General features: G+C 44.2%; 4 protein-coding genes and 2 long non-coding RNA genes across 20 annotated transcripts; 4 read left to right on the plus strand and 2 right to left on the minus strand.

The window, feature by feature from the left end:
* The first annotated feature begins 6,552 nt into the window (after nucleotides 1-6,552).
* On the plus strand, nucleotides 6,553-72,458 carry GRAP2 (GRB2 related adaptor protein 2). Of its 4 annotated transcripts, XM_070790447.1 has the most exons (10): nucleotides 6,553-6,795; nucleotides 43,483-43,585; nucleotides 43,866-43,979; nucleotides 53,055-53,146; nucleotides 60,546-60,637; nucleotides 63,677-63,796; nucleotides 67,430-67,598; nucleotides 69,658-69,846; nucleotides 71,331-71,453; nucleotides 72,091-72,458. In XM_070790447.1, exons 4-10 carry the CDS (start codon nucleotides 53,069-53,071, stop codon nucleotides 72,268-72,270), a joined length of 951 nt encoding a protein of 316 aa, XP_070646548.1. In that variant the 5' UTR covers nucleotides 6,553-6,795; nucleotides 43,483-43,585; nucleotides 43,866-43,979; nucleotides 53,055-53,068; the 3' UTR covers nucleotides 72,271-72,458. The 4 variants fall into 4 exon arrangements, with proteins under 4 accessions (XP_070646548.1, XP_019817399.1, XP_019817398.1 ...); XM_019961840.2 differs by lacking the exon at nucleotides 43,866-43,979; XM_019961839.2 differs by lacking the exons at nucleotides 43,483-43,585; nucleotides 43,866-43,979.
* Nucleotides 72,459-99,661: 27,203 nt separating this feature from the next.
* On the plus strand, nucleotides 99,662-135,723 carry FAM83F (family with sequence similarity 83 member F). The gene is made up of 5 exons (XM_019961841.2): nucleotides 99,662-100,242; nucleotides 124,074-124,241; nucleotides 124,755-124,876; nucleotides 125,719-126,410; nucleotides 134,104-135,723. Exons 1-5 carry the CDS (start codon nucleotides 99,754-99,756, stop codon nucleotides 134,151-134,153), a joined length of 1,521 nt encoding a protein of 506 aa, XP_019817400.2. The 5' UTR covers nucleotides 99,662-99,753; the 3' UTR covers nucleotides 134,154-135,723.
* A 3,390-nt stretch (nucleotides 135,724-139,113) lies between these two features.
* Nucleotides 139,114-141,591, minus strand: LOC109559837 (uncharacterized). The gene is made up of 2 exons (XR_011566851.1): nucleotides 140,835-141,591; nucleotides 139,114-140,597 (listed from the first exon to the last, which is right to left on the minus strand). It is a non-coding gene; the product is annotated as an uncharacterized lncRNA (long non-coding RNA).
* Nucleotides 141,592-149,571: 7,980 nt separating this feature from the next.
* TNRC6B (trinucleotide repeat containing adaptor 6B) lies at nucleotides 149,572-412,181 on the plus strand. Of its 12 annotated transcripts, none has more exons than XM_019961842.2 (25): nucleotides 149,572-149,793; nucleotides 218,410-218,483; nucleotides 224,107-224,197; nucleotides 244,734-244,801; nucleotides 334,326-334,413; nucleotides 339,204-339,225; nucleotides 346,402-346,740; nucleotides 349,075-351,423; nucleotides 354,154-354,312; nucleotides 357,733-357,908; nucleotides 360,135-360,209; nucleotides 361,351-361,396; nucleotides 364,486-364,634; nucleotides 370,187-370,312; nucleotides 380,728-380,859; nucleotides 381,123-381,218; nucleotides 381,344-381,539; nucleotides 387,411-387,545; nucleotides 389,829-390,005; nucleotides 391,365-391,511; nucleotides 391,767-391,862; nucleotides 394,872-395,096; nucleotides 395,772-395,842; nucleotides 398,637-398,776; nucleotides 399,670-412,181. In XM_019961842.2, exons 3-25 carry the CDS (start codon nucleotides 224,153-224,155, stop codon nucleotides 400,055-400,057), a joined length of 5,445 nt encoding a protein of 1,814 aa, XP_019817401.2. In that variant the 5' UTR covers nucleotides 149,572-149,793; nucleotides 218,410-218,483; nucleotides 224,107-224,152; the 3' UTR covers nucleotides 400,058-412,181. The 12 variants fall into 12 exon arrangements, with proteins under 12 accessions (XP_019817401.2, XP_019817403.2, XP_070646553.1 ...); XM_070790449.1 differs by lacking the exon at nucleotides 149,572-149,793 and adding an exon at nucleotides 149,800-149,931; XM_019961844.2 differs by lacking the exon at nucleotides 354,154-354,312.
* A 5,149-nt stretch (nucleotides 412,182-417,330) lies between these two features.
* Nucleotides 417,331-418,918, minus strand: LOC139183254 (uncharacterized). Its single transcript, XR_011566852.1, has 2 exons — nucleotides 418,796-418,918; nucleotides 417,331-417,698 (listed from the first exon to the last, which is right to left on the minus strand). It is a non-coding gene; the product is annotated as an uncharacterized lncRNA (long non-coding RNA).
* Nucleotides 418,374-435,206, plus strand: ADSL (adenylosuccinate lyase). The gene is made up of 13 exons (XM_019961848.2): nucleotides 418,374-418,589; nucleotides 422,872-423,075; nucleotides 424,718-424,762; nucleotides 425,267-425,346; nucleotides 428,129-428,300; nucleotides 428,515-428,561; nucleotides 429,364-429,454; nucleotides 429,807-429,876; nucleotides 430,021-430,168; nucleotides 431,501-431,591; nucleotides 432,187-432,276; nucleotides 432,681-432,857; nucleotides 434,925-435,206. The coding sequence occupies exons 1-13, from the start codon at nucleotides 418,419-418,421 to the stop codon at nucleotides 435,009-435,011; spliced, it is 1,473 nt and encodes a 490-aa protein (XP_019817407.1). The 5' UTR covers nucleotides 418,374-418,418; the 3' UTR covers nucleotides 435,012-435,206.
* Nucleotides 435,207-444,884: the final 9,678 nt, after the last annotated feature.

Here is a 444,884-nt window from a genome sequence, read left to right on the forward strand (position 1 = left end):
TAGTAGTCTCTAGAGATGAAAAGTAATGGGAAATGACTGAGTGCTTCCAGTGAGGGCCCTGGGTACCCCTGATGGCTAGTCATTGAAACAGTCAACTGATTTTCACTGAGCACCTAAAGCATCAAGGACTCAGATAGAATCGAGTTCGATTAAGTTGACAGGCTAGTGGAGGTGACAGGCACCATCACAGAAGATTGTGACAAGGTATGCATAGCATAATGAGAGAGGAGAGACCATCTGATTCTACCAAGGAGTAGTTGAGGGCAGCCTTGAGAGAAGAATTTATATCTGAACTGATTCTTAAAGGATGACAGGAGTTCACTGCATAGACAAGAGGAAGCTATTAGAGGCAAAGGACGCATCATGTGTAAAGGCTTGAAAGCTGAGAGAGCCTATAATCCTGGTAAAACTGCAAGCTCCGTAGCTACCATGGCAGTCACAAAGACTGTTAGTGAAACAGCAGAGGGAGGTGAAGTGGCAGAGGACAGTCAGATCATGAAGCGCCTTGTCTGTACTGCCAGGTGGGTTTTATCCAGAAGGCAATGAAAGTGTAATCAAACCTATGTTTTAAAGAACCATGGTGGCTGTGTGGAATACTGACTAGAATGGACGAAAACACATGTAGAGAATAGGAAAATGCTTAGTAAATGAAAGTTACCTTTGCTTTTAGTTCCTACTGCTTCAATCATAATTACTATAATAACAGCCTACATTGTTGATACTGGCATGTAGATGGGTAAGTATAATATAAAATGATAGGAAATACGAAAGAAATTGGTGCATTATAACCAATTTAGCTGGCTGTAATATAGAGTAATGAGAGCAGAAGGCAGAGGGAAATTGAAAAGATGGTCTGGAAACGGGTGGTTCAGGACCTTGAAGGCCATGATAAGGTGTTGGACTTTATAAAGTAGTGAGAAATAAACCAAAAGTGCTTTTTTTTTTTTGCATTGAGTTATAGTTTATGAAGATTTTCATATGTATATCTTACGTAAATTTTAAAGGAAGTCTGAAATGTAGGTGATATTATCCCATTTTATAGGTAAGAATGCTAAGTTTGAGGAACATGCATTCATTCTTCATTAGAGCCAGGCACTATGCTGAGCCATGGGAATACAAGAAGGTTACAGTCCAATAAGGGAAACAGGAATAAATCAGTAACTGTGATAAATTACTATGATAAAGGCAAACATAGATTGATCTGAGAGTAAAAAAGGAATTTTTCTAAACAACATGGTTAGGAAAGGCTTTCTGGAGGAGTTAAAACTGAGCTGAGTTTGCAGGAACAAATAAGTTATATGAATTGTCCAGAAATATTCAGCTAGCAAGGATTTAACTGGAACTTGAACCCAAATCTCCTGTATACACTTCTATGCTCTTTCCCCTATGCTGAGAATCAATCTTTTGTTCTTAATGTTGAGCTCCATTGACCTTCTCAGTCATGAGTTTAACTTTTGTATTTTGAGAAGGTCAGAGATCTCAATTTTTTCAATTTAAACCTATTCATTTTCTTCTTTCAGAACGAATCTCTGAGTGTGTTCAGAAAATTAGATTGCAAGCAGAACAGAGGGACTGGAAAAAGAACAGAATTTTATAGTGAAAGTGAAGTCGCTCAGTCGTGCCCGACTCTTTGTGACCCCATGGACAGTAGCCTGCACCAAGCTCCTCCATCCATGGGATTTTCCAGGTAAGAGTACTAGACTGGGTTGCCATTTCCTTCTCCAGGGAATCTTCCTGACCCAGGGATCGAACCCAGGTCTCCTGCCTTGTAGACAGACACTTTTACCATCTGAGCCAAAGTGATGAAGGTGCCTTCCCTGGCAGTCCAGTGGTTAGGACTTCACCTTCTAATGCAGGGAGTGCAGGCTCAGTGCCTGGCTGGGGAGCTCAAGTCCCTAAAACCTAAACATAAAAATGGAAGCGATATTGTAACAAATTCAATGAAGATTTTAAAAATGGTTCACATAAAAAAAATCCTAAAACATAAAGTGATAAAAGTCATAACCAAAGCAGAAGCCATTGTTGTGGCACATAATCCACTCCACTCATTCTCCTTTGACACACGTTTGTGTATGAAATTATAGCACAGAAGCTATTGGACTTGGCTCCAGATATATCTGGGAGTCTACAGTGACACTCGAGTTTCTTTTTGGGGTGACTCTGTGAATGGTGGTTGCTAGTTTCACTAAGATAGGAACCTAGTCTGAGGAGCAGATTTGGCAGGAAAGGTGATGAATTCTATTTTGGACATTTTGAATGTGAGGTGAGGTGTCTGGTGTGACCAGGTGAAGATGCCCAGGAGACAGTTGAGTAGAAAAAATTGGGACAAAGGGAGAGTGTGCTGGGCAGGGCTCATGAACTTGAGAATATTCAGTACATACATAGGTTGTGATTGAATAGGCAGATGGAAAAAAGAGAACAACACAAACTCAAAGACAACAGTCCCATTGTAGGTGGAGAGGCTGGTAGCAGTCACTGAGTGGATCAGACAGGCAAAAGGCTCACATGCTACCTGCTATGGAATTAACTCTGCTGAAGTGACTATGGTTTTTCCAGGGATCATGTATGGATGTGAGAGTTGGACTATAAAGAAAGCTGAGTGCCAAAGAACTGATGCTTTTGAACTGTGGTGTTGGAGAAGACTCTTGAGAGTCCCTTGGACTGCAAGGAGATCCAACCAGTCTATCCTAAAGGAGACCAGTCCTGGGTGTTCATTGGAAGGACTGATGCTGAAGCTGAAACTCCAATACTTTGGCCACCTCATGCAACGAGCTGACTCATTGGAAAAGACCCTGATGCTGGGAAAGATTGAGGGCAGGAGGAGAAGGGGACGACAGAGGATGAGATGGATGGATGGCATCACTGACTCAATGGACACGGGTTTGGGTGGACTCTGGAAGTTGGTGATGGACAGGGAGACCTGGCGTGCTGCAGTTCATGGGGTCGCAAAGAGTCGGACACGACTGAGCGACTGAACTGAACTGAACTGAAAGTGACATGTACAAACAGATGTCTGCTTTCCTCCATTTGGGGGCACCATAATTTAGTTGCAATACTGTAGCATCAAGAACATAGACATCATTTTGCCCCAATAACTTGGTGTGGGTTTTAATTTATTTTCTGAACTCACAGTTTTATAAAAGTGAACAAAACTTTCTTCAGTTGGCTTCCAAGACATTACTTCTCCTTCTCGTCTCCTTGGCTGGTATCCTCTCATTTCTCTGACCTCTCAACTTTGGAGGGGTCAGTTCTCTGCTGTGTTCATTTCCGGGATGGTTTTATCCAGTCTCGTGGTTTTCAACACCCTTCTCTCTCTCAACAACTGTCAAGATTTCATCATCACCCCTAACCTGTGTTAACCTCCAGACTCAGGTGCCTAACTCCCTTGACACCCCCACTGGCATGTCTCACAGACATCTCAAATTTAATACATCTAAAAGCAAACTCCTCATCTGGTTTTCTAGACCTTCTCACCCACAGTCTCTCCTGTCTCAGTGAATGACACATCCTTGCTTCTAGTTTTTCAGGCCATGAACCTTGGGGTCACCACTGACGCCTCTCTTTGTCTCTCATACAGCCTGTGATATCCATGAGTACACCTGTGACACAGAGTGGTTACTGATTCTGGGTTATGTGTGCTCCGTAGGTAATAAATGGTTTATCAATGCCATGTTCTAATACACAATAAAATAATCCTATTTATGATTCCAGACTTTTTTGTTACCCTGTATATTAAGAATTCAACACTTCCCACCATCAGTCCTAAGTCACCATCATGTCCTGCCAGGATCATGGCAGCAGCCTCTTATCTGCTCGCCCTGCTTTTTCTCTTGCTTTATTACAGTCTAATCTCAATACAGTGATCAGAGTGAGCCTTGAAAAACTTAAAACACAGTCCCTGGTGGCTCAGCTGTAAAGAATCCACTTGCAATGTGGGAGACCTGGGTTCGATCCCTGGGCTGGGAAGAGCCCCTGGAGAAGGGAACGGCTACCCACTCCAGTATTCTGGCCTGAAGAATTCCATGGACTGTATAGTCTTGGGGTTGCAAAGAGTCAGACATGACTGAGTGACTTTCACAGAGCATATGACACCCCAGTTCAAAATCTTCCACTGACTCCCATCTCAAGAGTAAAATCCAAAGACCTTGCCATGGCCATTGAGGTCCTGTGTATTCTGGTCCCTACTCCCGCTCTGACCTCCATCTCTACTCTTCTCCACCTCACTCACTGCATCCACCTTCAGGCTTTGCTCCTGCTAGTCCAGATATCTGAAAAAGCTATTTCTCCCCAAAAGCCACCAGGCCAGATCCCTCGCTTTGTTTTGGACATTGCTCAGATGTCTTTTGATCTTCTAATTAAATCCCAACCCCACTTCAGCCACACAGTCTGTGACTCTTGCCCGATTTTATAATCCTCTTTAGCAGTACCACCATCTGACACACGTATTATTTCTTCCTCTACCAGAATGTGTGATCCAGGAGAGCAGGGACTATGTTTTGTTCTCTGATACATCCCAGCACCTGCAACAGACCTAACAAGGAGTAGGTGTACAAACGCTGTCTATTGAATGAATAGAAAGAGAACGTCTGAACCCATGCTATTGGATGAAGAGTACACGTTGAACCATGAAGTTAAAGTTAGTGTAATTTTACATAAGAAGTTCTGATGCCAACAACAACCTCTCAAAAGGAACTGTTGAAAATTTTTAAATACATACGGTTTCAAACAAAATTTTCTCCATGGTGGATAAATTCAGATTTCATATATTCCTTAATCCTCCCAAATTTGCTGATTGGGACACACTATTCTGAGTGTCCCTTGATGGTGAGGACCAAGTTGCTGACAGTCTCACATGAGAGTTTTTATTCTTAGGTTCTGCCTTTACAGAACTGCTAGGAAATTAACCACTAAAGGAGCCTTGCTTCCTGCCCTATTGCTCTGTACCACGTCTGCCGATCATTACTTACTACTGAAAGAACTTCTCTGTGAGATTTTCCTGTTCTGCACTCTGCCCCATTCTTGGATGAGAAGGGGTTGTGTTCTGTGTCCTGGGGGCGGTGTCCGGAGGAAAAGCAGCTACATCGTTAGGGCGAGTGCTGAGAACACCATGGTGCTTCCTGTACAGCGCTAGTCAACAGTCTGCTTTCTCCCCAATTCAAAACCACTGGCTTGGGACAAGAGTTGTGGCCAGAGAATTCCAGTGTTTGAGAACCAAGGATGAGGTCATCAGGCATAACGATGATCCCACCAAGAAGACCCTTAGACCTTGGAGACTGAAGAACCCTGAGGCCCATGTGGAGATGTGATTGTTTTAAAATTGGGCACATGTTGTTACCTTGAAACTTCTGTCTTTATAACGTGTGGAAGTAGTGCGGACCCTATTCAGATGCAACTTGGATTCAAGAATCTTTGACAGACTTGCATGAATAAAGAGAAAGCCGTCTATTACAGATTTAAGAGGAACAAATTACTTCCTTTAAGTCATCTGACCAATCGTTTGCTGAGCTCCTACTATGATCAAATACTCAGATTCTTCTTTTCTATTTCAATAAAATTGTTGAGTGATCATAACCAACATTTCCACCCCCTCCCCCCAAAAAACAAATCTTGAGCAAGGTTTAGGTATAAAGGGGCAAAGAGAAAAGGATACCATTCCACAATGTGGAATAAGTTTAAATTCGAGATCCCCAAGTTGTCTTATCTGATTAATGCTGGAACATCTTGTCAGCCAACATTTCCATCTTTATTTTGGGTCTGGTCCCCCGACTCTGAACAGTGCCTCTTAGCAAGTCGCAATATCTCTAATTTTGTGCAAAAGATGCAATGTTGGCAATCCATTTTCTAGCAAAAGCAGAGACAGAGGAAGAGGCCTTAGCAAGTTACACTTGGTCTAGGAGGAAGGAGCTGAAAGAGGCGCGTGAGCTACAAATCTGAAGGTAAGAACTAAGGAAGTTGAAGGTGATAAAAATGTTAGGCCAATGAAAAAAGTCTTCAAATCCCAGAAATATTTTAGTCCAGCCTATTAAGGAGAAAATTAAATTCCCCAAATCTAAGTAACCAGCCCCAGCTCGCACTTGGTTATGGCAAAGCTGGGGTTGGAATGCATCTTGGTTTTGAGTTTTTCTTCTTTCTTTTGTTAGGGGTAGTATTAGGGGCTAAGGGTAATATTATGGGCTGAATACACTAAAAAAGCTTTTTTTTCCCCTGAGATTTGAATGATGTGAGTGATCCAGGATTCTGTTAAATAAGTTCCCCTAAGAAGTCCTAATGTTCTTCCAGATGCTCATACCTACTTGGAGAAAGTGCATTTTCCTTAAGACCAGCAGTAACTTGCCAATGGACCATCTCTAGGATTAAAAATTTTCTTATGTGAACATAATCGTTAGGGGCAAACTTGTTAAAACTGAAACCAAGCATAAAGAAGCAAAAGTGTTTCAGTGAACCTCCTGCATTTTAGTTCAACTCCGGCAGCAAGAAAACAAAACCACATAATCTAAGGCTCACGCCCAACTCTCTGAAGCCCCATATCTGCTAGTTCCTGTGTGGTTTGCATACAGACTGCTGGGCTGACTGGGGGTAGTTTGGAGGAGGGAGTAAGAAGTCGGGGAGGAGGAGGCACTCAATGGATCTGCGAGCCTGTGCCCTGGTTTAGTGCGCTATGTGGACGACAGCCCAAGGTGGATCCGGGCTCTGAAATGCAGTCATTTTGACGTCGGAATTCAGCTTCCTTCTTGCAAGAGAGAATTCTGACCATTCGGTGCAAAGCCATAGACTCAACCTCTTCTCTTCTGAAAGGTATGTCTTTATGCAACATCAGTCTACACGCTCTAGAGGTCTCAGATTTTTACTATTTGCAGAATGTTCTCTTGGAGTCAATCTAATTAAAATGAATCCCCTGGGCTCTGTAAATATTGGTTTTAATTTTCAGCTCATCAGCTAAGGTCTCTAAATCTTTTTCTGTAACAGTGTTTGTAGTGGTAGGATTCAACTTCCAGTGAATGAACTAGAAGACTTGCTCCTTTCAGCCAACGTTATCCAAGAAGACTCCACTAATTGACTTCTGAGCCATCTCAGGGAAAGACTCTGGACCTGGGAGTACAAGGGTGGAATTCCCCTTCACCAGTGTCAGCATTTGTTCCGAATTAGCGTGGGTGTGGGAGGTGGAGGGCAGAGTAGCAATGAATGAACACAAGTACTGCATGGTCAGGATTTGTTCCTGGGGCTTGCATTTCTACTTCTGTTAGTGTTTATGTTGCCTATATGTTGCCTTTATAAAGAACCCCAGATTGAGTTCCTTTACAAAAAGAAAACTGTACTTTGAAATGAGATTTGAGAGAGTGTTGTCTATATTTATCCTTTTATTAACAGTTAACACTGTGTCCCTAAGACCATCTTCAGTTCAGGCATAAAATCTGAACACAACTCTTTGACACCCTACTCTTTGAACCTGAGGATTGAATATACCCACCAAAGATTAATCCAATTTAAAAATATCATGCTTACATATCTGGAATTAGATCTTGTTAATAAAGTATATGTAACTTCATCTGTACATTACTGAAAGTATACAACCCCAGATGAATTAAGAGAAGGGAAAAATGTTTAGGATCTAAAACTCCAATAGAAAAGATTACATTTGCTCATGTTCTGTCATCTGAGGGTGGGAAACCTCAGGTTGAAAAATGTTTCATTACCTACAACTGCATTTATCATAGATTTATTAGTTTTTCAGTGGGTCCTCTTTTCTTTTCTCTTCTTTTTTTCTTATTTTAGTTTCAGAAAGGACTGAGTATAAGCGTATTCTGCTTTAACAACCCAGTATTGTTTATAAAACTTCACTTTTATAAAATAATTTTAAAATGATCCTCTTTACAAAAGGATTCATTATTAAATAAGGAGCACCAATAAAATTGAGAACCATCTAACTGTATTTAAATTTCAAATTTTAAAAAATTTGATTTGTACCCTTTTGGAGAACTGGGAGTGGTTTTTTGGGTAAAGGGAGACAGTCCTATATCATTGAATAAAACTATATTTTTAGATTGAACTTAGAATGTCTCCCATATAGTAAACTGTAATCTGATTCTCCCATTATAATAGATTTTATTTTTTTTTAATGACTTTACTGAAGCATAGGGGAAGGAGGTGATCGATTTGTTCAAAATGAAGAAATATCTCTATTGCTAATATAATATCCTTTTGAATATCTTTCATATCTTAGGCCCTAATGAAAATCTTCTATCTTTTTTAAAAATTTCAATTGTTCTACATCTATTTCTTAGGGATATTGTAAGAATAAATGAGTTAACATAGATATGAAATGGCTTAGGAAAAAGGTGCTGTGAAAACACAAGGTGATATCAGTATTAATGATTTCTTTGAATCTTGATCATTTTCTTCCCACCTTTTATACAAAATATATCTGACTTACTGCCTGAAGCCATCTCTTTTATGTCTTTGCCTTCTGGAGGGGCTGAAAATGAGCCTACTTCCCACATGTTTATTGATTCTCAGAGAATAACACCTGTAGGTTTTGGTGATTTGCAGGGCTCGTGCCTGAAACAGAGCTTGCTTCTTTTCCTCACTCAGGAAAAGTCTACAACCACTCCAGTATTCTTGCCTGGAGAATCCCATGGACAGAGGAGCCTGGCTGGCCACGGTCCATGGGATCGCAGAGAGTCGGACACGACTGAAATGACTGAGCACGCACGCATTTAAACATGTGTTATTGTGGGTGATTCCATTGGGATTTCTTAAACAAGTTATAGTTGATACTTGATTAGTCTGAGGAACAGAGGCTTCATTTTTGTGCAGTCATGAAACTCAAAACTTGGTGAAGAATCTTTATGGCCTAAGTTATTTGAATCAAAGGATGAGACCAACCGACCCTCCTATTTGTCCACCTCAAGTACGTAACTCAGCATGTCTTGATCTACAAAGGAACAACACAGCCTCCTGTGCGTGCATCTTTTTTTGACCTCTTTACAGTTTCTTTGGAAAATGTAGCCTCATTTAACAAATGAATGTTTATTAACACATTGTACATTTACTACATGTCAGGCCTTGTTCTAGGCACTGAGTTCTCTTCGACAATGTTAATATTACATTAGGTTTCAATGAACCAATGAACCAATGGGATATTCAGTAAGTAATTTTTAGAAGACAGATTAAAAAAATCCATTCACAGCAAACATTTTGTAATTAAAAGAAATTATTACTAAGTACGTGAAGATTAAAGTCTTAAACTGCCCTCCAAAGAAGATATAAGACCTACGTCTTATGAACAAAGTGAAGAGAATGTCTAAACATAAAGAAAAGTTGAAATATTTGTACAGTGAATAATTCCATACTTACCTCCTAGATTCAACAGCTGCTAACTTTTTGACATATTTGTTCCACCTATATGTATCTCTTTCTAACTACTTGTAAGTTACAGACAAAATGATACTTCACCCCTAGATAATTCGGTACACATCAAAGAATAAGAACATTCTCCTACATAACTGCAATGCCATCATTATACCTAAGAAGATGAACAGTGATTCATTAATATCTAGTATCTAGACCATATCTAACCTTAACCATTTGTCCCCCAAATGTCTTCCATACCTTAAAAAAAACTAAGATCTAATTTTTTTTAAAGAAAAAAATATTTTTTTACATGAAGGCTTCATGTCTTTTATTCAACATTAGTGTTTTTGAAAAGGTTAGGTGTTGTCTTGTTGAATGTTCTAATTTGTTTTTGCCTAGCGGTGTCATTTAATTTGTTCCTCTATCCTCAATATTTCCCATAAACTCCAAATTAGAAATAAAGCATTGATTACATTTCAATTGAACGCATTTTACAAGGTGCTCCATATTGTATCTCAACAGGAGACACTTAGTTCCAGATTTCCCCTCTATTTGTGACACTCGGTTTGATCGGGGCTCAAGGTAGTGATCTCAGTTCAGGGATCCTTTTGCAATTAACAAGTAGTGTGGCAAGATAATGCTTAGGCTTTGTGATGATATCCTGTTTCCCAACAAACCTCACTTAATGGCTTTAGGTGATAATCCTTTCCTAAATCAACTATTTGTTTGGGGGTCATATACATTTTCCGTATACTTTGAAGAAGGATTAGACATACACATTCATTGTTATCAGCAGCCACAGCAGATATTTGAGTGTTTTGTTAAGTTCAGGTAATAACAACCATGATGATGATGATAGTAATAAGTAACACTTACTGAGAGCTTGCTGTAGGTCTAGGTTTGAGAGCCAATCCTTCAGTTACTAACTAGGCCAATTGGGACAAGATACTTAGTCTTTCTATGTCTTAGGTTCTTTAGCTATAAAATGAGAGTGATAATGGTAGCTATCTTATCATACTGTTTTGAAGATTAAGTAATTTATACACATAAAGTTTCTGAAACAGTATCTGTTATTGCTATTTGCCAAGAGCACTGTACCAGTGTTAACTCATTTTGCTTCTCCTAAGGGCGCAATGAAGCAAGGGCTAATATTACCCTTCTTTTGTAAGTGAGGAAACTGGGGTGCAGAGAGTTTAGGTCACTTGCACAAGGTCACTTAACTAGTATATGGTAGAGCCTTGATTTGAACCCAGGTGGTCTGATTCCAGAGCATTCTCTCCAAAGGCTTCTGACACATGGAATGAGAAGGAACAGAAATGGAACTGAACGAAAAGCAGCTACAGCCTGCCCCCACCCTGGCATCCTATCACCGCCCAAGTTTTAAGTTCTTTTGAGTTATTCAAAACCTGAGACTCTTGCTACCAAAATATATTTTAGGTTTTGTTCATCTGATAATAGCACTCTAGTAAGCATAGATGAGTATGCTTATTGCAATTCTATAGTTTCAGGCTCTGTATAAGAAAGTCTAAGTGAAAGAGAGAATGTTAAGACTGGAAAATGTAGAACTATTCAGTATAAAGGAAGAGGAAGGGGAAAAACTGAAAGGAATAATACAAGAAGGGAGTTATGAGACCTCAGAGTCTTGGGGCAGAAGATGACATTTTGATACAGTCAAGGGGAGAAAATGCCTCTCGTTTTTTACATTACTGTACTGTGTAAAATTTTACCACTAAAACACAAGAGTATAGCCATTGTCAGATTCATAAAAGACCACATTGGATTTCTTTATGGGATGATGGATGAGTCTTGATAGTAGGTAACTTCTCTGGTTGGTTATCTCGGTCACTCAGACATTCCATAAGTCAGTCTGTGTCTTTGGAAATACATAACTGTACACAGAAAAGGCCTCACAAACCAGGCATTGGTCCCTACCCCTTCATTAACATTAAAAAAGGATTCCAGTGCTGTCTTATTCACTCCTTCTATTGCTGCTACAGAAAGCTCTCAAGTATGATTTTCTAAAGAGAACTAAAAATAAATGAGAAAAAAAATCCAACATTAATGTTTCTACGCATTTCCAACACAAGCATTGCTAAATTGGTCCTGCCTTTTTATGTTTTTTAATGAAAAGCAGGCTAATTGATCAACTGGTCATGAATAATACTTTTTCATTTGTTTTTCTCCACACCTCTCAGCCTTCCAGAACCACAGGCTTAATGTGGCAGCCTACAAATGGTTTACGATTTGTGTTTATTGTCTGGTGCTTTATGGGAAAATACTGGAAACACACTGCTGGAAACTCTGTAGGAACTCAGTAAATAATAAGTAGATAGTTCTCTTGCTAAATATGATTTTAAAGAAAAATCTTTTAAAATACCTAGGACATTCTACTAAGGAAGTACACTAGTAGGAAAAAAAAAAACCTGGTTGATTTATCATTTGAATTTTCATCTTCATTTTATAAGTTATAGACTTTTAGTAGTTTAGGGAGCAAAGCGTGAGGTCAGATTAATTCCCCTCTCCCGAACAGATTTGTATTCTAAAAATGTGGATTATTGAATTGTAAAGCTAGCAAGGAGATCCCAACTACACATTAAATCTAAGAAAATTGTCATATTTTAATACATTATATCAACCTTTTACATTGATCATAAACATGTTGATATCCACAGCACAGAGGTTCTTACTGGTGGTGGTGAGGCTAAAGGAGCAGGGGAGTTTCAGAGACACATTTAGGAAGCTGATGAAAGCTATAGAAGCACCAGGGGTGGAAAAAAATATGCCTAGCATCATTCACACACACCTTTACACAGAATATTCAGTGGCTCATGGACACTCCCTGTCTCCCCCTCCACCACCGCCAACAGTGTCCATCCATATATCTTCAGAAGGAAAAACATGCTTTATATGGAATTCTTTTTTTTTAACCTTACCTTTTTTTTTTTTTTTACCTGAGCCTTATAAAGTTTTAAAAAGCATTTTCACACATTATCTCGTTTGATCTGCCTATGATCTGTGAGGCAGGCAGACCACATATTTTGCCTCTCATGTTGCAGAGTGGGAAGGGCAAAGCTCGCAAGTTTAAGTGAGTTGCTCAAGGTAATTTTGCTAATGTCTACCAAGACATAGTACCAAGGCTGTGAAATTGTAGCCAGGGTTCCTTCTCCCACACTGGTCTGGGCACAGCATCAAGAAACTCTTGACGCAGGTTCTGGAAATCTGAATTCTGGCTTTATTGGAAATTACCTGCGTGACCTTGAACGTGACACTATAACCTCTCTGGGCCTCAGTTTCCTTCTCTGTTGAGTGAGAGGTTAGACCACATGTTCTCTGAAGCCCCTTCCGTTCTCTGTTGCAAACTATCTCATCCTCCTGCAGTCTGAGAGCAGAGAAAAATGACCTTTTCAGTGACAGATGGCAAGAACATTCACCCTTCCCTGTAGGTCATAAGAGCTGGCGTCCGGTTCAGATGGGTTCCTTTCTAATGTCCAAATCCTGTTAGAAACTAGCAGCATGGATCCTGCTTTTGTGGGCTACTTGTGTGTCGTGCCGCTGGTTGCCTCCTTTTCCTGCAGGGCTGGCAGTCTCGCAACAATTTTGCTCCAACACTGTGCTCTGCATCAGACAGACGTACCACGGTATTTTATGATCCCTCTTGGGTAGTTCAGGATATGATATGGAAATAAAGAATGCTGATGGACTTATTTGGGGCTGATAGAACTTATCCTTCTAAAAAGGTTATTTCTCTTGAAGGACGCACATCTTCCACCTGATTTTTCATCACTAACAGTTATTTCCTTTAACGTCTCTGAAATGTGCTTGGAAATTGGAGTTGAGAGAGAGCTAGCAGCACTGAACACAGATGCCCTGAGATGAGAAAGGATGTGACCAAACCCTTTGTTTTGGGAGATGGTTGAAGAATCTTTGAGTCAGTATAATTAGGACAAATTTGTGTGTTAGCCTTTGTTTCAGATTTCTAAAAAGTGTCCACAGTGCATGGATATACAAAACCCATGACACAGCCCCAGTTTTATTTTGGACTTCTCCAGGAAGATAAAACAAGCAGAAAATTCTCATGCTTTGGATGTCAGTAAACCAGGCTTTTGTAATATCAGTTGTCAAACGGTGGTAACTCAGAATCAAAGTTCTTCTACGCATCACAGGAACCACCCTGCTCTTGGTCTTCTGAAGCATCTGAGCCAAGAGCTATTAGCACAGACAGACTGGCTACCCCAGCAGCCAAAAAGGTGTCAGTCTCTATTTGTGATTAACAGCCAATGATAAAAAATCGGGGGCCCTGTCCTTTTGCTCACTGCATTTTCTACCTGAACGTCAGGCTGGAAAGTGGAATTGTATTAGCTTCTTGCCGAGAAGTGTATAATTTGCTCTGTCCCATGTCAGGTCATTGGACTGTGGGAGGTAATACTGTCCAGTGACGCGAATGGCAGAGCATGAACTTGGCTTCTGTGTTCTGCATTCTATTCTCAGCTTCGTGGGTGACTCAGAGTGCCCCATCCATGCCTCTGTTCTTTAAGCCACTACACAGGAGACTTGAGAAGAGCTGTGCATCGTTACCCCCAAAGATGTTTTTATCTTTGGTATAATATAAATGTGCAACCTCTCTTTTTTAAAAATGCATACCAGGGTGCTTTCTCATTTAAACTCATTTGTGGAATTTCTCTGTCTGAGATCAATGTTGTTAGATAGACAACTCATTCATTTTATAAACCAGAAGCTGTGTGATGTTGTGACTTGACACCGGTATACATGTACTTGTGTGCCCGGTTGTGTCTGACTCTTTGCTACCCTCGGCACCCTGCAAATATCCAAGTAAACAAAGAAGGAGACGTGTGAAATCGAAGAATCTCCCAGCTGGAGAGTAATTCCTAAGACCTGACACAAGGAAGATGGGGCTCTTAAATAGTGGCATCGACACAGAACTTTTTTTTTTTTTGGCTGCACCTGGATTTTTTATCTCCACTGTGGAGTATGGGATCTCTAGTTGTGATATGTGGGATCTAGTTCTGTGACCAGGGATTGAACCCAGGCCCCCTGCACTGGGAGCATGGAGTCTTAGCCACTGGACCATCAGGGAAGTCCCCTGGACACACAGCTTTTATTTTGAAATGCAAGATGTAGGGAAAAGTAAGATTTACTATACTAGCCAACTTTGTCAGCTCATATTATTTCATAAAGCAAAGGGTCAATTACGTGTTGTTATCATCAAGAGAACATACTGTAATGCTTTGTCATGTAGGCACTATAAAAAAATATCACCTTGTCTGGTTACTTTAATTCATCTTTTGGCTGCCGTCAGCAGATATCCCCTCAGTCCCTAATTCAAGGACCCAGATGTACTGAGAACATTTAGGGTAATCAAAACAAAAAGAAAATGGGGCCCTTTCCTCTAAAGAGCTAACAAGCTATTAGGGGATCTAGGACGAGTGAAAGCAAATGCTTCCGCAGTGCCACCTCCTGAGGAAGAGGACTCAGGTGGGGCTTTGGAGGGAGGTCTTCCTGAAGGAGGTGGTTCTGGGGGCAGAGGAAGATGGCTTGGCAAAGGGACATAAGCTCTTCGCACTCAAGGACATCGTAGGAGGAACGGAGTCTTCTTTGATGAAGACCTGTTTACCGTGCAAAAGACAAAGAGTCAAGAAGGCTCTTGGGATCCAGAAAGAAATTAAACTTCTGCTGCTGGAAACTCTACCTCAGACTCTTCTCAGATAACCTGTTCTTTTTTACTTCTCGTCATGTCCCCTTAACATCTTCTTTTTCAAGCATAAATATCCTTTGTTCTTTCAGCTATTCCTCTTGTGATGTGGTTTTACATGCTCTCATCATTTTAAGTGTTTACCTCTGATGGACTATGATGTGAGGCATCTCTTAAATCATGGTGCTCAGAATGGGACAGGGCTCTCCAGGAGTGGTCTGACCAGTGCAGAATACCATGGAATAGTAACCTCCCTTGATCTATACCCTATACTTCTATTAATATGGCCCAAGATTTGCATTAGTCTTTTTGGCACTCAGTTAGTATGCTGACTCATTCTGAAACTGTGGTCAACACATACCCATGAGTTCCCATGCTCTACTATGAAGCCAGTTCGTCCTTATTCTGTACTTACATTATTGTTTTTTTTTTTTTTTTAAAGAAAAGAAAGAAAACCCTAGGCACAGAATTTTAAATGTAGAGATATTTAACTCTATTACACTTGATCCAAATGATAACAACCCATCAATATATTGATATTTCAGAGCTAGAGTGTTAGTTCTCCTTCCCCAAGGTGAATACTTATCTGCTGGCATAAGGGCAGAGCTAGTCTCAACACTGGCCTGAAGAGATCTCATAAGGGTCAGGACCTTATTATCTACATGTTTAGACAAACTAGTGAGCCTAAATCTTTCTAACTGTAAACTAGGAACAAATGTGAATGGGCCTTTCCTTACTGAGGATCTGCAGCAGTGAGTCAGATGTCTGCAAAGCTCCAAGTCAGAGTTACTCAGAGGCAGAGGAAATTTTTGTATCAGGCTTTCGGCAGCTTTCAGGAGATTTGATTACCCTGATCGCTATACATTACAGTAAATAGCACTCATTTTTTGCAACTGGTTTATAGCCATAACTGAGTTATCTGATTCGAGGTTGCATTAACTTCATGTGGTGTCAGTATAATTTCAGCACGGAATAATTTGTCATTTGAGGCAGGTTCACGAATCTGTTTCTTTGCAAGGCCCCATTTAAAATGATCCTCCTTTCTCCATCCCCTTCCCTAGGCCTCCGCACCCCTAGCCTCTTCCTCCCTAAAACAAGGACTATGAAAACCTTGAAGTTCAGATTTGCATCAGGGTTTTGGAAACCTTTCCAAGTTCTGCCAAACTAATATAGCAGCTCACCAGTTTTTGCAGGTAGCTTGTATAATATTTATAATTTCAAGCGAATAGAAATGTCACATTTCAAAACGCATCTCTGAGAGCTGTTTTATTCTTTACAGAAAAATGCAAGAAACAGTCACATTTTTCTAGACTGTTCTTCTAATACAAATTTTAATCTTGCTCTCATGACCTTGTAACTATTACGATTCAAATAGCCCCTCCCCTACCTCTCACGAGTGATTTTGTTCTAGGGCCTTGCTGCTCAATGGAAGGTCTGGGAACCCGTGATATTGATACCACCTGGGAACCTGTTAGGACTGAGTATCAGATCCTGCCTGAAACTTGCCAAATCAGGATATGAACGTTTTAAAAAGTCCTTTTGTGATTCTCCTGCACAATAAGATCTCAGGAACACTGACCTAGAGTGAAGGGATTTCATCTCACTTTACCCCTTATGTTGTTAAACAAACCTTAACAAAATTCTATTTGGTGTTTATTACTAGTTTTGTGTTGTTAGTAGTCGCTTAGTCATATCTGATTCTTTTGTGACCCCGTGGACTTTAGCCCACCAGATTCCTCTGTCCATGGGATTTCCCAGGTAAGAATACTAGAGTAGGTTGCCATTTGCTCCTCCAGGGGATCTTCCTGACCCAGGGATTGAACCCCAGTCTCCTGCATTGGCAGGCAGGTTCTTTACCACTGAACCACCTGGGAAACTCTTTTTAACTAGCTTAGAGCAGAGTTCGGAGAAGGCAATGGCAACCCACTCCAGTACTCATGCCTGAAAAATCCCATGGATGGAGGAGCCTGGTAGGCTGCAGTCCGTTGGACACAACTGAGCGACTTCACTTTCACTTTTCACTTTCATGCATTGGAGAAGGAAATGGCAGCCCACTCCAGTGTTCTTGCCTGGAGAATCCCAGGGATGGGGGAGCCTGGTGGGCTGCCATCTATGGGGTCGCATAGAGTCGGACACGACTGAAGTGACTTAGCAACGGCAACAGCAGCAGAGCAGAGTTGTTAAATGTTTACCAGATTTAAACATTCCGACTTTTCCTCAAAGTATCTATAACTGACTTTAAAATGCTCTTGCCTTTCTGGGTTCTTGTAGAGCAAGAATTCTCAAAAGGGGGTAATTTTCATTCTTCTTTTGTTTTTGCCATGCCATGTGGCATACGGGATCTCAGTTCCCCAACCAGGGATTGAACTCATTTTTCCCTGCAGTGGAAGCACAGAGTTTGAACCACCTGACCGCCAGGGAAGTCCTTACGAAGGGCAATTTTGAAACACCCTCCCCATCACAGACATTTGGCAATGCCTGGAGACATTTTTGTTTGTCACAATTTGGGGGTGGAGGAGAGGGGCTGCCTCTGGCATCTGGTGACTAGAAGCTAGCAATACTAGTTTTGGACCCTATAATGCACAGAATACCCCCCACCATAAAGACGGAACCAACCGTACATGTCAATAGCAACGAGATTGGGAAGGCCCATAGCAGAGGTATGTGGTTTGTAGAGAGGGACTCATGTGTGCAACGGTTCACAGCAGGATGCAGGAAAATGAAGCCATGTGGCGTGTCATCACCTGATAGGAGAAGAGCAAGGGGACTGGTAGTGGCCTGAGTTATGACGCTGGGAGCCTGGGGGTGGGGGGGCCGGCGAGCAGAGAATCCAGCCACAGATGAGAGGAGAGATCTCAGAGAGCTTGTCGCCAATGCTCTGTGCACAGACTGCCTAGATAGCAGGGTTGCGGTTCAGAGACTGGACATCAAGTCTGAGCTGGGGGTGGGGGGTGGTATTGCTGAAACAAAGCTTCAGTCCTAGACTGGATACGTTATGTGATCCCAAAATCACATTAGACCTGGAAAGCAAGAAAGGATTTCGGTGTTATCATAGGAAGACTTGGGTGGATTTCTGGTAAATCCAGTAAGAGATAGACTTAGGTGCAAGGCAGAACCCCACTTGTTAGAACTGGACACCTCAGAGCCAGCCTAGCAGCAGGGGATGACCTGATGACAGTTAGCTGAGCTCTTAGCTAGAGTGAGCTTTTTAAATCCCTTCCAACCAAGAAGAGCCTTAGGGCTGAGAGTACAGTGTGGCTGACTTGCAGGAAGAGGTCAAGGGCTTCCAGCTATGGAGTAAGGTGGACAAGAAGCAAGTCGGCTCCTGGCATTGGCTGCTGAAAATTCATAGGATAAGAACTGGCTAGAACTTGAGAGATCCTCTGAGTCATTTCCCTACTGCACAGCACCTAACTCATTTCAGAAAGGTGGCCTACTCTTCAACTGTAACATTTTCAAAGAAAGATTGCTTTAAAAATTTTTTTTATTTGGCTGTGATGGGTCTTAGTTGTGGCACTCAGGATCTTCGTGGCATCATGCGAGATCTTTCGTTTTGGCCACGGACTCCCTAGTTGTGGCACATGAGCTCAATACTTACAGCAGGTGGGCTTAGTTGCTCTGCGGCACGTGGGATCTTAGGTCCCTGACCAGGGACTGAACCCATGTCCCTGCATTGCAAGCTGGATTCTTAACTACTGGACCACCAGGGAAGTCCCCCTAAGAAACATTTATTAAGGACCTGTGTTGATGCCTTATAAACCATCTAAGTCAAAACTGCTTCTGCATTGCTAATCTTGTACCTCCTTACCAGACGTAAGTTGACTTTCTTTCATCCTACCCTTCATATGCTGTGCTTTCTAACATTCGGCAATGGTAAACAAGACCAACTTACCTTTGCAGCTGCCAAAACCAGCCTTCCCTTCTCCAAGCTCTTTAGCTCAATTTACCTCAATTTCATTAGCGTGTCACCCTGAGAGTCTCTACCCAACCTCTTAATCCCTTTGTTATTCTCTGGACCCTCTCCAAGTGCTGCCTGTTTGTGATAGACACCACCAAAATGTATTTATTAAATATACACTGTATGTGTAGACTGCCCTTTTGACAGTGGAGGCAAAGGAGACAGAATAGAAAAGGATATACATGGTTTTGTTGGTTTTTATCTGTCTCTTTTCTCTCCAAGGAGGTGTCCGTCTTTGCCGAGTTCATAGTCTAGCCTTAGAACAACAGTCCTTAGGCCAAGTTCCATTGTAAAACTTTAGTTGTCCTGCAAATGCTTTCACTGTGACCTTCACCTAAGGACAATAGAGTGCACTATCATATAAAATAGGTCTGATGTGACTTTAACTGTAAATAAAGCTGGGATAAATGCATTTGTTCAGTTCCAGGGAAGGCATTATACTGCCACGTGGATTTTCTTTCAAATCAGCTGCAAAACAAAGTTCCTTTCCACATAAAGGGATTTATTCAACTGAATGCACTTGCCTTGTTGCAACTGGATTAATTTCATTTCACATCATGTCTCTAAGTAGAAAAGTAAACTGATTTGCAGCAAGCTAAATGGATATGTTGATACATCCTACGTCAGTAAGATTTATTCCAGCTAGATTACAATCACAGTCCATTGGTTGCTTTAGCTTCTATTAAGTAGTTGCAAAAGTGCACCATTTCAGTGTGTGCACTGAAAAACAGTTTATCAAAGTCACGATATATGGGAATGCTATAGAATGAGAGAACATGCAGATGTGTAAAGTGAGAAAAATGTTATAAAAAATTTGTCACTCTATATCCATGTTCAATATTTTTATCCATGTTTTTATATATTATTAAATATCCATGTTCTAAAAGCCACCATCTTAGATTTTTGAGTTGTGTTTCTCATGGCACCATTCGATATACACGCAAGCCAACACTTGCTGAACAGGGGTGAACGAGTATTGGCCATGGGCTGGCTGGGTGTTCACCGCAGCGCCAGGGACCACCGCCCACCCAGTACCAGAGCCCCACCCCCTCACTCCATCCTGTACTTCCTGTTGCACTCCTGCCTCTTCTGTGTCTCTCTCCATTTCCGAAACTGCTATCTTACCATCCTCCTGGGATTCTCAATCTCTGTCTGTTTTAGGACCCTCCTTTCATCTCTCCCAAATTGCTGACTTTATCTTGGCTTGTGCTTCTAGCACAATAAAGCTCCCAGTGGAAATCTGTCTGATTTCTATAGCTAGTAGCTTCTATAACCAGTAGTTATTTTCAAAAGGAAATAGCTTCTGGAGATGAGTCTGTGGTGTCACAGGGCTGTTATATGGATCAAATGTAATAATGTGTATTAAAAAAGCCACTTGTAAACTGTAACATGCTCTCTGAAAGTAAATTATTACTGGATTATATGACTTTAGGGTTTCAAAAGCAGCTGGATGATATATAAAAGTTCAGTAAGACTTGGTAACCCAGTTGGAAAAGAAAATTAGAGAATTGGGGGCATTGAACCCTTCCATCAGTAAGCTAGAAGTCTTTAACATTTTTTACAGTCAAAGCACACCCATCCCATTGAGAACACACACTCTGGTCCAAGGACTGTGTCTGTTCACCATTCTGGAACTAGGCCTTCACTCTTACCTGAGTATCCCCATCCCCCATAGTCACCTTTCGAAATGCCAGCCAACCTTCAAAGGTGAGACCCAAACCCGCTCTCTCTCCCCAGTTCTTCCCCAGACAGAATTCATCTCTTTGTCCCCAGCACTCCAGTTCAGTTCAGTTGCTCAGTCGTGTCTGACTCTTTGCAACCCCATGAATCACAGCACACCAGGCCTCCCTGTCCATCACCAACTCCCGGAGTTCACTCAGTTTCACATCCATCGAGTCAGTGATGCCATCCGGCCATCTCATCCTCTGTCGTCCCCTTCTTCTCCTGCCCCCAATCCCTCCCAGCATCAGAGTCTTTTTCAATGAGTCAACTCTTCACATGAGGTGGCCAAAGTACTGGAGTTTCAGCTTTAGCATCATTCCTTGCAAAGAAATCCCAGGGCTGATCTCCTTCAGAATGGACTGGTTGGATCTCCTTGCAGTCCAAGGGACTCTCAAGAGTCTTCTCCAACACCACAGTTCAAAAGCATCAATTCTTCGGTGCTCAGCTTTCTTCACAGTCCAACTCTCACATCCATACACTTATGTCAGCCTTAAATTATGTATGTGGGTGTCCATCTCCCTGTGACTTGCTGAAGAACACAGCCATCCTAGCATTTGTCAGGCCCACCCCTCCCCAACAGCTCACAGTAAAGTGGCTAGAGGATAAAGCAGAGAATTCCACGGGCCAAAAATGTCCTACAAAAAAGCTTTATCCCTGGAGGCTGGTCCCAGATACAAAAATGTCCTCACTTGAGCAACTAACTGTAGGACCCTCCGCAATGAAACAAAGTCTATTAAATAGACATAAAAAAAACCCTGTGAGTGGAGGGTACATGGAGGTTTCTTACTCTTTTTCATACTTTTCATTTGCATAGTTCATGTTTTTAAATGAATATAAAAGACCCCATCCTATTTAAAAGTTACTGAATTGAATAACTTATTTTCATTCTAACTTGATTTTCAGCCACAATGTTTTCCTGTAGTTTAAATGAGAAAAGCCATCCTTCGCATCCCAGCTTAGCTATATTTTATCTACTGAATACTGTACCCATTCAGATCAATAGCCCATGGACTGTATTCTACACAATTCCACCTTGCATTGCACCCGTAATTGAAAGGAACTCGGTGTGCAAAGTGTGGGGCTCTTGGAGAATGAAAAGTACTACCCTTTAGCACATTTTAAAAAATCCTTGGGCTGTTCTATTATTTTAACACTTTACCTTTGGCAGAGCAGAAAGTCTTTTTTAGGAATCATCTCTAAAATGATTAACCATGTTACTATTGCCAAGTACACATTAGGTGCTCAATAAATATTTTTAAAATAAATGAAAATACTGTGCCCTTCAAAACAAAAGATGACTCCAGTCATTTCAAACAGACAGCAATGGATATGGTTTCCAGCTGTTGCTCTTTTGTATTCATTAGAAATCATAGAAAAATGGAAATTTGGGGGAAAGATCAAACCTTTTATGAAACTGCATTGATGAGCGCAGATTGTAATTTTGTTTATAGTGATTTAATGTACAGTTGCTTGAGGGGTTTATTGTTATCACGGATTAAAGCTGTGTTGTTACTATAATAGAAGATTGGCCCAGAGCCCTCATCTGATGCCAGCTCTTCAGCATTGCCTCTGTTCTTTCATCAGCAGCCCAGTGCACTGCCCTCCCCCCAGCTTTCTGAGCTACAGCCCTGGCACAGACCCCTCACTTAAAACTCCAGCCAATTTCCCTAACTACACACTTTCTCCCTTCACCTGCCAGATGCTTCTTGTTCTGAGACTGCACCTTGAAGTCGGAGGCTTTCAATGAGTTAAAAAGGGAAATATAGAATTACCTAGCTTATCAGTATTTTAAGTATTCTTGTAGACTTAAATGAGAGTTCTTGTACAAAACCACTTGAACTATTTCTTAAGATATGCTAATTTTTTTTCTCTCTTTGATTGAACTGTTGACCTTCTGGGTATGTGACTGGTTATTACCTCAAGTATGTTTGGAACTTTCTTGCCCTAACCATTCTACAAGGTAATTAGCGTGAAGACATTATTGTAGGAGCATGTCACCTTGGGCTGGGATCTCACTAATAGAGCAGAACTGTGCCTACTCTATGCTCCAAAAAATCTCTAAGAAAAATCCACAGCATTGAGGGAAAGGTTAAAATTGCTCATTTCGTGGGCTCTCTCTTACCCATATATTTAATTTGTAGAAGGATCCAAACATAGGGAGGATTGTGGTTCTTCTGTTTGAAAAATGAAAGCAACTCTGTTTTCTCAGAACTCCGCTTATGCAACGTGGCTGCTCTCACAGCACTGGGTCAACCAAAACCAAAATAAGACATTTCAGAGCTCTTGCTTCCCCACCACCTCCCTCCAACAAAGAAATACATAGCATTTGAGGATATAATCCCATGCAATGACAGATGTTACAGAGAATGACTGTCCTCTGGGAGGTAATTAACATATATGAGGAAACTGAGGCCCAGGGAGGTGCAATAACTCACAGGTAATCCACATTCCTTCTTGAGCTCTCCTGTCTCTTCCACTGTAGAAGGAGCTCTTTGCTTTCTGAATTGAAAATCATTTCATGTTGCCTGCTCAGTTATTTCAGTAAATGCTCCTAAGTTTGGGACCCATCCCAACTGTTATAAAACCTTATATGAGTAATAATGAGGCTCTTCAATCCTAGGATCCCCAAGGTGATCATTTCTAGTTCATCGCAGGGCACTTTGGATGCCCAAGTCAGACCCTAAGTGATGGGACAAGCCTGCCTGATTCTACCATCTGCTTCATTTATAAGTCTATAATGTGTCAATATGCAGTGATGTGTCACATAAACAATAATTTCTCATTATTATAATAACATTTTTCTTTACTAGCAACAATATTTCTGACCTGAATCTATTCTTGTCGTGGCTGTGTGTGCAAGCCAAGCCTTGTTTGCCTCTGCAATGTATTAATAATGTATTAATTATCTTCCCAGTGCTGCCCCAGCAAGGAACAGAGAGGATTTATCTAAATCATGAAACATGAAATGAAGCTAACACTGCGTTAATTATATTTTAGGGTAGTCTCAGCGTTAGGTAGGGTAGCAAAATTTTGGCCTAATTTTTGACAGAAGATGGAAAGCACTACTCAATTAACAAGGCATTTGTTTAGTACCTACTGTGCACAAATTTTAAGAGACTAAGAGGGAGGGAATTGGCCAATTTAGTTTTATAGTCTTAGTTAAAAGCAATAAAGGGTAAGGTAATATAAGAATTTTGGTTTAGTGTCAATTAGCTTAAGTATTAATATATTAGACTGCACCATTCAAAACTGACAATGTCTGACAGTTTTTTTTTTTACCAAAAGAAGTGGCAGTTTCATATGATTCAGCCTAACATTAAGGGACTCTTGTCATACTGTATCAGCTTCTAAAACATTATAGTGCTCATTCTATTTTTTAAATGAAATGATTCAAGTTGAAGCTGTCATTATTAGAAAATCAGTAGAAAGTAAATATAGGTCAGGGATTTGACTCCCGTTTCTCATATTCATTTATTTTTTAGACTCAAAAGTAACATATATTTTGTAGTTTTAAAGTGATTTGGGGAGGATTGTTTCTTTGTTTTTACTGCCTTAGGGAATTCTGTTGATTGGGTTGAGTCATGGACGCTGCTACTTGTTCTTCAAGTGATATTCCTCAGCTCAGTTCTTCAGGCCATTTCCTTTATGATCTTCATGCAAAACTACCTATCTCCCTGCTTCTCTGCAGACATGTTTGATTGCAGAACTCTCTGCTTATATATGTATATATATATTTCTTTATGAGAGATAAAAATCTTAATATCCAATTTTGCCAATCTGTCCCTGAATAACAGATTACTGATCAGTCAGAACAGGTTACTGCATATGTATTTCACTAACAAATATTTACCAAAAATCTATTTTGTGCAAGCAGTGGAGTGACTCTCTGTCAAATATAAAGTTGTATGAACAAAGTGCATGCATTAATATACATATAAACTTCAGTTCAGTTCAGTTCAGTCGCTCAGTCATGTCCAACTCTTTGCGACCCCATGAATCACAGCACTCCAGGCCTCCCTGTCCATCACCAACTCCCGGGGTTCACCCCAAACTCATGTCCATCGAGTCGGTGATGCCATCCAACCATCTCATCCTCTGTCGTCCCCTTCTCCTCCTGCCCCCAATCCCTTCCAGCATCAGGGTATTTTCCAATGAGTCAACTCTTCGCATGAGGTGGCCAAAGTATTGGCATTTCAGCTTCAGCATTAGTCCTTCCAATGAACACCCAGGGCTGATCTCCTTTAGAATGGACTGGTTGGATCTCCTTGCAGTCCAAGGGACTCTCAAGAGTCTTCTCCAACACCACAGTTCAAAAGCATCAATTCTTTGGCGCTCAGCTTTCTTCACAGTCCAATTCTCACATCCATACATGACCACTGGAAAAACCATAGCCTTGACTAGACGGACCTTTGTTGGCAAAGTAATGTCTCTGCTTTTTAATATGCCATCTAGGTTGGTCATAACTTTCCTTCCAAGGAATAAGCGTCTTTTAATTTCATGGCTGCAGTCACCATCTGCAGTGATTTTGGTGCAAACTAAATACCAGGAACCACTCTTAGCCTTTGACTTTTTAGTCTGTTTAACCCTACCCAAGATAGGTACATGGTTATATCCTTTTTAAAGATGAGGAAACTAAGGCCAGAAGAGGTTAAGTGTGCTTCTATCACGCAAACCTTTGACCAACCATTGTTCTGGTTATTGTGGAAACCCGAGGTTAGGAAGCAAGTGCTTTTCCCAGACCATGAAATTACAGTGGGACAAATTAGCAGTGACTTCTGATGCCCTAAAATGGTAAATAGCAACACAGACCGACCTGTGCACAATGACACAAAACACTCATGCCTGTCACCCTGGGTTTCCTCCCAGCTCAGAACACCCCTCGAGGCCCCGGGGCACATGGGGATGCATGCCACACGCGCTGACCAGAGCTTTCTTGCAGAGTCACATCTTACCCCAAATCTTATCACAACGCTGCCGACTGTCGGGCTCTATCAAGAAAATGTGCACTCATCTTCCCGTTATGCCCAACGTGTGAACACTGATAACACATCTAAATTCGAAGAAAATCAACAGAAGTCATCTCAGTCAACCTGAAAAATCTAGTGACTCATTCACACCCTTTTCACAGGGCTTCTGCGGGCACTGGCTTCTCCTGAGCCAGCCTCCAGGCTCCTGCAGCCCCAGAGTAGCTCAGGGCTGGAGAGCTCGGCAGGTCAGATGAGTGCTGACTCTCTCCTGCACAGACGGCAGGGTTGCTCAACCAGCGGCCCCTGCTCTGTGCTGCCGGTAACCCCATCGCTTCTGTCCCCCAGGCCTGCTGAACAAGGTTGCCTTGGGAAAAAGTAGCAGGAGGAAGATGCTGGCTTTTCAGCCCCAAGAATAAATTCCATCACTCTGAAAGTAAAACCATGATATCTAAATTTGATTCGACTTATGTCAGGTCTGATAAATACGTGCACACATGTAGATCCTTAAACCATGTACGTCGACTCCCCAGAACAAAACCACTTTCTCATCAGGAAGACAAGGTCTGGTAGACCAGTTCACCAGAATGAAGAACAGAAAAATTTTATTTTTTTTGTTATTGGATTTATTTTTTGGATATTCTAATTTACACATATACATACACACACACACACACACACACACACACACACACACACACACACACACATTGGTGTAATCCAGCCCACAGGACAGTTAATTGCCTTGGCAAGGATGGACAATTATGATTTTGTTTAAATTTAAACTGGTCCCATTAACTTAGTGAGCTTGGCTTTAGGCATCCATCCTCAGATGGATTTCAGCCTCAAGCCGGCAGTAAGCAGAGTAGGTGGGCTTCCCTGGTGGCTCAGATGGTAAGGAATCTGCTTGCAGTGTGGGAGACCTGGACTCAATCCCTGGGTTGGGAAAATCCCCTGGAGGAGGGTATGGCAACCCACTCCAGTATTCTTGCCTGGAGAATCCCCATGGACAGAGGAGACTGGTGGGCTGCAATCCATGGGGTTGCAAAGAGTCAGACACGACCGAGTGACTAAGCACAGCACAGCACACTAGTGGTAAAGAACCCACCTGCCAATGCAGGAGACAAAAGAGACTTGGGTTCGATCCCTGGGTTGGGAAGATCCCCTGGAGGAGGGCATGGCAACCCATTCTGGTATTCTTGCTTGGAGAATCCCCATGGACAAAAGAGCCTACAGTTGGTCTATGGTCTGCAGTTCACGGGGCCATAAAGAGTTGGACACAAGTGAGCGACTGAGCACACACACGTCTTCCAGCTGTGCAACCCAGGGTAGTTACTTATCCACCCCATGCCTCTACTTTCTCACCTGTAAAATGGGAATAATGTAACTAAACTAACCCACCTGGGTTTGTTAAAAAGGTTAGATGAAATTATAAATGGTGAAGCATTGAGAACAATGCAAGCTCTCAAGACAAGGGAGTTTTTTGTAACAGTAACTTGAAATGGGTTCACACATCCCAATAGGAAACTCTTGAATTCTCTTTTATTTTTAAGTTTAATCTTTTTTTATTTTTTGGCCACACCACGCAGCTTGCAGGATCTTAGTTCCCCGACCAGGGTTCAAACCCAGGCCTCCGGCAGTGGAAGTGTGAATTCCGAACGACTGGACTGCCGGGGAATTCCCATAACTTTCATCTTTGTAGCACTTAATTTCTTATTTCTTCTTTTTTTATGTATGTGCAGAATGAAGGTGTTTAGTCATCCTTGGAATACAATCTTTCCTTTCATTAAAAACCATTATTAAGTGTCTTCAAGCTCCTTTTCTGCAGTAAATGATCCAGATTACTTAATTGTTCTGTTTTACATGCGTTAATCATTTATTTGAACTTCTCAACAATCTCTGAATTTAGTACATGCAGAAATATTGTCTAGAATAATTTGGCTTTGGAACCCCTTATCAGCTTCAGTCCATTAGCTCAAGTGTTTAAAATTAGTGTTAATATGCTCAAAGTGAAGTTCTTTACCATATTTGTCAGTTGCTTTTATTATGTCATATTGCAATAGTCATGAAATTCTCAAATGCATAGTTTAGGAGAAGCCAAACCAGACAAGATGATAAGCCATCCATTCATTCATCAAATATTAATATTTGTTGAGGGGCTACTATGTGCCAGGTACTGTGCTATTCTCTAAGATTACAAATAAAACACACCCTGCTTAGAGGAGCTTATAGTTTGGAAGAGAAGACACAGAAGTAAACAAAGCATGGCCAAGATCTTTCATCTGATGCTGTACTTGAAGTCAGAAGGTGCCAGGATAACCTCGGAGCAAAAGGGAGGAAGAACTCAGCACTGCCCTGGTGGCTCGGATGGTAAAAAATTTGTCTGCAACACAGGAGACACAGGTTCGACCTCTGGGTTGGGAAGATCCCCTGAAGTAGGAAATGGCAACCCACTCCAGTATTCTTGCCTGGAAAATCCCATGGACAGAGGAGTCTGTGGGCAACAGTCCATGGGGTCACAAAGAGTCAGACAATTAGCACTTTGGTAGATCTAGCAAGGCTGCACAGAGAAGGTGACTTTTGAGCCTTTTTTTTTTTTTTAGTATTCAGTTCAGTTCAGTTGCTCGTCTGTGTCCGACTCTTAGCGACCCCATGGACTGCAGTACCCCAGGCTTCCCCATCCATGCACTGTGTTTTCAGTTTTTATGAAAAAGCTGTAGCAATCCATACATAGGGATCTCAGTGAGACAGCCTAACTTCTTGAGGTTTCAGGTTTGTTTGTCATAAAATGGTACCCCCTTCATCCTAAGCTCATGGCCAGTTTTAGTTATCCATGTTATCATTGATGAATTCCATTCTTTAATCATCTTGCTCAGTTCAGTTCAGGCACTCAGTCATGTCCGACTCTCTGCAACCCCATGGACTGCAGCACCCCAGGCTTCCCTGACTATCACCAACTCCCTGAGTTTGCTCAAACTCATGTCCGTCAATTCATGTCCGTCAAGTCAGTGATGCCATCCAACCATCTCATCCTCTGTCATCCCCATACTCCAATTAAAAAATAAATTAAAAATAAATAAAGACCCAGTAGAGAGGGGTGCCAGTTTTGGGGAATAGGAGGAGAAGAGAGAGAGGCGCTCGGAAGGACGTAGAGGTTTCCAGGGTGGACCACTATGCGGGCCACAGGGCCATACTGTGCCCAAACGGAGCAAACGCAAGTGGCACAAATCCTTCTAGAAATGCTCCTCGAAGACTTGTTAAAGGTCAGCAGGGAATGTCAATGTCATATGCAAAGAGTAATATACGTATATTCCCTACTAGTTATTCTTTTCAAAAGACCCCTTAATATATGTTACTTACATGAGCTAAGATAATACTGATGTGGGAGTCTTAATGTTTAATTTTCCGGAAATTGATTTTCTAGGTACAATAAGATATTAGCATTGTTTCAGTTATCTGTGCCTGATAACTACTAAGATATCTACTTATTCATTTACTTGGTTATTATCAGTCTCTCCACCCCCTCCTCACGAGAGGACAAGCTCCAAAGATCAAAGACTTTGCCTCTTCTGTCCACATCCGCATCCCCAGCACCTAAAACAGTGTTTGGCTAATGGTAGGTGCTCGGTAAATATTTATTTGTTGAGTAAATGAATGCATTTCCATGTGGGCAAAAAAGAAATCATCATATCCTTTACTAATGAGGGAAGAAAAGAAAAAAACCCTGGACTTACAGCAATTTTTCATGAACAGATCCAATTTTGCAAAAATGGAACTGACGTTTAAAAGATATTTTTCTTCCTGAAGCTCTGCTTCTGGGAAAATCACAGCTGCCAGCTTAGATGGTGGTTTTAACTGCCCAGTTTCAAATTCTGCACAGTTAAAAAACTGCCCAGCTACAAATTGGCAGAGCTCAGCTTCCTTAAATGCTGTTGGATCAGTAAGGAAACGGTGATTTTCCTTATTGATTTCATGCCAGTTCCTTTTTTGTGAAAATTCCCATGTGCTGTTCAATGGAACATGTACAAGAAAACCTGAACAGTGGGGGCCAGAAATTAAATAGGTCCCTCATGTTCCTCTCTGATCAGGTGATGTCAAAACCTTTCTACTTTCAGGATGAAGCGTTCAATTGTTTTCCCCTTTAAATTTAGCAGAGAGCTTATTGCCCCTGGTGGACTACACATATGCTCCTTCTGATCTGTGAAATAACTCATTCCTGGATGAACTTTAAGCTCCCAAATAGCGCATGTAAAATACTGTTTATGAAACGTGGGAGAAATGTTTCACGTTCTCATTACTCCAGCACAGTTGCACCAAACCATTCTCTCCAAGGTTCCATTTTTCCCGAGAAGAAGGAAAAACAGGGACTTCCCTGGCGGTTCAGTGGCTGGGACTAGGTGCTTCCATTGCAGGGGGTCCCAGTTTCAATCCCTAGTCAGGGAACCAGATCCCACATGCTACAGCTAAGACCTGGCACAGTTTATTAAATAAATAAATATTTTTTAAAAAACTTCAACATCACTATGATAACAGTAATAGTAAGCACACTTCTGATGGATTTTATTCAATAGTCTCATAGAGGCTGCAATGTAGAAAACCTATCATCAGCAAAAAAACTTTCCATGAACTGGATACTATGCCAGGTCCACACCCTGCAAGGAGGAATGAGGCATGGTTCCTATCCCCTGGGGCTCACAAGTTAGCCAAGGGCAAGAAGACCAGAACCACAGGGCAAATTGAATAGTTACTAATGAACTACATGGTCAGTGAGCGCTCCACGGGATTCAGGAAAGGACAGGGGTCATCAGACAGCATTCCCAGAGGAGACGGACTTGAATTTGAGTTGGACCTTTAGTGGGGAGGCTGCACTGAGATAGAGAAGAGTGCTAGGAACACTCCTGGATGCCTTTGCTAGGAGTTCCAGCTGGCAGAGGTGCAGGTTGTAGCAGCTAAGGTAGGGGGCAAGATCAGGGGTAGTCTTGAATGCCACTCTAAGATCCGGGGGCTTGATTCTCGAAGTAAAGTGGAATCCTTGAGAATTTTTGAGCAGAAAGGATGTGAGCTAAGCAATGCTTCACAGAAATTAAATCAAACAGAGATCTGTGCTATAAATTTAACTGGGGGTCTTCAGAATTGCGATAATGAGACTGTGACCCAGGCTGAAGACAGTAGGGCATCTCCATCACGCAGCACTTCTTAATGATTCTACGAAACTGCACTCTAGCTGACTCCATACTGAAAGATGGTGAGTGATTCTGTGATCCTGAATGCTGCTCGGAAGAGGTCTCATTCCTTTCGTGCCCCACGGTGTGTAAATGGACCAGAGCCAGGTTTGGTCTATCTGCAAACCTCAGAAAATCTAGGTAACTTAGAGAATAAAAGCTGGGAGGGTTCTTAGAGCCCTCAGAGTCCACCCCCTTGGTGTACCCATCCAGAGGCCAGCCCTTGGTCAGGTTCACCCAGCTCGTCAATGTCAGGCTAAGGGCATGACCAGAACTCCTGACTGCACTCCAGCAAAGCTTCTGCAGCTGGTCCAAATTCTTTTTTGAGGTGTGCGTATACACATTCTGACAGAATCCAGAAAAATCGGGGCCCTAACTGAGACAGTGGAAGCTACTTTCCTTGACTCCCCCCAGTATCCTCCCCCCAGATCCAGTCCCTGCCTGAGCCCCCTCTTCATTCCTGCCAACCCCCTGCCTCCATGATTTCCTGCAGCATCCTCTGGCTTCTGGTTCTCTACTCACATCCTGTTGTTTCTTGTGTCTTGCCACAGATTGTGCTGTCTTCTTTGTCCAGAACCCTTACCACCTTCAGGAGACACCCCCACAAACACCCAGCCTCAGCTCCTCCCATAGGTGGGCTAAGTTCTCTCTCCCTGGAGCTCTGTGCTGCCCTATACAATACTCTATCTCTGTGTCTCTTAGATGTCTTATAATTGCCTGTTCCTGTGCCTGCCTCCCGCCCTTCAACTGTGAGCTCCCTGAGGGCAGGGACTTCGTATGCATCACCAAACACCCAGCTTCTAGCTCAGTGCCTGGCACCCAAGAAGCATTCAAGTGTCTGATGAATGAATGAATAGCATTTGCCTTAGTGCATTCATGTAACAAATATTTATTGAGCAGTTACTTATGATCAGTACTGTGGTATTCACACTTACGTGTCAGTATATACCAACACACTCAAGCTCCAAATTATGCACTGGTAAGTTATACACGTGGCATGTTCACAGGCACACGCAGCAGAGACCGTGTACGTATCTACAAACACCAGAGCTGGCAAATGCAGTAAAGTGCGTGCCAGATGTCTCTGAAATTTGCAAAGAACCAAGAACCAAAAATGACAGTTAGCTCCATAAGCCCTCTAAAAGAAAAGAGAAAAAGTGTAAAAGAACAAAAGAGCAGAAGGAAGTGGCTATGGGGTTTTTTTTCTGTGCACTTGAGCCGGGGGTGGGGAAGATTTATAAAAGCATTCTATGCTGGGCAGGTTCATAAAAGCCTGAGTTCCTCAAGGGCTGGTTTTAGGAGCTGTTAGGAAAATTCACTACCATGCATGAGTCGGGGGATTGCTTTTTATTCCACTGGAAACTGTTAATGAGGACGCCATTAGCGGCCCCTTCTCAATTTGCCTGATAGAGACAGCGGGTTCACCTGAGCAATTCTGGAACCTGATCACTGCCAATTAGGGGAGCATTGTCTGGCTGACATAATCAAGTGAGTATAAATATATTTATCATGATTGGAGTGGGAAAGGGAGAGCAGAAAGATTGAGGCAGAAGCTGCCGCCCCTTGCCTGGCCCCAACCTGGATCTAACTCAGCGTGTCTGTCACCCAGCGCTCAGTAGAAGCCATCACCGGAATGCACAGTTGAGAATTCAGGACTAAAATTGTTTTCCCTAGAAGGGGCCCTGTCTCTCCTTATTTTTCCTCCTCACTTCTTCCCGTTTTTTTTTTTTTTTTTTTTTTTTTCATGATCGCTTCCATGAACGCTGCAGAGAGACAGGAAACCAGATGCCCCGTTGATCACATTTACATGCTGCCCCCGTGGCCATGCTGGCCCTACTTAGCTTATCTGCAGTTCAAAGTGATCTGGGGGAAGGTGGCAGTGATGAGACTCCTACCCTCTCTGCCTGCCTGGGTGTGCCTGTCGGCCTGGCATTGTTTTTATTTCATTGTCTATTTGTGGGACTTTGGTGGTAATATCTACGATATGTCTCAGAGCCGGTCTTGAAAGACCCTGATAAAAACAGTTCCCCTGCAGTGGACTAGATATGGGAGGAATGTCTCATGTTTCAACAGCTAGAAGGTGAGGTGAGTTGAAGTTGTATCTGGTGGTTATTCTTGTTGCCTGCCTGGAAAGCAGGGTCTATTTAAGCATTTGCACGGATTTCAAAATGCAGACTGCATCTCTTCATCCCCAAACCAATGGCTGGGGTTCGATACGAATGGTCGAGTGGCACAGTTGGTGGGAAATCAATGACAAAACTGACCTCTTGGCTGAATTTGATCTTGGGTCGATGCAGAGCCAATCCATCAAAAGAGGGACTTGTTTCTTCTTCCCTCCCTTGCCTATTTGATAACAACATTAATAGAGCTGAGTTGATTTCAGTTATTTCCTCTGTTCTTATCACGTGTGTGCTGCTCTGTCTTGGCCCTTGAAGGCTGAAGACCCTTCCCAGTGGCTATAACAGATGACAAAACCCTGTGTCCTGCTCCCACAGCTGCAAATTGCTCTCAGCCTGTCTTCTTGGATTTGACAAAAACTATTTTATTACTGGTAGCACACATATAATACTCGGCGATATAAGGGAAGGTGTAGATACACAGAATAAATAAGGAGCTGGTGTAGGAAAAATGTCATTTTACAGAGATCACTCAGCCTTAAGGCATCTGACCACCCTTATTCAGCCTGTTCCTGCTAAATTTTTCCTTCTTCAGCCGCCCAGGAATTGTCAAGGCTAACCTCTTTCCAGCCAGCTATCAGAAATATGTATTTCTTTTGCTTTTCAGATCTTAATGGATGAAATATTTCTTTTTTTTTCTGTCTTCTACCTCTTGCCAGACATATTGGGGTTTTTTTTGAGAAAGTGAGCTCATTTATCACCGAGGAAGAAAGAAAGTCGTTCCATATTTACCCGTTAACAAATTATCACTTGCAGTGAAAATACAGCAGAACTCTCTCACTCTGTAAATAAATGTGTTATTCGCCTTGACCAACCCTCGGTCGATGGATAGCCACTGTTCTCTTCAAGTCGGCTTAATTTTCTCTCTTTGGTTTTTGTTTTCTTGAAGCAAAGAGATTCTTGGTTCTTTCTTTGATCCTGCTTTTGAGGAATGCGCCTGTCTCCTTTGAGTCTGTTTGTTTTGTGAACTGGCTCGATTAACCCCTTAGCGTTTATCGAGGAATGTATTGTTTGGGTGCTGTGGGTTCCTCTGAAATCCTCCCTGTTTGAACATTGAATGGAGTCACTTATCTGAATGCTGACTCCTTCCTAATCCATCGGTTTTCCTCTGTGTTGATGAGGGCATGAAATAGCCACATACCTAGAGATAGTATAATGTCGTCAACTGAGCTTAAGTGCTGTAGTCAGCGAGACCCAGATTATAAAACAGTACAGCCTTGGGCACATGGCTTCCCTCTTCTGAACCATGCATTTCTTGTCAGAGATGCTGCTGAATCTCTCTCTATATATCTATACCTATCTCTAATACAGCAGTCTATTCCTTGCTGTTCTCCATACAAACGAGAAGAGCCTGGTTTAACCAAATAATCCTGGAGCAAATTACAAATGGCTGTAAGAAGGTATTTTTGAGCATTTTAGTGGCATTTACTGCAGTGTCTTTGTAGGTCAATTAGTTACAGGGATAAACCTCTTTAACACACACCAAGCTCTTGACCAGGTTGGACATTACATCTTACGTCACTTTTTCCTTTTTAGTCAGTTTACTTTTTGCTAGGAAGTGGTAAAAGGGAAGCTAGAGGTCCAGTTAGTAGTATCATACCAATATCGGTTTCTTGGTTTTGATACTATAGTTTCGTGATATCTTTATCAGGGGAAGCAGGATAAAGAGTAATAGGGGAACTCTCTGTACTCTGCAACTTCCTGTGGGTCCATAATGATTTCAAAATAAAAAGTTTAATGAGAGAGAAAGAAAATGGGGTGGTAATTAGGAGTAATAAAGGCTCATCTTGGTTTTGGTCCCCAGCTAGGCAAATATTTATATTTTGTTTGCCTTTTCCTCCCCTTTTCACATACACATTTTGTGAGCAGTCAAACATAAAAGCCAGGGTTCATTTCTCTACAGAAGGGAAGAAAGAATTAGAATGAGCTAGGAGGACCCCTGCCATCATCCCCCCACCCTTTACCTGCACAGACTTACCCTCTGCATCCGTGCTCATCTTGTCCTTCATTCCTGTTCAAGGGGAGAGACCTCACCTGCTGCTACTGATAAACTCCTTCATCTGTACAAGGCATCCATGCCTTCCCGCTGTTTCCAAAGGCTCATCCATCTACATAATCTCCCCCTGTGATTCCTTCTTACCTGGGGTTTTAACAACCATCTAAAGAGAATAGCTCCCAAATGTATATGTCCACTCAGACCTTTTTGCTGAGATCCACACCAACAGACAAGAGAAGACAGAGACTAGGAATCTCTACCTAGATGTTTCTACCTAGATGTTTTGAATTTCAAACTCCTTCCAAAGGATCATTTCTTCCTATATTCTCTTACCTCCAAAAATGTCATCTCCATCTACCATATTGCCCACAGAAGAAAGATGAAAGCCGTTCTATTACCACACTACCCAATATTGCAGCCGCCAGACACGTGTGCTGTTAAGTACCTCATGTATGGCTGGTCCAAACCGAGATGTGCATTCAGGGTAAATTATGCACCAGATTTAGCTCAGAGAAAGAAGACGAAATATTTTTATATCTTAGACTGATTTCTTGTTGAAGTGATAGTATTTTGGATATATAAGATTAAATAGAATAAATTAAAATTTGTCCTTTTCTTTTTTAATGTGCTACTAGAATATTTTCAATTACATGTGTGGCTTGCATTTGTGATCTGTATTCTATTCCTATAGGACGGTCCAGCTCTAGACTCTTCTTTACCTTTTAGTCACTCCTAATTGGTCAAAAAGTCCTGGTGACTCACCTGAGTTAAAACGAGGTTTACCATGTGAGCAAAGCGGGCTGAATTTGAATTCTAGCTCCACTAGATTTTGATGCCTGTGAACCTGGGGCATTATCTAATCTTTTTGAGTCTCAGTTTCCTTATCTATCAGATGGATTAAATGATAGTTATTATTCCTCAGTTCAGTTCAGTTGCTCAGTCATGTCCGACTCTTTGCGACCCTTCAGGTTCTTGCAAATGAAGAGGATAAATGTGAGAGGATACATGGGAAGCACTTACTGTGGAGATAAAAGCACAGGAATGCCAAGGAAGAGCCCCGCCTCTCACTGTCATAGTTCAGACTCTCATCATCTCAGGCCAAGCCTCCTGTAATAGTTTCTTCATCTCTAGCCCACCATGCCCTCTAACCCTGCACACTGCCACCAGATTAAACAGTACCTAATGCAAAGAGTATCAAAGCATTTAGTGAGTCTCCATCACCCTAGGGATAAAGTCCAACATCCTTCCTATGCTACGCAAGGCCCTCCATGACCTGACCCCACCGGAAACACCAACCCCACCTCCTGCCAATCCACAATGGCCATCATGAACCAGTTGGGCGCTCCAGCTCCTACTGACACACACCTCTGTCTGCGGTATACGTGCCCTCTACTTGTCCACAAGGCTCAGTTCAACTGGCACCTCTTTAGGGAAGCTTCCCCGGTCCCTGCTATGCCTGTACCCAAACCAGGAGCCAGATATGAGGAGCCACTCCTGTAGCTCCTCACCCACTCCATTTGGCTCCATTGTCACACTTCTCTTGCTTATTTGGTCGACCTGTCTGTCTGTCCTACAAGACTCTGAGCCATCTGAGGGTAGGATGTGTTCTCGGATCCGTGCCAGATCTCCACATCAAGCATGGTGCCTGGCACAATGCCAGGTATCTCCTATAGAAGAATCTCCTATACTTTATCCATTCACTCGACACTCACTCACTGATGCTTGTTGAGTGAAAGGATAAAGTATAGGAGATACTCCCAAGAGGAAGAAGGAGCATGAGAGCAGTGAGGTCAAACAGCAAAAAATCTGAAGGCTAACACGAGGAGAAATGGATGCTTCTTGGTCGTGCAGACAGAGAAGAGAGAAAGGAAAGAATCTGGGCAGGGAGATAGTCATGAAGGATTTGAAATGAAAGACTATAAAAAACAAGAAGATCATGAAAAGAACAGAACCACATTTGGTACTGCTGGTGGTTTAGTAACTTCCTCTGCAATGATTCCAGGAAGAGACAAGGCTCTAGGAAGGCAAAATCATATAAAGAAAGGATGAAGTATCAGCAGCCCATTCAGGGATTATTTGTCATCAGGACTAGATACATGGATGATACAAGTAAATGTCAACCTGATGACTACGTGATGAGACTACTAATAATTTACTGGGGCCGGTGCCCAGGAATTTTTTTACTGTAGTGCAAATGCCAAGCATGGAAATTTTTGACACGTTATAGATAGGAGAGAGCAGATAGTGAATTTGAGAATAACGATGCGAAATGCCAGAATAATCACAAGAGAAAAGTCTGAATGCATAAGAAGGTTTAGAGGATTCCAGCTTTACCACAAACATGGATTACACGAAAAGTCACTTATCAAAAAGAGAAATTCCAGTATATAAAACCCACTTACCAAAACACTTAGCATTCCAGAATGCATAATAGTAATAGCGTGTCTTTGAACACACACACAATGTCAAAAGCAGCAAATAACACCAGAAAGGTAGAGAAAGTGGGATGTATGACATTTTGTGGCTCACAGGGCATATGAATGGGAAAATACATACTTCTACACACAAACCACAACCTTCACAAGAACGCCTAAAGGCTTCATTCAGAGACCTCAGGTCTCATCCCTCAGGAGAGCCTCCGCCACACTTTTCGTGTGAAAGATCTCATGGGACAGGCCTTGCGTGGGGAGAAGGGGCAGCAGGGAGAATCGAGATGAGAGGGTGAAAAGATCAAACAATCCTTAGCCATCGTCCTCGACCGTGAGCCAGTCTACCTGTTCGAGAGTTCTCTGGACAAGGCAAATGTTTAGGACACACTTATGCTAGAAACAATATGTTGCTTATCTGAAATTCACATTGAACTGGCTGTTCCGTGTTTTATCTCACACCCCGACTTCGTGAGATATACACTTCCTCATTCGTGCTCCCCTTGAGCCACACGTCTCAGTAATTGAGGAAAATGCAAGTAGTCAAAATAGCTAACAACGCCTATGTGCCAGGCCCCATGCTGAGTGGGTTGGGGGATATACCACTTGTTTTTCCCCAGCACACTATGAGGCAGGCACTAGTCTTGTTCCTGACATTTTAAAATTTTTATTTACCTACTTATTTTTGGCTGTACTCGGTCTTCATCGCTGATCGTGGGCTTTCTCTACTTGCAGCGAGCAGGGGCTTCTCTCTAGTTGTGATGCTCAGGCTTCTCACTGCAGCTGCTTCTCTTGTTGCGGAGCATGGGCTCCAGGGCACACAGGCTTCAGTGGTTGTGGCTCATGGACTTAGCTGCTCTGCAGCATGTGGAATCTTCCCAGGCCAGGGATCAAACCCATGTCCCCTGCGTTGGCAGGTGGATTGTTAACCACTAGATCACCAGGAAAGCCCCATTTCTGTTTTAAAGATGAGGAAACTGAGGCTCAGAGCGATTAAATAACTTGCTCAAGGTCACCCATGCAGCCAGTAGTTGAGCCAGGATTTGAACTCTGGCAGTCTGACTGCAAAGCCTACGTACTTGCTCGTCTCACTTGACAAGGCGACAACAGCCGGCAAGGGGTAGAGACATTGAGTCTCCAAGAAGAGTAAGAGAGAGTGAGAGCTCAGGGGGTGAGCAGGGATCCCCTGACTGAGGCCTTATAGGAGCAGCTGAAGTTCAGCCAGCTGCCTTTATTTAAGTTAGAGGAGTGTGCCTATGGTTCTAGGCACGTGCAGTCCCCCCCTGGGACTGGGAGCTTGGTTAGACGGGCACCAGGTGAATTTCTTCAATCCCCACTGAAGATTTGGGGGTCCTTGTTCAGTAGACAACCTGCGCAGCTGTACATGCATGGCAGCCTGAGTTAGATGGCAGGAGGAGGACCAGTACAGAGGAAGGATGTGGATGGGCTGCTTAGAGAGCAATGAAGAGCCATTCACTAAGGCACATTTGCAAAGGGTAGGTGGTGCTCTGAAGTCAGTTTAGAGAGACAGGTTGGAAAGAGATTGCTGAAGGCCTGAAATGACAACAAGAGAGTCATTATTTTAAGGTGTTTTTTTTTTAATATGGACCATTTTTTAAGTCTTTGGTGAATTTGCCAATGATATTGCTTCTGTTTGATGTTTTGGTTTTTTGGCTGCAAGTCATGTAGGATCTTAGCTTGCCAACTAGGGACTGAACCCACATGTCCTGCCTTGGAAAGTGAAATCTTAACCACTAGACCGCCAGGGAAGTCCCAAGAGAGACTTGAGTGGATCTGGGAGGTAGCTTGAAACAATTTGTTATGTATCTGAAATTCACATTAAACTGGCTGTTTTGTACTTCCTCATTCGTGCTCCCCTTGAGCCACATGTCTCAATAATTGAGGAAAATGCAAGTAGTCAAAATAGCTAACAACGCCTATGTGCCAGGCCCCATGCTGGGTGGGTTGGAGGATATATCACTTGTTTTTCCGCAGCACACTGTGAGGCAGGCACTAGTCTTGTTCCTGACTTTTTTTTTAAATTTTGTTTACCTACCTATGACATTGACGAATTCTGAATAGAAAAATGACCCTCAGAAACTGTGTGTGTCAGGACTCTTCAACTCACAGGGGTCTTTGCTCCGTCAAGCAGACAGCGTAGGGTGGAAGGAGGATGGGAGTGCATCAGCTAACGTGACAGCAGCTGATCTAAAAGACACGAGAAAGTGAAACAACAGACTGGAAAAGAGGACAAGGAGCGGGGAACAGAAAACACATAAGAGGGAAAGTGAGTGAGAAGCCGAATTTCTTCCACTTTGTATTTCCCCAAGCATCCCTCAAGGAAGAGTTGACCTGTTCTGGTTTATTTTCTTCTCCTGAGGTTTGGAAAGGGCCACGGGCATGGCACAGTTTGCTTTCACAGCAAGGCATCTGGTTGCATTTTTCATGATACCCTAGAGAACAAGATAAGAAAGACAGGTAGAGAGATAACTACTGAAGCTGGCAGGTTTGCAGTTGATACACAAAAAATAGTGATGAATACGTGAATGGCAACCTGGAGGGAGTTTTTAGGGAAGGAAACAAGAGTTCAGAGATAACCAATTTGCTTATGACCACACAATTATTAAATGAAGGAGCCAGGATTCAAACCTAACTCTGCCTGCCTGCAAAGCCCGTGTTCCGTTTATTGTGGAATAAAGACCAAAAAGCCATCAAATTTGCTTATGGAAAGACAGTTGGAAGAGATAAGCAAGAGGAGGGATACAGATCCACACCTAGGCAAATTGCGATGAACTAAAGACCTGCCAACAGGGAACAAAAACAAGAGGAAAGTCAGAGAGACTAAAGTTGAACCTCACATTTTCTTTCCCAAAAACATCCCCTGAAGAAGTGGACAAGCCTGGCTTGACCCTCCTTCACATTAAGAAACACCTAGACTTTTGTTGTAGTTGCTATATCCCTCAGAGCCAACAGTGTGACACCACTATAAAAATCTTGTTGCTGTTCAGTCGCTAAGTCGTGTCCAACTCTCTGCAAGCCCATGGACTGCAGCACACCAGACTCCTCTGTCCTCCACTATTTCCCAGATTTGCTCAGATTCATGTCCATTGAGCCAGTGATGCTATCTAACCATCTCATCCTCTGCCTCCCCCCTTCTCCTTTTGTCTTCAAACTTTCCCCCATGAGGGTCTTTTCCAATGAGTCGGCTCTTCGCATCAGGTGGCCAAAGTAGTGGAGCCTTAGCTTCAGCATCAGTCCTTCCAATGAATATTCAGGGTTGATTTCCTTTAGGATTGACTGGTTTGATCTCCTGGCTTTCCAAGGAACTCTCAAGAGTCTTCACCAGCACCACAGCTTGAAAGCATCAGTTCTTCGGCACTCAGCTTTCTTATGGTCCAACTATCACATAACTACCAGAAAAACTGTGGCTTTGACTACACGGACCTTCTGTATAGATCTAACAATTAAATAGTCCTTTACTACTCAGCCCAGCCGAAACCACATCTTGAATCCTGAATCCAATTCTAGATAACACATTTTGAGAAGAATATTGGAAAACTGCAGTGTGACCCGGAGAACAAGGAGTTAGTGTGGTGGAGGACCTGGAATGGTGGTGGGGGAGGCTGATATTTAAGCTTAGACACAAGAATTTGGGGCTTATAAGCATCATCTTCTTGTATTTTCTTTTCTTCTTAGGGAAAAATTCAGACTGAAAATTATCATCAGACATTTTGGTTTCATGTAACCAGTTCACCAAGCTGTTAGTCTGTTCCTTTCAAGTCCACCTGCCCCACCCCCGCCACGTCCATTCTCTATCATCTTAAAAATTGGGAAAAGACCAACTTTCTGAATCACTTTCAGCTTTGAGAATCCAAGATTTAGGGCCTGCTTGAATAAAACTGGAAATTAAAAAAGAAAGAGAAGGACTTTAAACAAGGCCCATACAGGTGTTCCTCTGTTCAAACAAACTCAAATTAAGACCTACATATCCAAAAAACAAGAATATTCCAGTTATTCATTTGATGGAAGCAATTCACAATATCCTCCCTTCTGTTGGCAGCTTTTTAGTACCTTTATGGGGTGACTTGATCAATAAAAATGTAATTACCTCCAATTTCTCAGGGATAGGCATGAAATGAAGGAAGGCAAGCTGTCATAAGGGTTCATGTCCGCTTTTGCAAGCTTTTGTGACCAGTGAACTAAAACAATGACCCGCATTCCAATAATAAATGGGGGCTGGGGAATATAAGTAAAAGTGACAAGAAGATTGAAGTAGCTGTGGTCACGCAGTCATCCACTCTACCCTGTGTGCTCTGGTGAAGTTAAGGTGGCCCCGAGCACAGGTGGTGCGGGAAGGGAGGGGGAGGCCGAGAGTATTTGTGGTGTTTGTGAATGGTGTTACAGCCCTGGTGACAGCAGAGTAAGAAGATGAAGGCTTTCAAATATGTGATAAATGAGCCAAAGCTTTCAGAGCCCAAATCAATAAAAACAAATGCGAAGTGAACAGAAGGGGGAAAGGGAAAGAGAACATGAAGGCTCCATAAAATCCTGGTCATAAATTCCAGAGGAACTCATGATGTGAATAGAAAATAGGAAGTGAAAAAATGAAGCCTGGGGATGTGTAAAATGTCTGTTGGGCTGTCTCTTTCTTGTCTTCCACTCACATATACCACCATCCCCCCCGGCCCTCTGAACAGGGCTCCTTAAGTAATTTCTGATTCTGTGTGGGCATTTTTAATGCTTCACTCCTGGTTGGGTTTCGCCAGCAGGATTCGTGGTGTTTCTGCAGACAATTGTTATTGCTTTAGGAAACAATCAGGATAAAATGAGGAAGTGGCAATGATAGATTCGTCTTGCAGCAGAGTCAGGCTGGAGGTAACACCTCAGCGGGGTGGGCTCTTTCTGTTTCATTTTTGTGGCTATTGTTTTGGATTGATGTTTTCATGGGGCTATTTAAATACAAACAGTGTAGAAGATTTTTAAACAGGGACATTTTAGATATACTTTTTCTAACTAGATTCATGGTAAGTTTCGCTGATGTTTTGAAGACACAGAAAAAGAGAAAAAACGCAGAGCAGGGACTTCCCTTGGTGGTCCAGTGGTTAAGACTTTGCCTTCCAGGGCAGGGGGTGCTGGTTCAATCCCTAAGATGGCACATACCTCAGGCCAAAACCCCAAAACACAAGACAGAAGCAATATTGTAACAAGTTCAGTAAAGACTTTGCAAATGATCCACATTAAAAAAAAAAAGTAGAACACGTTGTAGGAAAAGGTGATGGTGGGAAAGGTTAGAAAAATATGGCATCACAAGAGAGAAACAGGGAGGGAGAGAGAGAAAGAGAGGGAGAACGGAAAGGAAAGAAGAGGACAGCTCCTTGTAAGTTTATTAACTGAGATTGTTTCCACGTCTGCAATTGCCAGAAAGCACAATTGCTTGGTGTTAGGTTAGCCAGGTTTATTAGAGTCTTTGCTCTTTGACCAAAGAGCAATGGGCTTGAATTTTGAGGGTATGTGAGAATTGTTCCCATCAATTTCTTGGCTGAAGGACAGCAACCCAGGAAGGTTCGGGGGCCCTAAGCTAGTTAGCAATTATCCTGAACTGACTTGCATATTTCGCTAGGACAGAGAAGAAAGAGCACAGCCTTAGGAGCCAGCAGACATGTACCCTAATCTCATTCATAACGTTTCTCATTCATAACGTGTGAATGAGGGCATTCCCTGGTGGTCCAACTGTTAAGCCTCTGTGCTTCCAACGCAGGCGACACGGGTTTGATCCCTGGTCGGGAGACTAACGTCTTACATGCTCTATGGCACAACAAAAAATATATAGAAAATGTGAATAATAATAATGATTATGATTATGCATTTTGCAAACAGTGGCCCTTTGTGAAGCCCTTGGCACGTAATGGATCATACCGATGAATGAAACTTAGTCTTCTCTGGTTCTTGTTTCTAGGCATTGGTGAGGCATGTTCCCTGAGGTCTTCCTACAGGGAAGAGCTGGGACTTCCTGTTTCAAGATAGCAACACAGTGACCGAGCTCTGCGCCCACGGATAAGGTTCAGAAGCCAAATCAGTTTTGTGTTTCTCAAACTTCCATTTCCCCACTTCCCTTTGGTCAATGCTATCTTTTCTCGTTACTTACTAGATTGTCTTGATTACAATGCACTTGATACATTGCAGTCTGGGGTTCTCAGTAAGCAGGGAGAAGCTAACACTTGCCCAGAGGAAGATGGGGGCAGAGATGGGGGCCTTGAAAAGCTGCAAAGGAGTTTATGCTTGTGTTACGAGTTTTGACATTTTTGAAGTTAAAAAAATTTTTTTTTCTCTACAAAACAGAATGGTAGATAGCTAAGAGGCAAAAAGTGCTTTGGAGAAAGATCCACCAAACTGTCGGTTCCCAAGAATGAGCCATACTTCCTGTATTATCTTCCCGAAACACTGTGCTGCGAGGTGAGAAATCTCTCAAGCCCTGATGAAGAAACTGTAGCACAGAGAACTTGTTTTCCCCTGCTACCAAGTCAGCAACAGACTTGAGCTTTGAAACCAGGTCACCGTGGCTGGCAGCCTCACCTGGCAGAGTGACAAGACAGGAAAAAAAGAATTTGCTTAAAGTTTGAGAGAACACACACACTACGTTTAAAGAAAGAGATCTTTTTCTTACAAAAAGCTTGAAAATGAATGAGATCTTATACGGTACACTTTGAGTTTAACGAGAAAGTTGTGTTTTATAAGCCGCACTGGTGTTGATGAAAGAAAAGTAAGGTAATAAATATTCGGAAGAAAGAAGAGCAAGTGACCCTTCTTCTGTTGTTGTTCAGTCACTCAGTTGTATCTGACTCTTTGCAACCCCATGGACTGCAGCATGCCAGGCTTGCCTGTCCTTCACTATCTCCCGGAATTTGCTCAAACTCATGTCCATTGAGTCAATGATGCCTTCCAACCATCTCATCCTCTGCCACCCTCTTCTCCTCCTGCCCTCAATCTTTCCCAGCATCAGGGTCTTTTCTAATAAGTCGGCTCTTCGCATCAGGTGGCCAAAGTAGTGAAGCTTCAGCTTCAGCATCAGTCCTTGCAATGAATACTCAGGGTTGATTTCCTTTAGGATTGACTGGTTTGAGCTCCTTGCCATTCAAGGGACTCTCAAGAGTCTTCTCCAGCACCACAATCCAAAAGCATCAATTCTTCGGCACTCAGCCTTCTTTATGGTTGAACTCTCACATCCTTATACGACTGATGACCCTTCTCCTGGGCATCACTCAATTTACAAGGCAGGGGAGGGGAGGGACCTGCACAGGGACTGTCTCCTGACTTGTCTCTTCCCTCTTTACCTTCCTCCCCTTGCCATCCTCTGCCCAAAACAAAAAACCTTAAGGAGGAAAAGAAGAGCTAATAGAGGAAAGCATCCTTGAGACCAATGAAATCTCCATAATCCACAGTGACAGACAGGGACCAGCCGAAGAGCAATTTGATTAAATAAGGATATCAGGAGCTTAGAGGGACTCTCTAGTTTGTGTCACGTTTGTCTGTTAGTCTTTGAAATATATTTCTTTAGCTTCCAAACCTATAAACCAAGTGCCTTCTAGCTGGGGAGATGATTCCCATTTGGAAAATAGGAAAAAAAAAAAAAAATCTCAGGGCAAAGCCAAGGGGTCCAGGTGGGGCTGGGGATCCCAGGCTGGACTGGAACTAAGAGGCTGGCAGAGGGTCTGCAGGAGGCCCTGATGGAGAGAGATGTTAGAAGTTTGGGCTGGGTGCCACCAGCCTTGCAGTGGATGGTTATGGGCTGAGCTTGAGTCCATCCCGGGCAGCACACCTTCCCTGCCCACGTTCCTATCCCACTGCCTGCTGCCCATTACCTGACATCAGGGACCGCTCTGTTGCTGCTTTCCTCAGGGAAGCATTTAGAGGATGCATTGTTCTGTGTGGGACACACCTGTGCAGGGAGATGGCGTGTCCCCTGAGGCTTCCGTTCATAAGCCACTTCCTAGTGGCTCCAGGACTGGCATCAGCAGGTCAGCCGTCAAGGAATCACCATCTTCGGACAAGCTTCAAAGGCCCCCTCTGGTTGCATGTCTTTACCCAGGGCGGACATGCCAGGGGATTTATCCTTTCCTGGGGCTTGTTGTTGTCACTGTTGTTTAGTTGCCAAGTTGTGTCCAACTCTTTTGTGACCCCATAGACTGTAGCTCACCAGGCTCCTCTGACCATGAGATTTCCCAGGCAAGAATACTGGGGTGTGTTGCCTTTTCCTTCTCCAAGGGCTCTTCCTGACCCAGGGATCAAACTCACGTCTCCTGCATTGGCAGGTGGGTTCTTTAACACTGAGCCACCAGGGAAGTCCTTCCTGGAACTTAGGAGGAGGAAATATTGAGTCACCTGGGGACGAGAGGAAAATAAGAATGTCCCTGTGGACAAAATCATTTTAAATGGAGGCTTTTAGAGAGCACTAAAATCTTAGCCAGCTAGCCAGAAATGGTTTGGTGGGGTACATTTTGCTTGTCTTGGGTCACTCTGGTTGTGATAATAATCAGAAATGTTTATATCCCATGGAGAGAGTACCTATGGAAACAGGCCAGATCCTCCTGAGAAGGCCTCAGAGATGCTAAACCCAAAAAGGAATGGTCCTGCGTTTCTGACTCGGGAGATCCAGAGAAGCACAGGAGCTGTTGGTTGTAAATTGCTTAAAGCAGAAGCCCCTGGTGGCTGCTCCCAAGTTCATGGCTATCTGCCGTAGATGGTAGCAGCCAAGATTCCAATTCCCACCTCACCCTCCACACGTGACTTCAGATCCAAATCTCAAGAGAAAGGAGAAAAGGGATCTTATGAAAATAGGATTGGAGGCACTTTATTATAAGAGTTCCAGAGGACGAGTTAGGAGTAATTCAAGAGCAGGCGCAGAAAAGAAATCTGTAAGCCTTGTAAGACATTCAGCAAGAAGGTTATTTCCAGCATGGCTGGCTGATTAAGAGGCACCCTGTGAGCAAGAATTCTGCTGGTTTAGAACAGAGGCAAAATGTTGTCATTTGAGAACCCAAAGTGAGGAAAGACCAGCCTTGATCTCTTGGTCATGCTCAGCCTTTTTCTTTGTTTTCACTTTCTTTTCCAAAACAGATCGATTTGGGTCTCTGAAAGAATAGATAAGCCAAGGTTAACAGGTGAGTGATAGGTAGCCGTCCACCCTGTGTGTGTGCACGCTAGTCACTCAGTCGTCCCACTCTGCAACCCCGTGCACTGTGGCCCACCAGGCTCCTCTGTCCATGGAATTCTCCAGGCAAGAATACAGGAGTGGGTCGCCATTCTCTTCTCCAGGGAATCTTCCCGACCCAGAGATTGAGCCCAGGTCTCCTGCATTGCAGGCAGATTCTTTTACCATCTGAGCCACCAGAGAAGCCCCGTTGTCCACCCTATGAGTATGAATTTTCAAGAAGGGCCCTCTATGACCTTTCTCGGTTTGCTGCTCTGTCCAATGCCCTGTAAGAGGTGATAAACAAAGGCAGAAGGGCTCTAGGCACAGCTGGAAGGTTAAGATAAAAGAAAACACACAGTTGAGGTTTCAACACACATCAACCTAGACCCACAGACAGGAGTGAGGGGCTGGTCAGTTGGAGATGAAAGGGGACCTGCTTCCCAGGGAGCTCAAGGAGAACTGAAGCATCAGAAAATGTGTAGGAGCAGATGTCTTCCGATTCTTTTCCATTGAAGCAATTCTGTATTTTATGGGTTTGAGAGTCTTTGAAATGTTAAAGTTTATGCCTTAAAATGCACCAGAGACAAATAAGACAGTCGCCAACCTGTCTGGAGAAGGATTGTGAGGGACTCAAGATGCATAGAAAGTTACAAGATGAAATCCATGGTTTGGGGCGCACCATTGCCCTCTATTGGATTAAATAAATCAAACCTTTAATGTGGGTGCATGTTTCATTATCTCTGGCTGAGTCTGCCAAGAAGTCAGGGCACCTTTGAATGGGAAATTAATCGATCCTTGTAAATGGGTCCTTCCATCGGCTGCCCCTCTTCTGAGGAAATCAATTACAGTTGTAATTCTGATGGCAGGTCGTTCATCATGTTGCCAGTCTCTCAGCAAGCATTTGCTAGGTGCCACTAAGCACTGGCGAGGTAGCACAAGGCATGTAAGGAGAAATAACAGCAACTGCTGGTACTGTTCATCAGATGCCTACTGTGTGCCAGAGTCTTTATACACATTTACACACAAGACCCCCATGAAGTAAGGGTGGCTGCTACCGGGTTAGGATGGCAGGAGGAGAAGGGGATGACAGAGGATGACATGGTTGGATGGCATCACCAACTTGATGAACATGAGTTTGAGCAAGCTCTGGAAGTTGGTGAAAGACAGGGAAGCCAGGCGTGCTGCAGACTATGGGGTCTTAAAGAGTCAGACATGACTGAGAGACCGAACTGAACTGAATCAGGTTGAGGATGAAGAAGCAGGATGCTTGGGAAGTAAATGGCATGTCTGAGGTTCAAATACAGGTTCATCTACTCATGAGACCCCAGGAAGTTTACAGACTACCAGGGGAGATAGGATATAGCTAAAAACATCTACATGGGACTTCCCTATCCAGTGGTTAAAACTCCTCTCTTCCACTGCAGGGGACACAGGTTTGATCCCTGGTCCGGAAACTAAGATCACACATGCCTCAGGGCATGGCTGAAAGTATATAAATAATAAAATAAAAATAGCCTATTCCCAAACTCTCTAAAAAACAAAAAGAAAATTTTTAAAGACTATATGGGGTCTGTAAACTATGGCCAGTAGGTCAAATTTGACTCATGTATTTTTCCCACAAATGAGATGGTTTTCACTTTTTTGAACAGTGGGGCAAAATTATAATAATAATATCTTTTGGCATGTAAAAATTATATGAAATTCAAGTTTCAGTGAGCATAAATAAAACTTGTTGTTTTTCAGTCTCTAAGACGTGTCTGACTCTTTCCAACCCCATGGACGGCAGCACACCAGGTTTCCCTTAACCACCTCCTGGAGTTTGCTCAGACTCACATCCATTGAGTCGGTGACGGCATCCAGCTGTATTAGAACCCAGCTCCTCCTGCTGGTTTACTGTTCTCTCAGGCTGCCTGCCTGAAAAAGGACAGACGCCTGGTCGTGGCATAGTCTGTACAGCCCCCAGAGCTGAAAATCTCTTCTCTCTGGTCCTTTGCAAAAACGGTCTGGAGGATTACTAGTCTATACTCGGGCTTCCCCAGTGGCTCAACAGGTAAAGAATCCACCTGCAATGCAGGAGATGAGAGTTGATCCCTGGGTGGGGAAGATCCCCTAGAGGAGGGAATGTCAACCCACTCCAGTATTCTTGCCTGGGAAATCCCATGGACAGATGAGCCTGGTGGGCTACAGTCCATGGGGTTGCAAAGAGTTGGGCACAACTGAGCCCGCACACACACACACACACACACACACGTCTATACTCCAAGGTAAAATGTTATATATCAATATATATAGGTTTTTACAAAGCATTTGGGGGTTAAGAAAAGGGTAAACTAAATTTATTTAACCCACTATGTAAGGTGGGAGAAGATACACAGGTGCGATCTATTTTAAGACTCAGTGCACGAAAAAACCCAGCCTTTAAAACAGAGAAATTAAAAGGTAGCTATTTGCATAACAAATTTTCCCTTTCATTTAATACAGGGATTCACCATGGGGTTCCTTTGTAGAATGAGTCTCCATAATGCACGCTAATATGATTCCATTTACAAATACTCTCTTCATAATAACTCTTCAAGAACAGATCTGTTGTGTACAGTGAGGCTTAGCGAGCATCATTTTTTCCTGGCAGCATAAGGTTTCCCACATCTGAAAAGCCACTGACCTTGTCAATTTAGGCGGGGAGGTGGGGAAGTGCTTCCTTCCCACTGCCTCCAAGAAGGGCTTTGCCTGGCAGATTGAAAGGGTGAGGATTTCAAGCATGTGTGCCTGGGACATCCCATGGACAGAGGAGCCTGGCAGGATACAGTCCATGGGGTCACAAACAGACACGACTGAGCACGCACACAGGATTCCTTCTTTCCCTGGGGCCTGAGCCTGCATCTTCCACCAGCTCTGGGCTGTTATGCAAATACTCTTTTTCAGAGATACAGAAAACGAAAGCCTTGGCTGTTCATAGCCAAATTAGGAGGAGCTGAAATTGTTCAAGAAGTTGCTTCCCTGGTACCATTTTGATGGAAACTATGTATTTCTTCTGAACACATCCCCTGACTTTGGCTTTCAAATGCAGACTCTTTTAAAGAACTGTCTCCCAACTTTTGTTTTCATCCTCTGTGGTGACATATTTTAGAAGCAGATAAACATCCGTAGTATATAGCCTGACTGTTTTTCAGGGATTTTGGTGGTACAAGAAACTTAAATGGAAATACAAGGGCAGATAAAATCGTGCCGAGGGCATCCTGTTGGCATGCGGGGTGATCTATGTCTCAGGGCTGCTAATGGGCATTCCATGCCATTTGTCAAGTGGGAGAGGGAGAGAGATGCAGAGGGCTGGTGAGGAAACAGAGCCAGCACCTGGGGCAGGAGCCCTGTGCAATTCAGAGGCGGGATTCCTGGACAAATGCTACCATCCCCAGGCCTGGGATGAATAAGGGGAAGCGGCTGACAGCGGCTTGGCACCTGAATGCCGTCACTTCTTATTCACACTCTATGGCAGGTAGCAGTGCAGCCATTTCTAAGACTGATCACTGGAAGGGAAAGCACATTTAACCCGTCTGTGCGGCTCTCTGAAGAGGTGTCTGTCTTCATGTTCCCCTGAGGTCAGGAGCACTCTACTGCAAACAGCAGTGAGAAGGCTCCACCGCGTTCTTGAGTTCTTGAGGCTGCTGCCCTTTCTCTCTCTGCCCCACCCCCACCTTTTCTCTCGTGGAATTGTTGCTACCATGCTCTATCTCCATCATTTATTACTTTTCTCTTGCAGATGCAGTATGTAGCAGTGGTAGGTACAGACTATCAAACAAAATGGATAAATACTGAATAAACTGTGTTAGCTCTGTTTTTTTTTTTTTTTCCCTGGGTGGTAATTTTTAACTTTTCAAAATTAAAACTAATGGATAGCAAGGAATAGGATATCAATTTCCACGCATTTTTATGATCAAACAGAAGACCAACCCCTGGGGCTGGCACATTTACCATTCTCTGCTATTAGGGAAGCAGAGAATGGTAAATTCAAGGGAAGAGCTTGCAAAGCCCTGTGATTTGAACGAAAACGGAGCAATCCCCCACCCCTTCCAGCCGGGGCATCTCTCTGCCACCAAGCAGCATCTGAACAGATTTCATTTCACAAATGGAAATGGGACACAAGCAAATTTTTTCAAAGTGATTTCATGAAGAGTGGGCCTGTTTAATTGGGTTTTCTGAGCCAGGATTAATATTACAAGCTGGGGAGCTCTGCAGTGTGCCTCTGTTGTTGGCTTTGCCACACCACCTGCCTCCTAGGGGAAGGCAGAGAAAAGTGCCACCATTCAGAAGCAATTTTCCTTCTGCTTCCAGTCTTCTCACTGAATGACTTAGAGCCAGCTTGGACCAAGTATCCAGGCCTGATCTGAGTTATATGTAAGGTAGGAAAGATCTTTCTAAGCTCAAGGTCATCTCTAGAGCATGCCTTAGGTTCTTTTTTTTATCTCTAATGTATGTGATTTTCTAATATGTCTAGCATTTGCCCTCCCCTTGTCTCCATTCTGCTTATTAAGGTAAATTTGCATAGAAATGGGATCTTGGTTTTCGGGACCATTCACCTGACACTTGATCTCCTGATGTGACCAGTGTCTGCTGCTGATACCATGAGGGTGACCCACAGGAACCCATCATCCTGCAAACCAGAGGCAAGGCCTTAATTAGGGAAAGCTTTGCATGTGAAAGTAATGGGGTGAATCCAATCAGCAAAAGCATTTAGCTTTCACCCAGGAGGACAGAGTACTCCTTCCTGTTGAGTGGGTCATCCCGGGTCACAAAAATTTTAATTTGCCTTAGATGGACAGATCTTGAAGAAAGTTCATAAAAAGTATATAGATTTTGAGTCTGGAAATAAGTTTTGGCTGGTGATAAAGCTCAGGCAGTGAGCTATGACATTTCACTTTGGCTCCTGAGATATTTTTTGCTTAATATGTCTTTGGGCTTTGTCATGCTCATCCCTACAAATGGCCTTTGGAAGACCAAGCAAATGTGGAGAATCAGAGGAGGCGCCCCTTGCTATCACTGCTGTAGCAGTCAGCTTTAATCCCCTGATCTATGCAAGTCAGCCCCTCCCACCCGCAACCACCTTCGTAATTTACCTAAATCTCCTCACTTGGGCAGAATTTCCCACTGAGAGGACACATGTGGTCCCAGTTTACTGGTCATAGAAAGTCAGTTAGGTTTGAGGGTTTCTGAGCTACAGGGTTTCATACTTAAGACAAATTTTGCAAAACATTAATGCCAAACAGCAGCGTTCAAGACGGTGTCCTGACGGTGAGCAGAGAACCAAAGAACTTGAGGGTCATGGAGAATAAGCATCAAATTTCAAAGAGAAAACTTTATAGGAGGTGGGGAAAATCAGAAGAAAATTATTGCGGCTTTTGGTTAGACTGTGTTTGCTGAGGATAAATTCATTCTACAAAATTATTCAAACTCGGTTTTGTCTTGGATAACATCTGGTGTCTATTATTTAATTTCATCTTACATCCTTCTCCACTGAACATTATGATCACCCTTTTACAAACAAGGAAACTGAGACTCTAGGAGGTTTACTTGCTCAAGCTCACACAGCTGTCCATCAACAAAACCAGGACTTTTCTCTCTTTCTATTACACCCCACTGTCTCCTAAAAAACCCAACTATATTTCATTCATAAGTTGACTTATTTATCTTTATACAGGTCTCACATATTATTAAGAGGGGCCAATATTTTCACTCAATTCAGAGGCATGAAAATGAAAATTTCCAAAACCATGTTGGCTTCCATAATAATAATAATAAAAGTTGGAATCTGAGTCTCCCAGGTCTAAAACGAGAATGCTTTCTACTCTCAAACCATGTAGAAGATGGCTAAGTTCCCCACTGACCAAAGCTAATTCTCTTAAATGATTCAGATGTAAAAGTGAAAATGGCATCTGTCTAATTAACACCGGCTGGTTAAATATAGCTGCCGAGGGACAGTGTTTACAGAACAGTCCTTCCAGCCCCTCAGGCCCCAAGGTAGCGATGATAGCGAGTCTTCTGTCCTTATCAACCGGAAACAGAGATGCCCCAGAAATGATCACAGGCCAGGACTGCAAATGGGGATGAAAGGAGAGGGGGAAGGCGGTCACTGGCCTTCATTTCCTGTTCCTGGCATCTGGAGATTCAGAGAACGATGTCGGAAAACGGATCCTAGGGGCTCAGGCAGCTCTTTCTGAAAACAAAAACCCTTCCTGTGTGCCTGCACCTCCCTCTCCAGCCTGGAGACATTGGATCCTCCACTACCAACCGCTAGGACTGCCCTTCTGGCAGAAAACACAATGACCACATTATTTCTCTTCCAGCTTCACGTTACAACATGGAAGCCATTGCCAAGTTTGATTTCATGGCCTCGGGAGAAGATGAACTGGGCTTCCACGCTGGCGATGTTCTGAAGGTAGGTGACATGGGGCCCAGGAGAGCCAGAGAGAGTTTAGGTTATTCTGGTCTAATCGCGAAGTTAATCTAACAGTTGAACTGCTTAAACTGTTTCTCAAGAAACACAAACAGTTCTTTCAAAATCCAAAATTCACCTCAACCAAAATGGTTTCTTCTGAGCACCCGTGCACTAACCACCAGGTGGGGTGAAGGAAATCTGATTGTATAAGCCACAATCCCTGTCCTGAGATGCTTGTGGTCTGGAGTGGGAAATACATCCGTGTGCAGGGCTTCTCATAGATGTTTTATCTAAGTGCTCAGGAGCACAGGTATGGGACAAGGATCCCACCTTGAAAGATGGGGTTGTAGGAAGGGGTGGCAACGTCAGTTGTCAGGGAAAGCAGTAAAGGTGAGTCAGGCTTTTGGTGAAAGTTCAGAGATGGTCAAGCTCAGGCAGAGTCTGGTCAGCATTAGGAGGCTCAGCACGGCTGGAACAGGAGGAAGGTGTGGGTGGGGACGCCTGGAAAGGCTGCTGGAGGAAACTCAGGTCAGTGAAGGCCAGTCACACCTGGCCACTCTGGGGTTTCTCAAAGCTTGTCTTCCACCCGCACTTGACTTGTAGTGGCGGTTTGCTGAGCTGAAGAGGCCTTGGACTTCATCCACATTCCATGCGCCACACTTGCATGGACTCTGCATCTCAGAGTGCCAAATAGCACAAGCCCTTAAAGAAGTGATGGGAGAGTCTGTGGCACCCATGCACCGTGGCCTCTGAGCACCTCGGATAGCCTGATCCCCAATCCTCAGCAGTCCATGTAGCCACTGTTGTCTCTCCATTAAGATAAAAGCTTACTATGGAAATAGCCTTGTCACACGTGAGCAGGGGAATCGGAAAGTGTCCGCAGGGCACAAACCAGGTGGAATTTGAACAATCCCCTTCCTGCCCTCTTCCCAGGTGGTGCTAGTGGTAAAGAACCTGCTTGCCAATGTAGGAGACGTAAGAGAGGCAGGTTCAATCCCTAGGTCAGGAAGATCCACTGGAGGAGGGCATGGCAACCCACTCCAGTATTCTTGCCTGGAGAAACCCATGGACAGAGGAGCCTGGCGGGCTGCAGTCAATGGGGTCGCAAAGAGTCAGACACGACTAAAGCGACTTAGCGTCCATGCATTCCCCACTCCGAGTGTTTATGTAACTGCCCTCAATGTGCAAGATCTGGCAATGTGGCTCCCAAGAGCACGCCTTCAATGCTGGAGCTTCTCAAGGTCAAAATACTGCTTGGGCTCCTGACCCAGGAAAAAGTGACCCTCACTTCTTCAGGACCTTACCAAGGTCACTGAGGGGTCTGGGACAAGGTGAGAAGTCCCTCCCTTCCCTGTTGGGTACTGTGACCATGCGGTTATCAACCACTCTGCAGTGTTCTCACCCAAAAGAGGCCCCTGGGAGGTGGGTGTGGGGGCAAGTCCCATCCTCACCTCCCATTTCAAACCAAATCATCTGACTTAAGTTTTCTCTATTCTCCAGAAAAGGAAAAACAAAAAGCAAAAATCTTTCCTCAACTCTGCTTCAGCTTCTAATTTCTTTCCTCTCCTTCATGGCCACACTGGGAAAAGTTCTCTGTGCTGGCTGTCTCCACTTCCTCACTTCCCATTCACTCCACTAGACCCTCTGGAATCTGACTCTTACTCCCAACACTTCGTTAAAGTCCACCAGTGACCTCCTGAGTGTAGAATGTTCTGCTAAACACCTATAGGACTTGAAACTGCTAACTGTCCCTCCTTGCATCTGAAAGGAGCCCTGTCCCACCCAGAAACACTGTACTCCACTCTGAATATTTCCCTTTTATCCTGTCTCCCAAGCAACCCACATCTTCACCGGAGAGGAGCCTGGTACCAGTTAAAAGGAAACCGGATGATCCATAAATGATCCCCATATTGTCAATATCACCCATTCTGCCCTTGACTGTTCAGACTATTGCCACATCCCCTTGACTGACCCCATTCTCTCCTCTCTCTTCCTCCTTTATTTTAAAAACTAGACCCAGAGGGATCTTTCTAGAAGATAAATTAGATCATATTACTTCCTTCCTCAGAAGTGTTCAGTGGTTCCCTGTGACCAGTGGATGGAAATCTAAGCCATCTGAGCTCAACCTACCACCCAACCTCATCATGCTCAAGTGCAAGAACATGTATACACACACACACACACACACCTTTGTGTATGAAATGGCCCAAGTCACACTGCAATGTGCACACTGTCCTTTTTCAGGCTCTCCCTGTACTCTGAATGTCCTTCTTCTGCACACATGCCTTTGACCACCTCTGCCGGGGAACCCTCATGAATCCTCCCCACCCCCCACTACCCCAGTAAACTCGTTATGCCCTCTTCAGCTCCTCCATGGCATTTCACACACTCTGCTCAAGGCATTCACACCCTATTTACAAGCAGGCGAGCTCCGCTCTCTGCACGGAAGCACCACCTCTGCTGCTCTCCCCCCATGCCATCCTGATTGTCTGGTCTCACAGTGGCTGCTTCACTCCCCAGAGCTCTGCGGGGGTGGAGGCTGGGCCTGCAGAAAGGTGAGGAAGAGTCAATGAACGAATGAATGAGTGGGTCATCCCACCGCTGGTCTGAGAGCAGAGTCTTGCCGGCTTCATCTTTGTGTCTTCCCAGCACCTGACACAAGTCACGGCCCTAGATGGGGGCTCAGTACATATTTCTTGAGTTGTTACACTGTGTTTCTGCACACTCATTTAGAATTCTATCAGAAAGCCAAACCCTTCCTTCCTTTCAAATTCTATCCATTGCAGCCATAGTGGTAAAGAGGAAAAGGGATGGGGCTTGTTGGCTGAGTCTCATGGAAGGTCTGTATCATGGTGGTCAGTGGGCCCGCCTGTGGGCCTCTGCATACAACTGTCTCCTCCAGATATGGGTAGCAAGCCCCCGGAGCCTAGAAATTGGTGTTCTGTTTCTTGGGGGTTTTTTAGAAATTGTTTTCAAGGCCAGTTCTTGACTACCCCAGCAATGCACTCCTGAGTGCTCTTTCATGTTATGCCTTTAGTTCTAAAACACTAAACAGACTTTTTCATTAGAAGATACAAAAACTGTCTGATTTGCTCATCACCAGCTGCCTGCTGCAGTCTGTGAGGTCCCCAGGGTGTAGGCCCCAGCTTATTCATCTCTGTATTCCCAGCACCCAAATGCAAACAGCAGTTGCTGACTAGATGCTGATCCCAGAATGGTAAACAAGATGGCAGACATGGAACTCTAGCCACATGACTGGATCCCACTTCTCCTGTAAGAGAAACATTCCAAAAGTCAGGGGTTGAATGTTTCATGTGCGTATCACGACCTCTCCACCTGCAGCTGCACACAGCACCCGGTTACACTTCCCACTCGAACCTGCCAATCATTATTAAAAAATGTCTCTTGAGCCAGGCCATCTCTATGTGCTTCTGCAATTCATCTAACACGACCCCATTTCTTCCCCCTAAAACAGCGACCAAAGAGCCCCCAGAGTTAGTCCTACATAATTAACTTCTTCAACACTTCTGATTTCTGCTATGCCTCTAAGAGCTATAATTTCATCCAATTTTGAAATTCTTCCAGCCGTACATTTTGTCCTCTTCCCACGTCTAACTTATTCTCAGGCCACGTAACCCAGAAAATGATTCCGGGAGGCAACACTGTAAGAGTTAAGTTACAGCGAAGTTGAGGGTAAAACCTCATGGGTTTAGGCTGAACTCCTTGCGCAGGTTTGCACGATGGGGACAAGAGATAGACAAACGGAGGAGATGGAGAGATGAGAGGGACAGGAAGTACCAGCCCTGCCAACAACGGCGGGAGGAAACCACCACCACCACCCCCCAAAGACTCTTCTTTGCTGAAAATGAGATTTTTTTTAAACCCTTGCCTTTTATACATCATAAAAAGCCTATAAATTTGCCTCTTTGGGAACACAATGTCAGGCAGACCAAGTATCACGTGGTGAGGAAAATGGATGGCATTGTGGGATAATCTTTCGGTGGCTACAGGGTGTAAATGAGTATGAGCCACGATTACTAAAATTACAGCCAGTTTTGGGTCAGAGAGCTAAGTGCAAAATGTAATTCCTACTGCGATGAGCCCATTTCCAAATGGTCTCTTTTACTTCATCCCTGCTCACCTTGGTATTTGACATTTGCTCCCCAACCCACGTGTCTTCCCATGTGATGGGAGAAAGGAATTCCAGAGCCTTGAAATTTGGGGGAGATGGCACAGAGTAAAATGCCCTTGTGTTTTTTATGTGATGACGATGCCCTGGTGCCGAGTTTCCTAGTTCTTCTTTTGACCTAGATTTCCTGCTCCCCTACCCCCGCCACCCTCCTCGGCACACACATACCCGCACGTCCTTAGCGATACCAACAGTCACATTTGATGTTAGAAACTATAAAGTTTCCTTTTCTCAGCAATTCTAGAACTCAAATATGGGACACACTTTTATTTCTTCAGAACAAATGATCACATTCAAAACATACACATAGAACACTTTAAAGAACTTATCAACCCTCCGTGTCCTTCAGACCTGGAGTTCTCCTTCATAAGAATATCACGTTGGACAGAATTATATTTAAAAACACAGCCTGTACTCTCTGGAGGACGTCCAAGGATGAGGGAGCATTTGATCCTTGCATCAGCTCCGTGAAGGGGCTGCCAGTTATTATTGCCCCCATTTTGCAGATGATAATTGACTCGCCTGAGGTCAGACATCTAGGGAACCAAGGACCCAAGGACCAAGGGCTTCTTCCAAACTCAGGAGTGGTATTAGAACTAGGTCATCACTGCTTCTCAATTCCATTGCTCTCTTCAATTCTCTTCTCGTCTCTGGGAGGCAGAAACCAGAGGCTTCAAGTCCACCCACTTTTTTGGATGACTCTGAAATCCAGCTCCAGCCCTCACCTCACTGCTGAACCCAGACACACATCTCCAGTGCTCCCTGAGCTTTCCTTCTCTGAGGGTCCCAGGGGCAACTTGATTCACCCGCAGGCGATCTGAGGTCCAAGAGCTTTCCCTCAGACCTGTTCCTCCTCCTGTCTTTTCTATTTTGGTAAAAGCATCACCACCCACTCAGTCTCCCAAGCCAGAAATCCAGAGCCATCCCAGAATCCCCTTCTCCCTCAGCTCCTCGAACAGTCACGAAATCCTGCCCGTTTGTGCTTCCTGATTCCTTTGAAATCTGTCCTCACTTCCACCTAGCCCAGATCTCCTTCGTCTATGCCTGGATGGCTACGCTCCTCTTCCTACACTCTCTCCCCTGACTTCACCCCCACAGTCCATCTTCAAGTTGTGATACCCCACGCTTTTCTTAACACTGATTCTCACTGTGCTGTTTCCCTGATGAAAATCCTTTGATGGCTCTCCGTACATTTCAAGATAGAAATCCAGACTTTTGAATGTGGGCTACAAGGCCCTGTAGCCCTGGTTTCCCCTCTCTCTACTCCTGGGGTCACAATCTAAACTTCCGCCAGATTGAGGAGTTCTGTCCCAAGAGCGCACCTCACTTCCCCACGCCCCAGAAGTACTTATTTTGTCATCAGACTTTGCCTAGTAACTCACCTGGGCAACCCAGGTGGTCCCTGCTCCGAGTAAGCTTTCCTATCCATCTTCTTCTTTCCTCTTTATCATTTCTCTTCCATCAGTTAAGACGTTTTCAGCTATGAGAAACAAACTTAAAATGGCCTCAGATCAGTTCAGGTCAGTCGCTCAGTCATGTCCGACTCTTTGCGACCCCATGAATCGCAGCACGCCAGGCCTCCCTGTCCATCACCAACTCCCGGAGTTCACTCAGACTCACGCCCATCGAGTCAGTGATGCCATCCAGCCATCTCATCCTCTGTCGTCCCTTTCTCCTCTTGCCCCCAATCCCTCCCAGCATCAGTCTTTTCCAATGAGTCAACTCTTCGCAAGAGGTGGCCAAAGTACTAGAGTTTCAGCTTTAGCATCATTCCTTCCAAGGAAATGCCAGGGCTGATCTCCTTTAGAATGGACTGGTTGGATCTCCTTGCAGTCCAAGGGACTCTCAAGAGTCTTCTCCAACACCACAGTTCAAAAGCATCAATTCTTTGGCATTCAGCTTTCTTCATAGTCCAACTCTCACATCCATACATGACCACTGGAAAAACCATAGCCTTGACTAGACGGACCTTTGTTGGCAAAGTAATGTCTCTGCTTTTCAATATGCTATCTAGGTTGTCATAAAAATGATAACAAAGATTTATAATTTCTCATACAAAGTCCAGGCGTTGGAGGACTCCTAAGCAGCTAATTCAGTAGCTCCATGACATCGTCAAGGTTCTTCCCATCTTTTTGTTCTGCCATCTTCATTTTGAATTATTGTTTGAGTCTGTGCTACATATTTTAGAAATATCAGTAGGGGAGGGTGGAGAGGAAGTCAAGTATTTGTCTTTTGATGATAGGAGGTTTTCTGAAATGACCAGAAGCCACATAGAACCAAGTCTGGAGAGTCATATAAGTAATCAAGGCAGGTGATAACATTTGGGGTTATGGTCAAGGTAAGACCTTATAGTAATGAGAAAAAACTTCTGGTTTTGCCTATGATCGCTGTCTAAAAACAAATTTAGAAGAGATATTCCGGGTATCTTGAGTTATGTCCAAATTGTGCAAACATGGAATATGAACACAAAGAGTTACTGTTTTCAAAGCTAGCCCCCACTTGATGTTTAAGTTTTAATCCGCTAGTGTAAAAAAGAACAAATTAAAATTGTAAAAGGTTCTCAGTTACCTGGCAGAGAACCACCTGCCTAGATAAGGAGCTTAAAGTGCTAAGATCTGAGACACAAATTTTCAAAACAGGAGAAGAGGGGTTCGGAGAAGCCCCTGAGCACTGAGTTTGGGAGGCCACACCAGGGTGGAGTCACATGAGGGGGTGGCCCAAGTGTACAAAAATAGCCTGGGGACAAGAGAAGCCAAACTCCAAAGATAAGCCTGCTGCTCCCCCTCCAGTGGTCCTGTGGTTTCTTTGGCGTGTGTGTGTGTGTGTGTGTGTGTGTACGCACTTAGTTGATCAGTCGTGTTTGACTCTTTGTGACCCTGTGAACTGTAGCCTGCCAGGCTTCTCTGTCTGTGGGATTCTCCAGGCAAGAATACTGGAGTGGGTTGCCGTTTCCTCCTCCAGGGGATCTTCCCGACCCAGGGATCAAACTCTTGTCTCTTATGTCTCCTGCACTGGCAGACAGATTATTTACCACTATACCACCTGGGAAGCCTTCTTTGACTTATTTTCCTCTAACTTCAAAAGCCTTTGTTCTTTTGGATTGGGTGGAATTTGGATTGGGGGGCATAGGTTCTTTGCCCTGCAGCCCATTTCTCCTGCTTCTTGGTGTCCTCCCCTCAGTGACTTCATCCTTCCTTCTCCTCCCTGTAGATCCTAAGTAACCAAGGGGAGTGGTTCAAGGCGGAGCTTGGGAGCCAAGAAGGATACGTGCCCAAGAATTTTATAGAAATCGAGTTTCCTGAGTAAGTATTTCCAGCCTGTGGAGATAGGCCTGCCCACACACACTCCCCTTACTTTTTCAGTAGCCACTAAAATTATCCGTGCATAGCCCAGACGCTGTCAAAAACGGTCGCCTCTGGAGAGGGAACCACGCAGCTGAAGGCCAGGGGTGGGAGGGAGATTTGCATTTCACGGCATTCTCTTTTGAATTTGATACCATGTGCAAGTATCGCCTATTTTAAATTTATAAACCAAAGGCATCTCTGATTGTAACCATGGCGTTTCCAAGAATTCCAGTGGGGGCGCTGTCGGCCACCCCACCTCCATAGCTGCTGCTTCAAGAGCTCTTCTCCCCTATCTCCCAACCCACCCTCCATCCCAGTTCCAGGATGACATGATGAAGCTCTTGAAACCATGAGCTTCCCGAAACCATGCTTGCACTCAGTGAGAGAGGTTGGGGAAATTCCCTCCATAAAGAGGAAACGAAAAGTTGAGATTGGGTCATGTGCGTCTCAAGAATTGACCACAAGGGTTAGATAGAAATCTAATCTTGTCTGAGAGTCAGGGTCTAGCCGAAGAGCAAAGGTTTGTTAGAAAACCAAAGCGGTGTTGGTGACTCTGGTGAGGTGCAAACGTACCACTCACAGAGAATCAGCACTGACCACTGAACCAGCAGAATGACCACCGACCTCAGCCAGGGGGCCCTTGAGGCTGCCCTGTCCCCTTCTAGGTGAGCAAGGAACACCTGCAGCTCCTCCACCCACCCCCGGCCACACACACTCTCAGCCGACCGCCTGGCTTCCAGGACAGCGGAGGCCCCCAGAAAAGCCCGTCTATGCCACCCGTCCTGACTCACTGCCTCCACCCACATCCCGCAACTGCTCAGACACTGCCTTTCCTGCAGTTGTTTGGAAAGAACCGTCTGTGCTTTGAGCAGAAGTCCTCCCCTCTCTCCCACATCAGCTTTCCTGCCTCTCTGCTGGCTCATACCCGGCGGCAAACAAAGATCCTGCGATTTTCCCCGGCTTACCAAAAAAACCAAACATGAAACCAGACAACAAAACCCTTAATCCCAAATCCCCTTCCCGCTACAACTCCACTTCTTCCAAAGAATCATTATATTCGCCGCCTCTAATTCTTCTCCTCCTGTTCTCCCTGGAAGCCCCATGACTCCTTGGAAACCTTTTTATCAAGGTCCCAGTGAACTGCGGGTCCCAGTGGTCAACTGTCGGCCATCATCTCAGCACCGTCACATTCCTCACTGGGCTTCAGGGACATTCTTCCTCCTGGATCTCCTCCCACCTCCCTGGCTTCTCCTTCCCCGTCTCCTTTGCTGTTTCCTCCTCCCCTCCCCCATCTCCTTTGGGGTTAGAACGCCACCCTCCCCACCACCACATTTTAAGTGACTGCCCCCTCCCCACCTCTGCTCTGTGTTCATTTTCCCCATAGCATCACATCAGCTGACTCCATATTCTAATTACTTCATTGTTTATGATATGTCTGCCCCACTAGAATGTGAGTTCCATGAGGGTGCTTGTCTGTTCTGCTCACCACTACGTTCACTACAGCCTCAGAAGAGGGCCCGGCTCACAGTACATGTTTAATAAAAGCTGTTCAGTCAATGAATAGCTTTGGAACCGATGTGTAATATGAAACTCTGGCACTCATTTCACAAGTAGCGTGTGGACATTTTTGTAAGTCTTGAAAGAAGTCACTTCTTTCAAGTGACTTCAACAAACCCAGATAGAGGACAAGGGTGTATTTTCTAAACAGTTCCCTCTCTGGTTGCTCCCTCTTTCAAGAGACTTCCTCTGAGGAAGGCTGCTGTGGAGGGGGGTCCCATTCTTTTCCCCTCCCCATTATATTGCTGTGGTGGCCACTCGTCAGTCCCGTAGGTTCGTATGGCACCTACTCCAGCAGGATCTCCAGGCAGATGACAGTCAGAAACCCTGTTTCTGGCCCCTCAGATCCTGACCAACTTTCCGCTGCAGTCCTAGGTCTGGAAAAAGGATAATCCTCCCACCACCTCTGTCGGTTCAGTTCCTAAGTTCCAAAGGGCACAAGGGAAGGGCTCACAGAGACCTGTTGGACGCTCACCTTAAAGGGACACGCATGCTCGCCTTCCGGGGGCAGTGATTAGGTAGCTATGCTGCAGCAAAGGGACACCGCCCCCACCCCACCCTTGGCCACCGATGAACTGCGAACACTTGCTCTGCTCCGAGGGCGAGAGAGGTTCCTGGCCTCCTGCCCTGCGGCTGGAGCCACTGTTTGTCTTGCCTGTGTGCAAGTGCTCAGCCTTTTTCACATTCACTGCACCGCCTGTAGCAACACTTCCAAAGGCTGCCACCCTGACTGCTAACCTGAAAGAGCAGTTTCTCCTTGGTTCCTTCTTTCCACAGCAAAGGTTATTTTCCAGCAGGGTTTCTTAGAGAGGGCCCGGGAGCTGGCCGGGTAGAAGCCTCTCTCTGGCTACCGCCAGCCTTGTTCACTTCCAAGCATGCATGGGGACCTCCCTGGGTGCCCCACAGCGTCTGCCAGGGACAAGGCATAGCCACTCCTGCCCCACGCCACCCAGAGACCCTTGGTTATGACCCTTCTTCCCAGCCACCAAGGTCTCAGCCTGAAGCCAGCACCCAAGGGCCCTGCCCATCCCAGCGTGAAGGGGTCCCTGTCCTCCCAATGCACCCTCTGCTCCTGCAGTCCCTTTCTGGAGATGTCCCTCTCACAGCCACTGGCAGGTGGCCGCTGCTGCAGTGAGTCCCTCCCACACTCTCCCGTTTTGTGCAGTGGCACATTTCCATGACTCAGGATTTCCAAGCAGGCAGGAGAGAGACTTCTCCTGGGGGGACAGGGCAGGAGGTACCTCAAGGGGACATTCACTTGCCTCGCCTGGAAACTACTAGAGCGTTTGTTTGGTCTCAAAAGTGCCTGGCCCCTCTTGGAGTCTCTCCTCAACCCTTCTCCCTGTGGGTCATCTCTCCCTGACTTCCTTCCCTCCCTATTCCCAAACCCCATCAGTCTGGCATCTCACCAAGATCCTCTGTTTTTATCTCACCTGATAGGTGGTTTCACGAAGGCCTCTCACGACACCAGGCAGAGAGCTTGCTGATGGGCAAGGAGCTTGGTTGCTTCATCATCCGGGCCAGCCAGAGCTCCCCTGGGGACTTCTCCATATCCGTCAGGTACTGGCCAATCCTGACTCCGCCCTGACCTACTAAAGCACTAAAACGACAAGGTGACCTCTTAAACATGACCTATCCCTCAGGAGCATGGTGGCAAGGGGCCTGGGCACAACGTATCAATACATTCACCTGCCTCCCCTTCCAGCCCCGGTGCTTCTGGAAAGACAGGATTTTTATCAACCTCACCTCTGTGTGTTTCACAGCACCATGTAAACCCAACAGGTACTGGGTGAGTGTCTGCGGAAGGGGAATGGGAAGGGAGAAGGAACAGAATTTCCAGAGGTCCACATCCATCTTGGAGTTGCAATCTTTTTTTTTTTTTTTTTGATTAATTATTTTTGTTTGGGCTGGGTCTCCGTTGCTGCACTTTCTCTAGCTACAGTGAGCAGGGGCTCCTCTTCTTCACGATGCATTGCAGGGGCTTCTCTTGTGGAGCGCAGGCTCTAGGTGCTGGGCTCAGGAGCCATGGCTCACGGGCTCAGTTGCTCTGCAGCATGTGGAGTCTTCCCAGACAAGGGATCAAACTCATGTGCCCTATGTTAGCAGGTGGATTCTTATCTACTCTACCACCAGGGAAGTCCAGGGTTGCAATCTTAGCATTTTCTTTTACTACCAATGCATGTCTGAAGAAGGGCAGAGAAAAATCAAAACCCCCAGGCACCGCCATAGGACACATCCGTAGTCGTAGGTGGCTGCACAGAAAGAAAGCCTACCTCCACCCTCTGTAATGCTGTGAAACTGACAGGGACAGAGCAGAGCCCAGGAGGCCTGGGATGGGGGCACTCTGACAGCAAAGTCTCGCCAGTGTGCGGCACCCCACCCCTCGGGAGGAAATGACTCAGTTTAACATGACATAGCCCCACACAGAGAAGCCCCAAGTCTGAACAGACCGCGTGTGGTCAGCGTGCTGGAGATGGCGAGTCACACATCAGACTTGGTGACCACATGTGAAAGTGCAAGGATGGCAATAGCAGCACAGGGAGCGGTGCGACAACCTGTGCGGTGAAACCTCACTGGCAAGTTACCTGACCGGAGGTGCTGTCTGGATTCTGCAATGTGACTTGAAAGGCATGCATCTTTAAGTTCCTAAATCCAATCTCGGGTAATAAACGGAGGCCACATCACTATTTAGAAAGTGCGGTACTTTAAAGATAAGTACTTTAAGGAATAAGTAGGAAGGACTTAAAAAAAATGGCTTAAGGGGACTTCTCTGGTGGTCCGGGGTCTAAGGCTCCATGCCACCAAGGCAGAGGGCTCAGGTTCATTCCCTGATCAGGGAACTAGAGCCCACATCCCACAACTAAAGATCTCATATGCTGCAACAAAGGCCTGGTGCAACCGAGGAAATAAATTTAAAAATAATAATAATAATGGGTCAAGCATTTGTATGCATTTGTGTCCCCAGCAGGCTCAAGAATAGCTTGGTCTCTTAAGCATTGCCCTTGCAAGCTGACTCAAACTCTTAATTTCCCTTAACTAAAGCTTTCTTTTTTATAGCTTGGATGATGGTAAATTTTAGCTCAGGCCAGTATTAATGTATCACCAACTCTAAACTTGTTAGGTCTTAATTCATGAACTTTTTCTCTATTAATAAATCTTACAACTCAAACCTGTTTCTTCAGGGCCACAGTTAGAGGCAACACCAAGCAACTTGTTAGATTGAAAGGCATCTCTTGGTGCCCTTGGTTTGCATGTTGAGGCTGGCTTTTTCAGTGAGGAATTAGGGTTTATCATTCCTTGATTAAATTGAATTCTACAAAAAACGATCGGCTTTGATGTCTGCCATGATCTTCCCTGCCACTGAGGCTATGCAAGCTCTTGTGATGGTGATTATTACGGTCATCAGTTTTACCTCTTCTGCAGAAATGTAGTCTAATATATTCCAAAGCAAAATCACTAATGTATTTATACATCTGCTTTCTGTCCTGGCACAGATAATTAAAAGCTAATTGTAATTATCTATCACTTAGGATTAGTTGAGGGTCTGAAACACTAGACTGAGACTCTGGAGCCCTGAGTTACACCCTTTTCTCTGCCCTTCTCAGACCTCAGGACAGTGGTCCAGCCCCTCTCTCTCCGTTGGCCAGATGACCAACCACAGTCCTGACATGCACCCTGTCAGTACATGGGAGTTAAAGAGTTAATGTTCCTCATTCCCAGTTCTTTGACTAAGAGATGGTGGATGAATAATCGTGTCACAAGAATATTCCCTCCTCCTCACCCAGATGTGGGGAGTGATGACTGTGAGTCGAGCCGTGTGGTGCTGGAGTAAAGAAAGCATATATGAGTGACTGAAGCCAAAAGGGGAAGGGCAAGCAAGGATTGATTGCCAAGTGTCGGCTATGACCCCAAGGTAGTTAGGCAGAGGTCACTGCATAGGTTTGTCTGCTCTGAGCAGTGCCCTGAAAATAAGATGAGGAGGAAGATCAAAACGCCTATCCCCTCTGAACACAGACCTCTAAATCCACCCCTTAGAAAGAATTATCTTTACTCTCCAACAGTCTAAATTTTTTACCTTTCTGCTGGGTCATGCAATTGATAGCAATAACATCAGTTTATTTTTAGATATAAATGTGTGTCCATTTGACCAAGAAAACTTGACATCCAAACAAGAATGACTTAGTGGTGGAAAATGTCTGGGGCTGTTAGTAAAGGCCCAGTCTCCTCTTTCAGTGAATAAAATCTGAATTCTCCACCCCTGGTACAAACTATGCTCTATCGCTTCTGAGTTCAGCTGGTGTCAAAAGTGCTGATATAAAAGAAGTTAACATGAGAAAAAAATTAGCGCATGTGCTTGGTGTGACAGTCCCAGCTCACTAGACTGGAATTAGAGAACCAGGGTCCTTGCCTCAACTCTGCCCTTAACAGTGACCTTGATCAAGCCCCTCCACCTCTGAGCCTCAGCACATTTTTTCCCCCAACAACTCAAACTACTTTGTAACCTTATTTATGCAAAACAAGACCAACCAAGAGATCCCAGCTATGTAGAGAACAAAGTGTGACAGATTTCTCAGGGTAGTTTTTGAACTTAAAGGAGCTGGTTTGGACTACTTCTGTTAACTGAAAGACAAGAAGGGCTTGAAAAACTCCTCCCCTCTGAGTCTTGGCAGAGTTCTTAGCCTGGTAAGGTCTCAGGCGTCGCCATGCTTCAAATAAACATTGTGAAAAAAGTCCTCAACCTTGTAGTCTTTAAAGCACTTGGAATATTTTTTTCTTGTAAAAGGGCGATTCCAGTATCAGAAGAAAGATTGCTTTCTGCTCATGTAAAAAAGAACAAAAAACCCCAGAAACCCTCCTCTCAGGAGCTCCCTGGTGGTCCAGTGGTTAGGGCTTGGTGCTTTCACTGCAGTGGACTGAGGTTCAATCCCCAGTAGAGGAACAAAGATCCTGCAAGCCTCGTGGCAAAAAAAAAAAAAAAAATCCCCTCTAGCTCAGCTTGAGTCCTAAGCCGCCTCTCCCAGAAATCACCCCTAGAGTTTGACTAGGCCAGCCCACCTGCCCAGGGATGGGCCGGCCACCCACACCTCTGCTTCCTGCCCAAACAGAACTCCAGCATCCCTGGATGCAGTCGGGCCTGGAGACAGAGACATGCTCACCACGTGATACATGATTTGGATTTGTCTTGCTCTTTAGGCATGAGGACGACGTTCAGCACTTCAAAGTCATGAGAGACAACAAGGGTAATTACTTCCTATGGACAGAGAAGTTTCCATCCCTCAACAAGCTGGTGGACTACTACAGGAAGAATTCCATCTCCAAACAGAAGCAGATCTTTCTGAGGGATAGGACCCGGGAGGAACAGGTATGCTGCTGGCCCCCATCACCCCCAATCCAGAGATTCTGGGCGGTTTGGGTCCCTATGTGAACCCCTAAAACCATGCATTTGATGGGCAGGTCCCTGCATATTCTGAAAAGCAGAGATCTCAGTTTAAATCCTAGCTTAACACTTTCTAGGTATGTGACTTTGAAAAGTTCTTTAATTCTCAGTTTGTTCATCCACAAAATTGGGATAATAGTGACAGCTACTTCATAGGATGGTTCTGAAGGTTAGAGAACGATATAGTCCATCCCTTACTTCATTCCTAATCACGCCCCAAGCACTCAGTATACATGGGCTCTTGTTATAGACACTGTTGTTTCATTATTCACAGACATTACCGTATCACAGTTTTCAGCCTAGCTCAGGAGCTACCCAAGGATGAAGTAACTTGGAGGAAGCCGTAGGGCTACACATGGGGATATTAGAACCTCGAGTCCAGGACTAATGCAGCAAGTAGAGCTTTGTGACAGGATTTGGGGGTGTGGAGGGTAGAAGCAGGGGGCACTGGAGGAGAAAACTGGAGGTGGAATTCTTGCTCTTGGAACAGTTTGGAACATGAAGTATTGTCTTAATAGAAAATACTTCCAGGGACTTCCGTGGCAGTCCAGTGGTTAAGAATTCACCTTCTAGTGCAGGAGGTGTGGGTTCTATCCCTGGGCAGGGAACTAAGATCTCACGTGCCTTGGGGCCAAAAAGTCAAAACATAAAAAGAAGCAATGTTGCAATAAATCCAACAAAGATGTTAAAAATGGTCCCGCATCAAAAAATCTTTTAAAAAATGCATCTCCAACGGACCTGGCTTTAAAAACTGATTTCATTGCTAACTATCCTGATTACCCAGTCAAGTGAAGAAAACTTTCTGAGCATCAGTTTTTCTCATCTGTAGAATGGAGAGAATATAATGCCTTCTTCATTGAACTGTGGTGAGGATAAGTGAGATATAATCATAGCACTCACCACAGACTCTGGTCCCCAGATGGCACTAAGGAAATGTTAATTTGATTCCAAAAGTAAATTCACACATACACACAATCTATAAAATATATTTCAAAGGAAATATCATGGTTATAGGAGACGGGTATTATAGGAACCAGCACTGAGTGGAAGAGTTGAAATCCCACAGACAGGTTATCTGAAAAGGCATTGAGACTTTTCAAAGCAACATGTGCTTTGGAGAAGTAAAGAAAACCATCCCTTTCAAGTAACAGGTTGACTTTAAGCCTGAGAAGTTACAATCAAAAGAGAAAAGGGTGTTCCCAAATGTACACAAAAGTTCAAAAAGGAAAACAAAGGTTAATACGGACCTTGTGAATTCTTTCAACCAGGAAATGGACAGAGATACTCATTTACTAAGATGTGCACGCAGAGATGAGAGAGGAAACATAAAACTGCACTAAACTGGATTTAATGAGTTCATTTTGCCAAGTGCTTAGAACAGTGCCTGGCATATGCTAAGCCCAGGGCTCTGTGTAATTGTTTGTTAAATAAAAATAACAAGAAAGTGTCTCTGAGTCATGAGGTTGTGGTAGCATTCAGGAGAAAGGTCTTGTTTTTTTCCCTACATGCCCAGCAGCAGGCCTGGTTTCCATGGTGCTGTGAGAGCGTTGCTGTTTGGGTCTTTATCACCAGGCTATAAATGACAGTTCAAAATCATGCAAAGTCAATAGCAGAGCTTATCAGGAGGATAGGATGTCCAGCGGTGTGGCAACATGCGATAAGGAGGGGTGGCATTGTGTCAGTAAAATGGAATATTTAAGCTTGATTACACAGAAAAACAAGCCCACGAGGAAGGGACGAGATGGGTACCAGGTGGAAAGTGAATGAACCAGAGACCCAAACTCCCAAAGCAGGAGAATCTGAGAATGCACAAGCCACTGTGAAAACATGATGATCTGAACCATTGATTTTCTCTAAGCTGCTCCCACCCCCATCAGCTTTGGAGCTGTCAGGAGCTAAGTCTCGGAACAGTTGCTGGAAGGGCTGGGTCGGGCCAGGAGAGGTGGGAGGAGGATGGATCTGTGTCATCTCTGTTCTCTCCCAGGGTCAGCGGGGCAACAGCCTGGACCGGCGGTCCCAGGGAGGCCATCCCCTGAGCGGGGCTGTGGGAGAAGAAATCCGGCCTTCGATGAACAGGAAGCCGTCGGATCACCCCCTGCTCCCTCCTTCGCAGTATCCCCCGGCCCCACTGCCGGCGCAGCAGCGGTACATGCCACAGCATCATTTTAATCAGGTACCTGGGAAGGATAAAGTGGGCACAGGGAGTGAGGAGGACCTGCTCTCCCCCCAGGCTTCAGCAGCCTTGTCCCCACTGCCACTCATCATGTGAAAAACCCCACAGTGCCGGAGACAACTGAAACAAATAAATGTTGGGGGCCAGTTGTGGCCCCAGGACCGTCTGTCAGGGGAGGAATGTCCCGGTCCAACCCTGGTCCCATCTGGTCTCACTGAGCCCAGAGAAAAGATCCTGGGTCCTCAGAGGGCAGAAACATGGAAACTGCTTTTGGCAAAGACGTCTCTGTGAATTAAATGAGTCCCTGCTTAACCACATATACACACACATACACAAACACACATATACACACATGCACACATTCACACACATATACACATGCACATACACTCATACACATACATACACACATACATATACCTATACACGTGCACACATCCATACACACACATATATACATACAAACACACATCTACACACACATACACATGTACATACATACGTGTGTATACATATAAACACATATACACATGCACACATCCATACACACATACAAACACACATACACACACATATACACATACACCTACACTCAAAATCACGTACACACACACACACACACACACCCTGAGGACTCCGTGAACAATGACTTCATTTTTCCTATCAGCACAATTCCATACCTTTTTGTGCCCCTTAACCCATCTGGCTGTAGAGATCTACAGGAAAAACGGATTAAGGCCAGAAATGGAGCCTTGCTTATTTATTTATTTATCCCCCGCCTTGTTCCAGATGGGATTTTAGGTGGCTCACTGAGATGGACAATGTAGCCAGATAACAACATCCCTAAATTGCTTAGCAGGGCACAGAAAGTCCTTCGTGAGCTGCCCCGATCTGCCTCTCCAGCCTCCTCCCCTGCTCCCTCCCCATGCAAACACATATCCCTGCATCGTTGTACTTCCTCTAGTTATCAGAACGGTTCACTGCATTTTCTCTCATGCTTTTGAGTCTATTTGCTGTCCCTTCTGCCTGAAATGCCGTTTCCTAGTCAATTCTACTCTTTAAACCAGAGTTCAAGCATCACCTGCTCTAAGAAGCCTTCCTTGATCACCAGGCCAACTCAGACAGTTCTCTCTGCTCACTCATCACAGAAATGCATACGGTTCCCCCTCTGAACTGATGTTCTCTGAAGACAGGGGCCTTCTCTTTCCAGATACACATCCCCATGCTTAAGACAGTCCTAGACACATGGTAGGTGCCTGATAAATATTCCTTGGTTGAATGAGTGAAATCTGGCATCATATTCACAACTTACGGTCTGTTTGTCACCCTATACCCTCTCTCCCTTATCTGGGGTTTATTGTCCTCTGTAGTAAGTATTCTTGGAGCTCTGGCTGTGTCCATGGCATCAGAGCAAGGCGCTGGGGGAGCCCATGAGGGATGCTTCCAGCAGTGTGGTGATGGCTGTCCGTCACGTCTGTTTCTAGGAACGCCGTGGAGCCAGCCTGGACATAAACGATGGGCCCTGTGGCCTGGGCATGAGCACCGAAATGAATGCCGCCCTCATGCACCGGAGACACACTGACCCAGTGCAACTCCAAGTGGCTGGGGTATGTGAACGGCCCTCTCTGGGCTCAGTGGAGGAGACCGAGGGGCCAAGCAGAGAGACAGTTGGTCCTCCAGAAGAGGCCTCACACAGCACGGAGTTCACACAGAGGTGGAGGGAACCCAGCCAGTGATGGTGGGGCGAGAGTTCCCCGGCAGAGCTAATCCCAGCTGGCATCATCCAGCCTGCTGTTCTCAGTTTGGCTGTCGGGCCTTGCCCGGTTCTCATATTTCCTGGCTGCCATTCTAGCAGAGGGAGATCTGTTGCCTTTATCACTGATGAGGTTGTGCTGGCACTGAGGGCTGTTAGTCTGGGCACGCTGTGCTGTTTGTCACTTGAAGAAAATAAAGAAGACCAGCTATTGATGTAGGGAAGAGCAGCTCTCAAGGATCCCCTTGGGGCCTTGGGGGATAGGCTCAGAGGTTGCTCAGGGCTAGGCACCCAGGTCTGCTTTCAGTGGCAGCAGGGTTTGAGACCTCTCTGGAGAGCCATCCATCAGCCTTTGGGGCAGGCTGCTCACGGAGAGCTTTGTCTGGACCACAGGGCCAGCAGATTGTCTTCCGTGTGTGTGCTGGTGACTCGGAGCCCAGCTTGGCCAGCCCGGGCTCAGCAGGGCCTCTCTCTGTGTTTTCCCCCAACAGCGGGTGCGATGGGCCCGGGCGCTGTACGACTTTGAGGCCCTGGAGGACGACGAGTTGGGCTTCCGTTGCGGAGAGGTGGTTGAGGTCCTGGACAGCTCCAACCCCTCCTGGTGGACCGGCCGCCTGCACAACAAGCTGGGCCTCTTCCCTGCCAACTACGTGGCACCCATGATCCGATGAGGCCCTCTGGAGGGGATGGAGGCTTTTGTCTGAAGCTGCCTGCCTGCAAGGGACGGGGCAAGGAAGAAAAGCTTGGAACTACACACACATACATGTATATATATATGCGTGTGTATATGTTCATATGCACACGCATATATATGCCCATGTGTCCACACATTTTTAAATAGTAATTTATTGGCAAGTTAGTTGCTTACTTAGTCGATGTGAAAGGAACTCAGGTGGAGATTTATATTCATAGTTATTTTTCTACTCCCCTCAGCTGGTGTGCGGAAAGAAGGCAGCGGGGGTGTTGGGAAGCGGGAGGCAGGGAAAAGAAATCCAAACGCTTCCTGTCCTCAAGTCAGCATGGCTCCCTCCTCATCTCAGAAATGCTCGCTGAGAGGAGCTAAGCAGGTCCGCATCTGGCGCTGGACACGGAACAGCAGGGCGGGGCTTGTTCTAGTTTATCTGAACGTCCTGCTTCTCCCCCGCCCTAGGGTGGGTGTGTGGGCCCCTGACCTCCTCTCCCGCCAGGGTGGGCACTGCTGGGTGGAGGATGAAGGCACAGATCTGAGCTGGGCGCACGGAAGGGGTGCAAGGGGAGGGCTGGAGCAGCAGGGGGTCCTGGAGCCTGGGCAAGGCTGGCCCCCCTGGCCAATGCTCCCTCAAGCGAACATTCCTCAGCTAATCCTCTCGCCTGTGGCTGACGTAAAGAAGCGGAGACACTGAGAGCCAAGCACTGTTGGGAAACGGTGGGGTTTCTCACAAATCCCTCACTGGCTTTCTTGGGTGTAACCTCCATTTCCCCCTGCAACCAAGAAAGCAGCGTCTTAGCCTCTGTAAGGCGCTTGGAGAAGGCCCAGCTGAAGATGGTGGACTTTAGAACTACTGTTTCGTGGTTCCCAGGGTGTCTCTTCAGGGCTCTGTTTCTTTCCCCTCTTGGTTTTCTGTATTTTGAAGACGCTTTGCCCAGCGGCACAGAGAGACGCCCATCCCTCAAGAACGTTGTTTAGCGCCTCATGGACCGATTGGCCGTGACCCTGGGTGGCGGGGGGCTTTGAGAGAGCTTCCTGCTCCTCCGACTGTGGGCCTGCTGCTGGCACCTCCCGAGCCCACGAGCTGCACCTGAGAAGGAACCCCACTGCTGCTGTCTCTCCTTCACCTCAAAATAGACTCCTGTCTCCCAGGGCTCACCTAGGGGGGTGAAGCACAGAGCAGGCTGGCTGGGGGGCAGGGAGGGACGCTGGAGGAGGACGCCCAGGGTCTTAGCAGAGCAGGAACAAACCTGTCTGCCCCGGGCACCTAGGGGGCCAGTGTGTGTGTTGGTGGCGGGGGTCCTGAGACGTGAAGGAAAGGGCTGGGGCGGAAGGGATGGTGAGGGAACATGGGGCTGGGAGGCGAGGGGGGACAGACCTGGGGCTCTGTCCTCATCCCACCCGTCCTGCTCTGAGGAGGGACCAGGCAGCCTCCACCCAAGGCACTGAAGAAGCGTTTCTGACTCAGAAAGTCAACTGTCCATGTTAACGCAGGCTGTCTTGGACTCTGAAATCTCTCGTTCTCCTGTCGCCTTTAAAGAAAAGGGGGAAATGAAAAAACTCTGTGGTGGATCTTGGGAGGGAAGAGAAAAATAGCCCTGAGAGGTGGGGGGGGGGGGGGGGGGGTGGGCGGGGGTGAGAGTGAGGAAGCCGGCCTTAGGAAATGAAAGTGCGGGGAGGGAGGAGGGAGTGGAGACATTTCAAAAGATCCCAGAGCAGCGTGAGAGGCTGGAGGGGTGGAGGAAGACACTGGAGTGATGGGTCAGGGGGCAGACAGGGCGCAGGCAGGAGGGACCCGAGGCTGGTGGGCAGGAGGGACCGGGCAGAGAAGACACGGCAGGACCAAAGAACAAAGGCCAAGGAGCCCTGATAAATATTCCAGTGCTGAGCGATGTGAACAAGTTACAGTAAATAAAAGCCAAAAGTAGTGTTTGATTTTACAGTATTTACAAACCTCATGCTATAAGCGGCCTGCAGATTGGGTCCCTTTTGTCTCATGCTGTGGGAAGACCAGTCCCAGGGAAGATAGAGGAAAACAACTTGATTCTAGCCTGGGTTTTGTGCCTTGAAACACTCCTCAGGAGAGCGGTCATATTAATAAAACACAATGCCTTTGTTTTTCTGGGCTGGGTCTGGTGTCTGTGTCACATACCCCTTGGGCAGAGGGCAGGAGTCACTGACCTGGAACGGCTGACCACACAGTGTGGGTAAAGCTTTCAGAACCCCTGGATCTGGACCTTCTGTTCCACCAAAGCTTTTATTTATTTATTTTTTAATTGAAGGATAGTTGCTTTACAATATTGTGTTGGTTTCTACCAAACATCAACATGAATCAGCCATAGGGTTACCTATGTTCCCTCCCACTTGAACATCCCTCCCATCTCCTACCCCATCCCACTCCTCCAGGCCCCGGGTATGAGTTCCCTGAGTCACACAGCAAATTCCCATTGGCTATCCATTTTGGATGGTATCGCCAACTCAATGGACATGAATCTGGGCAAGCTCCAGGAGATGGTGAAGGACGGGGAAGCCAGGCGTGCTGCAGTCCATGGGGCCGCAGAGTCGGACATGACTGAGCGACTAAACAATAACAATCCATTGTACATGGCAATGCATGTGTCCATGTGACTCTCTCCATGCATCCCACCCTCTCTTTCCTCCCCGCATCCCAGCTATGTCCATAATCCGCCAGAGCTTTTAACCTCTCTGAGATGATCAGAGAGCCTTTCTCCTGCTTGTTGGACAGCTCAATTCAGAAGGAGGCCAGAGTCACCCTAACCACCCACAGAGAGAACGCGGACCAGACTAAGCGGACAGGGACCAAGCTCTCTCCACGTTCTAGGGGGAGGGGAGCCCTCTAGCCCTACCCGGGACAGCTCTCTCCACCCGCACCAGGGGCGGGTCCCCCGCAGGGCCTCGCACCAGTGACACAACCAGGAAACAGCATTGTCTCTGAACCACTCTGGGTGACTTGGGAGCTACCAGGAACTTCCAGAGAAAATCCAGTTCCTGTTGGACCAGTCTGGTCTCCCTCAAGCTTGCCGAGGCTCGCAGCATTTTAAGCGTCTTGTGACTGCCCCCTCCCACCCACTTTTAGATGGCCTTAGGGTGACCTGAGGCAGCACTTCTCAAAACCAACGTTCCTATGAATTTCCTGGTTATTGTCATTTAGTCGCTAAGTCTTTTGAGACCCATGGACTGTGGCCCACCAGGCTCCTCTGTTCATGGGACTCTCCAGGCAAGAATATTGGAGCAGGTTGCCATTTCCTTCTCCAAGGGATCTTCCTGACTCAGGGATAGAACCCGTGTCTCCTGCATTGGCAGGCAGATTCTTTACTACTGAGCCACCAGGAAAAACCCAATGCGTGCTTGCTAAGTCACTTCAGTCATGTCCAGCTCTTTGCGACCCCATGGATTGTAGCCCACCAGGCTCCTCTATCCATGGGATTCTCCAGGAAGAATATTGGAGTGGGTTGTCATGCCCTCCTCCAGGGGATCCTCCTGACCCAGGAACTGAACCTGCACCTCTTATGTCTGTCTCCTGCATTAGCAGGTGGGTTCTTTACCACTAGCATCACCTGGGAAGCCCCATGGGGAATATGTAAAATGCAGAGTCTGACTCAATCCTGCATCAAGCTCCAAGGTGATGTTGCTGAGTCCATGGACCACACTTGAGCAGCAAAGGGAAAGAACTTGGCAGCAGGCTAAACAGCTACAAAATCTAATCAAATCTCTCTTCTAGGGATACTCAGGCATTTCTCTTTGTCGCTAACAAGTCACTTTGGCTGTGGAATAGACAGACATGATTCAGAACTGTCAGAACACCATTTGCACTAGGCAGCCCAGACATCTTCTTTTAGCGTCTTCATCTCCATCAAGAATCAAGGAACATCAGAGCACAAGGCATTCCGATGAAACACAGACAGAGATTTCCTAACAGTGATTACTGTAAACACAAGCAGAGATTATAGAAATCGTGAAAGCTTTCTCAGGAAAGCCTTACGCTCCTGTCAGGTGTGGTCCAGCTCGGAGGCAGGGGGTTGGCCCTATGACATCATGAGATCTCCGCTAAGTCCAAGCAAAACAGGTCACACGTGAGGCAGACTGGCGTGGTTCAAATATTTGCCGTTTGCTTTGTGTAAAGTTGGCCTGGAATACCAAGGAAAGAGCCTGAGAAAAACCTGTTGTATTTGATTTACTGTGTATTGTTGGCTGTGCTGGGTCTTCGTGGCTGTGCAGGCTTTTCTCCAGTTGTGGTGAGGGGGTGCTGTTCTCTCGTTGCAGTGTCTGGGCTTCTCACTGTCCCGGCCTCTCCCATTGTAGAGAATGGGCCTCTAGGGCAGGCGGGCTCAGTAACTGCCGCTCCCAGGCTCTGGAGCACAGGCTGAATAGTTGTGGCGCGTGGGCTTAGTTGTGGCACCCCAGCTCCGCAGCATGTGGGATCATCCCAGACCAGGAATTGAACCTGTGTCTCCTGCATTGGCAAGCGGATCCTTTACCACTGAGCCACGAGGGATGCCCTCAAGTCTTTAAATACTTCTATCACCTTGGAAATGCTATCATCATCTCTCCCTTAGGCAACTGAATTCACCTCTACCCTTTTCTCCCTGCACAGCCCCTTGTCCCCAATTCATTCTCTATACAGATCCCAGAGCCAGCTTTGTAAAACATGAGTCTAATGGCACCACTTTCCCGCCCAATGCACTTAGGTTTACATCCAAAGTCTTAACGCAGCTCTGTGAGGTCTGGCCCCCCTTCACCCTCCCCAGCCTCCTCTGTTTCATCTCCCCTCTTTTGTTTCATGTCCCTGCCCCCCTGGCCTTCTCTCAGCCTCCAGATGGCCAAGGATCTGTCTCGTATCTTTCACACCTGCTATTCTCTCTGCCTGGAAGGCATATCCCCTGCTTTTCACCTGGCTCAACTCCTACACCTCTCCAGCTCTTGGTTTAAATGTTACTTTCTCAAATTGTCCTTTCCTGACCCCTAATCTAAAATAAACCCTTCCCGGGACTTCCCTGGCAGTCTAGTGGTTAGTTCACTGCCAAGGGCCTGGGTTCAATTCCTGGTTAGGGAACTAAGATACTGCAAGCCACATGGCACAACCACAAATCATCATCCTTACCATCATCCTTCCCGTTAGACTATCTCGTGGTTCCTGGTACTTCTCCTGAGGAGCACATACACAGAAGATGGTACCAGAATGATTACTATCACCTATTAGACGGTAAGCTCCTTGTGAGCAGAATCGTCTCTGTTCTGTGAACCACTGTAGCCCCAGCATCTTGATATTAACATTGATGCCCGAGTTAAAGTAGCTCTTGGCCACGTGTGCGTGCTCAGTCTCTTTAAGTCGTGTCTCTTTGCAACCCCACGGACTGTACCTGCCGGGCTTCTCTGTCCATGAGATTTTTTCAGGCAAGAATACTGGAGTGGGTCACCATTTCCTCCTCCAGGGGATCTTCCTGATCCAGGGATTGAACCTGTGTCTCCTGCATTGGCAGGTTCTTTACCACTGAGCCACCTGGCTCTTGGCCATCTGCCCTCAAAATCTCCAGCTTCTTCTGGAAGCCCAAAAGACAGAAGATGGTATCTCTCATGTGTTTAAGCACCAGTCTGCTGGTATCTCCTACTCTGGCCGTCTTCAATTGCCCAGGACATTGTCTGCTGACAACGTCTCCCCTGATGCTGCAGATTCACTGTGTATTGCATCTGTCTGCTGGTGAAATGGCCCAGTCCTTCAGGAAAACAAATCTGCCCCATCATCCACGTGGCAAGGAGTGGGGTGGAGAATGACCTGCACCCAACTCTGAGTAGCCCTTGTCCCTGGACTCCAGAGAGGCACTGCTTGGGTCCAGGGTCCCTCACCAGAGTCTCTCCATCAGATGGGACAGTGATGCCACCTTCTCCTTCATCTCTTTTCTGTCTTTAAAATAAATTGTTGCTTTTTAAATTTATTTTTAGTCTATTTATTTGACTGCGCCAGGTCTTACTTGCATCATGCAGGAACTTCCATCTTCGTTGCGGCCATGCGGGTTCTTTGGTTGTGGCAGATGAACTCTTAGCTGAGGTCTGTGTACATGTGCATGCTCAGTCATGTCCAACTCTTTGTGACCCCATGAACTGTAGCTCGCCAGGCTCCTCTTTCCATGGAATTTTCCAGGCAAGAATACTGGAGTGGGTTGCCATTTCCTCCTCCAGGGGACCTTCCTGACCCAGGGATCAAACCTAGTTCCCTGACCAGGGATCGAACTGGGCCTCCTGCGTTGGGAATGTGGAGTCTTAGCCACTGGACCTCCAGGGAAGTCCTCGTCTCTCTTCTGTCTCTCTTCCTATCACCCCTTTCTCCTTCAGCTAAAAAAATGCTCCTGTACCTCTTCATTTGTGCAGTAATGTCCCAGGAGATGTGCACTCAAGTTGTACAATCTGGGCTTAGCTATAATTCATTCATGAAATCAACAAATATTTACAAAGCACTCCCAGGGACCACACACAATCAGCCATTGGGTCCTTCCCATCTCTTGACCTTGCCCTCTCTCTGCTTCTGTGCCACAGTCACCTTCTTGTTTCAGATTTCCCTTGCTTCCCTCCCAGGTCACTGCCATGGTCTCAGAACTGGCCTCCCTGCCTCCTGGGTGGCCCTCTCAATCCACACTGCCAGAGCTGATTAACATGCAAAGCTGATGACATCGGGCTTCCAGTAAAGCCTTCAGGGGCTCCCCGTGGTTTTCAAGCTAGAGTTTAAACTCCTTAGCTTCTCACTAAAGACATTTTGTGATGTCCTGACTCCTGCTTGTTTGTTCAGCTAAAATCCCCACCTCTGCCCAAAATGAGTCATAGTATCTCAGACCTCTGAGTCTTCCCAGTCTGTTCCTTCTGCCTGGATTGTTTTTCTCCCACTTTTGATCTAGACCAGTGCTGTCCAATACTGCAATAATGATGGGAAAGTCTATCTGCTCTGCCCAATGTGGTGGCCTCTGGTCGTATATGCAGTGTGTCCAGTGCAGCTGAGTTAGATAGCCAAGTGCCTACTTATTGGGCTGTTTGGATCCAGACAACTGCTACTCCCTTTCAGGCTCACGTTCTGCACTGGAAAGCCACCCCAACTTCACAGCTGATGTGGATTCTCCTTCTTTATGTCCCATAGCATCTTTGCTCTGTCTCTGTCCCCACACTCAGAACTTCATTGCCTCAACCTGCCTCCCCCACTGCCCTGAACATTTCTGAGGGCAAACAGTTCACTCAACAACATGAATGCTTTAGTGTGCTGGTACAAGTGTAACAACTGGCTCTTTGAGGAAAAGCCCTGATTTGTCATGTTTGTCAATTTAGTGATGTAAACACTCCTACGATGTGACCAGAGAATGAAAAGACAAACCACAGAATGGGAGAAAGTATTTGCAAAAATCCTATGTGATAGATACGTTATCTAAGACTGAGATCCAAAATAAACAAAGAATTCTTAAAACAACAATGAGAAAATGAACAGCCCAATTCAAAAATGGGCAAAAGACTTGAACAGACACCTCACTGAAGATATAAGATGGTAGGTAAGTATATGAAAGATGCTCAGTATCATATGTCACTGTGCTGTGCTGTGCTTAGTCGTTCAGTTGTATCCAACTCTTTGTGATCTCATGGATTGTAGCCCACCAGTCTTCTCTGTCCATGGGGATTCTCCAGGCAAGAATACTGAAGTGGATTGCCATGCCCTCCTCAAGGGGATCTTCCCAACCCAGGGGTCGAACCAAGGTCTTCCATATTGCAGGTGGATTCTTTCCTGTCTGAGCCACCAGGGAAGCCCAGGAATACCGGAGTGGGTAGCTATCCCTTCTCCATGGGGTCTTTCCAACCCAGGAATCGAACCGGGGTCTCCTGCATTGCAGGCTGATTCTTTACTGGCTGAGCTACCAGGGAAGCTTCTCATATGTCGTTAAAGAAATGCAAATTAAAACTATGAGATACCACTACACACCTCTTAGAAAACTCAAGATCTAAAGCACTGATAACACCAAATGCTGGCAAGTGTATGGAGCAACAGGAACTCTCACTCACTGCTGATGCAAATGAAATGAAATCAAAATAGTACAGCCACTTTGAAAGAAAACTTGGCAGTGTCTTGCAAAACTAAACATAGTCTTAACATATGATCTATCAATCACTCATGCTCCTTGGCATTTACCCAAAAGAGTTGAAAACTTATATCCACACAGAAATCTGCACATGAATGTTTATAGCAGCTTTACTCATAATTGCCAATGCTTGAAAGCAACCAAGATAGCCTTCAGGAAGTTAATGGATAAATAAACTGCAGGACACCCAGACATGAGCTATCAAACCATGAAAAGACACGAAGGAAACCAAAATGCATATTACTATGCAAAAGAAACCAATCTGAAATGGCTACAATACCAACTATATGATATTCCAGAAAATGCAAAACTATAGAGACAATATAAAGATCAAAGATTGCCAAGGGTGAGCGGGAGAAGAGGTGGAACACGGGATTTGTAGGGCTTCACAGTGAAAGTCATCTCTCTGATCCTATAATGGTGGTTGTACGTCATTTTGCATTTGTCAAAACCCACACCAAGAGTGAACCCTGACAGAAACTATGGACTTTGGGTGATAGTGATGTGTCAATGCACGTTCTTCAGCTGGAACAAATGGACCACTCTGGTGGGGGATATTGGTAATGGGGGAGGCTAAGCATATGTGGGGATGTGGAGGAAAAATAACAAAAATCTCTATCTTCTTCTCTAAAAACTTCTCCTAAAACTGCTTCAAAAATTCAAGTTTATAAAAAACAAAAAAACCCACCTTGGCTGATTTCAAGCTACCGACATGACATCACTGAATCAGAGTAGGGTAGAGATGTGCACAATCGACTCTCACGAGCGTATAGGAGCCAGCTCCGGCACACCACTGCACGAATGAATGAACGAAGTGTGCCAGATCCTGGGAATATAAGAGATGCCTTCAGACTCCTGGGGAAGAAGCCTATTCAGATTTGCAAGAAGCAGGACATGCGACTGCAGGTCTGATTTCAGTTTCCCGCCATCAGATAAAGGACTGAGGCATCATGTCTTTGACTTATACGGGAAGACAGCCTTTTGTTTCCTTTGGGTCCTTTATCATTAATAGTAAGCCTTGTCAGGGTGTCTACTGAGTGCCCCAGTAAGACTAGACGAAAATGAGTGAGGCTGAGGCCAGGAAGCAAGAGAACCAGTTAGGAGGGTTTGCTGTCAAGAACACGGAACCTTGACCTGACCAGAAGGGTTGTGATGTCCTATATAAGATGTCCAGAGGGAGGAAAATTTCTGGCTTGTGGAATTCAATGGCTCATCGATGCCATCCTCTGAGCATCGGTGGTGTCTCTTCTCAGTGGCTGTTGCAGTTCCAGGCATCACAAGAAGTTCCATTCTTCATCACAATGAAGAAGAGGCATACTCTCCCCCAGTTTTAGTTAAGGAGAAAAAACCTTTTCTGGAAGCCCTTCAGCAGCCATCTCCTCAGATCCTACTGGAAATGACTAGATCTACATGACATTCTTTTTTTTATTCTTCTCCATTTATTTATTTGACTGTACCAGGTCAGAGATGTGGGTGAGGAATCAAGAATCTTCGCTGCAGCATATAGGATTTTTAGCTGAGGCACGTGGGATCTAGTTCCCCATCCAGGGATCAAACCCAAGCACCCTGCACTGGGAGCCTGGAGTCTTAGCCACTGGACCACCAGGAAAGTCCCACATGCCATTCTTAAACCAACTGCTTCCAAGGGACAAGACCATGGTAACTGGCTTAGGCCTTTTGGGGGACCCGAAAGGAGACAGAACCTGGGAACCCAGGCAGGGCTCTGCCTACAGGAAGAACCGGGTAAGGGTAGAGTCAGATCAGATCAGATCAGATCAGTCGCTCAGTCGTGTCCGACTCTTTGTGACCCCATGAATCGCAGCACGCCAGGCCTCCCTGTCCATCACCAACTCCCGGAGTTCACTGAGACTCACGTCCATGGAGTCAGTGATGCCATCCAGCCATCTAATCCTCTGTCGTCCCCTTCTCCTCCTGCCCCCAATCCCTCCCAGCATCAGAGTCTTTTCCAATGAGTCAACTCTTCACATGAGGTACCCAAAGTACTGGAGTTTCAGCTTCAGCATCAGTCCTTCCAAAGAACACCCAGGACTGATCTCCTTTAGGATGGACTAGTTGGACCTCCTTGCAGTCCAAGGGACTCTCAAGAGTCTTCTCCAACACCACAGTTCAAAAGCATCAATTCTTTGGGGCTCAGCCTTCTTCACAGTCCAACTCTCACATCCATACATGACCACAGGAAAAACCATAGCCTTGACTAGACGAACCTTTGTTGGCAAAGTAATGTCTCTGCTTTTGAATATGCTGTCTAGGTTGGTCATAACTTTCCTTCCAAGGAGTAAGCGTCTTTTATTTTCATGGCTGCAGTCACCATCTGCAGTGATTTTGGAGCCCAGAAAAATAAAGTCTGACACTGTTTCCACTGTTTCCCCATCTATTTCCCATGAAGTGATGGGACCGGATGCCATGATCTTCGTTTTCTGAATGTTGAGCTTTAAGCCAATTTTTTCACTCTCCACTTTCACTTTCATCAAGAGGCTTTTGAGTTCCTCTTCACTTTCTGCCATAAGGGTGGTGTCATCTGCATATCTGAGGTTATTGATATTTCTCCCGGCAATCTTGATTCCAGCTTGTGTTTCTTCCAGTCCAGCGTTTCTCATGATGTACTCTGCATATAAGTTAAATAAACAGGGTGACAATATACAGCCTTGACGAACTCCTTTTCCTATTTGGAACCAGTCTGTTATTCCATGTCCAGTTCTAACTTGCTTCCTGACCTGCATACAGATTTCTCAAGAGGCAGGTCAGGTGGTCTGGTATTCCCATCTCTTTCAGAATTTTTCACAGTTTATTGTGATCCACAATAAACTTTGGCATAGTCAATAAAGCAGAAATAGATGTTTTTCTGGAACTCTCTTGCTTTTTCGATGATCCAGCGGATGTTGGCAATTTGATCTCTGGTTCCTCTGCCTTTTCTAAAACCAGCTTGAACATCTGGAAGTTCATGGTTCACATATTGCTGAAGCCTGGCTTGGAGAATTTTGAGCATTACGTTACTAGCGTGTGAGATGAGTGCAATTGTGTGGTAGTTTGAGCATTCTTTGGCATTGCCTTTCTTTGAGATTGGAATGAAAACTGACCTTTTCCAGTCCTGTGTCCACTGCTGAGTTTTCCAAATTTGCTGGCATATTGAGTGCAGCACTTTCACAGCATCATCTTTCAGGATTTGGAATAGCTCAACTGGAATTCCATCACCTCCACTAGCTTTGTTCGTAGTGATGCTTTCTAAGGTCCACTTGACTTCACATTCCAGGATGTCTGGCTCTAGGTCAGTGATCACACCATCGTGATTATCTGGGTCATGAAGATCTCTTTTGTACAGTTCTTCTGTGTATTCTTGCCATCTCTTCTTAATATCTTCTGCTTCTGTTAGGTCCATACCATTTCTGTCCTTTATCGAGCCCATCTCTGCATGAAATGTTCCTTTGGTATCTCTGATTTTCTTGAAGAGATCCCTAGTCTTTCCCATTCTGTTGTTTTCCTCTATTTTTTTGTATTGATCACTGAAGAAGGCTTTCTTATCTCTTCTTGCTATTCTTTGGAACTCTGCATTCAGATGTTTATATCTTTCCTTTTCTTCTTTGCTTTTCACTCTCTTCTTTTCACAGCTATTTGTAAGGCCTCCCCAGACAGCCATTTTGCTTTTTTGCATTTCTTTTCCATGGGGATGGTCTTGATCCCTGTCTCCTGTACAATGTCACGAACCTCATTCCATAGTGCATCAGGCACTCTATCTATCAGATCTAGGCCCTTAAATCTATTTCTCACTTCCACTGTATAATCATAAGGGATTTGATTTAGGTCATACCTGAATGGTCTAGTGGTTTTCCCTACTTTCTTCAATTTAAGTCTGAATTTGGCAATAAGGAGTTCATGGTCTGAGCCACAGTCAGCTCCTGGTCTTGTTTTTGCTGACTGTATAGAGCTTCTCCATCTTTGGCTGCAAAGAATATAATCAATCTGAGTTTGGTGTTGACCATCTGGGTGATGTCCATGTATAGAGTCTTCTCTTGTGTTGTTGGAAGAGGGTGTTTGTTATGACCAGTGCATTTTCTTGGCAAAACTCTATTAGTCTTTGCCCTGCTTCATTCCGTATTCCAAGGCCAAATTTGCCTGTTACTCCAGGTGTTTCTTGACTTCCTACTTTTGCATTCCAGTCCCCTATAATGAAAAGGACATCTTTTCGGGGTGTTAGTTCTAAAAGGTCTTTTAGGTCTTCATAGAACCGTTCAGCTTCTTAGGGCAAAGGTTGTCAAGACCCAACTACAGGGATTATTAGAAGAAGATCCACCTGGTTTATGACCAGGCCATTTCATAAACATTTCTTGAAATAATTAAGGACCTGGAGTCCAGTGGTTAAAACTTCGAGCTTCCACTGCAGAGGGCACAAGTTTGATCCCTGATCAGGCAACTAAGATCCCACATGCTGCACAGTGTGGCCAAAAGGAAAAAAAAAAACTCATCATGGTCTAGTAAAATGTTAATAAAATGCATTTATTATTATTTTTTTTAATTAAGAAACAAGAAGGCAACATGAGGGAATATGGCTTCCTAGCTTTTCCCCCTCCAGGTTGAAATACCTGCATTGATACACACACACACACACACACACACACAGATACACACACATATATACACATACACACATATACACATGCACACATGTACACACGTGTGCACACACAGATACACACATAGATATACATGTGTATGCACACAGATACATATACACAGATAAACACACACGTGTACACTCATATGTGCACACAGGTACACATACACCCATATACATACACATATATACACACATACATATACACATGTACACATGGATATACACCGATACACATACATACTCACATGCATACACATGTATACATGCAGGTACACACATACATATATACATACATACGTATACACACACACACCTGCCATCAGCGCTCCTCTAAGGATTCTCACGTGCATGTCAATGGGGACAGGTTCCATGCTGTTCAAAGAAACCAGAACTGTACATACTAAGGCCCTGTGTCAGCTGTGAGGGTGGGGCCCCAGCCGGCCTGGGTCTGCACCATAGTCCCAGCAACTCTCTGGTCCTGAGACTCCCCCAGGCAGGGACCTCCAGGTGTGGCTCTGTCCAGGGTCATCTGTGGCCATGGCCTGATGTGGGTGACCCCGTTCTGACAGGTCTGAACTCCCCAGGGTTAGCAGCTCAGGGTGCCTCTCGCCCCTGCTCTGACCTGGTTATGGGTAGTTGCTAGGTAACGGCTTCACAGCCTCTGCTTCTTCCCACGCCGAGGAAGCCTGGTTACCATGGCAAGTCCAGATGAGTTGGGATGTGCAAAGGAAAGGGAGCATGGGCCAGGGATTGGCAGCCTGGACTCCGCCTCACTCTCTCTGGGCCACTGGACCTCGGGGAGGTCTCTTCATCGCTCTGAGCCACAGTTTCCTTATCAGTAAAATGAAGGAGGGGTTGGGTCTCTCTTGGCTCTAAATGACTGACTCATGCAGGCAGCATAAACTAAATAAACACTGATCATCAGATGCCTCTTAGGTAAGGATGACTCAAGATGAGTGCAGAAAAGGAGTGGATTGAGTTATTTGCCTTTAAAATAAAACAGAAACCAGCAAGCCTGTGTCTTCATTAGGACACATAGAAGTTACAGAGGTTCTTCCTTCTGTTGGCAGAAACTTAGCTTCTAAAATCAATATTCATAAGTCCATGGGGCTCCCCGGGTGCTTTTCTGAAATCAGACTTCTTAAACAAGTTCCCTTAGGGTCCCCAGCTTGCTGAAGCATGCTGTCCCACTCCCAGGCTTTACTGGCCCTTATGTTCCTGCTGAAGCCATATCACCCGCCCAGCCCTCCCCGGGGATCAACCGTGATTCCTACAGTGTGGGCTCTGTGCAAGCCTCTGGGATCTGCTGTGGGTCCTGCCTTCATTCTGAGACCTGGCCCCTCCCTCTTCCCTGGTCCTTGCCACAGACTCCCCACCCAGGCCCAGATGCCAGGACCTCCTCAGAACCCAGCTCCATACAGCCCTCTACCACCGACTCCATCTTGTTCATGCCAACCCCCCTCCCAGAATCCAGGCTCCTGCAGCTGAAGTTTCCTAACCCTGCTGCCATCCTGCAGGTCTGCCCGCCTGAAGCTCCAAACACTGTAGGCTGCTTCACCCCTTGGCATTCCTTCCACCCCTGTGGCTGCCAGCTACATGCCAACACCACAACCTCCTCCACCCAAAGCCTGTGGTCACAGGTGGCTCCTGTGCCCCCATCCCACCCCCCAGAAGCTGATCGGTCTTTCCCTTCCTCCTCGGACCCTGCCTCCTGGTCCAGTTCTAAGTCTTGGCCATCCTCAATCCTTCTCCTCCAACCACACACACAGCAGAAAGGGTCGTGTCTGAATGTGCCCCAGGATGCTGGAGTCAGATCACCCCACACTGCAGAGTCCCCTGGTTGGGGGCAGAATGAGGACTTTATACCTTATACACAAAGAATGAGAACCACTAGATTGGTCAGGGCAAGTGGCTTTTTGACTGCTGGCTCTGTTCCAGGGCCTCTAGACCATCTCAGCCCTGCAGAGACAGCACCATCCTTGAGTCATGCAGCCCAGTCCCACCTTCCTTCTAAGGACTCCTGTACCAAGGTGGAAAAGTCGGGAAGGCACAAGCTTTGAGTCAGACAGACCAGTCCAGACTCTGCCTATGACGAGTCCTGAGCCTGGGCAGCTTACTTGACCTCTCTGAGCTATTCTAGAGAACTGAACAGAGCAACTTGGAGTTGTCATGAGAAGGAAACAAGTTAAAGGGAATTGTTTGGTGAGGGCCCTGCAAACGGTGGGCAGCCCCTCACCGCCCCCCCACCACCAACTTGGCAGAGACAGGCTTCCTCACCTCACCCCACTCCCAGACATGCTGCTGCAATGGCCTCTTTGCCTTTAGACTTGTCTGCCCTGTGTTCAGTCCTGTCGGGGTAAGTCTCTTGGTGCTTATCAAACTGCTAACTTGCTGACATAGTAAATTAACTCTGGGGGAGCACCTCTCCCTGGGCCTCACTTGCCCTCTTCCAGGTGCTTGCTGCCCCGTGATGGTGGCCACCAGGGACAAAGGACTGAGGGTGCTGGCCAAATGAAGGAGTGATTTTTTTTTTTTTCTAACATATACTTTTATTTACTTGGCAGCACTGGGTCTTAGTTGCTGCAATCTTTCATTGCAGCGCTCCAGGCTTTGTTGCCCTGAGGCATATGGGATCTTAGTTCTCCAACTGGGATCAAACCTGAGGTCCCTTTACTGGAAGGCAGATTCTTAACCACTGGACCACCAGTGAGTCCCAGGAATGATTCTTGAAGGGAGAAGGCCAGGAGGAGGCTAGGGTGTCCTGCAACCACCATCCCTTCCTCTGGGCCGTCTTCCTGCTTCCAGACTCTCTGCTACCCTGATCTGGCACTTTCTCCACAGGAAAACTTTCCCCCTGCCATGCCAGGCTTGGTGGTCACGCAGCCTTCTGGAGATGGTGGGGGTGGGGATGTGGAGACAGGACATTGCCCTGAACCTTGCCCTTCATTTCCTTCTTTGACGACTATACTCCTGCAGGTTCCCACCTGGAGTTCCTTTTTCTTTTTATTTACTTTTGTCTCTTAGCCAGCTTGCAAGGCCAGGGAAAATGTCACCAACCTCACAAAGTCTTCCTTGATTCCCTCCTCAGCCTGGAGTAACTCTCTCTCTGCAGAACCGTCTCCAGACACGTGCTCTTCTGGTCTTGCCTTAGAGGGGTGTGTGTGCTCAGAGCCTGTGCCCTGTGACTTTGGGGGTTCCAATCCCCAAAGACAGGGGTGAGTAGATACTAAGTGAATAAATAATTTCAGCCCAAGTCCTTCGGTTGGGGTCAGAGCTGTCTTAAAATTTGTCTAAAAATATTTCAGACACACCCCAGTTCCCCAGCCACTGGGAATGGGAAGTGCTTCGTGGCAGCTCCCCTCCCCCATCACCTACCAGGGGTGCTGCTCCAGGAACTGCCCTCCAGGAACTGCTCCCAAGAGGAAGTGAGAGGCACCTCCGTCCCTCCTGAGGCTTCCCTCATAAAGCCTCCCCAGCCTCCGAGCAGAGGTCCTTCTCTAGTACCAAGCGTCACTGGAGCTGACCACGGCCATCCTGTGCCCTCTGCCAGGCACGTCCATCTCAAGCATCATCTGCATCCACCGTTTCCCATCTCCTGCACCTTCCTCGGCTGCCAACTGCCAAGAGTTAAATTCAAACTCAACTTGGAATTCAAAGATTCAAGAACTTGAGGCAACCTGTATCTCCAGCCCGTCCCTCTCCCCGTCCTTGATGTATACGCATGCACGTGTATGCTCAGTCGTGTCAGACTCTTCGTGACTCCCTGGACTGTAGCTGCCAGGCTCCTCTGTCCATGTGATTTTCCTGGCAGGAACACTGGAGTGGGTTGCCATTTCCTCCTCCAGGGGATCTTCCCGACCCAGGGATCAAACCTGCATCTTCTGTGTCTCCTGCACTGGCAGACAGATTATTTACCACTGAGCCACCTGGAAGCCCGTACACATGCACACTTATACACATGTCTATACCTGAGCATGTTGTTGTTATTTAGTTGCTAAGTCGTGCCAACTCTTTGTGACTCCATGAACTTCAGCATGCCAGGCTTCCCTGTCCTTCACTATCTCCCAGAGTTTGCTCAAATTCATGTCCACTGAGCCAGTGATGCTACCTAAGCATCTCATCCTCTGCTGCCCTCTTCTCCTTTTGCCCTCAATCCTTCCCAGCATCAGGGTCTTTCCCAATAAGTCAGGTCTTCAAATCAGGTGGCCAAAGTATTAGAGCTTCAGCTTTAGCATCAGTCCTTCCAATGAATATTCAGGGTTGGTTTCTTTTAGGATTGAGTGGTTCGACCTCCTTGCAGTTCAAGGGACTCTCAAGAGTCTTCTCTAACACCACAGTTCAAAAGCATCAGTTCTTTGGTGCTCAGTCTTTATGGTCCAACTCTCACATCCATACATGACTACTGGAAAAACCATAGCTTTGACTATACAGACCTTTGTCAGCAAAGTGATGTTTTTGCTTTTTAATATGCTGCCTAGCTTTGTCATATCTTTCCTTCCAAGGAGCAAGCATCTTTTAATTTCATGGCTGAAGTCATTGTCCACAGTGATTTTGGAACCCAAGAAAATAAAATCTGTCACTGCTTCCACTTTCTCCCCTTCTATTTGCCATGAAGTGATAGGACTGGATGCCATGATCTTAGGTTTTTGAATGCTGAGTTTTAAGCCAGCTTTTTTACTCTCCTCTTTGACCCTCATCAAGAGGCTCTTTAGTTCCTCTTCACTTTCTGCCATTAGAATGGTATCCTCTGCATAACTGAGGTTGTTGATATTTCTCCTGGCAATCTTGATTGCAGCTTGTGATACATGAGTATTTGTTGTTGTTCAGTAGCTAAGTCATGTCCAACTCTTTGTGACCCCATGGACTGCAGGACGCCAGGCTTCCTCATCCTTTACTATCTACTGGAATTGGGTCAAATTCATGTCCTCTGAGTCCGTGATGCCATCCAACCATCTCATCCTCTGTCATCCCCTTCTCGTCTTGCCCTCAATCTTTTCTCAACATCAGGGTCTTTTCCAAATACTCAATTTATACACATACATACATACACCTATATATACACTTACACCATGACCCAAACTAATTTGTTGTTTCACCTGTGTTTGTCTTGAGCATTACATTCATTCACTCACTCACTTATTCATTCATTCACTCATCCGTCCATCATTCCCTCAGTGCCAGGTCCATATTAGAGCTGGGATGCAAATGAGAAGAACACAATTTCCCTGCTTCTCCTGGGAGTAATTACTCTTCAGCCAGCCTTCTGATAACTTTGATTTAATTTTGACTACTTTAAATTTAAATAGTAGCCCCCCTATTGGACACCCGTATTATAAGTTCTCTTATAAAACCCAACTGTCCCTTGCGTCCCACAAACTTGACGGCAAGTAGACTCAGGTTTGAATCCTTAGCTGTGACCTTGACTGGGTTGCTAAACCTGAGTCTCAGCTTTATCAGTTATATCAGGAACAGGTTGAAACATACAATGTAAAGATGAAATGAGCAAATGGATGCCTGTGCCTAGAAAATGCTTAGAAAAAATGTTGAATCCTAAGCTTTGTCTCTAGAAATTAAATAATTATTTGGATGATGATCTCTAGCCTACTATTAACCTTGTCAATATTTTTAAAGGCTTTTAATATATTCAGGCGGCCTGAAATAATGTAGAATTTCTACCTCCTTCGCAGCTTCAAGGACAGCAAGGGAGACAGGTTCTGAAAATCCCTTCATTCTCTGGGCTGTTTTTGAGCTGGGAGTGGATCTGTGTTTTTTTCTTGAGTCCCCTGTAACACAAGGCTCCACGTATGTTTGCTGATAGAATCACTGAATTCACTGATAACAATACTCAGAATTCAGTCTAATAAATATTTGATGCATGCACTCTGGCAAGATACTGTGGGAAACACAAAGGCAAGCACAATAGTTCCCAACCTTGAAAACTTAATCTAACAGCGGAGGCAACATGTTTGCTAGTGATCGCACCGCCCTCTGACTCTGGGCGTGAAGCCCTTGGGATCAGACCATTCTGGTCAGGCTAGGTGCCTCTGCCTGAGCAGGGAGAGATGCCGGCAGAGGGTGGGGTGGGAGGTGGGAGTGGGAGTCGGGGTGGGGAGGGTGTGAAAGCCTGGTTTGGGAACCTAAGGTTGTCTTGGTCCACCTACTTCATGGTCAGGAATCTTCTTCCGATATTAAACCAGCAGAAACCGCCTGAGCACGAGGCATCGATGACCTTTGTGTTTCCACAGTATCTCACCAGAGTGCATGCACTAAGTATTTATTGGACTGAATTCTGAGTCAGAACTTAAAATAATCTACCACAGCTATCTCTCCGGTGACCAGTTTTTGCTCTAGATCACTGCATCCATCTCAGGACCCACAGTGGGCTGACTCAGACAAGGGACAGGAACACCTGGGCAAGGGGAGAAGTCTCCAGAGGAGGAAAAGCATGAACTCCTGGGCCTCTTCCTAGGCAGGACTTAGGTTGAAGTTCTGCCCTCTCCAGGACTCTGCCCTCTGTCCCCTTCCTGGTCCTGCCCCCCACCCCACTTCCCCTTCAGTCTGCACCTCCCAGGAGGATGCGGATGCAAAAATTTGACCTCATCTTTAAAGTATACCGTCAGTTCAGTTCAGTCGCTCAGTTATGTCCGACCCTTTACCACCCCATGGATGGCAGCACGCCAGGCTTCCTGTCCATTGCCAACTCCTGGAGTTTACTCAAACTCATGTCCATTGAGTCGGTGATGCTATCCAACCATCTCATCCTCTGTCGTCCCATCTCCTCCTGCCTTCAATCTTTCCTAGCATCAGGGTCTTTTCAAATGAGTCAGTTCTTTGAATGAGGTGGCCAAAGTATTGGAGTTTCAGCTTCAGCATCAGTCCTTCCAATGAATATTCAGGACTGATTTCCTTTAGGATGGACTGTCTCTCTCTCTCACATACACTCCCCCGCTCCCCTCCCCCCACCACCCCCGCCCCCCTCCCCACACACAGGGTCACACTGTGTAACTGAATGGCTGAAACAACTCACATTCAACTGAGTTGACCTTTTCTTTCCAGGTTCTTAATCTTATATCCTTACTTCTTCTATACCAAGGGAGAAAAATCTTACCCATTTTTAAGAAGGAATTCCTGGGCTTCCTTGGTGGCTCAGTGGTAAAGAATCTACCTGCCAACGCAGGAGACACAGGTTTGATCCCTGATCATGGAAGATCCCACATGATACAGAGAAGCTAAGCCCATGAACCACGACTATTGAGCCTGTGCTCCAGAACCTAGAAGCTGCAACTATCGAGCCCACCGGCCACAGCTACTGATACCTGCACACCCTACAGTCCATGCTCCGCAACGAGAGAAGCCACTGTAGTGAGAAGCCCTCGCACTGCAACTAGAGAGTATCCCCTTCCCCCGTCAACTAGAGAAAAGACTGCCCAGCAACAAAGACCCAGCACAGCCAATGTTGTTCAGTCACTAAGTCTAGTCCGACTCTGCAGCCCCACGGACTGCAGCATGCCAGGCTTCTCTGTCCTTCACTATCTCCCGAAGTTTGCTCAAACTCATGTCCATTGAGTCGATGATGCCATCCAACCATCTCTTCCTCTGTCAGTTGCCTCCTTCTTCTCCTGTCCTCATATTTCCCAGCATCAAGGTCTTTTCCAGTGAGTCGGCTCTTCACATCAGGTGGCCAAAGTATTGGAGCTTCAGCCTCAGCATCAGTCCTTCCGATGAATATTCAGGGTTGATTTTCTTTAGGAGTAACTGGTTTGGTCTCTTTGCTGTCCAAGAGACTCTTAAGAGTCTTCTCCAGCATAAATAAATAAATAAAATTATTTTTAAAAAGAAGGAATTCCTTGTCAGTTTGAAGTAAAACAGCAGTGGAAAAGGGAAAAATGGGGATGAAGGTCCAGTGTTCAAGTTGTAATGGCTGGGAGTACTATGCTGAATAAGACAGTCCTGCCCTCCAGGAATCTACCACCTGCTGGGGGAGACAAGCCATCAACACACGGAGCCTGAGTGCTAAACGGGGGCTGAGCATGAAGTGAGTGCCCCTAACCCAGACCTCCGGGGCCAGGAGAGATGCCGTGGAAGAAATGACCAGGCAGAAGACAAAAGGATTAAGATGAATAGCTCATGGACTGGACAGAAAAGCATTTCAGCTACAGAAAGTCTCCAAGCAAAGCCACGACATATTGAGGAAGCAGAAGAAACCTAACAGGAAGCTTGGCCTTTGGTGGAGGGACAATAAGGCACTTTGGAAGAGTTTTGTGCAGGGAAATGACATATATGCTTGCATTTTAGAAAGAATGTGGCGGGGGGAGATTGAGTCAGGAAGATCAGTTATAAAACTCTCGCAACAATGTGGAGGGGGGGGTGTGACAACAAGGATGGAGCAAAAAGGGCTGATAGGGTCATCCCAGAAGAGCCTCACCTGGCCTGGTGGCCCTGAGATGGGGGAAGAAGCCAAATGCATCCATGTGTCCCACTCAGGCCACCAGGCAGATGGCGGTGACCATCTGGAGGAGACAGACCCAAGTAGAGGGAACAGGGAGATGGAGAAGAGGATGCAAGTTTCCACTGAGACACTGAAGGTGCCTGAGGGATGTCTGAGCAGAGATGAACAGCATGTGACCAACAGATAGACCAGCCTGACCAACTGGTCTAGAGCAGAGGAGAAAGTCCTGGAGTGAGAGAAGAGTGGGAGAGTCATCCAAGCCCTAGGGAGGTGGGAGCGCCCTTGGAGCATTTGAGGTCTAAACCAAGAAGGCCAAGGCTGAGCATTGAGGGCTGCCAACATTGAAGGGATGGACAAAGGAAGCCTAGAAGGAGTGGTGGGGAGGTGCAGAGAGGCCAGAGAGTCGGGAAGAAGGGGCAGGTGCAAATCAGTTGGGAATAGGAGCCTGTATGTTTCCAAGGCTGCAGATACAACCAAGTCTGGATGTTGGGGAGGGCAGGTACTTGCCTGGTCCAGAATCAGTACGCCACAAATCAGTCCTGAACCAACAGTTGAAAGCCTGAGATGGGTCCTGAATGGCAGGGGAGAGGCCTGGGTGCATTCGCTTCTCCAGTCCGCAGAGCAGGCCAGAGGTGAAACTGCTCAGCTGGTTCAGCCCCAGGATCTAAACCCTCCTCCTCACAGCCCCAGCTGTAACCGCCTCCTCTTCCTCTCTCATCCTCTCCGGGAACAGGCAGTAAGCACGAATCTCACAGAGGCGTGAGAAAGCCCCCAAAGTTTTATAACAGGTGCTCATGACACAAATTGCCACAGAGCAGGGTGGGGAAAAGTCAGCCCTGGGAAGCTTATCTAAGAATATATCATGAGTGGGCTATTCTGGGACTCGGATTACACAGGCGGGCCTGGGAACATAGACATGAGCAGGGATGAACGCAGCTACAATGAATGTGAACGCCAAGGTGTCAGATCTCGACTGCACACCCGACCGGCAGTGTGTGCGGGGAGAGGGAAGGCGAGTGAGAGCCAGGAGCCCAGGCGGAGGGGGAGGCGGCTGCCAGGGGAGAAGGAGGCCCGCAGGGAATGGGCGGAGGAGGCATAATTTCTCAGGAAGGCGCGGTCACCTTGGGCAAGGTGGCTCCCGAAATTGGAAGAGATGCAACCATAGTGGGCCCCACCTAGTTCAGGGAAACACCGGACACTCTACAGGTCTGGAGGGGCCGGTAGAGGACCAGGGGCTTTCCTAGGGTGTCACTGTCATATGGGGTGTCCACAGACACCAGGTAGATCAGGACTGTGCCTAAAAGAATCGGTTTCCTGGCTAGTAAGGTCTCTCATCCAAGTACTAACCAGGCCTGACCCTGCTTAGCTTCTGAGATCAGATGCAATCGGGTGTGTTCAGGGTGGTATGGCCATAGACCAGCTGGTAAGGTATTTAATCCTCTAGCACTTTGGTCCCCTGATGCGAAGAGCCAACTCACTGGAAAAGACCCTGATGCTGGGAAAGATTGAGGAGGAGAAGGGGATGACAGAGGATGAGATGGCTAGACGGCATCATTAACACAATGGACGAGTTTGAGTGAACTCCAGGAGATGGTGAAGGACAGGGAAGCCTGGTGTGCTACAGTCCATGGGGCCACAAAGTTGGACATGACTTAGCGACTAAACAAAAACAAGGTGTCTAAAAACTCTTGCAGGGGATCAGGCCTCAGGGATGTGCGCACCGTCATTTGCACTTACTGGCTGATAACCTTGAATAAGGCTTCCCTGGTGGCTCAGTGCTAAAGAATCTGCCTGGTAATGCAGGAGACATGGGTTCAATCCCTTGGTCAGGAAGATCCCTTGGAAAGAGAAATGGCAACCCACTCCAGTATTCTTGCCTGGGAAATCCTGTGGACAGAGGAGTCTGGCGGGCTACAGTCCACAGGGGTGGCAAAGAGTCGGACACAGCTTAGCAATTAAACAACAACAACAGCCTTGAACAGGACATCTCGCCTCCCAGAGCCTCAAGTTATTAGAATGCAGCACTTCACAGTAATCTCCTTCACAAGATGCCTTATACTCAACAGCGCCTCCATTGTAACCTTTCTTGTGAATGCCATTGGGTCACATCACCCTGCCTTGTAAAGATGACTATAGGTATTTGACTCCCAGCTAAACCAAGGGAACCACCAGGGCAACAAGCCATCACATCTGCTTCCTCTCGTTCATTCTCAGTGGCATGCTACCTAGTATACGCCGACTGCTGAAAACACTTGGTGAATAAATGTCATTAGTATGCAAAGGGGAATATCCTGAGAAGACCACTGTGCGTTTCATAGCAGTTAGATCTAGGAAAGCCTTTTCCCAATGTGAACTGTTACTAGAATATTCTACTCTGATTCTAACCTTCTGTCCAATTTCAAGTTTTGTCACATGATATTTGCGCTCCTTGAGAACACAACTCATATCTAAGTCACTTAGTTCAATGTAAGCGCCACGTGGGCCAGGACTTGGTTTTGTTCAAAGCTGTACCCTCAGTCCCTAAAACAGCCTGGTGTTTGTGAAGTGAAGTGGAAGTCGCTCAGTCGTGTCTGACTCTTTGTGACCCCATGAACTATACACTCCATGGAATTCTCTAGGCCAGAATACTGGAGTGGATAGCTTTTCCCTTCTCCAGGGGATCTTCACAACCTAGGGATCAAACTCAGGTCTCCCGCATTACAGGCAGATTCTTTACCAGCTGAGCCACCAGGGAAGCCCAAGAATACTGGAGTGGGTAGCCTATCCCTTTTCCAGCAGATCTTCCCCATCCAGGAATCGAACCAGGATCTTCTGCATTGCAGGTGGATTCTTTACCAACCGAATTATCAGGGAAGCCTGGTGTCTATTAAGGCTCAATAAAGATTTGGTAAATGAATGAGTGGTTTCTGACCCTCAGCACAATGCTATGCATTCTGCAAATTTTTGTTGAATGGATAAACTATTAAACAAGGGAAATTCTATTTCTTTAAAATGTCCCTTTCTAGCATTCTCAACAGAGGCAGTACAGCAAGGTGGGTAGGTAGGCAAGCCCGGAGTCATGTGGTCTGGGTTTGAATCCTGGCTCTTCTACTTAGCAGCTGGGTGACCTAGAATAAGCTACTGAACCTCTCTGTTTCAGTTTTCTCACCTGTAAAATGAGGATAATAAAAATTTTTCTAATAGGATTACATGAGCGTATTTGAATGATATGTGTTTTGCACAGTGCCTGGCATATAGTAATTGCTGCAATTTTTTATGACCATATTAGTCTCATAATAACCTCCAATGGCTCCCCTAGCTATAGACTAAGATCTAAAGTCAAGGTCCCCACAATTTGGTCCCAAGGTCTGTCTCTTTCCAGTCTCCTCTTCCCACGCTAATTACCCTTTACTGGCTGCTACGCTGTGCCAGACACTCCACTAAGTGGTGAGTATCGATTAACTAGATTTCCTTCTCCTACAGCTCTGTTAGGTAGGACCTATTACTGCCCATATACCATTGATGGGACCAAGGCTCAGAAAGGGACACACAGCTTATACCAGGAAAGTGGGATTCCATTCCAGGACTCTTTGACATGAAAGTTTGCACTCTTCTTCACTGGCTTCTGAAATCTTTGCTATGCCAAATGCGGTCTATGGACCACCATTACGAACGTTACCTGGGAGCTTCCTAGAAATGTAGACTCTCAGATCTCATATCAGACCAACTGAATCAGAACCTGCATTTTAGCAAGATCCCCCCCAGGTGACTACTGCACACAATTAAGTTTTAGAAGTGTTGTTATAAACTACTTTCTACTAGTCAGTCACAAGTGCTGATTAAAGCAAATATGTGATCTTATTTAGTCCCTAAAACAATCTGGGAGGTCACAGGAGTCAGCATTGTTATCCCACTTTGCAGATGAGGACACTTAAGGCTCTGAGGGTTAAGTATCTTAGCCTGAACCCAAATGCGCCTTATGCCAGCATGACGCTCCGACCGCATCCAATCCCAACTCCCTCTCCCTGGAATGTCTTCACTCCCCTTCTCCCCCTTGACTTCTCTTCCTTTTGGGCTCCACTCAAAACCCCTTCCTGCTGGGTAAAAGCCTTCTTACCTACATCCCACTGGGCAGATTAATTTCTTGTTTCCTAAAAGTCCCCACAGCTTCCCACACCCTTTCTTTTGACCCTAATTTCATTCTTTTAAAAGAAATCTGTACTGAGCACCCACTGTGTGCACATAGTAAGCATTGAGTAAATGTTTGCTCCCAGTGCACTGCTGACTCAGTTTACTAAAAGCACTTTCATCACACCTGTGTTATCCTCCTGTGTGTTTTTCTGTTCCTCCCACTGCTCTGAGCTCCTCTGTATCCCCAGGGCAGAGAGTCTGGCATCTTGTAGAGCTTCAAGTTATTAGAAAACAAACTAAAGGCTCTCCCATCTAAAGGTGAAATTTGTCTATATTTCAGTGTTCCTAGGAGTGGGATCTTCAAATTCCCAAGAGTAGCAGAGGACACAGGTGAGATGATGGACATGTCTCTGCTCACCATTCTTGACCTTATACAGCATGCTAGAACTGACTGGCCACAAAATTTGCATATATTTGCAAATATAACCCTCATTTTTCCAGGCCATCAAAAGGAAGACCCGGAAATACTAGGCAAGCTTTTCAAAATCCCCAGGGTTAAAACCATGGCCCCAGTAACCTTCTGTCATTTCACTGGAGAAGTAGAAAGGGCAAAGGTGGCTGTGATGTAGGGCAAAGATATCCGAGACACAGAGAACATAATATTCCCCACGTGCTGCTTCTACTTTTCAGGGAGATCTGGGCAAACCACAGGTTTCCAGGCCTCAATTTCCTCATCTGTCAAATGAGGGGTTTGAATTAGTTTCTAAAGCTGCTTCCAGCGCTAAGATGCTTTGCTATAAAATGAGAGAACCATGAACCTTTGGTTGCTATGATCTGAAAATATTTTGAACGTGGAGAATCAAATTGTACAGCAGTGCATGAACAAAATAATATGTTAATGACTAAGAAGATTATACTTAATCCAGTGGGAAACAGCAGAGCTGCTGCTGGTGGTGGTTATGTGTGTGAGTGTGCATGTATGCTTGTGTCCTTTCCTTGAGCTCAAACATATTTTAAATCACTAATATAGTAATCAGGCCCCTGGTTGCCTATCTTGCCCAACACACACACACACACACAACACACACACACACACACACACACGTGCTCAGACACCACTTCAAAATAAAATGAGAAAGCTCCACTGCTGGTGCTTACATCCTCGCTGTGCTTGGGTGGCTTTTTTTTTTTTTTTTAAAGAAATTTTTGTCCTTGTGAAGGTGTTGGACTGACAGCTCCTCAGTTCAGGTCAGTCTCTCAGTTGTGTGCCCTCTTTTCGACCCCACGGACTGCTGCACGGCCAGGCTTCCCTGTCTATCACAATTACTCAAACTCATGTCCATCGTGTCGGTGATGTCATCCAACCATCTCATCCTCTTTCGTCCCCTTCTCCCGCCTTCAATCTTTCCCAGCATCAGGGTCTTTTCCAATGAGTCGGTTCTTCGCATCAGGTGGCCAAAGTATTGGATGGAGTTTCAGCCTCAGCATCAGTCCTTCCAATGAATACTCAGCCCCTGGAGGCCTCTACTCTCAGAACTGTGACATGTGGGTAGGGGGATCTGGGGGTTTTATTAGCATTTCGCTTTTGCACATCAACCGCCCCTCCTCGGCCTTCCCATAAGTATGGCCTCGCACAGGCCTCCCGCCCCGCCCCCCACAACGGGGCAGTAGTGATCAGGTCGGCCACCCCAGAAACGCCCTGGCCAGACCACGTGCTCCAGGCCCTACCAGCTGGAAAAATGGAAGCGCACCTGGGATGCGTCTGGCCGGCTCGGTGGCAGGAAGGGTTAGGTCCCTCACTGCAGGGTCAGGGCCAGGAGGCGGAAGCGGGCCAGAGGCCGCACGTGGGTCTAAGTACGGCCCGGCTCCAAGTTCCTGCCGGCTCTGGAGCTCCCGCCCCGGGCTGGGCCCCCGCAGGCCTAGGCCTCGCCGCGTCCCCAGCGGAGCCCAGCCGAGGTCGCCCGCCGCTGCTCGCGCCTGCAGAGGCGGAGGGCGCGGCCGCCCCTCCCCGCCCGACGGCCGCTCCCGCGCCCGGGCCCGCGCCGGATTGGCCGCCCTCGCGGCCAGGTGAGGCGCCCCGCCCCTCGGCGGCTTCAGGTGCGGCGGTGGGACCGGGTGCCGCGGCTGGGCCGGGGCCGGGGCGCCATGGCCGAGTCCCAGCTGAGCTGCCTGGACGAGACGCACGTGAACGAGAGGGTGACCGAGGCGCAGGCCGCCTTCTACTACTGCGAGCGGCGGCGGGCCGCGCTGGAGGCGCTGCTGGGCGGCGGCGAGCAGGCCTACCGCGAGCGGGTCAAGAAGGAGCAGCTGCGGGACTTCCTCTCCAGCCAGGAGCGCCAGGCCCTCCGCGCCGCCTGGAGCCCCTACGAGGATGTCGCCGCCGTCGCCGCCGCCCGGGGCAAGAGCAAGGCCAAGGCCAAGACCCCGGCTCAGGCCTCGGCCGAGCCGGGTGAGTCCCTGGCCTACTGGCCCGACCGCTCAGACACCGAGGTGCCCCCGCTGGACCTGGGCTGGACCGACGCGGGCTTCTACCGCGGCGTGAGCCGCGTCACCCTCTTCACCCACCCCCCCAAGGACGAGAAGGCGCCCCATCTGAAGCAGCTGGTCAGGCAGATGATCCAACAGGCCCAGAAGGTAGGCCCCCGCCCCTGCCCCGGCCACGCACACTGATGGGGACCCCCAGGACCGGCCCCTAAGACCAGGCCCCCGCCCCCCACCTTCGAGGCAAGGCCTGGGGCTGGCAGCCCTGACCACCTTCAGGAAAAGGGGCGCAGAATCCTCCCGTCCACCGTGGGGCTGCAGAGGAGAGCATAGATGTGTTTGGCGAATGACAAGGTGTTGGACAGTTGCTTGTCATTTTTACAGTGTCCAGCGGCGCTGGCTTCCCTCCGCTCAGCGCGTCTATGGGCCTGTCTGGTTTCTCTCTCTAGGCAGGAGTGGGGGCTGTGGAGCCCTGCGCTAAAATGGCCCACCCAAAGGTCTTGATAATAACCTGTGTGCTTCCCAGGGATTTAACAAAACTTGTCCCTGGTCATTATCTCATTTGATCCTCAGGCAATCGCAAGATGTGTAGTGTGGCCTCCCCACCCCCACCCCAGCCACATTGCTCCTAGGAGGCACCCCCACCCAGAGTCAAAGCTGGCCTGGCCCCTGGCGTTCACACTGGCTCTGCGCCCAGCACTAGGGCTCAAGCAGCCTGGAATAAATGAAGGATGTTTCTTGACCACCTACTCTGTGCCTGACGCTGTGCTAGGCACTTTGACAGGGCAGCTCCCTAAACTCAGCAGGTCAGGGAAAAAGCTCCCACTTAATCCCATCTCCCTACTCTGCCTGGGCATTGAAAGGAGGGGACGTTTGCTGAGTCGCTGGTTAGAATACTGGTGGGGCCACTAGTTTGTTGGGCAGAGTTTCCAGGTAAAATATGAGATGTCCTGTTAAATTTGAATTCCAGAATAACAAGAAGAAATTTTTTAGCATTATACAGTATGATTCAAATATTGCATGAAACATACTGATGTTAAAAAGTCATTCACTGTTTATCTGAAAATCAGATTTAATGAGGACATTCTGTGTTTTTATTTGCTAAGTCTGGTTCCCCTACGTTGAGATTTCTTATGAGACATCAGCAGCCTTTGGAACCCAGTTCAGAATATACAACAGAAGTGGCTTGGGTTCACTATTCTAATTCAACTCAAGGACTGTGCTTGGAGTCCTGTTACCCCTGGAGGCTGAACTTGAGACACCAGTGGTGGGGCTCCTCTTCTGGAAGGCATGATGCAGATGGTTGGCTAGATTGGCTGCCAGAAGGAAGGGTTAAGTTTTCACTGTCTGTGTTTCCACCCTCCCTCTCTAAAGAATCCCAGCTTGTCTGCCTGAGAGTTCTTTGTCTATTGCCTTCTGCAGAAGAGAAAGGCAAGTTTGAACAGAGGAGGAGAAAGGATGTGGGCGACAATACTGTGTAGCAGGCTGGAGCTGGGGTCAGGGGTCAAGTCCTATGATGTAACACTAATAAGCCTTGATTTATAAGTGCTTAATGTGTGCCAGCCACGGTGCTAATGATTTTCACAACTACTGAGTGAGATGGGTATTTTCCTTATTTTGGGACTCAAAACAGTTAAGTTGCTTGCCAAGCCAAAACTCAAACACTGAAGTGCTTCCTCTTAACCAAAGTACTGTTTGATGATGCAACAGATTAAACCAAGGATCTTGAATGGAACTAGCCTGATCACACCTGGGCAACAGGTTACAAGAAGGGAGAGACAGAGCCCTGCCCACTGGGACCTCTAGTCCCTTGTGGGATGTTGGGAGTCTCCTAGGTAGTGGAGTGTTCTGAACTCTTTAAATATTTAACAACAGAAACTTTAACAACTGTGAACTGATCCAGTATTTACATATTAAACCAGTTATTATTTCCTGAGTTCCAGGCACTAGCCATAGAAAGATATAAGCTGTGGCCTTTGCCCTCCAAGAGTTAAATGCTGCTGAGGAGGGGTATGCTGTAAGGAAAACAGACTTTGAGGCTGGATATGCCCAATCTGGGAGGGCTTCCTAAAGGAGGTAAATTGCAGGGTTGAAAAGGGAGAGAGGAAACCGGAATGGAGGAAGAGGAAACTTAAGAAACTCTTGTTTCTCCTTAAGAGACTCAGGAGAGAAAGCTTTGTGCTTCAGAACAGCAAGTAGCTTTGAATGACAGGAGGGAAGAACTATTGTGGTGACAGCTGAGTATGTGGGGGGCCTGGTGCAGGGGTCCTAAAACTGGGTCCAAAGCAGATGACCAACCCCCTCCGCCCCAGGAAGAAGCAGCTTCTGGCGCTGTCTGTGCCCCAAACCCTCAGGCTCTCTGGACCCTGACTCTTAATCATGACCAGTCACCTGAGTGCGGCACCTTCTTCACAAAGATCTTGTGAAGTAGGCAGGGCAAAATTTGACCCTCTTTCACAGGCGAGGAAACTGAGGCACAGAGAAGGAAAGGGGCTTGCCCAAAGGTCACGTGGTTGGTCATGGAAACACCCAGATCCCCAGTTTCTACTCTGAAGGCCACACCTTCTTACCTTTGCCTATCCCCACCCCCCAACCCCACGCACCCTCAGCCAACTGGCACGGGGCACCCTCCATGACTATTACTCGAGAGCCTTCCCCATCCTTTTCACCCTGCTGCTGCTGCTGCTGCTAAGTCGCTTCAGTCGTGTCCGACTCTGTGCGACCCCAGCGACGGCAGCCCACCAGGCTGCACCGTCCCTGGGATTCTCCAGGCAAGAACACTGGAGTGGGTTGCCATTTCCTTCTCCAATGCATGAAAGTGAAAGTGAAGTCGGGCTCAGTCGTGTCCGACTCTTAGCGACCCCATGGACTGCAGCCTACCAGGCTCCTCCGTCCATGGGATTTTCCGGGCAAGAGTACTGGAGTGAGATGCCATTGCCTTCTCCACCTTTTCACCCTGAGGGAGGGAATTTCCTTGTCTCCAGGGAGAGTCTGGCTGCTGTGAGGGCGGGTGGGATGGACCAAGATGATGTATGTGCAGAGGTGCAGGGGACGGTTGCAGATATGGTTGGGGAGCGGCAGAAGGATATAATTCACAGGTCCAACTGGGCACCAGAGGATTTTATTTTGTTTAACCCTCAATAACTTCATGAGGGGCTGTCATTTTTATTCCCCAGGGACAAAAAGGAAACGGAGGCTCAAGGGGAGTGGCTATGACTTGCCCACAGGCACAGACCAGCAAGAATTTTAAGCCTATGCCTCGCCTCAGGGATGTGGAGAAAGGAGCCTGATTAAAGGACACTTTGAAAATATGACTGGGCGTGGGGAGGACGGGCAGAGAGTGGTGGCCAGTGGGGAAACAGCCCAGCCGGGGTGCAGGGGGACCATGTGGAATGGGAGGAAGCCTTTGAGTTGGTCAGTCTCAAGTTATCTGCTCACTGGGCCTCTGCAAATGGCAGAACGCCCTCCTGACTGCACCGGTGTTCAGACATTCAGCCTTGTTTCCTTGTGGCGTGGGGGTTTTTCCTGCTGGTTTAATACCCGTTACGTGATTTGCTATTTTTAGGGTCATTGAATGATGTACTTTGCTTGAAGTACAGGCTGGGACTTCCCTGGTGGTCCCGTGGCTAAAACTCTGCTCTCCCAGCGCAGGGGGCCCGGGCTCCATCCCTGGTCAGGGAACTAGATCCTACATGTTACAACTAGAGATCCCACATGCAGCAACTCAGACCTGGTGCAGTCAAATTAATTTATTAAAGAAAAAAAATTTTTTAATAAAGTACAGGCAGAAAGGGTGTCTTCTGGGACCCAGAAGTGAGCTCATGGCCTGTTTCCCGCTGGCAGAGAGAACCAAGGAGGTTGCTGCCACTTGGGCTGCTATGACCACTGTAACCCAGGGAGCGGGGAGGGGGCCTGGACTTAAAGCGAGACCACGTGAAGACAGGGAAATGGTTGATTCTTATTCACGAGGGCAGAGCTCAGAGGACCAAACAACTGCAGTTAGGAAGGATAGCGAGTTGGGATGTTGGACAAATATTTCAAGGTGTGCTAAGCACTTTAGTAGAAAACAGACATATAAAACACACCTCTGCTCTTAAATGGCCTAACAGTCTACTAAACCATCGTTTTAATACAGACTGATGAGTGCTTGACAGAAGGCGTGGCGGGGGCCCTAACCCAGCCCCCGAGCCGTGTGAGGGGAGGGCCTCTGATGCTGCCGCCTGTCTGCGGGCGAGTCTGAGCGCAGCAGACAGGATGAGACCGTGTGGCGCATCCACCCTTCTTGGCACCTTCCGACCAACGGCACCCATTTTTTAGGCTACCGGGCAGGTTTAGAGAGTCCTGCCTGTGCCTCGGGAGCAGAGGAAAGCTTAACCACCTCGAAGACTGACCCTTGGCCCCTGCCTTCCTGGGCCCCACACTCCAAGGTACCAGCTACCTGGCTCCTGGTTGCTCACCACAAGCCCCTCCCCCAGCATTTCCTCTGAACCTCAGTAACCATGTCAGTATCAGTATCAGTAACCATGTCAGTAGTGTCTTCTTTTCCCAGGGGCAGCCTCTGAGGTCCAGAAAGATGTGATGACTTGTCTTCAGAAGAGGGGATGACAGCTCCCCCAGGTCCAGCGATCAGAACTCCCAGTGACCCCACATAAACATAAACCCAACCCCGGAGAGGGCGGGTTGCAGGGCCAGGCAGCTATTATGAACCAAAGCCTCTCCTCTCCGTTCCAGTGGCAGCCGGGAGGGGTAGGCCCACCTGGTTGGTGGGAGGCAGAGGGGTGTGGGGAGCAGGCCTGGCTGTACCCCCATCTCTGCCTGTCAGTGGTTTGTCCCCCACTTCAGGGCCTGGCTCAGAGGCTGATGCTTCCTTGGCACCCAATCAAGTTTTCAATCCATGAGTGACTTTTTGTTCCCAGACGTGGCTCCTTGTTTGTGCCACCTGTGTGCCTGGCACAGGGCTCGCTTGAGGAGAGCCCGTCTGATCCTCGGAGACCAGAAGCTTTGGAAGAGCCGGGACTTCCTTCCTACCCTCCCTCCATTGTCTTTGTGGAGCCCCAGCTGCACAGGTGACCAGTGGTTTGTTTAACTGATTGGAGACTATCTCCCACTGGCCCCCAGCCCCTCTCCATCCCTCTAGGGAAGTCTGGAGAGGCTCCAGTTGAACTGCGCATTGCTAAGGGTCTCCGTTAATCCTCCTCATAACAAGCCACCTGGCAGCGGAGGGAAGAGTGCTCTGAACTGGGGGGGACGCAGAGGCCTTTGGGGAAGGGCCCCAGAGCAGAAGGTGCGGTTGGCCAGGTGAGCAGGCTTGTTTAGAGGCCTGGGTAGCCGATAGGCGAGAGCTGCTGGGCACACGTGCCCAGGGGGTGTGGCTCACTTCACCAGGAGGCTCAGTTTGGCGGGTGGCCGCCTTTGCCACTGTCTTGCCCCATTAGCTTCTATCAGCTCTTCCTCGTTCAGGTACATCCAGCAAATAGTACACGGCATCTTCTTTGGACCAGGCACCGTCCTGGGCACTGGGATATAAACAATGAACAGAGAAAAAAGAGAGGAAACAAAAACGCAGTTTACATGTATATGGACTTAAATATTGTTGGTTTGTGAAATTTGGGTCTGATGATACCTTCGTTAGCCACGTTGCTGCCTTATTTGAGAGCTGGTCCCAATTCTCCCTAATACCTTACCCTGTTCTCCTTCCCTTCCATGGCAGAGGTTTTAGCTAGAGCTCCTGAGCTGCCTTTTAAAAGCCTGATTCTGGAGGACTTCCCCAGTGGTCCAGTGGCTAAGACTCTGAGCCCCCAAGTCAGGGGACCCAGGTTCCATCCCTGGTCAGGGAACTGGTTCCCACATGCGGCAACTAAGAGTTAGCAAGTCTGTAATTTAAGATCCAGCACAGCGGAAGAAATAAATGTTAATAAGATAAAACCTGTGCTGTGCAAAACAAGAGAAGGCCTCTCAGAGCAGCCTGTGACCTGCGGTCCAGTATACGCCATATGCCCGCCTAACCCTTCTTCCCGCCGCGGACCATTCCATGTGGCATTATTTCCAAGGCTCAGAGCAGTTCCAGAGTCTTTGCCCCCTCGAGGCTGGTAATGACACAGCTGCAGTTCCAGGGACCGAGCACCTCACAGCCCTTCCAGGATCTTGTCTAGGCCTGTCCGGCATCTCTGCCAAGCCCTGGGCACTGTGGCTGCTGAGTTTTGAGTCTCTCTCCTTTATGCTCCATCACTGATCCTGGAAGCAACAGAGACCCAGCTTCACTTCAAGGACAAAGAATGGGCTCTGAAGCTGAACGGTCTTGGTTTCTGCCCTGATCTGTCTACTTACTAACTTTGGGTTGAATCACTTGCCTCCTTGGGACTTCTGACCTGCACAGTTGGAGGATATTACCTAGATTTCAGATGGTTTTGAAAAACAGGGAAGAAACAGTGTGAAAGCTGAGGATACCGAGAAAGTTCGGTACAAGTCCCCTCTCAGAGTTGGGAGGGAAGCGTGGCTGGGCTTCCTCCCAGGACTCGGGGCTGCCAGCCAGGAGATCAGTCCAGGAGATCAGAGTTCGGGCAGGCAGGGGTTGCTTCTCATCTTCAGGTTGGAGGCCCCGTGCAGGTGTGCTTCCTGTTTCCTCCTCTCATCAGAGGAGCAGCTCCAACGGCCCTCCCCTCCCCCTAGCCCCACACTTCTCTGCTGCCCTTGATTTGATGGCTGTTTGTCAGGGCAGCTCTCCTGCAGGGCTGTGGCAGCCAGGTTCTCAGCCAGGGTTCTTCTGTAGGATCCGCCACGGGTGCCCTGAACCGGGGATCCCCGAGGGCATTCCCCTCCCAGAATCACCTGGAAGAGCCAGTTCAGGAAGCCTGAGATCAGTCCATAAAGACTTCTCAAGAACTAGAGCCTGCGCAGGTGGCATGGGGACACGGCGGTGGGGTGGGTGAGGCACGGGACAGGCTGTTTCTGTCTTTGGAGAGGCTTGGTTCCTCTGAAATCTGACACTTTAGGTCCCTGAAACTCTGAAGATGGGTGTCTCCCAGGGGGATCACAAGTAGAAGGTGGGGCCTCGATAGGGGCGTGCCTTCTTCATGACTTCTTGGGCTTCTGGTGGCATAGCCAGTTTTGCTGGACACTGGTCTCAGGAGGCCAGGGCAACACCGGGGGAAGGGGTACACGGTTGGAAGCCTCGTTCTTGCCCTGGTTGTCTCTCTCCTCCGCCACCAGTTGACCTTGGGCAAATCATTTGACATTGGCTCGGCCTCTACCTCTGCATCTGTAAAATGGGAATAATTCTTCTCGCTTACTTTCATATGATTGCTCTGAGACTCTAATGCAAGACCATGAGACAGCATTTTGAAAAAGAAGAGTGAGAGATGCAGATACAAGGGGTTTATGTTAAAAGGGGCTAACATTGTTGAAAGGTGCTCTGCATGTTATTTCCTTTAATTAATCGAGTCCTCAGCACCTGGCACGGGAAAGGGGCTTTTCCCAGAGGCTCAGGGAAAGTGGGAGGCTGTAGAGCTGCTAAGAGTCTAGCTGGGATTCACCCAGGTCTAAGCTCAAAGCTTGTGTCCTTCTGCTACACACACAGTTGCTTCTGGGAATTGTCCCCATGGCCACCTCTTCCCACTGAAATCCCAGATGCTAAGCATGTTTGTTGCCACCCAGGCTCTGGGAAGCTCACCAACTGGTTCTGGAAACAAACAAGAACGGGACTACTTCGGTGGGAGTAGGAAAGAGGAAGATTCTTGCTGCCTGTGGCACTGGGGCAGGTCACATCGCCAGGAAGCTGGTGTGGGCAGCGCCCAGGGACCTGTTTATTTAGTTTGGCCAAACTGCGTCGTTTGTGGGATCTTTGCTTCTCAACCAGGGATCAAACCCACGCCTTTTAACAGTGAGAGCGCTGAGTTCTAACCACTGGACTACCAGACAATTCCCTCCCAGGGACCTTTTTTTTTTTTTTTTCTAATGTATTTTTGGCTGTATTCAGGTCTTAGTTGCGGCGTATGGGCTCTTTGTTTCGGCAAGCAGGCTCAGTCACCTCGAGGCATGTGAGATCTTAGTTCCCAAACCAGAGATTAGACCTGGTCTCCAGGGACTTCTTACTGGCCACTTTCTGACCCCCCTCCCTGGACTTGGGTCCCCACAGTCAAACTGAGACCCTGATGGGAGTCCCACCAGCAACCCCACCCCCACGCCACCCCATCAGGATGCTACCTCACTGCTTCACCTTGGCTGGTGGTCAAATCCACCACCCTCTCCTCCGAGTGTACAGGGCAGAGCATGTTCTGGGGCAGGCTTCCAGTCTGGGGGAGAGAGGAGCAGGGCAGACGACCACGAGTGGGGGCAGGTCCTGGCTGACCACCTGCCGCTGTTCTGGTGCTGTCCTGACCACCCCCCACCCCAGGCTGAGTCACTCTAGTGATCCCAGCCCCTCTGCCGCCCTCCTCCCCAGGGGCCATGACCATGCAGCCGTAGCTGGTCCGCTGCCTGCCCCTGTTTTCCTTTTCCTCTTCTGAAATTCGTGGAGTCTGTGAACTTGCTAATGACCCCAGAATCTTAGCCCAAGAAAAGAGCCAGTGGCTTTTCTAGTTAGTGGTCTCTCTGGCCCAAGTTTCCAATAATCTGTTAACTCACCCTGACCCAGCTTGTCCAGTGGTCACCCTGTTGGGCCTTTCACAGCCCTGGTGGGGCCTGAGGGAGGCTCCAGATAAAAGCTCTTTTCTGTTCTGTGTCCTAGCAGTGAGTTGGCAGAAGGTGGGGGAGGTGCAGGGACCAGGGCTCTCCACCTCTCTGTGGGTCTTGGAGGACCAACTGTGAGTATGGGTTCCCTTCCCCGCATTTGCTCATTCACTCCCCAGGTTTCACTGAGCACCTGGCATGCGCCACATTCCGGAAATACACAGAAATACACAGACTCATAAAACGTGGGCCCTGAGAAAGGCAATGAACGCAGGACGGGGAGGAGGGTAGTGACAGCCATTAACTGTTGTGTGTGCGTGCTCAGTCGTCTCAGTCGTGTCTGACTCTTTGCGACCCCATGGACTGTAGCCCACCAGGCTCCTCTGGCCATGGGATTCTCCAGGCAAGAATACTTGCCATGCCCTTACTCCTTGGAAGGAAAGTTATGACCAACCTAGACAGCATATTCAAAAGCAGAGACATTACTTTGCCAACAAAGGTCCGTCTAGTCAAGGCTATGGTTTTTCCAGTGGTCATGTATGGATATGAGAGTTGGACTGTAAAGAAAGCTGAGCGCCAAAGAATTGGTGCTTTTGAACTGTGGTGTTGGAGAAGACTCTTGAGAGTCCCTTGGACTGCAAGGAAATCCAACTAGTCCGTCCTAAAGGAGATCAGTCCTGGGTGTTCATTGCAAGGACTGATGTTGAAGCTGAAACTTCAATACTTTGGCCACCTGATGGGAAGAGCTGACTCATTTGAAAAGACCCTGATGCTGGGAAAGATTGTGGGCAAGAGGAGAAGGGGATGACAGAGGATGAGATGGTTGGACAGCATCACCAACTCGATAGACATGGGTTTGGGTAAACTCCGGGAGTTGGTGATGGACAGGGAGGCCTGGCATGCCTGGGTTCGCAGAGTTGGACAGGACTGAGCGACTGAAATGAACTCTCCAGGGGATCTCCCCAACCCAGGGATCAAACCCTCGTCTTCTACTTCTTCTGCATTGTAGGCAGATTCTTCACCCACTGAATCACCTGGGAAGCCATAAACTGTTGAGTTCTTGAATACCAGACCACACTAGCCCTTTTGAAATACGTAATTTCATTTAACCTTCACGACAATCCAGGAACTTTCCATTTTACAGATGATAATGTCACACATGAAGTAGGAAATGGCAACCCACTCCAGTATTCTTGCCTGGAAAATCACGGACAGAAGAGCCTGCAGGACTACAATCCATGGGGTTGCAAAGTGTTGGACACAGCTGAGCCACTGAGCATAAAGTCACACATGCTTAGTCACTCAGTTGTGTCCGACTCTGCGACACCTTGGATTGTAGTTCCCCAGGCTCCTCTGTCCATGGGATTTTCCAGGCAGGATACTGGAGTGGGTTGCCATTTCCTCCTCCACGGCATCTTCCCGACCCAGGGGTTGAACCTGCCTTTCCCTTGTCTCACGGCAGTGGGTAAATAGTGAAGCCGAATGGGAACTGAGATGAGCCTGAGTCTCACTGAGCTCCAGGGGCACAGAGAACTCTTGGGAATTGCCAGCTACAGCAGCCAGTATGGAAGGGCAGGTGGGCAGAGGGCAGGGTATGCAAGACCAGAGGGCTGGGAGTGCACAGATTACACTATTCCCATCGCCCAGATCCTCCTGCCTGCCTTCCCCTGCTCCCCACACCCTCCACTTGCCTCTGGGGAAGCCCTCCCAGGAAGCTTCACTACCTGGCAGTGGCCACCAGGTTAGCTTGACCACCTCACAGAACCTCCTGGGCAGACTGCCAACTCCAGTTATCTTGCCCTGATGGATCAATCAAGAAATAGCTTGAAGGTACTTCTTGGAGTCCTGCCTTCCCCACATATTGTGTGATGCTCAGACCTCCAGGCCAGTAACCCAAACCAGCAGCTGATCCTAAAAATCATCTGTGTATCTTCATTGGATTTTTTTTTTTTTTAGCAGCTGATTTATCTTCCTAATTATGTTTAGCTTTAAGCTAATGTTAAATGAGCTTGCATTAGATAATTTTCACTAATTAACACCAACTTAGAGCAGGGAAAGTCATCCCAGAAGCATGCCGTGGGGCAGTGAAAAGCTGGCCTAGGATCCTAAAAAGAATTGCTCTGTGTACTCCCTGGTGGATCACATATGCCGCTTTGCGGCTGAATTAGTTGACCTTGCTCACACAGGCACAGTCTGTTTTCTGTCTCCGGAGACCAGGCCCAAGTCTCCTTTCCATCACCCCTTCATCCACCTCGTTTGCAGAATGAGTGTCAAGAGCACCTTGTAAGGCTCAGATGGAGGGGGAGTGAGTCCCAGTGGCGCACAGCAGAGTCGGGAACAGAGCTGGCCCAGAGGCCGGGGAGTCTGCGAGAGCAAGAGGCCTGGCTGGCAGAGTTGGGCTCCAGCGGCTGGCAGTGCAGGAGGGAGCCTGGTGTTTAATGATGTCTAATTAGTGAGCCTGGAACAAAGTAACATGGCCGCAGACAGCCGGGAATCCTCAGGGGACAAAGCCCAGACACCTGGCCTCCAGGCCGAGAATACCACCCCAGAGGTCTTGGCTCTGCCCTCTCGGTGGGCCAGGGCTCTGGTCCAGGCTGCTTTGTCAGGCCTTCGAGGGAAGCTCCCTACTGCAGAGGTGCTCTGTTTAGACCCATGCTTCCTGTGTAACACAGCCCGTCAGGTCTCTGTCCCCCGCCATGCGCTCAGACAGGCCTCCTGGGAGAGGCACACACGGCCCGGGAGCTGGGGACCCTGGGACGGCCCAGGGAGAGGGAAGCAAGGACCTCGACATGGAAAGGGCATTCCTGTTCCCACAGGAAGAAGGCCGGTGACAGTGTGAATGAAGGCACGAGGGCTGGAGCCGGCGGGGTGTGCCTGGAGAAGGCAGAGGAGGTTGTCATCAAGGAAGCAAGTGGGCCAGAAGCACACAGAGGGGCTGTGGCGAGGCTGACCTCAGGCCAAGGGTTTGGGCCGGGCAGCAGCATAGTTCGGGTTGGGTTGTTGGCTCCACCTGCCAAGAGTGGAAGGCCTCTGGAAACTTGTTCTCCCATGGAGCTGACGCTGAGCCCCCAGCTCGCGCCTGGCCTCACAAGAACCATGAGGCAGCCTCGCTTTAGGCAGAGTTCCCAGCGGACAAGCAATGCCTACTGTCTCACCACCTCTGTCGGACCCCTGAGTCTAGTCTGTGCTTCCTCCACTTGCTCCAGGTTGCTCCTGGACTGTGGGGATTTCAAGAAATGAATCTAGAGTCCAGGGGGTGGAGGATGCAAGGTGTCTGTGGGTGTCCCCTAGGTGGCCGTGCGGACCTCCTCTCCTGAGCTCTCCTCTCCTCTCCTCTCTCGCCCCAGGGAGCACACCCAGAATGCTTAAGGTAAAGCTTTCTCGTCCAGTTGTTCACATCCCACCGAGGCAGAAATTGGATGGGGCCTGTTGCAGCCTTCATGACAAAAGAAAGTCTTTGCGGTGCACTCAACAGCAGCCGGTTGGGTCCCGAGCCCCACCTGAAGGTGTTCTCCACTGGGACAGCAGGGTTTTTTGTGTTTTTTTGGCCATGCCATGTGCCTTGAAGACTCTTAGTTCCCCAACCAGGAATTGAACCGTGGACCCCCAGCAGTGAATGCTTGGAGTCCTAACCACTGGACCCCACAGGGAACTCCCAGGGCCACAGTTTTCCTAGAGGTGTGTTTCCTGCTCGGTGAGGTAAGGCAGTCTCCCAGCATCGCTCAAAGGATTGCGCACTGTACAGACTCACTCGTCCCTTGATTGAGCTGCCCTTCCCCTCGATCAGTTCATGTTCTGACTCCTGGAAGTGTAGCTGCCTGGGCTTTCATCACCACCCCGGGCCGGGTCTGCTGGACATGGTATCAAGCAGAGGAAAATATCTCTGCCATGATGTCTGGGGCCGGTGGGCAGCTCTGCACGCCTGGCTTCTTGGGAGCATGCGCCCCTACGCTGGCCCGGCCACCTCCGAAGTGAGGCCCCTTTGTTCTGAGTTCCTTCAGAGGAGAGAAAGGGCTGCCGGCATGGACCCTCTACTCGCAGCAGGCCAGGCTCTGTGCTCCTTGCGCTGCTGCTTTATCTCATTTAAAACTCAGAGCAACCCTGTGAAGTGACCACCTCCCCATTTTAAAATGAGGAAACTGAGGCTTAGATTAAGTGACTCACTCAAGATCACGCAACCAGTGAGACCTTCTGCTTCCAAAGAATAGGTTCTCTTCCACATACCTGCCGTTACTTCAAGCGTGATCCATCCTCCACCTGCACGGATCACCTGAGGCAGGCGGGGTGGGGGTTGGGGGGTGCTGTTAAAATGTACTTTCATGGGCCTGCTGAGGATGGGACCCTGGAATCTGCTCACCCAGTGGGTGCACCTCACCCAGCCACACACCAGGTGATGCTCTTTACATGCTCCAATGTGACAGCCAGTGCTCTGGAGACGTTGATGGCTCCCTGGGCAGATCAGAGAAGGTGCTCCACACAGCTGGGCTGTCTGAGCCGGATGCTGGGTGGTCCCCCCAGAACTGACTCCCCTGGACTGCCAGACAGATGGCTCTCCCGGGAGGCAGCAGCTGACCAGTCTGCCCACCTGCTGCCCTTCCTACCCCAAGGCACCTTCAGGCTGGAGGTGTGGGCAGCTGGCCCCATTCATTGGAAGAGGCCCTGATGCTGGGAAAGATTGAGGGCAGGAGGAGAAGGGGGTGACAGAGGATGAGATGGTTGGATGGCATCACCGACTCAATGGATATGAGTCAGAGAAAACTCCAGGAGATGGTGAAGGATAGGGAAGCCTGGTGTGCTGTGGTCCATGGGGTCGCAGAGTTGGACATGACTGAGTGACTAGACAACAACAACCCTGTCTGGTGATTGTCCCTCATAACCATATGGCTTTTTCATGGAATTTTATAGGCATGATCTCATCTGAACCTCCCAACAGCCCTAGGAGGCAGGCAGGGCAGACATGGGAGGTAAAAGTCAGGCCCCGGGCTCACATGGGTCATCAGTGGGCCTGCGGGGACTGGGACTGCCCCTGTGCCTCGGTGGGCTCCCTCCCTTCCTCCCCAGGAAAAAGTGACCAGTACATCCCTGCAAGGAGCATGCTTGACCTGTGGCCTCTTGCTTTATCCCCACCATGGAGCTCAGTGAGATGGGCGGATCTGTCACAGCGGTGGCAACCACACCCCCCCAGTGCCTAGGCTCCACGTCAGCAGGCCTGGGGAAACCAGTGAAGGAGAGGGTGGTGTTGTCCGGCTCTATGTGTGCATCTTGGTTTTGTATGATCAGGGGTGACCTCAGGTACTAGTCAGAGCAGGCCTCCCCAGAGCCTGCCCTGACTGCGTCATCTGGGGGCGACAGCACTGGTCTGGGGTCAGAGCCTGGGCTTCCGTCCCACCTCTGCCAAAGACCAGCTGGGAGACTTAACCTCGGGGCTGGGCTCCGTTCTCTTTCCTCCTAGCTCTGAGGTTCTGCATGTCTGGAATGTCCAGTGCAGGGGCCACGGGCGGACATGCTGCCTGTGCGCTGCCCTGGCCTTGGTGGCTTTACAGGGCTGACTTGTAGCCCATGCTCTGTTTACTAGCTTGCTTCCACCACAGGGAGGACGGGTACCTTTCGTAATCTGCACAGAAGCGCTGGCTGTACGTGCTGGGGGCACCTCTGCCCCCAGATGTCCTTGGTGTGGACTTTTACCCCTTGGTTGAGTACTGTCCCCACTCACCGGCTGGCTGCTCTGTCAAGACCTTGGGTAGGTGGAGTGGAGGCAGACCAGACCTGGGACCGGCATTCAGGCAGCAGTCCCAGAAGGCACCCGTTTCTTTTCCCTTCTCTGTGCCCTTGAGGAATGCCAACTCTGCCTTCCAGCAAGATGATCTAACCAAGAATCCTGCTAGCATTCTTTTCTTTTCCCCCTCCACCACAGTATCTATAGTCATTAATGAAATTAAAGAGATAACCACAAAGCTAGGTCCACACCCCACAAATAAAACAGTGGACATGAAACACCCTCCATTTAGACATTCATTCCACAGTCATGGAGAACTGACTGTTGAGATGTCCCCTCAGGGTGGAGATTTCGAGATAAATCAGATGGCCCCTATCATCCGGGAGCCCACAGCCCAGTAAAGAACAGAGCCATTGAGCAGATGTTACAATAAAATGTCAAGGACCTCTATTGTTTGCCCAGGACACAATGTGGGCAGGAAGCAGGGCGTGGGGAACGTTCAGGAAATTCTTGCCTGGATCTTGAAAGATGCATAGATGTTTCACAGGAGTACGGGAGGGGAAGGAACAGGAGAACTGGAAACTACCTGTTATGTGTGCTGCTGCTGCTGCTGCTAAGTCGCCTCAGTCGTGTCCGACTCTGAGCGACCCCATGGACGGCAGCCCACCAGGCTCCTCCATCCCTGGGATTCTCCAGGCAAGAACACTGGAGTGGGTTGCCATTTATGAAAGTGAAAAGTGAAAGTGAAGTCGTTCAGTTGTGTCCAACTCTAGCAACCCCATGGACTGCAGCCTACCAGGCTCCTACATCCATGGGATTTTCTAGGCAACAGTACTGGAGTGGGGTGCCATTGCCTTCTCCCCTGTTATGTGTAGTGGTTCTCAAAGCGGGGTGGGGGGGGGTCAAGAGAGTGAGACAATTTTGTCCTCAGGAAACATTTATCTGTATCTATAGGCATTTTTGGTTGTCACCATTTTGGGTGATGCTACTGGAGAAGGAAATGGCACCCCACTCCAGTACTATTGCCTGGAAAATCCCATGGACAGAGGAGTCTGGTAGGCTACAGTCCATGGGGTCTCAAAGAGTCGGACACGACTGAGTGACTTCGCGTTCACTGGCTTGCTACTAAACATTCTGCAATGCACAGGACGGCATGCCCCGCCTCCCGCCCTGGCACCCTCCCCCACCTACACACACGCACAGCGAGAAATACTGTGCCCAGAAGTGCCACTGTAGAGAAACCCTGTGTTAGGGTAACTGCAGGTCATCCTGCATAGCTGAAAGCAGGGGGCAGACGTGAGACTGTCCAAGGTGAAGCTGGAGAGGAGGAAGGGGCCATCATAAGGTCCTTCAATACCAAGCTAAGGAGTTTGACTGTAGGACCCACCACTTTATCAGTCTGTTGCTTGGGGGGAGGGGGAGTGTCACTGGTATGGAGAAAGAATTGGAGCACAGCGATGGAAAAGGCAAGACTAATTAGGAAACTATCCCAGAAGTTCACTAAGAAATGAGAAGGGGGACAACTTCCCTGTGGTCCAGCAGCCAGGACTCCATGCTCCCAAAGCAGAGGGCCTAGGTTCGATCCCTGGCCAGGCAGCTAAGATCCCACAGGCCACAACAAAGACCCAGCACAGCCAAATAAATAAACATTAAAACGAGGGGGTGCCAGGTGAGGACAGCCGTGCAGTGAGAGCAGAAAGGAGCTGACCCAGAGGAAGTGCACAGAGGAGGCAGGACCTGTTGGACTTGGTGGCGATCAGATTCGGTCACAGGGAGGAGGAGGAAGGAGACCAGTAGATTCAGGCTTCTGGCCAGGGTGACCGAGAGGATGTTGATTTTGGAAGTCCCTCCAGGGCAGGCCAGTGAGCATGGCTCTGTGGTACAGAGACCACCAGTGCAGTGGGCATCCAGACCAGGTCATCCCAACACACGCAGGGGCGCCAGTCCCCGCTGTCTTGAGCAGAGCCGTGTGGAGTGCGCATGGCAGGTGGAGTCCTTTCCCTTCATTTTGTTAATCTAATGGTAATTAAGGCGTCCAGGAAGAGAATCTGAAAAGCTGGCAGTTTAATTAAAGGTAAATGACAGATGGAGGGGAATTCTAAGGCTCCCTAACACACCCTGCTTCCCCGCTCCACCACTGAGGCCAGATATCAAAGGAGGAGACAGCTAACCAAGTGCCCGATGAGAAGTATTACAGCATCAGAGCCTCTTTGCTGCCGCCTGCAACAGCGTCTAGAAACTCCTGCTGCCTCGAATTAACCTCTCCCCCCCAGGTGCTGCGCATCAGTGGGTAACCAGGTAAAGAAGGCTGGGAGCCTGCCGGGAAGAAGGAATGACTTTTCCCTCTTGACGAAATCCACGTCCCTCTTTTAAAACCCGATTTTCCATTTATACCGGGAGCCTTGAAGTCAGGTTTGACCCAGAAGACCACGTGGCACATTAAACGCTGGGCGGGAGTAGGGAGCTGGTTTTCGTGGGCCTCATGCCGCCCGTGGATCGGAATGTCAAGCCGGGCCTCCGAGACCAAAGCCGAGGGTAATTATCACCTCTCCTCCACAACGAGATTGCAAGAGTCAGCGAGCAATTGATTTTTTTTCCCACTACAGATATTTCACTGCTTAATTGGTAGTGACACAGATGGCTGGCCCTCACCAGGGCACCGCAGACCAAGCCTCCCCAAAGCAAGGCTCCCCCCCCCTCCCCCCAGGACACATCTCTCCCTCTGGTTTGCCATGCTCTCCCCGCACCTCCTCCTTTGGGTCGGGGCGAGGGTGAGCTGGCTCCCTGCTCTTTCAATTACAAAACAAGAACACAAGTGAATCCTGATGTGCTTTCCTGAGCCAGTCAAGCCCTCCCCGGCGACATACTGAGAGTCCGCCTTGAGCTGGACACTGCAGAGAGTCTGGAAATGAGCAGACGGTGGACTCTGACCTCAGGCAGCACGTGGGAGATAACATATCCCTAGCCTGCTAGACGCTGGGAGCTGTGTTCTGCTGGATGAAGCCTGACGCGGCCTGTTAAAACCAAAGCCCACCGCCATCCAGCCCCACCCTGTCGTCCTTGCTGTTGCTCGGTCACTAAGTTGTGTCCGACTCTTTGTGGCCCCATGGACTGCAGCACGCCAGGTCCCGGCTGTCCTTGCCCCACACCTACCCTGAGCTGTTCTGGCCAACTGCTTTTTGTTTGTTTGTGCTCTCAGGAGCAGACCTGATTGTGAAGCTCAGTTCATGGTCCGCTGCCGTCATCAATCCAGGGAAGGCCCCTCTGAATTTACTCTCTGCTTCCCTCCCATCCCTTTCTCCTGCCACAGGCAGCCTCTCTCCTCTATTCAGTGTATATCCTTGAAAAACATGAAGAGTTATCTTATGTAGTGTACTTCGATTTACATTAATGGTACTGGACTATAGATCACATGCTCTAACATTTTAAATCCAAATGTCCATTGTAAGGGCTTCCCAGGTGGCTTAGTGGTAAAGAATCTGTCTGCCAATGTGGGAGATACAGGAGATGCATCTCGGTTGGGAAGATCCCCTGGAGTAGGAAATGGCAACCCATCCCGGTCTTCTTGCCTGGGAAATCCCATGGACAGAGGAGCCTGGCGGGCTGTAGTCCATGGAGTGCCAAAGAGTCAGACACAACTGAGCACGCACACGCGCACATCCATTTTAGAAGAGCTCTCCAAGTTCTACACGTGTGACTCATCCATTGCTTCTGCCTGCCGTAGAGGACTCTGTCCTGAGCATCCCTCACATTTGTCCACCCGTTCCTCTAGAGATGCACATCTGAGTTGTTGCCAGCTCTCTGCTGTCCCAAAGCTATCGTGAGTGTCTTTGTTCCTGCCCCTGATAGACCTGGACAAAGCCCCAAGAGGCTGCCCTGGGTGTGTGGCCAAGAGTACACGGCTGGCTTCTAGGTGTGCTGTTGTTTGTCCAGTCATGTCTGACTCTTTGTGACCCCATGGACTGCAGCTCACCAGGCCCTGTCCCTCACCATCTCCTGGAGTTTGCCCAAGTTCATGTTCATTGCATCGGTGATGCCATCCAGCCATCTCATTCTCTGGTGCCCTCTTCTTTTGCCCTCAATCTTTCCCAGCATCAGGAACTTTTCCAGTGAGTTGGCTGTTCACATCAGATGACCAAAATACTGAAGCTTCAGCGTGAGCATCAGTCCTTCCAGTGAATATTCAGGGTTGATCTCCCTTAAGATTGACTGGTTTGATCTCTTTGCTGTCCAAGGGACTTTTAGGAGTCTTCTGTAGCACCGCAGTTCGAAGGCATCAATTTTTTGGCATTCTGCCGTCTTTAGAGTCTAGCTCTCACAACCATATGTGACCACCAGGAAGACCATAGCCTTGACTATACGGACCTTTGTCGGCAGAGTAATGTCTCTGCTTTTCAACACACTGTCTAGGTTTGTCATTGCTTTCCTGCAAAGAAGCAATCATCTTTTAATTTCGTGGCTACAGTCACTGTCTGCAGTGATTTTGGAGCCCAAGAAGAGGAAATCTGTCACTACTTCCGCCTTTTCCCTTTCTATTTGCCATGCAGTAATGGGGCCGGATGCCATAATCTTAGTTTTTTTTAATATTTAGTCTTCTAGGTATACACAGTCTTAAATCCATGAAGCTCTCTGCCCATTGCCCTAAGGAACAGCTGTACCAGTGTTCCATCCCACCCACAGTGAATGAGGGTCCCCTTTTCTCACACCAACATTTAGAACTGTCCAGCATTCTGGTTTTTAGTTCATATTGTAAAGTCATCTCTCTCTTATCTCTTTGCTTTTTTAATTTATTTTATTCATCACTGACTCGATGGATATGAGTTTGAGCAAGCTTCAGGAGTTGGTGATGGACAGGGAAGCCTGGCATGCTGCAGTCCATGGGGTCGCAAAGAGTCTGAGCAACTGAGCAACTGAACTGATAAAATTTTTAAAAGTTCCATTTACTCTTATTACTATCTCTTGGCTTTAATTTGAATCTTTCTGATTACTTATGATGTCTGCTTCTCTTTATATACTTGTTAGCCATTCAGGTATTTTCTCCTTAAGGAACTGCCTATTCATAGCCTTTGCCCATTTTTCTAATTAATTTTCTGTCTTTTTCTTGCTGATGTGCAGGAATCTCTTGTATGTTATTAACTTCTTTTGGTTGTAGACGTTGCAGGTATCTTCTGTCACCTCCAGTTCCCTTTGTCTATTGACATCTTTCTTTGAACAGAAAATCCCTAATTTGCTAAAGGCATTTAAAAAATTTTTATTTGTCTTATGATTCATGCTTTTGGAATCCTAAGAAATCTTTTCTTGCTTATGTCATGAAGACATTTTCCTACATTTCATGAATTCCTTTATTAGCTTTATCTTCCACTTTCAGATGGTCCAGCCTACCTGAAATCCACCTTTGTATATTGTATGAGGTAGGGATCTACTTTGTTTTTCTCTGTTTAGTATGACGATTGTCCCAATAGCATGTGCTAAAAAGCATCCTTTCTCCACCGAGTTGTGATTCTACCTCTACCAGACTTCAAGTTTACGCGTGTGTGTAGGCCCATATGTATTTCTGGCCTCTCCGTTCTGTCCCACGGTCTATTTGCCAGTCCCTTCCCACCTCAGGACCTTCTCATCCGCTGACGCTGCAGTGCGTCTTACCATCCAGTGGGACAGGTGTGCCCTTTTAGCTTTTCTTTTTCAAGATTGAGTTAGCTGTTGTGGATCTTCATTCTTCCTCACATCTTTGAAATATCTGAGCACCTCAAAAAAAAATTTACTGCCTGTTCATTGGAACTGTATTAGATCTTGTTAATATGAGGACTGGATTTTTAAAACATTGAATCATATTATCGATGAACATGATTTATCTTTTTATTTACCCAAATAATTTTAACTGTCCTTTAACCAGAGTTTTCTAAGTTTCTCCATAGAGGTATTCATTCCTAAATATTACCTGCTTAAATTATAATTTTGAATGGATCTTATTTTCCTTTTTTTTTTTTAAAGAAAAATTGATCATTGCTATATTAGAAGAATGCTATTGTTTTTTGTTTCCCTTATATCTGGAAAATTTTGCCAAATTCTCCTATTACTTCTAAAAGTTTTTCTCTGCATCCTCCTGGATTTTTAATAAAAATATCAGCTCTAAATACTGATAGTTTTGTCTCTCTTAATGCTTCCAGCTCATTTCTTTTTCTTGGCATATGGCATTGTTCAGGACTTAGAGTACTGTTGAACAGCAGCAGTGATAGTGGTGATATTCTCAACTTGCTTAGGATTTAAAGGGAATGCAAATTTAAGTATGTTTCATACGGGTTTTTTAGTAGCTAGCCTTTATCATGATAAGGAAGTTTCTATTCCTAGTTTTTTGAGAATTTTAATCATAACTAGTGTTATCAGATACTTTTTTTAAAACAAGGTAATATATGATTTTCTCTTTTACACTATCAATGTTATAAATTAATATATTTCTGATATTGAATAATCCTTACATTTTTAGAATAAACCTTACTTGATTATGCTTTTTAAAAAATTAAACTATAGTTGATATGTTTAGTTCACTTTTATGACTTATCCATGTCATTTTCATTTTCAAATTCATCAATGTGTGAATGGTCCTATTCTTTTGAACATTTTTACCCTTTCTTGAATAGTAAGAATTTCTTAAAAAGTGAATATGTCTGTGAAAGTGTTAGTCACTCAGTCGTGTCCAACTGTTTGCGACCCCATGGACTGTAGCCCGCCAGCCTCCTCTGTCCGTGGGATTCTCCAGGCAAGAATATTGGAGTGGGTTGCCATTTCCTTCTCCAGCGGATCTTCCCAACCCAGTGATTAAACCCAGGTCTTCCGCATTGCAGGCAGACCCTTTACCATCAGAACCACCAGGGAAGCCCTAATATGGCTATAATTACTTCTCTTTTCTCATTCAGATTGTGTTTGTATCGCCTCTGATTTTGTCAGCCACGCCTGTCCTCAGTGCCTCTGCCAGTGCTGTGTCCTTTGCCTGGATGCTCGCCTCCTAGGCCTTTGGTGGCCCAGGTGGCACCTGTGTGCAGATTAGGAAAGGGCCTCTCTCAGGCGGGCTGAGCTCCACTCGCCTGCTCAGCCCTGTGTGCAGTGCACAACCTACACACCCATGCATGGCAGCCCTTCCCGCTTCCCAGCTTGTTTATTCTCCGCTCATTTCTCATGGTGCCCAAGGCTGCCCATTCTTCAGTTTTTAGCTTCCTTGGTGAAATCTTTCTTGTCTCCGCTGACTGCAAGTAATCTTTCAACTCCACCCTCCCTAAATCCCTCCTTCTCTTCCTCCCACTCCTCCTCTGCACTCTCACCGAGTGTCATTCGTGCATCTTGTAAGGCATTTATCTCGTTTTCCCTTATGTCATATTATTCTGTGTGGATGTCTTATGATTCCAACTGGATTAACCCCTTGAGGTTAGGGACTACGGTTTACTTGTCTTTAGGTCCTCCCTCTGCCAGTGGGACTCAGCAAATGCTACTTATATGAATGCTTGAGTATTAAATGTAGAGCACTTGTGGACACAGTGGGGAAGGAAAGGGCGGGACGAATTGAGAGAGTATTCACGTATATACACTACCACATGTAAAACAGACAGCTAACAGGAACTGCTGTCTAGCACAGGGAACCCAGGTCAGTGCTCTGATGACCTAGAGGGATGGGATGGGGGGCTGGTGGGAGGAGGGCTCAAGAGATACATGTAGCCGATTCACGTTGTTGTACAGCAAAAACTGACACAACACTGTAAAGCAGTTGTATGTGTGTGTGTGTGAGTTGCTCAGTCATGTCTGACTCTGCAACTCCATGGACTGTAGACTGCCAGGCTCCTCTGTCCATGGAGTTCTCCAGGCAAGAAGACTAGAGTGGGTTGCCATGCCCTGGTCCTGGGAATCTTCTTGACTCAGGGATTGAACCTGGGTCTCCTATGTTAGCAGGCAGATTCTTTACTGTCTGAGCCATCAAGGAAACCCAAAGCAGTTATACTGTTAAAAAACAGTAAATGTAGGTGCTAAGAAGAGCCTTCTATAGCCTTGCATAAATGGTGTCGGGGGTGGTCTTTAGAGGGAAAGATAATGGCAGAGCACGCATGAAGGGCATGGTGACGGAGGATACACTTACTGAGTTTCACATGTGCCAGGCACTTTGCTAAATGCTTTCACAGTTTACTTCTCTAAGCCTTCTCAACAGCCCTTTGAGACAGGTGCTACTATTAGCTCCATTTTGCTGCCAAGGAAGCTGGCACTGATGAGTCAGCAGTACCAGGCCTGGTCTGCCCGACTTCAGGGTTCGGGCATTCATTTACAACCATGAGCAGCCTCCTTCGATCACACGGTGGTTACCATTTATTGTGGTGTTGTGTTTGATGCTTACAGATGTTATTTCTAATCCTGATGCCAAATGTACCAGGTACCGAGTATCCACACTTGGCAGATGAGGGAACAGAGGCTCATCAAGGTTAAAGGACTTACCTAAGGTTACAGAAATGGAAAGTGGTTATAATCAGATTTCTCTGACCCCAAAGCATGCCCTTCCTCTGCATCACGGACACAGTGCTTGGGGCCAGCAAGAAAACCCTGCCTCTGGAGTGGAAAAAGGGTTTTTTGTTTGTTTGACCACATGGCATGCAAGATCTTAGTTCCCTGACCAGGGATCAAACCAGTGCCCCCCGCAGTGGAAGCACAGAGTCTTAACCACTGGGCTGCCAGGGAAGTCCTGGAACAAGGTTTGTTTGTATAGGAAAGTGAGGCAGCTGAGGTAAGAAAGGCAAGCTGCCTCGGGCTGCAGAAGGCCTTCCTTCTCAGGATGACTAATCAAGACTGGCTTCTGGAAATCATGGCTCAGATGCTAAAAAATCGGCCTGCAATGCAGGAGACCTGGGTTTGATCCCTGGGTTGGGAAGATCCCCTGGCAAAGGAAATGGCAACCCACTCCAGTATTCTTGACTGGAGAATCCCATGGACAGAGGAGCCTGGTGGGCTCCAGTCCATGGGATCACAAGAGTCAGACACGATTTGGTGACTAAACAGCCAGGAGAGGCAAGGACCTTGTTTTGAGGATGGAGCAGGATGGCTGGACCCCTGGAGGCCAAGGGAGCCTGAGCCAACTGGAGCTCTGCCTAGATCTGTGCTCAGGGAAGCGCAGGGCTTTGCACAGCTGCAGGGACATCAAAGCACTCAGGTCTGCAGAGAAAGTCGTATCTGAGCAGATCTGCAGCTTGCGGTGATGGTCCATCCTACGCATCTCTGTGACTGCAGCCTCTTGAGCCTGCTTATTTCCCAAGGGCATCAGGACCAGCTCTCCTCAGCCTCCTAGATCTCCCCCAATATGACTTCTGAAGAGCTGCTGGGAAACCCCCAGGGTAGGCAGTGGGGATTTGTCAAGGACGCATGGCCAGCACCCTCCGCACCATCTTCATTTCCCAGAGCAGAGCACCCATCTCCTGCTCAGTTGTGTTCAGAGGTGGGGGGGTGGTGCAGGTGGCATTTCTGACTCTCTTGGGCACCACTTAGCCCAGCCCCGCTGGTCCTCTGCAGGCCACAGAGTGACTCTCTAGAGGTGCAGTCGCCATGTGCCTTACCAGCGCCCGTTCCTGCCCAGGTCGTTGCTGTGGTCATGGACCTCTTCACTGATGGCGAGATCTTCCAAGACATTGTGGACGCTGCCTCCAAGCGCCGGGTCCCCGTGTATATCATCCTGGATGAGGCAGGTGTGAACTACTTCCTGGAGATGTGTCAGGGCTTGGAGCTCCCTGACTTCCGTATTCGGGTAAGTTGTACCCCTGGGCAGGGCGGGGGGTGGGAAGGAAGTGGGATGGAGACCCCCTCTGCCCCTTCCTAGGCCTGCTCCCCAGTTCAGGGGTCCAGGTGAGCAGCACTGCCAGCCCCCTTCCCTCTGTCTGAAACCTTGCCTCGTGAACTGATAACCCTAAACTGCACACCCAGCTTAACATTTTATCCCAAGACTGCTGAAGCTGAGGTGGGAGGCTCTGGCCCAGTCCTGGGTGCTCAGCCCGCAGAGTCACTGTCAGGGTTGATGGTAGGGTTGTGTTTCTCTGCTGAGGAGCTTTGAGAGCAGGCCAGGGCTGCCCTGGGCCCGTCCATGCCCAAAGCAAGACTTGCTGACCTCCTCCGGCCGTAGGAAGCAGAGTCAAATACAGATAGGGGCCAGCAGGCAGGACCCTGTGGACAAGAGGGCTTGTCCTCTACTCAAGAAGATACTCGGCACAGAGCTTCTAGGCTCCCAGCCTGAGTGACAGCGCCCTTCTCCTCTTCCCGACAGAACATCCGTGTCCGCTCTGTGACAGGCGTGGGCTTCTACATGCCCATGGGGAAGGTCAAGGGGACCCTGTCGTCAAAGTTCCTTATGGTAGATGGGGACAAAGTGGCCACTGGATCCTTCAGGTGAGTTGGGCCCTGGTTGGGGCGGGGGGAATCTTTGTTCTTGGTCAGAAATGTTCGCATTCAGAAGGATGCTGGACTGGAGCCTCCACAGTCCTACGTGTCGTAAGTCTAAGACCCGCTCATATTCTAAGTCTGTTCTGATGGCAAAGAATAACCCCCCGGCCGACCCCTTCCCTCAAACTCTCTGGCTGACGGACTATTCAAGAAAGACGGTCAACTTCTGTTGACCATTCAGCACTGCCTGCCGTGTTCCACGGTCCACAGCAGCAGGTTGCATTTTGAGGCTGGAAGAAGACCCTGGCAGATGGAGCAATTAATAAATGGCATCAGCCCTCTCACATGGTTAAAGTATGGTGCTTTGCAGATGCCGTGTGTTCTAAAAATTCAGAGAAGAACTAATAAGAAACGAAATGCTCGTAACAGTAGTGGCAGCTGCAGATTCTACTTTTAAATGTATGTTTGTGCCAGGAACTGAGAAACCTTCTGTATACGTTGTTGGACTTTAGCCTCACAACAGCTCTGACCACATGCCTCACGAGCCCTGTTTTACAAGGCAGGCAGAGTGGAAAGCAGGTTTGGATCCAGGCCTGACTTTTCTCGCCCTCGCCCTGCACCCACTGCCTGCTTTACTGCACGTGAGGCCAAGACCTGGACCCGAGGGAGTATTTGGGTCTGTGGAGGGAAAACAGCTGGCACAAGGCAGCAAGGCGTCCGGCCTCCCTGGTAGATCGGGTTGGGCCGGGCGGCGGGGGTGTTGAGATGGGCTAGCCAGGCGGCAGCCAGCGGGGCGAGGCTGCAGCCCCGGGCACCATGTGTCTTGCTTTTCTGTCCCCGTGTTCTAGCTTCACCTGGAGTTCCTCCCACGTGGACAGGAACCTCCTCCTCCTCCTGACGGGGCAGCACGTGGAGCCCTTCGACGTGGAGTTCCGGGAGCTGTACGCCATCTCCGAGGAGGTGAACTTGTACCAGCAGCTGGGCCTGGCAGGAGGCGCTGGCAGGCCCGGCCTCCACTACTCCTCCACCGTGGCGCGCAAGCTGATCAACCCCAAGTACGCCCTGGTGGCGGGCAGCCGGCCCCCGCCCGGGGAGATGATGCGCTGGGCCGCTCGGCAGCAGCAGGAGGCCAGCGGCCGTGCTGAGGGGCAGGAGGAAGGCGGCAAGGGCGAGTCGGCCCGGCGCCTGGAGAGCTTCCTGCACGACCTGGCCACCCTGGAGCAGGTGCTGCCCCCCGTGGAGCCAGTGCCCCTAGGAGAGCTGAGTCGGAGGGATGCCCGGGGGGTCTCCCACCTGCACACGGACCTGAAGTCCAGACCCCGAGAGGCCCTTGCCCGAAACGGCAAGGGAGAAGCCGCCAACGGGGAGGCCACCCTGGCCAAGGAGGGCAGGCGCTTCGGCAGCAGGATCTTCAGCCGACGGTCCAAGAGGCCCGCGGCACCCAATGGCACAGCCAGCGCCCTCTCCCCCAAGGCCTTGGCCGAAGCGGAGTTTATGACGGGGAAGAGGCCCAACGAGGGCTCCAGTGCTGACGTCTCAGGTGAGTCGTGTCCCGCCGCCCCCCACCCCCAGCACCATCCCCAGGGCTCCCCAGGCCTCTGAGCCTGCTCTAGTAGCTGCCTCCGGGCAGGAGAGCACAGAGCTCTGGGCCCCACCATTCTCGTGTCCCCGTCCCGCTCTGGCCTCTGCCCGCATGTGGCCTGGGCCAGCACTGCTCATCAGACCTCCAGGTTCCCCTTCTCCAAAGGCGGGGGAGAGTGAGCCTGTCCGGCCCAGTTGCTCCGAGGACATGAAGTGCTCAGGACAGTGCTGGGCACAGGAGTCGTTGGGGAGCTCTTGTTACTAGTGCCACAGGCCGGGGGAGTATCTCCACTGTAAACCGCTTCTGAACCTAGAGCTCCTCCTCAGCGTCTCGTTCCTTGCTGGATCAGGTGTTGTCCTGGACAGACACACCCCACCAATACCCTGACCCACTTTTCCTCATTTCTTTTGTAAAAGTTGGACGTGACTCCTCCCTTTGTTCATTTGATAAATGGCATTTGCCACGCTGCTTACTTCTGGGACAGATTGTCCCTGCTGGTGGTATCTTTCTGGCGGCAGGGAGGTCTCTCTGGGATGCCCTAGAGGTCCTGGCCTTTATCTTTCTCTAGAACGGTCTCCAGAGTGGCCTTTTCTGGCTGGTGGGGACAGCCAGGGCCGCTGCCAGCACCTTTTCTCATGTCAGCATCTCTGGGATTGAAGGGGTTTCCGTGTTGGGATTTCTCCCTCCCTCCAGGCTGTGGGGCTTTGCAGCGGTGAGACTGGGCTCCCTGGCTGGTCCGGCGGGTGATGGCAGGGCCTTGCGTTCCAGGATTCCTGGGTCCCCTCCAGGCCCCGGCTTTGACCTGACCCTGGCTGGAGTGCAGGTCTTCCCCTCCATTGACACCCCAGCTCTGGTCCAGAGCCTTACGTACTCAGTCCGTGCCTCTTAGAGTTAGGACAGGCCTGGAGTGTCCGAGAATTTGGGCACAACAGCAGTGCCAGGGCTAGAGCTACATTCAGCCAGGAAGCATTTATTGAGCACCTCCATGTGCCGCGGCCTCTCTTACTTGGCTCTCAAAACAACCACAGAGGTGGCAGGTGGAAGCTCAGAGAGGTGAGTGACGTGGTCCCAGGGCACAGGAAGTGGTAGTGGGGCCAGGACACAAAGCCAGGCCAGGGCCCATGTCCTGCCAGGGAGGGGGAGCTGGGCCTGTCCCATCTCCGCGGGACTCCCTGGCTCCCCCGACACCAGATGCTGCTGCTGCTGCTCTGCACCGCTTGTTTGGAAGAAGGGTTGCCATGGTGAACACCTGGCAGGGAAGGGAAGGGGAGGGGCGGGCCCAACCACAAAAGGGACCGTTTGCCACGTCCTGACTCGAGGTGAAATAGAAGCTTTCTGTTTCTTCAGCCCCTCACCCCGAGGTGCTGTCTCCATAGAAACAAAAGGCCATCATCTTCTCCCTTCCTGTTTCCTTTAGTGAGTCTCAGCATCAGGTGCCCCTGCTTGGGTGACTTGGACAGTCACTGATGCTGCTGCTCTCTTGAGTGTTTTCATGGGGTGCCGGTAGCCAGCCAAGCAGCCAGGGACCAGCCCTGTACCAGCTCCGCCCCCGAGTGCCTGAAACCCAGAGAGAGAACCAGAGACAGACAGAGAAGGGCAAGAGTGCAGCGGCCCATACCAGGGATGTCTAGCAAGATCACAGTAGTCCTGCTTCGCCCCTTAGGAGACACGCAGGGCGGCCTCATCCAGCACAGTGTCTGCATACCTGGACAGGCAGCCAGCCCTGAGGACCTGGAATTCAAGCCCCTCGTGAGGCCTTTCCTCTGGAAGGCAGGGCAGGAAGCACAGATTCTCCTCCCCAAAGGCCCTTTGGGTGGCCTTCAGCCTCACAAATGTTTGACTGGTTTAGTGCCTCCTGTCAGGCAGCAAAAGCTTATTAGCAGGACTTCACGTGCCAGAGGGTCAGGTTACCGACAGACGGGGGTCCCTGATGTTGGAACTAGCAATCCTAGCATGCATGGAACTGCCATCAGGGAGGAAATCACGTTAGCTGCTCCCTTAGGGTCCCTCCAAGGAACGGACCCCTCTCCTCCTGTGAACACTGAGAGTACCATCAGAACAGCTATCGGATGGATGTCGGCTCCCAGTACCTGGCTCCCCAAAGCCGGCACACATCCTTTCACCTCCCCAGGGCTGTTTCCTGGTTAAGAAGAGGAGAGAGGGGTTGAGCCTGTGGGGTTGGGGAGGAGGCTGGTCCAGAGGCCCCTTTTTGAGCTCTGGTTCTGACTCCGTCCTTTCTGTCTCTGTTGCCCTCTTGTCAAGGGAGAGAGCCCGGGCCAATGACAGAGTGGGTGAAAGAGAGAAAAACAGGAAGGCTGAGAGCTGACAGCCTGTAAAACTGCTTGATAAGAAGTATACAGTTGTCAAACAGCGTGCAGAGTTTTGCACACCCAAGTGCGGGCCCCCGGGAGAGCCTTCTGAAATCCCTTCCTTCGGGTCTGGCGGTCTGGCTGCGGGCGGCCAGGTGGTTTGAAGGTCCACAGCTCCCTCTACTGGTGGGAGCCAAGCGCCCTTTCCTTGCGGTTTTTCTCCTTGGCCCTGCGCTTGGCGCCTGTCAGCATCTTCCCTGAGCCGGCCACCTGCGCCTATCCAGGAGCTCTGGATTCTGGGGCAGAGACCCCACCTCAGGGGACCGCAGTCACTGGAAAGGCTGGTGAAAAGAGAGAGGAGTAGGTCCCGCTGGGCTGGGCTCAGAAATCTGCATTTTAAACAGTGTTGTCTGAGGGTTGTCCCATGCAGGGGCCCTCGGAGCAGCAGATCCGGTGACAAGGCTCTGCCCTTGGGGGCTGCCGGGTCAGGGGAGGAGGTTCCAGGTGGTGTCCTGAAGCCCCCCACCCTTAGTCCCCCTGGAGAAATCCCTGGGACACAGCCAGCACTTTTGTGCAGCAGGGTAAGAGGAGGAAGGGAGGCACAGGCTTTGGCTGGGCACCTGGAGTGTGCTGGGTGGACACGGTGCTGAACGCCCTCGCGTGGCCGCCCCACCTGATGGCGTCGTTTTACAGATGAGACCCCAGAGGTGCAGAGAGGCGAGGCCCTGTGTCCACGGCCATGAAGGAGAGCCTCCCAGGGCCTCACACAAAGAGTCATGTGGTCTCTGGAGGGTTAGGGTAGGCATCTTCCCTCTGTCTTTAAAGGCAGTTTGGAAGGGCCAGAGGCCTGGACACATGGCTGACTCTCCCCCAAGTGCCCACAGGTGCAGAGGAAGAGGAGAGTGCCTCTGGGTCACCCTTTTCCAAGGGCCCCTGAACCCAGGCTTTTAAATTTATTATTATTTTTGGTTGTTGCACTGCACGGCATGTGGGATCCCAGCTTCCCCCACCAGGGATCAAATCTACACCCCCTGCACTGGAAGCACAGAGTTTTAATTAACCTGTGGGCCACCAGGGAAGTCCAGAGCCCAGGCTTTTGTTCCCAGAGTTCCGTGCCGTGACTGCAGCCGCAGGTGCAGTCAGCCCTTTCCAGGGCTCTCCCAGGTCCCCTGATGCACGCGTGGATGGGCCACCCTGGCTGGCAGTGTGGGCTGGCTCCTAGGGCTGTGCTCGCTAGGCTCCCAGATTTCAGATTTGCCTGTGTCATTTTCCGGGTGGTGGTCTGGTCCCCTGTGTGGGATGGAAGGCTGGGTAAATGCCAGTCTTCAGAGTGCCAGGGTTCAGGGATCCTTAAGGGGCCAGGCCTCCAGTTCCAGGGTGAGCGTCCTCAACAGCTGTCTTGTCAAGATGGAGTTTCAACACTCAGTGTCAGACCTGAGCTCAGGAGGGCTTCCCCTGTGGCTCAGAGGTAGAGAATCCGCCTGCCAAGGCAGGAGACGCAAGTTTGATCCCTGAGTCAGAAAGATCCCCTGGAGAAGGAAATGGCAACCTACTCCAGTATTCTTGCCTGAAAAATCCCATGAACAGAGAAGCCTGGCGGGCTACAGTCTGTGGGGTCACAAACAGTTGGATATGACTTAGTGACTAAACCACAACAAACCTGAGGTCAGGCCTCAGCTGATGTTCTCAGACTGCACTCTGATTCCATAAACCTGAGCACCACCACCAGCCAGGGCCTCGGTCACGTGGCACAGACGAGGGGAGCTGACTGAGGATCCTTCAAGGAGCTAATCCCACTGGGCTCTAGCAAAGAAGCGGGTGTCCTTGGTCCCGTTGGCAGATGTCAGAATCTCCTGCCTTGCTGGTTTCTCTTGGGCCCGGCCAGGGCTTCTGTCACCATCTGCATGGGTAAAGGCACATACGTCCCCCAGTCACCATCCGCTGATGCCACTGTGGTTGCTCTTGCTGTTAGTATTGGCATGAACCCTTACATAGCTTCGGATCAGGAACTCCTTATTGCCAAATTCAGACTGAAATTGAAGAAAGTAGGGAAAACCACTAGACCATTTAGGTATGACCTAAATCAAATCCTTTATGACTATATAGTAGAAGTGAGAAATAGATTTAAGGGGCTAGATCTGATAGACAGAATGCCTGATGAACTATGGATGGAAGTTCGTGACATTGTACAGGAGACAGGAATCAAGACCATCCCCAAGAAAAAGAAATGCAAAAAGGCAAAATGGCTGCCTGAGGAGGCCTTACAAATAGCTGTGAAAAGAAGGAAGTGAAAAGTAAAGGAGGAAAGGAAAGATATACCCATTTGAATGCAGAGTTCCAAAGAATAGCAAGGAGAGATAAGAAAGCCTTCCTCAGTGATCAATGCAAAGAAATAGAGGAAAACAATAGAATGGGAAAGACTAGAGATCTCTTCAAGAAAATTAGAGATACCAAGGGAACATTTCATGCAAAGATGGGCTCAATAAAGGACAGAAATGGTAGGGACCTAACAGAAGCAGAAGATATTAAGAAGAGGTGGCAAGAATACACAGAAGAACTGTACAAAAAAGATCTTCATGACCCAGATAATCACAATGGTGTGATCATTCACCTAGAGCCAGACATCCTGGAATGTGAAGTCAAGTGGGCCTTAGGAAGCATCACTACAAACACAGCTAGTGGAGGTGATGGAATTCCAGTTGAGCAATTTCAAATCCTGCAAGATGATGCTGTGAAAGTGCTGCACTCAATATGCCAGCAAATTTGGAAAACTCAGCAGTGGCCACAGGACTGGAAAAGGTCAGTTTTCATTCCAATCCCAAAGAAAGGCAATGCCGAAGAATGATCAAACTACCGCACAATTGCACTCATCTCACACGCTAGTAAAGTAATGCTTAAAATGCTCCAAGCCAAGCTTCAGCAATACGTGAACCGTGAACCTCCAGATGTTCAAGCTGGTTTTGGAAAAGGCAGAGGAACCAGAGATCAAATTGCCAACATCCACTGGATCATGGAAAAAGCAAGAGAGTTCCAGAAAAACATCTATTTCTGCTTTATTGACTATGCCAAAGCCTTTGACTGTGTGGATCACAATAAACTGTGGAAAATTCTAAAAGAGATGGGAATACCAGAGCACCTGACCTGCCTCTTGAGAAATCTATATGCAGGTCAGGAAGCAACAGTTAGAACTGGACATAGAATAACAGACTGATTCCAAATAGGAAAAGGAGTACGTCAAGGCTGTGTATTGTCACCCTGCTTATTTAACTTATATGCAGAGTACATCATGAGAAACGCTGGGCTGGAGGAAGCATAAGTTGGAATCAAGATTGCCGGGAGAAATATCAATAACCTCAGATATGCAGATAACACAACCCTTATGGCAGAAAGTGAAGAAGAACTAAAGAGCCTCTTGATGAAAGTGAAAGAGGAGAGTGAAAAAGTTGGCTTAAAGCTCAACATTCAGAAAACTAAGGTCATGACATCTGGTCCCATCACTTCATGGCAAATAGATGGGGAAACAGTGGAAACAGTGGCTGACTATTTTTCTGGGCTCCAAAATCACTGCAGATGGTGATTGCAGCAATGAAATTAAAAGATGCTTACTCCTTGGAAGGGAAGTTATGACCGATCTAGACAGCATATTCAAAAGCAGAGACATTACTTTGCCAACAAAGGTCCGTCTAGTCAAGGCTATGGTTTTTCCAGTGGTCATTTATGGATGTGAGAGTTGGACTATAAAGAAAGCTGAGCAGGGAAGAATTGATGCTTTTGAACTGTGGTGTTGGAGAAGACTCTTGAGAGTCTCTTGGACTGCAAGGAGATCCAACCAGTCCATCCTAAAGGAAATCAGTCCTGAATATTCATTGAAAGGACCGATGCTGAAGCTGAAACTCCAGTACTTTGGCCACCTCATGCGAAGAGCTGATTTATTTGAAAAGACCCTGATGCTCGGAAAGATTGAGGGCAGGAGGAGAAGGGGATGACAGAGGATGAGATGGTGGGATGGCATCACCGACTCGATGGACATGGGTTTGGGTGGACTCCAGGAGTTGGTGATGGACGGGGAGGCCTGGCGTACTGCAGTTCATGGGGTCACAAAGAGTCAGACACGACTGAGCGACTGAACTGATCTGAACTTACGTAGCTTGCCTCTACCTGATTGTTCATTGTTTTCAGCAAATGTATATCTGTGCACTGTCTGCTCTGTGCCAGACACTGTCCTAAGTTCCTGGTGCAGCAGTGGACAAAGTGATGGGACTGTGTGACACGGAGGGCCCCAGAGGCAGCCTCAGCAACCCAGGAGGATGGAGACTGGAGGACCACCCAGCTTTGGGCCCCTTGGAGCCACAGGCTGGTGGACACAGTTGTCCGACTCCCCTCGTACCTCCTCAGTGCTCCATCTGCTCTCAGATGGCCTCCAGGGAGGCTCAGCTGGACCCTCAGAGAGTCCCAAGGCCTGGGTTCCACCCAGCTAGGCAGGGGAAGGGCTCTACTCGGACCTGTTCAGCGTCATTCTTGTTAATGGCCCAGGAGAGGAGGCCAACGCCACCTCCATGAAATTCACAGCTGAGGTGATACAGGAAGGTGGTGTGAGCGCCAGGAGGTGACTCTGGCCCTGGTGGTGTGGAGAGGAACCAGAGGAAAAAGCACGGAGGCAGTCAGTACCCCAGGAGGGCTCCTCGCAGCAACGGGATGCTGGTCTGAGGGCAGGAACCCAGCTGGCCTCCGCCTGGGATGTAAAGGCAGTGGAAGCGCATGGAAGGGGCCTGGGAAGAGGAGAGCTGTGCCTTGCTCCCCCTTCTTTCCTCCTGATGAAAGGTGTTCCTTGTGCCCTCTAAGCCTGGGGTCTGTGCCACCGTGCAGGCCAGCCCCTGCTGGGGCTTCCAGAGTGGCTCGGCAGTGAAGAACCCACCTGCCAATGCAGGAGACGCAGGTTCAATCCCTGGGTCAGGAAGATCCCCTGGAGTAGGAAATGGCAACCCACTCCAGTATTCTTGCCTGGAGAATTCCATGGACAGAGGAGCCTGGCAGACTGCAGTCCACGGGGTCGCAAAGAGTCGGACATGACTGAACACGCATGCACAAACCACCCTGTTGAGGCCAAGAGATGGCAGATCCCTTGATGTCCCAACCAGAGGTGGTCTTCATAAGGCCATCAGGACAGGACCTTTCATTTTGCTTTCCTAAGGATCCTATGAGCTGGTTTCAGTAGCCAGGGAGGGAGACAGTGACCCCAGCACCCAAATTTGAGGTGTGGGCAGTGCACAGGAGAGGCGCTGGAGGCCAGCCAGTGAGTGCTTCACCTACACCCCCCTCACCTGTGTCCCTTGTCTCTGCAGGTAAAGGCAGTCCCAGTCCTGGCAAGAATAGCAACTGCGTGATCTCCTGAGCCACGAGCCAGCTGTCGGAGGACCTGTGGATGCCCCGTCCTGTCCTGTGGAGACACAGTTCAAACTCTGCGCCAGTTTGCACATCCGACCCTACTGGCCTTCCACCCAGCAGCCTCCATCCTGGCCTCAGGGACTCTGTATCCTGGATGTGAGGACCTGCAGCATCTCAAGTCAACTGCACACCTCCACAAGACTGTCGTGGCCAGGCCGGGCTCACCACTTGTTTACATGAAGTGGAAGCTTCACTAGTGTCTGCTCTCATTTATGCCCAGCCCGCTGCCTCCCCTGGGCTAGCCTTGCCCTGCAGGCCCCCAGGTGGGGTGCGCCTACATCTTTATACCTGAATGTGATGGGCTCTCTGGAGCAGCTCCAGTCCCCCGGCCTCTCCTTCCCTGGGCTTCCTGGTGCTGCTGGTTCCCCAAGAGGTCTGGTGGAATAGAAGGGACAAGGACAGGGCTCTGAGCCAAGAACCCGGTCTCACTTGAGCTTCTGAACTCAAGGTGGGAGACTCAGCGAGGATGGCTAGGGGCTGGGGGCTGGGGGCTGGGGGCTGGGGGCTTGGAGCTTGGAGCTGAGGCCTTCCTGGCCTGTCCCTGCAGGCTCCTACTCTAGACTCTGCGTGGATCAAGGGCAGAATTTGACCCTGCCATTTTGAGAGCCCTGGTGCTGGGGTCTCCCTTCCCTCCGCAGCACCATCCTGAATGGTCCAGTTCTCCTTGGGCGCTGCAAGCCAATGTGGTGGTTCCCCGAGTGCCTTTACCTGAGGCCCTCCTCCCCTTTTGTGCCTTGATTGCAGCCCCAACGCAGGGAGACCCTGGCTGATGCTCTGGTGGTGTGGGAGGCTGGGCCACCTTCTGGAGTGCTTGCCCTCCCTCCACCCCAGGACCCAGGGCTTGCCCTCAGTCCCCCTCACCAGCCAGGATGTACGTGCCTTCTGTGGTTACACGTTGGCCAAAGACCAGCCTTGGCCTCCTGCCAAAGCCAGACTGTACTGAGGTGCCTCAGCCTTACTGGCTTCTAAGAGCCCTGGCCTAAATGCCACAATGCCAGGCCAGGAAGACCAGCTGAAAATCGCACACCGCCCCCTCTTCATATGTGTGACTGAGCAGATCTGCAGAGAGAACTGGGGAGTGGACAGCAGAGAAACTGCCGGACCACAGGGGCTGAGCTGGCCCCGCCTCGGGCCGGGTTGCTGGGGGGCCTGGAGAGCCCAGGGCTACGGCAACTGCGAAAGCACCACGCTCAGCCTCTCCCAGCCTCCTACTTCTGAGCCAAACTCTGGTCCTCGCCTCTTTCCTTCTGCAAAACGCTGGGCACCGGCAGCACCTTGGGGAGGGTCCAGATGCTCCGGTGGCGCGGACACCGGCACTTGGTGGCAGTGGGAGCAGGGGAGCCCCGAGCATCCTCTGAGAGGAGCCTGGCCTCCCAGGTGGGCGGGAGGAGGGGCAGGGGAAGGAAGGGAGGACCTGGTTCCCGAGGCGGGTAGGGGGCCAAGGGACCTGATCCCCCCACTCCCTGAGCTTGTGTGAGATTAAACACTTCCTGGGAACTGTTTCCTTATGCACCAAGGCCTGGCGACATGGCCCTGCTTGTTCTAGAGGGGAAAAGAGCGGGGAGGTGGCAAACAAGGTGGGGGGAGGGGGCTACACCTCAGCTCAAGGTGTCTGTGTGGAGAGAGTGCCCTTGGTGGGCAGAGTGGACACCTCTGGCGGCCAGAGGAAGGGACCGGCTCCTAAGTGATTGTGCCAAGGGCTGTCTGTGCCTCCCCTACGAGAAGAAGTGAAAGTGAAAGTCACTCAGTCGTGTCCCACTCTTTGTGACCCCATGGGCTATCCAGTCCATGGAATTCTCCAGGCCAGAATACTGGAGTGGGTAGCCTTTTCCTCCTCCAGGGGATCTTCCCAACCCAGGGATTGAACCCAGGACTCTCTCATTGTAGGTGGATTCTTTACTAGCTGAGCTAAGCAAGCCCACCAAATCTTTTTCCTGTCTCCCACCCAAAGCAGGCCCAGTTCCCTCCCCTCCCCTGACATGCAGGAGGCTCCAGACTGGAAGTCCCAAGTCTCTGTAGCCTTGAGCCAGGCCGTCCATCCTGCCCCAGCTTCTCGCTGAGCCAGCCCAGGGTGATTCTCACTCTCTTCAGAGAAGCCAAGCGGGGTGGGAGACCACGTGTTGAGGAGGACGCAGCACAGTGTCCCGGGAAGAACGCTGGCCTGTGACGGGACACCTCTCCCTGTCCTTACAGAGGTTCGGGTGAGCTGGCCTCATGGCTGAGGACCCTGGAGTCGTAAAAGCAGCTTGTCTGCCTGAGCTCCAGCCCCTCCGTTCTGCCTCTCAGCTTCTCGGTTCCAGCACTTGTGCACACTTGGTGAAATATCCCTTCTGTCATCAAATCTCAAAGGGACATCTGGCCTTCCCAGTTGGACGGCAAGTTCAAGGATGGATCATGCCCTTGGTCCCTCCACAGCAGCTTCCAGAAGGCTGGTGACGTCAGAAGGGCTCCAGGAGGAACGGGGAAGAAACAGTGCTCTGGGTGCAGGGCCTGGCTTCGTGGCCCCCACCTCACCCCAGTCGCCAAGCTGCCCACTGTCAGAGTGCAGCCTCTGTAGACCGAGTGCCACCAACCGGCACAGCCCCCTGAGAGGCCAGCCTCGGGGGAGCAGAGGCCCTTGAGGTCTGAGGCCTCGCCCCATTGGAGCGAGAAGGCGGGACCCCTGCACAGGGGTTAGGGGTGGGGGGGCTTGCCCTTGACATTTGGTGAAACTTCCCAGTCTCCCTTGTCAGCCACCCTCAGGGTCTGGTTAGCCCTGATCCTTCAGGGGGGCTTTTGAGATGGTCTCAGCCAACAGCACCACTCTGTGCCTATGTGGACCCCAATAGAAAGGCTAGACCAAGAAGGCAGCCTTGAGATAGGGAGCAAATGGGACCAGAAGGGGGTGGGGGCTGTTTTTTGTTTTTGCTGTGACTTTTTTTTCTCTTTTTAACTTATGAACACCTCCTATATGTCAGTCACTGTGCTGGGTGCTTCAGTTACCCAAAGGTCTTGTTCTTCCTTTTTTATATTTATTTACTTATTTGGCTGTGCCAGGTCTTGGTTGCGGCATGCAGGATTGTTTTTCTTTCTCCCCCTGAAGGATCTCCAGTTCAGTTCCCTGACCAGGGATCTAGTTCCCTGACCAGGGATCAAACCCCAGCCCCCTGTATTGGGATGGCAGAGTCTTGGCCATTGAACCACCAGGGAAGTCCCACACCCGCAGGTTTCGAACTAAGAAAAAGTTCAGGGAAAGGTCCTTTCCAAAGTGAACAGGAAGTTTTCCCGTTCTGAGCCTGGAGCCTCACAAAGCCTGGAGCCTCCCATTCTGGAGACTGAGCCTCACAAAGTTGTGTGATAAGCAATTCAGATCTTAACCACTTCTGTTTTTCAGACCAAGAGGACACTGTTCACAGTCCCACAGCACCGCAGATCCAAGTCTGCTCCTCTGGCTCAGGGCTTCCTGCCTGCAACACCAGTGACACCTGGGACCCCAGATTCTCTGCTGGGAGAGGGTCTGTCCTACACGTGGTAGAATGCCTAGCAGCGCCCCAGCCTCTCCCTGCTGACCGCCAGTAGCACCTTCACAACGGAAGTGTTAGTCACTCTGTCATGTCCAGCTCTTTGCGACCCCGTGGACTGTAGCCCGCCGGGCTCCTCTGTCCATGGCATTCTCTAGGCAAGAATACTGGAGTGGGTTGCCATGACCTCCTCCAGGGGATCTTCCCAACCCAGGGATCGAACCCAGGTGTCCCGCATTGCAGGCAGACTCTACTGTCTGAGTCACCAGGGAAGCCACAGCACCCTTCAGGTGAGACCACCAAAAGATAGCTCCCGAAGTTGCCAAGTATCCCTGGGGGTTAAAATCGTTCCAGTTGAAAAAGAGCTCTTTGAGCTCAGTTGAAAAGGCCACGTGCTCCTCCCTGGGCTGCTTTCCTGGGCATACCTCCTGCAAAACCATTCCTTTTGTTTGACAGGACACTTTGGCCCAGAGAGACTGGTTGACTTGCCAAAGATTTTGCTTTCTGTGACTGACACAATAGCATCTTCCATCTTCATTCTAGTTACCTAACTAAGCTTGTCCCCGCCTTGGACTCCCCAGAACAGGTGTGTTTGTGTGCCACATCTGTCTTACTCTACTCAACCCTGCCACGTTTCCTCCCAATCTGTCCCCCTTCCTTCAGTCTCGGTTAAAGTCCTACACAGACAGCACCGTTGGACACTGTGTGTTGCCCAGCCACATCCCCACCTCCAAAGGCAGCCAGGGCTGACAGCAGAGAGACATCCACCCTCCTCCACACGGGCCAGTGGGGACTGCTCCTTGGGGTGCCATGACACGTTCCGAGTAAACACTGACGAAGCCCCCTTAGCAGCTAATTAGCCCTGCCGTGCGCTGTGCGTATAGTTTATCGCCTGGCTGTGCGCCACCGTCCTTCCCGCCTGGAGGACCCAGCGGCTGTCACTGTCATTGTCTGCACTGCTGTTGCAGCAGCAGAAGGAGGTGTGGTGCAGAACAGGCACCCTGGGTTCAGGAAGCTGAGCCAGGCCAAGGTGGAGAGGACGTGCACCTTAGGAGGTGGTGGGGTGGATGTTAGCATGTTCTCTGGGGTGCGGGGGTGGGGAGGCAGGGAGGAGGGCATCGCTGGATCAGCCTGAAGGCTTTGAAAAGTTGGACAGGTCTGACTGACTCAACCCTCCTCTGTGAAGCTTCTGCCCTCCCGGCTCTGAAATGAGGGAGGCCCTGCCTCCCACTCCCCACTCTATGCTTCTGCCTGAAATGATACACACCCATTCTGTGCCTGGAGACAGGACACCATCTTTCTGCCTCACCATCACATCCTCAGTATCTCCTTAGTAACGACTCATTTGATGATTGAACACTTGACAGCCACGTGATGCAGAGAATAAGTCAGGCTCATACATGTGGGTGGTGTCAGAGGCTCTGGAGTTGATCATGACCTTTCAGTCTTTTTTTTTGGTTCTGACGCACAGCATGTGGGATCTTAGTTCCCCCACCAGAGATTGAACCTGTGTCCCCTGTGTTGGAAGAGCAAAGTCTTAACTACTGGACCACCAGTGAAGTTCCTTTGACCTTTCAGTCTTATTCCTGACTCCTGAGACCGGACAGGGAAACCAAACAGGATTTAATTTCTTAAGGACTTTGGAGTCCTTCCTGATCCAAGCCTCTGGGAAGGCTTCTCCTTTCAGCATGTGTCCTCAGTGGACAGTCTTCATTTCCCAATTGCCCAGGTCTCCAGGCCTCTCTGGCTGCTCAGGAATGACCCTGTCTGCGTGCTTCTTGCAAAGGCTAACACAAAAGCAGAGAAGAAGATGGGCTTTGAGGTGAGGAAATGTGTCCACAGCCATCCAACAAGTCATGGGAAGGGCTCGAATCTGGTTATTCAGACCCTCCTAGGGCATTGTCACTGCATCCCATGGTCTCTTCAACTGATAGCCACTTGTCTGCAGCCACTAGAAAGCAGCTCCAGGGACAAATGTCCATGTTACGACATGGACCCGCTAGGACCTGTTACGGAAGCCAGCAAATGCCTGGGGAGCCTGGAGGAGGAAGGGAGGAAAGGCAAGAACAGGCAGCATGGCCACAGAGGCCACAGTCCTCTGGGCACAAGCATGGGAAGAGCACATCCCATCCCACGCTAAGAGCCAAGAACCATGCCTGGGGGCCTCACTTCCCGAGGAGCAGCTGGACTCCCTGGCTCATCTCCTCCTGGAAGTCTTGGAAGCTGGGCGATTGGACAAGGAAAGGCATTTCACGTGGTACCTGGAAGGCTTTATTCATCTGTTCATTCAGTGGATATTTACCGCGTGCCAGGCCTGAGGATGAATGATGAGCAAGGGAGTCCCTCGCAGATTTAGCATGGGGACCCATCCTGCTTGCTGTCATCTTCACTGAGGCTCTGGCAGTGAGAGGACAGAGCAGAGGGGGCAGGCTTCCCCACTCTGGCACGCATCAGCTAAATGACCCAGCAAGCTGCTCCACATCCATCCGAGTACGACGGGGATACTCTTGGTACCAGGCGGAGTGAAGCGCTCAGCTCAATGGCCAAGATAGATGGGGAGCTCCGGAAGGGCTGATGCCTCTGGTGGTGTGTGACTCGGAGGGTGGAGGGCAGGGGGAGCATTTCCCTTATGGAACATTCTCTTCTTGATGTTTTCCCCTGCTCCCTCCTGGGAAAATGGCCACTTTCAATGGTGAGTAGTTGGCCCAACACAGGCTTTCCCAGGTGCCTCAGCGGCAAAGAATCCGCCTGACAAGGCAAGGAAACACAGGAGAAGAGGGTGGATCCCTGGGTCTGGAAAATCCTCTGGAGGAAAAGGCAACCCACTCCAGTATTCCTGTGCCTGGGAGATCCCACGGACAGAGGAGCCTGGTGGGTTACAATTACTGGGGCTGCAAAAGAGTCAGACACGACTGAGTGAGCACACTATGCAGCTGGCACGTGGAATTAAAGGCTGGTTCACCTGGAAGAAGTTTCCAGGTCAAGGTTCTCAAAGTAAGAAAAGTTCCAGAGATGCCACGTGGCACCCTCTGTTCAGGGCCAGAGCTCCTCGGTGCCCTCTCACCCCTCCCCCACCCCAGCTCTTGGCATTTGTTACTTGCAAGCCTGCAAGAGGGCCACCGTCTTACCTGGTTGTGCAAAAGTCCCAAACCTTTCTTGACCGATTAGTTTGGGGTAAAAATTTTTAAAAAATTTTTGGCGACTCCTTCCTATATAAAATACAAATGAAACCCAAACCAAGGAAATAGGACATCAGACAGGCCCGCCGAACCTCCGGGCCAGTCCCGAACCCTCCATGACGCTCCTGGCCCTCCTCAGCTTCCTTCTAACCCTTTCCGCGCACTTGCCGGCCACGACAACAGCCGGCGTCTCCCGGGCATGGACCGGGAGGAGCCCCAGGGCCGGCGTGGGTCGCGGCGCAGGACGGGAGGCTGCAGGTCCGGAAGCAGCTCCCGGGTGAGGCTCCGCGGGGCGATGCTGACCCCTGGCGGCCGCTCGCAGCGCCTCGCGATCCTCCTGGGGCAGACGAAGAAGGCAGAGGCCAGGGCTCAGCAAACTTCCTATAAATGGCCACAGAGTAGATGTTCTAGGCTTTCAGGACATGGGGGATAGGGGGTCGGTGACGACCACAACCGCTGCAGTAGTAAAGCCTGAAAGCACTGTGATTGAGAGTGGGGTGGCTTTCCAGGGAAACTTTGTCGACCGTGAAATTTGAATTTTGTATTATTTTTGCGTGTCACAATATTACCCATCTTTTCATTTTCCCACCCCCTTTAAAAAAATGTAAAAATCATTCTCAGCTCAAGAGTTGTGCAAAAATAGGCAGTGACTGGATTTGGCCTGCAAGTCAGGTGGACCCCTGGCCAGGGCCACTTTCCTCCCACTTCCCAGCTCTAACTGCCAACTGTCACCACTGCGATTCTTCACTGCTTTGCCACTGTTCCGCCAGGAGGACTCCCCAACCCCCAACAAGGTTGCTGCCACTGAGCCCCCTTCCTAACAAAAATTCTGGGGTTGTTGGTTTTCACTCATTTCATAAGTTTGTGTAAGTGTCCTTACTTTTACATAAGGTGCCCAGCCCTGTGCTGAGGGGCATAATAACCAACATGGGTTTAACATTTGCTTTTGTTCATCTGTTAGTTCAAACAAACTTACTGAGAAATTCCTGTGTCCCAGGCACTGTAATAAGAGAGACTTGGTCTCTGCCCTCAAGGTGTCGATAACCACGTGTAGAAGATGGACACAGAAGGCAAGCGTGATGATGGAGAAGAAAAGCGGGTGTAGCAGCCCAAAGGAAGCACTTAACTCAACCTGGGGGTAGAGGTCATGGAAGGCTTCCTGGAGGAGGAGGTGATCTCTGAACCAACACTTGAAGAGTGAATGAGAGAGGGGAGACGGAGGCAAGACATTCCAGGAAAATGTCCAGAGCCTAGAAAGAACTCTTTCAAGAGAGTTTTAAACACCAAAGACAATCTTCTCTATGTCCTTCAGTTATAGTATCTGCCCTCAAGGCCTCCCCAGTCTGGTGGGGGAGACAGGCTGTATCACAAGCTGTCATATGGTTGTGGGGAGAGATTTAAAGAAGTTTTCTCTCCAACCTCGTATGATCAGTGAGCCTCAGGAGTGTAAGTGAGGGTTAAGTCAGGGCTCTGAAGCTATGAACAGTCCCTATGGCCAGGCCTGGGCTGGGCCTGACTCTACACAGGGAACTGAGAGAATCTAGGGAAAGACGATGTGGGTGGCTTCTCTGCTCCAGAAGCCCCTGGGAAGAACAGGGGCTGGACCTGAGCCTTGAAAGAAGTGTACACCTCAGAACTGGGGAAGGTAGAAAGGGGAACCGAGGCAGCAGCACCGGCGCAGACAAGCTCACTGAGGAAGGAATGGGTGTGGCCCCGCTGAGAGGCCACCAGGAAGTCCTCCTGCAGGAGGGAACCATGCTTCCAGTGTGGGTCTCCCAACCACCTCAACCAACAGGTGTAAGTTTCCTCAGCCCCACCAATTAAAAACCGTGACCTTGGACAGTTACTTAACCTCTCTCTGCCTTGGTTTCCTCCTCCGTACCGACCTCATAAGGTCGCTATGAGGACTGAATAAGTTAGTACCTCTATAATTACACAGCAGTGCTTGGCACTGGGGCCAGCTTCATGAGCATGCAACTTGAGGGCTCCCAAGGGTCCTGCACCCGGAAGGCAGAGGGTCCCACATTTAATGTAATGTTCTGCTCTTGCTGTCTTGAAATTCTTAATAATTCTGGAACAAAGAGCCCCATGCTTTCATTTTGCATGGCCAGTCCCGCCTGGTGTAGCATGTGCTTACAAACTTGGGGTCTTGTTATTACTTTCGAGTCCAGAATAACACATCTGATCCAGTACCCTTATTTTAGACATGAGGAAGCTGAAGCTCAGACAGTTTATATGACTGGCACAGGATCACACAGCGCAGCCTGCAGAATGAAGGCTGGGGATGGAGAGGTGAAACTGCGATCTCTGAGGTGGAGGGAGGACAATGACGCTGCTCTCCATTCCCTCCGCCCCTGCCTCCCCGCCCCCCACGCCCCTGGAAGGCAACATAAGGAGAGAAGAGAGACAGACTCCTTAGAAGGAGCTGAGAAAGAGGGGGTATGAAAAAGAGCATGAACAGTTGTAGAGGTAGGAGGGGAGCTGGCTATTTTGAGGAACCAAGAGAAGATTCTCAGAGTAAAACATAGTGGTGAAGCCATGGAAACAAGGACTGAGAACGTCTCTTGGATCTTGGCCACAAAGAGGTCAAAGATGAGCTTAGAGAAGTGAGTTTCAGCAGAGCGTGAGGGCTAGAAGCTGGGATACAGCAAGAGTGGTGGTGGAGATGGCCACAAGGCATTATTTAAGAAGCTGAGGAAAGGAAAAAGAAGGGAAAGGGCAGGCAGGCGGGCAGGAAGGCTATTCTTAAGGCAGTGGAAGCGGAGCCAGGTCCCAACTGGATGCAGAAGAAGGACCATCAGAGGCAGTAATTTTTTTTTTTTTTTTTTTAATGTAGAGTTGGTCTTTGCTTTTCTTTCTTAAATTTTATTTATTTATTTTTATTTGGCTGTGCTGGGTCTTTGCTGCTACTCGTGGGCTTTCTCTAGTTGTGGTGAGCGGGGCTGGTTTCTCAAGCCGTGGCTACTCTTGCCGCAGGGCAGAGGCTCTAGGCGCCAGACTCAGCAGTTGCGGCTCGAGGGCTCAGGAGTTGTGATGCATGAGCTTAGTTGCTCCACAGCCTGTGGAATCTTCCTGGACCGGGGATCGAACCCATGTCCACTGGCAGGCAGATTCTTTACCGCTGGACCACCAGAGAAGTCCTTTTAAAAAAAATTATTTATTTTTGGCTGCATCAGGTCTTAGTTGAGGGGCGCAGGCTTAGTTTCCCTGAAGCATGTGGGATCTTAGTTCCCTGACCAGGGATCAGACATTGGAAGGCAGATTCTTAATCACTGAACCATCAGGGAAGTCCCAGAGGCAGTAACTGAGCCCAGGAGGGGTGCACCTCTTTCCCTGAGTCTGTAGGGAAAAGAGCATGTGGTTGAGCTAATAAAGGCTCTGAGGGTGACTATTCATGGGCGCTGGTTGTTTCTCCAGCTGAAGTGTGGCAGGTCCAAGGGTAGACACCTCAGGACAACGTAACAGCAGGGAAAAGAACTGACTCATTGGAGTCAGAGGGCCTGGGTTCAGCTGTGAGGTTATTAACTGTGGTGACCTGCTGCAAGTTAGTCACCCTTCAGAACCTCAGTTTCCCTACCTGGAAAATGGGGACAACCATGGTTGTTGTGAAGATTAACTGCCACCATGATCCATGTAAAGCCCTCAGTACAGTGTCTGACACATAGCGAGTGTTCACCAAAGGGTAGCTGTTATTTACAGCACATCTGGTGCTCCTATGAACCTCCCTGGGGAGTCATGCTTTGGCCAGAGGGCGTTGAGGGGGGGATGGGGGTGTCCAGGGTTTTCCTACAAGCTTTTCAGGAAGTGTGGTTGTAAGAAATGAGACATGATTTAGAAGCGGCATAGCTTCTGTCACAAGGGCTTTGTTACACAATAAATGCTACCAAATGTGTAATAAATGTTTATGAGCAAGTCCTCTATAATCAGCACTCTCTAGAAACTTCCCCTCCCCCCAGGTGCTCTTGGCCTTGGCTGTGGCCACACCCACTGCCCAAGTGAGCCGTATCAGCTGTCAGCTGTCCTCTTGTCTTTTGAATTCAGTGCTTTTTACAGGGACTCTTCCCATGATTATAAGTTTGAGAACCGGAGACCGCTTTACAAACACTTCCCAATGTCTCGCAGCAATGAGAGGCCAGTGCAAAGGGTAAAGGGAGTTTTCCTGAGCCACGGAAATCAGAGTTGGAGCCAATCCAGCTGGCTATGTCACCCTGAGCTTGTGGGTCATTGCAGAATTGTTTGCAGAAATTCCTGTTATATTGGATTTTGTCCAGGCCAACGCAGTGTGTTTCAGGGATCACAGAACAACCTCTCAAGGGAAAGAAGGAAGGCCTGTTGCTTGGAATGACTTAGAGAACTGTTGGTAGCCATCCAAGGCAGCCATCACTCATTAAATTTGCCTTCCCTTCCAACAAAAAGCCAAATGTATAGAACACCACATACAGAGCTCTAAGAATAGTACAGCGTTCCAAGAACATACTGAACTTGGCCTGCATGCAAGTGTGCAGGGCTTGGCGGGTCTTTTTACTCTCAAAGCTGGATGGGTTGGAACAAACACCCCAAATATTTTCTCCAAGTAGCATGCAGAGAAGAAATGAGAAAGAGAGCAAAAGAGAGCACCCTAGCATGTCATTCTCTGACCTGGGCTGCCTTTTCAGGGCATGGATAGGCCCTACAGCCACCAAAGCAGCTTGTAAGCCCTTGGGCAGTGAGCACAGTAGAGCCCCCTTCCTACCCACCATTCATTGATTCCACACTGGGCTGAGCAAGCCCCAAAGTCCTGTAACAGGTGGAAATTTGTCATCTGCTGCTACAGGAATTTGAAACCGTCACCCTCCACGTAGGATTTACTGGCATCCTTCCCATAAGTATAGAAAGTGAGAACAGGTTCCATCCATAGCTGAGTTCTGAGCAATGAGAGCTCTCAAAGTACTGACAAGACCCTGAGCCACACCCCACTGTTTGTTGGAAGAAATCCATGTGTGGGTCTATTCATAAAAGAGTCTGGGAAGACAGACTCCTTAATGGCGGTTGGCTCTAGTAGTGGGATTTGGGGGGAGCTTTTCTTTTCTACTTTAAAACTTTCTGTATGGTCTGAAATCTTTACTCAGTGATCCAGAAAACAGCCACCGTATTTGGAAATTGTTTTCCTATTCTCGGGCGGGCAAACACAACAGGGTTTCTGGCTTCCTGCTTTCTTCTGGGAAGGGAAAGTAAAATAAGGTGGAGTGGGCAGACCCCCAAAGGCCCTCAAAGACAAAAATTATAGGAAGAACAGGCTTTAGCCATTCCTGGATATTCCTATCATGCTCCTTGCCCCCCAAGAACAAATGTTACAGGTCACCACACATCCTCAGCCTCTTGAATAGCTAATCACAATTCATTCTTTAGTTCTCCTTGTAGATGTCACTTCTTCAGGGTAGCCATCTCTGTCTCCTCAAGATTGAATCCCAGGACTCCCCTGGTGGTCCAGTGGTTAAGACTCCAAGCTCCGAATGCAGGGGGGGCCCAGGTTTGATCCCTGGTCAGGGAACTAGATCCTGTGTGCTGCAACTGAAGACCTGGCACAGCAAAACAGAAAACAAAAAGATTGCGTCCCATATCCCTCCCTTGTTCTTCCAAGCCATCTGTGCTGCGATTACATGTTTACCTGTTGGCCACCCCCACCAATCGAGGTCCCTGAATGCAGACATGTTTTATTCATCTGTGCAGCCTCTATACCTTAGGAAAGTGCCCACAAGTTCTATAAACATTTCCTGAATAATTATTTATAGAGGAACCTTTTGTAACCAGGGCAATTTAAGAGGTACAAAGATGAATAAGAAACCATTTGCTTTCAAGGAACTTAAAGCTGAGTTGTTACTTAGTCGCTAAATTGTGTCTGATTCTTTTTCATCCCCACAGACTGTAGCACACCAGGCTCCTCTGTTCATGGGATTTCCCAGGCAAGAATATTGGAATGGGTTGCCATTTCCTTCTCTAGGGGATCCTCCTGACCCAGGAATCAAACCCACATTCCTAACAACAGCAGGAGGATTCTTTACCACTGAGCCACCAGGGAGCCATGAAATTAAAAGATGCTTGCTCCTTGGAAGCAAAGCTATGACAAAACTAGACAGTGTGTTACAAAGCAGAGACAGCACTTTGCCAACAAACATCCGCATAGTCAAAGCTATGGTTTTCCCACTAGTCATGTGTGGATGTGACAGCTGGACCATAAAGAAGGTTGAGTGCCAAAGAATTGATGCCTTTGAATTGTGGTGCTGGAGAAGATTCTTGAGAGTCCCTTGGATAGCAAGGAGATCAAACCAGTCAATCCTAAAGAAAATCAACCCCAAATATTCACTGGAAGGCTGATGCTAAAGCTCCAATACTTTGGCCATCTGATGCAGAGAGCTGGTTTGAAAAAGACCCTGATGCTGGGAAAGATTGAGGGCAAAAGGAGAAGAGGGTGGCAGAGGATGAGATGGTTAGATAGCATATCAACTCAATGGACATGAATTTGACCAAACTCTGGGAGATAGTGGAGGACAGGAGCCTGGCGTGCTGCAGTATTCGGGGTCTCAGAGTCGGACCTGACTTAGCGACTGAACAACAACAAAAAAGCTGAGCTGGGGAGACAGATGTATCTAACAATTAACTATAAAATCAAGCGCTAGTTTAAGGGTTAAAATAAGAGTTTCAAACAACCAACCATGAAGATAAGTAAGGTTTTGGACCCTGACTATTTCTCACTCATTTTGTTTTATGGTTCAGAATTATTCTCACACTGGAATGCTAGTGTGGGGTGTGTGCATATAGTTTTAAGGATTCAGGTTCCTAGGACCTTTCTTAGACCTTGACTCATGATTTTTCTTCTGTCCTGCTGGCAGTTGCCCTGGGAATACCTGCCATTTAATGTTAATTGATGTTTGTGAAACACTTATCCTCCTCTGCTGAAAAGCTGTAAGTGTTGAGCACTATTTCTGTGTTACAGTAGTTGTTTTATTATTCAAGCAGTGCCAGTGTGGTTACACAACAGCTTGGATCAGGAGACGAAACAAGGGCAGTGATCCTACTGAAGCTACAGGGGATGGGGATTTGGGATGGTAAAATGTTAATTACCCGAGATGGAATGTGGGCTCGAGTCCAGCACTGTGCTCCTGGAGATCATTTCAGTACCAGAGCCTGGGGCTGGTTCTCTGGCAGTGGGTCCTAAGCATTCTGCCCTCCCCTGGCTGGAATGTTGGATTCACTTTGCTGAAAGCTGCCACAGGAAAGAATTCAATGGCCAGGAGCCAGGAACACACCTCTTGCACAGCATAAGGGGCTACTCTGGAAGCTTTCCACAAAGGGCTGTTCTATTTGCATACAGTAAATTATTCCTAAACCGATTTATTCTCTTTCCCTCTTTGGACTCTCTCCTTGTTTCTGGCTCTTCAGGACTCTCTCAGAAAAGAATGAGCTGGAGGTGGATGGGTGGCAGTTGGGAAGGTAGGCTTGAAACAGAAGGCTGGTAGAAGTATTCATTTATTTATAAAGTGGAGAAAATGACCATAAAGGTAAATGGGCTTCCGGTCAGGAAACACCAAGACTGTTTCATTTAGGGTGGGAGGAATGGGTGCTGGAGAAGATACAGTGGAGGCAATGACAACCTATCCATAGCTTTAGTCCCCAACAGTGTCACCTCCAAAAACTGAGGACCTTAGGCTCTGAATGAAACTTTTTGAAGATGTAGGGTTGGCTGACAGGAACGATTCTAGGCTAAGGGAGACACTAAAGTACAGTGAAAAGAGCTTAGGCCTTGGAGTCAGATCTGGGACCAAATGTTGGTCTACCAACTATTTTCTATCTAGGTGACCTTGGGCAAATGTCCTAACCTCTCTGGAGCCTTAGTGTCTTATCTGTAAAATTTAGAGAACCTATAACTCACAGCTTTAATCGATAGTCCTTGTAAAGAACTCTGCACAGTTGGCACAAAGCGGGCACGCAAGCGGTACGCAAGCGGGTAATCGTTATTACCAACTACAGGCCAAATGAACAGTCATCCAAACTGCCTAGCAAACAATTAACAGTGCGAATCTGACCGACGCGCCTGTCTGCCCAATAAAGTACCAGGAAAGAACTTGGTGGAGACAAACCAATGGCATTAGCCCTTGTTGTTGGACGGGCTTTCTTGCCGTTCCACCAATAGTTTGAAGATTTGACTAACGAGTGACATGCGGACAGTCCAATGACCCACAACCAGCCCACACTCAGCACTTCTGAGGGGATAAATCAAGGAGCCAAGACGTATAGATTCCGTTATTAGGCAGTACTGGATGGAAAGAGGAGCTTAGGGGAAACAGTGCGAGGGCGAAGCACTAATGAACTAATAAAAGGAAAAAGACAATGGTTGCGCCAACTGAGCTCGGCCGCCATCATGCTCTAGTTTCCCCTTCGCTTCTCCGCGTCCGCGACCGAGGAAGCGGCCTCTGGGATGCTGAGGGGGTGTGTCCCCGAATGATTGGCGCAGGGAGCTCAGCCAATCCTAGCTCGTCAAACGGAACGCATTTGACCAATGAGGGGCGGCGGCTGCGGCGAGGCATTGGAGGGGCGGAACGGCAGCTTGACGGGCACAAAAGCCAGCCAGTGAGGGCCGGCAGCATCCTCCCTGCGGCCAATGGAGTGGGACTCTGGGCGGGGCCCCGAGTGTTTGTGTTGTGGTTTTGGGGGAGGGAGGCGGAGGGGAAAGTTTGTTTATTTTGTTTTTAGTTTCTGGGGTCCCCGTGTTTCTCGGAGGTGAAGCGGGAGGGATTGACCCCCTCCCCCGAGCCCCTCAGTCCCCCTACTACGTCGCCTCCATAGCCTGCGAAGGAGCGGGGACCGCGCGCATCGCAACGCATCGCCTCACAGCGGAACGCCGCGCACTCGGAGCCGGCACGGCTCGGCGGTGAGTGAGGACCGACGGCCACCGCCGCCCTTCCCCTCCCCCCGCTCACCGCCCAGTCAGAGCCGGGAGGCCGGGTGGGCGAGGACGTCCGCGGGAGCGCGCGGCGCGAGGCCGGCCTGTCAAGCTGAGGTGCAGCGTGTGCGTGTCCTCGCGAGTGAGCGCGCGCGGCGGGGAGAGGGCCGGGAGGGGCGTGAGCGCGCGCGGGGCCGGCGGGGGCGGCGGCGTTGGGCGCGCGCTCCGCGGGGCGGGCGTCTGGTGGGTTGACCCCGGGGCGGGGGACGCGGGCGAGGTCCGCGCTCTGGTCTTGGGCGCCCGGAATGGCCGGGTCGGGGCCGGCGGGCGGGCGGGCGCGCGCGGCGGCGGCGGCGGGCGTCACGCGCCGGCAGGTGTGAGCTGGGGGAGGGCTTCCGGGTGGGCCGGTCTAGTCGAGTTCGCTTCCCGTCGCCGGGGCACCTCGAGGCCGGGAGGGGTCCCCATCGCGGCGGAGAGCCGAGGCCCACGGAGGCGCGTCGGGGCCCCTTTCCTGGCGGTGGCAGAGGGAGGCGTCAGGCCTCGGAGCCTCCCGGTCCCCACCTGTGTGCAGGACCCGCGTGACTGAGTGAATGCGCTCCCCTGCCCAACCCGGGCCGGGGGTCCCAACTCCACCCCTCACCCAGGAGCCCTGCCTGTGTGGGCACCTAAGAGTCGATTAACTCTTCCCCAGGGAAAGGAGGGCGAGGGGACTATCATCGGACGACCAGTCAGAAGTGTTTTCTGCCATTCCCTGGTCCTGCGCCCTGGGTTTCAAACTAGTGGGTTTCCACAGTGGGCTTAAATGCACTGTGTAGTGGCTGAAGACTCTCAATAAGGGTATAGCCTCTTGTCGGTGACCTTAAGGCCCAGCCCATCCTCGGTTATTTGAACACCAGGAATTAGTCTAGGTCTTTTCAGGCTCCCTGCCTTTTCACATATCTGCCGGCTGCACTACTACTTTTTAGCCTCTGTGCTAAAGGTTGAAGCCAGGCATAAGGTGAATTCAAGTTGGCCATTTGCTTACAATATAGACAAAATATAGAACAAAATTAGCCAGAGATGTTTCTCCATAGTCAGTGAATAAAACGTTGTTAATTACTGTTCCGCTCCCCTAGCAGTTAAGCAAACAGAAATAAGATGTATAGAAATCTTACATTTTAGCATTTTGTGAAGGTTTAACAATAGCAGCTGTTTTCTTCCTAGTTGTGGGGAATTTCAATAGGATGATAGTTTCCTAATGATTCGGGTGGCTTTGGAACTATGTTTAGCTTTTGGTAGTGTTATGTAAATGGCTCTTAAAAAGCAGAACTTTTAGCACATTGACACCTCTACCGTGTGCGTTGTCTCACTAGGTAGGTAGTAGGAGAGATGTGAATGTAGTAGGTCCATACACTAAGGCAAGTATCCAGAACACGAATCAGACTGGTTTGTTCCACTTAGAATGCAGTGATGATATGATGCCTTTAAAATAATTTTTTAGTTCTTGACTCTTTTTAAGTGCTTGTCCCAAATATTTGAGCAGAAAAGTTTCTGATGGGACTAAAGGAGAAGAAATTCCCAAGCGGCTTTTCTAAGGTAGCACATAAATGTCATGCCCTTTGGGAGGTGGGTTGGGAAATATTTTTGTCCTCATTCAAATGGAAGCACTTAAAAATGTTTTAAATCAGAACAATGCCATTTGTTCAAATGGTAATGATAACGGTAGCTAACATTTTTTTTTTTTTTTTTTTTTGGCGTGCTTTGCCTATGTCAACCTGTTTATATTTTTTACCTAGTCCTAACCTCAAGCCTGTGAGGTCGGTATCATTACTGTTTCATGGATGGGAAAAACCGCCTCCAAAAGCTGTAAAGCTAGGAAGTTAAAGGGCATCGGTTTAGTCTTCAGTCTGATTTCAAACCCTATGCATGTTCCATTTTGCGCCCCCTCCCAAATTATCCAGAGGAAGAAATGCAGAAAGACACTGAGAAGCAGAAAGGGATGGAAAAGGGAAATGTAACTGATGATTAGGTTCTTCATATCTAACTTAAAAATTAATGAAACTCATTCTTAATTTTTTAGAGATTAGCATTTTTGCAGGTGTTACATCTAAGCTTTGTTTTAATTTCTTCCCTATTTAAAGCGCCTTTAATTCAGGGGTCAAGGCTTTCAGAGCCTTTTGTGCAGGTCTGCACTCTGATACGTTGCTGTTGTCAGTTAATCCTTCCAGGAACCAGGCATCATTCAGTTTTGTATCCAGCAGGGTGCTTGATACATATCATAGGGGCACAGTAAATGTTAGTTGACTTAAGAAACAATTTAGAATGTCATGACTTAGGGTTCATTTTAGCAGTTTTAGTTTAATGGGACAGTAAAGAGAATAGCTCATGTGCTAAAGGCATGTTCTGGAAGAATACTTAAACGGAGCAGTTCATAAGCCTGGGAAGTAAATTTTTTAATTTTGAAAATTTCTGTTATTTATGTAGTAACATTCTGAATGTTAACACGTGTACAGATTCATGTAACCAGTGCCACAGTCAGGGTACAGAATGGTTCCATCACTCTCCAAAGACTCCCTCATGCTCTGTCCCTTTCAAGAGCCCTGAATTCCGTCCCAGAGAGAAACACTGAGGATCAGACTCAGGCTTGTTTTACTTTTTTTTTTTTTTCCCCTGTTTTCAACTACTTGAAAATGTTATTTACTTTTGGGATTTAAACTGTCACTTCTCTGTGTGTTAATCTCAGTATCCATGTCTGATCTCTCTTCCATTCTCTAAAACAACATCCATATTTACCTGCTGGAATTCTTCCCTAGTGCTTCATACTCAGTATGTTTAGAGTTGTGCCTCCCAGCCAGTGTCTCCCAAATCAACTCAGCCATCAGATTTTTCTATACTTTTTGGTAGTGCCATCCTTCTCCCAACCTTGCAACCCTGGAAAACTTGAAAGTGAAAGTCGCTCAGTCTTGTTCGACTCTTGGCGACCCCATGAACTATACAGTCCATGGAATTCTCCAGGCCAGAATGCTAGTGTGGGTAGCCGTTCCCTTCTCCAGGGGATCTTCCCAACCCAGGGATCGAACACACAGGTCTCCTGCATTGCAGATGGATTCTTTACTGTCTGAGCCACCAGGGAAGCCCCAGGGAAAACTTGAAGGGCCTTATTATCATTATCTTTTGGCCATGCCACACGGCATGTAGGTTTTAGTTTCCTGACCAGGGATCCAACCCATGCCGCCTGCATTGGCAGCATGGAGTCCTAACCATGGGACCACCAGGGGAGTCCCTTGAATGGCCTTATATTACACTCTGTTACCCCAGACCCCAGGTATGTTGCTGTTCAGCTACAAATGCTGGCTCCTTCCCCTTTGCTCCCAAGCCAGCTTCTGTTCAGGGTGCTGAGCAGACAGAGCATAGGTGGCTGAACACTTGGAACCCACCAAGATTGGACCACTTCCCTGATCAGAACCCCTCACAGCTTCCCATTGCACTTGGACCAATTCGGGATTTATTTTCCATCCCGTGAGGTTGTGCAAGATCTGGCCTTCGCCTGCCTCTCCAGCCTTCTCACACCTTTTTTATGACCCCCCTGCCTTCTTGACATTCTAACTACATAGCCTTTCAGTTGTCTGAATTACCCAAGCCTTTTCTAGCCTTAAGGTTTTTGTACACAGCACTCTCCTGGCCTGGGCCATTACTCCCCCTGGTCTTCACCCACCTGACTTCAGGGTTCACATGAAATTGTCACTTCTTCAGAGAGTCTTTTCCTTTATGACCTCATCCCACTACTCCCATCCTCCCTCAAATCTCTCAGAACTTCCTGTTCTTTTGTCATAGTTCTCACCACAATTTTTGATTTAGGACCATGTCTGTTTTGTTTCCTTTACCTCCAGAGCTGAGCCAAGGACTAGGCATACAGCAGACTCCCAGTAAATATTTGTTGGCTGTGTTGTGAGTCTGGGTGTTTGCTTTTATAATTTATTGCTATCTTGTAGCTTTTGGTAGCCTTCCTTTCTGCCTCCTACCTACTCTGAACTTGATCCTACTGGCAGAGGTCTTGGCACAGAGAAAGAGAGATCTGGAATCGCTAAAGAGGACACCGATTTTGTTCTCCTGAATGGCACCTCTGCCTGGGAGCCCTTCGCACTGAGCCAGATGAGATCTAACCTAACTCTAAACTGGGGTTGGGCTCGCTAGTCCGCTGAGCAGTGCACCTTGGTCATCCAGGCTCACGTCAGTGCTTGCAGCTGTTCCTCTTCCCTCACCTCACCCTGCTCTTGGTTTTTTCCTCCTCTCTCCACCCAGCGTGGGACTCCTAAAGACCTTGTACACTTTCCAGCTGAACGCGCTTACCCTTTGACATTTGCCGGCCTTTTGACATTGACAGCCGCATCTAGTGTCTTGACCCTATGGATGGCCCCCACACGCCTGACACAGAGCTTCGTTTATGTTTCCTGCCCCCTCCCCAAGTCTACCACGAGCACTTAGGTTTAAAAGCATTCAATAGTGTTTCATAGCCTCAAGGGATTAAACTCTGTAGCTTGTTATTTAAAGCTCTCTGGACCAGCACTGTGCAGTAGAAATAGAATGCAAGCCGCAGATGTGAACCACACATGTAATTTTAAATTTTCTAGTAGCCACATTAAAAAGGTAGAAATAAAGGGTGAAATTGATTTTCATAACACTTTATTTACATCAAGATATCCAAGATATTATGTAAACATATAATCGGTTAAAAAAACATATTGAGGTGCTTTACATGCTTTTTTTCATGTGAAACTGAAATCTGGAGTGTACTTTTCACTTAATACATCTCAGTTGAGACTTAGCACATTTCTAGTGCTCAATAGCTACATGTGGCAAGTGGCTACCATGCCGGACAGCACAGCTCTGAACCATGTCCTTAGCATAGTTGGAGGGCTGCTGCTGCTAAGTCACTTTAGTCGTGTCCGACTCTGTGCGACCCCATAGACGGCAGCCCACCAGGCTCCCCCGTCCCTGGGATTCTCCAGGCAAGGACACTGGAGTAGGTTGCCATTTCCTTGTCCAATGCATGAAAGTGAAAAGTGAAAGTGAAGTCGCTCAGTCGAGTCCGACCCTCAGTGACCCCATGGACTGCAGCCTACCAGGCTCCTCCGTCCATGGGATTTTCCAGGCAAGAGTACTGGAGTGGGGTGCCATTGCCTTCTCCGAGTTGGAGGGCTATACCAGACTAATTGCCACCACTGGCCTTTTGGTAACACTCTTCTCTTTCTTGAAATCAGGTCCTTATCCAAATATGCTAACCGTCCTTGCTGAGAAACCCAGAAAATTCAGTTCTCACCATCTCCTCTGAGCTGTTTTAACATTAATTTTTTCATGTAGCAGTATTTATCAGTTTGTATTATAATCAGGGGTAGTGTTAAAATATTCAAAAACTGATAAGACATGGGAATAGGTGCTGATGAATTAGAACCTGTGGCAGCTGTGTTCTCATCTGTGTGTACCTGCTGAATTATAGCTCTGATTGTCCTGGGTTGTGTATTATTGGCTGAGTTCCTTGAAGGCAGGGTATAAGACTGAGTTCCCTGAAGGCAGGCTTTTGTCCTACTCAACTTTGCCTCCCTAAAAGGACTCCTTACCTGGCTCATAGTAGATCAGTTCAGTCGCTTAGTTGTGCCCAACTCTTTGCGAACCCATGGACAGCAGCATGCCAGGCTTCCCTGTCCATCACCAACTCCCAGACTTGCTCAGACTCATGTCCATCGAGTTGGTGATGCCATTCAGCCATCTCATCCTCTATTGTCCCCTTCTCCTCCTGCCTTCAATCTTTTCCAGCATCAGGGTCTTTTCCAATGAGTCAGTTCTTTGCATCAGGTGGCCAAAGTATTGGAGTTTCAGCATCAGTCCTTCCAATGAATATTCAGGACTGATCTCCTTTAGGATTGTCTGGTTTGATCTTCTTGCTGTCCAAAGGACTCTCAAGAGTCTTTTCCAACACCATAGTTCAAAAGCATCAGTTCTTCAGCGCTCAGCTTTCTTTATGATTCAGCTCTCACATCCGTATGTGACTACTGGAAAAAACCATAGTTTTGACTATACAAATCTTTTCAGTAAAGTAATGTCTCTGCTTTTTAATATGCTATTTAGGGTTGTCAGAGCTTGCTCATAGTAGATAGTCTATAAATATTTTAAATCACTGAACAAATGCTACCTTGTATTTTGTTTTATTCTATGTGCTACATTTTATCTTTTCAATTAGAAACCAAAATACAAGTGCTTTGAGGATAGAAATCATGAATTATGAAGGACTAGGTGGCAGTTTCTTGATTGTCTTCATAGGAGAAGTTCTTCTGAATGAAAATTCACTTTAAAAAAATAACTGTTTAGAAGTTGTTATGGGTTTTCAGCCTGGGCAAATAATGAAGTGTGACTTTAATTTAATGAAACTTACTTTGTTTTGTGGTTTTGTAAGCTGGCTGTGTGGAGAAGGAGATGGCACCCCACTTCAGTACTCTTGCCTGGAAAATCCCATGGACGGAGGAGCCTGGTAGGCTGCAGTCCATGGGGTCGCAAAGAGTCGAACACGACTGAGCGACTTCACTTTCACTTTTCACCTTCATGCATTGGAGAAGGAAATGGCAACCCACTCCAGTGTTCTTGCCTGGAGAATCCCAGGGATGGGGAGCCTGGTAGGCTGCTGTCTATGGGGTCGCACAGAGTCCGACACGACTGAAGCGACTTAGCAGCAGCAGCAGCAGCAAGCTGGCTGTGAAAGCAGCTTCAAAAGAAGAGCTCCTTGGAATTAATGCAAACTCTTCCAGTTAGGGGCATGTTTGGTTCCTGGAAGGGACCTGAACTAGAAGTGAAAAATCCTGGGTTGGTTTGTGTTGTAGACATATACTTGAGTATCAGCTATGTTCCAAGCACAGGAATGATTGAAAATTCAAAAACATAGTATGAAAAAGTACAGCTTTAACACAAAGATGATGTGATTAATTATTTCTAGGAATATTGAATTTCTCTTTGCTGCTTTATACTTTCCTCATTTCTAGCACGGACTACACTGTATAGTGTTTCCAGATCTGTCTCTTGCATCAGATTGTGAGTTTCTTAAGAGCAAGACTTGCATTCATCTCTGTATGAATGCACACACTGTACTGCGCCTGCCATATTGTAGGCACTCAAATGTTTGTTGAATAAGTATCTTCAAATAAATTACTTACTGTGCAGAAGATAATTTTTTCCCTTGTAAGTAGGGAATTCTCTGCCTTAGAGAATTGTAGAAACTGCAGAAGGAATAATCGCTTAAGACTATGTGTCTGTTCTGTATATGTTATTCCTCAAATATAAAATATTTAACTAAGAAACAAGTGCAACTCTAATCACATGTACTCCCTACTTAAAATTGTTAACCTGTCCCCCAAACACTGCCATCCACCCTCTGGAATATAAACTTCACAAGAATAAGCATCTGATCTGTCTTGTTCACTAAATGCCCAGGGAAGACTGTGCCTCATTTCCTGCCCTCCTTTTCTTTGCTGCCTGTACTCTTGTCACACGGAACTTCTGGTTCCTGAAATGCATATCCCCTTCTGCTCAAGGTCTCCTCCTTGCACTTGCTATTCCCATGGTCTGGAAGCTTCGCACCCCAAGCCCAGTTGCCTCTTCAATCCCTGGAGCCCTGTTTATGTGTTATTTCTTAAGCACACACAGCTCCCCACCCCCACCCCCCCAGTAGAAGTGCTCCTTTTAAACATTCAGAGCACTTAATTTAATTGTAATTAAGTAATCATTTAATTTGTATATTGTTTCCCTGCTAGAAAATAGCTATGTGAATAAAAATGCCTTGTCTGTTTTGCTCACATTTTTATCACCAGTATCTGGCACCCACTGCACTATTCTTGCCTAGAGAATCCCCATGGACAGAGGAGCTTGGCAGGCTGCAGTCCATGGGGTCACAAAGAGTCGGACACAACTGAGCAGCTCAGCACAGCACAGCACAGCATCACCCACTGTAAATTACACATAGTAGGTCCTGAATGAAAAATTTTCAAATAAATTAGGAAAGAAAACTAAAACAGAAAAGTATCTCATTCTGATGATTTAAATAAATATATGGGGGCAGGGAGGGGCTTTCCATTTTACGTTGTCTCTGCTGCTGCTGCTAAGTCGCTTCAGTCATGTCCGACTCTGTGTGACCCCATTGATGCCAGCCCACCAGGCTCCACCATCCCTGGGATTCTCCAGGCAAGAACACTGGAGTGGGTTGCCATTTCCTTCTCCAACGCATGCAAGTGAAACACTAGGGTCTATTTTTTTCTTAATTTCTACCTGTAATAGGTAAACATTTCATTATTATAGAAAGAATATTGTAATAAAAAATTTTAATTTGAGAATTTTATCTAGTCATTGTACAGTTGGGGTTTTTTTTGGCCGTGTGTGGGATCCCAGTTTCTCGACCAGGGATTGAACCCAGGCCATGGCAGTGAAAACCTGGAATCTTAACCACTAGACCACCAGGGATCTCCCGATTGCAGAGTTTAATGAGTATCTTTTTAATCCTTTATTAGTAGAAATGATCAGAATGGTTATTCCTTTAAACACTTTTTTATGTGGTCGGTACTTGCTTGAGTACAGTTGACACTGAATGTTTGCGTGTGCACTATGTGGTGCGCTGAACGCTGGGTTAGGAGCTAGGACTACAGGAATGGGATAAGAAGAGATTTTTGTTCCCAAGGCACGCACAGCCAAGTGGGCAAGGCAGACACAGATGAGTGCCATTTGGTGTTGTGTCATAGTAGACATTCAGGGGAGGGGGCAGGGGTGAAAAGGAAAGTCGTCCACACAACTAGAGGTCAGGAAAGCCTTTCCAGGGAAGGTAACATTTACACTTAGTCATGGAGGAAGAGGGCATTTCAGGCAGGGCAAACAGCCTACACAGAGGCCCAAAGGAGCATATTTAGTATAAGGAGAAGATGGCACAGTGTTGTGCTTTTATAAAGCTGGTGTCAGGGTACAGGGCCAACAGCTGTCTTACAGACCTGTAAGTGACGTGTCAGACTCAGATTACATTTCAGAACTGGAGATAGTCTTAGAAATAATTGTTGTTGTGATTCCATATATTTGAACTCATAAAGGCATCATAAAGTACCATTCAAAGAAGCTAATGGTAAACCAGAATGATGCTTGTCACTTCTAATTAATATACTTGTTTGAATATAGCACCTATAACTAGGCAAATGATTTCAGGTGGAATTAGAAAGTTGTGACTCATTTAAGCTTATCTAGGAGCAGAGAAGCACAAGTTGGAATCAAGATTGCTGGGAGAAATATCAGTAACCTCAGATATGCAGATGACACCACCCTTATGGCAGAAAGCGAAGAGGAACTGAAGAGCCTCTTGATGAAAGTGAAAGAGGAGAGTGAAAAAGCTGGCTTAAAACTCAACATTCAGAAAACTAAGATCATGGCATCCGGTCCCATCACTTCATGGCAAATAGATGGGGAAACAATGGAAACAGTGACAGACTTTATTTTCTTGAGCTCCAAAATCACTGCAGATGGTGACTGCAGCCATGAAATTAAAAGATGCTTGCTCCTTGGAAGAAAAAGTATGACCAACCTAGACAGCATATTAAAAACAAGAGACATTGCAAGATCTATCTAGTCAAAGCTATGGTTTTTCCAGTAGTCATGTATGGATGTGAAAGTTGGACCATAAAGAAAGCTGAGCACCGAAGAATTGATGCGTTTGAACTGTGGTGTTGAAGAAGACTCTTGAGAGTCCCTTGGACTGCAAGGAGATCCAACCAGTCCATCCTAAAGGAAATCAGTCCTGAATATTCATTGGAAGGACTGATGCTGAAACTCCAATACTTTGGCCACCTGATGCAAAGAACTGACTCACTGAAAAAGATTCTGATGCTGGGAAAGACTGAAGGTGGGAAGAGAAGGAGACGACAGAAGATGAGATGGTTGGATGGCATCACCGATTTGATGGACATGAGTTTGAGCAAAGCTGGGAGTTGGTGATGGACAGGGAAGCCTGGCATTCTGCGGTCTAAGGGGTCACAAAGAGTTGGACACTACTGAGCAACTGAACTGAAGAGCAGAGAGTAAAGGAAGTCACCTCCAGATTATTTGAGACGTGCTGATCCACCTCACAGGACCAGATACTGAACCAGTCAAAGGGATGATGTCAGAAGGGATTACCTAGAAGGGCCTCCAGGTGCATGTACTGGGAAAGACGATTTCTACAGCTTGAAATTCTAGTTTTACTTAACCTGTAAGTTTAGTCAGAGCTGTGGCTTTTCCAGTAGTCATGTACAGACGTGAGACTTGGACCATAAAAAAGGCTGAGCACTGAAGAAGCACCAAAAAATTGATGCTTTCAAACTGTGGTGCTGGAGAAGACCCTTGAGAGTCCCTTGGACTGTAACGAGATCAAACCAGTCAATCCCAAAGGAAATCAACCCTGAATATTCATTGGAAGGGCTGTTGCTGAAGCTGAAGCTCCAGTACTTTGGCCACTGATGCAGAAAGCCAGCTCATTGGAAAAGACCTTGATGCTGGGAAAGATTGAAGGCAGGAGGAGAAGAGGGCAGCAGAGGATGAGATGGTCAGATAGCCTCTCCAACTCAGTGGACATGAATTTGAGCAAGCTCCAGGAGTTAGTGGAGGACAGAGGAGCCTGGCATGCTATAGCCCATGGGTGTTGCAAAGAATAGGACACAGCTTAGTGAATGAACAACAGAACAACGTAAATCTTTAAGTGGTTCACTGAGCCAGCATTAGTTTAATTTGATTCTCAACTGAAAGTGGAGAAAGGAAGAGTCATTGAATGGAAATTCAGCCCATATTCTTTAAGTTTACACCTCTTTAGTTTAATAACTCCTCTTTTTCAGCCCTGTTATTCTCAAGTAGTGCCTCCTTTTCCCCAGTTCACCCCAGCTCTTACTGTCTTCATCCTGTGATTGTTAAGTACAATTAGGAGATGTCTGGGCTTTGTTGGCTAACCAGTGTTTTTCAGATTTTCATATTCAGAACTTGATAGTTTTCAGAAAAAGAGGTGATTAAGCTCTAGTAGTGCTGATTCCATTCAGAAGATGATAATTAACCTGTTAGAAAGTCGATTGCTACAAATTTCTGTGTGTTCGTTTATTGACCTACATTACAAGGAGCTATGGAGACAATGGATTAACACCAGTGAATATAGTTTATTTTAAGATGTTTGGAGTGAAAAAGCAGGAGAAAATGGAAGCAGGGTGAGACTGAGAAGGCCACAGCATCTTGAGGTAAGATAGAAAATCTATTTAAAAATGTAGAAATGAGACAGGAGGAGAAGAAGCAGGGCAGAACCTTTAAAAGAATGACTTAGCTGTTAAGGATATGGCACAAACTGAGTAGAACTGATTAGGCTCAGGGTGGCATCAAGATTCAACTTCCAGTAGACCCTGAAGCTCATTATGCACTCACGGTAATATACTAGCATATGATAGATGACACACCCGTGGGCACCGTGACAGTTGTGACGCTGACCATAAAAGGGCAAAAAGTGGGTGGTGGCCCAGTTCCTGGAAGTCCCTGCCCCTTCCCCCTGAAATAGTTGGAATAATCCTCCTACCCGCTAGCTTACCCAGCCCATAAACACTGAGCACCCCATATTTTGTGGCTGCTCTTGACTTTTGAGACAGCCCACACTCTGTGTGCGGAGGGTGTTTCTACCATGGTTGCTCACATTCTGAGACGGACTACATTCTATAATTGGAATGTGTATCACCTTCAGTAAACCTGCTTTTTAGTTACTGTGGCTCACTCTTGAATTCTTTTCTGCACTAAGCCCAGGGCCATCACTTGATAGTCCATCCCAGGAACCTGCCCACCACCTGGATCATGACCATCTTCTCATGCCCCATTTTCCTGCAACCTCTTTACAAAGGATATTGATAAATCTTTTTAGTTATCACTTTGCCTCTCGCTGAATTCCTTCTGCGCTGAGACACAAAGAACCTGAGCTTCATTAAGTCCTGAGATGAGTTACGCAGTTTCAGTTGGAAGATTGTGGGTTTGAGTCCCAAGTGAGGTGCAATTTCAGGAAGCACCCAGGAGAGTGGAGTGATAACTAGGACACGTTCCTTGTAGTTCCTCCACTAGAGAAGCGGGAGAAGTCAGGAGCCCGCTCTTGGATACGTAGAGCCTGAAACAAGCTTATCCACTTTGTTGTTTTTGTGGCACTCACAGAATGGTTTGTGTACAGCGAGCAGTACAAGAGATCAATCCACCGGATTGGAAGGAGTTATTGATTTAAACAGGCTTTAAACTTGTTCCAGTGACTGTATCATACTCTCTGTGATTAATGACAGATGAATATGTTTATTATTCCTGTATTTTGTGAGTAGTACAGTTAATAGTTTTCTTCCCCTAGAAGTGTTAATTACATGTATACATTTAAAATGTACCACAGATTTTTTAAAATTTATCTATTTTTTGCTTATTTATTGGGCTGTGCCAGGTCTTAGTTTCTTAGTTGTGGCACGAAGGATGTTTGAGTTGTGGCATGTGGGATCTAGTTCCCTGACCAAGGACCCGGGCCCCCTGCATTGGGATGTGGAGTCTTAGCCACTGAACCACCAGGGAAGTCCGTGGCACGTCTTCATTTTTCAAACCTAGGAAGAGCCTCCAAAAGTAGGAGAGGTCCAAGCTCCCTGACTTAGGCCCAGGTCAGTGCGTTGCAGGAAAATGGAGCACGAGAGGCTGCTTATGTTCCAGGTCTCGGATGAGTTTCTGGGATCAGCTGCCAAGGTGAGAGTCCTTGACTTCGCACAGGAAAGAATTCAAGAGTGAGCCATGGTGAAGTGAAAGCAGGTTTACTTAAGATTCGCACTCCATAGACACAGGGTGTTCGGTCTCAGAGGCAAAAGCTGCCCCCAGATACGAGTGGTTAGTTTTTATGGGCTGGATAATTTCACAGGGTTCCAATGTGAAGGAACGAGTGAGAGAGAAGCCCAGGTCCCCCTAGGAGCTAGGTGTTTTCCTTCAGTGAAAATCTTGCTACTGGTGTATCGTGCTCAGTAATATCCTTTCCTTGAGATATTTTACCCAAATGTGTATCTTTGAGACTTCTATTAATAAGTAAACAACTCTACTTAGGTGTACCATGGACAACAGATTTTAAAATAGTTCCACCAACTACTCTTGTCAACCTTACTTTCTCTATAAAAATGTTATAGTTTTATACGAGGTGTTTAACATTTATGATGTTTTTATTTTGCAGTGTGGCTCTATACCCTAAACAAGAGGGCACACTAATTATAGATTCCCTCTTAAAGCATGCAGGAGGAGCTCTCTCTCTGCCCCTACATTCCTAATGTATGGCCAAAACATGGGCCCACAGGGGAAAGCGTTACTTTGAAAACACCAAGAGAATTGGTGAAAGGGCTCTTTGTGGAAATAACAAAACAGAATGAAAATGCAGAAGACATCACAATCCAGGCCAGTAAGGGCTGGTTTGAAAACTTTAAAAAGGGGACCCTGTGCCCCACACAGAGCTTGTGAGGCGGCCTCAGCACATCGTGACATCACCCTACGCTTCCCGAAGCTGCCAGAGCCAGGGCTCCACACCGAGGCAGCATGTTTGCTTCTGAAGCAGAGGCCTGCCAAGCTTGTATTCACTGCACTTAAACACGCGTATTGAATGTCGTTTTCTCTCATTTGCCTTTCATTTGGGGTGCCATTCAAAAAGGTAACTCTGGGGGCTGGAAATGGGTCTCTGCTTCACCTCCCTCAGTGATTTGCTCACTTGATTGGGTCCCCTCGTTGGTAGCCATCCTCCCAGCACCTGCATCTTGAAGCCCGGAAACCCTGCATCTTGAAACATTGCCGTGTCTTACAGCTCTGTTCTCTGTAGCTTTGGACTTGGAGCTGCTCGGGTTTTGTTTTCATGCCACCATCTTGCTTCTGAGTCATCCTCAGCCTAGGTCTGGATTATTAAAACAGCTTCCTGTGCCTGACCTGTTCCTAGTCTCCCTCCAGAAAACGTTTCCTATGTACTATTTTCTTTTCCCTTCTCGATCAACCTTTCTTATTCTGTGAAGTCCAAACCTCTGTGTCTGACCCAGATCCTTTAATGCTTCCACCTATCAGCTCTTGTTCCCTAGAGCTCTTTGCCCTCTCCCCCACAATCTTTTCTCTGTATTCCATATGATTTTCTCCCTTTTTCTCCCTGTACTTTATAAGGGCTATGCATTATGTAAAATATTCTCCCTTGTTTCTGGATTCCAAACCATTTTCCTTCTTACTCTTAAAAAACATTCTCTAAACCGTCTCCCTGGAAGTACGTCATTATTAAAGACCTCTTCATTTAGATAGTTTGTTTTTATTGATATGATTGTGACACTAATGAATCAGATAAAGTTTGCTAATTTCATTCATTACTTCTAGTGACTTTTTTGTAATCATTTTGTTTTTCTTCTATACACAATTATGTCATTTACCAAGAATGACAGTTTTACTTTCTAATCTTTGAGTTCTAATTCTTTTTTTTAATTGTTTATTTTCTTTTTGGCTGCATTGGATGTTGGTTGTGGCATGCTGGCTCTTTCGTTGCAGCGCGTGGATCCTCTGGTTGTGGCACACAGGCTCGGTGGTTGTGGTGTGAGGGCTCCAGAGTGCGTGGGCTTTGGTAGTTGTAGCACACAGGCTCTTTAATTGTGGCATGGGGGCTTTTTAGTTGCTGTGTGACATGTGTGATCTTAGTTCACCAGCCAGGGATTGAACCCATGTCCCTTGCATTGCAAGGTGGATTCTTAACCACTGTTGGTAGTGGTTCAGTTCCTAACTCATGTCCAGCTCTTTGCAACCCCATGGACTGCAGCACGCCAGGCTTCCCTCTTCTCTCCCAGAGTTTGCTCAAACTCAAGTTCATTGAGTTGGTGATGCCGTCCAACCATCCCATCCTCTGTCACCCTCTTCTCTTGCTGCTCTCAATCTTCCCCAGCATCAGGGTCTAATTCCTTGAATCTATTTGTCACTTCCACTCTAAAATCATAAGGGTTTTGATTTAGGTCATACTTAAATGGTCTAGGGGTTTTCCCTACTTTCTTCAATTTAAGTCTGAATTTTGTGATAAGAAGCTCGTGATCTGAGCCACATTCAGCTCTATGTCTTGTTTTTGCTTACTGCATAGAGCGTCTCCACCTTTGGCTGCAAAGAATAAAATCAGTCTGACTTTATATTGACCATCTGGTGATGTCCATGTGTAGAGTTATCCCTTGTTTGTTGGAAGAGAGTGTTTGCTATAACCAGCGCATTCTCTTGGCAGAACTCTGTTAGCCGTTGCCCTGCTTCATTTGTACTCCAAGGCCAAACTTGACTGTTACTCCAGGTAATAGTCACTTGACTTCCTGCTTTTGCATTCCAATCCCCTATGATGAAAAAGGCATCTTTTTTGTGTGTTAGTTCTAGAAGGTCTTGGAGATTGTCATAGAACCGTCCAACTTCAGCTTCTTCAGCATTCGTATTTGGGACCACCACGGAAGGTCCCTGAGTTCTTTCTTGTCTTGTACTGGCTAGGACCTCAAGTACTACGTGCTAAGTTGCTTTCAGTCATGTCTGACTCTTTGCAACCCCATAGACTGTAGCCCACCAGGCTCCTCTGTCCATGGGATTCTCCAGGCAAGAATCCTCGAGTGGGTTGCCATTTCCTTCTCCAGGGGATCTTCCCGACCCAGGACTCGAACGTGCGTCTCTTATGTCTCCTGCATTGGCAGGTGGGTGCTTTACCGCTGGGCTTCCCTTGTGGCTCAGCTGGTAAACAATCCACCTACTGTAATGTGGGAGACCTGGGTTCGATCTCTGGGTTGGGAAGATCCCCTGGAGAAGGGAAAGGCTACCCACTCCAGTAACTGGGCCTGGAGAATCCCATGGACTGTGTAGTCAATGGGCTCGCAAAGAGTCGGACGCAGCTAAGCAGCTTTCACTTTCACTTTTCTTTTCCGCTAGTGCCACCTGGGAAGCTCTCAAGTACTGTAATGGAAGTAATGTGAGCAAGTGACAGATGTTGGAGAGGATGTCGAGAAAAGGGAACTCTCCTACACTGTTGGTGGGAATGTAGATTGGTGCACCTACTGCAGAAAACTATGGAAGTTTCTCAAAAAACTACAAATAGAAATATGACCCAGCAGTTCCACACCTGGGATATATGAAACAAACAAAGAAAAAAAACGCGGATTTGAAAAGATATATGCACCCAATGTCCATAGTAGCATTTTTACAATAGCCCAGACACAGAAGCACCCTTAGTGTTCATCCACAGACGAAGAGATAAAGGTGTGGTGTATGCAGTGAGATACTACTCAGGGACTAAAAATAATGAAATTTTGCCATTTGCAACAACATGGATGGACTTAGAGGATGTTATGCTTAATGAAATAAGTTAGAGAAAGACAAACACTGTATAATATCAGTTATATGTGCATTTTATAAAAATAAACTAGTGAATATAACAAAAAGAAACAGATTTGCAGACACAGAACTAGTGGTTACCAGTGGAGAGAGGGAAGAGGGGAAAGGCAAAATAGGGGTAGGAGATTCAGAGTTATAAACCACTACATATAGAAGAGAATAAGTAAGCTACAAGAATATTGTGCAGCAAAGGAATATAGCCAGTATTTTATAATAACTATAAATGGAGGATAACCTTAAAATTATACTGTGTTGTATCCCTGAAAGTTACATATATTGTACCTCAACTACACCTCAGTTTTTTTTTTTAAAAGTGATATAAATGGGCATCTTTGGTTTTCCCCCAAACTCAAAGGGAAAGCATTGTGCCATTAAATGTGATGTTAGCTGTGTTTTTCCTAGTTACTCAGCCAGATATGCGAGGGGTCCGCTGCAGATCTCTGGAGTTCTGTATCTGTGCAGCTGTCTTCTCTCCAATACTCCTGTGAACTACAAACTCTCGCTGCCTTGGACTTCCCAGTATCTCAGCTCCATCTCCTCAACGAAGGGCAGTCTCTGAGTTCTACCTTGGTTCCCCTTCCCTGTGCTTTGGGCTGGAGACCTTCCCTAGGTAGCAGACTCGGACAATTATAGGGCTTAATTACCTTCTTTGTTTACTGTCTCTCAGGAGTCACTGTCTGTCCTTCCTTGCCCGATGTCCGATGTTTTGAAAACCATTGTTTTCTCTCTTTTGTCCAGAATTGTAGATGTTTCAGGTGCAAGGGTGCATCTGGTCCCTGCTACTCCGTCTTCTCTGGGAGTGGACGTGCTGCCTTTTCTGAAAACATTTGAGGAATTATTTCGGAGTTGCTTCCAGAGTATGAGATATTCTTTGGAATTTCCGTAGGGGAAAATCTTCATTCTTTCAGGGTGGATTTGATTTTAGGGAGCAACCAAGAGTCATTTTTAAGTTCTGATTAAATAATTTGTCTAGGTAATACTGTTTGGGGTCCAAAATGATTTCGAGGTAATGAGGCAAGTTTCCTTGTGCAGTTTGTAAACTGTTTTGGAAGCAAAATAGGAGTTGCAAAATATTTTCAGTGATGGCAGCCTGATTGAGATAAATATAAACCTTTTCAGGGTGTGTATCTTGAAAAGTAACTTTCAGGTGAATGTTTCTATAGATTGGTTGGTATATATTTAATATCAGTCTATGTTTACAGCCGACCCTTAACTGCTTACTAAAGCTTTCTCACATTGTTTTTATGTGATACTCTCTCTCCAACTTGATTATAAACTCAAGGATACCTGGATACTTTTGTACATTTCTTCAGTACACTGCACTCCTAACTGTTGAAACTTCTTAAATCATGAGAGTAAACTAATTTCTGTGTAGGGAAACCAAGATCACCCTGTCAGAATACATTGCATGATATAAAAGGATGTAAAATTTGGTTTTTATACCGGTACAGCATTATTACATTATTAATACATCATGATTTAAATTTAAAGTAACTTGTATCAGATGTTGGATTCCAGTTGGATGAGCATGTATCTGTATCTTTCTTACACTGTAGGAATTATGTGAATGACCTAGTTCAAAAAGATGCCTTGAATCTGGATCTGTTATGTAATTAACCAAGGGATATTCTTAGACCCTAGTAGATTGGTATACGCACTACATTATATGCAACCTTAATCACTAGGCATAATTCTTTGGGGTGGAGGCAAAATTCTTTTCTCACAGTCTTTGTTTTCTAGCACCTAAAAGCCCCATTATTCTCAACTTCACCCCTCCATTAGGAAATAAGGACTTTTAAAACATATTCTTAATGGATTAAAATCTTAGATTTTTAGCTTTCAACTTTGATATTCTTTAACTTTGTGTTTTTAGTTAACTGAATTTAGAGCTTTATGTTTCTTTTATAGTAAATCTGTTAATTGTGAGTTTGGAAACTCTTTTACTTACAGGATGTCCTCTCGGCTTGCTTTTCATCCTTGATGCTCCTGTACCTGAATATCTTTTTGTTGTCTTTTTTCCCCTCCTTTTCCTTCCATTTATGTTTTGTTTAAATAAAAGGGAGATTACTATGGGAAATATTTCTTTTTAATTCTTACATATAAGATGAACTTCTAAAAATCCAAATTTACCCTGACATTTTTAATTTTAATTAATTTAAAATTCCATATATCAGTGATGTTTTCATATGTACTCTTTCTGATGGCCACATATTTTTCTTAGATAGTAAGAACCACAATTTAGTAAATACTGTTTGAGAATAGCATTATCCTTTGTTTCTGGGATATAGCAATGACCATGTTTGCTACTGATACTGCTTTAAGGAGTGTTTTCAGTTATTTTTCATTCTTTAATTTCTTTGAGTAGTATAACTTTGTGAATGCTTCCTTTGGATAGAAGCCCCAGATTATTTATTTGGGTCTTCCCAGGTGGAGCTAGTGGTAAAGAACCCACCTGCCAATGCAAGAGACGTAAGAGGTGCAGGTTTGATCCCTGGGCCTGGAAGATCCCCTGGAGGAGAGCATGGGAACCCACTCCAGTATTCTTGCCTGGAGAATCCCATGGACAGAAGAGCCCTGTGGCTACAGTCCATGGGGTCACACAGAGTTAGACTCGGGAAGCGACTTAGCATGCCCACCATTTACTGAAGGGATTTTCACTGCTTTTGTGTCTACCAGTTGTGAAATAAGTTTCCTGCTTGCCTTCGTTGTTTCCAGCATTTGCTAGTTCTGTATATGAGAGAGAGTTGGGGAGGAAGGAAGGATTGGTGTATGCTTAAAAAATTAACCAGTTATTTCATGTAGATACTAGGGTTTAAAATATAATGTTGTACTTATGTTTATTAAAATGTTCATTCTATCTCTGTTTTCACATGAAATCTTCTAAGTTACTCTTCATTGTAATTAATTATAGGTTCTTAATAGTCTTATGTCTTAGTTCTTGTTTTAATCTGGCCTTATTGTTTTCTTTCTGTAATAGAGACTTTTGAGTTTTGCAAGCTTTGTTATCATTTGTCATTTAGTCATATAATAGAATTGATATATAACTGGACTAAAATATTTAATTTTCCTTACTTGTATTTGTTCTGTTTCTTGACTTTTGTGTTCTGTTCATCGATAACTACTTGGATTGTGTGACTTCTTTTTGATTTTGATTCTTTTAATGATTTAAATTGGTGCTTGTTAACTTTTAATATCTGTGTTCCTCTTTGATACATTTTTAAAAATCCTATGCCCTTTGTTTTGGGGTTTTTTTAAACATAAAAAGAAAAAAAGCATATTGACAGAGATCTGCTTTTTTAGCTTTACTGTCTTTACCCCATTCTGATTCCTCTAAGGGATTCTTCCCACTGTAGTAGATACGATAGTCATCTGAATTAAATTCGCCCGTTCCAGTCCATTCTAGCTTACTGATTCCTAAAATGCCGATGTTCACTCTTGCCATTGCCTGCTGCCACCCTCCTGTCGAAGACTGATTTTAGCATTGCCTTCAGAGAGAAGTTGACTTAAAATAATATTCAAGTGGTATAAAATATTCTAACTAATAAGCATTTATAGAATTATAAATATTCAAAGTAGTATATGGGAAATAGATGGGGAAACAGTGTCAGACTTTATTTTTTTGGGCTCCAAAATCACTGCAGATGGTGACTGCAGCCATGAAATTAAAAGACACTTACTCCTTGGAAGAAAAGCTATGACCAATCCAGATAGCATATTCAAAAGCAGAGACATTACTTTGCCAACAAAGGTCCGTCTAGTCAAGGCTATGGTTTTTCCAGTGGTCATGTATGGATATGAGAGTTGGACTGTGAAGAAGGCTGAGCACCGAAGAATGGATGCTTTTGAACTGTGGTGTTGGAGAAGACTCTTGAGAGTCCCTTGGACTGCAAGGAGATCCAACCAGTCCATTCTGAAGGAGATCAGCCCTGGGATTTCTTTGGAAGGAATGATGCTGAAGCTGAAACTCCAGTACTTTGGCCACCTCATGCTAAGAGTTGATTCATTGGAAGAGGCTCTGATGCTGGGAGGGATTGGGGGCAGGAGGAGAAGGGGCAACAGAGGATGAGATGGCTGGATGGCATCACTGACTCGATGGACGTGAGTCTGAGTGAACTCCGGGAGTTGGTGCTGGACTGGGAGGCCAGGCGTGCTGCGATTCATGGGGTCGCAAGAGTCAGACACGACTGAGCGACTGAACTGGACTGAACTGAAAGTAGTATATTTTAATAGTGATAAGTTTTAATTAAAATTAATTCAAATTTATAGGAATATTTTTAGAAGATACATATTTTGATAGAGATTGACAGGACTGTTTTAATAAAAACCCATTGTTAGGTTCATAGTCACTTACTGGAAATTCTAAGGGCCAGCTGTATTTTAGAATTCAGAATTTAAAAAAATTTTTGGAAAGTTTATAAGGTGTGTTTACAGTATATATGTAATGTGCCTGCAGAGTCAGGGTAGCACTTGATAGTTAAATACATTAATACTTAGGCAGCCAAAGCCATGACTATTCTTATTTTAGTGGATAGACTCTAAATAGTCTTAAGTCAGTTCGGATCAGATTTTGCTGCCAATTAAATTCAGATCAAGTTTTACTACCAAGGACTGATAGAAAATCTTTGATTCTCAGAAATTTTTGCAGATTTTAAAATTGTGGCTAAAGGATTGCTGCTGCTGCTGCTAAGTCGCTTCAGTCATGTCCGACTCTGTGCGACCCCATAGACGGCAGCCCACCAGGCTCCCCCATCCCTGGGATTCTCCAGGCAAGAACACTGGAGTGGGTTGCCATTTCCTTCTCCAATGCGTGAAAGTGAAAAGTGAAAGTGAAGTCGCTCAGTCGCGTCCGACTCTTTGCGACCCCATGGACTGCAGCCTACCAGGCTCCTCCGCCCAGGGGATTTTCCAGGCAAGAGGACTGGAGTGGGGTTTCATTGGACCTGTATTTTCTTTCTTAGCTCTAATATTTGGTTACTTTTGCTACCTTCAGGAAAAGAAAACTGCTTTCGTTTTTTTCTTCTACAGGATATGAGATTAAATCTATTCTCTCCAGGCCAATTAATAGAAATGAGGACACCTCTTCACAAAGCTCGACACCTTGGGCAGCTGTCACTGTCACGTGACACTTGCTACGCGGTATTGGCTTTATGTTGAGAATCTCATAGTTCTCATCGCCAGTCTCCTTTCTGAGTGTTCCGTGGTAATGAACAGTAAGGAAAAGACAGTTAAAATGTGCAGTGGTTCATGTGATACCTGTCCTGTCTCATGCACAGTGAGATTTCAGAAGGAGCAGCTTGTTCTCTGAGGACCAGCCTTTCTTATTATCAGCTAATGGTAGCCTAAAAAATAAATATTTCCCAAAAAATACATGCTTATCGTAAAACAAAAATTCATATGGTACAGAAGTATAAGTAAGAAGCAGACGTTTTCTCCTGCCCTGTGGTGCCCTTCACCCAACCAGCTTTTAAATACTTGTTTTGTAGCTGCTATAGGGGTTTGAATCCTTTTTAACTTTTTTTTTTTAGTTCTGACTTTCCAGGAGACAGTTTGGGAAATTCTAATTAATTATTAGAATTTTAATAGTAGATACTATAACCCAACTTGGACTAATTTTGTGTTCTTTTTTTATGTTAATCTATGGAGATGACCTTTTCTGTTCTGGCTGACCTGTATAAATTTTGTTTCTAGAGCTTTTGGTTCAGACTGCATAGTTTTGAAATGTTAGATATGTGTTTTGAATGTTAATTGTTCCAAATTGAAGATGTCTGTTAGCCACACATAGGAGTAAAAATTCAATTACTTACTGATTTACTTAGCAAATGTAAGTTTTTTAAAGTCAGAAGCATACATAGTATTTGACAGAGCACACATACTTTTAAGGAGCCCTTTTTTACTTTTAAGACCTGCTGGGCTGCCATCTATGGGGTCGCACAGAGTGGGACACGACTGAAGGGACTTAGCAATAGCAGCAGTACTTTTAAGGAGGAGGATGTTGGCTCATCAGCCAAGTCAGTGGTTCTCAAGGTAAGCATTTAAGCAGTGGGATGCAGATGGTCCCAGCAGTTATTACTGAGCACGTTATTGAAATTGCTTATGTTCTTCAGTTCAGTTCAGTCACTCAGTCGTGTCCGACTCTTTGCAACCCCATGAACCGCAGCACACCAGGTCTCCCTGTCCACCAACTCCCGGAGTTTACCCAAACCCGTGTCCATCGAGTCGGTGATGCCATCCAGCCATCTCATCCTCTGTCGTCCCCTTCTCCTCCCGCCTTCAATCTTTCCCAGCATCAGGGTCTTTTCCAATGAGTCAGCTCTTCACATCAGGTGGCCAAAGTACTGGAGTTTCAGCTTTAGCATCATTCCTTCCAAGGAACACCCAGGACTGATCTCCTTTAGGATGGACTGGTTGGATCTCCTTACAGTCCAAGGGACTCTCAAGAGTCTTCTCCAACACCACAGTTCAAAAGCATCAATTCTTCTGCGCTCAGCTTTCTTTATAGTCGAACTCTCACATCCATACATGACTACTAGAAAAACCATAGCCTTAACTAGACGGACCTTTGTTCTTAATCCATGATAAATATAAGAACACAGTACATCTAAACATGAATGTCCTTCTGGGGAAAGTGTCAATTTTTGTTTTATATGGAATCCAGATTGTTGTATTGTTTAGTTCAACACACATTTATGAAGTACTAACCATGTCAAGAACTGGCTTCATAGTACGAAGATAGAAATTGCTGGGACATTCCAGGGGACTGTCCAGAGACTATTAGGAAAAGAAAATTGAGAACTACTTTTCCTAAGTCATAATGAGGCTGTTAGGCATATACCCTTGTAAATGAGGGTATACCTGAAAAGTATTGGCTGAAATTCAACTTAAGGTCACTCAGTTTGATATTGCTTAGTCCAGATCCCTGAGTGGCACTTCTTCATCCTAGCCATCCCACCCTTGCTGCCCCATATTCATGTACACACAGGGTCTGTTTGTTGTTGTTTTCCAGTTTTTGTGCCTGGCACTGTGTATATGGGACAAGAGAAAAAAATAGTCACTGGTGTCCTAGGTTACCTATTTGCCAGCTTGGAGCTTCTGACTCCTATTTTTGTTGAATGCATATAGATTGCTTTTTCTGTTAAGGTCAAGGACTCTCTCAACCCTTGTCCTCTTTTGGTGGAGCTTTGCTAGGATTTAACACTCTGTATTGAATAGGAACTTGTGTGACGTGACTGTAAATTGTGGGAGCACGACTAGAGATTTCTCAGTACTTCATGGCAACGCTTTGGCTGGTAGAGTGTAAGAGACCTCTTCCCTTCTAGTGTGATTTTGCAGGGAATGGGAACTGGGGTCTGTGAATTTACAGTAGTCTCTAGTCGTTAATCAAAGGAAAAAATACTGATTGATAAAGGGAGATGACTATAAAATGAAGTAGAAATAACACTAAGTGGCACTAATGTAAAATTCCCTTGTGGCTCACCTGGGAAAGAATCTGCGGACAATGCGGGAGACCTGGGTTTGATCCCCAAGTTGGGAAGATCCCCTGGAGAAGGAAATGGCAAGCCATTCCAGTACTCTTGCCTGGAGAATTCCATGGACAGAGGAGTGGGACAGGCTGCAGTCCATGGAACCACAGAGTTGGACATGACTGTGCAACTTACTTTCTTTCACAATGTAAAATAATAAGTCAAAGTTTGCTAAAAAGTCAGGCAAAGAAAATAGTCTCAAGTTGTAAAAAACCAATTAGCAGATTAAAGAATAAACAAATATCAGATTTTAAAATAGAACTGATAATTTTAGGCAGGCAGGTAGAACTTAGAAGGGTAGTATGGGCTTCTCTGGTGGCTCAGTTGGTGAAGAATCCGCCTGCAGTGCAGGAGACCCGGGTTCGATCCCTCATTTGGGAAGACCCTCTGGAGAAGAAGATAGCTAACCACTCCACTATTCTTGCCTGGGAAATCCCATGGCCAGAGGAGCCTGGTGGGCTACAGTCCATGGGGTAACAAAAGAGTCAGACGTGACTTAACAACTAAACAACAGCAGAGGAGTAGTAGAATTCAGTCAAGCTAGTAATTTAAGAGCAAATAAAGGATATAAATATGGAGAAACTTCAGAGTGTATGAAACCAGTACATTTAAACATGGTGACATATTTGTTATGAATTTCAGAAAAGGTATGAATATATATTGAGTGTGCTTTGTAGCTAATGCAGATTCTAAATTTTATGCGCTCAGTTAAACTATTTCGATTTTCTGCTTTCGTCTTGTATTATTGGTAGTTTTGGTAATTTATGTAAGGTGTTATGGAAAAACCTGAGTGAACTTTTTGGCCAACCCAGTATTTCAAGGGATTGCATAATTTCATCAGAATTATTTAGGTGTTGCCATAAATCTGTGTATAGAATTCTTTTTGATGACTTTACTTTTATTTATTTTGGTGCTGCCAGGTCTTGGTTGCTGCACAGGCCTTTTCTCTCGTTGCAGAGAAGGGCCTCCTCTGTGGTGTGGGCTCCTCGTTGTAGTGACTGCTCTTGTTGAGGAGCATGTCTCTAGGGCGCTCCGGCTTTAGTAGCTGTGGCACGTGGGCTCAGTAGCTGCAGCTCCCAGGCTCTAGAGCACAGGCTCAGTAGCTGTGTGCACGGACTCAGTTGCTCTGTGGCATGTGGAATCTTCTGGGTCAAGGATTGAACCTGTGTTTTCTGCATTCTGCAGGTGGTTTCTTTACCTCTGAGATACCAGGGAAGCCCCATAATATATTTTTTATTACTATTTTAATGCCTGAAGCATTTATAGTGATGTCCTTTCTTTCATTAAAAAAAATACATGTTTATTTATTTGGGTGCATTGGGTCTTAGGTGCTTCATGCAGGATCTTTCATTGCAGTGCACAAGACTCTGTAGCTGTGGTGCACAGGCTCCTCAGTCATTGCAGCACGCGGGCTCTAGTGGCGGTGCACAGGCTGAGTTGCTCTGTGGCACCTGGGATTTTAGTTCCCAGACCAGGGATCGAACCCACGTCCCCTGCATTGCAGGCCAGATCCTTAACCACTGGCCCACCAGGAAAGTCCCCCTTCCTTCATTTCTGACATTGGTGATTTGAGTGTTCTTTCTTTTAGTCTTTACTTTAGCTACAAGTTAAACAATTTTATTGATCTTTTCAAAGAAATAACTTTGAATCTCATTGATTTTCTCTATAGTTTTACTGGGGCTTTGTTGCTGTTGTTACCTTTCAGTTTAGTTCAGTTCAGTCGCTCTTTGCGACCCCATGAATCCCAGCACGTCAGGCCTCCCTGTCCATCACCAACTCCCGGAGTTCACTCAGACTCACGTCCATTGAGTCGGTGATGCCATCCAGCCATCTCATCCTCTGTCGTCCCCTTCTCCTCCTGCCCCCAATCCCTCCTAGCATCAGAGTCTTTTCCAATGAGTCAACTCTTAGCATGAGGTGGCCAAAGTACTGGAGTTACAACTTTAGCATCATTCCTTCCAAAGAACACCCAGGGCTGATCTCTTTCAGAATGGACTGGTTGGATCTCCTTGCAGTCCAAGGGACTCTCAAGAGTCTTCTCCAACACCACAGTTCAAAAGCATCAATTCTTCGGCGCTCAGCTTTCTTTATAGTCCAACTCTCACATCCATACATGACTACTTTATTAGTTCATATTACTACTTTTGGATTTAATTGGCTCTTCTAGCTTCTTAGGGATAGAAACAGGTCATTGATTTTTAAACCTTCTGTGTTTTCTGGTGGAAGCATTTGCCACTATAAATTTCCCTCCTAGCACTACTTAGCTACATTCCATAACTGTATCGCACACATACTTATATATCATTTTCAAAATATTTTCCCGTTTGCTTTGTGATACTTATTTGACCCATATGTTACATATAAATTTGTTTTTTAATTTCACCGTATTTCTGAATTTTTTTTGTTACTAATTCCTGTTTAAAAATTATATAGTGGTCGTAGAACACATATGATTTCAGTCCTTTGAGATCTATTGAAACTTGTTAAAGTCTATTTTAGTGAATGTTCTATGTGTACCAGAAAAACATGTTCTACTCTCCTTCAGGTATAGTGTGCTATTAATGTCAATTAAGTCAAGTTGGTTAATAGTGTTGTTCAGTCTTATATATCCTTACTGATTTTCTATTTATTGCATTCATTTCCGTGAGGAATATCGAAATATTCACCTATAATTATGGATTTGTCTGTTTCCCGTTTCAGTTCTGTTCATTTTTGCCTCGTGTATTTTGAACTTCTGTAATTAGGTATATACACATTTAGGATTATTATGTCTTCTTGATGAATTGAGCCCTTTATAATTTAAAATGTCTCCTTTTATCTCTGGTCATATTCCTTGTCTTGGAGTCTATAGTGGGTGATATTATTATCTTCAGCTTTCTTCTGACTAGTGTTTGCGTGGTATATCTTTTTCTGTTCTTTAATTTTTAGCCTATCTTTGTCCTTTTTTAAAAATGAGCTTCTTTTAGATAGCAGATAGGTCTTGGGTTTTGTTTTTAAATCCAGTCTTACCATCTTTGCTTTTTTAAACAATAAGGATTGATTTGTTTTTTTGGCTGCACTGGGTCTTCTTGGCTGTGCATGGGCTTTCTCTAGTTGTCAGGGAGGGCTACTCTCACTGGCAGTGCACGGGCTTCTCACCGTGGCTTCTCTAGTGAAGCGCAGGCACTGGGGCGTGCGGGCTCAGTAGCTGTGGCACCTGGGCTCACAGCCTGTGGGATCTACCCAGACCAGGGATTGAACCTCTGTCCTCTGCATTGCCAGGCAGATTCTTAACTGCTGGACCACCAGGGAAGTGCCCATTTTTGCTTTTTAATTAAAATGTTTAGACCATTTACATTTATGTCATTTTCAAAATGGTTAGGTTAATCATTGATGTGTAAGAACTTTATGAAGTACCCTTTTATTTTCCTCTTTTATCTTTAGGCTGTGATCATCCATGCCTTTTACTTCTCCATAGGTTGTTCACCCCACAGTTCATTGTTACCATTTTTGCTTTTAGTGAAATTTTTAAAAAGGGAAAAAAGAAAGTCTTTTACATTTACCCACATATTTGCCACTTCCAATGCCCGTCATTCTTTCCTTTGTTTAGATCTGACTGTCCATTTGTTACCAGTTTTCTTTAGCCTGAAAGACTCTAGCATTTCTTGTAGAAAAGATCTGATGGCAGTGAATTCTGTCCTCTTTTGTTTGTTGAAAAATCTCTATTTCTCCTTCATGTTTGAAGACTGTTTTCACTGACTGTCGAATTTTAGATGGGCAGTTTCTATCTTTCTGTACTTAAAGGTGTCATTCTATTGTCATCTATGTTGTATTATTTCTAACAGGAAGTCAGATATCATTCTCAGCTTTGTTCACCTGTATGTAATTTGCCGTTTGACTGCTTTATAAGATTTTCTCTCGATGGTTGTCAACAGTTTGATGATGACACCTCATCCTGGGATGCTTTTCTTACCTACAAGTCACTGAAGCTTTGCTCATTTTTTTTTTTTTTAGTTAATAAATCTTCTTTCCAGTTATGTCTGTTGTGCGGCTTGACTTAGCCAGTAAAATTTTCTTTGCAACTCTAAAAGTTGTGTTTGATTATTTTTCATTTTTTATTTCTTATTTTGTTCATACTTTTAAGTTCTTGAACACATTTATAGTTATTGTTGTTCAGTTGCTAAGTAGTGTCTAACTCTTGCGACCCCATGAATTGCTGCACGCCGGGCTTCCCTGTCCATTATCTCCCGGAGTTTGCTCAAACTCATGTCCATTGAGTTAGTGATGCCATCCAGCCATTTCATCCTCTGTCGTCCCCTTCTCTTCCTGCCCTCAGTCTCTTCCAGCATCAGGGTCTTTTCCAATGAGTCTGCTCATCGCATCAGGTGGCCAGAATATTGGAGCTTCAGCTTCAGCAACAGTCCTTCCAGTGAATATTCAGGGTTGATTTCCTTTAGGATTGACTGGTTTGATCTCCTTGCTGTCAAAGGCACTCTCAAGAATCATCTCCAGGACCGTAGTTCGAAAGCATCAATTCTTTGGTGCTCAGCCTTCATTATGGCCCATCTCTCCTATCTTACGTGACTGTTGGAAAAACCATAGCGTCAACTACATGGACCTTAGTAGGCAAAGCCATGTCTCTGCTTTTTAATACACTGTCTGGGTTTGTTATAGCTTTTCTTCCAAGGAGCAAGTGACTTTTAATTTCTCGGCTGCAGTCGCCATCACCAGTGATTTTGAGGCCCAAGAAAATAAAGTCTGTCACTGCTTTACTTTTCCCCCATCTATTTGAATGAAGTGATGGGACTGGATGCCATGATCTTAGTTTTCTGAATATTGAGTTTTAAGGCAACTTTTTCACTCTCCTCTTTCACCCTCATTAAGAGGCTCTTTAGTTCCTGTTCACTTTCTGCCATTAAAATGGTATCATCTACATGTCTGAGGTTATTGATATTTCTCCCAGCAATCTTGATTCCAACTTGTGCTTCATCCAATCCAGCATTTAGTGTGATGTGCTCTGTATGTAAGTTAAATAAGCCAGGGTGACAATATACAGTCTTGATGCACTCCTTTCCCAGTTTTGAACCAGTCTGTTGTTCCGTGTCCAGTTCTAACTATTGCTTCTTGACCTGCATACAGGCGTCTCAGGAGGCAGGTCAGGTAGGTGGTCTGATATTCCTATCTCCTGAAGAATCTTCCACAGTTTCCACACAGTCAAAGGCTTTCACATAGTCAGTGAAGCAGAAGTAGATGTTTTTCTGGAATTCCCTTGTTTTTTCTATGATCCAGTGGATGTTGGCAATTTGGTCTTTGGTTTCCCTGCCTTTCCTAAATCCAGCTTGAACATCTAGAGATTCTCAGTTCATGTACTGCTGAAGCCTAGCTTGGATTTTGAGCATTACTTTGCTAGCTTGTGAAATGAGCGCAGTTGTATGGTAGTCTGAATATTCTTGGGCATTGCATTTCTTTGGGATTTAAATGAAAACTGACCTTTTCCAGTCCTGTGGCCACTGCTGAGTTTTCCAAATTTGCTGACATACTGAATGCAGCACTTTAACAGCATCATCTTTTAGGATTTTAAATAGCTCAGCTGGAATGTCTATCACCTTTACTAGCTTTGTTCATTGTAATGCTTCCTAAAGCCCACTTGACTTCACACTGCAGGTTGTCTGGCTCTAGGTGAGTGACCACACCATTGTGGTTATCCAGGTCATTAAGACCTTTTTCGTGTAGTTCTGTGTATTCTTGCCACCTCTTCTTAATCTCTTCTGCCTCTGTTAGATCCTTGCTGTTTTTGTCCTTTATTGTGCCCATCTTTGCATGAAATGGTCACTTGGTATCTCTTATTTTCTTGAAGAGATCTCTAGTCTTTCCCATTCTACTGTTTTCCTCTATTTCTTTGCATTGTTCACTTAAGGCTTTTTTTTTTTTTTAATCTCTCTTGGCTGTTCTCTGAAACTGTGCGTTCAGTTGGATATATCTTTTTCTTTCTCCTTTGCCTTTCGCTTCTCTTCTTTTCTAGGCTATTTGTAAGTCTTCCTCAGACAACCACTCTGCCTTCTTGCATTTCTTTTTCTTTGGGATGGTTTTGGTCACTGCCTCCTGTACAGTGTTACAACTGTTTTAAAATCCTTATCTGCTAATTCTTTCATATTGGTCATTTCTGAATCTGTTTCTGTTGACTGATATTTTTTCTCTTAGCTAAGGTCTGTCTCTTTGCATTTATAGTAATTTCTTCCAATGTTGTCTATTGTGAATGTTACATCACTTGGTATCTTGATTTTGTTGTCTTTCTTTAAAGAGGGCTAAGTTTTATTTTGGCAAGCAGTTAACTCACTTGTGGATCAGATTGATTTTTCCTGGCTTAGGTTTTAAACTCTTAGTGTGGATCTAGAGTTGCCTTTATTCTAGGTTTCAAATTTAGCCCCTAAAGGCCTCTGCTGCATGTTTGGAGCAGTCTTTGAAGTTTCCCCACTCTGGCTGATTGAAACTCAAATGTCTCCCACTTGGGTATCAGTTCTGGGAAGTGTTCAGTTTTAAGCTGTGTAATGTTGGGTTTTCTCCAATAGTTTGTCTTTGCACAAACCTTACAGGTTGGCATTCAGCCGAAAACTCAAGGAGACCCAGTCATTTAGCCCACTGGGTTCTGCTTCCGTTCTTTCTCTTGTTGCCACAGTCTGGAAGGGGCCTCCATGTGGAAAGCCAGAGCCTTCACAGGACTCACTTCCTTGGTTCTCTTCCATCAGATGTCACAGGGCTGACTGTTGTTCAAGATAGAAACAGCGGTTTCATACGTGGCTGTTGTTCAGTTGTTAACTTGTGTCCAGTTCTTTGTGACCCCATGGACTGCAGCACGCCAGTCTTCCCTCATTCACTGTCTCCCGGAGTTTGCTCAGATCATGTCCATTGAGCCATAAAGTTATCTAACCGTCTCATCCTCTTGTTTCATATATTTTGTCCAGTTTTCAAGTTGTTTTTAATGGGAGGGCGAGTCTGGTACTAATTGCTTAATCATGGCCTGAAGCAGAAGTTAAGAGATACAGTTTTTATCTTCACTTTACAGATAAGGAACTCAAGGCCCAGACATATTTAAGGAAATTCTTCCTACTTCACAGTGTTCTTGCCTGGAAAATCCCAGGGAAGGGGGAGCCTGGTGGGGTCACACAGAGTTGGACACGACTGAAGTGACGCAGCAGCAGCAGCAACAGCACTCATTTAACCAGATGGACAGTCTTTATGTTTGTCTGTTTAAAGCCATATAATTTACCAGCAGCCACATTGAACCCTGTCTGCTCTAGACCTGGGGCTTGATCAAGTAGTTCTGTAAAGTTCAGATAGTCAGTATTACAGGCTTTCTGGGTCACATAAGGTCTGTATAGCATATTCTTCTTTGTTGTCTTCTATAACTTTTTTAAAATGGAAAAGGTTGGGGGAAAAAAAGCAAGCTAGTGAGCCATGCAAAACCAGGCCATGGCAGGATTTGACCTGTGGGTCGTAATTTATTTTCCCAACTCTAGACACTCCCTTCATACCTTGGACTTTTCCTAGTCCCCCTTGTCTGTCAGATTTCATGTATTTGCTTTCCTATTCCCTAGGGAATGGAAACAAGATTTATCCATTTTTTGGTTTGGAGCAAGCACATTCATCATTATTTCAATTTTTCAAATGAAGAAACTATAGCATAGAGAGGCTAAGTTCTGGGTGCATGGTAAGTAGCAGAATAGAGACTTAAGTTAGACTTAAATCTGTCTGATTTGAAACACCCCCTCCCCCTTCTTAGGGCTTCCCTGGTGGCTTAGACAGTAAAGAATTCTCCTGCAATGCAGGAGACCTGGATTCGATCCCTGGGCTGGAAAGATTCCCTGGAAAAGGGAATGACCACCCGCTCCAGTATTTGTGCCTTCCATGGACAGTGGAGCCTGGTGGGCTACAGTCCATGCGGTTGTAGAGTCGGACACGACTGAGTGACTAAACAACAACCCATCCTATAACATTGGAAGCTATGTGCTCTACTGCCTCTAGAACTGACAGAATAACAAATTTATCTTAAAAAATGTAGACCAAGATACTAGAGGTTAATAACGACATAACATTTTTCTCATTTATGAGAATTACAGAGTCATGGCCCTTCAGGTCTGGAAGAAACACTGACAATGTCAAGTCCAGGCTCTTGCTAAAGTTAAAATCCCTTCAGCAACATCCTTGTCAGTCATGCTGCTTTCATTTCAGTACCTTATGGCCTCTGTGAGCCCCTGTAAGTTTGGGTCTTGCTTGCTGGAAAAACCCAGAACAAGCCTGTTCACCATAGTAAAGTCCTTCGTATGCCCTTCCTTTCAGGAATAATCAGATTTTTTTTCAGGCTATCCATGCACTTATACATATGACATTCACACAGTAGAAAGGAATGGACTACTGATGTGTACAACAACATGGCAGAATCTCAGAAACATGCAGAGATGAAACAACTGCATAAACTATGATTCCATTTATATGAAACTCTAAAAAAGACAGATCTATAGCGCCAGAAAGGAAGTCAGTGGCTCCTTTAGGGTAGATGTTGGGTGAGGGGCGTTGACTGGGATGAAGCACAAGGAAATTTTGGGGATGATGGAACTTTTCTATGTCTTGGTGGTGGTAGTAACGTAGGTATATAAATTTGTCAGATTTCATCAAACTATATATAAGAGGGTACATTTCATTGTGGACATATCTTGATAAAGTTAATTAAGAAAATAGAGTTCTCAGAAATAGCTGTAGTTTCACTAGTACAGAATATGATAGAACAAGTACTTTCCAACAAGTGCTTCTCTCCATTTGAATACCTTGCATACCTATTAATAATTTACCTGTTTTAAGGAACTCCTTCATATGATTGATAAACATTTAAGATCATATTTCACTAAAACATTTCATGTATGTTATTATCAACCCTGAAGAACTCTTCATGTCTACTTTTACAATTGATTCTTAAAATGCATTCTCTCTACTCTCAGAGCATTTTGTTCGTATACAGCCCTGTGATAATAGCTTTCATTCCATTGTGCTTTTTCTATTTAAGTGTCTGCCTCTCTGACTAGACAGTGAGCTTCCCCAGCAAAGCCTTAGGCCCTTCTGTATCTCTGGATCCCAGTATAGGAACTGGGTGTAACAGGCACTCAGTAAATATTGTTTGTTTGGATTCTAATAAGTGAAGGAAAACACTCTTCAGGACCCATCTCTCAGAAAAATCTCCTCCAACGAGTAGTTTCTTTTCCTCAAAGCTGGGTTAGATGTTTCTCCAGGCTACATCGCTAATACCCTGTGCTTATCCACCGCAGTATATATTACTGTGTTTTTCATATTCCAAGGATATTCACTGTACTTTATTTATAGTAGTAAAAAATGGGAAATAATGTACCTATCCAACAACAACAAGGAAATGATTCATTATGATTCATTATCAATGGAATCTATATTGTCATTGAAAATAATATTTTTAAACACATGAGAAAATGTTCCTGATAAAATGGTAAGAGAAAAAAATATGCAAAAGGTTATATAGATTCTTGGGTGAAAGAAGTATAAAATATGTGTATATACACGTGGAAAAAAGACCAGTAAATTATAGATGTTAGGAGTGTTTATCATTTCATAAGGGAATTATTAGGTATTTAATTCTTTGTTTTTATTTTTTGTTCTTTTACTTTTCAGAAAATTTGTGTTACTGTTAATATAACCAGGAAAAAGACTGTTAAAAATATAATTTAGAGAAGGCAACAAGACAACTAGGTGTAATGAGGGACCAAAAAAGGACATTGTTGCAAAAACTGGGGAAACCACATTGAAATCTGTAGTTGATATAGCAATGTGAATTTCTTAGTTTCACTGATTGTACCATGATTATATAAAGTGTTAATGTTAGAGAAAGCTGCCTGAAGGTGATATGAGAACTCTGTACTATCTTTGCAACTCTTCTGCAAGTCTAAAATTGTATCAAAATAGATAGTAAAAAAAAGTACAATTGAATGTCAATAAGATAACCCATTGAGACTAGAGACTGGGTCTTGTTCATCATGGCATACTTTGGGCTATATCAAGCACAAGTAGATGCTTATTAAATGTTTACTGGATGACCAGATTGAGTTGTAATTGTTTATTTTCTTAGTTTTTGCTATTCCAATTATTTTGACTCTAGTTTCAACCTCTTAGGGTGATATTGCATTACCTTGTCATCACCCATTCATGCACTAAATTTTTGTTGAATATTTATGATATATTAGTATGTAATGTACTAAGCTCCTCAAGCACTTAAAGATAGTCCCCTGGCACTTGTGAGGTAATGAGGTCAGAGGTATACAGATGCTTATAACAAAGTGTGGCTGTGCTAAGACCTACATGAAGGGTGCCAAACAGAATATTATGGAGGTGGAGAGAACCTCGGGAGCATATCCGCTTAGGATGTTAAAGGATACTTACTAAAGAAAAACTTATTTGAAGGAGTGAAATCTTGAATTGGTGGTGGTGTAATTCTACTACCACATGTCAAGAAGAGAGGTGAATACCTTTATCTTCAAACGTGGCTTTTGCTTGAGGTGCTTGGAAAGACGAGACCTTTTCATTGACTTGAGTCATACTGAGAAAACCAGCCCTTCCCTTTTTACTAGGTCCTGAGTGCCAGGGGTGAGTGAAAAGGGGAGGTAGAAGAAACCAAAGGAATGGAGCAGCCTTCCCGCCCCCGCACTCCATTACATCCTTGATGTGTGTTTAGGAGCATGGAGGGTTGTGGACTCTAGGTTTTTATATATGATTCTGTCTTGTGTAGTTCTCGGGCTATTGTAACAAAGATTGGTGGTATATTGTCACATTCGTATAGATTTATAGATATGTGGCGCACTTACTGTATATGGTGTCTTCATTCGTCATTCCGTAAGTGTTCAGTGGGTGGTTTACACAGGAAGATGATCTCATTCAGTTCCCACTGCAGGCTCCCTGTGGGAGAGGATTCTAGGAGTATGTATAATCATGGTCAGTCTCCGGGTGATCAGGTTGCGTTTCAGAGAAGTTAAATAACTGAGTGAATAGCTTGGCATCACACAGCTTCTTATTGTTGTTGTTCAGTCGCTAAGTTGTGTCTAACTCTTTTGTGACCCCATGGACTATTGCAGACCAGGCTCCCCTGCCCATGGGATTTTGGGATTTCTCAGGCGGGCATACTGAAGCAGGTCTCCATTTCCTTCTTGAGGGGATCTTCCCAACCCAAGGATGGCAGCCGTGTCTCCTTCATTGACAGGTGGTTCTTTTATCACCTTTACCACTGAGCCATCACACAGCTACTATGTGGTTATTTCTAGAACCTCTCTCTTCCTTTTCCAAATTAAGTGCTCTTCCTCCTTTGCCTACTACTGACATTTTGCTGAACATATACATTTTTTGAGAGTTAAGTGAAATACTAAACAGTTTCAACTGCTGACCTTGTTGAACCTAGTCAAAAGGTAGATCAAGGGAATAAATTCCTTTCTAACAGGAAGAGAGGCTACTCCTTTTTTTTTTTAATCCTAGAGACTTTCTATTCCAGTCTAAGAAACTAACAGTCCGCTGCCCTTTACCCTGTGTGTCTTTTCTTAGAATAGCCATTAGAAATTTTCATTTTTGAAAATACTGTGATTCAGTATTTGGCATTTGCAGGCTGTAAGAGATCTTCATTGTACAGGAGAGAGGGATCAAGACCATCCCTGTGGAAAAGAAATGCAAAAAAGCAAAATGGCTGTCTGGGGAGGCCTTACGGGCTGTGAAAAGAAGAGAAGTGAAAAGCAAAGGAGAAAAGGAAAGATATAAGCATCTGAATGCAGAGTTCCAAAGAATAGCAAGGAGAGATAAGAAAGCCTTCCTCAGCGATCAATGCAAAGAAATAGAGAAAAACAACAGAATGGAAAAGACTAGAGATCTCTTCAAGAAAATTAGAGATACCAAGGGAACATTTCATGCAAAGATGGGCTTGATAAAGGACAGAAATGGTATGGACCTAACAGAAGCAGAAGATATTAAGAAGAGGTGGCAAGAATACACAGAAGAACCGTACAAAAAAGATCTTCACGACCAAGATAATCACGATGGTATGGTCACTCACCTAGAGCCAGACATCCTGGAATGTGAAGTCGAGTGGGCCTCAGAAAGCATCACTACAAACAAAGCTAGTGGAGGTGATGGAATTCCAGTTGAGCGATTTCAAATCCTGAAAGATGATGCTGTGAAAGTGCTGCACTCAATATGCCAGCAAATTTGGAAAACTCAGCAGTGGCCACGGGACTGGAAAAGGTCAGTTTTCATTCCAATCTCAAAGAAAGGCAATGCCAAAGAATGCTCAAACTACCACACAATTGCACTCATCTCACACGCTAGTAAAGTAATGCTCAAAATTCTCCAAGCCAGGCTTTAGCAATACATGAACCATGAAATTTCAGATGTTCAAGCTGGTTTTAGAAAAGGCAGAGGAACCAGACATCAAATTGCCAACATCTGCTGGATCGTGGAAAAAGCAAGAGAGTTCCAGGAAAACATCTATTTCTGCTTTATTGACTATGCCAAAGGCTTTGACTATGTGGATCACAATAAACTGTGGAAAATTCTGAAAGAGATGGGAATACCAGAGCACCTGACCTGCCTCTTGAGAAATCTGTATGCAGGTCAGGAAGCAAGTTAGAACTGGACATGGAACCACAGACTGGTTCCAAATAGGAAAAGGAGTACATCAAGGCTGTATATTGTCACCCTGCTTATTTAACTTATATGCAGTGTATATCATGAGAAACACTGGGCTGGAAGAAGCACAAGCTGGAATCAAGATTTCTGGGAGAAATATCAATAACCTCAGATATGCAGATGACACCACCCTTATGGCAGAAAGTGAAGAAGAACTAAAGAGCCTCTTGATGAAAGTGAAAGAGGAGAGTGGAAAAAGTTGGCTTAAAGCTCAACATTCAGAAAACGAAGATCATGGCACCGGTCCATGGCATGGACTTCATGGCAAATAGATGGGGAAACAGTGGAAACAGTGTCAGACTTTATTTTTTTGGGCACCAAAATCACTGCAGATGGTGATTGCAGCCATGAAATTAAAAGACGCTTACTCCTTGGAAGGAAAGTTATGACCAACCTAGATAGCATATTCAAAAGCAGAGACATTACTTTGCCAACAAAGGTCTGTCTAGTCAAGGCTATGGTTTTTCCAGTGGTTATGTATGGATACGAGAGTTGGACTGTGAAGAAAGCTGAGTGCCGAAAAATTGATGCTTTTGAACTGTGGTGTTGGAGAAGACTCTTGAGAGTCCCTTGGACTGCAAGGAGATCCAACCAGTCCATTCTGAAGGAGATCAGCCCTGGGATTTCTTTGGAAGGAATGATGCTAAAGCTGAAACTCCAGTACTTTGGGTACCTCATGTGAAGAGTTGACTCATTGGAAAAGACTCTGATGCTGGGAGGGATTGGGGGCAGGAGGAGAAGGGGACGACAGAGGATGAGATGGCTGGATGGCATCACTGACTCGATGGACGTGAGTCTGAGTGAACTCTGGGAGTTGGTGATGGACAGGGAGGCCTGGCGTGCTGTGATTCATGGGGTCGCAGAGTCGGACACGACTGAGCGACTGAACTGAACTGGACTGAACTGAAGAGATCTTCATTGCTTCTACTTTGTATGATGGGAATTGAACAAAGACAACTAAAAAAAGGAATAGGAATGTTTTTATTAAATAAATATTTACTGTAGACAAAGCTAGAAAATACACATTGCCTATAGTCACTATAATCCCACTACACTGAGGTAACCACTGTTTACATTTTGGTGATGAATTTCATATTTTTTTTCCACAGAAATAAGCAACACAATTTGTACTGCGTTGAGACCTGCTCTGTCCACTCAATGTACATTTTGAACATCTTTCCATGTCAATAAGGAGACTTCATTTTTAATGGCTATGTTGTATTCCATTATATGCTTATATGAAAATTTCCCAGACTGAGTCTAGCTTATTTTCAATATATTATTATTGTTGACATCATTGTAAATATGGTTATACATCTATCTTAGCACACATCCGTAAATAGCTAAATTTCTAAGAAGAATTGCTGAGTCACAGGGTATATGTGGGTTTTCTTTTAATGCTTTATGAAGACAGTTTGTGGGGCTTCCCTGGTGGCTCAGTCGTAAAAGAGTCTGCCTGCCAGTGCAGGAGGCACAGGTTTGATCCCTGTTGGGGAAGATCCCATATGCCGAGGTGCAACTAAGCCTGTGAGCCGCAGCTGTCGAGCTTGTGCTCTGGAGGCCAGGAGTGCCAACTACTTACTGAGCCCATGTGCTGCAGTTCCTGAAGCCCGCGTGCTTAGAGCCCATGCTCCACAAGAGAAGCCACTGCAATGAGACGCCTTCTCATGTTAACCAAGAGGAGACTCTGCTTGCTGCAACTGGAGAAAAGCCCTGGCAGCCACAAAGGCTTAGCACAGCCTAAAATTTAAAAAAAATCAAGCACCCCATGCTTAAAAAAGAAAGAAAGATGCTTTGTCAGGCTAAAGGTAAGTTTAGATATACAGTTGACTTTTTAACTGCATGATCCACTTATATGTGGATTTTTTCAATAATAAATATTGCAGTACTACATGATCCACAGTTGGATAAATCCATGGATGTAGAGGGTCCGCTATAAATTATATGCAGATTAGCTCCTACTTTGTTCAAGGGTCAGATGTAGCAAGTGGAAATTTCTGTCAAGTGTCCACACTCCTTTACCACTTGAAGACTTATTAAATGACTTCATCAGTCTCTTAATGAAATTAGTTATGATTAACCACTGATTAATTGCTATTTTAAAATAGTATATTTCTCTTTTAAATGAAAACTGTTGTCAAAGGAAGATCTCTTCTTTAAGGCTGTCCCTTAGCCTAGAAGCTCTAGCATATTCTTAGAGAGTTTTAACACAGTTCCTCAGGTGTTTCTGACTCTTGGGACCAGTGCTTCTGGTCTTTTCCAATAGAGAGAACTTGATAACCTTCATTGGGGTAAGCAAACCACATTAGTCTGCCACCAGAACAAAATTCCTTTGAGATTTCTTATTTTAACTGAGAAATGTCTCTAGAATTTGTTTTTGTTCCATAAAACATTATTTTGTTTTAAAAAGAATTTTATGGTTTTTATTATTTGCATTTAATCACAAATCTAAATGAATTTTATTTTCTTACATATGAAGAAGGGTGTTTATCTGATTTTTTTCCAAATGGATAATCAGTTGTCCCCATGGCATTTATTAAATAATCGATCCTTTCTCCACTGATCTGCAGTACCCCAGATTCCAGGATATCAGTACATACACATAGGTCTGTGTTTTGGTTCTATTTGGGAATATATTCCTATGTGTGGACAGTGCTGTTTTAGTAACTATTGCTTTGAAGCTTTTTTGTTAGGCAATTATTTAGTCTTATAATAACAAACAGTGACATTAAGGATCACACTGTACTCCAGCTGCCAGCCTCACCTCTCGTCTCTTACCTGTAACATACTCCCTCTGTCTCTGGCCATGCACTTCCCCAAGTGTTCCTTGTGTTATAAAATGTCCATGCCTCTGTGCAAGTCATTCCCTCTGTCTGCCCTCTTCTTCCAAAGTGGTTAATTTGTCCTTCAAGATCCATTATAGATTCATCTCTTGTAGTTCATTACACTCAGTTTAGAAAAACACAACAGAAGGAGCCTCTGAAGCGTTCTGGGGGTTCAGTGGTCCTTTCAGTGCCTGCATGCTTTTTCTTACCTTCTGTTTCACCTGACTTTACTACTTTCCAGCTTTGAAACCTGCCATCAATTATTTGACCTTTATAAGCCTCAGTTTCCTTACGTGTAATTTGAAGATAATAGTTTCTACCTTATAGGGTGGTTATAGGACTAAATGAGAGAATACCTCTGAAATGCTTATCCAATATTCAGAACATAGGCAGACCTGAATAAATACTACTTATTGTATCTGTCTCCACTGGACTTTGTATAAGACTTTCTCTTATTTATCTCTGAAACCCAATACTTAGCCCAGAACCTGGCAGGGAGTCAACTGATAAATAATTACCAGCTCAAACTCTCCCCTCCTTGTTTCACTCTTCTCAGTGGTGCTGTCATTGTCTTTAGAGTCATCTTTAACTTTCCCTCTCACTCAAAACAAGAAACTTGTTGGGTATTTATCATAATTTAGGCACTGTGCAATGTCCTGGGTGAAAAAGAGAACAAGATTGCCTCTATCCATTGGAGCTTACAGTTTAATAAGGGAGGTAGTTTAGAAATAAAACTTTTAGAATCTGTAAGCTCATTATACTATTTGCTCCACCTTTGTTTATGTTTATGAATTTTCAAAATAAGTTTTAAGTCAGAATATGTAACTAATAAATGTTATGTGCTATGAAGAGTAAAGCTGTCTGGGGAGTTTATATTTAAACTGAGACTGGAGATTGAGAAGAAGCCAGCCAGAGGAGATGGTGTTTGACAGGGGAGTAGCATGTACCACGCCATCGGCGAATAAGTCTTAGCATAGCCATGAAATTGGAAGGTCAGCGCAGCTGTTATTAGAGCGGGAAAGAATGGGGCAAGGTGATAATAGCGAGCAGATAAGCAAAGTCCATTTTTCTTGCCTGGAAAATCCCACAGACAGAGAAGCCTGGTGGGCTGCAGTCCATGGGGTTGCAAAGAGTCGGACATGACAGAGCAAGAAAAAAATCAACAAGCAAAGTCCATATCACTTAGGATCTTAAATACTGAGAAGAGTTCAGATTTTATTCCTGTTTTTATTCCAGTGTGACGCTGTTGAAGACTTCTAACTGTGGAATAAGCTGACCTAATTTACTGTTTTGTTAAAATGCATGTATCAAAAAGATTGTAGGAAAACACTGTTTCATGAAAATGCACGTGTCAAAAAGATTGTAGGAAAACACAAGCATACAAAATCTATGAGATGCAGCAAAAGTAGTTCTTTGAGGGAAGTTCATAGTGATACAGGCCTTTTTTTTTAAAACCATAAAAAAATCTCAAGTAAACCACCTAACCTACCACCTAAAAGAATTAGAAAAACAGAAAGTTCGGAGGAATGGGAGCAGAGATGCCAGCTGAAGCTATTGCAGTAGGCAAGAGATGATAATAGCAAGAGAGGAGAAAAAGGAACACATTTGAGAGCTATTTTGGAAATAGACTCGGTGGGACTTGCTGGTGAATTAGAAGTGGGAGGGGAGGGAAAGATAGGAATAAAGGTTTATGGCTTGAGAGCTATATAGTATGTTATTTACTGAAATTTGCTAAAACTGGAATGTTTGGGTAGGAAAGTTAAGAGTTAAAATTGATCGTATTAAAGTTTGAGATGTTTTGAGGAGTTCAAGTGGAAATGTCAAGTAAGTTATTGAATATGGGAGAACACGAGTTCCAAAGAAAATTCCAGGCTGCAAATATAAACTTGAAAGTTTTTACTGTAAGGATAATAAAGCTGTGGGAATGGATGATGCCGTTTAAGGAGAGAAATAAATAAAATGGGGCTTGGTGTTAAATTCTGAATTACTTAACATTTAGAGAATAGGTCAGAGAAGGATGAAGATGAGAAGTAAAAGGAGTGAAATATATATGGAAGGAAAACCAGGGAAGAGAGACACCACAGAAGCTCTTTATCCCCAGCCAGTGCCTAGAACAGTGTCCGGCCAGGACTGGTGTTCAGTCGTCATTGGTTGAATGAAATCAAGAGATTATTTCAAGAAGAAGGGAAAGATTAACAAAATTTAGTGCTGCTGAGAGACCTTGTATGATGAGGGGATAAACTACTCCTTGGATTGGCAGGATGGATATTGCTTGTGATGGAGGCAGAAGTCATATTGGAATGGATTTAACAGAACAAGAATGGGAGGTGAGAAGATGCAGATAGTATTTATTAATTTAACCACTTTACAGAAATTTGGCTGTGAAGAGAGTAGACAAATGGAGTTGTACCTGAAGGGGAATATGGGATCAAAGAAGAATTTTGTTTTTTAAAAGGGAACATACTAGAGCTTAAATGTATTCTATAGATGGGCGTGATCCAGGAAATAGTGGATGACGGTTGATGGAAAAAAAAGAGATAATTACAAGATTGGAGTTTTTGAGAAGGGAGGAAGGGAAGAAGGGAAGCTATCAGGACTGTAAGCAGAGGGATTGTTCTTCAGGAGGAGGAGGAGGATCGTGTCTGTTGAAACAGAGGAAAGAAGGGAAAACAGGTGCCAGCTCATATCAGTTTATACAACTGGTCATGATAAAATGACAGATTTCCAGTTTTAGGCTTGTTTAGGTTCTCAATGGAAAATCAAGGACATTAGCTAAAAGGGATGTCAGTGCTGTAAAGGAGGGGAAAGTGGGTAAGAAAGAGATTTCTTGGAGAGGGGAGGAATTAGAAATCCAATTTGCTAGAGAAATCTAGTAGGATTGCCAGCTGAGTGCCCATTTAGTGACTTTGAATTTATGGTAAAAATAATCTAGCTAGTTGAATGCTTTTTCATCAGTATTCTTGATATGGAGAAGACAGTTTCTTGGTTCTGAAATAATGGAGTTTGAAAAAAAAAAGAAATCTTTGGAGCAAATTGAGGGTTCTTGCAAGGGAATGATTCTAATCATTAACTATGAAATGTAAGCTAGATGAAGAGAAAAAATTGAAGGAGGAAAGGAGTCAAGGAACCAAAGGTCTTGTTGCAATTAAAAAGTCATTTTCATGGGGCTCTTGAGCAAGTGAAATAGAAGGATCAGATGGTGGATTGAGTTTGGTGTGATAGTGGGAGGATGTGGCTGAGGCAGAGGGAAGGAGAAGGTCCTTAGAGCTGAGAAGGGCAAGGCATTTGCCAGGGTTACCCATTTGGGTGCTGAGGTTATGTTGAATATGATGAACAAGTGTGCTAGAGAGTGTAACATTAAGCCAGATGTGCTAAAATATCAGTGATAAGTGTTTCTGCAAATAATTAAAACTGAACTCTCAGGTAGAAAGGGGATAGACGGCTTCTTCAGACCGGGTGGCCAGGGAAGGCCTCTCTGAGCTGGTGACATTTATGGTCAAATCTGATTGATCAGATGATGAATGGAGAGAATACTTACGGCAGAGGGAACAACTAGTACAAAGGCTCTAAACTGGGTATAAACACCTCACCTTCTGAGGAAGAAGGGAAGCTAGTAAAGCTGAAGCTTTTTTTCACCAAGAAAGAGTGAAATGAAATGAGGCAAGGGGCTCCTCTAGTTGGCTCAGTGGGATAGAATCCACCTGCTGATGCAGGAGACATGGGTTTGATCCCTGGGCCAGGAAGATCCCATATGCCGAGAACCAACTAAGCCTGTGAACCACCACTGTTGAGCCTGTGCTTTAGAGCCTGTGCTCTGCCAGGAGAGAAGCCACCATAGTGCAACTAGAGAGTAGCTCCCGCTGGCTGCAACTAGAGAAAAGCCTGCACAGCAATGAAGACCCAGCACAGCCAAAAATAAATAAATAAAAAAAATTATTTTTAAAAGAAAGAAATGAAGTGAGGTTGGTGTGCATTAGAAGGGTGAAGGGTTTTGAAAGACAGTCCAGAGCTTACATAGCATAATGCGGTAGCCAGCCTGCAGGATGACCCTGATGATCCTCTCATGTTCTTGCCTTTGTGTAATCCTCTCTTAGGGTGAGTAAGGCTAACCTGTGTAACCAATGAGATATTGAAGCAGTGCTGGTGTGATTTCCAGTGCTAGAACATAAGAGGCATGGCAGTTTCTGAGGGGAGGCAGGTTGCCATATTGTTCAATTCAGTTCGGTTCAGTCCAGTCAATCAGTTGTGTCCGACTCTTCGTGACCCCATGGGCTGCAGCACACCAGTCTTCCCTGTCCATCACCAACTCCTGGAGCTTGCTCAAACTCAGGTCCATCGAGTTGGTGATGCCATCCAACCATCTCAGAGGGACAACCTCTGTTGTGCCCTTCTCCTCCTGCCTTCAGTCTTTTGCAGCATCAAAGTCTTTTCCAGGGTGTCAGTTCTTTGCATCAGGTGGCCAGAGTATTGGAGTTTCAGCTTCAGCATCAGTCCTTCAATGAATATCCATTCAACCCCTGGTTGGGGAACTAAGATCCTACAAGCTGTGCAGCATGGTCAGAAACAAAAGGGACTTCAGAAATGTATTATCCAAATGGTACATACGTCCTTGTTTGGATCCTGATGCACATAAATCAAATTTACAAAATCAGGGGAAATCTGAATGCATATTTTGGTGTGATATTAATTTTTCAGATAACTGCATTATGTTTATGTTAGGCTTTTTTAATATTGTGGGGACATGCAAATAGCCTGTGGAAAGGTTCCCATGGAGAGGACCTAACCTCCAGCTAGCAGCCACCATGTGAGGGAGTCATTGTGGAAGGGGATCCTCCAGTCCTAGACAGACCTTCAAATGATTGCAGCCTCTCACATGTATTTCATTTATAAATATCCTGTAAAGTGAAAGTAAAGTCGCTCAGTCGTGTCCGACTCTTTGCGACCCCATGGACTGTAGCCTACCAGTCTCCTCTGTCCATGGGATTTTCAAGGCAAGAGTACTGGACTGGGTTACCATTTCCTTCTCCAGGGGATCTTCCCGACCCAGGGATTCAACCTAGGTCTCCTGCATTGCAGGCAGACACTTGACTGTCTGAGCCACCAGGGAAATTATATCACTAAAAGTTAAGAACTCATTAAAAAAAAAACCAAAAAACACTAACATAAGCATAATGCAGTTGTCACATCTGAAAAATTAGTATCATACCAAAATAAGGATTCAGGTTTCTGCTGATTTTGTAAATTTGATTTATTTACATCAGGATACAAACAAGGATGTATGTACCATTTGGATAATACATTTCTGAAGTTGTTTGTGTTTTGGGCCATGCCGCACACTTGTAGGATCTTAGTTCCCCAACCAGGGATTGAATCTGGGGCTACAGATTCCTAGTCCTAACCATTGGACCACCAGGAAATTCCCTCCTGAGTGTGTTTATAGTTCCCTTTTCCCCTCAATTTACTTAAAAAATAAGCTTGGTCATCTGTCCAATAGTTTCTCACCTTCTGGATTTTGCTAATTGCATTTCTGTGACGTGTATAACTTGTCCCTCTATCTTGTATTTCATGTAAGCTGGTAGTTATATCTAGAGGCTTGATCTAATTCAGGTTCTTTTCCTTGGCAAGAATACTTTATGGGAGATGGGTACTTCTGTTAGGAGGCGTAATAAGCAGTTGTCTCATCTGACTGTGATGTTAACAGACACTGAGGAGCAGTACCTCATTATTTATGTTACTCTTCATTGCAAAATGGTGATATTCTAACTCTGTCATTTGTCTTGATTAATTAGAAAAACTTTCTCATATCTATTCTGTGGTTAATCTAAGGTATAGTTCCTTCAGGAAAGGTGGATTAAATGCTTGATTCTTTTCCCTCTATCTGTTGTTGTTCAGTTGCTAAGCCGTGTCCGACTCTATGACCCCATGGATTGCAGTGCACTAGGCTTCTCTTTCCTTCACTATCTCCTGGACTTTGCTCAAACTCATGTCCATTGAGTTGATGATGCTATCCAACCATCTCATCTTCTGTCGCCCCCTTGTCCTGCTGCCCTCAGTCTTTCCCAGCATCAAGGTCTTTTCCAGTGAGTCGGCTCTTCGCATCAGGTGGTCACAGTATTGGAGCTTCAGCTTCAGCATCAGTCCTTTCAGTGAATATTCAGGGTCGATTTCCTTTAGGATTGACTGGTTTGATCTTGCTGTCGAAGGGACTCTCAAGAATCTTCTCCAGCACCACAATTGAAAAGAATCAATTCTTTAGTGCTCAGCTTTCTTTATGGTCCATCTGTCACATCTGTACAAGACTACTGGAAAGATAACAGCTTTGACTATATGGACCTTTGTTGGCAAAGTGATGTCTCTGCTTTTTAATATGCTGTCTAGGTTTGTAATGACTTTCCTTCCAAGGAGCAAATGTCTTTTAATTTCATGGCTGCAGTCACTGTCCGCAGTGATTTTGGAGCCCAGGAAAATAAAATCTGTCACTGTTTCCACTTTTTCCCCTTCTGTGTGCCATGAAGTGATGAGACTGCTTACCAGGTTTCAAAATATTAAGTTGGTTCCCTAGCATCATCCAAAGGAGACCAGTGAGTTTTTTAAAAAAAATCGTACTATGAATTCATGGATTTTTAACATATTTGGTATATGTGAAACCATTGCTATGATTATTTTTATTGATGCTTCAGATTGTCCCATTCTTAACTACTGGGAGGAGCCTCTTCGAGTTGACTTCTGAAGATGTTTTATAGCTAGCATCCTTGCTTTTTGATACGCAAGATGTCCGGTGCTTACCTTACACGTTTGCTGTCCCAGTTCTGAGTCAGCTGTTTCTTTGAGGAGCTTTGGTTCCTATCAGTGGTAAAGGCTGTATGTGAAGTTTGGATACTTGATCACGTATAGCACACTTTTTAATAGATGCTAATCAGAATGTATGAGGAGTTCAAAAAAGATCTTTCACTTTGGGTTCAAATGGATAGATACGCTATTTTTCTTAATCTAAAAATACGTATTTTTTGTTTGTTTGTTTGAAGGGAAATAGGAAAAAGAAGGCCTTAGAAAAAAATAAATGAAGATTTAACTTCTCTTTTAAATTGTGTGTCCTCCTTCTGCTGTGCTTTATTCATTATGTCCAGTGAAGAGAACTTTTCCTATTTCTGGCTACAAAAAAATTAGATGTTTTTAAAGATTATCAATATGGCTTTTGGTTTATATACTTCCCATCTCTTTTTATGTCTAGATTTCCCCCTCCCACAGACACGTTTCTCCCACAGACACATGTCTTCTGGCATTTTTAGGAGGATATAGTATTTTTATTTTGAATTTTTTTTCTTTATTATAATACTCTTGGCTTATGCTGGCTACATCACCAGTGAAAAAACCTTAGTTTTTGTGACAAGCATAAGGAAACCTTGTTTCTTGATATTTTGATCTCTAAAACTCATTATATAAAGAGAGGAAATATATTCTACAAGTTAAATGATAATGTATTTAAATTATAAATCAAGTTAGAAGAGAATAAAATATTGTCCCCCTTGAGAAGACTCTGGAATACAGATTTTTTCCCCCATATTTAACAATTTGATCCTTCTCACTTTCTCAGTATTCAGGATCTAGTTCATCAGTTTTATATATGAATCATTAAATATTTTATTCACTCATTCATTCAACCAATACTCATTAAGCACCTCCTCTACACCAGACATGGTATTGAGAACTGGGGATAAAGGAATAAGGAAAGCATTTGCTGATCATCACATAACTTTTTATCTAGTGGGAGAAAGACAATCAAGCAGCCACATTACTGTTAATACATATGTAATGCCAAAATTGGTAAGTGCCTTTTAGGAAATATAGGGAGCTTTTAAAACTGATTAACAAGGAGATCTGACCTGGTCTGAGACATTAGGGAACACCCCTCTGAGAAACTCACGTTGAAGCAAAGATTGAAATGAATGGCACGAGCTGGCTGGGTGACCATTTGGAGCAGAGCCTTCAGGTAAAGGCGCTGACATGTGTAGGTACTAAGGGAAGAAAGAGCTTGAACCCTTGGAGGAACTGAGGTTTGCTGGAGACAGAGAAGGCAGGGTGGTAGGAGAGAAGCTGGAGATGTAGGCAGGCCTGGCTCTTGCAGGGCACCGTCAGCCTCAGTCTCCCCCAGAGATACAGAAGTCCAGCCACTTAACTGTTGGTGAGCCAGTCTCTTAAGGACCAGGCTTCCACATGACACTTCCCAGGACACGTTGGTGGGCTTTCTGGTGGCTTAGAGGGTAAAGCGTCCCCCCGCAATATGGGAGACCTGGGTTCAATCCCTGAGTCGGGAAGATCCCCTGGAGAAGGAAATGGCAACCCACTTTAGTACTCTTGCCTGGAAAATCCCATGGACGGAGGAGCCTGGGAGGCTGCAGTCCATGGGGTCTCAAAGAGTCGGACATGACTGAGTGACTTCAGTTTCCACTTTCCACTCCTGGGAGAATGTGGGGAACTCTCTTGAGTTCAGCTTCTCTGCCCTACTTCTTTTTTTAAAATTTATTTATTTTTTTATGGCTGTACTGGGGTCTTCATTGCTGCATGTGGGCTTTCCCTAGTTGCAGCAAGTAGGGGCTTCTCTTCATTTCAGTGTACAGGCTTCCCACTGAGGTGGCTTCCTTAATTTGGAGCAGACCCTAGGCACACGGGCTCTAGTAGTTGCAGTCGAGTTGGACATAACTGAGTGACTAACACTTTCAAGGCAAAATTAATTTTCTTCCAAAAAGCAATTCTTAAAAATTGAAAATAACAAGAAGCAAAGAACCTAAAATTTAAAACTCAGTAATTTGAACTTTATATCCTTAGTGGTATATACTCTAAGGACAAAAAAAGAACTACAGAAAACAGGCAACAGCAAAATAGCAAAACCCTTCAAGTGTACCATGCATTATTGGTGATGGTATCAGTATTGTCATTTGGAGATTGTTGTGTATGTATTGTCAGATAAAGCAAATGAGTGCTAAGGAAATGGCAACCCACTCCAGTATTCTTGCCTGGAGAATCCCATGGGCAGAGGAACCTGGCAGGCTACAGTCCATGGGGTCGCAAGAGTTGGACGTGACTTAGCGACTAAACCAACCAACCAACTTATGTGGCATTTTATCATTTCCAGTGTTGTTGACACTCAGATTATCAACATAGATGAAAGGAGATACAGGTATAAAAGAAGTGAATTAAAACCCTGTTAATTTGATTTTTTTTAATAGGCTTATTTTTCTAGAGCAGTTTTAGGTTCACAGTAAAACTGAGCACAAAGTACAGAGTTCTCATTTAACTCCTTCTCCACCAGTTTCCAACCCCCAGTTTCCCCTGCTATCAACATCCTGCCCCAGAGTGGTACACTTGTTACAGTTGAAGAACCTGCATTGATGCACATCACTGTCACCCAAAGTCTACAGTTTACATTAGGATTCATTCTTGGTGGTGTACATTCTGTAATTTTTGACAGATGCTTCGTGACATATAACTACCAGTACAGTATCATAAAAAGTTTCACTGCTCAGAAAATCCTCTGTTCTCCTTCTATTCATCCCTTCGTCCAACCAAGAGCCACTGGCAACCTCTGATCTTATTACTGGCTCCATAATTTTGCCTTTTCCAGAATGTCATATTGTTGGAATCTTACGTATGTAACCTTTTCAGATTGGCTTCTTTCACTGAATAATATCCATTTAAGTTTCCTCCATGTCTTTTCATGGCTTGATAGCTCATTTCTTTTTGGTGATGCATAATCCATTTTCAGTTTGTTTATCCATTCACCTACTGAAGGACATCTTGCTTGCTTCCAAGTGTTGGCAATTAAAGCTGCTGTAAACATCAGTGTTCAGGTTTTTGTGTAGATATAAGTTTTTAGTTCCTTTGAAGTATCAAGGAGTGTGATTGCTGGATTGTAAGCCTGTGTTTAGTTTTGTAAGAAACTGCCAAGCCATTGTCCGAAGTGGTTGTGCTGCACTGCATTCCCACCAGCCAGGGATGAGCATTCCTGTTGCTCCACATCCTTGTCAGCGTTTGCTGTTGTCAGTGTTTCAGTTTTTGGCCATTCTAATAGATGTGTAGTGGTATCTCATTGTTTAATCCATGACTCCTTAATGACATATAATGATGAGCATCTTTTCATATGCTTATTTGCCATCTGTGTGCCTTCTTTGGTAATGTGTCTTATTCAGGTCTTTTGCCATTTTTTAATTGGGTTGTTCATTTTCTTATTGTGTGTTAACAGCCCTTTATCAGATATATCTTTTGCAAATATATTCTCCCAGTCTGTGGCTTGTCTTCTCTTTCTCTTGATTAACTTGATTTTGAATTGGAAGTTTTGGGAAGAACTCTTGCTATATTTTATCTTAACAACAACCACCACCACCACCTACTGCTGTATTCCACTGAAAAGCCGTAGAAACAGTGATCAGCCCAGTAGCAGTATACAACCCTAGTGTCCAAATTATGGTCTCAAAAATACCAGGTATCATAAAAGAAACAGCATTCCTTGGATAGCTTACCCAGTTCTGCAGCAGGAATCATACAAGATAAAGCTAAACCTAGAAATTCTTGATATATTATAAAGAAATCATCAAAAATTATGGCAGATCATATCAAAAGGGCCCAAGAGAATATAAATTGTTGCAGCCACAATGGAGAACAGTATGGAGATTTCTTTTAAAAACTAGGAATAAAACTGCCATATAACCCAGCAATCCCACTACTGGGCATATACTGGGAGAAAACCATGATTCTGAAAGACACATGTACCCCAGTGTTCATTGCAGCACTATTTATAATAGCTAGGACATGGAAGCAACCTAGATGGCCATTGACAGATGAATGGACAAAGAAGTTGTGGTACATATATACAATAGAATATTACTCAGCCATAAAAAGGAATGAATTTGAGTCAGTTCTAGTGAGGTGGATGAACCTAGAGCCTGTTATACAGAATGAAATGAGTTAGAGAAAAATACATATGTTAATACATGTATATGGAATCTAGAAAAATGGTGCTGATGAACTTATTTGCAGGGCAGGAACAGAGACACAGACGTACAGCACAGACTTGTGGACACAGATGGGGAAGGAGAGGTGGGACGGATGGAGAGTAGTGTTGACACATGTACATTACCATATGGAAAAGAGGAAACCAGGGGAAATTTGCTGTATGATGCAGGGAGCTCAACCCGGTGCTCTGTGACAACCCGGAGGGATGGGATGGGGTGGGAGGTGGGACAGAGGTTCAAGAGGTAGGGGACATATATGTATGCCTGTGGGTGATTCTTGTTAACGTGTGGCAGAAAGTAACACAACGTTGTAAACAGATTATCCACCAATTAAAACCAAATTTTTCTAAAAAAGGACCCAAGAGTATACATGAAGAGACTCTCTTTGACCAATGATGCGACAGTTTGAATACCAATAAAAACAGTAACTGAAACATGTATTAGTTCATAGTAATACTTTATAAAAGCTTATTGGTTACCATTTGTTAGTGCTACATTAAGCTTGTGTCTTTCTGTTCCTATACAAATTGATCTGGCTTCTAGATCTGAGTACTAATTTACAAGAATTACAGAGGACAGAGCAACATATTAAATACCAACATGGGGGTCTAATAAGAAAAGTCTAGGCTATGGGAAACCGTACAGGACAAATAGCCTGGTTTCTTTGACAGATGGGTTGCAAAGGAAAAACACATCAAAGCAAACAAAGTAACAAAACCTAGTATATTTATGAGACATTTGGAAATTTGAATACCAGCTGGTGACCTGCTGGTATTTGAAGTATTATTAATATTTTTAAGTGTAATAGTGAAATTGTGAATTTTTAAATAGTTTTTTTTTTGTTGTTGTTAAGGCTAAATACTGATGTGTTTATCCATGAAATAGGTTTGGTTTAAAACTAATGCAGAGGGAGGGAGACAGATGTGGGCTGGATACAGATGAAACGTTGTTGGCCAGGAATTAACTGTTTAAGCTGATGATGAGAACGTGAAGATTCATCATATTATTCTGCCTACTTTTTAAATGTAATTTTATTTCTTTCTTTCTTTTTGGCCACGTGGGATTGTTGTCGCTGTGCGGGCTTTTCTCTAGTCGCGGAGAGCCAGGGCTGCTCTCTAGTTGCAGTGCCCAGGCTTCTCATTGCAGTGGCTTCTCTCGCTCTCTTCCCTTCTCTTCACTAGTGCACAGGCTCTAGTGCACACAGGCTTCAGTAGTTGTGGCTCCTGGGCCCTAGAGCACAGGCTCAGTAGTTGTGGCCCACAGGCTCAGCTGCTCCACGGCATGTGGAAATCTTCCTGGATCAGGGATCTAACCCATGTCTCCTACATTGGCAGGTGGATTCTTTACCACTGAGCCACCAGGGAAGCTCCTATTCTGCCAACTTTTTGTGCTTAAATTTTTCCATAGTAAATTTTTTTGAAAATCTTCCCTAGGAATTCATAACCATGAACTGGCCCGTGTGTGAATGTGAGATTTGAATTCTTACTATCTGTGTAGCATGAGAAACTCAAGCTAATTTACTTTAAGCTGTTCTTGGGTTCGTAGTGTCCAGGAACCTGACAGAACAACACAAATATTCTCAGGGAAAAAAGAAAATCCTACTTAGGACTCAAACAAGTCCCACAAGTACAATTCCAGAGAACAGAAGCCCATGATGAAAAATCACAGATCACTTAGGAAACAAGCTACAATGAGTGAGTCAGCAGAGAGAAAATCAGATGATTTGAAAAGACTATATAGTAATGATTGGAAACTGAATAAAGTAAAAATATTTGAATATATTTAAAGAAATAAAAGCAGAGGTTAAAACCGTAACTAGGTAACTGAAACCATATGAAAACTGAGTTGAAAGTCCCATATGTTGAGGCCGGGTTTTACAGTTGCTGTGCATCATTGTAGAGCTATCTGACTAGCTTTTTAAAAAGATATTAATAACCAGATATATTTGAAAAAGAACTGTTGCCGAAATGAAGAACATGATTATTGAACTTAACAGTTAATTGACAAGTTAAATAGCAGATCAGACACATGAAGAGAGAATTAATGAACTAGAAGATAGAGCTAAAGAAATTGCCCACAGAAAATCCAGAGAAACAAAGAGAAAATCTAAAAGAAAGATTAAGGCATGTGAAAGATACAATGAGGTCTGACATAACATCTAATCAGAGTTCTGGAAGGAGATAATAGAAAAATTGAGAGAGAGTCATTATTTGAAGAGATAATGACTGAGATTTTCCAAAATTGATGAAATACTTGAATCCTCTGAATTAGGAAGTTCAAACAGGATAAAGAAAGAGAAATATCCCCTCAATTCTTTGGAAAATACAAGATCTTAATAGTGGCCAGAGAGAGAAAGCAGACTATTCTCAGAATGATAGCTGACTTCTCATTGGCCAGAGTGGCAGCCACGAGACAGAATGCTGTTGTCAAAGTGCTGAGAGAAAAATAATTATTTTTCAAAGATGATGAAATCAAAACATATTGAAATAAAGACCATTTTATGATGAATGGAGGAAATAGAAGAGTGTTTTGAGCTTTCAGCTATAATACAGTAATTAAGAAAGAGTTTAATACTCTAGAGTCAGCTTGAGTTCTGTTGCCCTTGAATATATTAATCTCTCTGCTTCAATTTCCTTCTCTGTGAAATGGAATGACAGTAATACACTTTGTGGCAGGTTTTAAATAAGTAAATGAGTTACTAAATCTGAAGCATTGTGTTGGAGAAGACTCTTGAGAATGTTGTGTTGGAGAAGACTCTTGAAAGTCCCTTGAACTGCAGGGAGATCAAACCAGTCAGTCCTAAAGAAGTCAGTCCTAAATATTAAGGACTGATGGTGAAGCTGAAGCTCCAATACTTTGACCACCTGATATGAAGAACACTCACTGGAGAAGACCCTGATGCTGGGAAAAATTGAAGGCAGGAGGAGAAGGGGATGACAGAGGATGAGACGGTTGGATGGCATCACCAACTTGATGGACATGAGTTTAAGTAGGCTCCGGGAGTTGGTGATGGACAAAGAAGCCTGGTGCGCTGCAGTCCATGGGGTTGCAAAGAGTTGGACATGAACTGAGCAACTGAACTGAACTAAACTGATTGTGACTGGCCCATAATATGCATTCAGTAAATGTTAGAGATTATAGTACTATACTGAATTTTAGGTACCATCAGTTGTAAGACATGCCATTATTTTATGCTCCACTAAGTAAGGAAGAATGCTCTCAGTTAATTATAAGATATAAGATGGCATTCATTAATTATAAAATCTGCCTGGATTTCAGAGATGTTACCATGTAAAGAAAAAAATATGTACCTCAGAATTGGTGAAAGGAATATAGTTTTCCATTGTCCACTCCTGCAATGACTAGCTGGTTATTTGAAAATCATTTCTTGAATAACTTTGCTTTTCTTCACTGGTTTGAGGAGTCCTTTTTTTAATCATAATTTCCTTTGTGTGCTGTGTGTTGTGCAAAGTCACTTTAGTCATGTCCAGCTATTTGTGACCCCATCACCTGCTGTGACTCTGTGGACTGTTGCCCAGCAGGCTCCTCTGTCCATGGGATTCTCCAGGTGAGAATACTGGAGTGGGTTGCCATGCCCTCCAGGGGATCTTCCCCACCCAAGGATTGAACCCATATCTCTTATGTCTCCTGCATTGGCAGTCTGATTCTTTACCACTGAGCTACCAGGGAAGCCCAACTTTCCCTTTCATTGCGCATTGTTTTCTCCTTGATTGATAAGCGCTTCGACCATGGAGTCAAGGAGATTAGTATATTGGATGAGAATTAATGGGAAGGGAGATTGAACATAAGCAATGTAGCAGATTGTAGCATCACAAAGGAATGACACTTGAAGAGCAGGTTTGGAGAAGACCATTTCTTTTTGGATAGGTTAGGTTGGGGGTTGGAGGGACCTTGTGATAGAAATTCTTATTAGGTTCCCAAATTCTCTCCTCATCTTGGCCCATTCCTTTCTCTCTGTTTCTTTCCAAACCACTAATTCTCAAAAATTTAGCCTCCATCAGAATCACATGGAGGGCTCTTTAAAAAGCACAGATTGCTGGCCCTGCCTACAGAGTTTCTGATTCAATAGGTCTGAGTAAAGCCTTAGAAATTACATTTCTGTCCATTCCCTGGTGATGCTGCTGCTGCTGCTGCTGAACTGGGGGACTTTACTTTGAGAACTACTGCTTAAGACCGAGCCCTCTTCCTTTCCATCTAGATTATTCTAAACAGCCTCTAGTTTTGGCTTCTTTTCCCAATTTTCCTGTCCTTTGACACCTCCTGATACAAATTAGGATTATAGTGGAGGGAGTAGACATGGAAAGAAAGGAATTAACCTGAACCACATTGCAGAAGAAAGATGAATGGCCTTAGGGGACTGAATAGATATGAGAGACAAAGCAGCAGGAAGCACAAGAGACGTCTTCTAAACCTTGCTACCAGATTTACTCTTAAAAACCCTCTTTCATCTTGTTATTTCCCTATTCAAGAATCTGCAGCATGATACATCTAAAATGAGATTTAAATAAAGTACGACTTACACTTGACACCTAACCAGTGTGATTTCTCCTGTTGTGTCTAAGTCAGATCTCTTCATGACAAGTGACTTTGCGAGTAAATTTCTGTATTACCAAATACTTTCAGGCCCATGCCAGTGACCTACTTTAAGCAATATCCAATTTAATGATTCCAGTTCAGCAAACTAATTTGGATACATTTTAGGACTTGCATAGAATTCAGTCTGAAGTACACTTGTATAAAGACTATCGATTTCTAAGGGTTAGTTTATACCCTATTTAGAAATCCTATTTATTGTATGTATATTATTATTTTTATCTCATTATACACTGTGCTTTCCATATTTACCTTTTTCTTATGCTTGCTGTTTGGCCATTAAAAAAGGGGAGGCATTATGCCAAATATTTATATTTGCAATTATAAATGCAATTGAGGCCAGAGTGTGTGTTTGTATGTACAGGTGGGATGAAATAAATAAATGATAGTGAAAGCCTGTATATCAAGATCACTGTGTTGATCCTGGATTTGAAAATAAGTATAGAGATGATGCTTTAGGTTTTTAAGATATTTAGTACGTGAAATATTTTTATTTTTTAATTTTTAAAAGCTGACTTTTCTTGTTATTTCTCTGTTATTTCTCCCGTGTGTAGGTGAGATTTTAAATATGTGGGAATTCTGTTGTTTGTTGTTCAGTCGCTCTGTCGTGTCTGACTCTTTGGGACCCAGTGGACTGCAGCACTTGAGGCATCTCTGTCCTCCACTGTATCCTGGGGTTTGCTCACATTCATGGACATGAGTCGGTGATGCTATCTAACCATCTCATTCTCTGCCACCCCCTTCTCCTTTTGCCTTCGGTCTTTCCCAAAATGGGGTCTTTTCCAATGGGTTGGCTGTTTGCATCAGGTGGCCAGAGTGCTTGAGCTTCATTTTCAGTATTAGTCCTTCCAGTGGATATTCAGGGTTGATTTCCTTTAGGATTGACTGGTTTGAGGACTTCTGGAATGAGGATTCTGGCTAGCTGTAAAAGAATGTCAAATATTTGTGTGGTTTTTTTTTTTTAATCTTTATTGTGGCATAATTTACATAACTATAAATTCTCCCATTTTAGGTATAAAATTGAGACAGTGCTTCCAGTTTGTATTGTTCATACAGAGTAGAGGGGCACTGAAGGAGCACTCTTATGTGGATAGAGATGCATGTTTGGAGCCTTTGTAGCTTATTCATTCCACAGATTGAGCATCTACTACGTATCAGGCACTGTGCTATATATTGGGGAATGAAGCATGAACGACTTAGTTTCTGCTCTCAAGGAAGTAGTTAACCATAAGGGCTATATAAAGGAAAACAAGCTATAATCCTGGGCCATGGGAACCCAGAAGAAGAGTAGCTAATCTGGAGGGGCTTTGGGGGATGGGGCATTATCAGAGTATATTGATTTACTAGTAATTGTTGTTGTTCAGTTGCCAAGTCATGTCTGACTGTGCGACCCCATGGACTGCAGCATGCCAGGCTCCCCTGTCCTCCACTATCTCCTGGAATTTGCTCAGATTCATGTTCATTGAGTTGGTGTTGCTATCTAACCATCTGATCCTTTGCCGCCCCCTTCTCCTTTTGCCTTCAATCTTTCCCAGCATCAGGGTCTTTTCCAGCGAGTCGACTCACTCATCAGCTGGCCAAAGTATTGGAACTTCAGCTTCAGCATCAGTGCTTCTAAATATTCAGGGTTGATTTCCTTTAGAATTGACTGGTTTGATCTCCTTGCAGTCCAAGGGACTCTTGTCAAGAGTCTTCTCCAGTACCACAATTCAAAAGCATTAATTCTTCAGCACTCAGCCTGCTGCTGCTGCTGCTGCTGCTGCTAAGTCGCTTCACTTGTGTCCAACTCTGTGCGACCCCATAGACGGCAGCACACCAGGCTTCCCTGTCCCTGGGATTCTCCAGGCAAGAACACTGGAGTGGGTTGCCATTTCCTTCTCCAATGCATGAAAGTGAAAAGTGAAAGTGAAGTCGCTCAGCCATGTCCTACTCTAGCGACCCCATGGACTGCAGCCTACCAGGCTCCTCCATCCATGGGATTTTCCAGGCAAAAGTACTGGAGTGGGGTGCCATTGCCTTCTCCGACTCAGCCTGCTAATACCTAGTTAATAATAATACTTGATAATAATAGCTAGATAATAATAATAGCTAATACCCAGTGTTTGTTCTCTCCCAGGCCTGTTCCAGACGCTTTGCATATATTTACTCATTGAATCATTACAAAAACCTAGTGAGGCAGGTTGTATTTTCAACTCATTTTTATAGATGAAGAATCTACAAGATTATTGTTGATAAATTGACCAAGGTCACCCTGCCCAGTAAATGGCTGATCTGGAATTTGAACCAGTCGGTGTGGCCCTAGAATCTGTGTCTCCTGAAAAGCTTTCTCACTGGAGATGACATCCAGGCTGTGTCTTGAATGTTTGTACTTAGTCTGACAGAATGATGATTGGGTTTTGTCTCCATGGTCTTCTAGACAGATATCAGAAGTGAAGGTAAAGAAAGCTCAGGGTTGAGCACGAGTGTGACAGACTCCTTGTACTACCTGTGAAGAAGGTGGGTGGCAAGAGATGAGACTAGGAAGGCAGGACTGGATAATGAAGGGATGCCAGCTAAGGAATTTGGGTTCTGTCATCTAATTTGTAAAGTTATAGCAAAGATACCACTTTTTCCTTTGTATGTATTTGATCTTTGTTTTGCTTTCATTGTTTTTTATTGTGAAATATATCGCACAACCAGAGACGTGTGTAAAATACAAATGTAAAACTTAGTTATTTTAAAATAACCAGTTCTGAGATCAAAGAATAGGACATTACAGGAACCAGCAGCCCTTAGTGAGCTTTCTAGAGACACCCCGACTTCCACCTGCAGGTAACCACTCTTCTGATTTCTTTTCTTTCCTTTCTCCTTTTATCACCCACGCATGTCTAAACATTATAAGTTTGGCTGATTTTGAACAGAGTCACACACTATATATTCTTTTATTATGTGGTCATTATGTTTTTGAAATCCATCCATGTTCTGTGTGGTTGTTATTTCCTGATTTTAATTGCTGTATGGTATTCCATTTTATGAATATGCTATTCTACTGTTGAGAATATCTGGGTTGTTCCCAGCTGGGGGCTCTTATAATAGTGCTGCTTTGAAAATTTTTGTGTATCTTTCGGTGCCCCTGTGCATGAATTCTTTGGGGTATATACCTGGGAGTGGAATTGCTGGATCGTGAAGTATGTCTCTTTTCCACTTGAGAAGAATAATGCCAGACTATATTCCAAAGTGGATATAGCAGTTTGTTTATACATTCACACAAGTAGTACATGGTTATTCCCATTGTTCCATACCCTTGGCCACACTTGTTATTATCAGACTTTAAAAATTTTAATTGTTCTGGTATACAAAGTTATATCGCTGTGATTTTCTTTTTCTTTTTTTCCATCATGGTTTTGATGGAAGTATTTTTCTTACTTATTATTGAGGTTCGACAACTTTTTATTTGTTTTTGTGGTTTGTTTGTTTATTTGGTGATGTGCCTCACCTAGCCTCTTGCCCATTTTCCTATTGTTATCTTTCGTTTCTTGTCAGAACTCCTTTTTATTTTGAATATGAGTCCTTTATTGGTTTTATATGACCCACTTTTTCCTTTTTCTGAGGATGTCTTTTGGTGAACAAAAACTGAATTTTGGTATCATTATCTTTTATCTGTCTTTTGTCCATGGTTACTCTTGTTTTCTGTTTAAGAGCTCCTTCCCAGTGCCTCGGTGATGGTAACATCCCACATTGTTTTCCGGAAGCTTTACTACTTATCTTTCACATTTAGATACATAGTTCACTTGAAATTGATTTTTATGCATGGTAATTCTTAATTGACTTATTAGTGCCTTGAAGATTATTTTTAATATTTTGTCCAGATTTTCTAGGCTATTCTTAGCAGGATAAGCTTGTTGGTCTGAATTATCTAGTTTAGCATTCCCAGAAGCAGAAATCTCTTTTTAAAGTTTCAGTTTCACTTTGGCTTCAAAATGACCTATCCTCTTCTGTAAAGGGGCCTTAATAAATATGTTTACTAAAAAATAGCATAAAAAAGACTGAAAAACTATATAGATTCATGATTGCTTTTATTATATAATTTTTTTATTTAAAAGACTAAAAAAGAAGTTTCTGTTTCATCTGTGCTTCTCTCAGCTATAAAACAACTGTTAGGCAACTTAAAGCTTGCTGCATGAAAAGAACAACTGTACTTATTGCAGGATAATTTTAGAATGTTTCATTTCCATTTAGAATTTTGCCATAGCTATACACTATCCAACGTTGATTGATCAAACAGTTTAATGATGGTGATGGCCACCCCCTTTCTCCCATCTATCCATATATTTAAGCCTCTTTTTTGGCCAGAGATGGACTGTATGCAAACCACATCCAGCATGCTTTTAGTTTGTGCCACAAAATATGAAGAAAATGTTTTCAGTTTGTGGCAACTAGATCCATGACATATGATGCTCCGGGAACTGTTTTTACAGTCGCAAGATGCACGAGAACGGAATAGCAAACTCCCATGGTTATTGGCAAGGAAAAACTGGCTACGTGGCTGATGTTAAATGTGTTTCTTTAAGACAGCCAGATCAAGAAATGTCTGAAGAATCTGAGACTGTGGCAGAGAGATGATTTTGCAGTTAGTAAACACAGCCTTGGGAAGCCCCGGCAAGGCAGTTTCTTGTGAGCCATTTACAGCTTCTGGGAGGAGAGCGCAGTGGAGGTGCCAGCGAGCAAGGGCTGACGTGGCCTCCGGGGAATGTTACAGGGGCTGCAGAGCCTCCTCTGTGGGCACAGAGCACCACGGGGTTAGAGGAGGCTTCTGGTCCCCACTTTGCCTGGCCATTTCGGTCTCTCAGTCTCACGATGAAGGTGAGCCTGGTTGTAGCCAAGAGTTTACAGGGAAGCATTGCGTACTTAGAAATTATGGCTCTCCAGCCACATATTTCCTTCCTGCCCAGCCCTTGCATATAGCATTTTCTTTCTCTTTTAAAATTAACGATTCCCCAAAGTGTGGTCCACGGATCCCCCGCACTCCCCCAGGTCTAGATCCTTCCAGGGGGTCCATGAAATCACAACTCTTTAATAACATTAAGATGTTATATGCCTTTTAAACTCATTCCTGAGTGTACAGTGGAGTTTTCCAGAGGCTACATGGCATGCAATACTGCAAAAGATTGAATGCAAAAGCAGATATTAGGATATAGCTGTTGTCTGATACTTGCAAAATATCAAAGATACTTAGAAAAGTGTAAAAAAGTGGCACTGTTCTCTAAACTTTTAGCCTTTAAAATATTTTTAATTTAAAAATGTTAACGTGTAATCATTTATTACTTATATATTTAAATATTTATGAGTGAATATTTTAAATTTTTCATAGTTTTCATTTTTAATGTGTTTGTTGTGGTTTAGTTGTTAAGTCGTATCCAACTCTTTTGTGACTCCACAGATCATAGCCTGCCAGGCTCCTCTCTCCATGGGATTTCCCAGGCAAGAATACTGGAGTGAGTTGCCATATCCTTCTCTAGGGGATCCTTCCTGACTCGGGGATTGAACCCATGTCTCCTGCATTGGCAGGCGGATTCTTTACCACTGAGGCACCTGTAAATATTGTTAACTACAACCCACATAAACAAAAGCTTTTGCAGATCCTTAATAATTTTTAGGGACGTAAAGAGACCCTGCAATGAAAAAGTTTTACAATCACTGCTTTAGATCCCATCAGTTCCAGCCGGGATCTTGGTTTCTCCCTGAAGGCTGCACAGGTTGTCCAGCCCACCATTTTTTCTGCATCCTCGAAACTTCTGTGCCGCACAGCTTACTGCTTAGTTTTTGTGGAACTGCTTGGTGTGCTAATTTTCTTCTCCTTATCAATAATGTAAGACCTTTAAGGATAGGGAAAGTGTTTGTTGCTTAGTCATGTCCGACTCTTTGCAACCCCGTGGACTGTAGCCCACCAGGCTCCTCTGTCTGTTGGATTCTCCAGGCAAGAATACTGGAGTGGGTTGCCATTCCCTTCTCCAGGGATCTTCCTGACCTAGAGACTGAACCTGGGTCTTCGGCATTGCAGGCAGGTTCTTTACCATCTCAGCCACCAGGGAAGCTCTAAGGATAGGGATCATATCTTAAATGAGATGTCCATGATGTATATTGCTGAACACAGCATAAATAGTTTCATATTATTATCTTCAATATCAATATTAAATTTTCCCTTATTGTTTGAGTGGAGAACCAATATGCATTTGAAATTTTGTAGACAACCTTCATAGAAATACCTATTTGATTTTTTTTAACTACATAAATTGAATACACAACATGGAAAAAGAATACTTTTTGATTACAGATCATCAATATATTGAATGCAAAAGCTGAGCATCTTAGTCTGTTTAATTATTTTCCTTTTCTTTAATATTTCTTTATTTGCCTGCACGAGTCTTATTTGAAGCATGATAAATCTTCCATCTTTGTTGTGACATATGGGCTCTTTAGTTGTGGCAGGTTGAGCTCTTATTTATGGCATGTGGGATCTAGTTCCCTGACCAGGGATTGAACCCTGGCCCCCTGTGTTGGGAGCACGGAGTCTTAGCCACTGGACCACCAGGGAAGCCCCCTGCTACCGCTACTGCTGCTAAGTCACTTCAGTCGTATCCGACTCTGTGCGACCCCAAAGACGGCAGCCCACCAGGCTCCCCCATCCCTGGGATTCTCCAGGCAAGAATACTGGAGTGGGTTGCCATATCCTTCTCCAATGCATGAAAGTGAAAAGTGAAAGTGAAGTTGCTCAGTCGTGTCTGACTCTTCGCGACTGCATGGACTGCAGCCCACCAGGCTCCTCCATCCATGGGATTTTCCAGGCAAGAGTACTGGAGTGGGGTACCATTGCCTTCTCCAGGGAAGCCCCCTAATCTCTTTAATTCTTTGTGGCCAATGATTGCAGTTAAACCTAGTCAGAGGCCCTTGTTCTGAAACCAGCGAGCATAGTGCTAGGTGTTTCGTAAGCCTCAGGAAAGCTGGTTGAGTTGAATCTGCTGTTCAGTAGCTGCCTCTGCTGTTCTTATAGCTGGCAGTCATTATTCCCCACCGTCCCGCCCCCACCTTCATGTGACTGGCAGTTTGTGTAGGTCTTAGAGGGTAGCTTTACTTTCTGAAGCCCTTTGTGTTAAAGAATTGACAAGTTGTCCTGGACTAAGCCAGAGGGCATTAGTTCCATTTGACCAAACTGGATTAGTAGTTGAAGGTGAGGCATGTGCCTTTTTCTTCATCGCTGCTTCAGCTTATTTATTAGGCAACTCTTCCCTGACTTAAAAGTTACAAGAATAAATTTAACATCTTTATGCCAGGGTCCTGTTCTCAGTCCCAGAGTTTCTTCACAGCTTCTCCGTGGCAATCTGTGGGTTCATGCGGGTAGCACAGTGCCCTGAGAGCCTAGCATGACTTCAACATGGTATTTCTAGAACAGACATGAAACCTGGCAGGTGGCTCATTCACTGAGTGAATGATTGGAATCAGTACTGTGGCCCTGGATGTACTCTTATAAGCGATGAACAGCATCCTTATTTCAGTAAACAAAGAATATTATATTGAGTTGACTTTATAGTTCCCCCCTCCAAATGCATGTTTTTGTTTCAGGAGAATTTATTGGAATATCCTTTGCACTGGCACTGTTTTACGTGATGGTGATACAGTGATAAAAAGACTTAGCCCTTCCTGTCTTCAGAAAACTTACAACCTTGTAGTCTATACAGCATAAACAAGCCTAGTGGAAATATATACCGAGTATAGTTGCTAACCCAGAGGAAGGACCCATCCAGAGCACCTGGAGCAAAAGAGAAGAATCAAGACAAACTTGATAGGAAAGGTTTCCCTTTTCTTGCATCATCAAAATTGAAATTTGCCCTGTGAGAGAAGGAGTCCAGTTGACACAACATGTACAAAATCACAGACACGTGAAACCCTGTGGTGCTTAAGAGAAACTGAAAGCAGAGTGGTTTTGTGAGATGAAGGTGAGAGCTGAATGGATCCTGGGCCTTGTATACCACGCGGTGGAATTGGATTTCATCTTGAAGATGGATGAAAGGCATTGCAAAGGCCCTGTGGTTTTGCCCTTTATAACGGTAATTCTAATGGCAGTGGGGGTGGGGTGGGTCTTAAGGGTAAGAAAACCAGTTTAAAAAACAAGTGGATAAATCAGTGGAGATTATGCCAGAACTAAGGCAGAGATGATAGGAATAGGGAAGAAAGTACCTGTTGAAATATTGGAGGATTAGAGCTGACAGCAGAGAAAGCAATGGCACCCCACTCCAGTACTCTTGCCTGGAAAATCCCATGGATGGAGGAGCCTGGTAGGCTGCAGTCCATGGGGTCGCAAAGAGTTGGAGACGACTGAGCGACTTCACTTTCACTTTTCACTTTCATGCATTGGAGAAGGAAATGGCAACCCACTCCAGTGTTCTTGCCTGGAGAATCCCAGGGACGGGGGAGCCTGGTGGGCTGCCGTCTATGAGGTCGGTCACACAAGAGTCAGACACGACTGAAGCGACTTAGCAGCAGCAGCAGAGCTGACAGTTTGGTGAGAGGAAAATGGAGGTGATGGTTCCAGATTTTTGAGTGGGATGCTAGTATTCCCAAGACAGGCAGATTATTTTAAGGGGAGTGTTATTTTGTTTCATTATATTGTGTTTTAGGGACCTGCGGAACATGAGGTAGAGAAGTCTATTGACATTAGGAAGTTATACAGATGGCTTTGAAGGTTGTAAGAAAGGTCAGCCCTAGAGAGAGATCTGGGAGTCATTGAGATAATGTTGTTCAGTCACTCAGTTGTGTCCGACTCTTTGCCACCCCATGGACTGTAGCCTGCCAGACTCCTTTGTCCATGGGATTCTCCAAGCAAGAATATTGGAGTGGGTTGCCATGCCCTTCACCAGGGGATCTTCCCGACCCAGGGATTGAACCTGGGTCTGCTGCATTGCAGGCAGATTCTCTACTGTCTGAGCCACCAGGGAAACCCCTTCTGTGGGATAAAGGGACTAAATATGTTCCATGTCAGTTTGAGCATCAGAACTATGCTCAAATCCTTAAAACCAGGAGTTGAGTTGAATTTCTTCACCATGACCTTTGTTCCCCAGTCCTCCATGCGCAGAAGCAGCTGCTTCTCACCCAGCAACCCCCTGCCCATCATGGGAATCTGAAAACCAACAGTATTGACAAGGGCCTTGGACTGGCTGCAAGCCTAGGGCGACAGGGAGATCCAGACTCAGCCAAGGACCAGGAACTAAAGCAAAGTGCCCCTGGCCTAGTGATGAGATCTCACGTCCTTAACATCAGGATGGAAAGGGGCTTCCAAATGACACATATTTCAGATCCTTCTAATTTTTAGAAGCCAAAGAAAGGTTACAGCGAATAATTCAATGATAGCCATTGTATTTGACAACTGGGAGTGATAGGGAGAGAAACCAAATGTTGATGATGATTAAGTCCATGAGAGATTAGGACACTGAGACCACAAATAAAACTTCTTTTTAAAGAGCTTTGGACTTGCCTGGTGGTCCAGTGGCTAAGACTGGGCTCCCAATGCAGGGATCCTAGGTTCGATCCCTGGTCAGAAAACTAGATCCCACATGTCATGACTAAAGATCTTACATGCCACAACTAAGACCTGGTGCAGCCAAATAAATAAATATATATACATATTTAAGGGATATTCCCTAATGGCTCAGACAGGACATAATCCGCCTACAATGCAGGAGACCCAGGTTCGATCCCTCGGTAGGGAAGATCCCCTGGAAATAGAGCTTGACTAGAGGGGAGGAAGGGCACACCATCTGCAGGAGATTTTAGGATTAAAGGGGGTGATTTTAGGAATGGGCAGACTTGAACATTTTTACAGAATTTCCAAAGTGTTGAACTGAAGTAGACGTGACCTAAAACTGCAAGTAGCATTTCCAGATCTTGGAACAATGGTAACCCTTGGGTATTGGTAGCTAAATAAACCCATCTTCCTGTAGTAGTACTACCTTTATCTGCACCCCTTAGGCTCTGACTTTATTATTGGTGTTACTTAATTCAACAGGTTCCTTTTTGCCCTCTTGGGCTGTGTGCCCCGCATATAGAGCTGGATTCGTAGTCCCCTCCTGTCTGCCCCTAGTCTCCTGGTCTGTGCTCGCCTCCCAGGAAAACCTCCCTGGCCTCATTGCTGGTGTTTTGCTCCACCCCCATGTCTGCTGTTCTTCCAGACATCTTGCTTGAAGTTAGGCCAGTCGCCAACAATGTAGACAGTCTGGGTTTTCCGTGTTATTTATGACTCAGAAGTTTACAGTGTATTCTTAATAATCTGCATCTGGAGAATTATGCTGATTATCAAACATAGCAGTAGTGGTGAGTCCTGGGAGGACCAGGGCAGGGAGGGAGGGCAGTGGTCAAGGACTTTATCTATATTGCTTGAAGTTTTTGAAATGAGAATTAAAATTATATTTAGAAGAATCATGCTGAACAATCAAGTCTCAAAATTAAAATTCCATCATATCAGAGACATTATTAGTAAATATAGTTTATTGGATATGTACTTCTTTTCATATTCTTTGTAAAGGATTCAGTTCTAATTCCACCTGGTGAGTTTAGTTCTGTACTTGGCTGTGGAGAAACTCTTTAAGCCTACTTGAAGTTTTGTAGGGCCTGGATATTGATGTAGTCCAAGATCCACTGAACCTTCCCACCCCACTGTGTGAATTTCAAGACCAATTTGGTTACTCTGTGAGAGACTAGAGAAAACTAGAGCAGTTCAAGTAGCTTACTGCCATGGCTACGCATGATCAGATGGAAGGATTATAGGGCAGCTCTGAACATTTCAGATGGTGTTTGCGAGGAATTTGCCATTACTCATACCTTAGAAGGAAAACAGTGCTGTAGATAACTTCAATTAGATAATTTTCAGTGTTGATTTTAGAATTAAATTTTCTGTGTACCTTGAATAGGAGTGCATCTGATACGGAGGTTCACGGCCCTGCAGAGAAAGTAATGAAGCTGTTCTGTAAAAACTGGTTTCCAGAGTACTTGGAAAACTGCCCAGTTTCCCCCGCTGGCAACTCCTCTGCTTTAACTCCTTTTCCGTCACTGACCGCCAGCAAGTGTCTGGGACCAACTGCCAAACAGGCAAAGGACCGATCTGGCCACGGTGTCTTAAGCTTGTCTGTTAGCAAGATTTGTAATAATGGGCCCCTGTATGAAATTGGTACAGAATTTAGTGTTTACCCTGAGAAGGATGTTTAAGCCTGGGCAGAAACTAATCACAATAGAGAACCAAAAATTAAGTCTTTTACCTTGCTAGTCTGTGGTTGAGAAAAAGTTCAAGAATCCCATCTTTCTCTGAGGTGCTGAGCATCACACATAACCACAGAGTTTACATCCTTGTGAGGGCCAGGCTCATCTTGGAAGCTGTGCCTGGCTTCTTCAGCCTTCCCCGGTGCCATTTAATGGGGACGCTTCCACACTGCAGTACTGTTATTGGGGTCACATCAACATTCAGTTCAGTCTGTGTTTATTGAGCTCCATCTGATACCAAGTTCAAAGGTAATGTAAGACGTAGGTAGTCCTTGTTGTCAAGGAGTTCTGTTGCATGAATAAAACAGATCCATGGATATTACCGATATTGTATGGTCTCAGAAGAGGAACACTTCAGCCAAGAAGGGTACAGAAAACTGTGAGGAGCTAACGCCTGAGGCACATCTTAAAAGAGGAGTAGAAGGGAGTGAGGCAGCGGGCTCCCAGGGATGCAAGTGCACGTCATGAGCAAGGCTGCCCTGTGCCAACCATGCGACCAGGATGTGATATGATGACAGGACTGGAGGGATTTTGAATTTTACCCTAATGACAATGGGTAGTTACTGACTAGATTTTGCCAGTGATGTACCCAAAGGTCAAATTGGCTTTTTAGAAAGGAAGATTGTTGGGATAACAGTGTGTATAATAGGAGGGTAAAGCTAATAATTAAAATGTTACTGACACTCATCATATAGGACTTCCCAGGTGGCTTAGAGATAAGGAATCTGTTGCAATGCAGGAGATACAGGTTCGATCCCTGGGTCAGGAAGATCCTCTAGAGAAGGAAATGGCAACCCATTCCAGTATCCTTGCCTGGGAAATCCCAAGGACAGAGGAGCCTGGTGGGCTACAGTCTATGAGGTCACAAGAGTCAGACACGACTTAGCAACTAAATAGCAACAATAAATACTCATCATAGTACCATTCCATCTGAGATTTATTTTTTCAAACACTGAAAATAAGCTAAGGTGGAGATGATGGTAGATAAGAGGGCATTAAGATACCTTTGAGATTGAGTAAAACATCACCTCAAATGCTGTGACCTAAGGTAGTTCTGAACCTGTAATTTATAATCTGTAGCCATGGGAAGTGGAATGTGCTTTCTTGGACAGAAATGTTAACTTGATTGTGAAACTAGGTGGCCAACTTCCAAACAGTGACGGGCTTTCTGACAGCAGTGTTGATGCTAATCACAGATACATTTCTGCCGCATTTGTCCCCACGTTGAGCAGAATATCCTTCTGGCATTTGTTTCTGCCGTTGTAAAATGAAAGAACTGGCCTGGGATCTTTAACTATCTAATAATACATGGCTGTCATTTCATGTGTGTGTGTGTATATATATTTCACATATATATAAAGAGAGAAGACATTCCTTCACGAAATAACATTTTCACTGCACTTATTAGCAGCTTGCTGTCATTTGCTTTGATTCTTAAGAGGCCATTCCAGCAATTAATTAGAAATGGCTTGGGGAGGAGTGGGAGTAGGCCCAAGAAAACGAGCTAAGAGGCCTCCACAAGTAGGAAATGATGCTAGCAATGAAAATGAAGAATTATGGGTAGCTCTAAGATACGTATTTTGAAAGCAGGAATGATAGGGTTTGCTGACTGGCTGTAAGAGGACTGGGGTGGGGTGAGAAATCCAGGATGAATCTGAAGTTCTGACCCCAGAACCTGAGTGGAGGATGACACCCTTGATTGAGACAGTGGAGACTGGAGAATGGAGTCTGGGGGCGGGGCGGGGTGGGGGTGGGAGATGAAGAGTGCGGTTTGGGATGCATTAGTTCTAAAGTGATGATGAGACATCCTCATGTCAAATGGAGAAAATAAAGCAGTTTGGTATTTTTCTGGTAGAACAAACAAGGTTAAATAAATAATAAAGGTTTAATATCAGTTGTAATGTTTTTTTCCAGAAAATATTTCAGTTCACATTCTTAATATCCACTCACCTTTATCCAGCATGTGGCTGGTCCCCTGCCCTGTGCTAAAAGTGTTTTTACAAGTATTTCATCTAAACTTTCAGAGAACCCTATGAGGAAGACAGTGTTGTTGCTCCCGGTGTTGAATGAGGAAGCTGAGGCTTGAGCCGTTAGGCCACTGGCCTAAGAGTCAGTAGCTGGTAGACAGAGAAGCCCGGGTTTATACATGACTGCTGCTCACCACGGTGTCTTGCTGTGAGCATGAGGCTCATTGGGATTTTCTTCTCTTTTCAGGGTTTTGGTTTTTGCACTGAATGTAGTCTAGACTCATCCTCACGGGCTTGTGTTGCCCCAGGATACTGTCAAAGGTAAGTTTTAAAAATGAATATCCACCAGGTACGGGCAATGAAATGAGAGTGTCTTCACGTTTAAAAAAAAGAAAAGTACATTCTGATATTAATGCTTCTTTCCAGAGTTCTTACAGAAGGGAACTTAAAGTGGCCATCACTCCTGATCCTTTGAATTTCCACTTCACTAGGTCCCTTTAAAAACACCTGTATTTAGTTTGATACTGACACTTGGTGTCCCATCCTTTTATGGAACTAGATTTGTTATTAGATTTAGCAGTTTCGCAGTGTTACATGCGCATATCCTAGCTCCTCTGCCTCCGGTGCCTCCCCACTCCAGTGTGTCGTCCACACACTGCCTGACTCAGCGTCTAGCCATAGATTTGCTCACATTGCCCCTTTGCCTAAACAGCTCTTACGGCTCCCAGTCACTGCAGATGTCATCCTACAAACCCCTCCAAGACCTAATTCCAAACAACATTTCTGGCTTCTTTTGTAGTATACCCTTATCTGTAAGAGGCTTCTCTGGTGGCTCAGATGGTAAAGAACCCATCTGCCAATGCAGGAGATACAATAGATGCCTGGGTTCAATCCCTGGGTCAGGAAGATCCCCTGGCATAAGAAAATGGCACCCCACTCCAGTATTCTTGCCTGGAAAATTCCATGGGCAGAGGAGCCTGGCATGCTACAGTCCATGGAGCCACAAAGAGTCAGACACGACTGAGTGACTGAGCACCACTGAGTATCTGTAAACCTTACCAGACTGTGTGAAGTTATTTTTCACAACTTTATGCCTTGATGGATTCTTTTTTCTTTGCTTAGATTTTGGAAGAGGGGACAAGAATGCCACTATTTACTTTCCTGCTTATATCTTTCCTCTTGTCCCCTCATCCCAGGCTCTTCTGGCAGAATTTCCTTTTTATCTGTGTTCCAGGGGCACCTGTTGTTGATACAGCAATAAAACAACATTATTTATATTAAGAATTACTTATTTTTTTTGTCTGCTTTGCTGGTCTGTAAACCCTCCGAGACTTCTTGGGAAGGAACTAACTGTTTTTGTAGTGCCTGTTTGCTGCACCTGGACACCTTGCAGGAGTAATACCTCCCCCCGATCAGTTTTGTAGATGAAAATAATGCAGATTATAATGTTAGGTAAGTTGCTCAAGATTACACAGCTAAGAAATGACAAAGAATAATTGTTCCGCTCCTTCAAAGCCAAAGCTCATTCTCCTATACTAGTCAAGCACCATCTGGCATGTGGTGGGGACCCGGTGAACTGCAATTTTAAGTAAAAAAGACTTAGTTGGTTAATTCAGTCATTCTTACAATGGAATTTATTGGATACTTATTAAATGCCAGGTGCACAGTTTTAAGTAATCTGGGCATGCAGAGATTGAAAAACAATGTCTGGTATCAAAGCATTGATAATCTAATAGGTGAGGCATCAGTGTAAGAAAATAAATCCTATGCAGTGTTACAGATCCGCTAATAAGTTTCTCACAAGATCCCTTGCAGACACTGGGAAAGGAGTCATCAGTTCTGCCTAGAGATGGGACAGCAATTACTTTATAAAAGCTGAATGTTGAATGAGGAGCAGGGAAGAGAAAGGCAGAGGGAGTGATATGAACAAAAGCATGGAAACGGGAAACAATCTGGTGTATTTGGGAAGCTGTAAGTAGTTCACTGTTGGAGGAGGAAATGGCAACCCGCTCCAGTATTCTTGCCTGGGAAATCCCACGGACAGAGGAGTCTGGTGGGCTACAGCCATGGGGTCGCAGAGAGTCGGACACGACTGAGCGCGGCGCACAAGTAGTTCACTGTGGCTAGATAGGAGGGACCAAAGAGGCCTCGGCCGATGACACTGGAGAGGCAGGCGAGGTCTGGATCTTGGAGGGCTTTGAGATATGAGCGTGTTGGTCAACTTTTAGAGAAGACCCAGCACAGAGCCTGCAGGACATTCCTCATGTTTGCTCACTAACATCTGCTGAGGCCTGCAATGCACCAGGTAAAGACTATCAGTCACCTACTTTATTCCCCTGTCTTTTCCTCAGAAGGGCAGGAAAACTGACTTAGACCCTGAGGCACAGGTATGAGCCATGTCTTCAATAAGAATGGCATCGAGGCTTTCTCAAAAACTCGTTGAAAAACATTAAAAAGAGTAAAAAGTCACCCGCCCAACACAATGAAGGCTAATTAAATAAAGGACATCAACCTGACATTTAATGAGAAACCTCTCAATTGCCCTTCTCCCTTTGAATTGCCTATATAAACTTAGCAAAAAGAATTTAAACATAGAACTTCACTGGTTTGATGGTGCTTGTGCTGTTTGAAATTCAGCTGCCTTGTAGCTTATCCATAGCAAATAACTGTTGCCCTCACTAGGTATCTACAAGGCCTGTAGGAAGAATGTCTCTTTTCCCTAAAGCCTAATCATTGCCTCAGCTATGCCTGCTTAGGAAAAGCTGTGCCTGCATAATTCAAGGTCAGGCAGCAGCCTTCTGTACTCTGGAGCCACCCAAGCCTGCTAATGCCCTCTTCCCTTTGCTGAGGCCAGCACAGCTGGCATTTGCTTGCTAGGCCAGAGTGGCCATTGTATGCTGGGGCCACTTGCACAGCTGACATTAGGTGAGCTTTCAGGACCCCACCATCACTGCCACTGCCAACTGTGCCTTGTTGCTTCACTGAGGTCAGCAAAGCCCCCGAGCCTTGCTCAATCTTCTGTGCCCAGTGCCTACAACCTTGTCTCTATAGAAACAGCCACATACCTGAAGACAGAGTTGCACTAAGGTTAAAATGCAGGGTGGCCTATGCTTTATAAACTTCAGTTTGGCCTCAATAGTTAAAAGCTAGTATATAACTGTAAAAACTCATGTGGCCTAATGTAAACCTCTATAAGATCAAAGTGCTATGCCCCCTCACAAAAGAACCAAGGCCCAAAGTCCTGGCCCTAACAAAAGCCTCAGAAATTTGACATGTATCTTTCTCCTCAAATTTTCCTTGGTGTCTATTAATCAAGACACTGGTCTCAGGCATCAGATTTAAGTCTTTGAGAGACCTAATAAATAGTATTTTTTCTCTTGACTGAGTTCTCTACCAATTGAGAAATTTATTTCTCAAAGAGGAGGGGATTTGGGAGACCAAAAAACCATCTTTACACTAATAAAGCTGTGTTGGAGAGCTTCCCTGGTGGCCCAGTGGTTAAGAATCCGCCTTTTAATGCAAGGGACACTGATTCAATCTCTGGAGCAGGAAGATCCCATATGCCACAGAGCAAGACTCTCTAAGCCTGAGAGTCACAACTGCTGAGCCCACTGGCCCCAAAGACTGAAGCCCAAGCACCCTAGAGCCTACATTTTGCAGCAAAAGGAGCCACTGCAATGAGAAGCCTGTGCACCTCAATGGCTGTGAAGACCCAGCACAGCCATAAATAAATAATTTTTTTAAAAAAAGCTGTATTGGAGAATGCAGCTTACATCTACGGGAGGAAACAGAGTCTTAACAGTGAAGCTCAGAATTCAACAGTCTTACCTGTCACAGGTAGCCATGAGGGACCTGTGTTAATGGGTCTGAGAGCTGAGCACAGTGAGTGCTCCTGAGGGACAGGCAGCTTCAAAAGGGAGGAGACAGGAGGGGCCGAGCTCACATAGCTTGTTTCTCCTTCTCAACTCTCCATTCATATAAGATCCTGTCCCTCCACTAGGGTGGAGTGTGTGGATGGAGAGGAGCCAAGCGGGAAACCTCAGGAGAGGGAAGCTCGTTCAAATGGAAATGGCACAGAGATAATGGAGATGCCTTTCCTGGTCTGCTGTGGCTATAATGTATCATCTATGAAATACAATCTCTGTTCCAGTAAAGTAGAATGGGAACTTAAAAGACATTTGTGAAGCAGTTTGTATACCACATCTTTCTAGTTATGTTACCGAGTTTTTCCAGGGCTGTCAGTTTAGTCTTCATAGAAAGGGTAATTCTGCTTTGGCACAACTGTCACAAATAGGTGTGAGGTACAAAACCACCTAGAGAACGCCTGTTTCACTTTCTGCGTGTTTTGCAGAGGGAATGGATGGTGTTGGTTTGTGTGGAGTGAGTGAGTGGGGTGGGGGTGGTCAAGGGACTTCCAGTGTACCAATTTCACATTTTACGTTATATATATATATAAACACTGGTTCCCAACAGACGTTATTAGACGAGCACAGTGGGTGTTTTTATGTCCTTTCCCACCCACCAGGTGAAGAAACAGATTCTCAGAAATACCTTTTGGTCTCAGACCTTGTGAATGGTTATTGAGAAGCCTGTGCCAGAACCAGATTGGCACATCTCCTATCTGCTGTATTCGTAAAGATTTCTCTCATGCCAGAAAGGTACACTGTCAAGCATCATTTTAGCTTTCCTATTTTGTAGCTTTGAGCCCTTTGAAGAATTTGAAAAAAATATTCATACCTGTATTACAATGGAGATTTGTTTGTGTCAGTTTGAGTACTTCAGTCACTCAGTCGTGTCCAACTCTTTGCAAACCCCATGGACTGCAGCACGCCAGGCTTCCCTGTCCATCACCAACTCCCAGACTTGCTCAAACTCATGTCCATTAAGTCGGTGATGCCATCCAACCATCTCATCCTCTGTTGTCCCCTTCTTCTCCTGCCTTCAGTCTTTCCCAGCATCAGGGTCTTTTCCAATAAGTCAGTTCTTCGCATCAAGTGGCCAAAGTATTGGAGCTTCAGCTTTAGCATCAGTCCTTCCAGTGAATATTCAGGGTTGATTTCCTTTAGAATTGACTGGTTTGATTTCTGGCAGTCCAAGGGACTGTCAAGAGTCTTCTCCAAAAGCATCAGTTCTTCAGCACTCAGCTGTCTTTATGGTTCCTATTCCTTAATAATTACATATTTAATGAATTAATTTGAAGGTTGCATAAACTTTTAGTAGTTTCTTTTGGGTTCATTTTAATTCATAAAATTTTAATATACTTTTATTTGACTCATTTTATTCTTAGAAGAAAAATTGCTACTTTTTATTGTCTTGCCCTATAGGCCTGTTATCATAAAAAAATAAATAAACTGAAATTTATTGAGCAGGTTTTCTTAAAATAGAAAGGTAGGATCAACCATTAGAGTATACCTGAATTTCAGTTATAAAATACCATAAATATTGAACGTAAATTATAAACCTAAGAAACCCAGCCACTTGCAGTAGCCTAGCCTGATAGTTAGACTATATGCCCTGCTACAGCATAACAAGTGGCCCCCTACTTTTCTCAGGTGGGCCACTTTTCCAACAGGTCAGTGTTTGTACTGTATGAATCGCTAAAGATTTTTACTCTTAACCTCTGCCACAAGTCAAATAAAAAGAGGAAAGAAATCTAGAACAGTTTACTAATCCAGTGTCTTCAGCCTTTCCTAATTATGCTCTCATAAGGTGGGGAAAACTCTCTCCCTGCCTCTCTCCCTGGGATATTTGTGTATGTATGCTACACACACACACACACACACACACACACACACACACATGTGCATGTGTACACACACATTACTCAAGGTCATCGCTTCATACTATTTTTAGTCTTGGTGACAGAATTTCAATGTAATCTGAGAAAGCAAATATGCACACTGATTCCTTATGTGTGTTTTTTTTCTCTTCTTACCTCTTTTAGGCAGTATTTGTGTGTTTCTGCAGAGTTTTGCACAGAGTCTGTTCCCATGCAGACCAATGAGGGAGAAGTATCGGAAGAAAGCAGTTCCAAGGTCAGTGAATTACTAAAGGTGCAAACAGTCTGAGCAGAAATTAAACAACAGGGACAGTGAGTGAGGAGAGTGGGTGTTGTGTTTTAGGTGAATTTAGACATCTGATTGATTTAAATTAAACCTCACCTAAGATTGAAAGGATTTTTTTCCTTCTCAGTATCCACTTTTGTTACATTCCGTGACAAATTTAAAACAAATTTCACTGAGCTCATAGAAAAATTTATGATTCACTTGTAGACTACTAGCACTTTATCTTTTAAGGTTTTATTATGCAAGTTGTATGTACTTATTTTAAAAATTAAAGCAAATCAGAAGTGTATAAGGTAAAAAATAAAAAAGCCTATGCCTTATTCCTGCTACACAGAGGTATCACTGATCATTTTTAGACATTTTTGGTTATAAATTTATAAATGGCATTTGGTTTGGTTTTTCAGGCTAAAGCTTAAATGAATACTTCGTTGTCACCTGTGTAGAAGTGGTTACGTTTGTGTTGAGACCTGTCTATATCTAGCTCCATGTCCTGAGTCTCCTTGGCTTTTTCTCTTCTTGGTCATATAAAACCCTCAGTATCACCTTCACGTCCCTTTTTCTCCTGTCAAAATCACTTCTAATCCTTGCTGGGAGCTCCAAGCGTATCCCACACTGTGTTCTGAACAGTTCCCCGCACCTGTAGGGCTGTCTGCCCTGAACCGTCCTGAAGGAAGTCCTTTGCTGTTGCCACTGCTGCTTATACTCTCTTGGGAAGGTTTATTCTTTCTCCACATCCATGGGGTCAGACACCACTGAGCAACTGAACAACAACAACAAATTCTTTCCCCAGAGCAAAAGTGAAGAGGGGTCAGATGTCACCAGATGAAACTCCAAAACATCGTGCTAATTGGAAGAAGCCTGGCACAAAAGGTCACATATGATTCCATTTATATGTAATATGTAGAATAGATAATTACATAGAACACAGGCTGGTGGTTGCCAGAGATTGGTTGGGGGAAGCGGAATGAGGAATGACTACTTAATGGGTACGTGGGCTGGGCTACAGAGAAGCACAGTTTGTGCCCCGAGCCCCAGAGCTCCTTGTGAAAGATGCTCTTCAGCTTCTCTGAATCTCCCCTCATTACAGTCCATGTGTTAGGTAGAAGGACAGGTTCATCCTCTCCCCTTGTTTGTTTTTCCCCCCGTATCACCAGATCCCTTCCTTCTTTCTGCCAAAGTAGAATCCAATAGACTTTTATCAGACTCATCTAGATCCCGGCATCCCTGGTAATTCAGATGGAAAAGAATCTGCCTGTAATGCAGGAGACATTGGGAAGATCCCCTGGAGAAGGGAATGGCAACCCGCTCCAGTATTCTTGCCTGGAGAAGCCCATGGACAGAGGAGCATGGCAGGCTACAGTCCATGGGGTTGCAAAGAGTCAGACACGACTGAGCACTTTGATCTAGTTCCTAACATGTTCACTTTCATCTAGATCCCTAAACCTGGTTTAAGGAGAGTCAGAATAAGTGAGAGATGCACACACTCTAAGAATGTCCCCCAAATACTCACACACCGAGACATGTACACCGAGGCCAGCCACCAAAAATATACAGACCCCAGGATTTCTACAGTACACACAGACCCTTCCCCAAGACCCTAATTAATTAGTTTATAATAAACCACAATGTTAAGGAAGACTAGATTCTTGGATCCTCTGACTAGTACATTCTCTTCCTGGAAAGCTAGGTTGAAATTGGAAGATTGCTTGGCAAGTATGTAACTAGATCGACATAGAATGCTTAGTTGTACCAGAAGCTCAGTTTCCACCTCCTTTCTGGGGAAGGAAGGAGGACTGCATTTCTTGATTTTTCAATTATTGAATATTTCATCAGTTCAGAATCAATTAGGCTAAAGAGTAAAAGAATATTTTTTGGGGGGGGACTTCCTTAGTGGCCCAGTGGCTAAGACTCCACACTCCCAGTGCAGGGGGCTGGGGTCCAATCCCTGGTCAGGGAACTAGATCCCACGTGCTACAATTCAGAGTTTGCATGCCACAGCCAAAGATCCTGTGTGTCACAACTAAGACTTGGCACAGCCAAATAAATAACAGGTTTTAAAAAAAAAGAATATTCTTTTTATACTTGCAATAAGTAGATGCTTCTGCTATTAAAATTAAATTATAACTTTGTTTTCACTAGTCTTCATTTACGTTACATTTTATGACTTTTTTCTTATGCTTCTCTTTGTTTAAAATCTTGAAATGATTTGATGTTAATGCAGGAATTTATCCTAGTACTATGGTAACATAATTTGTGGTTTTCTGTTAATAGAAATAAGTTAGGAAAGGTAAATGGTGTTGAGAAAAAGTGGGGACTTTTCTGCAAAACAATGACTTTGAATTAAATCATTAAAAAAAAATAATTCTTGAGCATATGTTATTAGTGGATACACTACAACAAAGAAAAAAGACATGGTTCTTACTCTCAAGGTGGTTACATTTTAGTGGGAGAAACAAACATAAATAAAGATAGTGATTCTGAATTATGATCAATACTATGAAGAAAATAAAATAATACAATACAGGGTGACCGGAAGGACAAGCTTAGGCTAGTCAAGCAAGCCCTCTGTGAACATGTGGCATTTCAGCTGAACAGTAAAGACTGTTGAGACTCTAAAAGAGTAAAGAACAGTAAAGACTCTTTACACAGTTGGAGGGAGCCAACTGTGTAAAGAGCTAGAAGAACAGTACACCAGACAGAAGAAACAACTTCAGAAGCCCTTGGCCTCTTCCAAGAACTGACAGAAGTCCTGTGCCACTGAGTGGTGATAGGAAGTTACAGAGAGAGACTGAGACCTTGCAAGAACTTGACAGTCCTGGCATAGAATGTGGTTTCTGTCAAGTGGGAAGAATTTCTGTCAACTGGGAAGCCATTAAAGGCAGTTAAAGTAGAGAGTCATGTGATATGATTCCGTTTTAAAAAAATTTATTATTTATTTGGCTGTACCAGGTCTTAGAATATGTGGGATCTATAATTTCAGCATGTAAACTCTTGGTTGCAGCATGAGGGCTCTAGTTCCCTGACCTGGGATCGAACCTCGGCCCTCTGCATTGAGCGTGCAGTCTTGGCCACTGGACCACCAGGAAAGTCCCCATGATTTCATTTTTTAAAAATCACTCTGGCTTCTATGTGAGGAATGGATTGGACTGCAGCAGGAGTGGGAGCAAGAAGACCGGTGAGAAAGAAGACAGTCCTAGTCAGTCACGTGGGTGAGAGAGAAAGTGGATTTGCATACTGCACTGAAGTGGAGGAAGACAGACTGGAAATATACTGGAGGTAAAGCCGACGTGGGCACCCCATTCCAGCACTCTTTCCTGGAAAATCCCATAGACGGAGGAGCCTGGTGGGCTGCAGTCCATGGGGTCGCTAAGAGTTGGAAACGACTGAGCGACTTCACTTTCACTTTTCACTTTCATGCATTGGAGAAGGAAATGGCAGCCCACTCCAGTGTTCTTGCCTGGAGAATCCCAGGGATAGGGGAGCCTGGTGAGTCTATGGCAGTTGCACAGAGTCGGACACAACTGAATCGACTTAGCAGCAGCAGCAGCAACAAAGCTGACGTGAGGATGAACTGGAATACTTTTGCTTCCTAGAAACCAAGAGGTACATTTCAAGAAAAAAGGTAGAATCAATACTGTCAGATGCTGCTGAGAAGCCAAGGAGGTTGGTAATTTAGAAAATGTAGCTGGATTTATTTTTTGAAGAATTAATTAAAGAAAAGGTACACAAAATTTTCTGGAGAGGTGGAGGTATTCTGTGTCCGAGAGGAGTATGGATCACACGGGTGTATATCCATTTGTTAAAAGTATACTTCTAGAATTTGCAATTAAAAAGTACAACTTTTCAGGTACACTTTACCTGTGAAAACTGTAAAATAATAGTAATTGAATAGGGATGGAGAACGGATGGAAGTATGGATGAAACAAGAATGACAGAATGTTCACAGCTATTGAAGCTTGGTGATGAATACATAAGGATTCATTTGTATTCACTTTGTATATGCTTGACATTTTCCATAATAATGCTTTTAAAAGAAATTTATTAGTGGTCTTCAAGACGAAGAGGATGAGAAACCAATTTTATGGGTTCAAAGGAAATGAAATGATAAAAACATAAAGAGTGGTGGCTGTAGTCTACTATCCAGTTGTGAAATCTACAAGTAAATGAAGAGAGCAGAGCGCCGAGTAGTGTGTGTGCTGTGTGCTCAGCCACGGCCAACTCTTTATGACCCCATGGACTGCAATCCACCAGTCTCCGTGGCCTGTGGGATTCTCCAAACAAGAATACTGGAGTGGATTGCCATTTCCTGCTCCAGGGGAGCTTTCCGACTCAGGGATCAAACCTGAGTCTGCTGCATCTCCTGCATTTGCAGGCAGATTATTTACCATTGAACCACCTAGTTCCCTGACCAGAAGGAGGTATTGGTTCAAGTGAAAGGAGTTTTTTAAGATTAAAAAAAAATTGTGTTTATTTATTTGGCTGTGTCGGTCTTAGTGGCAGCATGCAGGATCCTCGTTGCAGCATGCAGGATCTTTCACTGTGGCACACAGATTCTCTAGTTGTGGCACATGGACTCCAGAGCCCCTGGGCATAGTTGCTCCACAGCCTGTGGGATCTTAGTTGCCTGACCAGGGATAGAACCACATCTCCTTCATTGTAGGACGAATTCTTAACCACTGTACCACGAGGAAAGTCCTGTGAAAGATTTTTTTAAATGGAGGAGGCCCAGGCATGTTTGAGTAAAGAGTGAAGAAATGAGTGGAGGAAGGCTGAGTGTGTTTATGGAAGCGGTTCACCAGGTTTGTGAGTTTGAAGGAGCCTGGGGATCAGTGAGGCTGGCCCCTGCTGCTGTGGTGGTACCGGGGCTCAGGCCAGAACCCTGCTCTTCTGACTCTTGTCTGGTGGTGACTGATATTTGGAGGAGGAAAGAAAGAAAGTGGGGTCCAGCTTAATGTTCCCTCTGAAATAGAAATCATTGTTAAATTGAAGAGTTTAGCTTGCATGATTGAAATGACGAGTTTAGATTTCCTTTTAAGGAGGACAGTTTTGGAATGGCATTGGTAGAGAAGGTGCTAAGAATAGCTAATAAGTGAATGAAAGGGTCAGTGCAGTTTTTAAAAATACCCATGTACATATTGTACTGACAGAAATCAGGTATGCCTTATGGTTGGACAGGATTGACAAAGGACATCTTCTTGGAGACTGTTGATGTTCTTTTTGAAGAAATATTCCCTGAAATCATCGTGCAGTATCTTCCAGAGGCTTTTTTTTCTTTTTTTTTGGAGAGATGTTTAAATTCAGAGATGGGATTATATATTCTTGAGAGTTAGGATGTGTACACTTCAGTCTGTTGAGTTTAGAAGACTCTGTCTCTGCTAGAAAGATAAAAAGCAGAGGATGGCTTCTAGAAGTTGGCTGTTGGGACTTCACTGGTGGTCCAGTGGCTGTGCTCTCAGTGCACGGGCATCAGCTTCGATCCCTGGTCAGGGAACTAGATCCTAACATTCCACAACTGAGTTTCCATGCTGCAACTTAAAGATCTTCCATGCCACAGCTAAAGATGGTGCATGCCACAATGAAGATCAAAGACCCTACGTGCCACAACTAGACCCGGCACAGCCAAATAAACAAGTAAATACTAAAATTCATTGATGTCTACACTGTCTACACTTAGTTCAGTTCAGTTCAGTCGCTCAGTCGTGTCCGACTCTTTGCGACCCCATGAACTGCAGCATGCCAGGCCTCCCTGTCCATCACCAACTCCCAGAGTTCACTCAGACTCACGTCCATTGAGTCAGTGATGCCATCCAGCCATCTCATCCTCTGTTGTCGCCCTCTCCTCCTGCCCTCAATCTGTCCCAGCATCAGAGTCTTTTCCAATGAATCAACTCTTCGCATGAGGTGGCCAAAGTACTGGAGTTTCAGCTTCAGCATCAGTCCTTCCAAAGAACACCCAGGACCAGTCTCCTTTAGAATGGACTGGTTGGATCTCCTTGCAGTCCAAGGGACTCTCAAGAGTCTTCTCCAACACCACAGTTCAAAAGCATCAATTCTTCAGTGCTTCGCTTTCTTCACAGTCCAACTCTCACATCCATACATGACCACTGGAAAAACCATAGCCTTGACTAGATGGACCTTTGATGGCAAAGTAATGTCTCTGCTTTTGAATATGTTATCCAGATTGGTCATGACTTTCCTTCCAAGGAGTAAGCGTCTTTTAATTTCATGGCTGCAGTCACCATCTGCAGTGATTTTGGAGCCCAAAAACATAAAGTCTAACACTGTTTCCACTGTTTCCCCATCTATTTGCCTTGAAGTGATGGGACCAGATGCCATGATCTTAGTTTTCTGAATGTTGAGCTTTAAGCCAACTTTTTCACTCTCCTCTTTCACTTTCATCAAGAGGCTTTTTAGGTTCTCTTCACTTTCTGCCATAAGGGTGGTGTCATCTGCATATCTGAGGTTATTGATATTTCTCCCGGCAATCTTGATTACAGCTTGTGTTTCTTCCAGCCCAGCGTTTCTCATGATGTACTCTGCATATAAGTTAAATAAACAGGGTGACAATATACAGGCTTGACGTACTCCTTTTCCTATTTGGAACTAGTCTGTTGTTCCATGTCCAGATCTAACTGTTGCTTCCTGACCTGCATATAGGTTTCTCAAGAGACAGGTCAGGTGGTCTGGTATTCCCATCTCTCCAGAATTTTCCACAGTTTATTGTGATCCACACAGTCAAAGGCTTTGGCATAGTCCATAAAACAGAAATAGATGTTTTTCTGGAACTCTCTTGCTTTTTTGATGATCCAGCGGATGTTGGCAATTTGATCTCTGGTTCCTCTGCCTTTTCTAAAACCAGCTTGAACATCTGGAAGTTCACGGTTCACATATTGCTGAAGCCTGGCTTGGAGAATTTTGAGCATTACTTTACTAGCGTATGAGATGAGTGCAATTGTGCGGTAGTTTAAGCATTCTTTGGCATTGCCTTTCTTTGAGATTGGAATGAAAACTGACCTTTTCCAGTCCTGTGGCCACTGCTGAGTTTTCCAAATTTGCTGGCATATTGAGTGCAGCACTTTCACAGCATCATCTTGCAGGATTTGAAATTGCTCAACTGGAATTCCATCACCTCCACTAGCTTTATTCATAGTGATGCTTTCTAAGGCCCACTTGACTTCACATTTCAGGATGTCTGGTTCTAGGTGAGTGATCACACCATCGTGATTATCTGGGTCATGAAGATCTTTTTTGTACAGTTCTTCTGTGTATTCTTACCACCTCTTCTTAATATCTTCTGCTTCTGTTAGGTCCATACCATTTCTGTCCTTTATCGAGCCCATCTTTGCATGAAATGTTCCCTTGGTATCTCTAATTTTCTTGAAGAGATCTCTAGTCTTTCCCATTCTGTTGTTTTCCTCTATTTCTTTGCATTGATCGGTGAGGAAGGCTTTCTTATCTTTTCTTGCTATTCTTTGGAATTCTGCATTCAGATGCTTATATCTTTCCTTTTCTCCTTTGCTTTTCATTTCTCTTCTTTTCACAGCTATTTGTAAGGCCTCCCCAGACAGCCATTTTGCTTTTTTGCATTTCTTTTTCATGGGGATGGTCTTGATCCCTGTCTCCTGTACAGTGTCACAAACCTCCGTCCATAGTTCATCAGGCACTTTATCAGATCTAGTCTCTTAAATCTATTTCTCACTTCCACTATATAATCATAAGGGATTTGATTTAGGTCATACCTGAATGGTCTAGTGGTTTTCCCTACTTTCTTCAATTTAAGTCTGAATTTGGCAATAAGGAGTTCATGATCTGAGCCACAGTCAGCTCCCGGTCTTGTTTTTGCTGACTGTATAGAGCTTCTCCATGTTTGACTGCAAAGAATATAATCAGTGTGATTTTGGTATTGACCATCTGGTGATGTCCATGTGTGGAGTCTTCTCTTGTGTTGTTGGAAGAGGGTGTTTGCTATGACCAGCGTGTTCTATTGGCAAAACTCTATTAGCCTTTGCCCTGTTTCATTCTGTATTCCAAGGCCAAATTTGCCTGTTACTCCAGGTGTTTCTTGACTTTCTTCTTTTGCATTCCAGTCCCGTATAATGAAAAGGACATCTTTTTTGGGTGTTAGTTCTACACTTAAGGTTTGTATATTTTTCTGTTAGTAAATGATGTTCAATAAGGACAAAAAACAATTTGGGAATTTCTGTCCTTTGGTTGGCTAAACTCATTTTGAATATTGATTCTGTTATGCAGAATATTAGCTGTCCTTCTCAGCTTCTTATTTCAGCAAATATATATATTTCCTTTTTAAACCACTTATGGTACCTGGAATGGAGTGGGTGGTTAGAAAGGTGTAACATTTATAAAGTGGATGGAATTTAGCAATTGATGTGAGAGAAAAGGAAAAGGAGAAACCAAAAGTAATGTCAAGGTTTCAAGCAAAATGACTGGGAGGAAGGGGATGCCCTTGCCAAATAGGAAACATAATAAAGAAAACAGTTTTGGGAGGGAATGAGATTAATTCTGTATCAAACATACAGAGTTTGAGAGGCCGGCAAACTGTCAGCCAGGTGAAAATGCAGGACTGGAGGCAGGATATGTGGGGACTGGAAATACAGGATTGGGAATCACTCAAATTTAATAGTTGAGGGACTTTACTGGTGGTACAGTGGATAGGAATCCACCTGCCAACGCAAGGGACACAGGTTTGATCCATAGTTGAGGAAGATTCTACATATTGTGGTGCAGCTGAGTCCATGTGCCACAGCTGCTGAGCCCGAGTGCTGCAACTACTGAAGCCGGTGTGCTTGAGAGCCTGAGAGCCACAACTGCTGAGCCTGTGTCCTGCAGCTGATGAAACCCATGTGCCCAGAGCCCGTGCTCCACAAGAGAAGCCATCTCAGTAAGCCCACACGCTGCAACTAGAGAGTAGTCCCCGCTCTGCACAAGCAGAGAAAGCCCATGCGCAGCAACAAAGACCCAGTGCAACCAAAAATAAAATTGATTAATTTTTAAAAATTTACTAGTTGCAACTGTGAGATTAGATGAAACTGCTGTGAAGAATGTGAAGAGAGAGGTCCAAGGACAGAAGCTGGAGAAATAAACGTTTAGAGAGTAGAAGAAGGAAAAGCAGAGATTAGCAGATTAGAGAGTCAGCAAGTTTATGATGAATAAGACATTGGTTTATGATAGTTTATGATGAATAAGACATTCATCATAAGGAGTTTGCATTCTTGCAGACAACAAAACACATAAATAGGTAATCCCTTCAGATAGTGACGTGCATTATGCTAGAGAGTGGCTGAGTGTGGAAGCTCTTTCAGTTGGGTGGTTAGGATTCATCCATCACTTCAAAGACATGGCACTTGAGCTGATGCCTAAATGATGAGGGGGAAGCTTCCATGTAACACTATGAGAGAAGAGCTTTGTAAGTCAAGAAATTCAGAGGCGAGATGGGCAAGATATGGAGTATCAGAAATAGGATTTACCCTCCCACTGGAAATAACAACTTTACAAATACACAAATGTGTTTGAAACAACAGTTTTTCAAGGCACTGGACATCAGATAGTGAAGGACAGTGATAAGTGAGAAATGGAAAACAAGATGAGTCCTCTGACAACCCCTGTGTCCTGGCTTGAGGGAACCTCCGGGCCACAGTGTGGGAAATGGGGAGCCCAGGCAAAGCCCAGTGGACCCTCTCAGTTGAGGAAACACTGCTGAGAGTCTGGGGAGAATGAGGGAGCCGAAGTTTGTAGGACAGAGTATTGGAGAGGAGAGAGCAGCTAAGAGGGAGAAGTCTGGAGATTTGTGGAGGGTTCCCCTAAGTATTGAGCAGAGTGCTTTTTGGCATATGTACGTGACTGGTCAAGACTGAGGCAGGAGGGGGTCCCCACCCCGGAGGATTGGAAGTAACAGTGTCTGTCTAGCACTCAAACACTGTCAGTAATGGTGCCTGTTTCTGTGGACTAGAAACTTTCATAATTCATGGATCATTATCAGCATACTGAGCATTAGTACTAGTAGAGTTCTTACCTCAGGAGTAGGGAATAATTAGCCCTACCTAATTATGAAGTCTGACTTGAGAATCCTAAAAGCAGAACCTGAAAGGAACAAACTATTTCAAAATAATTTAGCTGCATCTCAGAATGACGCTCAAAAATATTTATAGGAATTCGAAAGTATTCAGGATCCAGCAAAAATTCTGTGTCTGTTATTCAAAGTAGAGATTTTTCAGGCATGTAAAAACCAGAAAATACAAGCATAGTGAAGAGAAAAGTCAATTGAAACCAACTCATAGTTGACCAAGATGTTAGAATTAGCAGACAAGGATATTAAAACACCTATTATAACTATGTTTCAGATAGTTCAAAAGGTCAAGCAGAGACATGGAAAATATATATTTTTAAAAGCCCCAAGTCAGATTTCTAGAACTGAAAACTATAATGTTTGAGATGAAAAATATACTGGATGGAATTGTGGCAGATTCGATACTGTAGAATGAAAGATTAATTTAAAGAACAGAAGGCAATGGCACCCCACTCCAGTACTCTTGCCTGGAAAATCCCATGGATGGAGGAGCCTGGTGGGCTGCAGTCCATGGGGTCAATGAGGGTCGGAAATGACTGAGTGACTTCCCTTTCACTTTTCACTTTCATGCATTGGAGAAGGAAATGGCAGCCCACTCCAGTGTTCTTGCCTGGAGAATCCCAGGGACGGGGGAGCCTGGTGGGCTTCCGTCTATGGGTCGCACAGAGTCTGACACGACTGAAGCGACTTAGCAGCAGCAGCAGCAGAAACTATCCAATGTGAAACACAAAGAGAAAAAGAGTAAAAATCCAAAAAGTGAAGAGTATCAGTGTGTTGTGGACAACTTCAGTCACCCCCAATGTCCCTGTAATTGGAGTCTCTAAAGAAGGCACGTGCTGTTCTGTGCTTAGCTGCTCAGTCGTGTCCGACTCTTTGCGACCCCATGGACTCTAGCCTGCCAGGCTCCTCTGTCCATGGGATTCTCCAGGCAAGAATACTAGAGTGGGTTGCCATGACCTCCTCCAGGGGATCTTCCCAACCCAGGGATCGAACCCAGGAATCCCACATTGCAGGCGGATTCTTTACAGTCTGAGCCACCAGGGAATCCCAAAGAAGGCATGTTGGGGCAGAAAAAAATAGCTAAGAAATAATGGCCTCAAATTTTCCAAATTTGATAATAATTGTAGACCGATAAATCCAAAAAGCTCAGTGTGCTTGAAGCACAAGAAATGAAGAAAACCACATCAAAGCCCATCGTTAAACAAATTACTCAAAGCCAGTGGTCAAGAAAACCTTAAAACCAGAGGAAAGAAGACACACTACTAAGAGAGGAACAAAGAATTTCTCATTGGAAGCAATGCAAGCAAGAAGGCAGTAGAGCAACATCTTGAAAGCACTGAAAGAGAAATTAACCTTGAATTCTATAACCAGTGAAAATTTCCTTCAAAATTGAAGGCTAAATAAAGACTGTTTCAGATATACTAATACAAAAACTGAAATAATTTATCTGTATCTTACTATAAGTAATGTTAAGGGAGGAAAGAAAAAGATGCCAGATGGAAATATTAATCTACACAAAGGAATAAAGAGCTCAGAAAATGAAAACTACATAGGTTAAATATGTCAGACGTTTTTTCCTGTTACTCACATCTCTAAAAGAGAATTGATTGATTGAACAACAATAATACAGATGCATTATGGGTTTATAACATTTGTATCTGTGAACTGTACAATAAGGGTGGCGTAAAGACCTAAAGAGGGAAAATGGTAGAATACTGTTATAAGGTTCTTATATGTGAATTAGTATAATTTCACTTGAAGCAAAGAGAATACAGTTGACCCTTGAACAATGGAGGGATTAGGGTCACTGACCCTCTGGACAGTCGAAAATCCAAATATAACTTACATTCAGCTGTTCCTATACTCGGTTGTCATATCTGGGGTTCTTCCACACCCTCTTATTCAACCAACTGGAGATTGTGTGAGAGTACAGTATTTACAATTGAAGAAAAAAATCGACATATAAGTGTACTTGCACAGTTGAAGCCCATGTTGTTCAAGGGTCATCTGTACTCAACTCATTCTGTGAGGCCAGCATTACTCTGATAACAAAACTAGATAAAAACATTGCAAGAAAAGAAAATTACAGATCAGTATCTCTCATGAACATAAATGCAAAAATTCTAAGCCTGCTGCTGCTGCTCCTGCTAAGTCGCTTCAGTTGTGTCCAACTCCATGCTACCCCATAGACGGCAGCCCACCAGGCTCCCCCGTCCCTGGGATTCTCCAGGCAAGAACACTGGAGTAGGTGGCCATTTCCTTCTCCAATGCATGAAAGTGAAAAGTGGAAGTGAAGTCACTCAGTCATGTCCGACTCTTGGCGACCCCATGGACTGCAGCGCATCAGGCTCCTCCATCCATGGGATTTTCCAGGCAAGAGTACTGGAGTATGGTGCCATTGCCTTCTTCGATTCTAAGCCTAATTTTAGCATATTGAATCTAATAATCTGTAAATGGATCATATGTGAACAAGTAGGGTTTACCCAGGATGGTAGGGTTGGTTTAACATTAAAAATCAATGTAATACACCATATTAACAAAGTGAAAAAGAAAAATCCTATGATCAAGAGATGCAGACAAAGCATTTAACAGACGTCATATCTATTCCTGATGAAAACGCTCAGCAAAATAATAGAAAGGAACTATTCAACTTGATAAAGGACTTTTATGAAAATTTGACAGTTAACATTGAGCTCAATGTTGAATGACTGAATGCTTTACTCCTACAGTGAACAACAAAAACAACAAAAAAGAACAGGCTGTCTGGTACTACGTTTCTCTTCAACGCCGTACTGGAATTTCTAGCCAGGGCAAAAAGACATAAACGAGAGGAGAGAGAAGTGAGAGGAGAGGAGGAGAGGGAGCCAAAATAGTACATACTGTGTGATTCAGTGCCTGTGAACTCTGGAAGATGCAAACTAACTTATGCTGACAGAAAGCACGTTAGTGGTGGCATAGGGAGGGAGAGCAGGAGGGAAGGATTAAAACTGGGACAAGATGGGGGACTTCCCATCATGCAAGAATTCTCCGGGCAATGCAGGGGACTCAGGTTTGATCCCTGGTTGGATCTGTACCAGCTCACTAAATGAAAAAAGGACCATACTTAGTGGTTTGCATGTTTAGAAAGCTGTGACAAACCTGAAGAGTGTATTAAAAAGCAGAGACATCACTTTGCCAACAAAAGTCCCAAAGCTGTGGTTTTTCCACTAGTCATGTATGGATGTGAGAGTTGGACCATAAAGAAGGCTGAGTGCAGAAGAACTGCTCCTTTCAAATTGTGGTGCTGGAGAAGACTCTTGAGAGTCCCTTGAACAGCACGGAGATTAAACCAGTCAATCCTAAAGGAAATCAACCCTGAATATTCATTGAAAGGACTGACGTGAAGCTCCAGTACTTTGGCCACTTTATGCAAAGAGCCGACTCATTGGAAAAGACCCTGATGCTGGGAAAGATTGAACGCAGGAGGAGAAGGGGTCAGCAGAGGATGATATGGTTAGATAGCCTCACCGACTGAATGGCCACGAATTTGAGCAAGCTCCAGGAGACAGTGGAGGACAGAGGAGCCTTACTACAATCCATGAGCTTACAAAGAGTCAGACACAACTTAGTGACTGAACAACAACAACAAATTTTTAGAAAGCTGAGGAAAAAGAAAGGATCCTAAATGTTTCCAAAGAAGTATCAGGTCATATCCAAAACATTAGGATTTATAATATTGAATTTCTATATAGCAACTCTGGGGTGCTAGAAGACAATGGATCATGGCCTTCATATTTTTGGAAGAAAGGTTTACCAACTTGAACTTCTGTATCTGACTGTGTGTGTGGATAAAAATATTCCATATGTTAAATATATGGATAAAATTAGGACATTTCAGTCATTCAAAATGTCAAATTCACTTCCTGTATACCTCTTATTAGGAAATAACTGGAGTCTGTGCTCCAGGAATAAACCATAAAAGAGGAGCACAAAAGGTCTAGGAAACATGCTCCAGTGACGGGGAGAGAGTGAGGAATCCCAGAGATGAAGGGAGAGAGGCATCCCTGGCAAAGTGTCTGCTATTTAGTGGTCTGGAGAGCAGACAATCTCGGCTGGCACAGAAGAAAACCCCCAAGGGATGTATTCAAGACTGCAGTGAAATTGACAGATTACCTGAAGTGTTTGAACTTATTAAGAGGAGACTCACCACTCTGTTGGAGGGTTTGCGGGTGAATTAGTGAAAACACATAATAAATACCAAGTTAAAAAAATTTGATAGAAAGTATAAGACGAAGTAGTAATTTTTAGTTCCAGGGAAAAGAAAAAATATCCAAGAAAGGAAACTTATTCCTTATGATTCAGCTGTATATGTTATTTACTGAGTAATAGCATTGTTAGAACTGAATATTAATTTGAACAAAAATTGTGATTTATATTGGGAGGATGGGAGAAGGGAGGTACGTTTGTGTTGTGGGGTGGCAGCAGAAGAGCATGCTCAGTGGTGAGAACATGGAAGTGATGGGGTGTGGTTTATTCTTTTAAGAATTTGGATAGTAAAGGGAAGGGGAAAAATAGGAGGATATCTGGAGAGGTTATAAGGCCAAAAATAACTTTTTCAGAATAGAAGAGATTGGGCTTCCCTGGTGGCTCAGTGGTAAAGAATCCACCTGCCAGTGCCAGAGACACAGGTTCGATCCCTAATCTGGGGAGACCCCACATGCCAAGAAGCAGCTAAACCTGTGTGCCACAACTATTGAGCCTGTGCTCTATAGTCCAGGAATCACAACTACTGAGCCAATGTGCCGCAACTAGTGAAGTCCATGTGCCCTGGAGCGTCTGCTCCACAGCAAGAGAAGTCACCGCAATGAGAAGCCCACGTGCCTCAGCTAGAGAGTAGCCCCTGCTTGCTGCAGCTGGAGAAAAAGCCCACACAGCAATGAAGACCCAACAGAGCCACAAATAAATACATAAATAAAATTATAGATAGAGATTATGAAGTATTTGTAGGTTGAGGAGATGGGTTTACTAGAAAGGGAGAAAGAAGGGTTCCTTAGATAATAAGATCCCAGAGGAGGCAGTATGGTGTAGGTCATGAGTTTAGCAACAAGTGGTGAGGTTAACCTTGCAGAGCAGTCGAGGGAGGAAATGGGTGAAGATGCAGAGGTTTAAGGTATAATCCCCAGAGAAAAAATAAGGGGCTTTTGGAACTTTGTATTGGATAGGCTCACAAGATATTCGTAGGCATTGTCATCTTCAGAAAGGATGGACTTAGGGAGAATGCCTAGTGGGTGGATTTGATGTCTTTGAAGAGAGCAGAAAAGGTACAGGATAGATGAGTGAAGGATGTGGTACAGTAGGTCAGTCATTCAGCCCAGTCCTGGCACCTAGAAGGCATTGGGAAGTTTTGTTGAAAGAACGAATGATGGACCAGAAGGCCTGTGTTAGAGTCTGGGAAGGATCCACTGACAGAAGTTACATTGTTTCCCTCCTGGGCTCAACAGCAGGGGGCCAGCAGGTGAGCCAAGGATCACAGCTGCTTGCCAGGCCTTTCCGGAGCTACTGGGAAGGAGCACGGGGAAAGGGAGGAAGAGGAAGTGCTGGGAGATAGCAGAAAACACTTCCTAAAACAAGTAACTTTGCAACCAGGGTTTGAAGGTTAAGTGGAAGTTCACCAGAAAGACGGGATGAGGACAGGCTGTCCAGGCAGAGGTGCTGAATGTCAGCCCTGAGTGCAAGTTAATTGGTATGATTTGTAAAGGAACCAGTTTTGTAACTTCCTCCAGCTCTGCACTCCAGAAGCTGAAGGGGAAAAGGAGAAGGATTTGGCAAGACAGGGATGTCCTAAGGACAAGTTGGTGGTGAGCGAATTTAGGACATTGCCGAGAAAAGTCACCAAGATGCCTGTCGGCTAGAGCTCTGAATACACAGTGAGGGAAGAGGAAAACCACAGAACTAGATGGGACAATGAAGACTCCTTACAGATTCAAGTGGAGGGGAGGAGTGGAAGAGGTTCTTGTGGTCAGAGGCGGATCTCAGAGTTCATGGACCTCAGTGTGGAGAGGTCCGGATGGATGGCAAGACCCAGCCTCGAGTCCTGCCCACCTCCTCATTAAAGCAGGAAGGAGATGAAGCTGCCTAGGATGGGTCTAGAGTAATCTGATGCCTGTAGACTGAGTTTAGTGCCCTTCCTTCCTTAAGTTGTTCAATTGCATTCTCTGGCTGTTTTGTAATTGACTGGTTTGTCTTTCCCACCAATCTGCAAGTTTCAAGGGGGTGGGGCAAAAACTGTCTTCTTTACCACAGCACCTAGCATGTAATATGTACCCAACAAATACTTGTTAAACAGATGAATGGAAGTGAGAGAAAGGCGAGAATATGGTGTAAGTTTTCTTTTTGTTTTGTTTTGTTTTTTATTTATTTTTAACTGGGGCACAATTGCTTTACTATGTTATGTTGGTTTCTGCCATATATCAGCATGAATCAGCCATAAGTATACGTTTGTCCCTTCTCTCTTGAGTCTCCTTCCTATCTCCCACCCCATCCCACCCCTCTAGGTTGTCACAGAGCACAGAGTTCGAGCTCCGTGCATCATACAGCAAGTATCCACTGCCTGTCTAATTTTGCATATGGTAATGTGTATGTTTCAATGCTACTCTCTCAATTTGTCCCACCCTCTCCCTCCCCATGGTGTAAGTTTTATGAATGAAAATATTTAAGCTTCTGAAGATGAGGTCAAGGGAGAGGAATGGTGGAGATCATCAAATTAAGTCCCAAAGTGTTCAAGACATTTGTAGAAAAGAAATAAAGATGGGAAGAGACAAGAAATAAAGAGGTGGAAGAGAATAAAGAAGGAAATGGTCTTGAGAAAAACAGGAATTGGCAGTAAGGAGCAGTGATCTTTCTGGACCATTTTTGTTGCCTTCTGAGATGCTGGACAGTGAGAAAAGGTAAGAACCCTGGTGAAGGAGATACTGTCTTCTGGGGAAAAGCATTTTAATTGGTACTTGAAAGAATGAGCAGGAATGTGAAGTGAACGTGAGGCAGAAGACCAGGGCTTCTAGGCAAAAAGAGACATTATATGTAAAGGCACAAAGGGCCGAGAAGTTGGTGTGTGCTCCACCAGGCGTTCAGAATGGGTGAGTGAGGCAGGGGCGATAAAAAAGCTTACTTAGGCAAATGAACTGAACTTTTATCCCTCAAGAGAGGTGATAAGAGTGAAGAATTTCAAGGAGAGTGATGTGATCTTGTTTGCATTTTACAGTTTGCATTTGATGGAAGTGATTTGGAGGATGGATTGAAATAAGATGGGACCCGAAGGACAAAGACTAGTGAGAAGGCTTTTGTAGTAGTGAGATTTAGAGAAGCTGTCTTTACCTATGGCAGTTAAAGAGGATAAAGAACGGGTGATGAGTGTGTGTAAGAGATAGAAGCCACTGTACTTAGTGATTAATAAGGAAGTTAAGGGGTTAAGGAGGGGAGGTGGAGGGCCTGTAACCTCGATTATCAGTTTCCTGTTTGAGGATCTTGGTGAATGATAGTACCATTTACAGACATAGCAGATATAAAAAAGAGAGGAAATCTAAGGACAAAGATGGTGTTTCCTTTTGGACCTATTGGACCATCCAAGTGGAGACTAATAAAATATGGGGGCTTCCCTGGTGGCTCAGATGGTAAACAATCTGCCTGCAATGCAGAAGACATGGGTTGTCTCGGAGTCAGGAAGATCCTTTGGAGAAGGGAATGACAACCCACTCCAGTATTCTTGTCTGGAGAATTCCAGGGACCGAGGAGCCCAGCAGGCTACAATCCCTGGGGTCACAAAGAGTCAGACATGGCTGAGCAGCTTTCATGCACTTTATGGGGGCTGCAGTTAAAGATTTGAAAGTCATTATAGGGGAGCTTGTTGAAACTGTGGGCTTTTTGATTATTGCTTCTTGTCATTATTGTGGTTATTAAAAATTGGTTATAGATAAGCCTTTAAAAAACATCTAAGCAGAGGCCGAGTCCACAATGTAGCGGTCTTTAATTGGAAAGGATTTTTAGAGATGAAAGATTGAGAAAATTTCATAGTATATAGAAAATAGTCGTTCTTTGAGAAAATTATTGCAAGAAACTTTAAAGAGTTTGCCATCTGTTTTTCCTAATTGAGGCATAACATTTATTTGTAAAGTTCAGAAAATGCACAGTTCATTGATTTTTTTCACATATGTGTACTTTCATGTAACCAAGACCTAGACAAAGATCATCTCTACGTCCTCATAAAGTTCCCTTTGCAACATTGTAACCATGTTTTTTTCTTCTAGAGGTTTAGATCACTGTAAATTTAGAATGGGAGAATCCTGTCTCTCCATAGCAAAGCCTGGTGGGCTCCAGGATCAGGAAGTCCACAGAAAAGAATAGAAGTCGAAACCTGGTTTGAATTTCGCAGTGTGCGTCTTTTATTATTCTTACTTACAATTCCTCCAGTTTTTCCTTTTAATGGAAAGGAGATTTTTTCCATTAAAAATCTCAATTTTTCTGTTCTTTCTGAAACTTAGCCTCTTAATACTCTTCCATCTTCTCCAGTATTTCTGAGAAATGAAGGCTGCAGAGGGAGGGTTGCAGAACTGGAAAGCCTTTTGTTTTATTTGGGTGTCATTATGGTGTGTGTCTGTATTATTGTTGTCTATCTTCCAGATTACTAGTTTCTGTTAAAAGAAATAGCACAGGGAACTCTACTTAATGTGATGACCTGAATGGGAAGAAGGCCCAAAAGGGAGGAGATATAAGTACATGTATGGCTGATTCACTTTGCTGTGCAGTAGAAACTAACACATTGTAAAGCAACTATGCTCCAATAAAAATGAATTAACCTTGATTGCTGGGAAAGATTGAGGGCAGGAGGAGGAGAAGGGGGCGACAGAGAATGAAATGGTTGGATGGCATCACCGACTCAATGGACACGAGTTTGAGCAAGCTTCGGGAGATGGTGAAGGACCGGGAAGCCCAGCGTGCTGCCTTCCATTGGGTCGCAAAGATTCGGACACGACTGAACAACAGCAACAGTGGGTAGTATTTTTCTAAGTAGGGAATAATCCTTGAATACGTCTGTTGAGATCTCTCTCCTTGAATACTTTTGTTTGACTTTTTAAAAATTATGCCTTTGGGGGAAGTTTTCATAGGACTAATCGTCTCAGTTTGTGGAGGTAGCTCTGTCTTTGCCACTTAGTTTCCTTTATTGAGCAATAAACCATCTGGAATAATAGAATGCTTTGTTTCTTCTTTTGAAAATTGTATTCAGAAATAAACCATACTTATGAAAGAGAAAAGAAAAACACACAGTTACAAAAATAATTATAAAATAAACACCCATATACCTACTACATAGGCCAAGAAATAGAATCTATACCCTAGAAACCATGTGCCCCTTCCTGATTGAATCCTCCCGATTCCCTAAGATACTAATTAGCCTAAATTTTGTAATAGTTATTCCCTTTTCTTTATAGTTTTATAAACTATAAATATACATATGTGTCTTTATATATACATATGTGTGATTTTAAAATTTATATACTTGAATTTATGTTAATAGATTTATACTGGATTTGTATTCTTCTGTGACTTGCTTCTTTCACCTCGTATTGTGTTTTTTAACTCATCCAGGTTGAGGCGTGTTGCTGTAGTTCATTCATTTTCATGCAGTATTATATTTTATTGTCTTAAAACACCATTGCTTATTTGTCTACTTTTAGTGTTGATGAAAGTTTATTTTTTTCCTGTTAAAAATAGTGCTGCTAAAAATACTTTCGTATTTATGCACAAACGTTTCTTTAGGGTATATATCTAGAAGCGTGGTCACTGGTTTGTACAGTAAGCATGTAATCACGTGTAGTAGATAATGGCAGACTACTTAAAAACAGCGGCACCAGTTCCCCTCCCGCTGGAATGGGCGAGAGCTGCTGTTGCTCTGCACCCTTGGCAACACTTGGTATTGCCCAACTTTTACACTTCAGCCAGCCTGGTGGTGGTGAAATGGTATCTCTCTGTGGTTTTAATTTGCATTTTCCTGATTGACAGGAGACTGAACATCTTTTCATTTATTTAGGGCCATGTATGCATCCTCTTAAGTGAAATTCATACTCAGTTATTTTGTAGAGTTTTCTGGTAGGCTCTTTTTCTTACTGTTTCATAGCATTTTTTTTTTAAATTATATTCTGGATGCTGACCTTTTGTCACAGTTATGAATTGCAAATCAACATGCTTCCTTTTTTTATTCTGCAAATCTGGTCACGCAAGGAGAGATGCCATATACAAACATGGAGAAGGAAACCTTTGACTGGGGCTCATGTTCTAGTTAGGCATGTAGTGGAATGCCATGTGGTTCTGTAAGCACAGGCCCTGCACTTGGAAGTGACTGCATCTTGGTTCCTGACTGCTGCTGACCTGTGGTGCTTGACTTTGCAGGTGGAACAGGAGGATTTTGTAATGGAAGGGCATGGCAAGACTCCACCTCCTGGTGAAGAAAGCAAACAGTGAGTCACGGTTTATTTAAGAAGGGTCTTATTACAGATCTTCAGAAGTACTTTGGTTAAACCTGCTGAGAGCATGTTTGCAAGGGGTGTATATGTTGGGTACATGGTGAAACTCCTCCCCAGTTGCTTTGGTGGCTGTTAATGCATTGCTTCTGTTTATAGACAGACTAACTGGAGGGGCAAGAAAGTTGGCTTTGTAGTTTTTCACACTTGACTAATTAAAATTTATGTTACGCTTTAGCAAAGGCTTTAAGGCTTAGGATGTTTCAAATTGAACTAACTCAGTCTGGTTGATTTCCAAAGATAGTGTAAAATGGTATATCCTTTTCTTAGCATTGTCTTTATGAAGTGAACTGAATTAATAGACTGTTTCCCTGCATTCTAAGTGTGAATTTATTTAAATAGTACTTCCTGAAATTCTGTTCCATTTAGTTATTTATACTTCTGATCTTTGTTGAAATAACAAATTGTTTCCCCAGAGGAACAGGAATTATAAATAATATGACTTAGCCAACATTCTAAATAATTCAGGATCTCTCCTCTAACTTCTTAAGGAGTGATAAGTTCTAAATCTGAAATTGAGAGTCCTCTGGGTAGCTTTCTGGTGGCAGTGAGTAGATTTTTTCCTCCCTCTGTCACAGAACTTGAAAAATTATGTTGCAGAGCAGACTGGTGTTTCATATGCCCTTTTAAAGGAAAAACAGTTAAGACTGGCTTCAAGTACTGACATAACTACCATTTTTTATTCAGACAGTAGTCTTCTAAGTTATTGGGACAGTGACTTGTGGAATTCACTGAAAATCTGTAGAGAGAAACTCTTTTCTCTCATCTTTTTTTTTTTTTCCCTCGAAAATAGTTTTGGTCCGTCCTATGAAAATTTTGTCTCCGAAACCCTTTGGAATGAATTATGCAGAATATGCTATGCTGCCACAAGGCCAGGTTCATTAAAGGAGAATGCTTGTCTTGTATTTGTTGTGAATGGAAACCAGGATATTTTCACAGCTGGTTTAATTTGCTAACCAGGCAGTTTTAAAAATAGCTTACAATATAAATCCTAACTTTGCTGTATTCTGTCAAATGCACTTATATTCTGCATGGGTGGATGGAATCAATTCATCTTTAGCAAATTAGAAAGCCTAACATCTAGTCCCAGTAGAATTACAGGAGCACTTCAGGTGCCCTGCCCGCTATTCACTCTCCACTCCTACACTTAGGTCAAAGGTCTTATAATAGAAAAATCCTTGCTCCCATTTGACAAGAGTTTTCTGTGCACAAGAACTTTGCTTAGACACTGCCGGTGTTTTTTCCACCCTTCACAGCGTCTCCACTTCAGATACTGGAGTGGGTAACTTGCCTGCGATAATGCACCTTGAAACAGAAGTTAGGATCTGAATTGAATCTTTCTGACTTTAAAGTGTTTTATGATATCTCTTGAACTCAGATTCTTTGCCAACGTCGGGAACTATGTTCCTGAAAAGTATTGTGGCCAGCAAAACTGCAGTTGTCAAGATCAAAGTCTCATGGCTAAGAGTGAGTTGGGGGAAACAAGGAAAATGGCACAAAGCCTATTTTTAAAACACAGGTGAAGTTCCTATTCTCTGAAGGGTATCCATTTCCCAAACAAACCAGTCTTTATCTTCAAAAACCTGCTCCAGTAACCCCTATCCTGAATCAGCCCCTTTAGGTATTCAGGAAACATTGCTGGGGCAGATTCTCCCACAAGTTTTACATTATACAAACTATACTTCTTTTAGAGAGCTTCAGATGGCTCCAGCAGACTGAAACATCATGGGTTGTATACTTAACCATTCTCCCTTGATAGTTTTGTTTTCACAAGTCTCTGCCTTTTCACAGATCAATCTTGTTTAATTTTGTTTTGTGAGTTTTTTTTTCCTGGGCTTGGTCAGCTATCATATATTGAAATGATAAAGCAGAAATGAATATTCTTGCTGGGTCTTCCTCCCATACACCTGCCCACTTCTTTTGTGGGAGTTGGGAGCAAAGTGGCTGTGTTGTTTTGTTTGAGGCAACAGAAATAAACAGATTGAAAAATTTTATTTTTTGTGTCTCAGAACTGCAGTTAGCAAAGGATCATTCCATCCGGATAGTAGGATCTAGGAACTGAATACTACATTCTGGATGCTGTGAGTGACATATTGCTGAATGACTTACGAAATTCCCATCTGTTCTTTTATTTTTTTAATTATAAAAGTAATATTTGGTCATCATAAAACATTCAAACAGTAAGCGTGAATTTAGAATTATTCGCTTCTTCTACCCTACCTTTCTTCTTCATCTTCTGAAACTTTTTCTGTGTATTTAGAAAAACAACTAAACAGATTTTTTTTCTAACATTCTTTGAGACTTACTTTTTTCATTTGACATCTTTTGCAGTCTATTTCATTCCTTTAAACATCTGCAGAAGTACATTCTGTTATAATCATTCTCTAATAAATATTTTGGTGACTTGCACTTCTTTGATTATTAAAAATATTAATACTTTTTTTAACATCTTTATTATTATATCTTTATACACAAATGTATTTCTGTAGAATAAATTTCTAGATATGGAGCTGTTTGGCTCATGGGCTGTGTTTTTTTACAAGGAGGTAGCTGCTATCAAATTACTGTTCAAAAGAACTCGATCAATGTTCATTTCCATCTGCAGTGAGAGTACCCGTTCCTCCACACTGTTAATGACAGTAAAATTATTTATCTCCGAATTTTTGCCACTCTAATATTTTATGGCTTTAATTTGCACTTTTATTCTTACTAATAAGATGGAATATCTTGTTAGTCTCTTGGCTGTTGATTTTTATATCTTATACCACCTGTTTACATATGATTCCCACTTTTCTTTTGGAATGTTTGTTTTGATAGCTTTGTAGGAACCCTTTACAAAGTGTAGATATTAACCTTTGTCTTTTAAGATGTTTAAATATTTTCTCCCAGGCCTTATTGTTCAACATTGAGGCATCTTTCATACTAATAGACCACTTAAATTTTTATGTAGTAAAATCAGCCTTTATGGTTTCTGTGTTTCATGCTTGTCTAGAGAAGTCCCTTCTACTCTAACATGATAAAATGTCCTGAGTATTTCTACTGTATTTTTCACATTTAGACCTTTAACTGAACTGGTACTCGTTTTTGTCTTTGGTGAGAGGCAGAGATCTAACTTAATTTTTTTCTAAATGGGTTTTCCAAATGGCTGCCATTCATTGGTATTAGCGTGTATAGATAGCCTGTTTCACGTATGGAGGCAGGTGGAGCACAGGGATTATATAACTCGCAGGTCACAGAGTAAATTCTAGTAAGGATTAGGTCTCAAATTATTTGTTAGCTGATCTGTGCCACTTTCCTTCTTCATCTAACATTTTTACCATAGGTTCTGGAAGTCTTGAAGAAATTTTATTTCTGTGACGTTTATTTCAATGGTATAAGTTCTGTCAACAGGCAGTGTAAGGCAGCTAAGCATGTAGAAAGCTTTCTTGAAAAAATAATTGACTTCTGATATTGAAAATGTTTGTGCTAAATTGTTAACGTTTGGATCAGTTGTGCTGATTGCTGGTGTACATGTGAATAAGATTTAGCAGAGTATACAACTTTAAACATTTGTTTATTTATATAGTCTGAATATATTTGCTTTTTAATGAGGTTTATTTACTATTAATGTTATCTATAATCATTTTTTTGAGTATATTCACTTATGAGCTATTGGAGAAAATCAGACAAACCGAGTTTATTGCCACATAATATTGATCACATGACATGTTTAACACTGGGTTAAATATAAAACTAGACAGCATATTAAAAAGCAGAGACATTACTTTGCCAACAAAGGTCCATCTAGTCAAGGCTGTAGTTTTTCCAGTGGTCATGTATGGATGTGAGAGTTGGACTATAAAGAAAGCTGAGGGCAGAAGAATTGATGCTTTTGAAGTGTGGTGTTGAAGAAGACTCTTGAGAGTCCCTTGGACTGCAAGGAGATCCAAAAGGAGATCAGTCCTGGGTGTTCATCAGAGGGACTGATATTGAAACTGAAACTCCAATACTTTGGCCACCTGATGCAGAGAGCTGACTCATTTGAAAAGACCCTGATGCTGGGAAAGATTGAGGACAGGAGGAGAAGGGGACGACAGAGGATGAGATGGTTGGATGGCATCACCGACTCAATGGACATGGTTTGGGTGGACTCCGGAAGTTGGTGATGGACAGGGAGGCCTGGCGTGCTACAGTTCATGGGGTCACAAAGAGTTGGACACGACTGAGAGACTGAACTGAACTGAACTGAAATATAAAACTATTACAACTTTTTAAAACTCAGCACGAGCAGATACTTGTTTATAGGTTGTGTCTGATCATCCTTATTTAAAAGCTATTTCAGATAAAATAGCAGGGCTTCCCTGGTAGCTCAGAGGGTAAAGCATCTGCCTGCAGTGCAGGAGACCCAGGGTCAATCCCTGGGTCGGGAAGAGTCCCTGGAGAAGGAAGTGGCAACCCACTCCAGTATTCTTGCCTGGGGAATCCCGTGGACGGAGGAGCCTGGTGGGCTACAGTCCACAGTGTCGCAAAGAGTAGGACATGACTGAGCGACTTCACTTTTCTTTCTCAGATAAAATATTTCTACACAGGCAGGATTTTGATTTGGTTTTACTTCTGATACAAGTAATGATCTAGATATCTGTGGGTATATCATTTCTTATAAATTATTTTGGAGTTAGATGTTAGTTTTGATGTATTAATGAGTTTGTTCTCTTTTTCATTTCTTCCTTAAAATTTTAATATAACTTAAAAACAAATCTAAGCTTTAAATCTCCATGTTGAAATTCAGTCATATTCTCAAGAGATACTTGTCTTTCACCTACTAAAAAAACTCAATTTTTCTAGTAAATTTTTATTGATTTAATTTTCTTAATTATTTTGGTTCGTTTTATGAAAGGTTATTGTTTAAAAACAAATCTCTCAGAGATATTTACACATTCATATTTATTGCAGCATTATTCATAATAGTCAAAAGGTGTAACAACCCAGATTCCATTAACAGGTGCATGGATAAAGAAAATGTGGTATATACATAGAGTGGACTATTATGAAGCCTTAAAAAGAAGGAAATCTTGTCACATGCTACAATGTGCATGAACTTTAAGGATGTTGTGCCAAGCAAAACAAGCCAGTCACAAAGGACCGGTACTGTATGCCACCCATACGGGGTGTCTAACGTAGTCATAGAAACAGAAGGTAGAAGGTGGTAGTTGTCAAGTCCTAGGGGGAGAAAGGAGAAAGAATTAGTATTTAATGGGTATAGAGTTCAAAATGAGAAAGTTCTAGTGATCTGTTGCAAAACAAAGCAGATACACTTAACACCACTGAACTTTACACTTAAAAATAGTGAAGATGTAAAATTTATTTTTTTTAACCACAATAAAGAAAATTAGCGACCAGATTGAGAAGTTTAAATGTAAAATGTAGCCTGGATTTCAAAGACTTAGTACAAAAAAAGAATGCGAAATTAATGACTTTTATATTGTTTTATTTATTCATAGTACTCAAAAGCAATTAGGCCATTTGTTGGTATTTAGGAGAGCATTCCTTTAAATAAGAGAAAGGACTCTGAACAGAAAAATCTCATCCTTTTATGAAAACATGAGACCAAATTCTCAATCATCTGTATTCTGCTTAATCATGAAAAAGAGCAAGAATTCAAGTTATAAAATAAATTAAACCAAACTGCCTTGTTACAAAAGAAATGAAGCTCAGGTTGCCCTTGGCTCCAAAGTCCTTATTTTCACACTACAGTGTTTTGAGTGAAAGTGAAAAGGTGTTAAAGTTGCTCAGTCCGTCAGTTCAGTCGCTCAGTCATGTCCAGTTCTTTGCTACCCCATGGACTGCAGCACACCAGGCCTCTGTCCCTCACCATCTCCTAAAGTTTGCTTAAGTTCACGTCCATTGCATCTGTGACACCATCCAGCCTTCTCATCCTCTGACGCCCTCTTCTTCTTCTGCCCTCAATCTTTCCCAGCATCAGGTACATTTCCAGTTAGTCAGCTGTTCATATCAGGTGACTAAAATACTGGAGCTTCAGCTTCAGCATCAGTCCTTCCAGCGAGTATACAGGGTTGATTTCCCTTAAGATTGACTGGTTTGATCTTGCTGTCCAAGGGACTTTCAGGAGTCATCTCTAGTTAAAAGGCATCAATTCTTTGGTGTTCTGCCTTCTTTATGGTCCAGCTCTCACAATTATATGTGACCACTGGGAAGACCATAGCTTTGACTATACGGACCTTTGTCGGCAGAGTAATTTCTCTGTTTTCAACACACTGTTTAGGTCTGTCATAGCTTTCCTGCCAAGAGGCAATCGTCTTCTGATTTCATGGCTGCAGTCACCATTTGCAGTGATTTTAGAGCCCAAGAAGAGGAAATCTGTCCCTACTTCCACGTTTCCCTTCTATTTGCCATGAAGTAATGGGGCCAGATGCCATGGTCTTAGATTTTTAATACTTAGTTTTAAGCTGGTTCTTTCATTCTCCTCCTTCACCCTCAAGAGGCTCTTTAGTTCATGTTCACTTTCAGCCATTAGAGTGGTATCATCCGTATATCTGAGGTTGTTGATGTTTCTCCCACCTATCTTGATTCCAGCTTGAAACTTATCCTGCCTGGCATTTCTCATGATGTGCTCAGCGTATAGGTTAAACGAACAGGGTGACAGCAGACAGCCCTGTTGTACTCCTTTCTCAATCTTGAACCAACAAGTTGTTCTATACAGTGTTCTAACTGTTGCTTCTTGATCCGCATACATGTTTCTCAGGAGTCAGGTAAGACGGTCTGGTATTCCCATCTCTTTAAGAACTTTCCACAGTTTATTTTGATCCACACAGTCAAAGGCTTTAATGTAGTCAATGAAACAGAGGTAGATGTTTTCTGAAATTCCCTAGCTTTCTCTATGATCCAGCAAATATTGGCAATTTGATCTCTGGTTCCTCTTCCTTTTTTAAACCCAGCTTGGGTATCTGGAAGTTCTTGGTTTGCATGATGCTGAAGCCTAGCATGCAAAATTTTATGCATGACCTTGCTATCGTGGGAGATAAGTGCAATTGTCCAACGGTTAGCACATTCTTTAGTACTGCCCTTCTTGGGAATTAGGATGAGGATTGACCTTTTCCAGTCCTGTGGCCATGGCTGAGTCTTCCGTATTTGCAGATATATTGAGTGCAACACTTTGATGGCATCATCCTTTAAGGTTTTGAATAGTTCTACTGGAATTCCATCACATCCACTAGCTTTATTAACAGCAGTGCTTCCTAAGGCCCATTTGACCTTGCTCTCCAGAATGTCTGGTTCTGGGTGACTGACCACACCATCATGGTAATCTGGTTCATGAAAATCTTTTTTGTATAGTTCTTCTGGGTATTCTTTCCATCTCTTACTGATCTCTTCCGCGTCTACTAGGTCTCTACTGTTTCTGTCCTATATTGTGCCCACCTTTGGGTGAAATGTTCCCTTGATATCTCCAATTTTCCTGAAGAGATCTCTAGTATTTCCCCTTCTATTGTGTTTTCTTGTAGTTTTAGGCACTGTTCGTTGAAGAAGGCCTCCTTACCCCTCTCTGTGCTGTTCTTTGGCACTCTGCATTTAGTTGGATATAACTTTCCCTTTCTCTCTTGCTTTTTGCTTTCTCTTCTTTCTTTCAGTTCAGTTCAGTTCAGTCACTCAGTCGTGTCTGACTCTTTGCAACCCCATGAATCGCAGCACACCAGGCCTCCCTGTCTATCACCAACTCCTGGAGTTCACTCAAACTCGCGTCCATCGAGTCGGTGATACCATAGCTATTTGTAAAGCCTCCTCAGATAACCACTTTACCTTCTTGCTTTTCTTTTTCTTTGGGATGATTTTGTTTGCTGCCTCCTATACAATATTACAGACTTCTGTCCATAGTTCTTCAGGCACGCTGTTTTCTGGGTGTAATCCCTTGATTCTATTCATTACCTCCTCTGCATATTCATAGGGAATTTAAGTCATACCTGGCTGGCCTACTGGTTTCCCCCGATTTCTTTAGTTTTAAGCCTGAATTTTGCTATGAGAAGCTGATGATCTGAGCCACAGTCAGCTCCAAGTCTTGTTTTTGCTGACTTTACAGCTTGTCTATCTTTGACTACAAAAGTGAAAGTAAAAGTCACTCAGTTGGACAATTTTATTTTTGATATTGGCCATTTGGTGATGTCCATGTGTAAAGTCATCTCTTGTGTTGTTGAAAAAGGGTATTGCTATGATCAGTGCATTCTTTTGGCAGAATTCAGTTAGCCTTTGCCCAGCTTCATTTTGTTATTCAAAGCCAAACTTGCCTGATACTCCAGGTATCGCTTGACTTCCTACTTTTGCATTAAAATCCCCAGTGATGAATAGAACATCTTTTTTTGGTGTTAGTTCTAGGAGGTCTTTTAGGTCTTCATAGAACTGATCAACTTCAGCTTCTTCAGCATCGGTGGTAGGGGCATAGACTTGGATTACTGTGATGTTGAATGGCTTGCCTTGGAAATGAACTGAGATCATTTTGTCGTTTGCATTTTGGACTCTTTTTGTTTATTGTGAGCACTACTCCATTTTTTCTGTGGGATTCTTGCCCACAGTAGTCGATACAATGATCATCCGAATTAAATTCACCCATTCTGGTCCATTTAATCGGTCCATTTCTGGTTCACTGATTCCTAAGATGTCAATATTTATTTTTATCGTCTCCTGCTTGACCATGTCCAATTTACCTTGATTCACGGACCTAACGTTCCAGGTTCCTACACAATACTGCTCTTGGCAGGATTGGATTTTACTTTCATCACCAGACACATCCACAACTGAGCATCGTTTACACTTGGCCTAGACACTTCATTCTTTCTGGGGCTATTACTAGTTCTCCTCCACTGTTCCTCAGTAGCATATTGGACACCTTCAGACCTGGGGGACTCATCTTTCAGTGTCATATCTTTTTGTCCTTTTATGCAGTTCGTGAGATTCTCATGGCAAGTACACTGGGGTGGGTTACCGTCCCCTCCTCCAGTGGACCACATTTTGTCAGAACTCTCTGATAACCCATCTGTCTTGGGTGGCCCTGCACGGCATGGCTCATAGCTTCATTGAGTTATACAAGCCCCTTCACCACAACAAGGCAGTGATCTGTGATGGGACAATGCAGGAGACCCAGGTTCAATCCCTGGGTTGGGAAGATCCCCTCTAAGGAAGTGGCAACCCACTCCAGTATTCTTGCCTGGAGAATCCTATGGACAGAGGAGCCTGGTGGGCTATAGTCCACTGGGTCACAAAGAGTTGGACACAACTGAGTAACTTAAACACTTGCACTTTTTTTATCCCCTTTTTATGTGTTGGTGATATGATTAATTATATCAGTTTGTGTATTTCAACTCTTCTTAGGGTACTATCTTTTTTGTCTCTTTCTAAGAGAGAATCTATTCTTGCAAGGAAGACCTGTAAGGAAATTAAATGTTGAAGACAGTTTTATGTTGATTGAGAGAGAGGAATGTAATTTGGAGAGTCAACACTACCTTTTATGCCCCAGTGTGATATAGTATCCTTTCTGCTTGAGGTTCTGTTTTTTAAATGTCTTAACTCCAGTGTCTTGATTAGATTCTCTTCTAACTAATTACATTCTTTGCAACTTAAATGTCTAGTTATAAAATGTCCTTTTAATTTTTCTGAATTATTATTAGACCTTTTATGAATTCTGATAGCTAGTCCTTACCTTTATTTCTGCTCGTACTCTTAACTCCTCCTTCTACAGTTCTCTCTTCACATTCATCTTATGCTGCGGTGCAGCTTTTAAAAGTTTAGTTTTTGCAGATCTCTACAGTTGATAGTCCTTGTTTTATATCTGACTACCAAATTTAACACTGAACTCTTAGAGAACCGTTTGTTTGGAGCTTACTTAAAGGCTTTAGAAGTACTTCTCTGTTGGTCCAGTGCTTAAGAATTCACCTGCCAATGCAGGCAGTGCAGGTTTGATCCCTGTTTGGGGAAGAAGGCCCGCATACCACGCAAAGACCCAGCATAGCCAAAAATAAATAATAAAGGCTTTGGGAAGCTTTGTAGCATTTCCTAAATACAGAGGAAATGAAAGTATTTCCACATTACTCACTTTATAGATAATTATCTTCAAAACGCAGACCTTGGTATTTGGCCGTAGGAAAGGGTTTTTTGGCGGTTTAATGTTTTATTTTCTGTTTTCTACCATCAGTTTTCATTAGCTTTCCCCCTGCCTTTGGACCATTAAAATATGTACATGGTGAAATAAACTTACTAAGAACAAATTGAAACCTTCTGTAATTTCAGTCATAAATTGGGCATCAGAGAAATGGTTGGGTTTCTCTCTTCATATTGTTTTTGGGAGAAAAGAAGTGAGTGTTATTTTCAAGTTGATTGGTATTTTGAAAATGCCACAAAGAGGTTCAATAGATAGTTATTTATGCTCATGGAATTTTTGCTGCTGAAAGTTTTAGTATAACCATAAACATTTTGTACTAGGTCTTTGGGAAACTTTCACTTGCTAATAAATTTTCTAGTTTGCACAGAAGTCACTTAAATTAATTGTTTGAAAATGTCTTTAAGTTCTAAGCTGTATTTTATGAGGTTTTCCCTGTGTTTCCTAATTGCAAATGACTGTACACTGTGTGGATTGCTGGTCTTTATAGGCAAAGGTGCCGACTTTAAACACAGTGAATAGGGTAGCACATGTGTCTCTCAGAAAACTACAATTCACTTACTAAAAGTCTTATTTATTTAGCTTATATTTTACTTATGGACAGATAATATGCCTTTATGGAAAAGCATTACTTGAAAGGCAAGATGTATTTGCCCAATTCCTTGAAATTGGTGTTTTAAGGCTGCCTTTTTCGAGATGTTACTCTTATCATGTAGTTGTGAAATGTTTTGAACATAGGATTATGTAAGTATAGACAAAAGAAGCGCATGTTCAGTTGCAGGAATTTTCAGTGGTATCATGAAGAGAGGGTAATGTTTGTTTCCCGAAAGTTTTATGTTCGCTAGAGGGTCTGGACACACGTTCTTCCCTAAGCACCACACCTTTCCCCTTTCCGCCGGAGTCTCTGTGAGCTGCGGTTTGGGCAGAAGTACTGGGGCAGCAGTGGGTGGAGGCTGGGGGGTGATGAGGGAGAGATTGTAGTAAAGAGGAGGCACAGCGTGAAGGCAGGTGGCGGAAGGTGAAAGGTCAGGCTAGGGGTTTATGCTCTGTCTTCAGCTCTACAAGAACAGACTTTTGCCAACATGGTCACTGCTGTTGGCACCAGAAAGCATCAATAAATGTATATTAAATAAATGAGGACATCAGTAAGTTTCCACAGACTAGTAAGAATCCCTGTTCTATACACTCACTTTGAAAATCTGAGGTGGGGTGACTAAAAATCCTAACTCCAGAATACTGTATTCATTATCAGCAGAAGAAAAGTAAAGCGATAACCTGCCATGTTTGACTTTATATTCAGTACTTTCTTAAGTATATCCCAACAGACCCAATTTTGTCACAGTTCTCTCTTAAGTGTCCCTACCTGTAAAACAGTTGATTGTGCTTATTTTGAAATGAAAAAAAAAAAGAAAAGATTTTCTATCCAAGCCTGAAGTCTTTCTTTGCTTCTGAGGGCCTCCATAGGATGCCTTTAGCCTACTTATACATATTTCTTCTACTGTTTAAAAGATCTTCCTGCTCCTGCCCAGTGTCTCTCCATAAGATCTTCCATGTATATCTGGTTTCCTTACCCCTTACATGCCTTTGTTCAAGCAAAGAGACCCTTCTGTCTGACCAGGAACAAATCTAGGTTTTGTGGGAATGCTCTTTAAGAAAAAGAAAATTAGATAACCAACAGGGACCTATAGTTCGAGAGTGGGAACTCTACTCAGTGTTCTGTTGTAATGTGTATGAGAAAAGAATCTAAAAAGGAATGAACATATGTATATGTATATGTATAACTGAATCACTTTGCCGTATACCTGAAACTAACACATTGTAAATTAACTATACTCCCGATAAAATTTTTAAAAAAGAAAAAAATTAATTTCATTTACATAATTAGAGGTGCATGTGTGCTAAGTCGCTTCAGTTGTGTCTGACTCTTTGTGGGACTATGGACTGTAGCTTGCCAGGCTCCTCTGTCCATGGGATTCCCTGGGCAAGAGTACAGGAGTGAGTTGCCATGCCCTCCTCCGGGGATCTTCCTGACCCGGCGATCGAACCTGTGTCTCAGGGATTGAACCTGCATCTCTTATGTCTCCTGCATTGGCAGGCGGATTCTTTACCACTAATGCCACCTGGGAAGTCCTAATTAGAGGTACAGAAGTGAATATTTATTTACAATGAGGAAAGAAATCACAAAAATGGCAACTCAAGAATTGACAAATACAAAATTCAGAAAATAACATAATTTTATATTCATTTGTATTAATATTTCCCTAACATGTTGCTGTGAAATTTTTTTCCAACATTTTTTGGCTGCTTCCACTTTGATTACCTCTTCATATTACAATTCTGTGACATTTTCTAAAAAGAGATAAAAAGATAATTCAATGTCTTCTATAACATGGTTGACCAAAGTATGCTTTTTGTTATTGATAGATTTTAAACGTTCCTTTCAGCTTCACAACTACTGCTGCTATTGTTCAGTTGCCCAGTTGTGTCTGACTCTTTGTGACCCCATGGACTGCAGCACTCCAGTCTTCGCTGTCCTTCACCGTCTCCCAGAGTTTGCTCAAACTCATGTTCATTGAGTTGTTGATGCCATCTAACCATCTCATCCTCTGTTGCCCTCTTCTCCTCTTGCCTTCAGTCTTTCCCAGCATCAGGGTCTTCTATAATGAATTAGCTCTTTGCATCAGGGGGCCAAAGTATTGGAGTTTCAGCATCAGTCCTTTGAATGAATATTCATGATTAATTTCCTCAAGTATTGACTGGTTTGATCTCCTTGCAGTCCAAGGGACTCTCAAGAGTCTTCTCTAACACCACAGTTCAAAAGCATCAATTCTTCGATGCTCAGCCTTCTTTATGGTCCAACTCTCACATCCATACGTGACTACTGGAAAAACCATAACTTTGACTATGCGGACCTTGTTCAGCAAAGTAAGGTTGACAGCTGCTATTGGTGACATGATATAAACTTGTAAGATTGTTATCAACTTTGGGAGAACTCTAGCAAATATTGTTCATATATGGCCTGTAGGATTGCAAGGCTACATTTTTTCTTGTGTACTGACTACCCTGAAATACTCTTTGAATTGACACATTTATATCATGGTATGATCTACCCTGCACATTTCTGTCAGCATGCTCAGTGGTCCAGCAACATCTTTGTACACAGGACAGTTAATTTAACTCAGCCACACATGGAAGTGACTGAGGACCACATAAATATTTACCATTAAACCTAAAATCAATATATCATCAGTTTGGCTTTCCATTTAGGAATCCCCCAAGTGCCTACAGCTACTAATTCGACCGACAGGGGGAGATCATGGTGAAAAGAGGTAAAATGAAAAGAAGTTGTGGTTAACGATCTATGTTAAGTTTGTGAGGAAAAACATATTGTCTTTGCACATTTTATAAAAATAATTGGTTATTAGTAACAGAGTTGGAGAATTCACATTCCTAATTTCAAAATATATTACAAAGCTACAGTAATCAAAAAGAGTGTGGTACTGGCATTAAGACAGACAAATAGACCAATGGAATAGATAGAAACCCCAGAAATAAACCCTTTTATATAATGTTGAATAATCTTTGACATGAGTGCCAAGATCATTCAATGGGGGAAACAGACAGTCTTTTCAACATATGGTGTTGGGGATTTTGGGTATCTATTTGCAAAAGGATCAAGTTAGACCCTTATCTTACACCATATACAAAAAATTGTCATAGTGGATTAAAGATGTAAGCTTAAGACCTAAGACTTTGAAACTCCTGAAAGAAAACACGATAAAAGCTTCATGACATTGGCCTTGCAATGGTTTTTTGGATAGGACACCAAAAACATAGGCAAAAAAGCAAAAATAGACAAATGGAACCACATCAAACTTAAAAATTTTTGAAAATTGTGTGCATCAAAGAACAATCATAGAGTGAAAAGGTGTCCTACAGAATGGGAGAAAGTATTTGCAAATCATGTATCTAATAAGAGATTAATATCCAGAATATGTAAAGAACTACAACTCAACAACAACAAGAATCAAATAACATACTTTAAAAATATCCAAAGGGCTTGAATAGACATTTCTCCAAGATGCTAACATAAGTGGCCAGTAAGCACATGTAAAGACACTCAGCACCACTAGTCAGCAAGGAAGTATAAATCAGAACCACAGTGAGGCGTCACTTCACACCCGTCAGGAGACAACTATCAAAAAAAATCAAAACCAAATAACATGCTGGCAAGGATGTGGATAAATTGGAACCTTTGTGCTCTATTGGTGGGATTATAAGATGGCATAACTTCTTTGGAGAACAGTATTAAGTTTCTCCAAAACTATGTTTTCTACATGACAAATTCCAACTCATTCTTTGAGACTCAGTTTAAAATCTTACCTCCTCTATGAAACCTTTTCTGACTTAACAGCAGTTCTTTGTATTCCTAGAGCATAACTCTCTTATATCTTTATTTGTATTTTAATTATGGCACTCATTATGCCATATTTTAATTATGAATTTGAACATCTCTGTCCTTCAGGGTGTTAAAATCCTCTTTGTACCCTCCTGGGCTTGGTTCTAGTATAGTACCTAAAACATAGTACATCCTAAAAAATGGTTCTTGACTGTATGAATGAATGGTGACTTCAGAGTTTGGAGATTTTTTTGTCTTTGTTTTTGTCTCTGCCATCTGGCTTACAGGATCTTAGTTCCCCAACCAGAGATTGAATCTGGGGCCACAGCAGTGAAAGCGCTGGGTCCTAACCCTGGACTTGGAGGCGAGAACCTGGACTCTTATTTTTAAAAGGGTTAATTGGCCTTATTATACTTTGTGGTCACAGATTGCATTCTTATTAACAGCAGTAGCCAGTTACTTTATGATAGAAGCTCTTCTACTTTTTAATACGTTGCATGTTCTTTGTACCTCTACTACCTCCATCTGATCCAGGCTATCTTCCCTCACCTAGAAGGCCATGGTTGCCTTCCAACTTGTCTCTACTTCTCCTCATGGTCCTCAGTAGCATATTTTCTATAGGGAAGCCAGGATCAGCTTTTGAACATGTAACTCTGATCTGTCTAGAGTGGTTGTAAGACCGGCGTGGGTCCTTGGAATGCTTACTTTGGGAAGTTTTACAGACTTTTGTCCCACTTTATAGGAAACAATTTAAAAGCTATCCACATCCCGTATTAAATATGTGGTTTTATTTATTTATGTGGTTTTATTTATTTATTTTTCTATCATAGATTAAAAGAATTTTAATTGTTTTGCTTCTGACATTCTCTGGCTACAAATAACTGACTTAATTTGTAATTACCCTAAGATTTTTTAGTGATTAACATAGCATTTTTTGCAAAGTGAGAATTGTTTTCAAATGTAGTGAAAACTTAAGGAATGCTTACCGTAATGAATTGTGTTGCTTGGTGTTATAGTCTGAGGACACTTAAGCATTTATTAATTTTTATGATTATAATTTTCTTTCTGTATTTTGGACTTGTAAATATATTTTTTCAGATCCCAAACATTTGCCTAGACCCTTGAAATTTTCAGCTTGTAGATCCTAGGTATTAAGTGGAGAGTGAATAATGGATAAAATGGCACCGTTCACTCTCCTTTAATATTCTTCTGTGACTTTCCATTCTTCTTAAAATAAAATCCTTTCCTTTCTGTGACCTTCAAGACCCAGTTTGATCTACCTTCTCCTACCTTCATCTCTCACCTCTCTCCCCTGGGCACCTGGCCTAGCCTCCTTCCTGATCATCCTTCTTGTTCTTTAAATACTCAAGCAGTTGCTTTTCTTTTTCTAACATTTATTATTTTTTTTAATTTCCTTTTGGCTCTGCTGGGTCTTTGCTGTTGCACAGGCTTTTCTCTAGTTGTGGTGCATGAGCTTCTCATTGTGGTGGCTTCTCTTGTTTTGGAGCACAGGCTTTAAAGTTGTGGCTTGTGGACTCAGTAGTCGTGGCTCGCAGGCTCTGGAGCACAAGCTTAGTAGTTGTGGTGCACAAGCTTAGTTGCCCCACGGCATGTGGGATCTTCCCGGATCAGGGATCGAACACGTGTCTTCCTCATTGGCAGGCAGATTCTTTACCACTGAGTCACTATGGAAGTCCAAGCAGTTGCTTTTCAACTCAGCTTAAATGCCCCTTCTGAGAAAAGCCTTCCTTAGCTACCTGATCTAAAGTGAGTCTCCCTTGGTTTTACCATAGTCTCCCAGGTAGCTCAAGTGGTAAAGAATCCACCTGCAATGAGGGAGACCTGGGTTCAGTCTCTGGGTTGGGAAGATCCTCTGGAGAAGGGAATGGCAACCCACTCCAGTATTCTTTCCTGGAGAATTCCATGGACAGAGGAGCCCAGTGGGCTACAGTTCATGGGGTTGCAAAGAGTTGGACATCACTGACCGACTTTCACTTTCACCAACTCTTTAATTCCTTCTGAGTGAGTTTCTTTCTCCCATGAGGATATTGCTCCATGGGGGAATGAACCTACCTTATTTGGTACTGCTGTATCCCCAGCACCTAGCATAGAGTCAGACACATATAAGGCAGTTAGAATATACTTGTTGAACAAATAAAGAGTTATGTTAATAAATTTTGTAGTTTAACAGTTCTTGTATTGTTGGTGTAAACTTTTCATGGTCATAATAAATTATGCTCTAATCCGCTAAGTTCTATTTACTGATACTTTACTTGGGATTTTTGTGTCCATCTTCACAGGTGAAGATTGATCTATAGTTTTATTTTTTTGTATCATGTCTTAGTTCAGATGGGTATTAAGAATATGCTAGCTTCATAGAATGAATTAAGAAAGATTTCTTTCTATTCTGTAAATTTGAGAACAGTATGGATAATGTAGAGATTATCTGTTTAGTAGAAGAAAACCACTTGTGCCTGATATTTCAGTGGCTAGTTCTTTGAATATCTTACACATTTCTGCTATGGGTTTTTGTTATTTTCATAACTTTCTTGAGCTGCCCTTCAGTTCAGTTCAGTCACTCAGTCGTATCCAACTCTTTGCGACCCCATGAACTGCAGCACACCAGGCTTCCTTGTCCATCACCAACTCCCAGAACTTACTCAAATTCACGTCCATCAAGTCAGTGATGCCATCCAGCTATCTCATCCTCTGTCATCCCCTTCTTCTCCTGCCTTCAATCTTTCCCAGCATCAGGGTCTTTTCCAGTGAGTCAGTTCTTTGTGTCAGGTGGCCAAAGTATTGGAGCTTCAGCTTCAGCATCAGTCTTTCCAGTGAATATTCAGGGTTGATTTCCTTTAGGATTGACTGGTTTGATCTCCTTGCAATCCAAGGGACTCTCAAAAGTCTTCTCCAACACCACAGTTCAAAAGCAGTAATTCTTTGATGCTCAGTTTTCTTTATGATTCAGCTCTCCATACATGACATACAATATCAATACATGACTACTGGAAAAACCAAAGCTTTGACTATACAGACCTTTGTCAGTAGAGTAATGTCTGCTTTTTATTATGCTGTCTAGGTTTGTCATAACTTTTCTTCCAAGGAACAAGCATCTTTTAATTTCATGGCTGCAGTCACCATCTGCAGCAATTTTGGAGCCCAAGAAAATAAAGTCTGTCACTGTTTCCATTGTTTCCCCATCTGTTTGCCATGAAGTGATGGGACTGAATGCCATGATCTTAGTTTTCTGAATGTTGAATTTTAAGCCAGCTTTTTTACTCTCATCTTTCACTTTTATCTAGAGGCTCTTTAGTTCCTCTTCACTTTCTGCCATAAGGGTGATGTCATCTGCACATATCTGAGGTTATTGATATTTCTCCCTACAATCTTGATTCCAGCTTGTGTTTCATTCAGTCCAGCATTTCGCATGATGTACTCTGCATATAAGTTAAATAAACAAGGTGACAATATTCAGCCTTGACATACTCCTTTCCCAATTTGGAACCAGTCCATTGTTCCAGTTCTAACTGTTGCTTCTTGACCTGCATATAGATTTCTCAGGAGGCAGGTAAGGTAGTCTGGTGTTACCATCTCTTCAAGCATTTTCAACAGTTTGTTGTGATCCACACAGTCAAAGGCTTTAGCATAGTCAATGAAGCAAATGTAGATGTTTTTATGAAATTCTCTTGCTTTTTTGTGAGCCAGTGGATGTTGGCAATTCTATCTCTGGTTCCTCTGCCTTTTCTAAATCTAACTTGAACATCTGGAAGTTCGTGGTTCACATATTGTTGAAGCCTCGCTTGGAGAATTTTGAGCATTACCTTGCTAGCGTGTGAGATGAGTACAATTGTGCATTAGTTTGAACATTCTTTGGCATTGCCTTTCTTTGTGATTGGAATGAAAGCTGACCTTTTCCAGTCCTGTGGCCAGGGGACCTTCCCAACCCAGGGATCGAGCCCAGGTATCCTACATTGCAGGTGAATTCTTTACCATCTGAGCCAGCTGGAAAGCCCAAGAATACTGGAGTGGGTAGCCTATCCCTTTTCCAGGGGATCTTCCCAATCCAGGAATCAAATCAGGGTCTCCTGCATTGCAGATGGATTCCTTATCAGCTGAGCTATCAGGGAAGCCCTTTGAGTTGACGTTGAAATTCCTATTTTCTTTGACTATAATCCATTTTATTTAATCTTCAGGTTTATTGACATTAAGTTATATGTAATTCTCTCATAATTAAAAATAAATCTCTCCAGATCTATAGTTATAATGTGTCTGTTCTTAGCCCTAATGTTAATCATAACTTTTATCTTATTTTTAGTTGATGAGACCTTCCAAAGGATTATCCGCTTTTGTTAGTTTTTATTTTTTATTAATCTTTAAAACTTAATTTAAAAATGTATTGTTTTTTATTGAAGTATAGCTAATTTATCATATTGTGTTAGTTTCAGGTGTGCAGCATAATGATTCAGTTTTACATATATTTTATATATTCAGTTATATATATATATATATTTATAGGCTTCCTATAGGCTTCCCAAGTGGCTCACTGGTAAAGAATCCACCTGGCAATGCAGGAGACATGGGCTCAATCCCTGGGTCAGGAAGATCCCCTGGGGGAAGAAATGGCAGTCCACTTTCAGTATTCTTGTGGGAATAATCCCATGAACATAACAGCCTGGCGGTGACTGAGCACATACATTATATGTATATCCAGTAATATATACGTGTGTGTGTGTGTATACAGATATAGATATTCCTTTTCAGATTCTTTTCTCCATATAGGTTATTACAAAATATTGAGTATAGTTCCCTGTGCTATACAGTAGATCCTTATTGGTTATCTATTTTATATATAGTATTTTATATGGAGAAGGCAATGGCAACCCACTCCAGTACTCTTGCCTGGAAAATCCCGTGGACGGAGGAGCTTGGTAGGCTGCAGTCCATGGGGTCGCTAAGAGTCAGACACGACTGAGCGACTTCACTTTCACTTTTCACTTTCATGCATTGGAGAAGGAAATGGCAACCCACTCCAGTGTTCTTGCCTTGAGAATCCCAGGGACGGGGGAGCCTGGTGGGCTGCTGTCTGTGGGGTCACACAGAGTCTGACACGACTGAATCGACTTAGCAGCAGCAGCAGTATATTATATATGTGTGTATCTGCTAATCCCAACCTCCTAATTTACCCGCACCCCCCCTCCTCAATCCCCTTTCACCTTTGGTACAAATAGCTGTGAAAAGAAGAGAAGCGAAAAGCGAAGGAGAAAGGAAAGATATAAACATCTGAATGCAGAGTTCCGAAGAATAGCAAGGAGAGATGAGAAAGCCTTCTTCAGTGATCAGTGCAAAGAAATAGAGAAAAACAACAGAATGGGAAAGACTAGGGATCTCTTCAAGAAAATCAGAGATACAAAGGAACATTTCATGCAAAGATGAGCTCGATAAAGGACAGAAATGGTATGGACCTAACAGAAGCAGAAGATATTAAGAAGAGATGGCAAGAATACACAGAAGAACTGTACAAAAAAGATCTTCACAACCCAGATAATCACAATGGTGTGATCACTGACCTAGAGCCAGACGTCCTGGAGTGTGAAGTCAAGTGGGCCTTAGAAGGCATCACTATGAACAAAGCTAGTGGAGGTGATGGAATTCCAGTTGAACTATTCCAAATCCTGCAAGATGATGCTGTGAAAGTGCTGCACTCAATATGCCAGCAAATTTGGAAAACTCAGCAGTGGCCACAGGACTGGAAAAGGTCAGTTTTCATTCCAGTCCCAAAGAAAGGCAATGCCAAAGAATGCTCAAACTACCGCACAATTGCACTCATCTCACACGCTAGTAAAGTAATGCTCAAAATTCTCCAAGCCAGGCTTCAGCAATATGTGAACCGTGAACTTCCAGATGTTCAAGCTGGTTTTAGAAAAGGCAGAGGAACCAGAGATCAAATTGCCAACATCCGCTGGATCATGGAAAAAGCAAGAGAGTTCCAGAAAAGCATCTATTTCTGCTTTATTGACTATGCCAAAGCCTTTGACTGTGTGGATCACAATAAACTGTGGAAAATTCTGAGAGAGATGGGAATACCAGACCACCTGATCCGCCTCTTGAGAAATTTGTATGCAGGTCAGGAAGCAACAGTTAGAACTGGATATGGAACAACAGACTGGTTCCAAATAGGAAAAGGAGTTCGTCAAGGCTGTATATTGTCACCCTGTTTATTTAACTTATATGCAGAGTACATCATGAGAAACGCTGGACTGGAAGAAACACAAGTTGGAATCAAGATTGCCGGGAGAAATATCAATAACCTCAGATATGCAGATGACACCACCCTTATGGCAGAAAGTGAAGAGGAACTCAAAAGCCTCTTGATGAAAGTGAAAGAGGAGAGTGAAAAAGTTGGCTTAAAGCTCAACATTCAGAAAACGAAGATCATGGCATCCGGTCCCACCACTTCATGGGAAATAGATGGGGAAACAGTGGAAACAGTGTCAGACTTTATTTTTCTAGGCTCCAAAATCACTGCAGATTGTGACTGCAGCCATGAAATTAAAAGACGCTTACTCCTTGGAAGGAAAGTTATGACCAACTTACATAGCATATTCAAAAGCAGAGACATTACTTTGCCAACAAAGGTCCGTCTAGTCAAGGCTATGGTTTTTCCTGTGGTCATGTATGGATGTGAGAGTTGGACTGTGAAGAAGGCTGAGCGCCGAAGAATTGATGCTTTTGAAGTGTGGTGTTGGAGAAGACTCTTGAGAGTCCCTTGGACTGCAAGGAGATCCAACCAGTCCATTCTGAAGGAGATCAGCCCTGGGATTTCTTTGGAAGGAATGATGCTAGAGCTGAAACTCCAGTACTTTGGCCACCTCATGCGAAGAGTTGATTCACTGGAAAAGACTCTGATGCTGCGAGGGATTGAGGGCAGGAGGAGAAGGGGATGACAGAGGATGAGATGGCTGGATGGCATCGCTGACTTGATGGATGTGAGTCTGAGTGAACTCCGGGAGTTGGTGATGGACAGGGAGGCCTGGCGTGCTGTGATTCATGGGGTTGCAAAGAGTCGGACACGACTGAGCGACTGATCTGATCTGAACCATAAATTTGTTTTCTGTGTCTGTGTCTTTCTGTTTCATTAATAAGTTCATTTATATCATTTTTTTAGATCCCAAATATAAACAATATCACATTACAGGTGACTTCCTCTATATGGCTTACTCCAGTTAGTATGATCATCTCTAGGTCCATCCATGTTGCTGCCAATGGCATTATTTCACTTTTGTGGCTGAGTAACATTCTTACATATATATATGCCAGTTCTCATTTTCAGAAAGGGTGCTGTACTTCTGGAACAATGAATATATTCTTAGTTTGAGGAGAATATTGATAAAATTCTGCCAATTATGTTTGGCAGTTTTTACAAAATCTCCAAAGAACACTGGAATCCGTAAGTGTCTTTTATGATGATTGTGTCATTTTTCTTTTTCTAACGTCTTTGTCATTTGATCTCATAACCCATACATAGGAAACCTATACAGATTTGAAACTCCCAAGATTAACATCACATGGTTCTATTCTGCAGTGAGTTTTATGAAGTTGTACATATATGTGGGTCTGTGTGTTTGTTTGTTTGTTTGTAGCAGAGAAAGGTTTATTGCAGGGCCAAATGAAAAGAATGGGGTGGCTTATCCTTAAAAACTCTGAACTCCTGCATGTTCTTAATTTCAGTTTAGAATTGCAAATCTAGGGATTGTCTGGTATGACATTCTGCCAGTATCCAGGCTCACATCTCAGCTGGCTTAGCCCAGGGAGAAGCGTCAGTGCTCAGGGTCATGTCAGTGATGTTTAGATTGCGTATGTTCTAAATTCTGTAACATCCTTATCCTGTTGTCTACTTTTCTTCTTACAAGTCATAGTAATTGCATCTTTTTCAGCTGCTTTTAATGCTGTTATTCAGGATTTGTGATAGTAGACTCTAGAGTAGTCCCTGTGTTCCCTCATAGCTCAGTTGGTAAAGAATCTGCCTGCAGTGCAGGAGACCTACATTCGATTCCTGGGTCGGGAAGATTCCCTGGAGAAGGAAATGGCAACCCACTCCAGTACTCTTGCCTGGAGAATCCCATGGACAGAGGAGCCTGGCAGGCTACAGTCCATGGGGTCGCAAGAGTCGGACACGACCTGGTGACTAAATCGTCATCATCATATATGCCACATGTTCTTTACCTCATTCATCTATTGATGGACATTAGGTTGCTTCCATGTCTTGACTGTTGTAAATAGTGCTTAAGTTGAATATTGGGGTGCATATCTCTTGGTTTTCTCTGGGTATATGCCCAGTTATTTATTTTTTTAAGACAAAGTTTTTAACACAAAGTTTTTAACTTAGGTATAGTTGATCTACTACTACTACTAAGTCACTTCAGTCGTGTCTGACTCTGTGTGACCCCATCGACCACAGCCCACGAGGCTCCCCCGTCCCTGGGATTCTCCAGGCAAGAACACTGGAGTTGGTTGCCATTTCCTTCTCCAATGCATGAAAGTGAAAAGTGAAAGTGAAGTCGCTCAGTCGTGTCCGACTCTTTTCGACCCCATGGACTGCAGCCCACCAGGCTCCTCCGTCCATGGGATTTTCCAGGCAAGAGTGCTGGAGTGGAGTGCCATAGTTGATCTACAGTAGGTTAATTTCTGCTGTATGGCAAAGTGATTCAGTTATACACACATTTTTTTACATGCTTTTTCATTATGGATTATCTTAGGATATGGAATATAGTTCCCTGTTATATAGTTGGACTTGTTTTTTATCCATTCTATATATAATAGTTTGCATCTGGTAACCCTGAATTCCCAGTCCATCACCCCCATATCTCCTTCCCCCTTGGCAACCACAAGTCTGTTCTCCGTGAGTCTTTTTGTTTCATAGATAGATTCATTTTAAAACAAACAAAAATTTTTTGAGTCAATAAAGATTCAGTCTACTCTTCTTTTGACTTTTACTATATGTTTATAATTTGGTCTTTATTTTCTTTTTTGAGTTTGTTATTCATTTTCTAGATTTTGGGGTTAAATGTTCAGTTTGTCATTTTCAATCCTGTTTCCTCATAGAAATATTTTAGTAGTTGTTACATAATCACCAAAGATGGCAACATTGAAAGAGAACACTCATTTGAGTATGTAAATTGTAAAAGTAAGCTCATTTTTTGTTATATTGTATCCTCACCTTGTAATATAATTTAAAAACACTTATTGCTGATATAAAAAAGTAAAATAAATATAAATAGGAAGTCCAAAATGTCTGGAAATATAGGAAAAATATGCCTTTATTACACTTCTTTCTTTTAGTGAACAATTGAATTAATTGCTTTAAGCTTAGCGATAACTCACCAACAGAAAAATTCCCTGGAGGTTGGAGAAAATTAGCAATCATATTATATGAAAATAGAACTAATACTTTGCTTTAAAATTTGTCTCTGTTTCTGGACTTCTTGTGCAGCGTGTTATTTAATAGAAAGGAATACATATACATTTTTATACAATAATATCTGCATTGAGGAGTGGAGACTTAGCAATATTCAGTCTTCTAAAGAAATTCTGTCCATCACAAATTAAACCAAGGCAGCCATACAGTCTCCATGCATTCTAACGTGTTGAGTATGCTCCACATAAGTAAGCTTTCCGTAACTCATCTGGAAGGTATTGGAAGGATAAAAATAGACTAAATGTTCAAAATTTCCATCCTAGGAGTTTCCTGCTTTTGCCTACATCTCAATTGTCAGTCCAGGTCCTGGCTCCTACTCCACTCTGGTCTGTGCAAAGACAGTGGAAGCGTTTACGCCATAAATATTCAGGCTGCCAGATTGTCTGGGCATTGGCCTCTGCCTGCCCTGAAACAGCTCCTTTCCTGCTCTTCTGTCAGAGTGGAAAAAGTGAAGGAGGGAGACTGTACAAAGACCCAGAAGCCAGGATGACAAGCATGTGGGATTTAAAAGGGTTCATAGGTTTGTTTTCAAGGAATATGGAGCTTACAGAATCCATCCGTTCTCTGCTGGCTGGCATGTCAGATTACGCTCTGTCAGCCCAGTTTGTTTAGGGGAGTCCCACTGTGGAATCCGACCCTTTCTGGTTCATAGAGATAGATGGAGTCTGATGGTCACAGGGCACTTTTGCCCGCTTTCTGTCATTTTAGTTATTTTGCTTCCTTAAGCAGTTCTTAGATAGATAGAGATGAGTTTCTGAAAACTAGAGAAGGCAGTGGCACCCCACTCCAGTACTTTTGCCTGGAAAATCCCATGGATGGAGGAGCCTGGTAGGCTGCAGTCCATGGGGTCGCTAAGAGTCAGACACGACTGAGCGACTTCGCTTTCACTTTTCACTTTCATGCATTGGAGAAGGAAATGGCAACCCTCTCCAGTGTTCTTGCCTGGAGAATCCCAGGGATGGGGGAGCCTGGTGGCTGCCATCTATGGGATCACACAGAGTCGGACACGACTGAAGCGACTTAGCATAGCATAGCATAGCATGTGACTTTTATTCCTTGTCTTTGGATGGCACATTTCCTCAGATCAGCCCAGCACTTCTGAATGGAAGTCTAAGTCATTCGTTCATTCATTTCCCTACTATGCAGGCTAGGTAGGTGTCAGGCCCCACACAGCAGTGAAGGAAGATGTAGTGTGTCCTTATACATACTGGGAATGACCAGCTGCAAGCAAGTGCTTTGACAATTAATAAATTGCAGTTACGACCAGTGCTATGAAGAAGTAGTAAAGGAATTATGGGAGTGTTAAACCGGAAGGCCTGGTCTAGACGGGAAGGGTCAAGAAAAACTTTCCTGGGGTAATGACTTGAGATGGCAAGGATAAGATGAAACAGAACTGCTAAAAAGAAAGAAACAGAGAGTACGGTTTTTAGGGCTGCAAGGAACCAAAGATACCATCTACTGATGGCCGATCCTTACATTCCACAAATGGGAAAACTGAGGCCCAGGAGGTGAAGGGAGTTGCCTGACTACAGTTACACAGCTTGTTAGCCCCAGGGCTAGAGATGCAAACCCAGCGTGGTTTTCTTAGGTGGGTAGAAAGCAAGATGCACTGAGTCGGAAGGGACTTAGGCTTGGGGGAAGCCAGGTAGGTTTTAAATTTAACGCTGCCTCCAGGTCAGCTGAAGAGCTACTTCTTCAGGTTGGGGAGGGCATTAAAAGTGACTCATCTGACAGTTTGCTGTAGCATAGTTTGGGGTGGGGGGAGGAGATACCAAACATACATACACCTGAAACAGTAAATATGGTGATCCAGTAGTTAAGACTCTGTGCTTCCAGTGCAGGGGGCACAGGTTCGATCCCTGGTCAGGGAACTTGAGATCCTGCATGCCGTGCAGCATGGCCAAAAAATAAATAAATAAATAAATAAAACAATTAAAATAATAAAATGATTTTTAAAGTATAAATGTGGAGTTCAGTTGGGAGACTACTCACTGGTCTACAGCTGTCTAGCTGTGTGGAGAGAAGTCACATAACCTCTCTGAATTGGCATACAGAGCTTATACTTTGGTATATTTCCTTTCAGTCTTTTCCTGTGCATTTTAGGAGCTTGTTAGAGATCAGTTGTGTCCTATATTTCACCTCAGTCTTTGAAGACTAAAGTCTCCTGTTTGGGTAAAATATTGTTTAAGTCCCCCTTTAAAGAGCAGTTTGCCAGCCTGTGCTTGCCCAAGCATCCAGAGAATAACTGTAGCAAGTGAGCCAAGCTCCAGGATCTGTAAGAATCGTTAGCAACTGAGCATATTTCTGTAAAGCAATAAAGGTTTCTCTGTTTTGTTCATCTGTTACCCTTCTGCTGTTGCCACTTCCACATTCAGTGTGTGTAGGTGGAGAGTATGAGATAACACCGTTTCACAAATGAAAGTGAGTGGAAAAGGGCCGCTTTCCCTTTAAGGCAGTTTCAGCCCAAGCTCCCGCCCCTTTCCTGATTGACAAACCTGCCCAAAGTCACATGATCCGCCTCTATTTGAAGGTCACAAAAAGCTGCTTCCTTTAGAGACAGAGGGGGAGAGAGAGAGCAAGAGGGAGAGTGAGTGTGAGAGTTAGTTCAAGCCAAAATGGCCGACAGAGTCTCTGCTGGTTTCTGAATATTTAAAATACAAAAAAACAGATAGACAAAAAGAAATCATTTTTTGGACCTTTTTTCATTTCCATTTCTACCTTGTATGCCTCAATTTGCTGGATTTAAGCACTGCTGCACTTTATGAGGTTGGTAAATATTTTCAATTTTTTAAAACCAATTGATTTATATGGATCTTGTCTAACCGTTTTCACTAGTGGTGTTGCAAATCGACATTTGTCTAGCATGGAGACTGGCTTCAGACATTTCGTGAATCTGTAAATCAGACCCGTGATGTACTTTTGGTTCGGCATTTTAGAAATGGAAAAGCCTTGGTAAAATATTTAATTTTGAAGTGATTTAATTGCACTTTTAATTTATATGCAGATTTTCATCCTCGTCTGTGTCTTGCAAATAAATGAAGCTGTGAGTAATTGAAAATTTGATATTTAGAAAGAGGTTTTTTAAAAAAAAAAAAAACAACACAGACCTCTCCCTACCCCCTTAAATCTGCTGCAAAAATTTGCATAAATATAAATGGGTTTGCATTCTTTCGGCTGCTAAGGCCGACAAAGGATCTGGGAGGGCAAGCACTACCACGGGAAAGCCTTTTTCTTTTTTTCTTAAAGCTTGGCCATCCTTCCTAGAGAGATGTAAAACCTAAAATAAGACCTGATACATTTTAAACATCAGGCTGGGGGCGAGTGAACACCAGGAGGTTTGGGGTTTGTAGATTCCCCGGCTTGAAAACCTCCCAAGCAGTGTGTGGATCACCCCTCTCCTCTCGGCGCGCGCTCATTTGCGCTGGGTCTCTGTGTGTGTGCTCAAATGTGCAGCCAGATGCGCTTTTATTTTGATCGTGGTTTGAACCAAATGGTGGGAGTATCTTGTAAACATGGTGTTCGAAAGATAGAACAGCTCATCACCCCGATTAGGAATTATTTTTCTCTCAGTTTCTCCCTGTGGGTTGGCCTTCTCTGTTTCTCATGGCTTACAGTTTCTGTTTAATTTTATATGGATGAACTGGGCTTTTCAGCACAAATTCAGCTTCTGTATATCTAGTTGTCTGTTTCAGCCACGTATCCATTGTGAAATGGTCGTATTTGGTCACCTAAATAAGTAGGTGTACCTGTATGTCTGTTGGTTACCCTCGAAACTGTGCAGTGAGTGCCCTGAAGTTAAATTCCATTACTCCTAATGCAGGATTCTAGAAAGCCTGGGGATGGGGAGGGAAGAGGACTGAAAACTTGCCTTCTCAGAGCCACCTCCCCCGATCGTTGTGAGAGTGTGATGTAATGCTCTCGGTCTGGTGGGCTGAAAGGATTGTAGTTTGTGATGTGGCGGGGAAATATCCCCCACCCCTGGGGAAACTACCCCACCCCCCTCAGCATATCCCTGGCTCGCAGAGGCCTTGTTTTCTTTTCTTTTCTTTTTTTTCCTCCTAATTTGTATCCTCCTGATTTATGCCTTAGCATATTGGCATGAGAAAGAGACTGTTCTAAAGCTGTTACAAAGTATAGTTTAGAAAGGCCATTTAAAATATGCAAATTGAATTGTCATATCCCCATCATTAAATATGTAGACTTGGATTAAAGGTAATTAAGCATAAATGGAATAATTTTGATCAGAAGGGAGCAGTGGGGCTTTTTTTTGTTTGTTTCCTTTTTAATCTAATTATAAGATGCTTGCTGGGCCTGAGAGTGTTAAAAAAAAATGGAAAAAATGCTGGACCATTTTGAAAATTTGACAGTCTGCAAGAGGGTGTGTAATGCTTTCAAAAGCTTTATTCACTGTTAAAATGGATTGGCCTCTTGTGCTGAAAATGGCCTGTTTCTTTGGGCCAATTGTTTGTAGATGAAGGGACTTTCACGCTAATTTAACAAAAAGACGTTCCATTTGAATTCATAAAGATAATTAAAGTCCTCTGTCTCTAAAGAGCAAGTATTTTATTATTTTTCTAAAATTAATGTTGTTAGTAGCAGTGGAAATGAGTGGGGAAGTGACGGTTTAAATTCAGTGTAAATTTTTTTGGTGGTAGAAGTTCAGCTTTTGTGTAAGATTGGAAACATTACATTCAAAAGGTAATCTGGAACAAATTTGTCTCTTAGAAAATTTTTTTACAGCTTGAATTTGAAGGAAAAGACGTAGAAGTTACCATAGTAATAGAGAGTGTTGCTTTGTGGTAGACCTGAGGAAAATTAGAGTTCTGATTTTTGTTGTTGTTTTTTTCTGAAAATGAAAGCGCTTATTTGGGGCTTTACTTGTTAGATGATTCATTTTGTGCCCATTTCCTAAATTGGCCTTACAGAAGAAGAATGAGATGAACCTCAGCTTTCCACATTTTGTCATTAGCTTGTTTTTCTGGACTGTGTAAACATGTGAATAGCAGGTTAATTCAGTTTGCAGAGCGGAGGGACCAGAAGCAGGGTGCCTGCTTTCTTAGGCAAGAAGAAGAATGATATAATGAACATTTAACAGAACGCCATCTGATTCTTTGAAATGTTTTGGTAAATATTCTTCTCTCTAGACAGGTTGAGAAGTGTGATAAATAAGACCTGGTTTCACGTATGTTAAGCGTTATGGCTCTGGTGAGTTTCAGAAGCTCAGCTGCCATTTTGGATCTAAGTTCCTGCAGAGCCCATCCTTATGGCACACCAAACTCTGGTAATTCAGGAGCAAATAAAAATGAGTTATACATCAAGCGTGCAGGTGGATAGTCCTTAATTTGTGCCTTTTGTTGAAGTTTTCTTTCTGTTGGCAGTGTGAAATGAATCTTTAAAAACTTGAGAGATGTGGCTGATGTTATGAAGAGCAAAACGCAGAAATACTAGAACTTGCACGTTGTGGTTTTTAAAAATGAGGCAGTGTATGCAGAGGAAGTTTCTATCTGGAGAAAAAATAATATAATCGTCACTAAAGTCTCCCCACCCCCAATGCCTATTTCCTTTTGCTGGGTCTACTTGTGATATTATAGTAATGTTACTATTTACAATGCTACTGTGTTGCAGAAAGAAATGTCACAGATTCATTATTAAGATTTTACTGAAACCTCACAAAAATTGATAGCACCGTTTAATCAGAAGTGGTATCTTATTTTTAAATTGTTTTTCAGTCCTTTTATCTGCATACCAGAAAGAAAGTGTTGGCATCTTTGGTATACAGCGCAAACTCAACTCCGTTGTTCAGCTTTGAATGGCCATTTGTTATTCTTTTTCGCCACTGGGACAAGTCATTTAGAAATCAGCTTCTAAAAATTGAAGCAGAGACTTGTAAGGCTTTTCCAGCTCTTAATCCTATAAGAGACACGGAAGGAATGATCTGTGATGATGAGACCTTCAGGTTCTGCAGAGTAGGCCCCAGCAAGTAACAGTAGTAAGGGGTTAGGCCTCACCCTACCCAGCTGCCCCAGGACTGAAAAGTTTGCAAGAGATTTAATTTTTACAGCTCAGTATATTCATTGACCTGTCGGTTAAACTGGACAAGACCCTGAGACAACACAGATGAATGTACTTTGTCCCAACCCTAAGGAGTACCACACTGGCGAGGGAGATGCTCCGTGAAAGGACCAGAGGCCTTACCTTGGTGCTCTGTGAGAGATAGAGCAAGTCCCTGGCGCATAAGTAGCCTGAGTATCTGTGTGAGGAGAACCTTTGTTTAAAGAAGCCAAATAATTACTCCTCATTAATTTCTGGTTGTCATTTGGCTGTTAGATTTTCTTTAAGTGGACCTTGTGATTTAAAGGTGGGGTTTCTGACCATTGGCTGGGGAGTAGGGCAGCCTAGGCTAATTGTTTCCTAGTACAGTATTGTTCAAGGATTTATACTAATCCGACTTCCCTCACCTGCTTCTTACGATTAGAACTGGGGGTGGGGTGGGGTGGGGTGAGGTGGGGTGAATTGAAGCCACTTGGCCTGAAAAGGGATTTAACCCATAATGGTGACATTTTAACATGTTTTCCTTTCTTCCTTCAAATACTCAGCCATCATTTATGGCAGATGCTGGTGTTGTAGGTGCTTTGAGAGCTAAGAATTAATTTGGTCTGCGCAGGGCCCCCAGGAACCACTGGTTCATGTGGAAATGTTTGCCATCTGATGACCATCTAACCTACTGCTTTGGGTTACAATTAGGGTAATTCTATAATTCCTTTCACCTGATGGTCGCCTCACTGATAATCAGGGAATGAATGGTAATTTTTGCTTCTGGTTGTGCTGCTGCTGCTAAGTCGCTTCAGTCATGTCCGACTCTGTGCGACCCCAGAGATGGCAGCTCACCAGGCTCCCCCGTCCCTGGGAATCTCCAGGCAAGAATACTGGAGTGGGTTGCCATTTCCTTCTCCAATGCATGGTTGTGCTAGAGACTTCCATTTAAGGTTTGACGAGGTAGTCATTTTATCCATTATTGTTTTCTTTAGCTGTGCGAAATTACCTTTTAAATTATTTGAGAACCCTGTGTGATCAGTTGCCTCCCTAGTTACTCTAGCACATCCCTCAGTTTTCCTCTTTTAATACCCTTCAGTTGTATCACTTGGTCTTCCCTGGTGGCTCAGTGCAGGAGACCCAGGTTCGATCCCTGGGTCAGGAAGATCCCCTGGAGAAGGAAATGGCAACCCACTCCAGTGTGCTTGCCTGGGAAATCCCATGGACAGAGGAGCCTGGCGGGCTACAGTCCACGGGGTCGCAAGAGTCAGACACAACTGAGCGACTAAACCACCACCAGTTGTATCAGTGTCTGAAATCACATTATTTGTGTGTGGCACCTCACTCCCCACTACCCAGAGCAGACTTGAGTGTTGTGCATGTTGCTCAGTCTTCAGTGTCTAGAATAGGGTTTAGCACAAGTGAGTACTCATAGAAATGTTTTTGAAGTAGACCTGAGTATAAGGTCACCAGGACCAAAATTAGCCCCTGTTTCTTCATCGGTAAAATGGGCACAGTGCTTTGTTGTGAAGCATAAAGGAAATGCTGGAACGAAAAGACCAGCACCTAGTCTTGTTGCTTAGTAAGTGTTTCCTTCCCCTTTGCTCTCCCTCTTTCTGTCTTTGTTCAATAAACCAGAAAGGCTGTAATGGCCCCACAGAAGCCTCGGTCCTCTGATGGCTCCCAGGATCAGGACGCCGGGGCACTGATTGCGCGGAGCCTCCGCCTGGATGAGGACAGGAGCCGCTCTGAGCCCTTTCTTTTATTCAAGTCCCTACATTCCTATGGTCTGATGTCGTCTCTTCATGCGCTCCAGTTTCCTTCATGCTCTGCCCCTGTGGTGTATCCACATTTGCTTGGCTGCTTTTCATACATTCTGTGTTTTGCATCAAAAGGTTCTCAGCAATTTCAAATGAATTGGTCTTAGAGTTTACAAGGAAAAGGAGAACAGAAAATGCAGTGGTTTTTTCCTTCATTTTTATTATTCTGAGCCTGCACATATAAACTCTTATTTATTTAACCAAACTGCTAATAGTTTTGACTCAGAAGACAGATAAAATTAAAATTTAGGTCAATTACCCACTTGATACAATGCTTTTGAATTAATAAAGATGACACATAACATTCATTCATTGACCTTGGATTGGAATTTATTTCAAAGAAAGCCATTTTTATCTGTTAATTCATTTCAGCAAATAATTATTGAATACCTATTACCTGCCAGGCATTGGAATAAGTGCTAGCATAGGAGTTTTATAGTAGGGAGATTTTTTTCCAGGTACCATTATGAAGTTATATAAATGCAGGGAGCCTGGTCAGTCCTCAGGGTGTTGGACGATTACGAAAGAGGGACACGCAACCCACATAGAAGGACCAGCTTATGCAAGGGCCCTGAGGCAAGAGAGGACTTCAGCATATTTGGAGACCTGTATGTAGAGTACTTGGACATGGTTGGAGCGTGATGTGTGTAAGAGAAAAGATAATCTGGGAAATGAAAGGTGAATCTGGAAAGGTAAACACTGGTGAGATGTGGGAGAGTCTATCAGTCATGTTTGGAAGTCTTTATCTTGAGAACAGTTAAAGAGTTCTCAGCAGGAATTTCACCTGTTCAAGTTGAGTTGTTGAAAGATATGCTCTAGTCACCCTGTAGAAAGTGGCTGGAGGATTGAGTCTAAGACCGGATCGTATTGCAGTAACCCTAGGTAGTGGTGGCCTGGACTGACAGCGAGTTGGGAAGAAATGGATAAATCCAGAGACGTTTAGGAAGAAGATGTCACAGAACCTGATCATTGAGGGTCAGGATTGGGGAGATAAAAGATCACACCTCTGTCTCTGGCCTGGGCTGCTGATGAGATGGTTGTACCATTCACGGATTTAGGGTCCCTTTAGACAAGAGACAGATGTGGGATCGAGAAAATGAGTTCAGTTTTGGAGTAATTGGATCTTGGGACATCTAAGTGAAGGTCAGGGCTTCACACGTGGTGCTAGTGGTAAAGAACCGGCCTGCCAGTGCAAGAGTCGTAAGAGACACAGGTTCAGTCCCTGGGTCGGGAAGATCCCTGGAGGAGTAATTAGACACCTGGCTGGAGATAAAAATTTGAGAATCATCAGTGGTCCCAACTTTACCAAGATTTTCCTTTTTAAGTTGATTTCTTTGGTAAAATGTCCACAAATGGCAGTGTGTTGTGCAAGTGCTGTTAGGTACTGTCGGAAGGACTCTTTCATAAAGAGAATAAGGCCGCAGATGCACTCCCGTTACTACTGTGGTTGCCGTTAGAAGTACGGAAGGAGTTTCAGGGAGGAGAAAGGCTAATTTCAGCTCGGTTAATGAGAGAAGGCTTTATAAGGACCTTTTATTTGAGCTGAACTTTAAAGATCGGGCTTCCCTTGTGGCTCAGCTGGTAAAGAATCTGCCTGCAATGCAGGAGACCTGGGTTCAGTCGCTGGGTTGGAAAGACACACTGGTGAAGGGAAAGGCTACCCACTCCAGTATTCCGGCTTAGAGAATTCTATGGACTGGAAAGTCCATGGAGTCATGAAGAGTTGGACACGACTGCTCAACTTTCACTTTCTTTAAAGATTGGGCAGAAGAGCAGACTTGAGGGCAGAGCATTGCAGCTGGAGAAGGGCTGATTGTGTTCAGAGGGGACTGAAGGGTGGTTGGTTGTCTGTAGGAGAGCTGGGATGCCCGCCGAGTAGTTTGGATTGCTGCGGCAGATAGTGGGGATCTGTTGAAAGTCTGATAGCAATGTGATCTAAGTGGTATTTTGAGAAAACTAGTATGGCAGTGGGGCAGAGGAGGACGAGTGTGGTGGGGTTGGAAGCGGGGAGGGCTGAGGGGATAATTGAGACAGGCAGGCCAGGTAGGAGGCTGTGGCGAAGAGGACTGTTCGTTCCGAAAGGGCCTGCTGTAAGACTGTGGGGCTAGAGGAGCTACCAGGGACCCCACGTGTTCAAGGTGAATGATGAGAATCTCCAGCAAAAGATGCGGCATTCCAGGTCAGACATACCAAGTTTAAGAAGTTGATAGGCCTTCCAGATGGACCTGGTTGGCAGGCAGCTGACAATGTGGAACTGTTGCTTGAGAAAGAGTTCATAAGCAGAGACAAAGAATTGGAAGTCCTCCATGTAGAAGTGATAATTGAAGCTGAGAGGGGATGAGGTCACCATGGAAGTGCAGAGAATGGAAAAGAGAACTGAGAATGGGGCCTTGGGGACAGGAAGAGAAAGTAGACCTGGGAGAGGATTAAAGAAAGGTGCTTGTGCAGGACAGTCAGTCAGAGTCAGAGAGGAGAAGGGAAGGATGTCAGATGTGGTCAGCAGGTTTTGGGGTCACACAGGAAGAACAGTGTTTGGTTATGGCAGCCTCCCAGAACCTACTCATGGAAGGCATTCTTGGTGAGAAAGGGTTGGGAATCATTAGGTTATGCCAGCACCATTCAGTGGAAATAGAATGTGAGTCATGTGTTATTTTACATTTTCCAAGAGTCGCATTAAAAAAAAAGGCAGGAATTCCCTGGCAGTCCAGTGGTTAGGCCTCTGTGCTTTCACTGCCAAGGGCCCAGGTTCTATCCCTGGTTGGGGAACTAAGATCCTGCAAGCCACGTGGTCAAAAGAGACACAGGTGAGATTAATTTTAATAATATCTACTTTATTTAGATATTTAGATGTGCAAAATAATGTCAGTTCAACATGTAATATATTTAAAAATATTAATGGGGTATTTGATATTCTTTTTTTAATATTCAGTTTTTCCAAATCTGGTGTTTGTTTTGTCCTTACAGTGCATTTCAGTTTGAACATAAAATTTTATTAGAAATGCTTGATCTGTATTTAGATTTGATAAAACTTGTAGTTGAAAAAGTCGGGGCTTCTCAGGTGGCGCAGCAATAAAGAATCTGCTTATCAATACAGGAGACGCAGGTTTGATCCCAGTGTCGGGAAGATCCCCTGGGGTAGGGAATGGCAACCCACTCCAGTGTTCTTGCCTGGAAAATCCTGTGGACAGAAGAGCCTGACAGGCTATAGTCCATGGGGTCACAGATTTGGATACAGCTGAGCACAGACACATACATAGTTGAAAAAGTATATTCACATACCCAGGTTTTTCCAAACATTTAAAAGTTTCGTAATAATGGAAGTAAATTACCAATTAAAAAAAAATCTTTTTTTTTTTTTTTTGGCTGTTGCAATGCAGTTTATGAGATCTCAGTTTCCTAAAAAGGGATTGAACCCAGGCCATGGATGTAAAATCCTAGAATTCTAACCACCAGGCAACTAGGGAACACCCTTAAAATTTAAGTTAAAATTCACTTGAAAATTCAGTTTCTCTGTCACAGTTCAGTTCAGTTCAGTCTCTCAGTCGTGTCTGACTCTTTGCAACCCCATGAATCACAGCACGCCAGGCCTCCTTGTCCATCACCAACTCCTGGAGTTCACCCAGACTCTCGTCCATCGAGTCAGTGATGCCATCCAGCCATCTCATCCTCTGTCATCCCCTTCTCCTCCTGCCCCCAATCCCTCCCAGCATCAGAGTCTTTTCCAGTGAATCAACTCTTTGCATGAGGTGGCCAAAGTACTGGAGTTTCAGCTTCAGCATCATTCCCTCCAAAGAAATCCCAGGGCTGATCTCCTTCAGAATGGACTGGTTGGATCTCCTTGCAGTCCAAGGGACTCTCAAGAGTCTTCTCCAACACCACACTTCAAAAGCATCAATTCTTCAGTGCTCAGCTTTCTTCACAGTCCAACTCTCACATCCATACATGACCACTGGAAAAACCATAGCCTTGACTAGACGAACCTTTGTTGGCAAAGTAATGAGTGCACATTAGCTGTGTGTGGCTACGAATTTAGACAGGGAGCATTTATGCAAAGTAAGACAGGTACTTGCAGGTAATGTGCATTTTTGGAAATAGCCAGATCATCACTAAACATTCTTCCCATGGCAAAGCATTTCATAGGATTGATGTTACTTGGAACACATGTGGGCTTACGCTTATGAAATTTTTAGGATTGGAGGGGTCAAATCCTAAGTTTACTTGTGAGAAGATGAACTTTTTTTTTTTAATGTGTAGGTTCTAAAATTTAAAACAAGGAATTGAAAAAAACTGTTCAGGTCTGCAGGATGGTACATCCGTAAAAGTTTTAAAATATAACCAATTTGTGTCCTGTTAGAAATGATAGGTACAGAGGTTTACATCTAAGGAAGGGATAGGGAGATTAGGATGGACATGTACACACTGCTGTATTTCAAATCGATAACCAACAAAGACCTACTGTGCAGCACAGGGAACTGTGCTCAGTGTTATGTGGCAGCGTGGGTGGGAGGGGAGTTCGGGGGACACTGGATACATACGTACATATGGCTGAGTCCCTTCGCTGTTCACCTGAGACTTTCACAGCATTGTTCATTGGTTATACCCTAAGACAAAGTGAAAAGCTTTTAAAAAGTAATTAAAAGCAGGTTTAGCTGGAGGGGTAGAAGCACTGCTGCCCCCTTTTTCAACTGTGGAGCCAGTGAGATGAGTGGTTTAGGTGGGAGGTGACATCAGGATTCCACGGTTCTCAGAAGCTTTCAGTCCTCTGTCCCAGTCTTCCAGTGTGCATAGAGGTGCATGAGGGGGAAGGTGCCAAAGGCTAATTATCTTGGGCTTGAATCTCACTTCTCTTTGGCAGGCTGTTTGGCCATAGACTATTACATTCATTTTGTATTTCTTGACATCTGGGCCAGTATAATATTTACTAGATATGAGTGGTTTATAAAAAAGCAGGCTCAGAGATTTTTATTATATTTAGTGATCTCACTGATTTATACTGCTAGGTAGTCGCTAACTAGAACTTCTAAATAATAACCTGTAAAGATTAGGAAATGAACCCTAAATTCATTTCCAATTCAGAAATGATCCTGAATTGTGCTTGTAACCAAACCTTGTTCACACTGGAAAGTCAGGCGTTGGTTTTGGGTTGGTGCACAATTCCATCTTGGTGGGCATAGAGGACCTTATTTTTCCGTGAAATTTTCTTAAATTTCATATTTCCATGAAATTTAAGAATTTGAAGTGTCAGCTATTCTGTGAAGTCCTGTTTTTAAAATCAATATGAAAATTAATTCCTTACCTTTTTGTTTTCCTTTAGAAGTACATTTTGGTTATCCATGCCTTGGTTAAAAACAACTATACTGTGTAGTAGTGGGCTTACGTGATGTCCTTCATTTATTTTTTGATATTTGGGTGTGCTGGGACCTAGTTCTGGCACTGGGGATCCTCAGTGTACCTTGCAGCATTTAAGGTCTTTAGTTGGGGCATGTGGGATCTATTTTTCAAACCTGGGGCCCCTGCATTGAGAGCTTGAAGTCTTAGCCACTGGACTACCAGGGAAGGTCCTGCATGTGGTCATTTAATGGCTTAATAAGACCATAGTCCTAGGACAGGATCTCTTGTCCCCTTCTCAGGAACCCAAAGCAGTGAGTCTTGTACCTCTAGATGCCATTGTTTGTGGGGTTTTTTTACCCTTTGCTTGCAGAAAATAATTGCCGCTCTTTTATGCCAAGAAGTTGCTATTTTTAAGCTGAAGTTAGATAGCTAATTGGGTAGTTTAGAACAGTGGCTTCCAAACTTTTTGATTGGGTCAACACTGAGAAATATAATTTGCATTGAGATAAAGTATTGTTGTTTAGTCGCTAAATCGTCTCCAACTCTTATTGTGACCTCATGGATTATAGCCCTCCAGGCTCCTCTGTCCATGGGATTTCCCAGGCAAGAATGCTAGGGTGGATGACCAGTTCCTTCTCCAGGGGATCTTCCCAAACCAGGGATGGAACCCCAGTCTCCTGAGTCTCCTGCACTGGCAGCTTGAAGATTCTTTGCCATTGTACAACCTGGGAAGTGAAGTGAAGTTGCTCAGTCATGTCCGACTCTTTGCGACCCCATGGACTGTATCCTCGGTCCGTGGGATTTTCCAGGCAAGAGTACTGGAGTGGGGTGCCATTTCGAAGCCCCATACGTAAAGTATGCACTAAAGCAAAAATATTTTCTACGTGATCTATTCTATCCTGATACGTTCCACTCAAGTCCATTTTTTAAAACAAAACCCCAAATAAGCTGATCTCAACCACTGAAATGGCTTAATGACCCACTCTGTGTTGTCTCACTGAAGTTTAAAGAAATTTTAAGGAACCACTCAGGAGTTGGCCATATTCCCAGACATGGTCCCCACTTTGGTTGGTTTTGAGAATCAGATTTGTCAGTCTGCTCAGTTGTCACACCAACCAGATTCATAAGTGATTTTTAGAAGTGTTCATTTGCTACTTGAGCATGTAGAAGATAGGTATTTTTGATGACCAGAATGTTGTCCTTCCTATCCAGAGCATTCTGTCTGGATCACGAGGAGTTGACCATCCATATTGAGGAATGGAGAGATTTACATATGTCCCCCCTCCCCAAATTTTAGAGAAGCTTAAGTAGAAAAACCAGACTACCAGATAATATATTTTCTCTTGAAAAAGCCCCACAGAAAACAATCATACTCTGTTTTGGGAGGGGTGATTCCCGGCCCTCTTTCCAGGTTTCAGGAAGACACATTTCCACTAATTAACACATTCTGTTTTCAGATACACTTCAGTAGGTTTGATTAGTTCAGCATTTCCCACTGTCAGGGTACTAATAGGTTTGTCTGGGAAAAAAAGAGAAAAAAAAGGTTCCTTTCCTGAATTAAACTGATCTTGCTTACTACAAGGACTTAGAGTCTTTACGATGCTAATATGTATTGAGAATCTTAAAAGTGTTGTGTATATATAAAATCGTACCAGATTTTTATTTTTGTTTTTAGGCACAGTTTGGAGTAATGCATGGTGTGCTTTCCATTTTGATTACTCCTTTCTAAAGCTACATTCTAGGCAAGCAAGCCAGGCTTGGCTGTTGCCCAAGCCTCTTCAGACACTTTAACGTGGTGGTCCCAGATGTAGTCTCAGGGACTGTAGCGCTGCACAAGCAACATTAGGGCCCACGTGAGTTAACTGGTTTTAAATTTGCCATGTAACAGCATTTAGGGAAAAAAAAAGGCAACCCTATTTATTACCACTATTTCAAAGAAAAGGCATTTTGACAAAAGAGTAGAATGGACAGTCTCAGAATAAGAAACATTTTACTAAGTTGAATGTAGCTTTATGAAGACTATTACATGGGGAATGCAGATCAGCACAGATACAGGAGTTCAGCGTTAGGGAACCACCCTAATTATAGACCATCTCTTAGCATGTATTACAATTAACTATGTGCTCGCTGGTTTTATTAGCCTCACTCATAGAAATACAAGTTCTGAGACTGCCTTCCTTCATTCTTATTTATTGACTGATGATGGTTACTGTGTCACAGGAACTCACACTTAAAAAAAAAAATTACTCCCTCTGAATATACTGTAACCAGATGACCATTCTACTTTAACATAAGAAGAAAAAAAAGCCAAGTCCATTAGGTGCTAAGCAGTTGTAGAATCTAGAAGATTCTATTCTAGTTGTAGAATTTAGAACATTCTGTTCTATTCAGAGCCTGTTCCAAAGTTGATCTAATTTAATGAGGTATACAGCTGACCCTTGAACAATGCTGGGGTTAGGGACGACAGTCCCCTCTGGTTGAAAACCCGCATGTGAATTTACAGTCAGCCCTTCGTATCCGCAGTCCTGCATCTACGGATTCAACTGTCAAGTGTTTACTCTTGAAAAAAAATCCACGTGTTAGTGCACACGCACAGTACAAACACTGGTTGTTCAAGGGTCAGCTGTATAGTCTTGGTGATTTTGTGAAAGAGGCCATTAGATCACGAAACTAAATAATATTATGTACATTTCTGCCAGTCTGTTGGCTCTTGTTGACTTGTAAATAATGTCCATAGCTGATTTTCTGTCATACTACATATTATTTTTATGTCCACCCTCCCACTCTCACATCTTAAACGACAGAGACATTAAATCTGGCAGCCACACATCAAATGTCCCCTCTGTCCATCTTCAGCGAGAGAAAGTGCTTTTCCAATGCACTTTACTCCTGTAATCAAGGGGCGCATGGCCAGCGGCTCACTGGTCTGCCCTGCTGTGATAATGCTATCAGCTGGCTGTGGGAGTGGCCGTCCCCATGAGGGCTTTGACTTCTCCTCATCAGAGTCCTCTGGCCAACAGAGGAAGAGGGGAGAGTTTGGGGTTAGCAGTGTAGGTAGGGTGTTTAGAAGCAGTATCGTGCTGGTAGACGGGTGAGCAGGGTATACTCTGCGTCCTGTGTACTTGAAAAAAATTACTACCTAAGTATTTGTTCATCAGGCACTGTAGGTTGATGGGAATAGTATAAAGATAAAGACCTGGTTTTTCTTTTTGGAACACAACCAGTAATATGAGCCTGCCTGTAATAAAAACAGGCATGATGCCAAGAGATCCTGGAGGTTGGAGGCAGAGCCTAGGGCGCTTAGGGAAGATTCCACCAAAGAGGAAGCATTTGACCTGAGTCATCATTGGTGTTTATTTTTTTTTAATATTTATTTAGCTGTGCTGGGTCTTAGTTGCAGCATGCAGACTCTTCGATCTTTGTTGCGGAACTTGTACTCTTAGTTACAGCATGTGAGCTTTAGTTCCCTGACCAGGAATCAGATCCGGGTCCCCTGCATTGGGAGTGCCGAGTCTTAGCCTCTGGACTACCAGTGAAGTCCTTGAACTGAGTCTTTAAGGGAAGTTAGGAGTTGCTTGAGGAAGGCTAAGAACTGAGGTTCTGAAGTCAGGACTGATGTATGGTTAGGTCAACCCACTGTTGGGCAAGTAATATCTGTGTGCCTCAGCTTTTTCACTTGTGAAATGGGAGGTAATAGCAGTACCTGGAGTCAGTGTTAGCTACTGTTCTCATACATTCTATTGCTAGGCAGAGGAAGTGGCTTGAAGAGAGGCGAGGACTTGGGGGTGGGGGGAGTATGAGAAATGGTGAGATGTTCGAGTAGGCTGCCTGGAGGAGAGGGGAAGAAGGGTTGGTTGGATTTTGTGTTCTAAGGAATCTGAATTTTATCCCATAGAAAGCAGTTTTAAAACCTCAACTTGCCAGGGCTTCCCTGGTGGCCCAGTGGTTAAGAATCCACCTGTCAATTCAGGGGACACAGGTTTGATCGCTGGTCCAGGAAATTTCCACACGCCTAGGAGCAGCTAAGCCCGTGGGCCACAGCTGCTTAGCCGGTGCCCTAGAGCTCGTGCTCCGCAAGAAAAGAAGCGCTCTTAGTTAGAGCCACCGCGATGAGAAGCCCGCACACTGCAACTAGAGAAATTTCTCACACATTAGCAAAGACCCAGCGCAGCCAAAAATAAACAAACAAACAACTGTTCTCAATGTAAAAAAAAATCTCAACTTGCTTCTGTTGATCTCTGTGTTGGGATCTGATACAGGAGGAAGCATTGGGGGCAGTCAAAGCAAGAGGAGAGATTGGAAAATGTAAATTAAGTGAGTGACGGTACAGATGGCAAGAACTAGATTTTAGAAACAATTTGGTATTTCTAAATGGTGAAGTCCACTGGATGTGAGAAAGAGGGAGGAATTGTGCACAGGCCCCAGGCAGAGTGGAATGGGTGATGCCAGGAGTGGGAATGGGCATTCATTGGGTGGGGCAGAGGTGTTGAATTTGTAAAAGGGTGACGGTGGGGCTGACAGGCTTGTGTGTGCTTTGGACATGTTTGAGATCTTTGCTGGACATTTAGTATAACTTGCCTGGCATGCTGCGGTCCATGAGGTCGCAAAGAGTCGGACACGAGCGAGCGACAACTGAACTGAACTGACAAGTGAAAAGAACCATCTGGAGCTCGAGAGAAGTTGGGAGCCATCCATTTACATCTGGAGATGGTCTTCTAGGTCATGGTTGTGACAGCACTCTCTTAGCAGATGATCAGAGGAGTGGGATGAAAACAGGAAAAAGGTGGTGCAAGAGGAGCCCAGGCAGGAAGGCGTTTAGGGAAGTAAAGGAGAGTTATCAGGGCTGGGACCTCGGGTCAGCCGAGATAAACCCTAGATGTGGGGGCAGTTAGGTTTGGCCTTTAGGAGCTCGGTGCAACAGGTTCAGGGCTCCATTGAGGTCCAGCATTCATTCTGCTTGCCGCTGTCTGTCACATTGGGAAGTCTGCCTGTGGGTTTTCGGTTTCTCTGTCACTACGGTGAGCAGCTCTAGGACAGGAGCCAGTTATGCTCACTTCTGTAACCCTAGCACCACACACACAACACACACACACCCCTTGGTGGTGTTATTACTGTTGTGTCAGTTGCTCAGTTGTGTTTGACTGTGCAGCCGCATGGACTGTAGCCCACCAGGCTCCTCTGCCCACGGGGTTTTCCAGGCAAGAACGCTGGAGTGGGTTGCCATTTCCTACTCCAGAAGATATTCCCGACCCAAGGATTGAAGCCGCCTCCCTTTTGTCTCCTTCATTGTCAGGGGAATTCTTTACCGCTAGCGCCACCTGGGAAGCCCTCTCCAGAGATAAAGCTGGGAGAAAAGAGATGAGAATCCTTATCTTTGTAGGGCTTATGTTCTAAAGCATGAAGCTGAAGGCTCAGTGGAAAGAACAAGTCCAGAGGTAACCAGTGAAGATACTGGGATGAACTCTAACTTCATCATCCATGAACTGAGCCTGGTAACCAGGATGAATTTGCTACAGCTAGTAGGCTAGAACAGAGGAGAGGGTCTGAAAAGACAACAGAGCTGTGGGAAGAGATTTGCTGCATAGATGACAGGCTAGTCTTGGAGAGGGAAAAGTAAATTTGGAAATGGACAGAAGGATATTTGAGGGAGTTCCCCCTGAGGGACATTCACCTCTGAATAGGAGGCATTCCTCGCTGTTAAACACGAGATGGAATCTGAGTGGAGAAGGGCTACAGGAAGAGCCGTCTACCAGCTCTGTGGGCTTATAGCTGAGAAGACGTCCTTTATTTGTAATTGCAGCGCTCTGCAGCCATGCAGGCTCCTTCCAGCAAGGCAAGGTGAAGAACACAGAGAGTTGGGGTTCGTCTGAGGCTGAGTGAGGACTGACTTGGGTCGGTAGTGTGGAGTAGCCAGGGCACGAAGTCTTCAGGGAATCCTGGTGAATGTTCATGAGAGTTCGGGCTGGGCTGTGAATCAGATAGGACCAGGGTCAGGCAAATGACCTGAAAAGGAAAGAAAGGTCTGGGTTGGAGGAGGTGAGAAAATTATGCTGTAGAAGGGAAAGATAATACTTTCTTTGTGCTTTGAAGTGCTTTATATACATTAGCATTTAATTTTCATGACCATGCTAGAGCTAACTACAGAGATGTTAAGTATCGTGCCCAAAGCTGCACAGGTGGGAAGGGATCCTGACAGCCTTGGCTGCTGAGTTTGTGTGCTTGAGCGCTAACCCTGACTGCCTTGGGGGGAAACCAGACGTGACCACTTCTCCCAGGCCAAATGGCTTCACGGAAGTTTCCTGAAGTTGCTGAACCATCCTGCCTGGCCTTCTAGCAGGATTCTTTTGAAGTGGCATGAAAGGGACCTATGAACTGTTCCCTGCCTTTTAAGTACCTTTTACCCAACATTATATTTTATATAGAACTCTATATTTTTCCCACCTGCCTTGCTCATGCCTAAACATCTTTGAATAGGAAAAAAAAGACTATTTCACTGAGAAGACTTTAAATGCAGATCAGTCTCGAGTTCTTTGGGCTGTAGCACCTTCTCGATTTACCTGTCCTCCCCCCACCAAACTGAGAAGAAGAGCCCGAGCAGCTGGCACTTCCACCCATTTGAAGGGCGGAGAGACTGAAGTGAAGCTTGGCTGAAAGGAGGGGGATCTGGCTGTATTGCCTGTTGCAGCTTTTACAGTGGTTGGGGGGGGATCATATTTCCGAGTTTGACAAACGAGAATGCGTTCTCTTCCTGGGGCGAGTCCCCGTGTGTTTTCAGTGACATGGGTTCTTCTGGAGAGCGAGTTGGACTTCTGTTGGGTAAGGAGTTAGGCCCCTGGCCCTGTGCCCTCTGCCTGTGTCTGAGGCTGTGACAGGTGACTCAGAGTTAGGCTCTCTGCAGACCTGGGGTTGGGAGAGACATTTTGACCTTTGCTTGGAAGCCATTTGGAAGCAGAGAAGCTTTGCAAATGAAACCTGTAGATAACTTTATCCTCTTGTATGAAGAATCATTTGTAGAGATAGCAGTGTATATTCATGGTACCTTAGCATTTTGTTTGCATTTTTTTAACATCTTGGTTAAAAGATGTTAACTTTGTTCTCAAAGCAGTTTGGAAGGAAGGTCACTATATCCTCCATCCCTTCATGGTAAACAAATTTTCATGATTAAAAAACAAAAACAAAACACCAAAACCACAACTCTTACATGCCAGAAAAGCTTCAGTTCAGTTCAGTCGCTCAGTCATGTCTGACTCTTCGCGACCCCATGAATCGCAGCACGCCAGGCCTCCCTGTCCATCACCAACTCCCGGAATTCACTCCGACTCACGTCCATCGAGTCAGTGATGCCATCCAGCCATCTCATCCTCTGTCATCCCCTTCTCCTCCTGCCCCCAATCCCTCCCAGTATCAGAGTCTTTTCCAATGAGTCAACTCTTCACATGAGGTGGCCAAAGTACTGGAGTTTCAGCTTCAGCATCATTCCCTCCAAAGAAATCCCAGGGCTGATCTCTTTCAGAATGGACTGGTTGGAGCTCCTTGCAGTCCAAGGGACTCTCAAGAGTCTTCTCCAACACCACACTTCAAAAGCATCAATTCTTCGGCGCTCAGCCTTCTTCACAGTCCAACTCTCACATCCATACATGACCACAGGAAAAACCATAGCCTTGACTAGACGGACCTTTGTTGGCAAAGTAATGTCTCTGCTTTTCAACATGCTATCTAGGTTGGTCATAACTTTCCTTCCAAGGAGTAAGCGTCTTTTAATTTCATGGCTGATATTTTAAATATCAAATGCATAGGACAGATACATCTGGCACTGTTAGCTGACAGTATTCAGTTCAGTCGCTCAGTCGTGTCCGACTCTTTGTGACCCCAGACAATATTTAGGTTCACTCCTTATCTTGGTATTTTCTACGGAGGTCATGTGTTAACTTGCAGGGACTTCTGTACTTCTGCTCGGTTCACTGTTTGAGGCAAGCATTTTTGTCCTTTTTTTTCCCCCCCAACACTGCTAGAATGCCCATACTGCATCACATTATTAACACCTTTGGTTTTTAAAACTGCTTACTTCTGTACTTCCCTGGTAGTCCAGTGGTTAAGAACCTACCTGTCAGTGCAAGGGACACAGGTTCAGTCCCTGATCTGGGAAGATCCAACATTCTGCGGAGCAACTGAGCCCATATGTGCCACAGCTTCTAAGCTTGTGTTCTAGAGCCCATGCTCCGAGACAAGAGAAGCCAACCCAATGAGAAGCCCAAGCGCCGCAACTAGAGTAGCCCCCGCACACAGCAGTGAAGACCCAGTGTGCTGCTAAATCGCTTCAGTCGTGTCCAACCCTGTGCGACCCCATAGGTGGAAGCCCACCAGGCTCCCCCGTCCCTGGGATTCTCCAGGCAAGAACACTGGAGTGGGTTGCCATTTCCTTCTCCAATGCGTGAAAGTGAAAAGTGAAAGGGAAGTCGCTCAGTCGTGTCCGACTCTTTGCGACCCCATGGACTGCAGCCTACCAGGCTCCTCCATCCATGGGACTTTCCAGGCAAGAGTACTGGAGTGGGGTGCCATTGCCTTGTCCGAAGACCCAGTGTAGGCAAACATAAAAATAGATACATAAAATTAAAAAAGAGAACCAAACTGCTTACCTCCACTTCATTTTAGTGATGTAATCTTCTCTCATCAGATGTTAAATTCTAATATTTAGTCACTGGTACTTGGCAGAGCTGGTTAGGCAGAACAAACAAATAAATAAATAACCTATCCCTGAGATAGTGGCCCCAGTGCCCTCAGGCCAGGATTAGTTGGGGTTTCTAAGACTAATTGGCAGCTTTATTTGGAAGTCAAAAGTAGAAAACATAGCCTATTTATTTCTCATGTCTTCTCCCTCTGAATATTGATACTATTCTCATGGGTGAAGGATAGGTCATTGCTTGTTTTTAAATCATGGAATTCTTGCTGTTTTTTTCATGTTTCTTTATTTTGGTCAGGGGCAGTGATAGGCAGACACACGGTAAACCAGTGCTTGGGACCCGTGTTGTTTTGTAGATTCTCTCTGAGGTTTGTGTGACCAAACTGGAAAACACTGGTCTGAATCATACTGAGTTTTTCCAGGAGTCTCTTGTGGGGTCCTCACATTCAATAAGTACCTATTATATAGCAAGCACTTCTCATGATCCCATTGAGTCCTCAGCACAACCTGAAGAAGTGGAGTTCGATCTTCATAAGAAAGATGTGGGCACGAAGCTTAGTGTCTGATCTGAGACTGCTAAACAAGGAAGTGGAGGAGCTAGGGCTCTGATTCAGAATGTACTCTCTCCCCAAGCCTTCTCAGTAGCAGCACAGAATAATTTGTTAATTGATGGTAAACCTCGGTTTTATAAAGCGAAGTATCTTAAAATACGAACTCAAATGATGGAAACTGGTGGCTTTATGAGAATCCTCAGCACTGCATTGATAAATAATGACGAGGACAGAGAGGCCAGTACTGATGGCATGCGAGGCAGGAGGTCTTCGGGGGACCAGTCCCGGATGGCCACTGAAAGGCATTTTTCTGTTTGAGCAGCGTGATACATTAACTGGAAAGAGAAATTACTGAGTAGTTAAAAACTTTATCTCAAATGATTAATTGAAAAGCCAAATTGATTAATAAAGAGACATTTTTAAAAGGATCTTAACTGTATTGAACTTAAGTAGTAATTCTTAAAGTGTAATCAAATAGAGGACTTATCAAAGCTATAATGAAGAAAATAGAAATCATTTGTAATTAGACAGTAATTAAAAGCAAGTACATGCCCAGTGATTTTAGAGTGCTTGAAAACAATTACTTTTCTTAAGTAGGTTAAACATCTGGGTTACAAGCTTGTTTACACTATTAATTTACTTAACAAACCTGTTCTTCAGAGATGATGTAAAAGTGAACTTGAACTTGCCCGTCTGAATTATTATAAGTACCAACTCAATGGGTACTTTTTTTAAGAAATATTTTTTTACACTGAATTTTTAAAAGTATTTTTCTTCTTATCCTTCTTGAACAATTCAGTCCTAAAGCCTCTTAGGTAAACAGAGAAGATAGCTGACCTGGTCAGGGTGTCAGAGCCCAAGTAGGATGCAGAGGCTTTCACAAGCAGGGAGGGTCTGGTGTGGTGTGTTGGACCTGAAGAGAGGTGAGAAGGGCATGCAGTGAGGTTGGGGTGGCAGCACTGGGAGACTGGTTAAATATACGGGGGGAGGATGGATCAGCTGCAGATGTATGTTAAGTATAATGGGAGCTAGCAACTCTGTTGGAGAAGGGAGTTACAAATATTGAAAGGGAGAAAACTGGAATGAATCTTGTGAAGTTAAGATTGGAAGTATTAATGTGAACTCATGAATTTTAAAAAATATTGATACATATATAGAGAGAGATATTACAGGTGTAAAATTCATGCATGTGTATTTATATGCATACTTATGTGCCTACGTTTCTTTGTCCATAAAGAGGGTGAGGGTGCCTGGGAGCAGCAATACCTCAGAGGCAATGAATTCATCACAGGCTTAGATCTTGGCTTCTTAATACGATTTTCAACTACAAGAAACCCCAGCTTCTTGGACAAATGGCTGATTATAGGATTAGAGCAGAGAAGTTTGAAATGAACCTGGAATATCTTGTGCAAAGAAGTCTTCAAGGATGCTGCAGGTATTTCAGTAGGACACGAATGCCAGTTTGAAGGAGCTCCCACTGGCCAAATGTGGGGTAAATTTATCATCAGAATTTCTGAAGTGATAGTTATTAGTTAAAACCTATTGAATAAAAGAGAGAACTGAAGGTTCTTACAATTTCGCATACTTTGCAATAAAACCTGTGTATGGACTAATGAATAAATTCAAAATGGCTCATTTAAATTTTAAAGTGCCTCCCCTCAAAATACTGAAAACAAAGGGGAGAAAAGAGTAACTTTACAGTGAAGAAGCATGGCAGATATTGCCTTAACCAAGTGACCTGAGTGAACATGACCAGCAGTAGGACAAATAGAGATTGTGTCGCCTGATAGGATGCGATATTGCATTGGTGATACTTGTGCCAAGATGGATAGCCTGAATCTAATCATGAGGAAACATTGGATAGGCCCAGTTTGAGAGACAGTCCATAAAATGAGTGGACTGTGATCATCTTTAAAAGTTCAAGGTCCATGAAAGTCAAAGCAAGGTGACAAGGAACTATTTCAAACTGAAGGAGACTAAAAAGCTGATTTGAACCTTTTATTTTAAAAGATCGTTGCTGGGATAAAGCATTAATTTCCTGATTGATAGCTGTATTTTAGTTACATAAGAGATTTTATTTTATTAAGAAAAACACATGAAGTATTAGAAGTGAGGAAGCATGAGATTGACAACTTACTCTCAATGGTTCTGGGAGAATGAGCTCTTTGTACGATACATGCAACTTTTCTGTCCATTTGACATTGTTTTAAAATTTTAAAAGAACTTTAAAAATAATATTCTTAGAAGTATGTAATTTTATGTATTTCTCTCTTAAATTGTTAGAAGTACATAGAATTAGAAGTCCCCCATTTCTCATTTTAAACACTGCTGCTCCCCAGTCGGGCTTCCCAGGTGGTAAAGAACCTTCCTGCCAATGCAAAAGACAGAGACCTGGGTTCAATCCCTGGGTCCAGAAGATCCCCTGGAGGAGGGCATGGTAACCCACTCCAGTATTCTTGCCTGGAGAATCCCATGGACAGAGGAGCCTGGCAGGCTACAGTCCATGGGGTCACAAGGAGTTGGACATGACTGAAACGACTTAGCTCCCATGTACCCACCTCCCCAATCCAATTCCCTGGAGATACCACTGTTAACAACTAATGCATATTCTTCCAGGCATTTTATTTATGTATGAATGAATGTATTTATCATACATAGTAGATTATATTGAATGTATATATGGTATGCTGGCCACATTGCATTCCTAGCAATCAAAAGGCATAGTCCTTGCCCCGCCTGTAGTAGCTGTGTGGTGTTATAGATGAGGTTTTGAAAACTTTGCCTTATGAATTTTGAAAGTCAGAGAATTGCTGTTTGCTCTAGTTAAAGTAGTTTAATCTGATGTTTATATTTCTCTATACTCTGCTTCAAGCGATGCTTTAAAAACTAGAATAGGCTTTTAAAACTTACTAAATGACTCCCTCCACCCTTTTTTTGTTTTTGTTTTTCTTTTTGCCTCTGGCAGACGTATTTGCAAATGACCAACTTTCTGTTACGAGTTTTAACAAGAATGTTTTCGCTTGTCACTTTTCGCGTTTGAAAGAATCAAATAATTTATTTTTAGGATATTATAATTGTGAATAGATTGCGATTTTCCTCTACTCCATGAAGGAATGTAAGTAAACCATTGCTCCTGATGAGTATTCATAAACTCATATAGGATGGGAGATATGCTTGAAAACTGAAACAGAAGAGAGTGTGTCTTTCAAAAGGAGACAAACCCATTTCTTAAAGATGAATCTGATTTATGTAGTGCTTCAATAGCAAATGACTTATTTCTCAGTTTGGAGATGCAGAGCCCACAGGGCCAGATAGTCACCCTGTTAGCTTTGCAAAGACCAAAATCTTTCCTCTGTGTCACTGGCCCATACAGATCTCAAGTTCTCGCAGATGTGTTAAAGGGGCCCGTATGCAGAATGCCTGCTGGAATCAGAACAGGAGTGGACTCACTGAGTAGAGGGGATAATTGCAGGGCCAGGGGACCGGGGGGAGGAGGACATCCTGTCTTTCCTCACACTCTTACTGTCTTTTCTTACTAACCTCTCCTTGCCCAGGTTTTCACTGATATTTTGATCTAAAATACTTCTGAATTTAGTGAGGAGGACATCAGAGCCTATTGCCTTGGACTTTGATGAGGCCAAGGTCTGTGTTGAATGGGTTTCAGTTTTGAAGGTTCATGTTAGCTTAGCAACAGGTTCCCCAAAATGCTGACCACTGATTATCAACCTGTCTTGTTGAATGTTTTCAGTTCAGTTCAGTCACTCAGTTGTGTCTGACTCTTTGCGATCCCATGGACTGCAGCACACCAGGCTTCCCTGTCCATCACCAGCTCCCGGAGCATGCTCAAACTCAACGTCCATCGAGTCAGTGATGCCATCCAACCATCTCATCCTCTGTCGTCCACTTCTCCTCCTGTCTTTTCTAAGGAGTCAGTTTAGAGAGAACTGATTCATGGTGTTCACAGTGTTACTGAGCACACTTCACAGATAGTTCAAACAAAACACATTCATGGTCCTAAGCATTGGTATTTCCCAGCCCCATGTCAAGACACTTTAGTGCATCACAAAGACCTCACATGTCACAACATGCTAAGTTTTCCCCACTGCCCAGGGTCTGACTCGCCCCCTTACTGGATTCCCATCAGCCTTGCTTCTGACTGTATGCCCCACCTTCCTCTTTCCATTGATCCAAGTCCCACCACTTGGCTTCCATAGCAGAAGTCAGCTACATGAGAGTACTCTTTGCTTCTACTTTAACCTCTTCAGGTACGTCATAAGGATGCAAAAATGTAATAGAACAGACTTGGGGAAATCACCCAGTAAACTCTTTTTTTCCTCAGTATTTTTTTATCGAAGTACAGTTGATCTACAGTGTTGTGTTAATCTTTGCTGTACAGCAGCGTGATTTGGTTATACAGGTATATAACATTTTTGTTTTCTATTCTTTTCCATTCTGGTTTATCATAGGGTATTGAATACAGTTATCTGTGCTGTAGAGTAGGATCTTGTTGTTTACCCGTTCTGTGTATAAAAGCTTACATCCGCCAGCCCCAGCCTCCCACCCCAAGCCCTGCCTCTGGGCAGGCCCCTCCCGTTTGGCCGCCACCAGTCTGTTCTCTGTGCCCGTGATTCTGTTTCATAGATAGGTTCATTTGTTGCTGCAGGTGGCGTTATTTCGTTCCTTTTTATGGTTGAGTAATATTCTGCTGTGATACCACATCTCTATCCATTCATCTTTATCCATCTGTTGATGGACATTCAGTTGTTTCCATGTCTTGACTGTTGTGAATAGTGCTGCTATGAACATAGGGGTACTTGTGTCTTTTTGAATTCTAGTCTTGTCTGGATATATGTCCAGGAGTGGGATCGCTGGATTGTACTGTTTTGAGTAACTTTCATACTGTTTTCCACAGTCCAAGAAACTCTTTAATAATTACTTTGATAAATGCCACTTATGGAAGAGCTTAAAATTACAAAAAATTCTACATTTAAGATGAAAATCTGAGAGCTTATATCCTCTTCCTTTCTTGATACAAGTCTTGAGTTTAGTCATCAGGACAGTCTCGTGCAGTTGAGGCCTTCAGCTTTTGCAGCTTTATCTTTTGTTTCCATTTCTTCAGAGCCCATTGCCATGTGCAGCTGAGAAGTACCTTCAGAAATCACTGAAAATTCTGCCCCCATCATTCTGCAGGGTGCCATGACCTAGAATCCAGAAGAGCTGTTAGTTGCAGGGTTGGAAGTCTAGTGGCCAGCCTCGACTTGGACCTGTATCTTGTCTCTTCTTAAAGTGTCTGTCTCATGTTTCCTTCCCTTCCCCACTTTTCCTTCTTGTCCTCCTTCCATCCAACTAGCATCGCCTTCTTTAGCCTTTTATTTCTCACGCCTACCAGCCCCTCAATAAATGAAAGAGAATCGAGAAAGAAAAGAGAAGAAAGGAAGAGTCATTATAATGCAAAGTTTTGAGCAAAATACTTAACCCTGTATCTTTATGTTTGTCACATCTCTTTAAAGTTTTAGAGGATATAAATATTTTGTCTTTCTTATTTCCTTACAGAGCATCTATACTCTATTTAGAGTCTGTGAGTTCTTTATTGTTTCATTATAAGAGAAGAAGTTACGGGGCAGGACCTTTTTCATGAGCTTGCAAATTTCAATCAATCCTGTATTTAGTCATGAGTCGGAAGGTAAACTTGGCATGCAGGTTCAATTCTTTTCCTCTTTGTGGGTTTGCTATGCCCAGTGTCCGGGGCCAGTCATTCCAGGTTCGCCTACTACCACTTTGGATTCCCCTGGACAAGCAGAGCTGAAGCAGTGTATGTTTTTCCTGGCTGTTGACCTGCCCTTCTGCTGCTTCTGCCCCACTGCATTCAGAAAACTACCAAGTTACTAAGTAGATTACTTCTAGGTGTTGCAAAGCAGTTCCTGGAGCTTGGGTTTTAATGCCTGCACCATTGTTTGGAAGCAGGTTAAATCTCTGAATGGTAACATGTGTAACTGACCAGGGGGCTGCTGGGCCTCATGGATGCTCTTCTGTGAGAGAAATTGACTCTGGTAACTGCCCAGCTGCCTGCGGCTCTCAGGGAGCTCTGCTATATTTGTACCACCTGCTATTGTTCTCGGCAGCCACTGCTGCTGCTTTTTTTCTATTTTTAATAAGTTGCCAGTTGTTTTTGTCGGGATACCAATAATTCACCGAAATGGGCATAGCAAAAATGTAATTGCTTTCTAATTTTTATTTTCATTTATCCAGTGAAATTATTGATATTAGGAAGACTCTTGGCAGTTGTTATTTTGAAAATATGGGTGCATTTCTGTCTTTTTTTTTTTTTTTTTCTCCCTCCCCCTGCCCCTTCCCCCCACCACCTCCCCCATTTCTGTCTTAAAAAGCAGCACTGTTCAGTTTTTCCATTCTGAAAATGGTGGACAAGCAGGTAGCAGAGGGCACTTTCCCCAGCACAGGTTAATTTTGACGATGATATTAATTTCAGGTGTATCCCACAGATGTGATTTAGTAGTCTGATTAGCTGTTCCTAGCCACTCCTGAGCCACAGGGGAGTGTGCTAAGCCCAGTTCTGTTGGTTGGCTTGTTCGCACAGGGGAAATTGTCAGTATTTCTTGTCTGTTTTGTTCAATGATGGTCCCAAGTGCTTGATAGAATAATGAATAATATTTGTAGCATTATAGTAGGCAGACAAGTGTAAATAAATAGGTACCATTCACAGATTATTTGTTAATATTGGGTGAGATCATGTTTTTACGCACCAGTACTGCCTAGGATTCTTTGGTGTCGACTAGAGGCCAGAAGTTTACTGGTACTCTAGATATGCTGATTCTGTGACGTATATATTAAGAGAGCATTTACACACACTGTATTAACGGGATTGCTAAAATCGCAAGATTAGTTGTGTTGGTTTGCCCACAGTAATGGTCACCAGCCTAGAAGCTTGAGGATCCTAGTGAGGTTCATTACTGAATCTTTATAGTGACTCATTAGTGTGACAATTGACATTAAAGCATTGAGAATTGTTTTTAAAGTAATTGAATAATTATTTGAAACTTACCATTGTTAACAAACAGAAATACTAGCTTTTGTGACAGTCTCAGTTTACCAATTATCTATTTGTTTTTTAAATATAATTATCTTAAATGGTTAGAAATGTATCCTCTATAGGATTTTCTTCTAAATCAGAAAAGTGGTTTTGAACCTATAATAGTGTCAACACTGTTCTGATTTAGAGAGCTCATCAAGTGAATTTGGGCAGCCTCATGGGACTTTGATTATTAGGAAGTAATAATTCCTTTTGTATTCTGACATTAAGTTGGATTTTATTCTTCTCATCTATTACAATACATAGGGACAGTACAGTAGTATTTAAGAGATTTTGCAGTGGAACCAAATACTGGTTTCTGGTTACAAAGTACCTCCTTGGGTCCTTGCCACTTTAAACCAGTTTCGTCAAGTGTAGGATGAGGTTAACAGAATTTACCTCAGAGGTGTGATGGTTACATATTTAGGGCAGTGTCAACACATACTGAGCACTGAAATATTAGATATTACTGTGGTAATCAAGGGGCTCCCAGGTGGCACAGTGGTAAAGAACCCACCTGCCAATACAGGAGATACAGGTTCCATCCCTGGGTCATGAAGATTCCTTGGAGTAGGAAGTGGCAACCTGCTTCGGGATTCTTGCCTGGAAAGTTCCATGGACAGAGGAGCCTGGAGGGTTACAGTTCATGGGGTCACAGAGAGTTAGACACGACTGAGTGACTGAGTACACACACATGGTTATTAAAATGTCCGACTTTGGTATGAGATGCTCATTCAAGAAGTTACTGGGCATTAGAACCATTTTGAAAGATGAGCAGTTTTATCTCTTTTAAGTGACTCCTTGTTTGAGAATATAATCCTTGAAAGTATTACTACAATAGCAACAGAAAATATAAGAAATTTGGAGCTAAACTTCACAAGATCTCTATGCAAGAAAATGTATATTTGTATTAGATATGAAGATATAAATAAGCACAGAGCTCTGTCATGATCATTGGGTGAGAAGGCTCAGTAATTTAAAGATGTCATTTCTCTGCAAATTAGCATTTAAATCCAAAGCAATTCCAATAAAAATCCCAGTAATTTTTCTAAAAGTCGATAAACCAATTTTGAAATTTATATGGGAGAAAGGACAGGAATAACATGTAGAAAGTGAAAGTGAAAGGCGCTTAGTCGTGTCCAGGTCTTTGTGATGATGAAGTCCATGGAATTTTCCAGACCAGAATATTGGAGTGGGTAGCCTTTCTCTTCTCCAGGGGATCTTCCCAACCCAGGGATCAAACCCAGGTGTCCCGCATTGCAGGCAGATTCTTTGCCAACTGATCTATCAGGGGAGCCCCAACATGTAGAAAGACTCCCCCAATTAGATAGCAGGACTTCCAGTGAGCCTGTAGTAATGAATGCAGCCTTGAAGAGATGCAGGGTTAGAGATGGATCAGTGGATCAGAGTGGAAATGGAAAGCCTAGACTCAGACCGCCATGCGTGTGTGGAATCTATGATAGAACTGGCCTCACCAGTCGGGGGAGAGGTGACATTAACACGGCACATTAGCAGGAAAGGATGGACTTTTCAACAAATGGTGCTAGGACGCTCTATGTGATTATTAGTCTCCGAGGCTGCCTTAACAACATACCACAATCTGTGTGATTTATAACATCAGAAATTTATACTCCTACAGCCCTAGAAGCTAGAAACCCAAAGCCAAGGTTTTGGCAGGGCCAGGCTTACTCTAGGCTCTGTGTGTGTGTTCAGTTGTATCCAACAGAACTGTGGAATTCCACAGTCTTCTTTGCCTGTGGAAATTTCCATTCAAGAATATTGGGGTGGGATGCCATTTCGTACTCTAGGGAATCTTCCCAACTTAGGGATCGAATCCTCATCTCCTGCATTGGCAGATGGATTCTTTACCACCACCACAACCACCTGGGAAGCCTGTACTAGGCTCTGAAAAGTGACAGTGTTAGTTGCTCAGTCGTGTCTGACTCTATGCGACCCCATGGACTGTATGTAGCCTGCCAGGCTCTGTCCATGGAATTTTTCAGGCAAGAATACTAGAGTGGGTTACCAGGCCCTTCTCCAGAGGATCTTCCCAACCCAGAGATTGAACATGGGATCCCCTGCATTGCAGGCGGATTCTTTACCATTTGAGCCACCAAGGAAGCTCGCTCTAGGCTCCCTGTAAAAGGCACTTGGGACAAGTCTTTTCTGAGCTTCTGGTATTGCCTGGCAATCCTTGGCATTTCTAGGCTTATAGGTGCGTCATTCCCATCACTCCGTCCACCTTCACATCACCCTCTTCCCCGTGTGTTTAAGAATCAAGTCAGACACTATATACAAAAATAAATACCAAATGGATTCAGTTAAATATAAAAAGATTTGATACATCTAGAAACAAATATTTCTGACCTTAGGACCAGGGATGTTTTAATCACAATGCTAAAAGCAAAAATTATGAATGAAAAAAGTTGATACATTCATGTTAATCGTAATTAAGACCTTACATTCATCAAATGACATTATAGTGAAAGTAAGAGACAAACTAGGAGAAAATATCTTCAGCACATATGATCAGCAAAGGATTGAGTCCAGAATACATAAAGAACTTCTACAAACCAATAAGACCTAGTAGAAAAAAAAGAATTTCACAATAGAGAACAATGCAAATGTACCATAGATATAGGGGAAAGTTCAACTTAGTAATCAAGGAAATGGAAGTTAAACCACAAGGTGATAAGATTTTGTACTTATCCAATTAGCAAAAATTAAGATTTTAAAACCCCACAACTGGTGAGGATGTGGGACAATGACAGTTTTTTATATTGTCCTGGTATGAGTATAAGTTTCAGTAACTACTTTGGAAGCAGTGTAGCAGTATCCAGTGAAGATGGAAAACCTGGACGCCCTGTGAGCCCGCACTGCAGTGTGTGGACAGGAACCTCTGCCCACTGAAGAACTCTTGCATATGCTTGTATAGGAGGCATGTTGCAGCAGGATGTTTATGGCAGCATTGTGTGCAATAGTGAAAGCTGGAAAACTGAAATGTCAGAAGGGGAACAGATAATACATTAAAAAAAACAAACCACATTGTGGTGTATTAACAGGGGAATTCTGTACAACACTTACATGAATGAACTGTAACACAGTGTAACAAATATATTAGTGTATTTCAGGAATATAGTGTTGAATGGGAAAAGCAAGTCCCCAAAAGAATAAAGTGGTACGATTCCACTTATAAAATTGACAGTGTATATAGTGCAGAGTACATCGTGAGAAACGCTGGGCTGGAGGAAGCACAAGCTGGAATCAAGATTGCTGGGAGAAATATCAATAACCTCAGATGTGCAGATGACACCACCCTTATGGCAGAAAGTGAAGAACAACTAAAGATCCTCTTGATGAAAGTGAAAGAGGAGAGTGAAAAAGTTGGCTTAGAGCTCAACATTCAGAAAACGAAGACCATGGCATCTGGTCCCATCACTTCATGGCAAATAGATGGGGAAACAGTGGGTGAGTTTCTGGCCTCCAAAATCAATGCAGATGGTGATTGCAGCCATGAAATTAAAAGACGCTTACTCCTCGCAAGGAAAGTTATGACCAACATAGACCGCATATTAAAAAGCAGAGACGTTACTTTGTCAACAAGGTCCGTCTAGTCAAGGCTCTGGTTTTTCCAGTGGTCATGTATGGATGTGAGAGTTGGACTATAAAGAAAGCTGAGCGCCGAAGAATTGATGCTTTTGAACTGTGGTGTTGGAGAAGACTCTTGAGAGTCCCTTGGACTGCAAGGAGATCCAACCAGTCCATCCTAAAGGAGATCAGTCCTGGGTGTTCATTGGAAGGACTGATGCTGAAACTGAAGATTCGAAGAGCTGACTCATTTGAAAAGACCCTGATGCTGGGAAAGATTGAGGGCAGGAGGAGAAGGGGACGACAGAGGATGAGATGGTTGGATGGCATCACTGACTCGATGGACATGGGTTTGGGTGGACTCCAGGAGTTGGTGATGGACAGGGAGGCCTGGAGTGCTGCGATTCATGGGATTGCAAAGAATCGGACATGACTGAGTGACTGAACTGAACTGAAATTCAAATATATTTATTAGGTTATTGTTTAGGCATTATGTGGTATAGGAAGGGGGTGGTAAACATCCACTGAGGGATAGTTACCTCTTAGGATGGGAAAAGGTGAGGTCACAGAGGGTACCAGGGACTCTAGTCTTCAGCTAAGTACTGGGTATGTAGATATTCTTTTGTGTGTACTAAATGTTTAATAGTAAAAAATTTAAAAACTTTTAAAAAGTTACTCTCAGAAGTTTTCTCGTTTTTAAGAGTAGAAAAAGATGTCAAGTCTCTATCCAAAAAGTAACTCAAGCACCAAATACTTATTTTTGCACGTTTTGAATTCTTTGTAGCTTAGAGATGCTGGAAACGGAGAAGGGAAAGGCAGGCCCAGTGATCCTTGTCTGTCTTATGTCTCTGGCAGTGAGGAGGCTCCTGCCACTGCAGACGTGACATTGTGTCTCAAGACTCTGCTGAAGGGGTTTTTATGGGCATGTGAAAGCATATTCACATTTTTAACAAAGTAACAGTATGCCCATCTCCTTCATTTCATTTTTTCCTGGCATGTGAGTAACTGAGCCAGATGGAAAATGTTTCCCACATTAGGTTCTCTTTCAACATGTCAGCCATTTAATTTTATTGTCCCTAATCTCCTGTTGATAAGACTTCAGAATGTGAGTGGTTGACTAGGAGAGTCCGATTTATTCTAGTCAAGGTTGATGGCAGCCTGTTCTTGGGGCAGCCTTCCTTCGGAACATTTACTTCCCCACCAAGTTCTCCGGCACAGAAGCTTTTAAAGAGCTTGCACCTGCCCCTTTCCATTCAAACCATATACTGAACAGAGAGTAAGCACACTAAAGAAAACCAGCTTTCGTTCCTCCAGCCCCTCAGGACATGTAGTCATCTGTCTGGCAAGAAAAACCCAGATCTTCGTCTCACCAAAGTAATAGGGAAAATTCAGTATTTAGCAAAAGAAAAAGTTTAAGAACGAGGGCTTGGCATCAGGCCTCAGATCTGCCTCTTGTGTGTAAAAACTTTGTCATTTACTTAAAGTCGCTGAGTTTCAGTTTTCTCACATAGCTCCAATCCCATAGTTTTAAGGGTTAAAGGACTGATAGATGTTAAACACGTGGTTTTGGACCAGCCCTGACTTTCATACAAAAAGCAGACACAGGTTGGGGCCTTTGGTCAGACATCTCTCCTGCCTCCCGCCCCTCAGGTTTCACAGGACACGTCATCTCTCCTTGCCATTTAACTAGTTGTTTGAGCCTGGGCTGGTCACATAAAATCTTTGAAAAGGCTTCTTCGACTATAAAACAGAGATTGCAATATCTGTGTCACGTTTTTGTGGCTCAGATCAAATCAAGTGAGATGAGACAGCAGACATGGAAATGCTATGTCCTCTGTGAGTATGGACAGTGTGGGAACCTGTCCATCTCACCCCCACCCCCTTCCAGGCGAGCAGGTTAATGTTTGTTGAATGTACAGCGTTTTATCTTTGTAAAATAGCTTTGAAGGTACATGGCTTGGACAGGCTTTGCTTAAAATTGATAAGGGAGTTTGTGAATCGATTTCTGCTTGCAGACTCATTCAGAACTATTTGATACTTTGGTCAAAATTATTTTCTCCCATTTTTTATGCTGTGCTTTCGGTGGTTAAAATGAATAGGTGAGTCTAGAGTCTGACCACTTCTTAAATATTCCTCTTCATTGCAGGGAAGGCAGTGTTAGAATCTTAAATAAAGGCGAGGATAGAAACTATAATTGAACACACTCTTGGTAACATTCTTCGATTACTCATCTTTCCTAGACCTTAAATCAATTAAATAGTAAAGAAGAGAAAGTATTGGGGTGGCCAGAAAGGTCATTTGGGTTTTCCCATAAGATGTCATGAGAAACCTGAACAACCTTCTTGGCCAAGCTAATAGTTTTCTAATAAGCCCTGGTTTGCGAAGACTTCAATGGTCATTAGGTTTGTTTCTTGCCATCCTCTCTTCCCGCTCACTGGAGAGACTCATGACTCCCGGGACTCAGGCTCCTGTGCCCTGTAAAACTCCTGTTCCTTGTCACCAGCTCCGCTGTCGCTCTGATAAGTTTCCAAGCCCTAGCTCAACATCTTTATCTGGATGCGCCTGGGCTGCCATATCCAAAACTGGACTCGTTATCTCTTGCCTCCCGCCCCCAGCCCAACATCCACAGTCTTCCTCCTGCGTGTTCTCTCTTGATTGATAGCCCATTTTCTACCAGTTACCCTAGTCTAGGAATCTGAAAATTTCCCTCAACCAGAGTTCCTAAACCTCAAAACTCTTTGGGTGGGGGGTCTGTCCTGTGCATTGTAGAGTGTTTAGCAGTGTTTGCGGCCTCAACTCACTCGATGCCACTAGGGCCCTGGCCCCCTTAGTGATGACAGTCAAATGTGTCTCTACACACCGCCATATGTTGCCAGGGGAGCAAAATCAGCCTTGTTGGAAATGACTGTCTTGCACTTTTTTTCTTACCTCCCACATTGAGTCGGCTACCAAACCCTGTTGATACTGTGTCCTGAGTATCTTTCTGAGACTTTTAGTTCAGGTTCTTTTCTTCTGCCTGAACTATTTCAGTCGTCCTAAGAACACCACCTGTGTTGGGCACCTCACATGCTTTACGTGGATTTACATGTAATCCTCACCGCAAAACTTGCTGTCGGTCTCTGAGTTTGCAAACAACCTAAATCTAGCTCAGACCTTTAAACCAAAAGGGGAACTTCAGGGCCTGTGTCACTAGGAAGCCCAGGACTGCACCCTCCTCTGGGCCGCTGGGCTGTGTTGCCTGTGCCGTGCCTCAGTGTGACAGGCTGTCCCCGTGGGGCAGCCCGAGACCCTAGCAGCTCCTCACCTGCGCGGTCCTGACCGCCCCCCACCCAGAGAGGACAGCGGAACAGGGTCACCAGAACTCCGGCAGCAGTGCGCAGAGGCCAGTTCCTCGCCTGCCATAAAACACTGTAGGGAGATGTCTCCTCTCCCCAGCCCACCTTCCCACTCGCCGCCAGCTGAGATGTAAGGAAGCTGAGGCTTTGGGAGGGGCACCCTGTTGGGGGTGGCGCTGTGTGGGGTTTGACCCCCGCAGCCTTACTCTCCATCCTAACTCATCTGTCCTTTGGTCTGTCTCTTCCCCTTCCTTCTTTTCAAAGGTCAGCTTTCTAAAACAACAATTTGGTTATTTAAAACTCCATTTACTTTGCTTAGTAGACTCCAGTGGTCCCTCAACAAGTGCAAATTTAGCCTGAAAGACGAAGGCCTTTGTACTGGCCCCTGTTGACCCTAGAACTAGCTCCTGTCCTTTCCCTGGGTGCTTAAGGCCCCAGCCACCCACGGCTTTGAAGTTGCCTGCCTCTGCAGTTCCTGCAGTCTCACAGAGTAGTCAAGCTCACTGGGAAATATACAGACCTGTGTTGGAATTGTGATACCGCCCCAGTACCTGTGACCTTGAGCCCTGGCTGGACTGCCCTGCCCACCGTGTCCCCGAGCTGAGGTCTGTCTGTAGGACTGTGAACGTGGCCCTTGCTGAAGAGGCCTGGGCGGCCCCTCAGTACCTCTCCTCGCTTCACCTTCCGTTCTCGGCCTCTGCACCTACTGCTGTTAGCACTTTCATTAGTATCCTTATTGCCAGCATTGGTTATTTTTTAAAAGCGCACCTTTGGGAACAGATTAGCTTGGAGTTTTTGTGGCCTTTGAGTGTGGACACAGGCCAGGCTTGTGGCCTCTGTGTACTGGGTTTCTGCATGCTTCCCGCATGTGTCAGCTTTCCTTGTAGCTGCGGCTTTGCTCCTTCCTGGGTGCCTTGCCTTTCCAGTGGGGTGTTTCTGATTTCTTTTTCAAGTTGTATGAAGCAGTACTGTCCAGGAGAACTTCCCGTGATGATAGAAGTGTACTTACACTTAAGCTATCCATCAGGTAGCCAGGAGCCACACGTAGCTCTTGAACATTTGAGATGGGACTGAGGAACGAATTTTAAAATGGTATTTTAATTTTCGTTAATTTATTGTGTCTCGTAGCCACAATATGGGACAACTCTGGTCTTGACTTTTAGTAATTACTTAACCCTTACTATTACATGAGACTTTACGTCTTCTCATAATTTGTAACTTCTGATCTCCTTCTGCTCTTTGTTGGAAAATTGTTATATACTTCAGTGCCTGATGCGCCTAGAGTAGTAAATTTGCATTAAAATTGAATAAAGTACTTAATGTCTCTGAACTGTGTACCTCAAAATGGTGAATTTTATGTTATGTGTGTTTTACTACCAAAAAAAAAAGATTGCCCACATGGTGAAGGGTTGTAAAATCTATAGTGAAGAGCCATCAGCGAGGTTTTTGCCGAGGAGAGACCACCCAGAGTGGCTCAGAGAAGAGTGGCGACAAGTGGCTTCCTGCCCTGGGCCTGGAGAGGCTGGTTAGCAAGTGTGTACCAGGCCTTGAAGAGCCCTGAGTGGCAGGCTAAGGAGATGAGGCCCGGTCCCGAAAGCCATGGAGGGATTGTGAGCAAGCAGATGACATGTCTGCATTTATTTTTATAGGGATCACTCTGGCTGCTCTATGGGAAATGTTTCAGAGGGTGGCGAAACTGGACCATGGGAGACATAATCAGGCCGCTGACGATCACAGTGATAGTAACAGAAGCTAGCATTCGACTCTGCGGTGATTCAGGAGATGATGAGAGCCTGAGAGTGTGTGACCGGATCAGGAAAGATCTCTTATTTGAAAAACAAGATGTCCATAATTGAAGATTTCTTTATCTACTTTGCATTGTACTGCTGCATAGGAAGAGCTCATCCAAACCATCGTGTTCTTTAATCACTCTTGAAAAATGGAAAAAAACTCTCAATTAATATGACAAATGATAGAATAACTTATAAGGTCTTTTTCTTTCAAAATAATGTAAATAGGTGTTGGTCGGGGCAGGAGATGGCTGTGCCTGTAAAAGGGTAACCCAAGGGATTCCTGTAATGGAACTGTTCTATTATCTTGACTATGATGTGTTGATGGTGGTTCGAATTCACACATGACAGATTGCACAGAACACACACAAATGAGTACATTATAAAGCTGGTGAAATCTTAATAAGGTAGGTGGGTCTTAACAGTGTCAGTTTCCTGGTTGTGATATTGTGCCACAGTTACCTAAGATTTACCTTCGGAGGAGACTGAGAGAAGCGTATACAGGATCTGTGTTATTTCTTACTGCATGTGAATCTCCCAATTACCTCAAAATAAAAAGTTAGACACAAAAGAACTGAAAAGGCAGATTCCTTTGAAAGCTGCTGGTTTTCTATATTTTCCTTTTATTTGGATGTTTCTTCAGTAATAATTTTCTGGAGAAGTGACTTGTTTTGATTACATTTGACACATTGCTGAAGAATATTTAGCTGTTTTGTCAATTCTGATAGGCATTTTTTCTTTACCTTTTAACGTCTTTGAAATATGGATGCATCTTACAATTCATGGAGATTTGGCATCGTCAGTTTCACCAGAGTGGTACCTACAGCATTGGTGTGTCTTACAATCACTGGTGTCCTAGGTTTGATATTTGATTCCTGAGTCATTTGGCCATGTTGGAAAAGAACAGAAGCTGGTGAAAGTTTTGCTTGACCCTTGTGTGTGTGTGTGTAATTTTTTTTTTAATATTAAGATTCTGTTTCTCAGCTCCAGGCCCACTCTTCTGTATTCTGTTTTGTGATGTAAAAGCTGGGATTCTACCAGCCTCATGTCTGCTTGCCACATTGGCCTTTGGGAGGCTGTGCCAACAGGAGTGTGAGAGGCTGCCTACAGGGCCAGAGGCGGAAGGAGGAACTTGATTCTTCCTGTCTGCTTCCTCTTCCCAGGAGGCTCACTTGAGCTCTGCCCCAGCGATGGCAGCAGGGCCTTCCTGTAGCAGCAGCTGAATCCACTCTCCAGTTTTTCCAACAATTGCAGGACCAGCTTCCTTGCACTGCCCCCCTCCCCGCCAGGCCTTGGCATGCACTCAGAGCCCCCTGCCCAGAGCCTCTTCCCTTCTTCCCCAGCCCCAGGGCCATTGCTGTCTCTGTGATAGCGCTCACTCTCTCTCTCTCCGTTTCACTTTTCAGTGACTAGTTAATATCTCTGTACCTAGTTAATGATTCTTTTCATTAAAGCCTGTCTGTGTCCTGCGGGGACTGTGACCCATCCTGGGGAGGCCGGCAGAACCAGCAGGATGTGCGGGGCCTGTGTCCTAGCTCCTCTCACGCACACATGCTTCCTCCCCTGTAGCCAGGGCCTGCTGTGAAACAGAAATCTGATCTCAGCAGTGGATTCCCATGCTCCCAGGGAAAAAGAAAATCGTTCACTTGGCCTGCAGGGCCTGTGGACCAGCTCAGTCTCACCTCACACTCCACTTCCTCTACCTTCATGACCCGGCCACACTGGTCTTATTTCAGTTCCTCAACAGCCAGGTTTCTTCTTCCTGCGCAGCCGTGGCCGGGGCTACGCCCTCTGCTTGGACACCTCTTTTATCCCCAGTTTGCTCTTTCTTCCATTACTCTCAGGTTGTTTTTTTTAAATAGATGCTTCATGTTTTTTTGAGTTTTAAAAAACACTTATTTGACTGCGCCAGATCTGAGTTCTAGCACCTGCGATCTTTAGTTGCAGGATGTGGGATCCAGTTCCCCGACTGGGGATCAAACCCAGGCCCCCTGTGTTGGGAGTGCAGAGGCCTAGCCACTGGACCACCAGAGAGGCCCCTCGTCTCAGTTTAATTGTAACTTCCTAGGGAGCGTCCTCCTCCCCTGGTCTCCCCGCCCCTCATTTGCGCCCATTCCAGGTGCGCTCATGGTATCTGAGTCCCTTTCGGCGCTTATCGCAGCCTCAGTGGACATTTATGTGTCTCTTTTAATGGTCGTGTCTTTCCCCAGCTGCACCGTTAGCGTCTCATGAAGGGCAGGACTAAGTCAGTGTTTTTTGTTTGTTTCTTTTTTTTATTGCTGTACCACCAGTGCCTGACACGTTTATGTGCTCAAATATTTGTTGAATGAACAGGGATATTGTAAGATAAATATTTATTAAAACTAGGAAGGGACCATTTGGTGATATCTTGATAGTAGATTAATTTTTATTATAAGCTAAAAAAAATTTGGGGAAGAAAGTCTCTCATGCTGTGAGTTAAAATACTTCAGTAAAAATACAGACAAGGAGCCAAACCACAAGAAAAAATCACTTATTAAACTGGAGTTCTTGGTGTATTATTAGATTGCTGCCTTCTGAGATACTCAGATGAAAAGACAGTATGAAAACCTGCGTACCCCGCTGAAGCCTAGCTGTGCATTACCACCTCCTCCTCAAAAGACTGAAGTACAAGTTATCCTGCTTGCTTTCTTTGAGTTGCTGTTAGTCTCAAGTTGGAGATTCTGGCACAACATGAACCCACACTGTATGGATTTCTGCACTTCTAAAACTACTTCTCCTAATTCAGTTTGGTGCCCAGTGTTTAACCTTGCCTCCTTTCCTCTGACGTCTCAAGGTCTTGGTCACATGGGCGAAGCCTTGCAAGCTGGGTATGTCCTACACATACCCCTTCTGAGCCCATTACCATACTCTGGAAACTCCTTCTGACATCGGAAGCACTTCCTTCACTGTTTTTTGTCTTCCATCATAGCATTATTGGCATCAGCCTTTCAGTAACAATGAAAAGGTAGAAGCTGTTTCTTCATACCTGTCCCCCATAGTCATTCCCAGATTATTTGATTGAAATTGGATTTTTACTAATTCTCTCTAAAAGCACCATAAAATATTAGGGCTGAAAGGAGCCTTTCATCATCCCGCCCAGATTCCTTCTCTCATCTGTGTGACCCAGAGTTGGTGAGTGTTGGAGGCAGAGCCAGAGCTCCAGACCCCCTGCCTCATGTGTTCAGTGACAGAGCTGCAGACCTGCTGTGTGCAAGGCAGTGTCAGGAAAGAACCTACAGTGTGACTTTGTAGTTTTTTTCTAAGCCAGTCCTCTAGAATTCACACATCCAGGTTAGCATTGCTTTCAGAAAGTTGGCAGTGCAGATATTGAAAACAGTGCCTTAGCACTGGTACAGTCTGAAAGAGAAGTTCCCAAACTATTTGAGCCAAGAAAGTGTTAGTGGAATAAGCATGCGTGCATGCTTGGGCTTCCCAGGTGGCTCAGCGGTAAAGAATCCGCCTGCCAATGCAGGAGACACAGGTTCGATCCTTGGGTCTGGAAGAGGCCCTGGGTAATGGCAACCCACTCCAGTACTTTTGCCTGGGAAATCCCATGGACAGAGGAACCTGGTGGGCTATAGTCCATGGGGTCACAAGAGAGTTGGATACCACTGAGCTGCTGAGTGTGCGTGCAAACTATTTGAGCCAAGAAAATTGTTACTGGAATAAGCACATAACCCTTCAAGATAACTGCTTTGAAGAAGACAAAAGTTATTTGTCACAGTAAATCCTGGTTTATGATTGTTACATTCTCTGACTTATTTCTTTATAATAGTTTATAGAGTTAGGGCTACTATTTTCAGGGTGCTTATATTCTTGGGGTTCCTCTTGTGGCTCAAACGGTAAAGAATCTGCTTGTAGTGTGGGAAACTCGGGTTTGATCCCTGGGTCAGGAAGATCCCCTGGAGAAGGGCATGGCAACCCACTCCAGTATTCTTGCCTGGAGAATCCCATGGACAGAGGGAGCCTGATGAGGGAGTCCATGGGGTCACAAAGAGTCAGACATGACTGAGCTTCTAATACTTTGTTTATAATATTCTTAAAAACAATGACTTAACTTCATAATACTAAAAATAACTGTGAAATCCTATAACGTGGTAGCGTATTGATGACTAGTTGATAATGAAGACTAGGACTTCTGGGCAGGGTGGGAAAGTGCAGTCTGAATGGCTTCTGTAGGAGAGAGACTCCAGCCAGCCCAGGGATAGTTGGACATCCTCTTTTATTTCTTTGTATTCACAGTCATTTATAAAGGGCCTTTCATGTACCAGAGAAAAGACAGGAGGTGACAGTGGGTTCTGGTAACAGGAAGTGAAGGTTTGAGGAGGCATGGTAGAGGAGATGGAGAAGTAAATTGAAGCCCCGGGCAGGGCAGGCTCTAAGAGCCAGGCTCAGAAGTGGAGGTTTGATCCTGATGGGTAGGATGAGTTTAGTGTCCAAATCAGGACGCTTTTGAGGAGCAACAGACTTAAACCAAACTTCCTGGGTATTCTGGGAAGCAAGGTCACTGGGCTCTTGTGTTTTCAGGCTGATCTGGACAGATGACATCACCCACAAAAGACTCAAATTGTTGTCAGAGGCAGTTATCAAAGTCATATGAACCTTTATTATCCCGTTACCCGATTGTGTATAAACTGTTGACCAGTTCCTCCCCCAGGAGACCAGGTAGACCAGTGTCTGGTTCAGCCTCTGTATCCCGGGGCCAGAATAATACTGGGCACTTAGAAGGTGGACTGTCAGTATTTGCTTAGAAAAGTGAGTAAGTGCTCCAGGCTGATAGGAATCCCTGCGTTGGATCTAACAGGAAGACAGGGAGGTGGTGAGCCCCAAGTGGGGGGCTTCAGCTAGATGGAAGGCACACACTGCGGGCCCTCCATGTCCGCGGGTTCCCTGTCCCAGGTTGGTTGAGTTCACGGGTGCGGAACCCGCGGATACGGAGGGCCGACTGGACTCCATCGTTTTGTATAAAGGAATTGAACTTCAAAAGGTTTGAACTTTCAAAAGGTTTGGTATCCATGGGTGGGGGGCCAGGGGCACGTCCTGGAACCAGTCATCTGCAGATAAGGAGGGCCAGCTGTTTGAAGGAGCAAGAGTCATTTCTGGAGGCGGATGTCACCTTAGCCAGGGTCCAGGCTTGGGAATGTGGTCTGGAAGAGGCCGGGCAGGAGTCTGGAGGTCCTTTGATTGCAGCAGGAGGACAAGTCGTTCCTGCACGTGATGGCTGGTGCTGTTGGGTGTTCACCTTGAACCCTGCTCCCCGCCCCCATGCCAGCCTCTGACTGCCATTTACCCTGTAGACTTCGGTTAAGTGCTTTGGTGTCAACAGTGGCCACACAGGTCTTACTGTGCCTTTCACATAACAAGGTGGTTTCCCCCGTTCCTTTTAGACTGGTTCTTCCCTCTCTCTAGAATATTCTATCCCCACGTGGTTCTTTTTCAACAGTCAGTGCTCAAATATTGCCTCCTTTCCTTGGAAGCCTTGCTCATCTTCTGTGGAAGAACCCATTCTCCGATGTCTCTGTTGCCATTACCCTACCTGGTTTATTTTCTTCACTGGTCACTAAAATCATGTTACTCGTTTCTTAGTTGGCTTACTACCTGTTTTACTGGAATGTAAGCACCGTTTCTGTCTTTCTCTCCTCTATCCTGAATACCTACCCGGCACAAGGCGTGGCCTGTAGGGGGCACTAAATGATTGTGTGGGGGAAGAAAACGTTACACAGGATTACACAGGAAAGCCCTTCGTTCTGGGGGAAAAAAAATCATTAGAAAACACAGGAACTTTATTAGCAACAGATTATGATAGAGCTCACAGCTGGTCTTGCTGAGTACTGCTCTTATTGTAGGGTAGGGGTGGAGCTTGGAGCATTTTAGCACATCCTAGCCTGGATGCTCTGGCCTCCTGAACCCTGGGTTTGGTAAGTGTAGTGGGGAAGTCTTGCTGAAGGATTCTCTTTTTTTTTTTAAACCTGTTTTTTCGGACACCACGCAGCATGTGGAATCTTAATTCCCCAGCCTGGGATTGAACCTATGCCCCCTGAAGTGGAAGCATGTTATCTTAACCACTGGACCACCAGGAAGTCCCAAGGATCCCCAGGTTCTTTTTGTTTTTCCTTCCGGTTCTGTTGAGATGTAACTGACATATGGCACTACTTAAGTTTAAAAGTGAAGTTGCTCAGTCGTGTCCAACTCTTTGCGACCCCATGGATGGAGTAGCCCGCACCAGGCTACTCCATCCATGGGATTTTCTAGGCAAGAGTACTGGAGTGGGTTGCCATTTCCTTCTCCAGGGAATCTTCCCGACCCAGGGATCAAACCCAAGTCTCCCGCATTGTAGACAGACGCTTTACCATCTGAGCCACCAGGGAAGCCTACTTAAGTTTAAGGTGTACAGTATGATGATTTAACTTACATTATGAAGTGATTACCACAATAGGTTTAGTGACGATCCATCACCTCATGGACACATTTTTTTATTTTTTAAAGAAAAAAAATACGTTTTTCTTGTGTTTAGAACTCTTAGGATTTACTATCTCAAGAACTTTCGTATATAACATACAGCAGTGTTAATTATATTAATCCCCAGATTCTTGTTGACCATGGACAAGCCACCGTGTTCCTGGAGCCGGAACCCCCAGGACGACCAGGCGCGGGATGGAGGGCAGGGTGGTGTGAGTGCCCAGGTGCAGTCTCCTCTCCCTTGGAGAGGGGTGGTGGTTGAGCCCCCTTCCCTCCCAGCTTCCGGGGAACCTTTGTCCCTCTGTCCAAGTTAGAGTGGCTCAGAAGAGGGAGGGGCTGTTTAAATCCTCCCTGTTGGAGGCAGCAAACAGTCTGCATGTGTGCTCACTGTTGTTCAAGTGTTTGCTTAAATCATTTTATCTTCTAGGAAATATTTCTGCCTTTTGGTTAGCACCTCTGTGGTTCAGTTTTGGTACATAGTGTTTCATTTCCCTTCTTGTTTCATCCTTTTTTTTTTTTTTTAAAAGCAAAAGCTGTACATACAAGAGTGGAAAGCTTAACTGGAAACCCCAACTTGGCCAGAAAAATTGGCAGGAACGCATTCTCTTTCTTCACTTTCCTTTCCCTTTTAAAGCCTTTGTTTTAGAAAAAAGGAAATTGGTGTGTTTGGAAAGCAGTTGTTAGCTTTTCAAGACTGGGCTCGTTGATCTAATTTGGTAAGGGCCCAGAGCATGTCAGATAAAATGAGTGAAAAAAGTAAAGCTAAAGCGGGCATGTAAGGGGAAAGCACACAACTATAGATTTTAACCCCAGAGCCCCACCTAACACGCTTTTAGTGAGAAGGCTTGGCTGTTTTGGGGAAGCGTCGGGTTTCCTGATGGTGATGGAATCCCTGTGAGGCAGCCCATCTCTCGCCCGTCCCAGCTCGCTCTCCCTTCCCTCCCCACCCCAAGCCAATTCTGTCGATACCTGTAGTGGTCTGTCTTCTGTCTAGACACTTAGGCCCCGCCAGCATGTTGCAGGTTCCAGTTCTTCCACTGCAACACAGCACAGCGTGCATTTGCTTTTTGTTGGGACAATGGCTTCCTTCTTTTAGGTGAATGAATTGTTCACAGTAGTGCTTACCTGTTGTGTTCCTAAGACAGCTCTGGGTGTCCAGCTGATGTTTCACGGGCCATGGTCTTACACCAGTTGAGTGCTCAGGAAAGATGGAAAGGCGGATTTGTTTGGATGCTAGTTTTCTGTTACTGCTTACTTACTACTTAAGTAGTCACTCAGTCGTGTCCGACTCTGTGCGACCCCATGGACTGTAGCCTACCAGGCTCCTCTGTTAATGGGATTTTCCAGGCAAGAGTACTGGAATGGGTTGCCATTTCCTTCTCCCTTTCTCTTAGGTGAAGATTATAGGCTCCCTTCTCACCCCCTTTATTGACTCCTGTCTCCCTTCTTGCTGCCCTGGCTCCAGGGCTCCCACTGGACATTCTGTCCCAGCCTGTCCTTGTTCCAGGTGACCTGTGTTTTAGAGTTCGACGGTTGCTTGGTGAGCCTGGAGTCTATATAAGGGCGATCTAACTGAAGGAGTATAATGGCTGCTATCCTGAAGGTAAGGTGTCCTGGCCCATCCATCTCTTTTTCCATTTTAAGGTGTAGCCAGGAAGCAGGATGATGACTCATATGTAATAATGGGGGCACTTTCAACTCAAGGCACAGTGGAGACAACAGCAAATTCTTGTTCTTTGGAGTCTCCCCTGACCTCCTCTCTCTTCACAACATCTCATGGAGGTAAAAGTCGGAAGTCCCTGAAAGTTTTTAATTGTCCGTTTGCAGCTTATTGCTTGAGGAAGTTTTTGTTCTCTCATGGCTGATCCGGGCAGCCCGTAGCTTCATGTTTGTGGCCTGCACAGTTCCCTCTGTGAACCACTGTACAAAATGCTGAGGGGATGGGGAGAAGACCAAGGGGAAATGTCTTGGCTATTGGAAGGCCTTAGGTGCATGTGTGCTAAGTCGCTTCAGTCGTGTCCAACTCTTTGCAACCCTATGGACTGTAGTCTGCCAGGATCCTCTGTCCATGGGATTCTCCAGGCAAGAATATACTGGAGTGGGTTGCCATTCCCTTCTCCAGAAGATCTTCCTGACCCAGGGATCGAATTGGAGTCTCCTGCGGCTCCTGCATCTCAGGTGGATTCTTTACCGCTGAGCCACTTGGGGAGGATTGGAAGGCCTTAATTGGAACCAAAAGTTTGCATTCCAAGAGCATGGACCCGACAGGAATGGGGTTTGTCTGGGGAATGGAGGGTGCTCTTAGTGGAATCCAGACTCCTGTGCGAGAGCTCAACAGTGATCTTTCTTCTGTACTCAGGATAGCATCACTGCTTTGGTTGCCCATTAGACTTCCAGACCCATGATATATTGCTTACTCAAATAAAACAAAAAATTTTTTTAATTTAAACTTTATTTTGAGATAATTATAGATTCACCTGCAGTTGTAAGAAATAACAGTGGTTTTTTTAAAAATATATTTTTTTAGGAAATAATCTTTACCTAGAATAGTCAAACTCATAGAATCAGAAAATACATTGGTAGATACCCTGAACTGGGGGTTGGTGGGGTAGGGAGGGGGGATGGAGAATCAGTGTTTAATGGGGCCAAGTTTCAGATTAGGAAGCTGGAGCATTCGGGAGATGGATGATGGTGAGGGCTGTACAACAGTGGGAATGCACTTAGTGCCACTGAACTGTACAGTTACGGTTAAAATAGTATGTTTTAAGACTTAACCACAAATTAAAAATTATTAAAAAAAAAAAAAGAATCTTGTGTACTCTCTACTGTTTCCCTCAGTGGTAGCATCTTGCTATTTTTTTTTTTTTTTAATGACTCTATATCTCCTATGCTGTGCATTTGATCCCATGACTCATTTATGTTGTAACTGGAAGTTTATGTTTCTTAATCCTTTACGTGTTTCACTCATCTCCCACCCACCCCCTCCCTTCTCTGGCAACCACCTGTTTGTTCTCTGTGAGTCTGTTCTGTTTTCTATTTGTTCTGTTTTTGTTTTTTGGTGGGTTTTTTTTTTGTTTTTTTTTTTTTTTTTTAGATTTCACATGTAAGTGAAATTGTACGATATTTGTCTTTGACTTAGCATAATATGGAGGTTTCTTTCTTTTTTATGGTCAAGTAATATTCCTATATATAGATAGATACACACATACATATATACACATACGGAATCTTCTTTATCCATTTATCTGTCAGTGGACACTTAGGTGGCTTCCATATCTTGGCTGTTGTAAACAGTGCTGCAGTGAACATAGAGGTACATGTATCTTTTCCAATTAGTGTTTTTGTTTTCTTCAGAAAAATACCCAGAAGTTGAATTGCTGGATTGTATGGCAACTATTTCTCATTTTTTGAAAAACTTCCATACTGTTTCCCATAGTTACTACATCAGTTTACATTCCCACCAACAGTGTTCCAGGGTTTCATTTTCTCCACTTCCTTACCAACATTTACTTGTTCTTTTGATAATAGCCATTCTGATAAATATGGGCTGATACGTGTCATTGTACTTTTGATTTTCATTTCCCTGGTGACTACTGATGTTGACCATCTTTTCAGGTGCCTATTGGCCATCTATATGTCTTTGGGAAAATGTCTAATCAGGTCCTCTGCCCATTTTTTTAAGTTTTTGGGTTTTTTTTTTTTTGATGTTGAGTTATATGAGTTCTTTGTATACTTTGGATATTAACCCCTTATCAGATATATCATTTGCAAGTATCTTCTTTAAAACTGAATTTATTTGGTTGAAAAAAGTACACAGTTGTCTAACCACCACCCAGCTTTTCCTTTTCAATGCAATAGTATTACTGGTTTTTTTAAATGTTTTCTTCCAAGGAGTCTCTATTCATATATAAAGAGCTACACATAAGCCCTCTTTTTCTTATGTACCTGATAATTAAAGTACACTTGTTTGCATCTTGCTTTTAAATTTAACAATATATCTTGAAGATCTATTTTCATTAGTACGTAAAGAGCTTCCTTTCATAATTACATAGTATTTCCTTGTGTGGATAAGCTATAATTTCTATAAGCAGCTTCCTACTTGATGGACTGTTTCCAGTCTTCTGCCATTATAAACATGATGCGGTCATGTTCTTTAGGTCTGTCATCTCCCACGTGTATAATTATTTTCCTGCGATAATGTTCCTAAAAGTGAGATAGCTAAGTCCAAGACTGTGTACACTTTAACTTTGGTAGAAAACGTTTAAATTGTCCTCTATAGAGATTTTACTAGTTTATATTCTCACCAGCAACATATATGAATGCCTTTCCCCTGGCACCTTTGACAGCATTGTAGTTTTACAAATTTTGTCCTTGACAGTTTGGTAAGTGAGAAGTGGTATTCCAGGACAGTTTTAATAATGCTATTCTCTTACAGGGAATGCAGTAGATTATCTTCTCAGATGTTTTAGATGTGAACTATGAACAATGAGTTCATTTCCTTCACCTACTTTTCTATTGGATTGTTGACCTTTTCCTTACTGATTTGTGGGAGCTCTTTATGTATCACGGAACCCAACTCTTTGTGATGTGAATTGCTAATATATTTTTCCCAGCAAACACTGGTTGTGTTCCTGGTGGGTTTTATCATAATAATGGTTTTAAAGTTTATAAATATCTGTATTTTATATAGATACAGCAATCATTTGTTTATGAGATCTGAGTTTGTATCATAGTTAGAAATTAGAAAGTCTTTGTTTACTCTGTAATTATGAAAAGAGAAATCAGCCAGCTTCTTCAGTGCTTTAGTGAAGAATATGCACTTCCTTCTTTCCTTTATATTGAACTTTTCCCTTCATCTAGAGTTTATTTTCACGTGAGGTGTGCGGTATGGGTCTAATTGAGTAGAGTCATGGTGGCTCTTCAGTATGTCTCAGAAATGTTGTGTCTCATACCTCCTTGTGTCTTACCCAAGCCCTTCCTCTGGGGTTTATGCATCATAGATGCTTGATAGGGAGGAGAAGGCTGAGGGAACTGCTGCCAGAAGAGAAGCAGAAGCTGCAGCCCATGGACTGGCTATTGTAAGATGCTTTGATTCACTGTCTCCAGTCAGCACAGCCACTCTTCATGACAACCAGCATAATCCGCATTTTATAGATGCAGAAACTGAAACCTAGAAGCCAGATAATTTGCCCAAGTTCCTGCCATGAGTAGAAACTGAGGCTGGAGATGCAGGTAATTTGGTCTTAAAACTGTCAGACTTCAAAGCTTGTGTTTTCTCTTTGCCTGACCTTGGTAGAGGGCTCTGTTTGTTGTAATTGATTGTACTTGGATATGGGGTTGTGGGAGATGGAATCAAAAAAACTTTGAAGATGTTGGAAACTGAGTCCTGAAACACACACACAAAAATAGAGAAACACTGCAGGCGTTTGTTGCGAATCTCTAGACTCAGAGATTATACAGATTTTATACAGGAAGCAAGATTCTTAACTACCAGGGGAAAAAAAGACCTTGATCTCTTGTTTAAGAGAAACTTAAGTGTTCTTTCAGAAAACCATGATATTTACACTTGGCTATTACTGAGATTGTTAAAAGCATACATTTGCAATTCCCTAGATTTGAATAATGTTATTAAAGGTTACAATGGTAGATTACTCTCTAAAAATTTTCCTCAGATGACCTAAGTAGAAATTAGGTACAAAATTGTGTATATAGAGCCATAAAATATAATCTAGAATTAGGCATCCTGTATGTGGTCTTGAAGCATCAAACACAGTTACATGTTGGCTTAGTTGTTACCAAAAGGCTGTGTATAAATGGCATTTTAAATTTTGAGTCATCTTCCCACCTGTGTATAATTTTAGATGAACAACTGGGTCATGTAAGTTCAGGAGTTATCCATACTCTGTAGCTGGTTACTTATTAACATCAAACATGCTTATCTTTTAGAAATGTACATTTCCCTCAAGGTAATTCAATTTTTATCATTCAACTTGCTAAATTTAAACGACAACTGGCATACAAAAACAGGACTTTGCATTTTTACTATTCTGAAAATAGAGCACAAATTAAAAGCATTGAGAAGTAGGGTGCGACTGTCAACCTGTGGATCCTGAATTCAGAGTTGATTTCCTTCTCTGCTCATTTTTCAATACCAAGATAAGTGTCACAAATAGCACCCTTTCTCAGAGGATTTCCAGAATTAGAATAACAGGCATAGACTTAGTACAGTGGTAGTGGTGCCTATAACCAGGAAGCTGCACCCTGCCTGTCTCACTCACTGTTGGCAGTAAGGTCCTATGTGATCTCTGAGGTAAGGCCCCAAGTCTCCTCCTCTTAATTTCTGAGTAAAATGCTTGGCTTTCTCTTAAGGCACAGATCTAGAAAGACGTGCAAAAGTCACTTTCCCTGGTGGCCTGTGATAGGACAAGACCCTTCCCACCTTGGTCAGAGGAGAACCATGATTCGTTGTTTGAATTCCATTCTTTTCTCCCCTTTAGATCTGAGTCATGCTTTTAAAGGTTTTCATGCCCACTATTTAGCTCTGTTTCTTATGTGTGCCCGGGCAGCCCTGAGAAAGTGGCTTGGTCAGTGAAAGAGGAGACTCCAGAGCCTGAGTGAGGATAATGGCCCACACTCCCTTCTCCTGTGTAGGGAGGCAACAGACCACTAAGAATCTCTCCAACCTTCCGGACACCCCACCACCCCCCCCAACCCCGGCCCCTGGGAGTGCACTCACAGGAGTCTGAACTCAGCCCAAGCCTGCTGAGTGAGCATCTGAAGAGACCAGGCCCTGCTGGGGTAGACATGTGCACTTGAAGCATTTTGATGTCCTAGCCACCAAGTCCTCCTGGATGAACGTGGAGAGTACATAATCTTAAGAGTTGTTTGTTGTGCTTTTATTGCTTTAAAATTGCCTTCTAAAGGGGTTTTTAACTTACTGTGATTGAGTTGCAAACAGTCTATTGGATTTCTAAGGTCAGTTGTTGTTATTACGTCTCTTGATGTATAATTGTGTTGGCCCATACATGGAAGCAGGCAAAGAAGGGTGGGAAAACAGTATAAAAACAAAAGCTTCTAAGTGTTTCGTGAAAGCAGCCCCACTGTCTACTGGTCTTAGTTGTTGATTGCTCTCTAAATGACATGTGCCTCACACTTTGGGTTCTCATTGATAAGCTGTTTTCTTTTCTGCTGAGAAACCATACTTTGCTATTCTGTTGTGGCTTCCAGAACCCTGGCCTGGACTCCTATAGCTTGTTTCTTTTCGCTTTCTCTACTGTTGAATACTAAGGGTAGAGTGCTTCTCTGGCTTTGTGTGTTTGGCCCTTAGGGTTTAAACATAGTCTTTAGTGGTTCCAGGATATACATATTAAAAGCCCTCCTCAGGATGTTGCTTCTTAGTCTATTGAGTATTTGTAAACTACTCCTAGTTTCAGGCTGTCTTTTGGAGCCTTAGCAAGTACTTTCAGGAGTAAAATGTAAGATGGTGTTAACAAAGATTTATTCACCAGATCTTAGGTCTTGAAAACCTCAGGGATCTTTTGAGCTTGAAGAACCTTAGTTTGAGGCAAGCAAAACCAAAAGAATAGTTGAAAAATTAGAAGATTTGATTCAGAGTTGCACTATAAACACATCATAAAGGTATGAGGCTTCCCTAGTGGCTCAGTTGTAGTGAATCTGCCTGCCAGTGCAGGACATGTGGGTTCAGTCCCTGAGTTGGGTAGATTCCCCGGAGAAGGAAATAGCTACCCACTCCAGTATTTTTGCCTGGGAAATCCCATGGACAGAGGAGCCTGGCGTGCTACAGTCCGTGGGGTTGAAAAGAGTCAGACTCGGCTTAGCAACTAAACAACAACAACAGTATAGGTGTTACCAGCTGAAAGGAAACATCAGGAGAAAATCCCAGTAAACAGGCTGGCAATTTATAGCAATCTAGAGAGTTAAAGCTCTTGCCTGGAAAATCCCACGGACAGAGGAGCCTGGTGGGCTGCAGTCCGTGGGGTCGCTAAGAGTCGGACATGACTGAGTGACTTCACTTTCACTTTTCAGTTTCATGCATTGGAGGAGGAAATGGCAACCCACTCCAGTGTTCTTGCCTGGAGAATCCCAGGGACGGGGGAGCCTGGTGGGCTGCCATCTCTGGAGTCGCACAGAGTCAGACACGACTGAAGTGACTTAGCAGCAGCAGCAGCAGAGAGTTAAAGCAGTGAAATGTAATGGTTTAAAAGTTCAGACATTTACCTTATTAAGATTTCTTTTACAGGAGGCTTCATTGCATTTAAAAATGGTACTTTACACTCACAGGAATGTTATCAATGCAGAAGCTCCGATTTAAAGATTTGGCATCTTAGACTGTCCAACCTGGATGAAATTTCAACTGTTAGAGCTCACAGGTACCAGTGCACAGTCAGGGTTCTGCCAGGAAAATAGAGGCCATTCCAGGTATTCCATGGAGGAAAGAGTTGCTTCTCTTTTTCATTTTTATTTTCAGCCCCTTTTTGAGGTGTAACTGAAATACTAAATTAGAATTGAAGTGCTTAGATTTGAAGTGTTCAGAATACATGCAGTTTTGAACTGTGTATGCTTACAATGAAAAGTATATCCGTTATCTCCCAAAGTCTCCATCTGTGTATGTGTGTATGTCTGTTTGGCTGAGCTGGGGCTTAGTTGTGGCATGTGAACTCTTAGTTGTGGCATGGGATCTGGTTCCCTATCTAGAGATTGAACCTGGCCCCCTGCATTGGGAGTGTAGCGTCTTCGCCACTGGACCACCAGGGAAGTCCCCACAGTCTCTTAGTGCCCACTTGTCCGTCTTCCTTTTGGCCCTGCCCTGTCCCTTCCCAGCCCCCAGGTAACTGCTGATCTGCTTTCTGCCCTTACAGATTAGTTTGTGTTTTCTAGAATATTATACAAATGGACCATACAGTTCTCTTCTGGCTTCTTTCATTCAACATAATTACTTTGAGTTTTATCCATGCTTTGTGTTACCGTTCCCTTATTGCTGAGAACTGTTTGATTGTATGCCCTACCACAATTTGTTGATCCATTTACCAACTGATGCACAATTGAGTCGTTTACAGTTTTCAGCTCTTAAAATCAAGCTGCTACAAAGTTTGCCCATTTGAAAAATAGGGTTTTTAAAATATATTATTAGATTTCCAGGGTTCTTTATCTATCTGGAGATGCATTCTTTATCAGATAGGTGATTTGCGAATATTTTCTCCCAGTCTGCTGCTCTTTTTCTCTTAACGGCATCTTTTGGACAGTAGAGGTTCTTAATTCTGAAGAATCAAATGTATTGTGTTTTTTTTTTTTTTTTTTTTTTTCTTTTGTGGATCATCCTTTTGTCGTTAGGGCTAAGAAATAATCTTCCTAACCCAAGTTCACAAAGATTTTCTTTTCCTTATTTTCTTTTAGTTTTATGTTCAGGTCTGTGGTCCATTTGAGTTGATTTTTGTATGTAGTGTAAGGTCTGGGTTGAGGGTTTTTTTTTTTAAACATATGGCTGTTCAGCTGCTTCCCCACCGTTTGTAGAGAACAGACTATTCTTTCTCTGCTGAATTACCTTTGTACCTTTTTGAAAATCAGTTGTCCATTTCTGTATTGATCTACCTCTGGAATCTGATTCATCCTACTGAACTTTTTGTCTTTGTCGATGGCAATACTGCACTGCCTTGATTACTATATCTTTATAATAAGTCTGCGTGTCAGGTGCTGTGAGCCCTCCAGCTGTTCTTTTTGAAACTTGTTGCCTATTCTGGGTCCTTAGGAATTTTTAAAAGAGCTTGTCAGTTTCTACTTAAAAGTCCTGCCAAGATTTTGATAGGGATTGTGTCAAATCTGTAAATCAATTTTGGGAGAACTGACATATAAACAGTGCTGTCTTCCAGTCTGTGAACACAGTGTATCTCTCCACTTCTTTAGGTTTAAAAATTTTTCTCTTATCAGCATTTTACAGTTTTCAGTGTACAAGGATAGGACTTTATCATCAGGTTTACCTCTAAATACTTCGTAGGTTTCAATGCTACTATAAGTAGGATTTCTAAAAATTTCAGTTTTTGATTGTTGTTAGTATACAGAAACAGAATTGGTTTTATGTATTGATCTTATATCCTGTAACCTTGCTAAAGTCATTTATTAATTCTGGTAACTTTTGGGGGTAGAATCGATTGTATTTTCCAAAAAGAAAAGGCTTTTCTATAGGGAATTAAAAGCTCACACAACCATTAGAGAGTCGGGGGTGGGCGGGAGTAGAATGCACGAGACCATTGTTGTTGATGAAATTAGAATGCCAGGTTCCTAGGGAAGCATGGTCTCAGCGGTCGTCTGCAGCTCCAGTATGGCTCCAGTTCATCTGGAAGCTGCTGTGAAAGTGGAAAGTCCTGTCTGCCGCTGCCTGTGTGTCTGCTTCCAGCTATTTTCAGAGAATACTGACTTCTGTCTATACTAGAGCAGGAGCTTCTCATTGGCCATATCTAACTTAAAACAGACAGAGAATGGGATTCTGGGAAATGTTGTGCCAGGCTTCCCCTGCCAGCTGTAGGGGGTGGCAATGCTAGGCTGACAGTCAGGCACAGAAGGCATTGGGAGAGATACATGTAAGACCCTCTACTCAATCACGGAGCAGTAACTTAGCAACACTGTGAAAAATAGGGGTGAGAAGTGGCTGTAACTCAGAAAGATGTGATTGCTGGGGAAGGCAGATGGGCTCTGCGACCGAACTGACAGTGGGGTATTATCTGTATGAGGAAGTGGCAGGCCTGCTCTGTTTGGTCCTGCCTTACCCAGCAATTGGATGCTCGTCGACACAGTGAATATGCCTAGGGGATGGTGGTGAGGGGCTAGAAAACCAGGTCACAGGTGAACTGTTTGAAGACTGTGAGGAAGCCTCTGGGATACATGATGGGTGGCTACAAATAGGGATTTAGAAGACTTCTGTGCAGTCTGGAAAGGAAAGCTTAGGACCGGTGGGCGGAAGCTATAAGGAGATAATTCCCAAAGCAATATAAGGAACTTCCTACACAGCTGCACTAGGACTGAATAAAGATCTTTGTTAGATCTTTGTTAGAGACTGCTGGGCTGCGAGGCAAGAGTATATAAAGTATAAGAAGAGTCATTTCAAATGAGCTGTTTCTCAATCACCATTCTAACCCTGAAGGGTTTTGCAAGGGAAAACCTCCCCTATCACTCGTTATAACTTTTGCCACGTGGAATTTTTGAAAGTGAAAACAAGTTCTTGTAAATGTTTTTTCTTCCTTTTTCTGATTTGAGTAATTCCAAATAAACCTATTCCTTGTGTGTACCTTAGTTGTGGGATGTGGAGAGATTTGTGAGACACTTGGAGTCAGAGGTTATGTTCACAGAAGTATTGTTGCCGTATTTCACTGATTCTGAAATGCAGATTCTTTTTGTGCTTGACATACTTGAAATCTGCATTCCCCTACAGCTGATGGCCCCCTTTGACTATTGATACCTACATTTGCTGTCATCATGGTTTGTTTGCCTGCACAGATGTGGTCCTAGCTATTCCTCATGTCATTTCAATTAAATTTCATGCGTATTTGATATTACACAAGTTGTCTAATTGACTTTTAATATATCTTTATAAAGATTACACTGTCATTTGGCACTGAAACACAGATAGGAATAACGGGGCATAAGCTTGATGTTAATGAGGTTAATATTTATCCTTGAAGAAATAGTACAATTTCATATTTTCCTAGAAAGAACAGCCAAGTGCATTGTTTCTGTACTATTCAAAGTAAGGTCCAGGGACCAGCAGCTTGTTAGAAAAGGAGAATTGTAGGTCCCCATCAAACCTACTAAATAAGAGTCTGCATTTTAACAAGATTCCCATTAAAGATTGAGAAGCATCGCTTTACACAACCACACGTAGGAAGGTAACTCATATGTAGAAGGAGCAGTGTTAATTTTGTTGTTATTGTACCGTCGCAAAATCTTGTCCAACTCTTTGCGACCCCACGGACTGCAGCATGACAGGCCCCCGCGTCCTTCACTATCTCCAGAAGTTTGCTCACGTTCCATCCTCTGTCTCCCACTTCTCCTTTTGCCTTCAGTCTTCCCCAGCACGAGGGTCTTTTCCAAAGAGTCAGCTCTTCGCATCAGGTGGCCAAAGTATTGGAGCTTCAGTATCAGTCCTTCCTATGAATATTCAAGGTTGATTTCCTTCAGGATTGACTGGTTTGATCTCCTTGCAGCCAGAGAAACTCTCAAGCCGCCGTACAAAAGAATTGCCTGTCACGTATTACATGATGCAACTCAGGGCAGGAGAAATTTCTGCATCCCTCTAAATTAATAAAAAATGTATTTACCTTTATTTTGCTTAGTTTAATGTTACTATTTTCTTCCCATGAGCCACTCAATGTTAAAATGATTTTGATGCTTCAGTGTTGTTTGGCCTTGACTACTAATTTAATATCATGTGCAAATTACATTAGCATCCCATTAAATTCCCTCAGTCAGATCCAGCAAATGAAAAAACGTTAAGAATAAATCCAACACAGATCTTTGGAGTACCCTACTATGTAATTTCCTCTGCCGAAATGGATTTATTCCAGCATGCTCTCTTTCTGTGTGCATTTTTAATTAAAAACACTCTAAATGGATACTTCGAGCACTTTGCTTAACTCTTGTCATTGCACTCCTTTTGTTAATTGTCCTCACTCCAAATATGTGTGTGGTATCATTAATCCTTAATTGGTTATGACTGTTAATGGTTTTGTGTCTAGTTATTTTCTTACATTTTATAAATTGCCAGGATTACCATTTGTCTTTTAAGGAAGTAACTGTCTGTACAAGTCACGTATATTAGCTGTGCTTTAGTAAGCTTATGTAAATCTGTGTTGGACAGAGTTCTTAGTGTCAGACAGTGGAACTTTGACTGCTGCCAACGGTTTATTAAGTGTGATGCTGTCTCATAGATCCTTGGGAATCACACCACTGGGGGCCCCACGGGAACTTTTTCCTCTTCCTGTACATTCAGGAAACCGCTGTTAGAGGTTTCGGCTCCAGGACCACATCATGTCTGCTCCCTGAGAAGAGGGGTGCCCTGCACCCTGTCAGTTCCCTAGTAAAGTCACGCACACGTGCAACTTATTGGCAGAACATAAGTCACATTTCAATCTCTAGTTAAAAGGAGTTCTGGGAAATAGGCCAGAAGGGGCTTGGAGTTGATGTTGGCTTAGTTGACGTACTCTTCCACCGCAAAGTGAAATAATAGCTTTTATTACTGGTACAGTACTAACATCCTCAGTAAAAGGATGATGCTGTGGATCACGTGGTAGAGGAACATTTTAAACACCCTGTGGTGTCATATTTACCACATACCTAATGTATGGAAGACAAAGGAACCTCGACTGATAAAACTGTAACAGTTAATTTGGACATATTGGGGAGAAGTGTAGATTTTAGCCTATTTGGGGGAATACATTTTTTGAACGTCAGGACCACAGTGATTTCTAAAGTTCTTTTTGACTGTTCTGTGACTTTCATAAAGAGCTGTTAAAATATTTGTTTGAAATAGAAGTCCTTAAACGCTTTAAGAAGATAACTAAAAGATGAATCAGTATTTGAGGCTCTTTTTTTTTTTTCCCCATTAAAATTGTTATTGAGATAATTGTAGATTCACATGTGGTTGTAAGAAATAACATATTGAGATTCCAGGCACCTTTTACCCAGTTTGTGCCAGTGGTTTCTTCTGGTGGAACTATAGTATAGTATCACAGCCAAGAGACTGATTGATACAACTCACTGATCTTGTTTAATTTCCCCACTTTTACTTGTGTTTATTTGTGTGTGTGTATGTGTTTAGTTTTATAGTTGTATTACATGTAGCTTCCCTTATCTACCACCACTGTCATCAACAGGCAGAAGTCTCATCACCTTTAGGACCACTGGTGTCACCCTTTTTTTATAATCACCCTGCCTCAGCCCCTAGCAACCCCTGACAACTGCTTGTCATTTCAGAGTGTTCTATAAATAGATTCATACAGTATGTAACCTTTGGGATTGGCTTTTGTCACTTACCATAATCCCTGGTGATTCATCGACGTCGTTGATAGCTTGTTCTTTTACAGTGTTGGTTTGCTTCTGGCACATTTCATCTGTTGGGTGGATCTGTTGTATCCATTTGGATCTGCCTGCCTTAATTATTGGAGAAGGGAATGGCACCCCACTCCAGTACTCTTGCCTGGAAAATCCCATGGACGGAGGAGCCTGGTAGGCTGCAGTCCATGGGGTCGCTAAGAGTCGGACAAGACAGAGCGACTTCACTCTCACTTTTCACTTTCACGCATTGGAGAAGGAAATGGCAACCCACTCCAGTATTCTTGCCTGGAGAATCCCAGTGATGGGGGAGCCTGGTGGGCTGCCATCTATGGGGTCGCACAGAGTTGGACACGACTGCAGCGACTTGGAGGCAGCGGCGGCCTTGATTATATTATATATGGTTATGATCTGGAACCAGAGGTGCTGCGATACGTACCGACCAGAAAGTCGTCAGATGTTGACGGTGTTGTAGCCGGTTATTCATACCTGGCAGATACTCTTTTCTCTTGGGTCAGTATATTGGTGACTGCTGCTTTCAAAGTATGAAGTTGTCAGCCCTGCCTCTGCTTGATACTTGAGGCTCAGTGGGCTTGAGCACATTAATTCAGGAACCATTTGCTGTGATTCCAGTTTTTGGAAAGAGGTTGATATCTTAACCTGGCTTATCACAAGCCGTGAATTCACCTGTCCAAGGTTCTGGTACTTTCAAAACACCAAAGGCACCCCAGTGTCCTGGAAATCACCGACTCAATGGACATGAGTTTGAACAAACTCGGGGAGATAGCAAACAACAGAGAAACCTGGCGTACTGCAGTCTGTGAGGTCGTAAAGAGTCAGATATGTCTTAGGAACTGAACAACAGCAACAACAGCAAAATACTGGTAAAGAACAGCAAAATACTGGTAAAGACGGAGGGCAGAGTTGTGAGGCGAGATACAGCTGTTCAGAAATTTAAGCTGAGGGGCACTTCTTGGTGGGCCAGTGGCCAAGACTTCACACTCCCAATGTGGGAGGCCTGGGTTCCATCCCTGGTCAGGGAACTGGATCCCACATGCCACAAGTAAGACCAGGCGCAGCCGCAATAAAATCTGAACGGAGAGCGCCAGGAAGGCAAGCAGCACTGCGTGTGGAGTTGTTGGCCTCCAGCACAGAGCTTGGCAAGTAGGCACTGAAATAGGAAGAAGGAAAGAGGAAAGGAACAGAATGGGGGAAGCTCTTAAGAAATGGAACGCCTAGTTTTTTTTGGTGTGAGTGAGGACTGTTAGAAAATAAGCACAGAAAACTCTGACGCCTGTGTGTGAGTTTTTGCTGTGGGGGAGGGGGCGGTGGGAGGAGGGAGGAAGAATATCCCTCCCCCCAAAAAATAAAAGCCCAAATTCATACCGAGCACCCTCCCATCCCAGGATCTTTGAACTTACTGTTCTCTCTGCCTGGTCGGTCACTCTTCTCCCAGGTAATTTCCTTCATTCCAATCTCTCACAGTCTCAGAGAGGCCTTCCATGAATGCACATCTTGTGTAAAGTACCCTGTCATCTTCCCTGCCCCTTCCCTCTTGGTCGCACTCTAGCTCCTTTCTCAGCTTTATTTTCTTGGTGATGTTGTGTGTGTACATTTGTCTGTCTGTCTCGGTCTAGACCATCAGCCCCCAAGGCCACTGTTACATCCCTAATGCCTAGATCAGTGCCTGGCACATACTAGTAACTCAGTGTCTGTCTGCTGAGTGATTTAACTAGTTAAATTTAATTGAGGCTTTTTCTTTCGAACCATGTCCCATTGAAAAGATAGAAAAGCGTCTCTCGCTCTATCATCATGCAGTTGGTAACATCCAGTGGAGGACCTCGTGTGTCCTAGGATTTGTGCTGGGTGGTAAGAAGAGGAAGGGCAGCAGTGGACTTCACTGTAGCAAACGCAGGCCTACTCAGCTTCCCCTTCTGCCCTGAGCGGGGCGGGCCAGCTCCTGTGAAGACAGGAGCAGCAGCTCTGAAAGCGGGAGGGGGAAAATGGGCTTTTCATGACAGAATTAGAGGTGGAGGAAGTGTCGGTTTGTGTGTGTACACCAGTCCCAGTTTGATCCCTTATTCAGTTCCCAGATGTGTCCCCTTGAATTTGAGAAGTGCGGTGACGTTCAGCAGGGCCCGGCTACCCCTCTGATCTCATCCACCGCCTTCTCCCTTATTCGCTTGACTCCAGCCTCCTTGCCAAACACACCAGTGTCATTCCTTTCTGCTGCTGTCCCTCTGCCTGGAATCCGCTGGCGCAGACAGCCGCATCTCCCTCACCTCAGTGGGTCTCCATGCTTCGGCCCCCTTATCAGAAAGGCCTTTTCTAACCATGTGTAAGGTGGAACCCTCTTCCCTGCCTGTCCTTCTCAGGGCCAGACAAGAGGCAGGGCAGAGATGGTGAGATGTACAGAGGAGGGTGAGTTTCTTATGGGTTGAAGTTGTCAGGGAAGGCTTCACTGAAGCAGACAGCTACTGAGCCAGGACTTGACAACACGGTAAGGTGTGACTGAGCACCAAAAAGGAGGACGGTTTTTGCATCAGGTATGCACAGTAGGTGAGGGTAGTGTAGAAATAGGACCTGCACTGTGACTGGCCTTCGATGTCAGCTCTAGGGAATTGGCATCTAGATATCCAGCTCTGGACCTCCCCACGTGGTCTTGGAGGTTTTGGATGTGTGAAACAGCCAGTTTCTAGGAATGCCAGCATTGTCACTCTTTAATGTCCTGAACTTGCAGACAGAAGTCTTGCTCTGCTTCAGCTCTGATGAGTATTGAGAGTCTCCCCTTTTATTCAAATACGGCCTTTCTCAAAAACAAGTCCCTTGCACATACTTCTTGAAACCAGTAGTTGTTTATTTAAAAAAAAAAAGAAAAGGAGAAAGAAAACACTCGTATTTTCTTCACCTTAGACATTTTAAGAGTAGTTTTGGCTTTTTACCATTCTTGATTTATTCTAGATTACGGTGTTTACACTTGCATCTGGCTAATGGTAAGCTTAACACGAGAATTTAGAGTAGTCATTTTCAATTCCAACTACATGTTAGAACCACTTGGGGTGGGGGCTTTGGAAAAAAACCCATAGATTCCTATGTGATTGATCTGGAATGTTGCCTCTGGGAGTGGTTTACTACCATTTACTCTGGCCCCTACCTCAGTGTGACCTTTGTAACAGAAGGATCACACTTTGCTTTTGGTGGTTGTATCCCTTTAGTCCCCTTCCATTTGGAACAGTTCCCCCATCTTCCCTTGGTGTTCGTGACCTAGAAATTTTTGAAGATTTTAAACCCATGATATTCTAAAATGTCTCCCAATTTGGGACTGTTTTGATGTTTCTTTATGATGATATTCAGGCTATGCATATCGTAGGATTATTGCTGTGTTCTCAGAGTCTCCTGTCAGGTTACTCAAAATTTCAGTGTGTCCCATCATTGATGATCTTCATGTGGATTACTTAACTAAGGTGCTAGCCACCCGGCTTCTCCTCTGTATAATTATTGTTTTCTCCTTTGTAGTTAATAAGTGTTTCGTGATGTGGTGCTTTAAAATTATGTGAATATTACATTCCTTGGTGTTTCAAGGTATTCACTGATTTCTTTCTGTATGGACTCACGTTTTCCTATCTTATACAATGGCTTATAATCTGTTGCTATCATTACTTATTTTGAGTGTCATATTGTCCCAGATTTAGCTTGTAAGACCCTCTTCAGGCTTCTGTGACCATTTGACATGTCCCTTCATTTGTCAAAGATTTTCTTGCTTGTTGGAAAACAAGCATTTCAGCTCATTTTGTGCTTTTCATCATCAAGCTCCCAAATTAGTTCTTTCTCAAAAAAAAAAAACAACTGTGATTCTCTTAGTGAAGGATGGTATTTAGAAGCCATAATCTGGGTTCGAAGTATGTTCATAGCTACTATATTTGGATGTTGCTTGTTCCCAAGTCCTCTCAGTGATAGAGCTAGGGAATAAGTATGTGTATTTGCATACATGAAGGAATATAAAATTGCATCTACTTTTTTTTGTTATGTCTGGCCCTGTGTATTAAAAATCATGAGTTCATGCCAATAACTAATACTGATCCAACTCCATGGGGTTCATTTGAGTTTTCTTTTTCCATTTTGGTAACTCCTTTTTTCAATACTGAGAAACGTGACTGTTGTCATCCTTAATGTTATTATTGGTCAGTCCCCCACGTAACTGATCTCCCATCACTACCACCATAGATGGGTGGATGCTCTCTTCACCCCTGCTGGGCTCTGGCACAGCATAGAGATATTTCAGAGTTCTGCAAATGGTTCTAAGGTGCAGCCAGCATACGGCACAACTGAAACAGAAGAAGGTGAGCCCCACACTTTCTAATTGATTATTAAGTGAATGATGAGGTGAAGTCAGGTTTGGTTTGGGAAAATGAATTCTTCCTAAGAAAGTGAGATTTAAAGAGAAGACTCGATTCTACCAACACACAGTAAAAGATCAGGGTGAAAGCACAGTCTGTCTCCTGGAAAGCTTCAAAAAATATTTGTTTTGGAAATAAATCTGCTTGTAGTGAACATAAGTTTCAATCCCTTCCCCTGAATTACCTGTTTATAGGAAAAAATATTTGAAAAGGTTAGTTGTTTTTTTGAGAATGTGTCTCATTAATGACTAACTGCTTTTCTTTGTTTTACCTTGCCTTTTAAAAATAAACTTTAACAACATTATGCTTTTTAGAGCATTGAATATTCAAACAGATACTCATTCAGGCTATGGTTGCTCTTTTTCTGTAGTCAGTTGTACTTTAAAATATGGAAATCAAGTTACAGTAACTGGGTCACGAGGAACCCCATCTTCTCCTTCCATTTGCAGCCAGAGGAAGCAAGAGGTTCTAAGAGCCAAATATAACAGGATCTGCAGCCAGCCTCCCTTAGATGGTCAGCATCTATCTTGCCAATTTTCATAAATCCATTTTCTTAAAGTAGTACACGACTGCAAGTAGATTTTCACCAGGAACTTCACACTTAGGCTGATGTACACCATAATCCAGCTCCAAAGAAAACAGCCTTAAGCCTAAGGAAATTATAATAAAATCTCTTCTTTGGTTGTAGTTTTTAAGTTGTCATGGATGTTCGGCTTCCCGGTTGACTCAGTGGTAAAGAATCCGCCTGCAATTCAGGAGTTGCAGGTTCGATCCTTGGGTTGGGAAGATCCCCAGGAGCAGGAAATGGCAACCCACTCCAGTATTCTTGCCTGGGAAACCCCATGGACAAGAGGAGTCTGGTGGGCTACAGTCCATCGGGCTGCAAAACAGCTGGACACGACTTAGCAACTAAACAAGGTGGACAGCAACAACATGGCGTTGTGTTGGAATGTGAATTGTGCACTTTAGGCTTTTGTGTATTTATGCCCAGAAGTATAGGAGACAGGGCAGCATCTGTGAATGTAGAAAGAGCCACTGAAAACGTGACGTATAGGTAAAACACTTCGTTTGCGTGTTCAGTTCTTACTTTCTGTAAATGAAGTGTCACTGCCTGTTCATGGGAGTGTGCCTCAGTGCTGGCCCTTGGTTCCTTCTGGGTAGGTTGAGGGAGTTTCAGTCCCCAAACTTGAGTCCTTCAGGAACCATCATTGGGGTTTTTGCCATGTCTGCAGACATTTAACGCTTTTCTTTGTTTGACTTTCAACTTAGCCTTTATCTAAGTGATAATCTATGAAACCATGGATTTGCTGTCGGACCCCCTAAAACCACAAGTATTGCAGATGGCATCTCGTCAGTTGTTGGGAACTGAGAGCTTGATTTCTAACTCTCTTTTCCAGCTCTGAAATTCAATAAGCTTGGCATCTGGGGTTTCCAGCTGTGAGTTTTGAAGTAAGCGCCAGTGGTTGTTTATGTGTTTTTCCCAGTTGATACATAGAAGTAGAAGTCGTCAACTTTCTACATATATTAGAATATTAGATTGTATGTAAGAATATTTTAGGTAATACGGTAAGTATGGCATTTTGCAGTTATTTTTCAAATGTGAGGGATAAATTACATGATCTTAGTTTCTTGTACATATTTCTCCAACTAGAATGCTTATTTTTATTTTTAATTGAGGAGAGCAAAACCTGGTGATCCTAACTGTGAAATCACCTAATAGGGAATACATGGATTTAAAGGACCTTCAATACAGCCTTAAAAACACAAGTAGAAAACATGTAAAACATACAGTGTTAATAATGTAGAAGAAAAATACAGAATTTAGAACATAGGGTTTTATATTCACTGCTCTGAAGATGTCATGGGAAAATACCTAAATTATGATAAATACCTGTATACTGTAACTGAAGTCATATATTCTGCATTATTTGTGAGGAGTATTGTCAGAAGCCAACACAATGTTGTCATATATTCAAATTAGGTTCTTTGCTGAGTGGAAATACAATAACCATGTGTGTGTGTTTAGAAAGATATTATAAAAACTCACTTTACTGGACTTCTTTAAAACCAAACTTAATATCATGTTGCAAAAGGGGTTACAGACCAAAATAAGGAGGATAAGTAAATACGCTAGGTTTTATGTATCCTGCTAGCTTAAACGGAGTACTGTGCTCTGCTCGGTCAGAGATGAAATGTTTGTCGCCTTGCACACCATCTGTAAGCATTTAATTTGCTACACAAACAGACTGTGGGTATAGGTGTATAACCTTGTGGCATGGCATTACTTTAACAGAGAGAAGGAGCACGAAAGGGAAGAACAGTTAATGGAAGACAAGAAAAGGAAGAAAGAGGATAAAAAGAAAAAAGAAGCCACTCAGAAGGTGGGTTTAATCAGTTATGTCTGTCTTTACATCCGCCGAAAATCTAGAATGAGTTGCCTTGTCTTGGATGCCTGACATCTTAATAATGCTACTTGAGGGATTAGTTTCCTTGAGAGCTTTAAGATTTGAAAGTGGGAGAAAGTTAAAGACCTGCACTGGTTATCGTGAAGTAGATGTTAAATTAATGCTGCAGCCGATTTTATTGAAAACAACAGTGAGTAATATCAAGAAAAGCAGGAGAGTTACCAACAGTTAAATGCTTGTTGTGTTTCCTTGTCTGTATCGTAATTAATCTCCATTTTCTTAAGCAAGTTTATGGAATGATTTTTCAAAGCTTGCTAGAGTTTGCCTTGATATTGTCCTTCTGGTCCACCTACATTGTCATTTTATATGAGTCTGCTTTTTTGATAATTCCATTAAAAAAAATCTCCCTCAAAATCCATAAAGAATCCTCCCTCAAAGAGGATCTGGTGGGGGAGGGGGAGCGCAACTTCCCTGGTGGATCAGTGGCTAAGACTCTGTGCTTCGAATGCAAAGGCCTGGGTTCGATCCCTGGTCAGGGAACTCGGTCCCACATGCCACAAACAGGAGTTTGCATGCCACAACTAAAAATCCCACCTATTGCAGCTAAGACCTGGCACAGCCAAAGAAATAAATAAATATATATGATTTTTAATTAAAAGACGGTCTGGTGGGCCTGCTTAGTGCTCTGAAGGAGATAGTATTTCATGGCTTTGAGGCATTTGCTTAGGGAAAAAGAGATGCTAAAAGGAAAAAAGACATAGAACCGACCGATGTCAGCTGTCAGGGCTGTGGGGAACAGAGAGTGGCTAGACCTCCCTGCCCTGTCCCCTCTGCCCTGGCCACAGTCTGAGCTGACTGCCCGCCCTCACTGCTCTTTTAGCTTCAAGAGCTTCACCTGATGGGCTCTGGTTCGGCAGCGGTGCTTTGCCGCCTTTGCAAAGTGCCTGGCAGAGTTGCTCTGCCTCCAGTTCTTGTTACCACTGTCTGACACACTTGGGAAGCAGACCCTCACCATGAGGCAGGTTTGAGGGTCCCTGCTATGGAGCCAGGTTATTGAAGCTAGGTTTAGGGAGGGGGGCAACTGTTAACAGGGTTCAGAGGGAACTCTAGATTTAGAACAGACTCAAGGCATTCAAACTCAAGGGACACTGCAAGTTTGCCCTGCGTCGTTAGATAGCATTTCCCTTAATTCTGTTCTCTGAATTATTGAAATCACGTAGGAGTGCCAGCATAAGACACAATACTGGAAATATTTTCTGGCTTAGATTGCATGTGACCCTGCTGCATTAAACATGTGAAATGTAATTTATCTTCAAGGCTTAATTAAAAGGAATATTCATTATTGTTTGGTGCCGTAGTAGACTACTTTACTCTTTAAGGTTTTGTCTGCTTTTAATTGTGTTTCTGGCTTTATTAATAGTGGCGGGCTCACCATCGCATCTTCATGCTGTTAGGATACCTGCTTCTAATCTGAGCTTGTTGAAACTGTCTAAAATGACGGGACAGATTCTGAATTAAAATGTCAGATGACAACCCAGAGGCTTGTTTTATACTTGGTGGACACAGCCACCTTCCATGTCACTGAAGTTGTTACCTGTGGGGCCACCATCTCTGGGTTGTCAGAGGCGCTGCCCCTGTAGCCACACATACTGACTGTCCTATGGGAGTGATGGGAGAGTGAAGCTCAGTGAGGCTTTCTTTCCTTAGGGCATTCCCATTTCATCCACTAAATTGGTACAAGAAATGGATTTTGCAGTCTGTGGGACTGCATGGTTATAAGCTCTCCACTGGGGAACTTGAACAAAGGCTGATAACAGGAAAATGCCAAATAGAGTGAGTGTTTTGGGCCTTGTGGACAGTTCATCTTTGTTTTTCACATAGGTAACAGTGTCTTTTAACCTGAAATATCAATGCTAGAAGTGATTACTAATAATGTGCATCTGTAAACTTTTGTTGTGGATCCCCCTAATAGAAAAATGATTTAAAATAAAAGATGGTGTGGGTTCCTTCAAGAGTGAATGGGGATTATTTGTGCAGAGAATTTCGTATGTACAGCTGGACTGTCTACCCTGTGTGCTTGGTCTGCATTAAGAACTGGTTTAAAAATTATGGCCAAGAGAAGTATCACTGTAAATGAATTTTCACATGGTTAATTAAGAACAATAAAAATTTGGTCACGTTTGTTCAAAAATGTTCTAAATTGACTGGGACAGGGTCTAAGCTTGACACATGGTCTTTGATATTGTTTTACCATCCTGAACCATTGTATAATTTCAGAATTAGATTCTGATTTAGCACTTTAAGGAGCAAGCACAAAGCTCAGCATGTGACTGTCTTAGTGGTTTTTAACCTCACTGTAGAGACAGCATCTCAACTAAGAGGCTTAAAATGTGCTATGATGCAAAGAATTGTAGAGAATGTGCCAGTGGCCCTGTAATGGGGTCACACACTCGTTCAGTCAGAGTGTGTGGTGCCTCTTCTTAGTGCTTCCACATCTTGCTCGCGGCCTACCCCATTGCTTTATAATCATCTCTTCGTGTCTGTCTTCCCCATTAGCCTGGCTGTAAGTTTCTCGAGGTTTTATTCATATTTATATTTCCAGTAACTAGGACAGTGCCCAGGACAAAAGCATTACTCAAAAAAATGTTTGTTTAGTAAGTAAATGGTCAAGAATGAATGCTAGCAACACAGTGTTCATGAAGAACTGACTTTTATTTAGCTAAATTAAATTATTTATACATAGAAATTAAATTTATACATAGAAATTAAAATGAGCTGCTTTCCCATTGTTCTCAGTGGTTATGGCGGTTTGCTCTTTCTAAAACCATCCCTGAGTAAACGGTGTTAGATTTCCAGTTATGAGGGAGGTGTCTGAGAAGTATTCGCCTCGCATTCATTAGGCTGATGCTGCTCAAGGATCATTGTTTAGTGTTAGCAGAACCCATGCTTTAATTATCCAGCTTTTCACCGTCTTGGGGGACAACACTTTTAAAAGAACCCACATTTTAAGACACATTTGACATTAGTTGGATTTGTTGCTTACAGCTAGGGAAGACATTGACTTCCTGTAATAACTGATCTTCCAGATGGCATTCTAAGAAGTATTTATTTACTGTGGTATAAATTGCCGTAAGGAATTGATATGTGGTTGCAAATCAGTTCATTCTTGGATAGGTGGGGTTACAGAAAAATTATACAGTAGAACTGAGCTGTGTAACAGTTAGTACTGGGAAACATTCATTTTAAGAGGCTGCTTAGCACAAATTCAGTACAGCTGAATTAGCTTGCTTTTAATGGAAGAATGTAAGAAATACTCCAGGAGGTCGTCCAAATGGATTGTTTAATTCAGTGGTGTGCTGGAATCCATTTTGAAGCGGGCTGGTTAGCCACAGGACAGACCTTCCGAAGATGAGCATGTTTTCATGAACGTCCAGAGCGGTAACTTAGTATGATTACCAGCCACAAATAATCAGAGCTCTTCTTTTCTATAGGAATATTTTGGTTACAGAAGTTGGAGGACCAATACAAAAAAATTTTTTTGAAGATTAGCAATTGGGAACAAGGGGTCAAAATAACCCATGATCTCAATAATGTGATTTAACCCCTGTTGGAATTCTGGTACATTTCCTTTGGAATGTTTTCTTATTCATGACCTTTTGTGGTTTTGTTTAAATATTACAGGGCATGGATAATTAGATGCCCTCCTTTATTTTCCCCTCTTAATAGCAGAAGAGTTTTCCATGTGGCTCCTAGTCATCATTTCCAAACTCTCAAAACCCATTATTATATTTAGGATGGCCAACCTTTTAGGCTAATCACTTCCAGAAATGTATTAGTTACTATATAAAGAAATACTTTCAACAAAGTAGTCTGTATTTGTTCAAATTTATGTTTGTCTGTATGCTCAGTCACTCAGTCATGTCCGACCCTTTGCAACCCCATGGACTGTAGCCCGTCAGGCTCCTCTGACCCTGGGATTTCCCAGTCAGGAAAACTGGAGTGGGTTACCACTTCCTTCTCCAGGGGCTCTTCCCATTCTAGGGATCAAACCCACGTCTTTTATGTCTCCTGCATTGGCAGGCGGGTTCGTTATCACTGCTCTACCTGGGAAGCCACATTATGATTTCAATCTTATTTCACATTAAATTTTCTATAAACTTTGATAATTATAATAGCAAACAGTTATTGAGCATTGCTATAGGTTATCTGGCTTAATCTTTACAGCAGTCCTTTGCAGAGAGATAACTGTTATTATCTTCATTCAACAGATAAACAGAAAACTGAGATCACACAGACAGGAGGTGGCAGAGCTTGGTTTTGAATCCAACTTTCCTACTGTGATCTCTGATGCCTCTGAGCGTGGGCCCTTAAACTTTGCTTTCTAGATTTGAAGTCAGGTGTCTGGGTCCATACTCACAGGGAAATCTTTTTGTATCTGTGGTTAATTTTGTTCCTGGGCCTTACATCCATTTCCTTTTCTGGATGTCAGAATGGGAAACATTATCCCCAGTGCAGGGACCTCATTATTTATCAAGAGTGAATGCTTTTTGTCTTAATTTTTGGACTCTTTCATAATGACGGTCATGTAAGTTACAGCCAGACATATGGCCATTGTCTTTAGAGGGATGTCTGAGCTGACTTTTTCTGAATTTTAGCTCTGCCTATGTATCTGACAGCTTGAATTATTTGAGGTTTCAGAATTACAGTAATCTTATATGCTGGTTTAGAAAGCAAGTCTCATTTACCTGTATCTGTTTATTTTGTAGGTCACGGAACAAAAAACCAAAGGTAAGATTTTCTTTTTCTTTCTTTTTCGATTTGTGCTCTTTTGTGTTTAGATTTACACTTGCTGACTCAGCCTCCAATCCACTTGATGCGTGAGGGTGGGTGTAGAGTACGGTTGGTTGTCTGCAGTCACTGAAGAGCAGTAATGACAGACTAAAAGTACTTATACTAGTGTTTCTAGTTGGCCTTATGTTTCTTCAGGAGGCAGGAGAGTAGATAGAGTAATTCCCCATTTTAAAAGTAAGGAGGTCATGATTTTGAACAGAACCTTTTCAGAATTTTTCTTAGAACGATAACAAAAGCAGCACACTTGCCCCTACTTTACAGATCGCAGCTGCAGAGAGTTGTTAGCCATCTTGATCCGTGACAGGCATTGAGTATGAAAACGAGTGTTATATTTAGGATGGTCCCACTGTCTTCTGAGCTAGAGCCTGGAATATGCTTTTTGAAAAGATAATGTACTTTACCTCTTACAAAATACTGATATGTGGTAAACAGAAGCAGATATCCCTGAGGTCATTCTTAACCTCTAATGGTCTGTGTGTTTTCACTTCTTTCTCCTCTGTTACTTTTGACTATGCGGTCTTGTCTGGTGATGGTCCTGCTTTTGGTGAATCCCGTTAAGGACGGGAGACATCATTCCTTGAGACCAGTGTTGTAGCCTCTATCCTCGCCCATTTGAATATGATGTTCTCTCCTAGCATATGCACTCGAATTATCTGCATAGAGCTGTCAAAACACCCAAGCCTGTTCTCTTCCCACACCTTCATGGTCCCAAGCCACAGCCATAACAGGTGTACTTAGGGAAGTTCTGTAGATGACCACAGTGTGTCCCAGATTGAGAACCACTGTCCTAGATGAAGGGAATTGTGATAACCTGGGGGAAGATAGGGTCATAGAGAAGCCACGGCTTGATGAGAGCTTCACTGAGGACTGGTTTCTTCATTGTTCTGTTTTGTTGGACTAAGCATGTCACACAGTGACGGAAGACTAATAAAGGCAGTACTAGTTTCTTACGAAACTTAGTTCAGGAAAACAGATTCTCAGATGAGTAGACATTACTGCCATATATTTCTAATCGAAAGGCATTTCAGGGAATTCCCTGGTGGTCCAGTGGTTAGGACTCCATGCTTCCACTGTAGGGGACAGAGGTTTGATCCCTGGTCGGAGAACTAAGATTATGCATACCTCATGGTGCTGCCAAAAAAAGAAAAAAGGGAAAGAAAGGCATTTCAAAGGAGAAAACAGTCTAGAATTTTGTACTGATTTATAAAATGAGCAAAACTTACTAGTTGTAATTATTTTAATTAGTTAAATAGCGTTCTCCCTTTGTACTTTGTCAATTCCTAACCTGGAAATAGGCATTATTTTGAAAGTATCTCTGTAAATTACTTGTTTGAAATATAAATTATACTTTACTAGAGAAATAGAGTTATTGATCATGAAACAGTGTCCATAGTTTCTAAACCAACATACTATCTAGGAAAGGACTTTGGCATTTAAGTGTTTTTATAGGACTTTTTGATGACTTATGGGGACAACAGATGAGAAAATTGGCATTTTCCTAAAAAAATCCAGACTCTGTGGTTACTGGAACACAGTGGTTGGGTTCCTGGGCCTGGCCACAATTTTTAATACTTGTGAAGCCAAGGACCAGTTGAGCTGTTGAAACAAGCTGCTCTGTATGTTAAGTGGTGTTTCTATTGGAAAACTGAAAATCCGCTAGATTTTTCTTTCTTTTTTTATTTGTACCAGGTCTGTTCTTAGAATCACATTCCTCTTTCCTCTGCCAAAGCCTTAAAAGTTAAATTTTCTTTTTTACTTCTACCAAAGTTTCCCTCTGTTTAGGGTTTTTCTTATACCTACCATAAAATGGAGTACAGTTTCACAGTTTCCATATTCCCTTCAAAAATTAAAGTAAAATAATTCTGAAGTGAGCCGAGAGCCTGTTTTGAGTCTCACAATGGATTTAATTGTTAAAACCAGAGAATAAAAATAAAAATTATCCCTGAGATATGTTAGACCATAAGAAAACGGAGGCCCTGATCTTTTTACCTTTTTTTATCCTATTTTACAGCCATATCTTCATCTTTGTTCCCAGGAGTCTGCCCGAATCCCACTCCTCTTCCCTCAGCTGATGTTTCTGGGTCCTGTTCCTCTTCCCAAAGATGATGCCTGCCTTGGGCAGCCTCCCCTGAATTCTGAATCCACCTCTCTTTCCCCAGCAGATCCTATGAGAAAAAAAGAAAAGACTGTGTTGGTGTCAAGGCTCTGGTTGTACAGAGAGAACTGAAGTAAGATTTGTCCATATTTTGGAGGAAAAGTAGATTCAGTGTATACTTTTTATCCTCCATCATTTTTTTTTAAAGGGTGAGGATTTTTGGAGAGAACAGAACGGGGCTTTCAAGTGGGGGTGATGGGCATGGGCTGGAACTGGGCCTGCTACTCAGGTAACAGATGCTGAAAGGTACTTAGGTAGCAACTGATCTTGTTTGTTGGGTGTTGGTCTTGGAATTGGACACGTTTGTAGGATTGATGTAATAGACCAGATTTAACAGGGATGAAGGATACAATTAGGATTAAAGAGGTAGACTGTGTAATGGAAGGGTTTGGACTTAACCATCTAGTGTTGTTGCGAAGGTACTAGGTTTTAGGGTGACAGTTGGCTTAATGGAAGTTACTAATATGAAATAATTGATTTATAGAAACACAACTTTAAGCTACATTACTAGAAATACAGTATCTTGGCAGGGATTTGCAGTTCCTATACTGGGCACCACTCTATGGAAAGAAACAGAGATCAACCTCTATTGGATGGACCTTGAGAAGTTTGGGTCAGACCAATCAAGGAATTGAAACTTTTGTCCCCTCTGGGAGGACTAGACACTGGAAGGGGGGAGGGAATGTTTAACCCCCAAGGAAAGGCTTCTCACATGGGGAGGCTCTGATAACTTCAAAGATCTGAAGGACTTTGGTGCCTGACACTTAGCATTCCCTTGGTAAATGTCTGTTGGTGAGTCAAACAGGGAAAAACTTCTGGCTCAGTATAAATTAAAATTTTTAGATATTGTTGTCCAAAGCAAATTCATAATCTTTACCCACCTGGGACACAACGAAAAAACAATGTTTTCCCATCATCATGTCTGGGATGATGGACCATTTTATTCCACTGGCCAAAACGCTTATCTTTGAGTCTATTCCAGAAATCCTATTACAGCCACTACATGGTGCTCATCGTAATAACCTTCAGTTCAGTTCAGTCACATCCGACTCTTGGCAGCCCCATGAACCACAGCACGCCAGGCTTCCCTGTCCATCACCAACTCCTGGAGCTTACTCAGATTCATGTCTATCAAGTCACTTATGCCATCCAACCATCTCATCCTCTGTCGTCCCCTTCTCCTCCTGCCTTCAATCTTTCTCAGCATCACGGTCTTTTCCAGTGAGTCAGTTTTTCGCATCAGATGGCCAGACTATTGGAGTTTCCGCTTCAGCATCAGTCCTTCCAATGAATATTCAGGACTGATTTCCTTTAAAATGGATTGGTTGGATATCCTTGCAGTCCAAGGGCCTCTCAAGAGTCCTCTCCAACACCACAGTTCAAAAGCATCGATTCTTCGGCACTCAGCTTTCTTTATGATCCAACTCTCACATCCATACATGACCACTGGAAAAACCATAGCTTTGACTAGACGGACCTTTATTGGCAAAGTAATATCTCTGGTTTTGAATATGCTGTCTAGGTTGGTCATAGCTTTTCTTCCAAGGAGCAAGAGTCTTTTAATTTCATGGCTGCATGTACTAACCTTGGGTCTACTCTAATTTGAGCTTCCCTGGTGGCTCAGTGGTAAAGAATCTGCTTGCCAGTGCAGGAGATGGGGGTTCAGTCTTTGGGTCGGAAAGACCTCCTAGAGAAGGAATTGGCAACCCAGCCCAGTATTTTTGCCTGGGAAATTCCATGGACAGAGGAGTTGGACATGACTTAGCGACTAAAACAACAAACAACAACTAGTCTAATTTATTAATATTTAAGGCAGGCTCCACCCCCACCCCCGAGGTTCAACCAGTTCCCATTAAACTGGGAACAAAATCACTAATGATTTAATGAGGAGAGAAGCTTCCAGTGAGATGATTTGGGGGAAAGCCAGTGTGCATTGAGTTTGGGGAATGAGTGGAAGGTAAAGAAACAGAGACAGTGCTTAGAGGTTGCTGAACAGTGTTGAGCTTGCATCGGCCACTCTATGTGTCATCAGTCTTTAAGATTTTTTTGTATTGCACTAATTATTATTCACCAAGAAATTCTTCAGTCTAAAATAATGTCTTTTGTAGAACATGTTTGTATTTTAACTATTACTTTTAAAAGATTACTGGAAGATTTTTTTTTTGGTTTTGTTTTTTAATGTTTGATACCATCAAGGTATTTAAAGAAAATAGTTTATTGGTCCTGCCCATCTCAGAATTTTCTTAAGAAAACTCTTATCTGAAAAAGCATCTTATTGAAGTTTTTCAGAAGTAGAGGCAATTAGAAGTTCAGACTATAAGATGAGATGAGATTGGTATAAAATAATGGCAACAGAGAAGGGGAGAAGATTGAATCATTAGAGGAAGTAAATGGTTTTTGGAAGTAAATGAATGGAAATTAGAAAGTAGGATACCCAGTTTTTTCCACACTGTCTTTATTCCCCCTTTGAAGCAGAGATCAGGTTTAAGCCACAGACCTTTTCTCTGGAAAATAAGAAACTATGCCTTTATTTTGAGCAGCTCATCTTCAGAAATATTTGTACCACAAGCTGCAAACCATTAAGATTCAGAGAGAAAAGAGACGACCTGAAGAGTAATTCAGACTTAATCATAGTTTCCCTCTCCTCAGTTATCCCTGATGTTCTGGAGTATGACATGATACCTGCAGGGATTCTGATGTCTCTAGTTGGACTTCAGGATGCAGGTTGGCTTGGACATCCTGCCTAACTTCTGCATTGCTCTCCAGTTAGTGCTTAGAGTGTAAAAACTCATTCAAGCTCTGAAACAGTTCGCTCTTAACATGTACTGCAGGCAGGCTTTTTCTGACAGTATCCTAGAGTTTTGAATGATTGATCTCCTAGGAGGGAGCACTGTGTTGGAAGGATAGTCAAGGGGTAGCCCCGTTTTAATATGACTTTATTGCTTATGGACCATTGTTCCTCTAATGTGATGGTGGGGAAATGCCCTGGGAGCTTTGCAGGGAATCTTATACAGTGTAGGATGTCTACCAGATTTCTTCCACTGTGCTATGAGTGATTCAGAGTTGGGGCAACTGATGTTCAGATCTCAGCTCTATAGGCTCTTCTTACCATGTCTGATTCTATTCTAGGGAAATGAGTGACAAACCTGGTTACTTTAAAGTGGAGATTCTAGTCTTTTTATAGAAGGGTGGCCCTGTAGAAACATAATTCCTTCTGGCCTAAAAGCTAGTTGGGAAGAATTTTCCCCAGCCTTCATCAGCTTCTTGTTTATTCTCATAGTAAGAGGAGAGGAGATTGGGAATGCCGTGTGCTATGGAATCTTCCAGACACAGATAGAAAATGAATCATTAAATAATTCATCTGTATTCATCCATTTGTCAGTCATTTATACATTGGTCTTTATAAGTCATGCAAAGTCCACTACATTAATAATACTGGGTTAGCCAGAAGTTAGTTCAGGTTTTTCTGTAAGATGTTATGGAAAAACCCAAATGAACTTTTGGGTCAACACAATATTAGGCAATGGCCTATTTATTTTCTTGAGAAATATATTTATTTATTTATCCATTCATCCTCTCACCTCCCTTCCTTCCTGGGAGGCACAGTACTGCTTCATGGTTGGCTAAGGTTAGACCAGGGGTTTAAGCCTTGAAGTTATTTCAGGCTCTTACTCTTTTTTCTTCTTGTTACTCATAATGTTCCCCAGTGTTCAGCGGGTGTAGATTGGGCCCCCTGATTTCTGATGATGTATCTCTCTCATAACGGAGCCAGTTCAGTGAACAACCTGCTGACCCAGCATCATTTTAGCAGTCAGAACAATACTGCCACCACGGCTGGCCCTCGCATGACTCTGGGGGTCAGGGATTCTGGCCTCAGAGTCGTTGGAATTACCAGGCTGATGGTTTCTGTATTGCTGCCAGAGTGTGCTGCCAGGTAGATTTTCCTGGAAAGGGTGGAGTCTTTTGGTAGGATGAAGTGAGGGATTTGCCAGTCCAGAAGAACTTTCTCCACTGGGTGAAAGGGAAGCCAGAGGGTCCAGCAGAGCTTCATAGTCATCTCACATATTCCTCCCATCCTTCTTGTTTGCCATTTTACAAGGGAGGGAAACCTTAAATATTTAAACAGGAAAAATATCTACATTTTGAAATTTTTCGTTTAAATGAATAGTTGAAAAAAATACACATAAGGTCCACTTAATTTTTTTTTAATAAAAGCAAAGAGATTTATAACATTTCTAATATTTACACAGAATGCCAAGCAAGTGTCTTTAAGTTCAGCTGGCTGTAGAAACCAAAACCACGTTGATCTTGAGATTCTGTAAGCCTGGTTTCCCCTTAGGGGATATATTTTGTGCCGGGCCCTAAGGAAAAAAGGTGAAAGATGGGTTCTTGGCCATTGAGGATCTTCTGACCTGGTGAGGAGAAGGATCTACAAATGGATAATCTCCATATAAACAGTTTTTTCAGTGGCACAGAGATGGACAACATGGTCCAGGAATACACATGAAGGGGGCTGAGCATACCTAGTCCAGGGACTTTGGGTAAAGTTTCTTTAAGGATGTGGATGGAGAGAAAGGGCTGTTGGGCTGAGAGCCTTGAACCTTTCCCCAGGGATTTTGCCTGGGGTCTGTGTGCACCTGACCTGCTAGGCAGCCCTTCAGAGGGCTCCACTATTGATTTAGGGGAGTGAATGGTGCTTCTTTCCTTCTCCTCCTTAGTTAACGGAATGTCATTCTGTGATAGCGCAGTGTTTGAATCCTTGTCACCGTCACTCTCCACCCTTAGCTCTCTCCAGTAAACTGAAGGTGCTGAAGGATCTGGAAACATCATGTCCCTCAGAGTAGGATGAAAGGAGCATTGTCTTATTGGAACCTATCTCATGGACACTTTCTTGAAAAAATAATCTTCATAAAAATACACTGGATTTCAAAGGCTGTTTCCTCATCTCTCTCTTTCAGTGCCCGAAGTGACGAAACCAAGTTTAAGCCAACCAGCGGCCGCCAGCCCAATTGGCAGCTCTCCATCGCCACCAGTCAATGGTGGCAACAATGCCAAAAGGGTGGCAGTGCCGAACGGACAACCGCCAAGCGCCGCCCGCTACATGCCTCGGGAGGTGCCGCCGCGATTCCGTTGCCAGCAGGACCACAAAGTGTTACTAAAACGTGGGCAGCCCCCTCCACCGTCCTGCATGCTCCTCGGGGGCGGGGCAGGGCCTCCTCCCTCGGCGCCCGGAGCAAACCCCAACAACGCACAAGTGACAGGAGCGCTGCTGCAGAGCGAGGGTGGGACCGCGCCAGGTGAGCGCGCCTCGGCAGGCGGACGGGGCGAGGGGGCCCGGGGCGGCTGCAGGGGGCCAGCACGCCACTCTGTGTTGCCTGTCTACTGTCCACAAGAAGCGTTGATTATGCAGACTTAGTTAGTGTTAGACACTGGGTCATGTCCGACTCTTTGCGACCCCATGGGCTGTAACCTGTCAGGATCCTCTGTCCGTGGGATTCCCTAGGCAAGAACACTGGAGTGGGTGACTATTCCTGTAGACTCTTGGGGTTATTCAGAAGATGGAGGAGGAGCCCAGTGTGAGATGTGTACCAGCATTTCTCTCCTGAAACTGGATTTCAGGGTCTGGTGAGTGTGCTCTTGGCCTGCTGCTCTTTGTCCACATTCTTTGGCTCCTTTTTTCCCTTCTTAGACGAGAGCATTACAATTCAAGCCCCCATAGCTCCAGGTGCCTCTTCAGGTGTGAACTGGGGCGACTAGAAATGAGACTAGTGTAGAGGCTGGTTCTGAATCTCAAGACGTGCATGTTTATGTTCCTGGAGCTCTGAGAACAGAGAGAGAATGGTCTCTTAGATTATAATGGAGAACTTAGGGGGAATTCCACATAATGCCATCCTTTTACCAGATTTCTAAGATCAATGTTTCTTTATAGAGAGCCCTGGATTTTGAGCTCTGTTAAAAACGGTATGTAGGTATAAGGAATCTTTACCTGAAGGGCTCTGCTGGAAGTTTTGAGAGTTTTTTAATAGATGAATACTTAACAGCCAACAGCCAAGAACTTCCAAATATCATCCCCCATTTTTTAAAAAATTGTCAAAAGATTTCCACTTATTCTTACAAATGTTTTTTTGAGACTACATTAAAATTCAGAGCTTGAAGACCATCAAGCATTGGCAAGGACAATGAATTGGTGGTTGTTAATGGTAGGATGCTTTATTCTAGTTCTAATTTGGACATACAATTGCCTAGAGAATTTTCTTTTACCAGCTTATGTGCAAAGTAAAGATGGAGAGAAAGCTGGCAGTGACACAGGCCTTCATATAGAGACAAGCCCTGTTCATGAGGCTTCCTTTGGTAGCCGTCAGGACAGGCCCAGCCCAGACAGAGAAAGGCCTCCTGGCCCTTCCTTCCTGGCCCCTCGTCACCAGCTGCAAAGGGAAGTGTGAGGGGGTGTTTGTGTCGGGCACTTCAGCAGCTGAGTCTCGCCAGGCCTGGACGTAGACGTGGGTCCAGCATGAGTCACTCTTCTGTTTACATTCTTAAAACCGAGGAGGCCCCTGATCTCAGGAGTTTGAGATTCCCCGCTTCCTTCCTTTATATGGCGCTTTTTTTTTTTTTTGAACTTCATATTGATTTAAAGCTGTTTGGTTAAAAAGAACTGAAATAAGTTTAGAGGAAATTATTGGTCTTAAAAACAGGTCATTCCCCCTCCCTCCCGCACCAATCAAATATGCTCTGAGCCAGACTCTTTTTATCAAGTTCCTTGGGCATACAGACTGATTCATGCTTGTCTGCCCCGGCATCTAGCTGGGTGGGCATTCATCATTCAGCAGCTGCTTACTGAGCAGCAGTGCCCTGGCTGCCACATGGAATTCAAACGTTAGCAAGATAGGTCTCTGCCTGGAGGGCATTCATGTGAGGGAAGGAAGAGGTAAATGCAATACACGGAGCAAAACAGCTCCAGACAGAGAGAGGCTGTTTTCAGGTGGCGAGCTCAAAAAAACTTCATAGAGGTGGCACTTGAACTAGGCCCAGAAAGATGGATAGATTTCAGTATGTGAATTCCCAAGGAAAGACAATAGAGGCCCATGGGGAATGGAGCCGGGGTGAGAAGGTGCAGTTTGTAGAGTGTGGGCATCATCAGAGAAAGCAGGGAAAGAGGAAAATGGAAAAGTCAGTGGGTCCCAGGTTGTGGAGCATCTAGGTCAGACCTCAGGCCCAAGAGTTTAGCTTTATTCTTACGCACTACGAAACTCTCCAGTGTTCTCCATAGAGCAGTGATTTAATCAAAGGTGTGCTTTATTAATACTAGGGGTGTTTAGAGTGGGTTGTAGCTGTAAAGCAAGGATAGGCTATTTACTGCATTGTCTCAAGATACGGGAAGCTCCTTCTCTGTCCCTGGAAGTAGCACGAGGGTAGCTTTGAGAGGCCCTGGGGGTTGGAGTTAGCAAATACACCAGCCAGGCAAGACAGAAGCGTCTTCTCAGACAGGCATGACACGGTTAAGCAAGGCAGGCAGTGGGCAGAGAACTAGTTTGTGGGGAAGTGACGAGCTCACTTTTGGGGCAGTTTGAGCTCGAGGTGTTGAGATGATGCACGTGCCACTGTGATTAATGACACCATCTCTTTCTCAGAGTCAACCCTTGGAGGTGCTGCTGCTTCAAATTATGCAAATTCCACTTGGGGCCCGGGAGCCTCCTCCAACAGCGGCGCCTCCCCCAACCCCATTCACATCTGGGACAAGGTGATTGTAGACGGGTCTGACATGGAAGAGTGGCCTTGCATTGCCAGCAAAGACACTGAGTCTTCTTCCGAAAACACCACCGATAACAACAGTGCCTCAAACCCTGGCTCTGAGAAGAGCACTCTGCCAGGAAGCACCACTAGTAACAAAGGAAAAGGGAGCCAGTGCCAGTCTGCAAGTTCCGGGAACGAATGTAATCTGGGGGTCTGGAAATCTGACCCTAAGGCTAAATCTGTTCAATCTTCCAACTCTACCACGGAGAGCAACAGTGGACTAGGAAACTGGAGGAATGTGAGTGGTCAGGAGAGGATTGGACCTGGCTCTGGCTTCAGCAACTTTAACCCAAATAGCAACCCATCTGCCTGGCCAGCGCTGGTCCAAGAAGGAAATTCTAGGAAGGGGGCATTGGAAACGGAGACGAGTAATTCCAGTGCACAGGTTAGCACAGTGGGTCAGGCATCCAGGGAACAGCAGTCAAAGATGGAAAATGCGGGTGTTAATTTTGTTGTCTCTGGCAGAGAGCAGGCTCAAATTCATAACACTGATGGACCAAAAAATGGAAACACTAACTCCTTGAACTCAAGTTCACCAAACCCCATGGAGAATAAGGGAATGCCCTTTGGGATGGGCTTGGGGAACGCCTCCAGGAGCACTGATGCCCCTTCACAAAGCACTGGAGATCGAAAGACTGGGAGTGTTGGATCTTGGGGTGCAGCTAGGGGGCCTTCTGGAACTGACACAGCCTCTGGACAAAGCAATTCTGGAAACAATGGGAACAATGGAAAGGAGAGAGAGGACTCCTGGAAAGGAGCTCCTGTTCAGAAATCAACTGGGTCAAAAAGTGACTCTTGGGACAACAATAACAGGTCTACGGGTGGGTCCTGGAACTTTGGCCCTCAGGACTCTAATGACAACAAATGGGGTGAAGGGAACAAAATGACATCCGGGGTCTCTCAGGGAGAATGGAAACAGCCGACTGGGTCTGACGAGTTGAAAATTGGAGAATGGAGTGGTCCAAACCAACCAAATTCTAGCACTGGAGCATGGGACAATCAGAAGGGCCACCCCCTCCCTGAAAACCAAGGCAATGCCCAGGCTCCCTGTTGGGGAAGATCTTCCAGCTCCACGGGAAGTGAAGTTGGAGGTCAAAGCACTGGAAGCAACCACAAAGCAGGAAGTAGTGACAGTCACAATTCTGGCCGTCGGTCGTACCGGCCCACACATCCTGATTGTCAGGCTGTCTTGCAGACTCTTTTGAGCCGAACTGATTTGGACCCCAGGGTGCTCTCAAACACTGGCTGGGGCCAAACTCAAATTAAGCAGGACACAGTGTGGGACGTTGAAGAGGTGCCAAGGCCCGAGGGGAAATCTGACAAAGGAACTGAGGGGTGGGAGAGCGCTGCCACACAGACCAAGAGCTCAGGGGGCTGGGGAGACGCACCCAGCCAAAGCAATCAAATGAAGTCTGGATGGGGAGAGCTCTCAGCCTCTACAGAGTGGAAAGACCCCAAGAACACAGGAGGCTGGAATGACTATAAGAACAACAACTCTTCCAACTGGGGAGGAGGACGACCGGACGAGAAGACATCTTCCTCTTGGAATGAGAATTCCAGCAAGGATCAGGGGTGGGGAGGTGGACGCCAGCCCAACCAAGGATGGACTTCTGGAAAGAATGGTTGGGGAGAGGAGGTAGATCAGGCGAAAACCAGCAATTGGGAAAATGCTGCAAGTAAACCTGTGTCCGGGTGGGGCGAAGGTGGGCAGAGTGAAATCGGGACTTGGGGGAGTGGTGGGAACGCGAGCCTGGCTTCCAAAGGCGGGTGGGAAGACTGCAAAAGGTCTCCGGCATGGACGGAGACAGGCAGACAGCCCAGTTCCTGGAACAAACAGCACCAACAGCAGCCGCCGCCACAGCAGCTACCACCACCACAACCCGAGGCCTCTGGCTCCTGGGGAGGCCCAGCCCCACCACCTCCAGGCAACGGACGACCTTCCAATTCCAACTGGAGCAGCGGGCCGCAGCCAGTAACCCCCAAGGATGAGGAACCCAGCGGTTGGGAAGAGCCATCCCCACAGTCGATCAGTCGGAAGATGGACATTGACGATGGCACTTCCGCGTGGGGAGACCCCAACAGTTATAACTACAAGAATGTGAATCTGTGGGATAAGAATTCCCAAGGGGGCCCAGCACCTCGAGAAGCAAACCTGCCTACCCCGATGACCGGCAAATCAGCATCAGGTAGGCGATGGCTTTTTCTTACAGGTTTTGTTGAAGAAAATCAATCCTAAACCAAGGCATTTTTATTAAGAGGTATTTATTGAACTTAGCTTCATTCTGAGACTCTTTCCTGCTTTAACTGTAGGCTGTTGTCAACAAAAGCTCTCTTTACATCAAACGTTGGTGACGACAGATGCTGGTGGTACATGGTAATGCTCTTTCTTGGCAGAAGGGAAAGGTGGCTTCCCTGGGTTAGTCTCCCCCCTATTTTATTTTTTATTTTTTTGGTAATTGTATCGGTCTGCAGAATCGAAAACATTTAGATTTTGCCAAACAAACTCTGCTCTAGATTTAAAAATAAAGAATTAAAATAGGAGCAGAAATAGACCTCATTTCCGTTCCTGTTCTGCCTGTGGACATATCCTCTGTGCTGCTCTTTCCCCAGCACTGGGAAGCCGTCTGTGTCTCTTCTTGCAGAGGCCATCAGAAAACAGAGCCAAGCTGCGATCTGGAAGGTTTCCATCACTTTCCAGATGATTTGTAACAGTTAACCTCTGGAAGTGGCAAACTTTGTTATGTGGAGATTGTTGTTGTTGTTCAGTCACTTTTGTCTGACTCTTTGCGACCCCATGGACCTCAGCACGCCAGGCTTCCCTGTCTTTCACTCTCTCTCGAAGTCTGCTCAGATTCATGTCCATGAGTCAGTGATGCTATCCAGCCATTTCATCCTCTGTCGCCCCCTTCTCCTTTTGCCCTCAGTCTTTCCCGGCATCAGGGTCTTTTCCAGTGAGTCAGCTCTTCACATCAGGTGGCCAAAGTATTCCATCACTTTCCAGATGATTTCTAACAGTTAACCTTTGGAAGTGAAACACTTAGTCATGTGGAGATTATCTCATGATAATCAGTTGTTCAGAATTAAACTTTCTTCCCTCCTTCTTTGGATAAGAAACTGCTGCTGCTGCTGGTCGCTTCAGTCGTGTCCGACTCTGTGCGACCCCATAGACGGCAGCCCACCAGGATCCCCCGTCCCTGGGATTCTCCAGGCAAGAACACTGGATTGGGTTGCCATTTCCATCTCCAATGCATGAAAGTGAAAAGTGAAAGTGAAGTTGCTCAGTCGTGTCCGACTCAGCGACTCCATGGACTGCAGCCAACCAGGCTCCTCCATCCATGGGATTTTCCAAGCAAGAGTACTGGAGTGGGATGCCATTGCCTTCTCCGTAAGAAACATCATGCCTAGTAAATTAAAAGTAGTGTTGATAAAAACTTATAAAGGGAGGCGATTTTAAACAGTTTTTAAAAATATAGTGCCCGGTGATGGTTCTTAGTTTGGCATTGGCAACTTGAATGCCCTCATGTAAATCAGCAAATTAAAGGGATGCACCTTGCAGCCATGAAATTAAAAGACGCTTACTCCTTGGAAGGAAAGTTATGACCAACCTAGATAGCATATTCAAAAGCAGAGACATTACTTTGCCAACAAAGGTCCATCTAGTCAAAGCTATGGTTTTTCCAGTGGTCATGTATGGATGTGAGAGTTGGACTGTAAAGAAAGCTGAGTGCCGAAGAATTGATGCTTTTGAACTGTGGTGTTGGAAAAGACTCTTGAGAGTCCCTTGGAGTGCAAGGAGGTCCAACCAGTCCATCCTAAAGGAGATCAGTCCTGGGTGTTCTTTGGAAGGACTGATGCTGAAGCTGAAACTCCAATACTTTGGCCACATGATGTGAAGAGCTGACTCATTAGAAAAGACTCTGATGCTGGGAGGGATTGGGGGCAGGAGGAGAAGGGGACGACAGAGGATGAGATGGCTGAATGGCATCACCGACTCCATGGACATGAGTTTGAGTAGACTCCATGAGTTGGTGATGGACAGGGAGGCCTGGCGTGCTGCGATTCATGGGGTCACAAAGAGTCGGACACGACTGAGCGACTGAACTGAACCCTTAATTTGTTTGCATTATTTGAGTTAAAATTAATCATAATACTTAATTTTCCACTCTCCAAAGTAAGTCTAATGTTCAGTGAATCCAATTATGAAATGATTACTTTTAACTAGTTCTGGATTTTTAATATATATTGAAAAGAAAACAAAAGGAAATGAACATTTGCTCATTAATTCCCTATCTAGAACATGTAAAAAAATTTCTTCATATAGTAAAAACCTTCAAACTATAGAGAAAAGCAAAAAGTAATAAATAAAAGAATCTTAACCTTTAGGGTCTCTCCTTGCAGGTTTTAGAACTTTGTGTGCCAATCAGAAATTCTGTTCATACCTATAGCAAAATAGGTATATTTTGGGACAGTAGGGGAAATTGTGCTATATACACTGTTCTTCACCACGCTGTTGTCATTATTCTTCAAAACTTTTCATGTTAACACATTTCTGTCTTTTCAGTGCTTCGTTCGTATATAGTATTCACTTGATGGGCAATTCACGATTGGTCTGACTGGTCCCCGTTTCATAGATATTTAGGTTGCTTCCAAATATTTTCTGACAGTGATGCCATGAGCATTGTTGTACATGTAATTTCATCTACTTTTGCAAGTACATGTATGGTATAATATCCTGGCGCTGGAGTTACTAGACCAGAAGTTGAAGTGCCAGTGCCAGGTGTCCTCCATGTAGGTGGTGTCCACATTTCTATTTCCACCCATAGAATTCAGGAGGTCCTGTTCCTCCTCCCTTCACCCCTGCTGGATACTGCAGCGTTCATAAATCATTCTTTGAGATGCATCTCCTTTCTTTACAGTCTGGAGCAAAAGCACACCATCTGCTCCAGATAATGGTACTTCAGCTTGGGGTGAGCCAAACGAAAGCAGTCCTGGGTGGGGCGAGATGGATGACACGGGAGCGTCGACAACAGGCTGGGGGACTGCACCCTCCAATGCTCCAAATGCCATGAAACCTAGTAAGTACACGGCATTCTTTTTGAGGGAGTCTCTGTTAATTAGGAGAGTCACACATTTGGGGGAGGGCTGTTGTTACATTATCAGTTCAACGAGGTTCAGGGCCTTGCATCTTTAGTAAATGGTTAGCAGCAAATGATGGAGACTTGGCTTGGCATATGTAAAAATGCTTACAGTGAACTGAAAGTCATAAGTTAGTATTATTGATTTCATTTTTAAAAAATATTTACTCTCTCAGCTATGGTGGGTCTTAGTTGTGGCACGAATGCTCTTCCTTGTGGCACGTGGAATCTTAGTTACCCAGCCAGGGATCAAACCAGAGCCCCCCTGTATTGGGAGCATGGAGTCTTAGCCACTGGACCACCAGGGAAATCCCTCCTTTTAACTTAAGTTTAATGTCTGGCCAGAACTGAAATTTTGATGTGCCTTTTCTCCCATAGTAAGTTAAACATTGCTCACTATATCTATTTTGCATTTCTACTCTCATGTTGGTATAAGTTAAAAAAAATAATAATTCCTGGCATTTAACATGGAACAAGGTCTCTGCTGCCCAGTGACTTCATCCTTCTGCTCCTTTCTTTCCCCTTTGTCTCTCTTCTCATAGTCCCACCCACACAGGGACATTTAAGGTTTCTTGAACCCAAAAAAGATTTCTTCATTTCAATTTTTTAAACAAAGCACGTCACACTTATTCATATTCACTGACAATCTAAGCTATACTTGATCCAGCTGGCAATGTGTACTCAGAGTAATTTGCAAAACTTCGTAAATGGATGCTGCAGGACTTCCCACTGGATGATCCTCAGTTGAAAAATTTAATTTCAAGTGCCTGTTGTCACTTTTTTGTAGTTTTCTTAAGAAGTATTCCAACGTCTCTTTTCTACCGTATTGCAGAGTTACAGGATTGTCTTTTGATTAAAAAAAGTGGTCAGACTGAATTCTCTGAATTGGAACAAGAATAAATTCCATTGTCAAGTTTATTTTATAATGTTTATGATTCTGACCATACCACAGAATGGAGTATCATCTTAGCTCTCTGTATTCTGGAAACTCACTCTTGTGCCTGTGTAACTTGACTGCATTTTGAAAATGACAAATCTCCTTCACTTCATAGAAACAGCTTGATAAAGAATTTGATCTTGTCTTGAATTTCATTGTAAAATTGGTTCTATCATCATGGGAAATACCATTCTGTAGACTTGGAATAGATCCACAATGCTGTGGAAAGGCATAAACCAGACCCTTGGCACAAGGAGGCGCTTTAACAATACTTTGAAGATTTTTATGTGTCTTTCCCAACTTCGGGATCATCTTTCTTCCATCACAGAAATCACTTTTCTCCAGATTAAAAAAGGCTTCTACTCACTGGGATCATCTATATCTATAGCTAAAGCTGTAGTTACCTTTCCCCCTCCTCTGGGTAATTTGAACGTGTAATAGTCAGGGGAAGGGGCTAGATAGTCACAGCCTACTAATCAGTGCTTATGGTAATTTAACCTGTGATCTTGTCTAGACTATAGATGTCTTAAATCTGGTGTGGACTCCATGACTTCAGTATTGGAGCTCTCTATTTTTTTAATCTGTCTACAAGAAATTGTTTGTTAAAAGTGCAGCTCCTTTTTCTCGAAGAAGGGTTACATGGATGTCTTTCTTCTTTAAAAGGGTCAATATGTCACTTATGTTAGGTCTTTAATTCCTGTTGCTTGTCAGAGGATGTATAAAACCTATGCTTACGTAATAGTGGGTAACCTCCTGTGCAGGAGAAATGGTCCTTGTTATCCAGAAGCGGGGAGAACAGCCCTCAGGCCCTGCCTCTTGCCGCTCAGTCACAGAGCCCCTGCAAAGGGGGACACTTAGTGAACCCCATAGAGGGTTCATCCCAAGGTTCACTTGGGCGTTGCTGGGAGATGATGCCACCGTCTGAGGAAATTGACTACCTAGCTGTCTGCCTACTTGATTGATGCCTGGATGGCATCATAGGCCTGGTCCCAGAGCCTGGCAGCAGAAAGACCTGGTAAAGCCACTTTTCTGGCTCTAGATTCTTCGTGTGAAGCCATCTGAATCAAATAACTCCCTCCATAAACGTCTTGTCATTTTGTTAATTGAAGGTGTGGATGGAGCTTCTGGGCTTCTCAGAATCTGGCAAAGAATCTGCCTGTAGTGTGGGAGACCTAGGTTCAATCCCTGTGTTGGGAAGATCCCCTGGAGAAGGGAATGGCTACCCACTCCAGTAATCTTGCCTGGAGAATCCCATGGAGAGTGGAGCCCAGCCTATTACAGTCCATGGGGTTGCACACGGACTGAGTGACTAACGCTTTCATACCTTTTCATGGAGCTTCTAGGTGGGATAGTTTATTTCCTTTCTTCTGTCATTACCAGAAAGTGTATCCATACAGAATTTTCAGAAGGAGATTAAGGATCTATCCCAATCTCCAAATTCAAGATCTTTGTTTAAGGGGAAATGTTGGTGGAATTGACTGTGGAGCCTGATGATGACCTAGTTCCTTGAACAGTTGAGCACTGGTTTCCCTGTCTTTGTTCTCCCTTCCATGTTCTGTCTCCTACATTTCCTCCTCCTGTCTTTTATTTTATTTATTTATTGACTATTTATTTATTTAGCTGGACCAGGTCTTAGTTACAGAATGTGAACTCTTATTTGTGGCATGTGGGATTTAATTCCCCAATCAGGGATCAAACCCAAGCCCCCTCCATTGGAAGCATGGAGTCTAGCCACTGAACCACCAAGGAAATCCCTCCTCTGCCCGTCTTTAAAAGCCATTGCTTATACATTGTCTTTGCCTAGGATCTTTTTAGTATCCGGTACATTTCAAGTGTGTAAATCTAGTAACTTTCAAATTTTCATGGCTATTTCTGAATTTCTCTTCTTTCACTGTAATTTTGATATTCAAAATCTAGTACAGTTTTCTTTTTTCTGTCCATCTTTCGTGTTCTTTTCTTTACCCCAAATAAGGTTGACAGTTGTTTTTTATCCTGCCTCATATTTGTAAAATCCGTTACAAAGTACACCATGTATTTCCTTTCAGGAGGGTAAAACTAAGAAGTGCAGTACAACATTCTCATTAAGAGTAACAGATTTCTTTTAATTTAAGTGTGAAATTTCTTGTAAGTAGTGATAGGTTCTTTTCGGTTGGGGGATTTCTGTCAACACTGTGTAAGGGGAAAAATCATTGAACTAGAAGCCAGGAAATCTTGATTTGTGGTTTATGAACTTACTGTGTATGTTTGACCCTTTTGGAGTTTCCATTCTGCTCTCTCAAGTTGGGAGAATATTTGCCTCGCCATACAGACAGATACTGGATACAATTACAAATACACTAAAATGCTGCATTTATAAGGAATGATCATTGTGGGTTTTGTTATATATAGCCATTGCATACAGTTGGCTCTTTCTTTTCTTAAAGATTCCAAATCTATGCAAGATGGCTGGGGGGAGAATGACGGGCCAGTGGCAGGAACTCGCCATCCCAGCTGGGAAGAGGAGGATGATGGAGGAGTCTGGAACACTGCCGGCTCTCAGGGAAGCGCTTCCTCCCACAACTCAGCAAGCTGGGGACAAGGAGGAAAGAAACAAATGAAGGTAGGCCACGTTAGAGGTGCCTGAACTTGTGTATTCATTCTTAGAAGGCAGAACTGAGAGTGTTTTAGTGGAAGAAGCCACGGAGCTGAAGACCTTGCCGTCCTCAGTGATGGAGAAAATACTTCAGAACACGTAACTGCTTCCTCTTTACCCCTCATCTTCCCTACCTTGACGTCTCTAACTACAAAATCCTCGCTGTGGATAAAATGGAATTTTCAGAGAAACAAGATTTGTCTTCTTACTTCATTTTCCAGACTTTCAGGACACCCTTTATAAATGTTTTACGCTTTTGTGTTCTAAAGCCTGATCAGTCCTTAGAGTAGGTCTCCCTGAATATGTAGAAGGGAAACCACAGTAATACAGTTCCTCCAGCAACAATCAGCGTGACTCATTTTTGTCTGATTTGGGAAATTCCAAGGCCCAAAATCCTTTCTTAACAAAATGAGGTGCCAGTGCATAACCCTGCATTAGCAGCTAGGTGACTTATCTCCATCCTGTACCAGTTGTGTCCTACACTTTTTATTTTCTGGATTGTAGAGCGACTTAGTTTCTCTTTTGATTTTCATAGTTTAATGACTTTGGTTTTCAATCTAGAACCTGAATGACTCTCAGTAGAAGCCCTCTTTTTTCATTCCAGCTTCTCATTCTACAAATACATTAAGGGGAAAAAAGTTGGGCAGCCACGTATGTTATTTCAGCACGGGAGCCTTGCTGCTCTAAGAAACACTTCTTAACTAAAACTCCTGGTTTTCAGGTACTGGACGCCATTTTAGAAGGTCCTCAGTTGACCAGGGGCTGTACCTTCATCCCCTTCACTTATGGGATTTTGTTCTGAATACAATTACTTTCTTTTATAGCCTGAGAATGCAGGTTGTTTCTGTTAGAAACATTTTGTTTAAGCTGTCATTTACAGTTTTCCCCCATAAAGGACTTTTATTTTCTTACTTCAGTCACAAAAGAAATTATTCCGTGAACTTTCTAACATTTTTAGTACATTTGCATTGTCTAGTCTACTGTGGCTTTCTTTTTATTATTTACAAATTAATAAAGAGACCAGATCCTAGGAAGACTGCTGAGGAAGCAACCAAGTGAAAGGTACTAGCCCCTCAGGGAACGGCCAAGATTCAGGGAGTCTAACTAGGAATTAACTGTTTCTGTTCCATGACTGATGATTCTGACGTTTCTTATTGTGTGTGTGTGTGCATGGGCACCTGCGTATATTCCAGTACAGCTGACGTAAAACTGACTATCTTAACCAATCATAAGTGTACAGTTCAGCAGCATTAAGTGCATTCACATGGTGGTGCTGTCATCACTGACATCTGTCCACAAAGCCCTTCTCATCTTGCCAGCTGAAACTTTGTACCCATTAAACAGTAACTACCACTCCTCCCTCCAGGGAGGGCTTTTTTGACCTTTAAACCTATAGAGGTACCTTAACACTTTTAAAAATAAAATTGACATGAGCCGTAGCATCAGAACACACAGAGAATTTTTACCTGGAGAATGCACACGTGCACAAAGCCCCATCATCTCCAGCCCCTACCAGGTCCCCATCATAGTTCCACTCACCTTCTCCATAGAAATAAAACTGGAGCTGATGTTCAGCAGAGAAATTAGTTTGTCCCCTGAAGAAACAAACAAAAACCCGCCCCTGCCTGCCTTTGCCGTAAACTTGGTGATGGTGTCTTCTGCTGACTTCTTTCCACTTTCCACAGAACCCCGTGTCGTTAACACTCTGAAACAAGCAGATGAAAGTGCAGTGTGGATGAGCTCCTCCTTGTATCCACACAGAGAGTAATGACCAGTTTAATAGGCTCCTTTCCAAATAACATGCACTGGCATCAAACTTTTTCTTGACTCCTAATAGAAACCAGCTTGGGTTACAAGGAGAAACTGAGAGGGAAAGTACTAGCTTGCAAGCGTTATATTTTACAAAATCTGATGTTGATCCTTTATAGGGTGAAAGCCCTAGCTGACCATTTATTTTTCTAGTTACTTCTAAATCAGTGCAGTGAATAATAGAACAAGAATGAAAACATTAATGTAACTAAGGCCTATTACTTTTTTATACTAACAGATCTATCAAAATAACTATAGTTAAAGAGAAATAGTTATGGTTGAAGAAGGTAAACTCTTGGTTTTACATTTTTAGTCATTACTTTTGCAACCCAGGAAGTTGAAATCAATTATTTGATTCTGAGGTTACATATTTCATTTCTGTAGTGCTCACTCAAAGGAGGAAACAGTGATTCATGGATGAATCCTCTTGCCAAACAGTTTTCAAATATGGGATTGCTGGTAAGTTTTATTTTTTCATAGGTGTACTATATCCCAGCTTTTACATTTAGTACAAATTTTAAGACCACTGCCATACATAGGACAAAATTACAGATTTAGAAACTGGTTATGCAACATTCCTGATCTGGATGAGGCAATGTTTCTTCTCTGTTCCTTTTTTCTTAATGAAGTGCTCCAGTATTTAAAGGTTACAGCTTTTAAACGTGTAGCCTTTGTATTCTTTCCTTAGAAGGTTAGGGAAGAAAGAGCCAAGGACTTAAAATGTGTATAACTTTTGCTGACTACTGTACCATCTTTAATATTTTATTTAAAAAAAAACTAGCCATAGTAGAATGACTAGGGAAACTATTTGTGATTAATTATATAGACAGTTTTTGTAGAGCTTCTAGTTTTTTGGTCTTCGGGGAGTAATATGGGTCACCGTGTCCCTGGTTGCCAAAAGACAGATGACTTGGCTGCACATTGCAAGATTTGATGACTTGACAAGTCACGAGAAGAAGTTGTCATCATTTGGCTGCCACTCATGAAATTTGATCCCGAGCCGGCTGGAACTTGAGGACAGGGGTGTATTTCTCCAAGCAGCTGTTTAGCTATCACTCTGTCCATAGATTTACTGAAGCTAATCTGATGTGAAAACTGAATTTAGGAATAGAGGCACTGCTGCTGCTACTAAGTCATGTCAGTCGTGTCCGACTCTGTGTGACCCCATAGACAGCAGCCCACCAGGCTCCGCCATCCCTGGGATTCTCCAGGCTAGAACACTGGAGTGGGTGGCCATTTCCTTCTCCAGTGCGTGAAAGTGAAAAGTGAAAGTGAAGTCGCTCAGTCTTGGCTGAATCTTAGAGACCCCATGGACTGCAGCCTACCAGGCTCCTCTGTCCATGGGATTTTATAGGCAAGAGTACTGGAGTGGGGTGCCATCGCCTTCTCCATAGAGGCACTAGCAGCAGTGAAAATTACTCATATGAAAAATGTTACTGTCTTCGTTCCAGTTGAAGATACATTTCCAAGGACCTGGTATAGTCCTAGATGTAAAGTAAGAGTAAGCTGTGGTTCGTTCATGAATAATGCTGTTTCTTCTCTGATTTAAGTGTTTAATTCCAGACTTTAATCTTCCCTCCCTGTTTGTTTTTTTTTTCAGAGTCAAACTGAAGATAACCCAAGTAGCAAAATGGATTTGTCTGTAGGTGTGTATCCTTCCACTAAACGAGTGAAATATGTTGTTATTTGTGATCCTTTGTTGGGATCCCTGCTCACTTTGAGTTGGGATGGGTGCAGTTCCTAGACTCATATTCCAACTTGCTCTACGGAAGGTACCATGCTCGACACTAGGTAGGGATTGAAAACTAATGACGACAAGAACCAAGAAGTGTAAATGAGTGTAAATGAGCGGTGTGTGCCAGGTGTGAACAGTTGAAAAGCCACTGGTTCACCGTGGAGAGCCTGTGTACCACATAAAGGAGTCAGCCTTTGCTCGGCCATTGGCACTTGTTGGCATGGACGAGTGTGTGCTCAGCTTTGCCAGATCCTCCATGTTCTCAAGAGAGGCCAGAAATTCTTCTATGGTTTTAGTTTTAAATATTGAGAACTAATCCAGATTTAAAAATAAAAAACAAAATGTTGTGGCCAAACACAAGCTGTCTGTGACCCTGCCAGAGTCATTCTCAGGTGGCCAGGCCTGTCTGCACCGAGGTGTCATCAGTTCAGTCACTTCAGCTCAGTCATGTCCGACTCTGTGACCCCATGGACTGCAGCACGCCAGGCTTCCCTGGCCATCACCAACTCCCAGAGTTTACTCAAACTCAGGTCCATCAAGTCAGTGATGCCATCCAACCATCTCATTCTCTGTCGTCCCCTTCTCCTCCTACCTTCAGTCTTTCTCAGCATCAGTGTCTTTTCCATTGAATCAGTTCTTCACATCAAGTGGCCAAAGTATTGGAGTTTCTGCTTCAGCATCAGTCCTTCCAATGAATATTCAGGACTGATTTCCTTTAGGATGGACTGGTTGGATCTTCTTGCAGTCCAAGGGACTCTCCAAGAGTCTTCTCCAACACCACAATTCAAAAGCATCAGTTCTTTGGCACTCAGCTTTCTTTATAGTCCAACTCTCACATCCATACGTGACTACTGAAAAAACCATAGCTTTGACTAGATGGACCTTTGCTGGCAAAGTAATGTCTCTGCTTTTTAATATACTATCTAGGTTGGTCATTACTTTTCTTCCAAGGATCCAGAGTCTTTTAATTTCATGGCTGCAGTCACCATCAGCACTGATTCTGGAGCCCCAAAATAGAAAGTCTGCACTGTTTGCATTGTTTCCCCATCTATTTGCCGTGGCGTGATGGGACCTGACACCATGATGTTAGTTTTCTGAACGTTGAGTTTTAAACCAACTTCTTCACTCTCCTCTTTCACTTTCATCAAGAGGCTCTTCAGTTCTTTTTCGCTTTCTTCCATAAAGGTGGTGTCATCTGCATATCTGAGGTTGTTGATATTTCTCTCAGCAATCTTGATTCCAGCTTGTGCTTCATCTAGCCCAGCGTTTCTCATGATGTACTCTGCATATAAGTTAAATAAGCAAGGTGACACTATACAGCCATGACATAATCCTTTCCCGATTTGGAACCAGTCTGTTCCATGTCCAGTTCTAACTGGTACTTCTTGACCTGCATACAGATTTCTCAGGAGGCAGGTCAGGTCGTCTGGTATTCCCATCTCTTTAACAATGTTCCACACTCTGTTGTGATCCACACAGTCAGAGGCTTTGGTGTAGTCAGTAAAGCAGAAGTAGATGTTTTTCTGGAACTCTCTTGCTTTTTCAGTGATCCAGCGGATGTTGGCAATTCTGCCTTTTCTAAATCTAGCTTGAACATCTGAAAGTTCACGGTTCATGTATTGTTGAAGCCTGGCTTGAAGAAATTTGAGCATTACTTTGCTAGCATGTGAAAATGAAAGTTACTCAATTGTGTCCGACTCTTTGCAACCCTGTGGACTGTACCGTCCATGGAATTCTCCAGGCTAGAATACTGGAGTGGGTAGCCTTTCCCTTCACCAGGGGATCTTCCCAACCCAGGGATTGGACCCAGGTGTCCCACATTGCAGGCAGTTTCTTTACCAGCTGAGCCACAAGGGAAGCCTTTGCTAGCGTGTGAGATGAGTGCAATTGTGCCGTAGTTTGAACATTTTTTGACATTGCCTTTCTTTGGGATTAGAATGAAAACGGACCTTTTCCAGTCCTGTGGTCACTGATGAGTTTTCTAAATTTGCTGGCATATTGAGTCATATTAGGGACCAACTGCCCTTTGCAGGTAGAGCAGGTGCAGCATCAGCCCTTCAACTGGGGGCTCTTCACAGTGATGCTGTTGCTCACCTGGAGGAACTTAAGAAAGAATCAAATCTGGAAGAAAAGAAAACAGTCCTGGGAGATAAAAGAAACAGCCTGTGATCTGTGATACTCTTAAATAGGAGAATAACTTAAAAACGAGTTTCATGACAGTGTACAACAGCAAATTCATAGACGTGGAAGAAAGTGGAATAGTCATTGCATCTGGGAGATGGCATTGTACCAGTAACCATCACCCGTGTTCAACCCAAGAGTTATCAATTTTAGGGCAACAACCATGCCTCTTTGCTGTTTGTAGTCCTAATAATTTCATTTCACAACTGGAACTATTTGTCTTGCAGATGCTAAAAAAGGAGCAAGATGCACATCTTCTCACTGAGGACATTTGAATATAAAAGCAAGATATAGTCATCAAACATGTCAATAACTAGTTTAAGTATTTTTTTAGTTAGATTTTGACTAGATTAGCCCTAAGATTCTTTCAGTCTTCCACAGAAAACCAGCTTCAGCTGATATATGTTGAAGGTTTTAGAGAGATTGTTTTGTTTTGTTTTTAAAGCATCCATGTATGCTTCCATGGGCTTCCCTGGTGGCTCAGAGGGTAAAGCAACTGCCTACAATGTGGGAGACCTGGGTTCGATCCCTGGGTCAGGAAGATCCCTGGAGAAGGAAATGGCAACACACTCCAGTACTCTTGCCTAAAAAATTCCATGGATGGAGAAGCCTGGTAGGCTATAGTCCATAGGGTAGCAAAGAGTTGGACACGACTGAGCAACTTCACTTTATGTTTCAGGGAGGACCACAGCAGCCTGAACAGTGAGAACTCTTCTGGTCTATACCTGCACGCCACAGAGGTTGTTGGGACAGGTCACTCTTGGTCATGAGGGAGACATTGAGGGTTAACATGTTCATTCTTTCTGTGTTACTTTTCAGGGAGCCTTCCAGATAAAAAATTTGATGTGGACAAGCGAGCAATGAATCTCGGGGATTTTAATGATATCATGAGGAAGGATCGATCTGGGTTCCGTCCACCTAATTCCAAAGACATGGGAACCACAGATAGTGGGCCTTATTTTGAGAAGGTGAGTTGACTCCTTGGTTTAAGATAATAATTCATGAGAACCACTTTGGTTCCCATTTGTCTTTTGATAGTTCATTCCAGAAGGAAGCATAGAATTACTGAACCAAATGGGAAAAAAAAACTCAAGCATCACCTGCATTTGAACGGTGACATGAAAACAGTTGATGTTGATGGGTGATTAGGCAGCAGCTAGAACCACCTGTCTTTAGAATGCGAGCATTGTGAACAAGGTCTAAGTTTTGGGGAATTTATGAAGTTTGAGGGGGGTGTGGTCTGATATAGTGGGGGAGATGCACGCTGGGAACATACAGAAGAAATTCTAGAGACAGAGTTATCCTGAATTCTTTTTTCTGCTACTGTTTAATTACAAATTAAATTTTGAATCTTGTGCAGAAACTCTATGTCTCCTAAGGCCTTGCCTTTTAGCTTTGTCAAGATGACCCAAAACTTTCTCCGTTGCTATTCCTAAAAAAAAACTCTGTTGTCTTCTTTCTCCATTTCCTTAATGACCTGTTTTTAGTTATGATGATATCCTGTTCAAATTCTCAACTACCTGCTTTAAACAAGTCATTTATACCTATCTGTTGGAATTTTTAACATTTCTATTGGAGGAGGTTGTTACTTGTTTCAGAATACCAACTTGGAATATTCCTGGTCTTCAGAAGGCAGTTAAAACCGAAGTTTGTAGATTTGGCACGTTTTTGACACCACTGATGCTGGTCCAGACAGCAAACATATTCACAAGAAGATGACTTTGGCTTCTGTTTCAGCAGCCACATAGTTAGAGTCATCAATATTAGATCCCTGAAACTAAAGTGTCTGGTAATTTTTATCATAGTGCAATGGACAGAATGTGTTACTTAGAGGATACGAATCTATAGCAGAGAGGATGACAGATGGTGTCTTTTGGGCAAAGTATGATGGTGATGATCAGATCCAAATTCTATCCTCGTTTACTGCTAATACACTCTAACTTTTTTTGTTCCTGGTGTCTCTCTTTTCCCTTCTTGCATTCTGTTGCTTCACTAACCAACACTCATTGCGATTGGCTAACTGCTACTACTTTTCAGCTGACTTTGCCTTTCTCCAATCAAGATGGGTGCCTTGGGGATGAGGCTCCCTGCTCTCCTTTCTCCCCTTCTCCCAGCTACAAGCTGTCTCCCTCTGGTTCCACACTACCCAACGTCAGCCTTGGAGCAATCGGCACAGGGCTCAACCCCCAAAACTTCGCTGCTAGACAAGTAAGGAGGCCTCTCAAATTTATAACTGCTTGGCTGTGGCCTCGCCTTGGCCCTGGTCTGCAGTTTATTGCATCATTTGTCTGTCTTGGGAAATTTGTTGATTACTGAATGCACAGAATGATATTAAGTCTAGGCTTTTTATTTAGCTCTTTCAGCCCATAGAACCCATCTCTCTTCATGTTTCTCAACATGGATTTTATTTTAAATCTGTTTCTTTTGTCTTCCCATTTTTGGTCATAAGTTTACGCTTCATAAGTTAGTGAGTTGCTGGCTTAGGAAGATGTTAAAGAGGCTGTACAGGTACCTTCTATCTAATTTAGTGACATATTTGCCATTTTGAACATTAGATTGAATGGCAAGTACTACCTTTGATGTCTTTTCAATCTAATGTAATTGCTAATTAAAAAATAGCACCAAAACTAATAAGATTAAATATTTGAGGGTTATGGCAGCTTAGAAATCTAATGTCTTCAGGTATAAAATTGCTCAGGCAAAGGTAATTTATATCTCACATAATGAAGCTTTAAGAAGCCCACATGCTGCCCAGCATTTGATTCAGGCTAGAGTAGCACCTTTCCTAGAGATGGATCTGCCAGTCCTCCAAGGAAGGGCTGTGCGGTAGAAACAGGCCTGTCGGGGCCGGCGTAGTAATGCCTCTTTGCTTTTGCAGGCTTGAGCGGATGCAGCCAGCCTCTCTCTGTCACCTTGCAGTAGCTCTGTTGTAGTTTTTGTGGAGAAAACCAGAAATCTGGGGACAATTCTTTTGCGACAGTGGCTCCAGCAGTGTTTTCCTAGCCTTATTTCCATGACTACTTACTTGCCCTTCTGGCCTTCACCTCTGGATATCATGGAAAGACATTTAATTATCAGTTGTAGCCATTCTGTTTTCCCATGATGACTTTCATATATAGATGAAAAGTTGGTATAAAACACTTCTTATTCCATAGTCCTCAGACTGCATGTAGATCTTTCATACGCTGATTGCTGCCTTAGCACATTTTAAAAAATGGATCATACTATGTCCATGTGTACAAATTGGTTAACTCTGGGTTGGGAGTTACAGGTAATTTTTGTTTTCTTCCTTTATATTTCACTCTTTTTCTTAACATTTCCACAGAGGACGTGGTGGTTCTGTATTGCTTATCTAAACAGAGAGGAACAGTTGGCATCAGTTTTGGTGGGGAGGAGGGCTCTTTGGGTTGAGTTATAGAAAATATAACATAGTCTTCACACTCTTGGTGAATGGTGATAATAAATACACTCCCAGGACCACCTGATTATCAGATACTTTTAGTATATAAACTTTAATGTAAGTGACCAAACTCGCTGTGCACTGGACTCTTAAAAAAAGTCGTTCCTCTTCAGTTTTTTATCTGTGGATTGCTACAAAGTCCATTGTAAACCAAGTTGACATACACATGTTCTATCCAAATAAGGTTATGTTTTTTTCATACTCTTTTCATGAAGAGTTAATATACTGCATAATTTGAAATTTAAGAGTTTTGTTCAAATCACAGAAGATTTTGATCAGCTTAATAACCTTGTTTTTAATTTATATACCTTTCTAAGTTAAACACTGTAGTTGGGGCAAATATCACCAATAATTATTAGGTTCAGGTCATCATAAAAGTCTCACACACAGCAGTGAAATTTTATAAATATATATATATAAAGCTTTTGGTGCCAGTTTTCCTAATCTCAAAATATAGTTTTTAAAAAGATTAAATTTGTATGATTACCATTCTGTACATTACTGTGCAGAATAGCTACTTCTGAGCCAAGAAGATGACCAACTTATGATGCCAAGGTTCCATATTAAAAAATGGTCCCCGTACTTCACTTTGTGCAGAAACATGGGCCTCATGTTGCCAGACTTTGTTTCTTTTCAAGAGGTACTGGAAATAAATAACATTAAAAAGAGAGAGAGGGTGGGAGTTTCCTGGTTGCCTAGTGGTTAGAATTCAGGGCTTTCACGATCGAGGCCCAGGTTCAATCCCTGATTAGGGAACTGAGATCACACAAGCCGTGTGGCAGCCCTCCCCCCAAAAAGGAAGATTTAACAGTTAATAATGAATAAAAATGATCTAAAAAGGGTTTTGTTTTTAAAAAGAGAGAGAAAGTATTTTTTTGTATAAACTTAAGTTGACTCACCTTCATTATTATCCATCAGAGTGCTTGGTGTGGTTTATGAGACACTTGATCATGAAAACCTAAAACCTTCGGTGGGAGTAGAATGGGCTCTTTCTACTAGGAATAGGAAAGTAGGAATTGATTTTACAAAAACTAAAAAAAATTTTTTAACTAATACCTCTTACCAGAAAGAGAGGTTGAGATTTCAAATGACCCCTACAAAGCAGGTTGGGAGCCTTACAAAACATAGGTCTAGGGTTTAGCTGTCAGAAACCCCACCATCCAAAGACCCTCCCCTCCATGAATAATTGACATCTATTAACTAGGTCATTATTTGATAGTAAAGTGTAAGAACTATCTTAGCAGAATAGTCTTAGCAAAATAAGTGTTTCCTATTTTCATTATAGGAGCTAAGCTCCTGACTACTAGGGTCTCAGAAAAGTTAGAGCTGAGCCATTTCACCTCAGAGTGACAAATTTGATTGGTAAGACAGGAGAGGTGCAGATATTGAAGTTTCTAGAACTAAAGGTCTTTTCATGTTTAAACAGTCCTTTGGGAGATTAAATATTCATGGTGAATCTTCAAATTTCTTTTATGAGATATACATAGATTTTAATTGCCATTTCTACTTTATGTTCACAGTCATTTTTATTTTCAATGCTTTTAAGTTCATTAATTTCCCTGAAGCAATCCCTTAATCTGTTTTGAATCATTAAGCCATCAATGATGCCATTATAAAATTCTTCTGTAAAATTACCTAAATCCCCACAAGTCCAGGGATAAGAATGGTGGTGGCAACCTCAGCCCAGAGCCCGCAGACTGGGTATAAGCAGTGGTGTAGCCGTCTTCACCAGTGGTGTTCAGTGGGATGTTCGTTTTCAAGTGTGTAAAATTGGTGGGTCGTGGATGTTTGCAAATGATGCGCTCATCCTACAGACCAGGGCTTGATTGAGTTTCTGGGAATACAAAGAGGGAAATTTGAAGCTGGTGGTGGAAAGACAGGGTGGAAGATAACTGTAATATGATTTGATGGTGGAGCCTGTCAAAGAGATTTCAAGTGTTTTGAAAACATAGAGGTAGGCTCAATGAACTTGAATGTAAAATGAGGGAAAAGGTCAGGGGGAAGGTATCCTTGATGAGGATGACCTCTGAGCTGGCACTTGCAGAGGCCGAGTGAAGATAGTGTAGAAAACTACATCATACGGGGCAACACAGCATCAAGTCTAATTGAATATGATTTCAAGGGCCATCGTATATAGCCCCGCTTTCTATAGCTCTCTGATGGGAACAGTCTTAGAAGTGCCTCATCAAGTTGATCCTCCAGAAATCAGGGAACTAAGCTTGTTTTTTTGTTTTTGTTTTTTACGGGGTTAAAACATTTTTTATATACCCCTTCTTGTTTTCTTTAATGTTAGCTTTCAGAGATCAGGAAACTAAATATACTTCTGTCCCATTATTTCAATAGCCACATAATAGTCCATCTAATGAATGGCTGTTATTTTTGACTAGACTGATAGTTATACATTTGAATGAGAAGTTACAGGTGAGTAATGCTTTGTGTGTCCCTGGAATGATTTTTCACTTTTCCCCTTTCTTCCTCGTTTATCTCACTCTTGGATTAATTTACATTTCCTCCTTTAGCAAAGAAGGGACCAAGGAGACCCAAGATAGGGAAGGGCGTTCAGATTGGGAGTAGGGTCCTCAGGGAGCCAGGCTCACAGTTGAGTGGCACTGATTCTGTGATCAAATCAGCCAATTTAGAGAAGTTATATCATGGTTTTACAGCTGATATTATTCACAGTCCTGCATTTTTTACTCAAGTGCCTTTCAAAATGGGTCTCAGATTATATAGTTTGAGAATAAATTCTGTAAACCCAGTCTTAAAGAAGTAGTTGTATAAATGTTACACTGCCTTTACCTTTCAATAACAACAAATTAGTGCTTTTTCTAACATTTGACTAAGTTTAACCCTTTTGGTTTGTATCAGACTGCAGGGTGGTGATGATATGCCCATGATTGAATTTGAATACGTATTCCAAGGTCAGGAACTTTTTTCAGTTACAATGCTCTGTGATTCCATGGAACACAGGATGCTTCTTCTGAGGGATAGGAAACCTGAACTGTTTCTTACATGCATTTCCTCGTGTTAACAAAGGCCTCACTGTCACTGTTCTGTTCACAGGGTGGCAATCATGGTTTGTTTGGAAATAGCACAGCACAATCGAGAGGCGTGCACACCCCCGTGCAGCCACTGAACTCTTCTCCTAATCTCCGGGCGCAAGTGCCTCCCCAGTTCATTTCCCCCCAGGTAAGTAACTTCATGGATCCACAATTCAGAAGTAAAGTCCGATGGTTACCAGTTGTCAGCTGACTGGTTTTGTGGCATAAAAAGAATAACAGTTACCCGTCTAAAGTGAAAAATCTAGATGCCAAGGATCAAGATTTTTAAAACAGGATGGCATATCTTGTTTTTTGTCGTTGTTTTATCATGCATACAAAGTAGATGTTTTTGCATGAAAAACATTATAATGCCTTTTAGATCACCTGTATGTTTTTCCAATACTATATTGATTTTTTAAATTGTATATAATTAAAACTACTCTATAAATTCTAATGCCTCAATACTCAAAATTTGGTTGCCCTCAAGGATTCAGGGAAGCTCCAGGTTCTGGGTTATTCTTAAAATTTTTGAGGAGATACATACTAAAATACTAACTGGGTGATCTTGGGGGGTTTAGAACTGGTGAGGTGGCAGAAACTCATTCACAGAGCAACTTTGCATAGGACAGAGTCCTTTGGGTACCATGGGAACCCTTTAGGGCCCTCCATTAGCAAGAGATGGTCATTGAGTTGTTTGGGGGTTTATAGATGAGAGAATTGTGCCAGTCTACCACATACTGCCCCTCATACCCTTTGTGAGAAAAATAAAAGCTGAGAAGCTGGAGTAAGGATTTAGTATGTGAATCAAGATTTAGAGCTTTGGGTCTGTCCCCTCGTATAAAAGGGGTTAAGGTACTTACTAGATCCAGCCAACACATTGTGAAGGATAAGGTTCTGTTTGGGGTTTTTTTTTTTTTTTTGATACATCTTTTGAGAAAGAAGTTAAAAATATTTATTTGGAACCATAATTTGTAGATTTCAGATGTTGCTTGTAATATTGAGTCTCTGTCCATCTTAGTAGAGAAGGAATGTTGATTGTGCCCCCTGTTCCTGTCTGGGAGTCCATTTAGGTCCCTCTTCTTCCCCTTCCCTCTCTCTGAGTTCCATCCATCCTTCAAGTCCCCAGTAGACAGAGCTGTTTTTGAGTTTCCCAGCACTTTACAGCAGCAGCATCTTGACTCTTAGAGCACTTGCCAGCGTGCCTGGGTGTCAGGCCAGCAGTCGTCCATGGTGATCCGATGTCAGTTGCCTGTTGGCAGCGCCGAGATGAAGAAGAGGCCATCTGTACCATGGCAGCCTCCTGGAGTTGGTGGCGATGGTGGCAGAATAGTTGGCAGATGATGTGCTAATGTTGTATGGAAATGCTTAACAGGGTCGGGGAGCTGGGTGGGGCCTCACGCTGGTAGTGGCGTTGAAGCATGAGTCAGTTCCCTGGGCACAGCTGGAGAAAAGGTGCCTTCCAGGAGACAGGAGTAGTCTATGTAGGGATAGTAACATCTGAAAGAACACGGCCGGTGTGGGGAAGCACGGTTATTAGTTTGAGCTTGTGTAAGCAGAGGTGTGCTGCCTAGAGGGGAACAGGAAGGAGCTTGTCAGAAAGTTTGGGACTACATTTGGAAGTTTTGTTTGCCTTGCTAAGGAGTTTGGACTTTGTCCTTTGGTCACCATGGTTGGTAACCATTATCTTGGCTGCTGTTTAAAAATACAGTTTCTGGGTCTTCCTCCATCTACTGAGACACTGTGTCTTGGGACCTCATTACCCCCAGGTGATTTTTACCTGTTCTCTAGAGTTCGGCTGCTCTTGCCAAAGACGATAAAGTATTAGGCAGGATAGCACGGTGGTACAGAAGACATGTGTGAAGGACAGAATCACTAACGCAGAGGAGCTCAGTCACGAAGCTAGTACAGGAACCCAGGCACGACTGTGGCTGTGGGGATCCAAACCTTCTTGTGAAGGTCACCGGTGATCTCTGTGTTGTGGATTCCGGTGGTCTCTTCCCCAGGCTTTTTACTCATGTATCAGCATTTCACCCAGTTGATCACGTCCTCCTTTTTGAGACTCTTCATTTGGCTTTCAGACACCCTCTGTATTAGTTCTCCATCTACCTTTTCTTCTCTGTCTGCTTTACAAGTTCTTCCCCACTTCCCCCATATTTAAACATCAGAGTACCCCAGTCTCAATATTTGAACCTCTTCTCACCACCTACAGCTACTGCTAGGTGATCTCACCCAGTGGAATGATTTTAGAATACTGACAGTTCCAAAATTGTGGCTTCAGCCTGGTTCTATCTTCACAACTCCACAGACTTCTGGCATCTTCACTAGGATGCCTATAGGCATCTGAAGTGAACATGCCTGAAACAGAACTTCAGCTTCATCCCACTCTCCCCTCAAGACATCCTCTTCTTCCAGGAACATGGCACTCTCATCTTCAGGTGCTCTGGCCAAAGACCTCACAGCCCACAACCAGTCCAGCAACAAATCTTCCCTTCAAAACGTCATCCAGCGTCCAACCATTCCCTCCCATGGCCACAGTCTCCTGACTGGTCCCACCCTGCTTCATCCCCCACTTGGTGCCTCGAGTCTGTTTTCCACCCAGAGTTCAGACTGATGCTCTAAAACTGCACTGTCCAGGGTAGCCATTAGCCATGTGAGAGCTTGAAATGCAACTCATGGAATGGAAGAACTGAATTTTTAGTTTTAATAGATATAAATTTAAATAGGCACACCAGGTTAACAACTACTGTATGGACAGTGCAGATGTAGAACATTTCTGTTAGCACAGAAGGTTAAGGTCACTGCTCTCCTGGCTCCCTCTCTCAGAGATTACAAAGCCAACTCTTCACTGTGATCTTTGAGGCTCTTGGTTACCTCCCTGCCTCCCACACCTGCTCTCCTGTTGGTTCAGGCCTCTCCAGCCAACTGGCCCCTAGTGTAGTACATGCTTCTAGAATGCTCTTCTCCCAGACTGCCACATGGCTCCTTCTCTATTTCCTTCAGAGTTCTGCCTCAGCCCCACCTTATCAGGCAGGCTATCCCAGGCTGTGTACATTACATGACCACTGTTAACCCCTCACCTCCCACCCCGACCCCAGGAGTGAAGTAAGCTTCAGAGTAGCAGGATCTGTGTCTGCTCTGTTCACTACTGCATCCTAAAGATCCTGCAGAGTGTGTATTTTGAGTTCAGTAAGCATATGCCTGTTGGGCTGCCGTCTATGGGGTCGCACAGAGTCGGACACGACTGAAGAGACTTAGCAGCAGTAGCAGCAGTAAGCATATATCAAGTCACGGGAAGATGCATTTCAGAATGATCTAGAAAGTGGAATTGTTAGACAAGCACAGTTAACTTAGTCTAAAAGACTTGGGGGCTGCAAATCTCTTGATGACCAAAGTTATCTGCTCTATTTGGAAAAGAAAAGTACTTGTGTTCTCCTACATTTTTGAAATGTGTTTATTTAGCAAAACGTGGTTAGCTTTTATTTAATGCATAAGAAGGGCAAAATATTAAACAATGGAATCTTCAGGTTTTTTCCTGACATTTACATATTTTAAAAGACAAAACAGTTGGGTAGGTTTAAAAAAAAAATTCAAGTAAAGAGAATATAATAACCACACTGAAAGTTTGGATTATGCAGAAAAAATTCTTCCCGCAACTACCCTCCCACCCCACTGGAAGCAATGACAAGAGTTATATTTACACAATCCCCAGATCAGACTTTGTTCATATTCAGGCGCACTTTTCACATAGTTGTATTCATGGTCACGATAGCCTGTTATTTTTGTTAACATTGAGTCATAATATTTTCTCATCCCTAAGACAATCTTTGGGTCGATCATTCTTAATGAAGAAGGCAAATGTTCTTTCAGGTAAGCTTGCTTTGGTTTGCCTTTCCCCGCTATTGGGTGTTAAATTATTTCTAATTTTTTCACTGTTGTAAGTTAATGCTATGGAAAAATCCTTATACATTATCTTTGCCCACATTATTTTTAAATTTAGTTGCCCAGAATGAAATTCTGGGTCAAAGCACACAAACATTTAAAATTGATGAATATTATCAAATTTCACATCCATTCTAACCGATTTCTAGGGACAGTCAATAAATAATGTAGATGTGGGAAGCAAACATCGAAACTCATCTTTGAGATTTTTTACAAGTGTTCCAGACCATAGATTTTTCTCCCTTGTCTTATTCTTTCCCCTTTTCAAATGTTCTGAAAGTAACCTGTTCTAGAGGTTTTTACCTTGCTGTCTTTTTGCACCTGTAATTCTTTGTTTAATGCCATATTGACTCCAACTCAAGCTTCACTTTCTCCAACCCAGCTGGAGATTGAAGGGCTTTTAAGCCAGAATAATTAATTCCCTGCTATGGAAATGTGCAGACCTGCACTTTAATTACTCTGCAACCCAGGCATGAATAGCCACTTGCCCAGGAACCAGTTAAGCATCTGTCTAGTCCTTTTATATTCACTGGAGGAGGACAGTACTGTGAATCTGAAGAGAGAAGCTGAGCAAGGCTAGACAGGAAGTCCTCGAAGGGCAACCTTGATAGTCTTTTCTTAAAAATTACAAATGAAAAGAAAAAATTATGAACAATGTATCTTTTACTTTTTAAATTTTTATTTATTGTTTTATTTTTTGTTTATAAATTTTATTTTAATTTATTAAAATAATTCATTAATAAATTTAAGTTTATTTATAATTTTTACTTATTTATTATTATGTTGCTTTGTTGTCGCGCGTGGGCGCTCTCTAGTTGTGGTGAGCAGCAGGCTTCTCACTGCAGTGGCTTCTCTCTCTCTGGAGCACGAGCTCTAGGGTGCGAGGTTTCAGTACTTGTGGCACATGGGCTCAGTAGTTGCCCTGCAGCATATGGAGCCTTCCTGGACCAGGGATCAAACCTGTGTCCCCCACATTGGCAGGCGGATTCCTAACCACTGGATCACTGGGGAAGTCCCTTGATAGTCTTTATGACTGTCAACGTGTAGAACATATGAGATGCTAGCATTTAAAGTACAGTATAAAAATGCTTTGCGTTAGCATTTCTTTACTTTTCTTTATAGTCTTTTTGTGCCTGTCTTTATATTGTTTCATGTTCCCTTTTTTGAACTTTATGTAATAAACTTATACAGAATGTAACCTCTGATTTTTTAACTTCATATTGCTTCTAAGATTTTGATTTGGGCAATTGCGGTTCATATTGCATTCTACTGTATGAATACCATCGTTCATTTACCTATCGAGTGGTTTCCAGATTTTTGCTATTTTGAGCATTGCTTCTGCAAGTATTCCTCTGTTTATCTCCTCAGATGAGTTTCTCTGGGGTATTTATGGGTCATGGGCATGTTTTACTTTGAGTGGTGGTTTCTTTAGCTAATTGTGAGTAGTAGGAATGGTAAGATGGCTGGGGGAATCATAGGCTCCTGGTTAGGGATGTCAGCTATTCTCAAGACTGAAGAGAGATGGTGATCAAGAGACCAGCCAATTTATCCGATAGATCTTTTAAAACTGAAAGAAGGGAGGAGAAATGACAATTCAGACAATGGCTCTTTATTTTGGAAGCCAGTAGGTTGGGAAACAAAATAAGCAAAGGAGATTTCCCCATGAATCATAGAGGAAAGCTTTGAAAAGGAAGTTAGAAACAATGGTCATCAGTGCAGACAGCCTGGAGCAGCACATCCAGTGGAAATGTAACAGGAGCCACATAATGGAATTTAAAGCTACATTTAAAAAATAAGAAACTGGTAACATTAATTTAACAATATATATTCTTTAGTCCAGTATATCTAAATTATTATCATTTCAACCTGTAATGAACACTTTACATTAAAATTTTTACTTTCTTTTTTTAAAGCCTTTAGACTTTCAAAGTTGCATCTTTGAAATCTGGTATGTATCTTATACCTAAAACACATCTTGGGAATTCCCTGGCAGCCCAGTGGTTAGGACTGTGTACTTTCACTGCCAGGGCCTGAGTTTGATCCCTGGTCAGGGAACTAGGATCCCACAAGTCATGCTATGCAGCCAAATGTTTTTAAAAAATTTACAAAGTCTAAAACATATCTCAACTTAGGTAAGCCATGTTTTTCAAGTGCTCAAATAGCTACACAAGACAAATGGTTAACTTACCAAATGGCACAGGCCTACCAGCAGAATTACTGTATTCATTTCTTTCCTAGAAACTGCTGCAGCAAATGCCTGGGTGGCTTAAAACAACACACATTTATTCTGTCCCAAGTTCAGGAGGCTAGGCATCTGAAGTCAGGGTGTCATCAGATGATGATGGCTACTGGTGGCTCCAGAGGAGAGTCTATTCCATGCCCTCGGCTGCTGGTGGCTGCTGGCAGGGCTTGGTGTTTTTGACTTGTAAATGGATTGCTCCCATCTCTGCCTCGTTCATGTGGCATTCTTCCCTATGTGTCTCTAGACTTTCTCTTCTCCATCTCTGTCTTTTCCTCTTCTTCTAAGGACACCAGTCATTGGGTTAGGGCCTCTTGCAATCCAGTATGTCATCACCTGAAACGTGATTTTGTCTACAAAGATTCTACTTCTGAATAAGGCCACATTCTCAGATCACAATTGCACGTGAATTTTAGGGGAACATGATTCAGCCCAATATATTTGCTAAACCAAATGAATTTAAGATAAACACTGAAGGTAGTAAATACGATTTCATGAGTCACAGAGGTATAGTAGTCTAAGACTCTGGTTTAGAATATGGTATAGTAGTGTAGGCCATATCTCCACTCATAGTCTCCTTACCTGCCCCTGACCTCCCCCTCCCCCTGAGAGAAGGAAAAACCCTATTAATACAGTAAGCTTAGAGCCACTGTATCAGAGACAGTAAGTTAAGTCACACTAGTGCCCATTTGCCATGGCACCCCACTCCAATACTCTTGCCTGGAAAATCCCATGGACGGAGGAGCCTGGTAGGCTGCAGTCCATGGGGTCGAGAAGAGTCGGGCACGACTGAGCGACTTCACTTTCACTTTTCACTTTCATGCATTGGAGAAGGAAATGGCAACCCACTCCAGTGTTCTTGCCTGGAGAATCCCAGGGACGGGGGAGCCTGGTGGGCTGCCGTCTGTGGGGCCGCACAGTCAGACACGACTGAAGCGACTTAGCAGCAGCAGCAGCAGTGCCCATTTAGGTGAACTCAAAGGAGAGATGAAGAAGAATTATTACTTGAGGGGAGTTGTGGAGGATCCCTCATGTTGGCCGTTAAGCTGGTGCTGAGGCAGAGTGCACAGTCATGGTATGCTTGCTTTGAGCTCCTATCTGCCAGGGATCTAACTGTTAAAATAGAAAATCAAATAAAGAGTTTCCCCCCCCTCCCCAGTCTTTTTTTAATTGAAATATTGTTTATTTACACTGTTGTGTTAGTTTCAGATAATATAGCAAAGTGGTTCTGTTTTCTATATCTACATACCTGTCCTGTTCTCAGATTTTTTTTCCACTATAGATTATTACAAAGTATTGAAGGTAGTTCCCCCTGCTATACAGTAGGTCCTTGTTGTTTATCTTCTTTTACATATAGTAGTGTCAAGGTTTTGGTAACACTCAGCATCTCATAGAGAATGGAGAGGAAGCATCTGGGAGAACCATTACTTTAAATCAAAATACTTTCCAAAGTGAGAGAATTGATAGTTGAAGTGAAAGTGCTGAGATCTTGGAAGGAAAACAAGTTGGTGAGCCAAGTATAGAAAATTTGAACTTGGATGTTTTTAGACTGGAAAGTGTCAAAGAAAAGATACGCAGGTATTCTTGAGAATGTAGCAGAGACCAGTGACTCAAAAGTATTAGGAAGCAGAAGAATTTGGATCTGACTGTGATGCTAAAGAAAGATAAGATGGGAACACCCCATGGGTCTTCTGATGACTCCGTTTTTATAGGGGCATTTTTAAAAGACAGAAAGTAAGGGTGTGCAAGCAGGGGTGAATGTGTGTGAGTGTCACGCTGGGGGGTTAAAACACAAAATAAGCTGAGGCTTGCAAAAAAGTAGGCAGGTCGAAAGTGTCTCAGAGCTTGGTTTGGTGCAATGTGATGACTGGGAAAGGAATCATTGCTTTGGACTCTTTGTATAAGGCTGACTAAGTGGGAATAAAAATTTTACTGCTTATGTCTTTTCTATTAAGAATAAGGGTTAAGATGAATTAAATCCTTCAACGGAGAAAGAATTTGTGAAAAGAATTGCAAAACCCTGTCTGTGATCTTTGAAGAATGCTGGGGGTCTTCAAGGAGGCGGGTTTAAATAATGACACCTCCCTCTTTTCTGCCCAAATTCTGAATTTTGTGTGTGTGTGTGTGTGTGTGTAATAAAGTTTTATTAAACTATAATGGAGACAGAGAAAGCTTCTGACATAGGCCTCAGAAGGGGGCAGAAAGAGTACCCCCCTGGCTAGTCTTCAGCTGGATGTTATATGGTCACTGCTGCTGCTAAGTCGCTTCAGTTGTGTCCGACTCTGTGCGACCCCAGAGACTGCAGCCCAACAGGCTCCCCCATCCCTGGGATTCTCCAAGCAAGAACACTGGAGTGGGTTGCCATTTCCTTCTCCCAAATTCTGAATTTTTAAGACAAAAGGGGAAAGGCCTCCAGGGGCCTGAATGTCCACTATGCTGCCGAGAAAGCTGATATTAGAGAATACGAGCTTCCTAATACTGAATTCCATACATACCCCTTAGTAACTGAAATAGGGCAGTCCTCCTTGGGGGCTTCCTACCAAGAAGTAAGGGAAAGAGGCCCCAGAGTGCTGTGATAAAGGTGGATGCCCCTTTGTTTGGAGTTTCAGATCAGAAACAGGAAAGAACTATCCCTCCCCTGCAAGGAAGGAAGAAGAATGGAGCAATTTCTTTGTAATTTTTTTTTTGAAAGAACAAGGAAAGTGGCTTAAAGACTGATGAACTTGGTGCCGATTCTGAGCAAGATTCTAGACAAAATGATAAAAAATGTGATTTCTGAGCACATGTACTAAATCAAGAGTCATAGTTTGCTAACATGTTTGAACATAACCCACTTTCTTCACTGGTCAAAAAACGTTGGATTATAGGGATGATAAAGTTGTTGTGTCTCTGTTTTGACAAGTCACTTGACAAGCTGTCTCTTTGTTTTAGATAAGATGAAAAAATATAGGCTAAGTGCTAAAACATGTGTGTTGATTAGAAATGATTGACTGTTCCTGGACTGATCAGTTTCAGATTGGAAGGACGTTTTTAGTAGCATGCTACTAGATTATCTTCAGCTCTGTTCAGCGTTCCCATCAGTGACCAGATGGGAAACACAAACTGACAATAAGCAAAATAACAGGTAGAAAATAACTTGATGAAGTGACCATTAATAAGTTAAAATATAAGAGAGGTTCATTCATCTCGTAGGTTTTATCAAGCATCTACTATGTTCCAGGCATATAAAGATAAATGTAAGGTCCTAAGGCTGAGACATAATAGTTTATAAACCCAGCTGCTTAAAAATTACACGGGAGAGTAAAACATATTTTAATATTGTAGATTTTAATGGACTGTGTGAATTGGGAGATAATTCGATACGATCAGAGAAGCTGAGATCTTAGGAACTGTTGAGAGCGTGGCTTTTAAAAGATGAGTTAGTGATGGCGAGATCTACCCAGTATTAGAAAACTTCAGAAAATGGCTTCTCTGTAAATGAGAAATGAATGGGTTGAGAAATTGAACGATATACAGGTGAGAGAACTGACCCCAGTTAGCCTGGAGATGAGATGAAGGGGTAGGTGTAATCATTGTTTGTGGACACCTGAAGAACCACACTGTGGAATAATAGCAACATGTATGGAGTGCATTTCTATGCATTTGACATGAACTAACTCATAAAATCCTCAGACAGCCACTGAAGTTAGTTTTATTCTTACTCAGATTTTGCAGATAAGGAAAGTAAGGCTCAGAAAAGTTAAATAAGTCTCTTGCTCTGAGTCATACTGCTTAGAAATGGCAGGCCCATGCAGTCTGCCTGTAGGACTAAATTTTTGACCAGAATGCTATTGATATTAAGGGACTAAGTTTGTTCTCCATGGCACTCACTGATTCATTGGGTTCAGTGAATGTTTTGGGGGTTTGTTTGTTTGTTTTATTTTTATTTTAATTGGAGGCTAATTACTTTACAATATTGTGGTGCATTTTGCCAAACATTCACATGAATCAGCCATGGGTGTGCATGTGTTCCCCATCCTGAACCCACCTCCCTCCTCAGTGGATTTTTTTATAGCACATTTCCAATAATAACCTCTAAGACGAAAGTTATGTTGTCATTCATTTTTTTCATGCAGATATTTTCCTGATTGTAAAATTCATAATTTTCATTGTAGAAAAGTTGAAATGCCTAAAAAGAGAATGCAAAAGCTCCTATAACCTTCACCACTCAAAAGATAACCACTGTTAATGCTTTGGTATATTTCTCCTAATTGTTTAATGTTTTTCATAAATATTTTTCAAGGAAAATGTTGATAGTGCTTGCTTTAGCTTTATTGAGATTCTTTTCACACAACACACAAACTTTTTTTATTTTGATAAATTCTCAAGTTCCTTTTCTTGGCTAGGTTTCTGCCTCAATGCTTAAGCAGTTTCCCAACAGTGGCCTGAATCCAGGTCTTTTCAACGTGGGGCCCCAGTTATCTCCTCAACAAATTGCCATGCTGAGCCAGCTTCCACAGATTCCCCAGTTTCAGTTGGTAAGTAGCAGATTTTCCTCCTATAGCCAAAAGGTTTTATTATTATTATTATTTTTTATTATTACTACTACTGCTTGCTTCATTTCATGTGTTTAAGGGTTGATACGTCAGCTCAAGTCTTAAGCACACTCAGTTTGACTGGTAGGCCAGGATCTTGGTGGTACTTGCCTCATGGACACTGATTCGGCTCACAAACCCTTGCAGTTTTCCTAGTAAATCCGCCTTAGGAAACTTGGGTCCTCTCTTTCTCCCTTATTTTGTAGGCATGTCAGCTTCTCCTGCAGCAGCAGCAACAGCAGCAGTTGTTACAAAACCAGAGGAAGCTTTCTCAAGCTGTTCGCCAGCAGCAGGAGCAGCAGGTATGTGGCCTTGGAAGGGCCCCCTAGTGCTGCATGTGGGAATACGTCTCTGCTTAACCTCTGATGGCGGAAATGGATGTTGGCTTATCATGTGTTTGTTTTCCCTTGGGCCTCCTCACCTCCAGCTGGCTCGGATGGTGAGCGCCCTCCAGCAGCAGCAGCAGCAACAGCAGCAGCAGCAGCAGAGGCAGCCCAGCATGAAGCATTCGCCATCTCACCCCGTTGGGCCCAAGCCACATCTGGACAACATGGTACCCAACGCTCTGAATGTGGGGCTCCCAGACCTTCAAACCAAAGGGCCAATACCTGGATATGGTTCTGGTAAGCTGTTAGTATGCAAACTGCTTGTTGAAAAATCTGCCAGTCACACTCTCAGCCTAAGGGTTAGACCTCCATTACACTATTTTCACAGTAGCCATGCTGGGTCAGTAAATATTCTTATTCCTCTCTTGCAAGTGAGATACCTGATTTGCTGATATGTTTCCTGAAGCTCATCACACAATTAGCAGACAGCAGAGACAAGCTTCCACTTTCTCTGGGTCCAAAAGAAGTCTTTTATTACTTGTGAGTGGCAATCAGCTCTCCTACCACCAGGAACTTTTTAAAGCCCATTTGTACCTGCTGTGAGTGCTGCACTAGTCTGACGTTATAATCGAGCAAATTACGTACAAGTTGAGAGGCATTTAGCTCTATGGATAAAATTACCTTGAAAAAAAATGAGGAATTAAAATTATCAGGCAAACCAATAAAATTCTGATGTTAGTTTTTCATCTGATTTAAATAGAATTAGCACAAGTAAGGTTATACCTTTGACATTCATCAGGAATTTGTTGGCAGGCGAGTTGTAGCTCTTTCAGAACTGGGGAACATGTTGTAAGCAGAATCCAACCAGCGAGGCAACGGTGATTTAAAAATAAAATACAAAAGTTAAAAAAGTACCACCCACCACAGTGGGTCTCCTCTCAGATTGACAACATTTAGATTTTCTTTTGGTAAGGACTTTACTGTTCTCTGCCATCTCAAAAACAAGGGTTAAGGGAGACTTGAAAGCTGCACTCAAGTGACAAAGTGACCTTGGACAAATGGCCTTGGTGTCTGTGCTCTGTGAGGTGCCTGCTGGGGTGAGATGTCCACTGCCCACCGGGGAGGCCAGGACCTGATCCTGGATAGTTTTAAGGGAATTAATTTCTAGATCCTTAAGTTCTACAAACTGTACTTTTTCTTTAAAGAAAAGAAAATTGCACATTTATTTATTTGTTTTGTTTTTTACTGTGGGGGGTCTTCACTGCTGCTGCGTGGGCTTTCTCTAGTTGCAGCGAGCGGGGGCTACTCTCTGTCGCAGTGTGTGGGCCTCTGATTGCAGTGGCTTCTCGTTGCAGAGCAAGGCCTCTAGGGCTTCAGTAGTTGTGGCTCGTGGGCTCTAGAGCGGACTCAATAGTTGTGGCACACAGGCTTAGTTGCTCTGTGTCATGTGGGATCTTCCTGGAACAGAGATCAAACCAGTGTCCCTTGCATTGTAAGGTGGATTCTTAACCCCCTGGACCACCAGGGTAGCCTCTGTACTTTTTCTTAAAAATGATTTGCATGAGAACTGACTTTTAAATTCCATTTGACATAAAAGAAAGTCAGACGCTCCACCATCCCGCTCCACCATCCCGTATCCTATCAGAGCATGGTTCTCTGGAGCTCCAGACAAAGAGGAAGCCTCCGTGATGACTATCAATGGTGCCCTTATCCCTGGGTTTCCAGTCCTCACCTGCCGAATCATGTGTCCTCTTAGGGATGAAGCCTGACATAAGAGCCCGCATGTGCTGGTGTGTGTTCAGTTGTTCTGAATTTAGACAGTGTGCATGAGTGACGTGGGGGCAGCAGTGCTTCTCTTCATCCCCTTTTGTCAAAGGATGTGTAGTTCTTGAAGTGGAATCCAGTCGTATAGAGCGAAGAGAACATCAGGAAGCCACAAGTGGCTTTTCCACGTATTTCAGGAACACAGTTCTTTTCAGACCTTCTCATTGCTCACCCTGAGGGCTTGTCTTAGCTGGAAAGAAAAGCACCTAGGATCAGCCCAAGCAGTATAGGTTAGTGAGACTGACTCTTTGAAACAGGTGTTTTCATGGCAAATAGGTAAAACCTGTGGATTTCCTTTAGAATGGGGTATGTACCAGTCAGTCAGTTGTTAAAAACCTAGAATCATAATGTATTTATTTCACTGACAGTCTTTATAACATCTTTACTATTTTCTACCCACCTATTAAAAAGTAAAATTATGTGTTGGCTGTAAATCTGTTCATTTTTAGCAGTGTATGTATACTTCTCTTGTTTATTGAATATATAGAAAAATTTTATCATGATGTCTTATTAGATTAATCATATTGTTTGTGATTATTATACTTAACTATTCCTAATGACTAAAGGATCAGAGTTCAGTATTTATACATATGTACATTTACTGGATACATTTCATGGTTTTTTAATATCATATTCCTGTTTCATAAGTAACTTAAAAATTTAGTTATGCTTTATTATCCAAATTAAGGAAAAAGAACATACTGACTTACTAACATTTTCATGTGATAACTTAGTAAACAATGGATACATTAGTTTTATTAGGTCTATATTAATTGTGATATGACCACTTATAATCACGATGCATTTTGCAGTTTATTTCAATTACAATTTTCCTTAATTCATATTATCAATTTATTGGAATTGAAAAACTGAGACTGAAAACAAGTCTGATTTGGCTGCCTATTTTGAATAAACTAAACCTATAGCTGTAAGGTTTTGATGAAAATATAGGTAAAGCATTTATACAGATTAAAGTTTTTTCGAAAAAGATGTAATACAATGAATGTATATATTATGAATATAAATAGTGCCTAGTATAGCAGAGTAAAAAAGAAAAAAGATAACCTGTAGGCTAAAGACTAGCAAGAATAATTAAAAATTTCATAGTATGTTTTTTTCTTAGTACATTTTGATAAAGCCTCTACTGATATATTTTCTCAGAATTAAAGAGTTGAATGACTTTCATGACTGCTTAACTAACCCTTAGCTGATTGTTTTTTGTAAAATATTTTCTGCTTTTAACAAAATGGAAAATATACCTAATTGAATTGTCAAGTGATAATGACCTATCTAAAAATTATGTTTTAGTAATAAATACTAAAACATAATTTTTAGATATCTTATTGAGCTGGGAGAAGGAAATATATCCAAAAAGTAATATAAAGAAATAACTGATGTGATTACAAGGCTCCTACTTTTCTCATCTACTTATTTGTGTAAACTTTCTTAGTGCTTTAAAAAGTCTATAAAAATTTTAAAAATAGGAATAGAATAGTGTGAACTAGATCAAGTCATAATCACTAATATCTGAATAATCTAGATACAAAGTCATTCATCTTGTTAGAAAGTGTACTTCCAATAAAATTTTACATTTTATCTTTAAACTTTATCAAAATATGTAATATTTCTGTGTGTGGTATATCCAGTGAAAAGTAGAGATATGAATAATAGAGATTATTAAAATAGCAGAAGAATAACCGTATCCTTCCTGGGATTATGATGTGTCAGTAACACATGGGCATGTGGACATGGATTAGAACAGCTGTGTTAAAGAGGTGACTGTGGATGATTTCTTTTATAATTTATTGCTTATTATAATGATTATGAAACCAGGAATTTGTTTTTCATCTACAACAAAAAAAGTAGTGGAAAATATAGAACTGTAGACAAAGAGAGCATAGGAGTGATAAATTAAGGACAAGTTAATTTGAGAGTTTCCTCAGGGAGGTTAAGCCAAGCCCTGAGCCAAGTGGTAGTGATGAATAGACAACAAATTAGTGTGTGTGGCCAAAAAAGTCATTCTGACAAGGACAGATAAGGTGGTCAAGGGCTTGTATATGTAGCAATGATGAGGTAGATAAAAGGCATGTCCTGGTGAAATGAGGCCCTGGGAAAGCCAGGGGCATGTCTTATCTCTGATTGTACCTCAGCTCCTGACACAGAGCCTGGCACAAATTAGGCTCTCCATAAATACTTATTGGACTGAATGAAATGGCTTGTTTAATTAGAAGTTCTGTGTCGGGGAGCTGGTACATGGAGGCCACTTGATGAACTGAGAAAGTATGTGCTTAGTTGCTCAGTCATGTCTGACTCTTTGTGACCCCATGGACTGTAGCCCACCAGGCTCCTCTGTCCATGAGGATCTCTAGGCAAGAATACTAGAGTGGGTTGCCATGCCCTCCTCCAGGGGATCTTCCCAACCCACAAATTGAACCCAGGTCTCCCACATTGCAGGCGGATTCTTTACTGTCTGAGCCACCAGGGAAGTCCATTGATGAAATAGCAAGGTCAAGTCTGTATCTTCCTGGATCTGGAGGTGTGATAGCTCATGAGCCACACAAAGGTCACGAGTGGAGTGCTATCTACAATAGCCTCTAGAGCCCAGAATTCCGTTCATCCAGATTTGTTGAGCACATTTCCATCCTCATGTGAGGCCAGTCACTATGTGACATCGAAGAGAGACACAGAGTTACATAAAACCTTGTATTGATTTTCCTCTCATAGTTTTGGGTTTGTAGATTGAATCTTTCAAGGTACTTTTATCTCCTTTTTGCCTTCTTTATCTTTAATTCCTTTTCCCTTGCCAGACCTTATTGTTTAATTGTGGTGCTGCCATGTCTGGGTGGCATCAGATCTCCAAGTTTCTAATGAGAAAAATGCCCGCTTTATCCAGGGTTCCAACAAGACAGCCTCAGACGGTACGAGAGTTAAAGTGGGTGCCATGTGGAGTCTGGGCTGGTTGGAGCCACATGTCCGCTAGGGAGAGGGAACTTCCACAGGACACCTCTGCTGAGGCATGGTGGGAGCCCTGCTGATCTTCTTGGGTGCCAGTGCTTGCCTGTTATTGCTACACTAACTGTGGCTCATTCTCCTTTTTCTTTCTTTTTAAAATGCATTTATTTATTTATTTGGCTATGCCAGGTTTTAGTTGTAGCATATGGAATCTTTTGGTTGCAGTGTGTGGGATCTGGTTCCCTGACGGGGGACCAAACCTAGGCCCCCTGCATTGGGAACATGGAGTTCTCCACGTTCCCAATGGACCACCAGGGAAGTCCCCCACTTTTCTGTTTTTGATTAATTATTCTTCCCCTCTCAGTTTCAGCTGTTTATTTTAGTCCTTTATTTTACTTTTTTGAGCATAAGTTTAAAAAATATTTAATACATTCTAACCTAAAACCAGTGGTGCACCTTGTGAGGCTCCATCAACAAGCCTCTCCGGTGTGGCTTTAACCTGTCCAGCCCTCTGCAGTGGGAAAATCTTAACTGCCAGAGCCCTTGCTAACAGCCTAACACTTGAGGGCACACTCTGAATCTCTCACCAGTTGCTTGTTCAAGCTTTGGGGTCTTCGCCATTGTATAAAAACTTTCAAATTGATCTCCTGTAGTCTATCCCATTCTCAGACTGTCAGTTCTCTTTGTAAAATATAAACTTAGTTCTGTCTCTCACTTGCTAAAAATTCTTTTTATCTCCTATCTTTGGGGGGCAAAAAAGTTCTAGACTTCTCGGCCTGACATATGTGAGACCCTACAAGCTATGACTCTTCATCTCTCCCCATCTCACTGCATCCATAGTCAGCCAGGCGTTGGAGTTACATTGGGCTCCTCGTCATTCCCTAAGCACCTGTGATTGTCACCAGTTAGAGCTTCACACTTGGTTTTCTTGACTTACTCACCCTCCTGCCCTAGGCCCTAGATCAGCTGTCCTTCTGCAAAGCCTTTCCTCCCATAGAGACCTTACCATAACTTCAGGGCTGCTGTTGCATCGTGTTGGTTTGTAGTGTGGACATCTATCTCAGCTGGAGAACTGCTGGTCCCACATTCTGTTTGACACAAACCTGAGCTAAATAGATAACGTGAGTGCACATGTGCCATGAGATGTTCATCAGATGACATCATACGTGTTTTCATACCTGAACAGAGTCGTCCCTTTTGTAGCAGGCAGGAGCCCAGACCAACATTTTGAATCAAAACACTTGTTTCTGAGTGAAGAAAACTTCATGTGAATTAGTCTTTTAGGGACAAATGAAGCCATTTGTGGATTCTGCCTCAGACCTCTTGGTTATTGATACTAGAAACTGATTAAAAAAAAAAAAAAAAGACCTAAAATGTGCTTCTCCATTTCAGGCTTCAGCTCCGGCGGCATGGACTACGGCATGGTTGGTGGGAAGGAGGCTGGAACAGAGTCTCGCTTTAAACAGTGGACCTCCATGATGGAGGTGCCCTCTGTAGCCACACAGGAAGCCAATATGCACAAAAATGGTAAGACACACAGAGCCTCATGACCTGAAGCTCTTTTGATCCTCAGAGGCCTTTACACAGGGTCCTATAAGCTTGTTCTGAAGCACAGACCTTCAGCTTTTTCTTAAACAGTCTTGATTCCATCCCCCACCCCCACCCCTGCCATGATCACCTATGAGAGCAAGATTGGGGTTTTGTGTATTTCAAACTGTAAGAAACTTAAAGTGCTAGTTGTACTTAAGGAAATCAAAATTTCCCACCTGTGGTTGGATCAAGAGCAGTAGCAGTGAACTTGAGCTCCCCTTAGGGTAAAACCCTAATAAATTGCTTGAGAGAACAGAATCTGTTTTGGGAGCTGCGAGAGAGATCACAGTAAATATGTATCATGTTGACTGTTTCAACTCTTTGATCTCTAGAAGATGACTAATCGATCAGCACATGAGGTCTGGACTTTGCACCAAGCTTTCGTGTTCTTTATGAATTACAGTGTCTGCAAGAAAGCAGTCGAAGGTCTTGCAGGCTTTGGTCATGAAAGTGGGTCAGCTCTTCATCTCTCTCAGTTCTCTGTAAGAGCATCTCCATTTCCCTGTGAAACGGATGAAAGGTCTTGGGACCTTCCTTCAGCCATTGCGTCAGTGTTTGTTTCACTTGTCAGTAATTTACTTGGACTCGCCTGTTTCCATGAGAACCAAGTGTAAATAGGTGTCGGAGTGGCTCCTGCAGCAGCTTCGTGGAGCCTTAGCCCCATTAGCCTGGAGCCTTTCAGGGTTCTTTCTAAACCTGCTCTTTCACGTGCACTTCTGGAGGCTGGTGAAGTGGCCCCGTGGAGCTGTCCGCCTGCTATCTCTAAGTATCGTCATTTGATTTCATATTACAGAACCAGGAATGGTTTATTGAAATGTCCAGTCTGTTTCTGAACTGAATAATCCAAGCTCTGCATCTCTAGCGTTGGGCCCTCTGGCTGCTTCCTTAGGCTTACGATTCATCAGGACCCTTGTCCCTGAAGACATGATAGGTGTGTGATTATAAATGCACGTGAGAAGTGGTCTTGAAGGTAAAATACTCGCTTGCCATTTGAGAACTTACAGGTCACGTTTTCCCTATTTCCTGAGCCAGTCCCCAAGGTAACTGAGTTTTTCATTTTCTGCTTCTTCACTGTAATGTGCCTTTGAGTCAGATTCCTACCAGTGGCTTCAGAAAAGCAGATGAGTTCTTAGTGGAGCATGGAGATGGTTTTGAGAATACTTGTGCTAGGCCAAACCAAGCAGATTACTTTAATCAATAGCAAACACAGAAAAAGACTTTTGTTTTTTGTTTTTGGCCATGCCATGTAGAGTTCAGGATCTCAGTTCCCCAACCAGGGATTGAACTCATGCCCCCTGCAGTGGAAGCATAGGGTCTTAACCACTGAACCTTTTAATACCTTACCCTGGAAGTAATTTTATCTGTTCATAAGCTGCATCCTTAGAGTACATCAGGCAACACAATATGGCATGTAAAATTCATTCGAGAAATAAGTAGAATATTAGAGGCTACAATTTTCATTTAAAGCTCATTTATTATTAGTTTAAGGGAATTGCTAAGCTTTTAATTATTTTTTCTTGCCTCCCAGCACATAAGATGCATAGAGGGGACACCAGCAAAACCCCTGAAACGCTCTGAGGAGAGCAGTTTTACAAAGGATTTGCTGTTCTTCATGTGTGGAGCCCAGGAGCTCAGCGCTGCAGAGTTCACGGCTGGTCTTGTGCTGGCAGAGACCGTCGGCAGGAACGCCGGCTCACTGCTCTGGAATTTAAAGCAATTGCAGATGCTTTTCTCTCCAGCAATCTCCCTCTGTTTACTCTGCTTCTCCCACTAAGCTAGGCCTCGTCGTCACTTAAGGACTTGAGTGGGTTGGTGTCAGTAGAAATGTAGTTAAAAACCCTTTCATGTGCCGCAGATTGTTTAGTGTTTTTCCCATTCCTCATTCTTGAGTCATTAGTGTAAAGATGGTGGGGATGATGGTATGATTCATAGTTTATGGAAGTTTCTCAAGTTAATTTCATAAGACCATGAAGTTTTAAACTGAAAGGGGCATTCAGAAATGAGAACAGTGCTGTGTGCAGAAGTGCAGACTGAGAAGCTCGAAAGGTGAGATGAATTGTCATGGTCATCCTACTTCCTAATTATGCACTGCCTCTCAAGTGTGAACACCTCATTCCAGAACCAGATCCTGGAGACTGAGTTCCTCTGAATGAAAGCTCAGCAAGTTCTGTTCATAGGAGTCCTTTCTGCTGTGAGCTCATCACCTCTCTTTTTTCTCAGGCGCTATTGTGGCCCCTGGTAAGACCCGAGGAGGGTCACCATACAACCAGTTTGACATCATCCCAGGTGACACACTGGGTGGCCATACGGGTCCTGCTGGTGATAGCTGGTTACCTGCCAAATCTCCACCAACAAATAAAATCGGAAGTAAATCTAGCAATGCCAGTTGGCCTCCAGGTATTACCGTCCAGAAGATGGTGGTTTTGTTTCTGGGGTATCATTTTGTTTTGTAATCGTTAATTTCAGGTTCTGAACAGATTGCCTTTTGCCACCCCCTTTGGTTTTTTTCATCTAGTTAATTTTTTCTGCTTTTCTTTGGAAAAATAGCAGATTTTCATGGGGTTGTGGGAGGTGGTCTTCGCTCTGTAGGGTTCAGTCAGGAAGACAAGGTGGATGCTGATCACCTGCAAAACAAGTTACTGAGTGGTAAATACAGCATGGGCACAGATGGGTCAAAGAAGTTAGCGGAGTACAGTCTGAGGATGAAAGAAGGTGACTTTGGAGCCAGGACTTGGCATTCATCTGTGCAAAGGATGCCTTGTAACCTGGCTTCTTCTGAAATGTCCAGTGAATTGATTTGTTTTTCATTCACCAAGTATTTATTGCCAGGTTCTAGGGATGTGTAGTAGACTAGTAGAGCAGTGAGAGTATTTGCTGTTTTTCCTCTTATATTCTGATACATGTAATCTGTTTTCATTGTAGAAAAGTCTAAAATTTTTACTAAAGCAAAAATAAAAATGAGTTTTAGTCTGTGTCCTAAACCTTTTTCTATATAGTATATTTGTGCTACGAATACATATAGTCTCTATTAATGCATATTATCCATATATACTACCATTGTATATATGTATGTAGTATATATATATACCATTCATATATATACACCATTCTTCCTCCTCATGATTTGGAACATAAAAGTTTATTAATTCTGTCATATGATTTAAATATGATATAAAGGTATATATGATATATAAAATATCATATAAAGCTTTAAATATGATATAAAGAAATTGTGAACACATATATTCTAGGCCTTCTGATGATAAGCCAAACGATTCCTGTCGGTTTTCCCTGGTCCTTCCAGGAGCAGTGATCATCTGTGTCTTCTTTTGTGCATCTGAGCCAATTTCCCAGTGAGATAAAGCAGAAGTATCTCCTCTCCAGCTCAGATGTTCTCCCAGTTTTCACCTTGATGTCCCCCCAGTTGTCCTGAGCACCACACTACTCAGTCCTGCCTCCCTGCCTTCGGGCCTGCGTTGGCCTGGGAGCCAGAAGGGCAGGAGCAGGGTCTGCCACTGTCTCTGGCATCAAGTTCACAGGCACAGAGAGGAAGTGGGTGAACATGTGGTGACAGCACAGGAGAGCTGCTGGCAAAGCATGTGTTCAGGCTGACTTTTTTTTTTATGATGAAAATCTGAGCTAAAATACCTTCAGAATTTAGACTTTTCATAGACTGATTTCTTGTATCAAAAAATTACTTGACCATATTTTGAACAATTTCCTACCTCAATCTAATATTTGTTCTCCTTGTCTCAGAATTCCAACCAGGAGTGCCATGGAAAGGTATCCAAAACATTGACCCTGAATCTGACCCCTATGTCACCCCAGGAAGTGTGCTGGGGGGTACAGCCACATCTCCCATTGTAGATACTGACCACCAACTTCTGCGGGATAACACCACAGGTAAATAAGTGAAACCCCTCATGTTTATCCAGCACCCAATATTTTCCTGTTTGGCAGTCTCTGGCTTCATTTGCATTCTCTGGTGTCTAGTAATTACACCAGGAAATGCAGGACTAGGTAGCTTTGTTTTTCACGCTTATTTTTTAGATTGTCCTTCCTTTTATCAAAGGTCAAATAAAATACTTCAAGATTTGACTAGTTTCACTGATACTTACCTGCAGTTTTTTCATCTCGTTCTTCATTTGTCATCCAAAGGGTCTAATTCTTCCCTCAACACCTCGCTGCCTTCACCTGGTGCCTGGCCCTACAGTGCCTCTGACAACTCCTTTACCAACGTTCATAGCACTTCAGGTAGGTGTGTGACCCATTTCTTCCCCTCTGGCTAGCACTTTCCTATCAGGTTGCATTGTACAAAGGAAATTGGCATTTATTTCTTAAGGAATAAATTATAGCAGCTGAACAACACAGGTCAGCATGGATGGAGAGACACCTCTCATATAGGCCGCGTCCCTGGGGAACTTGCAGGCTCACAGAGGCAGGATGAGACAAATACCATTTAGGACCGAGGCAGATGGTGACATCATTGCAAGGAGCTGTGGGTGTTGTGAGGACAGAGGTTATATCCTGATGACACAAGTGCTTTTCTTTTAACCGGTCTGCCAAGAAAATCAGGGGCCATGGGAAGAACCAGTTAAGTTTAGCTTGTTATTTCTAAGGCAGCCAATTAGAGCTTGCTTTTCTCTAAAAATTCTTCCACTTACAGACAAAGGCTAAGGGCAGATGGCCAAGGGGGAAAAAAGAGGACCTTGGTTAATTCTACAACATTTGCTGAGTTCCTTGTGTGTGTGTTTGTGTGTGTGTTTTGTTTTGTTTTTAAAGACAGTTGGGAATGGAAAACTTAATGGATATAAAAAAGCCTTTGAAGTCACTTACTTAGCACAACACCTTACAGGTTCGTAAACCAGTCATTAGTAATTGGCGCGTTGGTCTTGCAAAAGTTGGACCTTAAGCCATTGAAGTCATTAAGGCTTCTGCTCTTTGTCCAAGTAAATGCAAGTAAAACAAATTCTTAGCTACCTACCAAGACACTGCAGGTTAATGACCTTACAGATCACCTTCTTTTTGTTTCCACTTCTGCGTCGTGCCGACAGTACAGTAGCCTCATTTATCGAATGCTCCTGCAGACCATGCAGCATGCTAAGCCTTGAGCATAAATTCTTATCTTACCTTCACCAAAATCTGTGGGGAAGTTCCTGCTATTATCCCATTTTGTAGATGAAGAAACTGAGACTCAAAGAGCTGATAGAGTTTGTTGCAGGTCTGAGTGAGTGTGTAAAGGAGCCAGCTCCATGTTCCATGTTTCTGCACACCACCCTCCATCATTCTTTCATAGGACTTCGACCAGAGTGGTACATTTGTCACAGTTGATGAACCTACAGTGACACCTTATTCACCCAGAGTTCATAGTTTTGTTTTTGCATTTTTCTTTTTGACTGTACCATGTGGCTTGAGAGATCTTAGTTCCCTTAAGTGAAAGCTCAGTGTCTTAACCACTGGACTGCCAGGGAAGCCCCCTGTGTCCGATTTTTAAGAGGTACCAATGTAGGACTGAAGGCCTAGGACTTCTGCCTTTACATGTAAAAATTCGTTTTCACCTCTTATTCCTGTAACTGCCCATACCCCTTTTTTACAAGCAGATGATCCCCTGAGAGGTAACCCCACGCATCACCTGGACTTGTTTAAAACTGAACATATACCTCCTCCCCACCCCCAAATTGTCTTTCTTTCATAACTAAACTCTAACTGCTTAGTGGTGCTGTCGTGCATCCCTTAGTTGCAGCATCTCTTCCCTTTAGCCTCCTCCTTACTCTTTCCCATCTCCCCTGCTCGCAGGACTCAGGCACTGATAACGCCTCCCAAGTGCTTTCTTCTCTCTCACATCCATTTCTGCTCTTCCATTCTTTGTGCTGTCGCCCAGGTTCTGACCCTCGTTTGAATACTACCTACTAAATCTGCTGCAAAACAGATGGTATCTAAAACTTGGGTCAGCCCCCGGTTGTCCTGTATGGCCTCCTGTACCTCTCTGCCCCGGGAATTGTTCGGCCACAATTGCAGGGAAATGTATTTGGTCCAGAGAGAGTTCAAGTTGAACCTTGGTTTGTATTTTCCTGTTTTGCTGAGCCCATCCATTTATATCAATCCTTCAAGACTTATCTTGGCACAGTCTTTGCTGAGAGCCCAGCATTGTTTTTCTCCTCCACGTATTGAGCAGATATGTTCCCTGGGGTTACAACTCTGTGTTCATCTGTTCCATCTTCCCATCTGAACTTGAAGTTCTTGAGAATAACTGTTTATATTACCCATAGCACTGATTTAGGGCCTTAAAGTAAACTAAGCGCTTAGTGAATATTTGTTGATTGTAATTTTAAAATCCATTTGAATGTTGCTGTCTACTATTCTGGATCAAGAAAAGTATAATTTTTAGTGTAGTTTCCAATCAATAAGTATTTATAGGATAAATACTTTAGTTCTTCCAGGGTTCACATTCTTTGATATCTGTAAGACTAATGGCTTTAAGGGTGATATCCTTGAATTTATCTTCCTTTTCAGATTGTATTTAGTTAAGAAGCGGTAGAGAGTTCGGAGAAGGCAATGGCAACCCACTCCAGTACTCTTGCCTGGAAAATCCCGTGGGCGGAGGAGCCTGGTAGGCTGCAGTCCATGGAGTCGTGAAGAGTCAGACACGACTGAGCGACTTCACTTTCACTTTGCACTTTCACGCATTGGAGAAGGAAATGGCAACCCACTCCAGTGTTCTTGCCTGGAGAATCCCAGGGACAGGGGAGCCTGGTGGGCTGCTGTCTGTGGGGTCGAAGAGTCGGACATGACTGAAGCGGCTTAGCAGCAGTAGCAGTTAGTTATCTTATTAACTCTTTGGGCTTCCCTGGTGGCTCAGACAGTAAGGAGTCTGCCTGCAATGCAGGAGACCCAGGTTCGATCCCTGGGTTGGGAAGATCCCCCTGGAGGAGGAAGGAAATGGCAACCCACTCCAGTATATTTGCCAGGAAAATCCCATGGACAGAGGAGCCTAGCAATCCATGGGGTTGCAAAGAGTCGGACAAGACTAAGTGTCTGAGAGTTAATTCTTTAGTTCATGTGTTAATATGTCAATTCAGAGTAATAGTCACTGAGAATTTATGTTAGATAAACTCAGAGAACAATGTTATTTTGTTATTCTTCAAACATCTACTTAGACTGTAAAACTGTATTTATCTGTGTGTATATGTAAAATATACACGTGTTTGTTGGCAAAACGGATGTATCTAACCTTATTTCCTCCTTCTTTTTCTCTTCTTTCAGCAAAGTTTCCTGATTACAAATCAACATGGTCCCCAGATCCCATAGGACACAACCCCACTCATCTCTCCAACAAGATGTGGAAAAACCATATTTCCTCAAGGAACACTACAGCGCTGCCCCGCCCGCCTCCCGGTCTGACCAACCCCAAACCATCATCTCCCTGGAGCAGCACAGCACCCCGCTCAGTCAGGGGGTGGGGGACACAGGACTCACGGCTCGCCTCCGGTGAGGAGCTGCCCGAGGGAGCATCATTGTTCCAACACAAGAGACTCATGCTCACACACAGTTGAAGACATGACGTCTTCACAGGAGAGGAAATCATGGTTGTTGGGTAGAGGAAAAAGTACCTCTTGAGTAGAAAATTGAAGTCAGCCTATAAAGGCACAGGGACCTGAGAACTCCCAAGGTCTTGATGGAGTAAAGATGAGAACCTTGGGAGCCAAATGTTGTCTTGCAAATAAGGCATAAGAGTGTGTAGGATCACAGTCTAGGAGAAGAGAACTGGCTGTTGAGTGACAGGATAAAGAAGGTCAGAGTGAAGCAGAAAGGAGAAGATTTTAAAAAAATATATATTTACTTTTTTGGCTGCATCAGGTCTTAGTTGCGTCATTCGGGGTCTTTCCTTGCGGTGTATGGGCTCATGTAGTAGTTGGACATGCGGGCTTTTTCTAGTTGTAGCACAAGGGCGTAGTTGCCCCAGGACATGTGGTGTCTTAGTTCCCATACCAGGGATCAAACCCTGCGTGGATTCTTAACCACTGAACCGCCAGGGAAGTTCCAGAAGATGATTTATAAAAGGAGGGAAGAAACGTGTGTGGGCTCTGTGAAAATGTTTCTCACATGTGGCCGCCTTAATTTTTTTGTTCGTTCTTCCTGATCCTTCTTTCTGGTTGCTTCCAGCCTCTACCTGGAGTGATGGTGGTTCAGTTCGTCCTAGTTACTGGCTGGTTCTTCACAATCTCACTCCACAGGTAATCATGCTTTCTTGGGATTTTCTGGCTGGGACTTGATTGTATTAAGAGAGAGACACTCAGAGATGTGGGGGTTTAGCAGATGGGAGAGTTCATTTACTTCCTGGTGAGTCTCCCCAACCAATGCCCAAAGCCTACTTCTGAGCCGGGGTGGGGAAGAGACGGTGTTGGCCACTCGGCTTCACGCCTGCCTCCATGGGATGTTAACACATCTAATTTATAAATAGTGAGTGTAGGGTGGTATTATCTGATGAGTTCTGCTTAGCAGAGATAACTTGCTTTGTGGATCTGCCTTGTCAGAATCTGGAACCAAGCAAAAAAAGTTACCTGTTTCTGTGTTGCTCATTCAACAGGACTTCAGGCTCCCTGTCAACCATTTCTGTGCTTCATTCATACACGACTCACCATAAAGCTCTGCATAGGAGTGTGTGGATTTCGTGACTGAAATGCCACACGTGTGCTCTTGTTCTTCCATCCATTGTCCTCTTCTGTGTAGATGGCATTACTGATTCTCTCTCACCAGGATATGCTCTCTGGGTTGTTGTCACAGTGGTGGGGTTTCATTTGCACCAGATCACCCTCTCTTTCACTTGAGTTGCCTGATAACTGACACGTTTGTAGCAACAGATGTTGAGTACTCAGTGAAGTGAAGTGAACCCATGGAAATTGAGCCCGTGGTCTTCATTTGGACTTGACAGCACAACCTTTTAACAGCACCTTGTTAAAAAGAAGTCAATTAGACCTCCCTCCCCTTGACACATTGAGTGAATTGTCTGACATTTAATTCATAAATGGATTCATTCACACCTTACTAAGCCAGCATTTTCCAGACTGTTCCCATAGGATAATAATAGGTCTCTGGCCTAATATGTTTGAAATATATACTTGATTAGACAAAATGAAGCAGATACCTTCACTGTAAGACTTCTTAGACCCTTTAATATGCTAACATGCATTATGACCCTCTGTGGGGAAATGCAGATTCTCCTCTGTGTTTGCCCAGTGCACCTATTTGTGGGGAGTAAGTCCAGGGCTCGTATTTTAAGATTCACATTGAGATAGACAGTTTTCTAAATACAGTTAACATGAGAAACTGTCTGGATTAATTTCCATATCTAATCAGCTCAGCTGAAGTTCCTGGGTTATTTATTTAGCTAAGAGTTGACTGAAGTATGAACATTTTATATAACCATCTCAGAGCTATATATGCCTCATTATTTCTAAGTCGTCACAGTGTGGTGGGTGTGATATGGTTAGGATGATAGAAGCAGTGTTGAAAGGAGCCTGTATTATGAAAAATAGTAAGTACAGACTACTATGTATAAAAGAAATAAGCTGCAGGGATATATTGTACAACACAGGGAATATAGCCAATATTTTATAAGTGGAGGGTGATCTATAAAAATTGTGAATCACTATTATACACTTAAAACTAATATAATACTGTAAATCAACTAGACCAATTGATTAAAATAATTAAAATTAAATTTTAATTTAAAAATAAAATTTGAAAAGAAGAATGGTACTTAATATTTGTATATAAATGAATATAGGGTTTGACTGAGTTTGTATTAGAATTGAGTCATTTTAAAAATCAGAAAGACCTAATAGCACATTAATCTCAACCATAGCTTAAAAGAAAGTTACAGGGTCACATCTTTGGGGACCAGGATAAATTTACTTGTCATCACCTACAGTTTATTGAGAGGACATCTATCCTGAGAAATCACTTGTGACACATACTGACATGCTGATATAGTCAATTGTCATTTTTAAATGCTGAGAGCTTTTCTTAATTATTTTCTATTAAGAATTATGGTGAGACTGGCAGTTTTCATCCTGCAGGATTTCCATGGTAAAACCACAGAATGTTTCCACCACTGCTGCCAGGAACACAACTTTTTAAGGCTGTTTTGGTAGTAATTTGTTTCCCTTCCCCCAAAATGAACCAAAAGGTTGGACTGAGCATCTCAAGTAAACCTAGTGAAGATCTGAATACAAATGCATCGACCAGAGTGAATCAACAATTTTGTTCTCTTAAGTCATAGATGAGGAAGGGCAGTTGTCCCAAATCGCTGAACATCCTCATGCTGAGTCTGATAGGGTGAGTGCCTGTAACCTTTGGTCACCTTGGCCATGGGCAGCAGAGAGCACAGAGAAGTAGGCAGAAGTGGAGTCTGTCCTTGGGATGGCCAGAGTAGGAAGAAGGAAGGCATCAGAGTTGTCTGAGTGAGGGCATCCATCAGCATTCTGTGTCGTCAGATGGTTAGCAGTGCCTTCCTTGTTTGTGTCTTTCTCTTCAGCTTTTTGTGAGATTGGAGGAAGAATACTACATTAATAATGTTGCTCAGAACCTTGCATGTTTTCTTAAATTCTTATTTGGTTAACCATTTTATTTCTGTGTTTTAAGGCTCTACCAAACAACACAGGTTCACTCATTTACCTCTTAAGGAAAATAGACTACAGGTTGAATGAATCGTATGCTTTTTGTTTTGAGCTGTATTTATACAGACATTTTTTATCTGCAAAATGGGCACAGGAGATCTGAACCCAGTGCTTTGACTGTCTTGAGATTTGCTTTGAAGACCCTGTATTCAGCGCACTGTATTCAGGGGAGTCCAGTGCAACTCCCCTGTCTCCAGTTCTTCAGTCATCTCTCCAAAACTGATTTAGTACTGAGGCTGTTAGTTACGAACCGGAACCCCTCCTCACTCACAAAAATACAAGAAAGGTCCCCTGACTTCCTTTCCCACCCCACTCCAGTTTTTATCTCATGACTGTCATTACTCTTTAGATTGATGGGTCAACCTTGAGAACCATCTGCATGCAGCATGGCCCACTGCTGACATTCCATCTGAACCTAACCCAGGGCACTGCCCTGATCCGATACAGCACCAAACAGGAGGCGGCCAAGGCCCAAACTGCACTGCACATGTGAGTACCCATCCTGCCTTCCCTGAGACAGACACGCATGAGGAGGCTCACGTGAGTACCCAGGCATGTGCTTGATGAAACAGGGATGCACAGGACGTGCACACAGGCAGCGTCATCACGTGACCAGCTGCCTGCATACTGAGGTGGCTGATCTCATCTGCCTACGTAAGCGTGGGTGTCATATGTACCCGAGAATCAGAATTCCAAAAGTAACGGATTTGTACATTTTAATACCGTAAAACTAAGCCACTATTTAGAAATGAGACACTGTAAGTGCTGTCCCTTTTCATAATAGAATCTCGCTGCTTGCTTTGGCCTCTTCGTGAGTGGTGATGAAATATTGTGGTCTTAGTTCTGCCTACAGTAGGTGGGGCTGGATCAGACTCTGACCATCCTCCTTCCCGCCGCCGTCAAGGTGGTGAACAGGGAGGAGCTGACTCCCCGTGGCTGCAAGTGCCACGATAGAAAGGTCACACAGAACAAGCGAGCGATGGCAGGCTTAGACAGTGAGCCCACCCTGCGGTGAAGCAGCGCCTCCGATTTCTGGAGCTGGGTCACCTTGATGCTTTGGGCTGTGATCTTTTACCTCCAAGGGAAAAAAGAGGCCCAATATTCACTTGACAAGCAGATTCTCTATCCCGAGGGATATTGCTACGTCGTGTCATCCAGTAGTCTTTGGGTATCTTGAGATCGAGTGATACTTCATTGCTCTAAATCAGTACTTCTCAGTCACCTGGTGGTCTGGTTAAAAGACACGCTCCAACGCTGGGGATGTGGAAGCTGCCGGTGACAGACGCGTTTCTTTGAGTAGCGAGGACTCGGGATACTCCGTCTCCGTGCCTGCTTCAAGACCTTCCTCAGATGCATAGCTTTCTTCCTCCCCTTTCTTCCAGGTGTGTGTTGGGAAACACTACCATCCTGGCTGAGTTTGCCACTGATGACGAAGTCAGCCGCTTTCTGGCACAAGCTCAGCCCCCTACACCTGCGGCAACCCCGAGCGCGCCCGCCGCGGGCTGGCAGTCCCTGGAGACCGGCCAGACCCAGTCAGAGCCCGTCGGACCTGCTCTGAATCTTTTCGGTGGGTCCACGGGGCTCGGGCAGTGGAGCAGCAGTGCTGGTGGCAGCAGCGGGGCCGATCTTGCCGGCGCTTCATTGTGGGGCCCCCCCAACTACTCTTCTAGCTTGTGGGGAGTCCCGACCGTGGAAGACCCTCATAGGATGGGCAGCCCTGCTCCTTTACTACCTGGTGACCTTCTGGGAGGAGGGTCGGATTCAATCTGAACTTAGAACTTTCAACTCTGACCTCGTGACCTTTTTTGGAACAGCAGCAGCACTAACTTGACCTTTTCGTTTTTTTTTTCAACTTGCAATAAATACATTTTTAAAAGGAAAAAAGAAAACGGAGAGAGAAAAAAAAAGGTGGGTCATCGACAGACTGTCTGAGCACATAGTTGCCTCCCTCTGACTTCAGTTTTTCGTTTGGAATATGAATCCAAAAAGAGAACATATCACTCTTGAAATACTTGAATCATGAACGCCAACCTAGAAAGACAATGTGAAGCGAGTACACATACCATTTAAATCTAAACACAAAAAATTAAAAAAATTAGTTTCTAGTTTTTCACTTTTTTCATGTTATATGGAAGTTGTTGCTAAGAAACATATATACTGAAAAAAAAATAGCTTTTTAACTTTGTTTGCACTGGGTGTGTTTCCGTCCTTAGGTCTACCATGTTTGGGAGGGAGGGGAATTCAAAAGCATTGTTGGGGTGGGGGAGGGAAGACTTGACGGAGCCTCACTTTAAAAACAAAAACATAAAAAACCTAAAAAAAAAAAAAAAAAAGGAAAAAATTTGTGATTGGCTGGTTGATAAATACCAGTGTGTTCTGGCACATGTAACTGCCCAGGCATGCTCGTTCTGGTATGTGTGTGCACGTGTGTTCATGTGCATTCGCGTGCATCCTTCTTTCTGTCTCTGTGTGTGTGTTGTGTGCCTGTGTCCTCCTCTTCCTCCTCACCCCCGATTTCTCAGAAAGCTGCATTGCTGACAGTCCGCAGGCTGGCTGGCCGGCCATCTGCTTTTTATTTTTATTTTATTTTGTTTTTTAACTATGAGAACACAGGAGCACGAGCACCTCGGGGATCCGCTGCTGCTGAAGCCACCCCGTTGGGCTGTATTGAGATGAACAGAGTGCTTTTTTAATGAAGAAAGCAGGGAGTTCCTTTACATCTGCGAAGTAGCCCGAGTGAGTTTTCTGTAGCTTTTCTTTTGACCTAGCAGTAGAGTGGAGCACTGCCAAGTCCCCAAAGCCAGGAGAACAGGAGGTACCTCTTGGAGCAACTGTGTGTTTATTTCTGTTTTGGGAAGTAAGTGGCCATTGGGCACATCTGAATATCCATTCAATTTCATGCTGCCTTTTTGTTAGTCTGAATGGGAACAGAAGATAAGACAGTTTTTAGTGCTGTGATGTCTCAAATGCAAAAAAAAAAAACTTATTTCCCCTTTCTTGTGTAATCAGGAATGAGAAGTTGGTTGGAAAGTCAGGTAATGCTGAATTTAAAATTTCTCTTGGTTCTCTATTATTTTATGAAAACAAACAAACAAAAGGTTGTGAGCAGCCTCCTGCAAGCATCTGCAGCTCCTCCTCTCTGCTCCCTTCTTGCTGAGCGTTACCTGTGCCAGGCCGCGGCGTGTTACAGCACCGGGCCATCACTGACAGAAACGTTTACTTAAACGAATGTTCTTAAACCAGTGTGTACTTCAAGCGTTTCCTTTTGTTTCTCTGTGTTGTGTATTTCCTGTGTATGTGGTTTTGCTTAGGCAGGTATAACTTAGCAAAGACTTTTTAAGTATTGCACCTTTTTTTGGTTTTGACCTCTTTTTTTTTTTTTTTTTCCTTGTAATGTTGCTTTTTTTATTTCGGTATTTAAAGACTTTTTTTTTTTTTTAAGCATCAATGTAGTAGTACTCTGGGCTGAATAGGGGGCAACTTTTAATCCACAGTTATCACCAACATGTATGTACTTATGTTGGAATCAAAATGTATCAAACTGCTTTTTGTGAAGAGTTACAGCAGACCTGAAGGGGTACCCCTTTATACAAAGCAGATGGCTGGCGGGGCGGGGGGAGGGGGACGTGTGCCGGTGACGTGCTAGCACTTGTGTGGACACCCCAGTCTGCATTATACTGTTTAACATAAAGTGCCGACATTCTGTACCAGCAAATACCTGCCCATTCCAACCCTTGGTGGGAGCAGACCTCTACTGTCCTCCATAACTTGCTGCTAGTGAGGACAAGGGAGTTTTTCTTTCTTTAGCATCTTTAGTGAAGGATACAACAATGCCTAATAATGTATTTGACTTATAGCTTGGGTCTGTGGGTGGGTGGGTGGGTGGGTGTGTATAGGAAAAGGCAAAAGCTAATTATTTGCATTTAAGTGGTTTTGTGAGACAAAGAATGGGAATTCTGTAGTCCTCTCGGCTTACTCTGTTGATAAACCTAGCCTCGAAAGAGATTGACACACGTAACTCAAGTGAGCGTTGGCTCACTCAAGTCTTTCTGAGCCCTTCGTGGGTGGGTGGTCAGACTCGAGTTCCCAGTGTTGGTTTGGTCCCATTGGATGCCTTGTAGAAAACTAACTGTGCCCTCCGGTTCCATCGCCACCACGCCCCTTCCACTCTGCCCACGCACAAAACGTCTCCTTCCAGCCCCCGCCGACCGCTCTCTTCGTGGGGGAGGGCAAAACCCTGCCATGCGTGGTGACCTCCAGCTGAAGAGCAGCTGTGTTCAGACATCCGCAGAAGGCTAGCTCTGAATGTCCCTGGCCGGCTGTGTGTCTTGGGCTCACACGAGCTTGTGGTGACTGTCCACTGCTGCTCGTGGCCCCTGCCGTGTCCTGCCCCACCCTCCTCTCTTCCTGCCTGTTGGTTCCTTGACCTGCACTATGGGTTAGTTGAGTTCCTTACGATACTACGGTGAAAGCCGGGTGCTAGAGCCCCTCTTGTTTACAAGACATAATGAGGGATTTGAAATATGTAAAAAAAAATAAAATAAACATGAGAAGCTAAAATGTTCTTCCATCATAAGCTTAAAGGGAAAAAAACTAAAAACTTAAAAAAAGACCAAAAAGTGCGTATATATATACATATAAATATATATTTTAGATGAAGACTAACTCTGGGAGCATTTAACAGTGTTTTTTGTTTTTGTTTTTAACATTTATTTTCCTGCTTTAAAATTTGCAAGCATTCTCAGGAATTCTAGGGTAGGAAGCCAGTTTTTGGAAGATGGTTTATTTAACCGTATCTTATCCTAGATAGACGGCCGTTTCTTTCCTGTTAATAAACTTTTACAAGTTCCTGAAACTTCAGAAAGTTTAAACAATTTTTACTTAAAAAAATGTAAAAAGTAAAGATTCCAAAAGTTATTGTCATACTGGGTGATCATACATTTTAAAACACATAGAAAGAAATATTTTTTAAAAATTATCAATTTAGCAGCAACAAGTAAATTGACTATCTTAAAAAATATGGGAGAAGGATTAAACTTTATAAGAGCTCTATCATGGATTCATTTCAAATTATGTATAATTTAAGGGGAGAGTGTTTGGTGTATATAAATGGGACTGCCATCACTTTATTTCTTTCCATTTAAGACTGAGCTAAAGTCTCCCCGAGGAATTTTTATTTTTATTCAAAGGAACCTTTCTCCCTGTCTCCCCAACCCCAGCAACAAAAGAAAGGAAGAAAGAAACAACAGCTTAAAAAAAAAAAATAGTAGCTCTAATCTGTAAAATATTACGGTTGGATTGCTGAGAATCTATGTAAAGAGTTAGGAAATATAGGTTAATAATTTTTGGAACAAATTTTAAATGTAGGCATTACTAGAAGAAAAATATCTATGGACTGTTCTATTAATGAAGAATGTGTGTCTTACCTCCGTTTGCTATGGGAGGAGGAGAAAATAGTAGAAGAATCTAATAAGGAACAAGTGATTTTACTTTTTTTAGCTCCCAGCTACTGTTATGCTCATTTTAATTGCTGTTTTGAAGATCTGCTGCTTAATTATCCCCATCCCTCAGCCGGAGATGTGGAGTATTTCCTGTCAGTTTTTGGTGATGTTGAATTCTCCTTTTGTATTCCCTCCTGGGGCCAGGGGTTAGAATTCCCAAGCATGACCACAGCTGCTTTTAAACATCTAAGCTTCCCGGTGGGGAAAGAAACTCCAGCTCAACAGGTAAAGGGAGTGGGTGGGGTTGCTGCCTGCAATTTCTCTAAAACCGCTTTAGTGCCTTCGTACATACACTCAGACATCCTGAGCAGGGGGAACGCGTGTGTATGTGCATGTGGTCTCGTCCCTCCAGACGGTGAGATGCCCACCCGTTACAGAAATCGGAGTGGTTCTGGACAGGCCCCAGAGGCAGTGGGCTAAATGCAAAGTCATTAAACAAATCAAGGAAATGAAAAGTACGCTTTTATGTCTCGATTATGTGGGATGCCAAGGGCCTTCCTGGCTCTGTGCATCAGCTTCTCGAGTGACAGCTGCAGTGACTTGGAACGTCTCTTTGTGTCAGGCCAGTAGGAAGGGGTTCCTATTTTTCTGCTCTTGTCCTGTGTCTCTTCCCTTTCCCGTCAAGCCCCCTTTTCCTTATCACGTTGCTGGAAGCTTTGTTTTACTGGTTGGCAGTGACCTAAGAACAGGATATTGTGAGGATACAATGGAAGAGAAAAACTTTTCTTTTCCACCATATTCCTTGGCAAGAGCCATCTCTGCTGGGAGGTCAGATGGCTTCAGGACACTTAGATATGCGATGGAAGCATCTTTTCTTCCACCACATTCTGGCATGGGTTCAGGGGCTTGCTGGTCACCTCACATTACACAGATTTACTTTATGAACATTTTGATCATGTACATTTGTGCTTTCCAGTTTTTACCAGGTTCCTGTCATTTTTTAAGACACTTGATTACTAGTGGCCAGAGGTGTCCAGCTCTCAAATATCATGAACTTGGTTTCTGTTGACCACATGAGTGGCCAAAAGGAAGGAAGCACTAGAAGGGGAAGGGAAGTCTTCCGTCAGACTCGGGACCTCCCCAGGCGATTGAGATCCAGTGCCATGACCTAATTTTAGGTGTTTAAGAAAAAAAAAAGTACAGATCTCCGAGATACTGTGATGAAATGGATGGTCCATGTGGCATCTCAGATTCTCCAGTCCCCAGCCCTCGATCTCTCTCATTTACAGCATTCACAGATGTTAACTTAGCAGTGCTGCAAGTTAAAGTTCCAAAGCACAGTCTTCCATCAGTGTCCCCCAGTCAGTCAACATTACGCCTCAGTTGCCATTCAGTCTGTTTTAGCATCTTGATTTGTGATTGCTATGACTCCTTTTCTAAGAACTTACCCACCTCTTCTGACGTGAATGTAGCATAAGTTAGCAATGGGTTCTTCCAAGTTCCTGTGGGTTGAATGTGGTGTGTAAGGATATGCAGAAAGAAAAAAAAGAGAAATCTCTTTAAGAATTTGGAAGAGAGCTGTTGTTAATATAGCTAGCAGAAGCTAAAATTCCACAGACTATTAACTAATGACAAGGATTCACTCACCACTTTTGTGGGGGGAGGGGGCAGTTTTTGTAAGGTTAACAGCCAGATTCCATATTGACCTCTGATGCTGTGTACTTTTTCATTCTGTTTTTTCCTCTCTTCTGCCATCTTGACTCTTAAACAGAATGAATATGTCGTGTGTGCTGAGCAGAACGTTTAGGCCTAGCCTTTTCTCTGCCATGTAAACAGGATGTTTTCAGCAGATTTGGCTATAATAGTCATCTCTCAGATTCGGGAACAATTGAGTCTTTATGCAGAAAAGGTCCCCTTCGCCCCCATCCTCAGAGTTCAAATGCAACATGCAACACTCTAGGTCATTGTTCTGAGTTTGGGTTTTTTTCTCTGCTTTTACTTATCTATTACATCTTTAGGAATAGAGATCCATTTTTAGCTGGTATAAAAAAAAAAACCTTTCTTCCAGTGTTTTGCCATACTTCATGTATATGCATTAACTACACTTCTTAGTGTTACTACAGAGAGAAATCTTGGTTCCCCCCCCTCCTCGAGTGTACAAATAAGGTTATGTGCGATAGTGCAGATGTAAATAGCCTCGCCCATGTGTATAAATGAACTGTCAATCTCTAGACCTCAGCAGTTAATCAGAAAACGGGCTGCCCTCCCCCTGGGCTGCAGACTGTGCCACAGCCTCTCTGCTTTCTTATCCCCAAGTACAGGGTATCCACACAGTCTAGAAACAGGCAAGTATATAAGCTGTCATCAAGGTCATCATCAGTCTGTTACAAAACATAGAATATTACCTCTATTTCCAGAGTTTGTGCACACCGTGTGATAAGGCCTGTAGGTTTATGGCCAGTGCCAAAGGTGTGTGTATTTTCAGAGATGGTCCCCGTTTGTTAATGATGGCATTGTTTTCTTGACCTGAAATTTGACAAAGGAGGTACTGGCAACACATTCTTTATTTGGAGTAATTATTGACTTCACGAATCTCTGAACATAGTAGTAACATAATTAAAATAGAACAGTGAAATGACCCTGCTCGCTCCAGCAGAAGAAGAGGCCTTGGACACCCACAGGATGGTAAAGGGAACACCGGTCAGGAAACAGCCCTACTCCCCACCAACTGGGTCTCCATGCCATTCTCATATATACGGTCACTTGGTCTAGATCTGGAGTAATTCCCAAGTATTTGATCCTTTGAGTGGTTTTTAAACTGGCAATCTCTTGTAATAACCTCCAGCCACCACCAAAATAGCAAAAGCGATAGAAATTGCCAGTGTTTGCCTCACAGAGTTTAAATAGTTTCCTCTTCAGCTAGCTGGGCATCTGAATTTAACAACTCTGCACGCCAGGAAAAATGGTACTGCCCTGAGCAAAAAGTCTCTACAGAATTCAGCTGTTGTTTCTTCTTTGTGACAAATGCTTGACTTGTTCACAGAAGGAGAAAGGTCAGAAAGAGGCAAGTGTTCTGTTTTAAATTGAAAAGAAAAAGTGTTTCCCTAAAGTACTTTGTGTCTCCCTTTCATTTTCAAACTATAAATCATTGCTTGGAAAGTAAATTCCCAATTGGAATTGATCCCTTTTGAGCCAATATTAACAAGCTGGGATTGTGTCGTCGTCGTCCCCCCCCCCCCCCGCCCCCAAAAGTAGAATTCCTTCACTGCTGCTGGTGAGCAGCTAAAGAGTAACTGTGGAGCGGCTTCTAGTGTGATTGTGGAGCCGAGTGCCTGCCTTCCCTTTCAGCCCCCCACTTCCCTGGACCTCTTACTGCATCTGGAGGGCCTTCTCCTTGGGCTCCCTAAAGGCATGCACAGTCCTGGGTGTGGGCGGCGGCAGCTGGCTCGTGGGAGGTGATGGGAGGCAAGCCGCCACCTCGCTGCAGGACCAGCTTGACAGCTGAGCTTTAAGGAGAGGAAGACAATGTATCTTGTGTGTGTCCACCAAAAATGCAAAAGGAGGGTAGGGTATTTATATAAAACAGCAAAAAAACCTTTGGAACCCTTAAAGAAATCACATACCTTTTAAAGGTAGCAGAGTTTTCACCAAGTGATGCATTCAGCTATGGCACGTCTCGCCAGAAATCTTGGGCTGAGTTAAAAGATAATGTGTTTAAAACACCACCTCCTTTTAAAATTTTGCCCAAGGAGTTAATTTCCTAAGTGTAGTATTTCTGAATGTGCCTTTGTGAGTTCAGAGACCGTCTGTTTTAGGAAGAACCTACCCATCGGGATAAAACAGACGGTCCCCTTAGTCTGTAGGAAAGTCAGCATTTCTCTGGGCCGCTGCCATGGCAGCCGTGGGTTTTCAGTTGCCTCAGTGTTGCATACTGCAGTCACGGGGAAGAAGTTCGGGGACTTGGGACAGGGAACGAGGAGGTGATGGTGCACAGATGACAGACACTGGCTTAGTCCAGGAGTGCAAGTTGAACGTCTCTCAGCATTGCCTAGTCTTCTCCGTGTATATGTGCGTGCGTGGCTGTGGCTGTCTTAGTTTTTGTTTTTCTGTAAGCACTGGAGAATTGAAATCTGGTAACACGGATTTGTGACACATCTGTGCACGTCGAGCAGGCATTTTCTTGCTCCTGCCGCGCACAGAGCAGGCAGTGCGTGGCCACCCTTTGAGTCTGTGTCCTGAGAAGGCAATTCTTTTCCCAAATGGAAGTCACATAATGTTGCTGTTTGTGCGAACAGGGTATATTACACACAAGGAAAAGGCTTTTGAAAGGATGAGTTGGACATGTTTGAGAAAGAAAAGCGAAAAATCAGAAACCATGTTTTATTTCTTCAGAACCATTGTAGTTCAACATTAGAAATCCGCAGTGTCTCCTCCTTTGTTTCACGTTTGTTTTAAACGATTCCGCCTCTTCTCCCCACTCCCTCCTAAAGAGATATCAAGTGAATGCTAAGGGCCATTTCCATAATTCCTCAGAACTCCCCAAAGGGGAAAGCAATCCCTCGCAAGATTCCTCCAGCTTCATTCAGGAAGACCTGGGGCGATGCTTCTGTGCTAGCTCCGTCCTCTCTCATGGCCTTGAAATGTATTATTATGCAAATGTGAATTTTGATACTGAATTTAAGAAGAGGTTGTTGGATTTTTTTTTCTTTTCAAAAAAAAGAAGGGGGTCCGATATGTGGTCATCATTGCTTATTTTGTAACGTGAATTGTAACTATGCATTCTGCAAAGGGAGGGTGGGGGAGAGGGCAGAAAGGGGACGGAAGTAGCTTTGCATCCTTGTTCTACGGTTTCTGTGTCCATGGTGTGCCCCCCATGCTGGCAGGGAAGGGGAGTGAGAGCGAGAAGCCAAGCCGTAAGGTCCGCACAGTGAGGTATACAGAGCCCTGTGAGCCTCGGCCCGGCACTTCCTGGGGTTGGGAGTTGGGGGGCGCCATTCCTACCAACCGTTGTGGTCCAGGATCTCCATCCTAGCTGTGCAGTGTTAGTTAGCCTGGTGCAGCATGAGGCCCCTGAAGGCCCCCCCACCCTGCCCCACTGCTCTTTTCTCTGGAAAAAAGTTCTCACCCTTTGCTGAATTCAGAACCCTTGCAAGCTCAGGAAACCATGCCTCACTTGTGCTGACCTTAATCTTTATGTCAATTTCAGAAACCTCCTCCTCCTCGCTCCGTTTTAATTTTTCTTCTTTGATGTTTTTAAGTGAATTTAATTGTAAGGCAACTCTCTGGAGAAGAGGACGGTTGCTTGACAGGCCAACGGGGCTTCTCTTTCCCACCCCTCCTGCTCCGCCATATTGACATTTCTGCCGCCCTTGCAGTTGTTATACTGTGTGTAGCTAGTGAGCAGGGAGGTGTTTGAAAGCCTGCAGCCTCCTTTTGGTCCTGACAGCATCCCTCCGTCGATCTTGCCTGCAGTGAGTCGTGGCCTCTGCATTGCTCTGGTGTAGGCATTTTTGGCAACACACAGTGTCCTAATAAAGCAAGCAACAGTGTTTCCATGCAGCGCTTTTGCTGTCAACATTCACAGTACTGTAACAAGTAACAGACTTGATCAGTCTCCTCGTGCCCCTGCGAGCCTGCACAGGCACGGTCTTATCAGGGTTCCAATCTATTAGATTGCCTTTAGACAAAAAAACAAACACACACAAAAAGCAGAATTCTGATGTTTCAGCTAACACAAAACAATACCTCCAGGTCCACTTCCCCTGCAGCGTAGACCTTTTAACTCCCCTTCTTTTCTGGCCACCAATGGGTTATCCTTGGAAAAATATGAACGTGTAAATAGGAGGATAACTTTTGCAATGTTTTCTTTGCTGTGAAAGTAACCCTAAAATATGATATTTTCCACATTTTTTTTTTAAGCCATAGGAAGTTTCAGCTCTTTTTCTTTCACGTTTAAGAAGAGCAGAACAGGTCAGGGGAGTGGACTTGGCGTTTGTGGGGTGGTGGTCTCTCTATCACCTTCCACACACAATGACGGCAGACCAGTGTTTAAACCCTGTTTGAAATAGAGGCCATCTATTTCAGCTCTGGGTCCAGGGTGGGGAGTGTCTGGATTGCTCTCTTCTGGAAGATCTGTCACCTCCAGGGACTCCAGAACATTTTCTCCCTGAGACCTTGAGCTCTCAACCTTCCTTGGTTCAAACACACACATACACACTTTGAGTAACTGTAGATCATAAAGAGAATCAGTCCCTGGCATTTCAGTTTTGTGCTGTAGAATTCATAGCCTTGTCACTGTGATGCTCTGGAAATTAGTTGATTTCTTATTTGGAAAGAAACTCCTCTGAGACATGCGGACAGCCTTCCTGAAAGGCGCTCGCACCCTCAGATTGTTCTCTCTCCACAAGGCTTGAAGCTGATATTAGGTGGAGGGAAACAAGTTTAAACAAGGGCTGCTTTTAAGGATCTGTCAGCTACTGCGCTTCTAGATTTGGCCGCTCACGAGGCAGGATCAGAATAGATCGTTAGAGATAGCTTCTTCACAGCCTCCCTAGCTTCCCCCATCTTAAACATAAACCCTGTATCTGTCAAGAAGCCCGTTGTAGGTTGGGCTCCCTGATCTTTGTCTAGTGACGACTTCCTTTGAGGGGAAGAAACTTGATAATAAATGCACACATATTCACCACCCACCTTCTGATTTGGGCGCTGTCAACTTGCGGATTTTATTTCTCTGTGTGATGGCCCCTTTTCTGTTTCCTCTTCTGGTCCCTCCTGAGGTTTTCCTGCCCTTATGTCCCTAGGGGGCGCTCCTGAAGGGCTCTGCTGATCGCTGCACTTCTATCCTGGGACACATCCCCCACCACCCTTTGCACACACAACAGTGACCAAAGTGTGTCCAGTGATCTCACAGAAGACATCAAAAATGGTGCATGCACCGTGAATGTGCTCACAGAGACACGTGCACAAGATTCTGCACCCTTGGCCTTAACCTTAGTATGACTTTAGGTGCAGGAACATTTTTAACAGGTTTAAAAAAAAAAAAACCTTTCTGGGAGGAAAAAAAAAAGAAACAGCTCAACTGTGCCCACTCCTAAGTCTCCCATCATTTGCTTACAACTTACTCCGTGCCCACCCCACCCCCTCCCTGTTTCGAGTAACTAAAACCAGACAAAGAGAAGCAACCTGAGGAGAGGTTTCTGGACTATTTTATCTTTCTCCATGTGGATGGAGAGATACATGCTGCTTTTGGGTTCCATAATCCTAGGGGGCTATGTTTACATAGTAAAATACATCCTACCAAATCAGGAAACTGAAGAATGGGAATCTCTGCAGTGAGAGGTCACTGATGGTGAACCAGAGAAGGGAGGGCTGGGGTGGGGGCAGAGGAGAGGTGGGAAAGCACCACCTGGTGACTCGGGTGGTGCTGCCCCTCAGTGCCCCCTCCTCCCCCGCTTCTCTCCTTGCCCCCTTTCACAGATGGTGCAGAGAAGGGCATCAGAAAGAGGCTGGATCTTTAAAAGGCAGCTTTCCAACTTTGCACACAAACAGGTAACAGGAAGGTACAGCAAAAACCCTCTCATCTGAAACACTGTCCACAGAAACAAAACCTGTAAACGTGACTAAATGGCTGCACAATTTTGATGCTCTCTGCAAGTTACCTAGAAGTGTTTTGTTTTTTTCTTATACTTGAAATAGCTTTTACAATATTATTTTGATGGCTTTCTTTTCTCTCTTCTGGTGGGCGGTAGAGAAAGTGGATGATGGGATTTAAGCAAGTTTGAGGGGAGAAAAGGGAGGATATGGCATTGTCTTTTTTTTTTCCCTTAAATATAGAGGTTTAATCAGACTCCCATCTGTTGAAATTGCTCCTCATATGACTGGTTTTACATGGACACAGAAACTAGGCACTTTAGAGGTGCACTTGCATGGCAGGCTGGGCCCCCCTTTTCTATATTTTATTTTACTTTTTTAGTATAGTGGTACTTAAAATCACTGGTTCACTTAAAAAACAAACAATAAAATGTTAAACTCTACTAATGTACAAATAAGCTGAAAAGTTGCATTTTATGTGTATTTTTTGCCATAGCAGGTACTGTATTTCTCATGCTGGATTTCAAAAAAAAAAAAAGTCAAAAACAAAAAAAACTAAAGGGTGGTCTTTTATTGGATTGTGACAGGTTGAGTAATAAGGAATTAAGTCGTCGTCATTTCATTAAAACTGAGAGATGATGTAATGCATATATAAGAGTTTTCTGAAGGGTTTTTTTTTTTTTGGGCTTTTAAACAGCTTATTTTTGTTTTTGTTTAGTTTTTTATTTTATTTTATTTTGGAAAGATATGATTGTATTATGTGCAACTCAGTTGCTTACATTATAACTACAAAATATTTTTGGGTTCCTGGAAAAAAAAAAAAAAGAAAAAAGACTAATAAATGTGTTTGGCTGCTAAGCATTTATTGTGGTTTCCTGTTTTCTTGTGCCCATTTAGTTTGCTCATTTGTTGAATATTTATATTTTTTTCCCACTCTTCTCCGTCACTCTAGTCCACACACAAAAGCTGACTGACATTCAGCATCTGAACAGGACCTCCACTTGATCGATCTCACCTTGTTGTGGCTTGTGTTGCTGGGGTTCTCGGGTTGACAGTCGGTGGTGGGCTCAGGCTCCTTGCCACCTGCTGCGCTGCTGGGTTTAGACAGTCTGAGAGCAGCTCGAGTTCTCCTGCTGCCTTTTTGTCGCCTTATTTTCGCCCCATGTGCCTTTGGGAGGGAAGACACTTGAAGGGAGCTGAAGGAAAGACAAGGCGTGCTTGGGGCTCTGCCACCGCCTGGGAGGGCAGCCGCGTGCCACCTCTGAACAGGAAGCCACCTTGCCTGCGCCTGCGCCCTGCTTGCTGTGCTCACCACTGAGGACGGGAGAGCCTTACGCTAAAGGCCAGCTTGTTCCCATCTGAACAGTCTCTTACTTATTGTTCACTGCTGGAGACTTGTTAGACCTGTGATCACGCAACACCGCTAGAATAGCAGAGGGGAAGAATGGAAGGAGATGAATACACTGTCTCATTCCCAGGTAGTGTGTCTGATTGACTTCTCAGAATGCTGAGTGAAACGGATAGTACTATAGCAAAGCCTGTTTCATGAGGAAACAGCAACTCAGCAGAATTCAATCAGGTCAAACTAGGTAGCACAGACTAATTGCTTCCTATTAGCTGGGCACTGCCCTGAGGACACCATGTGACTTAATCATTTAATCGAAACCTGTCTCAGTCACCATACTAAGGAACCAAGGTTGGATTCCAAAATTACCATGCCAAAATGCCTTGTTTCCAGACACCTGGAATTCTGAAAAGGTGGTCAGTCTTAAGCAAGTCTGCTGTACAGAGGGTTAGGTCATTTAGCACTCAATTCTTACCATAAAATATGTGAACACCTGGAAATGTGAGGGGAGGAGAGGTGAACTAGATGTCAGAAACACCTTTCGGGCCTGCCTATGCCAAGTCAGTATTGTTTTTGTGGAATTGAGAGGGTCATTGCAAAACCTATGAAGACCTGTATCACTAACGACTCTACTCTAAATTTTGGTTATTTTTAAATGCATAAATTGCTAAGTGTAGGGGGCGGGTTGTAGAATTGAAGATGGCTGTCAAGACTTTAGCCTCTGACTCAGCCCTCCTCACTGCTCTGGGCTCTGCTGTCACCTAAGGTGATTTTAGCATCCCCTTGGGAAATCCATCCTAATGGCCAGGTTTCTGCACTCCCCCAGTCACTCTGGCCACATGCTCCCCTTGTTGTTTACTCCATGAGTTGTGTCCAACTCTTGATGAACCCATGGACTGTAGCCCCCCAGGCTTCTCTGTCCACAGCATTTCCCTGGGCAAGAACACTGGAGTGGGTTGCCATTCCTTTCAAGGGGTCTTCCTGACTCAGGGACTGAACCCAGGTCTCCTGCATTGGCAGGTGGATTCTTTACCACTGAGCCACCTGGGAAGCCCCCTACTCACCCCCAAGTTGCTCCCCTCCTGAGTCACTAATTTCGGCATCTTTGACCTTGACCTCCTGTCTTCCGAACTGGTCCCTGCTGCTCTTTGGCTTTGTTTGGCCTCATCAGCTATTCCAGGATGGTGGCCTATTTACTTCCTTCAAGTCCATCATCCCTTTCCTTTTCCCACATCCTTCCTAAACCAGTTTAAATATAATAGCCTATATTTTTAATAATAAGGGTGCTAAAATCCCTACTTTGGAAAAACCCTATTTTCTGTTTTCTACCAGCAACCAAAAGCAGCATCTCTGGGTGGGGGGAAAAATCACTGCAGAGCAAACAAGGACTCCTGTCAACCTACTGTAGCCAACCAGCAATGAGACCCTGATACTGCCAGCAAGCATCCTGTGTCCACTTGATACGTGGAGAAGATCAGAGGTATTGGAAGAATTTCTCACAAATTCCTGCTTCCAAACGAATCAGAGAGGTGCTCCCGTCAAGTGTTTGTTCCACCAGTGCTTGAGATCCTTTCCCTTCCTCATCCCTACCTTGGCTTTTTCTTTTTTTAACCATTTTTTTTAAACTTGAGAAGGGGACGACAGAGGATGAGATGGCTGGATGGCATCACTGACTCGATGGACTTGAGTCTCAGTGAACTCTGGGAGTTGGTGATAGACAGGGAGGCCTGGCGTGCTGCGATTCACGGGGTCGCAGAGAGTCGGACACGACTGAGCGACTGAACTGAACCGATTGCTGATTAACAATGTTGTGACGGTTCCAGGTGAACATCGAAGGGACTTCGCCATACATACACATGCACCCATTCTCCCCTTCCCATCCAAGCTGCCTCCTTGGCTACCTTTAACTCTGTATTCTCCATTCTGTATTCACATGATCAGCTGTCACCCCCACCCCTACCCTAAGCTACTCGATGCTGTTTTCTTCACAAAATTTAAGCACTTTCTAAATGATCTTGTTTAGACTTTATTATGCATCTTCTTCACTGGAATGGAAGCACCAAAAAAGGCAGAGTTCTTTGCTGTGGTGTTCTCCAGCTTGAGCATCTAAAACACCGATGGCTTTAGTTACCATCTATGTGCTAAAGACTGCTAAATTTATATTTCTAACCCTTACCATTGGGGTCCAGACTTGTGTATATATAATTGTCTACTTATCATTTTGAGACACCTGGGTATATTAATGACTTTGCAAACTTGGTAAACCCAAAAGAGAAGTCCAGCCTGCCTGCTTGGCCCTTCTCCCACCCCAGGATAAATGGCACTGCTATCCTTTCAGCGATAAAACCTAGAAACCTAGGCACATCACTGAGTCCACTCCCTTCCTTACTCCCCATAACTAACCCATCTCTTCCTTTCCTTCATTTCCTCTGCTGATTACTTCCTGTGCCCAAGCTAGATCACCCACACCTAGGTCTTACCTAGTCCACTGCATTAGCTCAGCCTGTTTCTCACATGGCATTCACTCCAGGTCCCTGCCCCCAGTCCATTCTACACATAACACCTGAGATGATGTTTTTCAGCACATAAATCTAATGAAGTCATTCTCCAGCCTAAAACCTTTTAGTGGTTTTCCAGTGCTGAGAAGAAAATCCCAGATACCCTTCTTTCCTACAAGGTTCCCATGTTTGCCTTCCATCTACTCCCCTAAAGGTATCTCCCTCCCTCTTTCCACTCTTGTCCTCTCCACTCAAGCCTCCTCAGCCGACCACTGAATCCCAGTGCCTAGTACAATGCTTGGTGCACACTCGGCACCACTGAAATGAACGATCCTCATGAGTAACAGAATTTAAGAAACTAGGTATTTTAAAAGCCTGAAATAAAAATAAAAGGATAGATGTAAAATTCCCGATTTTAGAGATGCTGCTTTAGATATAGTGACAACCAGCTGCAAGTGTCTAGGTGGCCTTTGAAGTTTAAGAACCAAAACTCTGAAGAAACCTGTGGGCTCAGAAGGTAAGACTTGCAGACGTGTGAACAGCTTCCAAGGGGAGGAAAGGTGGGTGAAATCTTGAAATTCCCACCACTTCCTTTTTCAGAAGTGAGAGAAGGTTGGATCGTCAGAGAAAGAGCAGTCAGAAAGAGGAGAATCAGTACAGTTTAGTTTTCAAAACAGGAGAGAGGGGTTGTCTAAAAGGTTAAGTATTTCAGTCAGCCACAGGGGATGACTTAATACAGGAAAATGGAAAACTGTTCAACTCGGAAATCAAAATGATTTAAAGATGTACATTGGGAAGCCTGTTCCCAGTTCTTACGTGGTCTACCCTGTTCCATGCATGTCCACCCCAACCCCCACCGCCACATCGACTTCATTAGTGATTTTCTATGCAAATAGGCAAACATTATGGCAAAAGGCCTTTTGATTTCTTTATTAGAGAAGAGACTGATGATCAGTGAAGGTAGTTGAGAGGATATGAGAGAGCAGAAGCTGCATCAGCACTAAGGAGTCAAGCAGAGAGGACAACAAATGTGTTGAATACAGGAGCCCCAGACACTGAGCCAGGTAGGAAGTCAGCATCTGTGTCACCTGCCTTTGCTCCTCACTGTACACCTGGGGATCATGAGCATATTTTACAGGTAAGAAGACCCAAGTGCCAAAAGATGATCACCCAAGTCACAGAGCTAGTAACTGGGCAGTTCTGGAACGGTGGGTGAAGAGGCAGCCAGTAAGAGAGATTTTCATAAAAGAGCATGTGAAGATGATTCTGTAGTGGAAGAGATCTGTGCATTTCACACACACACAAAAGGGAGGCAGAACTGGAGAGATTCAAGATAAAATAACAAAGAGCAAGTTCTTTCCTGAATGAAGACAGAGGCTGGAAACAAACTCTTATAGGAGGAGGCAACAGCAGAGTGAGGCTGGACAACCGAGGAGACTGAGGTTGGCAGGAGGCACCATGGAAGGCCACCATGGGGGGTAGTAAACTCAGCCCAGCCCAGCAGCGACAGCCCTGAAACACTCCACAGAGTGGGGAGTTGCAGGGAGTGGTCTTCATTTTTCCAGAACTGTCCTCACCCCCAAAAAACCAATCCTCTGCAGCTCCAGAGGGGAGATAGGTGAAGAAGATGTGGGTGATAAGCCCAGGTAACTGATGAGCTTCTCTGATGGCCAAGGCATTCCAGGATTGCTATTGCGATCCACTCTGACAATTCTGAAGCCCAGGTGGAGACACGAAGGATCTATGGCATGAAGACACTGAAGGAACGTGAGAGACTGGGGGAAGAGGAAGGGCGATGTCAGGATCTAACTTGTATCTTGGTAACTGTAGGCCTTGTTTCTCTTTTGGGCTAGGCGCCTCTGGACAGCATTCATTCACCCAGCAAACACTCTGAGCATCTACGCTATGTAAGGTCCTGTGCTGGATCCACCTGCCAGAGACACCAGGGACCAAGGCAGGCATGATCCCCACCCACACCAAGTTTGCCATCGATGGAAAAGGCCAACAGCACTGAACTCTGGTGAGAGTTACAAGAGGCCTATATGAAATCTGAGGTGGGAAGGGAGAACACTACAGGGGTGGGCCGTCCGTTTTTTAGTAAATAATGAAAAAAACAGCAGAAATGGAAAGGTGACAGAAGTTATTGTCAAAGATGAGATCTTGCAAATCTTGAGATTTAATCAGAACTTTTAATATCCCTTAAGTCTTATGGTTACTGGGAAAGTGGCGACCTCAACCAACAAGCTGAGAATTCAAAATGGACGTCCCCATATAGTGAGACACTCAAAAAAAGGTAATTTCAAAGCAATATAGTAGCTTCTGCTGCTGCTAAGTCGCTTCAGTCGTGTCTGACTCTGTGCGACCCCAGAGACAGCAGCCCACCAGGCTCCCCCTCCCTGGGATTCTCCAGGCAAGAACACTGGAGTGGGTTGCCATTTCCTTCTCCAATGCATGAAAGTGAAAAGTGAAAGCGAAGTCGTTCAGTCGTGTCCGACTCTTTGCGACCCCATGGACTGCAGCCTACCAGGTTCCTGCATCTGTAGCACAAAGGAAAGAATACATTTGAATCTGGTAAGAACTGGGAGCCTGGAGCCTGTCCCCTACACTTAACTCCTAGCTCTTGCCCTAACTCCTAGCTCGTGCCCTTCTATCCACACGAGCTATCTCAAGACGGTCAACCTCCCCATGCCTGAAAAATGGGGATTAGAATAATGGCGGGCATTTATTGAGCACTTACTCCGCACTGGAGAGTAGTGTATTATTTAACAATACCTGAACAATTCAGGACCCTCACATGGATTTAATGAGATTACGTGGAGAAGGCAATGGCACCCCACTCCAGTACTCTTGCCTGGAAAATCCCATGGATGGAGGAGCCTGGTGGGCTGTAGTCCATGGGGTCGCAAAGAGTCGGACAGGACTGAGCGACTTCACTTTCAATTTTCACTTTCATGCATTGGAGAAGGCAATGGCAACCCACTCCAGTGTTCTTGCCTGGAGAATCCCAGGGACGGGGGAGCCTCGTGGGCTGCCGTCTATGGGGTCGCACAGAGTCAGACATGACTGAGGCGACAGCGGCGACAGCGGCAGCGACAGCGGCGACAGCGGCAGCAGCAAAGAGCCTAACCCCAGCAGCCTTGAAGGCTCGGGTCTCCCGGAAACCCCAGGGGTGGAACCAAGTGGAGGAAGTCCCGCCCTCAGACTTCCCCTTCCGCCCTCGCTGACCCTGTCAGCTTCGGCGGGGTCTAGAGCCCGGGATGGCCGCGGCGGGTGACCGTGGCGGGCGGGAGGCGGCCTGCGGGCATGACAGCTACCGTTCGCCGCTTGCTTCCCGTTATGCTAGCCCGGAGATGTGCTTCCTGTTTAGCGACAAGTACAAATTCCGGACCTGGCGGCAGCTCTGGCTGTGGCTGGCGGAGGCCGAGCAGGTAACGCACGTGCCAGGCTGGGACTTACAGCGCGGGCTGAGCCTCCCCCGGCAGCTGCCCCGCTATTTTCGGCCAGGTGTTCCCTTTCCGGAGGAACGGCCCCAGGAAGGCCAGGGCAGGAGGCCCAGCAGTCGCTCCCTGTTATCTCACATGTTTTAATGGTGGAGGGTTGGAGGCGGACGGTGGGCGGCGAGAAGTCCATTTACCGTTTCCGGGAGTAAGTTTTGGCGGTTCCTGTAGGAGTGCACCGCTGAGTACTCCTTCCGTGCAGTTGTGCTGGCTTCTGTACACTGCTGGGGACCAGCCCCAGCTGATCCAGGGTATTCGAAGGAGAGACGGCCTAGGCGACTATTTATATGCTAATTAGAGATATAAAGAATGATAGAATGAGGATAGCTCAGTAGGAAAATTCAGTGGAGAAAAGAAGCTGAGTAGCTTGGTTTACGCGGGAGACCAATAAAACTTCAAGACAAGAAGTTTGCACCACTTACGTAGGCCGCAGGCGCCCTCTCGAATAGCGGAAGGTGCCTCACCCTAGACACCTTCTCCAGTGGGTCTTAGAAGCCCAGGCATAATTAGTAAGCGTGGTGGGTTCCGCGCTCCAGATGGAGACTCAGCTGGAAGTTAAAGGGAAGAATGACATGGGGAGACCAAGCGTTGGTGAGCAAGGCCCGTAGCTTTATTTTCAACAGGGGCTTTTATACCCTAAGTTACACATAGAGGATAATAGGGGATGCAAAGTCAGCAGTCTTTGATTCTTATCAAAAATCAACGTTTCTTTCCTGCAAATTTATCGTATACAAATGGTTTAGGTGATTTACATCATCTTCTGGCCAGAAGGCCTACTAACATTTTATGACTCTTGACAAGGACTTATCGACAAAGACTTATTTTCTCTAAGAGTAATTATTTTAAGGTTTGGCGCCATCTTCCAAAGATAAAATTGCATTCCTATAGGGCGGATGTGTAATGGGCTTACAACAAAGAAAAGAATTTATTACCTTAAGGGTCTAAAGTTACTAACACCAAGGCCACTACTTATTTTTTCTATATACCAACTATTAATTAATACACATTCAAGGATACAATTCAGGGGATGTGAAAACTTGGCAACAAGCATTGACTCATCAATGAAATCCTTTACTAGTTTATTCTGACAGTTTTTAACTCTCTGAGAGGCTCTAAGCTATTTGAATATCTTAAGCTTCCCGTGCCTCTGGAGGCTAGGAGACTGTAAACAATCGTATGCATAGCTGCAGGAGTCCAGGTAAACTTGTCAGGCGAGTTAGAGAGCCATCTGAGGGGTTTGGATTTAAACACTCCTAATTGCCCAGGAACTTTATTAATTGGAGCTGTAAGTTAACTCTTTGACAGAGAGAGAGCGAGATGGTGGTAGGGGACAGCCCCCAGTAAAGTCAGAGGTGAGAGCACAAAGCAATAAAGTAGGCAGACTCTGGTTTTTTGGGGGAAAATGCTCGAGAATATCCGGGCGGACTCCTGAGGCTCGATCCCGCCTTTGCGTATGCCGAGCCTCCTTCCTCATGACCTTTGTCACGAGTGGAATGCCTCACCGGCTCCCGGCATCACACGTCTTTACCCGGTTAACCCAGAAAGACTTTGCAAACTAGGGGGAGGTTTCCCACGTTATAGAAGAGAAGACCAAGCCCCGATGATGTGCCATTGAGATATTTGCTTCTAACCATTATGACAGCCCACTCCAGTATTCTTGCCTAGAGAATCCGATGGAGAGAGCGGGCTATACAGTCCATGGAGTCGCCAAGAGTCGGAAATGACTGAAGCGAGTTAGCACTCTCGTATAAATAAAGGAACCCGGGTGTGAACCCGTGACCATGCAAAGCCTGACTGAACGCCCAGCCACCTCGCCCTCCACATGCCTCTGTGTAATCAGAGAGCTGTCACTGCAAAATACACATTTCCTGGGCCATTGTTTCCTCTTCACTAGACTGCCTTTTTTTGTCTCTGGGGAGAGAGAATCAGGGTAGGGGGTTATTAGATGCGAGTTATGGGTTCTGAGAGCTTCATGTAGAGGTATTCTGCCGAGCGGTTTCAGAAATAGCCCCAGAAGGATCTTCACAGAAGCGCTGAAGGAAGCTGAGAGTGATCCAGAGAGCTATAAAGTTTCCGAGGAAAATGCCACAACAAGCAAGATGGCAGTCCTCTCCGAAATGACATTTAGTAACCTCAGAAACAATCTGAGTACCTACCTAGGACCAAGGTATAGGGTCCCCGAACAGAAAACTTTCTTCCTAAATTTTACCCCCTTCCTATCACCTTGCTCAAGAAATAAAGTAGTACATGACACTAGCAGACACGATACTCTGTAATGGCTTATCTAGGAAAAGAATCTAAAAAAGTGGATGGATATATGATAACTGATTGATTTTGCTTTTCACCTGAAACTAACACATTCTTTTAAATCAACCATACTCCAATAAAAAAATTTTTAAATGCTAGCAGACATTTCTACAGTGCCTGCTATGTGTGCTAAGCAGTTTGAAGACCTTAAAAAATAATTTACTAATTCTCAAAACAATTCTTTATAAGTATGTGATTCCTATTTTACAGAGGATAAAATGAAGGCACAGATTTCATAAACACAGAGCTCGGATAACAATAATAGATCAGGACATGAAGTGTGTTGTGGTTTGTTACCTTATGGGGTCGTACAGAGTCAGACACGACTGAAGCGACTTAGCAGCAGCAGCATCTACTCTGTTTTCTGTTTTACTTGGTACTCCGTGTAGATGAGGCTGATGCCAGTCACCATAGCTTGTAAGAACTTAAAGCTGGAATTGAAATGTAGAGTCGGTATGTATCCTTTCCTCTGCCCAGTCTACACATTGCCTGAAATGCATGCAATTTTGATATCTCCTGAGTCTGTATTATCTATTAGCTAGGGTGTCAAAATGAACAGCATGAAGTACATAATAATTTAATAGTTTAAAAAAAAATACTTGAGGAATAAGAGACTAGGGCAAGCGCAGAAAGTTCGTCCGCCTTGGATTTTGAGAAGATGCGTTGCTTGGGGAGGAAGCAATTTGACCACACTGCCCCCTGCTGTTCTGTTTTAGGAGGAGCCCTACGATGTCTCCGCTCAAAGATCCAAGGCAGCCTGGCCAGATGTAATGTGACCGAGGAATTGAATTTTTACTAGTTTAAATGTAAATAGCCACATCTGACTAGATAAGTCTTAAGATGTGAGCTCCTTCTCAGGACCAGGCCTTGGGACTTTGAAGTGAGGTTTGGGTAAAATTCACCAATGTACATATTCAGCACTTGGCTCCAGGGTTCCGAGCTGCCTGTGGGCTGCCAGCTATTTTTTGTCAGCCTGATTTTATTCAGTGATGGATGAATGTAAGATGTTGATGTGTTTATTTTCTCATTAATATCTCCTGGAATTGCTTTCAGTTGCACTGAATTCGCAGCACATAATTCGTTGGCAGAGCTACTAACAGTGTTGCTAATTTTGGTTTCTGTGACTAAATCCATCTAGATTGGATATAAAGCTGTGGCCGGGATCCCACACTCTGGGCATTTAAGAACCGAGCACTAAAGAGCCTAAGCAATAAATACCACAAAGCTCTCCTTTCAGGGAGTCTATACATTCTAGAGAGGAGAGACAGGCTAAAAGATGTATAAAAATGTCATATGGCAGTAAGTGCTCTAAATAAAACCAGGTTAAAGGGATAGCGAGTGACACCGAAGAAGGGTGTTTCACACTGATGTCAGGAAAGCCTTTCTGAGGCGATGGCATTTGAGCCCAGAGACCAGAACCTGTGAGGGAGTGAGCAGAGGTGTCGGGGCAGAAGGAACAGAAATCAGGACTACGTTGTTGTGTATATTGGAGTTTACTTAGAATATAACTGCCATGATTCATTTAGAAAGTTTCCTGGGGACTTCCCTGGCGGTCCAGTGGGTAAGAATCCACCTTCCATTGCAGGAGATGCAGGTTCGATCCGTGGTCAGGGAGGTAAGATCCCACACGCAGCAGGGCAACTAAGCTTGAGCACTGCAACTACTGAGCCCGTGCCCTCAAAAAGAGCCCCCGTGCCACAGCAAAAGCCCAGCGCAGCCAGAATTTTAAAAAGATAGTTGTCTCTTCCTCCCCATGTCCTTTTAGTTTAATTGCTCCAAATTTTAGTTTAAGAATTGGAAGGTAGGGCATAAACACTAACATGAATCAGTTTTCTTTTTTACTGTCATTTCCGTTCAAATGATGTGACATAAGAAGTAACTTCATTTTATTTTGCCTGTTCTGCAGACACTGGGTTTGCCTATCACAGATGAACAAATCCAGGAGATGAAATCAAACCTGGACAACATTGACTTCAGGATGGCAGCTGAAGAGGAGAAGCAGTTGCGACATGATGTGATGGCCCACGTGCACACGTTTGCCCACTGCTGCCCCAAAGCCGCCAGCATTATCCATCTTGGCGCCACCTCCTGCTATGTGGGAGACAATACGGTAGGAGCCCATGCTGTTCTGTGTCCCCTAGGACTCAGGCTTTATAATATCTTTATACATTTTAATTGATTTTGTCCATTTTAGGAAGTGAGTCCATAGGTCTTAGGATCTCAGCGCTCAGGATTTTTCTGCTTTTGGTATCCTTCCAGTCTAAACTGTAAACCCCTAATGACCTCCATAAAATGATGTACAGATACTGCCTATATACATCAGTATGCTGGACATAGCTGAAAGCTTAGCATTTTAGTGGCCAAAGTACTTTTCCAAAGGGGTTTTCTTTCCAAAGTCCTTTATAACTCTTAACTTTGACTTCTGAAAAGAAAAGGTAATTGCATTATAATTCTTAAATCCTTTAATTAGCAAAAGTGTCTCATAGTCAAACATGAAAAAGTAACAAGCAGGCATTTTCCTAAAAGTTTACTAGGTGAGCACTTCATATGTATTCATTTTTTCATCACAACAGGCATAATAGATGCTGTTGTCTCCATTTTTAAATAACTTTATTAAGGTATAATTTAATACCATAAATTCATCCATTTTAGATGGATAGTTCAGTGAGCTTTAATAAATTTATGCAACATTCAGCCTCACCACATGCTAGTTTTAGAACACACCCCTCATCCCAAGACGGTCTGTCTTGCTTGTTTGCCATCAGTCCCCACTCCTGCTTCCAGACCCAAACAACTGAGACCTGCTTTTTGTGTCCATAGTTGTGTCTTCTCGAAATTTCACATAAATGGATGCAGAATATATAGTCTTTGGCTCTGGCTTTATAATCCCCACCTCCACAGATGAGGAAACTTAAAGAGGTTGAAGAACTTGCCCAACCTGGAAAGTATACAGCCCTGGGTAGAATGACTCCAAACCTCTGCCCTAGTCACAGTGCACCCGTGGGACTAGAAGTTAGAATCCAGATACACTTCCAGTTCAGAAAGAAGCCAGTAGTTTTTAAGTTGCCCCCATATAACTTTTTTTTGTCTAAAGTGGTACATAATTAAAGGCATCTGTGTATAATTAGTGAGTCAGATAATGGGAGAAGAGCAGTCCTCTAACTTGGAGTAGGCTTTTTAAAAGTATCCAGCGTGTAGTTGGGCTCAACAGTTACCGTCTCAAGCATGTGTTGGAGTTGCTTGCAACACTTACATCATCTCACTCCCCCAAGAACAGCGTTAAATTTCCTGAACCTAGATCCTTTAGTTCATGCCTTTTTTGTTGTTAGCAATGACAGACATGGAAAGAGAAGGGAGCAGAGACTAATGGAATGTGCCCTGTGGAGTCTTCTCAGAAACTCAAATGCTATTGTCCGGGAAGATATAAACCCTGTTGACCTGGACATCTTTGTCATATTCATGACAGGGCTGCCCCTTACCATTTTCCAGTTAAGTTAGATACCCCATAAATAGAGCTTTATAAGTATAAAGGCTTTGTGCTTATAGATCCTAGCAGTACTGCGCTCCCAGTTGGTAGGCTTTTAAGGCAATAATCAGAAGAGTTCTGTTAGCAGCTTCTGACTTGCACAGTGTATTGCTGAAAGTAAGTTAGGCAACTAGCTAAGAAACCCAGATGTGACGGCCGTAACGTGTTAGGTCATAACATTTGGGCAAAGCTGATTAATGTCAGACCACTGCATTTTCCCTTGCAGGACCTGATTATTCTCAGAAATGCATTTGACCTGCTTTTGCCAAAGGTAAGAAGTTGACGAATTTCCTGCCAGTCCTAAGATTCCCTGTGACAGGAGATGGGCACCACCTTGAATAAATCAGCACAGTATAGATCTAAATAAGTTACTGTGTACTCAGATGAATGATCCTAGATCACATCTCTAGAACTAATTGTCTCTTCTTGAATTAAAACACTGTATGAGTTTGTGCTTTTAAAGCATAGCCTTTTAAGTGAGGGAAGTGTAACCAGCAGCATGTTGCTGGAATGTGTGGGTCAGATTATGATTTTGTTTTTCTTTATGAGCATGCCAGTGGTGTTAAAACTATGCAGAAATAATTTGTGGCATTTTAGGTAGTCAACTCAGTTTTTGAATGTTGTTTGGTACTTTAAGATACAAAGATGGAAAAATGTGGCCTCTGCCTTCTGTGAGCTGGAAGTGTAATTGTAGATGAATTTGTCTCCAGGTTTAGTTCCTGTTTATGCAGTGCTCAGCCTGAATTCACCTTTCTCCCACACCGTCTCGTTGCAGCTTGCCAGGGTGATCTCTCGGCTTGCCGACTTTGCCAAGGAACAAGCCGATCTCCCCACCTTAGGTTTCACACATTTCCAGTAAGTGAGAGGGTTATCTCTTGGGGGTTGGGCTTATTTATGGGCATTCAGCTTCCATTTATTCCTTCAGTTCTCCCTTCTCCATGGTAACCTTGAGTTAAGAAAACTCAAAATATAAGCACTTGGGATGCCTATGAGGAATGAAGCTTATACCTACCTTAGAAGCTGTACTGCTGAGAGAGTAAACCTAATGGTTGGTCTCACTGAAAACTATGTATACAGTTATGTATTCAGAAAGTGTTCTCTTTTTGTTGTTGCTGTTACTACTCTAACACTTCTGGTATCCCCTTTGCCTACAGGGAAATCTTTTAGTGGTAGGGAGGAGGTTGGAAAGCAGATCCTATTTAGGTCACAGGGCCTGACCCTTCCTTTCCCACTCCGGAATCAGTGCTGGTTGGTAGAAGCAGCCCCGGTGGTTCTCCAGGTCAGGATAACAGATGGCTAGTTGGGGTCACTATGAAGGACCAGAGTTCAGGTGGGCATCTTCCTGTGGCGTGAGTGGGAAGGAGAGGGGCTCTCCCAGCCTTGTGCCCCAGGAAGGGGACACTCTTGATTGCTCCCTTCTTAGATCTGTTTCCACTCTGCCTCTCAAGAAGGTGCTCTTGATTCAGTGATTCCATTCTTGAGTATTTAATGCAAGTAATCCAAATTATGGAAAAAGCTGTATGTACAAAGATCATTGTTATAATATTATTTATGATGGTAGCCTTGGAAACAATCTATAAATGTCTAAGGATAAGGGAATACTTAAATACGACTGTAGTATATACATAGGTTAGAATAATACACAGCCAGGAAAATGATGCTTGTTAGATTAATAAGACATGGGAATGCATGTGTAAAAGCATGGGAATGCAGCATGTAAATTGTACAGAGATTGGAAGGTGCACCAAGATGTAAATACTGATTACTCTGGCCTTTTTTTTTTAACGTGCAAGCATTTTTATGATTACCAAGTAAAACCCTTTTTTAAAGCCGATGATGTCATTTGTGGATTGCTAGTGGCAGGTTTCAGGTGATGATATTTGAGTCGTGGTGTATTGGCATCTGCCTTATGTTTTGACGGGGTAGGTATTGCTATGGCAACAAGGATATCATCTCCTGTAGCTTAGGAAAGCCTATTGAGTTGAATTTAACCTTCCTTAAAATTAGGGCCTACATTATTGGTTGCAGAAACCAGAAGGATTTGTTCATGTGAGGGGGTTGTTGCTCCGTGTTTGTGGCTGAGCCATGACAAAGGTTGCCCTCTGTGCTGGCTCCCTCCACACCTGGCATCATCTGTGTTGCAACCCTTCTTCGGCATCTGCTAGAGAGTATTCAGGGAATACAGCCATTCCAGTATTCCTTTGGGGATGGTGGAATGAGAGGTGTCTGCTGCCACAGTTGGCAGGTGTTAGGAACTCAGAAAATGGTACTGATGCATAGATCTCACCACAGAATGGATCAGTCCCTGCAATTAAAAAGAAACAGCTTTATTGAGATACAACTGATGTACCATAAAATTCACCCATTTTTTGTATATTTACAGAGTTTATGCAGTCATTACCAGTGTGTAATTTCAGAATATTTCCATCACCTCCCCTTCAAAAGACCTGTACCCTTTAGGAGTCCCTCCCATCTCCCCATTCCCTATCTCTTGGCAACCACAAATCTGTTTTCTGTTTGTGGATTTGTCTCTTGAACACTTCAATCAAGTAGAATCGTGCAGTACTCATCTCCTTATGACTGGCTTCATTTCACTTAACATGGCATTTTCAGTGTTCATCCATGTTGTAGCATGTGTCATTACTTAATGTGTTTTACAGCCAAATAACATACCATTATGTGGATACGCTACCTTTTATGTGTTCACCAGTTGCTGGACATTTGGATTGTTCCCGCTCTGTTGCTGTTGCGTGTAAGGCTGCTATGAATAGGTCCACGCAAATTTCTTTTCTTTATTATACCAATAATCTAAGGAAAACTACCTAAAGATTAATTGGGGATTATGTGTCTGCTTTGGACATTCTTAGTGGGGTGCCTTCCTGTCGCCAGCTGTCAGTATCATTCGCCTAATAGAGAAGGTTAGGTAATCTATTAGAACTCTGGCTTTATTATAGTTTATTCATAATCACGTTTTATGTTATAAACAGACCTGCTGTTGGCTGGCATTGATTTAGACTGAAGACAAAGCCATTAGCTGTTCAGTTAGAGTCCTCTGATTGTGCGTGTGTCCAGGTGGTTCTCTGCGGCTCAGCTCGGTCTTCATCAGGTCTTGACTCTTTCCAAAGTCCTTTCTTTCCTGCCGGTCTAGAGTCATGGTCTCCAGTGTCCTTGTTTTACTTTTTGATAGCATTTTAAAAATGAGCAGTTGTCTTGCTTGTTTACTTTTTTACACTACAATCTGAGCTCCACCGGACAGGGACTTGGTCTGTTCTGTTCTTTGTTGTATTTCCAATACCAGCAACACATTAGATGCTTGGCAAGCGTTTGTTATGTGTGTATTTCTTGCCAAGATCTAAGGACAAACAAAGCAGACATTGTCTCTGCCCTTATAGTGCCTCTTGATGATGAAGCAAGAGCTATGCTAGTGGCCCTTTAGTTTTATAACCTTTGAATACTTATAAATGACATTGAATCTGCTTAACTAGTATTTGCTTAAGCTTTTTAGCTCTTGTTTTGTCTTCACTTTAATTCTTTCCCTTCCCATGAGTAACAGTGATTATTAGAAGAAGCAACGAAGGTTTTATGAAACAAGTCATTGGTTTGAGACTTCTGTGTGTTCTCTTTGGGTTGTGTTCAGGCCTGCTCAGCTGACCACAGTTGGGAAACGTTGCTGTCTCTGGATTCAGGATCTGTGCATGGATCTCCAGAACCTGAAGCGTGTCCAGGATGAGCTGCGCTTCCGAGGCGTGAAGGGTACCACTGGCACCCAGGCCAGCTTCCTGCAGCTCTTCGAAGGAGATGACCAAAAGGTATGCTTTGAGAGTGACCTGGATGAGGCAGACCCAACTGTGGGAGTGCCAGAAACAAAGCTGACCCCCAGGATGGTGGGAGCGATGGATCTTGGGGTGGGTACAGTCTCGACTGGAAGGGTACTGAAAGCATAAATCTGGGCAGGATGACGTGTCACAATGTTTTCCTACTAGACATGCCTGGATTTCTATGGGGATGTCTTTTTTTCCCAAGGTAGAACAGCTTGACAAGATGGTGACAGAAAAGGCAGGATTCAAGAGGTAGGTGAGTGGGGAAAGTGTCGGCCTCCCTGTTAGGTAATAAAAGGCAATATCCCTCCAGATTTGGCCTTAGCTGTTTGTTTCTTTTCTGTGTCTTTCCGCCCATTTCCTTCTATCTCTGGTGTGGTTTTGTTTCCTGGATTCTATTATATTCCTTATAATTTTTAAGAAAAAAGGGAGCTGTTTAGCTGTGAGTTCAGGAGAATAGCCTTACCTGTGTTGTTTTGGCTTTGTTTTTACTAAAGGCCTCTGACAGGTTGGTCTCAGTCTGTCTATTTGCTTCAAGGGCCCCCAGGCTCCCCTGTGGTTCCTTGTTTTTGTTGTTTTTATGTAAAATATTTCTTTCTTTATTTGGTTGCAATGGGTCTTACTTGAGTCATGTGAACTCTTAATTGTGGTATGTGGGATCTGGTTCCCTGACCAGGGATCGAACCCGGGCCCCCTGGATTGGGAGCACAGAGTCTTAGCCAGTGGACCACGAGGGAAGTTGTCCCTCACCCCTGACCCCTCCCCCCCAACCCACCACGTTGGCTCCTTGTTTCAGGCACTTCACTGGGCTGCAGCAGAACAGAGGCTTGCTGGACTGTGTCCTCCTTGGGTCAGGGCGGCCACCTAGGTTTAGTAAAAAGTGGGGTGGGGAAGTGCAGTTTCTTCCTGGAGCCACTAATCAGCACAGTCCTGGACTCAGTGCAACTTAACACCTCAGTGAGACCAGCCTTTGCTTAGGCTCTGCGTTGGCTCCCTTGTCTGACAGTTACATTTTGAAATATTTTCACTTAAAGCTCTTTCTATTTATTTCTAGGGCTTTTATCATCACAGGGCAGACCTATACACGAAAAGTAGATATTGAGGTGCTCTCTGTGCTGGCTAGCTTGGGGGCATCGGTGCACAAGGTAAGTGGAGGCAGCGGTGGGTAGTCGGCACACAGACTGACCCCCAGCCTCAGGCTCCGACTTCATCGTGCTCTCAAGAGATGTCAGATAGCGCTGTTCGTAATTTGGGTCTGTCAGGGGAGCCTCTTAAGTGAAGGTGTGTGAAAAACAAGGGTTGGGTCCTGCATTGCCCTTAAGTTCATCTCGCCACCGTCTGCCCGTGATGTCCTAGTGGTGTCTCCCCAGAGCGTTACCATGCTGACGGTCAGCTCGGTGGCAGCACCCGAAGCGCTCACCTCCTCCGTCAGTCTAGCCCCTGCCTGGGCCCCGAGCACTGAGAATGGGGGTGACGCCTGGCCCCTGCTTCCCTCAGATTTGTACCGACATACGACTCCTGGCAAACCTCAAGGAGATGGAGGAGCCCTTTGAAAAACAGCAGATCGGTGAGTGTCGTGTGGAGACCTGGGAACACCGCGAGATGCGGCGGGTTTGTGGGCGCGTGTGAGCAGTTCAGCCGGCAGCCTGCTCGGCCTCCCACTGTTCCCTGAGGTCTTCCTGCCTTTGCTTCTTGTCCTTTACACGGGTAGGCTCAAGTGCAATGCCATACAAGCGGAACCCTATGCGCTCAGAGCGGTGCTGCAGCCTGGCCCGGCACCTGATGGCCCTTGTCATGGACCCCCTGCAGACGGCATCTGTGCAGTGGTTTGAACGCACACTCGATGACAGTGCCAACCGGTCAGTGAAAGGGGCATCACACACGGCAAGCTGTAGGAGGGCACAGAGGGCCTGGGAGCAACAGGACTACAGAGCATCCCTGTGTTCCCTCCTTGTCCATAGGAGCCTGGAGTCTTAACCGGGAGGCAGGAACGCGGTACAGTGTGATGCGTGTTAGAATCTGTACAGGGTATCCTTGCGGGGGCAAAGACGGGGTTGGGAGGCGTCGAGGGAAGCTTGACAAGGAGGCGGTGCTGTAGACTGAAGAAGTCTAGGTGGTTAACAAGCGAGGCGAAATCAGAAGCGTGGATAAAGCAGAGGCAGGAGAAAGAACGGTTTGGAGAGTTAGTTACTGGTAGTCAGGTAGCCCTGGAGAATGAAGTCCGTGGCAAGAAATGAGGTGGCAAGGAATGCTCGTGGAAAGTAGCCAGTTTATGAAGGGCCTTCTGGGCCCTGAAAACGAGGGTAGTAGATGTTGTTCTGATGGCGGGTGGTGTCAGCTGTAGTATCTTGGCACAGTGACCTCTTGATTAGGTCCAAGATGGGCCAGGAGTAATTAGTAGTTACTAATAAGGTACCAGCATGCACGTGACTTTGTACTTTATGTATATACTTATTTGAAAGCAGATTCACTGTCATTTGCTTGTATTCTGCTGGAATTTCTTGAGAGGAAATGATCAGTAGTTAAAGCCAACTCTCTGGATTGTGTTCATAATCCAGGATTTATGGAAATAAAACATGTGAACTCATTCGGAAGTCAGACATTGACTGTATTTTAGCAAACTGTGACCCAGTCATCTGTGCCCACTAAAACACCCTGCAACAGTTTGGAGAATCAGGTATAAGACAGGATGCTGGTCAGAACAAGTTAGGAGGCTGCTTTAAAAACCCACGCCCACGCTGGCATGGCGGCAGTGTGACTGGAGAGGATGTGGATATAAATTGATGTCACGGGGACTGGCCTGGGCAGTTGGCTGGAGTGGGGGTTTAGATGGTGATGGTGTGCTGGTGCCATTTCCTGAGGCAGGAGCTACAGGAGAGGAAGAGTAGGGTGAGGAGCTGAGCAGGAGGCAGTGGAGAAGCATCTGCATTCAGTCCTGGGCTTGCGGAACCTACCGATGAGCCGGGTGGAACTCTCCAAATAGGTGTATGGCCTGGCGCCTGGGCAGGTGGTCTGGGCAAGAGGTGGTAGATTCAAGGGTCATCAGGATATTGAGGCTGTTGAAGGGAATTGTCCAAGTGGCACATCTGGCATGAGACGTCAGTAGGGCAGCTCCTTGAGGCACACCCTGCATTTCACGGAAATTGTTATTTGTTTTAAGTTATAACTGAATTGGCTGTTTGTTTTTCTAGACGTATCTGTTTGGCGGAGGCGTTTCTCACTGCAGATACTGTACTGAATACGTTGCAGAACATTTCTGAAGGATTGGTGGTATACCCCAAAGTAAGAGGCCTCGCTGAAAAGCGCAGTATTCAGGAGGGGTTGGAGTGTGGCAGGGAGTGGGGCCTTGTGCTCTGGAGTGAGCGTGTTGGAGGAGCACTTCCCAGCCAGAGCTCACTCTCCACATTGTGACACGAGCTCTCAGGAACAAGTCTGTGGAATTCGTAGACCGGTTTATAGACCAGGAAAGAGGCAGCACTTTGAATTGGCTGAAAACTGTCTGCCACCCTGAGTCATCGGCTTTGCTGTGGCTGGCGCGGTAGACTGTTCCACTGGCCCGTTTGTAGGTGCCTGAGGCGGATGGGTTTGTTTCCATTCTGTACTCAGCTCCTGAAGTCAGGCCCCGAACTGGAGCAAACTTGAGGTTTGAGGAATTTTTCTGATGAAGTCAGTATCCCTTTTTAAAATCAGAATAATACTCTGGAGTATGAGAAGACTTAAAAATACAGTATAGAATAAGACAAATTCCTCTACCCTCTTTCTTCGTGGACATGGGAGAACACGTCCCCACTGTGCATGATTTCGGTCGTAGTTTATGTCTTACTGTGCGTACGACTTTGTAACCTGAGGCATCCTTCTTGGCGCTTCACTCTTCCAGGTCATTGAGCGGCGCGTTCAGCAGGAGCTGCCTTTCATGGCCACAGAGAACATCATCATGGCCATGGTGAAAGCCGGGGGTAACCGCCAGGTGTGTAGCCCTCGTGCTCCTGCATAAATTGAAAGCACTGCACCTTTGGTCCTGCTCTCCTCCCTGAAGAAGGGTGGACGAAGGTGTTTCTGTCCTTCCCTTCAGTCATGGCGTTGGTGCAGAACAGTGACAACAGGCTGTCACAGAACAGGCTTATCTTTGGAGGGTGATGGTGGTGAAATCAGTTAATTAAAAAGTGACTTGCTTAATCACTTGTAGAAAAAGTCTGCTTTCAGTGAAGAAATTAGGTTTTAGATTCCATGGAAAATGCCAGGAACTGGGCAGGACATAAGAGCAGATGGTTCATGAAACTTTAGAAGAGGCCTTTGTAGCACCAGCCATAAACAGCGTCAACGTTCAAATGCCTGCTGTTAGTGAGACCCCAGTGCCTCCTGTCTTCCCAGGATTGCCATGAGAAAATCAGAGTGCTCTCGCAGCAGGCAGCTGCCGTGGTCAAGCAGGAAGGGGGTGACAATGACCTCATCGAGCGCATCCAGGCCGATGCCTACTTCAGTCCAATCCACTCCCAGCTGGACCATTTGCTGGATCCTTCTTCTTTCACCGGCCGTGCGTCGCAGCAGGTAGGCCTCAGAGCGTTTCTGGGGGCTGCAGTCCTCCCCAGACACGCTCTGTTTACACTGCTGGGCTGCAGAGCCTAGAATACAATCTGTGTTTCTGCTTCATAGGAGGTATGATGAGAACGGGGCTAGTTAGAATTCAGGGCAGGTTGCCGCCTAAAACTTAAAGTGAAAGTCACTCATTTATGTCCGATTCTTTACAACCCCATGGACGAAACAGTCCATGGAGTTTTCCAGGCCAAAATACTGGAGGGGGGTATCCTTTCCCTTCTCCAGGGGATCTTCCCAACCTAGGGATGGAACCCAGGTCTCCTGCATAGCAGGCGGATTCTTTACCAGCTAAGCCACAGGGCAATCTAAAACTTAAAATGTGGTTATTTTGGGAATGCCTTACGTTCGTTTCTCCCTGAGGATTTCTCTGAACTCTGCTTTGGTCTGCAGCCTGTGGTGTAACGGACAAAGACTGGGTTTTACTGTCAGGTGGCTCCGGGTCTGGGCTTCCTGGGTAACTCAGTTGGTAAAGAATTCGCCTGCAATGAAGGAGACCCTGGTTGGATTCCTGGGTCAGGAAGTTCCCCTGGAGAAGGGATAGGCTACCCACTCCAGTATTCTTGGGTTCCCTGGTGGCTCAGATAGTAAAAAATTCACTTGCAATGCAGGAGACCTGGGTTCCATCCCTGGGTTGGGAAGGTCCCCTGGAGGAAGGCATACAAACCCACTCCAGTATTCTTGCCTGGAAAATCCCCATGGACAGAGGAGCCTGGCGGGCTACAGTCACAAAGAGTTGGACATGACTGAGCAACTAAGCGCAGCACAGTAGCAGCTCCGGGCTCAGTCTTGACTTCCTGCTTTTACTGGCTGATGGGATAGAGGTACATATCTCAGAGTGTGGACTGAAGGGCCTCGCTTGGTGCGTAGTAAGTATTCAGTAAACATTTGTCACTTTTCCTCATGGCCTTTTGAAGATTACAAGGGCTAATTCAAAAATATTCATTGAGTGCAGACTAGGTGCTCAGATTGTGTTTGGGTGCTGTGTTTAATTCTGGTGCTTTAAAGATGACTAGATAATCCTTATCTTCAGGGAACTCAAAACTTAACGGTAAAGGCTTGTAAGTAGGTCAGTGTGATATCAAGTACATGCAAGAATTGAGGGAAGCACACCTTTTTTAGGATCACTAAAGACACAACCCTAGGGTAGTAGAAGTTGGAAAAGACTTCTCAGAAGACATGATACCTGAGCTGAATCTTAAGGACAAGTAGGAGTTACTTGTAGGGAACACCAGGATGTGAAGAGATGACAGATGCATGGATGTCCAACATGGGAGAGAGTTGCCAGATTGTCAGGTGCCCCCAGAGTAGCTAGGATTAATGTAGAAGACAGATGGGAACCTGTCATTTATATCTGAGACACTGATGGACTGGATTTGAAGGACTTAAACTGGAGGTGAGAAGACCAATAAGGAGGCTGCTGCAACGGGTGAGCAGCTGGTGACGAGGGCTCCGAGCCAAGGCTGGGGTAGACAGACGCACATAGGGCGCAGGTCCGAGGGCTGTTAACGGTAGGTTAGTCACTTGGAAGCTGGGTGAAGGGGAGGAAGGAAGAAGCATGACGATTTTAGCTTTGGTGATGGGTGGGGAGTGGTGAGACCAATGGAAAGGGTACAGCTGGCTGGTTTGGGTGGGCAGCAGCCTGGTGGGGCAAGCTGCCTGTGTTTAGGGAGAGATTTCTGCAGGGAGTTGAGAAAAATAGAAGCTCAGTGGTTTGTCATCCATGACATCCATACATCTGTCGTCTCTTCACATCCTGGTGTTCCCTACAAGTAACTCCTACTTGTCCTTAAGATTCAGCTCAGATATCATGTCTTCTGAGAAGTCTTTTCCAACTCCTACTACCCTAGGGTTGTCTCTTTAGTGATCCTAAAAAAGGTGTGCTTCCCTCAAACATAAAAGTAGCATAAAAGTTTGTCCAAGTAAGTCTCTGTGTTATGAAGTGGCATTGAAAAAAGGATTCTCAGATTTCTCAAATTTTAACATTTTCTTCTGTCTTGCATTTGCTTTCCTCTTTGACAGGTACAGAGATTCTTAGAAGAGGAGGTGTGTCCCCTGTTAAAACCGTATGAAAGTGTGATGAAGGTGAAGGCAGAATTACGTCTGTAGAGTTGGAAGAGAATTAAACAAAAACCATTGTTGGCTCTGTTAACTTTTATTGCCGAGTCATAAAAACTATTACCCTAGTGCCATATTTGATTTCAGGAACTGTTACCGTAAATTAATACGGCACTTTTTTTCTTTCCATGGTGCTTTCACATTTCTTACATTTGCAATGCGGAAATAAACTGCATTGTAGTTGGACTCTGTTCTTCACAGCAACACAAGTTTGCATAATAAATGTAGCTCATAGTTTGCACTCTACTCTTTGAAGGCACATTTTCCAGCTAGTCTAATCCTTTTTACATGTTCACTTGATTGCAACATGGTGAACAAATTCTTGGTCCTCTCTTCTGAAAGTGAGTTTTATCTGGGCCTTGCAAAATAATCTGGATTCAGTGATTCATTATGGCCACATACCTACATTTCAGTTGTATTTGATGAGAATAAGTAGTGAAATTTAGAGCTGTGATAAATTGTCAAAGAAACTGATGTGATCTTCAGGTTGACTCAGCTGAAGTTGTGCCCAGCTTCATTTGCTCTTTGGAGAGGGCTGTCTGTCAAGGAGATGCTAACTGGATGTATTGATCTCATTGAGGCATTTGACAGTCTCTGATCCTGACAGCTGACTGAACCAGCTGCTGTCAGAGGTGAAAGGGAGTGGACGATCACCCCCCTGGAAGGAAAGCACTATTGTTACGCCATAGGCTTCTGTCCTGGGCCCTGCCTCATTCTGCATATTTTTCCAGCAGAGATGAAAAGGAAGAAAGCTTATTTCTCAGTTTTGCAGATGACACAAAACTAGGACAGTTAACCAAGGCGTTTATTTGGTAAGATAATTAAGATGTCATCCAAAGAAAATAGATTAACCAGAAGTGGTTGCCAGTGAGATCAGAGTTTTAGGGTATGTTGATGGTAGTGGTATCGGGCGAAGCCATTAGTCTCCATATTCCAGGCTCATGGCGTTGTGATGAGACACTCGTGGGGTGTCTCAGTTTCAGACACCCCATCTGAGGAACAGAGATAAACACGAGATCCAGCCTCCAAGAACATAGGAGTGGTGAAGCAGTGTTAAGGCTCAGACCTTGTAAGAGAAAACTTGGCATTGCTTCAAATATTGTCATGAGGAAGAGAGACACAGTTGAGACCCGTCCATACCTGTGGTTGAGAGTCTAAAGCAGGTTTGGGCCCAGACATCGGAACTGCTCGGAGTTAGTGCTTCTCCCCGCTCTTCCCCCTCAGATCACCTAGTAATCAGGAGTGGGGGTGTTGTGAGGGTGGAGCGGCTGAATCCTCCCCAGGTGTATCAAATCAAAGGCAGCCCAAGGTGAAGAGCTCGACCTATTGGGAAGAAGAGCAGGACGTGATCCTTAAAGTCAAATCTAAAGTACAGTTCAGGGCGACCGGCAGGCATGGACCACCATGTGGCATTTCAATTCCTCCAGAAACAATTTGATTTCTCTGTTAGTCCTCTCGTGAGAGTCTGGGAGGGATGTTTGAAACTACTAGATCTGTGACCCAAGTGATTAATCACAGAGTGCTGTTCAGACACACATCTACTTCCTTCTCCAGTACGGGCTGCCAGAGAGGAAGCAGGTGCTACCAGAGCATCTGCAATCTGAGAGCTGCTAGTACACACGCGGGGCGGGGGGTGGGGGGTGGGCAGGATATTGGACACCATGGGTTTTAGTTAATTTCCTCATAGCAAATAAGGAAATAGAATGCCAGTCTTGTTTGACAATTCTGATTGCTAGTGATCTGTGGTTTGGCTGGTTTTCCTTTCTGGGCTATTGGAGTGGGCGGATTTCCTTTTTTTCATTCTCTTTTGGTTTTATTTTTATATACTTGTGATATATTCTTAAGTGCAGTTTGTTATTTTAACATTTTTATTAAAGACATTTGGGTGGGTGGCAGGTTGGCTGAGGAGAGAACATGGCATCTCGAAAATTAGATTGAATTCAGTTAACCAGTGATGCAAGAAACCCTAGGATCTGAACCACCAGAAATTAGAATCTGAACCATCCAGAAATCAGGGTCTGGGCAGGCTGTGGGGCCAGCTGCAGTCAGATACCTGGGCAGTCACTGCCCTCTTTCCCTGCTACTGCTGTCACTTCAGTCCTGTCTGACTGTTCGACCCCATAGACAGCGGCCCACCAGGCTCCCCTGTCCCTGAGATTCTCCAGGCAAGAACACTGGAGTGGGTTGCCATTTCCTGCTCTGATGCATGAAAGTGGAAAGTAAAGTGAAGTCGCTCAGTCGTGTCCGACTCTTAGCGACCCCATGGACTGCATGCAGCCCACCAGGCTCCTCCGTCCATGGGATTTTCCAGGCAAGAGTACTGGAGTGGAGTGCCATATGATAGCCAGGAGAGCCTGGTGTCCTGCAGTGGAAGCACAGAGGTTAGGTGCCTCCAGAAGAGTGATGTAAACCCAGGGTCTGACGTGAAGAAAGTACTCAGAGAAGGTCATTTTCCTTTCCAAGCCCAGGAGAGCTTGCCAGCCTTCTTGATGGTTAGTTGGGGAACAGGCTGAGACCTGATGCTGCTGTTGGTTTGGTCCGCCTACCAGGGCTGAGTGCATCCTAAACTTGAACCAACCAGAGAATGGAGGACATGTCAACATCAAAAATGAATAGTAAAAAGTTTAAAAAAAAAGACTAGAAAGCTACATAATGAAACTGTGGTTTCTTGGATAATGAGTTTAAGGGGATTTTCTTCCAGTTTCATTGAGGTATAATTGACATACAGCTCTGTGTAATTTTAAGGTGTACAGCATAATGACCTCACAATAAGCCTAGTAAACATAAATTTTTTTAATTAAAAATATTTTCTAATGAGAACGCTTGGGATTTACTCTCCTAACAACTTCCATATGTAACATACAGCAGTGCTAATCACGGCCTCCCGGCTGGTGCAGTGGCAAAGAATTCACCCGCTAGTGCAGGAGACGAAGTAAACTCTCTTTCGATTCCTGGGTCAGAAAGATCCCGTGGAGAAGAAAATGGCAACCCGCTCCAGTATTCTTGCCTGGGAAATCCCATGGACAGAGGAGTCTGTTGGGCCACAGTCTGTGGGTTTACAAAGAGTCAGACATGACTAAGTGCACACATAAACACTGTTAATTGTATTTATCATGTTGTACAATATACCCCTGCTGCTGCTGCTGCTAAGTCCCTGCAGTTGTGTCTGACTCTGCGACCCCACAGATGGCAGCCCACCAGGCTCCCCACTCCCTGGGATTCTCCAGACAAGAATACTGGAGTGGGTTGCCATTTCTTTCTCCAATGTACCCCTAGATCTTCTTTATAAGTGGAAGTTTATACATTTTGGGGGGCAGGGGCAGGGGTGAACTGGTCGGCATGTAGAACTTCCCAGACCAGGGGTTGAACTTGTGCCCCATGCAGTGGAAGTGCAGTCTTCACCACTGGACCACCAGGGAAGTCCAAAGACGTTTGTACCTTTTGACTGCCTTCAACCAGGTCTCCTTGCTCCCACTCCTTACATCTGGTAACCGAAAGTCTGATGTTTTTCCTATGAGTTTGTTTTTGAGATAGTCCTACAACACTATGTTAGTGTTTATGTTGGTTTGGTCCGCCTACCAGAGGTGAGTGCATCCTAAACTTGAACCAACCAGAGAATGGAGGACATGTCAACATCAAAAATGAATAGTAAAAAGTTTAAAAAAAAAGACTAGAAAGCTACATGATGAAACTGTGGTTTCTTGGATAATGAGTTTAAGGGGATTTTCTTCCAGTTTCATTGAGGTATAATTGACATACAGCTCTGTATTAATTTCCTGTTAATCAACATTGATTTAATATTTTTATGCATTTCAAAGTGATCGCCACAATGTCTGGTTACAATTTATCACCATAAAAGATATTACACATTTACTAACTATATTCCTCACACTGTACATTTCATACCCATGACTCATTTATTTTGCAACTGGAAGTTTGTACTTCTTAACTTCTCTCTCCTAACCCCCTCCCTCCTGGCAACCACCTGATTGTTCTCTGTGACTCTATTTCTATTATTATGTTCTTTTGTTTTTAGATTCCAAATACAAGTGAAACCCTACAAACTTGTCTGCTGACTTACTTCACTTAGTATAGTAATCTCCAAATCCATCCATGTTGTTGCAAATGGCAAGATTTCATTCTGAGTAATATCCCATTGTGTCTTTACCAAATCATCATTACCCACCTATTGATGGGCACTTGGGTTGCTTCCATATTTTGGCTATTATACATAATACTGCAATGGGCATAGGGGTGCATATATCTTTTCTAATTAGGGGTGGAATTGCTAGATCATATGGTAGTTCTATTTTTAATTTTTTGAGGAAACTCCATACTGTTTTCGATAGTGACTGCCCCAATTCACGTTCCCCATAACAGTGCAAATTTTTTTGCATGTAGCTATCCAGTTTTCCCAACACTATTGAAGAGGCTGTCTTTTCCCCATTTGTATTCTTGCCTCCTTTGTTGTAGATTAATTGTCCACATGAGTGGACAGTTCCTGGGCTCTCTGTTCTGTCCATTGGCCTACGGCTCTGGTTTTGGGTCAGTACTATACTGTCTTGATGACTGTAGCTGCGCAGTATAGTTTGAAATTAGGCAGCATGATACTTCCAGTTTAGTTCTTTCCTAGGATTGTTTTGGCTATTTGGGATGTTTTGTTTTATTTTTCCATGCAAATTGTTCTAGTTCTGTGAAAAATGTCACTGGTATTTTGATAGGGATTGCATTGAATCTGTAAATTCCCTTGGGTAAATATGGTCATTTTAACAATATTCTTCCAATCCATGAACATGGTATATCTTTCCATCTGTTTGTTTCATCTTCCGTTTCTTTCAGCAGCATCATAGTTTTGCAAGAACAGGTCTTTTACCTCCTTAATCAGACTTATTCCTAGGTGTTTTATATTGTCTTTTTGCTTCTGTGCATTTTTTTCAAGGTTTGATGCAATTTTTATTTAAATATTAGAAAAGTTTTAGATTTACAGGAAAACTGCATATAAAATAGAGTTTCCATATATACTGATTGGTTTCCCTTATTATTAATATCATATAACCATTTCACAGTTATTAACCAATTTTGATATGTTAAAGTCCTTAATTTTTAGCTAATAACCTTTTTCTGTTCCAGGACTCTATCTGGAGCAGAAATTATATTTAGTCATGATACATTTTAAAAATACTGAAATTCATAATTCCCTAGTGGTCCACAGGTTAGGACTCTGTGCTCTCACTGCTAAGGGTCCAGGTTCAATCCCTGGTTGGGGAACTACGATCCCACATGTCACATGGCGTAACCAAAAGAAAAAAGATGAAAAATACTGGAATTCATATACATTACTTACAAGGTATGTTCTTTATTAGAGATAAAGACACAAAATTTAGCTATTTCTGAATGTGTGTATGTGCTAAGTCACTTCAGTTGTGTCCAACTCTTTGTGACACCATGGACTATAGCCCACCAGACTCCTCTGTCCATAAAATTCTTCAGGCATGAATACTGGAGTGGGTTGCCATTTCCTCCTCCAGGGGATCTTCCCAACCCAGGGATCGAACCCTAATCTCTTACGTCTCCTGCATTGGCAGGTGGGTTCTTAACCACTAGCACCACCATAACTAGAAGTAAAAGCAAAATTTGGATTTTCACTTCTGGATCTGGTGTGACCCTATGCTTACCTCATTAAGTGCTGTGTACTGTACAGAAAGATTCTTAGAGGCCAAATTTTTGGAGAGGGTTGCACGGGGGATGGTTTAAGTGGTAAGTATGGGTGGTGATTTGCCCTGGTGAAAAGTACAATCATGAAATGTACAAACTCAAGAAGGAATTGAGTTGGATTTCTGGCCCCAATTTCAACGTGAGCACTTCAGAGGATGAGATGATGTGTTGGTGACTATTGGACAAAAGGTCAAATGAGACCTTTGGGTGGCACGAAACAGGAGGCCCTCTATATCTTCTTGTGTAACAAGATCCTCTGGCCTTAGAAAAGTCAGTTAGAGCTGCCCTTTCAGATTCTAATGCCCTATTTTGTACTGAAAGTTCTCTTATATCATGGTGGTAGTCGGCCTTCCTCCTCCATAGTGGGCCAGAAGTTGTGGCCAGGCGAATGACTCCCAGAGCAAGCTGGTGTGGCAGGAGGGGCTCAAAGGAGTACTTGGAAGCTACTGCAGACCCCTCTTGTAAGGACAGGACCTTCCCCATGGGAGTTTCCTAGGAAATAATAAGTTCCTATCAAAGGAGACCCAGATGAGGTTGAGAGGGAGCCTGGAGCCAAGAATGCTTCAAAAGTAAAGTTTCCATCCACACATGATGTAGCCTTTCATTGATATGGCTCTAGGGCACTGAGAGGTTTAAAACTACAGGAAAGTGTTACCCCTCAGACAGGGCTTCATAAAGCTGTAACGAGGATAGTGCCAGGGCCAAGGCCAGTTGACCCTTGAACCACATGGGGCACTGACCTCTGTGTGGTTGAAAATCCACATGTAACTTTAAAGTTGACCCTCTGTTTCTGCAGTTCTTCAGCCACTTATCAGTTCTCATGATTTTGGCCAAGTTCTCTGTAAAACTGTAAGCATAAAATTTGCCCCGCTTTTACCACAGGAGTGTTGTGAAAGCATGAAAGTGCTTTGTAAAGTGAGCATAATTCTATGAGGTCATGACTGAGAATGCCTTGTGTTTTGTAGATTTCATCTGTGGTTCCCATTAATTCACTGCATCATTCCCACCTTGGAATACCCTTAGGAATTTGAGCTTAGGTTAATAAGCAGCTCTCAAGCTAAATTGTAGTCTTTCTTCTCCAAATAAGGGTGAAATTTCTAGAAAAATATTCCTGTAATTCTGTTGTAGCTTTTGGTGACCTTTCTAAAACATGGGAAGTGTTTTATTTTTTTTTAAACTACAGCCTGATGTCAACTGGGACCTAGATATCAAATGGAGATGGGCCCGGCTAACTTCATGGACTGTTCAGTCATACTGTACTTTAACATTTTCTCAAATAGCAAGTAGTTCTCACAACAACCATAGGTTCATGTTCTCATTTTATGGCTGAGCCAAAAGTTACCGTGGTTGATAGACTGAAATGCAGACCTCTGACTACACCCTCACTGTATTTGCCCAAAAGACCTCAACCAACTTGTGAATTATGTAAGAGTGGGTCAGACTGGTCTAGGACTGGTTTCAGTTCAGTTGCTCAGTTGTGTCCAGCTCTGTGACCCCATGAACTGCAGCATGCCAGACCTCCCTGTCCATCGCCAACTCCCAGAGTCCACCCAAACCCATGTCCATTGAGTTGGTGATGCCATCTAGCCATCTCTTCCTCTGTCGTCCCCTTCTCCTCCTGCCCTCACTCTTTCCCAGCATCAGGGTCTTTTCAAAGGAGTCAGCTCTTTGTATCAGGTGGCCAAAGTATTGGAGTTTCAGCTTCAACATCAGTCCCTCCAATGTACACCCAGGACTGATCTCCTTTAGGATGGACTGGTTGGATCTCCTTGCAGTTCAAGGGACTCTCAAGAGTCTTCTCCAACACCACAGTTCAAAAGCATCAATTCTTCGGTGCTCAGCTTTCTTTATAGTCCAACTCACATCCATACATGACTACTGGAAAAACCATAGCCTTGACTAGACGGACCTTTGTTGACAAAGTAATGTCTCTGCTTTTTAATATGCAATCTAGGTTGGTCATAACTTTCCTTCCAAGGAGTAAGTGTCTTTTAATTTCATGGCTGCAATCACCATCTGCAGTAATTTTGGAGCCCAGAAAAATTAAGTCAGCCACGGTTTCCACTGTTTCCCCATCTATTTGCCATGAAGTGATGGGACCAGTGCATTTTCTTGGCAAAACTCTGTTAGCTTTTGCCCTGCTTCATTCCGTATTCCAAGGCCAAATTTGCCTGTTACTCCAGGTGTTTCTTGACTTCCTACTTTTGCATTCCAGTCCCCTATAATGAAAAGGACATCTTTTGGGGGTGTTAGTTCTAAAAGGTCTTGTAGGTCTTCATAGAACCGTTCAACTTCAGCTTCTTCAGCGTTACTGGTTGGGGCATAGACTTGGATTACTGTGATATTGAATGGTTTGCCTTGGAAATGAACAGAGATCATTCTGTCGTTTTTGAGATTGCATCCAAGTACTGCATTTAGGACTCTTTTGTTGACCATGATGGCCACTCCATTTCTTCTGAGGGATTCCTGCCTGCAGTAGTAGATATAATGGTCATCTGAGTTAAATTCACCCATTTCAGTCCATTTCAGTTCACTGATTCCTAGAATGTCGACATTCACTCTTGCCATCTCTTGTTTGACCACTTCCAATTTGCCTTGATTCATGGACCTGATATTCCAGGTTCCTATGCAATATTGCTCTTTACAGCATCGGACCTTGCTTCTATTACCAGTCACATCCACAGCTGGGTATTCTTTTTGCTTTGGCTCCATCCCTTCATTCTTTCTGGGGTTATTTCTCCCCTGATCTCCAGTAGCATATTGGGCACCTACTGACCTGGGGAATTTCTCTTTCAGTATCCTTTCATTTTGCCTTTTCATACTGTTCATGGGGTTCTCAAGGCAAGAATACTGAAGTGGTTTGCCATTCCCTTCTCCAGTGGACCATATTCTGTCAAATCTCTCCACCATGACCCGCCCGTCTTGAGTTGCCCCATGGGCATGGCTTAGTTTCATTGAGTTAGACAAGGCTGTGGTCCTAGTGTGATTAGATTGACTAGTTTTCTGCGAGTATGGTTTCAGTGTGTTTGCCCTCTGATGCCCTCTTGCAACACCTACCGTCTTATTTGGGTTTCTCTTACCTTGGGCGTGGGGTATCTCTTCACGGCTGCTCCAGCAAAGCACAGCCATTGCTCCTTACCTTGGACGAGGGGTATCTCCTCACCGCCACCCTTCCTGACCTTCAACGTGGGATAGCTCCTCTAGGCCCTCCTGTGCCCGCGCAACCACAGCTCCTTGGACGTGGGGTTGGTCCTCCGGGCCACCGCCCCTGGCCTCGGTTGTGGGGTAGCTCCTCCCGCCCGCCGCCCCTGGCCTCGGGCTTGGGGCGTGGGGTAGCTCCTCCCAGCCATCGCCCCTGACCTCGGAGGCGGGGTAACTCCTCTCGTTGCCGCCAGTGACCTCGAACGCTGGGTATCTCCTCTCGGCCGCCCCCCCTGACCTCGGACGTGGGGTAACTCCTCTTGGCCGCTGCCCTTCGGGCATGGGGTCCTCCCGGCTTCTGCCTCTGACCTCGGATGTGGGGTGGCTCCTCTCGGCCGTGCTTGGCGCGCCTGGCTGTCACAGCCGCCTGCGCTTTGGCGCGCCCTTCGGCAGGGCAAAGACTAATAGAGTTTTGCCAAGAAAATGCACTGGTCATAAGAAACACCCTCTTCCAACAACACAAGAGAAGACTCTATACATGGACATCACCAGATGGTCAACACCAAAATCAGATTGATTATATTCATTGCAGCCAAAGATGGAGAAGCTCTATACAGTCAACAAAAACAAGACCAGGAGCTGACTGTGGCTCAGACCATGAACTCCTTATTGCCAAATTCAGACTTAAATTGAAGAAAGTGGGGAAAACCACTAGACCATTCAGGTATGACCTAAATCAAATCCCTTATGATTATACAGTGGAAGTGAGAAATAGTTTTAAGGGCCTAGATCTGATAGATAGAGTGCCTGATGAGCTATGAAATGAGGTTCCTGACATTGTACAGGAGACAGGGATCAAGACCATCCCCATGGAAAAGAAATGCAAAAAAGCAAAATGGCTGTCTGGGGAGGCCTTACAAATAGCTGTGAAAAGAAGAGAAGCGAAAAGCAAAGGAGAAAAGGAAAGATATAAACATCTGAATGCAGAGTTCCTGCCGGGAGCCGGCA

Source organism: Bos indicus, chromosome 5 (assembly GCF_029378745.1).
Source record: "Bos indicus isolate NIAB-ARS_2022 breed Sahiwal x Tharparkar chromosome 5, NIAB-ARS_B.indTharparkar_mat_pri_1.0, whole genome shotgun sequence".
In the NCBI taxonomy this organism is placed as follows: domain Eukaryota; kingdom Metazoa; phylum Chordata; class Mammalia; order Artiodactyla; family Bovidae; genus Bos; species Bos indicus.

Bases quoted from the DNA above. Each gene is read 5' to 3' on its own strand.
- GRAP2 (XM_070790447.1), top strand. From the start codon at position 53,069: ATGGAAGCCATTGCCAAGTTTGATTTCATGGCCTCGGGAGAAGATGAA. The intron at 53,147-60,545 runs GTAGGTGACATG...TCCTCCCTGTAG, and splicing joins ACGCTGGCGATGTTCTGAAG to ATCCTAAGTAACCAAGGGGA. The intron at 69,847-71,330 runs GTACCTGGGAAG...GTCTGTTTCTAG, and splicing joins CACAGCATCATTTTAATCAG to GAACGCCGTGGAGCCAGCCT.
- FAM83F (XM_019961841.2), top strand. From the start codon at position 99,754: ATGGCCGAGTCCCAGCTGAGCTGCCTGGACGAGACGCACGTGAACGAG. The intron at 100,243-124,073 runs GTAGGCCCCCGC...GTTCCTGCCCAG, and splicing joins TGATCCAACAGGCCCAGAAG to GTCGTTGCTGTGGTCATGGA. The intron at 124,877-125,718 runs GTGAGTTGGGCC...CCCGTGTTCTAG, and splicing joins GTGGCCACTGGATCCTTCAG to CTTCACCTGGAGTTCCTCCC.
- TNRC6B (XM_019961842.2), top strand. From the start codon at position 224,153: ATGCAGACCAATGAGGGAGAAGTATCGGAAGAAAGCAGTTCCAAG. The intron at 346,741-349,074 runs GTGAGCGCGCCT...TCTCTTTCTCAG, and splicing joins CGAGGGTGGGACCGCGCCAG to AGTCAACCCTTGGAGGTGCT. The intron at 387,546-389,828 runs GTAAGACACACA...CTTTTTTCTCAG, and splicing joins AGCCAATATGCACAAAAATG to GCGCTATTGTGGCCCCTGGT.
- ADSL (XM_019961848.2), top strand. From the start codon at position 418,419: ATGGCCGCGGCGGGTGACCGTGGCGGGCGGGAGGCGGCCTGCGGGCAT. The intron at 425,347-428,128 runs GTAAGTGAGAGG...GGTTGTGTTCAG, and splicing joins TTAGGTTTCACACATTTCCA to GCCTGCTCAGCTGACCACAG. The intron at 430,169-431,500 runs GTCAGTGAAAGG...TTGTTTTTCTAG, and splicing joins CTCGATGACAGTGCCAACCG to ACGTATCTGTTTGGCGGAGG.